Source organism: Leopardus geoffroyi, chromosome E2 (assembly GCF_018350155.1).
Source record: "Leopardus geoffroyi isolate Oge1 chromosome E2, O.geoffroyi_Oge1_pat1.0, whole genome shotgun sequence".
Lineage (NCBI taxonomy): Eukaryota > Metazoa > Chordata > Mammalia > Carnivora > Felidae > Leopardus > Leopardus geoffroyi.
The window spans coordinates 47,350,541-47,861,668 of NC_059335.1; the positions used below are offsets into that span (position 1 = coordinate 47,350,541).

The following is a 511,128-nucleotide window of genomic DNA, read 5'->3' on the forward strand; positions in this document are numbered from 1 at the left end:
ACCTCGGCGAGAGAATGCGCATAGGTAGAGCTTCAGTTCTAAGCAACACTGTCACCAATATCTTGATCATTTAAGTTGAACATGTGATATGCTTGCGCTCTAGGTAAAGCAGGTATTGAGACCATATATCAGGCACTGAAAAAAAGGTTGGAATGAATTACGGCACTGTGGAGTTGACCTCAGAGAAGTCTCCATCAGCCTCAGGTTTCACTTAAAAATGCCTTAAACGTATGTATGTGCGTAAGTATGTATATTAATGAAAGTGTTGGGAAATCAGCACTTTGTTACAAAGTCTTGTAACACGCAGAACGATTCCATTGCAGCGAAGACTTAGTGGACTCCTAGACAGAAGCCTTCCAAATTAATTGGACACTCTTTTTCCTGCCATTTCAAGACTTTTCAGTTTTCTAGTTTCCCTTCCCACTGCTGTCTCCACAAGTGCCCACCCTGCCCCACCCCCAGAATTATTTCTCTTTATAAATACTTTCCTCTTCTATGCATTTACTAAATCACATTGGCTTCTCCCGGTATGACCGTTTCTTCTATCTCAATATGGCCACGTGCTGAAAATAATTTCTTTCTCATCTGAACTTTTATAGATAGATATATGCTGTACCTGTCCAGTGACACTGTCTTTATTTAAACTACAATTGTTATATCTTTTTTCCCCTAACTAGACTGTACACGTTCTGAAAGTAGGGACCATACCATATTTATCTTTTGATTACTGCAGTGTTTTTCAGACTGAGGGAGGTGTATTCTTGGAGTATACACTTAAGAGAATTGTTGATACTAGTATCTTTCCATAGTGATTTTTAAAGGTAGTATAAGCATTTAGGCCATTTGGATAACCAACTGAACCCTGAAACCTACCATGCTATGTCACTGCCCACAGTTATTTGTATTTGTTATCACATTTTGGTGCCAAGAAAGAAAACTGGCTAAACTAAATGATAGATGTGCCACAGGTGCAAAACAAATGACATGCTGTATGAACAAAGGTTTTTCAGCAAGCTAAATAAAGTGGTGAGAGAACTGATTTTTCCCTACAGCATGAAATAGGTTGTGTGCCAAATCAAAAGGACCTGTGTGGTCATAAGCCAGTACAGTTTTTATGTCAGGTAACTGTTTAGTTCAGCACGTTTTCATTTCATTAGTTTTCAGTTCTGTTTGTATTAATTTGTATTCATTCGTTCATGGTTGTGTAAGAGCTTTAGCATATAGTTTATGCCTGGTTTTATGGCTGAATGTATTTAAAAAAAACAAAATACAATAACTTAGACACAGCCTGGGGGTCTGCCAGAATGGTTTCCTTTTAAAAAACCACACAATACTTTTCTCAGTTTTTAGCAACTCTGACTTAGATATTCATCATCTTCTCCTTTACAGCTTAGGTTTAGCAAGTAATTAGCTAAAAGCGTATCTGGTTGTGTAGACACAGGTGGTGGTGCCCTATAAAGACTCGTCGCTTTATTGATCTTTGCTGTTTGTTTTCAGCTTATAGGAACTCCACCTGGGTTCTTAAATTAAAAACACACAAAACATCTTTTATCTCCTTGACTAATTATTCCCTATTCCTAAAAGAATAATACTAACAAATATGACTAACCCACTAAGAACATTTTTAAAGGACCAGGCAGCTGCTGAGCCCCTACACTGTTGTTGCTCATAGTTCACAGAGAAAATGTTCTTAAGAGGAAGAATCTGTCTTTGGTTATATGTCAGAACAGGTATCATTCTAGGAAGTGAGCTAAATAGCCCAGAGCAACATGGTAAAAATAATTGTTATCAGCTTAACAAGTTTCACTGTAGCTTTGAGGAAGCAGAAAACTACTGCTGTGTCCAGGGAGGACCCCTTGCTTACACTTGGAACCGGGAAGGTTCGGGATCTTTTCTGGGACTTTCTAGAAGAGAGGAGTAAGTGGTGGATTGGACAAAATCTCATGCTGCTGGGAAAACATCAAGAAGAAAAACAACCCAGGTAAGGCTCTGAGACTTAGCATGTACGAAGGACACTTCCTTGGGGCACCTGGGTGGCTCAGTCAGTTAAGCATCTGACTTGGTTTCAGCTCAGGTCATGATCTCACGGTTCATGAGTTGGAGCCCCACATCAGGCTTGGTGCTGACAGTGTAGAGCCTGCTTGGGATCCTCTCTCTCTGCCCCTTCCCTGCTCATGCTTGCTCTCACTCTCTCTCTCTCTCTCTCTCTCTCTCACTCACTCACTCACTCACTCAAAATAAATCAATAAGGTTAAAAAAAAATGAAGGGAACTTCCTTACTTTGACTCTGGAATAGGAGTAAGAAAAAAATTTAAATCTTTCCACTTTTGTACACAGAAAGTCTGTTGCTTTACTTCATTACCACAGTTCTTCTGAAATATTTACACTTTTGAGCTTCAGCCTTTGAATTGTCTGTGCAGCAAAGATGATGAGTTTTTTTTTTTTTTTTTTAGTGTTTTATCAAAAGGTAACATACCTGATCTTTCACTACAAGTACTGTGCAAGTTTCTGAAGTGGGAAACCTTTTATGGCCACTTTTTTCCTGGTAAATACTTCTTCATCACTCTTGGCTCCAAGTTTCCTAACTCAGAAACCAGGAGAGAAATTATTTGCCTGTTATCTGTCTTACAGAGATATTTTCAAAACCATGCACCATAATACTGTGATCTTACAGAAAAATCCAAGGTGCAATTATATCATCGTCGTCTTCATTGAAGTCTAGGTAAATTAATACTAAGCCTGGTGATAACACATAATATATGAAAAAATCTATACTATGTGGAGGTGAGGTGGAGAACAAAGGCAAAAGAAATATAGAAAATATTAAACTTCTTTAAAACTTGCAGCCCAGTGACAAGTACAACACTTGAGACAGGCTGAGTGACCTTCCTCCAGGAGGAACTGCTTCAGTGTCCTCCTTAACTGCTTCAATGTTAGTACTTTGCTAGAGGCAAAAGGCAAACTTAGCTCAACCTCCAGGATCCTGTAAGTCTTTAACATATAAAAATCCCTTTGGAAACTTCCTTTATCTCTACCCCCAACCCAAGATACATGTTAACAATCATCTTGCAAGCATATGGCCCACTGATACACATCTGAAAGGTCTCATGACTAAGGTCTTGATTGCTTGGAGACTTATTCTATCCCTAACCCCCTTCCGGTAGATAGGTAGGGAGGTAGATAAAGTCAGTCACTCTTCATTATATCATATATATTATATATTATCGGTATGTAGTAAGTCACTCCTCACAATACCCCAGCAGCTCTTTCTGCCTGTGGGTCCTGTCCCCATGCTTTAATAAAATCACCTTTTTGGCACCAAAGTTGTCTCAAGAATTATTTCTTGACTGTTGGCTCCCGGACCCCAACAATACATAGTACCAGGGAGAAATCCTAAAGTTTCACCTATTGGAAGCTAGTAAAACTTGGTTTTCATATTTAATTGTTAAAAAGGTTGACTTTGGAGTATGAGGATCTGTGTCTGGTCCTCCTTCAACAGATGTCGCGGCCAGCAGGGTCACAAAGCCCACCAGATGCACTTACATGTCCAGAAACTCCAACTGGATCTCAATAACAGTGCGCTTGGGCTCACTAGGGCATCCTTTCAGTTGCCAGGCTGGTAAGTGATGAAGCCACATGCGGCCAAAGGCGTAATTTCTGGAAACCTACAGTATGTTGGTTAAGGAGTCTCTTCCATGAAAGGTATATGCAAAGTGACATCTGAGGACCGAAAGAAAAACTAAAGAAAAAGGCTGACAAGTCCAGCTTGACAAGAAATGGTTTATTAAGGGGGAACCAGCCAAGAGGAGAATGTCTAAGAATAGGTGTGTTTTCAGGGCACCTGAGTGGCTTAGTCGGTTAAGCGTCCAACTCTTGATTTCAGCTCAGGTGGTGATCTCACAGTTCATGAGTTCAAGCACAGTGTCAGGCCACACACTGCTTGGGATTCTCTCTCTGTCCCTCCCTCACTTGTGCTCTCTTTCTTTCGTTCTCTCTCAAAAATAAATACGTATTAAAAAAAATAAAAAGGATGGGTTTGTGTCCTAGTCCTGTCTCAGGGGCAGATAAAGGACATTATGCCCTGAGGTTTACTTAAGGGTGTGGTTAAAGAAAAAGAAAGTTGGAGTGCTCTAGAAGGTTTCATGTCACAGAGTCTGGAGTGATAGTCCATAGGATGGATATAGGGATTTTGATGAAACTGATTAGATATTGATTTTCATGATACTGATTACAGTAAGTAACTGTTCATCTGGAATGACTTTCACATGCAGCCTACTCTGGTAGGTAGAGTTGTGCCTGATGTTGCCTTCATGTCTTGACTTGGGTGGAGTGTGGGAGAAAGTGTATGAGTAAACTCCCTTTTCCTCAGGTACCCTGAATCCATTCAGTGCTTGGGCTTCGGAAGGAAGACGAGAAAAGCTAAAGGAGGAAAATAGAGTATGGTGTAGGAAGATGTGAGGGTGAAGGGTGAGGAGGCTGTTGCCTATAAGTTTTTCTCAGGAGTAGGCCATGAAAATTGTGTGTGTGAATGTGCGTGTGTGGTTTTTCTTTGAATCAGCATTTTTCACGGTGTTACATACAGCATTCAGTCTTAACTCTGTGAATTCTTGGAGACCTTACTATGCCTCCGAATCTGAGTAAAAATTTTATTCCACTTTAAAAAATGCAAATACATTCTTATTAAACTATGAAGCATCTTTGGGTGCTTCATAAAACAATTCATTGCAATGTTTATCTATTATGAGAAAAATAAAAGATCACCGTCCTCAAATACTGGGTATTGAAAGGACTCAGTATTTCAAGTTGATAAATTGTTGGTTTCCAGCCTCTCATTCTCCACCCTTTCAAGCTCCCTGTGATATGTTTGTCCGATTTTGCTGTGATAGCATGCTGTTGTTGGCAAGGGCAAGGTTGTGAGGCTGGTCTCTGCGTAAATCAAGTGGTCCTGTGTTTCACTGTCACAGACGGGAGTGATTGTGAACTGTTCTCCATCTTCACAGCAGGCTGTTTGGCCCAGCCCATCTCCACGATAGGAAAAGCAACCCTTAATATAGCCTAAATGATGACAATTTTTCCGTCCATTTTTCACTCTCCAAGATTTGAGTTTTTAGACATTTTCACTTACTCTTCATTTTGGAGTGAAATCCATTTCCTGATATTTATCACTCATGTACTTGCAAGATATTACTGTTGTGAAATAGAGAATGTTTGTACAGAGGATAATCTGGGGCAAAAAGAATTCTAGGGGTGGGGCGCCTGAATGGCTCAGTTAAGCATCAGTCTTGAGTTCAAGCCCCATGTTGGGTGCCATGCTGGGCATGAAGCCTACTTAAATTTAAAAAAAAAAAAAATTCTAGGGGCAACCTGGCTGAGTTGGTGCAGCATGAGACTCTTGATTTGGGGTTGTGAGTTCAAGCCCCATGTTGGGTGTAGAAATTACTTAAAGATAAAATGTTGAAAGAAAATTAACCAAAAAAAAAAATTTTTTTTTTAAAGAATTATATTCAATTATCTAAGCCAGCACTGCAAACTCGGAGCCTGCTTTCCCATAATCATATTAAATAAGTCTCTGCAGTTAGGAGCTCAGGCTGTCATGTCAGACTTCTGAGTTCATGTCTTGATTCTGGAACTTTCCTGTTGTGGCACCTGGCAAGTCCTTCAAAGGATTGTTATGAGGATCAGTAAAATTATACAAGTAAAGTATTAGAATAGTGCCTGGCAGAATATTACAGTTCTTACTGCTAATATTGTGAAATTTCTGTTTTTTATGCAAAGTGTGTTTTCTGCTTCTAGATGGCATGACATTCATGTTAAAGGTCATTGGAGATCCAATATTGCTAATTACTTATATATATATATATATATATATGCACATATATATATATATATACACATATATATATATTAATGTTTATTTTTGAGAGAGAGAGAGAGAGAGAGAGAGAGAGAGAGACAGACCATGAGCGGGGGAAGAGCAGAGAGAGGGAGACACAGAATCTGAAGCAGGCTCCAGGCTCTCAGCCGTCAGCACAGAGCCTGGTGTGGGGCTCGAACTCACAGACAGCGAAATCATGACCTGAGTTGAAGTCAGATATTTAACCAACTGAGCCACCCAGGCGTCCCAACCTTTATATTTTTTTTTAAGTTTACTTATTTATTTTGAGAGAGAGCACGCGTGGGGGAGGGACAGAGAGAAAGGGAGAGAGAGATACAAAGCAGGCTCCCAGAGAATGCAGAGGCCAACGCAGGGCTCAAACTCAGAAAATGGCAAGATCATGATCTGAAACAAAATCAAGAGCAGGGGGTACTTAACCTACTGAGCCACCCAGGTGCCCCTGCTAATTACCTTTAAAACTAAAGTATTGACACATGTAATTGCTTAGAAGTATTCAGAAGTCACTATTGTTGCATTAGTGTTTATACATTTTATTGTGAACTTAAGGAGTGCCTCTCCCAAAATAATATGTTGGTGGGAAAAGTATTTGTAAATTTGTTCCTTAACATTCAAAAAATAGAGAAATGCAAATTAAAACTGAGATACCATTTCCCACCTATCAGATGGGCATGAATCCACAAACTTAACAACATATTCTGTTGGCAAGACTCTAGGAAAGTAGGTACTTTCGTACATTGCTAATGGAAATGCAATAAGATGGTTTCTAGGGAGAGGTATTTGGCAGTCTCTAGCAAAATAGCATTGACATCTACCCCTTGACTGAGCCTTCCACCTGCTGGGAATCTATCCCAAAGTTACACTGGCAAAAATATAAAAAGGTACACACACGAGGCTATTCATTGTGGCTCTCTTTGTAATAGCAAAAAAATAGAAATAATCCATATACCCATCTAGGGGGGTCCTGGTTGTAAAAAGAAATGAGGCATATCTCTATGTACTGCAGTGGGGTTACTTCTGGTTTTTTTGTTATTTTGTTTTTGTTTTTGTGGAAAAAACCCTGCAGAAAATGTGTAATGTATTGCTAACTTTAAGAAAGAGGGTAACATGAATATATATGTGTATATACCAACACACACATCTGTATAAACATAATGGAAAAGCAAACAAAAACTAATGAAAATGATTACTTATAAGGTAGAGACTACTTAAAAATTTAAAGAAAAAAAATTTTCAAAGGACCTGACATACATAAACATAAGGCAACTCCAGATAAGGCAAATCTCCTTCTTCAATGAGAAGATTTAAAGACAATTATTTTGGGGTAAACTTGACTATATCATATCTAAGGATATAGGTGAAACAGTCAAATGTCTCATTTATTAACTTAGTAACTTGTTCTACAAAGGCGTATTTATTTATTTTATAAAAATATTTCTGCACCTAACCTAGGGCTTGAACTCATGACCCTAAGATCCAGAGTCATGTGCTCTTCCAGCTGAGCCAGCCAGGCGCCCCTCTACAAAGGGATATTTAAAATCAGATGTTATAGGGGCGCCTGGGTGGCGCAGTCGGTTAAGCGTCCGACTTCAGCCAGGTCACGATCTCGCGGCCCGTGAGTTCGAGCCCCGCGTCGGGCTCTAGGCTGATGGCTCAGAGCCTGGAGCCTGTTTCCGATTCTGTGTCTCCCTCTCTCTCTGCCCCTCCCCCGTTCATGCTCTCTCTCTCTCTCTGTCCCAAAAATAAATAAACGTTGAAAAAAAAATTTTTTTTTAAATCAGATGTTATATAAAATAGTATATTAATTTAGGAGCACTGCTCTCTCAAAACTCGCATTTTATGACATAGCTTTATTGAAACTTTTCAAATGCGTCTTCAGCCTCAGTGCTTTAATTACCATCAGGGTGATTTCGGTAAAGATTTAAGTTTCCAAAGTACACCATCTTTACTTTCATCTAATGCCATCACAAAACACTTCTTCCCCAACTCACAAGTACCCATTTACAAAAGCAATTGGGGGTCCCTGGGTGGCTCAGTTGGTTAAGCATCTGACTTTGGCTCAGGTCATGGTCTCACAGTTTGTGAGTTCGAGCCCTGTGTTGTGCTCTGCACTGACAGTGTGGGGTCTGCTTGGTATTCTCTCTCCCTCCCCTGTTCACACTCTCTGTCTCTCTCAAAATAAATCAAAATTTAAAAAACTAAAAAAAAAAAAAAAACAAAAATACCCACACCAAACACCAAAAAACAAAATCATTTGGAAAAGCTGATTTTTACATTTGTTCTTTAGATAAATATTCATGTCTCTACAATGACAATTTCTAAATTGCTCTTTTAAGGGATACTTAGAGGGCTTGTTGACAAAGACATCTAAAACTTGAAGTTGGGGGTCATACCCCTAAGACTAAACACTAGATGCACTTTGAGTTGTCTCTTTTCCAGCCTTTTGGTCAGATGTTCTCTATATAATCATCCCAGGCTGGTATTGACTGAGGTCATTTCAGGCTAATGCATCTTTCCCAAATAGTATTTATTTTCAAAATTAAAAAATACGAGAAAGAACACTTCCTTCATTTGAAAGACTCTGCAAAGACTTTATTTTTTTATTTTCAAATTTTTTTTTTATATTTATTATTTTGAAAGAGAGCAAGATAGAGCACGAGCAGGGGAGGGCCAGAGAGGGAGACCCAGAATTCAAGGCAGGCTCCAGGCTGTGAGCTGTAAGCTCACAGGAACCGCAAGATCATGACCTGAGCTGAAGTCAGAGGCTTAACCAACTGAGCCACCCAGGTGCCCCTGCAAGGACTTTAAGAAGACTCTTTTTAGATGGAAAAATGTGGGAGAATACATTGTCCTTTATTTGGGCACATGTGAAAAAGAAGATGGCCAAAGGCCTATCAAGAAAATAAGTATATATAAAATTAGGGCAAAGATTGCAATAATAAGAGCAGACAATTTTCTCTTTTTCCCTTTGCCCCTCTCCCCTGCTCATGTTCTAATTAAAAAAATAAAAAATAAAAGAAGGGGGTCACCTGGGTGGCATAGTTGGTTGAACATCTGACTCTTGATTTTGGCTCAGGTCATGGTCCCAGGATCGTGGGCGTCAAGCCCCATACTGGGCTCTGTGCTGAGTATGGAGCCTGCTTCGGATTCTCTCTCCCTCTGCCCCCTCCTCCGCTCATGCTCTAATAATAATTTTAAAAAGACATTTTAAAAAAGATGAGACAAAACACAAAGCAACAAATATTAATTGGGTACATGTTATGATGACATATTTTGGTATTAATTAATCTTGTATATCCTTTCAGGCACGAATTGATTTCACTACACATTACCTGAAGTCATTTTGTTTCTTGGTATTGCAACGTTTCCTCTTGTTTTCTTGGGTCTCCAGCATAAATGAGAACTATTTCCATTTCTTTCATCTTGGTCTGAAAAGGCATCTATTTGGAAGCCAATGGAAAAGGTAATTTATAGTATATAGCTCTAGCTTTAAGTCTATAAAATAGTCGTTACTAGCACATATATGATAATCAAGACAATACAAAGATTTTATTTGTTTTTTAAGAACAATAACATAGGAATTCTCAAGGGCATCTTGTGCTCTGGAATAGTCACATCACCTTATACTATCCAATGTCCCAAAATGAGGTCCACCAAGTGGGTCAACACTAAGAAGATAGAATTAAGTTCACTTTATGAAATTACATTCTAGGGGCTCCTGGGTGGCTCAGTCAGTTAAGCGGCTTACTCTTGATTTCAGCTCATGTCATGATCTCCCAATTTGTGAGTTCAAGCCCTGCATTGGGCTACACACTGACAGTGCAGAGCCTGCTTGGGATTCTCTCTCTTTCGCTCTCTCTGACCTCCCTGCCTTCAAAATAAATAAACTGGAAAAAAAAGAATTACATTGTGAGCACAATATTCTCCTTGTGTTCTATAATTCCTATTGATAGAGAGATAGGAACTCAGTAGGTGAGCAATAATATTCTTGAATGTGCCTCATCGTGTACACTTCCTGTTTCTCACACACGCTGCCCAACACGGCTTGGCAAAACCACACAACCTCACTGACTATATGTCAACTGAAATTCGGATCATGAGCCTGGCAATCACACTGTATCCCGGGGGTTATTTGTGCTTCTACTCTGAGAGGACTACTTCTCACTTCCTCCTCTACCTCCAATGACTAGGAAGTCCCTGATCCTCATTCTCAGGTCAGGTCATAACCTTGATTTCTGTTTCAAAAATAAAATAGAAGCAATTAAGAATCCTCTCCACAGACTCCTGCCACCAAATGTGTCCACTGAGCAGCAAGCATCTGCACCCACAGATGCTTGTCTTCTGTCCTGTTCCTACAAGTTCCCCGTACTCCTACCCACAGTGAATCCCTCTAGCTGCACGCTGGCTCAGATCAAGGACACTGTGCTGGCTGCTGTTTTTTCTGTCTTAAGACAAAGCACCAATTCACACTGCCTCACGAACTACTGCCCCACTTCTTTCCTGATCTTGAGCAAAATTCCCCTAAAAATTGTCTAAACTTGCTACATCCAGTTCCTCTCTTGCTCTTTTTCCTTATTTTTAGGAAACAATTTTTTTTTCTAATTATGTGAAACATTGATAGAGTTTCAATGTCAAAATTATGAAACCAGGAAAAAACTAAATTCCATCTCTGTCCTTTCTACTCTATTCCTTCCCTTACCCAACATGGGCTCAAACTCACAACCCTGAGATCAAGAGTCATATGCTCTACCGACTGAGCCAACCAGATGCCTCTCAGGGTCCTTTGAAATTTTTGTGTCACTTTTTTTTTTTTTACATGTGTTCCTATTAAATTTCATGTAAATGAGTCTAATTATTTGCCTCTGAAAATATTTTTATAGTACAGTTTATCACATTTAAGTTTATTTTAATAATCTGTCATTTCTTATGTGCTTTCTGGTTCTAATGCTTCCTTGCTATTTTCTTCTGTCTTTGTTGGACTTTTGTTCTTCAGGACTCTCGTTTTAATTGTTTACCTTCAAGGAGTTTTTCTTTTTGAAAACACATTCCTTCACCTGTGTTTGCCTAATTGCTGGGCTCAGGAATGAAAGTCTCTTTAGAAGCCCCCTCACGTGGTTAAAGGAATATAGCACATGTTAGTTTTTCCTTCCCCACCCTCTATTCCTAGATTTTGTTAGTATAGTCTGTAGGTTTTATTCAGGTTATTGTTACATTGGGTTTTTAAAATCTATATTATATGATTTAAGAATATCTTTTTGGGGCTCCTGGATGGCTCAGTCAGTTAAGCATTCGACTTTAGCTCAGGTCATGATCTCACAGTTGGTGGATTCCAGCCCCATGTCTGCCCCTGCACAGACAGCTCAGAGCCTGGAGCCTGCTTCAGTTTCTGTACCTCCCTGTCTCTGCCCCTCCCTGATTCACACTCTGTGTCTCTCTCTCTCAAAGAAAAAAAAAATAATAATAATATGTATATATATATGTATATATATATTAAAAAAAATTTTTTTTAAGAATATTTTTTAAGTAGTCTCTACACCCAATGTGGGGCTGCAACTTACAACCACAAGATCAAGAGTCACATGCTCTAGCAACTGAGCCAGACAGACACCCCAAGAATACCTTTAAAAAAATTTTTTTTTAATGTTTATTTACTTTTGAGAGAGAGAGAGACAGAGCGTGAGTGAGGGAGGGGCACAGAGAGAGGGGCACAGAATCTGAAGCAGGCTCCAGGCTCAGAGCTGTCCGCACAGAGTCCGACTCGGGCCTTGAACCCACGAACCACGAGATCACGACCTGAGCCAAAGTAAAACACTTAACCAACTAAGCCACCCAGGTGCCCCACCCCAAGAATACTTTTTAAAAACTTTTAGCAAAGCAAGGTTTCTAACAATTTAGAACTTATATCAGTTTTAACTGGAGATGTTTATGTCCAATCATTTTATACCATAACTTTATCCATCTTGAAATCTTAATTTTGTATCATCTCTATTCTAGTTGTTTTCACAAGATCCACTGGTGGAAATATTTTGGGAACTCATGAATAGTCAAAAAGTCTTTTCTTGTCCCTTCCCAATAAGCCATATTTTAGCAGGGTTTACAAGTTAAAACAGGGTCAGGTGCACTAACAGAAGTCAAAATGGTAGCTTGAACAAAGTGGAAGTTGATTTCTCTCTTCACTTACATAACAGTGTAAGTAAGCAGTCCAGGGCTGATAAGATGGCACCACAGTTTATAGGGCCCAAGCTCTTTCTGCCTTGTTCTGCTGTCAACTTGTAATTGAATATCGTGGTCTATAAAAGCTGTGTTAGCTCCTGCCTCATGTTCACATTCTATCAAGTGGGAAGGGGAGAAGGGAAAGTGGGAAGCCTGATCATTTTCTTTAAAGGCACAGTCTAGAAATTGCACCAATTACTTCTTATATCCCATTGGCCGGAACCTGATCACATGGCCATACTGCTGCAAGCAAGGAAGGCTGGGAAATGTAGTCCTTGGTGGAGCTACTATGTTTCCCTGGAAGGAAGGCACGGTGGTGGAATAAGCAATAGTCTCTGCACTATAAGTAACATTTCCTTCCTCAGTCTTCCCCTCAAAACTCTGTACACATCATTCCCTTGTGTTTTGTCATTTAATGCTATAGTGGAAAAGACTACAGTTAGCCTTTTTTTTTTTTTTTTTTTTTTTTAAATAATAGGTAGCCTTTTTTCATCTTAGGTTGTAAAATGTTTTAATCTGTGTAATACAGAAATTCTCTTAGCATGCATCTAGGTCACTTTTCACTGATTTTGTCTAGAATGTGATGTTCTATATACACATTGTTCTTGGCTTGTGAAAATTTTATTCTCTGCCACCTATTTGTCACTTCTGTTTCATTAGTTCTGATTTTGTCCTTAAGAAATACCAGTTATCAGGGCACCTGGGTGGCTCAGTTAGTTGAGCATCAGACCCTTGACTTAGGATCAGGTCATGATCCCAGGTTCATGGCATCAATCCCCTCATCAGGCTCCACACTGAGCATGGAGACTGCTTAAGATTCTCTCTCTCAGGGTGCCTCGGTGGCTCAGTCGGTTAAAGCATCCGACTTCCAACTCACAATTTGTGGGTTTGAGCCCCACAGTGCACTCTGTATTGACAGTGCAGAGCCTGCTTGGGATTTTTTCTCTCCCTCTCTCCCCCCCTCCCCTCAAATAAATAAACTTAAAAAAAAAAAAAGATTCTGTCTCTTTCCCTCTGCCCCTCCCCTGCGTGCATGTGTACACACACACACTCTCTTTCTCTTTACCTCAAAAACAAAAAAACAGTTATCCATGTGCTAAATTGCACGTTTCTGTCCTCCATATGTTTCCTGTCATTCTTTTAAATGAAAAGAATGGTTTTGCATGCTTTGCTCTGTTGAGTTCAGGGCGAACTCCTCACTTTTTTCCTCCGTCTCACTGTTTTGATTTTTCCAAGTCGGTTCTGTATTACCAGTGTGGATTTTAACTTTTCTGAAGCATTTTAGCTCTCTCGAAATCCTCCAGTATCATTTATTTCTCCTTTAATTTATCTCATTCTTGTGCATGTTAGCTTTACTTGGTTTATTTTTAAGACTTTCTGTTTATATTAAGGATGTTAACCAGCTTTGTGAAATATTTTTCTGGATTTTGCTGTTGATAATTTTCAGAGGTATATGTTCCTCTAAGTCCTCTGGATTCAATTCCCAGGGTCCAGAGTGACATTCATGGGCTTCTTTTTGTTGTTTTTTTTCTTCATCTTTTTTTTTTTTAATGTTTATTTATTTTTGAGGTGGAGGGAGAGAGAGGAAGAGGGAACAGGGGAGGGGCAGAGAGAGGGGGACAGAGGATCTGAAGCAGGCTCTTTGGGGACTGCAACAAGTGTCTGATGTGGGGCTCAAACTCACAAATCACAAATCATGACCTGAGCCGAAGTTAGACGCTCAACCGACTGAGCCACCTAGGTGCCCCAGTTTTTTCCTCATCTTTTAAGGCAAGGCCTGTCCAAGCACAGTGTTTGTCCATAGACCAAGAAACTGGATCACCCTTGGTTCAGCAGCTTGTTGACCCACCTAGTGGTCATAACCCCTTTCAGATCGCCAGTTGAAGCACAGGATCAGTTGCTGGTTCCCCGTGAGCTGTTGAAGTAATGACCCTAATCCAAGGTGACATTTTTCTCAACCTTAAATACATTGCTTAGATTTTTACATCGTTCGATATTATTACACTCATTCTCCAGATGAGAGAGCTAGTAGGCTGTCATTTGTCTAAGGCTTCATAGTTACAGTAAAAGGTAGACCAGGTCAAGAGCTCAGGTCTTTTGCCTCAGAATCCAGTTTCTAAATTTTTTTTAAAGTTTATTCATCTTGAGAGACAGCGAAAGGGGCGGTACAGAGAGAGAGGGAGAGTGAATCCCAAGTAGGCTTTGTGCTGTCACTGCAGAGCCTGATATGGGACTCAAACCCATAAACGGTGAGATCATGCCTGACCTGAGCTGAAACCAAGAGTCATGTGCTTACCCGACTGAGCCACCAGGCACCCTCAGAATCCAGTTTCTTTCTTCTACTTTCCATCCTGCATTCCTTGGTAGAAAAACATGGCAGTGAACATCTCAGAACTCTGTCCTCCCCCAGCAGTAGTGGCTACAATGATTCTGCTGCTAAATATACCAGTCCCATCAACAACAAAGGGAATGTTACAAAAAGAGATAGAGAGAGCAGGCTTGCTATAGCCAGATAAATTGTAATGGGTCTAGACACGCATGCCTTGAAAGAGATCAACTTAAGTTAATAGCAAATAGCTATGTCGGTTTTTTAATGTTAATTTATTTTTGATAAATAAATCCCTGTGCAAAAGCAGGGGGGATGGGGGGTGGGGGAAGGGGTGGGTAGAGACAGAGAATCCAGAACAGGCTCCAGGCTGTCAGCACAGAGCCTGACGAGCTCAAACTCACAAGCCTTGAGATCATGACCTGAGCCAAAGTCTGAGCCTTAACCAAATGAACCACCCAAGCATTCCTCAAATAGCCATGTTAACACACTGATAGTGCCTTCAGATTACAGTTTTCTTGCTGGAAAATGTGGAAAGGGAATGAAAGCGATAATGGCGATCTGGTGAAATGTTGTAAATGATCATTTTCTAGAAAAATCAGACTACAGCCATACCACCCTCAACATGGCCAATCTCATCTAAAAGTACCATAAGGAAAGAAAGAATGAAAGGGAGGGAGGGAGGGAGGAAAGATCACAAAAATGCTCTGATTTATTAATAGAGAGCGCTCCTCCTTTTGCTAAAATTATGAATCATATATTTCTGCAGTAATATTTGTGTACTGGCAACTTCACAATTGCTCTGATTTAATGTTTTTATACAGAGAGCCTTTGGAGAAGAAGCAGAGATGAGACATGAGTGATTTGTGATGCTTCAGCTCTAGAATCCCAGCTTGTCTGCAGAATTATCAACAGTGGGAGATGATCAGTTTGGTCTCCATATAAAATGATTTATACTGTTGTTCACCAAGAATGAAACATCCTTAGGTAAAATAGAAAGAGATACTTCTATCCTACACTTTTACTTGGACTCAACCTGCTTTCTTCTTTCTGTGGCAGCTGCTCACCCAGCAATGGCATGTCCCCACACTGCTGGTGCTAATCTTGTAAGTGCCTCCCTTGACAGTAGACACCTGGGGTTATCAATCTCTGTCTTTCCTGGTCCATCCTGCCAGAATACTGCTCGGTCTCCCCGAGTTTTCTGGATGTAGTTTTCTGATAAGGAAAGTACTTACGTGCAGGAAGGAACCAGGTTTAATGGGTGCTTTACCAACAACATTTTTAAAGCCTAGCTCTGGCTTTTATGTTGTTAGAATTATCATTTGTTGGCTGGTTGTTTATTCCCTGCTTCATTCCAAAAAGGACTTGTGACATCTTACAAAAGGATACTGCAGTGTCATAAAATTCAGATTTCTTTTTAAAAAGGAAAAAAATTTGAGTGAAAGGGAAATAAAAGTAGAAACTCTGCATAATCTATAAAAGTTCACATTCCAGAAATTTCTTCGCCTTCTTGCCTCTGTGTCCTATATAGAAACCTTTCAGTGGATGTCTAAATATAGATTTACTTTTGTTTGACCCACTGCCAAAAATAAGCTTTTCTAGCAGTATAAAAGAGAACAGGGATGAAGTAAAAATCCCTTAAGTCAACATTTTCTTTTTTTTTTTTATGTTTATTTATTTTTGAGAGACAGCACATGCACAAGTTGGGGAGTGGCTAAGAGAGAGCAAGACACAAAATCTGAAGCAGGATCCAGGCTGTCAGCACAGAGCCTGACGCGGGGCTTGAACCCACGAAACATGAGATCGTGACCTGAGCCAAAGTCGGACACTTAACCAAACTGAGCCACCCACGTGCCCCTTAAGTCAGTATTTTCCAAGCGGTGTTCCGTAGCACAGCAACCAACATTGCCTAAAACGGTTCCAGAAGGAAAGAAAACAAATGTTGCTGCCTGCAGGACTTCTCAGGGCCTTCCATATGGCCAAACCTAACCACTTCTGACCAGCTTCACCATTATCTCGCTGTAGTCTAAGCCTCCATCATCTCCCGGCTGCACTTTGCATCCATCTCCTGCTCATATCCCTGCTTCTACCCTCGGCCCTTTCCTGTCCGTGCTCAACATAGCAGTCACAGGAGTGAGGCTTTATAACCCAAGTCATGCTACTGTTCCTCAAAGCCCCTGCTGTCTTGGAAACACTGCCTTCATTTTCATTTGGTAAAATTGGCTTCAGCCTTTTCCTTTACGTACCTTTCAGTCCAAGACCCTGTGCCGTTCCATCAGCCCCTTTCCTTCACTACCCAGAGTCATGAGTCATGTCCTGTCTGTCACCTCGGTGCCTAGCAGCCGGCCTGCATCTGAAACACAGGCTGGGAAAGCTCCGGTGGAGATGACCTCAAGCCCCATAGTAGACTCCCTCCCGAGGTCTTTACTTCTCACCGATAAACATAGTTTCAGGGGGTACCTGGGTGGCTCAGTCAGTTAAGCATCCGACTTCGGCTCAGGTCACAATCTCACGGTCCGTGAGTTTGAGCCCCGCATTGGGCTCTGGGCTGATGGCTCGGAGCTTGGAGCCTGCTTCTGATTCTGTGTCTCCCTCTCTCTCTCTGCCCCTCCCCCGTTCATGCTCTGTCTCTCTCTGTCTCAAAAATAAATAAACGTTAAAAAAAATAATAAAAAAAAAAAACATCGTTTCAGGAGGCATCTGGTCAGGTAAATACGGAAAACTGAGGTCACCCTGGGTACCTTTGTGGCACTGTAAAAGCATTCCTATTCTATTTTGTGATGTTGCAGGAGCAGCCATGTGAGGAACGGGCCTAGTTCACCCCTTAAATCTGAGCAGAACTCTACCTAAGAGAGTAGAGAACTCTACCTTATGCTGATGCATAAGAACGTGTCCCGATCAAAAGCAAGCACTAAACAAGTCCACAGTGGGTTTTATACCCACTTCAGTATTTAATGTCTTATTTTTATTCAATACGATTATTTTTGGTGCTTCAGATGGGGGGGACGCTTTGTCCACCTGCCACAATTTTCCAGCCATGGCACACCCTTCCGGACTGTTATTCCTACTCACCACCTCAGTGCTCCTTTTCTTTTAGTTCCCTTTTTCCCCACAAACTTAAAAAAAAAAAAAAGACACAGCCACTTTGATAATGTTGAGTGAAGAAAATCATCCTTCTTCTCTCTCTCTCTTTTTTGTTTTTTTTAAACACAAGCCCTACTTACATGCAACCTAACATTTCCTTGCTAAAAGGTAATCCTGTTTATGCTGGATCTGCTTTCAGTGGCAATTGAAACTACACATTCACTATTGTTGCACTTAGCATTGTGCTCTCCTGGCAGAAAAACTGATCTACAGTGGCTTCAACAGAGAGGGTTTTGTTTTCCTTAAATAAAGAGAAGTCTGAAGTATAGCATACCCAAAAGGGCGTACAGATAAATTATTGGAAATATTCAGAGAATACCAGATCAATAGACAAAAGCTGATTGTACTTCTACACATCAGCAGTAGTTAGAAACTAAGATTTAAAAAAAAAAAAAAAGATAGCAAGTACCTAAGAGGAAATGTAACGAAAGATGGGCAAAACTTATATGGGGACAACTGTAAAGCTTTATTAAGAGCTAATGAAGAAAGGTGAAATGAATGGTGAGATCCACCATGACTCAGCCCAGGTTCACACTGCTCTAAAACATCAGATAAGGCGCCCTTGGTGTCCTTCCTGGCTGCAAGTAGAATGGCATTCGATAAGACCTTGACCTTCATTGGAAAACGTGAAGTTGCGTGGCAGCTGGGTCTCACTCGTACCTTTATTCCTGCTCATTTACACCTTGGTCCCAAAGTATAATACCAAAACCGGGTGGTCCTCAATTCTAAGATCATTCTGTAACTGCTCCAACCCCCTATAAACCCTACGAATTAGGAATACCCCTATTCACTTGAATGGCTCACAAGGGCCAGATCGTAACTGACTTTAACCGCTCTGACTCCTGAGCCTAGCAGCACCCAGTAGGCCCTTAATTATGACTTATTGAGGGGTGCTTGGGTGGCTCAGTCGGTTAAATGGCAGACTTTGGCTTAGTTCATGAATGATCTCATGGTTCATGAGTTCAAGCCCCATGTTGGGCTCTGTGCTGACAGCTCGGAGCCTGGACCCTGCTTTGGATTCTGTGTCTCCCTCTCACTCTCTGCCCCTCCCCCGCTCATGGTCTCACTCTCTAAACTAAACATTTTTTTAAAAAAGACTTAACTGAATACATGACTGAATTAAGCTGCAATGGGCTGTTCTCTAGAAATTGCGTCAAGTAGTTGGTGTAAACAGATCATCTCAGTCAGGACTTCCAGTTCAAAAGCAGTGGCCTCTTAAAAGTTTTAAGACCATGTCCAGAGTTCTGGGTTTGTTTTCTCAGAATTTCTGCCTCCCACCTCCTGCCATGTGGAATTTCAAGTACCTGTGCTTCCCTCTTGAACATGAACTCTTGAATTGAGAGACAGGAACCAGCGGGAAACCTGAGGAAAGCATACTTCTGAATAGAAAAGTTCGTTTTCATTGTTTTGATTTCCATGTATCCCCCACTTTTGATCATGGCCATGAGATTTAAATTTCTCTTACAGATCTTATTCCCAGATCCATCTGTCCCTGTATCTATCATTGTAAGACCTAGGTATCTCTTTCCTCTATTGCGTGGAAGAGGTGAACATTCTATGCATTTGCAGAAAAGCTTCTGAAAGTAGTAACTGTTAGGGGGAGCCTGTGATTCATTGAGCTTGTAATGTTACTGGAGGTCAGTTCTTACTCAAACAAGGTCTGAAACTACTAAAGTGCAGCCATTTTCTACAGATAATGTTGACAAAATCCTTCATTCTCAACAGGTCGCAGATGAGCCAGCAGGGAGTTTGAACGAAGTGATTCCTGGTTTGCAAAGTCACAGCAAACTACGGAGAGCTTGTGAGGTGCTCCAGAAACTGACGGCCTTTATGCCAGAATTTTCTAAGTCAGCTCAAGTAAGCAAGAGGGTGATCGGGAGGAAACGAGATATGAGAAAGGGGGAAGTGAAACAGACAAAATGTGTATAAAGTAGAAAATACGTAATCTAGAGATTGTGCCGTGTGCAGAATTTAGCCTTGTGAACCATTTTGTAGAGACCCAATTTAACATTCAGTCAGGGTATATTTACCTTTAAGTCTGAAGATTGCGGATAAATTGATCAGTAATGACCTTTTCAGATATGCTGTGTTTATTTTCTTTTGATCATTTATCAAGTTACTGTCTTTCTGATACATTTGTTAGACATAATGGGAGACAGAAATAGATCCACTCCTTGCCGGAGATAGAGCAGTTCAGCTTCGAAACAGACATGGGCCATCAGTGCCCCCGCAATGTTTACATTTGTTCCCTCCACATTTGCCAAGTTACTCCCAGTAATTATTCATGCCTGTCTCTACTCCCTACACATAAATAAATTAAGGGAATGAGATTCATGAGAATTTTCATTTTTTTTCTTTTCCATGTCCTATATTTTCAGATATCTGTGATAAGCATATATATACAATCTGTGCTGGTTTATTTGGGCTGGTTTATTTTTAATTACGGCAATAATACATGCTTGTTATTTAAAAATCTGAATTAAAGCATATAAAGTTATAAAGCAATAGCCCTCACTGTCTTTATCCTTCTTGCTAATCCCATTCTCAGGATGTAATCACTATTATCAGATTTTTTTTTTTTTAATTTACATCCACATTAGCCTATAGTGCAACAATGATTTCAGGAGTAGATTCCTTAGTGCCCCTTACCCATTTAGCCCATCCCCCTTCCCACACCCCCTCCAGGAACCCTCAGTTTGTTCTCCATATTTATGAGTCTCTCCTGTTTTTATATTATTTTTGTTTCCCTTCCCTTATGTTCATCTGTTTTGTCTCTTAAAGTCCTCACATGAGTGAAGTCATACGATTTTTGTCTTTCTCTGACTAATTTCACTTAGCATAATACCCTCTAGTTCCATCCACGTAGTTGCAAATGGCAAGATTTCATTCTTTTTGATTGCTGAGTAATACTCCATTGTGTGTATATATACCACATCTTCTTTATCTATTCATCCATGGATGGACATTTGGGCTCTTTCCATACTTTGGCTATTGTGGTTAGTGCTGCTATAAACATGGGGGTACATGTGTCCCTTCGATACACCTGTATCCCGTGGATAAATGCCTAGTAGTGCAGTTGCTGGGTCGTAGGGTAGTTCTACTTTTAGTTTTTTGAGGAACTTCCATACTGTTTTCCAGAGTGGCTGCACCAGCTTGCATTCCCATATTATCAGATTATTATTAATTTGCTCTACATAGCCTGCCAGATTTTTTCTATGTGTAAACAGGTTTGTTGTTGTAACAAAAATGGCATTAAAGTATACACATTTTTCAGCTCCCCCCCTTTTTAAAAATATTTCTAATGTTTATTTAGTTTTGAGAGAGAGCAGGAGAGGGGTAGAAAGAGGGGGATGGGGGATCTGAAGCAGGCTCTGCACTGACAGCAGAGAGCTCAATGCTGGTCTCAAACTCATGAACCACAAGATCATGACTAGAGCCTAAGTTGGAGGCTCACCCAGCTGAGCCACCCATGAGCCCCAGCCCCTTGGTTTTTTTCTGCCTAATGCTGTGTCATGGATATCTTTTCGTGTCAGTACACATAAGTGAACCAATTATTCTTAATGTGCATTTGGACATTTTTTTGTTTGTCTCCTCTCACAAATAGCATATCCACGAGCCTCCATGTACCTACATCACTAAATACTTACGCACATGTTTCTGTGGAATAGAATGCCAGAAATAGAATTGAGGGGCTTTTAAATTTTCAGTGGATGACAAAATTGTCTCTTAAAGGACACTGTTTTATATCCCCACCAACTGTTGCCCCACACTTCTAATTTCAAAGGCAAGAAAGGAAAGAAAAGGAAGGAACATTTTACTGATTACAAAGGAGGCCGAACGTCATCTTATATATTGATTGACCATGTGTATTTCTCCTCTCAGTGGCTTCTTCATGTCCTTTGTCCATTTCCCCCACAATGGGTTGTCATTTCACTTACTTGTCTGTAAGAGAGCTTTATTTATTGTTGATGTTGACCTTTTGTTACAGATGTTGCAAATATTTTGTGCCCATGTTTTTTATAACTTTATTATTTCTTTTTTTAAATGCAGAAATCTTTAATAAATGTAACTTTGAAAACAAAAATAACATTTCAAAACAAAAATAGTAGGACTCGCAGTGGATATTCTGTCAATTTGCTTAACCTTCTCACTTGTTTTGCATAAGAACGGCCTCCAGAAAGGAGAATTGGGGTTTTCAGTTTCATTCAGAACTTCTCTTGATCTCTATTTTAAGTCTATCTTGAGTGCTTATTTGAGTTTCAAAGGATCATCTACTTGGTGTTTAAGCCAGTACTGCTCTTTGCCTGTTTTTAGCTTAGTTTTGTTAATTAGGTGTTTGATCTACTTACCACTCCAGGAGGGTTCTGTGAGTTCCTTAGAATAACCTGAAATACAGGGGTGCCTGGTTAAGCGTCCAACTTCAGCTCAGGTCATGATCTCATGGCTTGTGAGTTCAAGCCCCACATTGGGCTCTCTGCTGTCAGGGCATGGAGCCTGCTTCATATCTTCTGTCCCACTCTCTCTCTGCCCTTCCCTCACTCGTGTGTGTGTGTGTGTGTGTGTGTGTGTGTGTGTGTGTGTGTGTATGTGTATGCGCAATTGTATGTTCTGTCTCTCAAAAACAAATATATTTTTAAAAACTTTTAGGGGCACCTGGGTGGCTCAGTTAGTTGGGCCTCTGACCTCGGCTCAGGTTGTGATCTCATGGTCTATGAGTCTGAGCCCCACATCAGGCTCTGTACTGACAGCTCAGAGCCTGGAGCCTGCTTTGGATTCTGTGTCTCCCTCTCTCTCTGCCCCTCCCCTGCTTGCACTCTGTCTCTCTCTCAAAAAAAATAATAAACATTTAAAAGGTTTTTTTTAATTTTTAAAAAGAATAACATAAAATAAAAATCCTTCCTATAGGTAAGATGTAATATATTTTCTTTGGCTGCCAAGTTGTAATAATGAGGTGGGTTTTTTTTTTGTTTTTTTTTTTTTTAATTTTTTTTTTCAACGTTTATTTATTTTTGGGACAGAGAGAGACAGAGCATGAACGGGGGAGGGGCAGAGAGAGAGGGAGACACAGAATCGGAAACAGGCTCCAGGCTCGGAGCCATCAGCCCAGAGCCTGACGCGGGGCTCGAACTCACGGACCGCGAGATCGTGACCTGGCTGAAGTCGGACGCTTAACCGACTGCGCCACCCAGGCGCCCCTGTAATATTGCTTTTTATAAAAATGTGTGTGAGGGGCACCTGGGTGTCGCAGTGGGTTAAGCATGTGACACTTGATTTCGGCTCAGGTCATGATCTCAGGGTTCATTAGATGGAGCCCCACATTGGGCTCCATGCTGATGGCTCAGAGCCTGCTTGGGATTCTCTCACTCTCTCTCTCTGCCCCTATCCCCACCCCTCTCTCTCTCTGAAAATAAATAAATATTTTTAAAAATGCATTGAAATGCATAAAGAAATTGAACTCCTTAGAAGAAGAACACAAGTAAATTTAAAACAGTCAGAAACAGCTCGGGGCTGTGTGTTTGCTTCCAAAATCTCCCAGGTTAGTGTCATCAGTCCTCATGTTTACCTGAGTGAGAAGTCACCAGAGAGCACATTTCAGAGCAAAGCAGTCTGGGTTTCAAAAACCCCCAACTGCCTGCCTCTCCGAGTCCCTCGACACTGTGATGGAAGCTGCTGGAGCAAGTCCACAGAGGTCCAAGCATGCCATTGAGCAGGTAGGTACAGTACATGCTGATGTCGAACTCGGTTTAGAAACTTTTTAAATCTTGGCAGATCCAGGTATCACACGGCCTCTTCCTCGATCTCTAAAGAGTCTCCGGCCAAGCGGCACCACTGAAGACCTCTCTAGACGTCTGAACTCTAGACCACCGTTAGACCCGCTCTGGGTCTTCCTCACTGTCTCATCTGTGCGCCAAACCTCCCTAGTGCTATAATCCAGTGAAAAGAGCTCAGTGTGGTGTTTGGCATATAGTAGACACTCAGTAAATTAAACTTGCATTTTCGTGTTGATTTGCATTTCTGTATTCATTTGAGGAGATGTTCACCATCATCGGTCTATGTAAATGCAAATCACACCACAATAAAATGCCACTTTGTACCCAGAAATATAGACAGTAACAAGTGTTGGCAAGGAGGCGGATGAATTCGAGCCCTCGTACATTATTCGATTGTGAAATGATACGGCCACTTTGGGAAACAGTTTGACAGTTGCCCAAAAGGTTAAAAAAGGAACTTCCCATGTGGCCTAGCAATCCCACTCCTTGGAATAGGCTCACATACGTCCACACTAAAACTTGCACAGTCGTGTTTGTAGCAGCATGATTCAAATAGTCAAACGGCCAAAAAGCGGAAACAACCCAAATGTCCATGATCCAACGAATGGATGAGTAAAATGTGTTATATTTGTTACATTAGCAACAAAAAAGAATGAAGCACTACAACATGGGTGAACCTTGAAAACATTACACCAAGTGAAAGAAGCCAGGCACAAAAGACCACGTATTGTGATTCTATTTTATGAAATGTCCACAAGAGACAAATCTCTAGATGCAGAATGTAGATTGGTGGTTGTCTAGGGCTGGGGGGCGGGGGGCATAGGGACAGGGGAATGGACAGAGACAGCTGGCTGCTGGGTACTTGGGTACTGGGTTTATTTTAGGGAGATGAAAATGATCTAAAATTAGATCATGGTGATGGTTGCACTGTGAATATACTAAAAAAACATTGACTTGTATACTCTAAGTGGGTGATTTGTATTGTGAATTTCATTGTAATAAAACTGTTTGTGAAAACCTCTCATAAGTAGGTCACAGGCAGGGGTGCCTGGCTGGCATGGTCGGTGGAGCATGCAACTCTTGATCTCCAGGACGTGAGTGCCAGCCCCATGCTGGGTGTAGAGATTACTAAAAATAAATTTTTTTAAAAAAATTTTAAGTAGGTCTAGAGAAGCTTATATCATGGGACAAAGAAATATTTTCTTGGATGGCCCTGTTAGTTGATACAAAGGATGGCAAGTCTTTAGCCAGACTACAAATACTTTCTTTGGGTCCTTTGCAAAGAATGTCATCTTTCAGGGGCGCCTGGGTGGCTCAGTCGGTTAAGCATCCGACTTCGGCTCAGGTCATGATCTCACGGTTTGTGAGTTCGGGCCCCACGTTGGGCTCTGTGCTGACAGCTCAGAGCCTGGAGCCTGCTTCAGATTCTGTATCTCCCCATCTCTCTACCCCTCCCATGCTCATGCTCTGTCTCTCTCTGTCTCTCAATAATAAATAAACGTTTAAAAAAAAAAAAAAGAATGTCATCTTTCAATATGTCACTGTCCAGGTCTTTGTCCTCCTTCCAACCCCTCCAAAACCATTATCCACAAAGGCCACACAGGTCACATGGTATTTCCTTCTCAATGCAGGTAGAAAATATGCTGGAAATGGCCTTGCTGGCCCTTGGGATGATCAAGGAAACATTTCTACAGCAGAACCAGTTTTCTGAGTCTTTAGTGACTTTGACCTCTATCATTGCTTCTCTGATGCTGAGCAGGTAACAGAGGAGGAGGGGGAGAGTGGTTCATTTTAGGTTTCTGATCTTTAGAAAACACACAGAAGTTGATTTCCATTTAATTTCTCCTTCATTAGCCAAAACATGTCAACCTGGCCCCTGAGCTCCTATACTCTAGGGTCCCCAGCAGCTGTGAGGTTAGGCTTTCCAAGGGCTTCAGCTTTGGAAGAGCTCTTGAACAGACAACCAGGATTTAATGTTCAAGTGAGTGTCAGATTGATTCTGACCCAAATGGAGTTGGGATTGATGGCTACAGGCGTTTGGATGCACCATGATACGTAAGCTGGCCAGACCAAACAAGAGAAGGCTGGGTGCCATGGATTTCTGTTTTACGATGGCAGGAATGGAGGCCTCTTAAAAATGGAGGAGTGCCTGGGTGGCTCGGTTAAGTGTCTGACTCTTGGTTTCAGCTCAGGTCATGATCTCACGGTTCGTGAGATCAAGCCTCGCATTGGGCTTTGCACTAACAGCACAGAGCCTGCTTAGGATTCTCTGTTTCCCTCTCCCTCTGTGCCTCCCTTGCTCATGTGCATGTGCGTGCTTGCTCTTGTACTCTCTCTCTCAAAAATAAATAAGTGAACGTTAAAAAAAAATGAGCCACTGTAGAGGTTGGAAGCATTAAACATACCTCTGGATTTAACTGAGTTTCTGTGTTATGGTTTGAATTGATTTCAACTCTTCACTATTTATATATGAAGCTAGGAATATCTGAGTAAGTATTGACTTGTTATACCAACTTATCCATATCAGTATATAGTGTATTTCTTTTGGCATTTACCTAACAAACAAGAGCAAGATTGCTGTCTTATCCTGGAGAGCAGAATACTTCCTTGCTAGTAATAATGAATCCTCCAGGTATAAAAATGTTAAAAAATAATAATTCTGAGGGTCACAAGTAAATGACTCATCTTTAATTCTTCCTTGTATAATGTTATAATGAGAAATATTATTTCAGTTGAGATATTAGCAAGGGGAAAATCCCAACATTTACTTTAATTTCTGATATCTGATACATTATTACCTTTTGGGGTGTTAGGTAATAGATTTCAGCAATTGATGAAACAAATTTTCTTGTCTCTAGGTAATAGGACTAGCTTCAGTTCCTTCAGGGATTTTGATGACAAGAACATTGTTGGAAGTATCGAAGGTGTGTTGCTAAGCTCTAATCATAAATTTTTCCAAGTCCATGGTTTAGTGGAAGATATTGAGGTATGACTTCATTATAAAGGAATGAAATAGAAGGGAATAGGAATTCTTGGAGAATAGGATAGAAGGAAGCCATTTTAGATTCATGGCAGTGCCATTATTTTATTATTCACATCTTCACTTGGGAACTTTTACAAGAACTACCTTACCCTTAGGAGGTGTTTTAGGTCTGAGATTATATACTCTCCCTTAATCCCTACAGATATTCATGGAGGAATACCTAGGAAGTTACATTCCATTATCACTAGAAAGGAGACTGAAAGGCATCAACAGAAGAACCATCTTGAAGATTGGTTAACTGTCTCATTCTAGATCATGCTGTGGAGAAATGTTAGCATGGAAATCTATCCCACCAGCATCAACATGAGCTCAGACCATTTTATTATGACAGTGAGCATCACTTCCCTGGAGAAATCCCTGATCGTGTGCATAGAACTTGAAAGTCCCCTTTTAATGACGCTCTACCTGGGATTCCAGTATCAGCCTAACCACACCCACTTCAACCTGAACATCACCCTTCCAAAGAATCAGGTATGGCAAAAAGGTAAAACCCCAATCAGAAACTTACTTTGAAATGCATTTTTTTCTTCATTTTCTTCAACTTTTTATTTTGAGATAACTGTAGGTTCTCATGCAATTGTGAAAAATAAAAGAGAAAGCTCATACCTTTTACCCAGTTTCCCCTCATGCTGGCATCTTGCATAACTATACCACTATATCCTAACCAGAAAATGACATTGATACAATGTATTGACCTTACTTGGATTTCATCAGTTTTACCTGTACTCCTGTATGTATGTTTATTCCATGTAATTTTATCACACGTGGGAATATATATGACCATGAAACACATTTTTTTTTAAAGATGGATTGTGGAATGGATCCAGATATATATGTGATAAAGCAAATTTAGTAAAATGTTAATTCTAGAATCTGGTTAGTGATTAAATGGGTCAACTTTCCATATGGTTGAAACTTTGCATAATGTTGAGAAGTAAAATTTCTGCACATACACATATATTTCCAATTTTATTTCTAATCTTAGATTTGGGTAAGGCCAGAGATACCTCAGTAAATCTTGGTTTAATATCAAAATGACTACACTGTGGCTTAGAAAAGTGAAGAATTTGAGACATATATAAAAAGTTAAGAATTTCTGAGATACATAAATAGTGCCTTAGATGTACTTGACCAAAAAACATATTCACTGGATATCAACTTTAAATGTCGTACTGGGGCGCCCAGGCATCCGACTTCAGCTCAGGTCATGATCTCGCATTTCGTGAGTTCGAGCCCTGTATCGAGCTCTGTGCTGACAACTTGGAGCCAGTAGCCTGCTTCGGATTCTGTGTCTCCCTCCCCCTCTCTCTCTCTGCCACTCCCCCACTCATGCTCTCTCTCTCTCTCTCTCTCTCTCTCTCTCTCTCTCTCAAGAATGAACATTAAAAATCTATTTATTGTAATACTGAAGAGTCTTAATAAAGAGCTACTGTTTGCATTTAAAAAATGTGTGGAGGGGGGCGCCTGGGTGGCGCAGTCGGTTAAGTGTCCGACTTCAGCCAGGTCACGATCTCGCGGTCCGGGAGTTCGAGCCCCGCGTCAGGCTCTGGGCTGATGGCTCAGAGCCTGGAGCCTGTTTCCGATTCTGTGTCTCCCTCTCTCTCTGCCCCTCCCCCGTTCATGCTCTGTCTCTCTCTGTTCCAAAAATAAATAAACGTTGAAAAAAAAAATTAAAAAATGTGTGGAGGAATGGCAATAACCATGTTATAAAATATAAAGCATGTTATAATCCCCTCTCATTGCAGTCTTCTCATGTTGAACAAGCTTCTGGCTGTTTTGTAGGCCTCGCTAACACGAATGATCACTTTTTAGGTGATTCCTGCTCTTAGACACAGTACCTGAGGCAGCACCTTTCATCCTGGGCTCCCGGGTACAAAGTTCTGTGTTACAGACAAGCTCTTTCCCACTCAGAACATGCGCTCCATTTTCCTTGCCAGTCACGGCAATATCATGTCCCTTGGGGATCTTAGACATCCTCTGGTCCGGAGACTTTGTCAGAAAGATGAGAACGTTAAGGAGATGGTGTGACTTGCCTTAGCCCTTAACAGCCATCTGGTGACAGAGCTGGGCCTCGAATCAGGGCTCTTTCCTGGAACCACACTTCCCATCCTTGCTTCGTACTTGGGCTTCTTCTTTTAGCTCCGTCTTGTAGCTACTCGTTTGGGTGTGTGATTCATTCATTTTTCTAAAACTCATGATATATTCTGACTCATTAGACCTAAGTCTTCATCTGTCAAAAGAACACAGCTTTTTATTGGAATGGGAGAAACTCAGAACCCCAGGTTGTTCAACTGGTCATTTTCTTGAAAGTCATTTGTAATTCTAAGCTTAATCCTTTCCCCACTTGTAAAATAATGATAATAATAACAATAGATCCTTCAGAAGGAGCATTCTGATAGTAATTTTGTCCCATTGTAGATGCAAGTAAGCCCTGTTCTTTGTTCTCAGATGAGGAATGTACAGGGGTGCTGGCTCCAGAGAGTCTGCAGTATGGGAGCAGCGCCTACTACACAACAGCTGTGCTGAATAAAAGCCAGGAGAGTGCCCAGCGCACACCCTCCCTGCTCTAGGCGGCAACTGCTGTCATTTCTGGGACAGCCACAACAGCACGTGGGAGACCATAGCGTGCCAAGTAAGAAGCCACACCACTTCTCTTTCTCTTCTGCCCCAGCTGGCATGAAATGCAGAGCATCTGTTACCTCATTCGAGGGGCCCGGAAAGAAAAAGCATCAGGAGGGAGAGAAATCGGCCTGGCAAAAAAGAAGATTGCATGTAGCGGGTCAGGAAAGTGTGTCTCTTCGGAGCAGGCTTACACTTTATATTTGTTATTTGCTTCTCAAATATTCAGTCCAGGGTGAATCTGACAGTTCTAGATAAAAGAAGCAGTACGTAGGGGTGTCTGGCTCAGTCAGTTAAGCGTCTGACCCTTGATGTCAGTTCAGGTCATGACCTCCCAGTATGTGAGTTCGAGCCCTGCATTGGGCTCTGCGCTGATGGCACAGCGCCTGCTGGGGATTCTGCCTCTCCTTCTCCCTGCTCCTCCCCAGCTGTGCATGCTCACGGGCGCTCTCTCTCTCTCTCTCTCTCTCTCTCTCTCTCTCTCAAAATAAATAAACTTTAAAACAATTTTTTAAAAAAGCAGTAGGTAGACCCTGTTAAATTCTGCAAGTGTTAAATATGTTGCGGGTAAAAGTAAACAAATTTCCTGCTTAATTAAAGAGCTTTTGTAAAAATAAACTGGCAGATTCTTGTACATTCCAGGCGAGGTGGGGACTTTTCTCATTGTCACCTCGTTCCAGGGGTCTGCTCACTTTAAAATGGCACCCTGCATTTTCGCACGGGCGATTCTGTGTGATCCCATCTGATTTAAGTCCTGGTTCAGTTGCACCAAGACTGTGGTGTAAAGTTCTGGAAATAATGAGGCTGCTGGTTAAGAGCTGAGAGAGGGTCTTTCACATGTGAAGAGAGGAAAAGAGGATGCTGTGGAAGGCAGCTGCGCCATTCGTGGCCTCGGCAGGGATTTCGGAAGAGCTGGAGCAGAGCCTCTCGAGCAGATCCTCTACCTGGGAGCCCCTTAGGTTGCAGTTTCTGGTGAAATAAATCGGGGCAAGACCTGAGTGGCCTTTCTAACAAGCCCCCTGCACAACGCTGGGACCCCGGGCGGGGAAGAGAGCTGCCGAGAGCAGGATGACAGTTAGAGGGTGAGAGATAGACCCGGCACCCAGAACTTAACCTTGTGCCTTGGAAAGCAGCCACTCATACTGACAATATTTGAAGCTTTTTATCTGCACAATTGAACGTGGAATTGGTAATTTTCATTTGGTTGCCTACTAACATTTTTAAAAATACATATTTTTTAAAGTTTATTTATTTATTTTTTTTTTTTTTTAATTTTTATTTTTTTTTCAACGTTTATTTATTTTTGGGACAGAGAGAGACAGAGCATGAACGGGGGAGGGGCAGAGAGAGAGGGAGACACAGAATCAGAAACAGGCTCCAGGCTCTGAGCCATCAGCCCAGAACCCGACGCGGGGCTCGAACTCCCGGACCGCGAGATCGTGACCTGGCTGAAGTCGGACGCCTAACCGACTGCGCCACCCAGGCGCCCCTAAAGTTTATTTATTTTGAGAGAGAGAACACGTGCGAGCACAAGTGGGGGAGGGGGAGAGAGAGAAGAGAGAGAATCGCCAACAGGCCCCATGCTGTCAGCACAGAGCCCGACTCTGGGCTCAAACCCACACACCTCGAGATCATGACCTGAGTCGAAACCAAGAGGCGGACGCTTAACTGACTGAACCACCCAGGTGTCCCTGAAGATACTTTTTTGTGAAGAAATGTTACAACATGTGGAAGTTATAAGGAAGTTACAGGGAATAATATAATAAAAACATTAAATACTCTGGCTTTATCGCAAAGTTGGTATTTTGCTCTGTATAGTTCAGATTTTTTTATAACAATAAAACACTCTGGAATAATCAAAGCCCTCTATGTATCCGCGTCCAGTCTTGTTTTCTCCCACTTACCAAAGGGCGACCACTGTCCTGAACTCAGCATTTGTACTGATTGCTTCAGCACGTATTTACCGGGCATCTTCTATGCACCAGGCCCATATCTAGGAACTAGAGATACAGTGATGGACAAGACAGTGTCCTCCTGAGCTTACATTCCAGGGAGGGAGACTGACAAACATAGATACGAGAGTGTTGTTTTGCATGCTTTTGGTCTCTTTGTAAATGGCATCATCTATACCGTATCCTCCTTTAATTTGTTTTTTTCACTCAGCATTTATCCACGTTGCTATATCTAGCTCTGACAGTTTCTTTTTTCTTAAAGGGGAAGTTGTCTCTTTATTTTATTTATTTTTTATTTTTGAGAGAGAGAGAGCATGAGTGGGGGAGGGGGCAGAGAGAGAGAATCTCAAGCAGGCTCCATGCTGTCAGTGCAGAAGCTGACTGGGGCTCAAACCCGTGAATCATGAGATCATGACCTGAGCTGAAATCAAGTGTCAGATGCTCAACTGACTGAGCCCCCCAGAAGCCCCTCTACCTCATTCGTGTTAACTGCTGTAGATTACTCCATCAGCACGCAGTAGGAGTCCTCTACTTGTTTGTTTGTATGTTCTGCTGTTACTGGACATACATATAGGTTGTTTCCAATCTTTTTTTTTTTTTAACGTTTATTTATTTTTAATACAGCATGAACGGGGGAGGGTCAGAGAGAGGGAGACACAGAATCTGAAACAGCCTCCAGGCTCTGAGCTGTCAGCACAGAGCCCGACGCGGGGCTCAAACTCACGGACCGCAAGATCACCACCTGAGCCGAAGTTGGACACTTAACCGACTGAGCCACCCAGGAGCCCCATCCAATCTTTTAGTTATGAACAATGCTGACAGAAACCTTTCTTTTTTTTTTTTTTTTTTTTCCAACGTTTATTTATTTTTGGGACAGAGAGAGACAGAGCATGAACGGGGGAGGGGCAGAGAGAGAGGGAGACACAGAATCGGAAACAGGCTCCAGGCTCTGAGCCATCAGCCCAGAGCCCGACGCGGGGCTCGAACTCACGGACCACGAGATCGTGACCTGGCTGAAGTCGGACGCTTAACCGACTGCGCCACCCAGGCGCCCCCAGAAACCTTTCTCATGTCTCCTTGTGCACATGTGCAGAGTTCCCCCAAAGATGTGGGTTCAGACGTGGAATGGTAGGATTCAGAGAATTTGTGCTTCTCCAGGTTTGCTAGAGGTTTCCCAATTGCTCTCCACATACACTATTTTACATGACCCCCAGTGGTAAATACACGACCCGGACATTGTTTTCCCTCCCTAAATTGCATGTGTTTGTGTTTTATGTTTGTCCCTTCCTTAGCACTCTGTTCAGTTAGAATCAATATCTTGATTCTAATTGCAGGTTGGGCCACAGAGTACAGTTTTGAGGACACAGTAACTGCCTGAGGTCACTGTAACCGCCTGACCTACTTTGGCAGCGACTTCTTCATTGTGCCCCGGATGGCGAACATTGAAGACACTATCAAGCTGCTCCTTCGTGTGACCAGCAACCCTGCTGGGGTGTCATTGCTAGCCAGCCTTTTAGGATTCTATATGCTCACTTTTGTGCGGGCTTGGAGGAAGGATCAAACATACATGCAGAAGGTGACAGTCATGACTTTGATTCCAAAAGCTTTGCATAGTGTCTTGAGTAGGTGGAACAAGATGGAAAAACAACAACAACAACAACAACAACAACAAACCTTCACCAGAAGAGGCAGGTAGAGTGGTAGGAATTCTCGGTAGTATAGGAATTCGAGTGCGACTTTTTTCTTAAATTTCTCTTCACGTTTCCTGTCTCAGGGCTTTGCAATTTAACTCTTTATGTTCTTTTTTTTTTTCTTTAGCAGAGGGTGAACTCTCATATGATTCATTTAAGTTAGGAATAAGCCGGAACATCTAGAGAACTTAAAATCAAATGGAAGTTTATCTCACTTTTTACATTGGATGTGAAAGTCAGGTGTAAGTAAAATTAGAATTCCATGTAACTGCAATATAGAAAAAACCTGTATGGAATCTCGTTTTCGAACAACAGCAACAACAGATCTTCTGATGACAGCCTCTTGTTAATTTCTGTTCTATGCATTCCTTATTCTTATGTGTTCTTACACTTGGGGATTCTAGAATACACGCCGTCCATTTCTTTCTAGCCATGGGTATAGAGTTGCCAGTTTTAACAAACAAAAATATAGGACACCCGGTTAAATTTGAATTTTATGTAACTCGTGCATTTTTAGTACTTCTGTTCTCAAGTGATTCATTGTTTACCTGAAATTCAGGTTTAACTAGGTGTCCTCCACACCGTGTGATCACCCTACCTGGGTGGGCGGGAGGTGGAAGGGTTTCTAAGGCCAAGACCTAATCAGCTGATTCTATGAATATTTCATTTCAGAGGCATCAACCCAGGACTTGAGCCCTCATCCCCTGCTTCATCACTTAGGTCTCTTGTTTGTTTATCTTGTATCTCTTGTTTGTGTATCTTGCACGCCACCCTTGATGTTCACCGAGGTGCCAGAGCTGGGGCCGTGCATCCTCCTGCTTCTTAGCTGGAGGAAGCAGTGTCTACACTAGGTGAAGATCCTTCTTGGTTCTGCTGTTCCTACAGGTGAAGGTCACTGTCCTGGCTGATAATGACCCCAGCTCTGTTTCACTACCTCCTGCAGGTCTCCAGTGGCTATCGAAGAAGGGCCGCCATGCCAGCTAAGCTTAACGAAATGAATGTTCTTCACTCCTTGCCTTGTGTCTCCTATCGCCCGAGATGTGCCCTGACCCAGTGACGCCCCGCTGTCCAGGAGCACTTACGAGAGTAGCTCCTAGTTCTACACTGGACATTGGCAGAGTCTGCCATACTTGCCCAACCCCCCAAAGACTTCATCTCAGTACAACTCTATCTTCCCCCTTCTCCTTAGGGATAAACCCCAAGAATCCTCTGAGAGCTTCCTGCATTTTTTATCTTTGCTTATCATGTTTTAGGTGGTTATCACACTCTATGGACCAGAGGGGCAAAGGGAGACCCATCACCTTTGTGACCCCGAGAAGGCAGTCTTTCTTTGAGCCAGAGCGTCTGGATATCTTTCTCCTCAGTACTCAGTCCTCTTGAGGGGAACTGCACAGCCTGTGGTTCTGGCATGACAATTTGGGGGCCAGCCCTTCTCGGTAAGTCCCTGCATCAGGCTGCCTTGGCCTTTCTCCTCCGTGGATCTGCGGCATTCTGGGCAAGACCAGCATGCCATCACAACAAATGACAATAATGCTTTGGGCCAAATTGTAACCAATGACTGTTAGATTTAAATTTCAAAGCTCAGGGTGCCTGGGTGGCTCAGTCAGTTAAGCATCCAACTTTAGCTCAAGTCATGCTCTTACAGTTCATGGGTTCAAGCCCTGCATCGGGCTCTGTGCTGACAGCTCAGAGCCTGGAGCTTTTCTCAGATTCTGTGTCTCACTCTCTCCCCCTCCCGGCTCGTGCTCTGTCTCTCTCTGTCTTTCAAAAATGAATAAACATTAAAAATAAAATATTAAAAAAAATAATAAAATAAATTTCAAAACATTTACAAAGAAGAAACCCTGCAAAGAAATATGGGAAGTTAACAATATAATTTTGTATGGGTGATTAAGTGACGGGTGGTTTTTTTCTTTTATCTTCATTTAATATTGTCATGATAGTAAAAACAGCAAATAACAACCACTTACTGCCCCAAAGTGTTATAAATTAAAAGTACCTATAAACTTGAAAAAAGATCTTTCAAGATTAAATGTAATGAATGAGTATTCACTAAGTATACTTGGGGTAAAAATTAAGAGCTTGAAGGAAAGAATAGAAGAATCGTGTTATGGGATGTGCCCAGGGGGCTAGAGAGGGAAAAGGTCAGTGATGAGTGCATGAACCTGATGTGTGCGAGGTCCACATGACCTGTTTTTCTCCAGCAGCAGGCGGAGTGAGAAGAGGTGGGTGGAAAGAGTAATGGTGAAATTAACTAAGGACCAAGATGATTGGTTGTTTGGGGTTTGGGAAAAAGAAGGGAATGAAGTCAAAGGTCTAAGGCCCAGGTGTTCAAATTGTTGCTGAATATTGTCCACCTGAAAAGGGTGTACAGCTTGCCTGTTTGTCAGCAAAATGAGTCTTTCCCTGCTATGCTAGACCACTAGGCCAGTAGAGTCTAATAATTTGCTTGCTGTCCCCACTCTGTTCAGGCATCTACAGAGCAGCTTGTATACTATCATTCCAGTTTGATTATAATGGTGAATAATGTGTAATAAGTACTTGAAGAAATGCTTAACTTTGCTAGTCATCAAGGAATGCAAAGTAAAGCCACAGTGAGGGCACTAAACATCCACCAGAATGACTAGAATTAAAAAGTCTGACAAAACCAAGTTTGGGTGAAGTTGGAGGCAACTGGGACTCACAAGCGATGCTGGGAGCCCAAAACAGTGCAGCCACGTGGGAGAACAGTTTGACAAGGCTTGTAAAGTTGAGTAGACCTTTACCATCTGACCCAGAAATTCCACTCCCAGGTATTCACCCAAGAGAAATGAAAACATATGTCCATTGCAAAATGTATACACATTCGTTCATAGCAGTTTTACTAATAGCTGTTCAAAACTAGAAACAACACATAAAAAAATTTTTTTTAAAAACTAGAAACAACACAAGTGTCCATCAGGTGAATGAATAAGCAAGTATTAGCATGTTCATTTAATGGAATACTACTCACCAACAAAAAGAACAATCTACTCATACACACAGTAACATGGATGAATCTCAAAAACGTTATGCCAAGCAAAAGAAGCCAGAACAAAAGAAAACATGTTGTATGATTCTACATATATGAAATTCTAAAACAGGCAAACTAATGCAAGAGACAGAAAGCAGATCAGTGGCCACCTGAGGCCAGGGGTGAGTCTGAGGGGGGTTGACTGCAAAGGGACACAAGGGGACTTTTGGAGGTGATAGCTTGGCAGTGGTGGTACTTACACAAGTGTTCACATTACGAAAAATGTGTTGGACTGGGGGTTCCTAGATGGCTCAGTTAGAAAAGTGTGCCACTCTTGATCTCGGGGTTGTGAGTTTAAGCCTCATCTTGGGTGTGGAGATTGCTAAAATAAATTAAAGACCTAAAAAACTTTACTGAACTGTACCTTTTATTCATTTATTTAAGTAGACTTCACAGGCAGAGCAGAGACCAGCATGGGCTCAAAACCCTGAGATCAAGACCTAAACTGAGATCAAGAGCTGGGCACTTAGTCACCTGAGCCACCCAGGCACCCCTTGACCTGTATGTTCAAATGGGTGCCTTTTATCATATGTAAATTATACCACAATAAAGTTTTTGGGTTTTTTTTTGTTTGTTTGTTTTTTGGTAGAGCACCAGTGGGGGAAGGACAGAGGGAGAGGAAGAGAGAGACTCTCAAGCAGGCTCCCTGCCCAGCACAGAGCCTGACATGGGGCTCAATCTCACAACCTTGAGATTATGATCTGAGCCAAAATCAAGAGTCGGATGCTTAACGAACTGACCCACCCAGGCACCCCCACAATAAATTTTTTAAGTATGCATGTAGAAAAAATTCTAGAGTTATATATACTAAGTATTACCAATAATTATCTCTGAGTAATAGGCTTATAAATTTTAAAATTGTTTCTTCGTTATATTTTTAGATATTTTCAAAAAAATTTTAACAGTGTATTTATTTTGGGAGAGAGCGGGGAGGGGCAGTGAGAGCGGGAGAGAGAAAGTCCCAAGTAGGCTCTGTCCATGCTTTCATCACAGGGCTTGATGGGGGCTCGAACTCACAAACCATGAGATCACGATCTGAGCCAAAGTTGGACACTTAACCAACTGAGCCACCCAAGTGCCCAAAATATTTTCATAGTCTTTAACAGCAAATTTGTATACTCACATTAGATTCTTTTTATACGAAAGAATAAGAAAGTGGGTCATAAAAAGCCCATGACAAGTTTCTCACCAATCAGAAAGTAGATTTTTTCTTGTTTTTTATACTTTACTCATAAATGAAAAACTTTAATAGTACAAGATACACTAGCTAAATTTAAATCAAATGTACCTTAGTCACTTGTGATTTTATAAACTGCCTCAATCAGAGAGTTCCTAGAAATATTTTAGCGTTAAAGAAGTCTATTCATCACACAAAAAATATTTTCAACTAAAATTCAACAAAGATTTTGACTGGAGAGATTTAAGTTGCTTTATAACATTAAACATAGGCTCTCAGGGAAATAGCATCATGACAATAGAGGAGGAGGTTAATGCACTAGTTGCAAGATGAAGTCAAACAACTTGAACAGTAGGTGTCCCAGGGGTCAAGTTTGTCGGCGGTTGAAGTTCCTGGAGAAAGGAGACACATGGTAAAACACTGTGGTCAGAAAGAGGATGAAACCTCAGGGCCTCTGGCTCTGTGAGGTAAAGACAGAGCTACAGACCCTGGCAGGATCAGAAGTCAGTAGTATAAATGTTGAAGATCACTACCTGACCCACCCCCAGGGATGTCCCCTCAGACCCTGGTGACAGAGACAGAGACAGATGGGATACTCGAAGAGATGGCAGGGCCCTGGCACATAAGAACAGGAAAGTTAAGGAATATATACACTCACCAAACTATTCCTAAGTTATACATGTCTGCGTTCTGTTTTGTTTGGTTTTGAGAGAGAGAGAGAGAGAGAGAGAGAGAGAGAGAGAGAATCCCAAGCAGGCTCTGTGCTGTCAGTCCAAAGCCCAATGCAGGGCTCGAACTCATAAACTGTGAGATCATAACGTGAGCCAAAGTCGGACACTCAACCGACTGAGCCACCCAGGCGCCCCTGCATTCTGGTTTTGATACATGAATTCTCTTAGAGGTTGCAAAGGAAGAAATTGGATCAGCTTTTGTTTCTTTCTCTAGTTCTTGCCTCACAATGAAAAGAATCCATTTACTGATAGTGCAAGATTACTTCTTGTTACAACAACTGGTTCATGCCCACCTCCCTACCATGCTTATCTTCATTTTACTATAGGTATGGAAACCGGGTAATTGCCAGTGACATGGCAGGTAAAAGGAAATGGCACTTCCTGTCCAACTGTTGGCTGGCCATGGACCTTGGAGAGAGTGAGCATGACCGGGTCTTCAAACCAGTCTCAAAGAAAGAACTCTTTTCCTTTAGGTATTGGTGGGAAAATGGTGGTGTTCCACAAGCCTCTGAGGCTCTGTTCATTTTTCTTCATCCTCCGTTGCTCAGACTGGATAATTCCAATTGACCCATCTTCGGGTTTCTGCTTCTTTTTTCTGCCTGCTCAGATCTGCTGTAGAGCCTTTCATTTCACTTAATGTATTTTTCAACTGCAAACTTTGTTTGGTTCTTTTAAAAAATAATTTTTAGGGATGCGTGGGTGGCTCAGTTGGTTGAGTGTCCAACTTCAGCTCGGTCATGATCTCATAGCTCATGAGTTTGAGCCCCACGTGGGGCTCTCTGCTGACAGTGCAGAGCCAGCTTGGGATCCTGTCTCCCTTTCTCTGCCCCTCCCCCATTTGCAGTCTGTCTCTCAGAAAAAAACATTTAAAAAATAATAATAATAATTTCTGTGTGTTTATTGATATTTTCTGTTTGGGAAAACACCATTCTCATTTACTTTCCTTTAGTTCTTTAGACATAGTTTCCTTTAATTCTTTGAACACATTTAAAATAGCTGATTTAAAGGCTTTTTCTAGTGTATCCAGTGTCTTGGCTTTCTCAGGGACAGTGTATTGATTACTCTGTGTGTGTGTGCCTGTGTGTGTGTGCGCACACACACACACACACACACAAGCCATACTTTGTTGTTTTTTAGTGTCTTGTGATCTTTTGTTGAAAACTGGACATTTTATTATTTAAAAAAATTTTTTTTAATCTTTATTTATTTTTGAGAAAAAGAGACAGAGTGTGAGTGGGGGAGAAACAGAGAGAGAGGGAGACACAGAATCCAAAGCAGGCTCCAGACTCCGAGCTGTGAGCACAAAGCCCGACATGGGGCTCAAACCCACCAACCACGAGATCATGACCTGAGCTGAAGTCAGACCCTCAACCGACTGAGCCACCCAGGCGCCCCAAAAACTGGACATTTTAAATAATAGAATGTGGCAACTCTGGAAATCAGATTTTCTTCCCTTTCCTTGGGATTTGTTGTTCTCAAACACAAATTTGTTGTTGTTGTCTGTTTCATGACTTTTCTGAATGAATTCTGTATCCTTTGTCATGGCGTGCAGCTGAAGTGTCTGCCCAGTTAGTCTGGAGGTCAGCTAATGTTTGGATAGAGATTCCCTAAACACCTGGAGCCAGTAAGTCTCCCGGTCTTTGCCAAGGGGATTTGTGTGCATGTTGTGTCATACCCTCAGCCCTCAGCAAGGCACCGGCCAGCTCTGCCTTGGTCTTCACTTCCTGCTTGCTGAGAGCCTCAATGTCATGCAGGGGTGAGGGCTCAGGACGTTCTCTGGCATCTCCTGAGCCCACACACAGCCCTGGATTCACAGCAGTTATGTCAGAGCTTTCAAAACTCCTGCAGACTTCTTGTTTCCCAGTTTCTTTTCAGTTTTTTGGTTAGCCTGTTGTTCACCCACCATGGCAGGTAGCTATGAAGTTAAACAGTTGCCTCTGAGTATATTTTTAAAATTTTTGTTAATGTGTATTTATTTTTGAGAGAGAGACACACACAGAACACGAACAGGAGAGTAGCAGAGAGAGGAGACACAGAATCCAATGCAGGCTTCAGGCTCTGAGCTGTCGGCACAGAGCCCAACGCAAGGCTCGAACTCAGGAACCGTGAGATCGTGACCTGAGCTGAAGTTGCCACTTAACCCACTGAGCCACCCACGTGCCCCGCCTCTGAGTATTTTTCACAGTTCCCTCAGGGGAAAAGCTTTTCGAAGCTAGTGAATACCCAGTCAGGTCAAGTAAGGACAGCCTTGCAAGTGGGGTTTTCCTGGGAACTACCAGACAGCTCAGATCATCACAGTTCTCTGGGAAGGAGACCTTAAAGGAGCTCCAGTCCTGTTCTGCCTTCTTTTTAGTGGCCCCTGGCTTTCTCTGTGATTAAAGGCTGTCAGGTCACCGTAGAGCTAGAGAAAGGGAGTTGGGAACAGGGCAAGTGACAATGCCACAGAGTTAACTGCTTTTACTGATACTCATTCATTTTTCGTTTTTCTTTTCTTTAGTTTTGTTTTTTATTTTTTAAAACTTACATCCGAATTAACATATTGTGAAACGATGATTTCAGGAGTAGATTCCTTAGTGCCCCTTACCCATTCAGCCCATCCCCCCTCCCACAACCCCTCCAGCAACCCTCAGTTTGTTTTCCATATTTATGAGTCTCTTCTGTTTTGTCCCCCTCCCTGTTTTTATATTATTTTTGTTTCCTTCCCCTTATGTCCATCTGTTTTGTCTCTTAAAGCCCTCATATGAGTGAAGTCATATGATTTTTGTCTTTCTCTGACTAATTTCACTTAGCATAATACCCTCCAGTTCCATCCACGTAGTTGCAAATGGCAAGATTTCATTTTTTTCAATTGCCGAGTAATACTCCATTGTGTGTATATATACCACATCTTCTTTATCCATTCATCCATCGATGGACATTTGGGCTCTTTCCATACTTTGGCTGTTGTGGATAGTGCTGCTATAAACATGGGGGTGCATGTGTCCCTTCGAAACAGCACACCTGTATCACGTGGATAAATGCCTAGTAGTACAATTGCTGGGTCATAGGGTAGTTCTATTTTTAGTTTTTTGAGGAACGTCCATACTGTTTTCCAGAGTGGCTCACCAGCTTGCATTGCCACCAACAATGCAAAAGAGATCCTCTTTCTCCACATCCACATCCAACATCTGTGGTTGCCTGAGTTGTTAATGTTTGCCATTCTGACAGCCATCTTAATGACTATATGTTTCAGTTATAAGATTTCTAATTAATTTTATTTCTGTTTCTCAGAATTTTTTATTCTTTTTAAGTGAATGCTATGCCTTGATTCGTCTCTTTGAGCAACCTGAAATACTTATTTTGAAGTCTTCCCATAAAATTAATTTCTGTCCCATAAAATTAATTTCTTCAGGACTGAATTATTGATTGTTTTCGTTGCCTTTCTCTGCATTTGATTTCTTCCTGAGTTTAGGAATTTGGGATCATAAGTTTATTTGGGGGGGGGGGGTATTGTTAAATTTCTTTCTCTCTCCCTCATCCCTGACTAGTAGTCTTGTTGCTGTCTCCATGTAACTCTTCACATGGCTAGTCTAGAATTAGGCCTTATTATATTACAGTATTTTGGATCTCCTATTCCTCAGTGGAATTGACAAAACTGGGCTCTTGCAGATTTTGTCTGGAACGAGTGGATTTCTTGGCTCAATTCCTGGTTATGGGGCTGTCCTTTTTCCGCCCACCTCCCTACCCATAAATTGGCAGTTTATTGTTCTGCAGTCTCCCTTCATGAGCTCCAGCCTGAACCTGGGCTCCAAGCAGTGAAGTTGGCTTTACTCTCCCTACCCCACCCTATGAAATACTTTCATTTCCAATTACCTTGGAAGAACCAAACTCCTGCCTGCATACTGCTTTCTTCTGGAGCCCAGAAATCTTCCCTGCTCATCGCCATGTTTTTTTCATTCCATTTCTCCTCCTCATAGATGTTTATCTTGTTTTGAAACCCAGCCAATATTTTTGGCTCTTCCTTTTTTTTTTTTTTTAATGTTTGTTTATTTATGTTGAGAGTGTGTGCATGCATGCAGAGAGAGGGAAAGGGAGAATCTCAGGCAGGCTCCACACTGTCAGTGCAGAGCCTGATGTGGGGCTGGATCCCACCACTGTGGGATCATGACCTGAGCTGAAATCAAGAGTCAGTCACGTAACCAACTGAGCTAACCAGGCGTGCCTTTGGTTCTTTCTTTTTTTTTTTTTTTAACATTTATTTATTTTTGAGACAGATAGAGACAGAGCATGAGCAGGGGAGGGTCAGAGAGAGAGGGAGACACAGAATCCAAAACAGGCTTCAGACTCTGAGCTGTCAGCCCAGAGCCCGATGCGGGGCTCGAACTCACAGACCGTGAGATCATGACCTGAATCAAAGTTGGACGCCCAACCGACTGAGCCACCCAGGCGCCCCTGGTTATTTCTTTTTATGCCTTATTTATAGTTCGTCCACATTTGGAGAAGAGAAGGGGCTCAAACTATAAATTTACCAAACTATGTTGAGTGGAAGCCCAATGCAAACTTGTGAAGAGTAAAAGATTTATCAAAATTCTTAGACAGCTAAAAGAACCGTTGTATTTTTTTTAAGTTTATTTATTTTAAAGAGACAGAAAGCACAAGCTGGGGAGAGGCATAGACAGAGGGCAAGAGAGAGAATCCCAAACAGGCTCCTCACTGTCAGTGCAGAGCCCAATGCAGGGTTCGAACCCATAAACCATGAGATCATGACCTGAGCCAAAGTCAGACACTTAACACACTGAGCCACCCAGGCACCCCCCCGCTCAGCACTTCTTGTTGGACTGTGCTCAGTTCTTTATATGCTCACCACAGTCCTGTGATCTGGAAACTATTATTAGCCCTTTTTTTATGGATCAGGAAACTGAGGTTTGGAGAAGTTAAATTAATTTTACTGAGATCGAGGGGACAATATGTTTCAGGTTTAAAAGAACCGTTTTTAATTTTAAACTCTCATACAATATAAATTAACATTATCCTTGACAACCTTTTGTCCTAAAGCTACAAAAGAATCATGTTGCCATGAATTTGAAAGAGTCTTCATAGAGGTGTTGGATACTGGCCTAGTTGTTGGTGTAAGCGTGTTGCCGGGCAAACCGCCCCTTAGTCTAGGATGCTGTTGGAATGAAGTCTCACTTCTGTCCTTTCCTAATTTCTCTTCTTAGACACCTGTTTTCCTCCATGATTGTAGGAAAGCTCACCCAGGATCATCTGTGGCTCAGAGAACCAGTTTACAAGAGTCCAGAGACTCTCTTGCTGCATGACCTTGCTTCTGTGCGACATGGTCGTCAACGTCATGTTCTGGAGGAAAACTGGCACCACTGCCCAGAGAGATGAGCAAGGTATGGGTGAGCCCGATGTGTAGCCTTTGTGGTGTGTAATCCTCTTAAAGTACTGCACTCTTCTTCCTTGCAGGGTCAGAAACCCAATCCTGATGTGCCTTTGTTTTTTCCTTTGCTACTCTAACACTTGAATACTCTTAACAGGTTTCCTCAGGGTTCCCATTCATTAGTGAATGAAGCAGCCTTAGGAACATATCGGGATCTTTACTGCCATGAAGATGTCCTGTCTTTAGATAGTCATGGTTAAATTGCCAAACAGATGGCTAAAGCTAGGAGAGGAAGGAGTCTGAGATGATTTCAGCTCTTGAGGATACAGGTTGATGTGATGTTCTTCTTCCAGTGGGTCCATTGCTATGACCTGGTCCCAACTGTTCATCAGCATCCAAACTGCTATCTTCCTCTTCCCTGTCAGTCTTGTAATCGGGAGGCTCTTCCTGCTGATCTAGCCTCAGGAACCCCTGCCTCTTTTTCCTTCCGACCAGGCTTCCTGCCTCTCAGATGCTCCTTGTGAGCCTCTGTCTCACAGAGGTGACTGAAGTAAGCTTGGTATCTAACTGTATAGGTAGATGGTGGGCCCTGTTTCCCCATGTAGCAGGAAAGGCAAGCAGAGGGGATCTCCTGGAAGGCTCATGGGGTCCTATTAATCTTGATAGCTTTTCCCTAATTTCTGTCCTCTGGGCCACAGTGCATCATGCCCCTTGTTTCTCCTCTTTTTTTTTTTTTTTAATGTTTATTTATTTTTGAAAGAGAGAGTGAGCGGGAGTTGGGGCATAGAGAGAGGGAGACACAGAATCTGAAGCAGGTTCTAGGCTCTGGGCTGTCAGTACAGAGCCCGATGCTGGGCTTGAACTCACAAACCGCAAGATCATGACCTGAGCTGAAGTCGGACACTTAACCGACTGAGCCACCCAGGCACCCTTTTGTTTCTCCTCTTAATGGTGAAGTATTGTGAGGACAGGATGTGAATGCAGAAGGTGCTATTCTGGAATTTTCATTTTTGATGTTTGAGCAAATGGTCCAATCTTTCATTCTGTATTCTTCTAAAACTAGTTTTATTTTCTTTTTTTAAATTTCTATTTTAGGGGAGACTGCGTGACTCAGTCGGTTAAGTGTCCGACTTCAACTCAGGTCACGATCTCGCCATTCATGGGTTTGAACCCCATGTCAGGCTCTGTGCTGACAGGTCAGAGCCTGGAGCCTGCTTCGGATTCTGTGTGTCCCTCTCTCTCTGCCCCTCCCCTGTTCATGCTTTGTCTCTCTCTCAAAAATAAACAAACATTAAAAAAAAGTTTTTAAATAATAAATTAATAAATGTTTATTTATTTTGAGACAGTGTAAGTGGGGGAGGGGCAGAGAGGGGGAGGGAGAGACAGAGAGAGAGAGAGAGAGAGAGACCGAGAAAAAGAGAGAGAGACTGACTTTCAAGTAGGCTCCACACTCAGCATGGACCCCGACCCAGGACTTGATCTCACCACCATGAGATCATGACCTGAGCTGAAATCAAGAGTTGGACACTTAAACAACTAAGCTACCTAGGTGGTCCTCCTAAAATTAGTTTTGAAGCTACTGTGAGGTGACATATTTCTGAAAAAGGAGAAAGAAAATGAAAAATGGAGGCTCTTCCCACTAAACATTTGCCTCTCCTAGTCAAGGGACAACCTCACCATCTATAACCGCGACCAGTCCTGGGTAAATGTAAAACTGACTTTTCTCCTTTTGGTTCCATATTCAGGAATTAAAGGAGACTGTGGGATTCCTACTCTGGAGAAATATGTACCTACTCTCAGAGTTGGAACAACCTTTATGGAGTCCTTCCAACATTAACAAGCAGGTGAAGCTTTTACCCAGCCTCCTCTGTTCTCACGTAGCAGGTCACGGCTCTCATCAGCGGGCAGGACCCCATTGGGTAAACGGTAAACTTCCGCAGGTTTTAGTAACTGATCTGTTATCTACCTCCTCCCTTGCTTGCCTCTTGCTTATCCTTCCTACCTCTCAGCATGACCAACAGGCACAGTACAGCCTTCTGCTTGGCCCAGCTTCCTTAGGCTTCCAGTAGAGCTTTTAAGAAAATAGATCTGGTGAAACAAAGTAAAGGATTAAGGAAGAGCCCACAAAAATGCCCTCAGACCCCCCCCCCCATATTCCACCTGCTTTGTGGGGGGCTCTTGAAACATGTCATTCTTTTTCTTCTGTTGGAATGGTGACATTATGTGATCTATGGATTCTTGAATATAATTGGGGCCTCCTGGGCACTTATCTAATATAGTTGTACATGTACTGTGGTTCTGGTGAAAAAGCCTAGTTAGGTTTAAATTTTTATTTACTTCTAGAGCAAAAGTTGTTTTTATTCTGGATCGCAGTGTAGAATTTTAGAAATTGTTACCAGCTGGCCAGGATGATCAGAGAAGACAATACTGATTGTGGTCTAATCTCCAGTGACTGGGCAATTTAACCTCATCATCAATGAGTGAGATGCTAATCTCTGCCAGTTAATTAGTATCTGCCGAAGTCTCCCACTTGCTGAAGTGTGAACCTCGGCCTGTATTTTCAATGGTTCCTGAAGGCCAGCATCACTTCTGTCATTACCTGCTCAGAGTTCTGCAGAGGCTTCAATCTCACTTAAGTGCACTGGGTCCCACTCAGGCTGACCAGCCTTGTGACATCCTAGATGCCACCAGTCAACTGCAAGAACTCCAGGAGCTCTTGGAAATACATATTCTTCCAACAGAACAGGGGCCATTCAGGTAATAATGCACCACCCTGGCTTCTTTTATCACTTATAGTCTTCCTGTGCTTCTCTCTGAGCTGTGGGCTAGCAGGTTATTCTTTCAACTTCTGTTCTTAAGAGAGGCAACCAGTTCCCCCCTCCTGAGCCCGGAAGAAGGGAAGAAGCCCATCGTTAATGGCCTGCCCCGATGGTTGACTTGCATCTCCTGGCTCCCTCTGGGTGTCAGTAGCCCAGTTGCAGCCTTTTTTACTGCATTTTATAGTCTGGAACTGAACAAAGACCAGGCCACCAACTGGGTTATTTCAGTGATAGTATCAGTGCTTCAGAACATCTTCATCAGCCAGCTAGTAAAGGTATGTGAAAAATGGGTCATACTGGCATGGTAGGCAGGGGGGTGAAGGGGAGGTACCCACTCTAGTTGCAGGTAGTTTGGAACAGTGAGACCCTTGGGTGTCAATTCAGAGTGCCTAATGTTTCTGCCAATTTGACCACACACACACACACACAGAAATAGGCAGAATGGGATTTGAGATATGAGTGAGGTAGTCACAGTAAAAACTAACCAGAACTGAGAGACCAGTAGAAACAGAGCAGAAAAGCATTGCCAAGTTAAAAAGGACAAGTAAAAAAATCAATTGGCATCAAACTACTTTTTAAAAAAGCAACAGAAAACTTAATTTTTAAAAACTTTGGATTAAGGAAAATGTCAAGCCCCACAGAAATGTGTAGAGAATAGTATAACGAATTCTGCCGTTCTGTTAGCCAGCTTCAACCATTACTTCATTACCAGAACAAGTCAGTCATCTATTTTGAAAAGAAAAATGCCTCACTTCATATCATCTTATCCGTAAACATTTTTTTAGTGTGTATGTTTCTAAAAAAAAAAAAAGTATTTTTTTGTTTTGTTTTTAAGGTTTTTGTTTTTTGTTTTTTGAGAGAGAGACAGAGCATGAGCGAGGGAGGGGCATAGAGAGAGACACAGAATCCAAAGCAGGCTCCAGGTTCTGAGCTGTCAGCACAGAACCCAACATGGGACTCAAACCCATAAACCATGACATCATGACCTGAGCGGAAGTCAGATGCTCAAGCAACTGAGCCACCCAGGCGGCCTTTAGACCTCTTCTTTTAAAAACATAAATATAGGGGCGCCTGGGTGGCTCAGTCGGTTAAGCGTCCGACTTCAGCCAGGTCACGATCTCGCGGTCCGTGAGTTCGAGCCCCGCGTCGGGCTCTGGGCTGATGGCTCAGAGCCTGAAGCCTGTTTCTGATTCTGTGTCTCCCTCTCTCTCTGCCCCTCCCCCGTTCATGCTCTCTCTCTGTCTCAAAAATAAATAAACTTAAAAAAAAAAACGTAAATATAGGGGCGCCTGGGTGGCTCAGTCAGTTAGGCATCCGATTTTAGCTCAGGTCATGATCTCACGGTTTGTGAATTTGAGCCCTGAGTCGGGCTCTGCACTGACAGCTGACAGCTCATAGCCTGGAACCTGCTTTGGATTCTGTGTCTCCCTCTCTCTCTGCCCCTCCCCCACTTGCTCTCTGTGTCTCTCCCTCTCTCTCTGTCTCTCTCTCTCTCTCTCTCTCTCAAAAATAAACATTTAAAAAGAGTAAAAAAACAAATATAAAAACAATTATCACACTAATGTGTTAATATTTATACAATACAAATGTACTTTACACTATAAAAAGATTAAGATGGTTTTTATGAGGTGTATTTTAACGCTTTTTTAAAAAAAGCCAGGGTTCAGATTTTCCTAATTGTCTCATACATGTTTATTTTATAGTTATTTTGTTCAAATCAAGATTCAAATAAAATCCATGTGTTGCAATCAGCTGGTACATCTTTTAAGTACTCTTTATGCTTAGTCTGCAGGAGCTCCTCCCTTTCTCTTCCCATTGCTGTCCATTCTTGCTATTTTTATCACAGTGTATTTGTTGAAAAAACTGTATGTTGTCCAGTAGAGTTCTAACATTCTGGATTTTGGTTACAGGATTGTTTCTGTTTTAAGAACCATAGAGGATGGGCCTGAGCTCCCACAACCAAACCTGGAGAACTCTTAAAACTCTTGACATTCAAGCCTCACTTCAGACCAATTAAAATTTTTTTTAATTTTTTAAAATTTATTTTTGAGAGAAACAGAGTGCAAGCAGGGGAGGGGCAGAGACAGAGGGAGACACAGATTCTGAAGCAGGCACCAGGCTCTAAGCTGTCAGCACACAGCCCAGTGCAGGGCTCAAACCCACAAACCGTGAGATCATGACCTGAGCCGAATTCGGACATTCAACCAACTGAGCCACCCATGCACCCTAGACCAATTAAATATTGGTCAAAAAACCAGACCAAGTAATGCCTAGAGATGGTTTCCAACGCCCAGCATGCTTAAACTTCCCAGGTGGTTCCAGTGTATAGCCCCATTTGAGACCCACGGATCCCAGGGTGAACAAGGAGTAGATAGATCTTAATTAAAAACTGCTGGAGGAGACCAAAAATATAACAAGACCTCTTTAGGAGTCTCCTTTGTATCAAACACACAGACAAAGGCTTTCAGGAAATGAAAAATGTGATTTACAAATTTTTAAAATTCACAAGTTGAATTGAAGGACATGTCACTAATCACCAGGAAGTTTAAATAAACCAAAATAATGCAAAACATGAAATACATATATAAAAATACTGAATAAGGATGAACAGACTTATTTTTTTTCTTTTTTAAAATTAAATTCTAATTAGTTAACATGCAGTGCAATATTGGTTTCAGGAATAGAATTCAATGATTCATCACTTATATACAACACCCAGTGCTCATCGCAAGTGCCCTCTTTAGTACCCATCACCCATCTAGCCCATCGCCCACCCACCTCCCTCCCTCTGTCAACACGTCGTTTGTTCTCTATTGTTGAGTCTCTTGTGCTTTATTTCCCTCTTTTTTTCTTACCCCTCCTTCCCATATGTTTACCTGTTTTGTTTCTTAATTCTAAATATGAGTGAAATCATGTGGTATTTGTCTTTCTCTGACTTAAATTTCACTTAGCATAGTTCATTCTAGCTCCATCCACATCATTGCAAATGGAAAGATCTCATTCTTTTTGATTGCCAAGTAATATTCCGTGGTATGTATATGTGTGTGTATATGTATATGTATACACACACACGTACACACACATACCTTATCCATTCATCAGTCAATGGATACTTGGGCTCTCTCCATAGTTTGGCTATTGTTGCTAATGCTGCTATAAACATTGGGGTGCATGTACCCCTTTGAATCTGTATTTTTGTATCCTTTGGATAAATACATAATAGTGCAATTGCTAGAACGTAAGGTAGTTCTATTTTTAGTTTCTTGAGGAACATACTCTTCTCCAGAGTGGCTGCACCAGTTTGCGTTCCCACCAACAGTGCAAGACGGTTCCCCTTTTTCCTCATCCTTGCCAATACCTGATGTTTCTTGCATTGTTAATGTTAGCCATTCTGACAGGTATGAGGTGGTATCTCATTGTCGCTTTGATTTGTATTTCCCTGATGATAAGTGATGTTGAACATCTTTTCATGTGTCTGTCAGCTATGTGGTGCCTTTGGAGAAGTGTCTGTTCGTGTTTTCTGCCCATTTGTTAACTGTGTTATTTGGGTTTTTTTGGAGGGTGTTGAAGGGAGAAGAGACTTAGACTGTAGATCCAGGATACTTAACATGCAGGTGGTAGGAATGATAATAATTAAACAATCCACTCTTGCAAAGAAATATTTAATTTATATTAAAAGGCCTCAACTAGTTCCAGGCACAATCAATTTGAAAAGACGCACTGAAATGGAGAATAGCTCTGGAACGGAGCCCGCAATTCTGCATTCCTGACAATTTCCCAGGTGCTGCTGGTGCTGCTGGTTCATTGATCACACTTGGAGTAGTATCATTCTGTGTAACAGTTTCTGTGAAAAGTCAATATCATGAAAAAATTAATGATGAAGGAGTATTCTAGATCCTTTGACTAAATAAGACATTTTTTTTTTTTTTTTCAACGTTTATTTTATTTTTGGGACAGAGAGAGACAGAGCATGAACGGGGGAGGGGCAGAGAGAGAGGGAGACACAGAATCAGAAACAGGCTCCAGGCTCTGAGCCATCAGCCCAGAGCCCGACGTGGGGCTCGAACTCACGGGCCGCGAGATCGTGACCTGGCTGAAGTCGGCCGCTTAACCGACTGCGCCACCCAGGCACCCCAATAAGACATTTTTAATATGGATAGGATATTATTCGAGGAAATTATTGATAATTTCCTTAAGTGTAATAATGATAGGAGAATGCCCTGGTTTTTAGGTGATACATACTTGTATACAGGTAGTCCTTGCTTTGTGCTGTTTCATAGTCTGTGAATTTTAGTTACATGGTTTAGTTAAATAGCCCCGGTGTCCCAGAAACACAGTTCAAATATCATTTACCATGGTTCTTGAACTGTGAGTGATTGCATAAAGTACTAACTGCTTGCTGTTAGCTCTTCAGTCCACAAATCACCACCTAAATAACAGCTGTACATCATGATCAGTGACTGTGTCACTTTTAAAGTGTGTGGATGATTGGCCACCTATTATCTGGCTTAGGTACAGACAGCAAAGTGTGTAGTTGTGTTATCTCCTTGTCTTCCAATCACAAACCCCTGTGACATTTTACAAAAAAAAAAAAAAAAAAAAAAAAAAAAAAAAGATAATTGGAAGAGGCAATTGACCCACAAAGATATAAGTAACAAAGAAAAGTGGAATGCTGGAAGTGGCATTTAAATAGGTGTAATTGACAGGGGTGCCTGGGTGGTTCAGTCGGTTAAGCATCTGACTCTAGAATTTGACTTAGGTCATGATCTCACAGTTTGAGGGACTGAGCTCTGTGTCCAGCTCCTCGCTGAGCACAGAGGCTGTTTAGGATTCTCTCCCTGCCCCTCCTCCTCTCTCTCTCTCTCCCTCTTTCTTTCTCTCCCTCTCTCTCCCCCTGTCTCTCCCTCCCCAGCTCTTAGCTCTTGTACACACACTCTCTCTCAAAAAACAAAAACAAAAAAGCAAACAAACAAAAAACAACAACAACAAAGCAGGGGCACCTTGGTGGCTCAGTCAGTTGAGCTTCTGACTTTGGCTCAGGTCATGATCTTGCAACTTGTGGGTTCAACCCTGCTTTGGGATTGCTTTTGTCAGCACAGAGCCAGAGCCTACTTTGGATCCTATGTCCCCCTCTCTCTGCCCCTCCCCAGCTTGTGCTCTTTCAAAAATAAACATTAAAATTTTTTTTCACCAAAAAGTGATTTTTCTCTATACAAAGTATGAAAGGGCGGGCCTACGCCGGCCGACTCCATCTTGTTCTGTGTTCTCCACCTTGAGTGACTATGTCCCCGACATGACCCCTTTTCCGGGAAAATCTTAGAAACCTCAGATCGCGCCTCCTCCCCTTGAGTAACCTCCCGCTCACCCGTTCAAACTTCCTGATCAAAACACGCCCAGCGACCTGCGTAACAGGACTCTGACCCTTCCCCAGCCAATCGGCCGAGGCCACGACCCTTCCCCAGCCAATCGGCTGCCCCTAGACCCCTATAAAACCTTTGTGCTTTTGAAACTCGCTCTCTCTCCCCGGTATCTCACCGGTGGCTCCCTCGGTGCAGGTAGGGGACTGAGCTCGAGCTAGCTCAAATAAAGGCTCTTTTGCTTTTGCATCGGACTCGGCTCCCTGGTGGTCTTTGGGGATCACGAATTCTGGGCATAACATTTGGGGGCTCGGCCCGGGATCCCCAAGACCCCCGAGGGGCCCCCGACCCGGAGAGCCTGACTGGCCACGGTTAGTGTCTGTCTGTTCTGTCTTTTCTGTGTGAGCTCATTTCTGGAATTCTGGTAGTGCCCGACGTGGTCTAAGTGGACGCACTGGAGGACCACGGGCCGGGAGTTTCGGAAGACGTTCCGATTCTCCCTTCTGGAGGGACGTGGAATCCCCTCAAAGGTCTGAGACGAGGCGGGTCGCTCCTGCTGGTCGGCGTGAGGCCATCATCTTTGGAGGGACGTGGAATCCCCTCAAATGTCTAAGCTAGCTTTCAGTTTTGCTTCCATGGAGTTGGAAGAATTTCTAGGGGCCCTCTGTTTGTCTGTTTTTGTGTTTCTCTGTTTTGCTCTGTGGAATTACTGGACGGACGTTATGGGACAGACTCAGACTACTCCTCTAAGTATTATGATTGATCACTTTAAGGATGTGAGGGGAAGAGCTAACAACCTCACTGTGGAAGTCCAAAAGGGTCAGTGGCAGTTTTTTTGTTCTAGCGAGTGGCCAACTTTCAATGTCGGATGGCCACCAGAGGGGACCTTCGACCTCCCTACCATCCACCGAGTCAGGAGTATCATCTCTCGGCCTAAGACGGGTCATCTTGATCAGCTCCCTTACATTATCACTTGGCAGGATCTTGTAGAAGACCCACCCTCTTGGCTTAAGCCCTTCCTAGCCCCGCTCCCTCCGGAGCCAAAACCCATTCTTGCTTTGCAGGGGACAAAGAAGAAGAAAAGTCTTATCCAGCCTTCAGCACCCTTCTACCCTGTCTTACAGGGGGGTACTGAAGAAGAATTAATTTTTCCTCCCCCGTATAACCCCTCTAGGATGCCGGAAGAACACCATCCCCCCCTCTGGGGGAGGCAGACGCGGTTCCGAGAGCAGGAGGTGGAAATGATCCAGTGGGAAGCCCGCCCTTTACCAGACAAAGGGCTCAGAGGGAGCAATCCGCCTCCACCGCCGACTCCACTTTTCTGCCCCTGCGAGCCACTGGACCCCCAGACGCGGAGGGGAATCAGCCCCATCACTATTGGCCTTTCGCCACTAGTGACCTCTACAATTGGAAAGCTCAGAATCCTAAGTTTTCCGAGAAACCGGCAGGGCTTATTGATTTATTAGACTCTGTTCTTTTTACCCATCAGCCCATGTGGGACGATTGCCAGCAGCTTTTGCAGGTCCTGTTCACGACTGAAGAAAGAGAAAGAATCCTTAATGAGGCCCGAAAACTAGTTCCGGGCGCAGACGGGAATCCCACCACCAACCAGGCTCAGATAGATGCCTCCTTCCCCTTAACTCGGCCCCAGTGGGATTTCAATATGGCAGAAGGTAAGGAGAGGCTCCGGGTCTACCGCCAGACTCTAATGGGGGGTCTCCGAATGGCTGCTAGAAAGCCAACCAATTTGGCCAAGGTAGGAAATGTGCAACAGGGAAAAGATGAATCTCCGGCTGCCTTTTTAGAACGGATCATGGAGGCATTCTGTACCTATACCCCCATGGATCCAGAGGCTCCAGAAAGCAAGGCAGCTGTTATCATGGCCTTTGTAAACCAATCGGCCATAGACATTAGGAGAAAATTACAGAAAATAGATAGACTAGGAGAAAAAAGTCTGCAGGACTTACTGGTGGTAGCTGAATAGGTATATAATAACCAGGAGCTTCCTGAGGACAAGCAGGCTTGTGCCATGGCGGCTGCCAGCAGTAAGCAGACTCGAGACCTGGCCAGAATACTACTAGCTACCACTGCTGACTTCCCCGAGGAACAAGACCGCCATCTCCGGCAGCTGGCAGACGACGCAAGAAAAGGTAAAGGAACCACCAAGGGGGGGAAGCAGAGGCTGCAGAAGGATCAGTGTGCATACTGCAAGGAGATAGGGCATTGGGCCCGAGATTGTCCAAAAAGGGCCGGCAGGAAGAGAAGCAAGACTGATCGAGTAAAAGTCCTAGAGCTAGATGAACTAAGTGATTAGGGGAGTCGGGGTTCGGACCCTCTCCCCGAACCCAGGGAAACTCTTAAAGTGGAGGGGACCCCTGTTGACTTCCTCGTCAACACTGGAGCACAACATTCAGTCCTCCGCACCCCACAAGGAAAACTAGCCAGCAAGAAGTCCTGGGTACAAGGGGCAACTGGTATGAGCCAGTATTCATGGACTACCCGAAGAACAGTAGATTCAGGGATACCGGGCCGGGTATCCCACTCCTTTATGGTAATACCAGAATGCCCCTACCTGCTGGTAGGACGGGACTTACTGACCAAGATTGGAGCTCAGATAACTTTCAGACAAGGGGGGCCTCAGGTCACCGATGGCAAGGGCCACCCCATCCAGGTCCTGACCATGAAACTGGAGGATGAATACCGCCTCCACCAGGAGGCGCTCCCGAGAGAGGATAATATAGGCAGATGGCTACAGGAATTCCCCTCAGTTTGGGCAGAGACGGGGGGGATAGGACTAGCCGCTCACAGGACCCCGGTCCCGGAAGAGCTCAAGCCAGGAGAGAGTCCGGTAAGGATCAAACAATACCCCATGTCTCAGGAGGCCCGGAAGGGGATCCAGCCACACATCCGGAGACTACGAAGCCTAGGAGTACTAGTTCCTTGCCAGTCTGCCTGGAACACCCCCCTACTGCCGGTCAAAAAGCCTCACACAAATGACTATCGACTGGTACAAGACCTCCCGGAAGTAAATAAGAGGGTCGCGGACATACACCCAACTGTTCCCAACCCATATACTCTCTTGAGCTCCTTGGCACCCTCCAGGTTCTGGTATACTGTACTAGATTTAAAGGATGCCTTCTTCAGTCTGCCGCTGGCACCCCAGAGCCAACCCTTGTTCGCCTTTGAGTGGCATGATCCGGAGGAGGGCTACAGTGGGCAACTCACCTGGACACGGCTACCTCAGGGATTCAAAAATTCACCCACCATCTTCGACGAGGCACTACACGAGGACCTGGGTGAGTACAGAAGGGAGCACCCTGGCCACACCCTCCTACAGTACGTAGATGACATCCTGATTGCTGCCGACACGGCCAAAGACTGTGAGCGAGGGACCCAGGACCTGCTGGCTACCCTGGGGGCCTTAGGGTACCGGGCATCCAGGAAAAAGGCTCAGATATGCAGGGAGAGGGTAAGTTACCTGGGATATATCCTGGAGGGCGGACAGCAGGGGTTATCAAATGCCAGAAAAGAAACTGTCCTAAAGATCCCTACTCCCACCTCCCGAAGAGAAGTGAGGGAATTCCTAGGATCAGCCGGCTACTGCCGCCTCTGGGTTCCAGGTTTTGCTGAGGTTGCCAAGCCCCTATATGAAGCTACCATAGAGGGGAAAACATTTAAATGGACTGAAAAAGAAGAAATTGCCTTCAATCAGTTAAAAAAGGCCCTCTTAAGTGCCCCAGCCCTGGGCCTACCAGACATTACGAAACCCTTCCACCTCTTTGTAGAAGAACATAAGGGAATAGCAAAAGGGGTTCTAACTCAAGCCTTAGGCCCCTGGAACTGCCCAGTGGCTTACCTGTCTAAGAAACTAGACCCAGTGGCTGCTGGCTGGCCGCCATGCCTAAGAATTATTGTGGCGACAGCACTCCTAGTCAAGGATGCAGACAAACTGACCCTAGGACAGGAGATCTGGATCATGACCCCACACGCCATTGAAGGGGTCCTGAAACAGCCTCCGGATAGATGGATGAGCAATACACGTATGACTCATTACCAGAGCCTCCTACTCAACCCTCCACGAGTGCAGTTCCACCCCAGTGCAGCCCTCAATCCTGCAACCCTGCTGCCCGACCCTGACCTAGGTGCTCCACTACATGACTGTGTGGGAATCCTGGAACAAGTACATGGATTCTGGACGGACCTGACCGACCGGCCCCTCCCCGATGCCGAGGCTACTTGGTTCACTGATGGCAGCAGCTTTGTGCAAGACGGACACAGGTATGCGGGTGCAGCGGTGGTCACCGAAACGGACACCGTATGGGCGGAGGCTCTACCCTCCGGAACGTCAGCCCAGTGAGCAGAGCTCATAGCCCTCACCAAGGCGCTGATGCTGGGAGCTGGAAAACGGCTTAACATCTACACAGACAGCCATTATGCATTTGCCACAGCTCATATTCATGGGGCAATTTATCAGGAGAGGGGGTTACTGACGCAGAAGGACGGACTATAAAAAATAAGCAGGAGATACTTAACCTGCTTACGGCCTTATGGCTTCCTGCCAAGCTAGCCATTATCCACTGCCAAGGGCACCAAAAAGCTGGTAACCCAGTAGCTAGAGGTAATCGAAAGGCTGACCAGGCAGCCAAGGCAGTAGCCCTTACTCCAGTCCCCACCATGACCATACAACTACCAGACCCGGGAGACCCAGTTTTACCAGACCAGCCCAAGTACTCCCAGGAGGAGTTACAGTGGATCAAGAAACTCCCCATGGCCCAGGAGATAAAGGGATGGTGGTATACACCTAACAAGGAGCTCGTGCTGCCAGACCGGCTTGGAGTCTCAATATTAGAGCACATGCATCGGTCTACTCACATGGGGGCCCGAAAATTAAAAGACTTAATTCGACATGCCGGAATCAAGATTCACCAACAGGACACCAAAATAGAGCAAGTTGTATCTGCCTGCAGGACCTGCCAGCTCACCAACGCGAGGGCCACATCAAATAAAAAAGGAACCAGGCTCAGAGGCACCAGACCGGGAGCCCAATGGGAAGTCGACTTCACTGAAGTCAAACCAGGAAAGTATGGTTATAAATATCTTTTAGTATTTACAGACACCTTCTCTGGCTGGGTGGAGGCATACCCAACCAAGCATGAAACGGCTCAGACGGTGGCTAAGAAGCTACTAGAAGACATCTTACCCAGGTATGGTTTTCCTGCCATGGTAGGATCAGACAGTGGACCAGCTTTTATCTCGCAGGTAACACAGGCAGTAGCCAAGGTGGTGGGGGCAAACTGGAAATTACATTGTGCTTATAGGCCCCAGAGCTCAGGACAGGTAGAAAGAATGAATAGAACCCTAAAAGAGACCCTTACCAAATTAACCATGGAGACTGGCGGGGACTGGGTGACTCTCCTACCGTACGCCCTTTACCGGGTTAGAAACACTCCTTACACTCTGGGTTTTACTCCCTACGAGATCATGTTTGGCAGGCCACCCCCTGTTATTCCCAGCCTTCGAGCTGAACTTATTGCTGAGTTTAAAGATCAAGAACTTTTTCTTTCCTTGAGAGGGCTCCAGAGGGCGCACGAGGACATTTGGCCGCGCCTCTGTGCCATCTATGAGGCTGGCCCGACCACGACACCTCATCAGTACAGGCCGGGAGACTGGGTCTATGTCAAGAGGCACCACCGAGAGACCCTCGAGCCGCGCTGGAAGGGACCCTACATCGTGGTGCTGACAACCCCCTGTTGACTTCCTTGTTGACTTCCGAGTCAGGTAGGGGACTGAGCTCGAGCTAGCTCGAATAAAGGCTCTTTTGCTTTTGCATCGGACTTGGCTCCCTGGTGGTCTTTGGGGATCACGAATTCTGGGCATAACAAGTAAATATTTTTAAAAGCAAAAGAAATTTTATGATCACAATGGTCAAAAAAATTTGTAAGAAGTTTATCTTCCCTGGAGTCAAATATATTAGAACAATAATATTCCAATTGGTTTTTAAAAATGGCAAAAACCTGATAATACATGGTGATGCCTCAACCCTTCACTGCTAGCGGAGGAAAATCAGACAACACAGGGTAAAACCTTCAAATTCCGCATCCCTTTACTAAATAAGTTTCATTTCTAAGGACCTATCCTGAGAAAATTCAAAGTAGTTTACTTTTAAAAATTGGCAACAAATTAAATGCCCCAAAATAGGACACTGCTTAATGAATGTCTTAATATGAGGTAGCCATATCCATAGAGTGGAATGCCAAACAACCATTAAAAATGTTAAAATGTAGTGACATGGAAAGCCAGTCCAGATATATTAAGACACAAGTGATTAAGGGATCTATTCCAAATTTAAATTTTTCTTAAAATCTCTAATTCTTCCTTTTTCCCAAATTTTTATAAAAACGTTTATCACTTCAGTTAAAAAAGCTGAAGGGGTATGCCCAGGTGGCTCAGTCAGTTAAGCCTCCAACTTCAGCTCAGGTCATTGTCTCATGATTCATGAGATCTAGCCCCACATCGGGCTCTGTGCTGACAGCACAGGGCCTGTTTTGAATCCTGTTTTCCTGTCTCTCTGCCCCTCTACCGTGCTCGAGCTCGCTCTCTCTTTCTCTCTCTCAAAAATAAATAAAAAAAATTTTTAAAGTTGCAGGGGCGTGTTGGTGGAAAAGTATAAAAAGAGGAAGAGATGGAAGCAAGTGTATTAGATTAGTTATTGCTATCGCTACAGTGTTGAATTTGGTTGGACCTGTGGCCAAGTGAACTTTCTACTTTTTCTCCCATCTAGTCCGGGGACCAGCCACTAGAGGGCCACCTGAGGTCTCCAGAGGAGACACACCCAGAATGGAGTGTCTAAAATCGGGTGTGTGGCAACAGGTTCCAGCACCCTTGTCTTTATTCTCCTGAGGACTAGAGCGCTTTCTTCCCCTCCATGGAGACTAAAGGACAAGGTGGAGGGGGTATACTTATTACACATGTAACAGATACTTTTAAAGTCTTAGTTACAAGAGTCCATGCTTACTGTAGCAAAAGAGAGACTTAATCCTTGGGATTTTTATCCCCAGGGGCATCTGGGTGGCTCAGTCGATTTAGAAGCCAACTTCAGCTCAGAACATGATTTCACAGTTTGTGAGTTTGAGCCTGGTTGGGTTCTCTGCTGTCAGTGCAGAGTCTGTTTTGGATCCTCTGTCCTCTTCTCTCTCTACCCCTCCCCCACTTATACTGTCTCTGTTTGTCTCAAATAAATAAACTTTAAAAAAGTTTTTTAAGAAGTGTAGCTTCTCCAGTCCAGCTCATTAGAGGTCTTCCAAAGACAGGTGGGTTTTGTTTGTTTGTTTAATTTAAGTAGGCTTCATGCCCAGCCTGGAGCCCAACATGGGGCTTGAACTCATGACCCTGAGATCAAGACCTAAGCTGAGATCAGGAGTCAGACACTTAACCAACTGAGCCACCCAGGCACTCCAAGAAAGATGTTCTTAAGTAACTTACACAGATCATCGCAAATCGTCTGACAGTTAAACTTTCCTAGTCAAGCAGCTTACGGACTACAAGCAAAATTAGAAATGTTAACATTGTATTAACCAGGTCCCTGTGATCATGCAAAAATAATTATGAAACCACCTAATTTTCGGTTTTTCATGATAATAAAGGGCCAAATAATTGAAATGCATTAACTATAGTCACCTTGGATCCTGTACTGTCTGCTCCTTCTGTGATCTTCTCTGTTTCCCCTGTGATCTCTCTGTCTAGGCGATCGTCCTCACATTGTCCATCTCACTGATGCGGAACAGGATGCCGTGTCTTACCAAAGAGAAGGAACGACAAACAAGGAGGATCTTGGCACTCTTGGGTAATTTAAGTAGTTCTGAGTACCAACATCTGATTTTGCAGAGAGCAAATTGTATTGAAATACTGGACATCTAGCCACCTCACCGAGTCAGTTATCTCTGTAGGGACCTTGTCTCTCCTTAGCTGGCTGCTCCTTCTCTGCTGCCCATGGAAAACCATTGTGTCACCACACTCATGTGCTCCTCCTGAGACCCTCTCGTGCTCTCTCAGTGCTGTGCCTCTTGTCCGGGTCCTGCATCTCCTTCCAAGTGTCGGTCTCACCCCTGAGCCCCAGAGGCTGTTTCCAGCTGCTCACCATCTTTATCTGGACACCTCTGATCAGACCTGCCCCAATCCAGATTGCCCGGCCTGCAAACCCACTTCTTTACTCTTCTCCTTTCATTTAAGTACATGCCCACTTTCTAAAAATGTCAAAATAATCCTTAATTCTTACTCGTCACATTCAGTCACCACGCCTGAGGGAAACTACCCTCTAAAAACCTGATTGGAGCTGCTCCTGTTATGCAAATGAACCTCACAAACACAATGGTGAGCAAAAAAATTAACATAGTACTTTAATCATGGAAAACAGCACATATATACACTTGTGTGTATACATAGACATATCTACCTATATATATTTGTATACATATATAGGTCTATATATGTGTATACAGAGATCTATATAGACCTATATAGACCTATATAGATCTCTGTATACACATATACATACACGTGTATGTGTGCATATATATAATATATACATATGTATGTATGTATGTATTTGTGTCTGTGAAGAAATGCATGGGAATGATAAACTCTAAAATTCAGCATTGGAGTAGCTCTCTGAAGGAAAGGAATACTATCACAGACAAACACTAACCAACTTTATTAAGTATTGGTAACTTATTTCTTAAGCTGAGTGGTAGATACATTACTAAGAGATAGGCACCCCATTCCTTATGAGATTTGTAGAAATTAATCTGGTTTCATACTGCCTTCCTAGGCCTCATTTCATTTCTCCATGCTCTGGAATTGTTGTTCCCTCTGCCTAAAAAGGACTTTTTCTTTTCTTGTCCTTGTCCATTTGGAGAATTGTATCTGACTCATCCTTCACAACAAATGTCAAGTTTCACCTCTATGACACCTTCTCTGACTTCCTCAGGGAGATTTATTTTCTCTTCCGTGACTCCCAAGCATTTGGCACAGACGTGCTAGAAAGTTTCATGTCCTATTCTGGCTCCTTCTCTCTCCATCTTAGTTTACATGTCTCTAGATACTTCTCACGGTGTGGTCCGCAGACAGCAGCTTTGGCATCTCCTGGAATTTTAGAAAATGCATAATCTTAGGCCTCACCCCAGGATCTGCATTTGAACCACATTCCCAGGCGGTTCCTGTGCACATTGAAATGTGAGGAACCCTGCTCTCCAGCAGTGCTCCCCACGTGCAGTTCACAGACTAGCACTGCTTGTTTCTAGTCCAAGATGAAAACAGAAAGTGAGAGGAAGTATTTAGAAAGTTTTATAGCAATCGGGCAGACCAATTTTAGACATATTGAATCTAATTTTTTTTTAATTTTTTTTTTTAACGTTTATTTATTTTTGAGACAAAGAGCATGAATGGGGGAGGGTTAGAGAGAGGGAGACACAGAATCTGAAACAGGCTCCAGGCTCTGAGCTGTCAGCACAGAGCCCGACGCAGGGCTCGAACTCACGGACCGTGAGATCATGACCTGAGCCGAAGTCGGCCGCTTAACCGACTGAGCCACCCAGGCGCCCCTGAATCTAATTTTTAAAGTAGGACTTGGGGACACCTGGGTGGCTCAGTCAGTCAAGTGACTGACTCTTTATTTCGGCTCGGATCATGATCTCGAGGTTCGTGAGTTCGAGCCCCAAGTTGGGCTCTGCACTGTCAGCATGGAGCCTGCTTGCATTCTCTGTCTTCTCTCTCTCTACACTTCCCCTCATCTCTCAAAATAAATAAACTTTTAAAAAATGGGACTTGTATTTTACATGCTCCTGTTTTACTTCTTTATTCTAGCAATTCCTTGTTACTGTATTTTATCAAAGTATCTGTCCCCAGTGGACTGGAATTTTTCTTACGTCCTTCATGATAGTTTGAGAAGTGCCACTGCTGTGGCTTTATTCTTTGTGTTTTCAGCATATAAGAAGAGGTACTCCTAGTAGAGTTTCAGCAAATGTTGATGAATAACTGCTTAATGAAATATAACTGTTTTTTGGGCTACATTTGAATTTTTGACAGCAAAATGTTCACCATTACATGGTTCGAGAGATAAGAATAACCCCGTCTATACAGCTCCAGCTTTCCACAGCCCCGCTAAGTGACCAGAAAGAACCTTGAAAGAGAAGAAACATTTCAAGCTGACAGGAGATATTTTAGGCATGGAGAGCAAACAGTAATGTGTTGATCCTGTAGCACAATTCCCATCAAAGGGGGAGTGAGAAGTAAATGAAAATACAGGGGAGTGAGAAGCTGTCTTAAAATACTCCCCTTGAAAAAAATATGGACTCCAGAGAGTGTGGTAAATGGGCAGACTCCTGAACTTAGGAGTCATGAGAAGTCATTATGTGCTTGAATAAGCACCTTCCTCTGCCTACAGAGTAGAGTAACAACTTGATCTATAATCTTCACAGGAGGAAAAATGAATATGCTTTCAAAAGTGGTTGTCCTCGGGGTGCCTGGGTGGCTCAGTCGGTTGGGCATCGGACTTCAGCTCAGGTCATGATCTCACAGTTTGAGTTCAAGCCTCATGTCAGGCCCTGTGCTGACAGCTCAGAGCCTGGAGTCTGCTTCGGATTCTGTGTCTCCCTCTCTCTCTGCCCCTCTCCTGCTCATGCTCGATCTCTCTCTGTCTCTCAAAAATAAATTGTTTAAAGAAAATGAAAAAAAAAAGTCGCTGTCCTCTAAGTACAGGGGAACTGGTTCAGCACATATCATGTTTGGGTTATCGCATTTCCTGGACCAAAGAAGACCAATTCTGTTTTTATCTGCCTTCCCTTTCTTGTGAACACAGTCCAGAGATAGCTAGAGAGAGAAAGGTTGGGGGCGGAGATGCATTTAGTTTTAAGAACTAAAATACGGCAATTTTTGTGTAGGATTTTGTGTATCTTATTTAAAGGAAGACTTCTGATGAGTGGCAGAGTAATTCTGGGAAGGAATATATAAATATTTGTAGATATGTATAGGCACCACCATGAGCCAAATACGTTGGCTCATCTGTTTTCAGTTGTTGGGTTGAATGAAATTGCCAAGGCTTGGGAACCATGAAGGAGAAGGTATAGAGAATTTCTAAGCTAACCACTCAACTGTAATTTTTTTTTTTTTTTCCTATTCTTTCCTAGTACAAATCCTCTTCCTCATCTTGTTGATGACTGCGGTCTACTCAGCACAGAACTCCAGTAGGTTTTACCTCCATCAAGCTATTTGGAAGAGGTTTTCCCACCGTTTCTCAGAGATCAGACTTCTTAAGCATTTCTACCCACAGGCCAATCTCACCTTCCTAACCTTTATGGGGATTACAGAGGTATGGACACAGTCCTGGGGCCCCACTTCTGGGATGCTTCTTGTTCAAAATTTTCTACCAGTGACCAACACTTTGTCCTACCTTTCTGTCCTAAGTAAGCTGTATTTTGGAAATTGTTGCACTCATTTATCTCAGGATTGGTAGTTTCCTTTGGGCATTTGGAACACGGCCATGGTTCCTGGGGTGGCGGCGGCCATGGTTCCTGGGGTGGCGGCAGGGAGAGCCCTAAAAGACATGTTCATCTCAGTAAAGGCTTTTTGGGGCCATTTAGGCAAGTGTTAACAGATGGCAACTCCTATGCCTTGCATGTTGATCCTTTCTAGTTCACTTCTGGATGGTGATACTTCTCGGTTCAGGGCATGTTTGCTTACAGTCTGTTACTATGTGCGGAATGAAGTATTGACCAAATTAAAAGTGAATGGAACCCTGGGTGGCTGAGGCTAGTGCCATCATGGTAGGCATGGTCCTCCTTCTGGACTCCGTGGCCCTGCAGTCTAGTGTCTTGGTCCAAAAGCACAGACTCAGAAGCAAGACTGACCAGGTTCACTTGTTAGCAGTGTATTCTTGGGTAAATTACTCAATCTCTTGGGCCCCAGTTTTTTACCTACATGATGGAGATACTCTTAGGACCTGCCCTGTAAGATTGATGCGAAGATTAAAAACTCAGTAGATGTAAATGCTTAGAAGAGTGTCTGACCCAGAGTATTTACTGGATACGTGTTAGCTATTATTATTAACTGGGGCAGCTGGGGCTCTGGCTAATCTACTGGAACCACAAAGTGTACATGAGTTACCTAGACATGCTAAGGAAAAGCCCCAGAAATTGTTAGATGGAGACAGAGAAATAGAATTAAGTAGACCTGAGGTGAAAAGCAGTAAAACTTGGCACTAACGTGGTTTATCTCTTCAACTACTAGCAAATCTTTACTTTCAATTTTATTTATCTATTTATTTTTTTAGCAATCTCTACACCCAGCTTGGGGCTTGAACTCACAACCCCAAGATCAAAAGTCGCATGGTCCTCCAACTGAGCCAGCCAGGCACCCCACAAATCTTTACTTTCAGGATTGATGTAGGCCAGTCCTGCTAGTCCAATTGTTTTCAGGAACATTGAAGCCCAAGCTATTCATGGCAGATAATCTGTTTCTTGTAAATACTTAATCTTCCTAAATAGCATGGTGCAGTGTTGAATCACATATAGAGAACGATCTCTTTTTGGTAGGATTTAATGAAAAATCTTGTAGCAGTATGAGCTTGCCTTTTCTCTCTTGACTTTTCTTCCTGGGCTGAAAACAACTGATCAAAATTCTATCAGAATTTCATGTATTTTTCATTTAAGAAACACAGAGTGAGAGGGGCCCCTGGGTATCTCAGTCAGCTGAGCATCCGACTTTGGCTCAGGTCTTGATCTCACAGTTTGCGAGTTTGAGCCCCACATCGGGCTCTGTGCTGTGGGTACAGAGTCTGTTCTGATCCTCTGTCTCCCTCTTTCTCGGTGTCCTTCCCCCTCTCATGCTCTGTCTCTGTGTCTCTCTGTCACTCTCAAAAATAAATAAACCTTAAAAAAAAAGAAATATAAAGTGAGACCATCTTTGAAGATTGTTAGCCCTCACCTTTCTCTTCTGTCTTCAGCCTCTCCCTGTCAGATTTCTCTCAATAATCTTTCATGTTAAAACAGGTTTTTTAAATAATTAAAACACATACATGGAAAAAACTCAAATGTGCCACAGGGTATATTGTGCAGCTCTCCTCTGTCCCCTAATCCTCAGAGACACCATGACATTCCTAATTTATTATATATTCTTTCGGAGGTAATCTGTGCATTTGCAAATATGTTTGGTAAGTGGCAGCCCACTTATAAACATTGCCACGAATTTTGTGTTTTTCTCATAACAGTTCACCAGAGATTGTTTCATCAGTGTACGTAAAGCCGCCCCTATGTTTTATTCATTTACTGTGTAGCATTCCTTTGGTCACATGTCTCATAATTTATAAAACCAGCTCCCTATTGATAGACATTGAGATTTTTTTCAGTCTTTCATTGTTAATAATACTATTATTAATATCCTTTTGTGTACATAATTTCACACATGTACAAGTATATCTACAACATGAATATCTGGAAAAGATGTGGTAAAATGTGCATGCATTCTTAATTTAGAAAGATATTGCCAAAGGGTACCTGGGTGGCTCAATTGAGTGACTTTTTTTTTAATGTTTGTTTATTTCTGAGACAGACACAGAGCATGGGTGGGGGAGGGGCATAGAGAGAGACACACACACACACACACAGAATCCAAAGCAGGCTCCAGGCTCCGAGCTGTCAGCACAGACCCCGACACAGGGCTTGAACTCACAAACCGTGAGATCATGACCTGAGCCGAAGTCGGTCACTCAATCGACTGAGCCACCCAGGCGCCCCCAGTGACTTTTTTTTTAATGTCTCTATGTCTGTATTTGTATGCTCAATCTTTCCTCTAGCCTCCTGAACCTATGAGATACTTTTTTTTTTTTTTAGTTAGTTTGTTTATTTTGAGAGAGAGTGTGAGCAGAGGAGGGGCAGAGAGAGAGGGAGGGAGAGAGATTGGATCCCAAGCAGGCTCTGCACTATCAGTCGGACACTTAACTGACTGAGCCATCCACATGCCCCAAGTGTCTGACTCTTGATTTCAGCTCAGGTCATGATCCCAGAGTCATAGGATTGAGCCCCACAATGGACTCTGCACAGAGCATGGAGCCTGCTTAAGGCTGTCTCTCTCTCTTTCCTTCTCTCTCTCTCTCTCTCTCTCTCTCTCTTTTCCCCCCTCCTTCTGCCCCTCTCCCCTGCTCTCAAACTGTCTCTCTAAAATAAAAAAAATAAAAAAAAAAGTATTGCCCCAGTCTTCTCCTTATTGTACCAGTTAACACTCCCACGAGCAATGTATGAGTCTGGCCACATCCCCAACAGTCCACTGAAAATTGGTGTTTTCAAACAATACCCATAGCTCTGAAATAGAGGAAAGGCTTTGCAGGTGCACTCATGAGAAAATGGAAGTCAAAACCAGAGTAAGGTACCATCTTCCACCTCTCATCTGGGCAGAATTTGCCTCTGCCCTTGCCTTGCTTCATTCCATCCTCCCATATTGTTTTCAAACATAAATCAGTATTATTCCCCTGTTCAAAACCTCCCAGTAGATTGCTATCATACTTAAAATCCCAAACCCTTTCCAGAGCTTACAGAGACCTGCCCAGCCTGGCCCACAGCTACATCTCCACTCCTATGCCCACCCCTCCTCCACTGTCCTTCAGCCATGCACATTTCTGTGCCCTCCCACACACCAGCCCTGTTCTCAACTCAGGGCCTTGGAACGTGCTGCTACCCTGACAGATATTTGCATCGGGTGCTCCAAACGTTATTATGGTCTCTCTCACAAGCCACATCCTCAGAGAAACTTTCTCTAGTCATCCCTTGTAGACGAATAGTAGTGTTCCCTCCCCAGCCCCCTCTATCCCTCCTCCTACTTAATTTTTCTTCTTAGCACTATCATTACCTGAATACTGTTTGGTTCTTGTCTCTCTGTCTCCCTCCTCAAATGTGTGTTCTCTGTGGACAGGGACTCTCTTTCATCCAGTATGCTCCTGGCACCTAGAGCAGGACCTGCCATACGTGTGCACTCCATACATATCAATTGAAGGAATGTATGAAGGAACGAATGTCCTTTCCTAATACCTGCCCAGTTTTCATTGGGCTGCTTGATTTTGTTAGACTGTTTGGATATATGGGAATTTTTTGTTGGTGTTTATTTTGAGAGAGAATGACAGAAGAGACAGAACCCCAAGCAGGCTCTGTGCTGTCAGTGTGGAGCCTGAGATATGGCTCAAACCCATGAACCGTGAAATCACAACCTGAGCTGAAATCAAGAGTTGCACGCTTAACCGACTGAGTCACCCAGGTGCCCCGGGGGGGGGGGGGGGGGATCTTTTTATGTATTAAGAGCTTATAGGGGCCCCTGGGTGGCTCACTCAGTTAAGCGTCCGACTTCGGCTGAGGTCGTGATCTTAGAGTTCATGGGTTTGAGTGCCGCATCAGGCTCTTTGTTCAGCACAGAGCCCATTTTAGATCCCCTGTCCCCCTCTCTCTGCCCCTCCCCTGCTTGCTCTGTCTCTCTCTCTCTCTCTCTCTCTCTCTCTCTCTCTCCAAATAAATCAATAAATAGCGAGCTTATACGGTTGTAGATCTAAATTTAGATTTTTATATAGAGGGGCGCCTGGGTGGCTCAGTCGGTTAAGTAGCCGACTTCAGCTCAGGTCATGATCTCGCAGTCCATGAGTTCGAGCCCCGCGTCGGGCTCTGTGCAGACAGCTCAGAGCCTGGAGCCTGTTCCGGATTCTATGTCTCCCTTTCTCTGCCCCTCCCCTGTTCATGCTCTGTCTCTCTCTGTCTCAAAAATAAATAAATGTTAAAAAAATTTTTTTTTAAATAGATAATTATATAGATAGAAACTATGAACTTACAAAGATTAATTCAGGGAACTGATATCTGTATGATGTTCTCTTCACACTCCTATCTCCCTGGGAGTATGGTATGCCTTTCCGCCCTCATCTTCCATGGATCCCTCATTAATAGTCCAAATCTCTTGTTAGGTTTATTTTATCTTTGTGTAGCTATTATGAGTGAGATATTTTATCTGTCTTTACCATTTAAGTAAATATTGTTTGGATGTATGAAGGCTGTTGATTTCTGTATATTAGCACCCAACCACCTTGCTGAGTTCTCTTTTTTCTTTATTTTAAAATATTCCAGTTAGTTAACTTATAAGGTTATATTAGTTTCACGTATATGATACAGTGATTCCACAATTCCATACATTATCCGCTGGCTCTCCATTATCTTTTTGTAAGTAGTAGTTTTTCAGTTGATTCTTTTTCCCCAGCTTTACTGAGGTATAATTGACAAGTAAATTTGTATGTGTCCAAGGTACAATGTGATGTTTTCTTTTTGTTTTTGTTTTTTAAGTTTTTTTTTTTTTCAACGTTTATTTATTTTTGGGACAGAGAGAGACAGAGCATGAACGGGGGAGGGGCAGAGAGAGAGGGAGACACAGAATCGGAAACAGGCTCCAGGCTCTGAGCCGTCAGCCCAGAGCCCGACGCGGGGCTCGAACTCACGGGCCGCGAGATCGTGACCTGGCTGAAGTCGGACGCTTAACCGACTGCGCCACCCAGGCGCCCCACAATGTGATGTTTTGATATATGAATACATTGTAAAATATTTACCACAGTCAAGCTAATTAACATATTCATCATATCGCAAAGTTACGTGTTTTGCATTTTTTTTTTAGATTTTATTTTTTTTTTAAGTTTATTTATTTATTTATTTATTTGTTTATTTTGAGAGAGAGAGAGACAGTGAGTGGAGAAGGGACAGAGATAGAGGAGGGGAGAGAATTCCAAGCAGGCTCTGCACTGTCAGTGGGGAGCCTAACAGGGGCTTGAAGTCAGGAACCTGTGAGATCATGACCTGATCCAAAACCAGGAGTTGGATGCTTAACCAACTAAGCCACTCAGGTGCCTCTGAGATTTTTTTTAAAGTAATCTCTGTATTCAACGTGGGGCTCAAACCCACAACCCCAAGATCAAGAGTCACATGCTCCGACTGGGCCCGCCAGGTGCCCCAATTTTGCTTTTGGTATGCTAAGAACACATACAGATGTATTCTCTTAGCAACTTTCAAGTATACAATATAGTACTATTAACTATAATGATTATGCAGTACATGAGATCTCCAAAATTATTCATTAAAAAAAAATTTTTTTTTAACATTTATTTATTTTTGAGACAGAGAGAGACAGAGCATGAACAGAGGAGGGTGAGAGAGAGAGGGAGACACAGAATCTGAAACAGGCTCCAGGCTCTGAGCTGTCAGCACAGAGCCCGATGTGGGGCTTGAACTCACCAAATGCGAGATCATGACCTGAGCCGAAGTCAGATGCTTAACTGACTGAGCCATCCAGGTGCCCCCAAAATTATTCATTTTAAATAAAACTGAAAGTTTGTACACTTTGGCCAATATCTCCCCATTTTCCCTTCCCTCTCCCAGCACCTGCTAACCATCATTTTACTCTCTGGTCCGTGCGTTTGACTTTTTTAGATTCCACATGTAAGTGAAATCCTACAGTATTTATCTTTTTCTGTGTGGCTTATTCTGCCTTGCATAATGTCCTCCATATTCATCATGTGGTAGCAAATAATAAGATTTTCTTTGCATGTGTCACATTTTCTTTATACGGTAACCCACTGACATACACCTAGATTGTTTCCATATCTTGGCTATTATGAATAATGCTGCAATGAACATGGGAGTGCAAATATCTCTCCAAGATATTAACTTCATTTCCTTTCAATATATACCCAGGAGTGAGGTTGCTGGATCACATGGTAGTTCTGTTTTTAATTTTTTAAGGAACCCCATGCTGTTTTCATAATGATGGCACCAGTTTCCATTCCCAGCAGCCGTGCACAGAGTTCCCTTCTTCACACCTTCACCAACGCTCAGTATCTCATCTTCTAGATAAAAGCCCATCATAAGGTCCCTGAGTGGCTCAATTGGTTAAGCATCTGACTCTTGATCTCAGCTCAGGTCTTGAACTCAGGGTTGTAAGTTCAAGCCCTGCATTGGGCTCTGCACTGGGAGTGGAGCCTACTTACAAAAAAAAAAACAAAACAAAAAAAACAAAAAAACACAACATCTGAATAGGTCTGAGGTGATACTTCATTGTGGTTTTGGTTAGTGATTTTTACATATACTGTTAGCCTCTTTCCTTCTTGATAAAAATGTATATTCAAGTCCTTTGCCCATTTAAAAAATTTTTTTTAATGTTTATTTTTATGTGAGTGAGCACAAGCATGGGAGGAGCAGGGGGCAGCAGGACAGAGGATCTGAAGTAGGCTCCACGCTGACAGCAGAGAGACCCATGTGGGGCTTGAACTCACAAACCACAAGATCATGACCTGAGCCAAAGTCAAATGCTTAACTGGATGCTTAACTGACTGAGCCACCCAGGTGCCCCTGACCAGTTTTTAATCAGTCATTTAAGTTTGTTTGTTTGGTATTTAGTTGTATGAGTTCCTTGTGTATTATGGTTATTGACCCCTTACCAGATACATAATTTGCAAGTATTTCTTCCCATTTCATCGTGGTTTGGTGGTTTCCTTCACTGTGCAGGAACTTTTTAGTTTGTTGTAGTCCCTCTTGGTTTTGTTTTGTTTTGTTTTGTTTTTGCTTTTGATGTCCTAGTCAAAGAATTGCCAAGACCTGCATCAAGGAGCTTTGCCCCTGTTTTCTTCTAGGAGTTTACAGTTTCAGGTCTCAGAGTTAAGTTGGTAATACTTTTGGAATGGATTGTTGTATGTGGCATAAGAAAAGGGTCCAGTTTCATTCTTTGGCATATAGATACCCAGTTTTTCCAGAACCATTTGTTGAAGAGACCATCTTTTCCCTATTGTCTATACTTGGCACACTTGTCATAGATTCATTGGCTGTATGTGCATGAGGTGATTCTAGGCTCTCTGTTCAGTTCCATCATTCTGTGTCTGTTTTATGTCAGTACCACACGATTTTGATTGCTATAGCTTTTATTTTTTTATTTTATTTTTTTCTGGGAGAATTATTTTCCAAAGTGCTCATTTATTTTTTTTTCAATATATGAAATTTATTGTCAAAATGGTTTCCATACAACACCCAGTGCTCATCCCAAAAGGTGCCCTCCTCAATACTCATCACCCACCCTCCCCGCCCTCCCCTCCCTCCCACCCCCCATCAACCCTCAGTTTGTTCTCAGGTTTTTTTTTGCTTTTTTTTTTTTTTAATTTTTTTTTTCAACGTTTATTTATTTTTGGGACAGAGAGAGACAGAGCATGAACGGGGGAGGGTCAGAGAGAGAGGGAGACACAGAATCGGAAACAGGCTCCAGGCTCTGAGCCATCAGCCCAGAGCCTGACGCGGGGCTTGAACTCACGGACCACGAGATCGTGACCTGGCTGAGGTCGGACGCTTAACCGACTGCGCCACCCAGGCGCCCCTGTTCTCAGTTTTTAAGAGTCTCTTATGCTTTGGCTCTCTCCCACCATAACCTCTTTTTTTTTTTTTTTCCTTCCCCTCCCCCATGGGTTTCGGTTAAGTTTCTCAGGATCCAGGTAAGAGTGAAAACATATGGTATCTGTCTTTCTCTATATGGCTTATTTCACTTAGCATCACACTCTCCAGTTCCATCCACGTTGCTACAAAGGGCCATATTTCATTCTTTCCCATTGCCCTGTAGTACTCCATTGTGTATATAAACCACAACTTCTTTATCCATTCATCAGTTGATGGACATTTAGGCTCTTTCCATAATTTGGCTATTGTTGAGAGTGCTGCTATAAACATTGGGGTCCAAGTGCCCCTATGCATCAGTACTCCTGTATCCCTTGGGTAAATTCCTAGCAGTGCTATTTCTGGGTCATAGGGTAGGTCTATTTTTAATTTTTTGAGGAACCTCCACACTGTTTTCCAGAGTGGCTGCACCAGTTTGCATTCCCACCAACAGTGCAAGAGGGTTCCCATTTCTCCACATCCTCGCCAGCATCTAGAGTCTCCTGATTTATTCATTTTGGCCACTCTGACTGGCGTGAGGTGATATCTGAGTGTGGTTTTGATTTGTATTTCCCTGATGAGGAGCGACGTTGAACATCTTTTCATGTGCCTGTTGGCCATCTGGATGTCTTCTTTAGAGAACTGTCTATTCATGTTTTCTTCCCATTTCTTCACTGGGTTATTTGTTTTTCAGGTGTGGAGTTTGGTGAGCTCTTTATAGATTTTGGATACTAGCCCTTTGTCCGATATGTCATTTGCAAATATCTTTTCCCATTCCGTTGGTTGCCTTTTAGTTTTGTTGGTTGTTTCCTTTGCTGTGCAGAAGCTTTTTATCTTCATAAGGTCCCAATAGTTCATTTTTGCTTTTAATTCCCTTGCCTTTGGGGATGTGTCGAGTAAGAGATTGCTACGGCTGAGGTCAGAGAGGTCTTTTCCTGCTTTCTCCTCTAGGGTTTTGATGGTTTCCTGCCTCACATTCAGGTCCTTTATCAATTTTGAGTTTATTTTTGTGAATGGTGTGAGAAAGTGGTCTAGTTTCAACCTTCTGCATGTTGCTGTCCAGTTCTCCCAACACCATTTGTTAAAGAGACTGTCTTTTTCCATCGGATGTTCTTTCCTGCTTTATCAAAGATTAGTTGGCCATACGTTTGTGGGTCTAGTTCTGGGGTTTCTATTCTATTCCATTGGTCTATATGTCTCTTTTTGTGCCATGCTATAGCTTTTATACTGTAGTTTGACATTAGGAAATGTGATGCCTCCAGCTTTGCTTTCTTTCTCAAGATTCCTTTGGCTATTTGGCATATTTGGTGATTCCATATAAATTTTAGGATTATTTTTTCTATTTCTGTGAAAAGTGCTTTGAAAGTTTGATAGGGATTACATTGAATTTGTAGATCACTTTGGGTAGTGTGGACATTTTAACAATAATCTTCCAATCCATAAACATGGGATATCTTTCCATTTTATTTGTGTCTTTTTCATTTCTTTCATCAGTGTCTTATACTTTGTATCTTTCAGTTTCTCAGTTGAATCTATTCCAAAGTATCTTATTATTTCTGATGTTCTTATAAGTGAGATTGTTTTCTTGATTTCTTTTTCGGGTAGTTCATTGTGTAACCAAATGCAACTGATTTGTGTGTATTGATTTTATATCCTATAACTTTACTAAACTCATTTATAGGTTTTACAGGTTTGTATTTGTTTTTGTTTTGGTGGGATCTATAGGATTTTCTTTGTATAAGATCATATTATCTTTAAACAGACAATTTAGTTTGTCCTTTCCTATCTGGATTCTTTTCATTTCTTTTTCTTACCTAATTTCTTTGGCTAGGACTTCCTATAGTATGTTGAATAGAAGTGCAAGAGTAGGCACCCATGTCTTATTCTTGATCTTAGAGGAAAAGCTTTTAAGCTTTTTACAGTTATGATGTTAGCTTTGGGTTTGACATACATGGTCTTTATTATGTTGAGGTACATTGCTTCTATGCCTAATTTGTTGACAGTTTTTTATCGCAAAAGGATGTTGAATTTTGTCAAACGCTCTTTCTGCATCTATTGAGATCATCACATGATTTTAATCCTTTATTCTGCTAATGTGGTATACCATGTTTATTGAATTGTTTATGTTGAATCATCCTTGCATCCCAGGGATAAAGCCAATTTGGTTGCAATGTATGATTTTTTTGTAAGTAGGCTTCACATCCAGCATGGCACCTAAAGTGGGGTTTGAACTCAAAACCCTGAGATCAAGACCTGAGTGGAGATTAAGAATCAAACACTTAACTGACCAAGCTCCCCAGGTGCCCCGCAATGTATGTTTTATTTTTTTTTAATGTATTTTTGAACTTCATGTGCTAGCATTTTGTTGAGGATTTTTTTGCATTTGTGTTCATGAACAATATTGGCCTGTGATTTTCTTTTCCTGTAGGCTTTGGTATGAGGGCATTGTTGGCCTCATAAAGTGAATTTTGAACTGCTCCCTCCTCTTTAATTTTTTGGAAGAATTTGAAAAGGATTGATGTTAATTTTTTAAATGTTTGGTAGAGTTCATCCATGATGCTGTCTGATCCTAGGTTTGTCTTTGTTGGGCGGTTTTTTGTTTTATGCTTCAATCTCCTTACTCGTTATTAGTCTGTTCAGATTTTTTGTTTCATCATTATTTAGTCTTGATAAGTTGTATGTTTCTAGGGATTTATCCATTTCTTCCAAGTTGTCCAGTTTGTTGGCATACAGTTGTTCATAGTGTCTCTTGTAATCCTTTGTTTTTCTGTGATACCAATGTTAATGTCTCCTCTTTCATTAATTTATTTATTTGAATCCTCTTTTTTCTTGGTCAGTCTAAAGGCTTGTCAGTTTTGTTTATCTTTCAAAAAAACATCGGTTTTTTTTTCTATTTTTCTAGTATTTATTTCAGCTCTTTATTGTTTCCTTCCTTCTGCTAACCTTGAACTTAGTTTGTTCTTCTTTTACTAGTTCCTTGAAGACTTAAATTAGCTTGTTTGAGATCTTTCCTTTTTCATAAAGTAGGTGTTTATTACTATAAACTTTCCACTTTAGGACTGCTTTTGCTGCATCCCCTAAGTGTGACATGACATTTTGTTGGAGAACAAGAAGCTGGAAGCACTGTAAGAATGTCCTGAAGGAAAGAGACAGAGCGGCAAGGAACTAAAAGCAGTTCCATTCCCAGGTGGAAAGCCATTGGGACTGCACGTTCTCTCCAGAAAGATATCATATGGGCACCAGGCCTGGGATAAGAATGTTTTGTCTGGCACCAGATGTACTCATGACCCGGTGTGGAATACGCTGCAGGTGCAGGACCTGTCAAGATGCCAAATACTACATTGTATGTGCTTGCTGTTATCAGACAATTTGCAAAAATAAAAGAGGCTTGAGCCAGGGGACCGCTGCTTCAGCTCCTGGACAGTCTCAGCCCCTGCTTTCCAATTCTCTCGTCATCGCACCTTTAAGACCTCTCTACAACATTCATACTTCATTTTTACTTGTCTCAAGGTACTTTATAATTTCCCTTTGATTTCTCATTTAACCCATTTGTTGTTCTGAACTGTATTGTTTAATTTTGTGTATATGTGAATTTTCCAGTTTGCCTCATGTTATTGATTTCTAGTTTCATACCATTATGGTCAGCGAAGATACTTGATATACATGCTTTCAATCTTTAAATTTGTTAAGACTTGCTTTGTGGCCCCACTTAGGATGTATACTGGAGAATGTTCCATGTGCACTTGAGAAGAACAAGTATTCTGGTTGAATGGAGCGTTTTGAATAGATCTGTTTGGTCCGTTTGGTCCACAGTGGTAACTAGTCTGCTGTTGCCTTAATGATTTTCTGTCTAGATGATTTACCCATTGTTAAAAGTGGGTTGTTGAAGTCCCCTACTATTATTGTATTGCTGTCTATTTCTTCCTTCAGTTAATATTTGCTTTAAATATTTAGGTGTTCCAATGTTGGGTGCATATATATTTATAATTGTTTTGCTCACTTTATGAAGTGAGCCCTTTATCATTTTATCACAAGTGACCTTCCTTGTCTGTTGTGCCCGAGTTTGTTTGTTTGTTTGTTTATTTATTTATTTATTTATTTATTTATTTATTTATTTTTTATAAATTTTTTTTTTTAATGTTTATTTATTTTTGAGACAGAGAGAGACAGAGCATGAACAGGGGAGGGGCAGAGAGAGAGGGAGACACAGAATCTGATACAGGCTCCAGGCTCTGAGCTGTCAGCACAGAGCCCGATGCGGGGCTCGAACTCACGGACCGTGAGATCATGACCTGAGCCAAAGTCGGACGCTTAACTGACCAAGCCACCCAGGCGCCCCTGTTGTGCCTGAGTTTAAATGAAATTCTATTTTATCTGTTATAAGTTAGAGCTACTTCTGGTCTCTTTTGGTTACCATTTGCATGGAATATCTTTTTTCCACACCTTCATTTTCAACCTGTGGTGTGTACCTAAAATTAAAGTGAGTCTCTTATAGGCAGTATATTATTGGATCTTGTATTTTTACCAGACTCAATCATTCTGTCTTTTGACTGAAGAATTTATCTCAACATTTAAAGTAATTATTGGTAAGAACTTACTGTTGCCATTTTATTGTTTTCTGATTATTTCTCAGCTCCTTTGTTCCTTTTTCCCTCTCTTGCTATCTTCCTTTGTTATTTATTTTTTGTAGTGGTATGCTTTAATTCCCTTCCCTATATCTTTTTTTTTTTTTTTGTATCTATCTATATAGATTTTGCTTTATGGTTACCATTAGGTTTACATGAAACATCCTATAACCTGATAACAACTTATGTTCAATCACATACAAATACTCTATACTTTGGGGCACCTGGCAGGCTCAGTCAGTAGTGCATGCTACTCTTAATCTCAGGGTTGTGAGTTCAAGCCCTTGCTGGGCATAGAGATTACTTAAAAAATAAATAAAAATAAACAAGATTGTGCTGCCTGTATATTGGGGGAAAAAAGAAAGAAAAACCCTCTATACTTTTTCTTCTCCTTCCCCTGCACTTTATGCAACTGATGTCACACTTTACTTCTTTTTATATTGTCATCCAGTAACCAATTATTGCAGTGGTAGTTATTTTTAATACTGTTGTCTTCTAACTTTTATACTAGGGATAAAAGTGATTTATAAACCATTATATTATTACCATATTCTGAATGAGACTATGTATTTACCTTTACCAGTGAGTTGTATACTTTCCTTTTGTTACATAGCATCATTTCCTTTCAACTTGAAGAATTCCCTCTAGCATTTCTTGTAAGACTGATCTGGTGGTGATGAGCTACCCTAATCTTACGTGTGAGTCTCGGAATGGTTTTATCACTCCTTCACTTCCAAAGGACAGTTTTGTTGGGTTTAGTGGCTTTGGTTGGCAGTTTTTTGTTTTCTTTCACCACTTTGAATATGTCATTCCGCTCCCTCTAGCCTGCAAGGTTTCTGCTAAGAAATCTGATAGACTGTGGGGGTTTCTTTGTGCGTGTAAAGTTATTTTTTCTCTTGCTGTTTTCAGAATTCTCAAGCTTTAACAGTTTGATTATTATGTGTCTCAGGATAAGCTTCTTTGGGTTGATCTGACTTGGGGGGTCCTTTGAGCTTCATGTAACCACATGTTTATATCTTTAAGTTTTCATTTATTATTTCTTGAAATAAGTTTTCTGCCTCTTTCTCTCTCTCCTCTTTCTGGGGTTCCCATAATATGTATATTTGTTCTTTTCACAATGTCCAGAATTCTCATAGGCTTTCTTCATTCTTTGTCATCATTTTTCTTTTTGTTCCTTGAACTGGCTAATTTCAAATTACTTCAAATTTACTGATTCTTTCTTCTGTATGATCAAGTCTGATGTTGAAGCTTTGTATTAAATTTTTCATTTCTATTACTGTATTATTCAGCTCCAGAATTTCCGTTTAGTTCTCTTTTGTGGTTTCTACTTCTTTATTAAAATTACCATTTGGGGGGTACCTTGGTGGCTCAATTGGTTGAGCATCCAACTCTTGATTTCAGCTCAGGTCATGATTTCATGGTTCATGACTTCGAGCCCTGCGTCAAGCTCTGCGCTGACAGTGCAGAGCTTGCTTGGGATTCTTTCTCCCCCTCTTGCTGCGCCTCCCCTGCTCACATGCACACGTGCTCTTTCTCTCTCAAAATAAACTTAAAATTGTCATTTTGTTCCTGCATTGTTTTCCTAATTTCATTTATTTGTTTTGTCATGTATTCCACTGAGTTTCTTTAAGATGATTATTTTGAATTCTTGTGAGGCAGTTCATAGATCTTCATTTCTTCGGAGTCATTCTTTGTGACCCATATAGCTTTGCATTGGTATTTGTGCACTTGAAAGAGCAAACACATTTTCCATTCTTTCCAGACTGTTTTTGGCAAGTAAAGACCTTCTTCTGTCGTTTCCCAAGGCTAATGAGATTACCTCCAGAATCTCAGTTGAGTTGGGATGGAGCCATGTCTTGTGGCTATTGTTACATCTGCAATGGGGTCCACAATTTGTGGGCCTGTTACCAGAGGCTGAGGTGGGTGTGGATTCTATCTGGTCTCTGGGTGAACAGGACTTACTCCAGAACCTTGTTCACTAGGACTAGCACTGGGACAAGGGTCTGCTTCAGAGTTGGCATATAGCAAGCCTATTACCAGGTGCAAGAATGAGCGTGGCTCCCACCAGATTCCTGGAAGGGCTCCTGCTGGGTCCCTGGGCAGGTGAGATGGGCCCTGGACTGTGGCTGAGAAGGACTGGAACCACCTCCCAGGGCTCTTCAGGATCCACAGCCAGGACCAGTGTCTACAGACCTGGTACTGGAGGGATGGATGAGTGTGTCCCCCACCCGATCCCACAGTGGGCGGGACGGCTTCCTGACAATGGCTGGGATGGCCTGGAGCCAAGTTAGAAGGAAGTTTCAGGATCTAAACTCAGACATGGTTGCTAGGCTTGTCTCCAGGAGCATTAACGGGTGTGTCCCCCAGCAGGTCTCTGGACTGGCAGGACTGCTCATGTTCTACAGCCAGGAGGGGCTGGAGTCTAGTTGAGGGCCATTCCAGTGAGTTTGTCTCCAGGAACCTTTGAACTGTGGCTGAGAGGGACTGGCACTGGGTCACAAGCTGTTTCATGGTCCACAGTCAGGACTGAGTTCTTCAGGCCTATTATCCAAGACACAGGCAGGAGTCTCCTGGTGCATGGTGCTGGTGGCAGGACCAAGACCGAAAGGTGCTGTAGCCAAGTGCATAGGGGGACAAAGCTATTTCTGAGTCTGTCATCAGGACCACAGTTTGTGAGTCAGCCACCTGGGCACGGACCTGCCTTCTCAAAATGGCCTTTTGTCAGTCTTGGACTCCACTGGGGCTTCACAACTCCCTACCTTTGGATCCCAAGGCTCCCACAAACATACTTTTTTTTCTGAGAATGGTTGCCAAATTATTGTTGCTAAGAGCAGACGCAAGAAGAGGGCCTCCTGTTTCACCATCTTACTGACGGCTTTCAGTCATCTTCTTGTCCGGTTGCATTAGCAGAAATTCCAAATTCTGTTTTTTAAAATAGCAAAAAAGGGCATTTTCTGTTACTAATTTGAAGTATTTTTAAAAACAGTTTCTTGTACTCTTTCATTAGGATTTATTACTGATGGAAACTCCTTTCTTTTGGGCAATGTTCTGCTTCATCACATTCACGTTCCTGGTGCCATACTTCTCCCAACTGGAGTATCTCCCCAAGAAGTGAAGCCATCTCACAAGATCAGGAGGATACAGAGAACTGTGGAGTCAACGGGGGCTCCCCTGATATGAACATCACAAAGTCAGACAGCATTTGGTGTTATCAGGATCAAGAGATACTGGGTGGCTATCCTATCCAAGGGGAATTTGCCATTTACTCAGGAGGAGGGTATGTTGTGAGACTTGGAAGAAGTTCCAGTACTGCAGCCAGGTGAGCAAGGCTGAAGCCTGGAGGGATAACCAGGATGTGCACTTTTGTCCATTCTTAGGGCAGTTAGGAATTAAGGACCCATTTGAGTAATTTCTACAGCCACTATAATGCTACTCTGTTGTCTCCTACACTTGTAAATACTTTTTAGACTTTAAGGAAATGTATCTTTTAGTTTGAAAATTCCTTGTTCAACCTCAAACTGTAGGTATGTTTTGGTTTGGCAATTTTCCCAAACTCATTTTTTTTTCTCATCTGGAAAAACACCTACCAATTTCAATTCAGGTATCTCTAGTTTAGGCAAACTATAATCTTCAAGTTTAAGAGGCATCATTGCCCTTTATGAACCATAATCATCCAAGATTCAAAGTTAAATTGCCAGAGATTTGTAGAATGGTTTTATATGTGTATGTGATAAAAATCTTTGTCATTATGTATGAAAAAGCTTAAATTATCTCTTCATTTAAATTTACAGCAAGAATTTACTCAAAAAGAATGATGCTGGGGCGCCTGGGTGGCTCAGTCAGTTGAGCATCTGATTCTTGATTTCAGTTCAGGTCATGAATCCAAAGTCATGGGATCCAGCCCTGTGTCAGGCTTCACACTCCCTGCTTAAGAGTCTCTCTCTCCCCTGCTCTCTCTCTCTCTAAAATTAAACAAAACAACAACGATGCCAACCAAATAATGACATTTCCACCCCTCTCAAACCTGAATAGCTATTAAGATTAGCACTTAACATTTAGAAGTAGAAGGAGTAGAGTAATAGGTGGCTGACGTAAAATTAATTCTACCCTAGATATTAAATGCCAAATGTTTTCTTGAACATTGAAGTTTGGTGTGTGAATACTATTATGATAACCTTCATCTTTGTAGCTAAGTTTATATTAGTGTTAACTAACACTAGTGAAAGTTTGAACATTAGTAATAGTATTTAATAGGTAAACTAGATTTGGAGATGTAGCTTTGCATACTACTGGTACGAAGGTGATATTGGAGATGCCAGGGCATTTTTCTCCTTTGCAGGGTTGAATGGAGAAGGTAGCTGGTAGCGTGCTTCTCCGTCTTCCCAGAGTTCTGCAGCATCTTGAACAGAGCCACCGGCTTGACCATTGCGCCAAAAGCCTCTTTGTGCAATTTGTGGTCTTCACTGCTAATGTGAACCTGTTGTGTGCAGGGACCCTGATTTTGGAGTCCAACAACATGGGTATGAAGACCTCTTCTCCCCTCTCTCTCTGACCTGCGTATCACAGGAGAAGGCTCAGTTTCTTCATACCATTAAAAGACAAAGTTATCAGGGCACCTGGGTGGCTCACTTGGTTGAGCGTCTGACTTCAGCTCAGATCATGATCTCACAGTTCGTGAGTTCGAGCCGTGCGTCGGGCTCTGTGCTGACAGCTCAGAGCCTGGAGCCGCTCATGCTGTCTCTTCCCCCACTCATGCTCTATCTCTCCTTCAAAAATAAATAAAAACATTAAACAAAAAAAGTTAAAGTTATTAAAAGTCAAATAGTTCAAGGCAAAAACTAGCAGTCCTCTCTTCCTCCCCACCTCATGGCCCTTCCCAGAGACAGCTCTTTCCAGCTTTTTAAACTGGTTCTTTGAAATATAAAAATTAACATGATTAACTATTTCATGAATTTTTAGTTGTAGGTATTATCTATTTCTTTTTTCCTCTACTGATGAACATTTAACTTTTTTATATCCAATGCATATCCTTAACACACACATACACACCTTTTCTCTTTCCTTATCCCAATATAGTAATAATGAAAATAAATATTAAACTAACCATAAATTGTGACTATATAAATGATTTTTCAAAGATGAGCCATGTAACATATTAGTTAAATTTCTTTTCTTCTACAGCTTTTTCCTTAGAGTTTATAATTACCTCCCCCCTTTTTTTTTTCCATTTGGTTTTGCATGGATCTATCACTGAGTCATCTCCAAACTCCTCCAAAAGTAAAAATCTCATTCTGTTCAAAAAGTGTCAAGTAACCTTCATTTTAACCTTTAAAAGATAAAAGGACCTCTCTAGGGCCCTCCATCCTTTTGGTACAGTAAAGATCGGTTATCTTCTAGGTCTGCATTATAGCACTCACCCTGGAATCTCCCTAGGGATTATCTTGACCTCTCTCCTCTGCTGGATCTTTCTCCTGGATCCCATTTTTCCTCTGCTGCTGTACTTTATCATTTAAGCTAGAGAGCATCATCCAGGAAATTACTGCAAGGGTGCAAAATTAGTAAAAAGGGTGCAAAAGTAGTAAATTTTTTGAAGCCTTCCATGTCTCAAAATGTTATTCTGCCATAACATTTGATTGCTAGCAATTCTGGAAACAGTTGTCTTCACAGAATTTGAAAAGTATAGCTCCATTGCTTTCTAGCTTCTCAGGTTGTTGTTAAGATGTATAATGATGTTTGATGCCCCCAGCTCTCAAAAGTTTTTAGAATTTTCTCTCTTCAAGGTGAGTCTTTTAATCTGGAAATGTGTCCTTAAGCTCTGAGAAATTTTCTTACAGACTTCTATTTCTTCTCTATTTTTCTCTGTTCTTTTTCTGGTATTCCTGGCATTTTGACATTGGAGTGACCAGACTGATCCTTTGATTTTCTTGGTTTTGCTTTTCCATCTTTTTTCTTCTAGTTTCTGGGAACTAAATTCAATAAATGGTTTGGAAATGGTTTAGAATTGAAGTATTCATCTTTATATTTCAATTTTTAAGAATTGTTTGCCCTTGTTTGTTTTGTTTTTTTTTCATAGTGTCCTGTTCTTTTATGGATGCAGTATCCTCTGAACTGTGAGGATGTTACAGGGTTTGTTGTTTCCTTTTCCTCCCCTGCTCCCTTTCTCTGATGCCTCTGAGCTTTATTTATTTATATAGTGATTTTACTAAAGTACAGACAGAGACAGGAGGACCCTTGGGCAGAAAGAGCTGCCAAGCTTTTATTTTTTGATTTGTTTTGTTTTGATCTCCAGTTTTCAGTGTAAGAGGTTCAAATATGTGGCCAGCTTTTCATATTGAAGAGGGGGACAGTAAAAAGCAAATAAATGCTATTTAGAAGTTATTTGCACATGGAAAGAGCTTGTCAAGTGTTATCTAGGTCTATGGGACAGTTTTCACATAGAGGGACCCTCCAAACTCCTGCCTTGAGGATATAGGCTTGTTGGACCTCTCAGAGCCTGTGGAGAAAGGGGCCTGGGAAGCATCTCACCAAGCGGTATAAAAACTTTCTCTTAATTCTTTTCTAGTAGATCATACCTGGTGCCCCTGACTTCAGATTCTCTCTAGTTCAACATCAGTAGGAAAAAAACCTTTAATTTTAGGGTGGTGGAAGGCAGGATGGGTAGCTAATACCTTGTCGCAAATGATGAGGAAGGAAATCTGGGATCTTGCAATCAATTCTTGTATTTTCAGTTCCACCTAACATTACTTTCAAAAGTATCTGACGCCTGTAATTTTCCTTTCTAGGCTTGCTTCTTCTGGGTTTTCTACACAGCTGATTTAGGTTTCAGCTTTCTTGACTCTGCTTTCAGTGTCATCCTTCTGTTGTCCAGCTTCCAGCAGTTTGTTGCTGTCTCTACCCCCCTCTTTTTCTTTGGGTTGTTCTTTATGCCTTCACTATTACTGTAGTGGCCTTTTTATGAGATTAGAGGGAAACTAGTATGTTCACTTCCCCTATGTTTAACAGGAAGTCTGTCCTTGTCAAACTTCATTTTCTCTTTATCTTCCCCATAATTTGCCCCCCAGTATCGTTCCATTTACTATCAGGTGTTTAATCAGGAATTTTAGACTTCTATATTTATTTCTAGATGAAGCATGAAGGCTTCCTGTGGGTCTTCATAGGATTTTTCATTAGTAGTAACTACCCAAAAAATAAAAATTAAAAAAAAATAATAAAAAGGGGTAAACATGGGAAAGTCCCAGTCTTTTTTTTTTTTTTAATTTTTTTTTTTCAACGTTTATTTATTTTTGGGACAGAGAGAGACAGAGCATGAACGGGGGAGGGGCAGAGAGAGAGGGAGACACAGAATCGGAAACAGGCTCCAGGCTCTGAGCCATCAGCCCAGAGCCCGACGCGGGGCTCGAACTCACAGACCGCGAGATCGTGACCTGGCTGAAGTTGGACGCTTAACCGACTGCGCCACCCAGGCGCCCCAGGGGAAAGTCCCAGTCTTAAGAGGTAACTCTGTGAAGTGGAATTCCTTTTATTTTTAAATGTACTTTCTACTAAGGGACACATCTTAATTCTATTATTTTGGGGCCTTATGAAAGTTTATAGTCACAAGACCTGTCATGATTTTATACACAACAGTCTCACTGTCCTGGGTGGAATCTGAGGCTTTTTAGTCTATCATAGAAACATCTGAGTATTCACAGGATACTATTAGTATTCATGGGATATTAGTGCTTTACACTTAGTAAATTTGAAATGGCTCAAAGCATACTGATTTCTGAAAGTGTATTTTAAGTAGCTTTCCCTTCTCCCCACACTTTACATCACGGTCGTCAGTTCTCTTCCAAACATCATATTGTAAGAGTACAACTAGTCAGTGTATCTCTGCACCTGTTCTGGCTTGGCAAGGATAACACCTTTAATAGCTGTGAAGTCAGACACTGCCCTCATGGTCGGGTCACCAATATACCCATTCACTCTATTGATAGTGCAGCCAGCACATTTCTCCGACACATACATGATCTCAGCTAATATCCAGTGACAGCTCTAGAGGAAATACCAAGTAAAATGTAGAGATTCAGGAACATTTGTAATAGATAATCCAGGAATAGTTGCACTGATTTCAAAGACACAGTTTGAAAGGAAGAGGGCACAAGCTTTAAAGACTCTTGACTCCAGGTATTCTTTGTTCTCAGGTGCCTTCTTCACCCCTCTGAGGCTGGACATTTAAGTTCCCTTCAGGCATCCAAGAAGGACTTTGGTCTGTTATCTCACAAGTCCTCTGTTATCTCCTAGTCTGTTACTACGCCTTCGTACAGGTGAACTTAAAGTGTTAGATGTAAAAGATTCTTGAAGTTTCCAGATGTTATCAGGGGAGCTCTACAATGAGCTACTATTAGAATTAGGGCTATGACTTTGGTCCTTTCCAGAGCCTGAATTCAGTTAAAAGGTGACTGGCTTTCCACCAAGTAGCTCCTCCAGTTTTCAAGAGCTAAGGGATTAATCTCTAGAAGGAATATTTTTTGTGTACAGTTGCATTATCCCTATATAAGGTCATAGCAAGAATTGAAAATATGAATAAACAGAGCAAGTATTCAAAAGTACAGGTAACTGCACCAAAAGAGAATCTGTCGTAAGCCAATACCTGTCTTATTTTCAGGCCTGAAAACTAATTTGGAAACTTTTTAAAATGTAAACAAAAATGAAATAATGTATCCAATGAAAGTTGTAGTGGAAAAGGCGAACTTTTCTGTAAGCAGGGGCTCTGAGTTACTACAGAGCAGACCAAGACCATAACCCAGTGTGTTCAAGTTAGATTTGACAAGTGCTCAGCTTAGTGTTTTGCCAGTATTAAAATACTTCGTTAGGGAGACACCTGGCTAATCTTTAAGGCAAGCAGTAGTGACTGTGGCGTCTGTGTTTAGGGTCATTGGCTGAAACAGCAGAGGTGGCGGTTCTTCACTAGGAAAAGAAACATCCTGGACACGAGCATAAGCCTCATTAGCTGTCATCCTGGGTCTTGACATGAAGCTTACTTCTCTGCATAAGAAAAACATAGCACAATACCACTATGACCGTAACAGGTAAGAAGGAGACTAAGGAGCGAAGCCTATTCCTAGTCAACATCCAAAGTTTCCTGATTACTCACAAGTATCCTTTCAAACACCCTTTCCTCCTCCACTGCTCTATCAGACCTATATTTGTATACCAGAGTTAAAAACAGAACTCCGACTAATGTCCACAGCTGAGAAGACAGTTAACAAGAAACCATTTATACTGCTAATCATATTGAAAATGTCCTCTGTCTTCCTAATACTTAGGTATGTGTTTGTAAAGGATAATACATTCAAATTTCACACAGCAAGGACCTGGAATTAGTTATATTTTGCACCCTGGCCAAAGAATAAAGCCTAAAGCATGACAAATGATCATGCTTTAAATAAAACTGCAACACAGTGCATTTTTTAAATCCAAAGAGGGTTGCTTTCTGGGTAGGGATGTTCATGCATTAGCTTGTCCATTACTTAAGAGACATCTGGTGCCCCTTTGGGCAACTTCTCTGGTCTTTCCCATGGGGAGGAGCATCTATTTCCCAGGCCAAGTATTGCCATGTGGTACTTGACTTTTTCAGTGGTCACTAGTCTGGATTGTTGATTTGTGTAATGAAGCAATGTTCCAGGTCAGACTTACAGAGGGTTGTTTATGTAGGGAGTGTGTCTGTGCAGTTAAATCGTGTTGACAGTTGAGGTCCATCTTGCTGTATGGCACTGCCTAGGTCTTAGACACTAGAACAGTTTGTGATCAGACACCAACTTGCTCTATGTGGTCTTTCCAAGTTGCAATACAAGATTGTGAATGCATTTCTCATATAACACCCTTCCGTCTAGTTTACCTATCATCTTTCTACTTTTAGCACTGTTAAACCTATTAATTATCCTACAGAAAACAGAGCAGCATAAGGGCACATCTCCTTAGGCTAACTCCTCTCCTTTTGAGGAGAGATTTAACTCAAACTGGAGCAGTGGACGAGGCTGGCCTTGATTTTCAGGATGAATTTGGAGTAATCTCCTAGGGGTTGCACTTCAGGGCTTCTGGAGATCTCCCAACCAAATACATGGCCTTTTGCCAGTGCTCTCACATCCACAAGTACCAGAGGCGACACTGAAAAGAAGAGTTCTGACATCAACAAGTGTTTGACCCAACAGGACTTGCAGAGATGCTACACTTCAGCTGGAGAAGTGGATAGCATACACTTCACCTGAATGACTGTCAGCCTTGCTGGGTACAAGTTCATCAGCTTCCATGAGGTAGTAAAAGTAAACTCAGCAGTCGTTCACCTCATGGGCTTCCTGGTTCTACTGGCAACTGTTCAGCTCTGGAACCTGCTGGATCCTAACCCCAGGCTGCAGGACGTCAGTAGAGCACCCGGCAAAGCCTGGGACAGCTTCCTGCTGTTCATCCTGATCCTGCTGACAGGCTATGCCATTGCTGTAAGCCCTCGTTCCCACTGCCTTTTCCTAAAAGCTGTGCTGGCCTTGGAATCACATTGCCTCCCTGAAAAAGCACTGTATGAGAAACCATCAGTTCAAGTTAGCAATAAGTTCTGGAGAAAAGAGTGAAGAAATCTTTTATAGTTCCATACTTAACTAGTAGTGAGACTTAAATGCAGAAATTTGTCTCATCTCCTAAAATTTAGCTCACAGGTTGATGTGAAGGTCAAATAAATTGATGAAAACACTACGTAATTAAAAAGGAAATATGGGTGTGTGTGTGTGTGTTGGTGGGGGAGGGTTTCTTTTAGGCATAGTGATTTGAATGGCCACTAAAGCATTTCTTTCATTTCCATTCTCTTTGGTTCTGTGTTGGCCTCCTTATCAAGCACCTCAGGAGGGAAAGAACTGAAACCAGCTTCATTACTGTCTACCCTCTCCTGACTGGTCTTTGTCCTTTCCAGTTTAACCTGCTGTTTGGATGGAGCATCTGGGACTACCAAACTTTTTTCAGCTCAGCAGTGACTGCTGTTGGTCTCAAGATGGGAATCTCTCATCACAAGGAGGTAAAAAGCCCCATCACGGTTTTCCTGCAGGATTCTATTTGGTTTTTTATACTTAAGGGGTGAATTGCTTACAAAAAAAGCAGCCCTTTCTGCACCACTACACACTGGAAAAGGGAGTGTAGATCCTTTGCCTTTCCATTTTATGGTGCTATCTATGAATACAATTTGAGTGGCTGTTACGTTCAGAAATGTGCCCTTTTCAAGCACCTAGTCCCACTTTCCTCATTTCTTGTATTCTTAGACTTATTGCCAGGACACTAGGCCTCAATTTATATTCTCATAACCTACCCAGATTAACATTATTTGCTGTTTCTGTCTCAATGGCCCTTTTAAGTATACAATGAAGTATACTTCTAAGAAAATTCGGCAGGTATAATTCCAGAAAGAACTGCAATATTTGTTTATAGTTAATAAATGCTCATTTCAGACAGCTTGTATTCTCCCCCTAAGAACTACCAACACAAGTCTCTTCTATTCAGTATAAAAAGTATAAAAAATAAAGTAGGGGGGCGCCTGGCTGGCTCAGTCAGTAGAGCATGTGACTCGTGATCTCAGGGTCAGGAGTTTAAGTCCCACATTGGGTGCGGAGCCTACTTAAAAAAGATAGAACAAGGAAACCTAGATGAGGATTTGTAGCCCTAGCATATATAGATTTGATTAGGACAGAAAAAACTACAATTCAAATTAGTGAATGAAGCCGTCACTCTTGGAACACTTTATTTACTAAAGCTCTTAAGGAGGTAACAATCACAACAATAAGCTTTTGCTAACACCTCCTTTTTGACTTAACTCTTTTTCTGTTTTAATCATAATCATATACAATGTGAAGGGAAAATGGAGTATACTTACTGGGCAAAGTCTTACAGCACAATCTGAGATTGTCCCAAGTTACTTGTTGACCTAGATAGAGAGTAGCTATAATTAAGCACTTTTAAGTGGATGATGTATTGTTACTAGGATATATTTGGTCATACAGATTTCCATCACAGTGGTATTTATTATAAACATTCACCCTCTAAGTTGTTGGGCTGTTTTGTTTTTTTAACAGTACCCTAGTGGCAACAGTGAATGAGCCAAAATATCAAGGGAAAAAGTGCATCATTTGTTAAAATGAACATGTAAATTAAAATGCTGTTATGGAAACCACTCTAGTAACCCTGTATTTGAGAGATGTCTTTATGCTGAAAAGACTGGCAAAACTCAGCAATTACACTTTTAAAGATAACACTTAAAAAAACAACCAACTATGCTCTGTCTCTCTCTGTCTCAAAAATAAATAAACGTTAAAAAAACAAACAAAAAAAAAACAACCAACTTAGGGGCACCTCAGTGGCTCAGTCAGTTGAGCATCCAACTCTTGATTTTGGCTCAGGTCATGATCTCACAGTTCATGAGTTTGAGCCCGGCTTGGGATTGTCTAAATAAATAAAAAGAAAAAAAGACTAAAAAGCCAGTTTTTATGGTTAACCTGTTAAATTTTATTAGAATGCTCCTGTGTTTAAAGTAGAGGTCATAGAATGGCAGAGACAGTTTTCAGGATTTCTGATGTATTTTTTCAGTAACCTTTTGCTACTCTTTCAAACCTCCATGTTTATATTTTCCAGAACTACCAAAACTCACATGGGTTTTGAATTATAGTGCTATTGTGACTCACCTGTTTACCTGCGAAAACACTGAAGTCAATTATTTTTATACCCACCCAGTCTATCATTCTTTCTCTTCTGTCCACTCAAAAGTATTTTCCTTTTTAATAATTTTGCTTCTCCAAGTTTCCATCAAATATTTTATGTGACTATATCCCAAACATAAGCATTTTTAAAGTAGAAATTAAACTGACAATCTTTAAACTCAAAATTTTATTGTCTCTTTCCAGGTTGTTGTTTTAGAGCCAATCCTGGGTTCTTTTCTGATCCTCACCAGTGTCATCTTGATAGTACTTGTGATCATTAACCTTTTTGTTTGTCATCCTCATGGCCTTTGGTAAAGAAAGTCCCTTAAGGTAGGTAACTCTCTGGCTCAGTAACTGAAATATAAATGTCATGATTCTTCTATCATTGGAAAAGCTCAACTGTTGCTGCTCTTAGGCGGACATAATGCACAGTATTAGCATATTCCCTTTATTGGTCTCTGCCAACCATTTTTATAGGAAACCCAGTTTACCAAGACTATATTATGTTCTATATCCACTGTCCTATAAACACCTGGTCCTCCGCTATTTAGCAGAAACACTCCAATGCCTGACAGTAAATCATAAAAGGAAATTTCCAGTATTACTATTCATACTTTTTTTTTGGTATCTTGTGGTACTTTTTCTCTCCAACATCAGGATCAATTGTTAATTTCCCCCACTCTTCTCCTTTTGTCTTTGAACAGACTCTAAAAGAAGGTGCATTCACAGATGGTGCTGCAGAGTTTGCTAGGAATCCAGCGGCACCAGATAGCAATGGGCATTAACAATGGAGTTTTAAAAAATGAACTATCTTAATCATGTTCATTCCCAGCCTGGCTTATTACTACTTAGCATATTATTACTTATCTTTGCATGGCACAGTTTAGAAAATTACCCATGTTTATATATAATGCACTGTTAATTTTGTAAATCACTGAGGAATCAAAATCCCCTGTGGCTGCAAGTTCTTCTGTTTATAGATCACGGTCAGGAAAGGGTTAATTAACCCTGCAAGAGTGATACAGAATAATCCAGCTCTGCTGCCAAACAACAAGTAAAAAAACACTCATCACCAATGTTTCAGTATGGCTGTGGGAAATATAAATGAATCACAAGTGGGCTCACAGCAGCTTACTTTTTTTTTTAACATTTATTTTTGAGAGAGACAGAGCACAAGTGAGGTAGGGGCAATGAAGAGGGAGACACAGAATCCGAAGCAGGCTCCAGGCTCTGAGCTGTCAGCACAGAGCCCAACAGGGGTTAGAACCCACTAATGGTGAGATCATAACCTGAGCTGAAGTCAGACGCTTGACTGAGCCACCCAGGCGCCCTGACAGCAGCTTAAAGATAAATGCATGAGGTTTGGGTAATGGAGAGCCCTGTCCCAGAGGAGTAACCAAGCAAATTCACAAATGCTATCTAGGCTTAAATACAGAAGTTGAGGGGCGCCTGCGAGGCTCAGTCAGTTAAGTGTCTGACTCTTGATTTCGGCTCAGATTATGATCTCATGATTCATGGGTTCAAGCCCCACATCGGGCTCTGTGCTGATAGTGTGGAACCTGCTTAGGATTCTGTCTCCTTCTCTGCCCTTCCTCTGCTCACTCTCTTGCAAAAATAAACATTAAAACACACACACACACACACAGATTGAAATGGGCTCCTCACTGCTGCAGGCATCCCCATGACCCAGGGAACCAAAGAGTTAAAGTCTGGCTTGTGCCCAGCATGGGTCACTGCTTAAAATAATCTCCACTAAAATCCAAATGTGCACCTCATCGTTTGACCAAACCAAATTCAGCAAGGCACAGAATTTTTAACTTTATTATCAGCTACTGAGCTATGAGATAGATACAAACCAATCAAAAACACTAAAGTTGCTTGAAACAAGTATATACATTACACTACACATAAGCCAGAGTCCTACCTTCTGATCCCAAAACCATCCCTCTGGGGAAGGACAGCCTTATCTATAGGGAAAAGGAGCACATTAAGTTACAACAGTAATAGTCTCATCCATCTAGGAAAGTAGTGAACTACAGCCATGTTTTTTATGGGCACCAAAAAATTTTCTGATATCAGTCTTTAAAGGTTCTCTTAATCATAAAGTTTTCAAATGAAAACAAGTACCCTTCTTCTCCTGTAGGCATTCCAGCTCACTACCCAAGAGATTTGAGTACTTCTATTAAGGCAACTGGAAGCCCACCTTAGCCTTGAATGGTGACTTCTGCCCAACATGTGACCTGTCCGCCATTTGCCAGTAAATGCAATCCAACAGAACATGCTATGGGGAAAAACAGGAATTTATGCAGTGTTGCCCTCTGGTAAAAGGAGAACACAGCACTCAAAGCAAAAGGCCACGGAGGGCTCCCTGAGAATCCAGCAGAACTAAGAGAAGCCTTCAACTTTCCAAATAAACTTTGCAACTGGATCCAGGTAGAACAATGCCCTGCAGCAAGAAGTAGTGTATATGCCAATGAGAGGACCCAGCTTCCAAGAACTGTTAAAGAGGCTTCCAGCATCAGTCTCTCTTCCCATTCAGATCACACCTTTTTGTCTTGATTCTTGCTCACCACAAATCCCTCTGTACAGAGGGGTTTGTTTCTAAATCTAGAACTTCAGCACAGGACTGAGAGAGACTTCATGAAGTAATGTCCTCCGTGTCCAGCCATCTTTGGCAGCTCTCCTTACAATGCTTTCACCTTTTCCCTGCGGAGGGACAGAAGGACAGGTGATGGGCGAACCTGGGATCACACTCAAAGGAGACGAACAAGCAAGGTTGCCAAGGCTGCTCTGGCCTCGTTGACTCTAATTGTTAGTCTCTTAAGAGCAACAGAGAACTGGAAAGCAGCAGAATTTAGAGCAGGAAGAGAGCCCAAAGGAAAAGTGTGCTCAGTGATGGTAAGAGATGAAAAAGAATTGCACGGAGATTCTTTGTTACAAGGAGAAACAGTGCCGTCTCAAATCCCAGAGTGTGGAGGTTGCCTGGCTTAAGAGATCTAGGTTTTCTTTTTTAACTCTTCAAATCTCCGGGAAAGATCATCAAAGTCAATGTCCTCAGATGCTGAGGTGTTGGCACCAGCAGATGCAGTCGGTAGTGTGTCTGGCACAGACGGCAACTCTGGTAGTACAAAGTTGTCGCAGGTGTCCACAGGTCTGGAAGGGGGCTTTGCGGGGGCTTCCGGCTTGGGCCCAGGACCTAATTAAATAAGGGTAAGGAGCCCAGTGTTACAAATGCCAGAGAAGGGGCTCAGATCCTCAAAGCCCACAATCCCCTTTGGCAAAAACAATGTAACTATCAAAACACACAAGAAAAATATGATTAAAGATCAATAAAATTTTCAGTACAATTAAGATCTACATTCCCTTAATACAGTTGAATCCTGTTTTACTTTCCTATGGTAAGAAGAAATTTTAAGAGAAATTCCAGGTGTGGTACATGAAACCAGGTACACAATGCGTTCTCTTAGACTGTGCCCTTTCACAAAGGTCTGCTCCCGTAACAACAAAGTCCAAGGGGTGGCACTAAAATTCTGTTGGAATGAGCCACTCTTTAAGGATTAGGGGAAGAAAAATTTTATAAGGAATATTAATGTCTACATTGTTTGATGTAACAGAATCAGAATTTCCACTCTTCCATTTTGTATTTTACAAGTTAAAATCATCCCCCTTTCCGTTTGTATCTAAGTTCTAGAAAAGGTGAACCTAAACTATAGTTTTAGAAAATAAGAACATTTGGCTCCAGGGTAGAATGGACTGGGAAGGAACATAAGAGAACTTTCTGGGGTGATGGAAACTTAATACACCTTGACTGAAGTCACTGTTAGGTAAAATCAAAACTCATCAAAATATATACTTCTGTGTATTTTTTTCTATGTTAATTATACCTCAACAAAACAACTATCCCCAAATTTTAAAAGCATCCCCCCACCCTGGGTTTCTGAAGTGCTAGTAGTGTTTTATTTTCTGAGTAGATGGCCACACAGCATGCTTGCTCTGTGAAAAGTCACTGAGCTATTCACTATGGTTTTATCTACTGCCCCCTCATTAATGCCCAAGTTTGTTAATATAAACATGTATTTATATAAATACAAATAATTTTGATACTTCTAATACAATGAAAGTTGAAGCAGCAAGAACATCAAGAACTTGAGGTTGAAAGAATAATACCACCAACAGAAACAAGGAACTTGAAAGATTCTCTGGGGCCAGAACGGTATTTTCTTTATGGACAAGGGAAATCCTGAGTTCGATTTTTGTCATACTACTCTCAGGGAAAGGACAGGGCATGTGGGTAAAATGCCATGGATGGACATGAAAACTTTCTCTGAGGTGGAAGCAGTAATGAGAAAACAGCAAAAAGGTTCAGCACTGAGGGTTTCTGACTCACACTCACCAACAATCTGTGCAGAAGAGACATTCTTATCAGCATTAACGTCATCAACCTGAAACACAAATACTGTTACCAAGGGAGAAAGCAAAGGCATTACTAGAGAGAAAGTACTGATACTGGTATAAGCCCCTATGTTTTCCAAAAGCTAAGCAGAAGCAACAGAACCACTCCAAACAAACTGCCCCTCCACCCCCTGTACTCTTTTCTGATCTTCCAGCTAGACAGATACCACATTAAACTCTAAACCACCAAGCAGAGAAAAAGGAAATTCTTACCACACCATAACACCTCTCTTTGATACCTTCACCTTCTGTGCAGAGAGAAAGCACTAACCCACTGAATTCATCTCTCCAAGAACCAAGTCCTCAAATACTGAAGATCTTCTACCTCATTCCTAGAAACAGCTGTGGGCAATGCTTCAATGCATGCAAGACCAAATAAGCCCAAGGGAAAACCAAAGGAAAGAACACTAAACAAGTTCAGGAACAGGAAGATCTCCCAGCAAACGCCCTATCAATTTGTTTTCTCTGTAATTCATCAGATGGAAGGAAATAGGTCTCAAAAGGCACATACTAGCTGAGGAAACAAAGGTGACAGAAAAGGAGCCCTCTAATTTAGAATCAAAGCTGTGCAACCACCAACAATTCAAGGAATGATTATATTTATAAGTTTTACCTACAAAACTAAAATGTAAAATTAGTAATATTGGCTGAAATTTACTAACTGGACACTTCTATTTAAGACAAAAATCTGGCCACTATTCCTTTACACAGTGTTGAATTCCTAAAACTGGTATTTTAATTATGATATTCCAACAGCAGGACTATACCAACTCAAAACAATTCTTTGCCCTACTCCAAAAAAACTAGGCAAGTGCCCTACGTGAACTTTCTAAGAGACCTTCAGCTCCTTCCTGATTCCTGGCTTAAGTGCAGACAAAGCATTGCCACCAATGATGATGCTGCTGCGGCCGCCACCACCCAACTTCCAGGGTAATGTTAAAGCAACACAAGAATCCAAAGCAAGAGCAATGATGGTACCAGGAATTGATCAAAACTTTGCCTTCCCTGTGGCCATTATTTTGCTCTCTCTTCATGGGAGTCACTCTCCTGCTGCTTACAAAAGAGGCTCAACCACTTACAGATTCATACGATGGGGGAGTTGCCGGTATCTGAGGTGGATGAATATTGGGAAAAGCCTGGTAAGTCCCCATTGGCAATCCATTGAAATCCGACTGCAAGAGGAGAAAGGTAACATCAGACACACGGCCCCAATTTGAGTTTTCTGAGGTTTGTTGTATGGTAAGGGAGATATACATATATTCAGTGTATATTCAAGATATATATTGAATATATACATATATTCAAGAGCCAAAAAAGAGAAAAAAATGCCTAGAAGAATTCTAGATCTTCAAAGATCTATAGCCAAAGGCTAGTTTTCAAATTACTAAATTAACCACTTCCATGTTGACAAGGAAAGATTATAATCAAACTCTCCTATTACTAGTAATGACCTTGTCTACAAAATGTCTACAAAAGAGGTTTTTCCACCTGGTAATAAGCAGTATTCATTTTTGGAAAAAACTAGTATGGCTGCAAAAGGTCCCAAAGGTATTTACCAGTAAACCTATAGGAAAAAGTTTCTTTAACACCATCTCTCTGTATTTTCCCACATCATTTACTATAGACAAACCAAAAGACTTTTTCCAAATCCCGGTATTTTTTTCCACGATATGATCACTAATACCAAATGTTCTTACTGCTCAATCTTGACAACCTACAACTTTTGTGTGTATTCATACAGCCGATGTGTCTCTTCTTCTGTTACATTTTCTAGAGTTTATATCCACGCTTATATGTATACTTACTGGTCCCTTTGGAAGTGGGTAGGAAAAAGGAGTACTTGGAGAGGGCATGGGCATAGGCACAGGCATAGGCACTGGCACTGTTCCGTCAGGTCCACCAACTGGTGCTGCAAAACCACCCCCTCCTCCTCTTCCAGGGCCCCCTTTCTTCACATCATCTGTGAATCCAACATCAATAAGATCGGTTTCTACGCCAGGAGGAGCTTCTGCCTGAGAAGAAGAGAGAAACCTGTATCATTAACCCACACTGCAGGCCAGGTCCCCCAGGAGTAGACTCAGAGATGCAGGTCAGCATGGAGGAAGTTTACTGGGGTAGTCTCTTGGGATAAAGACTTGTGGGGAGTGAAGGAAGCAGGGCTGGGCAAAGGGAAAAGCTGGGCTGCCATGTAGTCATAGCAACTGCTCAGTCAATTCCTTAGGGAGCTCTGGAGCTGGGATGGGTCTGCAGCAGGTGCCCTCAAATGGGGCAGAGTCTAAAATCCCAGTTACTAACTACAGGCTGCCCCTAAGGAAAGACTTTGGATGAAGCAGCTTTCTTCTGAGAGCCACTACTGGAGGAGCACTCAGCTGTGTATGAGCACCAGTCACCAATATTCTCAAGAGCTGGGAGGATAAATGCTTTTATCCTGAAGTGTATTTGGGATAGGGGGGAGGTTGTCTAAACAGCATACTAAACCACACACTACACCCCACCAACCTTAACTGAGTGATTATTATCTGTACATCTGCCGTCCTTACACTACAAGCCTCTTTAGGACAGTGACCTTGTTTTTATCTCTGTATTTCTGTGTACTGTCTGGCACAGGGCAGGCACCCAATAAATCTTTCAGGATCCTTTCTTGCTTCAATTCAGTGAAATGCATTGAAAACCAACAATGCCATTTTGTATTTGTATCAAGGTCTGTACCTTTTCAAAGTGCTTTCATCATTCATCTCATCTGATCCTTAAAATACTCTTTGCAGGCATATTTATTGTTACCCAAGCAGAGAAAGGCTTAAACTCCCACACACAAATTTAATGAAAAGAATATGGTTATTTTTAAAGAAAATGATATCCAAAGACTCATTTCCCTTTGTACTCTGAAAGACTCTAAACTCACCATGACCACAGAGTCGGGCTCATAGGGCACATTATAGTTCTTGGCAATTTCAATCAGATATCTCTCCACCAGGATCTTGGGTGGGGCTTCCACACTCAGTTTGTGCATTAGCTATAAGTAAAACACCCAGGATTAACATCTTTGCCAACTAGCCTTAAACCTAACTTGTCTCACTTTTAAACTTTGTTCCTCTTATTTTATATGTAAATTGAGAAAAAGGGGTTCAGACTAGTTACAGGATTTCTTTTTTCAGTCACGAGACATACTGCAAAACCATGCCTCTTTCATGTTCTCTGGTTACACACAACCCAGGTGTTGCTAAGACTGATACCACCGCCGTACATATTTGAATTCATCCACTTCTCTCCTCGCTTCTACATCCACAAATCACAAGAGGCACAAAGGATGGGGGTGGGGGGCCTCACAATCAGAAGTTTAGGGACGGAGTAAGGAGGTGACGACACTGCCAACCAGAAAGCCTCTCACCCTATGAAATATGCAACCCTAGATTAACTCAGCCATACAGCAGGACCAACGAGAATCAACACAGGCAATAGCATAACATGCCCACATCCCTGTCTACTGCATCATGTTTATTAACAAGTATGTTCATTACCCTGTCATTCACAGTTCCAATCTGGTTGGTCCTACATAACTTGCCATATTCCTTGCTATACTTGGCACAGAGCTGATCAGCAACCTACAGAGAAAAAAAAAAAGAAAAAAAAAAAGGCAAAACAGTAAATAAAAGTGGAAACCATTCCTAAAAACTACTTCAAGCTTCCTCCTAACAATAGTAAACATGCTTCTTTCTACTACAAGAATTCAAAACAACCAGGGTCTATAAAGCCTTAAGGGGTACATATTCATACTTGTTTATCCAGCCATCCACTGAGCTGTAACTATGTGCCAAATTCTATTACAGACATTATGATATATGCTATAAACACAATGAACAAAAACAGACACTGTTCTTATAGAGGGTTGTAATCTCTGAGGAAAACAGTCATTACTCAATCACACAAATAAAGATACAAATGAGCTGTAATAAATGCCACCAAGGCAAAGTAACAGCATGTGCAAAGGCCTCTGGTGGAAAAACAGGGCCAATCCTCAAGCTGAAATAAAGTAAGTGTTGAGCCCAAGGGAGGAGTGCCATAGGAAATGAAGTAAGAAAGGCATGTGGGGGCCAGAAAATGCAGAATCATATAGGTCATATTAGGAATTTTGTTTCGATCACAAGAACAACAGCTACTAAAGGGCTTTAAAGCAAGAAGTAGTGACAGGATCAGATCTCTGTTTTGAATAGAACCCTAAGCTGTTCTGACAGAATGGTGAAGAGACTAAAGGAAACCAAAGTAGGTATAGAAAGAAGATTCAAGAAGTTACTGTAATAGTCCAGGCAGGAAATGACTGGCATCGAACCAGAGTGTTCCCAACACCTGAGAGCTCAGTGAGGAGGCACTCATTGTTCAATATATAGACCTGGTATTTATGATGTAATTTAGTCTTTTGTCTTTTGATAACGCTCTTGGTTGCTTTATACTATGCAGAAATTTTTTATTATATTAATGTAATCACTTTGTTCATGGCTTTTGTGGCCTTTTCCACTATGAGATTATCTTTTTAAATCTGCCTAGTTTTCTTCTAGTTTTTAATGAGTTCATTAAAAAACAAACATATAAATCTGTTTCATCTTGAATAAATCTTGATATAAAGGAAAAGTACAGAAGAGGTTAAAACGAGGTTTTAACCCCGGGTTGGGGCTCCTGGGTGGCTCAGTTGGAGGAACATGCAACTCTTGATCATGAGTTCAAGCCCCACGTTGGGTGCAGAGATTGCTTAAAAAGAAAAAAGAAAAAGAAAAAAGAGACTAAAAAAGTTAAAAGTCTATATAAGAAGCAACTGCCTGGCTGCCTCAGCTGGTACAGCATGTGACTCTTGATCTCAGGGTCGTGAGTTCAAGCCCCATGACAGACGTAGAACTTACTTAAAAAGAAAACAACAGAAAAAGAAAAAAGAAAAGAAAAAAAGAAGAACCTGTTGCCTCTACTCTCCCATTCCTCTACCAACAAAACTCTAGGACTACCGTCCCTACAGGAATAGAATACAGGAGGCTTACTCTCTGGGGAGGTTAAACTAATAGGACTCCGAACTCCACGCACAGCAGAGAGCAAAGATACTTACTGACAACCAAAATTTTAAGTCTTCTATAAGACAAGAATGAGACCTTTGGCTTCCTCCTCCCATGGTTCTCAGAAATTGTGGCAGCCAACTTACACCCTTGAGGTAGAAAACAGGATTCTGTGCTGACAGCTCAGAGTCTGGAGCTTTCTTCAGATTCTGTGTCTCCCTCTCTGCCCCTCCCCCACTCCCTCTCTCAAAAATAAAGTTAAAAATTTTTTTTAAATAAATAAATGAAAACCCACAGAAGAGGAAATCTCAAGGGGCATCTGGGTGGCACAGTCGGTTAACTGTCCGACTCTTGATTTCAGCTCAGGTCATGACCTTGTGGTTTGTGGCTCAGGCTATTACTGCAAGCCTGCTTGGGATTCTCTCTCTGCCCCTGCCACCCACACACACACTCTCTCAAAAATAAACTTAAAAAAAAAAAGAAAAAAGAAAAAAGAAAAAAGATGGGTCAGGAGGTAAGACTGAGACAATCTACAGAATAAAACAAAAAGGCAAAGATGTAGAAAACAGGTAACAACTCAAATGAATTTGAATACTAGCAGTCAGTACTATAACTGTGCTGTGAGGTGAAAGTTTTTAGTTAATGTCTAGCTCTTCTGCTAGATTCTAAGCTACAAGAGTAGGGTTACTGTCATATTTTGCCCACTGTTGCACCCTCAGTGCCCACTTGGCTCAAAACATCAACTTGATAAATATTTGTGGAATTAATGAATGAAGCAAAATATGTGACCTTAAATAAATGTTAACTGGTTTACAGTTGTGTAAGAACTTTCCTATTTGAATATACTTAAATAACATTACAATAAAAATAAGACAAAACTGAAGGTACACAACACTTTGCTCTTTAAAAAAATTATTCATGTTTGCAAAACACTGTTCTGTTGCATTATATAAGGGTTGAAAAGGAGGTAGAGACAAATTTACAAATTTACAAAGCCTGTTTCAAAGGCAACATAAGAAGTGTACAAAATATCTTGTCAAATAAGCAGAAATGATTTATGTTAACCAACCTAACAATTTAACAAACTACAGACATCAATGAAACTGGTTGTACTCACTATTTTCAACTCAGCCACTTCTGACTGGAGTCGAGGAGCAGCCCATATCAGTGTAGACACAGATTCAGCCAGACCAGAATCTAGTTCCCTAATTAAGGAAGAAAAATTAATAAAATTTAACATTCTTTAAAACAAACCAACAAACCTTAGCATTTGTATCATATAGTTGATAGCCTTGGAAAGCTCTTTCACAAATCTCACTGGATTCTCATAAAATACTCTAGGCTTCCTATTTTACTTGTGGGGAAAGTCAAACTAACTGACAAGCCCAAGGTCACAAAGTCCGGAAATGGTTGAGCCAAGACTCAAACTTAGGCCTTTTGATTTCAGATTCCTTCCTTTCTTTTCAACAATTGTCTATATCAAGATCAGGCCTTCCAGCAAAGCCATTAGGAAAAAGGTCCTTGGGTATGTGAAGTAGTCCCCTAGTGCTAGTTGCCCACATGTAGTAAGAAACCACTATTAATGCTTTCACAGATTCCCTTTCTCAAAGAGGTGATTTGATTTAGGTCTTCAAAATGCATTATTTCATTACACTTACACAAAATGAATTAAGTTCTAGATACCTCTGGAACAACACTGCCTATAGTTAACAATACTGTACTGTGCACTTAAAAATGTTAATAGGGTATGGGGCACCTGGGTGCCTCAGTCAGTTAAGCGTCCGACTTCAGCTCAGGTCATATCACAGTTTGTGGGTTCAAATCCCCTCTGGGCTCTGTGCTGACAGCTTGGAGCCTGGAGCCTGCTTCAGATTCTACGTCTCCCTCTCATTGCCCCTCTTCCATGTTATGTGCACGCGCTCTCTCTCAAAAATAAACAAACATTAAAAAATTAAAAAACAGGGGTGCCTGGGTGGCTCAGCCAGTTAAGCGTCCGACTCTTGACCTCACAGTTTGTGAGTTTGAGCCCCCATATCAGGCTCTGTGCGGATAATGCAGAGTCTACTTGGATTCCCTCCCTCCTTCTCTCTGCCCCTAACCCTGCTCTCTCTCTCTCAAAATAAATAAATTAAATTAAAAAAATTAAAAACCAAAATACTAACTTAAAAATAAATAAATTAAAAAACGTTAAGAGGGTAGAGATCTGATGTCATGTATTCGTACCAATAAAGGGAGAGGAGAGGAGGGACACGAGGACTTCTAGAGGAAACAAATTTTATTACCTTGATTGTGGTGCTGGTATACGGATGTATGCATATGTCCAAACTCATCAAACTGCATGCATAAAATATGTACAGCTTTTTCTATAAACCATACCTAAATGTAGATTTTTTTAAAAAATACAAAATATCTTACTTCATAGACTGGATGAGGCCAAACCGAGCCAGCAGCAGGTCACAATAGAGCTCCAGGATCTCCATGGCCTCCACGAGGTAGTCTTCTCGGATGATGTGCTCCACACGGATCCGAGCTCGTTCATCTTTCCCAGCAGCCAGATAGTCAGCAATCTCTTTCCTTGCTTTCTGGGCCAATTCCGCTAAGTCACAAATCACATCCAGTCACATAGTAGCAGTACACTGAGCCGCCTGCCCTGCAGGAGACTTCCACTCCGACAGAGAGAAGTGCGTGTTTCTTCTACATCCTAGCTCACTGTTAACAAATCTAGTCCCAACTCATCTAGTCTCTAGAACTTCCTCCACTATCTAGGTGAGACTATTGTTTGTGTAGCCAAAAATTTCCACCTCAGGAGTCATGTTATCCATTCCCTACAACAAAGTGATTCAGTCTAACTTGTCACAAAGGGCAGCAGTAATATATCTAAAGCTTCAAGGATATGGGATCCCTAAGACTTCATAGTAGTAGCTAACAGAGCCAAATTATTAGGATGCTAGAACCTGGTGATGTATTCTGGGAAATAAAATACAAGGAAATCATGCATTACTCACTTTTTTTTTTTTCCAACAGTTTAAGACGGTTTATGACTAATCTCAAATTGACTCGTAAACGCTCAGCTTTAAATCCAGAGCCCAGCATGCTGTGTTGTTCCTCCTGGAAAAAGATAAGAAACACAGTTACTACCTTCAAATTGAAATTAGTATAGAAACTAACATCAATTAGAAGATAGATTAGCTGACACTATAAACCAGAATGGTTTTCCACAGGCAAAATGACATAATGTGATTCACATTTCTTAAAGATCTCTTTGGCTTGTGTGAAGAATTGACTGAGGGAGAAAAAGAATAGAAGCAAGGGACTAAGGAGAAGACTATTACTATAGTCCAGACAAGAGATGGAAATAGTTTAGAATCGGGTAGGTACCAGTGGTAAGGGTAGAGTGACTGGATTTGATATCTTGAAGGCACAGCTCAAAGATGCTGGCGATGGTTAAAACGAGTATTATATATTGGTGTAGGAGCAGGTTGATAAAAAAACTAAGTAGCAGGAAGGCCTCCTACCTCTCCCAAAAATCTCATCAGGGTAGTGATGAGAAAAGATTATCAAATTTAGAACCAAATTCAAAAATATTCTTTCCTTGGGGCACTCGGGTGGCTCAATTAGTTAAGTGTCCAACTTTGGCTCAGGTCATGATCTCATGATTCATGAGTTCGAGCCCCACATCACTTCTGTGCTGACAGCTCAGAGCCTAGAGCCTGCTTGGGATTCTGTGTCTCCCTCACTCTCTGCCCCTCCCCTGCTCGTATTCTCTCTCAAAAATAAATAATAAACATTAAAAAAAATTTTTTTTTTAATTTCTTCCCCTCAATTCCTCATATCCTCCTGACTCAGCCTTTGGGAAAAAAACTAGTGTACAGAAATATTAATATTTTACTCATGTACAAATAAATATACAAAGGGGTGAAAAGTCCAAGAAAAAAAAACTTTAAAATTCAACAGAAAGCTATTTACCAAGACTTTCACTGAACAGAAGAGTTACAGTCAGTAAAACCACTCCCCTCCACCCACAAGGGGGTATATCATTGTGCATTCCATATTAAGCACAAATCCTATGTTTCTCAATTAATTCTGGACTTGAACTTCAAAACAGGTAACATCCAAACAAAAGCTAGCTAACCAATAAACAGACAAACCAAAGAAGATATCCAACGTAAAGAAAAACACTAGGGATATTTGTCTGCTTGTGCAAAAACCACTAATAAAAAACATCAGATATGTCTTCCTTTTGTAAAATTACCTCCAGAAGCCTTTATACATTTAATAATTAACCTAAGTCCCAGTTTATAATGGGGTCTCTATGTCACGAAATACCTTGGATCCATTATACTGAGTATTTATTCAAATACTTATTGAATAGCTCTACATCAGACAATAGCCCTACAATCCTTGCCCTTAAAGGAACTTATATTCTATTGGAAAAAACAGCTAAAAGAATCTGGCAACTATGTGAAACTGGTTAGAACTATGATTTTACAGTGGTTCTCAACTGGAAGTGATTTTGCCCCCTATAAGGATATCTGGCAATGACTGGAGACATTCTAAGTTGTCACCATTGGAGGGGATGCTACTGGCATCTGGTGGGTAGATCCAGGAATGCTGCTAAAAATTCTATAATGAACAGGATAGCTCCCCACAACAAAAAAATTATCCAGCCCAAGGGGCACCTGGGTGCCTGAGTCAGATGAGCATCCAACTTGATTTCAGTTCAGGTCACCATCTCACATTTCTTGGGCTCAAGCTGACAGCGCAGAGCCTGCTTGGGATTCTCTCTCTGCCTCTCCCCAACTCATGCAAACACTCTCACGCTCTCTCTCAAAATAAATAAACATTAAAAAAAGAAACAGATTCATGCAGACTTTTATACAAAAATATTTATCAACACATTTTAGGATCAAAAAAATGACTAATGAACTATATGAACAAAGAATATTGCTTATTAAACAAACTATAGTATATTTATGCTGGATTTTTACATAGCCACTAAAATTTTTTTGAAACATACTTACTGAAGTAAAAATATATCAACAATATTAGTTAAAAAGGCAGGACTATATATATGAAGTATGACCTTAAATTCTGAGTTTTTAAATATTTATTTATTTTTGAGAGAGAGAGAGAGACAGAACGAGTAGGCGATGCGCAGAGACAGGGAGACACAGAATCCGAAGCAGGCTCCAGGATCTGAGCCATCAGCACAGAACCTGACGCAGGGCTCAAACTCACGGACCGTGATATCATGACCTGAGCCGAAGTCAGACACTTAACCGACTTAGCCACTCAGGCGCCCCTAATTCTGAATTTTCTGAATTTTAAAAGAGCACACATATATACATACATATAGACAAAGGCTGAACTAAAAAGAAAAAGATGTAATTATTATTATATGTAAACTGTTTTCAAACCCAATGAGTTTAGACTAACAATAGAGCTAATATTAAAAAACAGGGGCACCTGGGTGGCTCAGGTGGTTAAGGGTCCAATTCTAGATTTCGGCTCAGGTCACGATCTCATAGTTCAGTACTTTGAGCTCCCCCCTTCAGGTTCTGCGCTGGCAGCGTGCAGTCTGCTTGGGATTCTGTCTCTCCTCTTTGACCCTCCCCAGCTTGCTCTAAGTAAATAAATTTAAGTTAAAAAAAAAAAAAAAAAAAAAAAAAAAAAAACACCTCAGGAGCATGTAATTTAGAATTTCTATCAAAGACAAATAATATAAATTCATCTGCCTCCTTAGGAAAAAAAAAATATTGGGGAGCCTGGGTGGCTCAGTCAGTTGACCATCCAACTCTTGATTTCAGCTCAGGTCATGATCTCGCGGTTCCTAAGTTTGAGCCCTACATTGGGCTCTGTGGTGTCAGTGTGGAGATCATGTAAGATTCTCTCTCTGCCCCTCCCCTGCTTGTGCTCTCTCTCAAAATAAATAAATAAATAAACATTTTTTTAAAAAGGGAAAAACAAAACATTAACTCATCAGAAAACATTAACAATCAAGATCACCTTACCATAAGTGGAAAATATGTACAATCTGGAAAACCACAAACTCACAGACACAGAGAACAGACCAGTGGTTGCCACAGGTGGTGTGTGTGTGTGTGTGTGTGTGTGTGTGTGTGTGTGTGAAAAACTACAAAAAAAAAAAAAAAAGTATGGTGCAATATTGAGCAACAAGCTTACAACTATCTAGTAATTTATGACCATCTCCTTAAACAAACATTAAAGAGAGAGAGCATGCATACCATGTGTGAGCCTGTGACAAAGAGCTAATGCAAGAAAAGGAGGACAAATCTCCTCACTGGGTGCCAGCTCCTGGCTTTCACATCCATCAGCCTGTCTAACCGCTACTCCAGAAACGAAGTCAACAGAGGTGTAAGGGCAAGATTTGGGTTCAAAGCCCAAATGCGGCATTACCCACAAAACAATAATATTACAAGTGTGATTAAAAATGTATACATGGTCTTGATATCCCTTTTAACTCAGATGCTGTTCCATCAAGGGCCAGTGCAAGGGGAGAGCTATGCAGGAGGACCTTCATTCTGCCATGGAGCTCTGGGAAGTTTCCAAGAAGAGGAAGGATGAGCACTAAGCTTGAAGTGCAAGCAGGTCTCTACAGAGAGGCAATGCAGCAAAGGTAACAGAGGCTTGATTCTCAATACTCACTTCTGTTTTTAACAGCCTTTGTGCGTGCCATTAAACAACTCTGAGCGGCATTTCCCTTACCTTTAAAATGAAGACAACAGCAGATATCACTAAACAAACAAACACAAGAACAAACCATCAAATCCTATCAGGCACTCTCCTATGCACAAAGCATCAGCCATATGCCTCAGCAGAAAGCAAAACAGGCAAGAAAGTTTGTGGTGGACAAAAGAGGAAAACTAGCAGCAGGTCTAATAGGATATTAAACCACAACCAGAAATATAAAGACCAAGTGTCCAGAGAGACAAGTGCCTAAACTCCAAAGAAGGAACATTTTAAAGTGCATGAGAGATGCACAAATGAGATTCTGGAAAGGGAATGCCTGGGAGAGAACAAGGAAGGGAGGGGAGAAGAATGATAAGAGCAAAAGGGCAAAAGGGAGAGATTTAGAGTTCTGTCAGGAACAAGAAAATTTTTTTAAAGTCAAAGCAAAAACAATGTATCTTCCCATCTCAATGAAAGTAAAAATTAATGAGGATGTGAACAGAAAGAGTACAGCTGATTAATACACTAATACATTAATACATATTAGGAAAGTAAAGTTTACCCCCTAAATTAGAATAGGTATCTAAAGTGAGCTAGACAATGAAAGACACAGGTTAACAGAGAAGGTAGATTAACAAAGAAGTGACTTTAGCAACATGAAGTGTTGACAGTTGTAAAGACATCTTTATTTCACATATTTGCCTAAGATGGGCAGCATCCACAAATGCTAGTTTAGGACCATGCTGAAAGAGCATAATAGCCTGGAACAGAAAAGATCCTAAGGGACTGTGAAGGAAAGTGCTCTGAAAGAGACACTTAACAAATGTTTTATGCTGTAAATTAGAAACCCAACTCTGTGAAGGAAGCTGAAAATACTGAAATGTGGCAAAGCTGTTTTTATTTCAATCCTAATCTTTTAGCTGGGAATGTTTGGGGAAAAGAAACTCCAAAAGCCTACTGTAAACATCTGTGGAAGATGGATAAAAATAAACCCAAATTACTAATCTTATCATTCAGTAGTAACATTTATTCAAATCTTAAAAAGTAAGTAAAATCACAGGGCCTGTTCAGGGACTCTAACAATCAGGGTTCCAGCTGAAAACAGATAGCATCCACATCCTGGGTAATCTGAGAAGAATTTAATAGATTATTTACAAGGTGTGGGGAAGGCTCCAAGAAACCAACAAAGGATAGTGTATTGCCCACTAACACATCCAGGCCTGAAGGGCAAGATGAGGAACTGAAACCTGGCGAGGGTAGCTATATGAAAAGGGTCTCCAAGACAGAAATCAAGGTCATTGGTAGAGGCATGCAGACAATTTGCAGCAATCTGGCAGGAAAGGAGAAGGGAAATAAATACCTAGTCCCCATTCCTCCTGCCCTCTGGTCTCCTGGTACTTCCATCTACCTACCCCCAGTTGGAAGGCAGAAAGGAAAGGGGCCTACAGACAGTGCCCAAGAGTGAGCCTCCAAGGACACAATATCAAAAGGAAAGAATGCTATGTGCCTCTGGAAAAGAAAACAGAAGCTATCTAGCACAAAGACTATATACCACACAGGACTAAACAAGCAGGAACCTAGATCTACCAAAGCAACCCCAGATTTACACTGTAGTAAGATTTCAGCTAACCAGACTAGAAAACTGAAGTTAAATAAATTATCTAAAAAAAGGAAACTGAGTCCTTTATGTCCTTTCCACACTAAATACAGTATGACGACATAATTTAAGTCTCTTATCTCTAAAGTCCCTTCAACTCTAAGATTCCGCAGGATACTAGATATCCAATTACAGTGAATTTATGGAACAGGCAAAAAGCCATAGACAACAGAGATTAGTCCTCAAGACATCTCTTAAAAATCTTATTTTAAGGGGCACCTGGGTGGCTCAGTTGGTTGAGCGTCTGACTTCAGCTCAGGTCATGATCACGCAGTCTATGAGTTAGAGCCCCGCATCAGGTTCTGTGCTGACAGCTCAAAGCCTGGAGCCTGCTTCAGATTCTGTCTCCCTCTCTCTATGCCCCTCCCCTACTCATGCTCTGTCTCTCTGTCAAAAATAAATAAACTTAAAAAAAAAAAAAACTTATTTAAAAAAATAACATAACATTGAAGGGGAACCTGGGTGGCAGAGTTGGTTAAGCATCCCACTTTGGCTCAGGTCACAATCTCACGGGTTGTGAATTCAAGCCCCGCATCAGGCTCCGCACTAACCGTGCAGAGCCTGCTTGGGATTCTCCATCTCCCTCCATCTGCCCCTCCCTGCTCACTCTCTCTCTCAAATAAATAAACTTAAAAAGTTATTAAAAAAATAACATAACATTGTTTTCCTGGAAAAAGAAACTCAGCAACTCATTTTACACAGTCTTTCATGCACCTAGTATTTATTAACCATTTTACTATATACCAGCAATGTGCAAGTTCTATATGTAAAAAGATAAAAATTATCAGTCTTCTTGCTATCACACACACAAAAAATTTCAGATCCATGAAACACTAAAACATCGTGAATATAAAGAACGTATATCTTAAAGTTACTAACATATAAACAAGTCACCAATAAAAAAATAACCTGACTAAAAAATGAGCAATGGACTTTGAAGAGACATTTCTCCAAAAGTAATATGCAAATAGCCAACAGGCATATGAAAAATGCTCAATTTCACTAATCATTAGAGAAATGCAATCAAACCCACTAGGAGATAACACTTCACACCTATCAGAATGGCTACTATTAAAAAAAAAAAAGGTGTTGGCAAGGATGTGGAAAAACTGGAGTCCTTGTGTACCGTTGTTGGTCAGACTGTGAAGAGGGGTACCACTATGGAAAACAGTATGGTAGTTCCTTAAAAAATTGAAAATAGAACTACCATGTGATCCAGCAATCCCACTTCTGGGTACATATCCAACAGAAGCGAAAAAAGAATATCAAAGAGATATACACACACCCATATTCATAGCAGCATTATTCACTACAGCCACGAGGTGAATGTAACCCCTATGTACACTGACAGATGGATAAACAAAAAGTACTATTTATGTTTATTTATGTGTTTTGACACACATACAATAGGATATTATTATTAGTACAATCTGCGTCCATGTTGTAGCAGGATTTCCTTCCTTTATAAAGGGATGAATGATATTCTATTATTCTAATATTCTAAAATACAAGTCTATTAGTATTTAATAAAATGTATGCCTTAATGTGTAAGATAAATGTACACATATACCTTAGGATCTGGCAATCCATTCCTGAACATATACCCTAAAAGGAATGTGTACAGAGGGCCATGAAAACATATGTATAAGGATTCTGTAGTAGTAAGGTGGTAGAGGAAAACACAGTGTCCATTATAAGAGGACAAATAAAATGTGACAGAAGCATAGGACAGACTGCTCATGCAGCAGTCAGATTAATGAACTAGCTATACTCAGAGCAACCTGTGTAGTCCTTTAAAAAACAAGCAAAAAGCAAACAACAGGGTTCCAGGTTCAGTGCCTCTCCCGCCGAATAAAGCTATATGACCCGAACAGAATGTATGGAGCAGCTATTTGAAGACTCTGAAAAAACTATAATAGTAGCTAGATGGAAAAGACCAGAATCTGAAGAGCCATAAAATGGCAGTGAGTTTATCACTTTTCTTCCCTCTGATATATTTCCTGGCCTAGAAGCAAGGCAGCCTGAAAACCAAAACTGAGGATCAGCACGGAAAGGAAAAAACATTAAGAGAAGCTCTCTAATCCTGGTTTGAGGAACTGGAAAGGCGTCCTCTGGTGGGGACAGAAAGTGGGTCAACTACATCAAACCAGAAATACCAACTCACCTGGGAAAAGACAGTTATCACCCATCAATGCTGAGATTACACAGATGTTGGAACTGTGAATTAAATGACAAAGACTTTATGCGGCGTCTGGGTGGCTCAGGTCACGATCTCGGGAATTTGAGCCCTGCATAAGGCTCTGTGCTGACAGCTCAGCGCATGACACCTGCTTTGGATTCTGTCTCCCTCTCTCTCTTCCCCTCCCCTGCTCCAGCTCATCTCTCTCTCTCCCTCACAAAAAAAAAATAAACACTGAAAAAAAAATTACAAATAAAAAAAAATGAGGGGGACTTTATAAAGCAACTGCTATAAAAAATGCTGCAACAGGGGTACGTGGGTGGCTCAGTTGGTTGAGTGTCCAACTTTGGCTCAGGTCATGATCTCAGGTCATGAGTTCAAGCCCCGCATCGGGCTCTGCGCTGACAGCTTGCAGGCTGGAGCCTGCTTCATATTCTGTGTCTCTTTCTCTCTCTCTGCTCCTCCCCTGCTTGTGCTCTGTTAAAAATAAACATTAAAAAAACATTTTTAAAAAATGCTGCAAAAAGGTGAATACTCTTGAAATAAATGGATATAAAGTCTCAGAAAAGAAATAAAAGATACAAAGAGGAAACAGAAACTTTAGAACTGAAAAAGACAATAACCAAGGTAAGAAACTCACTGGTGGGCTCAGTAGCAGAATAGAAATGACAGAGGACAGAGCCAGGGCACTTGGAAGATAGATCAATCAATATAGAGTAGCCAATCTGAAAAAGAGATTTAAATTTTTTTTTAAAAAGTGAACAAAGTATCAGAGACCTGTAGCACAACAGCAAAAGCCCTCAGAGTCCCAGAAAGATGGAAAAAAATAATGTGGTACCCAAAAATTATAAAAAACTATAGGCTGAAAACTGTGCAAATTTAGCAAAAAGCTTAAATCTACAGATTGAAAAAGCTTAGGAGATTCAAATCAGAATAAACCCAAAGAAATGTATGCCCAGACTCATAATCAAACTGCTGAAAGCTAAAGACAAATTTGTAAAATACTGAAAGCAGCCAGAGAAAAATGCATTGCCTATTCTATTCAATGACCATGAATTTCACTTCAGAAACCATGGAAGCCAAAAAGTGGAATAGTATTTCTAAACTGCTGAAAGAACTGTTTGCCAGGAATTGTATATCCACTGAAAATATTCTTCAGAAATAAAGGTGAAATAAGGTCATTTTCAGATGAAGGAAAACTAATAAAAGAATTTGTCACCAAACCTGCTCTAAAGAAGTTTTCCAGGCAGAAGGAAGTGATATCAAAAGGAAACTTGGAAGATTAAAATAAAGGAAGAAATGGCAAATATCTGGGAAGTCAAACAGATGACTCTTGAGTCTCTTAAAATTTATTTTACAGTTAAAAGCAAAACTAGTAACATTGTCTAATGCGGTTTTTGAAGTATACAGATGTAATGCATAAGTACAACATAATGAACTAAAAGCTAAAACATGATGTTTCTGTATTCCACAATAAATAAATGGCAAAATACTGACTACAAGTAGACTGTGAAAGTACATCTATTATAATCCCTAGAGTGACCTGTAAACCATTCCATACAAAAAAATACCAAAAAACTTGTGACTTTAAACTAGAATACTAAAGTGTTCAAATAACCCCAAAGGCAGGAAAGCAGAAACAGAAAGAAAAACAGAGGAATAGAAAACATAATAAAATGGACCTAAATTCAATGGACCTAATTACGGAGAAATGGTCTAAAACAACAATTTAAAGACAGAGATTGTCCGAATCATCCAAAAAATGGTCCATCTATATACTATCAACAAGAAACTCACTTTGATATAATGAATATATTAAAAGTAAAAGGATGAGGAGCACCTGGGTGGCTCAGTCAGTTAAGCGTCTGACTTCAGCTCAGGTCATGATCTCGCAGTTCATGAGTTCAAGCCCCGCATCAGGCTGTCTGCTCTCATCACAGAGTCCACTTCAGATCCTTGACTCCCTCTCTCTCTGCCCCCTCCCATGTTCGCACTTACCTGTCTCTCAAAAATAAACATTTAAAAAATAAAAAGGAAAAGTAAAAGGATGAAAAGGGGTGTATCATGCAAACATAAAAAAAAAAAGTTGGAAGTTTCTATCTTTTGACACCCCTCCACCTATTTTAGTACAAACTTCCAGTTGTAAAATAAAGTCATGAGGAAGTAAATGTAGGGATTAGTTAATAATACTACACTGCATGTTTGAAAGTTGCTGAGAATAGATCTTAAAATTTGTTATCATGAGATGCCTGGGTGGCTTAGTTAGTTAAGCATCTGACTCGATTTTGGCTCAGGTCATATCTCAGGGTTTGTGAGTTTGAGCCCTAACTGGGCTCTGTGCTGATGGTGCAGAACCTACTTGGGATTCATATTCTCATTCTCTCTCTCTCTCTCTCTCTCTCCCCTTCTCTCTCTCAAAATAAATAAATTAAAAAATAAACTAAAGAAAAAAAAAGGGGGGGGGGAACAGGGCACCTGGGTGGCTCAATAGGTTACGTGTCTGACTCTTTATTTCAGCTCAGGTCATGATCACACAGTTCTTGAGTTCAAGTCCCAACAATTGCACAGTCAGTGCAGAGCCTGCTTGGGATTCTCTCTCTCTTTGCCCCTTCCCACTTGTGCTCTTACTCTAAGTAAACAAAAAAAACTTAAAAAAAAAAAAAAATGTTAAAAAAGAAAAAAAAATAAAGGGGCACCTGGGTGGCTCAGTTGGTGAAGTGTCTAACTTCAGCTCAGATCTTGGCTCAGGTTCATGGGATTCTCTCCCTCTCTCTGCTCCTCCCCTGCTTGCCTCCCTCCTCCCCACTCCCCTCCACCAATAATAAATTAAAAAGAAAAAAGTTAAAGTTAGTTGTAGAGGCTATATTAATTTTAGACCAAGTAGTTTTCAGAACAAGGAAAACGAAGAATAGAAAAGGAACATTAAATAATGATAAAAAAAGTGAATTTACCAAGGAAATACAACAATCCTAATAATAAATGCACCTAAAAGTAATGCTTTAAAATACATGAAACGGGGCGCCTGGGTGGCTCACTCGGTTGGGCGGCCGACTTCGGCTCAGGTCATGATCTCGCGGTCCATCAGTTCGAGCCCCACATCGGGCTCTGTGCTGAGAGCTCAGAGCCTGGAGCCTGTTTCGGATTCTGTGTCTCCCTCTCTCTGACCCTCCCCCATTCGTGCTAATATAAAATTATTATATTTTATAATAAAATAAAATTATTTTATTATTTGAATAAATTATTATTTTGTTATGAAACAAAAACTGACAGGAAAGGAGAAATAAATCCCTAATTACAGATGGAGACTTCCACATGCCTTCCTCAGTAACTGATCAAACTGGTGTATTCAGCAAGGAAATACAAAAACTGTATCTCATTGATAATTACTAAACACTCCAGCCAACCCAGTAATCACGTACATGGAAAACACTTGAATGTAGACCATATCCTAGGCTAAAAAAAAACCTTAACAGAACACAACAGAAGTCACACAGAGTATGATCTTAAACCATATGGAACTGAACTAGACAGAACTCAGTAACAACAAAACACAGCAGAAAATCTCCAAACACTTGGAAATTAACAACACACTTCTACATAATCCATGGGTCAAAGAGGAAGTTGCAAGCAGAAACATTTTTATTTATTTAATTAAAAAAAATTTTTTTAATGTTTATTCATTTTTGAGAGACAGAGAGCATGAATGGGGAAAAGGTAGAGAGACAAAGGGAGACACAGAATCCCAAGTAGGCTCCAGGCTCTGCACTGGCATCAGAGCCCGACACAGGGCTCAAACCCACAAACCGTGAGAACCTGAGCTGAAGTTAGACGCTCAACCAACTGAACCACCCAGGCACCCTAAGCAGAAACATTTTTAAAGGTATGAACTGCAAGAAAATGAAAATATTGAAACTTGTACATGTAGCTTAAAAAGTAGTCCTGGTGCACATGGGTGGCTCAGTCGGTTAAGCATCAGACTTCAGCTCAGGTTGTGATCTCTTTGTGAATTCCAGCCCTGCATCGGGCTCTGTGCTGATGGCTGGAATCCGAGCCTGCCTGCTTCAGCTTTTGTGTCTCCCTCTCTCTGCCCCTCCCCCACTCACACTCTGTCTCTCTCAAAAATAAACTTAGAAAAAAATTTAAGGGGTGCCTGGGTGGCTCAGTCGGTTGAGCATCCAACTTCAGCTCAGGTCATGATCTCACCGTGACCTGATCTCAACCTTATAAGGTTGAGCCCCACTTCAGGTTCTCTTTTTGTCAGCACAGAGACTGCTTCAGATCATCTGTCTCCCTCTCTGCCCCTCCCTGACTCATGCTCACTTGCTCGCTCTCTCTCAAAAATAAATTTAACTTAAAATTTAAAAAGTTAAAAATTAAATAAAAATTGGCAAATTTGGGGGCACCTGGCTGGCTCAGCCAGTAGAGCATGTGACTCTTGACCTCAGGGTGGTGAGTTCGAGTCCCATGTTGTCCATAAAGATTACTTCAAAAAATTGATACATCTATAGCAAACTGGCAAAAAAAAAAAGGGGGGGGGTGGGACACAAACTATCAGGAATGAAGAGGGAAATATCATTACAGATCCTACAGACATTAATTAAAAGGGGACATTATTAGGGTGCCTGGGTGGCTCAAGTCAGTTGAGCGTCTGAATTCAGCTCAAGTCATTATCTCAAGGTTTGTGGGTTCGAGCCCCACGTCAGGCTCTGTGCTGACAGCTCGGAGTCTGGAGCCTGCTTCAGATTCTGTGTCTTCCTCTCTCTCTGTCCCTCCCCTGCTCACACACTCTCGCTCACTGTTTCTCTCTCTCTCTCTCTCTCTCTCTCTAAATAAACATTAAAAAAAGGGGGGAGATATTATTATCAAATTATGCCTATAAATTCAAATGAGTCAAGAATGGACAAATCTCTTATACTTAATTTACCAAAATCAACAAAAAAAGAAAACGTTAACAGGGGCGCCTGGGTGGCTCAGTCGGTTCAGAGTCTGACTTCGGCTCAGGTCACGATCTCCCAGTTTGTGAGTTTGAGCCCCGCGTCGGGCTCTGTGCTGACAGCTCAGAACCTGGAGCCTGTTTCAGATTCTATGTCTCCCTCTCTCTCTGACCCTCCCGTTCATGCTGTCTCTCTCTGTCAAAAATAAATAAACATTAAAAAACATTTTTTAAATAAAAAATAAACTGTAAGATATGCAAACATCTATAATACAAACCCTATGAAAGGATTATAACTAGTGAATACAAAACTATTTCTCGGTATTCTACCTTGTTTATATACAGGCATACCTCTTTTTATTGCACTTCTCACATACTGCATTTTTTACAACTTGAGGGTTTGTAACCCTGCATTAAGCAAGTCTATCAGCATCATTATTTCAAAAGCATTTGCTTACTTCAAGTCTGTGTCACATTTTGTTAATTCTCACAATATTTTAAACTTTTTCATTATTATTACATTTGTTATGGTGACGAGTGATCAGTGACGTTTGATGTTAATATTTCAATTGTAACTGGGGTGCCACCAATCACTCCACAACCACTCCAATGTAAGACACTGGACTTTGTAAGTGTGTGTGTTCTGACTGTTCCACCAACCAGCCATTCCCCCATCCTTCTCCCTTTGCTTAAGCATCCCTATTCCCCAAGAAACAATACTAAAATCAGGCCAATCATTAACCCTACAACGGCCTCTAAGTGTTCAAGGAAAGAAGAATCATATGCCTCTCACTGTAAATCAAAAACTACAAATGATTAAACTCAATAAGGAAAACACGTCAAAAGCTAAGACAGGCTGAAAGCTAGGTTTCTTGCACCAGTTAGTCAAGTTGTAAATGCAAGGGAAAAGTTCTTAAAGAAAATGAAAAGTGTTACCCCACTGAAGACACAAATAAGAAAGTAAAACAGCCTTACTGCTGACATGGAGAACGTTTTACTGGTCTGGATGGATAAAAGATCAAACCAGCCACAACATTCCCTAAACCAAAGCCTAATCCAGAGGAAGATCCTAACTCTCCTCAATTTTACAAATTGAGAGAGGAGAGGAAGCTGCAGAAAAAAAGCCTGAACCTCGAAGAGGTTGATTCATGAGGTTTAAAGAAAGAAGCCATTTCCCTAACATACAAGTGCTGATGTAGAAGCTGCAAAAAGTTATCCAGAAGATGTAGTTAAGATAATCAATGAAGGTGACTAAAACAACAGATTTTCAACATAGATGAAATGGCCTTACACTGGAAAGAGATGCCATCTAGGACCTCTATAGCTGAAGAGAAGTCAATGCCTGGATTCAAAGCTTCAAAGGAAAGGCTGACTCTTGTTAGGGGCTAATATAGCCAGTGACTTTAAGTTGAAACCAATGCTCATTTACCATTCTAAAAATCCTAGGGCCCTTAAGAATTACACTAAATCTGGGGGCCTGGGTGGGTCAGTCAGTTGAGTATCTGACTTCAGCTCAGGTCATGATCTCATGGTTTGCGAGTTCGAGCCCCACATAGGGCTGTGTTGACAGCTCAGAGCCTGGAGTCTGCTTTGGGTTCTGTGTCCCTCCCTCGCTCATGCTGGTTGTCTCTATTTCTTTCTCTCTCTCTCTCTCTCTAAGATTAAATAAAACATTAAAAAAAAAAAAATTATGCCATATCTAGGGGAGCCTGGGTGGCCCAGGCGGTTACCTGCTTGACTTTGCCTCAGGTCATGATCTTGTAGTTTGTGAGTTTAAACCCCACATTGGGCTCTGTGCTGACGGTGCAGAGCCTGCATGGGATTCTCTCTCTCTCTCTTTCTCTCTGTCTCTCAAAATTAAATAAAACTTGGAAAAAAAAACAAAAAACAAAGAATTATGCTAAATCTACTCTGCCTGTGCTCTATAAATAGAACAACAAAGCCTGGATGATAGCACATCTGTTTATAACATGGCTTATTAAATATTTTAAGCTCACCATTGAGACCTACTACTCAGAACAAAAAGATTCCTTTCAAACATGACTGTTCATTGACAACACACCTGGTCACCCAAGAACTCTGATAGAGATGTATGAGATTAATGTTTCCAATGCCTGCTAATACAACATCCATTCTGCAGCCCCTGAATCACAGAGTAATTTCAACCTTCAAGTCTTGTTACTATTTTCTTCAGTATTTAAAAAAAAATTTTTTTTTAACGTTTATTTTTGAGAGAGAGAGAGAGACAGAGTGCTAGCCAAAGAGGCGCAGAGAGAGGGAGACACAGAATCTGAAGTGGGCTCCAGGCTCTGAGCTGTCAGCACAGAGCCCAATGAGGGGCGTGAACTCACAGTGAAGTCACAACCTGAGCCAAAGTCGGTCGCTCAAATGACTGAGCCACCCAGGTGCCCCTCAAATCTTATTATTTAAGAAATACATCTTACACGGCTAGAGCTGCCATAGAGAGTGACTCCCCTCATGGACTTGGGCAAAGTTAATCAAAAACCTTCTAGGAAGTATTCACCATCCTAGATGCCACTAAGAACATTTGATTTGTGATTCATGTCAAGAGGGTAAAATATCCATATCAACAGTAATTTGGAAAACATTGATTCCAAACTTTGAGGGGTTTGAGACTTTAGTGGAGGAAGTAACTGCAAGTGTATAAAGAGCAAAACTAGTAAAATTAAAAGGGGAGCCTGAAGATGTGGCTGAATTGCTGCAATTTCATGATAAAAACTTTGATGAGAAGCTGTTTTTTTTTTAAGTTAATTTATCTATTTACTTAAGCAATTTCTACACTCAATGTGGGGCTCAAACTCAAGATCAAAACACCAAGAGTCACACGCTCTTCTGAGTCAGCCACGTACCCCGAGACGTGCGCCTCATAAATAAACCACGTTCTTTAGTGGTTTCTTGAGATGAATTCTACTCCTGGTGAAGACGCTGTGATTGTTGACATGACAACAAAGAATTTAGGATATTACATAAACTTAGTTGATAAAGCAGCAACAGGGTTTGAGAGGACTGACCCAAATTTTGAAAAAAACGGTCTATGGTGGGTAAAATATTATCAAACAGTATCATATGCTGAGAAATTGTTCATGAAAGGAAGTCAACTGATGCAAAAACAAAAAAACAAACAACAAAAAAAACACCCAACTCCATTATTGTCTTAAAATTTTAAGAAATTGCCACAGTTTCAGCTTCACCTGCATCAGTCAGCAGCCATCAACATATAGGGAGGACCCTCCAGAAGTTACTGCTTGCTGAAAGTTAGCATTTTTTTAACCTTTTTTTTTTTTTTTTTTTTTGCTAGAGAAGGCATGCACTTGCACGTGTGGGGGAGGAACAGAGGGAGGAAAGAGAGAATCTATGCAGGCTCCACGACAAGTGCAGAGCTGCATGCAGGGCTCAATCTCACAACCATGAGATCATGACCTGAGCTGAAATCAAGAATTGATGCTTAACCAACTGAGCTACCCAGGTGTCCCAGCAATAAAATATTTTTAATTAAAATATATTTTTTTAGACATAATGCTACTGTACACTTAAAAGACTACAATATAAACATTAACTATTATATGCACTATGAAAACAAAAAAACTGATTTGTCTCACTTCACTGTGGTGGTCTAGAACGGAACCCACAATATCTCCAGGGAAGGCATGTACTGATCTACTAATATTTTTATTAGTGTAACACCACTATGTCACACATTGGTTCTTCCCAAATCCTTACTTTATCCCAATTCTTAAATCTGGAACAACAAATCCATCTAGTCCCTCTTTTATCATTCAGTTCCAGAAGCCTTTTAAAGGATAATCTCTTACAAATCAAAACCACAATGAGATACCACCTCACACCTGTCAGAATGGCTAACATAAACAACTCAGGCAACAACAGATGTTGGCAAGGATGTAGAGGAAGAAGATCTCTTTTGCCCTGTGGGTGGGAATGCAAACTGGTGCAGCCACTCTGGAAACCAGTGTGGAGGTTCCTCAAAAAATTAAAAATAGAACTACCCTACGACCCAGCAATTGCACTACTAGGTATTTATCCAAGCATAGGTGTGCTGTTTTGAAGGGGCACATGCACCCCAACGTTTATAGCAGCGCTATCAACAATAGCCAAAGTATGGAAAGCACCCAAATGTCCATCAATAGATGAATGGATAAAAAAGATGTGGTGTGTGTATGTATATACACACACACACACACACACACACACACACACACACACACACAATGGAGTATTACGCGGCACTCAAAAAAGAACAAAATCTTGCCATTTGCAACTAGATGGAACTGGATGGAACTAGAGGGTATTAAGACAGGCGAAATTAGAGAAAGACAAATATCATATGAGGACTTTAAGACACAGAACAGATGAACATAATGGAAGGGAAACAAAAAATAATATAACAGGGAGGGGGACAAAACATAAGAGACTCTTAAACACGGAGAACAAACAGAGGGTTACTGGAGGGGATGTGGGAGGGGGATGGGCTAAATGGGTAAGGGGCATTAAGGAATCTCCTCCTGAAATCATTGTTGCACTATATGCTAACTAACTTGGATGTAACTTAAAAAATAAATAAAAATAAATAAAAATAAGCAGAAATATGTAACAAGAACTTAAAAAAATGAAAATGAGTCAAAGTAAATAAAGGATAATCTCTTCATTCTGAAAAAGGGAAGGTGTAAAACCATGGATTGAGTCATTCCTCATGTTGTTTGGAGGATAAAGGTGAGACTGCTGCAGTTCACACCTGCTGCCCCAAATCATGAAGCTGCCCAGAGGGAGTAATCCTGAAAGCTCTATTGAAGTAGCTAAAAAGAGCAAAAAAGATCCTGAATTTCTAAAGGACCAGCTTTAGAGTATGTAGCTCCAAAAGTGCAGTGGGTAAGGGAGGAAGTAGAGTGAATAGTGGGCTAGAATGGTATTATGCAATATAAAAAAAGTTTTTATATTTTAACTGTATTATTTTACTTATCTTGTATATTTCTCCCTTATAAAATAAATGATATGAACAGATTTAGGTATGACCGCTGTATTTCAGCTATGAATATGTCACATTAAAGTACAAACAAGCTAGAAGGCATTTCCAAGTTAATATAGTCCAATCCTTAAAACCTTTCATTTACAGAATGCCAACTTTACTGTATTTTCACACAGTAAACTGTTACCTAATCTCACTGACCAAAACAAACAAAAACTTCACTGACCAAATTAATCAAGATTAAAAAATTAATAAAATAAAGGGCCACAAGACCTGTAGCATCATGTGTAACTCACAAGAAACGTATAGGCTACAGAATTCAGAGACCGTCAAGATTTTCTGGAAGAAGCTATAAATACTGAAATATGTAGGCATTATTAAAGTGTTTTTTATCTTGTTTCTCAATGAAATTAGTATTTAAAAAAAAAAATCACAAAAAATTCAGTGGGTATACATTTTACCAAGTTTTTCCTCATACTGTTACAAACCTGTAATCATGCACTCTGACACTACTGAATCTTTTTATCAAGTGACACAGAATCTGTTAGTGTTTGTAACTTTATTTTAATGGCTGCCTAATATTCCAATGAGTAATAATTTCTAAATTATTTCCCTTTCTGACATTTGTCATATAATGCTGAAATTAGTATTCATGTGCATACTACTTTTCCTGTATTTGAAATCATTTCATTAGACTATAATTTCTAGTTTTATTTTTTAAATCGGCATTGACTGCATACAGCTGGGACTTGATTCTAACTTTAAAGGAATGAGAACTTGGGGTGCCTGGGTGGCGCAGTTGGTTAACCCTCCGACTCTTGATCTCCGCCCAGGTCATGATCTCACAGTTGGTGAGTTTGAGCCCCGCATCAGGCTCTGTGCTGATGGTGCAGAGCCTGCTTGGGATTCTGTCTCTCCCTCTCTCTGTCCCTCCCCTGCTTGTGCTCTCTCTCTCAAAATAAATAAATAAACTTAATTAAAAAAAAATTAAAAAAAAAAAAAAAAGGGATGAGAACTTAAGCAGACTAGAGTTGGGGATTCTGGAGGGGCCTGATCACTTAGAAGCCCAGAGGCACAGGAAGAGAATAAAAACAAATAATTTGGACAAAACAATAACACTAGTTTAAAAATGAGAGCATTTAAGAAACCAGGTGACTTTAGGACTGCCTGGGTGGCTCAGTCTGTTAAGTGTCCAACTCTTGATCTCAGCTCAGGTCATGATCTCAAGAGTTCCAGAGACGGAGTCCCAAGTCGGGCTCTGCACTGACAGCAGAGTCTGCTTGGGATTCTCTCTCTGCCCCTCCCTTGCTCTCACTCTCTCTCTCTCTCTCAAAACAAATGAAGTTAAAAAAAAAAAAAAAAACAAAAAACTAGGTGACTTCGAAATGCAATACTAACACTAAATTTTCAAAACACTCCTTTCTCTTCTAACAAAAGGATACTACCAAGTCTTCCTATGCCAGAAGATGTTAATTCTGAGGAAGCTGTAAAAAAATTTCCCAGGGCACCTGGGTGTCTCAGTTAAGCCTCCGCCTCCAGATTTCCGCTCAGGTCATGATCTCAAGGTTCCTGAGATGGAGCTCGTCTTGGGCTGTGCACAGACAGCACGGAGCCTACTTGGGATTCTCTCCCTCTCTCTCTTCCCCTACCCCACTGACGCGCTCTCAAAATAAGTAAACATTTTAAAAAAAGAAAATTTCCCATGGAGTGTAGGTAGTCAATACACTTCTACGTGTTTACGCGCACACACCCATATCTCAACCACTATTTTGTTAACATACACAAGGAGGGACACAAACAAAACAAAATTGGCTCTGAATTGATCGCTGAAGTTGAAAGAGGAGGGAGCTCATTATACTGTCTACATTTGTCTGCCTGAAATTTTAATGAAAACTTAAAAACATATATGCATAATAGAGAAAACTACAAGTCCCCAAAAAGTTACTTATGACCGGCTTTTGTTTTTTATTTTACTGCAACAGAAAATGAAAGTGGTTGTCTTTCCTACTGTCTAATTGTAAACGGACCCTCCATGGATCCCTATCCTTGCAGAAGTTTACGCTGCTGGAGTTTTCAAATCCTCAACTCCGGCACCCCAGAGGAGGAGCGCTGAGAACACAAAGAGGAGAGAGACAAGGACAGGGCCTCAGGCTTCTCACAAGGTCTCTCATAACACACGTAGGGGTCTGCGAAAAGGGGCGAAGACCGCTGCTTGCTCAAAACAGAAAAAGGCCATTTTCTCTGGCCAAAGGGGGCCCAAGTCCAGCCCCCCCCCCCCCCAGGCACCACCTCAGGAGGCCGCCCCGCCAGGTGGAGGCGATCAGACTGTCACGCACACCGGAGACACCGACCTTCCCGAAGTCTCTCTGAACCAGTGGAAACGGCACAAGGGTGTCACCGAAACCGCAGAACGAGCCCTGTCACCATCGGGAGGCAGAGCCGAGGCCGTGGCGTTTCCGCCTCGAGGCAGGAATGACAACGGGAAAGTTTCGCCGCTTCAAGTAACCAACACCAGCGGTCTCCCGAGCTGCTCGAGGCCCTGCCACGCCCCCAACCCCGGCCTCCATTAGGCCTCCCGCACGGCGGACTCTCGGGCCTGACCTCGGGCCTGACCCCCAAACCCAGGATCCTTCCCTTTCTCAACTGCCACCTGGGGGTCGTCTGAACCCCAGATTTGGGACTTCCAAATACGGAGCGCAGTGGGAGGAGGAAAACAAAGACCCTTGACGCTGAGACTGCCACACTCACCTGGCTGAATCCAGGTGCAAAAACGGCTGACACAGACTTAGCACTCAAAGACCAGCATCCAAAATGGCGGGTCCCTCAGCCTCAGCACAAGCAAGCGCGGGCGGAGGAATCTGCGAGGCCAAGCTAGCCACGCCCCCCTTTCCAGGGATTGGCTGCGTTCCCGCCCCGCCCGGAACTCACGTTCGGAGGGACTGGGAAGCTCCCTCATTGAGCTCCCTCCGGAGCCGGTGCAATGGGGACTACTTCCCGCGGCGGAGGCATGGGTGGTGACGCGTAAGACTTCACGCCATCTGCATTAGCGTTCTCCGGTAGAGGCGCGTTCTGGGTATCGCGTAGCTTGACCTGGGCGCAGGGAGGCAGGAGGGAGTGGTTTGTTCACCTGCTTTGTGCTCAATTCCTTTTTCCGCATTGTTCCATTCCCTCGAAAAATCTGCTCCAGCACTACCTTTTAAACACCCAGTGTTACTCCTAGAGATTTGCTCCGGTGCCTCGCTCAACTCCAGTGGCCCTGGGGCTTTCCCTGGTGTCCGTTTCTTTCCTCCGGTGGCAATGACTGAGCAGGTTTCCACCCTTTAAAAGCTTTTTATCCGACCCTTCACCCTATTCGTTTAGTTGCCCACCATCACTCCATCGATCCCCTCCAATAGTCTTGCCCCCTTTTAAAACCAAGTCTCATTACTATTTTAACCAGACTCTCTAGCCTGTATTATATAATTCACTAGTATGTTTCCTCAACACCACGTTCTCCAGAAACTTACCATATCTCTGTGTTCAGAGGAAACTTGGATATAGTTGTCTTTGTTTTCCACTTGAAAACTATTCTCTGCTTACTATTGGAAGGGGCTTCTTAGGCTCTTGGCTTCTAGAAGGAGGTAACCCTGCCCCCTGCCGTAAAGGCTTCATCTACCGGGATCAACACTGTGGTTTGCTAAATTATAATGCGGTCATATGACAAGGATGGACTATGCGTAACTGTATGAGGTTTTTATGAATTTAGATATACTGTTTTTATAACCACTTGCAGTATTTCTAAATAAAACCGGTTCCAGAACCTCAAAATACAGTGTTTGGTTCTTTTAAAATGTGTGGGGTTTTTTCCCCTGTAAATGCATGCAAATATAATTCAGCCCGTTGTGCAATAAGGTAATGGCATCTAAAAAAAAATAGAAGTGAAGGCAGATTGCTTGAATTTAAAAAGCCTTGGAGACACTGCAATCAAATGGAATGTGTGTGGATCTTGTTTAATGATTCAAACAAGCCAACTATAAAAGACATTTTGAGACAATCAGGGAAATTACTTTATGGACAAAGTATTACAAGATACTAACTAACCAAAGAGTTGTTCTTTTATAAGCATGAAAATGGCATTGAGATTTTGTAAGAAAATGTCTTTTTTAAATTTTTTAAGAAACGAATACTTTGCAAAGGGGTAAAATGGCACAAAAATCTTGATAATTGTTTAATTGGATGAGAGTTACTGTACAATTATCTCTACCCTTAAGCATGTCTTCAAATGTTCATAGTCAATAAGTCAAAAGGTGAAAGCAGCCCAACTACATGGTGCGAAGACTCTGGATAAATAAAATGTGGTACATACATGCAATGGAATATTATGCAGCCTAAGAAGGGAGGAAATTTTGACACATCATCTACAACATGGATGAACCTTGAAGACATTCTAGTATGGGAAATAAGCCAGTCACAAATGGACATACACTGTGTAGTTCCATCTATATGAGGTACCTAAAGAGGTCAAATTCAGAGAGGGAGAAAGTAGAAATTCAGAGAGGGAGAAAGCAGAATAATGACTACCAGGGGCTAGAGGGAGGGGAAAGTGGGAATTATTGTTAAATAAGCACAGAGTTTCAGTTTGGCAAAACAAAAGTTCTGGAGGTGGATGGGGGTGATGGCTATGATTATGTGAATGTACTTAATGCCGCTGAACTGTACAATTAAAAATGGTTAAAATGCTAACTTTTAGGGGTGCCTGGGTGGCTCAGTCGGTTAATGAGTTTGAGCTCTGCATTAGGCTCTGGCTGACAGCTCAGAGCCTGGAGCCTACTTCAGATTCTCTGTCTCCCTCTCTCTCTCTACCCTCCCCCTTGCGTGTTCTTCCTCTCTCTTTCTCTCAAAAATAAATAAACATTTTTTTAATTTTAATGCTAACTTTTAGATTATGTATATTTTACCACAATGAAAAAACAGTTCATAACAAATTAAAAAAATTTTTTTTAATGTTTACTTACATTCAAGAGAGAGAGACACACACAGTGCGAGCAGGGGAGGGGCAGAGATACGGAGACAGAATCCAAAGCAGGCTCCAAGCTCTGAGCTGTCAGCTGTCAGCTGTCAGCCCCAACGTGGGGCTCAAACCCATGAACCATGAGATCATGACCTGAGCAGAAGTGGACGCTTAAGGAACCGAGCCACCCAGGCGCCCCCTAACAAAGTTTTTTAAATTAAGTCTATGTCATGAAGGGGATTAAATAAACAGCATATATACTAATCATTTAAATGGAAAATGTGGAATCTTCTACCAGAAAACTGGCTCTAGATTAAAAGGGACTAATGAGACATAATAACCAAATAAAATACATAAAATTCAATTGGATCCTGGTTAAAAAAAGGAAAGATACTGGGGGAACAACTTAAGAGATTCAAATGTGTGTTTAATATTAGACATTATGAAATTATTGTTAATTTTCATAAGCATAATCATTGTTTCGTAAGTGTAATCACAGTGTAGGAGAGTCCCCTTATTCTTAGGAGATGTATGTTGAACTATGTAAAAGTGAAGGATCATGTTGTCTGCAACTTACTTTCAAAGTGTTCAGAAAACAAAAAGTGTGTGTGTTTATACTAGGCTATTATATATCTCCATGGGAAGTAGTAGTTTCCCCCCCAGAAACTACCAGATTAAACCAAGTTCCCAGCAATAAATATATTACGATTCTGTTCTGCATTTAATTTAAAAGCAGGATAAAGGGGACTGAATTTAATACCTTCTTTTTTTTTGAAAGTAAAAATATGTTTGTTTTTACTAATTTGAAAGTATATGTGTGGGGTTTAATGAAAGACTCCTCATTCCATTATTAATTTTTTGGAATACATTATTTAAAATTTTGTCATTATTTTAAATTTCACACAAATAATAATATGCAAACTGTCAGTAAACCTGCTTTTTATACTTAATATATCCTGTATATCATTTTTTTAAGATTTTTTTTTAAATGAGAGACAGAGTGCAAGTGGGGGAGGAACAGAGAGAAAGGGAGACACAGAATCCAAAGCAGGCTCCAGGCTCTGAGGCTGTCAGCATAGAGCCCAACATGGGGCTCGAACCCACCACCCATGAGTTCATGACCTGAGCCAAAGTCAGACACCTAAAGTTTTTATTTTTAAGTAATCTCTACAGGGACGCCTGGGTGGCTCAGTCAGTTAAGTGTCTGACTCTTGACTTTGGCTCAGGTCATGATCTCATGGTCATAGGACTGAGTCCTGCATTGGGTTCCACACTGAGCATGAAGCCTGCTTGGGATTCTCTCTCTTCCTCCCTCTCGCTGCCCCTCCCACCCTCTCAAAATAAGTAAATAAACATTAAAAAAAAAAAGTAATCTCTACACCCAACATGGAACTAGAACTTAAGAGTCCCATACTCTATCAACTGAGCCAGCCACACACTCCATTCTGCATATCTTTTCCTGTCAATACATATAGATCCATCTTTAACAATGGAAGCAGGTACACCATTATTTAGCCAATCATCTCTTATTAATACTTAGGCTGATTCCAGTAATGTTCTGTAATGTACTATAATGAATATTGTTCTAAATATATATATGAATACTTTCAGACTATTTTTCCTCAGACTATTTATTCAAGACAGATTCCCATAAGTGGTAATGCTAGGTCAAAGGGTATGCATATTTAAATTCTTGATGCCCACGTTATGGGCTGAACTGTGTCCCCCCCCCCCTCCAAATTCGTATGTTGAGATACTAACCCCCAGTATCTCAGAATGTGACCTTACTTGGAGACTGGGTCTTTACAGAGGTAGTCAAATTAAAATGAGGTCCTTAGAGACAGCCCTACTCCAATATGACTTGTGTCCCATAAAAAGGTGAAATTTGGAGATAGACACACATGCAGGGAGAACACCAAGTGAAGATGAAGGCAAAAGCAAAGCATCTACAAACTGAGAAACACCAAAGATTGCCAACAAACCACCAGAAGCTTTCAGGAGAGGCCTGGAACCAATTCTTCCTAATAGCCCTCAGAAGGAACTAACCCTATTAATACCTTGATGTAGAACTTCTAGCCTCCAGAATCATGAGACAATAAATTCCTGTTGTTTAAGCCACCCAGTTTGTGGGACTTTGTTAAAGCAGCCCTAGCAAACTAGTACAACTTGTTACCAGACAGTTCTCCCAGAAGGTTCTATAATTTTATCCTCCTAGTAATAGTATATGTGCATGCCCATTTCCTCATACTCCCCAACTGTGGGCATTGTCAATCTTTCTAATCTTTTTGAAACTAATAAATTACTTTAATTTGCATATCTTTGAACATTAGTAAGATTGACTAGCTTGTAAATAGTGTGCTCATTATAGGTTTTGCCCATTTTCCTAATGGTGCAAATAAACTTTTAAAATAAATTTTTTTACGGTAATGCATAAACAGCAATACACACACACACACACACACACGCACACACATGCGCACGCACGCACACACACACGCACGCACACACACACACAGCTGAAAAAGATTTACAGTAAACACTGTCTCCGTCCTTTGCCCCTTAGTCTTTTAGTCCCTCACTCTAGAAATAGAAGAACTGTTGTTACCAGATTCTGGTGCCTTAGAGCAAGGTACTTAATCTCTCTGTGCCTCAGTTTCCTCATCTGTAAAATGGGAATGCCACCACCTACCTTAATAAAATTGTTATGAGGATTAAATGTGCTAATAACAAAAAGCTCTTAGAATGGTGTATTAAACAGATAATGTTTAATGCTTTCAAAATCCTTCCAGTGATATTATGGGCACATAAAACTATATAAATAGATATGCCTTTCTTCTACACATGTACTACTAGCATACTATTTATGGTAACCTATAACTTGTACTGCAACATACATTAAGATATACATCTTAGAGGCACACCTGGGTGGCTCAGTCAGTTAAGCGTTTGACTTCGGCTCAGGTCATGATCTTGAGGTTTGTGAGTTAGAGCCCTGCATCGGGCTCTGTGCTGACAGCTCAGAGCCTGGAGCCTGCTTCCAATTCTGTGTCTCCCTCTCTCTCTGTGCCCCTCTCCACCTACACTCTGTCTCTCTCTCTCTCTCTCTCTCAAAAATAAATAAAAATAAAGAGAAATTTTAAGATATATATCTTGGAGATTGTTCCATATCAGCAGTTTTCAATAATTCTCATTCTTTTAAAGGGCTGAATAATATTCCAATATATACGTATACTATAATTTTTTAACACTGTTCTATTGATGCGAATTTAGATTATTTCCAATATTTTGCCTCCGTAAACAATGCTGCAATGACTAGATATTGGCCTGCATGGATTGTATTTATTAGGTAAATTCCCAGAAGCAGAACTGGATCAAGGGTAGGTATATTTTTAATGTTAATAGATATTGCCAAATCACCCTTGAAAGAGGTAGTTCAATTTACATTGCCACCAATGTATGAGAGTTTCTATTTCCCCATGCCCTCAGTAGCATAGTGTGTTTGGATAACTTTCGGAATAGTTGACATTATTGCAACTTTGTTCAAACCATGAAAGTAAAGATCTGTGGAAAGTGTCATTGAGCCCATGTCTTGCTAAAACCTTCTCCAAATGGTCAATAATAAGCACGTAAGAAGGTGGTCAACATCTTTAGCCATCAGGGAAAGGTAAATCAAAACCACAATGAGATATTACTTCATACCCCTACAATAGCTATAGTGAAAAAGAAAAATAATAACAAGTATAGTCTAGGATGTGGATAAATTGGAACCCACCTACATTGCTGGTAGGAATATAAAATGATGCAGGCACTTTGGGAAACAATTTGGCAGCTCCTCAAAAAAGTTAAACATAGAGTTACCATACGACCCAGCAATTTCACTCCTAGGTATATACCTAAGAGAATTGAAAACGTATGTTCATACAAAAATTATACACAAATGTTCACAGCAACATTTTTTAGAATAGCCTGAAAGTGGAAACAACACAAATATCCATCAACTGGTAAATGGAAATAAAATGTATTCTATCCATACACTGTCATATTATTTGGCCATAAAAAGAAATAAAGTATTGGGGCATCTGGCTGGCTCAGTTTGTAGAGCATGTGACCCTTGATCATGGTTATGAGTTAGACCCCAAATGTCATGAGTTAGAACCCATATTAGGGGTAGAATTTACTCAAAAAATTTTAAAAAAATAAAAAAAGGAATGAAGTACTGACACATACTATAACATGAATGAACCTTGAAAACATTCTGCTAAGGGAAAGGAACAGACACAAAAGGCCCCATATTGTATGATTCCATTTATATGAAACATCCAGAATAGGCAAATCCACAGAGACAGAAAGTAGATGAGTGGTTGCCAAGGGATATGGGGGAGGGGCGGAGGAAGAGTGGGAATGACTACGAATGAGTATGGAGTTTCTTTTTGGGGCAATGAAGATGTTTTGGAATTAGATAATGGTGATGTTACACAAGCTTGTGAATATACTAAAAACCAGTGAAATACACACTCTAAACGTGTGCAGTTCAGGGACTCCTGCCTGGCTCAGCTGGTAGAGCAGACTTTTTGATCTCGGGGTTGTAAGTTTGAGCCCCATGTTGGGTGAGGGATTACTTAAAAATAAAATCTTTACTCCCTCTCAAAAAGTGTGAATTTCATGATATGTGAATTATATCTTAATAAAATTTTCCATCTTAATAAATTTTTAAATGAATTTTTAAAATTATCTTACCAACACAGTTGTAATGTAAAGCCCTAACAAGGTCATTGTAGAAGCCCGTAAATATAAAACAGATTAGGAAGCTATTTCAAGGAAAAGTTTATAGGGTTGAAATGGCAAAAGAATAGCACAGCTCTGTGAGTTGATTGGGAAAGTAGAAATAAAAAATGAAGCTGAAAATGATTAATGAAAAAGACTTCTAGATACACAAATTTAGGTGAGAACAGAGGAAAAAGAAACTAATTCCTTATTTAGTAATTTTTCCCTTATTTGATTATAACCCTGAGTCACACCACATCGGAGACACAGGGGGGTTATAAGAATAGCATTATGATCCTATTTTATTTGCAGCTCAAGGAATCAGAACAAGCTGCCCAGCTTCACATACTAACTTAATGATGAGGCCAAGAAATCTCACTGGAGGCTTTCTCCTAATGTTTTATCTCCTTGCTTTTTTCATGTTGAAAACATCATCTATGTTGTGGCGCCTGGGTGGCTCAGTGGGTTAAGCTTCCGACTCTTGATTTCAGCTCAGGTCATGAGCTCACATTCATGGGATTGAGCCCTGCATTGAGGAGCTATCAGCACAGAGCCTGCTTGGGATTCTCTCTCTCTATGCCCCTCCCTACTCTCTCTCTCTTTCACTCAAAATAAATATTTTTAAAGTTTATTTATTTATTTTGAGAGAGAGCGAGAGAGAGAGCACAAGTCAGGGAGGAGCGGAGAGAAAGAGGGACAGAGAAGGAGAATCACAAGCAGACTTTGCATTGTCAGTGTGGAGCCCCATGTAGGGGGCTCAAATTCACAACTGCAAGGTCATGACCTGAAGCAAAGTCAGGTGCTTAACCAACTGAGCCACCCAGGTACCCCAATAAGCATTTTATTAAAAAACATTTTTTAATAAACATTTTTAAAAGGAAATATCATCTATGTCAACTTTAGAGTGACATAATAAAGCTATATTTGCATCTCTCAGTCTCAGCTCATCAGGAATTACTGTTAAGTATAAAAGCCAGTGTATATTCCAGCTTGCATTCTTTTTTTCCTCAAGTTTTTATTTCAATTCTAATTAGTCCACATGTTAGTTTCAGGTGTAGAATTTAGTGCTTCAACACTTACATACAACATCTGGTGCTCATCACAAGTGCCCTCCTTAATACCCATCACCTATTTAACCTATCCCTTCACCCACCTCTCCTCCAGTAACCATCAGTTTCTTCTCTACATAGTTAAGAGTCTGTTTTATGCTTTGTCTCTCTCCTCCCCATGTTTATTTGTTTTGTTTCTTAAATTCTACATGAGAATGAAATCATATGGTATTTGTCTTTCTCTGACTTATTTCACTTAGCCTAATACTCTCTAGCTTCATCAATGTCATTGCAAATGGCAACATTTCATTATTTTTTGATGGCTGAGTAATATTCTATTGTATATATATATATATATATATATATATATATATATATATATACTATATCTTCTTTATCCATTCATTAGTCAATGGTCATTTGGGCTCTTTCCATAATTTGGCCATTGTTGATAATGCTCCTAAAAACATTGGGATGCATGTATTTCTTTGAATTAATATTTTTGTAACCCTTGGGTAAATACCTAGTAGTGCAATTTATTCCAGTTTGCACTTTTTTTTTTTTTTTTTTTTTTTGGAGAGAGAGAGAAGGAGGGGAGGGGCAGAGAGAGAATCTCAAGCAGGTTCTGTGCTGTCAGCTCAGAGTCCAATGCAGGGCTTGAACTCATGAACGGTGAGATCATGACCTGAGCTGAAATCAGGAGTCAGATGCTTGACCAACTGAGCCACCCAGGCATTCCTTCAGCTTGCATTCTGATATGAAACTGTCTAAAAACCTTCTGGTTAGATGAGAATATTCCATTTTCTGGCTACTTAGGAATTAAAATGTCTCCTTAAATGAAATTAAAGGATAATTTCTACTTAAATATCCCAGCCACAATAAATGAATGAATGAAACTATTTACTACACACTTGTGAAGTACGAAGTTCTTTCAATACAGCCATTCTCTCACATTAAACACAAGATGCAGACAATGATATCATCTCACTGGAGATTTATGGGAAGAACATTTTGCAAGAGTCCTTTATGCAAATACCAGGCCTTGTTTCTTTAAAAACATTAGCTCTGCTGCCTTCCTGGGACCAGGAAGCACAAGAACTACTTACACAATACTTTCATATCTTCATTTTACTTAATCGTATGATTACAACAACCCTATGAGAATAGAGGTTAGGAATTATTACCTTATTATCCATTTTACATTTCAGGAAGCAGAGGTTCAGAATAGGGACTTGTCCAAAGCCACCAGGCTGGTCAGTGGCAGAGCTGGGACTCCAGGCTAGATCTGCTCCTACCAGATCCCGTCTGCTTTTCACCGCATTCCCTACTTCAAGTAAGCTCTGTCAGAGGCAAGCTTAGGCGTTCTACAAGAAGACAGAATAAGAGGAAGGAAACAAAGTAGTGAAGAAGCAGGGATGATGACAAGGGAAGGAGGTGTCTTACTAGGAAGTGAATCTAACCACTTTATTGCCTCAAATGCCCCTTAAGTGGTAACAGTGCCAAAGTTACTCTATTCGATATCCTGTGCTATTCTATATCCTATGCCCCTAGGTCTACAGCTACTGTTATTTTACTAGTTAAGAAGCATGTTGGAGACTTAAATGCCTAAAATAAATCTAAAGATTTTCCTGAAGTCTAAAGATTTTTCTCCTCTGAAGTTCGGACAGCAGAACGTGGCCCCCCCTACAAAGGCCTGTGGCCCCTAGGTCTGGGTACACATTAAATGTCTAGGCGGACGAAGAAACCGTGAAGCGTCGGGGAAAGCAAGAGAAGAGGGTTTGGGTTGGGGGAGAGACTAAGGTTGGGCTAAGCAGAGGGGGAGCCTGCGGTGGAGCTGTGGTTGGGGGATGTGGGTTTTGTGGCTGAATTCAAAGGTGAGGTAAGAAACCAGGATCGGAGCTGACTGTCAGGGTGGAGTTCACAGGTCCAGGAAAGGTTAGGTTGCTGGGGGGTGCTGACGGGGCTGAAGAAAGACCAAAGAGGGGGCGAGGCTGGGTGGTCTCCGGGGCGCGAGGATGGAGGCGAGGCCCCCCTCCAAAGTCTGTGATTGGATGCTCCTTTAGTCCCGCCTCTCCAGACCCCCCTCTCCTCAAGCCCCGCCCACACCGCCGGGCGCGCGCCTGGGGAGCGGGGAGGGGGACCAAGCCGGAGAAGGGGGGAGGGAGAGAGGAGAGGCTCGTGCACGCGCTCCACTCACTGCGGGTGCGCGAGCAGCGCGCTCCCGCCGCCCGCGTCGCCATCTTTTCCCCCTCCGTCTGTCTGTCTGCCGTTGGCTTTGTCCGTCTGCAGCGCCGCCCCTCGGCTCCCCGCCACCGGCTCGGCCCGAAACTGCCCTCCGCCTGCCGGGGCTCAGCCCCGGAGAGCCCCGGCCCGGCCGGCCCGAGCTGCGGCCCGGGGCCCATTGTCCGGCGGTCCGTCTGTCCGGAGGCGGGGCCCAGGGACGCGGCGCGCCGCGGTGCGCCGAGGCTCCGGGTAAAAAGACCCCCGTCTCCTTTCCTCCGGGGCTAGGCTGAGGATGCAGGGGCTCCCCGCTCTCTCCCTTGTTCGCCCGCTGTCGGTCCTTTTGTCTGTGTCTCGGGAGGGGGCTTGGTGCTCGCTCTGGCCGGAGGGCGGGGGTAGCCCAGGCTCCGACGCTCCCCCTGCGCCGGGTTCCCCAGACGAGGCCGGACCCGGCTGGCTCCCCACGGGCCGTTCCTCTTTCAGTCCCTCTGGCGGTCTCGGGCGCGGGAGGGGCGTCCGCGCCGCCGCCCTCCCCCGGTGGGCCCAGGTCGGGCTGGGCCGGGCACTACCGGGGCGGCCCCGGCGTCTGACAGGCTGGGGTGGAGCCGGGGGAGGAGGAGGATGGGCGTGGGAGTGCAGACCCGGGTGTCAGTCCCGCGTCGCGGTCTCGCAGAACGGCTTCTAAATTTAGATTTCTGAGAAGACTGTGTCGTCTGAGGGTTTGTCTGAGCCGCCTCGGAAGACCTTTGGCTTTTGTCGGTAATTCCTGGGTATCTACCTGTGCTCAGAAGATCGAAGCCAGAGGGACCATCTCGGCTGATTGTACACCTTCTCCAGACCAAAGAAAGTGGGAACAGGGTGAACAGTGAGGCAGCTACGTGACCAGCTTTCTCGTCCTCTCCTTTTTGGCAGATACAAATCACTGGGATTCGGGCGAGTTTACTTTGCTCCGTGGGAACTGCACCAGAGCTGGAGGTGGGAGTGCACCCTCTTTTCTTAAAGCTTGGATTTCACCTGCTCTTTTTGTTTTTTTCCCCCATGCTAAAGTCTGTGGTGTGTCCTGAAAGCTGCAACCTAACACCTGTGGGAGAGCAGGGACAATGTTAAGGGGCGATGTTGGCCTCCCTCCAAAGGACTCTTAACCTCGTTCTAAAGGCAAAGCTTCCTTCCTTTTTACGTAGAATCCCTTGTAAACCTGAACCTCACCGTTTACTTTCTTCCCATTACGTTTTTTCTTCCAGATGGTGGTGATGTTCAGGCGGCTCTCCATTTACATTTTTGTGTTAGTTTCAGATTCAGTCTTGGGAATTGAGGCAGTGTTAAAAGAAGAACTGAATGCATGATCTTTAGGGCAACGCGTCTATGAATTTTACTACCTTTTATGGCCTATAAAACGGTCGTCTAACCTCTGAGATCTTGCTATGTAGTCAAGAATGCACTTATATTGCCATTTATGTATGTATGTATGTATGTATGTATGTCTTTTCTTATTTATTTCCTTATTGAGTCCACGACCCACTGACTTTTTTTTTTTTTTTTTTTTTTTTGAGGTAGAGGAGGGTATTTGCTTATCCCCCCCCCCTCCCCCACGTAATCCCTCAGGTGTGGAGTCCCATTGGGTACCATCTGGTCAGTTCCCCATTTGGCCGCTAGGAGGATTGTGAGATGCAGTGGATACTGCCTATTTCGATATGCAGATGCTCATCTCTGTTTCTGACTTGTAGCTTCAGTATTGAACTGTTGCCTCACCAAGATGATCTGAATTGAGCATGTCTCAAGTTATTTGGCCTTCCTTCCGAAGGATCTTCGTTACCTTTATCACATAGTTTCAATTTCTGATCTTGATTAGGAGAAAATTTAAAGATTAGTTAATATTTCATTTTTCCTTATATAATAGAGAGGTGTAGCTCTACAAATGTTGGGAGAAAATGATAATGTGCATTTCATTCAACTTTCCATTTTATGATTCCACAGGAAAAGACCCAAAGTGAATATTCCTTCACTGCTTATGCTAATAACTACTTGATTGGAAAGAAATGATCTATGCAAACAAAACTTAGAACAGAGAATACATACCATTAGCATTAGCTCACAGAAAGTGCCCTCTAACTAGTTAAAATTGATTTTACTGTATACATTTGAAGCTGGTTTTTTGTTGTTGTTGTTTTAATTAAAGGTCTGAAAAAGAACTGTGTTTGATATGCAGATATGATAGAAGACTGCCTGAAAGCTGCTTCCTTTGCCACTTCCTGTGGAGGCCTGTCTTTGCCATTTGCGGTTTCTTTCTTTTGGTAAGGGGAGGCAGGATCTGATTACAGGTCTGAGATCCTTTCTAGCTACATGGAGGAGTTAGTTGGCATAACAGGAGATGAGTCTTCACTAACTGGAGTGCAGAGTATAGCTAGCAGTAGCCTCTCAGAATGCCTCTTAAGGCATTAAACTACTTGCTTATTCAGTATAAGTACAATTTGAAAGGGCAGGAAGTGAAAGAAAACTTAGAGGGTGACTAAATCCATATTCTTGTCCTTGGTAGGGAAGAGAATCTCTTTTTTCAATCTGTTTATTCACTGTGCCTTTTTTTTTTTTTTTCAATATATGAGATTTATTGTCAAATTGGTTTCCATACAACTTCACTGTGCCTTTCATAGAAAATTTCAGTTTTCACTACTAATCCATTTCAGACTCTTTAACAACACTTACTGCTGGGAAAGTCTTTCTTAGAAACTAACCAGGAACCTCCAGGCTTATGTATCTGTTCCCTCCAGTTTCAGGGAAGCAGATGCAGGTCTCTGCAGCACGTCTCCTTTGGGGAGCTTTTCTCTTTGTTCTTCCCACTGATCTCTTTGCTACACAGAGGCTGGATTAAAAAGAGGCACTAAAGTTATTAACTTTGCCACTCCAGAGCATATGAGCAGGGCCAGGTTGATATTCCACACTGGAATGTTGAATTAATACTCAACAGTGTGGATAGCATCTGGCTCTTCTGGTGAGAGCTCATCTTCAACATTGGAAGCCTGATTTGATTCAGTGCCCTGTCATCCACAGTGCCTAGCACTGTGCCTACCTCGCTAGGTAGAGGCTCTATTTCCTGTGCTGATTTCATTTATAGACGCCTAAAAGTTTTGAGATGTTTCCTGTCTCGCAGGGATGTGGTGCTTTGTCACCTCCAGGCAAGATAACTTCTTGAAAAAACATCTGGAGGTTCCCATTTGTGCAGATTGCAGGGTTTGACTTCCAGTGGGCGTGTAATATGTGAGCTGCCACCCTCTTTAGCTTCCATCTGCTTCCTTTTACATTCATGGGGGTTATCCATTTGAGCCTGCAGTGCTTCTAAAACTGTTACCTAAGTGTTTTGCTTCCTTTTCTATCCGGTGACCTTGATCATGATCACATAACAGTGTTCTGGATTCCACAGATAGATTTAGAGTAGAATTCTCTAAATCCTTTGAAGGAGTCCTTTCTTAAACTTCTTGGGACCTGGATGTTGTGCTAGAGATTTCTTTTCTTTCTTTCTTTCTTCCTTTCTTCCTTTCTTTCTTTCTTTCTTTCTTTCTTTCTTTCTTTCTTTCTTTCTTTCTTTCCTTAAGTTTATTTATTTATTTTGAGTGAGAGAAAAAGCACGAGTGGGGAAGGGATAGAGAGAGAGAGAGAGAGAAAGGAAGAATCCCAAGCAGGCTCCGCATTGTCAGCACACAACCAAATGCGGGGCTTGAACTCACGAACTGTGAGATAATGACTTGAGCCCAAGTTGGATGCTTAACCAACTAAGCCACCCAGGTGCCCCCATTTCTTTCTTTCTTTAATTAGTTCAATTATTTATAACTGGTGAGTTTTATATGCTCAATAACTTTTTTAAAAGTCTCTTTATCTTTCATTTTGTCTAATTTCTGGGAAAAATGACACGTGGTAACAATATGTTTTTTATTGTAGGTCAGCACCCTGCAAGGAAGTAGTAACATATCCAGTTGTGAAACTGGGAAAGGCCAGAACTTTTGGATCAGGAAAACATGTCCCGTCGGAAACAGACAAATCCAAATAAAGTTCACTGTGAGTATTGGGTTTTGTCTTCTGGAACCTGGGAACATTGAGGGTTGAAATGAAAGAGTAATCTCAATTTAGGTGAGATGCTTACACTAATTTGTGTAGGAAAAAAGGGTTAAAGAGGTTGAACGTGATGGGTTTAAAGTGTGTCTGGTTGCTGGAGGAAGTATTAGAAACCTGTCTTAGGAGTAAGTGCACTTGATTCATCCTTAGTATTCACATTAACAGACATTTATAGGATATCTGTGCAAAGCCTTGTGCTAGATGCCAGGACTGTAAAAGAGCATAAGGATATATAAGACTATAGTGGAGCCACAGATACATAAAATAATATCTAAAAACACAAGATAGTATATGCTGAGTGCCATATAGGGATGCTAAGACTGTGTGTACTACAGAAGAGGAAGGAGTTCCATAGACTGAAGTAGCAAGGGAATGCTTCATGGAGAAGGCCCTAGACTGTGAGCTTAAACTGGGCCTTAGAAGGTAGGAAGTGGATTTTTAAAAAAGGAAGAAGGAAGAGGTAAAATCAGGTAGGGAAAATTATGTGAGCAAAGATAAAAGAAGGAAAGCACATGTTCAGGGGATAAGGAGACTTTGTATGAAGCAGACGTTTTATTTATCCAGATATTCTAGGACATGAGTTTGGAGATGTTTAACTCAGGCCAAGTTCATACTTCATACTGTGGACTATAAGGAGCTACTAAGGGTTTTCAGGCAGAGAAGGGGAGGGGCATTTAGAATGCAGTGTGTCAGGACTACGAAGCAGTTTGTGTGATGGATCACATGAGAGAAAGACTAGTAACAGGAAAACTAGGTATGCATTATTGCCTTGCATTGTTTCTCAGCGGTTTTGTATGTATTTATGTTTTATTTCAGTAATTAGACTGTAAAATTCTAGAGGGCAGAGACCATGTCCCATTTATATTTCCTGCTATTCCTCTTTACTTCTAGCACTGCTTATAAAGGATGTTCAAAGTGCCTTTTAAATTAACATTTAATATGTCTATCTATGCAGATTTTATATAAATGACCTGTTTCCTATGATCTGGGAAGATAAGCATCCTCACCCAAATGTTTATTTATTTATTTTTTTTATTTAAAAAAAAAATTTTTTTTTTTAACCTTTATTTATTTTTGAGACAGAGAGATGGAGCATGAATGGGGGAGGGTCAGAGAGAGAGGGAGACACAGAATCGGAAACAGGCTCCAGGCTCTGAGCCATCAGCACAGAGCCCGACGCGGGGCTTGAACTCACGAACCGCGAGATCATGACCTGAGCCGAAGTCGGACGCTTAACCGACCGAGCCACCCAGGCGCCCCCCAAATGTTTAAAAAAGAGTCACATAGCACCTTTTATTATTGAGGACTGACCAAATAAAGTACAGCAGCATCCGAAGACAATTCAGTGAAATAATACATAACGGTTATTTTGAAGGAAAACACTCTTCTACATATGAGAGGGTAGATTCGTCAAAGAGTTAAGATAAGAGGACTAAAGTTCATTAAAAATATCCTGCATACCAGGCACTCTGTACCTTATCTTATTGGGTAATTTCAAGAGTGAGAGAAGAAATAGTAGGAACAGAGGAATTAGGTGGACTTGAATATTTTATAAGTTAATGAGATTAGGGTGGCACACCTTCATTTACAATTAATTCTTCAACTTAACCCCTGGAAAAGTTGTAGAAGAGAACAAGTTGGATGCTTCTAGGAGTATGTTCTGGAATAGGTGGATGTGGAAGTCTGCTTAATATAAAGGTGAGTGAGTGGTTTAGGAAGGGTTTAGAAATTGATGCTACAACAATAAAATGTAGTGGGCCTGAATGTGAAGATTGTCAAGAGAGACATCTCTTGATCCAACACAGAGGTTTAGGAGGGTTGTCTTCTCCTCTCTGATTGAAAACAAGTATCAGTAAAAGACACAGATGTGACCCCAAGAAGGCAGGGAAGGAAAGGTATTCTTAGTAGATGGGTTCACAAATAAGGCGGTCATAGGAGTTGGGTGTTTACTTAAAAAAGCCGTCTGTCCAGGGCACCTGGGTGGCTCAGTCAGTTGAGCGTCTGACTTTGTCTCAGGTCATGATCTCACCGTTTGTGGGCTTGAGCCCCATGTCGGGCTCTGTGCTGACAGCTCAGAGCCTGGAGCCTGCTTCAGATTCTGTGTCTCCCTCGCTCTCTGCCCCTCCCCCGCTCATGCTCTGTCTCTCTCTCTCTCTCTCTCTCTCTCTCTCTCTCTTAAAAATAAACATTAAAAAAAAATTTTTTTTTTAAGCCATCTGTCCAAAGAGACTTGGTTAGATTTAAGGAGAGTAGGTGGCAGGGCATGATGGCCTGATTGTGATAAGGCCAAGGGAAGCTAGGCTTGTATGGCCTTTGCCTGTGTCCATGTAGCGTATATCCATCAGCTGAATCTCCTCCCACCATAGTTGAACCCAGGGTGAGTTGGTATTGGGTCAGAAAACAGATGGACAAACAGGCCATGGAGAAGATAAGAGAGTATTACACATCCACAGCTGCAGAAATGCAGTTTCCAGAGCCGAGTCAATATCATATTGTGGTGGAATGGGTGGGGCTGTGCGGGCTCTGAGGAAGTGACCATTATGAGGGCCATGAACAGAAATGTTCAGCTGCAACTAAAAAGCAGACCCCCAGGGAGGGACTGTTTTCGGAGATGTATTTGGATGGGGAACCATGAAGGCTTCTCAGGTAATAGACTGAGCTTGACTAAAGAAGAAAAGACCCTGAGATTTGCTGGTGTCTCAGGACTTTGTGCTTATTTACTGTTTGGGGACTGAAGCGGATCCTGCCTTTTTAAAAACAGCATTTTCTCCTTGCCCATGACAAAAGTGGCAGGTAGAAATAGGTAGTTTCAGTCTTCTGCCTGCTTGAGTCTCCTGTTCCCTTGCAGTGAAATGGAACCAATCAAATGTATTGAATTTAATGCTGCTTATCTATTTAAAGTAAGTGGAATTGGGGCACCTGGGTGGCTCAGTCGGTTGAGCGTCCGACTTCGGCTCAGGTCACGATCTCGCGGTCAGTGAGTTCGAGCCCCGCGTCAGGCTCTGGGCTGATGGCTCAGAGCCTGGAGCCTGCTTCCGATTCTGTGTCTCCCTCTCTCTCTGCCCCTCCCCCGTTCATGCTCTGTCTCTCTCTGTCTCAAAAATAAATAAATGTTAAAAAAAAAAATTTTTTTTTAAATAAGTGGAAAGGACTCAAGGTCTGGGAGGCAAGAATGTCTGCAGAAGCTTTGCTGAAATGTTAAAGCCAGTCGGCACTTGAGTAATGGCTGAGCTCCATTACATCTGCCTTCTGGGAAGAAGATTGTGTCATGAAACTCAGAGCCCACCTAAAAGAGTATATTAAGAATCTCACTGCTATAGGGGTGCCTGGGTGGCTCAGTCCGTTAAGCTTTCGACTCTAGATTTCAGTTCAGTTCATGATCTCATGGTTTGTGGGTTCAAGCCCCATGTCAGACTCTGCAGTGACTTTGTGGACCCTGCTTGGGATTCTCTCTCTCCCTCTCTCTCTGCCCCCCACACCCCAAATAAATAAATAAACGTAAAAAAGGAAGGAAGGAAGGAAGGAAGGAAGGAAGGAAGGAAGGAAGGAAGGAAGGAAGGAAGGAAGGAAGGATGGATCCCACTGCTGTAGCCTGGCAACATTTATCAGATCCACTTGAGAAGCCAGCGGGCAGGATGCACTGGCATTTACTTGGCTTTCCTCAGGACTGTCTCTGTATCTGAATTACCATCATGATCTCTCCTTTCCCCAGAAACATCCACACGTACTCTTGTAGTTTGCTCAGTTCATTAATAGATTTGATACAGAGCTTTTGGAATAAAAGCCCAGAATTATTGGTTTCAGAGAAACTGCTGAGGGGTATTAGGCCTTCCTCTGCCCCTCCTTCCTCATCTCACCTCCTTCTGAGTACAAGTTTCTGTCAGCTGTTTTCTAGAGAGGTTGAAAATAGAGTCCCTTGTACACTCTCATTTGATGTGTTTATGCCAAGCAAACCACTAAGAAAAGGAGAACTCTTTCTTCAGAGACTTTTGTTTTCAGATTGAAAAGTACATACAAGACTAAAAACTTTGAATTTCAATAAAAGCTTCTCAGCTTTTACAGAGAAGTAGGAAAAAAAGCCTTTAAAGTGCCTTCTCTTCCAAAAAACGCAACTTGTTTTGTCTTCGTTCATTCTGTCAACATCCTTGTGAAGTAAATGGCTATGTTCCCGGCATGTGGTAGCACCTTGGGTCACAGAGACTGTCAGCTGGAATGGAATCCTAAGCCCCTCACTCCCAAGACTAGCTCATTTTTTCTGCATTTGACTTCTGCTCTGTTGGAATATTTTTCAGCTGCTTTGCTTTCTTTAATTTCAGTCAGCCAGAAATTGCATGTGTTTAATTGCACCAATGACTCAAGAAAGAGAATTGTAAAATCTTTGCCTTTCTAGTAACTTTTATCCCAGGCTTCTCCTCTGTTCTACAGACTTGCTTGGATGGCCTTGTTCTTGTCTGGTCTGGAACACCTTAGCCAAATCAGACAAACAGTATCTTGATTTCATACCAAAAAAAAGAAGAGGTAGCACCTTGGTTTTTACTGTAGAGCTTAGATTACTTGTTCTTAACTATTAATAGACAAATAAATACCCATGTTAAATAAGATGGTTGCCCTACATTAATATCTAGAGACCTGAGTGTTTTTTTAACCTATTCCAATAGTTTCAAGATAGAAGGAAATAATAATTCTACATTAGAAAAGCAGACAAATTTCCAATTCTGTGTCTCCCTCTCTCTCTGTCCCTCTCCCACTCATGCTGTATCTCTCAAAAATGAATAAACGTTAAAAAAATTTTATTAATAATAAAAAAAAAGAAAAGCAGGCTGTTGTATAACATTTCTCAAGTGCCAGTATTTCTATGGATCACATTATATTTGAGTTACTATGACATAATTTTAGCAGATATCACTACCTTTTTATGAAAGGATAATTCTGGGCAGTCAGATTTACAGCTTAGGTATATAGGGCCTACTGGAAGATCATGATATGCCCAAATCGCTTTTTTAATGGTTTTTATATATTTTGCTTTCTGTCAATGTTTAAGATAAGAATGGCCCTAAGGAATAAAGTTTACCTTAGCCATTTCCAGGAGTCAGGAATAGAACCAAACTGCCAAAAGGGAATGACAATTAATGTATTCTAACTATCCTAAGTGAGATTGCCAGCAAAAGCCCTAGATAAAGTCGTTGTATGGAATTAACTCTTCTCTGTTCCGTGAAGGCCCAAATATTTAGACAATATCAATAGACAAAAATTTTCAGCTCAAGTTGGTGGGTCTAAACTGAATCACTGGTAGATCTTGAGAGGTATTTATCCTTTTAGATGCCCTTCTAATGCAATGCAATTACCTATTAAGGGGGGAAAAAGTGTATTCTTCATATGTTATAAACCTAGTTTTTTTCTGGGTAGGTTTCTTTAGAGATGAGAAGTATCACTGATGAGAGTGGTCTACCCTTTGATAATCATATGTTGGTACATGACGTGTTCCTCAGTGCCATTTCTGCCCACGGTTTCCAGGTCCAAAAGCATGCATCTACCCAGAAGAATTCAGTAACTAATCCAGTTGGCCATGGTCTTGTGGTTACAGTGGAACCACCATGAAGAAAAATATTTTACTTCTGCAAAGAAGGATGAGAAGGTGCTATAACACAGAATTTTTTTTTTGTTCTTCCTTGCAGTAATTTATGTCCAGTTTATGATCTTGATATTTTGGAAATGGACTTAAGGCAGCTTATTTTTCTTTTACTTGAGTGCTCTTTGGCTAGAAGTTCACTTGAACCCTTGCCACCTCTACTCCCATTCCCAGTAGCAATCAGAGTAGCCACAGTATTAGTTACTCTGGCCCCAGCACGGTAATTCATCATAGGGTATCAGAACCATCAAAATGATGGGTCCCTTTGTCATTTACTGGCCCTAAGAACATTATTTTGATCTTTGAGGTGTAGCATCAGTTTCTTGTGGTTCGAAGGTAACATTATCACTAGGATCTGAGCCATTCTTCTCACACAGAGACAAGTGTTTGTTTTCAGCAGCACAACTCTGGTGAACTATCTAAACTGCTTACATCAGGGGTGCCTGGGTGGCTCAGTCGTTTAAGCGGCCAACTTCGGCTCAGGTTATGGTCTCGCGGTCAGTGAGTTCAAGCCCCGTGTCGGGCTCTGTGCTGACAGCTCAGAGCCTGGAGCCTGTTTCAGATTCTGTGTCTCCCTCTCTCTGACCCTCCCCTGTTCATGCTCTGTCTGTCTCTGTCTCAAAAATAAACAAACATTAAAAAAAAAAATTTAAGGGGCGCCTGGGTGGCGCAGTCGGTTGGGCGTCCGACTTCAGCCAGGTCGCGATCTCGCGGTCCGTGAGTTCGAGCCCCGCGTCGGGCTCTGGGCTGATGGCTCAGAGCCTGGAGCCTGCTTCCGATTCTGTGTCTCCCTCTCTCTCTGCCCCTCCCCCGTTCATGCTCTGTCTCTCTCTGTCCCAAAAATGAATAAACGTTGAAAAAAAAAAAAAAAAAAATATTTAAACTGCTTACATCACTGCTAAAAAGCAGTTTCAAAATATGGATATTAAAATTGTACACACCTGGGTTTGAATACTTTGTTCTATAGACTTGAGTTTTCTCTTAAGTAAAATATGTGTAGGAATACCTACCACATAGAGTTTTGCAGAGAATTAAGATAAAAACTATAAAGCACTGGGGCACCTGGGTGGCTCAGTCGGTTAAGTGTCCGACTTTGGCTCAGGTCATGATCTCATGGTTCATGGGTTCGAGCCCCTCATTGGGCTCTCTGCTCTCAGCAAAGAACCTGCTTCAGATCCTCTGTCCCCCTCTCTCTCTGCCCTTCCCCTGCTTATTCTCTTTCTCTCTCTCTCTGAAAATAAATACATAAACTTAAAAACAACAACAACAACTATAAAGCACTTAGCTTAGAGCCTGGAACCAGGATATGCCAAATAGTAGTTATTAGTGTTTAGCACTTAGCATCTAGATGCTCACTGAATTTTTGCTGAACAAATGCCAAAGTGAATCACATGAAGCCTCCTTTACATCAGTTCTTTCATCGTCCAAGGACTGATAGCACAGGTCAACTGACCATTTCTCCTGCCGCATTGTATCCTGTCTTGGAACCTGAACCTGTTTATGTTCCTTTTTTCTTTTCAGTAAGAAAGTGCCTGGCCTGTTGTCAGACATTTCACTAGGGCTTTTTATTCTCTCTTGGTGACTGGGAGTGGGAACTGTAGTTTCCACTCTGACTGAGATAATGGAAACCTCAAGAAACCCAATTCTCTTTTCTCCTTATGCCTGGCCTCTTGGAAATAAAAGAGCACTTAAATATTAACTCTTCAATAACCACAAAAGATCCTAGGCAGAGTTCATTGCAAATGAATGCATAATCAAGGACGGTCCTGGGCTTTTGGATACCCCATATGAAAAAAGAAAAAGGAAAAAATACCTCATTGACCAGGGAGACTAGATAAAATATTATTTCTTGTAAATTAGTTGGTATGTTTCAGGAAGTTTGTTCCTCAGCAAAAATGAGTTCATATATTATCTGTTCTCCATTTAGTCTGTTATTCAACCAGTTGTTGATTTGCTTGTGGCTAATTCTGGTAGACAAAGAAAATCAAGGCAGAACTTCCAAAGTATCTCTTGAAAGGGGAGTGGATGAAAGATGAGATTAGAGAGATTGTTATTTGGAAGGATTATTTGAAGCACTTGTTTATAGTCAGAGATGAACTCTGAGTCAGGGCCATAATGTTAGTATGCTAAGATTCAGAGATTGTGCCCACATTTGTTGCCCTATCTGTATTATCCCATCACTTTGCCTCTTCTGCCTCTGTCTCCCCAATCCTGATGGTAGGTTATCCGTGGAATTGATATTCTGACGTTAAGTTTGTTAAGTAGCAATTGATTACCTTTTGAAAGGAGTCAGGATTGGGAGGATTTAAGCAAGTGATGCTTTCTAGAGCATCTGGCTCACTGCCCAGGAAGAGTAGCCATGCCCAGAAACTCCAGGAGGCAGCAAGCTAAGAGATGGATGACCCCACAATAGGGTACCTGCCTGTCTCCCAACTTTGAATGGTCTGACTTTCCACCCAGCTTGCCTGGGATATGCTGTCTAGCTGGTGGCCTGACTGTTTTTCCTTGTGACCACCAGGGGATCAAGTATTTGCTGGGCTAGAAGAGCAAGCCCGCCAGGCGATGATGAAAACTGATTTTCCCGGAGACCTTGGCAGTCAGCGACAAGCTATCCAACAACTAAGAGATCAGGACTCCAGTAGCAGTGAGTTCTGCACCTTCTGGTAATGACTCAGGGCAATGGGAGAAGAATTATCAGAGTGTGTTTGCTCTGGGGATTGTGCATGGGGGTTGGGAGGAAGACATGAAGAAAGAGATTTGTGGATCCTCAGTGTTCCCAAAGGTGTTCCAAGGTGTATGAGCATATGCTTATCCAGAGAGAGGACAGGTTTGGCATTATATTTTTTTTTAACTCATGGACTGCAGTACTTGATACAGTGCCATACACAGATAGGTTTGTGATGACTGTGATAGACAGGGGTATAGAGATCATTCGTACAGGAGCAGTCCCTGGGTTAGGTGACATGAAAATAATCCCTGTCTCCTAGAATCTATTTACTTAAAGTTAACAAAATATAAGAGTGGCATTAATGAAATTTTTGCTTTAGGACCCAGTTTGAATGTCACACAAGAGGATTTGCTTACTAATGAGATTATTAATGCATCATATAAAATGCTAAAGTCTGGGTACCTGGGTGGCTCACTCTGCAGGGCATGCGAGTCTTGATCTCAGTCCGAGCCCCACAGTGGGCATAGAGACTACCTTTAAAAGAATAAATTAATTTTTTTAGAAAAGCAATAAAGTGCTAAAGTCAATGTCTTTCTACACCAAGTCTTAAGTAGATCCCTGGAAGGAGATGGAAAAGACAGTGATTGGTAACTAACTGAGCCTGATGGATCATCTGTTCCATGACCTGCCTGAACAAATACATTTTGAGATATATTTGTTGAAATACAAATTTCCTAGGATGATTTCCATACTTTACTAATCACATCCATCTGATATTGGATATTATTACTGTCAATTCAGAGTGACATTTTTAATTTTTCTCTACATTTGGGATTAAAGAATAACAAAGAGGGAAAGAATTCACGGGTCTTCTAGGAACTAGTTTTCACTCAAATTAATAATTTAGCAAAAAAAAAAATTAGCATCTAATTGCTCAGGTACAGAAAAAATGAAAGACTTTTAGAAAACCTATGGGAGCCACCCAGTTTGAATAACAGGATAGGAATGGCAACGTCTATAAAAGTTTAATAGGTTTCCATTCTGGAGAAGCTGCATCATCCCTCTAGATGGCATACTTATTTTTTTTTAAATCTTTGGAATTCTATATTTGGATTTTTGATCAGTCACATAGCGTGTTTGATACAGTAGTGTCTTAGACTAAGTTTACAAGTACTCTGGATAAACTGGTGAGAAAATATGGTATGATTTAATCTATTCAAATCCTGCATCGTTGAGATAAATTCCCACAAAAGCTTTGGGCTAGGGAATAAGGCATACATATGATATAGATCTTTCCAGGGCCCAAATCCAGTCCACCAACCAAGCAGAGTATCTAACAGAGACCCACATAACTACTAGCAGATGATTTGGTTAGATTTTCTTATGAAGACAAAGAATGTAACCAGTTTTGCCAGATACTGGTGGATTTAAAAATTACACGAGGGGTGGTAGAGAGAAGACAAGAAGCACTGTAACTAGGAAAGCTGAGTCTCACAGGTGACAGTCTACCCTGTATTTCTCTTGCTCACAGTCAGGCCCAGGAATCCAGAATCTAAGGGTGGTTGGGATAGGGTTGGAGTCTGACAGCTTCCCAAGGCTTCGCTTCCTCTTGTGATCTTCAAGGTACTCGTACTTTTTTTCCCTTTCAGAACAAACTCCCTATTATTATCGTGGCTTTTAAAAAATCTTTTTCTTTTCTATGTATTTTATAATGAGGGAACAAAAATCAACCCACAAAAATTTTGCAGACCCCTCAGCCACAAGTAGACCTCCCCACAGCCACATCCTACCCCCTAAATGAAAATAAACTCAATTCTTACTTTAGTTAAAAGAAATTGTATTTCATCCTAAAGAATGTCCTGTTCCCTCCACTTAATGCAGTCAGTTATCTATCAGATAATCCAAAGAACCAATGTAAACAATGGATTTATTTAGCCTGGAATCCTGAGTTACTAGCAGAGTAAGAACCCACTGAGTCAGGTACCACAACAAATGGCCTGAGGTTGGTTGCTGTGCTGTTTTTTCCACTGGACTGAACAAACGTTTCCCTATAAAGTAGACATTATTTTTAACTAATTGACTACTATCTCCTTTATTGATTAAGAGGAAGGAAAAACTTCCTTGTTTCTCTGTGTGCCTTGGGGTTTTTTGGGAGAGAAAAGATTAGTGGGACACAGAATAGAATAGTGTATGTGATACCATGGAAAAATCATGCAGGGGGTTATGGAGAAAAGTAAGTAATAAAATCAGTGAGAAGTGTGGGTAGGTCAGAGGTGATGTGTTGTGGGAATGAATGAGCATGGTGTGAGGTGCATAGGAGGTATGATTTGAAGTATGAGGTATTTGGGCATCATGTAAGAAGAATTATTTTTATGATAACATACAGGGCCCAATAACCATTGTCTAATGGTTTTGCCTGAGATTTTCTCTTTAGTGTGCAAATGGCATTATAAATAAGAGCTAGCAGCTCTTTCACTTAACATGATTTGTATCCACTATCCAACTATATAGACTATTCATTGATATAAACTCTGTTGTGGAAGATCTGAAAATGTTTTCATTATAGCTACAAACTCTAAGGTGGAAAGCAACTCAAGGCCTATTTATGCAAAAATCAGAACTAGTGACCAATTTGTGTGTTCTAGGTGACAGTGAGGGTGATGAAGAGGAGACCACACAAGATGAAGTCTCTTCCCACACATCAGAGGAAGATGGAGGGGTGGTCAAAGTGGAAAAAGAGTTAGAAAATGTGGAGCAGCCTGTTGGTGGGAGTGAAGTGGTAGAGCATGAGGCAAGTGACAAATGGTTCCTGAGTCCAGGAACCCCCCCGACCCTTCTGCTCAGCCCTGATGCCTGATGGTCTCCTGGACCTTCATGTGAAGCCCGTCTTCCTCCACAGCTCCATTTACCCAAACCTCAGACACAACTCTCATCACACCAGCTTTCCTGTCCACCCACATGTCACTAACTGAGGTACAGCTCCCCCACTTCTTTCCAGACGGAATATCCACTTTTGCAAGACTGTCGGCTGACTTCCTGAAGTGTACTCTCGAATATGCTTGCAAATTTAAGTCAGAGTGTTACCTGAGGTGCCATCTTCTCACTAAGTTGTTTCCTGAGGATTTCTGCAAGAAGGACAGCCGGAAGGAAGCTAATCCGAGAGAGTTAACCTTAGGGGAAAAAACAGAGAAGCTGTCCCTGGGGCAGCCCTATGTCCTCATGGCAGGAAGCCTTGGAGAACATAAAGATAGGAGCAAATTTTATTCCCTTGCCCTATTACTTTTTCTTTCAGTCCATAGTGGAAACCTAAGAATAACATGTGATACCAGGTTGTGTTCTTTTTAACAGGATACCCTATTAAAAAAAGTAGGGGCAGGGAAAAGAGTGGTAAACCGTCTTAATGAATTGCCTACTTGTTGAATTGCAGGTCACGGGGAACTTGAATTCTGACCCCTTACTTGGACTCTGCCAGTGTCCCCTCTGCCAGCTAGACTGTGGGAGCCGCGAGCAGCTGATTGCTCATGTGTACCAGGTATGGGCTGGGGAGCCACTTGCCCCAGAACACGAACGTCAGCAGCTTGTTTATTGGTTAGCCTTTGCCTCCAGCTCCCAGAGGAACCTTGGGCTGGTGCTACCAATAAGAGTCCACTCCAGGCCCCAGAACATTTTAGAGACTAAGTGGGATATGTTGGGTAAAACCGTTGTCGGTTCCCAGGCAGACACCCTATGAAAACTTACGTATAATTTTTTTTCCCAAATTACTTAATGCATATTTAAATAGTTAAATCGAAGCTAAGATCCATTAATAATGAGGGCTTTGTTTTAAAGAAGAAAAAAATGAGTTCACATAAATGTTTCTGTTATACTAGAGAAAGTGTAAATGAAGGGATCGGAAGAACACGAGCTTTTGTGCTCTTTTTTCCATGATCCAATCGCAGAGCACCTTTGCCTTGTGATCTATATTAGAAAGGCATCAGCACACATGGCAGCCTGAGCTTTACCATAAAGGTAGTTGGTTAACAAACAGACACATTTCTTTAGAAAGATTGTTTTGAAAAGATTGAAGAAAAGGCAGGACAAAATCTCTTTTGGATACCAGTCTTTCTAGCTAGCTTCTACACTTGGCCTTCATTGCCTCCTTACCGTGCATTTGTGTCTGCACAGTGTGAGGCAAGCAGATAGAAATTATCCCAAGCATGAGTTCTTTGCAGGTTTTGAAGAGGGCTCTTGCTCTGGAGCCTTGTTGATCAGGCCAGCTGCACGTTCCAGAACATAGTCAAAACTCAAGCTAATGAAATCTGAACAATAATCGGCATGGCCTGGCCCTTCTAAAGGCCTGTTAACACAAGACTCTTACTTTTCCAGGTGCTTAACGGGGAGAATTGTTGCAAATCCCTTGTTCTGAGACTAAGGAAAGGGGACATTTTTTAGAAAGCAGCTTCTAAGTGGGTATGACTTATCTGAAAGGTTGCATGAGTTGACAGATTAAGGCTCTGTTTTGCAGCACACTGCAGCAGTGGTGAGCGCCAAGAGCTATATGTGTCCTGTCTGTGGCCGGGCCCTAAGTTCCCCAGGGTCCTTGGGTCGTCACCTCCTAATCCACTCGGAGGACCAGAGGTCTAACTGTGCTGTGTGTGGAGCCCGTTTTACCAGCCATGCCACATTTAACAGGTTAGCTGGCCACGTAAACATCTTGGTCTGGGAACAAATTACTGGGTGTGGGTTCTGCTTTCCCAAATCAAAACAAAGGCTAGAGATAGGTAATGCAAAGGCAACTGACCCTTGACTCCTTGGAAATAAAAGTAATGAAGCTAGTAAATATGCCCATTCCATTAGATATCCCCAAAGAGAAATGAATTCCCATTTCTTTCCTCTATCAGGATAATATTTTCATAAGAGATAGGGGTGGGGGAGAAGTCCAAGAACATTCATAATAAAGTTCACTGGAATAAGTGCTAAGAGGCCCCTGATATGAGGACTGTCAGTCTCCACTGCGTCAGAGGAAGACTGGAACTATGTGAATTGTGTCCTAGTTCCATTTGCCAAGGGTACAATGCAGAGTCGTCCAAGGCAGGAGGGGCTGAGCCAGTGGACTCCCCTAAAGGCAGCTTCTACTTCAAGGACTGCTGCTTCCACAGGAGAACTGCCCTGCCTGGCTCTTAGGAACACCACCAGCCAGCTGGAATGAAAACTGCATATTTGTGGGGGTCCAGCTGATACCTGGCCGTTGGCTTTGTGTCCAACTCCAGGTGGGCTTTATAACTTGATAGACCCCCTAGCCCAGAGAAGTTGGGGAGTCGGAGAGCTAGAAGAGGTCTCCCAAGTACTCAAACTGACTCCTAGTTGTGAACTTGGAGCAACTGGTCTGGTAGGACAAGAGTAAGTCAGAGCTAGATACCTGAGCTAGACTAGAAGGAGACACTAACGATCCAAAATTTTTGTGTTCCAGCGAGAAACTTCCTGAAGTACTTAATATGGAATCCCTACCCCCAGCCCATAGTGAGGGCCCCTCCAGTGCTGAGGGGAAGGACATTGCCTTCAGTCCTCCAGTGTACCCTGCTGGAATTCTGCTTGTGTGCAACAATTGTGCTGCCTACCGTAAGCTCCTGGAAGCACAGACCCCCAGTGTTCGCAAGTGGGCCCTACGTCGACAGAATGAGCCTCTGGAAGTAAGGCTGCAGCGGCTGGAACGAGAGCGCACGGCCAAGAAAAGCCGGCGGGACAATGAGACCCCGGAGGAGCGGGAAGTAAGGCGCATGAGGGACCGTGAAGCCAAGCGCCTGCAGCGCATGCAGGAGACTGATGAGCAGCGGGCACGCAGGCTGCAGCGGGATCGGGAAGCCATGAGGCTGAAGCGGGCCAATGAAACCCCAGAGAAGAGGCAGGCCAGGCTCATCCGGGAGCGGGAAGCCAAGCGGCTCAAGAGGAGGCTGGAGAAAATGGACATGATGTTGCGAGCTCAGTTTGGCCAGGACCCTTCTGCCATGGCAGCCTTAGCAGCCGAAATGAACTTCTTCCAGCTACCTGTGAGTGGGGTGGAGTTGGACAGCCAGCTCCTGGGCAAGATGGCCTTTGAAGAGCAGAACAGCAGCTCTCTGCACTGAACCCCTCCTGCCCTCTCACTCACCCAGGTCCCCAGGGATCAGTGTGGTAGCCACCCACAGGGCCCTGTCCTTACTGCCAGAGACAGGCCTGGGTTGGCTGCAGGTGGACCTGCGTACCTTTGCATGTGGGAGCGGGATGCCGGGATCAGCCAGAAGCCGACTTAACACGGCTCCGGACAAGGGAGTAGGCAGGCACTCCAGAGAACTGGACTCCCCAGCCCACTGCTGCAGGGCATGCTTCTAGGACTGCAGGGCCTGGTGCGGCCCACGGAATTGTGAGGGCAAATAAATTAATTTTATCTTTACTGGCCTTTTTCTGTTTTTCTCTCCATTTCATTCTAGCAAATGAAGTGATGTAGGAGAGACCCGGGTGGAAGTTTTCGGCAGGGACTTCTGGCAGATTGTCTTCTGAAGGGAGGGCGCTCCTCAATTTAGGTGGCCCAGAGATCCCTTGTTTGGGCCTTTACAAGCTGATAAGGCATACCTATGACAAGAAAGAACCATTGCTGACTTTGTGAGAGTCCATTCCCAACAGCCTAACAAAGATCTTCTATAGTCCCAAAGGCCATTTAAACCTAGCGTACTTTTTCCAAACTCAGAAGTAGACACCTTTCCTCATAACTGGCATTTTCTAAAGAGATGCAGTATTTATTTAGGCTACAGGCTGGCTACTTTTCCCAGCAGAATTCAATCTGTCAAACTTTAAAAATCCTATCCTAGCGGCACCTGGGTGACTCAGTTGGTTAAACGTCCAACTCTTGGTTTTGGCTCAGGTCATGACCTCACATTTCAAGGGATTGAGCCCAATGTCAGGCTCTGCACAGGCTAGTGCAGAGCCTGTTTGGGATTCTAGGTCTCCCTCTCTGCCTCTCCTCCACTCACGCTGTCTCTCTCTCTCTCTCTCTCTCTCTCTCTTAAAAAAGATTAAAAAAAATTTTTTTAATGTTTATTTATTTTTGAGAGAGAGAAAGAGCATGAGCAGGAGAGGGGCAGAGAGAGAGGGAGACAAAGAATCCGAAGCAGGCACCAGGCTCTGAGCTGTCAGCAGAGCCCAACATGGGGCTTGAACTCACAAATCAGATCATGACCTGAGCCAAAGTCGGGCGCTTAACCAACTGAGCAACCCAGGTGCCCCATAAACTTAAAAAAATTTTTTAATCCTATCCTAGACAGCAGTCAGCTTCATTGAGGAATATGTTCACAGAAGTAGCTCTAATATTGGAGCACCTGAATGGTTCATTTGGTTAAGCATCCAACTCTATTTGTAATTAAAAGAAATTTTTTTTTAGTTTATTTATTTTGAGAGAGCACGAGCTGGGGAGAAGGGCAGAGAAAGTGAGAGAGAGAGAGAGAAAGAGAGAGAGAGAGAGAGAGAATTCCAGCAGGCTCCGTGCTGCCAGTATTGTGCCCAATGTGGGTCTCGATCTTACAAACCATGAAATCATGACCTGAGCCCAAGTCAAGAGTCGCTCAACCAACTGAGCCACCCAGGAGCCCCCAGTGTCCAACTCTTGATTTCAGCTCAGGTCATGATCTCACTGTTTGTGAGATCCACCCCCCATGTTGGGCTCTTGTGCTGACAATGTGGAGCCTGCTTGGGATTCTCTCTCTCTCTCGGCCCCTCCCCTGCTCGTGCACGCACTCTCTGTCTCTCTTACTCTCAAATATTTAAGAAAATCTAAAATTTCAAAAAAAATTAAATAGCTCCAATATTAAGATCTATAGTACCAAGGAACTCTTGTTTGAGAGAAGTGATCCATCTTCTTATTTATTCCCCAGAGCCAAGGTAGGAGAATAAAACCCATTGAGAAAAATCCAGAATTAAAGTGAGAAGAGAGTTGAAGTTGACAGTGGTCAAAGCCCAAGCAAAATGACCATTTTGTAGGTCTGCCAAGCCGAGGAGCCCAGAGCTGAGGTCATTTCTTAAAAGTGTCTGTGATGGTACAGAACAAGTACAGAACTTTCCTTAGCCTGCACCAAAGGTTGTGTACAGTTTAGATAATTATAGATCTTGAGGTCCAGAAGGAAGTGCCCTAGTTAAGCTGTAGCCAGAAAAATAACTATGCCAGGAATGTGGACCTCTTCCAATATCATAAGAAGGAAACTTGGACTCCTCTCCGACCTCCATAGGTTTAAGGCTATTAAATAGTGTTAACTGACAGCCCCCGCCCCCCAACCACCACCACCAAACAGGTTAATTCCTACCAGACAGGCTGAGATAGTTCTGTTTGGGGAACACAAAAATTTTAATAAACATTTCAAAGTACTGGACTTTTAAAAGAAAATACTTAATGAGCCAAGTGCCTGTCTCACAAAGATCCATATTGAACTTTTACTTGGGATGCTTCAAAATGGTTGAGTAGTCACTCTGTGTCAAAGATTATTCTGAGCATTTTATATAGATTATCTCTGCTAAGTATCACAACAAACTAGTGGTTAATACAAACTCAGGAATCTCATGCCTGGATTTAAAATTCTGCACTGCCCTTTAAAATCTGTAACTTTTGGGGTGCCTGGGTGGCTCAGTCAGTTAAGTGTCCAACTTTGGCTCAGGTCATGATTTTGCAGTTCATGAGTTCAAGCCCCACATTGGGCTCTGTGCTGATAGCTCAGAGCCTGGAGCCTGCTTCAGATTCTGTCTTCCTCCCTCTCTGCCCCTCTCCCACTGGCCTCTCTCAAAAATAAACATTAAAAAATTAAAAACTATAACTTTTATTAAAGCAAACTATAACTTTGGGGGGAAGTTACTTTAGTCTCCGTTTCCCCAAACACAAAATAAAAATACTAGCAACAAGTGACTATTAATAAATAGCTAATATATATTAATATAATAAATGTAACAGGATAGTTTGTGGCACCTAGTAAGTGCTCAATAAACTGATCTGAGTCACAAACGTGTGTTTCACCTCCTACTACTGGCAAGCTTTCTAATTTAGAAGCAGTAGTTATGATTGCTGCTGATGTATTCCAGCAATTTCTGGCAATATTCCCGAGGAAAGGAAAGAATTGGAGAAAAGGCCAGCAGTGAGGATATCTACAAGTCCTTGTGATTGATCATGCTAACATCTAAGTGTATAGGTAGACTTCTGGATCATTGAAATACATACCAAAAGAACGTGCAGCCATGCTTCAGGACTAGCTTGCACAATCTGCCCAGAGTCCACCACATAAAGATGGGAACAATTTGGTATATTACAAGCTCTCCCACAAGCTATCCCCCACCCAGCAGCCACCATCTAAGGCTGGGATAAGAAGAAGGCGCAAACACCAGAAGGAAAAGCTAGTAGTTTATATAGATAGATATATAGATATATAGATATTGATATATATTGTGTTTACATAGTCCACAAGTTAAATGCAGGTATCCATAAGAAGAGCATTAACAATAAAAATACAATCTGTGTGTAGCCAAGTACAGAGACTTAAAATGGTAAAACAGCAAAAAGGATCTCACAAAAGTACAAATATACAGTACAAATTGATTTATTTAAAACAGTTACAAAAAAGCACAACAAAATAGAGATTATCCTTAGAATTATTAATGCTTTGTTAAAGATCAGGTAGGATTAGAGGGTAAGAAATGGTACTGGGTGGGGGGAGCACCTGACTAGTTCTAAGGCTTTAGATACAATGCAGTTGATTACATATTAATTCAGCCATTACATACTGGGGATAGTAGTTGGGGGATCAGTAATTTATCTACAGGGAACTCCTACACAAATCAGATCCATCCAGACCTCCCCAGTGCCATCCTTCTTTACTCCTCAGGACCCTAAAGCCACCTGGATGACAACATTCCTGCTTTCCTATCTCCACCCCATTCCCTATCCATATATTCTTCCCTCCCCTAAGGTGCTGTGCAAGCTGAGAGCAGTCTGCTCTCTGCAGCTGGAACATATACTGTTTTGGCTACAGGGATCCTGTGTGTGACTAGGAAGGTTGTAGGGGACAGCCTTATTTTAATACTTCAAGTTTGCCACGAGTACAGTCAGTCTCTTCCCAACACAATCTATATTCTCTTGAGTGTATCAAGCAAATGAGGGATGCACCCTGCCTTCAGCAATACTAGCAATGCACTAACCACTCACAGCTCACAACCACGTGCAAACTCCCTGTCTAGGGAGTGGGTGTAAAACCACTGTGTCACCAGCTCCCTCTCTCTGAAGAACCTCAGTCCCCGTGACAGTCATAAAGACAGAAATAAATGCTTGCAAGTTTGACAATAGGTAAAGGCACATGGGCTGCTGCCATACACACTGCAGACAGGAACCCAATTTGAGGCCATCTTCACTGCTGGGCATCTGCAGTAGAATGGCTTTGGGATCACACAGACTGAGTTTGCAATCTACCAGGGGAGGATCTAGGCTTAACAGGAGAACTAATAAAGAAACCTTAGTGTGAAAAGTGCATTTATTACTACTGTTCCTGCTGGGGAGGCTCAGCAGGGCAAACTGCACCAGCTCTCCTCCTTCCACCCCAGGCACTGTGCATAGTCTGCAGGTAAGGAGAGAGTGCAGTCAACTCTAGCATCAAGGGCCGGTGTCTTCCCAGGCCCAGACCAGGTTTCTGGCCCAAAGATGGACCCTAGAGTTGAAAGAGCAACTGATAGCTGCAAAGACCCAGATGCTTATTTTATTATTGCATAATGTGGGAGGCCTTCCCTAGCCCAGGGAAGCTGGATGGTGAAGGCTTCCCAGCAAAGGGCTAATAGGTTCCTGGTCAACATCCACCTTACACAGTCCAGCTCTTCAACTGTAGTGTACACTTTTTCTCATCTGGAAAGTACTGTAGCTTCGGTGTGGTTTATTAAACTTAGCCCTAGGAGGCCAGGAAGTCTCCCTAAAACTTGACCTCTACCCTTTGCTCTTAAGACTGTGACCTAATCTCCATGGCCAGTTCAGTTAATCAGGTATCTTTACTCCAATGGACCCAGGCCCTTTCCCAGTCAACCCACATCCACCCTTCATCTCCAGTGTGATCATTCACCTCTCCAATGTGCCTGCTTGTTGCAGGTCTAAATCATATCACCACCCTGTTTATCTCCTATGATGTCCACTAGTAAAAATAAAACTAAACCCACAGAGGGGCTATTTCAGTCAAACTTTAAATGCTCTCCAGTCCCAGAATCCACTTAACTGGAGCCAGATGAACCTCCCTAGGATGCTGACACAGGCCCTAACCTGGTTCCTCATCATTTATTTTAAAAACAGGATACAAGATACCACAAAGGAAAGCGATTAATACATAGAAAACGCCCACTAATAAGACCTGCTTGCTTCTCCCTCAAGACAGTCAGATTTTGGAGCCAAAGGGCTCCCAGCAAGCACTGAAGCCATTTCCCTTTGGATTCACCAGCCCACCAGCAGCATTTCATACTATCCCTATTCAATGGGACTTTGCTATAAAGTAACACTTGCACAGGTAAGAGTGGACAGGATGCCTGGATTTCCCCTCTATGCTCAGACATGGAAGGACAGGGAGCTATAAAGGGTAGCAGGCAGGACAGTGAGCAGACAGCAGCAGTGGCAAAGCAGCACAGACCAAAGCCCTTGGTGTTACAACTGACTGGGACCAAAAATGTAGAAGGGTCAGTCCAGATCTGCTAGGGGCCCTCCCCTTGGGTACAAGCATTCAGCTCTGAATTCCCTTCCCCCACACCACCACCCTCCATGCCCCCCACCCCTCCCCACGTATACTAATCTTGATAGGAATGATGATCCAAGACTTGGGCATATTACTCATCCTTTACCTAGTCACTCTACTCCCAAATCGGTACAAAGCCACTCCTGTTCAGTGCCAGAGTTAGCAGGCCTCCTTTCTACTCCTTAACTCTGGGAATCTCCTACTACTGACAAGGGAGTGGCTCTGGCCTGCTTCAACTGCCCATTTCCCAAAAAGCTGACAGCTTCCACGAAAATGCTCACTATCCCCAAACTGCTCTTAGGTCTCTTACAGACGTATGAAATTCCTTTAAGGAAGAACAGATACACCACAGGCTCCTTTTATTTCTCATGCCTGGAAGAAAAGACTGAACCAGAAGGAAAAGGCAAGCAGAATGCCACAGCTCTGACCAAGATTTAGAGCACAGAGCCTCTGTTCCTGGGAGCCCATACTTGACAAAACACACCTCTGCAGCTTCACAAAACCGAGTATTAATAAATTACATACACATGGCATGGTACTAGAAGAGCTGCTGATATTCCTTCACCAGCAAGAGACAGAAGAGAACAGCAGCAGAAAGGTCAGGGCCCAATTTGTGCACAAGATTTTCTCTTTCCAGGATTCAGTGGAAATTACCAGGCTGGGAAGTGGAGCATTACTTGATTTAAACTACTGTATCTGGTTGGACATAGGTTTGCTCCCACAAGAGGAAGCTCAATTGGTGTCGTCGGGGAACACTTCTTGAGTGTCTACTGTGTGAATGCCACTGTATTCAGTTGGTGAGCCTTCCTATGAGGAAGGATGTTTCTGAGAAACCCGTGCAAACAATAATCCCTAGGAATGAGTTGACCACGCAACAGTCAGAGATGAGGCCTTCTCCTGGGGCTGTCATCCGAGAGGATTCCTCAAGACTTATTCCCACAGGCCTCCTCTGTAGGAAACAAGCCAGAGAAAGCAGCATTCAGAGAAAATGGGGGACAGAGAAGGGAAAGGCGATGATCCCACATGCATACAAGGTTGAGTGTTTACCACACACAGTTGGTGTTTGGTTCTGAGGTGACCTGGAGACTTAAGTACTCACAGTCAGGTCAGCAGCTTCCTTTGGATGGGCCCCTAAAACCTGACTGACCAGGTAATTGCTCTCTAGGAATGAAACAGTGGCATGTAGGGCTTGGAGCAAACAAGCCGGTCTCAGTCACTTAGTTCCCCCCGGAGAACAACCTTTAGCACCAGAACACTAAGAATGACTCCATTCTCAGAACTCCCCCTCCCCCCAGGAGGTAGGTAAGATTATTAATCCCCATTTGGCAGCTGGGGAGGAAGTGAAAGAGCGAGAGGTCACAAGACTTGCCTGAAGTCCTTGACAGAGCAGAGATCAGACCTCAGAGGTTTGGGACTCCTGATGGCAGGCAAGGCCTCGGCCAGTCCAAGTACATTTCTAAAGAAAATGCCAGGATCATATTATGGGAGAAGCCTCACCAGAGAGCTGGGTGGACAATACCCTGAGTTGCTTCAAGAGTCTGAAGACCCCTGAAAAACAAACAAAAAACCCACCCACCCACCTGAAAGCTGGTGGGGGAGCCTAATTCTCAATACCCAGTGGAAACCCACAGTCCAAGCTGATGCTAAAAGTTGTGAAGAAAACATGGGCTTAAGACACAAGGGGACAAATGCAACTAAGATTAAGAATGCTCTTTGCAGAGGAATTCTCCACCACGAAATGAAATCTAGAAGACTTCAGGTACTGGAAACTTATCAAGACCCTTATCCCAGAACCTCAGAGCTGGCTGTGGGAGGGGATGGCTCGGAGAAGCCTGATTGCTGACAGGAAGTGGAATAAGATGGGAGGGGCTATGTAAAAACGCCAGGATGGGCACTGCCCAGCCAGGTGTATTTGCCCTGACCCAGGGCACAGTTCCCTTCTTGTTTCTCTACCAAGCTGTTCAGCTGCAGAAGAGGAGGGGACATGATTCTTTATGAGTTTTTAAAAATAGGAAATATAACTAAAAAGGAAATCAAAGAGACCCCTACACACCAAAAACAAGAGGTCTTGGTCAGAGGAGACAAAAACAATTGTGCAGAAGGGGAAAGGCTGTGCAGCTACAAATCAGGCCCAGGTCAAGACACCATGCAGAGGTTAGGGCAGCAGAAGGGTGGGGACAGCGCAGGCACTTAGGCACAACATAGACAGAGGAGAGTAGGGGACTGGGTAAAAAGGTCCACTGGTTCTTTCAAAAGTCACCATTACCAACTAGAAATTCAGTACAATTTCGAAGTAGGTCTGGCATGCTGGGTAGGAGGAGCTTTGTTACATCAGCTACCTTTCCAGAAGCCCTGCCTAGAACCCGGTCACCTGGCCATCAGGTCTTTCTCCTAAAGTCCCGACTGGGTCCCTGCCAAAGCAGTACTTCACTCTGAACCCTGGAGGGGTTTCTCTCTCTCCTGGTGCTAGAAGCCTTGTGGGAGGAATGGTGGGGAGATGGGAAAGGGCTGAAGCACAGAATCAAGCAGAGTCCTGTAGATGAGTGCTCCTCCCCCACAAACCCACAGACATCTGTAACAAAATCACCCTTTAAAGTGCACAGCTCTCAAAAGAAGAGTTCTGGGAGGGAACCCTCTTAATCCCAATCATGGGGCTTCCTGCCCTCCCACCACAAAAAAGAAAGGAAAAAAACTTCAGACAGTTGAACTGCTACTATAAGCTGTGGATCATCATTTTTGGCTCTTTCTTTGCTCCCTCCCTCTGCCACCTGCCCCCAAAGCCCAACTTTCCCCTTGCAGGAGCTAGGGATGGGGAGGAAAGAACAGGGAGGCCCTGATATTTGGAATGTTTCTTATCTTGTGTGCACCCCCATCCTTCCTTGGCTCAAGCCTGCTGCTCTCCATCGCAGCACCCTCTGGGGCTGTCCTGAAAGGCTGCCATGGGGTAATGAGCAACAGACCCTGCCTTGGGAGGCTGCCTTCATGCCTCCTCTTTCCCCCCAATCTCACTGCCAAGAGAGCCATTCCCTGCTCGGCATGTGCAAATCCTCTGCCTGCTCACGGTGAGGCCCAGCTCTGGGGTGAAGCCCCAGTCCTGGTCTGGGAGAGAGGTTCATTTTCCTGCATTGGAACGCCCTTCGATGGACAACTTTACCTCCTGTGAAATGAAAGAGGGACGGAGCAGTGCAGCCCGTGCCTCCTCCCCTTGCATGCTGTATCTTTGGAAGCTTGGGGCTGGCCAGCAGGCCTGAGCACCAGGCTCCGGCTGCGAGGGCTCTACCATTTGGGAGCCCTCGCCTGGCGGCTGGCTCTTCCCCTCACTGTCACATTGCTCTCTGGGTCCCAAGACTGTCCTCTCAGGCCTTTCTCGGGGGGGACCCAGCTGGCCTGGGGGAGCACAGCTAGCCTGAGAAACTGAGTTACTGTTCAAGCTCTGTAAACTGATAGAGATGCAGACATCTCCCACCTGCAGCCGATGGCAGGGCAAAGAGAAGAGCTGTGCAGTCCTCCCGGGGCTGCAGGAGGACCAGCCCTGGCCATATACAAAGAAGGGGTGCTCAGGGGGCACCTCGATGCTCACTTTGCTCTGCTGCTCACCAACCACGAAATGCAGCATGACAAATCCAGGCCACTGGCTCTCCTGAATGTCCACGACCGTGCTAGAGTCAATCTTCAGCCCCCCGCTCACTTCGGCACTGCGCACAAAGTCCTGGGTCTGGAGGTCCTCCACCCGCTTCAGCTCCCCTGTAGCCAGCTGGATGATGGCGCCTTTCATGAAATGGGAGGGCACGTGGGAGGAGGTAATGGGGGGTGGCGTTGGCTCCTTATCTGGGAAGGTGGCTCTGGCCTGCATGTCCAAACTTGATGCCACCAGGATCTCCGAGCCCATGGGCAGCAGACCTGGGTCAGTTCCAGTGGGCACCAGGTTGCCATTGGCTACAACCATTGCTTTGGGTAAAGGTCTGTGTTTCACCGGTTCCTGATGGGATTGAGGGTAGAACCCTCGGGCCTGATTTTTCTCGGCCATCTCTGCTGGGTTCCTGGCTGACCCTCGCCCCTCACCCTGATGGTCGGGTGTATGATGGGACAGGTTGAGAGGGCTGGGCTCATCCTTCCTCTGAGCTGTCACCACACGATAGTCCTGAGAAGCTAAAGCGCCAACCACCCGCTGGACCTCAAGGTCGGTGTCTGGGGTCCCTCGGTGTGCTGGCACTGCCACCTCCACCCGTGCAGTCTGAGAACCTGAAAACAACTGTCCATCCACCACACATTCTACCACTGGCACCAGTCCCTGGCCTTCACTCTTGCTGTTGGGGGAGTCGAGGGCTTCGCTTTCCCGTCTTACTAAGTTTCGTTCTCGCTGTCTCTGTCCATTGGCAGCGGCTGCTTCCAGAGCAGACTGGCCCTCCTGAGGGGTAAGAACTGGGCTGGCACCTGCTGGAGGGGTTTCATGCAAAGTGTACCCAGCAGGTAGCCTGGACATCTGATAATAAATGGGCATCCGGCCTGGAGCAAGGTCCAGCGGCTGAGTACTCGAGTGATGTGGCAACTGCCCAGGTGGGGAGGTGGCAGAAGGGACTTTGTTGAATGAGTGGGCTGGGGAGGAAGCCTGGGGGGGAGGAGTGGCTCCTTCTGCCAGGAGTGAGGCATATGGCACAAAGTGAGGAAGGTGAGAGGTGGTGAGGTTGGCAGAAGGAGAAAGGAGGGGACTTGGTAGGAAATTAGGTGGCACAGCATAGGGAAGGCTATAAGGAGACCCGATAAACTGCAGAGAGGTGGACGGGAGTTGAGCATAGTGGATTGGGGGATAGTGGATTCCTGGATGTTGAATCAGTGAAGACGCTACATTAAATGTGGGGGGCAAGGGGCTCATGTTCACCACAGATGGGAGGCCAGTTGGGGAGAAGGTAGCAGGTGGCACAGCCACCTTATACAGCATACCATACTGGTCCACTGTCAGACCAGTGATGGCCTCAGCTCCATCACCCCCTAGGCTGACTCTGGCTCCTGCCTGGCTCTGCCCGGCCACCACAACCCCTCGGGACCATTCAGAGGCATCACTGGAGGGTGTGTGGTTAGTTGAGCAGCTGGTAGTTCTCCCCATATCCTCGCTGGTCACGGGGAGGTCTCGTTTCTTTGGTGGAAGGCATTCCTGACTCCTCTCATGAACAGGTTTCATATTGCTTTGTGGTGTTTCTTGAGCCTGGAAGGGGTCGGCTTGCTCCTTGGGGCATCAGAAGGGGCTTCTCTGTGGCTCCCCTGCACCCCTCTCTGCTGCTGGCTGGGGCGCCCACATCTGCTAGGGAACAAATCAGAAGCAAAGAAAAGTAACCTAGGGGTGAACTAAGTCAAAGGAAGTAGCAGAAACCATGCCTATGGAGGAAGATGTTACAAAGGGTGCTGCCAGGGGAAAAATGTATGAGAAAGGGGCAAACAAGGATGCCACTCCCCTATCCATCCAGCCCAGGACATGAAAGAAATAGGGAAACCACAGACAGCTATAACAATAAACACTCAATGATACGTAAATAACCTGTGGGCTCTACAACCCCAGAGAGACCACCATCTTCATGATTAGTTGTGCCTTGACAGGGACCTTGACTCTTCCCAGCCTTCTTCCCTAAGAGAAGATTTGACCACATGGTCTTTGCTGCTGGTTCTTTTTCCTAAGCTTCTTCTTTTGTCACCAAAGACTACCGTGCTATCTTCTTTCCTGAACATATGACCTCATCCTTGCTTCCTTTCCCCAGCCTAATTTGGGTTATGATCTCACCTCTTCCCATCCCCCCACCCCCACCCCCACCCCAGACCTGGTTACACTCTCATCCTCCTTTGCCTCATATCACCTCCTTTGCCTCATATCTCAAAGACCCAGGTGCCAATGAAAAATAGTATCTTCTTTGCCGCATGAAATACTACATTCAAATTTGGGCCCTATGGGGAGAATGATTGTACTAGTGTGTTCCTAATTTATCTGTTTCTCCTCCTCCCTAAAGAGCAACAAAACTATTCTGACCTCAAATAGACTTTTACCCCCAGTCTGGAAAGACTTCTTTTCTTCTCATTGGCCATCTTCAATGTACTTTCTTCATTCATTCTCTTTCTATTGTCCTGTGTATTTTCTTTTGCCAATGGCTCCTTTTCCATTGTAGGTCTGCTCTAGGAACAACTTCCTAAAATTCTGGCTCCATTCCTTCAAACTGCTTATTACTATCATAGGCCTATATGATTCATAAGAAAGCTCTCTCTCCCCTTTCTGTCACCTTTCATACGTGCTTTTGTCCATTGTCATAAAGTATCCTTTTGTTCTGAACATTTCAATGCATACAAACTTTGTCACCTATTTCTTCCAATCAAGGCTCCAGTTCTTTAGATCTGGGTATCACACTGTGTTCTGTTTTTCCACTCTTGAATCCCAGATGCTTTTTCTGCAAGAAGGTGTCCAAAGCTCCTGTTATTACCTGAGCTTCCAGTGGTGCCTCTGAGCAGCTGTAGTAAGAAGCAGTGTCCTCCCCACTGCCTTGGGAGCCTAGAAAAAGAAATAGGGATAAAGTAAGCAGGAGCCTAGACTCTCACTTTCCCCTGAGTCATCCAGAAAGGTAATTCTAAAGCCACGAAAACATTAAAGTCCATGAGTCCCTGCCTCATCCTCTGCTCCTGAGGTAACAGTACATTTATCCAGAGTGCGTAGGCATTTGAATAGAGAAAAGGCTATGTCTTAAGCTCTAATTTGTAGAAAGACATCCCTGAAGAAAAATTTTCAAGCTTCGTCGTTTTCCTTAATGTCATATTCTTCATTCTCTACCTGTATCCATTCCCAAAGGTTAAATTTACTTCCAATCCCAATTTCAGGTAAATGCACAACCAAAAATGGAAGACTCAACATTTATTCCCATGTGACCAATGGGAAGCTGGAAAAATCAACTGTATTGATTTCACCTTTATTCAGGGATGATGAAAACAGATGTGGAGGTTATTTAAATGACAAAAGTGGCACTAGAGAAAAAGAACAATTATTTATGTTTCTGGGGCAGAAAAAGAGGTCAAGGGGGAGTCACTCAAGGGGAAGCCTTATTAACAAATTTTCAGGGTTAAAAAAAAAAAAAAGGATCCTTTGGGTGTGTGTGTGGGTAAAATGTTCTGAGTGACAGCTTCGTACCAAGTGCTGAATCAGGTGTGACAGAAAATGAAAACACTGCCTTGGTCCTCATGTAGCTAACAATGGGGAAACAAAACTCACATTAAACTATCAATATCTTAATCTACACATGCCATTAACATCAAGCCCTCAAGAAAGGAACCTTAATCTCTCAAAACAGCTAAAGTAATATTGACCAGTACTCCGAGAAACTACCCACTGTCCTGTCCAAGTCCTACAGAACTGCAAGCCTCTAATCAAACTGAAGGCAACATTTATCTCTTTAATCGAGTGGCAAGGTGTGTATGTACAGGAAAAGGTGATGAGATAGGAAAATCTGGGGGAAAGAAAAATTCTCAGTTTCATAAACACAAATTACACGGTGGGCACAAGTCCTGCGTCCCTTCTTTGGCAGCTTCAGTTCCAGCTGAAAAGCAATTAGCTTTCTCCCTCACTGGCAACAGAAATTGGGGTCACATCTCCAATCCCTGAACGATCTTTGCTTCCTGCAACTAAAACCTTAAGGAAAACCTGCCTCTGGGTTAGCCAAACACAGCCTAATAAAAGAATTAAAAGAGGCAAAAGGTGAGGGAATGACAACAAAGAGTCAAGCCTGTGCACCAGGTTCCCACAACGGAAAACACATTTCGGAATCCGAAACCTCGGCTTCAGGAGGGGCTCAAAGAGGACTTCTCAGGGTGTAGACGCGGCTTGTGACCCTGACCGAGCTAACGGGGATGGGGGTCCGTCCTGGAGAGCTGCCAACGTTGCCAGAGTCCAGAATCAAGAGATTGAGCCCAAAATTCGGTGAGGTGCGCCCGCCAGAAAAGAGTGGAGCTTGGAAGAGACTACGTGTTATGGCTTCTCGTGATCCTGCAATCCTTGCTTCCACAAGGGTAGGGCCCGAAATTAGAAATTCAACGTTTAGGGGTGGGGGGTCGACCCTTCAAACAGAGGGGCAGAGGCAAGGCCCTGCAGACGATGCTTCCTTGTTCGGGGGCCCCTTCCCGCACCAAAGACTGGGACACCCCGGCCCTAGGGAACACAGCCGCGGGAGCTCCAGGGCCTGAGGCCGCCTTCTGGGCCAGGCCGGAGAAAAGCGCGCGGGGCTCTAGGCGCGGCCTCTTTCGCTCCCCGGGTTCGCGGTTCTTGGGCCCCGGTCCGGCGGGGCAATGGGTTCCAGGAGGCCACTTCCTCCAGAGCTTAGAGCCCAGGCCTGCGTGGCCTCAGTGAGGCAGGCCCAGCGGCCCGCACTGCCGGCGACACTCACCGGCCCATCTCACGGCGCTCCTCGGGCTCCTCCCGCTCGTCCCGGAGCCACCGCGACCGCGGCCGCCGCCATCCCCGGCCCCGGAGCCGCCCCACACCCAGCGCCCCCCCCAGCCGGGCGCCCGGAGATGGCGTCAAGTGCGTTCCGCCCCCGTCGCAGGCAGATGGCGTCAGGGCCCGAGCCTAGGAGCAACGCCCAGGAGTACCCGGGAAGGGCGGGAGCCGGCCCCTGTCGCCCCTCACCCCTCGCCCCCAGCGCCCCCTCTGGTGGGAAAAACGAACTCCTCCTCTGGGGAAACAGGGTCACGTGAAGAAGGCTGGGCCGGCCCTCTCACCCTGACCCCACCATGACCCCTGCAGTCTCTGTACTCCTGTAAATTCTGGGGGTTCCCAAACAGAGCCTGGGGCGTGGCCAATAGCGACCCTCACGTCCTAGCTTTCCCAGGCCTAACTCGTGAAGCCTCTTCTTGGGAACCTCGGGGAACTCCGAGGAGACCCCTGCCCAGGAGAGTAGTAAGGTGATTTCCCTGGAGACCCAGGGTAGCGATGGGAGCTCTTTGAGTTGAGAAATGGCTTTCAGGGGCATGAGAATGGACCGGACCTAGGATTTAGGGGAAGATGAAACAGTGGTGAGAATTTGCGGGATGAGAGGAAGGGGGTTCATACAGTGGGAAGGAGCTTGATTTAGTAGGAAGAGGTTTTGACTACTCGATTAAATATTAAGTCACCATTCATTGCCAATTAATTAGCCATCTTCATAGTAACATAAACATCTGATTAACAAAAAGTGAAAGCCAGTCGAATTTGTACTCTGATTACAACTGTGTAAAAAAAGTAGTTCTGTATACAAAAAAAAACAGAAGGAAAAAATAAGTTTAACTATTGGAGAGACTGGATTCTGAGTGGATTTTCCCCCTTTCAGTTTCTGCAAACTCTTTTTACCAAATAACGAATTATTTCTGTTTGATTTTAAAAGTACTGGCTGGGCTCTGGTCCCTACTCTGTAGCTATCTCACCTTAGGAGAAAGTCATTTTACTACTTTAGACTTAGGTTTCCACTTCTGGAAAATGAGGAGCTTAAATTAGATGAAAGGGTGGTAGTAAAATCTAGATAAAAGAGCTCTCTATAAACATTGTAGGTGAAAATGTAAGCAAATATGTACAATGTGATATCCTGCATTTAATGTGAAACATATATAAAGTCATCTTTATGTATTTATACAGAAAAGGAATGGAAGGATATGTAACAACTAGTTAACATTGGTTATCTTGGGAGAGAAAAGTGGCACTGGGTGGTAATCAAAAGATACAAAAGGGACTTATTTGGATTTTTTATGAGAATGTTATCTTAGAAATATTAAGATGAGTAAGTTAAAATACAAATAGAGTATATGGTCTCTTCTAAGATTCTTTCTAGGGAATCATTAGACCTCAGTTTTGGTATTTTCTGACCTGGAAGGTCACAAAGGATTATCAAAATCATTGAATCCCGCCCCACCACCGCACACACATACCTTGCACCAGTGGGTGAAACACTGAAGCTACTCATCTGTAGCCATCTAAATCAGCAGAGGGCTGTGCTTCGAGGATATTAGTATTATTCATGACAGTTGTCTTCTCTCTCAATTTGGCCAAGAAGGAAGTCGTGTGGTCACTCAGTGACTCCGTTTTAGCACTAACTGGCATTCTGGTTTCTAGTTCATTGCTTAGCTCACTAAATTGGCATTAAAACTGCCAAGATAAACAAATAAATAAGCCTATACTCTGTTTTACATGAAAATGATACACGTACTGCTGTCTTTGCCAATTTTTTCCATATCAATAAATTCAAATCAGTATTTTAAAAAATAGGCCAAGATAGAGACCCTTGGATCATACAGGTGTATTCAAGGATAGCCATTTTCTCCCAGATCAAGACACATTCTCAGAGAGCCAGTGTGTCAGACAAAATTGAAAGAGCAGACACAGGTAGATGCAAGCAAAAAGAATTTTTTGGCTACCAGCCATTAACATGATTACATAGTACAAAGGTGTGTCTGATTTTTAAAAAAACACAGGATGTTCTGATCGGTGAGACACAGGTGATTTCCTGGTTTGATGCTGCAGTCCCAAAAGAGTGGGTCATATCTCTGCTGTATCCTCTTCTAGAACTCCAAGCAATCTTCATTTCTCTGGTTGTACATATTGTCGGTAGGAACCTCCATAGAGACAGTTTTACAGGAATGTTAGTGATAAGTAAACTAACATAGTTTTTGGATTTAAGACACTAAAATAACCAAAAGTTACCTCATTTCTCCAGAAATCTGTATTATTCTCTGGAATCTGTATCATTCTCTATGTAAGTTATTTATAGTAAGTAAACCCAGGGTCTTATTCACTGTAGCTGGCTCAAAAAATAATTCTTGAATGAAATTTCAAAAAGAAACCTCGAACTGGGAGACTCTCCTTGCTAATATTTTTGCTCTCAATTCCTCATTTCTACTCCAGTTTTGCCTATTTATTACCTGTTTTCAGTCTCTCTCATCTGAAAGTCCTTCATTTTCTTTTACCAAGTTTGTTTGTTTAATTTCCATGGGGTTTTAAGAAGTGATGAAGTGAAAGGATTTTTTTTTTTCATTAAAAAAATTTCTTGGGGCGCCTGGGTGGGGCAGTCGGTTAAGCGTCCGACTTCAGCCAGGTCACGGTCTCGCGGTCCGTGAGTTCGAGCCCCGCGTCGGGCTCTGGGCTGATGGCTCAGAGCCTGGAGCCTGTTTCCGATTCTGTGTCTCCCTCTCTCTCTGCCCCTCCCCGGTTCATGCTCTGTCTCTCTCTGTCCCAAAAAATAATAATAAAATAAACGTTGAAAAAAAAAATTTCTTTCCTGCCCCATGAAAGGAAAAATTTTAAACTAGTTGAGACATTTGGGAACTGAAAAGTTATACTTCAGTCTGTTTTGTCTACCTCTTCTCTTTCCTTGGATTCCCATTGAATTTCTTTGATGTGTGTAGATTGAATTTGTGTGATGGGAGAGTTTGAGCTACTCTTTGGAAGGAAAACAAGTGACCACAAAACCCTGCTAAGCTAGTTATTCTTCTCCCTAAGCAGGCAGGAGTTTCAAACCAGCTCTGTCTGTGTTGCTTAGTTCCTCATTGTTGATTTTTCTAGACCTATAGTATGGCAGGGGAAGTTTAGACAACTATCCCAACTCTTTTTTGACATTAAGGGATCAAACCAGAGAGAAGTGCTGGCAGTTTAGGAAACCGCGTGTGTCATCACAAGAAAAATAGATGGTTTTCATACTGTCCTGTCTTTTTGCTTGTATGGCTCAGCATGCAAGGGTGCCATTTTGGGAAATAACTTTATCTTTGGATGCCAATGGCAGAAACAACAATTCATCTCAAGTGTATGTTGAAATTATAGAAATACTTAGCAGATTTAGCTTTCCCTAGAAATGTGTTGGTGCCTGGTATTAGATTATTTTTCAGAAGTTTTCTAGATGTCCAAATGTAGAAATGTGCAGTTTTCAAGCTTCTGTTTTATCTATTTCTCTGAACAATTCTGTGTCCTTATTTCTACATGCTTTTATTTTTATTTCTTTTTAATTTTTTTAATGTTTATTTATTTTTGAGAGACAGACAGACAGCACGAGCAGGGACAGGGCAGAGACAGAGGGAGACACAGAATCCGAAGCAGGCTCCAGGCTCTGAGGTGTCAGCACAGAGTCTGACGCTGGGTTTGACAAACCCACAAACTGTGAGATCATGACCTGAAGTTGGACACTTAACGGACTGAGCCACCCAGGCGCCCCTCCATATGATTTTCATGTTATGTGCTTTCTCCTGATTCCAATGGGGGATCCCCCTTTCATATTCATTAATGTTTTATTTTCAAGGAGGTCTTGGAATTTCTCCATAAGTAATACATCCTTTGGGGAGGGGAATCTTGATCTGTTGTCTACTTCCTCAGACACTTGCAAAAGGCTTTCATTTTTGTCAGAAACTTCCTGAAGAACTCTGAAAAGTTGCAGTCAGAACACAGATTGGAATAAACTGAAGGAAACCTAACTAACCCTTACTTGAATTGCAAGAATCATATCTGGGGAATTGGGCCACAGAGAAGCAAGTACATTTAGGCCACTGCCAAACAGCCAGAAATTCCTTACAGGGGCCTATTGAATGCATAAAGTAAATGTCGAAAAACTAATGCCCCCATGACATTGATAACTCTTTCTCTGCAAAACTGGCTCAGCAAGGTGATTTGCAAGCTGCCTGCAGTGCCTCCTGGTGAAATCATGTTCATCTCTGCCTTCAAAGCTGATCGCCTTCAGGTCAACTTGCAACTGGTTGTCAATTGCCTAAAACTCCTGGAAAAAAAGAAAAGAGAGTAAATACTCTAGACAGCACAGTAAGCGGCCTGTCATCACTGAGCACTACCTTCCCACACCCCATATATCTCCTAAGACATTACTTAGCAATTTTAGAATTCAAAGGAATGTTTCTGACTTGTGGAAATGATTATTATAGTGCTCAAATCATTTAAAAGTTTGGGGCACCTAGATGGCCCAGTTGGTTAAGTGTCCTGACTCTTGGTTTTGGCTCAGGTCATGATCTCTCTCTCAAGCCCCACATCAGGCTCTGCGCTAATGGCACTGAACCTGCTCGAGATTCTCTCCTTCTCTCTCTGCCCCTCCCCCACTCATGCTCCCATTCTCTCTCTCAAAATAAATTAACTTTAAAAAAATCACTTAAGGGAGGGGCGCCTGGGTGGCGCAGTCGGTTAAGCGACCGACTTCAGCCAGGTCACGATCTCGCGGTCCGGGAGTTCGAGCCCCGCGTCGGGCTCTGGGCTGATGGCTCAGAGCCTGGAGCCTGTTTCCGATTCTGTGTCTCCCTCTCTCTCTGCCCCTCCCCCGTTCATGCTCTGTCTCTCTCTGTCCCAAAAAAATAAATAAAACGTTGAAAAAAAAAATTTAGAAAAAAAATCACTTAAGGGGTGCCTGGGTGGCTCAGTTGGTTAAGCGACCAACTTCAGCTCAGGTCATGATCTCACTCTGAGTTAGAGCTCTATGTCGGGCTCTGTGCTGACAGCTCCGAGTCTGGAGCCTGCTTGGAATTCTGTGTCTCCCTCTCTCTCTGCCCCTCCCCTGCTCATGCTCTGTCTCTCTCTGTCTCAAAAATAAACACTTAAAAAAATTTAAATCATGTAAAAGTTTCCAAAGACTATTCTGTATCTTGATTGTGTCAATATCAGTATTTTGGGGGGTGCCTGCATGGCTCAGTTGGTTAAGGGACCAACTTCAGTTCAGGTCATGATCTCACAGTCTGTGGGTTCAAGCCCCACGTCAGGCTCTATGCCAACCGCTCAGAGCCTGGAGCCTGCTTCAGATTCTGTGTCTCCCTCTCTATCTGCCCCTCCCCAGCTCGTGCTCTATCCCTCTCAATAATAAATGAACATTAAAAAAAAGTTTTTTTTAAATATCAGTATTTTGGTTGTGCAAAATGTTATCACCACCAGAAACGGAGTAAAAATTACTCTGGATCTCTCTGTATTGCTTCTTACAAACTGCATATGAATCTACAATTATCCCAAAATAAGAAGTATAATTTAAAAAGAAGTTTCCAAAGATTTACAATGTAAAACAATGTCCAGATTACTGGACTTTTCTTCACCATAGCAGAGAACTTTATCTAGTCAAGCCTCTTCAAATGTGCAATAGCTATTAAGTCTGAGCTGCTGGACACATTTTTCTGGAAGGGCTTCCTTACCTTTTTTTAAACACACCAAAAAGAAAAGAAAAGAAAAGAAAAGAAAAGAAAAGAAAAGAAAAGAAAAGAAAAGAAAAGAAAAGAAAAGAAAAGAGCTATTTCTTCTGTCAGGTGACGACTGAAGTAGAATTACACCCATGAGTGGAGGTAGTAGCTGACAAGTTTTGTCTTCTTTCTTTAAATCCAACTTATTTTCTGTTGCCTTTTGCTCTTTCCTCATTTCAGTGAGTCACATGAGCCATTAACCCCTCAATAAACTGAAAAACCAATGATCTCTGATTATGAGGGGGATTCAGGTAAAATAAGTATTGTGTGTGCATACAGTTTTCTGAGTGCTCCATAAATAGCATTACTTACTCGAATTACTATAATCTATTGGTGGAGAGGCAGCTGTTACTCAAACTTCCAGATAGATTTTTGGGCATTCATTAGATAACAGGGGCCTAAGAAAAATGCACAAATGAAATTTAGGCAAACTCAATGGTACCCATCATTTTTACCATGAAAATGACGATGATTGATGGTGTACACAGAACTTGTGAATTTTATTTATTTTTTTAAATTTGTTTTTTTTTTTTAATTTTTAAATTTATTTATTTATTTTGAGGGAGAGAGAGAGAAAGAGGGAAAGAGAAACCCAAGCAGGTTCTGTATTGTCAGCCCAGAACCCAATGCGGGGCTCAGTCCCAGGAGCCATCATATCATGACCTGAGCTGAAATCAAGAGTCACATACTTAGCTGGCTGAGCCACTCAGGCACCCCATGTAATTACACTTTCTTTTTAATTTTTATTTAATTTAATTTTAAAATTTACATTCAAGTTAGTTAGCATTTAGTGCAACAGTGATTTCAGGAGTAGATTCCTTAATGCCCTTACCCATTTAGCCCACCCCCCCCACATCCGCTCTAGTAACCCTCTGTTTGTTCTCCATATTTAACAGTCTCTTATGTTTTGTCCCCCTCCCCGTTATATTATTTTTGCTTCCCTTCCCTTATGTTCATCTGTTCTGTGTCTTAAAGTCCTCATATGATATTTGTCTTTCTCTAGTTTTGCTTAGCATAATACCCTCTAGTTCCATCCATGTAGTTGCAAATGGCAAGATTTCATTATTTTTGATTATCGAGTAATAGTCCATTGTATATGTATACCACATCTTCTTTATCCATTCATCATTCAACGGACATTTGGGCTGTTTCCATACTTTGGCTATCGTTGATAGCGCTGCTATAAACATTGAGGTGCATGTGCCCCTTCAAAACAGCATACCTGTATCCCTTGGATAAATACCTAGTAGTGCAATTGCTGGGTCATAGGGTAGTTTTATTTTTAATTTTTTTGAGGAACCTCCATACTCTTTTCCAGAGTGGCTGCACCAGCTTGCATTCCCACCAGCAACGCAAAAGAGATCCTCTCTCTCCGCATCCTCACCAACATCTGTGGTTGCCTGAGTTGTTAACGTTGGCCATTCTGACAGGTGTGAGGTGGTATCTTGTGGTGGTTTTGATTTGTATTTCCCTGATAATGAGTGATGTTGAGCATTGTTTCATGTGTCGGTTGGCCATCTGGATGTCTTCTTTGGAGAAGTGTCTATTCATGTCTTTTGCCCATTTCTTCACTGGATTATTTGTTTTAGGTGTTGAGTTTGGTAAGTTCTTTATAGATGTTGGATACTAACCCTGGCCATCTGGATGTTTTCTTTAGAGAAGTGTCTATTCATGTATTTTGCCCATTTATTCACTGGATTATTTGTTTTTTTAGGTGTTGAGTTTGGTAAGTTCTTTATAGATGTTGGATCTTTATCTGATAAGTCGTTTGCAAATATCTTCTCCCATTCTGTTGGTTGCCTTTTAGTTTTGCTGATTGTTTCCTTTGTTGTGCAGAAGATTTTATTTTGATGAGGTCCCAATAGTTCATTTTTGCTTTTGTCTCCCTTGCCTCGGGAAACATGTTGAGTAAGAAGTTGCTGTGGCCAAGGTCAAAGAGGTTTTTGCCTGCTTTCTCCTCGAGGATTTTGATGGCTTCCTGTCTTACATTTAGGTTTTTCATCCATTTTGAATTTATTTTTGTGTATGGTGTAAGAAAGTGGTCCAGGTTCACTTTTCTGCATGTCACTGTCAAGTTTTCCCAGCACTACTTGTTGAAGAGACTGTCTTTATTCCATTGAATATTGTTTCCTGCTTTGTCAAAGATTAGTTGGGCATATGTTTGTGGGTCCATTTCTGGGTTCTCTATTCTGTTCCATCTATCTGAGTGTCTGTTCTTGTGCCAGCACCATACTGTCTTGATGATTACAGCTTTGTAATACAGCTTGAAGTTTGTATTTTTAAAAATTTGTTCTTATGTTTATTTATTTTTGAGAAAGAGACAGAGCACAAGTGGAGGAGGGCCACAGAGAGACAGACACACAGAATCCGAAGCAGGATCCAGGCTCTGAGCTGTCAGCACAGAGCCCACTGTGGGGTTTGAACTCATGAACTGTAAGATCATGACCTGAGCCAAAGTCAGATGCTCAACCGACTGAGCCATCCAGGAGCCCTGAGCTTGTGAATTTTAAACTGCATGCTCACATGTCCTTTTATTAGATCCTGGCAATCCAGTGACACATATTATTATCCAGATAAATTATATCTTCTTTTAACATATTTAATTTAAACTTGGCGTGCCTGAGTGATTTGAGGTATATAAAGCAAATTAGCCCTCCTTAACTAAACTTATTCCTCTTTAAAGGGAGATAATGATCTTGGTTTTCTATCATTCCAGGGATCTATTTGTAACACAAACTATAACCTGGGCACACAATAAATGTTTGCTAATATTAGTAACGGTGTAACAACATTTCAGTATTTATCTGAAACAAGTCCAATTCCACTATAATTTCTTTTCCCTGTGATGTCTAGAACAGAGAACATTTTCCTCCTTTGTACTTGGCTAAGCAACCTTTCAAGCACTGAGATTTGTGTTTATTTCAGATTTAAATGTAGTCTCATGTCAAGATTTGCTTGCAGAGAGTAACTCTGTCTTTTCGTGATTAGGAGGTGAGTATAACTCAGTGAACAGACAGGTTACATAATTTAGGGGCTCAGGTTTTCCTGACTTGTGAAAAGTCTGTTTCCCCAGGCTCAGTCATCAGTTGATAATACAAGGTGGTAAGACTTATCTCGGTGGATTGGCCTGGGACAGGCTACATTTGTTATGTCCCCAGCATTACTCTACTTGTTCATTTTATTGGCATAATATGGTGAGAAAGCATAGGAGCTTACAGTCTGAAGGTTTGGCCATGTTCTAATTCAACCAGTTACTCTTAATCATGTGACCATGGGCAAGCCATTTAACCTCTTAGAATCTTAATTTTCTCAACTGTAAAATGCAAATAACACCTCACACAGGTGTTATAGGATAAAATGAAACACCCAGACCCACAAGTGGTGGGGGGGAGGGAGAGAGATAGAGAGAGGGAGGAAGAATATTAAGCAGGCTTCATGCCCAGTATGAAGCCTGACGTGGCACTTGATCTCACAACCTTGAGATCATAACCTGAGCCAAAAGAGTCTGACGCTTAACCAACTGAGCCACCCAGGCACCCCTGAGAACAGTTTTTGTCTTAATATTTTATTTATTTTGGAGAGAAAGAGAGTCAGCAGGAGAGGGGCGGAGAGGGGGACAGAGGATCCTAAGCGGGCTGGGATCCCCTGTCAGTGCAGAGTCCAATGCACGGCTCAAACTCCCAAACCGTGAGATCATGACCTAAGCCAAAATCACGAGTCCGTTGCTTAACCGACTGAACCACCCAGGCGCCCCAAGAACAGTTTTCTAAATGTAGAGCACTTCATGCATTCTTCTTTATTTTCTTATTTTTATTTTTTAAGCTTATTTATTTTGAGGGGGAGGAGGGGTAGAAAGAGGGGGAGCAAGAGAATCTCAAGCAGGCTTTGTGTTGTCAGTGTCAGGCTGCAGGGCTCCATCCCATAAACCGTGAGATCATGACCTGGGCCAAATCAACAGTCAGATGCTCAACTGGCTGAGCTACCCAGGATCCCCTATTCTTCTTTTTTAAATAATATTTTTATTACAAATATAAGAAATGTTCACTATGGGACATTTTAGAAAAGCAAGGCTAGCTGAAAGGATAAAACAAAGATCACCTGACAGAACACCCCCTAGAGCAATTCTTAACCTTCAACAGGTGTCAAAATTGGAGGGCTTGTTCAAACACAGATTTTTGGGTTCACTTTCAGAGTTTCTGATTCAGTGGGCTCCAAGAATCTGCATTTCTAACAGAATCTCAGGTGACACTGGCGTTGCTGATCTGGGGATGACACTTTGAGAAACATAGCCTAGTGCAAAACATTGATAACTTCATATGTGCACATATGGTATATATTTTTTATTGTTTTTATAAAAACAGTTTCACACTATCATGTCACCTGCCTTTTTTATTCAATAAACTCCTCTTTGTACATGCACTTTTCTTTTTTTTTCTTTTTTTTAAATTTTTTTCAATGTTTTATTTTTTGAGAGAGACAGAGCACGAGCAGGGGAGGGGTAGAGAGAGAGAGGGAGACACAGAAGCCAAAGCAGGCTCCAGGCTTTGAGCTGTCAGCACACAGCCTGACACAGGGCTCAAACCCAAGAACCGGGACATCGCAATCTGAGCTGAAGCCGGAGGCTCAACTAACTGAGCCACCCAGAAGCCCCCGTACATGCACTTTCCTATACGTGTGCTTTGTGCTGCAGCTGAGCAGGCCCAGAGAGCCAGGAAAGAGATTGCTGACTATCTGGCTAATGGGAAAGATGAACGAGCTCGGATCCAAGTGGAACATGTTATCTGAGAAGACTACCACAGAGGATCCATGGAGATCCTGGAGCTGTATTGTGACCTTTTGCTGGCTTGGTTCAGCTTGATCCAGGCCACGAAGTAAGACCTATTGAACTTGCACATTTTTCAGGCTCAAAGGAGTGAGAAGGCATCCCCGCACCTAGTGAGGGGGAGAGTACACTCTTACTTGCTGGTACTATGCCAAAGAACTTTGTCTCTAATTTTTATAGGAAGAAGTAGTGCTGTTTGAAGAGAATATGGTAGTCCAAGGAGCCATGTTTAGAACCATATGGTTGTTGGGGAACCTAGCTGGCTCAGTGGGAACAGCATGCAACTCTTGAGCTTGGGGTCTTAAGTTTGTTAGGTGTAGAGATGCCTTAAATAATTAAAGTTGTTCTTAAAAAAAAGGACCATATAGGGGTGCCTGGGTGGCGCAGTCGGTTAAGCGTCCGACTTCAGCCAGGTCACGATCTCGCGGTCTGTGAGTTCGAGCCCCGCGTTGGGCTCTGGGCTGATGGCTCAGAGCCTGGAGCCTGTTTCCAATTCTGTGTCTCCCTCTCTCTCTGCCCCTCCCCCGTTCATGCTCTGTCTCTCTCTGTCCCAAAAATAAATAAACGTTGAAAAAAAAAAAAAAAAAAGGACCATATAGTTATCTTTTTTCCCCTTGAGTTTGTAGAGGAGTGGTGAAATACAGACAAAAAAAAGAACCCATAATCACCAAATCTAGAGATAAGAATTTTAGTACATTTCTTTCAGTCCATATATGCATTTCTTTATTTATTTATGTGTGTATAAACACATACACACACAGTGTGGGTATATATATAGTTATATATACCTATGTGTATATACTGTAATTGTATATATTGGTATATATTGTAATTTCACTTAAAAAATTATTTAACATTAGTGGTGCCTGGGTGGCTCAGTCGGTTGAGCATCTGACTCTTGATTTTGGCTCAGATCATAATCTTGGAGTTTGTGGAATTGAGCCCCATGTCAGGCTCCATGCTGACGGTGATGAGCCTGCTTGGGATTCTCTCTCTCTCCCTCTCTCCCTGCCCCTCCCCTATTTGCGCTGTCTTTGTCTCTCTCAAAATAAATCAACTTAAAAAAAAGAATTATTTGATAATACATTTCGAACATTGTCCATGGACTATCTTTGAAGTAGGGAAAAGATGGAAACATAAAGCTCTGTGTTGCATAACTTTGTGTTCTTCTTAGGGAACTGGATTCTGGTCTGACCTAATCTGTATCTACACTAATCTGGGCAGCTCCTCGCCTCCAGTCAGAGGTGCCTGAGTTGAAGATAGTAAGTTTGATAAGTTTTCACTGCCTGTGCCACAACTGTAGGTGAGAGTATCACTCTTGCTACTTGTTTAGAATTGTAGGATTACTTAGAGGAATCCTTTTTTCTCTTAAAGGACAACCATAGAAGTATTTTCTGCTGTTAGTGTGTAAGTGAAAAAATACTTAAAAAAAAATGGCAATGGTAGAGGGGCACCTGGGTAGCTCAGCTGGTTAAGTGTCCGACTTTAGCTAAGGTCATGATCTCACAGTTCGTGGGTTCAAGCCCCACGTCAGGGTCTGTGCTGACAGCTCAGAGCCTGGAGTCTGCTTCAGATTCTGTGTCTTCCTCTCTCTCTGACCCTCCCCTGCTCACATTCTGTCTCTCAAAAATAAATGAACATTAAAAAATTTTTTTTTAAATGGCAATGGTAGAAAAAAATAATAAACCTTACCTAAAAAAATAAAGCAAAATTTGACAGTGGATTTCTTTCGTGCGGAGACAGGAGTCATAATTTATAAGGTATTTAGAATTAGAAGTTTTAAGTTTCACATTTATCAGATACTTAAGAACAAAACACTTATTCTGTTGCTATTGCTGTTGTTTTGATGCTAATAGAATGTAATTCCAATGAGATAAGATGAAAGTGATTTTTGCTCTTTTCGTGGTTCTTCATCTTCAAATTTGCCATAACTTGATGGATTTCACCTTTATTTTTTTCTTGGTGATGGTTTGCTTCAGGTATCTAATCAGCTGTGTGCAAAGTACAGCCAAGAATATGCTCAACTGTGTCGAACCAATGAGATCGGAACTGTCACCTCTCAGGTAGACACATTTCCAGAGACATACATTTTTCTAAGCCAAGAAATACAGGAAAAGCAAATATAAACAAACTCAGAATGCATAATTTTGTGCAGACTGAAAGATGTTTAGAAATAAGTCTTGGGGCACCTGGGAGGCTTAGTCAGTTAAGCGTCCAACTCTTGGTTTCAGCTCAGGTGATGATCTCACAGTTTCCTGGGGTTGAGCCCTGTGTCAGGCTCTGAGCTGGCAGCGCAGAGCCTGTTCGGGATTCTCTCTCTCTCTCTCTCTCTCTCTCTCTCTCTTCTCTGCCCCTCCCCCACTTGCACTGTCTCTGTGTCTCTAAAAAATAAACATTAAAGCTTTTAAAAATATTTATTTATTTTTGAGAGAGAGAGACAGAGAGGGAGAGAGAACAAGCAGGGGAGGGTCAGAGAGAGAGGGAAAAAGAGAATCCCACACTGACAGTGTGGATCATAACCCAAGCTGAAACCAAAAGTCAGACACTTAACCAACTGAGCCACCCAAACACGTTGGAGGCAGAATATCCTGTTTAAAGATTTTGGACTAGGGAACTCAGATCTTTATAAAAAGGCTAGCGTCAAGCAATCTGAGATTATTTCTTTACGAAGAAAGCATACATTTTCCTAAATGTAACTGGCCTAGTAATATGAAAGAAGTTTATAAATTTAGAAGCTTCAACTTTTGAACATCTTACATCATGACCACACAGTATAATTCAGGACTGACATTCAGCTGAGACACAGAGATCTAGCCGCAGTGTTGTTTCAGGCTGGTGGTATTTCAGAGTTGTTTCAGGGTGTCCATTCTGACTGGATGGTGCCTTGCTGTACTGGTTGCTGAGTGTGTTGAATAGCGCCTTTGACATAATTCAAATACTTCCAAAATCAGAACTTTCAATTTAAAGTATTTTTTCTTAGGTTTATTTTCTTCCTCTTATTTTCAAAGATTGAGATTCTTTCTCCCCAGGATCGGGCTGTCTTTATGATATAAGCAGGGCACCTCCTAAATTTAAAAAAAAAGTTTTTAATTGTACTTTTACAGAACAGATACTAGAAAAATAAAGGACAGTGATTTAGAGGTGAAAGACCACCTCAACTCTTTTTGTTTCTGAGTTTGTGGATATGTGTGTGACCAAATTCTGTTATGTTCTTTATCTTGCAGCTAATGTGTAAAATTAAATGTGACTACTCTACCCTAGGTTGTAGTAGAATAGTACCTGACAGAAATTGCTAAGAACTATAATGTGCCATATAAATCCATGGCAACCATTACAGTGAATACTTTCAAGAACAAAGAATGGACTTAAAGCTGAGATTTTTATTGTGCACCAGAAGATCTGTTTTCTACTTAGGAATGTGGCTTCCAGAGCAGCTCTGCCAGGATTGTAAAGCAGGTGACATTTGCACCTTTTCTCCACCCACATACTTTTCCTAACAGAGCTTGACTTCTGCTGTCACATGACCCTTATAAGTTGGTAACAATAGGGTAGAAAACAAGGATGAAGATACCTTAAGTATTATACTTACAAGTGTGTTAAAAACAAACACCCATGGCACAAAAACAGACACACAGACCAATGGAATAGAATAGAAACCCCAGAACTAGACCCACAAACGTATGGCCAACTCATCTTTGACAAAGCAGGAAAGAACATCCAATGGAAAAAAGACAGTCTCTTTAACAAATGGTGCTGGGAGAACTGGACAGCAACATGCAGAAGATTGAAACTAGACCACTTTCTCACACCATTCACAAAAATAAACTCAAAATGGATAAAGGACCTGAATGTGAGACAGGAAACCATCAAAACCCTAGAGGAGAAAGCAGGAAAAGACCTCTCTGACCTCAGCCGTAGCAATTTCTTACTTGACACATCCCCAAAGGCAAGGGAATTAAAAGCAAAAATGAACTACTGAGACCTTATGAAGATAAAAAGCTTCTGCACAGCAAAGGAAACAACCAACAAAACTAAAAGACAACCAACGGAACGGGAAAAGATATTTGCAAGTGACATATCGGGCAAAGGGCTAGTATCCAAACTCTATAAAGAGCTCACCAAAGTCCACACCCGAAAAACAAATAACCCAGTGAAGAAATGAGCAGAAAACATGAATAGACACTTCTCTAAAGAAGACATCCGGATGGCCAACAGGCACATGAAAAGATGCTCAACGTCGCTCCTCATCAGGGAAATACAAATCAAAACCACACTCAGATATCACCTCACGCCAGTCAGAGTGGCCAAAATGAACAAATCAGGAGACTATAGATGCTGGAGAGGATGTGGAGAAATGGGAACCCTCTTGCACTGTTGGTGGGAATGCAAATTGGTGCAGCCGCTCTGGAAAACAGTGTGGAGGTTCCTCAGAAAATTAAAAATAGACCTACCCTATGACCCAGCAATAGCACTGCTAGGAATTTACCCAAGGGATACAGGAGTACTGACGCATAGGGGCACTTGTACCCCAATGTTTATAGCAGCACTCTCAACAATAGCCAAATTATGGAAAGAGCCTAAATGTCCATCAACTGATGAATGGATAAAGAAATTGTGGTTTATATACACAATGGAGTACTATGTGGCAATGAGAAAGAATGAAATATGGCCTTTTGTAGCAACGTGGATGGAACTGGAGAGTGTGATGCTAAGTGAAATAAGCCATACGGAGAAAGACAGATACCATATGTTTTCACTCTTATGTGGATCCTGAGAAACTTAACCGAAACCCATGGGGGAGGGGAAGGAAAAAAAAAAAAAGAGGTTATAGTGGGAGAGAGCCAAAGCATAAGAGACTCTTAAAACCTGAGAACAAACTGAGGGTTGATGGGGGGTGGGAGAGCGGGGAGGGTGGGTGATGAGTATTGAGGAGGGCACCTTTTGGGATGAGCACTGGGTGTTGTATGGAAACCAATTTGACAATAAATTTCATATATTGGAAAAAAAAAACACCCAAACACATGTGCGCACGCACACACACACACGGAAGTGTGTAAAGCTTTTTTACTTCTTAAGATCTCAATTTTATAATGTAGTATAAGGCACTTTATTTTGGTGTTAAGAGTATGAGTTCAGTAGTGAAATGACCCATATTCAGATCCTAGATTCACCATTTATTAACCATGAGACCTCAGGCAAGTGACTCACCCTTTCAAAGACTCAGTTCTCTGGACTTTAAGAAGGGGGATAATAAGAGTTAATAGTTATTACCAAATCTCGTAATTTGTTGAGATGATTAAACATGCTAATATGAATAAATAAGTTAAATGCAATGCCTGGCACTTAGCCAGTGTAATCAAGTTTTGCTTTCTATCACCATCATCATCATCATCATCATCATCATCAACATCACTCAAGGTAGTCTAAGCTTCTAAAAGGTGGTCATGGAGGGTTTTAGGACAAGAGGGATTTCCCCCTAATGCCTTTGAATTGCTGAAGAGGCATGTACCAAGTTGGGTAGTGTTAAGGGGCACACTTTTCTGAGGTTTTGCTGATTGTTTCCTGCTAGGACTCTTATACTCCTTTTTTTTCCCTCTTCCAAAGAGTTACATGGTTTGTTGAAAAAGGACATATTGTAAAAACTTAGACAATACAGAAAGGAACTTTGAAGAAGTAAAAGCCACATGAAATACCACTAGAGATGTGCCCAAGGGCTCAGTCTCTAGACTTTTTCCCTTTCTTCTCTATTCTTTAGGTGACTTCATCCTACATCATGGTTTTCAATCCCATGTTTATGGTGAAGACTTCCATATCTCCATCACTAGCTAAGAGCTCTAGGTTGATACGAACTCCAGACTGATATATCCATCCGCTTTCTTGACATCTTCACGTGGATGTTTCAGAGGCATCTCAAACTTAACATGTCCAAAAGTGCTCTCATCCCTTTCATGGACCTACTCCTTCTTACAGTTCATGGCAATTCTATGCTAGGGCAAAATCTTGATACCTTCCTTGACTCTACCCCTTCTCTCAACCCCTACCTAGCCCCCAACCAATTTTCAGCAAATCTTGGTCACTCTACCTTCTAAATATATCCAGAATTCTGCCACTTCTCACCACCTCCATTGACAGTACTTTGATCTAACCTAATCTCTTGCCTGAATGACTGCAATAGCCTCTTAACTGGTTTTCCTGCTTCTACTCCTCTTCCCCATTAATTGATCCAATATAACAGTCAGAGATCTGGTTAATACCTAAGTCAGATCACATTACTCCTCTTCTTTTAAACCCTTACAATGTCTTTTTAATTCACTTATGAGTAACAGGCAGCAACTTTCCTGTGATGAAGGAGGAAATGCACTCTCACCTCTTCTGTCTGGCCTCATTGTCTCTACTCTTCCCCTTATTTACTCTGCCTCAGACACACTGGTCTCTTTGTGCTTCTTCAAGCACAAATGCTGGTTCCCACCTCAGAACCTTTGTACTTCCAGTACTCTGTGTTCTTTAGCTATCTTCCCCGTCCTTCCCTCACTTCCTTCAGGTCTGTACTTGTGTGTTCTCTGTGAGTCACTTCTCAGCTATTGTCTCCAAAATGTCAACCTCTTCCCTCTTCTCTGCTTTATGTTTTTTCTCTATTGCTCTTAACTCTAACATACTATATAGTTCACTTAGTGATTTTGTTTATTATCTATTTCTTCCACTGGAATATCAGTTGTATGAGGACAGGGACTTTTATCTGTTTCGTCCACTGTAGCATCCCTAGCACTGTCAATAGATTTTTGTCAAATGAATGAATAAATTCAGAGTTTACCACTGCTCAAGTTTGATAAATGGTCTTGTAGACCTACCTATGCATGTTTATGTGCAGTTCCTAATCACTGATGTACTACAATGTCTGACCGCATAGGCACTCAAAATATAGTCTTTGAAAGAGAGAGAAAGAAGTTGGTATGGGCCAGAAGCTTGAAGGTTGCTTTATCTGTCATCGACTTAACTTACATTAAAGTATGAACTTCATGAGGGCAGGAACCATGTCTCCTTGCTCACCATTTCCTCCCCTGTGCTTCTAAGAATGTTTGGCATCTAGTAGGTACGTGATAAACAAATGTGTGATAAGTTGAGAACACAATGTGACTCTTACCCTCTTGCCTTAGGTGGAAGCTCTGGCAGACCTGGTCAGTATTGGATTTACTGAGGATGTTAAGAAAGGTGCTGTTGACAGAGCAGGTGGAACTTTAGCAGGAACTGGTGATCTACTTGAGGCATCACCAATATCTGCACTGGGACCCTTTCCTGTGAGACCCCCAGCCTCTTGTTTTTTATCCCTTCCTCCTGAAAGACAGGTCAGTACAGAGAGGGAAACTGATTCTGGGGTGGGACTACCAGTAGTGTTAAAATATATTTCTACATGGGCCTTTTGAATGGTAGAAAAATCTTAGTGATGTTTTTTAAGGCTAGGGAGCATATTTGCAGTCATTTAGCTGACATTTGATTTTTTTTTTTTAATGTTTATTTACTTTTGAGAGAGAGAGAGACCGAGCATGAGCAGGGGAGGGGCAGAGAGAGAGAGTGAGACACAGAATCTGAAGCAGGCTCCAGGCTCTGAGCTGTGAGGACACAGCCCAATGTATGGCTCAAACTCATGAATTATGAGATCATGACCTCAGCCAAAGTCGGACGCTTAAGAGGTTTAAGAGACTGAGCCACGCAGGCTCCCCATTTGATGTGTTTTTATGCTGAACTCATGAGAAAATAGGCCTGTAGTCTTTTATCAATCTCTTGACAATACCACAATATGGACTGCAAGGAATATTTTTATGAGCTGGACAAATTTGAAAGTCTTTCATGTACAGTGATTTAGACACATATTTCAATATTTAATTTATATGTAGGGGAAACAGTTGTCTTCTCTTGTTAAAAATAGTATAAAGATCTCAAAGCTTTGTAGACATAAATCTAGAGAAGTCAAATAAGTAAAAGCTAAAGAGCCATAGACATTAATTCTCTTTACTCTGTTCCTTCAGTATGAATAAAGAGAAATGGTCTTATTCTTTTAAACTTGCAAGATATTTCTGACCCCATGAAACTCTTTTTTAAATTTTTAATGTTTATTTATTTTTGAGAGAGAGAGAGAGTACAAGTGGGGGAGGGGCAGAGAGAGAGAGAAAGAGAGAGAATCCAAAGCAGGCTCCAGGTTCTGAGCTGTCAGCGCAGAGCCCGAAGCGGGGCTCGAACCCACGAGCTGTGAGATCATGACCTGAGCTGAAGTTGGACACTCAATCAACTGAGCCACCCAGGTGCCCCTATGAAACTCTTTTTTTAAGATTTTATATTTCAGACATAATTTAACTCTGATTTTCTTTGTTGAAATTATTTATCTGAATGACACCTTGTGAATTGCTCAGCTTCCAATCTTGGAATGCAAGTCCTCTGATTTAAAATAAGAAAGAATTGAGGTGCCTGGGTGGCCCACTCAGTTAAGCATCTCACTCTTGATTTTAGCTCAGGTCATGATCCCAAGGTTTGTGGGATTGAGACGCATGTCGGGCTCCACATTGACAGCACAAAGCCTACTTGGGATTCTTTTTCTCCCTATCTTTCTCTGTCCCACCCCTGCTCATGCGCATGTACTCTTAAATAAATAAACTTAAAAAAAAAAAAAGAAAGAAACATACTCTTAAATATAGAGAAAAAAACTGATGGTTGTCAGAGGGGAGGGAGGTGTGGTATGGGTTAAATAGGTGATGGGGGTTAAGGAGTACACTTGTCGTGATGAGTATCTGGTGATATATGGACTTGATGAATCACTACACTGTACACCTGAAACTAATATATCACTGTATATTAACTGGAATTAAAATAAAAACTTAAAAAAAGAAAACAAAGAAAACTTTATTATGGAAACTTTAAACATATAGAAAATTAGAGGTAATAATATAATGAACTTCCATGTACCCATCACTTGGTTTTAACAGTTATCAACTTTCTGCTTCTCTTCTTTTCTCTCTTCCTGACACTTTTATTTAGGGGGGAAAAGAAATTTATCTTTTATTTTTATTTTTTAAAAGTTTATTTATTTATTTTGAGAGAGACAAAGAGAGCACAAGTGGAGAAGGGGCAGAGAGAGAGAGAGAGACAGAGAATCCCAAGCAGGCTCCGCACTGATAGCACGGAGCCCTGGAGCCCCCGACTAAGGGCTAAGGGCTTGAACTCACAAAACCATGAGATCATGACCTGAGCTGAAACCAAGAGTCAGACGCTTAACCAATTGTGCCACCCAGGCACCCCTGTGGGGAAGGAGGAATTTAGAGCAAATCTCAGACATCATATAATTTCACCTGTAAATATTTCTGTAAATATCTCTAACACATACCTTTTGTTTTTATAATATAAAAAAATGCCATGCCATTATGATGCTCAATACAATGAAAAATAATTTCTTACTATAATATAATACTCAATCCACATTAGATTTTGCTAATTGCTAGGGTGCCTGAGCGGCTCAGTCGGTTAAATGTCCAACTTTGGCTCAGGTCATAATCTCACGTTGAGTTCAGGCCCCACATCGGGCTCTCTGCTGTCAGCACAGAGCCTGCTTCCAATCCTCTGTCCTCCCTCTCTCTCTGCCCCTCCCCCACTGGTTGTCTCTCTAAATAAATAAACTTTGAAAAATTTTGCTGATTATCTCAAAAATGCATTTTATAGTTATTTTATTGAAATCAGGACCAAAGATCTACACATTGTATTTGGTTGATATATCTCCTAAACCTTCTCATCTCTAACACTTCCTTCTTCCTGCCTGTTGTTTTCTCCTTGCCATTTATTTCTTGGAGAAAGAGTCCTCAGACTTTATCAAACTGAATCATCTTTCACAAGTAGCATCTCCAGGCTTTAAGATTTCCTGTTTCTTGTATGTGACCACAGGTGACAAAAGCAGCAAAACTCATAGTTGCTCCTAAGGCTAATTTCCAGAAGGCATAAATAGAAACTTCACCTTCACAAGAAGGAAGCTGGACTGTGATAAGTTAATTTTATGAAATATTTATTGAAGGCTTACTGTGAACAAAATATGTGTTTGGCGCTCAGACCAATCACAACCCAGCGGTCTTTTTTCTTTCAGAATGGCTCCTATAAGAAGAGTGATTTGTGTCCTTCACTGTTTCCTAGTAAGTATAGGGAATGCTGGTAGAAGCTGGAACTGCTTACTACTCACTGAAGATTTTTCAATTCTTCAAAAATTTTTTTTACATTTTATTTATTTTTGATAGAGAGAGACAGAGCAGAAGTGGGGAAGGGACAGAGAGAGACGGAGACACAGAATCCGAAGCAGGCTCCAGGCTCTGAGCTGTCAGCACAGAGCCCGACGCTGGGCTCGAACTCACAAACCACAAGATCATGACCTGAGCCAAAGTCGGACGCTTAACCAACTGAGCCACCCAGGCACCCCAAGATTTTTCAATTCTTATAAGACTATTCCTCCACAGGTGACAGAAGGTTATTAGTGACTTACCAGGAGTACAGTGGGTTCCTTTATAGTAGCTAACAGTTTTCAAAGTGGATATAGATCTCAGAGAGATCTTTAACACAGAAAAAGTTTTAAAACAACCATCACACTAGATAATCATGGCACATAGTTTGAAAAACTGTGCCTTTTTTAGAAGTCCAGATTGCCTTTGAAGCAAGGGCCAACAAAACGTCACCACTACCACCATTTGCATGACGGGGGAGTTGTCTAGTTTTCCAGCCAGATTATATGCTGCCCTCTCAAAAGTAATAATAGTCTACTGCCTTTGAGGCTGGGATTTCTTTCTGGAAGGCTGTATTATTGTGACTTTTAATTATATTTATTGAAATGAACAGGTACAGGATTCAACCTCCCAACTTCTCCAAAGCCAGAATCAAGATCCAAGATGGGTTTTGATAACTTTATGCCTTCTGATTTGCCTGATGTAAAACCTCAAGCAAGCCTATCTATTGACCCTTGTGGTTCTGAGGAAGTTGATTTTGAAGATCTTAACCGGAGACTTGAAATCCTCAAGAAAACCACAAAATTCCTTGGTCTTGGATTAATTAATTGCCTGGGAATCAGGGCTCTTCAGCACAAATGTTAATGTGGCTACTTGTGTGTGAGTCTGAAGTGTTCTCATTTACAACCTCTTCCATCCCTTAAAGTCTCTGGTTCTCTGTCTGTAATAATGTATATGTGTGTCCATGCATACACATATAATTATTCCTGTCTCTGAAACTTCTATAATTCTTAGATGAAGATTCCTGACCTAAATAATTTTATTAATTATAGTCAATAAACTCTTGTTTTCTCTTGGATCCTTACTTCTCTCATAATGATCACTTTTTCCAGGGAGACAGAATGGTGTGTATTTAAATCCTACCACTTACTAGCTATAAGACTTTTGGCAAATGGTACCTTCTGTCAGATGTGCATGAAAGTGCAAAGAAACTAGAGGAATATGTGTCTTTTTAAAAATGAGTATTTTAGGAGCACCTGGGTGGGTCAGTTGGTTAAATGTCCTATTCTTTTTTTTTTTAATTTATTTATTTATTTTGAGAGAGAGAGAGACAAAGCACAAGTGGGGGAAGGGCAAAGAGAGAGGGGGAGAGAGAGACTCCCACACAGGCTCCATGCAATCAGCACAGAGCCCAACACAGGGATTGAACCCATGAATCACGAGATCATGACCTAAGCCAAAATCCAGAGTCTCAATCAACTGAGGTGCACAGGAGCCCATGAGTATTTTACTCTTGATCTCAGCTCAGGTCTTGATCTCAGGGTCATGGGCTCAAGCCCTATTTTGGACTCCATGCTGGGCATGAAGCCTACTTTAAAAAAAAAAAAAAGAGTATTTTAAAGAATGGGGTGCCTGGATGGCTCAGTTGGTTAAGTGTTCAACTTCGGCTCAGGTCATGATGTTGTGGTTCATGAGTTTGAGGCCCACATTGGGTTCTGTGCTGACAGCTCAGAGCCTGAAGCCTGTTTTGCATTCTGTGTCTCCCTCTCTCTCTGCCCCTCCCCTGCTTGCTCTTTCTCAAAAATAAATAAACATTAAAAAATAAAATAAAAAAAGTATTTTAAAGAAAGAATGCAACACAGAGTGAAGAAAAGGCATTGTTAGGAAATCAGTGGAATCCTGTATGTCTGAGTTCTGCCACTTACTAGCTGTGAGCCTCCTTTTTCTCCTCTATAAAATGGGGACAATAATGAAAATTAAAAGAATTTATGTAAAGCCCTTTAGCACTTATTAGGTGCTCAATAAATATTAGTTTCCTTTTCAGTTTCTATTTGCTGAGTTCTAGTGGACTAAATATTAGTGATTCTATGGGATAAAGGAGAGGGTGAGAAAACAAGATGGTCAGATTATTGTTTCTTGTACAACTGGCATTTTGTTTGGTTTTCTTTTTAATAACCTTTATATTTTAGAGCAGTTTTTGGTTCACAGCAAAATGTCAAATTAATTTTAATTACTTTTTAACTATATATGTGTGTGTGTTCATATATTTATTTTTGAGAGAGAGAGAGCACAAGCACAGAGGGACACAGAGAGAGGAGACACAGAACCCGAAGCGGGCTCTAGGCTCTGAGCTGTCAGCACACAGCTCGATGTGGGGCTCGAACTCATGAACTATGAGATCATGACCTGAGCTGAAGAAGGACTGACTGAGCCACCCAGGTGCCCCAAGGCTAACTTTAAAGCAAACTGCAGAACTGCCTGATTTTAGAGGAGTAAGGATGGGGCTAGGCACATAAAACAAAACCTTGTTTGTTCAAACAAAACCTTCCTTACCATGGAAACTTCTAGGCAAATGATGGTGCTTGTATAAAGGAAATAGAATTACTTGAGTAGGAAATGAGTCAGAAGCCCTGCTGACTTTCTGGGTGCTGCATCCTTCTCTGGTGGCCACAGTTTTGTCTTCCCTAGACTAGAGAATGGCACCACTTCCTCAAGTTGGGGTTTGAGTTGGTTGCAACCTCATATCTGGTAAGAGTTTTTACTCTAAAAGTGCCAACATAATATAGAATGATTTACAAAACAAGGATGACATAAAACATCTCCATTGGCAAACTCTGGACTGCCTTTTTTTTTTCCTTTCAATTTGTATTTATTTATTTTGGGAGAGAGAGAGAGAAAAAGTGCAAGTGGGGAAGGAGCAGAGAGAGAGGACAGAATGAGAATCCCAAGCAGTGTCTGAGCTGCCAGCACAGAGTCCAATGTGGGGCTTGAACTCACAAACCCTAAGATCATGACCTGAGTCAAAGTCAGACGTTTAACCCACTGAGCCACCCAGGCACCCAGGACTGACTCTTAAAAAAATTTTTTTTTTTTAATATTTACTTTTGAGAGAGAGAGAGAGCAAGTATAAGTGGGGGATGGGCAGAGAGAGAGAGAGAGAGAGAGAGAGAGAGGGAACACAGAATCCGAAGCAGGCTCCAGACTCTGAGCGATCAGCATAGAGCCGGGTGAGGGGCTTGAAACCAAACCATTAGATCATGACCTGAGCTGAATTCGGACACCTAACCAACTGAGCCACCCAGATACCCCAGGACTGCCTCTTTTAAATCTCTAAATCAAAGAAGGAGCTGGGCTGAACCTTGTATCCTATGCGCTTTGATCTTTAGTTTCAAGGGGCATATAGATTTCCTAAAGGTCTTGGTATGAGGCCAAAGGGTGTATGGAGTTGGCTATTAGAATTTCAATTTTACATCACTTCTAGCTCTTTTGCCACAACTGAAAGATCAATTCCTAAACTTTTCTCAAGCCAGGATAAATTGTGATTAGGCACCATGCCTAAAAGAACTGTAAAAATGCTCTTTGTGAAAACATTACATAAACAACAGAGGGACTAATTTCTTTCTGACTCTCAGGCTTATTTATAGACTCAGGTGATTCAAACAAGTGGAGCCACCTCCTTGACACACGTCACTATTTCCGACAGGGTTGGATCTCCTTTACTCTCCTTTCTCAGCTGAGATCTCTGGCATGTGGAGAAGCAGGAAGAATTCCTTGTGAAAGACGCTGACCACATTTCTGTAGGGAGAGCTTTCCCTATCTGCTGTAAAGGTCTTATGGCTTCAGCTGCTGATACTGTCATTTAAGAACCCCACTGCAGGGGCGCCTGGGTGGCGCAGTCGATTAAGCGTCCGACTTCAGCCAGGTCACGATCTCGCGGTCCGGGAGTTCGAGCCCCGTGTCAGGCTCTGGGCTGATGGCTCAGACCCTGGAGCCTGTTTCCGATTCTGTGTCTCCCTCTCTCTCTGTCCCTCCCCCGTTCATGCTCTGTCTCTCTCTGTCCCAAAAATAAATAAAACGTTGAAAAAAAAAATTTAAGAACCCCACTGCAACTAAGCCTCCAAAAGAGGGTTCCCTCTGATACCACGATTCCAGTTGATATGCCATGTCTTCCAAAAGTCTTCTTTCTCAGCTCTGGCGCCCAATGACCTCTCATTTTTCTGCTTCTTTTGGAACTATCATTTATCTCCTGAGTGGTAATATTGATATTTTTGTGTATTGGAGGATTTTTAAAAAATCTAGTTTTCCTTAATGAGATAAAGAGGGTAGGGCAGTCTCTATTGAAATGACAATAACAAGGGTGCCTGGGTGGCTCTGTCAGTTAAGCTTCTGACTTCAGCTCAGGTCATGATCTCGTGGTCTGTGAGTTCAAGCCACAAGTCAGGCTCTGTGGTGACAACTTAGAGCCTGGAGCCTGCTTCGGATTCTTTGTCTCCCTCTCTCTCTGCTGCTCCCCTGATCATGTTCTGTCTCAGTCTCTCTCTCTGGAAAATAAACATGAAAAAAAAAAAAGAAATGTCTATAACAGATTCTGTGCACCCAGGACAGTGTGGTGTAGTAGACTCAGGCAATACATTTATTAAATGATTATTATATAGGCTAAAAGATATATAGTTACCCCTCACTTTTCAAAAGTTCACATTAGGCCACTTCGATTTTATGAATGATCTACATTAGTACCCGTTTTGGCCAACCAAAGGAAATTTGAAAAAAATGTTCACTTCTACCAAAAAAAAAAAAAAAAAAAGTAGGGGTGCGTGGGTGGCTCAGTCAGTTAAGTGTCCGACTTCAGCTCAGGTCATGATCTTACAGTTCAACAGTTTGAGCCCCGCATTGGGCTCTGTGCTGACAGCTCAGAGCCTGGAGTCTGCTTCAGATTCTATATCTCCCTCTCTCTCTGCCCCTCCCCAGCTTGTATGCTGTCTCTTTGTCTCTTTGTCTCTTTCTCTCAAAAAATAAATAAACACTAAAAAAAAAAAAGATAAGGGGCACCTGTGTGGCTCAGTCAGTTAAGCGTCCGACTTCGGCTCGGGTCATGATCTCACAGTTCGTGGGTTTGAGCCCCATATTAGGATCTGTGCTAATAGCACAGAGCCTGGAGCCTGCTTCGGATTCTGTGTCTCCATCTCTCTCTGCCCCTCCCCCATTTGTGCTCTGTCTCTATCAAAAATTAAATGAACATTTAAAAAAATTTTAAAAATTAAACACACACACACAAACACACACAAAAGTAAAAAGTGAAAACAGCATTCAGCACTTGTTCTGCAGTAAGCTTTTACAGAGGCAGTATGCACACAGAGCAGTGATAGTGGCCAAGTTTCTTACCTGGAAACTATGCTAAAAGTAAGATAATATTTATCCTAAAGACATCTCCTATTTATTGAGCCCTTACCACGTGCCTGCCACTGTTCTAAGTACTTTAAGTGTATCGGCTCATTTGATTATTATACCAGCCTTAAGGTGCCAATGCTACTACTATCATTAACTCCATTTTATAGACAGGTACACTGAGGTTCAGAAATCCTCAGAGATGTTTACTAATTTTCTACAGGTCATACAATAAAGGAAGAGCAGCATTTAAAAATTTTTTAAAAAGTTGATTTATTTTGAGAGAGAGAGAGAGAGAGCACACTCGAGCAGGGGAGGGGCAGAGAGAGCTGGAGGGAGAGAGAGAGAATCTCAAGTAGGCTCTGAGCTATCAGCACAGAGCCTGATGTAGGGCTCGATTTCAGGCACCAGAAGACCACGACTTGAGCCAAAATCAAGTTGGACATTCAACTGACTAAGCCACCCAGGCACCCAAGGAAGAGCAGCGTTTTAAACCCAGGCAGTCTAGCACCAGAAACCAACACTTTTAACTACTATGCTATAATGCCTGCATGGTTTACAAGCTCATGACAGGTGAGGAGCAAATGAATAACTGTATATAAAAACACTTTTGTAAATTGTAAGACACAATGCACTACTGTTACTTGGTAGTGGACAATCAAGAAATGGTTGAGATGAATTGTATGGTGGCATAAAAACTGTTTTATACTTATGTTCGCAAAATCCTTCATACTTTTCAAAGTGTTTTCACACATTTGATCCCTCTGGAAATTAAGCCACTGTAAATCCATTTTGGAATAAGTCTAGTCATAAAGAAAGCATTCATAATATTTATATATTAAATAATGTATGTTAATATTTATAAAGTATTTATTCTCAAATACTTCAGGGCCAGCTGAAGTAACAGGCCCAGAGATGTTAAATACCCTGATTACAGCACAAAGTTAGTAACCCAGCCAGGACTGGCATCCGAATGTCTGACTCCTGGCTGATGCATCTTTAGTTTTGTTTTTTGTTGTTGTTATTATTTGTTAAATTGGAGCATATGAGTTTTTCAATAATAAACAAAACTATAAAAATAATGATCTTTTCTCCCAGCCATTCTCTCTTCCTAAAAGTTTAGTTAATTTTTGGGATGTTGCCATTTTAAAAACAAAAATCTCCTGGGGTGCTTGGCTGGTTCAGTCAGAAGACGAGCATGTAACTCTTGATCTCAGGGTCATGAGTTTGAGCCCCACACTGAGTGTAGAGATTACCAAAACTATAAATAAACATTAAAATAAAGAAACAAAAACAAAGATCTCCTTTAATATTTGGATCTATAAAACTGCATTATTTTGTAAAAACTTTTTTTTTTCAAAATGTAAGTCTTTTTTTCCCAAAATGTACATTATGCTCATTGCAAAAACAAAACATCATAACATACAAATCCTATATAATCCCACCATCCAAAAATAACCATTTTCGCATTTTAGTTTTATCCTTCAACTTTTTTCTATGTATATATATGCTTTTTTTGCAATATTATTATAAAACCATTTTGTAATGTTCAAAAACACCTGTCATACCATGATAATAAAGATAGAGCTATAGCTTCATTTTTATTAGCAGCATAGTACTCCATTTTATTGATGTGCTGTAACCTACCTGAAACTAGAGATTATGGTTGATTAGATGGGGAGTAAGTCTTCCCAAACTTTTTTTTTCAAAAATTTTTTAACACTTATTCATTTTTGAAAGGCAGAGAGAGAGAGAGCGTGAATGGGGGAGGGACAGAAAAAGAGGGAGACACAGAAGCAGGCTCCAGGCTCCGAGCTGTCAGCACAGAGCCCGACGCAGAGCTCGAACTCAGGGACTGCAAGATCACGACCTGAGCCGAAGTTGGCCGCTTAACTGACTGAGCCACCCAGGCGCCCCAGTCTTCTTAACCTTTAAATGCTAACCACGGAAACCAAAACTCTTAGGATAATGATGTCCACACTATATATTAAGTCAATTGCTTTTATTGAATTAAATTTTTTTTAAATGTTTATTTATTTTTGAGACAGAGACAGAATGTGAGTGGGTTAGGGGCAGAGAGAGACAGAGACACAGAATCCGAAGCAGGCTCCAGGCTCTGATCTGTCAGCACAGAGCCCGACGCAGGGCTCAAACTCAAACTGTGAAATCATGACCTGAGCCAAAGTCGGACGCTTAACCAACTGAGCCACCCAGGCGCCCCTATTTTTTTAGTTTCATTGGAGGAGGAGTTTGGTAATTATAAAGGTAATAAAAGTAAAAAAGAAACATGGAGGGGGTTTACGTCTCATAATGTCTGCCGTATTCTCTTTAATGCTCTGCCATTTGGCATGGTACTAAAAAAGTTCCTTCCTCTTTCTTAAGAATAGTTTAATTTTTCTTTTGTGGTTTGCAGTGGTATAAACACTTAAATTCAACCTCTAAACAAATATTTGTGATGTTGCAAACAAAATACTTTAATTGCTTTGTGACCTGCAAATTCCTTACTTTTGAGGGAGTCCAAAACTGTTCTTTAGCATGTGTTCATGCCTAGCTATACTTCAGAGGAATATGCCTTGCAACATCATTGTGTTCTAGTTTTATGCTACTACCTACAAGCTGTGTGATCCAAGGTTGCACTGCACAGTAGTGCATTGAGGGGGAGATGAGGCAACTGAATTCCATGAGGTTTCTGCTCCCCAGACCATTTGGGTTGATTCCACCCTGAGTGTGGGAGTCAGTGTGTGTGTGTGTGTATACTCTTTTCTAATTCAGGAAGTGGCACCATATAGCTGAATCAGAGTGGGGGAGGGGGGAGGGAGGGTTTCTACATTAATAGTTTCTCTGAGCCTCAGTCTTCTTATTTGTAAAACTAAGTTACTTATCCTTGACTAATCTGATTTAGGAGGTTGGTAGGAGGGTCACACTGGGTCACACACAGGAAGATGCTTTTATAAACAATGTGAAATCAATGTTTAATAATAGTAAATGATAATTTCTTTATCACGCCCCCTGGCCTTTGTCACTTGTTAAGCCCGAATAGTTCAAGAGCAAAATTGTGCTCCTGAACTCAATTTTTGTAAAATGTTTTGAAATCTCTGCATAAAAGTGGCTGTCTGAGGAAAAAAGAGCAACCTCCTATGACAGGTCCTAAACTTAAGATTTGGTTAGTTCAGTTCTGTTTGGCATCCCGCCAGGTGCTGTGCTTTATTCACTTTCAGGACTTCTTTGCTGCCAATCTACGTGAAGGATTTTAGTTTAGGTGGGTCACCTTTCCTTTAAATGAGCCAAAATATCACGACTCTTTTCACCGTTCACGTGGAAAATATTTGTGTCAGGTGTTCATAATTATTTATCAAGCCAGGTAATGTCTGGGTAGACGGTCTTTGGCTCAGGTTATTGGTTATGGAGACACAGCCCACTCTTTAAAGAGTTTTAGCGTTCACTAGTCCAAATCCTTTGTTTTTACATACGAGGAAACTGAGGCCCTGAGAGTTTAAATGATTATCCAAAGCAGGACGTTGAGCGGTTGTACTGCGTTTGAAATATATTCTTCTGTATCGTCCTCTAACTCTAAAAAACACCTTGCAAAGATACCATAAAACTGTAGACTCCAAGACCGCTTGGAGCATGTTCCTGAAGTTAGCCTAGAGAAAGCTAAAGTTTCAAACACGACTGGAAACAGCTCGAGATTTTTCAGTAATAATTCCCAGCCCCCACCTGCCTCGCCACACCCACTTCTTTCTATACCTTGATAGCTCGGCTCTCTTCAGGTGGCCCCGCGGCTTCCTGGTAGCTCAGCTTCCTCCTCCCCCGCAAGCGGAACCAAAGTTCGTAGGCTTCCAGGGTCAGCCGGCTCTTTCTCTCTCAGACTCTTCGCAGCGGTGACTCGGCAGCAGCGTCTCGCGTCATCAGTGACCGCCCCGTACCTTGCTACGCTTTGCGTCGCTCTGCTAGGAGCAGTCACCTCCTCCTTGGCAAATAGTCCTCGGTGGGGTCCGAGTTTTTGGGTAGTACGAGAGCGGAGGCACAAAAAGTTACGTCTAGGGAAGACGGGATCGACTAGGAGAGGGAGATAGAGGCCAAAGTTTTTGCGATAGTATTTGAAGTTGGTTAAAAACTCCCTCCTTCCTAAAAGGATCCTTCCGCCTGCAGTAGCGGTGGTGAGGCCGAGGGAGCCGCCATTTTGGATGTTCGGTTCCTGCTGCCACTGCTGCCGCCGCCCCCGGAGCTGCTGGTTTCATTCGAGGTTTCGGGCCGGTGAGTGTCACTCGCGGCGCTAAGGACATATTGCTCCTTTTGCCCCGCGCCTGCCGGGAGCGCTCGGCCGGAAGCTTCCTGTCAATCTCATGAGTCCGGTTCTAGGCTTTTGGGGGTGAGAAGAGAGGACAGAGGCTGGCCCAGGAGGGGCCCGGAGCCCCAGGGGCTGCTCCGACTTTCTTGAGGGCCGACCCGAGGCCTCAGACCAGGAGGCTCTGCACGCTTCTGCGTTCTGTGCTGTGGCGTTGTCCGGCCGGTGCGGGCCTCCTTTGGACCCATTGACTTTCTCGGGCTTCGATTCTCTTTTGAGGGTTCATTCAGGGAGCAGGGTTAGCGGGGCGGGCCCCACCCCCGCGTGTCTTCTTTGAGCGGTATATCAGCGTTCTTGTATCTTGTACTCGGGTCAGGTCTTTCGTAGAACTCTCTTTAGCTCTTCCAAATGCTTAATTAATCGCTGTCTGCCCTGCAGTGGCGTCCTTTCCGAACCGGACATCGGCCTCGCCTCTCTCTAACCTTCCGACCAACTTCGTTTCCGATTTTCAGGGTTTCCTCCCTCCCCCCCAACTCACCTGCGAGTACACTGCTTACCTTTCTCTCAAACTCCTGATCCTGCGGACGTCAGTTTCTAATAATTCTCCGAATCATCTTGACTGTCTGAAAGAGTCCGGACGATTGGTTATGTTTCCTAGTTAGGGTTTGGTGAAGGAGACCCATCGAACCACTCGCTCAGAGTATACTTCAGCAGTAAATGTTTGTGAAGCTAATGAAATGGCTTTTTGGGGGGGAGGGTAGGGAGGAAGGTGTCATGTTTTTTCATTGGTGAATTCCTTTCGTGTGCTGAACACTTAGTTATTTGGTGCTTATTGACAACTTATGTATTTGTATTGGTGATATTTAACCCTGGGCATGGAAATTGCCTGAGAAGGATCTTAATTTGACGTAGGTAGAAAGGGAAGTAACTTTTTTGGCGACTGAAAGGATTAGTTAACAGAAGAGAGGAGCGAGTGAAGGAGTTAGTGATCTTAACTTGCAGGTGTTTTGTACGGTAATGATACTTGTTACCTGATTCTAAAAAATACGGAGATTGACTTCATGTGTTAGAATTTTCTGGGGTAGTTGAATTTTAAATATTCATTTCCACCGTTCCCGTAATACTTGTCAGACTATACACGTTAACTTTTGGCTTAAAAATACAGATTTTCCAGGTATCCGTAATCTCATTACCTTCATGCTGTTATTAAAGTATGTTTGCAAAAAATCATGTTTGAATACAAAGCATTTCACAGTAATTTACTGATTACTTCCTACATTTCAGGTTAGGCTAGTGTGATTGAATCGCCTCTATTTCATCTCAGCTTGGATTTTTTAATCTGTGAAAGAGAAATAATTTGTGATTACAGCCTAGTGACTGCTGAAACTTAAATTTGTAACTTGATGGACTCATTGCAGAGGGATGAAGAGAAAAGTGAAATAAAATTGTAACTTGAACTTGGATCAAATCTTTTAATACTTCTAATCCGTGTCTAAGTGCATTATTCTTATCAGGTAGATAAATTCCTGTACTGGTCATATGATGTCTCCATAGAAGATTGACTGTTTTCATTGTAAATAGTGTTCTTGTTATTTATTTTAAGGAGACTTAAAAAATGTTAGTATTTGTGTATTTACTGTCAAGATAGGGAGTTTCTCTTTTGGTTTAAAGGAACTGTCAACCCCCTGAAATCTAGGGAATGCTTTTTCATTTACTAAGTACTCCTTTGTAGTTACTGAAATACTCCATTTCTGACTTACCTTTTTAAAACAAAGTTATTAGAAGAGCTATCGAATAGGTGTTACTTAACTCCGTTCATTTTGTGGTATGATGTATTGGTAGTCAAACGTCATTCATTCTTGGGTGGTTTGCATTCAATTGGAGTGTCTTTTTGCCTTACAAATTCTAAGCAAAGTGCTGTTTAGTGCACTGTTGATTGATTACATACTGGAATGTCTACTTTGTCTAAGGTTGTGGGATCATACTTGAAATTAACATTATTGTTTAGGGAACTTCAGTTCATTTTCTTTTGGGTACAGTTGCTTGTTCTTTGATCTGTTTCACTCTTATCAGTTCTAGATTTGAGAGAATTTTATTTATTTTTTAGTACACTCTACACCCAATTTGGGACTTAAACAAACTCATGACCTTGCCATCAAGAGTTGAATGTTCTATTGACTGAGCCAGCCAGGCACCCCTTGAGAGTAAATTTTAGAGTGAAACTGTAACGTACAAAAATTGTCAGAAATATCTTGGTGATATTTCACTCTCTCTTTATTTTAAAAGTAGTCTTGAAATCAGTGATGTACAAAAACAAAAGTGCAATTTTTTTTGTGTGATTTATAAAAACTCTATACATATTGAAAAAGTTGAATGAGTATTTTCCAAAAGATTATTTTTAATTAAAAAAATTGAATTAGAAAACTACATACCAAAACAGATTTTCAAAATGCTTAATCTCTTTATTTGCATTTGATGAGGATTAAAAAGTTTTATGTATAAAGCAGGACTTAATTGATAGCAAAACTTTAAAACTCTTACTTAGATTTAGTTTCAGAGAATCTAAAACTATTACCTTTTCTGTAAACTGCAACTACTTGTTTAGCTATTTTTGTTGGTTAAAATTCATTCATTTTCAGCTTTATGAATTGTTTTTAGTTCTTAATTTTGGCATTCTTGCATCCCTTTGTTTTATCCAATTTCTTTCATGCAGGATAAGATTTAAAGTAACAATTAATTTTAAAATTAAGAGAACATATGGGTATGTCTAAGCTCTTATATATCTTGGCTTACAGGTTTTGAAAATTGTATCTTTGTCAAAAAGCATTAGGATTTTTTCATTTGCTTTTTTGTGTAGAAAATTTTATATCCGTGAAGGCACTCATTTCTACCTTTAAAATACATGGAAGGTGTTTTTTTTTTTTCTTCTTCTTTGAAGGAGTAACACAAAACAGTTAATTTGGCATGTATTTTGGCTGCTAGAAAACCAATCTCTTGTCAAAGTTTGAAGGGTCCGGAAGTAAAGAACAACAACACAACCTTGCTCTTGGCCAAAGTTGTTGAGTCAGCTTTAACTAACACTTTTGTATAAGGGCAAGATTTAAGGTAATATGATGGAAATGAGAAGTGCTTTTTCATTAGGTACTTGGAGGTTTTGCATTTTTTGTTTACTTAGACAATTGGAGAAAATTGATGTTATAAATGTTGTCAGTGTAAAATAGTCTTCAAAGCAAAAAAAAAGTATTTTAAAAGAGAAAGAAAACATGTGACCTTTGTACTTTATAAATAATGAAAGACATCTTAAAGGCAAGTAGTTTTTACCTCCTTTCTCTGTTACACTGCAATAAGTCACAGTGTAACCTTGATAGGCAGGTGCTTTGCTCACTGTAGCTTTCTTGTAGCTGATTGTAATGTGTTTTACTGAGCATTCTAGGCTTTTCAGCTTATTTGATTTTGAGATTAATGTTAATGATTTTTGTGAAGAGCAAATATGAGAAAGACATGAACTTAGATCCTTGGAACTGTAAAATATTTGCACTCCTCTCCTTACAAAACTTCGGGTTAAAAATGAGACTGATTTAGAATAGATGATGTACACTACTGGGTTAAAGGATCTAACTTTAGTAAATGATCATATAGTGGTACAACTCAAAATTCCATTAGTGTTTTTACAGCTCAATTTAGTGAAGCTCATTACTAATTCTCACGATTGGGAAATTATTCCGTTTTAAGCTGAAGAAAAGGAAGGGAAGTTAATTTTTTTAAATCCCTTTCTAAAGTGTGCACAGAAGATTTGGTTTTCTTCCCACTTTTTGAAATTTTTGAAACCTTTTAAAATACGGTGAAAATACTGGTTTCAGGTGAATGGGGAAACTAACTGAAAATACTTACGTAGCCTGTATCTTGGTAGGTACGAGATTTTAGGTATGATTTATTGACAGTAAGCTGTTGGGAGAAGAGTTTCTTTTTCTTTTTTCTTTTGTTTTTTTTTTTAATTTCTGTTGCCTAGTATTTTTCTTTTTCTTTTTATTTTTTTACATTTATTTATTTTTGAGAAACAGAGTGAGACAAAGTGTGAGTGGGGGAGGGACAGAGAGAGGAGGAGACAGAGAATCTGAAGCAGGCTCCAAGCTCTGAACAAGCAGTCAGCACAGAGACTGATGTGGGGCTCGAACCCACAAACTGTGAGATCATGACCTGAGCCAAAGTCGGACGCTCAACCGACTGAGCCACCCAGGCACCCCAAGAATTTCTTTTTCTGATAGTACTCAATATGTGTGATGTTTTTTAAATGTGTGTTTGTCTCTACTACTGAAAGTTGGGCTTTATATTTTCTTTAGAAACATTCCATGATGAAAGCTTAATAAATAGTGTTGATTATTTAGGAAAGTAGAATGAGGAAGCATTTACTAGCATTTGGTTGTGTCATTTTATTTACACACATTGGACTTTATTTAAAATTTTTTAAAAAGTAAACTTTACATGCAATGTGAGGCTTGATTGAACTCAATGACCCCAAGATCAAGAGTTGTGTGTTCTATGGACTGAGCTAGCCAGGCACCCCTACACACACTGAACTTTTTACTGTTTTTGAATACTCACGTTCTTTCATTTTCATTCTCTTTGTACTTGTTATGCCTATACCTGGAATGTTTTTCTTTTCTCCCTTCCACCTAGTAAACCTGTTCTTTCCTCTCAGCCCCCTGGCAAAGGGGTATAGTATAGTGCTTTCTTTAAAGTACTTGAATTGTCTACCTGTTCTTGAGCTTTCAGAGGACAAGAACTATATAATTTATGACATCCATAGTACATAGCACAGTGCCTGGCACTTAGTAGCTACTTTGTGGAATAGATGCTATGGATGAAAATAATATGGAAAAATTGTTTGGGTACTCAAATATATGGTGATTGGTTAATGCCAGAGCCAAAAACAGAGCCCTGAATTATGAGAAGCTACTACAGGTCATTTACTTGTGACTTACAGAATTGATGTCAGTGAAGTTTACTTTTAGGTTTAGAAAACATAGGGATGCCTGGGTGGCTCAAAAGGTTGAGTGTAGGGCTCTTGTAGGACTACTCTTGTAGGACTCTTTCGGCTCAGGTCGTGATCCCAGGGTTGTGGGATTGAGCCCTGAGCCTGGCTCTGCACTGAGCATGGAACCTGCTTAATTAAGATTCTCTCTCCCTCTGCCCCTTCCCTGCTCACGTGCTCGCTCTCTCTCTAAAAGAAAAACAAACAAAAAAGCAAAAACCTATATAAAACCTTGTATCTGTACCCTGGAAAATAGCGTTTACATGTTTAATTCTGAAGTTGACCTTGCTTTTTTCTCTTTGTGATTTAGTCTGATTCTTTTTTGAGAGAGAGCATAGCGCTAGTTGGGTAGAGGCAGAGTGAAAGAGTCTTAAGCAGGCTCCAAGCCCAGCATGGAGCCAACGTGAGGCTTGATCTCATGACCTGAGATCTTGTGTTTGTTTTTAAAAATTTTTAATGTTTATTTTTGAGAGAGAAAGAGCATGAGCGGGGAAGGGGCAGAGAGTGAGACACAGAATCCGAAGCAGGCATCAGGCTCTGAGTCGTGAGCACAGAGCCGGACACAGGGCTTCAACCCACAAACTGTGAGATCATGACCTGAGCTGAAGTCGAATGCTTAACCAACTGAGCCACCCAGGCACCCCATGACCTGAGATCTTGATCTGACTTAAAATTGAGAGTCAGATGTTTAATGGACAGAGGCATCCAGGAGCTTTCTTCTGCAAAAGTTTCAAGTGGCAGCAAAGAAATCTACACTTCCCGCCATCTTCTTTCTTTTGAGTTCTTAATATGGTAATGCATTATACTAATGAAACTAATAGTAAGTTGAGCATTTCAGGCTTTACTCCCCAAATGGAAATGTGTTGATACAGTTCAGTGATTTCTTGTCTTTCCCCTCTTGTTTGGATAGTATACTTTTATAATGCTAAGGTTTTTTTTTTTTAATCTTTTTAATTTATAAAATAATAGGTGTCCATTATGAAAAAAAATCTAAAAACATATTTAAAGTTATCATTTCATTCGTTCTCTTCAGTGTTTGTCCCCAGCCATTTAACCAGGTTATGGGTATACTTCATTATTTCCCTCCATGCTTGGTCAAGTGCAGTGTATACTAACATAAATGTGCACTTCTATATGGATTCTTTGTATTTATAAAAGGGAGATCATATTTTACATCACTCTGTAACAAGCTTTTCTTAATACATCCTGGTCAGTAAATATAATTTGATCTTGTTTTTTTAAATGTCCCTATTATGTCTCATAGTATGAATGTGTACCATACATAACTTATTTGGCTATTTTATTACGGATATTTAAGTTGTTTCTAGATTTTTTTTAACACAAACAGTGATACAATAAAATCCTTGTACATGTCACCTTATTTATTGCCACTTTTAGTTCTACAGACTAGAGTCTCCGAGGTAGGATTTCTGGGTTAAAGGAAATATACTTTAAATGTTTTTATTGCCAGATTATTTTCTAAGTAAGTTGTCATAAGTTCTACCTCCACTAGCCGTGGGCTTTCTATGTTATCACATCATTAGATGTAAATAATTTTTACTGGTCTGCCAGATGATGACTACTCTCTCAGTTTGTCTTAATTTTAATTTTCCTGGCCATAATTTGAGCTAGCCTCTGCTTTTTTTTTTTTTTTTTTCTATCTGGATTTCCTTTATTTAGAATTTTCATGTCTTTGGTTCCTTTTTCGCTTACTTTTCTGTGCATTTTCTTGGTTTACTTTTGTTTTTTCTCATCTTCTAGGAACACCTTATGGTATATTAATTCTTTGTTGTATAATACATGTATTTATTCATCTGGAATTAACATTTATATGAAGCAGGGAGTCATATGATTTTCCTTTATATAGAGAGACAACTACATGAGGACTAAATAAACCATCCCTTCCCCAATGAATTAAATGCTATCTTACAAGTTTCCATGTATGTTTACTCCACTTTTGGTTCTTTTTTTCTCTTTACTTTTCTTTTTATTTTACTTTTTTGAGTATAATATATTTGTAAAAAGATACACTGTTAAGAAAAGCTCCTCTCTAGGGGTGCCTGGGTGGCTCAGTCGGTTGAGCGTCCAGCTTCAGCTCAGGTCGTGATCTCACGGTCTGTGAGTTTGAGCCCCAGGTCAGGCTCTGTGCTGACAGCTCAGAGCCTGGAGCCTGCTTCAGATTCTGTGTCTCCCTCTCTCTCTGCCTCTTCCCCGCTCATGCTCTGTCTCTCTGACAAAAATAAATACACGTTAAAAAAAATTAAAAAAACAAAAGCCCCTCTCTGGGATTCTTGGGTGACTCAGTCAGTTAAGCATCTGACTCTTGGTGTTGGCTCAAGTCATGATCTCACAGTTGGTGAGTTTGAGCCCTGTGTCGGGCTCTGTGCTGACAGTGTGGATCCTGTTTGGGATTCTCTCTCTCTCTACTCCTCCTCTGCTTGCGTGCCTGTGTTCACTTTTTCTTTTTCAAAATAAATAAATAAACTTTTTTTTTTTTTCAACGTTTATTTTTGGGACAGAGAGAGACAGAGCATGAACGGGGGAGGGGCAGAGAGAGAGGGAGACACAGAATCGGAAACAGGCTCCAGGCTCTGAGCCATCAGCCCAGAGCCTGACGCGGGGCTCGAACTCACAGACCGCGAGATCGTGACCTGACTGAAGTCGGACGCTTAACCGACTGCGCCACCCAGGCGCCCCAAAACTTTTTTTTTTAAAGAAAAGCATTTATCACTGTACTTTTTTATTTTCTTGATTATTCTTGAACATTTATTCTTATCTATTGATTAAAAATAATTCTTCGGGTTCACAAAACCTCAAAAAAGTCTACTGTTCAGAATCGCATTATTCATATATTAATTTTGAGAGGCCTGACATTTTTAATTATGATAATTTTTCCTTGTGACTTTCCATTTGTTTAGATCCTGTTTCAGTTTTAGGTCCTTCAGTAAAGGTTTCATAGATTTAATAGTCTTCTTCATGTAGTTCTTATGCCTTTCTTGCTAAATTTTTTCCTAGATATTTTATAGTTTTTGACACTATCGTCAATGGGACTTTCCCCCTCTATTTCTAACTAATGTCAGCAACATGGGTTAAAAATGGACCTTTAATTTCCTGTGGACCAGATCCCTATCCCCCCCTTTCTTGGTATCCAGAATGAACAGAACTTTGAATTTATGAAGAATATGCTAGGGAAGCTTTGTTATCTTAGTGTGAAATCATTTTCTAGTAATTTTCTAGTAAACTTTCTAATGTCATCCTGCAGAAAAGACCTTTAGATAAATGTGACTTTGTCTTTTCAGGACGAATGTTATCTTGTTATTTTGAAAGTTTACAGTTTTGCTTTACTAATCCATTATGATTTTTAGTACTTTGATTTTTCAAAGCACAATTGATTGCTCAAGTAATATATGTTCATTTAAAATACAGCAGAAAATGTACAGAAGTTAAAAAGGCATCTATATTTCTTTTTTTTTTTCTTTTTTTTTTTTTTTTTAATTTTTTTTTCAACGTTTATTTATTTTTGGGACAGAGAGAGACAGAACACGAACGGGGGAGGGGCAGAGAGAGAGGGGGACACAGAATCAGAAACAGGCTCCACGCTCTGAGCCATCAGCCCAGAGCCTGACGCGGGGCTCGAACTCCCGGACCGCGAGATCGTGACCTGGCTGAAGTCGGACGCTTAACCGACTGCGCCACCCAGGCGCCCCTGAAAGGCATCTATATTTCTACATGGCACAGAAAATCTACCTTCCTTAACATACGTTATATCCTTTGGGGCATATCTTTTATTATTTATTTTTTTAAAGTTTTTTTATTTTGAGAGACAGCGCGTGCATGTGAGCAGGGGAAGGGACAGAGAGAGAGAATCCCAAGTAGGCTCAGCACTGTCACCATGGAGCCCAACATGGGGCTCAATCCCACAAAGATTGTGACCTGAGCCATAGTCAAAGGCTTAACTGTGACTGAGCCATCCAGGTGCCCTGGGGCATATCTTTTAAAAAACCAAGATTTTTGTTCTGAGAATTTTGTGACAATTTTTGATAAGTGTGGGCTCCTTGGGACACTTTTGCTAATAGTAGGTTGAGAGAGTAAAAATTTGCTTTTTATTTTATCGGTGTCAAATTAGATATTGATTGTGTTTATTATCATTTATTTGGCCTTTATTTTCATGCATCTTAATGCAATTGAATTGTTCAGTAGGCATATTTGCATTTATATACATCTGTTTTTAAATTCTCATTTTCAGTGAATTTTGGTTATGAATAATTAAAGGGGATGGCTGTAATTATTGTGGCATTTTAGGGAGAATAGAACTTAAGACTTCTTAGAGGAATGCCAGCTGGCTGCCTAGACAGGGTGTGGTGGTATCTTGATGTGGTCACACATTTCACAGCATTCCCTTAGCCTGGAAGATCGAGAAAGTCCATTTTAGTATTTCATCTAGGGATGATTTAGCCTAATCAAACTCAGTGATGTGTGAATTAGAATAACAATGTTGTAATTCACAAGGGGCTGGGCTTTCTTCTGGATTTTGTGTCTACTTTCCAGGGCACCCTTGAAGGAATTTGGGAGACAAGGTATTTGAAAAGATTAAGAATCACAAAGTTGCATTATGAGCCTGAAGCCAGAGTGTATAAAGTTGAATGGTCTTGAACGTTTCATCATTCTAGGCCATGGTGAAACCTGATGAAAGAACTATCCCTGTCCCACAATGGTGTTTACATCTGTAGTGACCAAAATACTTACTCCCAGATTTAATCTCCCTTATTCAAACAGTGATGTACTAACACTTCTCTTCCCTTTTCTTCACACTGTAGAACATTTCCCTTCTATGAGCACATTTCTTCATACTGTGGAAATAGACTTGCACTGCCTCCCCTTCCCTGTCGCCTAATACTCAAAAGAAAGAAAACCACAAAAACACAAAGATGGTGAAAAGAACCTAGTTAAGTCAGATGAATGACAGCTGGTATCTGTAAGATATATCGGAAAGTAAAAGTGTGATCAAAGATTAATACTGTTGATCAATTTGGTGAAAGCTTTCTTACTACTTTGGTCATAGTGTTTTGCAAGTTGTAAATGCACTAAAGCAATTCAGATATTCATATGCAATAAAAATCTGAAATAGGGCTTCTGTGTGGAGCATATAAAAATATATAAAAATATAAAAATATAGGCCATATGGAGAATGCAGGACAGAAAGCACAGTAACTTGTTTTGGAGGGTTTTGCCTCGTATTAACTTAAGTCCCTGGAGTGTTCTTAGCCATACTTAAGAACTCAGAAAGCGGATGTTACAGGGTAATCACTGGCAAAGTTAATTGAAATCTAATTTCTTGTATCTTTCCTCATTGTTTAGCAAGAAAGACTTCAAGTACAGTTTTTGTGTTGGATAGAAAAGGAGGTAATTTTAATATTGAACAATTGCTTTTAATTTAAGATTTCTTTTTAGGTTAGAGCTCACATAGGTTCAGGTTTAGGGAAAGAAGGACAATGTAGCAGCAGTAACCCCAGCTTTTTGGTTATATATTCTTAACTGTTGGCTGGTGGTGATTCAGAGTTCACAGCTAGGTAGTGGGAGTTCAGAAACAGTGGGAGTTCAGCTTAGTTAACTCAGCTGGGTAGAATAGAGGACTGGGTTGAGTCCTGGTGCCTATCCCATTGCTGTTGGTAAGTAGCTGGTGCACATTCTTTACTTTGTGTGCTTTGGAAAGGACAAATGCATTTTCTTTATCTAAGATGCTTCTAGCATTTAGAATTTAGTTAAATGCAGTATTTGTCAAGTTCCTACTCTTCGGTAACGGGAATACAAGGATAAATAATATCAACAAGATCTGGTCTTTAGGAGCTTATATTTGACTGGGAAAAATAGGCTTTTCAAAGAAAAAGTAATCATGGCCTGGAGTTGGTATTGCAGTAGGATGAAAATCTTTATCAACTAAAGAGGTTTGTGGAGATTTTGGAAAATAACCGTTTTCTCCATTTTGGTATAAATTTTAGGAGAATTGGAACATATGCAGTCATTGTTTTTTCTGTTTCTTTCCTATAGTAAGCATTCATAATTTTGGTTGCTCTTTGGGTATATAAAGTAATTAATTTAAGCTCCAAAACCTCACTTTGTTTACATTATGGGTAGAAACTTAAAAAATGAATTTCACACTTTTTGTTATTTTTCAACAGTATGTATTAAAAAACCATTAATGAAATACATTTATCTACAATCTGTTTATCTTAACAAGTCAGACTTTTAATTTTTCTGTGTCCTAAAAACATCCTTGTCCTAATGAGTATTTGAGAACAAAAGGGACATCTTATTTTTATAAAATGTACAAGCCATGTAAATGTCAAACATATGGACACTTAGGCATTAAATAAAACCATTGAAATACTAAATGTAAATAATATAAAAGGAGAAATGGATATAAACACAATTATAGTGGTAGACTTTGACATATCTTTCTCAGCTTTTTAAGGGTCAAGTAGTTAAATTAATAGGAGCACATAGTATCTGAACTCTATATTTTAGAAATTGTTACTCCTCAGGTACAGTTTTATTATTTTATTCACTCAATTGTCATCTTAGTCTTAAAACACAACTTTATAGGGCGCCTGGGTGGCTCATTCAGTTGAGTGACTCTTGGTTTTGGCTCAGGTCATGATCTCTTGGTTGGTGAGCTTGGGATTCGCTCTCTCTCTCTCTCTCTGCCCCTCCCCTGCTCATGCACTCTCTCAAAAATAAATAAACTTTAAAAAAAAAAAAAAACCTTTATATTTCCTACAACCACTCTAAGAAAAAGAAACTGACTTTATTGAGGTATACACAATATTTAATGTCTATAATGGGATTATAAATGTATTATGGATTGGATTATGAATTATATGTAATGTATATAAAAGTCCTAATGCACATATTTACTGTATAGAATTAGATGTTAGGATACAATTTTATATCCAGGTTTTTCCATCTCTGCATTAAATGTTAAATGTTATGTTATTGAACCATTTATTGATAAATCAGGGTCTTGTAAAATAATTATGGTACTCTTTGTAATTTAATACTTTTAAGACTTTAGGGGAGAGTTTAATGCTTTTTGCTAGTACACTAAATAGGCTCAGATTACTGTGCTCTGTGTGTGTGTGTGTGTGTGTGTGTGTGTGTGTGTGTATATTTAAGATAAGTATTTTAGGGGCGCCTCTGTGGCTCAGTCGGTTAAGCATCTAACGTTGGCTTGGTACATGATCTCATGGTTCGTGAGTTCAAGCCCCACATCTGGCTCTGTGCTGACAGCCTGGAGCTTGGTTTGAATTCTGTGTCTCCTTCTCTCTCTGCCCCTCCCCCACTCGTACTCTGCGTGTCTCTTTCTCTCTCTCTCAAAAATAAATAAACATTAAAAAAAATAAACTATGTTAAGGTAAGTATTTTAATTTTCGATTTGTAAAAAATTATAAATTAAGGTAATTACTATAGAACTCAAAGGCAGAGATTTACCAGCGATTTGATCTGTTTCTATTCATTCATTTATTTTTAATGTTTGTTTATTTTTGAGAGAGAGAGTGAGAGCGTGAGCGGGGGAGGGCCAGAGAGAGGGAGACACAGAATCCGAAACAGCCTCTAGGCTCTGAGCTGTCAGCACGGAGCCCGACGTGGGGCTTGAACCACTAACTGTGAGAACATGACCTGAGCCTAAGTCGGACGCCTAACCGACTGAGCCACCCGGGCACTCCTGATCTGTTTCTTTTTGATTAATCACTTAAAATTTTTTACAGGGCAACAATCTGATGTAGGGGCACCTGGTTGGCTCAGCTGGTTAAGTGTCTGACTTCCCCTCGTGTTCTGATCTCAGGGTTCATGAGTTTGAGCCCTGTGTCTGGCTCTGCACTGACAGTGCTGGAACCTGCTTGGAATGCTCGCTTTCAGCACCCCCACCCCTCGCTGTTACTGTCTCTCAAAATAAATGAATAAGCTTAAAAAAAAAAAAAACTTTAAAAAATCCATTATGTAAAGGGCACAAACTTTTTAGAATTGTGGAAAGAGTACAAGCAGATCTGTCTTGAAATTTTCAGTTGCACAATACAGTATTGTTAACTGTAGGCGCAATGTTATATAGCAAATCTGTAGAATTTATTAATCTTGCTACTATGCTGTTTGGATACTTGTTTCTGCTCTATATAGGTTTTATTTTTTTGCTTTGCTGCTGCTGCTGTTTCTTCCCTTACTGTAAGATGACATTTTGTTGACTGTCCGTCTTCTTCCCTAAAACAGCTTCTCTCCCCTGGTCTCCACCCTCCTCTGTTTCCCTTTCAGTTTTCTAATTTGTAAATCAGAACCTGCAAATAGAGTAAAGTGGATGTTTTCATATGTTGATGTGATGCTCTCTATACTGCTGCATGACGTTATAAAAATAGGTTTCAGATTCTCAGCTATGTTTAGCTAAGTCATCACTATAATCATATTCATACTTTATTTTTTAAAAAAGGATAATTTGTTATTGTTAGCAATAATGTTTAAGTTACTGTATTTTAAGGAATCTTGTGGTTTTCGAGTATTTTGAAAGGCAAGTAAAAACTCTTAAAATAAGGAAATCCTCAACATTGTAATAAGAGCAAGTAGGTTGTGTTTTCCAGGTTACATATTCTACAACATTCGCTACATGGATTAGATATATTTGAATTCAGTTTTTAATATGAAACATTTCAGACATAAAATATATGAAGAATAATAATAAGTACTCAATTATCCACTATCTAGTCTTGGAAATAAAGCATCACCAGTATAGCTGAAGCCTTCTGTGTGTTACTCTGATCGTCATCATATTCCCCTCCCTCCCAGATGTACCACAGTGTTGATCTTTATGCATGTTTCACATGTTCATTTTGTGCATATTCTTACTCTCTTACTGCATTTTTGTATCTCTAAAGAATAGGTTCTTTTACACATTTTAAACCTTTATGAATATTAGTACTGTGTTATTCTGCAACTTATTTTTGCTCAAAATTAATTTATTATGGATAGTTTATGTAGGCAACCATTATGGCCAACATTTATTTATTGGATACAATGTGTGTGGCAATGCGCAAGAAGTTTACATGTATTCTCTTTTAATTCTTGTAGCAATCCTTTGAGGTAGGTACTCTTCCTATTTTACAGATGAGGAAATTGAAGCTCTGGGATGTTGTCATTTGCTCACGGACACATAGCTGATAAGTGGTAGACACTTCAGGGTCATCATTTTTATTTTATTTTTTTAACATTTTATTTATTTTTGAGACAGGGAGAGACAGCATGAACAGGGGAGGGTCAGAGAGAGGGAGACACAGAATCTGAAACAGGCTCCAGGCTCTGAGCTGTCAGCACAGAACCCAATGCGGGGCTCGAACTCACGGACCGTGAGATCATGACCTGAGCCAAAATCGGCCGCTTAACTGACTGAGCCACCCAGGCGCCCCAGGGTCATCATTTTTAACAGTGCTTAGGATCATTGGATAAGGGTAAGGCTGCACAGTCCTCTATCTCGGTTTCTGAAATTAAAAACAAACAAAAATGCCCGGGAGTTCTTCATAATTCTTTTGGTCTTAAAATCTGATTTGACCAGACATGACACTGTAGTAGTTTATTTTTCTCATTTGGTGTGAATATTCATATGTTATTTCAGAAATATTGTTTGGTAATGAAACTGTTGCTCCAGTCATGGTAGGTGAGTTATGACATAAAAGATATGCACTGTATTACTTTTTAAAATTCAGAAAATTCTAAGTTTTGCTCTTAATAGCTTTGGAAAACAAATTGTGGGTTGGTACTGTGCTACAGATCTCTTTCTACATGGGATTTAGGAGTTGTTGAGCTGATGCAGAAAGCACTTAATTTTGGAAAAGAAAAAATTTCTAAGTATATTGAATTAGTTTGGCTGTGAAACAGTTTAGCTTACCCTAAATACAATTTTCTGTTCTGTCATTGGTCAGTAGTTTTTGCTGTTATTTTATATGGCTGGAATTGTAAAAATCTGTTTTCTTCACTAGACTTTTGAGTTCTTAAGGGTAGAGATTACAACGTTGGCAGTCGTCAGCACCTTTTGCAATGCCTGACATAGAGAAGGCTCAGCAAATATTTGTTGAATGAGTGATTGGCACTTTTTGGTATAACATGTTTCCCTGTTACTTAGGTCATCTATGGGATAGTATGACTAATTGAATTGGATAATGCATGCATGACGGTAACTTCTAATTCTGTAGTTTTTGTTCTCCTTTCCCCCTTTGAAATAGATATAAATGATGCTTATGTTGATATCATTTATGGTACTATTTACTCTGTAGTCTAATGGGCCCTGAACTGTTAAACTTTTTTTTTTCTTTTTTTTTTTGATTAAAGACTTTGCAGTTTTCTGAATTCAAGATTCTCAAAATTAATGTCCAATTTTAAAAACTGCGTTTAAGTGCTATGTTTTGAGAATTCCTTTTTATAGTCTAGTTACAAGTCCTTGTCAGATATATGATTTGCAGGTATCTCACTCTGTAACTTGTCTTTTCATTTTCTTAAGTGTTTTTCATAGTGCAAAAGTTTATAATTTTTATGAAATCCAGTTTTAACATTTGTCTCTTATGGGTATGCCTTTGATGTAATGTCCAAGAACTCTTTGCCTAATCCCAGTCAAGAAGGTTTTCTCCATCATCTTCTAATGGTTTTATAGTTGTGTGTTTTACATCTAGGTCTGTGCTTCATTTTGAGTTAATCTTTGTATAAACAGTGAGATTTAGGTAGAGGTTCAGTTTTTTGGCATATGGATGTCCAGTTGTGATATTCATTGAATTGTTCATAGTATCACCTAATTATCCTTTTAGTGTTTGTGATAATAGTCCCTTTCATTACTGATAACTAGTGATTTGTGTTCTTTCTCTTTATCATCTAGCCAGAGGTTTATCAATTTTATTGGTCTTCTCAAAGAACTGGCTTTTGATTTCATTGACTTGACCTTTTTCTGTTTTTTTCCTTCTGTTTTTTAATTTCATTGATTTCTATTTGTCATTATTTGCTTTTTCCTACTTGGATTTATATTTCTCTTTTTCTAGTTTCTTAAATAGAACCTTAGATTGAGATGTTTCTTCTGTTCTTACACAAACATTTAATGCTGTACATTTCCCATTAAGCACTACTTTAGTTGTACTACAGATTTTAATAAATGGGTTTATGTTTTTGTTCAGTTTCATATATTTGCTAAATTCCCTTGATATTTCCTCTTCACCCATGGATTATTTGGGAATGTATTGTTTAATTTCCAGGGCCATCGCAAGTTTTCCCGTTAGCTTTCTGTTACTGATTTCTAGTTTTAATTCTGTTATGGCCAGAGACTGTACTTTATTTTATATGATTTCCATTAATTTAATTTATTAACTTTTAATTTAAAAAAAAAAATTTTTTTAACGTTTATTTTTTTTTGAGACAGAGAGAGACAGAGCATGAACAGGGGAGGGTCAGAGAGAGAGGGAGACACAGAATCTGAAGCAGGCCCCAGGCTCTGAGCCATCAGCCCAGAGCCCGACGCGGGGCTCGAACCCACGGACCGTGAGATCATGACCTGAGCTGACGTCGGACGCTTAACCGACTGAGCCACCCAGGCGCCCCTATTAACTTTTTAAAAAAATGACCAGGACATGGCCCATTTTGTGTATGTTCTGTATGCAATTGAGAAGAATGTAATTCTGTTGTTGGTTGAGGTGTTCCGTAAATGTTGGTTAGATCCAGTCAATTGAAGATGGCATTCAGGTCTTTTATATCTGTGCTGATACTCCATAGTTTTATCATTTACTTAGGTGGCATGTTTAAGTCTCTGTAGTCGGGGGGTTTGTTTATTTTTCCTTTGATAACTGTCAGTTTTTGCCTCATGTATTTTTTAAACTATATTGTTACATACATTTGCAGTTAGGATTGTTGTATTTTCTTGGTGAATTCAGTCTTTTATCATGCAGTGGGAGAATAGAGAGTGACTTACTCCATGCTCTTAGGATCACAGCTCCTCTGGTCAGAGAGAATTCCCCTTCCCTAATTTTTATATGGCTGCCTATTACTGCCATTGCTGTTATGGCACAGCCACTGCCATTGCAGTGTTGCCTAGAGGCAGTGGTGGAGGGAAGGAAAATATAGAAAGCCAAAAGAGAGAATTTCTCCCATTGTCCTTCTTTTCCTGCTTCCTGGATCAGAGACAGAGGGTTTTTCTTAGAGCTCCTTGTCTGTACTCCCTGAGCACTTTTGGGTTTGGGGCTGTCATTGGGTCCAGGCTGGGCAGTACTGGAGGAAGAATGATAACCTCTTCCATTTTGATGGAACCTCAGATTCTCTTCTTTCTGGAATCTGCTTGCTGTCATTTACTTTTTAGCATCCTTGGGTAGCTGTGGCATGCATTTTATCCAGGATTTATAGTTATGGTCAGAGGGAGAGACAGGAGCCTCCATGGAGTATGTTTATTCCGTCTTCCCTGGAACTGGAATTTTTTGTTTCGTTTCTAACTTAGAATGTATTCTGAAATATACTAAACTCTTTATTATGTAAATTTTGTTTTTCATTCATGCCTACTAAGACATTTTTTTTTCTTTTTTTTAAGTCTATTTATTTTTGAGAGAGACAGAGTCAGCGTGAGCAGTGGAGGGGCAGAGAGAGAGAGGGAGGAAGAATCCCAAGAGGGCTCCATGCTGTCAGCACAGAGCCCGACACGGGGCTTGAACCCACAAAATCGTGAGATCATGACCTGAGACGAAGTCAGACACTCAACCAACTGAGTCACCCAGGCACCCCTTACTCTTAAACTTTTTATCCTAAAGTCATTTGTATTTGTAGTCATTGCGAAAGTAGTTCTTCAAGTAGATCTCTAGTTTAGCTACGAAGATTTTAAAAAACTATTTATAAAAAATTTTAAGGATTTAAATGCTTTGTTTGTGGAAGCTTTTTATTTTATTTTATTTTTTTTTCTTTTTTTTTTTTTCAACGTTTATTTATTTTTGGGACAGAGAGAGACAGAGCATGAACGGGGGAGGGGCAGAGAGAGAGGAAGACACAGAATCGGAAACAGGCTCCAGGCTCTGAGCCATCAGCCCAGAGCCCGACGTGGGGCTCGAACTCACGGACCGCGAGATCGTGACCTGGCTGAAGTCGGACGCTTAACCGACTGCGCCACCCAGGCGCCCCGAAGCTTTTTATTTTTAAAAAGCTTCTGATGGGGTGTTTGAGTGGCTCAGTCGGTTAAGCGTCCAACTTCAGCTCAGGTCATGATCTTGCAGTTCGTGGGTTTGGGCCCTGCATCAGGCTTGATGCTGACTGCTCAGGGCCTGGAGCCTGCTTTGGATTCTGTGTCTCCCTCTCTCTCTACCCCTTGCCTGCTCATGCTGTCTTTCTGTCTCGCTCAAAAAGGAACATTAAAAACAAAAAAAATTAAAAAGCTTTTGATTACGAAAATTTTCTAATATATATGAAAATAGAGAATAATACAGTATAATTTAATATGCTCATATCCCTTCAGAGTGATCAACATTTTGCCCATTTTGTTTCCTTTTTTCCTTCCTTAATACTTTTTTCCTCTAGAGTGTTTTGAAACAAATCCTAGCAGTCATAAAATTTTATCTGTAAAGATAATGTTCTTTTTTGAAGTATTAAGAAGAACTCTAGCCCTGGAGTTCTAAGACATGGTTTGTGTGCTGGCTCTGACACTTACCACCTTTGTAATCTTAAGCAAGTTGCATAATTGATTTGAAACGAAGTTTCTTCATAGGCAAAGCAGGTATAATGATTTCTGCCCTTCAAAAGGGTCTGGAACAGGGATACCTAGGTGACTTAGTTAAGTGTCCCACTCTTGATCTCAGGGTGGTGAGTGCAGGTCCCACATTGGGCCCAAAAATGGTCTGGAACAAGTGAAATAATGAAGATAGTGAATATAAGAATGTTCAAACACTAGGCCCTCAGTATTTCTATTAAAAAATAACAGAATAACAGTATACACGTAGTTTTATGTAGTTTAGTACACGTGATCTTAAGAGGGCTAACAGGGAGGAACACAACCAATACCTAGAAAACTTGGTAAATTCCTAATGTACTATCCCTACCTTGAGGAGTGATGCCATAGTGAACTGGTGGGAGTGGTATATCCTCCTGGTTTGTGCGATTAGAACATTGAGAATTAATGGTTTAAGGGTTCTACAGCTTGTATGTACTGAAGATGATGGTAATGGCATCTAATTTTACCATTTTTTTTTAACTTATTGAGGTACAAGATACCAATAAAATGCACTTGTTTTCTTTTTACTGTTTATCTTTTTATTTTTTGAGAGATACGGAATGTGTGTGCGCCCAGGGGAGGAGCTAAGAGAGAGGTAGAGAGAGAATCCCAAGCAGGCTCTGTGCTGTCAGTGCAGAGCCCAATGTGGGTCTTGATCTCATGAAATGTAAGATCATGACCTTAGCCTAAATCAAGAGTCAGATGCTTAATCGACTGAGCAAACCAGGCGCTTGTAAAATGCACTTGTTTTAAGTGTGCATTTCCGTGAATTTTGAGAGAGATCTATACAACCATCATAAACATTTCTATCACATCAGAAGGTTTCCTTGCATCCTAGTTGATCACCATCCCTACCCTCAACCCCAGGCAGTCATTGATCTCTTTAGCATCACTATAGATTAGCCTGGTCTTTCCTAGAGTTTCATATAAGTAAAATCAAAAAGTATGTACTTTCTTGTTTCTTTTTTTTTTTTTTTTTTTTTTTGCTCATCATAATGTTTTTGAGATTCTTCCATGTTGTGTTGGTTCTGTTTCATTCCGGGAAGTATTCGTTTATTATTATTCACCTATTTATGGATGTTGTTTGAGTTGTTTCCAGTTTTTAGTAATTATAAATGAAGATTCTGTAAAGATTTGTGTACAAATCTTGGTGAGAACATATGTTTTCATTGCTTTTGGGTAAATACCGAGTGGATTTCCTGAATCCTATGCTAAGTATATGTTTAATTTTACAAAAAATTGCCAAACTATTTTCCAAAGTAGTCGAACCATTTTGTATTCCCATGAGTGGCTTGTGATAGTTCATTTGTTTTATATCCTTGCCAGCACTTGGTATGGCCAGTCTTTTAAATTTTAGCCATTCTAATACTGTAGGGTGGTATCTCTCTCTCTCTCTCTCTCTCTCTCTCTCTTTTTTTTTTTTTTTTGTTAATTTTTGTGAGGGACAGAGAGCGAGCACAAGCAGGGGAAGGACAGAGAGAGAGGTGGGAAGGTAGGGAGACAAAGGTTCCCAAAGATTTCCTCCTATGTTTTCTTATGGAAGATTTTTAGGTTTGGCTTTAATGTTTAGGTCTGTGACCCATTTTGAGTTAATTTTTGTATATTATGTGAGGTTAGGGTTCAAGGTTAATTGGTTCTTTATATAGATATGTAGTTGTGCCAGCACCATTTGTTGAAGGAATACCCTTTCTCCTATTGAATAACCTTGGCCTCTCTGTTGAAAATCAGTTAAGCTTATTTGTGTGGGTCTATTCCTTAACTTTCTATTTTGCATCATGATCCTGAGTCTGCCCTTAAATTCAGTTCCACATTGTCCTGATTACTGTAGGTTTGTAGTATTTCTTGAAATTAGGTGGTGCAGATTCTCCAACTTTGTTCTCTTTTCCCCTTAATTTTGGCTATTACAGGTTTACCATTATTATTTAAAAATTTTTCGTGAGAATATGATTCTAATAGTCTTATCCTCTGAGATTGGTTTATTATTTTTTTCCTCATAACAATTTTCAAAGAGTACCCAGTGTACCAAGATGATTACTCTTTCTTGGAAGTGTTTAAATCTGATAATTGGTCTTCTCTCCTGATCTCTCATTTTGTTGAGTTGAGCTTTTTTTTTTTTAATTTTTTTTAACGTTTATTTATTTTTGAGAGAGAGACAAAGTGCAAGTGAGTGAGGGGCAGAGAGAGGGGGAGACACAGAATCCAAAGCAGGCTCCAAGCTCCGAGCTGTCAGCACAGAGCCTGATGTGGGGCTCGAACTCACAAACTGCTAGATCATGACCGGAGCCCAAGTCGGATGCTTAACCGACTGAGCCACCCAGGCGCCCCAGTTGAGTTGAGCTTTGATTGTGATCATATTCAGTATCTGATAATTTATTGAGCTCTGTTAACAGTTCAGCAGAAAATAATCTGTCCTCTCTAAGGTTAGGCATAGAAAATATGTCTTTTCTCTTTCTTGAGTAAATATTTGGGTTGAGTTAGTTCTTAACATAGTTTGATACTAATGATGGATTTTACATACTGATATATTCTGTGTCTTATCTTGCTTAATACTTAACATTTTTGTTTATATTTTTTCCAGAAATTTACCGAATTAATGGGTTTGTATGTAATAGCTTTGCTGAAGCTTTATATTGTTGGACTGAGCAAGTCTTGAATTCTTAAAAATTGGAAATTTATGTGAGAAGTTGTGTGAATGCTTTTGGTAGTGAAAAATGTGAACATTTTTATTTAATGTCTTTCTATAAACAGAGGATGCCAGCCCCCATCAGATTGCGGGAGCTGATCCGGACCATCCGGACAGCCCGAACCCAAGCCGAAGAACGAGAAATGATCCAGAAAGAATGTGCTGCAATCCGATCATCTTTTAGAGAAGAAGACAATACTTACCGGTGTCGGAATGTGGCAAAATTACTATATATGCACATGCTGGGCTACCCTGCTCACTTTGGACAGGTAGGCTGGGCTGAGACCACATCTAGCAAGGCTATTCTTGTTGGAATGACAGCTCAAGGAGGGCAAATGTTTCCCCGTCAGTGAGGACAGAATATTCTTGATAGTCTTGTAATCTTATCATTGTGGAACTGAGGGTAGAAGTGAGAAAGTTGCAGACCTGGAAACACATGATACTGCTGTCAGTTGTGCTTTCCATTGAGAATCTCTCATTATATGGATTAGACTATGTTTTGATGGTGGCAGCTAGCTTACTTAAAGACTGACCAGGATAACCACTAAATTGTGATTGGTCTGTTAGAGCGGCTGGACTATAATGAATATTTAAGAAATGTTTGCTAAATGTTTCCTTAATTCTGTGTGCACAGTGATACAAGGAGGAACACTCCAAATAGATGTTTTTAAGTAAAATAAGTTGCCACATCATGGCATTTATGGATTTTGTCCTAATTACTTTGTTACTGGGTTGCTACAGTGACTGTGCCTCCTGATTTTCTAATACACACAAATGCATATTATTAGCTATAGCCAATCTAGGTTTTGAGCATGGTATTTGGTATTCAAGCAAGACGTGCTTTCTTCTATGTTTATACATATGGGGATGGAGTCACAGAGAAGGGTTTAGTGGGTTTTTAATTTCTTATTAATGCCATTAAATTTTATCTTAGATAATTTAAGAATTGTATTACATACTAAATAGTGTTCTTAAGGAAAAGATTGCAAAATTGAAAGAATGTGCAACATTAGGTAGAAGGAGAAAAATACCATCCATGTTTCCATTATTCACAGATAGCTTTTGTTAATGTTTTATTTAATTTATCCAGGAAGATGGCCACATTTATCTTTTATTCAGCTCAGTAACTCCAGTGAAAGGAGATCACCCCACCTCTGAGTTAAAACAGTAATGGGATTGAATCTTATCAGACTGACTTGGGTTAGTTTTATGCTTATCTTTTGCCTGGGAGTGAGATCACCCTCACTAGAAATACATGATTGAGAGTGGAAGACCATTAATTTCCCAAAGGAAGATTCAGGTGTTAGTATTAGAGGAACAGACCAGGTACTAGGTAGACAAAAACAACAGCTATCTCCTCTGAATAAACATGTTATATGTTTTTACCACATCAAAAAGTGATCCAGGTGGTTATACATTTAACGCATGTCATAGTATAAAGCAAACAGATACTCATACGTTTTTGTTGGTTGATTTTAAGTAGAACCATTTGGTTAGATTTATAGAAATCTGGTATGTTGAGCTGTAAAAGATAGTCAAGGATGGCAAGGCGTGGGGAATCTCTTAAGCCCTCCATTCGAGATAACCACTGTTAACATCATGGAGTTAAAGGAGTTCTTTTAAGATCAGTTGTTGAATTTAAAATAATAGGATAGATTTAAGACTGATGATATTTCATTTGTGAAAGAGCAATCTCTATATTCCTAAGAGTCATTTCTATACTGTATGTAAATAAAATATGCTTTCCAGCTTTACTAGATGGCTTTTTGGGGGGCATTCTGGAATTTAATTATTTGATAAGACATTTAATTCTTAGGTGGAAAGTGTTAATACTCAAGGAAACTGTACTAAAATTGTACCCCCCCCCCCAAAAAAAAAAGGTTTTTCTGAGTGAGAATAGGAATCCCACTTTTAAGTCCCTTAATCTATTTCCTCTTGGAGTAAATCCTGGCCCTATCCAATCTTGCCCATCAGAATTTTTTTATAACATACCCATAAAAAGATTCATATCTCGGTTCTCTCACCTGCATGTATGAATCACAGTACTATTTTCACTTAACTATGTGTAAAAACAGCTACCATTTATTGCATTTTATTTGTTTATTTTATTTGCACTTGTACTGTTCATTATGATAGCTAGTAGCTGTATAGCCACTGGTCTTTTGAAATGTGGCTCGTTCAACTGAGGCGAATATTAAAGGAAAATAAATTTGGGGGGGATATTGATGCAGTTACTGGAAAACTTAAATGTTTTAGACAACTTGAGTATGTGAATCTACTTTATCAATTGTACATTTAATGAAGTCTAAATACAGTTAAAATATTTTTGATGGATATATAGTGTACATATTGAGATGTGCTGTAAGTGTAAAATATATACTGTATTTAGAAGCCTTAGTACAAAAGAAAGCTGTAAAATATCTAACTAATAATTTTTATGTGGATTATATGTTGAAATGGTATTTTAGATATATTGGGTTAAATAAAATATATTATTAAAACTAATTTCACCTGTTTCTTTTTACTTTTTACTGCAGTATCTAGCATGATACTGTTCAATAGAAATAAAAATATGAGCCAGATATGTAATTTAAAATTTCCTACTAGCCACATTTGAAAAGTGTTTTAAACTTTACAATAAAACCCACAAGGTGGGTAATATCCTTATATTGCAGATGAGAAAACTGAAATTCAGAGATTGACTTGTTTAAATTCACACAGCTAGTAAATATTAGGGAGAGGATTAGAACTCAACTTTGTATAACGCTAAAACCTGTTCATTCTTTGGATATAGTTTAAATATGTTTCTTAACTATTTATTTAATTACTTTAGTCCTGACTTGCTGTACAGAAGATTTGAGGTAACATACATGACCAGCGTCTGTTTAAAAAACAAAACAAACGGGGCGCCTGGGTGGCGCAGTCGGTTAAGCGTCCGACTTCAGCCAGGTCACGATCTCGCGGTCCGTGAGTTCGAGCCCCGCGTCAGGCTCTGGGCTGATGGCTCGGAGCCTGGAGCCTGTTTCCGATTCTGTGTCTCCCTCTCTCTCTGCCCCTCCCCCGTTCATGCTCTGTCTCTCTCTGTCCCAAAAATAAATAAACGTTGAAAAAAAAAAAAATTAAAAAAAAAAAAAAAAAAAAAAAAAAAAAACAAAAGGATGGTAGAAAATAAGAGTTGGGAAAAGGAAGAATGCAGAACCCAAAGCCACTGTACTTGGTGATGGTGAGGCAGCTAAGGCAAGAAAAAAAATCCAGTTACATGGTTGTTACAACCAGAATTTAAAAGCACAGCTACAGGAACCATACTGCCTGGATGTGAATTATGGCTTTGTTACTTTACTATCTCTGATTTTTTTTTAATGTTTATTTTGAGGGGGGGAAGGGCAGAGAGAGGGTACGAGAGAGTCCCACGAGCCATGACCTGAGCCAAAATCAAGAGTCGGATGCTTAACTGACTGAGCCATCCAGGCTCCCCTCCTGTTGGTGATTTTAAGCAAGATCTTTAACCTTTCTTGTCTCAGTTTCCTCATCTGTAAAATGGGGACAATTTTCATACTCTTTTATAGGATTATTATTATGAAGATTAATAAATTACTAAATGTTAAACATTTACGCTTTCTACATAAATAATTCAAGTATTACTGATTTTACTATTCCCTCAAGGACAGCAAAAAAATTTCTTTGAAAAGTCACTGGATTCTGGGGCACCTGGGTGTCTCAGTCAAGTGTCTGACTTCAGCCCAGGTCATGATCTCACAGTTTGTGGGTTTGAGCCCCTTGTTTGGGCTCTGTGCCAACAGCTCAGAGCCTGGAACCTGCTTTGGATTCTGGGTCTCCCTCTCTCTCTGCCCTCCCCCCTCTCAAAAATAAATAAATATTAAAAATTTTTAAAAGAAAGTCACTGAATTCTAAAATAGATTTTTATTTATTTATGTATATATGTTTGTATATAATCTCTGCACCCGTGTGGGGTTCAAACTCATGACCCCAAGGTTAAGAGTTTCATGCTCTTCCAACTGAGCCAGCTAATTGCCCCTAAAATAGATTTTCTTATGTGAGTCTTTTATCTAGGAGCCTCTTGGTAATGTAAAACAGTGTATCTTCAACATTTTTACAACAAAAGCCATGATAGATTTCCTGTATGGTTTGTAACCTTTCATGTGTTTGGCTTAAACACAACCTAGAAATAAAGTTGAGTTAAGAGGTGGGAGTAAATGTATGGGAGTAAAAAAATGGTGGCTTGGGGGCCAAATTCTTCCACAGATGTGTTTTGTATTGCAGAGTACATTAAATTGTTTTGAATTTGCTGCCAATGTAAAAATCAAGGAACTTATCATAGAAATCTGGATTTCTGGTTCCTCTTAGAAATTAGAGGATTTTACAACATTTTGAACATTTTCCCAGAGCTCTAGTAGGCTGGTGACCTTCTCTAGGTGGGGCTTAAATTCTCTATTTCTTCCCATTTCCAGCCTGGCCTGCTATACCCAATTATCTGTCTACAATAGTCTTCCTTTCCATCAATAGAGTATTTATAGCACTCCACTTCCTTATGTTTTTTAAAGTTTTACAGTGTTCTCCATAAGGTCTTACACACTTTTGGTGAAATTTATAGGTTCCTTGGAGCTCTTCTTCCTATTGCAAATGGCAGTCTTAAAAGTTGAATAATTAGGGGCGCCTGGGTGGTGCAGTCGGTTAAGCGTCCGACTTCAGCCAGGTCACGATCTCGCGGTCCGTGAGTTCGAGCCCCGCGTCAGGCTGTGGGCTGATGGCTCAGAGCCTGGAGCCTGTTTCCGATTCTGTGTCTCCCTCTCTCTCTGCCCCTCCCCCGTTCATGCTCTGTCTCTCTCTGTCCCAAAAATAAATAAACGTTGAAAAAAAAAATTAAAAAAAAAAAGTTGAATAATTAGGTTTTAGTTATACAGAAATATATCATTGATTTTTGCGTATTTCTCTCCCTAGCAACATTATTGCACTTCTAAGAGTCCCTGTGGACTTCATTGTTTCCATATAGTCGGTGCTGTTGTCTGTAAATAATGTCAGTTCCATAAGTTTCCATCCTTATCCACATTTTTAATTTCTTTACCACACTGTACCTGTAGTATAATGGTGATAGTAGGCATCTTTGTGTTGAGCACCCATAAGCCCAGATTGTGGTCTCCAAATACCCATTTTACTCTAAAAGGGCCAGGACCCATTAGAAAGATGGCTGATCCGAAATCTGGAGCAGGAGATACACAAATTAAGCCTGAACTGTCTTACTGTGCCAGAGAACAAGAAAAATTACAGAGGTCGTATTAAAAGGATTTAGTAGCCACCAAAAGTGGCTTTTTGTTGTGCCCCCAAATGAGAAAATTTGAGCATTAATAAGGATAATAATAGTAGTTGGAATATACCAAGTAAGTTTATATCAGTTAGTTTATATCAGTGAGTTAATAATTATTAAACAAATTATAAAACAAACTCCATTGGTCATCTTTGGAGGATACTAGGTACTCATTTTGAAAACTGACATTTATCCTGCCTTTGCTAAACTTTCTGAAGGAACTATTGTTAACCCAGTGGTACATATAGAGAAGTTGCTCCTTAGAGGAAAAGTTTAATAAGTAAATAAAGAATAAAATAATTAGAATATTACTATTTTGCAATCCTTGATGATCTTCAATGCTAATATCACAAATGAGAGACAACCACCAGGAATAATTATATATTTCCTGATGAAAGTTTATACCACCACCTATGAAGTGTATTTGCTAAATGGAAACAAAATAAAAACTGAAAAACCTGAATCTGATCAAGAATCCTTGTCTATTTAAAAAGGGACATTTAGAAGAGTGTTCATGGCAGCATTGTTTCTAATATGAAAATATTGGGAACAATCTATGTGTCCACAAAAAATAGGTAAGTTGTGGTATATTCACATGTGGGATACTGTATTAGCAATTAATATAACTGAATTAGAGTTTCTTGTTTGGATGTGAGTAATACTCAAAGATCTTGAGTGAAAAGAGGAATATGGTATGATACTTAATATAAACCGTAAAACATTCAAAAACAACCAACATGTGTAGTAAGGACATACGGCATGGCAATGCAATGATGAACAGCAGTTTTGAGTTTTGGTTACTTGTGGGATGGAGAGAAGGAAAGAATTGAGGCAGAGTGTATAGAGGGCTTCCATTGAATTTGTTATATGAAAAAATGTAAAAGTAAGGGTAAAATGTTAAGAGTTGATAAAGCTGGTTGGTGTGGGTTAGGAGTGTTAACATGATTTTTGTGTATTTTGGAGTGAAATATTTCATAATTTTCTGAAGAAGAGAAATGGAATGCAATAGCACTGTGTTAAATGTTTTATTTCTCCCCCTCTGCCGGAAGAATGAAATAGACTGGTCTCAAATACGGATTTTTATGTTGCCAGACTACATAGTGGTAAAGCAGTTACAGGGTCAACTTTTAAATGTGTGTGTGTTTGTGTATAAACTAGAAAGTTTTTTCTGAATATTGAAATAAAGGTAGCTTTTTAAAATACCTAACCAATCAGTTGCAGATCCATTAATGTTTATGTGTATCTTTCTATCATGGTGATTGTTTACATCATAAAGCTCAAATGTTAAATTTAAAAGCAAATGTACATGTGCATTTGACCTTGTGGGAAATTGTTCTGAAGGCTAACAAAATAGGTGCAGCTTTTTTCTTAAAGGGCAACCAGATTAAATGTTGATAAAGGGCAATATTTGTACTTGTAGAAAAATGTAACAAGGCCAGAAACCTTTTTAAAGAAAGTGCTTTGAAATTTGGAGAAAATTGAAACACTGAGTTATCTGGAAAATGTTTATAAAAATCAAATTGTCAGGCTTTACCTGAAACCTATTCCATCAGGATGTTTTTGGGGGTGACCTACCTATTTCAAAACTTTCCCAGGTGCTTTTGATCAGTCATGTTTGGAAACCACTTTCTTAAGGCATTGTATTTATTCCAGAGGGAGCTGGTAACTTCACTTTTTTAGGCTTGTTGCTAATGGCTGCCTGGAATGTTTCTGCTGAGAAAAATTCTTAGGCCACTTTAAGGATCAGCTGTAGAGAATTAGTGACTACTGTATTTGCCTTGAAAGCAGGGAGTGGAGGGCAGTGTTAGGGTGGTCTTTCATGACATGGCCTGATTATCTTAGTGATGAGGAAACTGAGGCCCAGGTTGTTGAAATAACTTGCTTAGGTCTCTTAAACTAAACCCAGGATTATGACTCTAAATCAAATTGCTTCTTTCTGTTCCACTATGTGTTACATAAAGAGAGTGGAATCTTTCTCTGATGTTTTTTTTACTGTTTCTAACCTGAATGAGTGCCCTTTCTAATTTGTTTTCATAGTAGCTTGTGCATAATTGTCACAAATATTTATGTAAATAAAATATATAAGTATATAAATATTCATATTTATATATATGTTTCATAGGATAAGTATATATGTATCACACTTATGATATATATCCAAATGTTGGTTTCCTTTTGTGTGCCTTTCTAACTGGGTATCTGTGAGAATGTCTGATACATTGGTACTAGTTTCGTAAGCTAGTAATTTATGAAATTAAGCAAAACCATAGCATCTCAAAAACAATTGGAAAGTAAATCCTGTATAAAGAAAATCAGTGAATAGCTGAGAGTTGCCACAATAAGACCTTTGGGATGGAAGGTGGGGGGGGAGAGTGAGAAGGTTGTTGTTGAAAAGCCAGTGGTATTTAAGAGTGTTGTTGACAAGAAAGACACTGATAGTTAGTGAAAAATACAAAATAACTGCCAGTGGAAAAAAACATAGCCATCATGGGGATTAGAGATAAGGAATGGACATACTTCTTAAGCTCCTGCAGCATTACAGGAATAATAGAATAGCACAGTAATCCTTCATCATAAATTTAAGTTATTTAAAACTGATTCTTCCCATTTATTGAGTTGTATTTTCATAAGATTTTGGTCTTAAATTTTCAAAGTCGTTTTCATAAAACAATTCCAAGACTCAAGTGCTTTGTTGTTAGTTTTTCAAATCACATATTACTCAATTTTGGAGAGGGAGTAATTTCCCTAGGTTGTTTTTTCTTTTTAATTATAGCATTAATTTTTCTAACCATAGTTGAAAGTTCCCTTCATCCTGCAGTTTTAAACTTTTTCCTCTATTCCAATATTACTTATATTATGAATAGATAACGGTAGTTCATTGATGCAAAATTTAAAAGATACAAAAGAATAGATAGTGGGGGCGCCTGGGTGGCTCAGTCAGTTTAGTGCCCAACTCTTGATTTCGGCTCAGGTCATGGGCCATGGGATCGAGCCCCTTGTTGGGCTATGTGCTGAGTGTGGAGCCTGCTTGAGATTCTGTCTCTCTTTCTCTCTCTCTCTGTCACCCCCCGCCTCTAAAAAAAAATAAATAAAAAATAAAAACAAAGAAAGAATAGAAGATGAAAACTCCACTTTCTGTCCTCTTCCAGTCACTTAGTTTCCTTTTTATAGGCAACCATCTCTTGTCTATCCCTCAGATATTTTATACATCTCCAGGCAATGGAAATGTCCCCTCCACTGTAAAATATATATTGCAGCACACTGTTTGCACTATCTGCTTATTAATCTGTTTTGAAGATTAGCTCATATCAATATAAAAAAGCTTCCTCCGTTTTTCCACCTCTTTGGACATACTGATGGTAGTGTATCCAGAATTGTAGTCCACGATGTTTATGAATCATAATTTATTAAGCTGATGCCTTATTAATAGACGTTTATTTCCAGTCTTACTGTTTTTTTAATTTTTTAAGTTAAAATTTTTTTTCTAATGTTTATTTTTGGGAGAGACAGCACGAGTGGGGGAAGAGCAAAAAGAGAGAGAGGGAGAGGGAGACACAGAATCAGAAGCAGGCTCCAGGCTCTGAGCCGTCAGCACAGATCTGGATGCGGGTCTCAAACCCACACTTTGAGATCATGACCTGAGCCTGATGCTCAACTGACTTAGCCACCCAGGCACCCCTTAAATTTTTTATTTTAGGTTGACTCCACACCCATTGTGTGGAGTCTTGAACTCACAACCCTGAGATGAAGAGTCTCATGTTCTACCAACTGAGCCAGCCAGGTGCCCCTCCAGTCTTACTGTTTAAAGTAATACTACAATTGAATAATACCCATTATTTTGCACATGTGTGAATGTAAGTGTGTAAGTTCCTAAATGTGGAATGGTCAAGTCAAATGATATGTGTATTTGTAATTTAGATAGGCTAGAACTTTCTCACTATAGCTTGTGCCAGTTTATGTCCAATCACTAATGCCCTCACACTGTTATAACTGTGAAGCTTTGTTAATAAAATAGGTTAAAAAGTAGCATTTCACTATGGTTTCAGTCTGCATGTCTTTTCTAATAACTTCACTGAGGCATATTTTGTATCTCATATAATTCGTCTTTTTCAAGCGTACAGTTCAGTGATTTTTTTAAAAAGTAAATTTACCTAGTTGGGTTTGCATTTGTTTTATGAGATTGAACTCCATTTCATGTTTGAATTATTTTTGTTTTCTTTGAACTGTCCATATTTTTTGTCCATTTTCGTACTGAGTTGTTGGTCTTTTTAAAAATCAATTTGTCTTTTGGGGCGCCTGGGTGGCGCAGTCGGTTAAGCGTCCGACTTCAGCCAGGTCACGATCTCGCGGTCCGTGAGTTCGAGCCCCGCGTCGGGCTCTGGGCTGATGGCTCAGAGCCTGGAGCCTGTTTCCGATTCTGTGTCTCCCTCTCTCTCTGCCCCTCCCCTGTTCATGTTCTGTCTCTCTCTGTCCCAAAAATAAATAAACGCTGAAAAAAAAATTAAAAAAAAAAATCAATTTGTCTTTTAAAAAATCAATTAGGATTCTGTTATATAGGATTTCATATCTGTGAAATGGGTTGCAAATATTTTTTCCAATTTTGTCATTTGTCTTTTGACTTGGCTTACAGAGTTTTGTGTAAAAAAGCAAAAGTTATTTTTTATCTCTGTGGTTGTGTGAATATAAAAGTTAAACTCTTTACTGTGGTCTTAAAGCATATGCTAGATTTGTGAGTTAGCAGTGTTTAGGTGAGATTTTTCAGGTAGCTTTCAGTGAGTAGTAGTTCTGAATTTGAGGTTGTTACCTAAGAGGCAGAAGCATTTAATTGATTTTACTATTTTTCTTCTGTAACTCACATGAGAATTGTGGTTTTAGTGGTTGCTGCTCAAAAATGGATGCCCTTCCCTCATATTTACCCCAAACCCCATTGTACACTCCTCCTTCCTTTTTCTTTTTCAACATCTGAAAACTTAGATACTATTCTTAAAGATGAAACATGGTACTTTCTCAGCACTATTGCTGGCCTCTGATGCCTAAGTTTAGATATGATCAGAGTTAATCCTTCATTGGAGCATGTTTTTAAAATGCCATTTCCAGTCTGTAATCTTATATTTCCTCTCAAATTTGCCATCTTCAGGGGCGCCTGGGTGGCGCAGTCGGTTAAGCGTCCGACTTCAGCCAGGTCACGATCTCGCGGTCCGTGAGTTCGAGCCCCGCGTCGGGCTCTGGGCTGATGGCTCAGAGCCTGGAGCCTGTTTCCGATTCTGTGTCTCCCTCTCTCTCTGCCCCTCCCCCGTTCATGCTCTGTCTCTCTCTGTCCCAAAAATAAATAAACGTTGAAAAAAAAATTAAAAAAAAAAAAATTTGCCATCTTCATAAAGTAAGTGCTTATTCTTGGTGCAAAGTTACTGTACCAATGGGGAATATTAAAAAGAATTAATTATGTGTCCCTTTAAATTGTAGTTTTTGTTTTCACTGTTTAATTTTTAGATAAGTTTTAAACAAATCCTGGGGCGCCTGGGTGGCTCAGTCAATTAAGCGCCCTACTTTCAGGTCATGATCAGGTTTGTGAGTTCGAGCCCCGCATCGGGTTCTGTGCTGACAGCTCGAAGCCTGGAGCCTTCTTCGGATTCTGTGTCTCCCTCTGTCTCTGGCCCTTACCCTCTCTCTCTCTGTCTCTCTCTCTCTCAAAAGTAAAATAAACATTAAAAAAAATTTTTTTTTAAATAAACAAGTGTTACAAAAAGCAACAACTGTACTCACTAGTCACTGATGACTTTTACTGTGACTGTTTTAAAACTTGGCCCTAAATTGGGGCGCCTGGGTGGCTCAGTCGGTTAAGCAACTGACTTCAGCTCAGGTCATGATCTCACGTTCAGTGAGTTCAAGCCCCATATCGGGCTCTGCTGACAGCTTGGAGCTTAGAGCCTGCTTCGGATTCTATGTCTCCCTCTCTCTCTACCCTTCCTCTGCTCACATTCTGTCTCTCTCAAGAATAAATAAACATTAAAAAAAAAAAAAAACTTGGCCCTAAAAAAATACAAAGTAGTATTAATATATAAGAGTAAAGTCTATCTTCCTCATTAGTTCGTCTTAATACAGAATTTTTAGATAATTTATTTGAAGCATGATTCAATAAGGATGATAAAAATTTTAGTGATACCTGATTATTAGAACTTTTCTTCACTGCTAAAATATTCATTTATAGGATTATTGAATGGGAAGGTTAAAAAAGCCTTCTATTTGAAAAAGTAAGGTGTTCTGATAATACTTTAGCTTCTAATTTTCTCATTCACCTCAGCAGTAATTTTTCTGCTGACATTGTGAAAATGACTTTCGTCTTCTATTTCAGAAATTGTTTTAAAAAATTTTTTTTTTTTAATTTTTTTTTTCAACGTTTATTTATTTTTGGGACAGAGAGAGACAGAGCATGAACGGGGGAGGGGCAGAGAGAGAGGGAGACACAGAATCAGAAACAGGCTCCAGGCTCTGAGCCATCAGCCCAGAGCCCGACGCGGGGCTCGAACTCACGGACCGCGAGATTGTGACCTGGCTGAAGTCGGACGCTTAACTGACTGCGCCACCCAGGTGCCCCTGTTTTTTAAAATTTAAATTGAATGCATAGAAGGAAATGAAGGGTTGTTATATAATCTTTGTCAGTTTCAGAAGGCATTTCAGTTCCCCTTTTGGATCCTGGTTCTTCTTGGAGACTTCTGTCATTTGTTGATGGTGGTATAGCCATTCTGCTAACTTTAGGTGCTTATTCTTTTTTTTTTTTTTTTTTTTAATGTTTATTTTGAGAGAGAGCGGAAAGGGCAGAGAGAGAGAGAGAGAGAGCAAGTGAGAGGGAGAATCCCAAGCAGGCTCCATGCTGTCAGTGCAGAGCCTAACGTGGAACTCAGTCTCATGAGTCGTGAGATCCTAACTTGAGTCAAAATCAAGAGTTGGATGCCTAACCGACTGAGCCACCCAGGTACCTCAACTTTAGGTGTTTCTAATGCAGATACACTGAGAGAGCAATTTTTAAATAGCTTGAAACAGTTCTGTGAATTTTTTTCATTACTCAATTTCGCTTTTGAACTTAGAGGCAAATTCAGATGGGGAGTAGTCTCACATGATTTTAGACTGTTGTACGCAGGTCTGCATTTGGGCCCCTTTCCTTGGGATGAAATGATTCTAAATGGGAACATAGTTCACAAAACTCCTCTTGGAGAGCCTAACTTACGTACACCTTTGGAAACCATTGCTATAGAAGGAATGTTTGGCCTTTTCCATGTTAGTTGATAGTTTGATAAAGTATATCGAAGTAGTTGTGACATTCAAGAAAAGCTAAGTAGAGAGACAAACTGTTTAACTACAAAGACTCTTAAGCTCTGAGGATTTTTAATAGTTATGTAAAGAAGAAATCGCGTAAGACATATTAGGTTAATTCCACTCCAGAGAGTTCCTCTGGGTTTTTTTTCCCCTCTATATTTTTATTACTCATATCCTACTAAACTCTCACTTCTCCCTACTACATGGCTCAAGCCCTAAATGTAGCACTTTCCCCATTATATTAAAGTTCGTTGTTCTTTCTTGTTGTATATTCCTGATTTTTTTTAAAGTTTATTTATTTTGAGAGTGCACACATGTACGTTTGTTGGGGACAGCAGAGAGGGAGGGAGGGAAAGAGGGAGAATCCCAAGCAGGCTCCATGCTGTCAGTGCAAAGCTCCATGCCGGGCTCCATTTCATGAACCATGAGGTAGTGGCCTGAGCCAAGGTCAACAGTCGGATGCTTAACCCACTGAGCCACCCAAGCACCCCTATTCCTGATATTTAAGGTAGTGTTTGGCAATTTGATGTATTTCCATTTACTGCGTTTTTTGATATTCAAAATGTGAAACAGACCTTAAATATACACATAAGTTGAGTGCTCATTTAGTACAACTTGGGGATTAAATTAGGAATTGGGTTTATTAATATTTTATTGTAATATTTTACTAGTTAGTATTTATTTAAATCTGTGGAACTAAGGTAAATCTCACAGATTATTTGGATAGCAAATATCATAGGACCTTGCTGAGATCTATTCTAAAACTTGGTAGCTATTATCAAGATTTCCAAAGATGTTAGTATTTCCCTTTTATTAAGGCAGTTTGGTATCTATTTATTTTAGCTATCCACTGACTCTGGGTTAAAAACATTGCTTTCCTGATTGTGGTAGCAATTTCTTAATTTCTTTTTCTTTTCTTTTTTTTTTTAATTTGCAGTTGGAGTGCCTGAAGCTTATCGCCTCTCAAAAATTCACAGACAAACGCATTGGCTATTTAGGGGCAATGCTGCTGTTAGATGAAAGACAAGATGTCCATCTTCTCATGACCAACTGTATCAAGAAGTAAGTCTTACCTTTCCTTCTTTTAAGGACCTCTTTGTGCTTTTAGGTTTTTCTTATAATACCAAGAGTTTCTGTTTATTGATTTTATTTATCATCTAGAATATGTTTGGGGCACCTGGGTGGCTCAGTGAGTTAAGCATCTGTCTCTTGATCTCAGCTTAGGTCTTGATCTCAGGGTCATGAGTTCAAGCTCTGCGTTAGGCTCCATGCTGGGCATGAAGCCTACTTTAAAAAGAAAAAAGTATGTTTGAATTGCTCTTGTAGTTTATATGTAAAGAGGCTAAGCAAAGGTTTAAACCTTCCATAGGGGACAATTAAATAAAGGTGTTGCTGTACATCTTTAGGCATAGGAACACAGTTTAGCAATGAGACAAGAATTTAGGCCTTCATAGAATAGAAAAAGCATTGGTAAATCACAGCTTTCTTATATTTCCAGGACCTTGAATACCATGAGTAATGAAATGTTACATTTATTAAAGAATTACCAGTGTATGTTCTGAGTAAATACTATTTAAAGATAAAAATAGAGGTCTTGCATGTCAGTGGTCTAATCCAAGATTTCAGTTGCATGAGGTTATACTTAGTCCTGTGAATTTTTGTGAATGTCTTTTTTTCTCTAATGGATGCTTGGCTAGTCCAATTATGTTTGTTCAACTTACAAATTGAGGAATGCTTACTGTTTGGAGAAATTAGAGTAACCAAGCAGGGAATTAGCAGTTTTTCCCTGCATCCTTCTTACAGCAAATATCTGTTAGAACCTTATAAAAGTTCTGAGGGCCTTACTGGCTAACGGTACTTTTTGGTTTGTTTTAGTTTGATTTTGCTGTGTCAATTCATAGTTACTCTCCTTTTGTAGATTGCTTTTTCATTTGCAGTATTTCTTTATTTGATAGAAAGTAGAAGCAGGGGGGTATCAGCGATCAAATTTATAGATACTGAACTCTTATACTTTTCTGTGGTCAGTAATGACCTACTTTAAAATTTCCCAGTGTGGGGCGCCTGGGTGGCGCAGTTGGTTAAGCGTCCGACTTCAGCCAGGTCACGATCTCGCGGTCCGTGAGTTCGAGCCCCGCGTCGGGCTCTGGGCTGATGGCTCAGAGCCTGGAGCCTGTTTCCAATTCTGTGTCTCCCTCTCTCTCTGCCCTTCCCCCATTCATGCTGTGTCTCTCTCTGTCCCAAAAATAAATAAACGTTGAAAAAAAAAATTTTTTTTAAAATTTCCCAGTGAATAATGGAAAATTCCAAAATGAGAATTATGATTTGGTTGTAAATACAGTGTGTATAATGTAAATACATTGAGTCTGTAAACTTAATTTTGGGAGAATCTTGTTTTTTGGCCTTGAAATAAACATTGCTGATGAAAATACCAAGTTGATTCATTTATTCAACAAATATGTATTGTATACCTTTTGCATGCCAAGAGCTGCTATAAACTCTGGGAAGGGAGAATGAAAAAAAAATGGACCGAGATCCTTGGTGTCATAGAGGTTACATTCTACACGAATCTTGCATACATTTTCTCTGGAGAGGTCTCTGAGAGTTTCTTTAATTTTTGTTCTTGCATGCTCTGTTGACCTTATTACTTAAGCCTTCAATCACATGCTGATGATTTGGCAGTTCTATTTAGCAGCAAGTTCATATTAAAGAGTTAATGTCAAACTCAAGTATAGGTTTATAGCTTGATAAAAGTTGAAGATTGAGGCACATAGGTAAAGAAGAAACCTTTCTTTTAATGAAACCTAGACAAGCTCCAAGTGAATGTGAGAGAATTAATTGTTGGGAATTGATCTGGCTGGCACTCAGTCTAAGCTCAAGTTAAAGGACTTTGGATCATTTATTTTTGTTTTTTTAAAACATTTGTGGGGCGCCTGGGTGGCGCAGTCGGTTAAGCGTCTGACCTCAGCCAGGTCACGATCTCGCGGTCTGTGAGTTCGAGCCCCGCGTCAGGCTCTGGGCTGATGGCTCAGAGCCTGGAGCCTGTTTCCGATTCTGTGTCTCCCTCTCTCTCTGCTCCTCCCCCGTTCATGCTCTGTCTCTCTCTGTCCCAAAAATAAATAAACGTTGAAAAAAAAAATTAAAAAAAAAAAAAAAAAGAATTACTCACCATGATCAGGTGGGATTTATACCTGGGATGTAGGGCTGGTTCAATATCTACAAATCAATCAGTATGGTACATCATGTTAATAAAAGTATAAGAACCACATGATCCTCTCAATAGATGCAGAGAAAGCATTTGACAAAATACAGCATCCTTTCTTGATAAAAACCCTCCAGAAAGTAGGGATAGAAGGATCATACCTCAAGATCATAAAAGCCATATATGAAAAAGACCCACTGCTGATACCATCCTCAATGGGGAAAGAATGAGAGCTTTTCCCCTAAGGTCAGGAACACAAACAGGGATGTCCACTCTCACCACTGTTATTCACCATAGTGTTGGAAGTCCTAGCCTCAGCAGTCAGACAACACAAAGAAATAAAAGGCAACCAAATCGGTAAGGAGGAAGTCAAACTCTGTTTGCAGACGATGTGCTACTCTATATGGAAAACCCAAAAGATTCCACCAAAAAACTACTAGAACTGATCCATGAATTCAGCAAAGTCGCAGGATATAAAATCAATGCACAGAAATCGGTTGCATTTCTGTATACTAATAATGAAGCAGAAGAAAGAGCAATCAAGGAATTGATCCCATTTACAATTGCACCAAAACCCATAAAATACCTAGGAATAAACCTAACCTAAGAAATACCTAGGAATAACCTAGGTGAAAAATTTCTGCACTGAAAACTATAGAAAGCTTATGAAAGAAATTGAAGAAGATACATAAAAAAGGAAAAATATTCCATGCTTATGGATTAGAAGAACAGATATTGTTAAGATGTCGATACTACCCAACACAATCTATACATTCAATGCAATCCCTTTCAAAATAATACCAGTATTCTTCACAGAGCTAGAACAAACCATCCTAAAATTTGTACAGAACCAGAAAAGACCCTGAATAGCCAAAGCAATCCTGAAAAAGAAAACCAAAGCTGGAGGCATCACAATTCTGGACTTTAAGCTGTATTACTAAGCTGTAATCATCAAGACAGTTTGATACTGGCACAAAAACAGACACATAGATCAATGGAACAGAAAAGAGAACCCAGAAATAGACTCACAAACGTATTGCCCAACTAATCTTTGACAAAGCGGGAAAGAATATCCAATAAAATAAAGACAGTCTCTTCAAATGGTGCTGGGAAAACTGGACAGCGACATGCAGAAGAATGAACTTGGACCATTTTCTTACACCATACACAAAACTGAACTCAAAATGGATGAAGCACCTAAACGTAAAATAGGAAGCCATCAAAATCCTAGAGGAGGAAGCAGGCAAAAACCTCTTTGACCTTGGCCGCAGCAGCTTCGTACTCAGCATGTCTCCGGAGACAAGGGAAACAAAAGCAAAAATAAACTGTCGAGACCTCCTCAAGATAAAAAGCTTCTGCACAGTGAAGGAAACAATCAGAAAAATTAAAAGGCAACCAAGGGAATGGGAGAAGATATTTGCAAGTGACATATCAGATAAAGGTTTAGTGTCCAAAATCTATAAAGAACTTCCCAAACTCAACACCCAAAAAACAAATAATCCAGTGAAGAAATGGACAAAGTGAATGAATAGACACTTTTCCAAAGATATCCAGATGGCTAACAGACACATGAAAAAATGCTTAACATCAGTCATCATTAGGGAAATACCAATCAAAACCACCATGAGATACCACCTCACACCTGTCAGAATGGATAATGTTAACAACTCAGGGAACAACAGATGTTGGCAAGGATGTGGAGGAAGAGGAACCCTTTTGTACTGCTGGTGGGAATGCAAACTGGTGTAACCATTCTGGAAAACAGTATGGAGGTTCCTCAAAAAATTAAAAATAGAACTACCCTACAACCCAGCAATTGCACTACTAGGTATTTATCCAAAGTAATCAGGTATGCTGTATTGAAGGAGCACCTACACCCCAATGTTTATAATAGCGCTATTGACAATAGCCAAAGTATGGAAAGAGCCCAAATTTCCATCAACAGATGAATGGATAAAGAAGATGCGGTATATATACACACAATGGAATATTACTCGGCGGTGAAAAAGAACAAAATCTTGCTATTTGCAATAACATGGATGGAACTAGAGTGTTTTATGCAAAGCAGAATTGTCAGAGACAGACAAATATCATATGACTTCACTCGTATCTGAAATTTAAGCTACAAAACAGATGAACATAAGGGAAGCAAAAATAATATATAAAAACAGGCAGGGAGACAACATAAGAGATTCTTAAATACAGAGAACAAACAGGATTGCTGGAAGGGTTGTGGGTGGGGGGAAGGGCTAAACAGGCAAGGGGCATTAAAAAGGAGGACACTTGTTGGAATGAACACTGGGTGTTCTATGTAGGGGATGAATCACTGGATTCTATTCCTGAAATCATTATTGTACTATATGCTAACTAACTTGTGTGTAAAAAAAAAAAAAATCAGTAAAATTACCAGTAATGAACTCCTTAAATGTTAACAAAGATAACGTTTTTTTAATGAAAAATAAACTAGTTTGCAAGACAAAAACAAGAAAAATAGCATTGTTTCACATTTCTGTAAATCTTTTTAATTTCTGGCCTAACGGAAGACAGCTAGACGTCGTATTTGCTTCTGCATACAATATCTTGTGTTCTGTTTTGATTGAAGTATATGAAGAAGATCCAGCCTTTCACAGATAATATAGTTAGAAAAAGGAAGCCATCAAATAACCTTTCTAATAGCTGGATATTCTTGTTTGATACTATACCAAAACTCCTTAAGGGTAATTTCTTAAGGATTAGTTACCGTGTGGAATTTGAAACAGTGAGTTTGGTACTTTGTTATATTAAACCCATTGGTCTTTCTTGCACTTTGAATCTTGTATTCATGTATGCGTTTGTAACACCATGCCTCAGTCATTCGAAAAAATTGCTCTCTCAGTTAAAGTATTGGTAGACTGTGAAGTTCATTGTGGCAGTACAGATTTTCCAAAATTCTGAATCTCACTTCAAGCTTAGATTTTATCATTGGCAACCAACACTGTCAGTTGTTGCTCTTGAAGTGATAGGGTTAGTTGGCTCTTTTTGCAGAAAATGTCTGTCAAATACCCAAATCTTAATAACTATAGTTGTCAGTTATTTTTCAAATAAAAAAAATCATGTACATTTGAAAAGTTCATAGTTTAGTTTACAAGTGCCCAGGTGCTTTTCTCTGAGATTACCACTTCAGTATGCAGTTCTTTTTGCATACTTCCTATTTCATCACATGATAGCAGTGTGTACTCACATCATGATTTAATAAAACGAGTCTTTTTTTACTGCTTTGTCACAAGCGGGCTTAAGTGAAACAAACTCCCTTCCTCCCTCTGTGTGGCATTGAATACCATGACTACTAGTCATTGGTGCCACTACTCTGACTTGTAATGTGCCAGTAGTTTTCTCCACCACTGCTTTTGCATCCTTAGTGTATATGTCAATACAGTTGGCAAATAATGAGTTAGTATTGTGAAAATAGTTGGGTGCTCACAGACCCCCTGAGACAGGCTTGGGGGCTTCCAGAGATCTGTTAACCACTGAAATCCTTGAGAACCGCCTTACTAAAGGATAGTAAAATGGTCATAAAGCTGGTTGAAGTAGCATAACTCATATAATCAGTTTCTGAATAGTAAGCATTGATTATAATATACAGATGAGTTACTGATTCAAGTTTTTAATATTTCAGCTTTTCTGAAGGTACACTTCCTGGCTGGTTTGTAAATAGTTTTGTACAGTAATCAATGTCTGCTAGAAACAGGATTTTGTCTATCTTGTATCACTAGATACTGGCCTCACTGTAAATATCTAGCTTAGTTTGTTAAAGGTGGCTTAATTTAGCTAATTCTTTTAGTTACTATTTTTTCTTTTGAATACATAAAATAAAAACAAAAGTTAACCTGACATCAAGGTTAATACTGTACCATAAGGTTAAAGGTTTCAACGTATTTCTGTTTAAGTCATCTTAAATGCTTTAGTAGTGGGGACTCTTTTCTGATTTTTTAAAAAAGTTTTGGTTTATGCAAATATCCTAGTTTCTTTGGTAGTTAGTGGTAGAGGATATTAAAAATCTTTTAGGGGTGCCTGTGACTCATTTGATTAAGCATCTGACTCGACCTCACCTCAGGTCTTGATCTCAGGGTTGTCAGTTTGAGCCCCACATTGAGGCCCAAGCTGGATGTGGACCCTACTTAAAAGAAAAAAAAAAAATGGAGGAAAAAAAATAAAAATCTTTTAAAGATACAGGTGTGCTTCATGTTTCTGTTTTTGTCAGTTTTCATTTTTAGTGGTTTGCTAAGTTTTCTAAAGTAGTTTGTCTTTGACAGATAACCCGTCAAAGTTCTATTACTTTGGTATTTGGAGACATGGAATTATAAGTATGTAGGAGACACTGTCAATCAGTTTACTCTATTGGTAGTCTAATAAAGTTAAAGGAAACATTTTTTGCAATGAATAATTCTATTAATTACTTTCCTTATTGTAGTAATTATGAGTCATTCAGAGGCACCTCATTAGATTGTGAACGTGAACCTTCTTTATGGGGAGCATTGGGCAAAGCATGTTCATTTCTACCTCTTTCTTTTGCAGTGATCTTAATCATAGCACGCAGTATGTACAGGGGCTAGCACTTTGTACCCTCGGCTGCATGGGCTCTTCAGAGATGTGCAGAGATCTTGCAGGAGAGGTAGAGAAACTCCTGAAAACCTCCAATTCTTACTTAAGAAAAAAGGTAACTTTAATGAAACCAAATGTCTGCGTTTGGATTAGGGAATATTATAGAGATGAGAAGGCAAATTATTTTTGAGAGCTCTGATGATAATCTGTTTCTCTGCAGTCAATGTATTTTAAATGATTATATATGAATCAAGTGTTTATAAATCAAAATCTATTTTTATACTAATTTTGGAGGTGGGTTTTTTAATTGCTAATTACCTCTAGTTGATAATTGTGAAGACTTTACTTAATTCTCTTAATTCCTCTTTTTTCAAGGAAATGATTTATAAACAAACATGTTACTGGGTATCCTAGAAACCTAATTACTTCCTAATTTACTGGATTCTAAACAGTATTAAACAAAGTGAATAATGAACAGAACTTTAAGAATTTACTTTTATTCTAATAGTTAGTGCCTGTGTCTTTGCATTAGTGCCTTTGAATCTCTGGAAGTGCAGTTCCATTGGGACCTAGAGAATTATAGAGAATCATGCTCTAGAACACACTTTCTAAATTGGTGTGTCTAAATGGAATAGTATTGGAAGACAATGATCTCATTCTCTTAACTTGCTTTTATATGTTGATATAAACATTTTATGTTTTTTAAAATTGCGCTTGAACTCTATAACCTTCATAAACAAAGGATGTAAAATTTAGAACTCCCAAGAAGTGAACACTTAATATTGCGTCCATTTTAATGGTGTGAGGCAAGATGTTGCAAGGACCACGCTGTTTTCCAGGATCATACACTGTTAATGATGACTGCAAACCAAAGCCAGTGCTTTCTCTTAAAGAATGTGTGGCTGCTCTTGTTCAGAAAATACATTATTTCATTAAATAAAACATTCCTCTGGACTGGTAAAAATCTTTTTCTCCCAAATATAACTTGGGAAGAATTAGCTGAAATCTTTTCTGGTTAATATATCTAAACTTGTATGGTATTTAACTCCAACAAATAGTAGTTATGGTTACTTTTGGTGGGCAGAATCAAAGTCAGTCTTTGTATGTTTCTTTCCAGTGAACAAGCCAAGACCATCTTTTCTTCAGTAGAGACTAGCTAATTATTGTTCAAATGGTTTTCTTGATATTAGCAGAGAGTGAATTGGGGAAGGTATAGATATTATTAATAGTAACAGCAGTAGTATATCTTTCAGTTGCATTGTGTTTTTTTATAAAACCTTTTGGTATCTTACTCAGAAGAATGGTTATCACAGATGGAAGTCTCTGCAAAACTTTGTAAAATCCCACATAAGTTATATTTGTCTGATAAGTTCATGTTAACCATGTTCTAGGAAGTTTTTGTCCACTTATTTAGTAATGTATGAACTAAGGAACAGGTGAGCTAGAAGTTCTCATTAATGAAATAGTATAAATTGGAAAGCCCTAATCAGTTAATATATAATACATCTGATATCTGACTTCTTTCTTCTTTCTTGTTTTAGTAGGTGAACTAGTTGATACGGTTTTTTGTTGGTGGTTTTTTTTTTTTTTTTTGTAAGATTGGTTGCCCTGACTTAATTGAAATAAATCTTTTGTCCTTTTTATTTTTTTTATAGGCAGCACTATGTGCTGTTCATGTCATCAGGAAGGTTCCTGAACTTATGGAGATGTTTTTACCAGCAACAAAAAATTTATTGAATGAAAAGAACCATGGTAATGTGATTTGGATGTACTTGTGAAGTACTGAGGGAAAAGAGGAATGAGAAAAGGCTTCAGGCAGTGTTGGCCTTCTGTTTCAGTGCAGTGGAGTTGTCTTTCTTCTGTGCATAGACACTTTTCCAGGAAGGGCTGATTGATCAGATCTCTTTCTACTCTCATAACCTGCTTTTATAATTAGAGATTGGTGCCTTCATAGTTAACTTGTTTTTCATTTTTGGTCTACTTTTACTATATTAAAAGTACTATGTTTAGTTACTAATATTTAGCATAATGTACAAAATATCCTAGCCTTGATTTTCATATGTAAAACACCTTGATTTCCTGGCTATATTATAATAGGAGAAAAAGTTATTTTTTTATTGTCTTGTGATAGGAATGTAAGATTTATGAAAATACTTCAGGTTACTTGTAATAGGAATTTATAATAAGTACTTAGATACCTTCATATTAAATGTGAGAGAGATTAAATGGAACATGGGTATTCTTTCCCAAACATTTTATTCTTATTTTGAAGTCAGTGAAACAAGTTCTGAGTAAAGAAAATTCATGTGTCCTACTAAATGCTAAGAGAAAAAATGGTAAGGTATATTTAATTTGGATTAATTAATTAATCCAAAGGATTAATTCAGTCCTGTGCCCAGAAGGCTCAGAATATACTTGTTGAACAAATTAATGGTTAGGGTACTTATTTATTATTAGTGGGAACTGTTGTGAGATCCTTTTTATTGTCTGTGGAACAAGCATGTTCACTTTGTCATCCATAATTACCTGGAGTTGTGATATATTTTATTTGGAAATTTACAGTCTTAATAAGATTTCTGCTTCTAGAATTATCAGAACTCAGCTAACAGCTTATAAAGTATGGAGCAGATGATACCTAGCTTATATTGACTGTGAGCATGTCCTTATGGATATTCTCAGATGGAGAGACACATGATGTGTTGGTTGTCATTTTTTAGCAATTATCTTGGTAACATAATTGTTTAAAATATTCTGATTTGACTGACTTGGCCAGTATTAAATCAGGCATCTATTAAACACCTCCTTTGTATTCACCTCAATGCTTAGCTTCTTTGGGAGAGTAAAAAATAAAAGTAGCAACTATCCTTTTGGAATTGACCTTCAGAACTCAAAGCCCTGTTCTATGAAGCTGAATATAGAGCCTCGTTTTTAGTTTTTGTTTGCTCTTTTATTTCAGGTGTCCTTCACACATCTGTAGTCCTCCTCACAGAAATGTGTGAACGAAGCCCAGACATGCTTGCACATTTCAGAAAGGTAGGCACCATTCTATATGCCTAAGCCTTTCTTGATTGAAAAATGATTTTCGTGAGAAACACATGGTTTTCTCGGTTATGAATTTTCTTTTGAAAGGAAGCTATTGAACTGAATAAAGGACTTGACCAGCCCTGCTGCGTGGTAGGGCCGGGAGCCAGATTTAGGCATATAAGAACTGGCAGTAGTACAGTGTTTTCTCTTTCATAATAGAAGTCTTCTCTCATTGTTGGCAGACATACCAGTCTCTCATGTGCTTTATCTGCTGTTTTCACATTGAAGTCAGGAAATGTAACCTGAGGTTAGATTACAAACAGGAATTGTGTGTGTGTGTAAGTGGCGCCCTGTGTGTGTGTGGCGCCCTGTGTGTGTGTGTGTGTGTGTGTGTGTGTGTGTGTGTGTGTGTGTGTGTGTTTTAAAGACAGGTAACTACAGAGTGGAATTTGACATTACTTTTATGTAACACAGGGTCATCTTCTATTCATTTTAGGCTGTTGACTGGTGGTGGAAGTCTAGCTTTCTTAAGTCCCTCCCTTCCTTTCTTACAGCATTCTAAAGTGGAAATTTTTGTTTTCTCCACTTTCTTTTAGAAGACAGTAGTAAGGACTTGAAAGCTATACTTTGGGTAGTTACATGCGTTTAATTCCTTTTATAAGGTGTTGATCACTCAATAAATGGGGCCTACTTTGTATTTTAGTTATCATGAGGCTCTAATAGCAGTTCTTTTTTTTTTTTTGGCCTTTTTTTTTTCCTTAGATGTTCATGTCTTGATTAAATAATTGTAAATAGTATGAGGCCCGTATCTGTCCCTAATGCTTGCTTTGTATGTTTTGTTCCTGTTGTCTGTTTGGAATCCTGCTGTATGTTAGAATGAAAAGGTAAGAATTAACCCTCTTTTAGATGGTGCATGCTGGCATTAGGTCCTTAGTAGCTTTTGTGCATCCATCCACAAATGTGGCTTTTAAAAATACACTAACACTGCAGCTGTGCTTAATACTATGAGTTATTTGTTCTTGCAGTTTTGGCTAACTCCCTAGTCCAGTTTTTGTCTTGTCGTTTAAACTCCCAACTCCAAAATCAGCCTTGGATTTCAGTTGCAGCCTTTCCTGAATTCTAAACCTCCTTCTTTGCCATTTCTTCATCTTCACTTGAGAAACTTTGAACGGTTTCCCAGTGGCTTTGATGATGGCAATTCCAGATCAGTTTGGAGACTTGGCACAAAACACTGCTTCTTTTTGAAGTAGATATTTTAAAGCCATGTGTGGGTAACCTCATACTTTAAAAAGCTCTGTATGTATTTCTGAGCTCTCAGTTCAGACTTAGAGCCTTTATTTCCCCCTTACCTGCACTTAATCTTTTCTGGAAGTTTTGGAATATGAAAAGCATTTTGAGGTAGAGTGGGTGGGCATCGACTGATTTTCATGGCTGCAGCCCTTCCCTTTGTCATCTTATTTTTGTCATCAGTTTTAACAACTTACATTTTCATCTGAAAAATAAAGCTGGGTTCCAAGAATCTGTATGTTGAACACTTAGACATTTGTGCTTTTTGCCCCAAGGCAGTTTTAGGTGGTGTGCTGGTTTTTTGTCAGTGAGCAAAACAATTTCTGAATTTAGTAGCCCAAGGAAAAAAGATTTCTCCAAGAAATCAGATTAAACAAATAATTAGGGATACATGTAGTACAAAAAAGTAGGCCATTGGAAAGTATGCAAGGCGAGCTGCATTTTGTGCAGAGCTTGGTAACTGGATGATTCCAGCTTAATCACATTTTAAAGCAGTTTATAAATTTATATTATTTTTACCTTTAATATAAATCTGCCTATGGATGATACATTTAATGAGGATTCTGTTTAGAATTTACAGGTCACCATAGTTTAGTTTGTTTTAATCTTGGAGTTGTCCAAGTTAGAATTTTGTTTAAATGACTTAAGAGTCACTTAATTCTGAAGTGTTATGGCCACACTTCTTTAAATTCATGTAGATTGTGTTCTCTTACATGTAGAAGTGGGATTTACGTGTTGGGAGTGCATACATTGGGCATAGCTTGGCTTTTGTTTTGATCTTGATCTCCTTTTGGAGTTGGGGAATAAGGAGGGAGCAGAGCCAGACAGTAATTGAGAAAAAATAATTGAGCTGCAACAAAATTGGGGCTGTTCTGATTGCCTCTAAAAGAGATGTGATTCACTTCACTTTGGACACTTGTTTTCTTAATTTTATGTGCTTAGAGTTGTTTATGTAGCTAAATTGAGTTTTTAGTTGGAGCCTGGAAAAATTCCTGTTGTGGCAAATGTTTTGGAATTGGGTTTAATATTAAGTGCTCAATCAACAGAATGAAATGAATGATAATATTTAAAGCATTTTAAAGTTCAGCTTGGCCATAGACTTGCCTCTACTATGTGTTACGACTCTAATGGACAAAGTAAAGGAAAGACAAGAAAGGAATTCTGACCATAAGGAATGTATATTAATATAATAAGACAAGAAAGCAGGCAACAAATCAGTCTGTATAATTAAATGCTAAAGTAAAATTTTACCAAAAATTGTATCTTAGGAGTTGAGAATAGGGAAAGGAAATTATTCATGGCCTTGGTATCTTCTTGAGGTGAAAATAAATTTTTTCATGTGTCTTTTCCCCTTGGTCAGTGCTGAAGGCGTTTGTATTCCTGTTGTTTGTTGGAAAAGACTATAACTAGCCTATCTTAAGAGCAGAGAATTTTTTTTTCTCTGTTTAAGATAGTACATTTTAAAACTATAATTTTAATAAGATCGCCAGTATTTTTGGTGATCACATTTTATATCCAAATGTTTGAATGGATAAAAACTGAACATGCATGTGTTACCTAGGTATGTCAAGTTCTATAGAAGTAAAAACGTAGTATGCCCCGTAGGCATCTGTTTGACTTTTTTCCCATAGGCTTTCTGATGTACTGTTATTTGTAGTATCTTTGTATATATAACTCTGGAGTAAATAAGTCATTTGTTTTTAATTCACATAAAAGTACATATTCCTTCTTGAGTTCTTGGCCTAAATACTCCTAAGTTATATTCATCAAGTGTCAGCAGTATTATACCAGCATATTGTATCAGTAGAATTTTTTTGGATTCAGACCCTTGCACCCTGTTCTTAAGCCAAATCCCCTGCCTGTTCATGAGAAATTCTTTGATGTGCACTGTTTTTTGATGCATCTTTCTTCTCTGCAGCTTGTGCCCCAATTAGTTCGTATTCTAAAGAACCTCATCATGTCGGGATATTCACCAGAACATGATGTTTCTGGTATCAGTGACCCCTTTTTGCAGGTGAGGTTGAAAGAGAATTTTGGAGAAATTAATTTAATACTTTTGAAATAGATTGTTTCTTTCCTCTTAAGTTTTTGTCGGTAGAAATTTGGTAATTGATTGATTAAACTAATTACATTAATAAGTGAATAGTGACACAGTTCTGTGCTAAATTAACAGGATAAAATTATAGTTGTAATAGTCAAAATTATGTATTGCATAGAGACTTGACTTGCCAATGTAGTAGATCCCTGCAGGTGGTGGTATCCTTTAGCTGTAAAGTGATGAAGTGTGCCTTGTCTCATTACTTCATTAGGGCATAGAAGCATACATTACTTCTCTAAAGATCATGTTTAAAATTCTTCTGTTTGAATTTTGGCCATTTCTAATAGGATCTAAGACTTCATTTAAGTAATTTGAGTTTCATATCAAGTAAGTTCCTTTGTGTCAGACGTTATTTATTGACACTTCTCGTATTTTGCACATTAGGTACGAATTTTGCGGTTATTAAGAATTTTAGGACGAAATGATGATGACTCAAGTGAAGCTATGAATGATATATTAGCACAGGTGAGTAGACTCAATCTGCATTATAATGAATCTTCATTTTAGTAGAGCAGGGAGCCGAGTGATTGATGGTGGTTAGATGAGCAGTGTTTATTTGTGTTTCCTCATCAGTGGCTGTAATTAGTCACAAAATGCCTCTTGTTACCTCTGGATATTTTTCAGAAGTGTTGTTTTATCACTTATGTACTGACCTCTTGTAACTTTTCAGGTTGCCACAAATACGGAGACTAGTAAAAATGTAGGAAATGCTATTCTTTATGAAACGGTTTTGACTATCATGGATATAAAGTCAGAGAGTGGACTGCGAGTAAGTCTTTTTAAATCTTCCCTCCCTCCATCCCCCCACATGCATTCCAATTAGAATAATTAGACTTGAGTACTTTGGAAATGAATTGCATTTGGAAATTAACTTTAGGAAAGAGATACAGAATATATAATGCTGTGTTTTGGTATCTAAAGTATCACTCCCTCCATTGAAGGTTTTTGGTATAGATTATAATAAAGTTTGGATGATCTTAGGTATAGGTAGATATATAGATGCTGTTGAGTGAAGGAGACATTTCAAAGAAGTTTTTACTAGGGCTGTGATTTGAGTCGTTTCCATCACTTTGAACAAGACATCATATTTGAGTTAATCTGTTTTTCTTAAATATTTGTGTGTGTGTGTTTTTTTTTTAAAGAAATAAACACTTAAAAAAAACTGAAACAGTACAAAAGGTGTGCAGGGAGGAAAATGTGGGTAGCTTTCACATTTTTCTAGTGGGGAATGTGGTGTCCTTTTGTAACATGTTTTTTCAGAAATTTTTATATTTAAATTGTGTACATGTGTATTTCTTCTCTTACCCACTTTTTGAAACCTTTTTTTGGTACTTTAGACTTACAGAAAAGTTGCAAAAATTAGTTCTGAGTTCCCATATACCCTTCACTCAGTTTCCCCTAATGTTAACATCATGCATAACTATAGATGATTACTGAAACTAAGAAGTTAATACTGGTACCATACTGTTAACTAAATTACAGAATTTATTCAAATTTCACCAGTTTTTCTACTTCTGTCCTTTTTCTTCAGGATCCAATCCTAATCCCACATTGCATTTAATTGTCATGTCTCCTTAGTGTCCTCCAGTCTGTGGCAGTTCCTCCGTCTTTCCTTGTTCTTTCATGACTGACATTTTTGAAGAGTATTGATCAGTTACTTTGTAGAATGCCCCTCAAATTGGCTGTCTCTGATATTTTCTCATAATTAGATTGAGGTTATGCTTTTTTTGGCAAGACCACCACAGAAATGATGTACCCTTCTCAGTATCATATCAGGATGCTATCTACTTGTCTCATTACTGGTGATATTAACCTTGATCATTTGGTTAAAGTGGTGTCTGTTGTGTCTCTCCACTGTAAAGTTATTTTTTTCCCTTGTAATTGAAAATACTTTGAAGGAGACACTTTGAGGCTATGCAAATACCTTGTTCTTAGACTTTTTGCCCACCAATTTTAGTATCCATCAGAGAATCTTGTCTGCTGTAGTTATTTAGGATGGTGTTCCAATCATACTTTTCTCTTTTCCTCATTTTTTCCTCATTAAATTGGAATTCTCCTGTAAGGAGAGTTCTCCCTCATGAATTTATTCATTCTTTCAATCACTTAATAATAAAAGAATTGGTAGCTCATAGCCTTATGAGAAACAGATTACTAGAGACAGTCCAGTATTTGTATATGGTTCTTTTTGTCTTTAACATTCCAGTATCCAGATAACTTAAAGTAACCTAGGTTAGTTCTCTTCTTCTCCCTACCTTTCGAGCAAAATGGTAACATATATATATTGCCCTGTACCTTACTCTTTTCACCTAATGTTACCTTGGAGCTAGTCCATATTCATGTAGATAAACTATATTCATGTAGAGAGACCATTCCCATTAAAAAATAATTGTGGAATATACATAATATAAAAGTTACCATTTTAACTGTAGTTTAGTGGCATTAAATACATTCACATTGTTTTACTACCAGCACTACCATTTATCTTCTGAACTCCTTTGTTTTCCCAAACTGAAACTATGTACCCATTAAACAATAACTTTCCATTATTCTCTACCTCGGATGCCAGACAACCATCATTCTACTTACTGTCTTTGTGAATTTGAGTATTGTAGATAACCTCATATAAGTGGAATCATATAGTATTGTCCTTTTGTAGCTGGCTTATTTCACTTAGTATAATGTCTTCAGGGTTCATCCATGTCGTAGCATGAGTGAATTCATTCATGAATGAATCCACTTTTTTTTTCTTTTAAGTTTATTTTATTTATTTTGAAAAAGAGAGAATTCCAGGCAGGCTCCACACTGTTAGTAGGGAGCCTGACGCAGTGCTTGAACTCACAAACCATGAGATCATGATCTGAGCCGAAATATGTGCGTATGTACACGTGTGTTTGTCAGGTAATTCTTAGAAGAATTGTTGAGGCAGAAGTAATATTAAAAAAAAAAAGAATGTATATATATGTGTGTGTGTATATATATTTTTATATATATATATGTATGTATATTGCCAGATTTTTCACCAGTGAGGCTGTACCAATATTATTCTCCCACTAACAATATAATTTTAAAATATAATCTTTCAGCAATTACTGTTGAAATAGAATATGATTTTAAGAGTTTGCCTTCAGATTTTTGTTTTGTTTTTGTGTTTTGCTAGCCATCTGTAGAAATACCAACTACCACCTTTAAATTGCTTGCACCGAGGCCAGGAGATGATCCTTAAATGATACAAATATTTTGTTTTCTTCCATTTTTAACCAGTGCTGTTTCTCTGTAGGTCCTAGCCATAAACATCCTGGGTCGTTTCTTATTGAACAATGATAAGAATATTAGGTAAGTCAACTGAAAAATATCTTGTACTTTGGTTTTATAAACTCAGTGTTTTCAAGAGTGACTTTGCTCAAAATTGCACATGGATTGAATTACTTATCTAGAACTTCAACTCAGGATTTTTATTTTTAGCCTGATCTTAAGACTACTGTTTTGTAAAGAATATGAGGATTTACCTCATGACTAAATTTACTTTTGTTTACACTGTTAGCATTAGAAGTCAGCAGACTTTCTGTGAAGGAGCAGATGGTCAATATTTTAGGCTCTGTGGGCCTTAGAGTCTCTGTGGTAGCTACTCAACTCTGCCTCTTGGTATGAAAGCACACAGACTATGTAAATGATGAGTGTGGCTATATTCCATTAAAAATTCATTTATAAAACCACACAGCAGAGGGCTAGAGTCTTGTAGGTAGAGGCTGTGATTTGCTGACCTCTGCTCCAAATTAAGAAGAAAAATAACATTTTGTGTAGCAAACCTGGAATGTGTGAACTCTAGCTAATTTTTTTAGGTAGATCAATTTATTGGTATTTTATTTTGTTATATTCCTTTGTGTAGTGTATCCTGCTTGCCCTTTTTCCTGTTTTAATCAGGAAAAAAATTTCTTACGTTGAGCATTTAAAAATATGTAAATAATACCTGAATTATCTCCTCCTTCCGAAAGAATTTTTATTTATTTATTTATTTTTTCAAATGCTCATTTATTTATTTTGAAAGAGAGAGAGAGATCACAAGCAGGGGCAGGGGTAGACAGAGAGGAGAGAGAATCCCAAGCAGGCTCCCTGCTGTCAGCACGGAGCCCAGTGGTAGGGCTCTGTCCCACAAACTATGAAATCATGACCTGAGCCAAAATGAAGAGTTGGATGCTTAACCAACTGAGCCACCCAGGCACCCCCCAAAAGAATTTTCAAATTTTTTTTTTTTTCAACGTTTATTTATTTTTGGGACAGAGAGAGACAGAGCATGAACGGGGGAGGGGCAGAGAGAGAGAGGGAGACACAGAATCGAAGACAGGCTCCAGGCTCTGAGCCATCCGCCCAGAGCCCGACGCGGGGCTCGAACTCACGGACCGCGAGATTGTGACCTGGCTGAAGTCGGACGCTTAACCGACTGCGCCACCCAGGCGCCCCAGAATTTTCAAATACTTGAATAATTTTTTTTAAAGAAGTTTGTTTGTTTGTTTGTTTGTTTGTTTATTTATTTATTTATTTATTTATTTATTTATTTAGTGTGCGCACACAAGTTGGGGAGGGGCAGAGAGAAGGAGAGACAGAATCCCAAGCAGGCAGCACAGCACCTAATGTGGAGCTCAAACCTACAAACTGTGAGGTCATGACTTGAGCCAACACCAAGAGTCGGACGCTTAACCGACTGCGCCACCCAGGCACCCCTCAGATACTTAAACCTTAAAGTGAAGGCTTTATAGGGGCAGTTTTGGTACCAGTATCAAAAGCAAGAAAATATAAATGGTAAATTGAAATAATACCCTCTTGCATTTTGGGTCTAAGGAAAGGCATAATATATGCTTATTTTGTTGTACTATTTGGAAGAATTAAAAGGATGGAATTAGTTACTTTTAGAAGTTTAAATGGACTTGACCATGAATGCAAGTCTGAATTTTCCTGGTTACCACTACTTAAGATTATAGTGTCTTTTACACCATTAAAATAATACCATTATACTCACTAACTCTGTCTTTTAAATATTTAAAAATATTTAGTCATTAGATGTTTTCTTTGTCATTATTTTAGAGAAGAACTATCCCGACTTTTACATTTTAATTTGTCTTCTGCAACTTTGTTTCATCCAGATACGTAGCTTTGACATCTTTGTTGAAGACTGTGCAGACAGATCATAATGCAGTACAGAGGCACAGAAGCACAATTGTGGACTGTTTAAAAGATTTGGATGTCTCAATAAAACGGTAATAGATTGTTGATAGTTCTCTGCCCCAGCCCCCACTCGATAACTTTGTAATGGTTTTGAGAATGAGAATGTTGACATTTGTTTATTTACTCATTATTTGCACAGATGAACTCCCTGCTGAGTAAATCCTTTTTAAGAAAGGATTGGTAGGGAGAAGGTTAGGTCAGTGAAGGAGGCCAATAAGGAATACTAATGTGCACACTGAAGTTGTCCTTGGTTCTTTGATAAATAAACAGGTACAGGTAAGCTGGGCGAAAGTCTGCTTAACAGAGGTACTGCGCTCTGTGTGCTGGAGGATGAAAATACGGAGTGATCCATCGGCTAAGTGATTTATCACAATGCTGAAACTCATATTGCTGACAGCACACATTTTCTCACAGTACTTTTGCCCCAAGATACTAGAGGCAGCTGTGTTTTTTAGAACAGCACATCTAGGAATGACTGTTAGGCAGCAGATAGCACTTTGCAAAGGCATCAATTCTTTTCCTCGACAGACTGACTCTACTGATTGTCCTATTGTAAGAAGTGAAGATGTTTGTTAAATCTAATTTTAGTTGGCCTCAGTGAACTTTTGGTTGTATGTTCAAATTGAGAATAAATGAGATTTGAAATGATCTCTGAAACCATTCATTTAACAGATATCTATTCATACTGAGTTCCTTTATTTGCAGAGAGCATATGCTAAGTACATGGGCAATCTAAAGATACAACCTAAACTCAGCAACAATAACTCACCTAGTGCTTTGCACAGGATTTTTTTTTTAATTAAAAAATTAAAAAAAATTTTTTTAATTAAAAAAATTTTTAATTAAAATTAAAAAAAGTTTTTTTTACATTTATTCATTTTTGAGAGACATAGAGACACAGAGTACAAGCGGGGGAGGGGCAGAGAAAGAGGGAGCTGTCAGCATACAGCCCGATGCAGGGCTGTAACTCACAAACCGTGAAATCATGACCTGAGCCAAAGTCGGATGCTTAACCGACTGAGCCACCCAGGCACCCCTAAAAAAAAAAATTTTTTTTTTAAAGATTTTATTTTATTTTATTTTTTTAAATTTTTTTTTTTCAATGTTTATTTATTTTTGGGACAGAGAGAGACAGAGCATGAACGGGGGAGGGGCAGAGAGAGAGGGAGACACAGAATCGGAAACAGGCTCCAGGCTCTGAGCCATCAGCCCAGAGCCCGACGCGGGGCTCGAACTCACGGACCGTGAGATCGTGACCTGGCTGAAGTCGGACGCTTAACCGACTGCGCCACCCAGGTGCCCCAAAGATTTTATTTTTAAGTAATCTCTTCATCCAATGTAGGGCTCAAACCTACAACCCTGAGATCAAGAGTTGTATGTTCTACCACCTGAGCCAGCCAGGTGCCCCAGGATATTTTATTTTATTTTATTTTTATTTTTTTGAATGTTTATTTGCTTCTTAGTGAGAGAGACAGAGCGTGAGCAGAGGAGGGGCAGAAGGAGAGGGAGACACACAATCCGAAGCAGGCTCTGGGCTCCGAGCTGTCAGCACAGAGCCCGACATGGGGCTCGAACCCACGAACCATGAGATCATGACTTGGGTCAAAGACAGACCCGTAACCAACTGAGCTACTCAGGTGCCCCAACCCAGGATTTTTTGTGTGTGTGTGCTTTCCACAGAATGTATAAGCACCCTCTCAGTTGGTTCTTAGAGTGAGCCAGTGAGACAGACTAGACAATTAACTTAACTTCTATCCCCAGTTAACAGATTAGTTAAAATACAGTCCCAAAAGAATCAAATGATTTCCTCTAAACCTATGTGTTGGACAGGGCAGACCTGGGAATAGAAATCAGACCTTCTGACTCCTATTGTGTTATTTCTCTATTACTCACGACAGGGCTTTGCATATCAAACGTAAAATCCCTGTCTCTTTGACAGGGTATTTAACAGTAGAAGTTCAGACTCTGAAGCCTGAATGCCTCATTTAAAATCCTGACTATGTCCTTATTAAACTTGATGTAGTTATTTAAACTTTCTCTGCCTCAGTTGTCCCATATGTAAAACGCAAATACAAGAGCACCCACTACAAAGGTTATGCAGGACTAATTGGATTATTATATGTAAAGGACTTAGGCACCATCTAAGAATTAACTATTAGTGGATTTCTGTAAAGATTGAACGTTGTTTATAGATTAGCCAAGATAAAAGTATTTTATACTTATTAAATTGGTATTTTAAAAGTCAAATTGTATACTATGTTTGAAATTATTGACCAAATATGAAAAGATTCATGCAGTAATCTTCTTTTATATGTTAAACATTTTGGTTTTCCTTTGATTGCCAAATTTGATAAGGCTGTTCAAGAAACTCTTATTTGCTCTCATGGTACGCGCCCTTTTTTCCTTTTCATGGCCCTCATTGTTTCATTTTCCCTGCCCAGCTTTATTGAGATAAAATTAATATAAACATTGTGTAAGTGTAAGGTGCATTGAGTTAGTATATTTATGTGTTGTAAAATAGTTACCACTGGAGCTTAGTTAACATACTTACCTTTTCTTTTTTGTGATAAGAATATTTAAGATCTACTCTCTTAACAACTTTCAATTATATAATATGCTATTATTTTTTTTTTTTTTTCTAATTTTTTTTTTTCAACGTTTATTTATTTTTGGGACAGAGAGAGACAGAGCATGAACGGGGGAGGGGCAGAGAGAGAGGGAGACACAGAATCGGAAACAGGCTCCAGGCTCTGAGCCATCAGCCCAGAGCCCAACGCGGGGCTCGAACTCACGGACCACGAGATCGTGACCTGGCTGAAGTCGGACGCTTAACCGACTGCGCCACCCAGGCGCCCCTAATATGTTATTATTATTAACTGTAGTCATCATGCTGCACATTAGATCTCCAGAACTTACTCATTTTATAGTTGAGGTTTGTATCCTTTGACCAACATCTCCCCTTTCCCCCCACCCTCGAGACCCTGGTAACCACCATTCTAGTCTGTTTCTATGCTTTTGGCTTTTTCACCTTCCAGTTGGAAGTGATACCATACAATATTTGTCTTTCTCTGACTTATCTCACTTACCATAACGCCCTCATGGTGTGTTTTTATTCTAATTTTCTTATATATCTTTTGATGTAAACTGTTACATCATTTTTGGACAGAAGTGGATGTAATAAAGAGAATATGGTGACTTTATCACATTTTTAAGAAATAATGCACAGAGGTATTCTCATTGAGTAATCATTTTGTTACTTCCCTTGTTTAGCCTTTTGAGTGTTCAAAATTTCAGATGCATAGAATAGACTTTGGAACCCAAACTGCATTTTTGGTGACTAGTAGTGTGTCTCTTGGATCTTTGTAAAGAAAAGTGTTGAATGAAAATTCAGAATGTTAAAAGTAACTTTGATAACTTTGGCTATCATGTATGTATGAAGATTGGGATCACAAGATCGTGCAAGGGCATAGAACCCATCTGCCAGTGTTCAGAAACAACATACCTGGGTTTTTGTTTCATTCCCACTATAAATATCATAACTTTTTTTTCCCCCCCCCTCTGCAAGGCGTGCAATGGAATTGAGTTTTGCCCTGGTAAATGGGAATAATATCCGAGGCATGATGAAGGAATTACTTTATTTTCTGGATTCATGTGAGCCAGAATTTAAAGCAGACTGTGCATCTGGAATCTTTCTTGCTGCAGAAAAGTAAGAACTTAATTTTTACATTTATTGGTAAAAGATGCTTGGAACTTTTTGAAAGCATCTTTAAAACATGGAGAAAATATTGTAAACCTGTTTAAAACATGTCATGTTTATTTCAGACTCCCAATTATAAATTTGCTTCATTTAAAAAATAAAGAAAAGAAAGAAAAGAAAGAAATTTGCTTCGTTAGAAGGCCATTCTAACCAGTATTTAAGTATTTTAAGTATATTAAGTATCTAAGACCAAAAAGAATCCTACTTTTATAAAATCTCTTTGTATATCTATTTTTTAACTTCTCATCTGTGAAGAAGAGAATACAAAAGTGTTTGGATTTTTTTTGGTAGAGAATAGAAAAATTACAGTATTGAATTGTTCTGTGTAAAACTCTTAGGAAGAAGTACCTCAGTTTTGATAGTACGGTTATTTCTCCTCTCTGCACTGTGTTTTTAAGGGAATGAGTTTCTAGTCCTGGTGTTGCCTGGGTCTGGGAACAGTCCTTTTTCTTCTTTTTCTTTGTCCTCCTGCTTTGTCTTTATGATTTGTTTTCTGAAAAACTGAGATGGAGTCCCATTTCTCAGTTCAGCAACTCCTATTGCAATTATTATGTGAAACATCTAAATTTGACTTTGCCCCATTTCATTACCCTTTGAAATGGAGGTAGCTGCTAGGTTTGAAGATGAAATATGTCAAAAATAATCACTTCACCAGTAAGCCTAAAAAAGACTGTAGCACAGGATTTTTGAAAGTCGCTGAGCACAGTATACTTCACAGGTTCCAATGTTTTTATCTGGTGCCATTATTTTCTCAGGTATGCACCTTCCAAACGGTGGCATATAGACACAATTATGCGTGTTCTGACAACGGTAAGTAGCTTTTGTTTTTGTTTTTTTTTTTAGTCAACATATACTAAGTGCTGGATGAGGCAGACAAAGCCTTTGTTCTCACAAAGCTTACATTTTAGTTCTAGTGGGGGAGATAGAAACTCCGTGGAGAAATATGTACTATCCAGTTAGGCAGGAAAAACTACTACGAACAATAGTGAAGCTGACTGAAGCAGCATGAAGGACTCCAGCGACAGCAGCGAAGAATGGAAGGTGGGGCAAAGGGCCAAGTCTTTTAGGTAGAGTAGTCCACACAGGTCGCTCACAGGAGGTAACAGTTGAGGAGAGAGCTTGATGAAATGAGGAGCCGTGCAAAGATTTGGGGGAACAGCAAGTGTTGCAAAGCCCTTAAGTAGCAACAAGTGTGGCCTGCTTGGAGAGCAACAGGAAGGCAAGTGAAGCCAGTAGGTAGCATGAGAGGCAGAGAATGGTAGGATTGATACAGGGGCTCCATTATATAGGGCCTCATAGGAGTTGGGAATTTTTGTTTTTAATATGATAGGAAGCCATTGGAAGCTTTTCCATGACTATAAATTTATTATGGATTTAAAAGTATGGTTTTATAAGATATTCTTTTTTAGGCAGTCTTTCAGAGTTTTGGAGCTTCTTTGTTTATTATTCAGTTAATAGGGATTAGAAATTTAACAGTCAAAATGGAAGTGTAGTGGTATATAAAGAAAACACAAGTATCTATGTCTAATTATTGTCACTGAAGTAGATACCATTAAGGGAAACTTTTTCACATTTGGTCCCATCAAAATTTGAAACTTGCATAGCAAAAGGGAAAAAAATCTACAAAGTTGAAACAAATGACAACTAGGGGAAAAACACTATACCATATGACAGCATGGTAATATCTTTATAAATAATTTACAGTTAATAGGAAAAATCAAATACTGTAATGGAGAAATTGGCATTTGAACAGATATTTCACAAAAGAAGAAAGAAATGGCTAGTTAACATTGAAAAATACCATTGTTAATAAAGAAATAGTGAGTAAAATTACAAGTGGGGTATCATTTTTCACTTGTCATACTTTTTAACCTACTTCCTAGTGTTAGGAAAGAGAAATAGGTGGTGTAGTCTCCACTTCATATTGGATATAAAATGGTGCTTTCTGGAGTAAACTTCGTTAGCCTATAGCAAAAGTCTTAGTTTGTACCTTTTAACTCATTAATTCTTTTCTTAAGAATTTATCTTGGAAAAATAAAAGGGCAAGTATACAGAAATGTATATACAAAGGTGTTCATCCCAATCTTGTTTATAATAGGGGAATGTTGGAAATAAGTACAAGTCTCCAAATAGGCACTGGTTAAGGAAATTATGAAACATCTGTAGGAAGGAATGATATCATTAAAATTGTGATGTGTGTATGTGTATTTGTTGTTGTGGAATTCTGTCTGTGACACAGTAGTTTTCTAGTTTACTTGCAATGAATTAACTTTGTAAAAGGTTAATACATGAACTTAATAACGGGAATTATATATATATATATTTTTTAATTTTTTTTTTAACGTTTATTTATTTTTGAGACAGAGAGAGACAGAGCATGTACGGGGGAGGGTCAGAGAGAGAGGGAGACACAGAATCTGAAACAGGCTCCAGGCTCTGAGCAGTCAGCACAGAGCCCAACGTGGGGCTTGAACCCACGGACCGCGAGATCATGACCTGAGCCGAAGTCGGACGCTTATCCAACTGAGCCACCCAGGCGCCCCAGGGGAATTATATTTTAACAAAAGATACGAATCAGGATGCATTTTGGGTTTTTTTATAAGGATCAAAAGAAGAGAAAAAAGAGCTTCTGAAGAAAAATGTTGTCAAAATCAAAGCCATTCTTTTTAATGCTCCTACTTTTCATTTTTCCAGTTATATAATCTTATTGTGTCCTACAGTTTTTCTTCTTTAACCTGTTGATGTGCTGGATTACATTAATTGATTTTTGAATGTTGAACTAACCTTCCATACCTGGAATAAATCCCATACAGTCGTGGTGTATAGTTCTTTTTATACATTGTTTTATTTGATTTGCTAATACACTTTTTAGGATTTTTGCATCTATATTCATAGAGATAGTGGTCTATAGTTTTCTTTGATCTATGTGTTATTTAATTTAATTTCTGAATATTTGGGGATTTCTTATCTGTTACTGATTTTTAGTTAAATCCTGTATGATTTTAGTTCTTTTAGATTTGAGATGTTTTTTGTGGCCCAGAATGTGGTTTGTCTTGATGAATATTCCATTTGACCTTGAGAAGAATGTGTATTTTGCTGTTGGATAAAGTGGGCTATAAATGTCATTTAGATCATGTTGATGCTTTCTGTTATTTAAAACACTCTGCTTTCTGGTGCCTGGGTGGCTCAGTCAGTTAAGTGTCTGACTCTTGTCCTTAGCTCAGGTCTTGACAACGGGGTCATGAGTTCAAGCCCCTCATTGGTCTCCACACTGGGTGTGAAAACTATTTAAAATAATAATAATAATTAAATAAATAAACAACACTCTGCTTTCTCCCATTTGGGAAGAATGAAACAAATTACCTGTTCTTTAGTTTCTGTCTTTAGCATTTTGACCTTTTTTCCAAACTTCTCTCTGAGTCTTTGTGTTTTTTAACAAGAGTGAGGGGTATCCAATTACCTGGGTTTGTTTCCTTTTCTTTCTTTCTTTCTTTCTTTCTTTCTTTCTTTCTTTCTTTCTTTCTTTCTTTCTTTCTTTCTTGTCTTTTCCTTTTCCTTTTCCTTTTCCTTTTCCTTTTCCTTTTCCTTTTCCTGGTCTCACTCTTGAAAAGCTCCCTCTTTCTTTCTCTGTCTCTTTCTCTCTCTGTTTCCTTTTCCTTTTCCTGGTCTCACTCGTAAATCAGATCTGCTGTTCTGTCTAGTAATGGGAGCTTGATCAAGGTGGGCTGATAGGCACAGGTTCCACTGTTTTTAAATCCTGTACAGCCTTGTTATAATGTTCTGACAAGGATGAGATTTAGCTTTCTTGTTGGTGTTAAATAGCTTTACTTTGTTTCATGGTTGCAAATACTATTTCAGATTCCACTAGTCAAGAGAATATTAAAGAGACCAAATTTATTTTTGTTTTTAAAGCGTGGATGATTAAGTACAAAACTCTTCCCATTTGTGTGACTGATGGTTCTATAATGTTTATAAATTCTAGTTTTTAAAGGACAGTGTGATGTTTTAAATCAAAGTTTTAAAAAGAGTACTATTTATTTAATTCTTATTTCACATGCTGCCCTTTTGGATCTCTGATATACACCCCTGTCTCCTTCCCCCAGAGTGATGTGGCTGCTATAGGTAGCCTGTGTGATTTTAACTGTACTGGGAGTTGTGAGAAGGGAGAGTTTGCAGTGAATATTCTACTTAAATTTTTGAAATCTTAGGCTTAATCTGTTTTGAGTAGAAAAGGTCTTTCTTGAAATTTTAATCCTTTATATTTTACTTTTCCTTTGACAAAGGACATTTTATTTTTTGTAAAATTGAAAAACTTAGAATATTCATTTAAATAAGAAGTAAGCAATTTGAATAAGTAAGACTTTGAAGTTTGAGCTGCTTATGAACCTGAGAATTGGAACCAACTTTATCGTGGAGGGTGTTTTGTAGTAGTCTCCTTTGAATAGAAGCAGTAGCCAACACTTCTTACCATTATGATGTGTTTCTAGGGATAACTGTTTGCATTTCCTTTTAGGCAGGAAGCTATGTTCGTGATGACGCAGTCCCTAACTTGATCCAGCTAATAACCAATAGTGTGGAGATGCATGCCTATACTGTCCAGCGCTTGTACAAAGCAATTCTTGGTGATTATTCTCAAGTAGGTACTTTCTACTTTGGTGGGGAAATTACCCGTTAGTTCCTGGTGTGTTCTTATTACTAACACTCTAGATGTGCCTTGGTTTCATCTTTTATGATTAGATGATCTGCATTAATCCTTGCAAGGATTGAAAGCCTTTGACAAATGGTGACTTTCTTTTGACAGCAACCTTTGGTACAAGTCGCTGCATGGTGTATAGGTGAATATGGAGATCTTCTTGTATCAGGCCAGTGTGAAGAGGAAGAGCCTATTCAGGTACTCCTTGTCACTCTTTAAGGAGGGAGGAAAATAGTGTTTTGGTTTATGAAAGGATAGTGTTTAATGAGGAGTTGAGGTTGATTCCTTGAAAACCTTTTAAAGAAGTAATCCCAGAATTATATTGGGAAACTTGCCAGTTTTTGAGATGGAATTTAGCTACCCTGATGAGATTTAAAACCATCTGCAGATCTACTTCTCACCCTTTGGCTTGATAAGAAATGAGACCTATCCATGTCTGCATTTGCTTATCAAAGAACTGGCTTTAGGAGAAATTGTGGCAACAACACTTGAACTCTGTTTATCTTGTTATTTTCTTTATTTCTACCTCTTGAAGCTATATATGTCTCAGTACCCACTGGGTGTTTTCCTTTCTTTTTTTTTTTTTTTAAACCTCCTTCCTACGTGCTTCTGATTGATGATGGATCAGTTTTTACAGTTACTCTGGCAAAGCACAGTTAGTGTTAAAGTTTTGGTAATGATGGTGGCATCCTGTGACTTGGTATCTGATTTAGATCTTTACTGTTAGGATTCATCCTGCGTTTTTTTGTTTTGTTTTGTTTTTGTTGTTTGTTTGTTTGTTTGTTTTGTTTTTCTCTCCAGGTAACAGAAGATGAAGTGTTGGATATTTTAGAAAGTGTCCTCATCTCTAATATGTCCACCTCTGTGACGCGAGGTTATGCCCTCACTGCCATTATGAAGCTTTCTACTAGATTCACCTGTACTGTAAAGTGAGTATGGAGAAAAAGTAGGATGAACATGTTATTTTGTAATTTTTAAAAACTTTTTGTTATGGAAAATTTCAAGCAGGGGCAAAAATAGGAAAATAGGATAGTAAAATGAGTTGTATACACCTGTCAATCCACAGTAATAATTATTAATTTGTAGTTCATCCTTATTTTATCTATACTCTGCTTTGCTTTAGTCCCACACCCCACCATTTATTATTTTGAAGGTGAAAAGTTATGTTTTCAAAATCTGACTTCTAATGCCTTTTCTCTTTTTTTAAAGTAAGAAGTTACTTTCCCCATATAAGGGTTTATTATAATATTTTGAGATGTCTGAATAGGAAGAAAATCATGAAGGTTTTGGTGGTTAAATTTTTAAATTCTGCTCTTCACTATTTTGAATTAAAGTCAGTTGGACTAGTTTTCCAGCCAAGCATTTTTAAGACAAACTTAGTTCTCTTAGATCTTGTGTAAGGTCCTGTGAAGAAATGATATATATTTTTTTACTAACTCTTTAAATTGTGAGCTAGAAGAATTTGGTGTCAGGTAATAACCCTTTATTGATAAAAGTCTGATGCTGTGACCCTTTTGTTGATAAAACCTTTTTATTTTAAAGTTATTAAAGAAGAGAATGAATATTACACACTTCTTTTGTAGCAAATTAATAATGGGTACTTTTTCCTGCAGATTTCAGGGTATGGGATATTTAACAGACAAAATCTAGCATTACAGTTAGAATAAGTACAGTGGTAAGTGATGGTGTTGAGGTGTGTTTTGGATAAAGAAGATAAAGGAGAGGTGTTTTGTTTTTGAAAAGATGCGTGAATTAAGGAAATATGAGTATTTCATATTTTTAACCAGAAAACTCTGGTTTGTTTATTCACTCTACTTGTTTATGAACTTTCTTTTGGGTATTTGAATTTGTTTGTCATTTTATCCCAAAGCCGAATTAAGAAAGTGGTTTCCATCTATGGAAGCAGCATTGATGTGGAACTCCAGCAGAGGGCAGTAGAATATAATGCACTTTTTAAGAAATATGATCATATGAGGTGAGTGAAAGAAACCAAGCAATGCATGTGGCTGTTAGCATCCTGAGCAAATTGTCATGATAATCCACAAAGGAGACTTATTCCTCAGGCTTTGTTAACTGGGCTTCACAAGTCTGTTTAGTCCTAATTGCTTGACTGCTTCCATTTGTCCATTTTCTGTTCTGCCTACCTGTAAACACTTAAGTTAACCATGTTCTATCATTCCCTTTCTCTTCTTTTGGTATGAGATGTTTGCTTCATTTTCCATTTTATTTGGTTAAGAAGTGGAAGTTGTGTTTTTTCAAGAGAATCTCATATATTTAACTTTGTGATGTGTGATTATTTTCCCCCCTCTGTTACGCAGTATCTTCGTGATTGGAGGTTGTTAATACCTACTTATTTACCTTTCTTTCGTTCCAATTTCTCTACCACTGAGAAATCCCAGTCTCTTGGGATTTAGGTGGACAGTTTGTCTATTCAAGGTTTCTTGCCTGCCCTTAATCCAGCTAGGAATTTAGGTCATGTATTCTTGTAATCCACCTTCTATTTTAGTGTGTGTGTTACAGGGTGGGGAGGGGAGATGGCTGTCCATGTTTGACTCCAATATAGTAACAGTGATTTTCTTGGGTAGGGAATCTAGGTTAACTGCCTAGAATTTAACCACTTCAGATTCTTCTAGGTCTGCCCTGCTTGAGAGAATGCCTGTCATGGAAAAAGTGACCACAAATGGCCCTACTGAGATTGTGCAGACAAATGGAGAGACAGAACCAGCTCCACTAGAGACCAAACCACCACCCTCTGGGCCACAGCCCACCAGCCAGGTAGCTTTTCACTTGCTTATCTGGGAATCCTCATGATATTATAGTTAGTTCTTTATGACCTATCTCTTAGCTGATTCCCTTCAGTGTTCCTAGATTGATTGATGGTTCTCTTCCTTATTTTTAAGTCTTGAAAGAGCTTTGCCTTAGATACAGATTAGACAAATGATTAATGAATTGAGATACTATTTCTTTGTTTAGGCCAATGATTTATTGGATTTGTTGGGAGGAAATGACATAACACCTGTTATTCCAACTGCACCTACAAGCAAACCAGCTTCTGCTGGTGGAGAACTTCTCGATTTGCTGGGAGACATCAACCTTACAGGTGAGAGCAGACTGGAGTTATTTAATGCTTGGCTGGGGATAAAGGCCTTCAGGAAAAACTGCACTGAACATAGACTTTCTGGCACATGAATCACTTAAAGATGGGAGAGCTAAGTAAGAAGTAGGAATAGAATCTTCAGAATATCTGGGATATAAGCTACCATGCTAATGTTCTAGAGGTAATTCATAGGAATTCCTTAAAATCCAGTTTTTAGTTTTGGGAGGATAAATTGCTCCCATTGTATTTAAGATAGAAAGGACTTTCTTTTTAAGTTTTTGTTTTTATTATTTGAGAGACCATGAGTGGGGGAGAGGCAGTGAGAGAGGGGGAAAGAGAATCCCAAGCAGGCTCTGTGCTGTCAGTGCAGAGCCTAAAGTGGGGCTCTAACCCATGAACCTGGGATCATGACCTGAGCTAAAATCAAGAGTCTGATGCTTAACCGACTGAGCCACCCAGGTGCCCCTAAGATAGAAAGGACTTTCTTTTTCAGGCTACAAAAGAAATAGATCCCAAGTCACTTCTGCTTTTAGTTATTGTTGTAATACATCACTTTTCCTACACTTCTTTCTACTCCTGATTAGTTTTCAGTGGCTAAGGAGAGTGGAGAGATGTTAACCTATTTTCCTCTCTCTCTTAATAAAGCAGTGGATGGAGAAAATTGTCCATAATTATAATACTCAAACTTAACTTTTTATTTGGGAATGTTTTTTTCTTACGTTTGTTTATATATAGTAGACATTAGTAATTGCTGATGTATTCGGTGATATTATGAACCTCTGAGTCCAAGAGTATCACTGTAGCATGTAATTCCTGTCTTTTTTGTTGTTGTTGTTAAGTTTTATTTGAAAGAGAGAGAACGAGAGAGAGAGAGGAAGGACACAAGCCAGGGAAGGACAGAGAGAGAGAAGGAGACCCAGAATCAGAAGCAGTCTCTAGGCTCTGAGCTGTCAGCAGAGAACCCAATGTGGGGCTCAAACACGCGAACTGCGACACGAGATCATGACTTGAGCCAAAGTCAGATGCTTAATCTACTGAGCCACCCAGGCGCCCCACATATAATTGCTGTCTCAAGTATAATGACGTGTTACTGCATACATGGCCTGAAATAGAAAATAGCCATAGAATAAAGATTTTGGATGGTCATCTAGACTGGCTAAATGGTTTTTCCTAACAGCATCTTCCCAGAGCTTATGGTTTATATTTATGTCTTAACAAAATTTCAAAGTGTTACTTGTCATATATTTTTGAGTCATTCACAAGTAATTCCAAATCCTCAAATGCCATAGCTCTACTGGTTATATGGAAAAAACAACCCCTTAGTTAAAACACAATGTATAGGGGCGCCTGGGTGGCTCAGTCGGTTGAGTGTCCGACTTCGGCTCAGGTCATGATCTTGCGGTCTGTGAGTTCGAGCCCCGCATCGGGCTCTGTGCTGATGGCTCAGAGCCTGGAGCCTGCTTCAGATTCTGTGTCTCCCTCTCTCTCTGACCCTCCCCCGCTTATGCTCTGTCTCTCTCTCTCTCTCCCTCTGTCAAAAATAAATAAAACTTTGAAAAAAAAAAAAAAACTACAATGTATAGATGATACACTTTACTTATTGACATACTAGCATTTCCATATTAGTACATAATCTTCACAGTTATAGTTTTAAATGGTTGGCTAACATTGTATTAAAAAGTTGGCTTCATGGGGCACCTGGGTGGCTCAGTCGGTTAAGCTGAAGTCTGACTCTTGATTTTTGGCTCAGGTCATGATCTCATGGTTCATGGTTTTGAGCCCCTCCCGTTAGTGCTTGTCTGCACACACTTTCTCAAATAATAAGTTAAAAAACAAAAAGATTCTAGCCTTCTTTTACTTCACTTTCTTAATCCTTTTTGAAAAGGTATATATATATGCAGTTAATTTCATAAGTAGTTTGAAATCTGTTTACACCTAAAAGGCACTCTTTATTTTGCTGTGTTTTCTTATGCGTCTTCTTGTATTCCTGATTTCTCTCAGTTCATGGTCATTACTATCACTTGCATGATCCTCAACTTGTTCTTGTTTGGAAGGATCAAATAAAAATGGTAATTTGGTGACTTTCTTCACCCATTTTATACCACCCCTCCCAGGGTTTGTATGTATGTGTGTGTTAAAATTCTAACATTTATAAAATTTAGGGTCACCTGGGTGACTCAAGTCATGATCTCACAGTTCATGAGTTCGAACCCTGCGTTGGGCTCTCTGCTCTCACTGCAGAGCTCGCTTCCCTTTGGATCCTCTGCCTCCCTCTCTCTCTGCCCCTCCTCCACTGATACACACACACACTCAAAAAAAAAAAAAAAAAGAATTAAAAATAAAGAATAATAAAATTTAATAAATGTATTAATCTACTTACCTTGTAAAATAAAAATATTATTAAATTATTATGATGGTGAAAATACTGTTTTGCCCATCAGGGGTTGGTAGTGTCTAGAGATATTTTTGATGGTCACAACTGGGAGGATGCTACTGTCATTTAATGGGTAGAAGTCAGGGGCGCTGGTAAATATCCTACAAGGCACAAAGCCCCCACAGCAAACAATTAGCCTAAAATTTCAATAGTTTTGAGGTCAAAGAACTTAATTTTTAAAAATTTTTAAAATTTATTTATTCTTGAGAGAGAGAGTACTAGCGTGTGAGTAGGGGAGGGGCAGAGAGAGAGGGGCAGAGAACCTCAAGCAGATGCTGTGCTGTCCATGTAGAGCCTGATGCTGGGCTTGAACCCATGAACTGTGAGATCATGACCTGAGCTGCAACTAAGAGCCGGATGCTTAACCAACTGAACCACCCAGGTACCCTGATGTTGAGGAAATTTAGAGGTATAATCATGTTCAGCTCTCCTGTTGCCAAATTGTTCTCCAGTTTGTACTGGTTTACATCTCTATGGCAGAGATTAGAAGTCCCCATTGCTCCTTATTCTTACCAGTATCTGGTATTATCAGACACTGAAATTTTCACCATTCTGTTGGATGTGAAATAGTATCTCATTGTGGTTTTAAACTTTGTATTCCTCATTACTGGTAATGTTGAGTATCTCTTTACATATGATTCTCTTTTCATTCAGGTTCCCTCTTCTGCAAATTGCTTGTTTATATCTCTTAACCACTCTTTTTTAAAATTTTATTTTAGAGTGCGAGCAGGGGAGAGGGGGTAGAGGGGCATGGCGGGGAGAGAGAGAGGCAGAGAGACAGAATATGCATCTTAAGCAGGCTCCACGCTCAGTGCGGAGCCCAGTGCAGGGCTCATCCCCACAACCCTGGGATCATGACCTGGGCTGTAATCAAGAGTCAGATGTTCACCCGACTGAGCCACCCAGGCATCCTGTATAGGTGCTTACCACTTTTAAATTGAGTTACCTTGTTTTCTTACCAATTTGTAGAAAATCCTTATAGTTCTGTATACACATCCATTTGCTGTTTTGTAGCAAACATTTTTCCCCTGCCTGTGGTCTCTCTATTTTATTTTAGTATTTTTAAATAAGAGTTACTCTTTTTAAAGTATTTGAATGTTTAGTTCTTTCCTCTTATGGTTTATGCTTTTTGCATCTTGTTTAAAAAGAATCCTTCTCTTAATCTGAGAACCAATAATTTTCTCCTGTATTTTTTTGGTGAGCTTTGTCATGCTGGCTAAGATTGACTTACCATTGGAATGCTTCATTTAGGTGCTCCGGCTGCTACTCCTGCTCCTGCCTCAGTCCCACAGATATCCCAGCCTCCTTTCTTATTGGATGGGCTTTCATCACAGCCTCTCTTCAATGACATCACTACAGGTATGGTTACTGGTATCACCATCAGTGAGAGGTGGTTCTTGAAGAAGAAAATAATTCTGCAAGCCTTAAGCTGACTGCAGTTAGACTGATCTTCCCGTGCTTTCCAGGCATCCCCTCCATCACAGCATACAGTAAGAATGGCTTGAAGATAGAATTCACCTTTGAACGGTCAAATACCAACCCTAGTGTCACAGTGATAACGATACAGGCCTCCAACAGCACAGAGCTGGACATGACAGACTTTGTTTTCCAAGCTGCAGTACCAAAGGTACTACAATGTTGTCTTTGTCTTTTTCCTTTGATTAAAGATTGATTTTTTTGTCACACATTTGTTGAGGGATATATTTTAAGCTTTAGAGGTTAAATCAAATTTGCAGGTTTAATCCAAATTAACAGTACTGTAACTATTATGGTTCATTAAAGCATGTTTATTTTTGAGAGAGAGAGAGAGACAGAGTGTGAGTGGGGGAGGGGCAGAGAGAAAGGGAGACACAGAATCCCAAGCAGGCTCCAGGCTCAAAGCTGTCAGCACAGAGCCCGACATGGGGCTTGAACTCACAAACTGATCATGACCTGAGCCGAAGTCGGATGCTCAACCGACTGAGCCACCCAGGTGCCCCAAAGTATGTCATTTTTAATGAATACTTTTTACTTTAAATATTACTTTAAATACTTTAAATATTTTTACAGTTATTCCTGAAGGATAAAGGACATTCTGATTATAGCTAATGAGATTCACAGCAGAATTCTGTGAGGTGGTCTACTAATGCTCAGGGGCATGTAGGGTAGGTTGGAGTTCAGAAATACAATGGTAAATACCTGAAAAACACAAATACTAACATGGAATTAAAGTTCATTAAGATGAAGGACTTTATTTGGTATTCTCTTCCAGTCACTGGATCAGAATTGACAGTTTTCATCTCGGTATTTGAGTGAAAGAAACAGTCATTCCTCCTTCATTAATACCTAGTTTACTATTGATACAATGACTGCTTAGTTTTATTTATACCAGATCTTAGTTTAAGGAATATTCATGTCCCATCTTTGAATAATGAAAAGTTCGGTGTATAGAAACATTGAGAATGAAGAATAGGCAAAATTTTCCTGTAAAGGATAGGATAGTAAGTATTTTAGGCTATATGATCTCTGTTGCATCTACTCATTTCTGCTGTTATAGTGAAAAAAAGGGGGGTGCCTGTGTGGTTGAGTGACCAACTCTTGATTTTGGCTCAGGTCATGATTCCATTGTCATGGGATTGAGCCCTGTGTCAGGCTCCTTGCTGAGTGTTGAGCCCACTTAAGATTTTCTCCCTCCCTCTCTCTTTCTCTCCCTCCCCTGCTAGAGCACTCTCGAGCGAGCTCTCTCTCTCTCAAAACAAAAAAGCCATAATCACCATGTAAATGAAGGAGTGTGGCTTTGTTGCACAGTAAATGTTGCAGTAAAACATTATTTACAGAAAAGATGTCAGGTCATTTTTGGCCCATGGGTCATAGTCTGCCAGCCCTTGGTTTAAAAAAAAATTTTTTTTTAACGCTTATTTATTTTTGAGACAGAGAGAGAGAGAGCATGAACAGGGGAGGGTCAGAGAAAGAGGGAGACATAGAATCTGAAACAGGCTCCAGGCTCTGAGCCGTCAGCACAGAGCCCGACGCGGGGCTCGAACCCACGGACTGCGAGATCATGACCTGAACCAAAGTCGGACGCTTAACCAACTGAGCCACCCAGGCGCCCCTGCCAGCCCTTGGTTTAGACTAAGCTAACCTTATCTTTGCAGTGACATGTGAAGTGTGACATTCAAACCACACATTTTTGAAAACTGAAGACATTTTATTTGTGGTTACTGTTGATTTTGCAAAAGCCTCCTTTAATTGCATTTTTTAGGAACTAGAGTAATGTAGATGTTTTAGGAGAATGGAGTGGTTTCAGTACTAATTGTGTGACATTAAGCAAGTTCCTTAAACTGTGTGCCTCAGTTTCTTCCTTTACAAAGAGGGGATGGTGATAATGATGTCTATTTCCTAGAGTTCCTTTGAGGATTAGATGAGTTTTATGTGCTGTGTACTGTTTTAAGCACTTTTCATGTGTTCATTGCTCAGTAAATGTTAGCTGCTACAACTTAGGGTTTTACACTTGTTACCTGAGGCTGTGTACTAGCAACATATCACCTCTGCCATTAAAGCATAGCCTTATTTTTGGTGTTGTACTCTACAATACCTCCTTGCATGTCATGATGTATCTTGAACTTCAAAATACCATATTTCATAGGTTCTATTACTGTTTTCACTTTTTATTATCTCTGAAATTGAGATGCATTTTAAAATTAATACTTTGTCATAGTTTAATTGGTAACCTGTTATCTTTCTCAGGGGTACATAAAATGGTGTGAATTACAATTAATGGCATTTTACATTTGATGAAATAATGTAAATAAATAAAGAATATTTTAGCTTACATCATCCATCTTGACAATAGAATTATGATAAGACCCAACATGATAAGTCTGTGAGTTGATACTAAATCTCTTTACTCTTACAGTAAAGTTTTGGTCCTTACAGATGGCTAGACTTCCCTCCTCTCATTCTCTGCCAGCCCCACCTCTTCCCATCTCTTTCTGTGTCTCCCCCTTCCCTTCTCTCTCTCTCTCACTCTCCCCCTCTTCTCTCCTTCTCTCTTCTTTCCTCTTCCTCTTTTTCCCCTCTTTCTTTTTTCTCCTCTCTAATATTTTTTCTTTTTTTCCTTAATTTTTATTTATTTTTTAATTTACACCCAAGTTAGTTAACATGTAGTACAATAATGATTTCAGCAGTAGAATCCAGTGATTCATCCCCAACATGTAACACCCAGTGCTCATTCCAACAAGTGTCCTCCTTAATGCCCCTTTCCCATTTAACCCTTCCCCCCACCCACAAACCCTCCAGCAATCCTCAGTTCTCTGTATTTAAGAGTCTCTTGGGGTGCCTGAGTGGTTCAGTCGGTTAAGCATCCAACTTTGGCTCAGCTCATGATCTTGAAGTTCGTGAGTTCGAGCCCCACATCAGGCTCTGTGCTGACAGCTCAGAGCCTGGAGCCTGCTTTGGATTCTGTGCCTCCCTCTCTCTCTGCCCCTCCCCTGCTTGAGCTCGCTTTCTCTCTCTCTCTCTCTCTTTCTCTCTCTTTCTCTTTCTCAAAATAAATATTAAAAAAAATTTTTTAGAAGAGTCTCTTATGTTTTGTTCCACTCCTTGCTTTTATATTCTTTTTTCTTCCCTTCCCTTATGTTCATGTTTTGTATCTTAAATTCCACATATGAGTGAAGCTATATGATACTTGTCTTTCTCTGACTAATTTTCCTTGGCATAATACACTCTGGTTCCATCCACTTTGTTGCAAATGGCAGGATTTCATTCTTTTTGATTGCCGAGTAATACTCCCATCACCTATACATACACACACACACACACACACACACACACACACACACACACACACACACACACTACATCTTCTTTATCCATTCATCTATTGATGGACATTTGGGCTCTTTCTATACTTTGGCTATTGTTGATAGCGCTGCTATAAACATTGGGGTGCATGTGCCCCTTTGAAACAGCACACCTGTATCCTTTGGATAAATACCTAGTAGTGCAGTTGCTGGGTTGTACGGTAGTTCTATTTTTAATTTTTTGAGGAACCTCCATACTGTTTTCCGGAGTGGCTGTACCAGTTTACATTCCCACCAGCACTGCAAAAGGGTTCCTCTTTCTCCACATCCTTGCTGACATCTCTCGTCGTTGCCTGAGTTGTTAATTTTAGCCATTGTGACAGGTGTGAGATGGTATCTCATTGTGGTTTTGATTTGTGTTTCCCTGATGATGATCACTCTCTAATATTTTAGAAGACTACACTATTCAGGAAAGATTTTAACAATCCTAATGTATAGGGGCACCTGGATGACTCAGTCGGTTAATTGTCTGCCTTCAGCTCAGGTCATGACCTCACAATTCATGAGTTCCAGCTCCATGTTGGGAAGTGCGCTGACAGTGCAGGGCCTGCTTGGGATTCTCTCTCTCCCCTCTCTCTTTGCCCCTACCTTGCTTGTGCTGTCTCTCTGAAAATAAATAAACTTGAATTAAAAAAAAAAAATCCTAGTATGTAGAATCGCTACATATATATACTATATTGTGCTAACAATTATCGTTGACCTATCTTACAGCACTTTTATCTCTTCTCTGTGAACAAACACATGAAACTTACTCACACTATAAATTGTGGCATTTGGCTTTTCCAGGTCTTTTGCTGTATAGGCTAGTTCTGCACGTAATTTTTCTCTTAATCCCTGTGTCACTAATGGAGAGATCCTGGTATATTCCACATACATATTAACATCTGGGCTCTTTCCAGCTTTTCCTTTACCTCTGTCATGTAGCCTTTGACACATTCCAGATTATGTAGACTTTAGAAAACAAAAGGTCAACTCTCCTGATCCCACTCACACCAAAGCATAAAGGGCTGTAGTTGGTGAATGGTATGCTGGTTTGTTATTTCTAGAAGGTTTTTTTCTTTTTTTCTAGCTTTCTTTAGCCACAGACACCCATTTTTTACCTGCGTAGTTGATCAGTTACTATTAAGTGAGGTTGCCAAAACAAGAATTGGTCACCTTTTGAAAAGTGGTAGGCTAAAGTTCCTTTTGCTTGTAAGGAGGAGAGTGGCTCATTGCTAGTTTTCATGATCAAAGACCTAACGGTGGCTTTTTTTTTTTTTTTTTTTTTTTTTTTAAATAACATGAAGGTTATAGTCAGCCCACATACTATGAATTGCTGGTATCTGGAAAACAAATAGAGCATAGTAGTAGGTAAATCTGTTACTTGAATAATCATCTTAGTGTCTTGACATTTTTATTTGTTGACATCTCTGACACAGTATTGAGTGTATTATTTTTTCTGAAGAGTGCCCTTTGTTCCCCACAGACATTCCAGCTGCAGCTTCTGTCTCCTAGTAGCAGCATTGTCCCAGCATTTAATACGGGGACCATCACACAAGTCATTAAAGTTCTGAACCCACAGAAGGTGAGTAGCACATTTGAAGGCAATATCTGAGCGAAGTATAAGCATATTTCCTGAAATAAAATTTTGCTTTGGTTCTCTAGGTTTTTTTTGACTCATATTCATAGAAGAAATCTGGGAAAGGTCTACTCTAACCTCTTTATTCTTTTGTAGATTAGATAATAAATGCAGCTCAGACACATGAAATGGTTTAGTGGCAACTTATTAAAATGCAGCTTTAAAGAATTTGGAGGCTTACAGGTTTAATTTCTTTGCAGAAGAGTGGAAGGTTAGACATTTTAATATTTACACAAGTTGCAGTCTAGGGTAAGAGTATCTGTACAACCCCGTATATCCACATTTACTACTGTAGTAAGTATTCACAGCAAAAGTAGAAGCATTTTTAATGAACCAGCCAAATGAAAAGTAGCTTTAGAAACTGAAATGAAGCAATATTTTCATTACATCTTCTCAAAGAAGTAAATTGACTCTTTAATAGTCATCAATTGACTCGTTTTCAAACAGGTTTTGAAAATGGTTAAGAGAATTTCTTCACCTTGAAAGATTTCTAGCAGTGTGTGATAACCCCGATATTTCCTTCTCACAAAACATTTTGCCTTTCCTCTGCTATGCAGTGTATTTTGGAGTATCTGCCTATAGCATAGCATAGATTCCTTTGATGATCTGATACGTAAAAGTACAAATTTTCTTAGTGCATTAATATTTGAAATCTGCCACATAAAGTCAAAAGGATTTATAATTGAGCTGTCTTATAATGACTTCTGTTACCATAAGTTAACTCTTTTTTTTCTGTCCTGGGAACAAAAAAGTTTATGTTCACATTTACTATTGGTTTTACAGAGAACATCAGTATCTCTGAATGTAGAGCATAAGATGACTATGTTACCTCATTTTTCTAGAAGCTTGGATCCAAAGGTTGAATGTTTTTGAAAAGCACTCAGCCAGTGTGACTATGAAATGCTCCCAAGTGGTTCTGTCCCATTAATGCAGTTCTAGGATTGGAGCTGATGATGTGTTTTGGAGATGCATTTTCTCTACTCGACTGCATGATGTTGGCCAGAGTACTAGGCAGTAGGGATGGTGGTGGTTTGCCTATTTCATTTTTAAGAGACAGCTTTGCTGTAAAATAATTTGTTTCCTTTGAGATTAAAAGTCTATTTTGTAGGGGTGCCTGGGTGGCTCATTTGGTTAAGTGTCTGACTCTTGATTTTGGCTCAGGTCATGATCCCAGGGTTGGAGATTGAGCCCTCTGTTGGGCTTGGAGCCTGCTTAAGATTCTCCCTGCCCCCCCCCCCCCCCCCCGTCTCTGTCCCTCCCCAACTTGCACATGTGCTCTCTGTCAAAAAAAAAAAAAAGTCTATTTGTGGCCCACATAGATTCTAGAGATTTCCTTTCAGTGTATAATTTGTAATTCTCTGTTCTTCCACAGCAACAGCTGCGAATGCGGATCAAGCTCACATATAACCACAAGGGCTCAGCAATGCAAGATCTAGCAGAGGTGAACAACTTTCCCCCTCAGTCCTGGCAATGAGGGCCTGGGCACCATTCTCATTCTTGTCCCACTCAATCAAAGGAACTCTGGGAAGGAGGTTGTGATCGCTGGCAAGTCCCCCCCAACTGTACCATGGGCATGAGGAGCTGAAGAGAACTGTTGAGGAGGATTTTCCTGAAGTTATCGCTGACCTTGAAGCATTGTCAAAGACGAATCTCCTCTCCTCCACTGTTGAGGCTGGCTGCTTCTGGAGGCTACTTTGCACTCTTCCTCCTCTTCTCCTTTGTCCGCACTTCTCCACCCGTCCCACATTTACAGCCAGAATCAACATTCCCTGGGCCCCTGAGGAAATAAGCAGCTGGTCTGGAGGAGAGGACTAGAATCCATGGCAAGAAAACACTTACTCTGTCTGTGCAGCAAAGAGTTGCCCCTTCTTTCTACTGTGTTTTTCTGTGGACTGGGCGAGGTGGGGTATTCATTCCTCACTAGCTGGGTTACTATCTTCAGGCGCTTTTTACATCAGGCATTCAGAACGGAAATGTAAAAATGGACTTTAGGGAGCCCTGCCTTTTTCTACTGGTTCCCCCAATGTTTGAAAGAGGCATTAGGCTCCTGGTAGCCTTTTCTGTGCATTGCTGTATACACACAGACACACACATGTATGTATGTTTGTTACCAAGAACTGGGTAGACCTGGAGAGGTTATTTTAAACACTGGACAGATGCAGTTAAAAAGAGCTTTTGTTGAGATTTGGCATGAAGGATATGGTGCTCTATTTGTAATAGAAACTCCCAAGGCTCTTCCAGCTCCCCCTTCTCTCCATTCTTTAGCTGTAGTCATGAATATTCTCCATGATTTTCAGAATTGATTCCCCTGAAAGTGCAAAGTGAACGATTTCTAAAGGATATATTGTTATTAATGCCCCTGTTCCCACCACAAATTTTAAAAGTTTCTCCTAAGCCCATAACTTGCCTGTTGAACTATGGTAAATGGGTGGAAAGAGGAGTTAGCTTTTTAAGATCAGACTCCTTTAAAAAAGCACCTTTGCCCATAGGAAGAGTGAGTATCAGACTCATCCTAGAGCATATTGGAGTCATCTTCTTCATGATTCCAAACCTTCCTTTTTATTTCCTGAGCCTGGCTTGGACCTTGGCATTCCGTTTGAATTCCTTCTTCTAACTGGAACATTTGTGTTGTATCTGTAACACTGGCACTGAAATAAAGACCACGCGGTTAAAGAAATCTTTCCTATATTGTACTTTATGGTGTTGGAATGAAGCCTTGTAGCTTCCTTGCCCCTGTATGAGAGGAGGTCTTATGGACACCATAGGGTAGGCATATCCTTTCCTGAGTCTGAGAAGTTGGTGTCTTGAGAGTAGCCAATCTCATGAATATCTGCATCAAAAACCTGAGGTCTGGAGCTTTTTAAACTAGTGAGAGTGCCGAGTGCTTTTTAGAAAGGACCCTTGTGTTATCAAACCTTAACACTGAGTTGCTGGAGTGAGGTAAGGTGACTCCTGTGGCACATATTGAATGTACCGTGTACGTTCAGGTGCACAGGTGCCATGTCTGATACACTAAAAGAAGAAAGAAAAAGTCAGGCCCACCTTGCTCTTATAATGTTTGCAATCATTACTGTATTGATTACAGTATAATGACTACTTTGGCCCTGGTCTTAAACCTGGGTACAAATATCTTTTTTTCCCCCCTTCACTTCCTCAAGCTTTACTTAAAATTTTCAGTGTCTTGTCAAATCTAGCTCTGTATCAGATGCTAGATTATTCCTAACATTTGACAAATGGGGGTTGAACTAAAAGGCTCCAAAGGGGAAGATTTCTGGTCTTATATAAGAGCAAGATTTGCTAAAATTTACTCTACTGGGTAAATGGTTGATTGAGTCAAGAACAGGATATTACCTTGTGCATAGTTTTCAGTAAAGGCAAGTGCGGACTAGTGTATATTTCCAACAGCTGCTCTGCCTGTGCGATGAAAAATACAGCCTTTTAAGCTTTCTTTGCAGACTGATTTCCTTGGATGGATACTTAATGCTGTGAAACATGATAGGGTTAACATAATATTGGTGGATTTCTTGAATAGAATTTATCTAACATTCCTCTTTGTGTTAGAGGCTTTATTTTCTCTCACGTTTATAGTTGACCAGTTCAAGTTTATTTAGTTGGACTGAGTTGGATCTCAGAAACCTGCTGAAGACCATGCTAGAAGACAATGCTAGCTAATGGAGCTGGAAGGGGTCTACTCTAGTAACAAATCTCCATGGGTGATTATAGTTTTGAGGTAGAGTTATAGGATTATTCATAGCTTTCTCTAGATAAAGGGATAAAAATCATGGCCTTAACACAAGGGGTGCTGCCTAGAATATGAAGTGGTTTTGGAGAGTGAAACTGAGCACCACACTGAAGAACTAGTGGCCAAAAAAACTGCCTAGGATACTGATGGTTGTGAAGACTGTTCCAAGTAATTGGATCTTTGAAAGCTTCAGCGTGCCTTAGTTTCTAGGATCAGAATAAGTTCTCCTCGTACTTGGCCTTGCTGCTAGAAGGAGAAATCTCTTAATTTTTATCAATACTTACACATTTCAGTAATTTCTTTCCCTGGTATGACCATTCGAGGGGGAGCAAATTTGAATAGATTTACAACTTCAGAGCCATTGTGAGGAAAGAGTGATTTCCATGGCTGTTTTAATAACTCCAGGGTGATAAGCAGTGAGCCTACACATACTTGGACAATTTCACATGCACTTTTACCTCATTTTCCCCCTCTTTCCTGTCACTCCTACCCCCAGCCCCAAAGTAATCCTAAGGGAGAATTAATCTAAGTAATCTCAAAAAACCGTAGGAAGGGTGCTCTACCCGAGAAGCTTCTCCCACAATGCTCTGGTGCTGTTACCTTGAGGTGATTTGGACAGTCATGGAATGTTTTATGCTGTGTGTTGTGATCATCTGTTCCTTTTAAGGTCTTTCTCATTTAAAGAAACATTCCTCAGTGTAACAATTGGGAGGGGATTCTTTCCTCTTACTAGGTTAAAGATGTATTTCATTCATATAAGAGAGTAGACATTTAAAACTGTTCAGCACTAATGGTTTGAGTATTTCCATCTACTGTATAAACATGCTTTCCATTTTTACATTCTTCTAGAAGAGATTGGAAGGGGATACTGTTTGAGGTTCAACTTGATTATTTTCTGCATTGGAAAATATTTGGGCCACAAGAACTAGGGGGAAGAAAGAGTTTGAATGTGTATATTTTTTTCTAGTGAATGTATTTTATCCACACGGTCCTAAACCAAGTGAGAGCTAGAGAGCAAAAAGTGGATATTCACAAATTTGTGGTTGGTGGAGAGGTGGTTCATGACTGTGTGTTTATGCGTTTGGGAGTGGGGAGGGTCACTGAAGAGGAAAAGACCTGAAGTTTGAAACACTTTGACCAGCTTTGGCTCAGGAAGGTGGGGCTGCTTGTAGAAGTGGAAGGTGAATCACTCTTTTTCAAGCAATAGTAGTGAGGGGGCTCCATCTGCAGGGTTCCAGGACCCGGACACTTAAACAGAAGGACGTGCTGAAGCAGCTTGCACGGTTGCTTCATGAACTTCCATGAGGCTGATTCTGGCTTCAGGATGGAGCATTGGAGATTTTTCGTTTTTGTTTTTGGAACCTGCTGTTGCGCTTTGTGTGTTTTGTTTTTGTTTTCTATCTGGGGGGGGGGAGGGGCTCATGGGAAAGAGCTTCTGAACTCTTTCCTTTGTGAACTCCCACTGTGTCCCTGTAAAGTCCTTTTCTTTCATAATTGTTGTAAGTTACATTTTCATTAAGCCCCATCACATCTTCTTTACTGTAAAAATATTAAAGGCTGTTTCTAAGTGGGACGGCTAATTCTAATTATTGCAGACATATTTTTGAGATGTAAAAAAAATTTAAAATTAAATGATAAGTCTTAGAGGTGAGTGAGGAATAAAATGGATGTAAACATTTACATGGGATGCATTAGAATTCTGTGTGTATTGTCTTTTGGTTGAAACAAATTATGAACAGTGACTAATAATAAAAAGTCAATACTCAAATGATTTAAAATTTGCTTCCTTGCTTCTTACAAGTAGATTAGAGAAGGCTTGAATGAATTCTTATTCCAGAGCTTTGAGCTAAACTTACTGACCTGTTAATGTTTCTTTTACAGAAATCTCACCTAGAGGAATTTGAATGACTTAAATCTGTAGTTTAGAGACAGTCAATAGTGCAATTGGAAATTTTTAACTAATGATTATTAACTAATGCTTACTTCTCCACATGGGTGAATTCTCAAACAAGGCAAAGCGTGTCAGGGTGAAATGTGTATTAGGGGCCAGGATGGGGTTTTAGTTATAAGCTTCTCTTTGTAAATTGCTTAAGTGTATCTGTGACTGAGAAGAGGAAAGATTGACCAGCCAAAATGAATTCTGTTTCATGATCTATTTTATATGAATTCTTCCATAAAAGAATGGTTGGAAGTTGGAAGCTGTAGGTTTTCTATTACTCAGGTGATCCCTTATAGTCCCTTGATTGAGAAGTGGGAGAGTATGACAGCCCCCTAAGTGAGGAGGAGAATAGAGCCTGTGGCCTTTATCTAGTTTATGCAGAAGTGCCCTTTGGCACTGTTTGATAAGTGACATTTCTGTAATCTTTCCTTATATATGGATTAGTTAAAATTCATCTTTGTTTCTAATACTAAATTTGGTTAACACTTTCATCTCCATATAATTTCATGTAGAGGAAAATCTAAAAGCTACATTAGAGAAGTTTACCCAGTAATAATAGAGTTCAGACATTTACTTAACAATACAATGATTAGTGCTTAGATTTGAACTTAAGTCCAGAAGGACCGAATTAATTTTTATCACTTATAAGGGTTTTCCATGCTGTTTCCTCCCCTAGTTTATTTGTCCCTTTATTTTGGAAATAATGAAAACATTCACAGAAAAAAACATTCCTTCAAATCCTGAAGCCAGGTAAATACTACCTGTTTCTTTGAAACTAAAATAAAGAAAATCTGCTCAGCCTGTGTTAGAAATAAGAGATTTAGGCCTAAAGATGACTTTGTGATGATCATTAAAGGAGTGGGAACCAGCTATAAATAAGTGAATGTAGTAAGATCTTATGGCTCTTCTACCAGTTTGACAGACTTTTCTTCTCCAGACTTTGTATTTTGTAGTGAGGATTAGGGAAAGCTCCTAGGATAAATTTGTGTGCGTGTGTGTGTGTGTGTGTGTGTGTGTGTGTGTGTGTCCTTCCCAGGTGAAGAGAGAGAGGTATGTACTTATAAAACGATACAGAGAGGAAGCAGTAATGACTTGTCTGTCTCTTGGCTTGATCTAAACAGTGATTTCTGTAATGATGAACCTGCAGTGAGGGCAGATGGATTTTTGCACAGAAATTCCCAGAGGAATTTATTTTTAGGGTTAGTCTCAGCTGTTTACCATTTCCAGAAACCATAGTTACATAACCCTTGGCATACATAATGCACATTGCCTTGAACTGGGGAAGAACATGAATATGTGACCTTTGAAACAGTATAAAATGTTAATGGTAGTACATGATTTGAAAAAGGAGAATCAATTGCTTGACTGCTAAATTGGATCTTAAAACATGGAGACCTTTAAAGAGCTGCATCATAAATGATTCCCTGCAACATCTGGCCTGGAAATTCTTTTGTTGTTGTCTGTTTTCCTTATGAAAGGGGTACTACTGTTGTTGATGATAAAATAGTAAATACATAAATTTTAGCATATGCTTGTATTCTGAATTGATGCTTTAGCCTTTATTCCATTGATTTAAAAAAAAAAAAACCAAAAAGCAATCTACCACTGCTGTTCCCCAGCATTAACTCAAAATGCTGATCCTGGGACAGGATCCTTTGCCCTTGTTCAAGGGATCAATCAATAAAGAGTTTCTCATGAGATCTGGAAAAGGCAATGTATAAAACCTCAAGAAACAAGCTTTTAGAAACCCTAATTCTGAACCACATTTTGGTCTTTCCACTGCCCATCTGCCCTTGGTTAAAGTTCACTTCTCTCTCTATATGGGTGCCTATAACCTTCATACCAGTGTTCTTGCTGGAATAAACTACCCAGTAAGCATTGAAATGGGAATTCAACTACTTTTTTTTTTAAATAATTTTTTTAAGTTTGAGAGGAAGAGAGCAGGGGAGAGGTTGAGAGAGAATCCCAAGCAGGCCCTGCACCATCAGCATGGAGCCTGATGTGGGGCTCAAACCCGTGAAACTAGGAGATCATGACATGAGCCAAAACCAAGAATCAGGTGTGTCACCAAGGCACCCCAGGATTCAACTACTTTGAGTAGCTTTCATGAAAGTAGTTTCAAGGTGGAAGGAAGACCCAGGAGGTAGTCAACCTAAGACCTTTTTTCACTTCATATCAGACTTGCCAAAGTCATTTTTAATTTACTAAAATAAGACAAATGAAGATTACTGGAGATCGAATTTTGGCATATGCAAAGTAGCTCATATGAAGGGAGAAAGTAGTTTCCAAACTTTTACAGAATAAATCATTTGTACAGAGAATTTTTACAAGAGTCAAATTTTATCTTAGAATTTAAAAGATCTCCGAATGCATATATATCTCACAGTAGAGAAGGGGGCACAGACTATGCTGTTAGATCACAAAACTCTTGTACTAAGCCTACAATTAAAATGTTTTAATTTTTTTAGTGTTTCTTTTCTGAGGGGGGAGATCTCAAAACTCTTGTACTAAGCCTACAATTAAAATATTTTATTTTTTTTTGTGTGTTTATTATTTTTTTGAGGAGGGGGTTGGACAGAGGGGCAGAGAGAGAGGGAGACACAATCTGAAGCAGGCTTCAGGCTTTGAGCTGTCACTACAGAGCCCAGGGAGGTGGGGGGGGGGTGTTCAAACTCACAAACCCTGAAATCATGACCTGAGCTGAAGTTGGATGCTTAATCAACTGAGCCAACCAGGCACCCCTCAATTAAAATATTTTAGACATACAGTTAATCTGGGCTAGGCAAGTTGGAGCAGTGGATAATGGGGAGATAACTTTTCACCAATTATTCAAACCTCCGGAAATTACTGATTTTGCTGCTTAATTCCCTACATGTTGCTTGAAGATTCACTAACACCTGTATAAGAGGAAAACCCTAAAATCCAGAAGTCTAAAAGGTTTCCTAGGAAAATTTAGAGCAGAATTAACAAGAGGAGAGGTCTGATGAACTGAGTAAATCTTAAATTTGGAAAATCAGAATTATAAATGGTTACTGTGAATTCCTACTAAGCACTTTGTATGCATTCGAAAAATCTCAAGAAATGAATCACTGGGTTTTACTCCTGAAGCCAAGACTACACTGTATATTAACTGGAGAATATAAATAAATGAATGAATGAATAAAATGTAAGCCCTCAAAAATCTTGATAATAACTGTTAGATATGAATTTCTGTTTCACAGCTAAGAAACAAAAGCTCAAATCGAATAAACTGCACAAGGGTATAGATGTAATAAGAGGCACAGCTCAGATTTGGAATTAGGCTGACTCCAAATCTGGCCCACTGGCTAGTCACAAAACTACCGTCCCTTCAGGAATTAAAATAATAAATTAACTTCTAACGATTTTCTAAATTAGCCTTACAAATAATAAAATGGTCTTAGACCATATTATGACTTGAGGCAGGGAAGTGACATTTTGTACACGAGGTTGGGTTGAATTTGCTAAAGAACGTCGTGAGCATCTTTAGGAAGAGAAAGGGCCTTGTTAAGGTGAATAGTCTCGACAATCCGTTCAGTGGCTCCGCATGTGAGGGTGACAGGCCAGTTTTGAAGCAGAAAGAGGAAACGTCTGGGAGAGGTACGTTACAAGAGCCACCCTCTGCAGAGGGCAGCGTCCGGTCCCTACTGACAGGTGCAGACCCCACCAGCCCCTAGTCCAGCCGGTACCTCGGAGGCGGTGATAGCAGTGAATAACCCTCAGTCCTCCAGAGGGCAGCGGGGGACTCAGGCCCAGCCTTTTCGGTAGCGCCCGGCCCCACCCGTGGGCTCCACGCCACCGGCCAGCCAGGATTCGGCTCCTCGCCGTACCCGCGCGGGGCCCGCAGCTACGCAGGTCCCGCTGGGCTGCGGGAGGGGCGGGGCCCGGGGCGGGGCCCGCGATCGTGGGGGGCGGGGCCAGCGGGCTGCTCGCGCGCGCCGCCGAGGCTTAGCGCGCCGTCGCGCCGGCCCGGCGTCCCTGTGCAGCCTCCGCGGCCGATGGGGGAGGTGGAGCCGGGGCCCGCGGGCCCGCTGGAGCCCCCGGAGCCGCCCGAAGCGCCCGCGAGCCGCCGGCCGGGCGGGATCCGGGTCCTGAAGGTGAGGTGGGAGGGCTGGGGAGGGAGCAAGGAAGGAGAGAGGCCGCCCCTGCCCCGCGCGGTGGCCGAGGCAGGCGGCGACCCCCGCGCCGCGTCAGTCCGCTTCGCCGCCCCGCTGCCCCGCAGTCTGGCTAGGGGCGCCGCGGACCCCGCAGAGGCCTCCGCGACTGGCCCCCGCCGAGGCCTCGGTCGCCTCTGTCTCCCCTCGACTGCCCATCCCTGGCCGCGCGCCACCCGCCTCGCAGGCCCACGCCTTCGGTCCGGCGTCCGCCCAGCCGCCGCCGCCCACCCGGCTCCTTCAGGACCCGGGGGCCCGCCTCTGCCTTCCTCGGCCTCGCTGGGGGCCGGGGGCCGGTCGCCCGTGGCCCGAGAGCAGGGCTGTAAGTACGCAGGGCTTTCTCCCCGGACACCTGAAGACATCACCCCAGCGGGAGGATGGCGGCGGTGATTGGCCGGGCGCTGCGGTGTGCTCCGGGCTGTGCTGGGTGGAGCGGGCTGACTCTGCCCCCGGGGCTCACCACCGAAGTTAGGACCCGGCTGGCGCTCCGAGGCGCAGGCCTACACGCTCGACCTGCCTGCCTGGAGAGAGAATCCCCCGAGGATCTTAATCTCCGGGAATCTCTGGTCTCGTTGCAGCGGGGAGGAGGGGTTTGGCAGAACGGGCATTCCTGTTTTGGGAGTGGGGCTAACAATCCAGGGAGACGGCGATGGGGGAGCAGTTATGCAACAGGCATCTAGCAGGATTTTGGGGCAGGAATTGAGGGGAGTAGGAGGAAAATGAAAGCAGATGCAAGCAAGGCGGAGAGTGGAGACTTGAAGGGGATGACAAGAAGTTTAAATGCACAAGAGATGTAAGGTCGGGAGGCAACAGTAAAGATGGTTTAAAGCAGGGGTTGTGGGAAATTAACTGGATGGAGTTTTCTACTGGCCTCTGAAATAGTTGGAGAGAAATTTTTCTGTAGGTCAAATATATAAGCTAGATGTCCTTCTGGAGGTGGAATAGAATTCTTTCTAGAGTTCTAGAAGAGGAAATCGGCAGAATTTAAAACTTGCCAGCGAGATGGGAGAGAAAAGAAAATTTAGAGGATTTGATGTCTTTAAAAATACTGTGCAAAACAGTGAAAATACTTAAAGTTAAAAATGCATTAATAGTTGTTAATTGGGATTAAGGGTGAGCATTGTATTATTGAGATTTTTTTGTAGGACACTACAAAGGTGAGAACAATGAAAAAAATGACAGACGTAAAGTATCTGGTGAATCCATCCATGAAACAACATAAAATAGAACTCTGTAGAATATGAAACACTTTTTTCTGCTACTACCTCCCAGTCTTAGTGCAGTGACTTAAAGAAATAACTTTTCATAGTTTACCTTTACTTCTGCATAAACCTTGTACGTACTATTTTAACTTACTTAACCTTAAGTCTTAAGTATAATTACTTTAGGGATTTATTTACTTTAAGGCCTTTAAGGCATAATTACTTTTAGACATTTATTTAAAACTATAAGGTCACCAAGTGTAAATTGTGAATGAAGAAAAGTTCTGCCCTGGCTTATCAGGAAATGGCAGGTCTGAGAGATAGGTAATGCCCTCTGGCCTAGAAGATAAACAACCTTGGCTTTTTTTATAGCAACTTTTTGTTGGGGAGGGAGTGACTTATGAGAGGGGGAGGAATTGAGAGAAAGGAGGCTCTTCATTCAAGGGTCCTACCTTCCTGCACTTCCAGGAAGTGATCCTATTTACCACTGGTTCCCTGGGGTTCCAGTCTGGGGACCATTAGGAAGATTCCAGAAATTGATTTTGATTATAGTACTGAGTTGGTGGGAGGCTGACAGTGTCTCATGCCCTTGCATCTCTTGCTTTATTGCATACGGTCAACATTTTAAATAATCCTTGCAAATTAATGGGATCATCAATGGTGAATAGGTGCTGTGTGTTCTGCATACAGAAGTTTCTTTAAGTAGCTGAGTAGTTGAATTTTGTGTCAAGTGAAACTGGACAAGAATCTATAGGTAGAAGAAAGTCATAGTCTCCTACCTGTTCTTCTCTAAAGAACCTTTGGAAAAGGCTTATTATTCTTTCTTTGGTAATGCCTTTATTATACTTAATGCCTAATTGTGAGCATCATTATTGTCTAATATAGATCTTCATAAAAAAGGCTAGTATAGCTAAGCTAGTATAATTTAGCCAGGTTAGATCTAGGTCCATGTGTATGGGATATTGGAAAGTTTGATTCAAAACCCTTCTCCCAGATTTATTTAGCAAATTGCTAATTAGAATGTACCTGTTTACTGTTGTTGGAATATAAATATGATACTGGTAATTGGTAATACTCGTAAGATTATTGGGAGTACCTTTGAAGCATCATTTTCCAGATGTTTCCTACAACTTTGGGATTATTGTTTTACTCAGACTGTACAAGAAGTTACAACTGGACAGTGAGTGCCATGAGATCCGTTTTTGTCAGAACTAGCTTCAAGTTTTTATCCAAATAATGTGTGTATGTGGTTCTTAAAAATCCGTGAATACCAAAATGAGTTTAATGAACCGAAATATTCTTCCTATCCTTATCTCATCCCACCCTTTCCAAAATATTCCTTAACATATATATTCCTGGAGACGAGGCTATATTGTTTTAAAGTTTTGAACCGGGGAGTATATCTCCTACCTTAGAGAATTTCACATTCTAATAGAACTCAGTGCATAGGGAGAGTTACCTGACCAGACTCTTGTTTTTACCATGCATATATTAGAGCTAATTGTATGTGGGCATTTAATATTTTATCACCTTTGAACTGATACAGCTCTCATAGATTATTTTCCTTTTTAGAGAGGTAAAAGCTTAAAGTAGGTACTTAATTCATGGCTTATTCTAAAGACTTGTGCTTTCTAGAAATACATTTAAATCTTAAATGTGCTCTTTTATACTTGTTTGATGTGAGAGGTAATTATAGTTCTGTTCCCTTTTAGAAAAGTTTGTCAACAGTTTTTATTTAAGAATAAGGAAAGCCATAGAATGTTCTTAATCTAGCAATTTCAGTGGAAAAGTGATTCTAAAAGCTGAAAATGTATCAGAGGACAGTACTGGCCTTCAGCAGTTATCTGATGCTTTACACAGTGGAGAAGAAAGCACAGGTAATTCAGCAATAGCTGATAACAGCTGAACAGTCCATCTAGATTTGTTGCTAGAAGGCTATGCTTGTTTGGTATCTAGGCCTTTTAAATGCCCATTGAGCAGGTTTAAGAGAATGATATCTACTCAAGTTCTAATTCAGCAGTTTATAGGGTGTAATATGTCATATATGTAGGAGACACATTCTTTGACCAACAACACATGTGTTCAGCAAAGTTCTTAAAGAATGTAGTCTTTTTTTTTTTTTTTTTTTTTTTGGTACAAAAAGGTGTTTTTATTAAAGCACAGGGACATGACCCCTGGGCAAAAGGAGCTGCCAGGAATTTATAGTCTTGATACAAATATATAAATATTTAAAAATGTCTTTAAAAATCCTCACAGAAGAAAAATCATGGATGAACTAAAATAATAACTTCCTGGGGTTTCTCTTGACTTTTTTAAGATTGATGAGATCATGGGGCCTTATTTGACCTTAAAAAGTTTTTTAAAAGAAGCTTTTTGGTGGTTGTGTGGAATAGTATCCAGGTGCTGTCTCCAGTGAGCTAAATTTCTCTCCACTTGGTGCAGAACACAGAGCTTCCTCGTAAAGATGTTACTGTACCATATAGAATACTATTTTTTTTTTTTAATCACCTTGATTTTTTTTAATGTTTTTATTTTCTTTTGTGGGGGGGAGGGGCAGAGAGAGAGAGGGAGACACGGAATCCAAAGCAGGCTCTGGGCTCTGAACTGTCAGCACAGAGCCTGAACTCATGGACTGTGAGATCATCACCTGAGCCAAAGTCGGATGCTTAACCGACTGAGCCACCCAGGCGCCCCTAGAATGCTGTTTTTATTTTATTTTTTTATTTAAAAAAAAAAAAAATTTTTTTAACGTTTCTTTATTTTTGAGACAGAGAGAGACAGAGCTGAACGGGGGAGGGGCAGAGAGAGAGGGAGACACAGAACCAGAAGCAGGCCCCAGGCTCTGAGCCATCAGCCCAGAGCGCGACGCGGGGCTCGAACTCACGGTCCGTGAGATCGTGACCCGAGCTGAAGTCAGACGCCCAACCGACTGAGCCACCCAGGCGCCCCCTAGAATGCTGTTTTTAGATGGACCAGTTGTTAATCTTTCCCAGAGACTAAAAAATAAGGAATATTTGGAATTAATCAGTGGTTAAAATTACTTGGTGATACAAGTATGATGGCCTTTGTCTTTGTAAAATAAGTACTTGAAAGCCCTTTGTTAATTCTGAGATGTTCAGCTTTGAGAAAATGCTCTTGTTGAGAAGAGAGAGACCTAGTTCCCACTTGTAGCAGGGGTTTATCCTACTTATCTAAAGTTAGAATCAGTAATAATCCTCATGGTCTTAAATAGCTATATTCAAATCCTTAATATCTGTAAAACAGTTGATTTACTTGTCATCCTTGAACAGTGAAGCCATTCTCATATTTTTCTTTCTTCCTCCCTGGGAATACCTTTTTGCTTCTCCTTCCATTTATTTATTTGTTTGTTGATTGATTGATTGAGAGAGAGAGAGAACGCTCACACATGTGTTGGTGAGGGAAAGGGAGGTAGAGAATCCCAAGCAGGCTGTGTGCTGTCAGCGCGGAGCCTGACATGGGGCTCATTCTCATGAACCTTGAGATCATGACCTGAGCTGAAATCGAGAGTCCATCGCTTAACCGACTGAGCCATTCAAGTGCCCATCCTTTATCAGCTTTATAAATTGAACCTTAGGTGCCACATTTGTCCTCAAATATTTAATCTTGGTAATTACAAAAATAATATTTGCTTTATTTATAGGTATTTCTGATTTCCAATGAGGAATAGTAACAGAAGTGTTTTATTTACTTTTTGGTTGGTGAAAAGATTTTAGTTCTCTGTAAAAAAGGAGATGTTCCCCCCTCCGCCCCAAGCTTATTCAACTTCTTGCCAGAGCAAATTGGGCTAAAGTATAGACTGGCAATACATTTCTGTGATGTCAGTTAAGTTCTGAATGCATCAGTTTGCCACTCAGGTATTAAGGCACCGGAATAGATTCTCAGTATAGAAGAGAGGAAGAAATATCAAATACATTATTAAAACCCATTGTGATCCCCATAGTAATAGATGCATATTCAAGGTGAAGAGGTTCTGCTGTGGAGAGAGTAGAGTCGCTAATTTTAGGTATGCAGAGAGAATGGGGATGGGAAAATAGAAGGCTCCGTAGAGAACACAGGGTGACAAATGAGTAGAGTTTTCAAGCCTATCTCATCAGAGGGACAAGGTGAAGGACCTTTCAGACAAGTCACACAATTAAGGAATCGTGACATGTTTGGGAGCTATAGGTAGCTGGATATGACTGAAACAGTAACAGGTAATGGATACTGACACTAGAGAGGTATGGCAGTGTAAGCCTTAGTGGAAATGCCTTTATATTAAAAGGAATAGAAATGGCCCATCATAAAAAAGAACAGGTAAATACTGATCTTTAGAGCCTTGTCATATTATTGCTGTAGTAGTTGTTTTTTCTTTGAGGTAACCACAATGTGTGTGAATTTCACATACCTAAATTATCAAATGCAACAGTAATTTTTTTGGGAACATGATTAAAATATAAAAACCATTTGTACAATATTCTATACTTATTTAGGATGTGAGGCAGAGGGTCAGGACCCTAGAGAAGCTCTCAATTTGCCTTATAGAGACATGTCCAAAAACATCTAATGCAGCATCGTTTATAACAGTGAGAAATTAGAAACAAACTAAATGCCATCAACAGGAGAATGGATATATTGCAATGTATTCATATAATGGGATATATTCAAATGAATGAGCTGGGTGTATTAGCATGACCAATATTGACCCCCCCCCCCCGCAAAAATGGCAGGGTAAAACATAAGTATGTTAGCATTTACAGTTCTAAATCATGTAAAATAAAATTTCATTTATAGATATATACATATATGGCAGACAGAAAAATGCATGGAATGGTGAATACCAAATACAATAGAGTGTTTCTGCGGAGAGAGGGAAGGAAATGGAATTGATGGGGTATCAGGTAGCTTCAGCAGTATATGTAAGAATATGTTGTATGTATGTTCTTTAGAATAAGGATCTGAAATAAATATGACAAAATGTTAAATTTTATGAAAGGTGGGTAATAGGTGCACAGATAATTCTTGACATTTTTCTGAAAACATAAGAAAAAGAAAGGGTCAGAGAAGCTAATGGACAGAGTCCTGAACAGCTAGCAGGAGAGAAAACCATTTTCCAGCTTAGGAATGGGCATGGCGGATGTGGAAAGCCCCAAGAGTGGAGGTGTGTGGTGAATGTAGAATGGAAGGGTGGGGTGAAGACTGAATGTGTCTAACTCAGCCAGACATTATAGCTAATGATTTCTTTCTTCTCGATGTTTTTTAGAGAAATATGAAACGCAATGGGAGCAGAACTTGTTTGAATAGGAGAAGTAGGTTTGGTTCTCGAGAAAGAGACTGGCTGAGAGAAGATGTGAAGAGAGGTTGTGTTTACCTTTATGGAGCAGACACGACCACTGCCTCTACAACCGCCTCTGCCTCCTCTGACTTACATCTCGTCCTGTGTACAGTGGAGACCCCCGCGTCGGAAATCTGTGCTGGAGAGGGAAGGGAAAGTCTGTATCTACAGCTTCATGGGGACCTAGTCAGGTATGGTCTGAGTTTTACCACTCTGATGTAAGTCATTACTCTTTGTGATGGGAAGTGGGCTCTAGGATTTTCATTGTGTTTAGAACTGATGTTGATTGTGGGGTCACTAGGCTTGAAATAAGATTTGTCCTTGGAATGCTGACATTATGATTCCTGAATTTAAAAGCCATCAGGGAAGGAAAATGTGATGGTTACTTCATTTGGATTACAGCATGGGTCAGATATCTAAATTTAAAATAAATATTTTAAAGTTATTTAAAAAAATAATACATGTAAATAGAATGAAATTGAAATGTATAGAAAGAAATAGAGAAGTATATATGCTCATGCATAAATATGTGTCTCTCTGTATAAATTTTATTTTATAATTATTTTTTTAAAAAATTTTAAGTAATCTCTACACCCAACATGGGGCTCGAACTCATACCTCCTAGATCAAGAGTTGCATGCTCTACCGACTGAGCCAGCCAGGCACCCCTGTGTATAAATTTTAAAACTAATGGTGCTATATCCAGCACACTACTGACTGGAAATCTCTTATAGATCTTTCTGTATTAATATTTATATAATTTACATTTATTTAATGGGTGTATAATAGTCCATTTTATGAGTCTACCATCATTTTAGCCAACCTTTTTTTTTTTTTTTTTTTTTTTTTTTTTAATTTTAAGTAGGCTTCACACCCAACGTGGGGCTTGAACTCACCACCCTGAGCTCAAGAGTGGCATACTCTACCAACTGAGCCACAAAGGTGCCCCAGCCAATCTCCTATTAATGGACATTCAGATAGTTACTACTTTTTACTTCTACAAGCAGTGTTGCAGTAAATATTCTTTTACCTATGATATTTCTCCCATGTGGAGGTAATCTGTAGGATAAACTCCTGGAAGTAGAATTGCTGGGCCAAAAGATATATGCATTTACCGTTTTTTTGTTTTGCTTTTTTGTATGTAGACTTTGTGCCCAGCACAGAACCCAATGCAGGGCTTGAACTCATGACCCTGAGATTGAGATCAAGAGTCGGATGCTTAACTGACTGAGCCACCCACGTGTCCCTGTGCATTTATAATTTTGATATATATTGTCAGATATCTCTTCATAGAAGTTAAACTTTGGCAAATAATATAAAAATATGCCTATTTTCCCCTTTCTCCAGATCATGTTAGGATTAAATTTTATATGTAATTATAAATACATACTCAAGCATGTGAGCACATGCTTGTGAATAGACCTGATTGTCAACAGTTTTTAAATTAGAGAATCATAAAGTCAGCATTCCAAGGACAAATCTGTTTTCAAGCCTAATGACTTAGATTTTTGCAAATCTGGTAGGAATTTTGTTATTTTGTCATTTTAATTTTCATTTATCTTAATGAGTGAAGTTGAGCATATTTTTATAGATTCAAATGCCATTTGTGTTCTTTAGAATTTTTTATGTAAATGTGAAAAAGTATTCTCATAGTAGTCTTATACTGTGTTTATGAACTCTTTGCTTCAATTAAAAAAAAAAATGACTGGTTCTTTGAATTAGACATCAAATAAGAGCTTAAATGCCTGACCATTCTCCTTCTCTCCTCCCTCCCTGTAACAAATGTCTTGAAACACAAGTTAGAGCTGTAGATTTAGAGTGAGTGGCTCGTGAAAGTGAGAAAGGAAGCTCCCACTTACTCCTCAACATGTGGTAATAATAGTAACACCTTTAGTTGAGCTAAAAATTGATGTCACTTAAAAAGTCTAAACTGAAGTTTACTATGTGCTTCTTTTAGGGTTTGGACTAATTCCTGAAAAAGTAGATTAGCATTTGAATGTTTTCCTTGTTCACCAGTTAACTAAATTTCCTAAATCCATTTGCAAAACGTAAGGATCAGACTGGGTGATCCTTAGGCTTTTCTAAATCTTAACACTGATTCCGATCTAATTATATCAGGTGCAAAGCCTTGACCTACATTATAGCTGGTAGTGATTGATGGAGTTCGTGTATTTAAGCATAAGACTTACTCATTTGTATACTAATGTGTATGTGTGCAGAGATACAGAAAAGTGGAGAAACTCTGAATTGGCTTGCTGCTACTAGCTGTGTAGTTAAGAATCCAAATGTGAAATAATTTGTGAATCTAAACTACTTAAAATGGAAAGTTTGTCTTTTTTTTTTTTTTTTTTTTTTTTTTTTAGCCCTGTGGCCTTGATAATTTTGTAATGAAATAGCTCTTCGTAGATCTAATTGATTAGAAAATAATGAAAACACTATTGAATTGCCATTTGAAAAGAATGAATATATTTCAATTCCTGGAGTAGGAGCTCGAGAAGTTTAATTCAGCCAGAGAATGATGGTGGTGGATTTTTGCTAACATTGACTGCTTGTTTTGCCAGTCACTGTGCTTAGTGCTTAACGCTCCTATTCTCATTAAATCCTCACAGTAACTCCAAGGGAAGTAGCATCCTTTCTTTCAGATGAGGAAGAGTGAGGCTTTGCCGGAGGTCCTGGAACCTGTTCAAAGTCAGGTACTGCCAGGCAGTTGGAATGCCTCAGTCATTCAAAGTAGGTGGTGGACTTCGTTCTTCACCCAGTCCCTCCTGGAGGGGAACTGGTGCTGCGTCCCTTACTCAGTTTTACTATATAAGCATACTTATTTAAAGATTTTTTTTAGATCTCTTATTCAACTGTTAATTGCTTGAATTCAGTCTTGTGTTATCTAATCACACGAATAGGTACTTTCTTTGTAATAGCCTGTAAGATAGTTGACAATCTAAGGCATTATTTTTATTCTTTTTTATTTTTGCTATTTACTGATGTAACACAGTCATTGTGGAAATTTAGGAAAATGAAAAAATATAAAGAGAAATAATAATATTCAATGCTTATGCTTTTTGTAGATTACCTCATTTAATTTTCACAATGATCTTGTGAGGTAAATGTTATTTTCATTTGGGAAAATGAGGCTTAAGATTAAGAATCTCACCTAAGATCACTTGTGGAGTATTTCAGTCAGATGGGGGTTCTCCAAATGTGGGGTGCTCCATTTGAATGGAGGCCACCTGTGCATGCGGTGAAAGAATTCACCCAAGGCAGAGCAAGGGAGAGAAGTTTCTAGACTCACTGTAAGGTAGCAGAGGGCAGAACAGCAAAGGAGAGATGGCCTGACATGAGGTGATGGTGAGGGGCTATAGTTATAGGGTGGAATGAGGGAATACAGGGACAAATGGAATTTTCCCTTTTTTGGTAATCTTAAGAACTGCCTGGTTGTAAGTAGCCCGTTGGTCGGTTAGAGCCTATGGCTTAATGAGCCTGTTGGAGTCCAGTGCGGTGGTTCCTGTGGGCCCTTTTACCTTGCTCAGGTTTCCAGTGCTTAAGACTGTTGGCTAAAAGCCGCCTCTACATAACTGAGCTAATAAGAGGAGCTGGAATTTGAACTCCAGCATTCTGACACCAGGTCCCATATTTTGACTTCCCACACCAACATTTTTCTTCAGGTCTTTTTCAAACTAAATGTGTGCGTAATTTTTAAAAATTACTTATTTGGGCCCATACCATATATTCAGTTTTGTTTACTGCATTCTTCAGTTAATTTCCTGTGTCATTAAAAATTCCTTAGACATCAGTTTTAATTGCTACAGAAGATTCCATTTTCTGGAAATACTATAACTTGTTTAAAAATTGAGTAATAATAGGCAATAATGATTTAGAGCTTTGATTCTAGAACAAGAGTGTGTGGGTTCAAATCCTGGCTCTGACCATCACTATGCAAGTTATATAATGCTCTATGCCTTAGTTTACTAATGTATAAAATGGAGAATGATTATATTTACACTATAGAGCGGTCATGATGAAAATTACACGTTATAAAGATCAAGTGAATTAATACTTGCAAAGTAGTGCTTTTTAAAGTCTAATGTTCACGGCGGGGAGCTTGTTAAAATACAGATTCTAGTGCTCGCTTCAGCAGCACATATCCTAAAATAAAGATTCTGATTCAGAAGGTTGGGTGGGGCCTGAGATTCTGCATGAAGCTCCTAAGAGATGTGCTTCACTTGGAGTGTCAAGAAGTAAAGTGCTTACCTTGATGTCTGGCACCCAGTAAGTCCGCAGTGTTACCTATTTGGGTTGTTTCAAATCACTCAACTCTTCAAAGTGGTGTTGTGATGACTGAATCTTAGCTCATGAATCGCTATATTGTTGCTCTCCCTGGGCTCCGTGCTAGAAATGGGATTACTGGGACGAAAATTACCTCATGTTTTTTCTAAGTCACCCATGACTTTTTCTTTCCGTACTCTTTTTCAGTCATGGACTTGTCACTTCAGTGAGACTGAGGATTATTTATTTACAGAATTGTAGTACTTTAAGGAAACTGAAAGAGATCATCTACTAGGGAAACAAAGTTTTCCAAACTTAATGACCCCATGCCCTTTCCATTGGGGCAGGGTTTGCTGGTTGTCACATCCAATAGAGAGAGTTACCAGCATGTAGGGGGCAAGGGCCAGAGAGGCTTAATGTCCTCAATGTGTGGGATAGACTTGTACAACAAAAAATGGCCTTGCCCGAAAGGCCAGTAACTTGCCAGTGGGAATAACCGAGACCATTTCTCTTTGTTTCATAAATGTGAAACAGAGGCCTGGAGAGGGTCAGTTGATAGCACGTTCCCACCACCACCTGGTGTTCCAGTCCATTGCTCTTACATGATAATGTTTGGTTTGTCTTTTAAAAAAATTATTTATTGGGGCGCCTGGGTGGTGTAGTCGGTTAAGCGTCCGACTTCAGCCAGGTCACGATCTCGCGGTCCGGGAGTTCGAGCCCCGCGTCAGGCTCTGGGCTGATGGCTCAGAGCCTGGAGCCTGCTTCCGATTCTGTGTCTCCCTCTCTCTCTGCCCCTCCCCCGCTCATGCTCTGTCTCTCTCTGTCCTAAAAATAAATAAACGTTGAAAAAAAAAATTAAAAAAAAATAAAAAAATTATTTATTAATTTATTTTTTTAAAGTTTATTTATTTTGAGAGAGAGAATGCACATGTGCGCAAGGCAGGAGAGGGACAAAGAGGAGAGACAGAATCCCAAGCAGCCTCTGTACCATCAACGCTGAGCCCAGTGTGGGGCTTGCACCCACGAACTGTGAGATTATAACCTGAGCTGAGATCAGGAGCTTGACTGACTGCACCACCCAGGTGCCCTTATTTATTTATTTGTTTGTTTGTTTGTTTATTTTGAGAGAGAGTACACATGATTTGGGGAGGGTCAGATAGAGGGGGAGAGAGAGAATCCCATGCTGACAGTGTGGAATCCGACGTGGAGATCCCACAAACAGTGAGATCATGACTTGAGCTGCCAAAATCAAGAGTCGGACACTCAACCAGCTGAGCCACCCAGGCACCCTGGTTTGTCTTTTTTCAATTGAACTGTTTAAGTGATAACTGACTCACTAGTGAAGTTTAGTGTAATCATTGCCTTCTGCCTGAAAAGTTGTAACGACATCATACGTGACAAAGTGAAGTGCCCCTTGGCTCATGGTCATATATTTACTTTTATTCTTAGTCATCAAAATGAGTAAGATTTCTGTGTTTGATAGACTATCTCTTAAGATAAGCTTGGAGACAGTAAGGTGTTTATAACAGAAAATACCCTTGGGTTTTGGGATACTGCATTCTAATTACCTTTCTGTCATTGACTTGCTGAGTGACTTCATGCAGGTCACTAAAATCTTTACCATATTTTGATGTTATAAAAGTAGAGTGAACAATCCTATTTTAGGATGCATACTGAACTGATTACCATTGAGGAAGGAAAAAGAGATTAATTTTGTTTTGTGCTTCATATTTCTGTGCTATTTTAAAACTTAAAAATGATGTATTATACACTAAGTAAATAGTTTTTGTTAATTTTGTTTTTACATGTTTCTTTAATGTTTGTTTTCAAGAGAAAGAGTGCAAGCGGGGGAGGGGCAGAGAGAGAGAGTGGGGCAGAGGATCTGAAGTGGGCTTTGTTGTGACAGCAGCGAGCCCGATGCCAGGCTTGAACTCACTAACCGCGAGATCATGACTGGAGTTGAAGTCAGACGCTCAACGAACTGAGCCACCCAGCCACCCCTGTTTTTTACATCTTAGTACTTCTGAAATCAGCTTGTATTTTATGGTTGTTGATGGGTTGTGGTTTAATTGGCAGTTTGTTTTTTGTTTCTTAATGGTTATTGCAATACCATCTGGTTTTCTGAAATACAATTCTGATACTAACTACCCAGACTTTTCACAGACTACACAAGTTAAAGGGCATGGTCCCCAACAAGACTGCCCTTCAGATTCTAGCTACATTTCTGACCAGGTTGGATACAAATTTGGGGGCTCCCATGATCCTTTTAGGTTCACTAATTCACTAGAATGAGTCAGACTCAAGAACTGTACTTACGATTAGTTTTAGTCTAAAGGATACAAATTAAGACTAACCAAATGAGGCGATACATAGGGTGAGGTCTGAGTGGGTCATGAATGTAGAACTTCCATGCCCTCTCCCCGTGTCACCCTCTCAGCACATGAGTGTGTTCACCCACCAGGAAGGTCCATGGAACTTCGGTACAGATTATATTGGCATTTCTTGGGTAGGCTTGATTGATTCATTGACCACATGCTTGGCATTCAGTCTCTAGCCCTCTCTTCCTTCCCCATAGTCAGGCTGGCTCCAAACCCCAACCTACTCTTCACTTGGTTGGTCTTTATCGTGACCAGCCCCCATCTTGAGTCATCTCATCTGTTAGAGGTGATGCCAGGGGCTCATGAATGACAAGACACTTCTATTATTCAGGAAATTCCAAGGCTTTAGAATCTCCCCTCAGGAATCATAGACAAAGACTAGTGTAAGATTCTGTATTATATAACGATTCACACAAAATGGTGTATCTTTCAAATGATGGTGGATTAGACTGATAGAATACAATTATTTTCAAACATAACTTTTTAAGTTTTTTGTATACATTAACATATGAAGTGTTTTGAGCTCTCTTCTGCGTAAGTTATTTTAACTATATAAAATAGTGTGGTTTACCGAAAAAAAGCTAGGCTTTGTAATGTGTTAGCTTCGTAAAATGTTAAACACTTTCAGCATAGTGTCAGGCATGGAGTAGACATTCAGGCAAGTATTGTTGTTGTTTGTATTATCTGTATTGTTGACCTTAACATTTACAGATTTTACCTTTATAGGTGGCCAGAGATTGAGTTTTTTTTTTTTTTTTTCAACGTTTATTTATTTTTGGGACAGAGAGAGACAGAGCATGAACGGGGGAGGGGCAGAGAGAGAGGGAGACACAGAATCGGAAACAGGCTCCAGGCTCTGAGCCATCAGCCCAGAGCCTGACGCAGGGCTCGAACTCACGGACCGCGAGATCGTGACCTGGCTGAAGTCGGACGCTTAACCGACTGCGCCACCCAGGCGCCCCGGCCAGAGATTGAGTTTTAATCTCAATTTGAGGTAGAGAATGCTGCTGTGCTTTGTTAAGGTTTTTGATAAAATATTTTATTCCCTGTATTATATTTTAATAATGTGTAATTTTGCCTCCTACTATTAACTAGAATCCTTGTGAAATGATTGATACATGGAATGAAGCGTTCTCTTCTCTTACATGTGTCTTACCTATGGGCACCGTGTAGAATAACTGTGGGTTGCTACTCCTGGCTAAGAGCTGTAAATGTCTGTTGATAGCATTGTGGTATTGGTTGGGTGGTTTGGAGAGAAATAATCACATATATTCAGATTTACAAGAACCATAGTAGCTCCTAGAGCCTTAGAAGCAAACTAAAACTTAGTCTTACTGTCTTTCCTTAAAGCAGAAGCTGAAGTATTTCAAATGCTGAACAGAACCTTTCACTGCCAATATTACTCTCTCCTACACCTGATTTAGCAGTATATAATTTTCCTTTGATTTGTGAGAGATTTAACAAATAGCTAAGTACCAACCTGTTAAAGTTTTGGAACTTTGCAACACAAAATTGATCAGTAAGCATATTACACATTTCCCTCCCATCATACTCTCTACTTTCTTAAGCAGATGAGTTTAATGAGTAAATGGAATTAGTCCCTCATTTTAGTTGTTTTTGCAGTTCTTAAAATACTTCTTGTTTACTCATTTATGCTAAGTTAATAAGAGCAGATGTTGAGATTCTCTTGATTTTTTTTCCCTCCTACCAAGGAAAATACTTTCCTTAGGTGGAAATGTATATAGAGGGTTTAAAAATCTACAGAGCCTTTTTAGGAAGGAAATTTGATCGTGTAAAATATGTCAGAATTAGGGTGTTACCATTTCTCTTGGTTTTCTAGACAGAAATTGAAAAATTGAGCTAGTAGATTTAGCCTGAAAGTATTATTTCTTGGTCCTGGCTATGCGATCAATATATGGAATTATGATACTTAAGTACATTGAGCTCTGTATCTGGAAATAATAGCAGGATTCAGGTAGAATTTGCATTATATTAGGAAGGTGTCTTGGTACCTCACAGACTCTTGGGTTCTAAAAGACTCTAAAGATCATCTGGTCCCACTTGATTCTTTTAGGAGACTCTTATCTAAATTATCTGTGACAGATGGCTCTCTAGCTCTCCATGAGCTATTTTGAGAGGCAGTCTGTTTCATTATTGGTATCTCTAATTATTAAAGTTCTTCCTCATTTTTGATCCAGGCTTACCTGTGTAACTTCTCCTTGTTCCTAGTCCTATTCTTTGGAGTGATCCAGAGTAAGTCTAATCCTTCTTGACACTGGAAGATAGAGATAGCTTGTTATACCCTTGTTATGCCCAAGTTAATCCTTTAGTGTTCAGATTACATGGCTAGTTAACCCCTCCAGGATATAGCTAATTAGAAGTCCCTCTTAAAATACATCCTCCTTAGAAGAATTCTACCATTATACTGGGAAAATGGCTAATATTACCAATACCCCTTTGTGAATTTTTATTTTGACTGGAGATTAGTTGTAACTGACGTTTTTATTCTGAAAAGTTTATGTTCTATTTCTCTTAAATTCAGTATTTAGTTATCATTGAGGGTTTTAGTTCTTTGGTCATTCCTCCTGTAGTAGTTCTGAGTTTATGGATAAAAGTCTGCATTGTGCAGTCAGGAGGGGCCAGGTGGTCATTTTATTTTTGTGTTTTTGTGCTCATCAGGATGATTTCCATTCCTAAATTATTGTTTTTGTGGAATGTTCCAATTGGATGGGGTTGGATGAGGGCCAGAGGTACCGGCGGTGAAAGAATTCACCGAAGGCAAAACAAAAGAGGTAAAAGTTCGTTGACTACACTGTAAGGGAGCAGCGGTCAGGACAGCAAAGGAAAAACTGTCTGCCACGAGGGAGTGGTGAGGGGCTATAGTTACAGGGTGGGATGAGGGAATACAGGGACATATGGAATTTTCCCTTTTTTGGTAATCTTAAGAACTGTGCCTGGTTGTAAGTGACCCATTAGTTGGTTAGGGTGTATGGCTTAATGAGCCTTTTTGCATCAGTTCTGTGTCCGTAGTCACCTGGGGCCCTAAAGCCTTGCTCAAGTTTCTGTTGCTCAAGCCTGTTACCTAAAAGCAGCCTCTACAATTCTGCTTGTTGTTTACATTCAGCTTGGTAGTATTAGTATTTTATGTTATTTTTACCTAAACTTACTCCCAACAGTATTTTCTACTTCTTTAACCATAAAACATAGATGTCCTTTGTATCTTTTTGCAGTGATGGGAGTATATCATGTTTCTTCTAATTAATACAATTCTTTTTTTTTTTTTTTTTAATTTTTTTTTTTAACGTTTATTTACTTTTGAGACAGAGAGAGACAGAGGATGAACGGGGGAGGGTCAGAGAGAGAGAGGGAGACACAGAATCTGAAACAGGCTCCAGGCTCTGAGCTGTCAGCACAGAGCCTGACGTGGGCCTCGAACTCACGAGCCATGAGATCATGACCTGAGCCGAAGTCAGACGCTTAACCGACTGAGCCACCCAGACGCCCCTAATTAATACAATTCTTAAGTTTTCTTTTCTTTTTCTTTTTTTTTTAAAGATTTTATTTTTAAGTAATCTCTACACCCAACACGGGGCTTGAATTTACAACCCCGAGATCAAGAGTTGCATGCTCTACTGACTGAGCCACTCAGGTGCCCCTTAACTTTTTTAAATAGAATCCTTTTAAGACATAAAGACGAATGCTCCTCATGACCTTTGAACACACACATGCTTTCCTATACTTGTTTTTTGGTTGTTGTTTCAGACAGGGGAGATAATTCTATTTTTATTCTAATTAAAATTTGAATCCAGTCCTAAGAATTGTTGTCAATATGTTATTGAACACTAATGCAAGCTATTTTGCTAAACACTTTCCTTACTATATAATATCTTGTAAGTAAATAAATTTAGGAACAACTATGTGAGGTAGGTACTACTGTAATTCCCATTATATATGATGAGGCATTTAAGACTGAGGTTAACTAAATTTGTCCAAGAGCAAAACTGAGACTCAAACCCAGTCAGTCTGACTTTGGGATCTTAGGCTATTAGTCACTGTATTTATAACTATTTCCTTCCTTCCTTCCTTCCTTCCTTCCTTCCTTCCTTCCTTCCTTCCTTCCTTCCTTCCTTCCTAAGTTCTAAGTGTATTTATTTATTTTGAGAGAGAGAGAGAGAGCGTGTGCGAGCATGAGTGGGGGAAGGGCAGAGGGAGAGAGAGAGAGAGAGAGAGAGAATCCCAAGCAGGCTCTGCACAGTCAGCACAGAGTCCAGATAGACACAGGGCTCAGTCTGATGAACCATGAGATCATGACCTGAGCTGAAACCAAGAGTCAGACGCTCAACTGACTGAGCCACACAGGTGCCTCTATAACTGCTTTCTAATGAAACAATTGTAAAAGGACTCTCTTGTTGTTAATACTGATGTAGCCCTTTCTATCAAAATTCACATTGAACATTTTTGGTTTTTAAATATTTTGAAGTGCTTTAGGTCTGTATGATCTAAAATATGCAGTGTCACCAGAGGCCACAAATAATTACTAGACATTCTGACTTTACTTTAGCGTTCAGTTGGGACCACATAGTAGAATGATTTCTGGGGAATTATTGGGCTGTTGACTTCTAATTCTTGTGGAAGAAATCATCTCTGAAGCCAGTGGAAATACATAGTACCTGAGACATAGTAGGCAACTCAAAGACTATGTCTCTGACTATGTGTGTAATTTATATGAAATCACTTATGGCCAAGTGTGATCTTTTATATCTCATAATTTCACTACCTTTTGGGCCACAGGTTCTCAAAGCACCCTGTAGGAGTCCCTGAGACTCTTTGAGGAAGTACATGATGTCACAACTATTTCAAATCATAATAAGTTAATAATATTCTTTTTTACTCACAGTCTCTCATGAGTTATAGTGAGGTTTTCTAGAGGCTACACAGCATGTTATTACAACAGATTAAATGTAGAAGCAGATCTGAGAATCTAGCTGTCCATTGAAATTGCCATTCTCATCACTAAATTTGTTTGATTTTAGAAAATATATTTTTTAAGAAGTTTTACTTACATTATCATATAATGGCTTTATTACTTTTAAAAATGAATAAATATTTAGAAACTCTTAACTTCAGCTTCTAATTCAGTAAATATCAATAGATATACCCCATGTAAAAAGAAGCTCTTTGGGGTCCTCAAGACCTTAGGAGGCTTCTGAGTCAAAACCTTTGAGCACCTCTTGTTTCGATTAGTTGTATCATATGATATTAAAGAAAATCTTGATACAGAAGTAAAACAAAATTTAAAACATTAAAAGATTTTTAAAATTAAAAGAAGCGTTTTTATTTCTTACTAAATACTTTTGTTTTGAATTGTGTGAGCAGGAGACTGGAACCTACTGAACGACCTCTTCAGATTGTTTATGATTACTTAGCCAGGCTGGGATTTGACGACCCTGTGCGCATACAGGAGGAGGCAACAGATCCTGACCTTGGCTGTATGCTTCGATTTTATGGTGGTAAGAAGTGTTTTTTTAATGTTTATTTATTTATTTTGAGCGAGAGAGTGGGGAGAGAATCCCAAGCAGGCTCCATGCTGTCAGTGCAGAGGCCGATGTGGGGCTCTAACCCATGAACTGTGAGATCATGACTTGAACTGAAATCAAGAGTTGGATGCTCAATCGACTGAGCCACCCTCAGGCGCCCCTATGGTGGTAAGAATTTATCATTGGCTTTGTGAATGTGTTAACTACTTTTAGGTTGGTCATTTGTGCCTCTCTTGTCTTCAGCTTTTCAAAAGTATTTTTGTAAAAGGTGTGTTTAAGCTAATTAACTAATGTGGTTACAAAAAACAACAAAAACAAGAAAGCGGGGTGTAGTTAAGGGAAGACTTCAAAGTATTAGCCAAAATCTCTTTCCTTTTTTATTTTTGCTCTTTTTGTTCTAGTTTTTTTGCTGACTTACTAGAATTATTTTATGTCTTTGCAGAATCTTCATCACATCATGCTTTTTAGTATCAATTGTATTTTCAAGTTTCTTATAAAAACCATGAACTTCTGGATAGCTCAAGAATGTTGAGAGCTAGATGGTCATTATTATATATGACTTAACATTTGATGACTCCATCTGTCAAAGCTGTATATTGTTAAATTGAGTGGGCTTGAAATATAGGATTTTTTACTTTGTCTTTTGGTGCATTCCCCCCACCCCCCCGCCCCCATCAACTTTTTTACCTGGTCACTTCAGTAATAAAGTTAGACTTATTAAAATTAAATACTTTTTGAATATTACTTTCCAAATATACATAGTCTACTACTAATACTAATGGTACTGAGTACCATTGATTGAGTGCTTACTGTGTGCTTTTATGCTTGTGAATTACCCACTTTACTCATTAGAAACACCTTATGCTATAGGAACTGTCGTCTTATTTAACAAATGAGAAAGCTGAGACAGAGAAGTTAAACTACTCGTTCAAGATCATACAACTAGTGACGGAGTCTTTTAACACCTAACAATTTTTAATTAACATGACCCACTTATCAAACAATTGAAATAATAACTAAATGATTTGTGTCTATAGGCAAAATTGTTTACTAAAATCCCTTGCTCTCATTCCTCAAATTACTGATTAAATTTCTGTATACTTCTTTTTTCTTTTTTTGTTTTTGTATTTACTTATTTTTAAGTAATCTCTGCCTCCAACATGGGGCTCAGATTCACCTTGTAACATAATAAAGTTGTCACAAACCAACTTTATTAAATGCACTTCACCAAAGATTTTATGTATAATTTTTCATCACAACACTATCTTGTGATATGTTGTTCCTTAAAAGTTGGTATTATTTTATTTCCATTAATTTCTCTTCTTTGCTAGTTCATGGAAGGAAAATAGTTGCTAGGTTGAAATTAAGTACTAAAATCCTTTAAGGTTAATTTGAGGAACACAACCCATTTAAACCTATAAAACTTGGTTTAAAAAAAAAAAGAGCAACTTGGAGCAGTAACATTCTCGTTTTGTGATTGTGGTTGAAAGCGAATTCTTCATTATATGTTTTATTCTGGAGTGAAAGTTGAGCCTTAAAGTGCCAGCGGGCTCCTGAGCCATGGAGATTGCATTTGCACAGCTGTTGGCATCCACACATTAATTTTCTACCACCACCTGATAAACTACAGCATGCCCAGGGTCTGCATATACCCTTAAGAGGATATTTTTAGTAGAGTCCAAAAGAGTACCAGTTTTTAGTGCTTACTCTTTTTTTTAAATTTTTTAATGTTTATTTATTTCTTAAAAAAATTTTTTTTAACGTTTATTTATTTTTGAGAGAAAGAGAAAGAGCGTGAGGGGGAGAGGGACAGAGAGAGAGGGAGACAAAGAATCGGAAGCAGGCTCCAGGCTCTGAGCTGTCAGCACAGAGCCTGATGCAGGGCCTGAACCCACAAACCGAGAGATCATGACCTGAGCTGAAGTCGGACACTCAACTAACTGAGCCACCCAGGCAACCCCATACTTACTCTGTTTTTAAGGGGAGGGGGAGTCTTTAACAAAGAACATTTCCAAAAGTGACCTCTGTTAATTTAGAGAAGCTAGTATATTTTGAGTGAGAAAATTATGTTTGGGAAAGAGGTGTTTAAAGCTAACTATATTTGCAATTAGACAATATACATATATGGCACAAAATACAAAAGTAAATATATATATATATATCAGTAAGTGTATTAATTATCTATTGTCTATGTAATGATTTACCTCAAAACTTAGTAACCTCTCAGGCACCTGGCTGGCTCAGTCGGTAAAGCATGTAACTCTTAAATGTTTTGTTTTGTTTTTTAAAGTTTATTCATTTATTATTTCTGAGAGACAGAGAGATGGTCAGGAGAGAACACATGCGGGGGAGGGGCAGAGAGAGCCAGAGACACAGAATCTGAAACAGGCTGCAGACTCTGAGCTGTCAGCACAAAGCCCGATGCAGGGTTCGAACTCACGAACTGTGAGATCATTACCTGAGCTGAAGTTGGACACTTAATGGACTGAGCCACTCAGGTGCCCTAGTAAAGCATGGAACTCGTGATCTTGGAGTTGTGAATTCAAGCCCCACATTGAGTGTAGAGATTACTAAAAAACAAAAATAGATAAATAAACTTACGAAACAAAAACAAAAACAGTGACGGGATGGGGCACCTGGCTGGCTTAGTCAGAAGAGTGTGTGTGACTCTTGATCTTGGAGTCATGAGTTCAAGCTCCACGTTGGGTGTAGAGATTACTTAAAAAATAAAATAAATAATGCCTTTCTCCAATTCTATTAAAAAAAACTTGATGATTTAAAATGAATAAATATTTATTATCTCATATAGTTTCTGTGGGTCAGAAATCCAGGAGTACTTTAGTTCTGGTTGGGGTTGCATGAGATTGTAGTCACTCTGTTGGTTAAAGATGTAGTCATCCAAAAGCTTGACTGAGGCTTGAAGCATCACTTCCAGCCTGGCTCATTCAAATGGCTGTTGGTAGGTCTCAGTTCCTCACCAGCTTTTGGCAGGAGATCTCAGTTCTTTGCTTTGTAGACCTCTATATAGGGCTGCCTGAGTATCTTCATGCCATAGCAGCTAGCTTCCCTCAGTGATGAGACAGATAGTTGGACGGACAGACACAGACACACATACACACGCACGCGTGCACCTACACACACACACAGGGAGGCCTCAGTGTTTTTTATGACCCAGCCTCATAAGTCACAGACATTTTCGTCACCTTCTGTTTAGTAAAAGTGAGTCACCAAATACGGCCCACACTAAAAAGAGGGAAATTAGGCCCCAACTTCTGGAGTAAGGACTATCAAAGAATTTGTGGACATATCTTAAAACCATCACAAAAAAATATGCTTCCCTTTCATCATGTTTCTCTAACCACTCCCATTCCTGAATCCAGAGACAACCACTGTTAAGGAAAGATATCTGTGAAATATTCTCTTAAAGCAAATAGCTTAGTAGTCATCTTTAAATATTTTGTGTGAAGAGTCTTTGATGAGTAAGCTTAGTTAGAATACAGTGTTATATGAGGCCAGGGTCATAAGGGCCAAAGTTCAGACCAGTTAATGTTGCTGTGCTTGCCGGGTCTAAAAGGTACCCAGTTCACCATTATGCAGCCATTATGCAGATGTCCATTACCAGTCTTGCTGCAAAGGGAATTCTGGGGAAAAGTGAGTTAGTGGAATGACTGGCTCAGTGCAAATCATGATAAAAGCTGTGGAAATCATACAATTGACTAAAGATGAGTAGGTAGCATGAACAATCACAGAAATTAAGAGAGCATGTTAATGAACTCTGTGTATGAGGAAAGGGAGTCTACAAGATGTGATTTGCTAGTGAAGTGGTAGTTTGGGGACTCTGTGGCTCAGCATGAGTCCCAGCCTGAGCATTTCTTTCTGTACCATATTCTGTGCACACATTGTTTAAGACCATTTGTTCCAAAGAGCATAAGCACAAACAAATGAAGCCAGATACAAAAGAATCACATGGTATGTTTCCATTCGTTTAAAGTTCAAAAACAGCTAAAACTGAGCCATGTTGTTTAGAGATGTGTGGCAGAACTACTGTCTGTCCATCAAAATCTGTTTTCCTTCCATAATAAGAGAATTAGAGTTGGGCACATTGCTGCCCAGCTATACCTCATTTCCCTGCCTTTCTTGCAGCTAGGTGTGCACATGTGACACACTTTGCTTCAGTGGTATGGAGTGGAATTGTTGTGCCACTTCAACACACCATTCCTAAAACTTCCCACGCACGCTTCTCAGCGTCCTTCTGCTCTCCCATAGGCTGGGATGGCAGTCATCAGAGCAATATTGGAAGTCATGTGTCGAAAGTGATAGATCTTCCCTCAGCCTGAGTTTCTTGATGGAGGTGACCCCTGGAAATCCACAGTGTGTACTCTAACAGAGAGTTAAATTTCTCTTGTGCTTGAGCCATTATGTGCTGTTTGTTAAAGTAGTTTATAACCTGCTATAACTAGTATAGGATACATACATAAATGGCAGAAATATAAGGAAAGCAAGGACATTATTATAAAAGTTAGGAGAGTGGCTGACCTCTAGGGTGGGGCAAGGAGGACATGATTCCTACAAGTAGAATTTTTGAGTCAATACATATATATATTTAAAATTGTGACTATTCCTAAATTTTACAGGCGATACTGATGGATGCTTTCATCAGTAGTGTTTGAGAGTACTCATTTCCTTGTCCCTTTGCCAATATCAGGTATTATTGTTAAAATTATTCTTTGTCCTAAATTGTAAAAAATACTGTCTCATGTTAATCTGCATATTTTAAACTTTATTGTTAAACTATAGGAGTAATATATTAAAAAATATTTCATCATCCTTATACAATTACATTTATTATGGTACATTTCCTAGTCATATTTTATATACATATTTCACATTTATAATCATTGTGTCCATATATTTTTCCTTTGTAAAAAATTTAATTGCACAAGTAAAATGTGGATATAGTTTGATTATCTAAGTGTTACAATCTCTTGTAATCATTATCTATAGTGTTTCAATCTCTTGTATACCTCCCAGGTCAATTGACTGCTTAATAGATAACCACTGGTATCAACTTGGTGTATATGTATTCAGAGTTTTCTAACTTATATTCTTATCTAATAGGTATTTGTAGAAATATATTTTGTTTACATAAACGGTATTATTTGATACTGGTCTTCATGGTTTTTCACCCAACCATATGTTTTGGATATTTCCTTAGCTGTCTTCTTCTTCTTTTTTTTTTTCTTTAAGTTTATTTATTTATTTTGAGAGAGAGAGAGCGAGCAGGGGAGGGGCAGAAGAGAGGGAGAGAGAGAGAATCCCAGGATCCACAGGATCCATGCAAAGCCCGACGTGAGGCTCAGATGCACAAAACTGTGAGATCGTGACCTGAGCTGAAATCAAGAGTCGGATGCTTAACCGACTGAGCCATCCAGGTGCCCCTCTTTAGCTGTCTTCTATATACATTTCTCTAAGTTGCATAGCACTGAATATCATGTGTGTAGTATAGTTTATGTAGTTTATGTCGCCATTTCGCTGATGATAGACGCTTACCGTATTTCCAGTTTTGACTATTGCAAACAGCATTATAATAAAATTGCCTCTTTGTGCGCTTTTCTTCAGAAGAGGTCTGTAAACATGAAATTAATGGGTCATTGGATATTTGCGTTTAAAATAATAATACTATTGCGGAACACCGTATATCCTGTCAGTATACCAGAGTACCACTTTGCCCACAATATCACCTTTTACTATTATTAGCATTTAAAATTTTTACTAATCTGATAGATAAAATGATGGTCTCCTTGTTTGAATTTTTCTTTCCCTGATTACTAATGTGGTTGAATATTGCTTGATATTTTCATTGGTTCTTTAGATTTCTTTGAATAACCCATTGATATTTCTGTGCAAATTTGTGTTTGTCTTTTTATCATATTGATCTAAAGGATGTTTATATTCTAAGTATACATCATTTGGATACTGTATTTGTGGCAAAACTTTTTTCCAGCCTGTAACTTGTCCTTAAGTTTTATTGTTTTTTTTTTAAATTTTTTTTTTTTTTCAACGTTTTATTTTATTTTTGGGACAGAGAGAGACAGAGCATGAACGGGGGAGGGGCAGAGAGAGAGGGAGACACAGAATCGGAAACAGGCTCCAGGCTCTGAGCCATCAGCCCAGAGCCCGACGCGGGGCTCGAACTCACGGACCGCGAGATCGTGACCTGGCTGAAGTCGGAGGCTTAACCGACTGCGCCACCCAGGCGCCCCAAGTTTTATTGTTTTTTATTCTGCAGAAGTTTTAGTCAGATTTTTTGAGTCTTTTTCTTTAATGTATTTATATTCCTCCCTTATTCTAGCTCATAAATGTATTCTATATTTTCAGTACTTTTATATTTTTTAAATCTGCGTAAGATAGGGATGTAACTTTACTTTTTTTCAATGGGTAGGTAGCCATTTGTCCCAACAACATTTATGGAAGAGTTCATCCTTTTCCTACTGACTTGAAATATTATCTTTATTATTTTTAAGTTCCTATACAGGCAGGGGTCTATTTTTAGACTCTGTCCTATTAGACTGATCAATTTGTACTGTGCTAATACCAAAAATTATTTTAATTAATATATCTCTATGATATATTTTGATAGCTGATAGGGAAGCTACCTTACCACTATTCTCTGAAAAAGGGAGATCTCTTGAATCAGGGAAGCCTTTATGAAGAAGTAGTATTTGAGTTGGTTCTTTAAAAATTGACAGAATTTCATTAAGCCGAAAGGAAAAGGAGGACCTGGGATGGGAGATTAGACACTTCAGTGTATGTTCTGTGAATCACAGATAATTTGAGTCCAGATTGTTCTGGGCATTGAGTTCAGTATCAGGAGCTTAGTCTTTGTTTGGCAGATGATAGCAGGAAGTGAGAGCATCCAAGTGAGCCAGAGAAGGTGAAGCTGGCACCAGTGTGGACAGTAATTCAGATGTGAATTAATAGGGGTCTGAAATGGGGAATGGGAAGGAATTGTTCCTGTGAGAGACTTTTTGAAGGGATAATCAGTAAGAGTTGATGGCTGATTAAAAAGGGGAGTTGAGGAATGGAACCTAAGAGTTGGAGCTGAAACTGAGTTTTTGAGCCTGGCTTACTTCAGGAGAATATCAGGACTTGATTTATGAAAAGGAGTTGTTCATGGGGATGGTGATGACTTGGTTTTAGGAATATTTCATTTTAAGTGGTGACGAGTATCCTGTTGGAGGTGTCTGGCAGGTAGCTGGAAATGTGGAACCAGAGCGTAGGAAGTACAGATCTGAGAGTCGGGTACATGGGGATGTTAAAGCTGTGTAAGTTGTTAAGATACCCTTTTTTTTTTAAGTTTATTTATTTATTTTGAGAGAGAGAGCACCTTTGAGCAGGGGAGGGGCAGAGAGAGAGAGAGAGAGAGAGAGAGAGAGAGAGAGAGAGATACCCAAGGAGGCTCCACAGTGACAGTGCAGAGCCTCATGTGGGGCACGAACTCATGAACTGTGAGACCATGTCCTGAGCTGAAATCAAGAGTCAAGTGCTTAACTGACTGAGCCACCCAGGTGTCCCGGAAGATTAAGTTATCTTGAAAAGAATCCTTGTATGTAGGAAGAGAAGGAGGCTTAAGGCAGGCAAAACTTTCATTATAATAACTAGCATTTGTTTAATTCCCCTCCTCTATGCTGAATGCTTTATCAAGTGCTGAGTGCTCTGTTTCCTTGCTTCGTGTAATCCTTATAGTCCCATATGGAGATGTTACTATTCCAGAGAGGCTATAACTTGCCCCAAATAGCAGAGCCAGGAAGCAGATAAATCTGTTTGCTTCTAAATCTCACCCTTTTAACTTCTAAGATACTCCACCATTTAGTTTTTGGAGAGAGAGTTTAGAGGAGTATGAGGAATCCATAAAATGAGACCTGGGAAGGATTAGGAGTCATCTCATTCAACTCCTTCGTCTTAATCTCAGGAAACTAAGGTCTGAAGATGTAAGAGGATTTGTTGGGGATCATGAAACCCAAGGATGGAATTGCTTTAGCCACCACTGCTTTGCCAAGTTTTCTAGCGCAGTACTTCAAGTAGTTTTCTGTGTTGTATGGGAGCCTATTGCAAGTTTGAAATTTGTTCTGAGCTTTCCTATTTTGTTCTTTAAATGTAAGTAAATATTTTATTTTTACCTCCCAACCTCTTAACCAGTGTTTATTTGTTTAACTTTTTATTTGGAGCTAACTTTAGATTTTCAGAACAGTTGGAGGGATAGCACAGGGACCTCCTGCAATCCTTCATGCAGTCATTTGAATTGTTCCCATATAAATAGTGCTTCCATTTTCTCTGGCTTCTCTCAAGACTTTTTCTTTGTCTTTAATTTTCAGCAGTTTGACGATGTAGTATCTGGGCTTGAATGTATTTGGGTTTGGGGTTCACTAGACTTCTTGAATCTATAAGTTTGTATTTCACTTGGGGAGTTTTCCCCTATTTCTTCAAATAATTTTTTAGCATTGCACTCTTCTCTTCCTTTGGCTCTCTATCCCTCCGTTGAATTTTCATTTTTGGCATGCTGCTTGGGAACACATCCCCATTTGTATACCTCAAGGGTGAGTCCAGGGGTTCATAGGGAACTTTATGGGGTCATTTTCCAGAGCTCCAATCTCTTTGTGATTTCCTGGGACTTTATTTAACTTGCCCTCTAGGGCATTTCCTACAACTGCATCCACACGGCCCGGCCCCCAATGAGACCAAAATTCAACAGGTTTTCCATCCGCTGTTTTGGGACTGCAGATCTTCCAATCACAGAAGGAAGTTCACACACCTCAAAGTTATAGGTGCCTGTGTTCCCCACTGTTGCAGCCACTCCTGGAGGCTGGGACTTGAGAAAATGAAGTAAAGGTGGAGGAAGGGAAAATGAGGGATTTCTCCCACTCTCTCTGAGTGTTCGCAGACCCTTTTAACCCTCCTCAAGGCAGAGCTTTCCACACCAATGCCTACTTCTGGATCTTGGGCTTTCTCGAGTCCTGAGCTGGGAGATGTCAGAGATGGAAAAATGATAAACTTACTACACTACTGCTTAACTTACTACTGCTTAGGTTGTGTTTGTAATTATGTTCTTTTTCCCTAATCTGCCTGCTACTGTTTACTTTTTGGGGTCCTCATATAGCGGCTCCGTGCATTCTGTCCAGGTTTTATAGGTGTATTTAGTGGGAAAGAGAGGGCTGGGGTGTGCTTTCTCCATCTTACTTAGACTCTGTATGATTTCTTTTTTAATAATTTTTTTGTCTGAGTATCATTGTGATCTCATGGGCTTGTGTATATTTGTTGTGACTCATTTTGGCCATTACTGGTTGTTTTTTTGTTGTTGCTCAGTTTCTTCCTCGTGGGAGCTTTTCACATTGGCTTTTGTCCTTCCAACATGACCCCAGTTTTTGATACACCCTGGATTTCCCATTAAGTTCTGGCACAGCAAGATGTCCTAAGTTCATCTTTTCATTGTCTGAATCAGACCAGGAATAGACTTTTTCTAAGGACTCCTGGTTCATATTAATGAAAAATGATATTGAGAGATTATACTCTGGGCAGTAGAAGAACTCACTGCTACAGGGCTGCCCTTGATCGTTTTTTTTTTAGCAACTTTTTAAAATTATAAAAACAATCTACTTTCTTTATAGAACATTTGGAAGTATACATACATGAGGAAATGAAAATTATCCCTAATTTTCCACTTAGAATCTTGGCTTTTGAGATTGTAAAACAATTTTTTAATTAGAACTGTTACACATTCTGAATACTTATTAGAATTTTCTCATTCTGTTTTTTGTCACCTTTCAGAAGATCAGAGACTGGAGGCACTTTGGATGTCTAGCAAATACTCCAAAATTAATAATAAAACAGAATGTTGTTTCGTGTATAAATAACTTATCCAAAACAAAATTTAATGTTTCCTTCTCAGAGTGGTGGTGTATAGATTCAGGAGTTTTCTCTGTAATAAATAAAATAGAACTAAGGCAAAGAAAGAAGAGACTCAGAATTATCTATCAATTGTTAAAACATCTGTTTCATGTAAACTTGTAAAAAGATCATTAGGCAATTTGGAAGCCTGTTAAACTATTATAAAGTCCCATTTTTACATAATTTAGCCAACTTTGTAGTAGGTGATGCTGTTAACCGAGATGGGGAATCTAAAATCAATTAGCATTTTGGGGCGAATCATGAGATTTAAAAAACAAAAACAGTTTTATTGAGATATAATTCACATACCATAAAATTCACCCTTTAAAAGTGCTTTTTAATATATTCAGCGCTTTTGAGTATATATAGAGAGTTATGCAGCCATCACCACAGTCTAATTTTAGAATGTTTTCATCACTATAAAATGAGACCCCATATCCATTAGCAGTTATTCTCCATTCCCACTTCCAGTGCACCTAGCATCCACGAGTCTACTTTCTGTCTTTATGGATTTGCCTATTCTAAACAATTCATAGAAGTGGAATCATATATACTTGACTTTTTGTGACTGGCATCTTTTACTAAGCATAATGTTTTCAATTCTCACCCATGTTGTAGTATGTATCAGTACTTTGTTTCTTTTTATGGCCAAACAATATTCCATTGTATAGATGATGCCACATGTTGTTTATGCATTCATCAGTTGATGACATTTTGGTCATTTCTACTTTTGGGCTATTTTTGTGAACAAACATTTGGGTATAAGTATTTGTGTAGACATATGTTTTCACTTCTCTTGGATAAAGCTGTAGGAGCGGAATTGCTGGATCTTATGGTGACTCTATGTTTCAGCTTTTGAGGAACTACCAGACTGTTTTCCAAAGTGGCTGTACCATTTTATCATCACCCCAGCAATGTTAGTTTACATCCTTGCCAACACTTATCCAGTGTTTGTTTTTTTCGATGAACTCGTATCTTCTTGTGGTTTCGATTTGCATTTATCTAGTAACTAATGAGATTGAGCATCTTTTTATGTGCTTGTTGGCCTTTTATATATCTTCTCTGAAGTAATACCTATTCAGATTCTTTGCCCATTTTTTAATTGTGCTACTTGTCTTTATTGCGGAATTGTAACAGTTCTTTGTTCTGGGTACAGGTCTCTTATTTGGTATACGATTGGCAAATATTCTTTCCTGTTTTGTGAGTCATCTTTTTAATTTCTTGATGGTGTTTATAGAAGCACAACGGTTTTTTTTTTTTTTGTTTTTGGATGAAGTCCGTTTATCTCTATTTTCATTTTTGTCATTTATACTTTGTTTTAAATCTTTTTTTAAAGTTTATTTATTTATTCTGAGAGAGAAAGTGTGGAGGGATGGGTTGAGAGAGAGGGAGAGGGAGAGAGAGAGAGAGAGAGAGAAAGCCAATCAAGCTCTGCACTGTCAGAGTCCGATGTGGGGCTTGAACCCACAAATCTCGAGATTGTGACCTGAACCGAAATCAAGAGTCGGACGCTTAATCAGCTGAGCCACCCAGGTGCCCCTGTCACTTATACTCTTGTGTTGATACTTAAGAAACCTTTGCCTGGGGCGCCTGGAGTGGCTCAGTTGGTTAAGCGTCTGACTTCAGCTCAGATCATGATCTCGCGGTCTGTTAGTTTGAGCCCCATATCAGGCTCTGTGCTGACAGTTCAAAGTCTGGAGCCTGCTTCAGATTCTGTGTCTCCCCCTCTCTCTGCCCCTCCCATGCTCATGCTCTGTCTCTCTCTGTCTCTCAGTAATAAACATTAAAAAAAAAAGAAAGAAACCTTTGCCTAATCTAAGGTCACAAAATTTATTCCAGTGTTTTAGTTTTAGTTCTTACGTTTAGGTCTACAATCCATTTTGAATTAATTTTTGTGCATGGTGTGAGGTTAGGGATCTGACTTTATTCTTTTGCCTGTGGTTATCCAGTTCCAGCACCATTTGTTGACAAGATTGTTTTTTTCCTATTGAGTTATCTTGGCACCCTGCTCAAAAATCAGTTGTCCATAAGTGTAGGTGTTTATTTGTGAATCCTATTACAATGCTGTATGTCTATCCTTATGTCAGTACTGTACTTTTTTTTTTTTTTTAAGTAATCTCTGCACTCAACCTGGGGCTCAAACTCATGACCCCGAGATTGAGAGTTGGATGCTCTTACCAACTGAACCAGCCAGGCACCCCAAGTACTATACTTCCAATTTTGTTCTTTTTGAAGATTGTTTTGGCTATTCTGAGTCCACTGTATTTCTATGTGAATTTTAGGATCAGTTTGTCAGTTTCTTCCATGAAAGCAGCTGGAATTTTAATAGGGATTACATTGCTGTAAATCAGTTTGGGGAGTTTTGCCATCTTAACAATATTTAAGTCTTCCAGCTCATGAATATTGGAAGTCTTCCATTTATTTAGGTTTCTTTTCATTTCCTTCAACTATATTATTTAGTTTCACTGTACAAGTTATGCACTATTCTTTTTGATGCAGTTAGTTTCTTTTTATTTATTTACTTTTATTTTATAGAGAGAGCGCACAAGCAGGGAAGAAGGGCAGAGGGAGGTAGGGAGGGAGAGAGAACCTTAAGCAGGCTCCATGTTCAGCACAGAGCTTGACACAGGGCTTGAACTCATGATCCTGAGCTCATGATCTAAGCTGAGATCAAGAGTTGGATGCTTAACCGACTGAGCCACCCCGGTGCCCCAGATGCAATTCGTTTCTTAATTTTACTTTTGAACTGTTTATTCCTTGTGCATAGAAATACAATTTATTTTTTAAAAATTTTTTTATCCTGCAACCTTGCTGAAATCATTTGTTGGTTATAATTGTCTTTTTAGTGGCACACTTAGGAATTTCTGTATACAAGATCATATCATATCAAATAAAGATAGTTTTATTTCTTTCTTTCCAGTCTGATCCTGGAAATTTGAGGTAAATGGGAACATCTGTTGGACATGACCAGCAGACAGTTTGATATGTGAGATTAGAACCAAGGGAAGGGAAGATTGGGACAGGAGATAGAAATTTGAGGGCCATTATCATCATATGAATAGTACAATTTGGAGGCTGGAAGCAAGATTGAAGTAAATTGAGTAAATAGGAGGTGAGGTAACAGAGATAGCTAATAAAGAGGCACAAATGAGAAGAAAAGAGCCTCAACAGGGTAAACTTAGAGTTTGTCAAAATATATTTTGTGGGCCATCTGCATTTAAACTACTTGGAATAGATGTTAAAAAATACATTTTCTGGGGCGTCTGAGTGGCTCATTCAGTTTAGTGTGACTCTTGATTTCAGCTTAAGTCATGATCCCAAGGTCTTGGGATTGAGCCCTGTGTTGGGCTCCACACTGAGCCTGAAGCCTGCTTGTTTCTCTCTCTCCCCGCCTCTGCTCTTCTCCCCAGCTTGTGGTCTGTCTCAAACACAAAACCAAAAAGACATTTTCCTGTGTTAAATCCTAGGCCGTACAAATCAGACACTCTGTGAATGGGTCTCAGCGTCCTTCAGTTTAAACTGTTGTCACATAATAACTCTGGGGCACACAGAAATGGGAGAATCGCTGAACTGAAGGAATTCTACAGTTGAGACTGAGAGGGTATGGGAGAAAACTTGAATGCTTTTGTAGCTTTGAAAAGAACAATAAGGAGGGTGGAGCTGAAGACTGAGAAGAGAGAAGAGAAATTCTCGGAGAAAGGTGGGGTTTAGAATATAGATGAAAGGCCTGGCCTCACATAGAAGGAGAAATGGCTCTCGGGTAGGGCTAGTGTTAGCATACAAAGTTTGAGACCTTTTTTTTTTTTTAAATGTTTTTATTTATTTTTAAGAGAGACAGAGATAGAGACAGAGACAGAGCACAAGCTGGGGAGAGGCAGAGAGAGAGGGAGACACAGAATCCGAAGCAAGCTCCAGGCTGTGAGCTGTCAACACAGAGCCCGACGCAGGGCTCGAACCCATGAACTGTAAGATCATGACCTCAGATTGACCTCAGGCCCCATTTCCTCAGATTATATGTGGGAAACACATAGTTAAAGGGGCATGATGCACAGGTTCCATAATCAATTGTGTAATAATATCAGGTACGGTCTAATTTTCTCTATTCCCACTTTATTGCTCTTTGCAATATCTCATACTAGTGCTGCTCCTGTTCGTTCCTCTGTAGAGTTACTTGTCTGTTTTTAGCTGTGCTTTAATCAACAACCTGTCTGCTCTCATAATGTGCTGTTTTGTGCACTATATCTCAGCCTTACGAAGATTTCTGTTGGGGAGGGAGCATACTAAAAAAGAAAGATCTTGTATGATATGAGCTTCTGCTACCGTGATTGGGATAGTTGACTGAAATATCAGCCCTAAGCTTTTCTGCACAAGAAGCAGGAAAATGGAGCAATGTGTACAGAAGTAGAGTGCTTCCATAGTTATTTATTTCTTCCTTCTAGAATAGACTCGTCTCAACAGTAGTGGCTGTCATTTACTCAGTACTTCTTTTGTTACCTAAAACTATGCTCCGTACTTTAAATTAATTATCTTAATTTTTTCATAATGAAATTCTAAAGATAAGTAGTATTAAGATCCAAACTGTATAAATGAGGAAAGTTAATCTCAGTGAAATTAAGTAGTTCAAAGAAACAAAAGTAAGTGGCAGAACGAGGATTTGAACTCTGGTTTACGTGTCTGGCCCCCAGGTCTATGATCTTAGTCACTTTGCCATTTTGCTTTTCTCTGTGTTCATGGGAAATAGGACTGTGTTAGAAGAATTAATAATGGCATCCAAAATAAAATCTTGTTCTTAGCCCCAAATTCACAGTACTCCCATTGTATAACTTCAGTGATGGGTAACATTTTATGACTGAGATCTTATTTTGTAATACTTATACTGCTTGGTCACTTAAATCTGTAAACAAGGTTGCTGTGTATTGACACACAATACTTTCTTTTTCCCTTATAGTAGTCTTATACTAGTTTAATTGTGACTTCTGAATTTTTTTCTTTCGTTTTGTTTTCTTTTCAGAAAAACCATGCCAGATGGATCATCTGGATCGAATCCTTCTGTCTGGTATCTATAATGTACGCAAGGGAAAGACCCAGCTGCATAAGTGGGCTGAACGCCTAGTTGTTCTCTGTGGTACCTGCCTCATTGTTTCCTCAGTAAAAGATTGTCAAACTGGAAAGATGCACATTTTGCCTTTGGTTGGGGGAAAGGTAAGACTCGTAAAAATGGAATTATTCTTCTTTTGTTTGATCTTCTTCATTAAAATCACATATGCTTTTCAGCACTTTCCTCACATCTTTTTATTTTTTTATTTTTATTTTATTTTTTTTGAAGATTTATTTATTTAGCTAATTTCCACACCCAACATGGGGCTTGAACTCATGACCCCAAGATCAAGAGTTGCATGCTCTACTAACTGAGCTAGCCAAGCGCCCCTCCCCACATCATTTTAAAGAAGCAAGTATGAGCATGTGTAAAGATTACACTGTAGAGGCATCTGGGTGGCTCAGTTGGTTGAGCATCTGTCTGACTCTTGATTTCGGCTCAGGTCATGATCCCAGGGTCATGGGATTGAGTCCCCTCTTGGGCTCTGTGCTCAGCATGGAGCCTGCTTAAGATTCCCTCTCTCCGTCCGTCCCTCTCTCCTGCTTACACTCATGCTCTCTCAAATTAAAATTTAAAAATTAAAATTAAAAAAGTGCAATTGCACTATATCCAAGGGATACAGGTGTGCTATTTTGAAGGGGCACATGCACCCCAATGTTTTATAGCAGCACTATCAACAATAGTCAAAGTATAGAAAGAGCCCAAATGTCCATCAGCAGGTGAATGGATAAAGAAGATGTGGTGTACACACACACACACACACACACACACACACACACACACAATGGAGTATGACTCGGCAATCAAAAAGAATGAAATCCTGCCATTTGCAACCATGTGGATGGAGCTAGAGGTATTATGCTAAGCAAAATTAGCTAGTCAGAGAAAGACAGATATCACGTATGACTTCACTCATATGTGGAATTTAAGATACAAAACAGATGGACATAAGGGAAGAGAAGCAAAAATAATACAGAAACAGGGAGGGGAACAAAACATAAGAGACTTTTTTTTTTTTTTTTTTAATTTTTTTAATGTTTATTTATTACTGAGAGACAGACAGAGCATGAGCAGGGGAGGGGTAGAGAGAGGTAGAATCTGAAGCAGGCTCCAGGGTTTTTGGAGCCTGATGCAGGGCTCTATGTTGCTTTGTTTTTGTTTTTTGTAAATTCTGTAGGATTTTCTTTTCTTTTTTTTTAAATGTTTATTTTTGAGATGGAGAGAGACAGAGCATGAGCGGGGGAGGGGCAGAGAGTGGAGGAGACACAGAATCTGAAGCAGGTTCCAGGCTATGAGCTGTCAGCACAGAGCCCGACACTCTGGGCTCGAACCCACAAACTGTGAGATCGTGACCTGAGCCAAAGTCGGACACCTAACCAACTGAGCCACCCAGGCGCCCCAGGAGACTCTTAAATACAGAGAACAAACTGAGGGTTGCTGGAGGGGTTGTGCCGCGGGGTGGGCTAAATGGGTAAGGGGCATTAGGGAGGACACTTGTTTGGATGAGCACTGGATGTTATACGTAGTGGATGAATCACTGAAATCTACTACTGAAATGATTATAGCACTATATGCTAACTTGGATGTGAATTTAAAAGTTTAAAAAAATTAAATAAATAAACAAATATTAAAAAAATTAAAATTAAAACTAAAAAAATTAAAACTAAGAAAATTAAATTAAAAAAAATTTTTTTAAAGATTGCATTACAGGGGCGCCTGGGTGGCTTGGTCGGTTAAAGCGTCCGACTTCGGCTCATGTCATAATCTCACGGTCCGTGAGTTCGAGCCCCGCGTCGGGCTCTGTGCTGACAGCTCAGAGCCTGGAGCCTGTTTCGGATTCTGTGTCTCCCTCTCTCTCTGCCCCTCCCCTGTTCATGCTCTGTCTCTCTCTGTCTCAAAAATAAGTAAACGTTAAAAAAAAATTAAAAAAAAAAGACTGCATTACAACGTTGTTTTTTAGAGTTGTTAGGTCTGGAAGAAACCTACTCAGCCTAATTTAAGCATAAAACTGGTTTATTTACATCACAGATTCTCTGGGAGGTCAAAAGGTATCCATACCACAAATTTCTTTTCTTCTTTTCTTTTTTCTTTTCTTTTCTTTTCTTTTTTTCTTTTCTTTTTTTTTCTCTTCTCTTCTCTTCTCTTCTCTTCTCTTCTCTTCTCTTCTCTTTTTAAAATATTTGTTTATTTATTTTTGAGAGAGCACAAGCAGGGGAGGGCAGAGAGAGAAGGAGACACAGAATATGAAGCACACCCACGCTCTGACCTGTCAGCACAGAGCCTGACGTGGGGCTTGAACTCCAGAACTGTGAGATCATGAACTGAGCTGAAGTCAGACGCTCAACTGACTGAGCCACACAGGTGCCCCCATACCCCAAATTCTGCTGCAGAACCCATTTGTTGATGATACCTCTGCCTCCACTGCTAGGCACTGGGTGCTGCCATCGGTATCACCTGGGTAGATCGAGGATGCTGCCCTGCCAGCTTCCTGCCAGCATCCATTCCTTAAACAGATTGTCTCCAGCTTCTCCTTTTCCCTCATTTATACTAAAATTCAGAGTCTGGGATGGTCACAATCCCGTCTCCAGCAGCCAGGGAAGCACACTATTTCTTGTCTGTACTAGAGAATTCCCCACCCTGGGCAAGGAGTTCAGCTGCAAGTCCATCAGACTGACGGGTGACTGGAAACAGATATATTAACATTTATATGAAGCTATACCTCATTTTGTTTCTTTTATTTTTGATTTTGAATATCATAAAACAGTCTGAATTTGAGAGAGCTTTCAGACAAAACTTAGTGAATTCATGCGTTGAAACACCCAATCTGCTCCAGATACACAATACATCATCTATATATAGATAAAATATATATATTCAAAAGGTAAATATACAGTTTTAAATATACAATATTCAAAAGGCACATTTGGGCTTAGGAATGTAGAATAGAAGTGCATGTGGTGAAATGGTCTGAATCTGAGGGCCTGCTGGGTTCTGGGCCTGAAAGGTTGTGGCAGCCCAAATGAGTAGCTCCTCTAAGTATTTGGGTTTAAAAGTCCTCTACTTGTGAGGGGAACCTGGCCCAGGCTTAAGTAAGAGACGAGTGGTATTCTGCCCCTGAAGGACTGCTGGAAAAAACAAAAACAAAACAGCCCAAAGCTGCTGTTAACCACTGACTGGAACCAAGTCTTGTTGTCGCTATTGTCCTAGAGAGGTGGAGGGACCCATTTATGTGGCCCATAACCAGGAAATGAATAAGCTGCCACTAAATGAATGTGTATACTTCAGTATCAACCAGGAGGCAGAAACCTACCACTTAGCAATATAAGACCTGGTTCTGGTCTTGGGGGCTGAAGGACAGAATGAAGAAAATAGGTTAAAAAAAATGCCCCCCACCCACCAGAAAGGAAGAGAGAGAGAGAGAAAGAAAGGAAGGAAGAGAAAGAAAGAGAGAGGGAGGGAGGGTGGGAGGAAGGAAGGAAAGAAGGAAGAAGGAGGAAAGATGGAAGGAAGAAAGAAAAAAGAATACAACAAGGGAAAGTAAATTCAAAGGGAAGTTTTAAGAAATAAGAAACAATGATGAGTGCAGATACTGATAAAATACGGTGGTAAAGTTAATATTAATTGTAAGAAGTTTAAACTTTTTTTATATTTTAAATATAAATTTAAACTACTAAAGCTCAAACTACCCTGAGTGATATTTAAGATGTGGTGGTATGTTTAATAAGTAACATGTGATATAGTCTTGGAATAAGAGGATAGAAACACCAAATAATGTTCAACTTCATTAGAAAAAAAAGTGTGAATTAAAAAATTTTAAGGACAGCCACTAAAAAAAGTAAAGTGGGAAAGGGGCCTCTGGGTGGCTCAGTCAGTTAAGCATCGAACATAGGCTCAGGTCATGAATTCACAGTTCGTGGGTTGAAGCCCTGCATCAGGCTCTGTGCTGACAGCTCAGAGCCTGGAGCCTGCTTCAGATCTGTGTCTCCCTCTGTCTCTGTTCCTCCCCCACTTGCACTCTGTCTCTCTTTCTCACTCTCTCTCTCAAAAATAAAGGTTAAAAAAAAAAGTAGAGTGGAAAAAGAGAATATAAAAAGTTCTTTGATGCCGGGCGCCTAGGTGGCTCAGTCAGTTAAGCATCTGACTTCATTTCAGGTCATTATCTCACAGTTTGTGAGTTTGAGCCCCACATTGGGCTCTGCATTGACAGCTCAGAGCCTGGAGCCTACTTCAGATTTTATTTCCCTCTCTCTCTGCCTCTCCCCTGCTCGTGTTTTCTCTTTCTCAAAAACAAATATTAAAAAAAAAAAAAAAAAATTCTGTAATGCTAAAAGAAGACAGAAAAAGAGTGGAGAAAAAGGAACACAATGATTAGGATGGTAAATTATCACAAATTACAGTGATAGAGGGGTACCTGGGTGGCTAAGTCGGTTGAGTCCAACTTTGGCTCAGGTCATGATCTCACGGTTCATGGGTTTGAACCCCGCATCGGGCTTTGTGCTGATAGCTCAGAGCCTGAAGCCTGCTTCAGATTATTTGTCTTCTTTTCTCTCTGCTTCTCCCCCACTCATGCTCTGTCTCTCTCAAAAATAAATATTTATTTATTTTTTATTTTATTTTTTTAATTAAAAAAAAAATTTTTTTTTAATGATTATTTATTTTTGAGACAGAGAGAGACAGAGCATGAATGGGGGAGGGTCAGAGACAGGGAGACACAGAATCTAAAACGGGCTCCAGGCTCTGAGCTGTCAGTACAGAGCCCGACGCGGGGCTCGAACTCACGGACCGCGAGATCATGACCTGAGCCGAAGTCGGCCGCTTAACCAACTGAGCCACCCAGGCGCCCCTCAAAAATAAATATTTAAAAAAAACCCACAAATTTTAGTGATAGAAACATATCTAAATATATCAATATTCATAATAATTGTGATTGTTAGATTCTTATTTAAAATCTTAGTACTTGCTGTTTATTAGAGACGTACCTAACAATTAGAATGTTGAATGTGAAATGGTGGGAAAATTATGCTAGTCTAATAACAACCAAAAGAAAATCGGTGTGGTTATATTAACATCAGACAAAATACTTTTATGAAAGTTTATATGGAACAAGGACTTGTCTACAGGATATATAAAGAATTTTTACAACACAGTGATAGGAAGACAAATAACGTAGTAAAAAACTCAGCAAAAGATTGGAGCATATCCTTTACCAGTGAAGATATACACATGGCAAATAGACACATAAAAAGATTCTCACCATCCTTAGTCATTAGGGAAATGCAAATTAATATCACAGTGAGATACTGCACACCACTAGAATGACTAAAAATCAAAAGACTGATGAGTACCAGATTTAGCAAGATGAGGAACAACTGGAATGCTTATGTCATTGGTAGGAGTACAGTCTCTTTGGAAGATAGTTTTTTATTTCTTGTAAACTTAAACATATGTATATCAGATGACCCAGCTTTTCTCCCAGATATGGGGAAATGAACACATATCTTTACAAAGACTTGAAGTGAATGTTCGTCACAGCGTTATTCATAATTGTCAAAACTAGAAACAAGCCAAATGTTCATTGACTACTGGTGAATTGATAAACACAGGAGTTATGTCCACACAATGGAATACTAGTAAGCACTAAAAAGGAATGAACTGCCGACACTTTCCAAAACAAAGATCAGTCTCAAAAGCATTATTTTAAGTGAAATAAGCCAGGTACAAAAAGGTCTGTTTATTGTATGATTCTATCATATGAAATTCTAAAAAAAGACAACTATAGTGATAGAAAACAGGCACTTGCCTGGGTGCAGAGGGGAGGGGATTGATTACAGAAAAGCACAAAGGGAAGTATTGGGGGTGATGGGCTTATACAGCTGTATTCGTTTATAAAAGCTTATTAAATTATTCACTTAGAATCTGTGAAGTAAAAAAAATCACAAAGTTTATTAAAATTATATGTCAATAAAACTAATATCTAAAAAAAGACTTCAGTGCAAAAGAATTACTAGGTATAAAGAGGCTCATTCCAAAAGGATGAAAGGAACATTTCATGATGAATATAATAATTCTGAAGTTGTACATGTGTTATGATGTAGTCTTAATATATATAATGCAAAAATTAACATAATTAGATAAATTGACAAATTAACTTCCAGTGGGAGATTTACAATTGTTTCTCAATATTTGACATTATATAAAAAAAAAATTTGACATATGAGTATATTATTGTTCTGTGTCAAATATCCTGTGATAAAATATTTAAAAGATTATTCTGAAACAATCATTAATATCTATTCTTCATTTCAATAAGATCCTTTATTTTGACACAGACTCATTCACTTGCCTTGATTTATTACTAATAAAAAGCGGTCCTATTGTGATCATTGCAATTGAATGTTATGAATATTATGTAATTTTATTTGGATCTTTTTAATATGATTCTCTTTCGCTTAAAGTATTATCATGTTTCTGCCATTGGATTCAGTCTTTACTTGGCACCAGAAACCTAATGATTTACGAGTATAATTTGGAAGTTCCCAGCTGACTCACCAAGATTCAGTACCTATGACATATCAAAATAACATGTCAGAGAAAGATATAAGTGGTTTCATAACTACAAAGGCTTTATCTTCTTCAAAGCTATGTGAGGTGGGTTGTTGGAGTTTTGGGGGAGAATTGCTTTGATGAGAACTGCTGTTGTGCAGTGAATCTTTATTACCACCCCAAATGGGAACAGAGAAGGTTTCTGCCTGTTTCCTCAACCCTAGTGAAAGAGGTTTCAACAGGACTCAAGAGAGCTTGATACGGATCCCCTACAGTAAGGGAAACATAGTGGACTGGTGTCCTGCCTTCTGACCAAGGAGTCTTGAGGACAAGAGATGAGTTACCAATGGAGCCAGGTAGCTTAAGAGCCTGACTCATGCATTGGGATCATCATGTGCTCCTTGGGTTTGTTAGTATGTGACCCAGAAGGGTTGAGAGAAAGTGAGAACCAGTGGGTGGATAGGTGGAAAAATGGATGAGTGGGTGGATTCTCTTAGATCTTGTCTAGCAGGGCCACCCAGAGGGGCAAATAGGCTTCCCTGGAGGACAGGCTGTAAATGGACCACCAGATTCCTTCATGTCTGGGAGGGCATAGTCAACTACTGGAATAATATGCATTAGCCAGGTCAAGGGATCTGTAACTAAGAAGTCATCCATTGTTTGGCTTGAGGTGGGGGTAACCAAAAGAATCCTTAAAAGGCCCCATTGAGGAAAAACCTCCCTTTAAAATCTCCTAGGCCTGGAGACTGCAAAGTCAGGTTATGACTCTGCTTGTCTAGTAAGAACCTTTGAGCTTTTATCTTTCCTGTCCTTCTTATCTACTTCAACCCTGGAGGGGGTAAAAAATGGCATCTAGTCCAGTACTTAGTAGGTAAGGAAAGAGAGTCCAAAAAGCAGGCCAGGGCACCCTTTGTAGGCAGGCAGCTACCTCCATTGTGCCCCAGGATAGGGGAAGGGTTGGAACTGTCGTATCTTTGCAGTGGAAACATTGGCTCTTATCCTGTGGGTCTAGAGACTCTCCTGTTGCGAAACATGGGATGCTTTCTTGCATCACAGGCACTTGTACTTGCTCTTGCCCTGCATGGAATGCTCCTCCCCCAGGAGGTTTTCATGCTTTGACCCCCTTAGGGTCTTTGCTCACATGTTACCTCAGCCGAGTCCTTCCTTTACTGACCTGTTCATAACTCAGACCACCCACCCTGTCCTCCAAGCTTTTCCCCTGCTTTATTTTTCTTGATGTTACATCTTACATATTATATCATGCTATGCTATGTCACCTATGTCATGCTCTGCTATTTTGGTGTTAGAGTGTCTTTCCGCAAGTCTAAACCCCACTGAGAGTAGGCGCTTTGTTGTTTTCTCCTCTGCTTGTCCCAGCATGCAGAACAGTAGAATGTATTTATTCAGCTAATATTTCATTACCAAATTGAGACTGGGTTGTGACTTAAAGAATAATTAATACATTTACTTATGATTATGCCCGAGTCCTATTCCTTCAACATAGTTGCTGAATAAGTTATTCCTTTGCTTTATTTTTATTTTTTTATTAAAAAAAAGTTTTTTTTTAAACGTTTATTTATTTTTGAGACAGAGAGAGACAGAGCATGAACGGGGGAGGATCAGAGAGAGAGGGAGACACAGAATCTGAAACAGGCTCCAGGCTCTGAGCTGTCAGCACAGAGCCCGACGCGGGGCTCGAACTCACGGACCGTGAGATCATGACCTGAGCCGAAGTCGGACGCTTAACCGACTGAGCCACCCAGGCGCCCCTCCTTTGCTTTTTTTAAACAGCTTGATTGAGATTTAATTCATGTACCATATAATTCACCCATATAAAGTGTACAGTTCAGTGGCTTTTAGTGTATTCACTGTTTTGTGACCATCACCACATCACCCTGAAAAGAAACCCTGCACTACTTAGCCATCATCTCCCCATTTCTTCCCTAGTCCTGGGCACCTACTAATCTACTTTCTGTCTGTACAGATTTGCTGATTCTGAAGACTTCATGTAAACGGAATCATACAGTATATGGTTGTGACTTTCACTTCACATAGTCTTTTCAAGGTTCATATAGTGTGCAGCAATATCTTCTGTTTATGGCTAAATAATATTCCACTGAAATATACCACATTCAGTGTTTATACGCATACCTGTTGATGGATGGACATTTAGGTTGTTTCTCCTTTTGGGCTATTATGAATAGTGCTGCTCTAATTCATGTGTAAGTTTTTGTATAAATGTATGTTTTGAGTTCTCTTGAGTGTATATGTAGGAGTGGAATTGCTGGGCCACGTGGTAACTCTATGTTCAACCTTTTGAGGAATTGCCAGACTGGTTTCCAGAGTGGCTGAACCATTTTACGTTCCCACTGCAGTGTATGAGGGATCCAGAACCTGCTAATATTTGTTATCCAACATTTGTTATTTTTAACTTTAGCCCTCCTAGTGTATGTGATGTGGTGTCTTTCAATTTTGATTTGCATTTATCTAATAAGTAATGATGTTGAACATTTCATGTTATTACTGGTCATTTCTCAAGTCTTCTTTGGAGAAACATGTGATCAGATCTTTTGCCCCATTAAAAAAAATTTTTTTTAATGTTTATTTTTTGAGAAGAAACAGAATGTGAGCAGGGGAGGGGCAGAGAGAGAGGGAGACACAGAATCTGAAGCAGGTTCCAGGCTCTGAGCTGTCAGCACAGAGCCCAACGTGGGGCTCGAACTCACAAGCTGTGAGATCATGACCCTAGCTGAAGTCAGTCACTTATCCGACTGAGCCACCCAGGCGCCTCTCTTTTGCCCCATTTTAAAAAATTGACTTATTTTTCTTGTTACTGTCCTTTGCTCTCTGACTAGGATTTTTTTTTGTCTTGGTCCTGGTTTCCTTGCCTCCTCCTCCTCAGGTGGAAGAAGTGAAGCGACGGCAGCACTCCCTTGCATTCAGCTCAGCTGGAGCCCAGGCTCAGACCTATCATGTCAGCTTTGAGACATTGGCTGAGTGCCAGAGATGGCAGCGACAAGCGTCCAAGGTGATAAGCTGTCAAATGTCCTGATGTGGTGATAAGAATGTAAAAGCCCAACAGAAATGTATCTTGAAGCTGAACTCACTCCAAAGAGAGTGAATTGTAATTCTTAGGTATCTTCCTTTAGGCTCCTCTAAGTTTATAATGAATGAAATAATAGAATTCCACCCGGTCCTTACCTTATTATTTATGTTTGCATAGTACAAAATGTATTCAAACATGTTTTCAGGTGCATTTTACCTTTATACCATCTCTCTGAGAAGAATTGAGACACAATAAGATTCAAATCACTTTCCCTCCACCACTGTGGTCAGGGATAGATGGAGCCATTCCCTAATTCCTAGACTAGTCCTTCTTGGTCTGAATATATTTAGTACAGCTGTGATGAACCACTTTAAATTTGAACTTATTATGGGACATGACCTGTGATCCTGTTACAAACTATTCTTCTGCTATGCTGAGGATAATTAGCTTTTCAGCATAATTTCTGCTTTTTAATCTTTAAAGATGCAGTGCTCTAAAATTGTATTGCAGTTTCCAAATTTTCTTGTTCTCCCAGCTATCTTTGCAGAATTTTAGCACATTTTTCTTTGTGGAACTAAATAGTTGCATAAAGTATTGTTTTAGTATAATGAGATGCCATAAAACATGAATAACTTTTCTAGTGATTTTGTTTGGTTTTTAGACCAATTTTCACAACCTATCTTTTATTAGCAGACTATTATAGAAATAAAAACTTGTTTTGGTTTTATTGAATTTTATGTACTTCTATTGTAGTGGTAATGAAATCTGAATAAACTAATGTCAGTTTTAAATAGCTATTCCATTCTTTTGACCTTATAAGAGAAGTTAATATTTTTTGAGCACCTTTTGCATACTAAGCAGTGTGCTGTGTGCTGAATTTATTTTATCCTCACAACAGATGAAGAAACTGCACTAGTAAGTAGCAGAGTCTGTGGGTACAAAAGGCCATGGCTTTCAATATCACACAGCCTGCCAAAGTTTTGTATAGTTATTTTGAATCATCTTATCTTCTTGCATGAAATGTTAACTTTTCCCCTTTATGATTTTTTTTCTTTTACTTACAGATACTTTACAGCTTACACCATTGTGTGTTTCAAGCAGCTTAATGGTTTTAGGAAAAAGGAAAAATGAACTGGTTTTTATAAATGAGTAATTGGATCTCATTACCTTTTTTTCTTTCCCATTGTTAAAATTAGCACTTTTTTTTATAAATGGCATTCCTTCCTTTGCTGGGTGAGAGACATTTGTTCTGCTGCTCTAGCTGAGATGGCTCTTCTCCTTGACCCTATTCAGGTGGTGTCCCAGCGAATCAGCACCGTTGACCTCTCGTGTTACAGCCTTGAGGAGGTTCCTGAGCATCTCTTCTACAGTCAAGATATCACCTACCTCAACTTGCGACACAACTTCATGCAGCTGGAAAGACCAGGGGGCCTTGACACTCTCTACAGGTATGTGGAGAATAGGTTTCCAGAATAACTTACTCAAACCAAATCGTGATCACTGTCTTAGTTGTACCTGAAGGTGAGCATGCTTAACATCATACACATATTCGAAATTTTTCTCTATTTTGAAAAGGAGTAGAATTTTTATTTATGCTTTATTTATGCTGTTTTCTTTTTTTTTAAAGTTTATTTATTTTGAGAGAGAGAGCGCGCATGCGCACAAGTGAGGAAGGGGCACGGAGAGAGAATGTCAAGCAGGCTCCACACTGTCAGTGCAGAGCCTGACACAGGGCTTGAACTTACAAGCTGTGAGATCATGACCTGAGCCAAAATCAAGAGTCAGTCGCTTAACCTACTGAGTCACCCAGGCGCCCCTATTTATGCAGTTTTCTTACTCCCCCTTTCCCTCCATAAGACAGGAGATAGATGCAAATATTCTGTTACGGAGGCCACAGTGTGCTGCCATTGAGCTAGACAATCTTGTTATATAATTCACTGATAGTGACGCCTGATCTGAAGCCAGGGTAAATTGAGAGATTGAGTGTATGGCAAGTTTTTGAATCCTAAGTATCAAACTTAAATAACTTAAAGGAAATAGGCCTAATTTCAAGAATTCCACTCCCAGTGTGGGACTTTTATCTTTGCTGTGTGCCTATTTAAGCCTTAGACAACTATGAAACTTCTCCCCTCTGATAAAAGAACCATTCTACTCCTTAGGGACTATGGCCCATATATTTTCCATCTTTGTTAGAATATATTCCCCATTCCCTCCCTCCACCCACGTTACCACCCTCCTCCCTTTGAAAATGGATGGAAGAGGATTGCTTGGGTGGCTCAGTTGGTTGAGTGTCTGACATCAGCTCAGGTCATGATTTCAGTTTGTGAGTTTGAGCCCCACATCAGGCTTGCTACTGTCAGTGCAGAGCCTACTTTAGATCTTCTTTCCCCTCTCTCTCTGTCCCTCCCCCACTTTTGTTCTCACTCTCATAAATAAATAAAACATTAAAAAAAATTTTTTTAAGTAAATATTTGATATAACTAATTGTGTGGGCTTGTGAGCAAGGGAGAAATTGGACATTAAAGAATTCAGATTACATGGTGATTAGAAAGATAATACACATTGAAAGTACGTATTTTAGGGACACCTGAATGGCTCAGTCAGTTACATATCTGACTCTTGATCTTGACTTGGGTCTTGATCTCACAGTCGTGGGTTTGGGCCCTGTGTTGGGCTTCATGCTGGGCATGAGGCCTACTTAAAAAAAAAAAAAAAGTACATATTTTACTTAATAATAATATTTCTAAAATAATTTTGAGAAACACTGTATTTTTATCTCATCTGATGTGTTTTACAAAGTTTTTTAGATTTAAGCCTATATTTAGTAATGAGATAATACTTTTAATTATATTGTTATGTAAAAACAATACAAGCTATCATTTTAAGTGAGTTTCTAGCATTTACTAGTGTTTTCTTCTGAGTTGCTGTGAAAATAGGGTTTTATCTAATTTGAGGGATGTATGAGGAATTCTCAAGTCAAGGCACCAAGCCAAAGGAACAGTCAGTACTCAAGGTCAGGACAATTGGAAATGAAAAGTTGAAAATTTGGAAGAGTGACTCAAATCTAGGAGCAGGTGATACAGATCGGTATCATGGAAAACACCACCTCAGCCTTACCTTCTTGCACTAGTATAATCATAAGTATAATATTCCTAAGTAGAATTAGCAGAGTGATTCCTTTAGATCCAGTTTATGATGATATTATCTCTAGTTAAGATGGCATAGATACTTTTATTTCTAGGAACAAAACAGAAGCATTAAAAATTACTATTTCATGTTCTCTGTTAGATCCTATTACAGTAAAACTCCATTAATACATACATACTTTAAAGCTCTAAGTGTCCCATTCATTTCAAGTGATATTTGAGCCAATATAAATTTCAATATGTAAAAAGAAGTTGCTTATAATGGGATTTGATGTACATATTTTTTAGCTATTCCTGTGTGCGTTGATGAATTGTTATAAAATTTTATATATTGCATGTAGAAATTTCATAAAGGAAGAGGTTTTAAGCATATCAATAGGACTTTGATATGAGATTTTCTTTAAAATTTTCTCCGTTTTTAAGGAGAAGAGAGAAGAACTCCCATTGCACTAGACCTGATTTCCTTCATTGTATGGTCCCAGTGTTAGGCATCTTAGTGTCTGTGCTGTACTCAATGTTTGGCAGGTAGTGAGTGCTCAACACATATTTGTGGAACAAATTCTGCAGTAGACATCTAAAATGATGGCTACGGTGCCTGGGTGGCTCAGTCGGTTAAGTGTCTGAGTTTGGCTCAGGTCATGATCTCACGGTCCATGAGTTCGAGCCCTGCATCAGGTCTGTGCTGACAGCTCAGAGCCTGGATCCTATTTCAGATTCTGTGTCTCCCTCCCTCTATGCCCCTCCCCGACTCACGCTGTCTCTCAAAAATAAATAAATATTAAAAAAAATTTTTTTAATAGATGGCTTTTTCATTCAGCAGTATAATTTGTACCTTTGCTTTTTAGATTTTCTCAGCTGAAGGGCCTGAACTTGTCCCACAATAAACTTGGGTTGTTTCCTGTATTGTTATGTGAGATTTCTACCCTGACTGAGCTCAACCTCTCCTGTAATGGATTTCATGAACTACCAAGTCAGATTGGCAATCTGCTAAAGTAAGTATCTGACTTTTTCTAGACTCATTTTTTACTTGCAGAGTAAGGAGCTTGTCTGGCATTTGGAATGAAGGTAGTCCCATGAGCTCTTGCAGTGAAATTAATCATGTAAGTCTGAGGATTCTAGTCAGCAGCAGTTACTTGCAGCAGTAACTAGTTATTAGTCCCTCAGTTTCAGTAGCAGAGGTTCTGACTATTGTTGATGTTGGAGGGACCATCCATATCAGTTATGTGTATTTCATTGAGTCTCTATAGATAGGGTATTTTATTATTACTGGATTCATAATAAATTAGTGATGTATGTCAGAATCCATATTTCTAGTTCTTTTCATTCCAATTAAAACCTTTCATAAAGTCTTGTTTTGTTTTCTTCCTACAGTCTTCAAACCCTCTGTGTTGATGGCAACTTTCTGACAACTTTACCTGAGGAATTGGGAAATCTGCAACAGCTTTCTTCCCTGGGAATTTCCTTCAACAACTTTAGTCATATTCCTGAGGTTTATGAGAAACTCACTATGTTAGATAAAGTAGTTATGGCAGGAAATCACCTGGAAGTCCTAAACCTTGGGGTGCTGAATAGGATGAGCCATATCAAACATGTGGATTTAAGGTGAGGCCATTTTTCACCATGCCTTCTTCTGGGTGGACCTCTGATGTCCTTTTACGTTTTCTCTTTATAAAGACTTTTCTAAAACATTTTCCAAGCTGTAGTAAAGCTTCAGTTTTCACTCAGTAGCAGAGAGATTATGAGTGAGGTAGGTATACCATGTGATAGACACTTTTACATTACCTTTGACAAAGGTTGTTCTGAGTTACCCTCCCAGCAACATTTTGTAAGAATTCCCATTTCTACACATTCTTGTCAATGTTGGATCTTAGCAGCCTTTTTCTTTATTGTCAGTGTAGTGGGAGAAAATAATACTTCATTGTTTTAATCAGTATTTATTTACTTATGAGTGAGGTTGAGCATCTTTAACAAAAAAATTTTTTTAATGTTTATTGTTGAGAGAGAGACAGAACGTAAGTGGGGGAGGGGCAGAGAGAGAGAGGCACACACACAGGATCAGAAGCATGTTCCAGGCTCTGAGCTGTCAGCACAGAGCCCAACACGAATGGGCCTTGAACTCATGAACCATGAGATCATGGCCTGAGCTGAAGTTGGATGCTTAACCGACTGAGCCACCCAGATGTCCCCGAGCATCATTTTAATATGCTTATTGGTAATTTGTATTTTTCTTAAACTTGACCATTTTTTATTGAATCATTGGGTTTCTTCTTGATACCCATTATATTAGATTTTAAATGTTAAAGGTTTTCCTATGAATTTTTTATGAGTTTTATTTTCTAGTTATAATATTTTCCTAAAGAAAGCTGATAAAAGACACATACACATAAAAGACACACATACACATAGTGTAAATGTCTGTCATTTACACTAAGCCATTGATGTCCCTTGTAAAGAAATAGTAACAGAGGGGCGTCTGGGTGGCTCAGTCGGTTGAGCATCCGACTTTGGTTCAGGTCATGATCTCACAGTTCATGGGTTCGAGCCCTGCGTCCAGCTTTGTGCTGACAGCTTGGAGCCTGGAGCCTGCTTTGGATTCTGTGTCTCTCTCTCTTTCTGCCCCTCCCCCACTCATGTCTGTGTCTCTTTCTCAATAAATAAACATTAAAAAAAATAGTTAACAGTAAAGTGTATTGAAATACAAGAAAATGAGAACATGGCTATGTGCACTAAATCCTATACTTGGGTAGAAGAGAACCAAGAAGCCATTTTCTATAATTTGCCCTTGAACTACTCCATATAGATACAGATTATTTTCCTCTCTAGTAATTAATGAAATGTGAATCTTAGCATAAGAGAGAGTAGGCAGAGCAACGGGAGAAAGTATGGCTGCTTCCTCTTGGTCTCTACATGGTGCACTACGACTGCTTTGCTGCTCATTAACCCAGAAGGTTATGTTCATCTTATTGTTCATTTGGTGTGCTTCTTCGTGCCTACCTAACTTTATTATGTCTTTGGATGTAAGTTTTTAAGTAATTGTTTGTAGGCATGATCCCTCTTCCCTCTCTATTTAATTTGTATATGTATTTGCAAGTCTGGATTGCCTAACTTAGTTCATAAAGAAAGAACTCAAGGTACAGCTCTTCAGGGTTATTAATACCTTGCAAGCCAAAGCAAGTAGTGAAATTTTTTAGTTGTTTAGAAAAGAAAGAAAGAGATCATACCTCTTTTCTTTTGATAAGCACACTTAGTAGAATTTATTTCTAATGATTTCCTTATTTCTCTATTAAGGATGAACCATTTGAAAACCGTAGTTACTGAAAATCTGGAGGGAAATAAATACATCACCCACATGGATTTGCGGGACAATCAACTGGCTGACTTAGATCTCAACTCCTTATGTAGCTTGGAGCAGCTGCATTGTGAGCGGAACCAACTGAGAGAGCTGACGCTCAGTGGCTTCTCCCTTCGAACTCTGTACGCCAGTTCGAATAGTGAGTTCTCCATCCAGCCTCCTATTTTTTTCTCTTGTAGCTCGCAGTCAAGAGCTTTCTAAGAACAGTGGCATCTGTGATGTTCCTCAGCCAGTCTGCAAAGTGTGGTTTGAGGTTCATGGAGACCAACTTTGTCTTTTAAGTTTGTTTTTAAGTTGGCTGAGATAAGCATGAAAAGGCATTGCAGACTACTCTGAGATTCCCTAAGTGAGTATAATCACAGGCATTTTGCAAAATAACAAGGTAGGAGGGTGGGCAAGCATGTTCAAAACAGAATATCAGGAATAGTCTAAAACAAAGGTTGGGAAACTACAGCCCAAGGGCTAAATCTGGCCCAGCACCTGTTTTTATATGGCCCATGGGGAATGAGTTTTCACATTTTTTAAGTAAATTTAAAAAAAAATCAAAAGAAGAATAATTTTGACTTGGGAAAGTTATATGAAATTCAAATATCAGTGATACATCAATAAATGAAATTTGGTTGGAAGATACCCACATTCATTTGTTTACATATCACTGCATGATTGAGTAGTTGTAAGAGACATGGTATGGCCTGCAAAGCCTAAAGCATTTATTAAATATTTAGCCCTTTACAGAAAAAGTTTGCCCATCTCTAGTCCAAAACTTTGTACTGCCTCAGTTCTAGAATGAGAAGCCCCTTATTTCAATAGTGATTTGCTCCAGGAATATTGTTCATTGTAAAAGACCTTGTATTTGTCGTATTATTTTTATGGAAAGTTCTTTTTTTTTTTTTTTTTTTTTTTTTAAGTTTACTTATTTATTTTGAGAGCAAGAGAGCACACACAATGCGGGGAGGGACAGAGAGAGGGAGAAAGGGAATCCTAAACAGGCTCCACGCTGACAGCACAAAGCATGACAGGGGGCTCGAACTCATGAGCTGTCAAATAATGACCTGAGCCTCAATCAAGAGTCAGATGCTTAACAAATTGAGCCACCCAGGTGCCCCAGAGTTCTTTACCAAGGAAATTATAATTACATTTCCTGTGTTTCAGGAAGGATGGGAAAAGATGTTCAGTATCACTAAGTGCCAGAGAAATGCAAATTTTGATAATTCCATTTTATGCTCATCAAATTAAAAATTCCCACTAAGCGCTATTGAAGATATGGAGAAGCAGCAACTCTCCTACACTGCCAGTGAGAGGGTCATTTGGTAAAGCCATTGTGCAAAGCACTATAACAGTGTTCAGAGAAGTCAAAGATACATGTAGTGCATATTCTGCCAGGTGCTATGCTTGGAATATCTTCCAGAGACACCCGCATGTGCCCAGGAGATGTGTACTGGAGTGTTTCTCACAACGTTGTTTGTTACGGTGAAAAAAAATATATATATGACTCTTGATAGGAAAATGTATACACTAAACAGTGACATGTTTATACAATAGAATACTGCACAGCAATGGAAATGAATGTCCTAAAGCTTTGTGTATTAATATGGATAAATCTTAGAAACATTGTTTTAGCAAAAAAAAAATGCATAAGTATATGTATGTACACCAAGATAGTTGTATCAAATTTCACACACACAGAAAAGTTGTTTCCTTAGCTCTGTGTTTACCAGAGAATATAAAAGATCCATGGGAATGATAAAATATTCAGGATGATGTTTACCTCTTGGTATGTGCAGTGTTTTAATTCTTGAAAAAGTCTGAAGCTTAAAGACAGAATTTGAAGATTTGTTAAAAGTTGGATGATGGGTGAAAGAGTGTTCATTATTATATTCTCTTTTCTGTATCTCTAAAATACATTATTAAAATAAAAGATAGTTATAGACTTCTCTTTTCACTGCCTTTTATCATGTTAGAGAAATTTCAACTTGTAGCGTAGATTAATTGCTTGGGTCAAAACAGTGTCAAAGCTGATAAGTATCGACTTGTGCAAGTTCTAGATATTCTTGTGAGATGGTAGTCGGTCTTTTGTTGTGGAAATGTTTACTATTAGCCCTATTCTGTGTTCTAAATGTATCTAGAGAATGAATGAGTGGCCCTGCTAGAAAAGACCTTATAGACATAAATGCTGTCTTCAGTAACTGGGATTCTGTCACAGAGCTGTACCAAACGGGGCTTGTTTGAAGTTAGCCGCTCTGTTTACAGAAAGAATCCTTAAGTTCTTAACCTGGAAAAATTCACACCAACACTTGCAGTTCTGATGTCCCAAAAGTAAAGAACTCAGCTTCACAAAAGAATTATCCAAGTGATCAGTTAGTATAGGAAAAGGCACTTGACCCCACTGATCATCAGCGATGTGCACATTGAAACCCCAGTGTGACACCACTACACACCTATCAGAATGACTAGAATAGTCCTTGAAAATCACTGAAAATACTAGTTGTACATTGGTCAACCACTCTGGAAAACTGTGTGGAATTATCTACTAAAGCTGAACGTGTACTCAGTAACCCCAAAGTGGAAGAGACTTAAATGCCCACCAGCTCTAAAATGGGTCCATAAGTTGTGGTATAATTACATAAAGAATTTTATATGGCCATGAGAATGTATGAACTACAGCCCTGGGCAGTAATAGGAACAAATGTCACAGGCACAATGTAGAGTAAATAAAGCCAGAGAAAGCATTATGCAGACTGTGCATGTGTATTTATGTGGATAGGCAAAAGCCATCTGTGGTATTGGGAGTTGGGGGTGGGGAGGGAGGTTGCCCTGGTGGGCAGTGACCAAAACAGGGAAACAGGAGTGAATTTCAGGGCAGCGGGTAATATGCTGTTTCTTGATCTGGGTACTGGTTACCCTGTTGTGTTCTGTTTGTAAAAATCAATTGATCTATACACTTAAGCTTGTTGTACTTTTCTGTATGTATGTTTTTTACTTTAATTAAAAGATACTGCCCGTAAAAATCTAATTATTAAAATTTTTTTTTTAAGTTAGAAAGCTAAGTAGTCACAGCTAACATTTAGCAACTTCCTGTGCTGTGTGAGTCCAGACCAGTATACAGGATCCTTTAATCAGTTGTTTCATTTGGGTTTCAAATCAGGTAAAGTTAGTCAGTGTCAGTTACCCAGCTTTTTGTCTTTAGTTCATCTCAGGAGATGACATCAGTTTTTTCTCTGGTGATTTCACTAAACCACTTTGCTGTTGTTTACTCTCTCAGTTACTTTCTTCTTTGGAGAGTATCACTAACACCTGTTTGTTTTTTGATTAGGGCTGACAGCAGTGAATGTCTATCCAGTACCCAGTCAACTCACTTCTCTAGAACTTTCCCGGTGAGTGTGTCCATGAGAGTGGTGCTTGTTTGATTCTTAATATTTAAGAGATGGATGTGGATACTTTGGTGGTTTCGAGGTGTAAGACATCTAAATACATGAAAATATTTGGATAGCCTGGGGAAGGGAGAAAGAATGAGTGGAGAAATACTTTTAATGGCTGTACCATCTATTTAAAGGGAAAGTCCTCTTGAAACAGAAAGATGCCTGTGAAATAATCTTAAAAAGTCTGCAGATTTAGAATGAGATGCAAACAAAGGAAACCTTTTATCCCCTTCATGGCAGTGATTTCCTTTTTGCTGTCTGGAATCAGAGAACTCGTCTTGGTTTTTAGTAACTTATGTTAACAATTTTATTTTCTTTTTTGATATTCTTATGACCCATGTTGGTCTTATGTTCAGAGAGATATTAATTATATTCAGGATCTTATTACTTCCATTTGTGGACAAGAACAGATATAACTGAGGTTTTGCTTTCTTTCCTTCATTTTTAACACTTTTCATTGAGGAATCAGTGGCTGAGTTTTAGGGCCTAGTGGAGAGTGTGACAGTCAAGCCAGCAGTGACAGGGCAGCATCGTAAGTGTGTGATTATAGATGACAGAGCAGGTAGAAGGGGCAGTGGATGGGGTCCTATACATATGGCCAGGATTGTTGTAAAGATTAAATGAGGTAATAAATGCAAAATATTACCATGGTGCCTGGCATAAAATAGTCTTTCGGGGGAATATTAGCTGCTATATAACTAGGTTTCTTTTTGTTGTTTTTTTTATTATCATTATTATTAAGCTGTTGTTTTAGATTCCCTCCCATCCATTTCTTTCTTTCATACCTTTACAGCAAAACCCCAGCATGGATCAACACTAAGATTTACCTTCTCCTCTGAGTTTCATCATTACCAAAGAAAATCATATGGACACCACTGTAAATTCACAGTTTCCAACCTCATCAGTGCCCTGGGCATTGGCTCCACATTGTCCAACTCCCCTCACCCTCACCTGCACTAGCCCCAACTCCTTCACTCTAGAGCTTAGCTTCCCACTTGATCGAGAAAGTAGACCGTCTTGGGTGATCTCCCTGAGCGTCCTATCACCTTTCTTAAATTCATGTAATTCATATCCATTTTCAGTTTCTTTCTCTATTCAAGGCCAGTCCATCCTCTGGGCCAGGGATGGCGTCCACTCTGCTGCTCTGGACCTTGCTCTGTAGTCACCACTTCCTCACCTCTTGTGTGTGTTCACTGTCTTTTTTTTTCTCAGTCTGTACACACACTCAATCTCCTCTGTCTTAACAGAGTCTGCTCTATCTTGCAGCCCTTCTAGCTGCTATCTATTTCTTCTCATCTCCTTTTTGTCCAAATTTCTCAGTAAGTATTTTCATTTGTTGGCTGGGTTTCCTTGGTTCTCATTTGTTTATCCCACCACAGCTTGCTTTGGACCTTCTCCTGTGGAACTTTCCTATATTGACACTGTTAATCTTGCTCTTTTCTTCAAACATCCTTCCTCAGTTGGCTCACATGATCTCATTTTTTTCATGCCCCTTCGACCACTCCTGTCCCTTGCGTACTTTTCTTCCTCAGCTAGCCTTTTACAGGTCACTTATTTCAGGTCTGTCCTCACTTCCTGCTTTCTTATTTGACGGTCTCATCTATTCCAGTGATTTCGGCTACACTTCGGTATCAGCGTCACCTGGATTGCCAGCCCACACCTCTTCTTCCAGCCTCAGACCCATGTATCCAGTTTTACATTAGACATTTTTGACCTACCTGTCTCCAGCTACCTCAAATATGTGCAAAACGAAACTCTGTATCCACTCCTCCAGCCCTGCCTTAGCTTGTTGTCTTGTGTCTGTTTCAGCTTTTGGCATTATTGTAAGATAGTCATTTCAGATGGACACCACTCGAGACTCACATATCCAGCCTCATTTGGAGCCTCCCACTCCTTTCTCTGGATATGATTTTCTCCCTGGCAGTCTAGATGAGAAGCCTGAAAGTCATTTTTTATTCTTCCCTCTGCTCTACTCCCATGTCTAATTCATCTCCAAGTTGTTTTGATTTTTGCCTCCTAAGTATTTTTGGAATCATTCCCCTCCCTTCCATATGTATCACCACCCAGTTAGGCCCGTGTCATTTCTTGTCTGGAATTCTGTAACGGCTTCCTGATTGTTCTTCCTTTTACTGATATAAGCACCTCAGTCAGACCTCTGTGTATACACAGAGTAAACTTTTAAAGTACAGCACTGGGGTGCCTGGGTGGCTCAGTCAGTTAAGCTTCTGACTCTTGATTTTGGCTCAGGTCATGATCTCACAGTTTGTGGGTTTGAGCCCCGCATTGGGCTCTGCGCTGACAGCATGGAGCCTGCTTGGGATCCTCTCTCTCCCCCTTTCTCTCTCCCCTTCCCCACTCATGTGTTCATGCTCTCTCTCTCTCTCTCTCTCTCTCTCTCTCTCTCTCTCTCAAAATAAAGAAATAAAGTACAAGACTGTGTTCCCCACTACTTACAAACCCTTCAGTGATTCCTCTGTACCTGCAGGATAAAGTCACAAACTTCTAGACATGATTTAGGTCTTTCCGGCTTTGTTTCTTAACATTTGGCTCTGTATTTGCTGCTCTGGGATCACCAGACTGCTTATTATTCCCCACATACGTCATGCCATTTCCTTTCTTGTTTCTGCTCTAGTTCATGTTGTCACCTCTTGCTTGGTTTGTCCTCCTCATCTCGGGTCATTGTACAACATTCTTCAAATTCCAACCCAGATGTCATATTTCTTGGGGAGTTTGCCCTGATCCATGTCAAGCAAAGTGCTCCCTTCACTTAGCCGTCGTAACACTATCTGAGTTTCTCCTACAGTGCCAACTTCTTTCTGCCTTGAGTTGATCTATCAATCAGTAGGTACTTTGAGCCCTAGCGAAGCTAAGTAGCATCTGAAAATGGAATTCCTTTTACTGAGTATCTGCCTGGTGCTCTACTAAATGCTTGAGTTCAAATTCTAAATGATTTGCAGCCTTCCCCCACCACTTGTCTTTTGTCCCTACTTCCTTACTTCTATTCATTTGGTTCATTTTCTCCAGAATTTCTTTCTCTTCTCCTTCATTCATTCATTACCTGTGGAAATCCTTCTCATCTTGAAAGTTTGTTTAAAATGCCACTCCTTTCATTGTCTTTCCTCATCTCTCTTTCATCTCACTACTTGTGTGCTTTCCTACTGCTCATAGCCTTTGTGTCTTGTTGAGGAGGTAAAATAATTGATCTAATATAATGCACGTTTCCGTCTTTGTCTCTCTGTCTTTCTGTCAGCAGCATTCATTGAGCACTTAGTATTATATTCCAGGTAATGCACTAGGAATGCCTTGGGGCCCGTGCTCCTGCCTGCAAGGAGCTCAAGGGCTGGTTAACAGATACATTACAGACTAGTGAAAAGAGTTCCACACATCATCAGCAGCAATGCCTTTAATTATTTTCTGTAGAAACCTGCTGGAGTGTGTCCCTGATTGGGCCTGTGAAGCAAAGAAGATGGAGATACTAGATGTGAGCTGTAATCTTCTGACAGAGGTTCCCATGAGGTATGTGTGTGTTAACATATGTATGCATTAATATATATATGTCCGTATGTATGTATAATTATTTTCCTAGATTTGTGTTGCCTTTCAAAGGTACTTTCATCTGTTTGTTCGGTAGGTATTGAGTACCTGTCTAGTGCAGGGCAGTGTGAATTGCTGTAAGGCTAATACATATTAGCCTTACATATTACTTACATAATAGTAAAGGCTAATGCACAGTCTTGGCCTGCACGGAACTTGGTAAGTGGATAGTTGGGGTAAACTTGTGCACAGATAACTGTGATAAAATGTAACAAGGGTCACTGGCATAGATCAGCGATCTGATTGTGCTAATAGATCATTTGTATTGGATAAGTTTTATGAACTGAGTAATGTTCTAAGAACTTCACATTTATTATTTAATCCTTTAACCACCTTATTAGATAGACGCCGTTATTCTCATCTTACAAATGAGAAAACGAAGGCTTTTTGTGGTTAGGTAACTTGTCCAAGCCAACACTTAACTAGGAAATGATGGGAGCCGACATTTGAATGTAGTCGTTCTTATTCCAAAGTCTTCACTCTTCGTCATTACACTGTATAAATAAAATTCATTGAGGAGGGCACCTTTTGGGATGAGCACTGGGTGTTGTATGGAAACCAATTTGACAATAAATTTCGTATTTAAAAAAATAAAATAAAATGCTTTAGAAATTAACAACTTTCGGGGCGCCTGGGTGGCTCAGTCGGCTAAGGGTCCAACTTCAGCTCAGGTCACGATCTCACAGTTCGTGGGTTCGAGCCCTGCGTCGGGCTCTGTGTGGACAGCTCAGAGCCTGGAGCCTGTTTCAGATTCTGTGGCTCCCTCTCTCTCTGACCCTCCCCCGTTCATGCTCTATCTCTCTCTGTCTCAAAAATAAATAAACGTTTAAAAAAATAAATAAATAAAAATAAAAAAAAGAAATTAACAACTTTGAACAGTTAGAGAATGCTTCATGAGAGAATTGCATATTTGAGTTGACCTTTACAAGATGGTGAGATTTCTGTATGTGGAGGGGGAGAGAGGGAAATGCTGGGGCTGAGGGGATGATATATTCAATAGCACTGAGATGTAAAATGTGTGCTTATCACCTAGTGGAGTCTTTAAAGTAAACTGGAGGCTTACAGCATGGTAGGTGTGAATGCAGCCTTTGGAATCAGACCTTCATTCAAGTCCTGATGTTCATGTAAATGGACCCATGCAGTTCATATCCATGAATTAATAGTTGAAGTGGCCTAGCACGTTTTAAGTGATAGTAGTAGTTTTTGTTATAATAAATTTTGTTGATTATAATCAGTTACAGTTGATCCTTGAACAATGGGGTGTCCTGACCCCTACACAGTTGAAAATCCATGTGTAACTTTTGACTTCTCCCAGAACTTAACTACTAAGAGCCTACTGTATACTGGAAACTTTACTGATAACATAACATCATATTTTGTGTGTTGTATGTATTAGATACTATATTCTTAAAATGAGAAAAGAAAAATCTCATTAAGAAAATCCTAAGGAGGGGGCACCTGGGTGGTTCAGTCAGTTGTGCGTCTGACTTTGGCTCAGGTCATGATCTCACGGCTTGTGAGTTCGAGTCCCGCATTGGGCTCTATGCTGACACCTCAGAGCCTGGAGCCTGCTTTGGATTCTGTGTCTCCCTCTCTTCTGCCCCTCCCCCGCTCGTGCAGTGTCTCTCTCTCCCCTTCAAAAGTAAACATTGAAAAAAAGAAAAGAAAATCCTAAGGAACAACAGGTATACTGTTCTGCATACACACACACACACACACACACACACACGTGTGTGTGTGTGTGTGTGTGTGTGTGTAAAACCTGCATGTAAATGGACCCATGCAGTTCATATCCATGTTGTTCAAGGATAAACTGTGTATTAATAAACTGAATTTTTGGTGCTGTCTAAACTTAAAATGTAAGTCAATTTATTCTAGAGATTGCTTTTTTTGTTTACGTCTATTCTGTGCTGTTTGCTTTCATTAAGTCACCTTTTCCCAGAATGGCCTTAATGACTTCCTGGTGGGAGGTGGGTAAGCATATGGTCATGGCCGCTTTGTTGGCTCAAGTGCCTACCGGTGATTAGACTGTCTAGAAAAATATGTTTCTATTAGTTTACTGATTTCAGTGAAATAGCCAAGGGCAGACTCAGAAAAAATGATTTAAGTAAGTTTTTTATTTGTTTCTTTGTACTGTTCCCCTTAGAATTCTTAGTAGCTTGAGTCTTAGAAAACTGATGCTGGGGCACAACCAGGTACAGAGCCTGCCAGCCCTGGTGGACCACATCCCTCTTGAGGTGCTGGATATTCAGCATAACTTACTCACCAGGCTGCCAGATACTCTCTTCTCCAAGGCCTTAAAGTAAGTACTATAAGGTATATTTAGAAGAGCAGAATCATTGGCTCAACAAACTGCATTGACTTGTCATTGGAGTGACCTTTGGAACTATATTTACAGTGTTTATCTCACGGTCTAACTGTAGGTAGAGATTTATTTATTTGTAATTTATAAGAAATAAAATATGACACTGTTGTATGACGTAGTAATCTTCAACTCAAAGGTTGAAATAACCATCAAATACTTAAGTTTTAGTGTTGTAAACAATTTCAAACGGGTTGGGAAATTTCAAACAGATTTTCATTTCAGAAAATGAATACATTTATGACCTCTTAAAGAAAAATCACAGTACTCTGATAGAGCTTTCTTGGCAAGTGGTCAGCTTTTGCATTGGGATAAAAGGACATATCACTGAAATTAATTTAGGTTTTGCTTCTTGCTTTATCGATCTATCCTCAAGTTACATTCTTTATGTGCACTGCTTTTTTACTGCCTACTTTGAAAATTGTGCATTTAAAGGTAAAATTGTTCCAAAAGGTATTATTTGCTTTCTCATTATAAGTTAACAGATAGTATGTCTTCCAATTACTTCCTGTAATCAGGTTTATCTGTCTAATACATATGTCACCATTAAGGAAAAACTAGTTTTAATTATAGTCTTCTGCAGTAGGGAGAAAGCAATATTGTCTTCAGTTTGGAAGTGGAGAAAATGGAGATGAGCAGTAGTGCTTTAAATAAGGCTACAGGGTATATACAAAAAGCATTTAGCTCACAGGTGTCTGGCTTGTTCTTTGGCAGATTATACATCTCTCTTTTTTTTTTTTTTTCATTTTTTAAAGGTTTATTATTTATTTATTTTTAATTTATCATCAAGTTAGCTAACATACAGTGTAGTCTTCGCTTCAGGAGTAGGTTCCCATGATATATCACTTACATACAACACCCAGTGCTCATCCCAACAAGTCCCATCCTCAGTGCCCATCACCCATTTTCCCCAACCCCCTGTCCGCATCAACCCTCAGTTTATTCTCTGTATTTAAGAGTCTCCCTCTCTGTAACTTATTTTTCCTTCCCTTCCCCTATGGTCCATCTTCTATTAAGTTTCTTGAGTTTCACAAATGAGTGAAATCATATGGTAACTATCTTTCTCTGACTGACTTACTTCACTTAGCATAATACTCTCCAGTTCCATCCCTGTTGTTGCAAATGACAAGATATCATTCCTTTTCATTGCCGAATAGTATTCCATTGTACATATATACCACATCTTCTTTATCCATTCATCAGTTCATGGACATTTGGTCTCTTTACATAATTTGGCTATTGTTGATAGCACTGCTATAAACATTGGGGCACATGTGCCCCAATGAATCAGCACTCCTGTATCCTTTGGAAAAATTCTTAGCAGTGCTATTACTGGGTCACAGGGTAGATCTATTTTTAATTTTTTGAGGAACATCCACACTGTTTTACAAAGTGACTGCACCAGTTTGCATTCCCACCAACAGTGCAAGGGGGTTCCTCTTTCTCTGCATCCTTGCCAACATCTGTTGTTGCTTCATTTGTTAATTTTAGCCATTCTGACCAGTGTGAGGTAGTATCTCAATGTAGTTTGGATTTATATCTTATACATCTCTTAATGTATAATATACTTGGTTGGATTTTCCTAGAAGTAAAATCTTTGGAAATTCTAGAAAATATTTGAGTGCAGTTTTCTTTATGGAATGTTTATATGGGGTCTTAATGCAGTAAAATTTAACTTGTTAACTAACAGGTATTTGTTAGTAATGCACAACATTGCATTTAGTCTTTTTTTCTTTTTTAATATTTATTTTTTTGGGGGAGAGGCAGAGGGAGGGAGACCGAGGATCTGAAGCAGGCTCCATGCTGCCATGCTCACAGCAGCGAGCCTAATGTGGGTCTTGAACCCACAAACCACAAGTTCATGACCTGAGGTGAAGTCGGGCGCTCAACTGACTGAGTCACCCAGGTACCCCTCCACTGCATTTAGTTCTAATGACAGTTTGAATAAAATTAGTTTACAACCTTAGGATTTGTAGTAAGGAAGTTACTGAGTAGCTGTAGCAAACCTTTGATGACATTTATTTAATACTGACTGCACAGAGCACTTTTGGGACCTACAAAGACACACATACAAACAGTACCCTCAACACCTAAAGAGCTGATTAGGGATATGGATCACATAATATGAAGAAGACTTAAGAACACACAACAAGGTTAATAATATTAGATTTGAGCATGTTCTATAAATATGAAATGCCATGCTAGGCAAATTTTAAACATCATACCTTGTTTTACCTATGAGATTGGCAGAGATTAAAGTGAATTATACTCAGTGTTAACAAAGGATTGAGCAAACAGACATTCTTAAATCCTTCTTGTGGGAGGTATAATTTGGTATAGCCTTTCTCTGGTTCAGTTTGACAGTATGTGTATACAAATCTTAAAGATACATGTATCTTTTGACCCTACAAATTCTGCTTCTGATAATATAGTCTAAAGAAACAATTAGAAAAGGACACAGAGTTGCTCATTATGATGTCTGTAATAGCAAACAGTTATGAACAGCCTACATGCCCATTATAGGGGACTAAAAAGGGGATTGGCTAAATAAATATGACCTGTTAAAATCAAAAACTTTTCTGAAGGATTTCTTCATAGTTGAGATATTCATGAACATGACATTCAACAACACCTTTTTCATAACAACAGAGAGTAAAAGATGAAGCTAGGTTAGAATCAGGCCACCCAGAAGCCCAGGAAGCACAACCAAGCCTGAATTCTTTTCTCTCTGCTTGGCTTGCAGGAGTTGAATAAAAGGAACTTTGGCTGGGTAGGTAAAAATCAATTAGAGAAAACCCTGGAGAAAATTACTTGTGTTACAGGTTGGGGAGCATGAAACGACAGCATCCCATACCGAGATGGTGTGACAGTAACAAATAACCATAAAGTAAATGATGATTTGTGTGTGTTCCATCAGTCTCAGATACTTGAATGCATCTGCAAACAGTTTGGAATCTTTGCCATCCACTGGCGCTGGAGAGGAGAGTCTGAGTGCTCTGCAGCTGCTTTATCTGACAAACAACCTCCTGACAGACCAGTGTGTGCCCGTTCTGGTGGGGCATCCACACCTGCGAATCTTGCATCTTGCAAACAACCAGCTACAGACCTTTCCTGCAAGGTAAACAGATGCAGACTTCAGTCATTTCAGACACACAGCGTGAAATCTGCATTTGCCAGTCTACCTTACAGCTATCTTACTGGGTACTCGTGCTTTATGTTGCGCAACTTACTAGTGCTATGATTCTACTAGTTGAATGGAAAAATCTGTACCCACTTGTTAAGTATCCGTAACCAGAAGTCGTGGCTGAAATCCATTTAATTTTTTGTTGTAATTACTTAATAATAGTCTGAGAATTTTCAGCCTAGACAAGTACAAGCTTATGAAATACATTCTGAAAACAAGTTTTTTCTTTTTTTGTCAAAACTGTTTTATAATATACTGTTGAGTCCATAATTTGTTTGTTTTATATATATCTTGAATGCCTTCTGTATCTCAAGTACAGCATAAGTACTGGGGAAACAGTGGTGATTAGGTTACAGTCTCTGTCTTCAAGTAACTTACAGTCAAATTAGGGAAATAGACAATAGGTAATTGCAACGCAGTTTAATAAATGCAGGATTTGGGGGTGCCTGGCTGGCTCAGTCAGTAGAGCATGTTACTCTTGATCTTGGGGTTGTGGGTTCAAGCCCCACATAAGGGTGTAGTGATTACTTAAAAATAAAATCTGGGGGCGCCTGGGTGGCTCAGTCAGTTGAATCCGACTTCAGCTCATGTTATGATCTCATGGTTTGTTTCTTCCATCCCCCCTTGGGCTCTGTACTGACAGCTCAGAGCCTGGAGCTTGCTTTGGATTCTGTGTCTCTTCCTCTCTCTGCCCCTTCCCCACTCACACTCTGCCTCTGTCTCTCTCTCAAAAATAAATAAACATTTTAAAAAATTTAAAAAATAAAATCTGAATGAGTGAGTGAATGAATGAATGAATGCAGGATGTTAAAAATATGCATAGGTAGCTAACTGCACCATACAGTACCTGGGGGTGGGGTTGGCCTTCCTGGAGGAAGAGGTGATATAGCCAGGCTATATCTATAAGAAAATATAAGCGAGATATTTAATGCTGTCAAAGTTTTAAACAGTGTTCGTGGAGAAATAAATATCTTCCAAAATACATTTGATAAAAAAAAAAATTGGGGAAGATTTGATGCCAGAAAAATCAATCTATACCATGAAAGTACTCATTAAAAATCATGTTTTCAAAAATGAAGACTATATGAAAATGACATTTGATATAATTTGAATGAAATTATATATATCATATAAAATTATATCATTTGTACTATAATTTGAAATTATATGTTTGATATAATTGGAAAACAAAGCTATTTTGATTCTGATGATATTTTACACATTTTCTTAGAAATGGGATAAACTTAGAAAAATTCATGGAGATATTATAATTTTTTTTTTTTTTTTTTTTTTGAGAGAGCAAGGAGAGCATGAGCAGGGGAGAAGCAGAGAGAGAGTCTCAAGTAGGTCCCATACCCAGCAAGGAACCTGCCCCGGGGCTCTATCTCATGACCATAAAGTCATGACCTGAGATGAAATCAAGAGTACTACACTGTATCTGAGCCATCCAGTCACCCTTAGAGATTATAATTTTTGTGAATGTTTATGAAATGAGGTATTTGGAGCTTATAGAAGACAAGCAAGGACAAGATTACTTCCTTCAAAGAATTTGAACAATGGCTTTTAAAGTGAATGCAGAATCTTAATCCTGTCAGATTAATTCCGTTGGCCTCAGATATATTCCTGTAGAGTGAAAACAGACCATTGACAAGTCATATTGGCTTATGAAGCTATTGGCAGATACCAGATATGATACTCTGAAGCTAATGAATTCCTCCTAATCTGATGACATTCTTATTGTTGGAAGTCAAAAGCAGGCTGATACAAAATTTAAAACTCATTAAAGATTATGAAAATAGGTTAGAAGTAAAGATAAGAATTAAGAAGAGATCACACAAAATTAAAGTACTTTCCAGATAATAAAACTAAATGGAATTTAGGAGCGGTATATTAAAATGTATGTTCTATACTGAATAATAAGTCCACTGTCAAATCATCTCCTGAACAGTGTTTAATTACACAGGCATAGTCCAAATCTTCTGTTTCATGGTTTTTTTTCTTTAATTTTATTTTGAGAGAGAGCATGTGCGTGTGAGGGGGGTAGGAGCAGAGAGAGAGAGAGAGAGAGAGCATAGCTCCACTCAGAACTTGATCTCACCAAGTGTGAGATCCTGACCTGAGCCTGAATCAAGGATTGGACGCTTAATCCACTGAGCCACCCAGGTGCCCCCGAATCTTGTTTATTTTGGACTACTTTGAGAATCTAGTGTAGTTCTGGGTGCTCAGTAAGAAACTGGCTGAGATAGGGATCCTGCATTTCTTCTTACAAGTTAGATCCAAGCAGGGAGTAGTATAAGAGAAAAAACAGGAGATTTGGACAGGAGAACACTTTAAAAATGTATGTTAAGTATTGTTTAAAAATGTATTGTTAAGTAAAAATGTATTGTTAAGTAAAATTTAAAAAGAAAATTTAAAAAGAGTGGGGTTATTAATATATATAATATAACATCATTTTTTAATTTGAAAAATGTAGTTTATTGCATTAAAAAGGACAAGAATATGTTCCACCAAACTATTATAAGAGATTATCTCTGGTAGTAGGATTAAAAGAATTTTTCTCTATTCATCTTTATTTTTCAGGTTTTTTTTTTTTTTTCAATGAGTATACATTACTTTTGTAATCAGAAAGGAAACAATTTTAGTTTACTGAGTTTGGTTACTAAAAAGTATTTATGAATTTTCTATCAGTAGACATTATTTATGATATATGGAGGGGCTCCTGGGTGGCTCAGTTGGTTAAGCCTCCAGCTCTTGATTTCAGTTCAGGTCATGATCTCACAGTTCATGAGCTCAAGCCCCGCGTCAGGCTCTGCGCTGACTGTGTGGAACCTGCTTGAGATTCTCTTTCCCTCTCTCTCTCTTCCCCTCCCCTGCTCATGCGCTCTCTTTCTCTCTTTCTCTCTCTCTCTCTCTCTCTCTCAAAATAAATAAACTTTAAAAAAAGAAATTGTTTATGATATGTAGGAAGGGAAGGATATAAATTTTATGTAAAATAAATACACATATAAAAATTTTGGTAGGACATAAATTTTAAAATTTTTTTTTTTCAAAGTTTATTTATTTTTGGAACAGAGAGAGACAGAGCATGAACGGGGGAGGGGCAGAGAGAGAGGGAGACACAGAATCGGAAACAGGCTCCAGGCTCTGAGCCATCAGCCCAGAGCCCGACACGGGGCTCGAACTCACGGAGGGCGAGATCGTGACCTGGCTGAAGTCGGACGCTTAACCGACTGCGCCACCCAGGCGCCCCAGGACATAAATTTTATATAAAACACATATGCATATGAAAATTCTAAATATGAATCTCATTTAGCAAAATGAGAAAAGTAATTTCAGATTGGTGGTATTGTTGATTTATTTTCCAAACTTTCTCCACATTATGGCAGTTTATTATTTTTATAATTTTTAAATCAATAAATTATAAATAAATCAGAGCAGTTTGTAATAATCTAGATAAAGATGTTAGGCTGTCTGAAGACATTTTGCTTGTTGTGTAGAAAGCTTTGCTTAGTCCCGTAGAACAATGTGATTTGCTTATATCACAGTTTGTGGCACATGGCTATACATATAGTAAGCACTCCTTAAATGTCTACTGAAGATGGATTATGTTATTAATAGGTAACTGTAGAAATTTAACACTGAATGGAATCTTAGTCATGATTTAGTACTTTATAGCTGAGGATATTGATATCCACTGACATTAAATATCACAGTATTTTGCAACTAGTCAGTGGCCAAGCAAGTACCATAATAATCTTCCAACAGTGGGCTAGTGCTGATTCAGCCACTTCCCATAAGTCAGATAATGTTCATACCCACAAGATCTAGCAGCTATAAGAGAATCAAGGGAAGCTTCAGTCCTTGAAACACAGTGAGAAGCAGATGAGGCTGAGATTCAGCAGGAACAGTCACCTTGAGGAGCCGTTCCCTTTGTTGGTGTCTGGCTGTTTCACTCTGACCAGTCCTCTGGCAGCAGACCAGGTCGCCGCTGCACTCTGTGTGTGGCTGCTATAAAACTGGCTTGGCATCTTCTCATTTTGAGTGCATTATGCTATGTTGTTATTTGTTTTTCAGCAAACTGAATAAATTGGAGCAGTTGGAAGAACTGAACCTAAGTGGCAACAAGCTTAAAACCATTCCCACGACCATAGCCAACTGCAGAAGGCTTCACACCCTTGTCGCACACTCCAACAACATCAGCATTTTCCCAGAAATTCTGCAGTTGCCTCAGATCCAGGTACTTTTATGTGATGGAATGGTGTCCTGCTGGAGAAATGGCAGGGTGTTCTCTTCTCATAAAGGGGAAGCAAGCGGCAGTTTGGGATCACAATAGATTTTATTGATTCCTGGGAAGAAATGAAGTTTCCTTTGGGGATACACTAGGCGGCTGAGAGTTAGGGAGTTAAGAATTCGGTCTCTGTGATGTATTTTCTTTTGATTTCTCCATTTTCCTCTCAGTTTGTAGACCTAAGTTGCAATGACTTGACAGAGATCTTGATTCCGGAGGCTCTGCCTGCTACTTTACAAGACCTTGACCTGACCGGAAATACAAATCTGGTTCTGGAACACAAGACGCTGGACACATTTAGGTAGGAAAAATTTTGAAGTTGAATCCACATGTCTCTTAGTTCTACCAGCCATGTGTGGATCTCCTAAAGCTCTGTAGAGATCTTGATTAATTAAAGGAATAGAATGAATTAGGCCATAAAGCCCCTCAGTCTCTCGTTTAATTCAGTTATGGATGGATAGTGTATCCAGTAGACAGCCCATTTATATCAGAACTCAGTGTCATGGCTACTGCTCAGCCACACCCACACACTGAATATTTTCACATAGACATCTTAGGTGACACCGATTACATTATATTACGTCATCGAAGAAATGATGCAGGCTCATTCATTGCACCAAGACTTTGTTGTATCAGAATATTTAAGTAGACTAAAACTTTGGCTAAAACTTTGAAATCTGTTGTGCTTCGTTTTTCATTGAAATGAACAGTATCAGCTGTAGCAATATTTGGCCCCTGTTTCTTCCTCCTACCTACCCCTTTCCTTTCTCCTCTTTCTTGGCCAGTAGATCAGTACACTACTTTCATGCAGTCTCTCTGTAAGTGAATCTTGGTCTGTCAACAGATGATTTTATAAAAACACATGTTCTTGCTCGGATAGTTTTTGTAAAACACAGAAGGATATGTGGTTTAACCTTCCCTTCCTGCACTTCCCACAGCCATATCACAACCCTGAAAATTGATCAGAAACCTTTGCCAACCACCGATTCTACAGTTACATCAACCTTCTGGAGCCATGGACTGGCTGAGATGGCAGGGCAGAGAAATAAGTGAGTATCTTGGCCATGGAGAGAAATGAAAAAGGCAGCCCCTGACATCTGATCTGATGCTGAAAGCTAGGCCATGTTGTTCTCCTCTGGGACATAAACAGATCATAGAATGCCAGCCTCAGAGAAGGTCCCCCTGAGACTGTGATGCAGTGTGACAAACACAAGATGAATGTACAGTCCACAAAATACCAAACAGCCCCTCTCAAGGCTAAAATGGTGACTGCTACTTTCTTTACCAATTACAGCTTTATCCTCCTGCTAATCTTCTTTCCCTATAGTTAAGATTTACTGAGATAGCCAACCACAGAATGGCCCATGTTCTGATAGCACCCAGTCTTGGATGATCCCCTATTCATTAGACGGTCCCTAAAATGACCCAACAAAAGCCCAAATCCTGTAGTAGATTCTCTCCAACACACTCTTAACCTATTCACCCCAGAGTTCCATGGTACACATTCTCAATTGCTGCAAAGCATAATAAACCCAACTTGTCCAACCATCATTGTGCTTCTGGGGATCTTTGACTGAAGGATGTTGGCCATACTAGTCATTAATCATTGCTAAGGGAAAACATTTCATCTTTCCAGCCTTTGGCAGCATTGCAAAGCTAGTATGTACTGCTCCTGAGTGGGGCTGAATTCCCCTACTTCTTATGACATCACCTCTTTCAGATGCTACTTAATTATCTAATACTTATTTCATGTGTAGATTAGAATTTAGTACTGTTCTTTCCACCCTCAACTAATACTTTTCAAAGAAGGTTCCCTGGAGAATAACGCTTTTACCATAACTTTCTTTGATCTTTGTTTCTTTCATATTTGTGTTACAGGCTGTGTGTATCTGCCCTAGCTGTGGATAACTTTGCAGAGGGGGTGGGAGCCGTGTATGGCATGTTTGACGGGGACCGTAATGAGGAGCTCCCTCGCCTACTCCAGTGCACCATGGCAGATGTGCTTTTGGAAGAAGTACAGCAGTCAACAAATGACACTGTTTTCATGGCTAACACCTTCTTGGTATCTCACAGGTAAGCAGGTGGGTTGAATATTCTCTAACTCAGTTCTGCTTTTGGAAAACTAAATCTCACTAAGCCAGAAGGTCAGGGTCTAAATTACAGGTATAGGATCAAGGTGAGATCTTGCTCCTCCTGCTGTGACTGTTCTTTATATATCAGCACCGTGGAATGTGGGGACTTTGGTCCTTTAACCAGCCTGGGGAGCCATCTGTTTTCTCTGTTGAACCCAGAGGTCACTGAGGATCTGGGAAGCCCAGAAATTGGGAGCAGAAGGTTGTGTGTGTACAATGTAGTTTGTACATTTAGGGGAAGGAAGATGGCATAAGCTTTTGTAAGATTCTTTGCAAAGAGTCAGCGACCTACAAAGGGTTAAAGTACTGCTCAGATTTGTGTATTTAGAATACTTATTATTGAGGATTGGCCAGTTAATCTTTTTTTTTTTAATTTTATTTATTTTTTTAAGTTTACATCCAAATTAGTTAGCATATAGTGCAACAGTGATTTCAGGAGTAGATTCCTTAGTGCCCCTTACCCATTTAGCCCACCCCCCCTCGCACAATCCCTCCAGCAACCTTCAGTTTGTTCTCCATATTTATGAGTCTCTTCTGTTTTGTCCCCCTCCCTGTTTGTATATTATTTTTGCTTTCCTTCCCTTACGTTCATCTGTTTTGTCTCTTAAAGTCCTCATGAGTGAAGTCATACGATTTTTGTCTTTCTCTAATTTCACTTAGCATAATACCCTCCAGTTCCATCCACTTAGTTGCAAATGGCAAGATTTCATTCTTTTTGATTGCCTAGTAATACTCCATTGTGTGTGTGTGTATATATACATACATACATACATACACACACACACACACCACATCTTCTTTATCCATTCATCCATTGATGGACATTTGGGCTCTTTCCATACTTTGGCTGTTGTTGATAGTGCTGCTATAAACATGGGGGTGCATGTGTCCCTTTGAAACAGCACACCTGTATCCCTTGGATAAATGCCTAGTAGTGCAATTGCTGGGTCATAGGGTAGTTCTATTTTTAGTTTGCTGAGGAACCTCCATACTGTTTTCCACAGTGGCTGCACCAGCTTGCATTGCCACCAACAATGCAAAAGAGATCCTCTTTTTCTGCATCCTCGCCAACATCTGTGGTTGCCTGAGTTGTTAATTTTAGCCATTCTGACAGGTGTAAGGTGGTATCTCATTATGGTTTTGATGTGTATTTCCCTGATGATGAGTCATGTTGAGCATTTTTTCATGTGTTGGTTGGCCATCTGGATGTCTTCTTTGGAGAAGTGTCTATTCATGTCTTTTGCCCATTTCTACACTGGATTATTTGTTTTTTGGGTGTTGAGTTTGATAAGTTCTTTATAGATTTTTGGGTACTTAACCCTTTATCTGATATGTCACTTGCAAATATCTTCTCCCATTCCATCAGTTGCCTTTAGTTTTGCTTATTGTTCCCTTTGCTGTGCGGAAGCTTTTTATCTTGATGAGGCCCCAGTAGTTCATTTTTGCTTTTGTTTCCCTTTACTCTGGGACATGTTGAGTAAGAAGTTGCTGCGGCCAAGATCAGAGAGGTTTTTCCCTGCTTTCCTCTCGAGGATTTTGATGGCTTCCTGTCTTACATTGAGGTCTTTCATCCATTTTGAGTTTATTTTTGTGTATGGTGTAAGAAAGTTGACCATTTAATCTTCTAAGCCACTTAAGGGCAAAAACTCTACATAACCAAACTAGTGAAGATCTGTTAGTAGCTAATATCACATCTTGCGTATCAGGTGGGCTCTGTGAAGGACACACACAGCTGAGCGGTGGTGACCTTGTCTCGCTGAGGTTGAGATGGAATAGCCTGGAGCCCAAACCAGTTTTGTCTCTCATTATAACATAAAGCAAAGATGCCAGGAAAGGAGTCTATTTTTCAGTAATAGAATTGAGCTAGGAGCTTGGCGAAATAAAGAGTTTAGGAAAGAGAACTTGGTTTATGAAGCACCTCCCAGAGCCAGCCAGAAGACCAAGTCTTCCTCATACCATATCTTTAATTTTCCAAACAAACGAAAGAGGTAGGTATTTCATCAGGCAAGTTTCTCAGAGAAATATCTTGCTGACGATCTGCAATGAGCACATGTCAGAGTTGGAATTTGCAACCAGATCTTTCTCTTAGCACCTGCCCTGTGGTTAGCATTGTGTGCCATGTGCTAGGGAATGGATGCCATGTGTATGGGAGATCTAGAAGGAACAGTGTGGCCCTCCTTTCAAGGAACTTAAAGACCGAGTGAGGGGTTGTTCCAGGAGCAGCACCTTCAGCACGACCTGAAACTTGTTAGACTTGCAGATTATTGGGCCAGCCCTTTACCCACCCAATCAGCACCTCTGGGGGTGGGGCCCAGCAGCCTGTTCTAAAGAGCCCTCCAGGTGATTCTGATGTGCTGAAGTTGCAAGTGACTTGAATAAGGTCACTGCAGTCTAGGATCAGACCCAAGCAGAAGCAGTAGAGAAAGATGTATGTTCACTGTCTCCCCTACCCCCAACCTTTTTGTAAAATTTCTTTCCTCAGTCCACTGAGCATGGAAGGCAGAACTCTTCACCATCATCTGTAGCAAGAGACTGCCTTTAGGTGGATACAGGTGAGGCTGGTTCACAGTCATGTGGCAGAAAAACAAGGAAATCACGGACATGAAGGACTGCCGCTTCTAAAACTAGCTACCATGTCTTTTCTTTCTTTTCTTTTTTCTTTTTTTTTTTTAAAGTTTACTTATTTTTGAGAGAGAGAGAGAGAGAGAGAGAAAGAGAGGGAGGGGCAGAGAGAGGAAGAGAGAGAATCCCAAGCAGTCTCTGTGCTGTCAGCTCGATGCAGGGCTCAAATTCATGAACTGTGAGATCATGACCTGAGCGTAACCAACTGAGCCACCCAGGTGCCCCTGTTTTCTTTTCCTTCTTAACAGAAAATTGGGAATGGCTGGACAGAAGCTGGGCTCCTCCGCTCTCCTTTGTTATATCCGCCCTGACACCGCTGACCCAACAAGTAGTTTCAGTCTGACTGTGGCCAACGTCGGCACGTGCCAAGCAGTCCTGTGCCGTGGTGGAAAGCCAGTGCCACTCTCAAAAGTCTTCAGCCTGGAACAAGACCCGGAGGAGGCTCAAAGGGTGAAGGACCAGAAAGCCATCATAACAGAGGTGAATTTCACTCATTGCCAGTTACTTCTCCCCAGATCTAGTGAATGCTGTTCTACATACAGGCAGTGAAGTTCCATTTTCTTCCCATCAAGCCGTGTAAATTGTATCCAATCCAGATAATAGTATTAGAAGAAAACCTAAAGAGCAGTTAATGACTAGCAAAAAGAAAAGGCAAATTAGAAATGAAAAGTCTTAGTTTGCAGTCCTTCAGATTGATAGCTGGCATGTAAAATAAATGTAAATGTCTCCCTTGGTTAATTTTTAATTCCTCTGGTTTGTTACTCCAAACAGAAAAAGAGAAAGTTCTACAGTTTGACATCCCTGTTGTGAAATGCAAAGTTTCAAAATATTTTTCCTGTGTATACTGTGTATGGCTTAGTATGCTCTGGTGGGTTTTTTTAATTTGTTTTTTTGTTTGTTTTTTTGTAATGAAGCATCAATATCTGTGCTATTTTATAGCTTCTCTCCTTTTTTAGTAGAGTAACATTTTTGCTTTCAAAGAGACTTTAGCAGTAAACAGAACACTGTTTACTACAAAGGAGAATTCTCAGATGCTTTGCCCATTTTTGATTGTCTGTTTCTTTATTGTTGGGTTTTAAGAGTTCTTTGTATATTTTGGATACAAGTCCTTATCAAATATCTGTTTTGCAAATATTTTCTTAGAGTCTCTCTTTTTTTTTAACAGTACCTTTTGCAAAACAGAAGCTTTTAGTTTTAAAGAAGGCCCACTTACAGTTTTTTTCTTTCATGGATCATGCTTTTTGGTGTTTACAAACTCATTACCAAACCCAAGGTCACCTAGATTTTCTTCTGTGTTATCTTCCAGAAGTCTCATGTTTTAATTTAGGTCTGTGACCTGTTTTTAATTAATTTCTGTGAAAGATGTAAACTCTGGGTCTAGATTCCTTTTCCCTTTTTTGCATGTGGGTGTCCAGTTGTTTCTGCGGCAGTCATTGAACAGACTGTCCTTTCTCCATTAAGAAACTGCTTTTGCTCCTTTGGCAAAGATCAGGGGACCTTATTTGTGTGGGCCCATTTCTGGGCTGTCTGTCAGAATTCTGTGGATGGGTTACGCAGATTTGACTCCACCCAAGGAACACAAAACTAAAAAAAAGTACCATTATAATGTGGGTTGATACAAAGAAGATTCTGGAAAGCTGAGGCGTTGCTCTTAGAAAGGTCTTTCAGTCAAAACAAACAAAAGATAACTTTATGGTTAATTTGTTTTTTCAGAATTTCGGTAATTTTTCTTGGGGTGTCCTAGGCAAGCAGGAATTATTCTTATAAATGTTAGTTTAACCACAGACATTTATTATTTGTTAAGCACTTTACTCCTATTATTTTATTTAATTTTCAGAATAATCCCTATGAAAGAAGTGTTTTTATTTCCATTTTACAGATGAGGAAATTAAAATATAGAGTTTATGACAAATTCTGGTAAATGAGAGAGCCAGGATTGTTACCCAGAGAGTCACTGCAGCTGTGAAACAGATATATTGATGGCTCCAGAGGCTTTGTTTGATATTTATCTTTTTTTTTTTTTTAATGTTTATTTTAGAGAGAGAGAGACGGAGACCGAGTAAGAGCAGTGCAGGGGCAGAGAGGCAGGGAGACACAGAATCTGAAGCAGGCTCCGACTGAGCCACCCAGGCACCCCTGATTTTTCTCTTGAAAAGAAATCACCTGCATCTAGGATTATTCCTTTTCCTCTACGTTTAGAATTCTATCAGTTGTGACTTGATCCGCTATTCTTTCTTCATACGATCCTTACAGTAGGTAAATTATGCTATGGAATTCAGGTTTTACTTTTCTAAGCTAAATAGCTTTAGAGATTATTTAATGCTTTAGCTACGAAGATTCTCTTAGCCATTTAATATCTTCCTTAATCTTTTCAGTCCCAACTGTGCCTTTTGAGAAATCATTAAAAAAATTTTTTTGTAATGTTTATTTTTTATTTTTGAGAGAGAGAGCATGAGCAGGGGAGGGGCAGAGAGAGAGTGAGACCCAGAATCTGAAGCAGACTCCAGGCTCTGAGCTCTCAGCACAGAGGCGGACATGGGGCTCAAACTCGCGAACCGTGAGCTCATGACCTGAGCGGAAGTTGGACACTTAACTGACTGAAACACCCAGGTGCCCCAATGAGAAATCATTTTTAATGACCCACCTGAGTTTTGGCCTCTGTGAGAATACTAGTGATGGAGAATTAATGACTGTTCTACTTACTGTTTTTCTTTTCTTTTTTTTTTTTTTTTAAATGTTTGTTTATTTTTGAGAGAGAGAGAGAACGAGCAGGGGAGGAGCAGAGAGAGAGGGAGACACAGAATCTAAAGCAGGCCCTAGTCTCTGAGCTCTCAGCACAGAGTCCCACATAGGGCTCAAACTCACAAACTGTGAGATCATGACCTGAGCTGAAGTCAGCAACTTAACCGAGTCACCCGGGTGCCCCTCTACTTCTTATTTTTCTGACAGATAATCCTCTATTTAAGGACATGCCGAGGCCTGTGCTTCATTGAGAGCAAATCTCTCTCTTTTTTTTTTTTTCTAAGTTTATTTATTTTGAGAGAGTGTGGAAGGGGTAGAGAGAGAAGAAGAGAGAGAATCCCAAGGAGGCTCCCACACTGTCAGCACAGAGCCTGACTCAGGGATTGATTTCACAAACAGTGAGATCATGACCTCAAGAGTCAGATGCTTAACTGACTGAACCACCCGGGTGCCCTGAGAGCAAATACCTTTTGAGATGGAGGTGCCTTCTAGCTACTTAATTTTAATTGGTTTTAACTTTAGTCTTGTGAACTGTTTGGTATAACGACCACAGGATACTTTATCCTTTTAGAATTCTGTACATTTATTTTTGTAAGTCCATTTAAATTATAGAAATCCTCGGAAAAACCGTACAATATGTCCGTTCTCTTTTACTGTATAGCCCTAGGCATTATGATCTAGAAAGATAAAAAAATTATACGTCATTATTGCTTGTTTCTCAGAATTTGCATTCTGCTTGTCTCCAGGACAACAAAGTGAATGGGGTAACCTGCTGTACCCGGATGCTGGGCTGTACATACCTCTACCCTTGGATCCTCCCCAAGCCCCACATATCTGCCACTGCACTTACCATTCAAGATGAGTTGCTGATTCTGGGAAACAAAGCATTGTGGGAACACTTGTCATATACAGAAGCTGTCAACGCAGTACGCCATGTGCAGGACCCATTAGCAGCTGCCAAGAAGCTGTGCACATTAGCCCAGAGCTATGGTTGTCAGGACAATGTGGGGGCAATGGTGGTTTATTTGAACATTGGTGAGGAAGGGTGCACGTGTGAAATGAATGGGCTCACCCTCCCAGGTCCTGTGGGGTTTGCTTCAACCACCATTATCAAAGACCCCCCCAAACCAACCACTCCTTCCTCCAGTAGTGGTATTGCCTCTGAGTTTGGCAGCGAGATGTCCACTTCAGAGGTGAGCAGTGAGGTGGGGTCCACTGCTTCTGATGAACACAACACTGTTGGCCTGGATGCTGGCTTGCTTCCAAGGCCAGAAAGGCGCTGCAGCCTTCATCCAACACCCACCTCTGGGGTTTTTCAGCGCCAGCCTTCTTGTGCGACTTTCTCAAGTAACCAGTCTGACAATGGCCTGGACAGTGATGACGACCAGCCTGTGGAAGGAGTCATAACAAATGGCAGCAAGGTAGAAGTAGAAGTAGATATCCACTGCTGTAGGGGAAGGGATCTTGAGAACTCCCCCACTCTTACAGAGAATTCTCCTACCCCATGTCCCGAAGAACATGCTAGAGGTTCATTTTTTGGGATCCGAAGACAGAACAGTGTGAACAGTGGCATACTTCTGCCAGTGAGCAAGGACAAGATGGAGTTGCAGAAGTCCCCCTCTACTTCCTGCCTCTATGGAAAGAAACTCTCCAACGGCTCTATTGTGCCCCTAGAAGATAGCCTGAACCTCATTGAGGTGGCCACAGAAGCACCCAAGAAGAAGACTGGCTATTTTGCTGCCCCGACGCAGCTGGAGCCAGAGGATCAGTTTGTTGTTCCTCGTGACCTGGAAGAAGAAGTGAAGGAGCAGATGAAACAGCACCAGGAAGGCAGGCCGGAGCTTGAGCCCAGCGAAGAGGATCGGACCGAGCTCCCGGAGGAGTTTGACACAGCACTGTAATCCTCCCCCAGGAGCTGTGGTATCAGGCAAGGCTGTGTAGTGTCGGGGCAGAGATCCTTCCAGAGGCATTTTGCCTCTGCGTTTCTAAACCATAGCTTAGGGGGTTAGAACTTGGAGCCAAAAATGGTGGGAGCTATCAGGGTCTTGCTCCGGATAAGCTAGTAAACACCATCAGTGTTAAGTTTCACATTTAACCTGCGTTGGAATTCCCAGAGTCACTGGGAAGAGAGCAGATGTTCTTCTGTATCAATCCTACCACCTGCCATTAACCCTTTCTCTCCTAGGATCATTTGAGAATTTGCCTGCCTGGGCAGGAAAGGGGCTATTTCTGTGGAGGAAATAACTGAAGATTGATTCTCTTCACTAATTGCTGCTGATGGATCTCTGTGACAGAGAAATCACCTTATATCTCAACCTAACTGATGGGATGTGATGTGACTAGTCACATGGCTTTTCATTCTTCTCTACGAGAATACAGCCTTTCGAAATGATGTTTATTGGAAATGTAGAACCAATCAAACAGATAATTTATGTATGTAATGTAATGAGAGCACTTTTCATTGACTGTGAACTTTTTATTTTTGAATCTGCACTCGAGCCAGTCTTCTTAGAGGCAGCCCGGCACCTCTGTCTGTAGACACAGTGATCATCGGGCGTTGGCACATTCTGTGAGGGGGACTAGGAAGGGCCTTGGGAAATCATTGAACTGTTGGATGTCCAACTGGGGAGAGTAGCATCCTTGGGGACGAAGATGGGGAAGGAGAAAGGACTAAAACGACTTCCCCCCCAAATCAGAAAAAAGAGAATAACTCCTTGACAAATGTGGCTCCTGCAAGGAATCGCCCAGCAGATCTCCAGAGAAGTATTTGGGGATTGGCCTCTTCCCACAACACATGATGGAGTTGGCCACCAGCCTTCTCATATGTTGAGCCAAGGCTGATGCTGTTGGCGTCCAAGTAACCTTGCATGTAGCAGGGGACTCTGCACAGACTGAGGCTGAATGCGAACAGATGGATGGATGGAGCTCATGGGTTAGACATGCCCCTTCTCTTAATCTAGAGTAGAGGGACAGTTTTCTAAAGTGTCGGAAATGAGTTGAGTTCACCTCTTTAATGTTTAACAGAGTACTCTTCTGAACACTGCTTATCCACCTCACATGGTTTCAGAGTACTGGGCTCAATTACTAATATAAGAAAGACTTAATTGAGAAAATCCTAAGCTTACAGAAAACCTGGTTTACTGTATTTTTTGCACATTCCACATAACCCTAGCAAAATGTAGTTCCTTTCATATTTCTGTTCTGTTGCCTTTTCCACTAGAAGATTTACTTAGGAAAACTAATTCCTACTTACTCTTACAAAATTTTGACATTGCTTGATTTTACCCAATGGGGAATGTGCTTTGAATTTTTTAGAATACTTTCACAATTAAAAAGAAATAGTGTGGGACCATTAATTTGCTTTATGAGAAACAAAATGTTAAAGATAGATTTGAGATATATATAAATGTGTCTATATCTTTTGGGGTGTTTTGGAAGTTTTTGTTAAAGCAATAGTAGAAAACCAGATCTTTCCACAAATGGTTATGTATCCTCATCTTCTCCAAGGCCCCAGAGCTGTGTGTGCATCAGTGGGGTACATTCTTGGGGGACTCCATACCACTCCAAGTAGCCATCTAGAGTTCAACCCCTCAAAAATCTGAGTTTGAGTCCCCACATTGCCAGGAAAATGTGTATCAAACTACTGGTCAGCTACTAAAAAGTTTTAGATCTCAGGTCTTGATTTGAAGTGGGGCATGTCATGGTTCCTATAAAGTTGAGGAGCCGCTGGAAAAAGGGGAACAAAGAGTGTGTTGCTGCCCTATTTTTATATGGGAAAATGGGGGGAAAAATGAAGGAGAAACAAAAATGAAGAAAAAGCTCAAGATAATAGTGATAGGTGGTGTAAAACATCTTCTTACCCAGACAGCACAACTTTTGAGTTACAGAATAGTGATGCTGTCTAAAAAAGAAAGTTACTTTGGGAATATACCACTTTCTTAGTATAGTTTCTTAAAAATAGTCCTTTATCTCTGTGAACCCTTTTCTTGTCTTTGTTTCCCACCCTACTTATTGGGAACACCCCATTCTGAAGTGATTTCACCAAAAGTAAATGCATTTGTTTTTTCATCAGAAGAACTGTAAAATTCCAAATGTTCTTTTATGTGGTAGGTTTATTTTCAGGAAACATTAGGTTGCATTGAAAACCTTTAATATAGGCTGTACCAAACTAACTACTCTTTCCTATAACTGCCTTTCATTCATTTCCCTCTATAATTGCTCTGTATTAAAATAGAGGGTAAAAAGGCCATCGCCTGTTACCAAAAATATACAGAACTCTTGACCTATGAGGTCATTTACAGTCGTGTGAGTTGATTAGGTTGTCAGGTGGTAAAATCCAGTAATCTGTCTCCAGGTGAATGTAATTTACTTCCCAGGACTTTACCCAGAGGATGTGTTCTCCAGGTGGGCAGAGTACGGTTGATCTCTAGCCCAGAGATTCAGGCCTCTGCATGATTCTCAGGTCTCTGTGTGTATCTCCCATTTAATAGAGAACTTTAAGAGAAGTTGTGAAAGGGTATCACTCCTGCTTCTGGAGCAGTTCAGGAGTCCCATGGAAGAAGGAAAAACACATGAGTCTTGGCAGCCACGGTATTCTTTTTATCCAAATGGATTGGAAATATATTTGAAAATCTGAATGCTAGTATGTCATAAAGAGTCTGCCATAGAGTCATTGAATTGGCACTCCTGATACAAGCGAGGGCTTTATTATAATACTACTGTAGAGTGTATGTGTGCAATAAGTTGATGAATTCATTTCCTTGGTGTATAGAAGAGCCAACACAAGCAGCTTGGTAATCACTGGGTGCTAATATAGTTGTTTGTAGCGAGTGCTATTTTCCGGGAGATGGAGCCAGTTAGGTTTGGTTTGTCTACTGAATATCAAACGATGCTTTTCTTTCCCTGTAGACCTTCAGCAAAAGCAGGTACTTGCAAGCCACAGGCTCACCTTCTCTATCTACTCAATAATTATTAATGAAGAGACCTCCATAAGGGAGCATTTGGCTGTTATCGATAAATGTACCAATTATTAAATAATTAGTCTCCAAGCCATTCAGTGATGTCTGCAGCATCACTATAGAACTGTGTTGCATCACTTTTTACTTCCCTCTGGGTGGGGTCTTTTCAGACTCCCCCAACCACGGAGGCAAGTTAATCTTTCTCTCCAGTTAGTGACTTTTGCCCCATAGTTGGGTAAGCACTTCCTAGATTGAGAAAAGCAGCTACAGTAAATCCTGCTGTTTCCTTCATTTGATGATCATTCAATCACACATAAGCTCCTTGTATTCTAAATTTCATGCACTTCTCCCAGATGCTGTAGGGTTTTCTCTCACTGTTGCCAGTTGATGTCATCCGGACAGTGAGTTCATATCTTATGGTTTTGTGCAATCATTGTTGTATTGTAGTCCTAAGACTCATGATAGTGTATTTTTGATATTTTTGAAATGTGTTAAATTTTTTAATTCAATAATATGAGCCAGAGCATGTTGCAGCAAATCTATTGTTTGTAAAAAATAACAATAACAATAATAAATAAAATAAAATGGAGTATCTTTTTCATGGCTTCGTTTTCAAATGGAATACCTATTTTATAAATATTTTATTTTGGCATGAAACTGTAATTTTCTCTAACTTGTATGTAGAATTAGTTTCTTAAACAGAATTTTTTTTGCCTTTTTTTTTTTTTTTTTTTTTTTTGCTTTAGAGGAAGATAACAGATGAAACCACATTCCATGGCACTCTATGAAGCTGTGAGTTAAGGCAAGAATATTTTTGGTCACCTCTTAAGCTGAAATAGCAATAAAGGTTTTTTACATTAAGAAACCTATTCTGACTTGATTTATATGTTTAAAGAAATCCCAAAGACAGGAAACAGTCTTTGTTCACATGCAGATTGTTAGCTGACTAGAGGTAACTCAATTGTAAGTAATTTACAGTTCTTAAATCGTACAGCTGATGATAACACAGAAGAGCCAGTTGGATAATCCAGCTGTCTGACGTGTTTGTCCTAATGTAATGGTTTCGGTGTCAGAACTTCAGACATAGTGGTGGTTTTGACTCACAAAATACTTACAATCCAGTTAAGCCTCTAAATTGTTCTCCCACCTTCCCCCGCTGCTCGTCTCCCATAATCTGGACTTCCAGGCAAGATGAGGTTCCTTTCCAAATAACAGCCAAATTGAAATCATTTTGCAGGTTTCCTCCTTATCTAGCCGAATGAATACTTTAAAACCTGGGCTCATTACCTGTTCATTGAACACCTTCAATGTGCTGGGCCCAAGGGCACCATCTGTATATGCTTTAATGCCTGAGTTTCTTGAGACACACAGCTCCGTATTCCGGGGTGGCAGAAGTCAAATCTTCCTTCTCTGCTTTGTGTGATATTAATTCGCTGGTACACCAAAGGCCACAAGAGTACCTTAGTGTCTCATAATATGTTCTGAACATATTGGGTTAGTTTTGTGTCTACTACTTAAAAAATTTGACTTGAGGCAAGTTAAATAGCCTTTCCAAGACTCCGTTTTCCTCAGTTGTTAAATGGAAATGATACCATCTCTCCCATCAGTTAGTTGTGAACTTGAATGAGATTGTGTGAACAAATGCTGCCTTAGCCCAGTACTGGGCCTGGTATATTGTGAGCACTCAACAAAAGGTCAGCTGTTAGGTAAGCCACTTAACCTCGAACCTTCATCTCACCTGTAGCAAGTGAACAGTAAGTCCTGATTTGCCTATCAGACAAGTAGTAGAAAATAAGATGAGGTTTGCTAAAGCCTTTGGACATTATGAAACTCCACACGTGGAAGGTTGTGATTTACAGTGACGGATGGACTCCGATCCCTCAGAAGGAGAGGAATCTCGGGAGCAGTATTGCAGCTGCCCTGGGCACAGTGCTGGGGTCTAGATGGGTCAGAGTCCCCATTTCATGGGGAAAGCTGTAAGAGGAACATGTCTCGGGAGATAATGCGGGGCCAGGGGCAGTGCAGGAAGGCTTTTCTGGGGTGTGTGTGAGGAACAGTTTCTTTGATTTTTGCTGCTGTTAAACTTTCTGTGTACCACTCAGTTAAAAGCTGTGGGACTCTGGCCACAGCCTTGAGGCCAAGGGTGACAGTGGAAGAAGCAGCTTTCTGCGGCACAATGTTTTTATGTTAACCTAGTAATGCAGATTTTCAGTTGATTATTTTCCTCCAAGCTTTACTTTTTGTAGAAGTATAATTAGATATTTTCTCATTTCTGTATGAGGTTTTGTTTTGATCCTTCACCTTCAATAGGTTCTATCAGAAATAGCTGTTGAAAGGACAGGAGAGGAAAGGTAATATGTTCCAGGGAGGAGAGCAGTTGGGGGGGTAAGGAGGGGGAAAATGACATTGACTTATTTTTCTTTCATTGCCATTTTCACATCTGTTGAAAGAGGCTTATGTTTGCTGATTTGTTACTAACTGTAAATTAGAGAATCTGAGATTTATGTCAAAATTGCATTGTGGAAATAGATTGTTCTTAGAAATGTACTAAGAATTTGAACTTATTAATAGTTTAACCTCATTTATAATATGAAAGTAAAATTGATACTACAGAAAAAACAATTAGCTATTGAAAAGCAAGAGAGCAATTAGGGAAAAAAACTGTCATAAGAATGCATGTATTTCTAGGTGCATTTAACAACTGAAAATTTGAGACTAGTAAAGTATAAGAAGAGCTATAAAACTTTAGATTAAAATAAGTGAAAAACTTTATTTTTAATATTCAGTGTTAATGATCTATTACATTCTGAAAACAATCCAGGGTCCTGAGTGATTACAATCTACCTCTGAAGGGCTCCTCTAGAGGGGACTGTCAGGGAATGGAGAAATGAAGAAGCCTCCAGTAAGCCTTTCTAGTCTGATAAAATTCACTACATTTTATTTTTGATATCAGTTGAATAACACATTTAAGAAGTTTATGAATTTTGTTTCTATCTGGAAGCCTCATATTTAAGAAAATTATATTTTAGGAAAGTGAAATCCAATTGAATGGCTTGCAACAAAAAAGTAACTTGGACGCTGGCAGAAAAACCCTTTTTTCTCAGCCCTAATGCAGGAATCCTGAGGAGGAACATTCATTCTCAAAGCGTCTCCCTTCATGCATCAGGAATCCTGGCTCTCATCTGTAAGGGAGGAACGCTCCGTTGGACCCAGGCAGTCAGGGCACACTGCTGTACCAACAGAGTGGCTTCCTTCTAAGAGAGTCAGAATGTAATTACTCATTTAGAACTCAATCATCCAACTGCTTTAAAATCATTCCCCTGGGACCAAATACGGGGGGCAATGGCACGTCTCTTTTGGTGACCTTAAGTAGTTATGACAGGAAGATATTTCTACTGTAACACTGGACCTGCTACCCCGGATGTGTAATTCTTATCTCTCAGAATTTTTCTGGCTATGTAGCTATTATCATGATTACCTTACCATCTGGTAAGAGAGCCACACCATAAAGGCATCCCCAGACTTGCAATGTTGCTCTTTGTTGCAAAGGTGGAGACATCTTTTTCAAGCTCTCAGCCAACAAAGACTTACTGATTAAAAAAATGAAATGATCATCTAGCTTTGCACTGGTACCAGAGGGAACATTTGTAAAATCAAGTATGTGAAGACCATAGTTGTGTAATGTGCCACTTTAAGGGACACATCTTTTTGAGAGAAACAAGGGAGGTGGGTTGCCATTTAGGTTCCAGAAGAAGTCTCAGAGCGTTCCTGACCACAGGCATTCAGGCACGTCATTGTAATTTCTGTTCTGTGCTTGGCTGTCTTTGTAGTGCTTCTGTTCCCGGTAGCTCCGCAGGGCCAGCACTACGCTGGCACCGTACGTAACCACCAGAAGACAAGCAAAGGTGGCTGCTGCTCCATCAGTGCCTGCCAGCTGGCAGTTCATCCAGGTGAGACCCTTGCGGGCATAGAGCCGCGCTCTGGCTCCGCAAGTGTCTGTGGCATTGATCCGCAAGGCTACATGGAGGTAAGTGCCAATGCCTACGCTGTAGCTCACTGCCGCCAGGAGGCTGAAGGCGGCCTCCAGCAGGAGCCACTTCGCCCACAGTTTGGTTAGACTTTTGGCTCCTTGGAGTAAAACGCCCATAGTAAGGACACCCAGCCCCAGAGAAACAGCCACACCGCCATATATCAGGGGTGCCCGGAGGACTGTGTACTGCTGGTCCAGCTGCCGAACCTGCTCCAGCTCGGTGCCCTCAAAGGGTGAGTAATAGTTGTTCCCAAAGCCGCCGCCACTGGTGAAGCTGGCACTGAATCCAGCAAGGACAAAGTAGGAGGCCACGATACACATGAGAACCATCCCATTCAGTATCACCTCCACTATCTGTACCACACCTAGGAGGAGAGAGATTCGGGATTTAACACTGACGTCACTCACACCCAAGAAAACTGTAGGTCAGATCAGAGAAGTACCACTGGGGCCCTGATTTGAAGGACACGGTCGGATTTAACATTAACATCCGTGGTTTTTGTTTTTTTAATACTCATATGTTCGAAAAACAAATTGCCACTCTGGGAAAAAAAATTTGTCAGTTACTTAAAAAACTAAACATACTTACCATGTGACCCTACGACTGTACTCTGGGAGCACTCATCCTCAAGAAACAAAAACTTCAAAGTCCACACAAAACTGTGTACACGAAAGCTCACAGTAGCTTTGTTTGTAATAGCCTAGTGTCAGAAACCCAAATGTCCCTTGGTAGCGAGCGGTTAATCAGGTACATCCATACTGTGGAAAACCACTCAGCAATTAAAAGAGAAGGAGCCGTTGACACATGCAACAACTTGGGTGGATCTCAAGGGAATTATGATGAGAAAAAAGCCAGTCTCAAAGGTCACACACTGTATGATTCCATTTATGTAACAGTCTCAAAATGACAAAATTAGGGAGACGGCACACAGTTCCATGGTTGTCAGGGGATGGGGACGAGTGGGGAGGGGTGGCATTGTGACTATAAGGGGGGGAAGCCCTGGGGATGCCTGATGATGGAACAGTTCTGTAGTTGATGGTAGTGGTGGCCACATGAATGTAACACATGACAAAACCACACAGACGGGAGTGCTTGTAAAACTGGTGAAGTCTAAATACGCTCACAAGACTGTCAATGTCCCGGATACAGTATCACACTATGGTTATGCAAGATGCGGCCATTGTGGAAAACTGGGTTAAGGGTATTCAAGTTCTCTGTACTGCTTTTGTAACATTTTGCGAATCTATAATTATTTCAAATCTTCAAGTTTTTTTTTAAACTAAAAATGACATGAAAAGGTATAAACTGAGGGAAAAAAATCACTCATGTCCCTGTCCACCCTGCTCTCTACCCCCAACCACTTTCATTATTTCCTGATGTAATTTTCCAGTGTTCTTTATGCAAATAAAAGCACACTCAAATCAGCATTTCATCACCCCTGCCCTGCTTTTTTCACCAGGAAGCATTCCGCACACATTGCTCTGAGTCTTGTTTTGTTCATTTAACTATTCCTGGAGATGTTTTCAGATCAGCTCCAACAGTGTGCACATACTTTGTTAAGTAGCTTCCAAAGACACTGTGTGGATGGCCCAGTCTATTCAACTGATGGACACATGGGCTGTTCACTTGGGGGTTTCTTTTGAGTTTAAGGAATTCACAAATGCCGCAAGGCAGGAGTAATCAACAGGCGAATGGAGACTGAATATCTTCTTGTCCAAGGTCAGCTTTCATTCATCATGGACAGAGGCCATAGCCTCTGCTTAGGTGTACTTGTGGGAGAACGTCTCCTGTCATTCTCCAGGGTTCAGAGATGAGAACTAAGAGGAAAGCACATGACCCCTCCAGTGGGAACACCAGGTTCACATCCCCACACTTAACTGCTGGTGATCTTACCCCAGTCACTGACTCGAAGCCTCATACACTTCATCTGACGAATGAAGAGAACTGCCTGCCTGTCTTATCCCACAGGGTGGGGTGAGACTTGATGAAAGCAAGTACATGAAAATACTTGGAAAATCATAAAATGTTACACAAGTGGATGGTATTGGAAGGGGCTTAGTGAGAGATTTAAGAAATTGGACAAGTGTGGTTTCCCAGAAATCAGGAAACCTCTCTAATACATTAGACAGTACCACAGTGTATAAAAACTGGGCAGCTAGAGATGCCTGGGTGGCTCAGTCAGTTAAACATCTGACTCTTTAAAGATTATTTATTCTGAGAGTGAGAGAGAGAGAGAGAGAGAGAGAGAGAGAATCCCAAGCAGGCTCCACACTGTCAGCACAGAGCCGGACATGGGGCTCAAACTCACAAACTGTGAGATCATGGTCTGAGCAGAAACCGAGTCAGACTCTTAACGATTGAGCCACTCAGGCACCCCATTATCCGAGTCTTGATTTTGGCTCAGGTCATGATCTCAGGGTTCTTGAGATCAAGCCCTGCATCGGGCTCTGCACTGACAGTGCAGTGCCTGCTCTGTCTCCCTCTCTCTCTCTCTCTCTGCCCCTCCCTGGCTTGCTCTCTGTCTCTCAAAACAAACAAAAACCTGGGCAGCTAAATACCAGTTTCTCTAACATACTGGCTTTGCTGATCCTAACTCCTGCAAGGCCCACACACATTCCTAGGAGGTCCATGGGACACAGCAGCCAAAGGCTTTAACGGTTGAGGAGCTACATTCCTCTTATTTAAATTTGAAGATAACATCAGATCAGAACTGCCCACTCTCCACCCAAGCACCATAAACTACCGGCCACTTGCTCCCTCTAGCAGAGCAAGTGAATTGGCCCAAATATCATTCTAATTCAGGGGGAGTAGTTATCCTCTACATAGAACACCTCTCTCTGCCTTGGTTTTCCTTGTGTATGTGTGTTAACATCTCTCTCCCTGAAGGGAAGCAGGAACACCATCCTCTACCAGATGGGGAAAGCTGTCCCTTCTGGGACAGATTCTGCCCAAACAGTGGAGTCATGATGCACACAGCATGTATCTGCTAGGATGACATGAAATAAATCTAGATCTTGTCAACTACCCCCCTGGGCTACAACAGTTGAGAGGAATAATGGTCTGTTGCTGGGTCCAGTGATGTGGGATCTGTTGAAGGAATATAGCTACTGAATATTATCACAGTACCAGCCAGGCCTGGCCTGGCTTAGCTATTAATATCAAACAGCCTCACCTATTTCCAACCTTGCTGTTAGTGCAGAAAGATTCACAGCCATTAGAAGAGGAAAAAAATACTGACTGCCAGAGCTAGGAGTTTATCTCTATGGTGGGATGGGTCAAGTCTCCAGAAAGAGCAGAAGGCTCTATAGAAGGAAGTGGAGACTGAAACAGACATGAGATTTTTGTTATAAATGGGGTCTTTCTGGGTGAGGCTGGTTTTGTGGCTGAACATGTAATATTCTGCTTAATTATACATCTATTTCTGGCCAACTGACACATGAAAAAATGCTTAACATCACTCATCATCAGGGAAATACAAATCAAAACCACAATGAGATACCAGCTCACACCTGTCAGAATGGCTAACATTAACAACTCAGGCAACCACAGATGTTGGATGTGGATGTGGAGAAAGAGGATCTCTTTTGCACTGTTGGTGGGAATGCAAGCTGGTGCAGCCACTCTGGAAAACAGTATGGAGGTTCCTCAAAAAACTAAAAATAGAACTACCCTATGACCCAGCAATTGCACTACTAGGCATTTATCCACGGGATACAGAAGTGCTGTTTCGAAGGGATACATGCACCCCAACGTTTATAGCAGCACTATCTACAACAGCCAAAGTATGGAAAGAGTCCAAATGTCCATCGATGGATGGATGGATAATGAAGATGTGGTATATGTACACAATGGAGTATTACTCAGCAATCAAAAAGAAGGAAATCTTGCCATTTGCAACTACATGGATGGGACTAGAGGGTATTATGCTAAGTGAAATTAGAGAAATACAAATAAAGGATTTCACTCATATGAGGACTTTAAGATGCAGAACAGGTGAACATAAGGGAAGGGAAGCAAAAATAATACAAAAACAGGGAGAGGAACAAAACATAAGAGACTCTTAAATATGGAGAACAAAGAGAGGGTTACTGGGGGGGGGGGGTTGTGGGGGGGGATGGGCTAAAGGGTAAGGGGCATTAAGGAATCTACTCCTGAAATCATTGTTGCACTATATGCTTAGATGTAAATTAAAAATAATAAACAAAAATTAAATATATATATATATATACATATATATATATATAGTAAATGTGAAAAAACTGGAGAGCAAATCAAATTTTTTTATTTATCTAAAATAAAACAGAAACATGTGCAGTCAAGCCAGGCATAAAATGAAAAATAAAATCTCCTTCTCTCCAGAAGCAAATATTCCTAAAGCTTTCTTATGTACATTCTTGAAGAAATTTTCTTTTTTTAAAAAATGTTTATTTATTTTATTTTTCAGAGAGAGCACACACGAGTGGGGAAGAGGCAGACAGAGAGAAGGAGACAGAGAATCCGAAGCAGGCTTCACTACTGTCGGCACAGAGCCCAGCGCTGGGCTTGAACCCACAAATCATGAGATCATGACCTGAGCCAAAGTTGGATACTTAACTGGATGAGCCACCCAGGTGCCCCTCTTCAAGAAATTTTCTAATCGTATACAAGCATATATTTCACTTTCTAAACCCAAATGGAAGTCACTTTTTAATTTGTTTGTTTGTTTGTTTGTTTGTTTGTTTTTGAGACAGAGAGCATGTGCACATGGGCCAGGGAAGGGCAGAGGGAGAGGGAGAGAGAGAATCTCAAGCAGACATCACCTCCAAGTTAAAATTTTTCTTTGGATTTTTATTTGGCTCATGTAATGCAAAGAACATATTCATTTGTACCAAGAATATATTGTAATGTTCCAGAAGCCATAATTTAACATGTAATAGGACCCATTAAATTGTCTGGCCAAAAGTGGCATTCTACTGTTGGGAAAGGTTTTACATTCTTTTATTCTGGATGGCTCCTGCCTCCCAGATGTTGGGTTGAATTCTTCATACAATGGCACATTTACAAGAGGTACAAAACACTTATTGAGCTTTCAAGGCCACTCTAAGCAGCTTGTTGGAGTAGCTTCTTTGCATCTCATTGAATTAATCATATTCCTCTTTGTTCAGCCCACGACTACCTCCAACTTAAATTTTACAGGCGGTGTCTCCCCAGCATCCATCCCTACACCCTGCACCCAGAGCATTAAGGACGTGTAGGATCGGAGATCTCAGTGTGGAAGAACTTCAGGGCTCATCTGCTTAAATTTTTTTTTTTTTTCAACGTTTATTTATTTTTGGGACAGAGAGAGACAGAGCATGAACGGGGGAGGGGCAGAGAGAGAGGGAGACACAGAATCAGAAACAGGCTCCAGGCTCCAGGCTCTGAGCCTCTGAGCCATCAGCCCAGAGCCCGACGCGGGGCTCGAACTCACGGACTGCGAGATCATGACCTGGCTGAAGTCGGACGCTTAACTGACTGCGCCACCCAGGCGCCCCCTGGGCTCATCTGCTTAAAACAGTTTTGTTTCAAAAAGTTCAGGCTGAAATGCTTGTCTCCTGGTAGATGGCTTTTCAGGGACTTTAAAGATAAGGTTCTTCAGATTCACTTGGTCACCTCTCTCTAGTTAATCAAAAGTAGCTTGTCCTACAGCACATGCCTCTTCCTTGTGGGTCCTGACCTCCAGTTTTGTTCTGTTTCAATAATTGTGGGTCATCGCTCACCAAGAAAGGACTCTAGAACCCGAGTGTGGTACATCAGAGAACACTGCTCTGTGTAACCCAGAGCTTCATGCAGGATACCAAAGTCGGCCCATCAGTCTTCAAGGGCTGGCAAGTCCCACAGTGAAGTATTCCAGTATTCCAGTCGTTCAGAGTAACTACCATCACTTATATTGGGCAGGACGGTTTTTTACAAAGCCTAAAACTCCAACATCTCTGCAGGCTTCTCTTTCAGCTTCCTGACCTTTCGGTAACCCCTGATGGCCAGCACAGCCCCTAGAGCAAAGACCCCAATGGCTAGCGTAGCAAAGATTCCAACTCCTATGTCTCCCCCGTGGAAACTGCAGCCGAAGCCGCTGTAGCCTTTGCTTTGGTACAGCACCTCCCTCTCTTTGCACACTGGAGAGGCGTAGGCAGCGGAGAGGTGGTGGAAATAGAAGTACAGAGCTGGGATGTAGGCCCCAGCAATGAGTACGTCCAGCAAGCCTTCGATCACCAGCCACAGGGGGCAGTGCCATGGGACCCGTAGGACACCCAGAACAACCAGGAGACAGCAGAAGGCCATGAGGGCTCCACCACAGGCCATGGCCACAGTGACGGTGGGCAGCTTCAGCTGATAGAACTGGACATCCAGCTGCTGCGCTTTCTCCCCATCAGCACCATCGAAACCACTGTAAGCCCCTCCAAACTGGTAGTAGTAAATGCCCCCCAGGCTGGTGATGCCTGTGTAGCCCCCTGTGGAACTGTAAGACACAGAACTGCAGGCCAGGATCAACAAGTTCAGGAGAACCTCCAGCATCTGACAGCAGGCTGCAAAAGAAGGGCGTGTTACCATTTTCACAGGTGCTGTTTCAGACTTGGAGACTTCCACCTTGCTGCTCATCTTCCCTGCAGTAGCCAGCACCACAGCAGTCTCTTTATTCCACGCACACACACCCCCTACCACCACCATGGGGAGGCCCCGATCAGCCAAAGCCGCCTGATGAGCATTAGATGCTAGCGTGCAACTGTGGGCTCCGGAAATGATGCTGGAAGTACTCTAGGCTAGAAAGAGTAACTCTCAAAACAGCTTGCCCCTTGTGGGGTGCAGGAAGAGGGTGGGAGAAATCAGACCAGTTACCAACCAGAAAGAAAGGCATCCTTGATAGAAGGCTAGAACATTCTCAGCCCCAGCCCATCCATGCCAAGAAGACTAAAAAATAGTTATCTTCTCTTTAGATACGTTTTGTGGCTTTCTTCAGTTTGAAAGAGGAAACCTCTCCAAGTTTGAAGGAAATAACGCAGAGCTTAAAAAAATACAATGAAGTCAGAAAATAGTATAGAAGTTATACATCAAAATGTCAACTGTGGTTCACATATATTAGAAACAGGAAAGGTTAAGTCAATTAAACCCACAAGGCTTCCTGAATTAAAGAAATGTAATGGGTTTCATTGTTCTTAGATTTCAACTCAGTAAGTATGTTCTAAAGTTTAACTTTGTTTTCTTTAGTTTCCCTAAAAAGCAAATTTGGGCTGTGGTTTTTTTCTCAGGGCTAGATTCTCTCAGGGCCCTTGGTTTCTTTGTCTTGAACAAGGAAAGAGCTCCAGCTTTTCCGCCAAAGTTGGCTGCTTTCGTTAAGACCCACTTCATTGAGATATAACTGACATGGAAGAAAATGACCCACAGTGAATGTACAGCTTGTTGAGTTTTGACAAACACATATGCCATGCAATCTGAGTCAAGATTCAGAATGTTTTCATCTTTTTCCCAGAAAGTTCCCGAGAGACTGTTTGTGGTCAGTCCTTCACCCTCCTCCTCAGACAACCAGTGATCTGCTCTCTGCCATTAGGAATGAGTAGGTTGAGCTTTCTAGAATTTTTTTTAAGTTTATTTATTTGAGATAAAGAGAGGGAATGAGCGGGGAAGGGACAGAGAGAGGGAGAGAGAGAATCCCAAGCAGGCTGTTCGCTGGCAGTGCAGAGCGCAACGTGGGGCTCAGTCCCACAAACCATGAGATCATGACCTGAGCCAAAATCAAGAGTTGGAAGCTCAACCAATTGAGTCACTCAGGCATCCCTTTAGAATTTCATATAAATGGAATCATACTGTTGTGTGTGTGTGGCTTCTTTTTCTCAGGATTCTATAAAGCTGGGCACTTCTGAGCTGAAATTATATATCCTGAATGGTTGCAAGAGGTCAGCTGACTCGGGGTAGACTCCCAGCAGCTCCCAGGGGTTTAGAGAACCAGATTTTGTGCCTAGGTCCAGCTGGTGATGCCTGTGTGCTGTATGAAACTGTGTTACATCTACATGTTCTGTAACTGGAATGATTCACTCTCAAGTATTATCTTAACACTCTTCAATTCCCCCCAAATGCAGATACCATTATTTTCTTTAATTATAAAAGTAATACATACTTACTGTTAAAAAAAATATAGACAGAAACATATAATGTAAAGGTATCTAAATCCCAACCAATTAAAAAAATAACCACTGTGACCATTACTTTTTCTTCTGGACTTTTCTGTCATATACGCATAATTTTTCTATTGTTTATTTGCTTTTAGGTGAAAAATGGGGACCTACTCTACTATTATTTAACCTATTTTTTTCAGTTAAGAATATAGTGTGAACACTTTTTTCCATCTCAGCAAATATAAATCAATATACTTCATATTTTTAAAGGATGTATAGAATACCACAAGTTTAAATAATTCCAATGTAAAGAACATTTAGGGTTTTCCCAATGTCTTTGCTGTATGGGAACAAATATGTATATTTCTTAATATAATACAGTGTGGGGAGAGCAGAGACCCTACAAGCCCCTTATTCCTATTTTATAGGTTTTGTTTTTTATTTTTATTTTTATTTTGAGAAAGAGAAAGAGAACAAGCACAGGCTGGGAAGAGGGGCAGAGGGAGAGAATTTTTTTTTTTTTTAATTTATTTTGGGGCACGTGGGCAGCTCAGTTGGTTAGGTGTCCAACTTTGGGTCAGGTCATGATATTGTGGTCCATGGGCTCAAGCCCTACGTCGGGCTCTGTGCTGACAGCTCAGAGCCTGGAGCCTGCTTCAGATTCTGTGTCTCCCTCTCTCTCTGACCCTCCCCTGCTCACACTCTCTTTCTGACTCTCTCAAAAATGATGAAATATTTTAAAAATTATTTATTTTGAAAGAGAGAGAGAGAGCATGAGCAGGGGAGGGGCAGAGAGAGAGGGAAGAGAGAATCCCAAGCAGGCTCTGAACTATCAGCACAGAGCCTGATGTGGGGCCTGAACACATGACCCCTGAGATCATGATCTGAGCGGAAAGGAAGTCAGATGTTTAACCAACCGAGCCACCCAGGTGCCCCAGAGAGACAGAATCTTAAGCAGGCTCCATGCTTAGTGCAGGGCCTGAGAAGGGGCTTGATCCCACGACCTAAAAATCATGACCTGAACCAAAATCAAGAGTCAGACACTCAACCAACTGAGCCACCCAGGCACCCTTCCTTAGTCTTATTTTAAATTTTATAGAACCAGAAAAGAATAAGCAGGGCTGAGAGACATGCGCAATTAACCTGAATGCAAATGTCATGATTTGAGCACGACCGGTCGAAGGGGAGAGAGAAAGAGCAAAGGCAAAACGAAACTGCTCCAAACAAATCAGGGAGCCAAGAAGGAGAGCAGGAAATGCACCCAGGGAACTTGCAACTCCTCACCCGTCCCTCCAGACAATAATGAGTACAACCTATACATGCACATGCACTGGTGACCTGAGATACAAACAGGGACATTTGTACCTGCTTTTTGTCTCATCTTTAGTCTCAGCCCCTGAAGATTTTAGTATCTGAGGGGACTTGCTCATAAGTAAATGTGGGACCCCGCTCTTTGTGTCAGTGTCCTGACTGTTCCACTGAACTCTTCCAAAGCATGGCTCACAGCCCCAACTCCTCGGTCTCCCTAGGAAGTCAGAGAGGGACACAGCTTCCTCCCCTCTCCACCAGTTTGCTGGAAGAGGACATGATTTCACCAAAGAGGAAGTCACAAAAGATCTATTCTAAGACAGGGCTGAAAATCTTCAGGTGGACTTTATCCAGGCATGCATTTCCTGCTGGAGACAAGTTCCTACATTTAATGGCTGTTTCAACACAACACCAAGTATTGTGTACTGATGTGGGTTTCTGCACATCCAGAATCCTTAATAAGCCTTCAATGGTTAGCTTGGGACTAGTGAACCATCCTTTCACTATCTTGACTCAGAAATGACCTCTAGGCCCAAAGCCAAATAGCCAGGAGCAGACAAAGCTAAATCAAGGTGCATTTGGGTCAGGAGCTTCAAGTCCTGCCCTCTCCTCTTGGTAAAATAATCACAAAGGAAAACATACTTCTACTGAGAAACCTGTTAACCAGCCTCTGGCTTATTCCTCTTATTTTTATCAGCAAGAAAAAAAGAAAGGTCAAGTGAGTAAACCACTTTAGGTCTTGGAGTTACTCTAAGTTTGCATTCCAGCTCTTCCACTTAACACCTGAGCTTAGCTACCTCTCTCAGCCTCCGGAGTTACTAAGTGAATTAGAAGCAATGAGGTTGTGCCCGTATATGTGAACTAGAGTGCAGATTCTTGTATCTGGATTGCCTAGAGCTTTTTCACGAAACTTCCATAGAATCTCCTAATCATGTGCGTCATTGGAATGATCCTACAATACATTTTCAGGGACAAGTTCCTTGATTTCTCACCCTTAGGCTGAGAAGTTTTCCCCCTTAGTCATATGCAGCTTAGAAAAACTTCTCACCAAATCATGTGATTTGGGCTCACCCTGGCAAACCAGATTTTCTTCATTGCTGGCAAGGCCAAACACTCAGGTTTGGATGGGAACTCTGGGAACCACATTTGGAGCTGATGCATGATATCATTTAAGTGTTTTTGCTAACTGTGTGTTCTAGTAACTGTGTTTTTTTTCTTTTTGTTTGTTCTCAATGAAACAGTACAACAGGGGCATCTGGGTGGCTAGAAAAGTCGGTTAAGCGTCCTACTTTAGCTCAGGTCATGATCCCGTGGTTTGTGGGTTTGAGCCCTGCATTGGGCTCGGTGCTGACAGCTCAGAGCCTGGAGCCTACTTCGGACTCTATGTCTCCCTCTCTCTCTCTCTCTGCCCCACCCTCACTCATGCTTTCTCTCTCTCAAAAATAAGTAAACTTAAAAAAAAAAAAAAAGAACCAGTACAACAGAAATTACCCATGTACTTGGTATATAATAAGGTAAGTATGGTTTCACAACATCTGTGTGTGAACTTGGTCTTAATGTACAATAGATTTCTTACTATGGATCTCAGTCAACAAATATTAACTGCAACATGAAATGCTACCAGGCTGCCCCCTCCAGATGGCTCTAACTCAGCCCTCCCACAGCTGACAGCTCATAGCTGGTTCTGCCTGCCATTCTTCCACCTCTGAGGCCTGAAACCTGCCAGCATTGCTGCTTGCCTCGCCAGACCCCAGGGCACATCTGAAGAGAAGCACCGGAAATCTAGCTGTACATTTCAGACGTTCCTACTCTTTTGGGGAGGCGGGGGGAAGGCAGGGTGGGGGGAATGAGAACCTCATTGCAATTATGGAAATGAAAATGCTAGGGACCCAAAAGGGAAATCTACTTGAATTTTTGCTTCGCCAGCTCAGATCCCTTCGAGAACCATCAGCAAACAGTAAATGGTCAAAATGGCTCACCTCTCCCAGTGCACAAGTATTTGCATTTATGGCATTCCAGGAGTCCTTCAGCCTCTGACTGGTAATATTCCACTCCCTCTTGTCCAGACCTGGGGTTCGAGGGCAGGTATCTCCCTGAAGTAAGTTCACTATAACCAAAAACATACATGGTCATTAGGGGCTTCAAATTCAAGAGCTTGTTCAGTATTAGAACACTGAACATCTAGAGCTGGGCCCACACATTAAAGAGATGGGCAGAACAGAAACAAAATTTGCTGTACTACTTCATATTCCAGAGATTTCCCTGGTTTGGATACCCACAGGGTATCCAAATACTTGGCCCAACATTGTTAAGCTACCACATCACATATCTCTACAATTCTGAACACTGATTTGATGCTAGTCTGTCCACCTGCGGCTAACTAGGTAGCCAGGAGCCACCTTTGTGAGCCTAGGTTTTCAGTCATCACAGACCCGGCTTTCTTTAAAACTAGTTTGCATTCAAGGAGCCTGGGTGGCTCAGTTGGTTAAGGATCTGACTTCAGGGGCGCCTGGGTGGCTCAGTCGGTTGGGCGACTGACTTCACCTCGGGTCATGATCTCACGGTTTTTGGGTTCGAGCCCCACATCCGGTTCTGTGCTGACAGCTCAGAGCCTAGAGTCTGCTTCCAGTTCTGTGTCTCCCTCTCTCTGCACCTCCCCTACTAGTGCTCTTTCTGTCTCTGACTCTCAAAATGCAAATAAATGTTAATTAAAAAAAATTTTTTTTTTTTTAAAGTATCTGACTTCACCTCAGGTTATGATCTGATGGCTTGTGAGTTCAAGCCCTGCATCGGGATCTGTGCTGACAGCTCGGAGCCTGGAGCCTGCTTTGGATTCTGTATCTCCCTCTCTCTGTCCCTCATACTCTGTCTCTCTTTCTCTCTCTCTCTCAAAAATAAATAAACATTAAAAAAAAAAACAAAACAAATTAGTTTGCATTCACAAGACTCTGATACCCAGGCTGGCATTCTCTTCATTCTCTTGTTACTTTAGAAAGATCTTAGTCTGCAATAACTCTCTAGGCCTATGGGTAGTACAGACAACTTTGGAAGTCATCTCTCTCTCTCTTCCTCTGCTAGATCTGGCACTTTTTTTCTTTCCCCCTTTAGCCAGCATATCCTGAGCTTTGTCCGAGAAGCAATGGTGGGGTCTGCATTCCACCTACTCGGCTCCAGGGATCCTTCTAATGTTCTCATCATGGATCTCTTGGGGTTGAAATCCTTAAACTTTCATGGCCTTGGATAAAGTCCAAACTTTTAGCACAACACAGGAGAGCCCTTGCTCTTCTCTCTTCACTCACAACCTCATACTCACAGACCCAGCCATAATAAACTTCCTTTCTCTACCCCCAACCCCCACTCCCACCCCCCAAAAAGATGACAGCATTCCCATGCTCTAGGTCACTATGGAAGCTATTTCTCTGCTTGGAACCCCTTTCATCTTCCTCTCCCAGTCTTCCCATTCTTGCCCCTTTTCCAGAACTCAGCTTTGTGGGCATTGTGCTCCAAGAAATCTTCCAGATCTTAGGCAGAGGATCTGTTCTCTTCAAATTGGCTTCCCCTGAAGTGGCACATTTCACACTGCGCTGCAACCAGCCCATTTACTTGTCTGTCTCCTACCAGACAGTGGACACTGACAGGATATCTCACCCATTAAGTAATGGAGCTCTGGCTCCTACATCCTGCTGATTAAATAAAAGCTTATTGTGTAGAGGAAACGTGGAAATAGATTGTCCTTTGGTTTCAAGCCACCAACTGCCTGTGAGCCAAAAACACAAAAGTATTCCCTTCACTCGTTTGGGGCTGGGGTGGAGGACTGGGACACTGACTTAGAAGGAAATCCAAAATGTAGCTCTGAAGAGCTACCAAAGCAATTTGGCTTTGGTCAGGGATGAACAATAACTAGTGCCTGTGACTATATCTGGGCACACCCTTTTTCATAGTTTGGCTAGTTGGTTTTAGATAATGTAACATAAGCTCAAGATAACAGCTTTCCCCGCTGTGTGGACACAACAGGGAGGGAGGCCAAGCTTAAGCCTCCAAATCCTATAGCAGAGAGGAACCTGACTCCTCCTTAGAGAAGAGGGCAGGTGTCAACCAGAAAGCAGCCATCACTCTAGTACTTTTCTCCTTGTTGGCCTGGCACATAATCTAATCTGGGCATTCAGTAATATTTGTGGAGTTGGATGGAATGTTTGAGGGAAAAAAGACCAACGCCCTAGAAGGAGGTGTGGGGTCTAGGACTGCCTCCTCTCCTCCCTTCCATCCTTACCCTCTCTCAGCGTACTAAGTCCTGCAGAACAGCAAGAGGCTTTCACCTCACAAGGCCCATAACGGAATTCTCTGTGTTCTACCAGGCAAGGATGGCATACTGTGTTCATTTAGCGGGGTGGGATCTGAAACAATCATGGGATTTGAAGAGGCTGCCCGGAAAGACTTCAATGACAAAGGTAGGGAAATCTCTGCCCTTCGGTGGGAGTTTTAGGTGGATTTAGTTCTTTGGCTAAACCGGTAGCCTCTCCCAGCTGTCTGTTTTGAAACGCATATACCCCTAGAAGAAGTTGCAGATTCAACTATTAACCCTTCACTGGGCGGCTTTTAATTAGCCCTTGGCACTGGGACTTGGAGGTGGGCTGGTTTGGGAACACAGGACAAAGGTCTCAGGGTCTGAAGCCCCAAGGGGCAGTCGTGTGGGAGGAGCCTCAAGTTAACACCACCTACTTAGTCTCCTTCCCACCCCTTCCCTTTCCTGTCCTGAAGTCCTCTCTTCCTCCTTACCTGGTCCCTGGCCCTGCCACTGCTAACAGGAGTGGTTTCTACTTTGTTAATCAGGTTCGGATCAAGAAGTGGGGGGACCGTAAGGTTTTCTTTCCCTCCCAGGTCACCTCTAAGAGCGCAAAAGAGAGGAATGGCACTGTCTTTCTTTAAGCCGGCCTCTTAGGCCACGAAGCCGGGGGCGTGGGAGCAGCGCAGACAGGCCGCAGACCCAGGCTTCCTGGGTGCCCAGGTCTCAGGGCGCCCCTTAACCCCACCTCACCTTGCCGGGTCACGGTGCCCGAAGCGCTCCTTCCTCGGGAGCGACGGCTCCGTGGTTTCCCAAGGCGCGGGCCAGGGAGGCGAGGCTGAGTCCCAGGTCGGCTTGCGGGGTCCGTCCCGTGTCCGGCTCTGGCGGGACTTTTCCCAAACTCTTTGTTCACCCGCACGAAGGTCTTCGACCCTGTGTCTGTCGTGGCGGGGGTCCCTGTCCCTCCCCCTGTCCCGGTCCCCGTCCCTGCGCTCGCCCCCGTTTCTCTCCCTGCGCCGGTTCCCGTGTCTGTCCCGCTGTCGCTCGGGGTGGAGGTCTCGGTCCGGGCGGGAGTGCCGGTCTGGGTCCCGCTCTCTCGGTCGGGTGCGGGGCTCGCGAGCCCCCGACGTATCTTCCATGGCCCAGTTCCGCGTCCCCACCCCGGAGCGACCCGAGGGCAACAATCCACAAGTTTCCCGGGCAGGTGGCCAAGCCCAGGGGCGGGGCGGGACGCTCACCTGCGCGCACGCGCACTAGCGGCACGGCGGGCTCGGGGAGCGCTCACCTAAGCGCGCTGCCGGCAGGGGGCGCGGCTGGGCGCTCGAGAAGCGGGAAGCGCGTGCTGGGCTAGGGCTTGGGGGTGTGGCTCGCTGCTCTGCGCGCAGCGGAGCTGACGACCTCCCGCCCACCACACCTCGTCTTCTTTGGCGTATCCTCTCAGTGACCCCGAAAGGTGGGTGGCAAAGGGAAGTGAGTTCTCGACTTTCTCAGCCCCGTGGGTGTACGTTCCCGGAGCGTGCCCATCCGTTCGCTCACCCATTTTTCTGGCCCTCCAAACACCCAGCCACCCAGCCGGCTTCCCTTCCACTGGCCCTCTCTGTCTTCCTCCCTCTTCTGCTGTCCTTACAACTGTGTTGTTCGGGGGTGCTTGTGGCCAGTTCGTCTACTGCAATAGCCCTGGGCTTATGAACGTTTTTTAAAATGACTAACCTACACGGAATAGGCAGCGTTTTCTTTTGTCAAGTGAGGATATTTAAAAACATAAAATTGCCGTCTGTTAATGAATCCTTTAGACAAATATATGTGAGCACCTACTCTAGCACGCCCTGGAGATACAGTGGCAAACTCTCATTGCAGGCGCTTCCCTTCTGGCGTGTGTGGGAAAAGAGAGAAAGGGCCCTAGAGGAAGAAAGAAGGCAATGTCTAAAATTTAACAAGGAGGAGGGCAGGTTTCTTTCTGCAGGTCTGAGAAGGGACCTTTGAGTTCAGTCCTGGATGAGAGGAGGCAGCTTTGGGGATAGCTGACAGAACGTTCCAGAAAGAGAAGCTGAGTAATGCAGAGAGCTGGAGAAGAAGGTTTCTGCGAGGGGAGTGAGAGAGGATGGGATGACGCTGAGAGGTGGAGCAGGTGATGTAGGGTCTTTATGGTGAAGACTCTGCATTTTCGTTCTGAAAGTAATGGGAAAACACTGAATAGTTTTGAGCAAGAGAACGACTTGTTCTGATTTATGGTTTTACAATACTACTCTGGCTTTTGTGTGGAGGGTGGATGACAGGAGGCCAAGGGTAGAGACATCAGATGAATTAGGAAGCCAGCAAAGCAGAGGCACCTGGGTGGCTCAGTCACTTAAGCATCCGACTCTTGGTTTTCGCTCAGGTCATGGTCTCTCAGGTTTGTGAGTTGGAGCCCCATGTTGTGTTCCACGCTGACAGCACGGACCCTGCTTGGGATTCTTTCTCTCTCCCTCTCTCTCTCTGCCCCTCCCCTTCTCTCTCTCTCTCTCTCTCTCTCTCGCAATAAAAAAATAAACTTTAAAGAAAGAAGAAGAAAAAGAAGCTACCAAAGCAATCTGATGGGTGATAGTGACTCAGTTGCTGGTGAGAAATGTTCAGATCCAGGTTGTGGTTTGGAGGAAGAACTTACAGGATGGATTGGATGGAGGGGAGTGAAGGCAAGTGAGAAGTGACTGGGCGGTGGAGGCAGCCATTTACTGAATTGGGAAGACTGGAGGGAACAAGATATGGGGGAAAGTGGAAAGTTCCATTTTGGACATGCAAAATTTGAGGTGACTGTGATTCATCTAAGTGTAGGTGTTCAGTTGTGAAGGAATAGGTGAATGAGTCTGGAGCAGGGAGCGGGTGGGGTGGAGACACTCCGTGGGAGTAAAGGCACTCACCTGAGGACAGAGGGGTTAGAATGCAGAGGAAGGCCTTGGGCAGAGTCCCTGGGAAATCTAACATTTAGAGCCAACACTAAGAGGATTAAGAAGTGCTGAGTGAGGTAGTAGGAAACCCAGGAGGGTGAGATCACAGGCCTACCTGCCACACAGCAGCCCACAGGAGCCCTGTGGACCTAATCCTAGGGCCTTCCACAGATATTTATTTGAACGATACCCTGTTCTGAGCCTGGCACAACTGTGGCTATACAAGAGGCCTGGTGAACGGGCAGACACAGGATGGTTCAAGTGGCAAAGTGCTGCCTCTCTCAGACCTTCCCTCTGGGGCTCTGGAACCCTCTTTTTGAATAAACAACCCCCCTCACCAGCTCACCTTTTTGTTTCCCTTGTTTTTGTTTTGTTTTGTATCTTTACTTTTTTTTTGTAATTCCCAATTGTTTTCCATCATTTTATTTTACACCCTACTCACATGTATAATAATTTTCAAACAGTAGTAGTAAAACCATAAATAACAGTTATGTATCCATTGTAATCTTCACTTTGCTAACATGTTTATATTATATTTTGTGGCATATTAAAATCATTTATTCTAGATGGTGGAATTATGGCTGTTTTAATTTTCTTCTTAATTCTTTTTTTTAATTTCCCAAATCTCTACAATGACCATATGATACATTTCTAAAAACAAATTTTTTTAATTTTATTTTTTATTTTTTAAAATTTACATCCAAATTAGTTAGCATATAGTGCAACAGTGATTTCAGGAGTGGATTCCTTAGTGCCTGTTACCCATTCAGCCCATCCCCCCTCCCACAACCCCTCCAGCAACCCTCAGTTTGTTCTCCATATTTATGAGTCTTTTCTGTTTTGTCCCTCTCCTTGTTTTTATATTATTTTTGTTTCCCTTCCCTTATGTTCATCTGTTTTGTCTCTTGAAGTCCTCAAATGGGTGAAGCCATATGATTTTTGTCTTTCTCTGACTGACTAATTTCACTTAGCATAATACCCTCCAGTTCCATCCACATAGTTGCAAATGGCAAGATTTCATTCTTTTTGATTGCCGAGTAATACTCCATTGTACATATATACCGCATCTTCTTTATCCGTTCATCCATTGATGGACGTTTGGGCTCTTTCCATACTTTGGCTATTGTTGATATAAACCTGGGGGTGCATGTGTCCCTTCGAAACAGCACACCTTATCCTTTCGGTAAATACCTAGTAGTGCAATTGCTGGGTCGTAGGGTAGTTCTATTTTTAGTGTTCTGAGGAACCTCCATACTGTTTTCCAGAGTGGCTGCACCAGCTTGCATTCCCATGTATCTTTACTTTGATCGACTACTTACTGGTTTGCTGCTATGTGGGGCGAACCATTTGGGGCTTGTTTTCTCTCTCCCTTTCTAAAAATGTTTTTATTTATTTGGGGGGGGGGTTGGGCAGAGAATGAGCTGGGGAGGGGCAGGAGGAGAGGGAGACAGAAGATCTGAGGCAAGCTCTGTGCTGACATCAGAGAGCCTGATACAGGTCTCAAACTTACAAACCTTGAGATCATGACCTGAACTGAAGTCAGATGCTTAACCTACAGAGCCACCCAGGCGCCCCAAGCTTGTTTTCTTTTTTTTTTTATTTTTTAAAAAATTTTTTAACGTTTATTTATTTTTCAGACAGAGAGAGACAGAGTATGAACAAGGGAGGGGCAGAGAGAGAGGGAGACACAGAATCCGAAACAGGCTCCAGGCTCTGAGCTGTCAGCACAGAGCCCGACGCAGGGCTCGAACTCACGACCGTGAGATCATGACCTGAGCCGAAGTCGGACACTTAACTGACCAAGCCACCCAGGCGCCCCTGTTTTCTCTTTTTAAATAGTGCTTCACCCTTTGCTTTCTCTTCTCCCTTCACAGACACCATCACTCCGAGCACCAAGTCCGCTAAGGGCAGGGTCTCTAAGAGTCATCTGCAAATGCTTCCCATTATGAGCTCAGTCAGGATTTGCTGAGTAGACAGGTGGGTAGATGCATTTGCCTTTTTATTCTCGTTAGGATGCTTTGTGGAACAAGGAGGACACGGGTATGTCTTTGTGGGAGGCCGTGGAGGAAAGTCTTTCCGATCTCCGGGTTATGTGCCTTAACTTTTCCACAAACCGTCTGTGGCAGATTGCCTTTTCTAAAAAAGACCACACCAGTATTTCCAGCCCCACATATTCTTCCAAAACTTTGGCACTGCCCCCTCAAGATGGGGAGTCTCAATCCCCACCCTGTGAGCCTGGGCAGGACATTATGGTTGCTGGACAAAGAGATTCAGGGCTGGCTACATAATTTGTGGGGCCCAGTGCAAAATAAAAATGTGGGGCCCTTTGTTTAAATATTATTGGGAATTTTAAGATGGTGACAACAGAGTGGTAAACCAAGTGTGGGTCTCTTCTAAGTACGGAGCCCTGGGTGACTGCACAGGTCACATTCTGTGAAGCTGGCCCTGAATAGAAATGGCTTCTAAGTCCTGTCATAAAAGGCAGTGCAGCTTCCTTCTGGCTGTCTCTGAGAATGCTCCATCTTGGACCCCAGTCAAGTAATGTGAGGAATCTCAGGCTACATGAAAAAGCCACGTTTGGGTGTTATGGCTGTTAGTCCCAGCTGACAACCACTGTCACCTGCAAGATATTGGTGAATAAAATATAAATATAAAATCTTTTACCTTCTTCCAGGAACTCGTGGACAGACATTATGCATATAGTAGAAGATTACAAGGACAGGAGCCCTCTTGTGAAGGTTGAATGTTCAACCAAAGCAAAGAGCTCCAGTAGCAGATGGCCAAAGACTATAGAAAAGGAAAGTACTCACCAGTGGTGTGTTAAAGAGAAATTTCCTGAAAAGGTACGATCACAACTCTCATTCAGATATAAAACGGACACATGCTAAACCTTTTATTTAACTCAGTAGTCATGGGGGGAAATCAGGCAGATGTTACCACAGGTTCAAAAGAAAATCTGAAGAACACACCCAGTATAGATCAGGAATCATGAAACAGGTGTACAAAGGAGGCAAAACCAATTGTTTGCAAAGAGCAAAAAGAAAATCAGTTGAACCTCTACCAGACAAGATAGAATTTGTATGTCCAAAGGTAAAACTTTACTTTTTTTCATTGCTATTGATTATCTACATTTTAGAGTTGTAAAATAACACCGTTTTCTGCTGAAGCACAAATAGAAAGGCATTGCCTTTACTTAAACTGGAAAAGTGGGATGCTAAATGGTCTTAGAGATTTCGAGTTTGGGAAAATGTAGCAGGAGGCTAACTCTGAGGAAAAATAGTATACACTGCTGTTTTTTTTTTTTTTTCATGTTTATTTATTTATTGGGAGAGGGAGAGAGAGCAAGGGAGGGACAAAGAGAGAGAGAGGGAGAGAGAGAATCCCAAGCAGGCTCCGCGCTGTCAGCACAGAGCCCAACTTGGGGCTCAAATTCACAAACAGTGAGATCTGACCTGAGCCAAAATCAGGAGTCAGACGCTTAGCCGACAGAGCCCCCCAGGTGCCCCTACACTGCTGGTTATGACTTAGCATGCTTGGAATGAAGCCTGGGCATCTGCAGTTTTTAATAGTTCCACAAAGCACCCCATTTGAGAACCAATCTGTTAATATAAATTAGCATTCAATTTTCCACCCGAAGGGAGAGCCTAATGTGAGAATAATCCAAATCCTCACCTAAATTTTTTCTTAAAAAATAAACATTTCTGTTGGGTTGGGGTATGTTCTATGGCACTTGGGGGTGGAGGGTTGACTTTCCCACTTGTGTTCTTAACTCTGAGTGGTTTCATTCAGCCATCCCTATCAGGGAAACAGTCCTTCATGTGTATGGATCAAGAGGAAATTCCTGCATATTCCCTGTATCTCCTGGCTCCCTCTCTCTTTCGGAATATCCTGTGCTGGTCCCCAGACTCCAGGCTCTAGCTCTGGTGACAGAGAGGACTTCGGACCTTGTTTAGCCTGCAGCAAGGGCAGAGCTGGCCAGCAGGGGGCAGCGCAGGCTCAGGCTGGGGTGTCCTCGCCATACTCCCCTTTCCTCAGCCTGAGCATTTCCTTGCCCAACTGGCCTGGGTGACTATTTCTCTCATCGGAGGTGTGATAGAAAACACAGTTCAGTTTAGTTCAATCTTTCCTGAACTTTGCATACTACATAAATGACCTTAGGAAGTTTCTCAACTTCTCTTTGCCCAGATGTTCGTGTTTGCAGAATAGGGATAATTGTACCTATCTCCTAGGATTAAATCAAGTAAATATGTGTAAAACACTTGAAGCAGTGGTTGGCAGAGTTAATACTATAAAAGTATTCACTGTTCTTACCATCACCGTTATTGTTTATCAGGCACTGTTGACTCCTAAGTGAATGAGACTGTCTTTTAAAGTTCACAGCCTTGAGGCAGGGCAAAGAAAAAGATGTACATGGGTGTACACGAGGTATGGAGGGGGCAGAAGTAACCAAAAAACAGCTTCCCAGAGGACAGAGTGCTTTTAGGAATATATAAGACAAAGGGGCTTGGGAGTTGGGGAGCAAAAGCAGGGGACAGCATTCTAAACAAAGGGGGTGGCCAATGGAAACGCAGGTTTGGGGAGCTTCAAGTTCAAATCCTTCTACTTGAGCCAGCCCTGGGAGCAAGGGAGGATGTGAAGGGAAAGGAGACAGAGATGGGTAGGGGCCAGATCATGACTAGACTTGAAAGTCAGGGGTGCCTCTGTATCTCAGTTAGTTGAGCATCTGACATTGGCTCGGGTCATGGTCTCACAGTTTGTGGGGTTGAGCCCCACATTGGGCTTGTTGCTCTCAGTGCAGAGCCTGCTTCAGATCTTCTGTTCCCCTCTCTCTCGGTCTCTCCCCTGCTCACACTCTCACACTCAGAGGTAAATAAAACATTAAAAAAAAAATTTTTTTTTTTTAAAGAAAAAGGAAAAAAGAAAATCAGCCATATGGACATGAACTTCCTGCTGCAGGTCTGTGGACTCCGAGCAAGGGCACACAACCTCTACTGTGGGGAGGGAAAAAATATTAGTGCTTTAATTTGTAAATGCTATCTTGTTGGGAATTTCTGTTTCTTTCTTTCTTTTTTGCGTTTATTTATTTTTTAAGGGGATACATATATTTTTAAGTTTATTTATTTATTTTGAGAGAGAAAAAGAGAGAGAGAGAGAATCCCAAGCAGGCTCCATGCTGTCAGCACAGAGCCCCACACAGGGCTCGATCTCACAACTGTGAGATCATGACCTGAGCTGAAATCAAGAGTCAGATGCTTAACCGATGAAGCCATCCAGGTACCCCATGAATTTCTTTTTCTGTACCTGATTTTCTAATATGTGAATACAATGGTACACATATGTAATTTATAAGTAAATACATTTGGCCCTTGAATGACACAAGGGTTAGGGGCACCAAGACCCTGTGCAGTCGAAAATCTGCGTGTAACTTTTGACTCCCCCAAAACTTAACGGTAACATAACAGTCAACTAATGCATGTTTTGTATGTTATACATGTTACATATTATATTTTTACAATAAAGTAGGCTAGAGGGAAAAAATGCTATTAAAATCACTAGGAAGAGAAAATACATTTACAGTGATGTACTATATTTATTGAAAACCATCCACATGTAAGTGGACCCATGCAGTTCAGACTCATGTTGTTCAAGGGTTAACTGTATTTGTCTATTGGGATGCATGCTAGGTTTATGACTACAGGTCATGCAGAACCACCAGAGATGGCTGGCTTTTAACCAGGAAAATGACAGAAATAACATCTCAGGGGCACCTGAGTGGCTCAGTCTGTTAAGCGTCCAACTCTTGAGCTCAGGGTCGAGCTTGCAGGGAGAGCTGGCCCAAGTTGAGGCGTTGGCATTGGGGATGGCAAAGATGTGGACTTGAGTGATATCAAGGAAGTATTTAGTTCCATCAACAGGAAGTAGTAATCTCTAAGTGGCCAGGTAGCCAAGAGCATGGGGAATAGAATATCAAATGCTCAATGAAAACAAACACTCAAAGAACATCAGGTAACCAATGATTGTCAGGTGTTGGTAGCTATAAATTTTTATTACAGAGAATATAAGTCCAAGATTGGAAACTGTCACTTGTATTTGGACTGTAAAGGTGACCTTAACTGAGTCATGAGAGGATGACGATTCCTTCTTGCCAGGAAGGAGTCAGACTACACTCTTGAGTGAGAATGGTAGGAGGCAGGACCATTGCGGGGAGGAAGGGGAGGCTACGTTTCTGGAAAGAAGGGACTTAAGCATATCTATAGACTCAAAACAGAGGGGATCAATGAAGGGATGAAAAACAGAAACAGCTGCTCCAGTAGAATCCCCAGGGCCTGGTCTCCTGGCAGAGTATCATTCCACTTCTCCTCACCAGAGAAACCCCTTCTCTTATCAAAGAGATAAGAAGAGGGGCGCCTGGGTGGCGCAGTCGGTTAAGCGTCCGACTTCAGCCAGGTCACGATCTCGCGGTCTGTGAGTTCGAGCCCCGCGTCAGGCTCTGGGCTGATGGCTCAGAGCCTGGAGCCTGTTTCCGATTCTGTGTCTCCCTCTCTCTCTGCCCCTCCCCCGTTCATGCTCTGTCTCTCTCTGTCCCAAAAATAAATAAACGTTGAAAAAAAAATTTAAAAAAAAAGAGATAAGAAGAGAAACCCCTTCTCTTATCATTTAAAATGGTTAAACAGAATGACTCTTACACAATTATATAGTGTGTATCAATGATTTATTTAGCTTTACTTATTTATTTAGATTGTTTATTACTAATGACAGAATGGCAATATGAGAAAATTGGTTCAAAGGCCTATGGGAGAGACCAAAGTATTTCTAGACAATGCAAGACAACACACCAAAAGAAGATGGTCAAGTCAGCTCCCAAACTGGCTACTGTCTTACTGGTTGGATGAGTTGAATGAGCAACAGCCCCAGTTTGCCCAGGACACTCCTGCTTTTATCACTAAAAGTTCTTTGTCTTGGGAAGTCCCTCAGTCCCAAAGCAAATGGGAACAGTTGGTCATCTTACCTAAAGGACCATAAACTATAAGCTTTGAAGTTATTCTTTCTATTAGACAGGAAATCACTTCAATCTTTACTTTCCAAAAAGCACTTGCAATTGACCAATCCAAAAGAGGATCCAGCTTTACAGAACCTGACCCTGAATCAAGACAAGTGATACGTCAAACAAAAGCACACTACCCCCTAGAGAATCAGTAATTTTGGTGTGGGCCTGCTCCACAGCACTCCATATAGCATTGAAGACATGCAGTTATCTCTTGCCTCATTTCTAACTGTTGAATAATTTTTGATACTCTACAAAATAAAACAAAAAATAATTTCTGTACCTCGTCCACATATCTGTAGAGGAAAGAAAAATTATCAAGGGCAGGCTCAGTCCTCAGAGCTGGGGGGACTCCTCTCAGTATAAGCCATTCACTTGCATAATTAAGAATTACCGCTCTTACAAAAAACATTAAAAAAAATTTAAAAAGAAAAACAAAGGGGTGCCTGGGTGGCTCAGTTGGTTAAACGTCCGACTTCAGCTCAGGTCATGATGTCACAGTCCGTGAGTTTGAGCCCCATGTCGGCCTCTGTGCCGACAGCTCAGAACCTGGAGCCTGCTTTGGATTCTGTGTCTCCCTCTCTCTCTGCCCCTCCCCTGCTCATGCTCTGTCTCTCTCTGTCTCAAAAATAAATAAAAACATTTAAAAAATTAAAAAAAAAAAAAAAAAGAATTACCCCTCTTACAGTAGTTATCATTTTGAAAGGTTGCAAAAGGTTTAGATCCCTGGCAGGTCAGAGTTCAGTCTCCAGGGACTAGACCCACCCAGATAATCCAGGATAATTTCCCTGCTATAGGATTCTTAATCATATCTGGTAAGTTGCTTTGGCCATGTGAGGTGACATATTCGGTTTCCGGGGAGTAGGCTGTGGAAATCTCGGGGAGTACGCTGTGGACATCTCGGAGGGGGACATTCTTCTCTTTACTGTACTGTGGGTCAGTTTCAGGAGTGCTTTGACTGGGTCATTCGTGGGTCTTCCATGAGGCTGTAGCCAAGAGTTTGGTTAGGACTGTAGTCATCTAGGCTTTAATGCGCCCAGAGGATCTGCTCCAAAGGTCATCCAGTCATGTGGTGGACAAGTTAATGCAGCTACTCTCAGGGGGCCTCGATTCCTCTTCACAGGGGGTGTCCATAGGATTGCTTGGGTATCAAGGCATAAGGCTGGCTTCTCCCAGAGCAAGAGATCAAAGAGACCAAAATGGAAGCTGCAGTGAATGCTTTTTTTTTTTAATTTTTAATTTTTAAATTTTGTAATATTTATTCATTTTTAAGAGACATAGAGTGTCAGCGAGGGAGGGGCAGAGAGAGAGGGAGACACAGAATCTGAAGCAGGCTCCAGGCTCTGTACTGTCAGCACAGAGCCCAACACAGGTCCTGAACTCATTGACTGTGAGATGGTGACCTGAGATGAAGTCAGACACTTAACCGTTGGAGCCACCCAGGCGCTCCTGCTTTTTTTTTTTTTTTTTTTTTTTTTTTTGCCTTGGAAGTCACATACTGTCACCTCTTCCATGGAATCATTAGTCATGCAATTCAACCCTTACTGCACGTGAAAGGACCATATTAGGGTGTGACTATCAGAAGGCAAGGATAACGGGGGCCCTCCGTGGAGGCCAGCGATCACAAATGTTTATTATTACTCATCTTTTGATGTATGGTATCATTAAAAAATTTCTCAGATTGTGGAAACGTTTTCAAAGCATCATTTTTAGAAAAAGTCTATGAGTGCATGTGAATGTATTAATTGTTAAAGTAATGTAACATCGGGGCACCTGGGTGGCTTAGTAGGTTGAACATTCACTCTTGATTTTGGCTCACGTTATGATCTCACGGTTTGTGAGGTCGAGTCCTGCACTGACCGTCAGCTGTCAGCACAGAGCCTTCTTGGGATTCTCTCTCTCTCCCTCTCTGCTTTTCCCCTGCTTGTGTTCCCTCTCCCCATATAAATAAATAACTTAAAAACATTAAAAACCAGGAATGTAACATAAAAAGTAACCTCTCCTAATTATAAACTGCTTTCATTTTTGCATATTCTATTAAGACTTTGTCTGCAAGGGTGTCTGGGTGGCTCAGTCAAGTTAAGCATCCGACTTTGACTCAGGTCATGATCTCACGGTTTGTGAGTTTCAGCCCTGCATGGGACTTACTGCTGTCAGCTTGGAGTCCGCTTCAGATCCTCTGTCCTCCCCCCCCAACCCCACGCAACTCTTCCCCTTCCCTGCTCATGCTATCTCTCTCTCTCTCTCTCTCTCTTTCTCTCTCTCAAAATAAAAAAATAAAAAAACTTGGCAAAAAAAATTTATTTTGCATATTTTCATACTGTTGTAAACATAACACATGAAATTCTGCAGTATGATGAGGAGGTTAAATGTTTGGTCTGTGAAGCCTAGATTTCCTGGGTTCAAAGCCTGATTCCACCACTTACTAGCTATATGACCTTGAGAAAATATCTTAAATTTGATATGCCTCAATTTCCTTAATGGCAACATGAGGATACTAATGCCTCATAGGGGTGCTGTGAGGATTGAATGAGTTAACACATTTAAAAGTGTTTATAACACTATCTGATACGTAGAAAGTGCGAAATGAGAGTTTGCTGCTGTTTTTATTTCTTTTAGTGTTATCTTGTAAAATACTTATGTCATAAAGCACTGTTATGTCTTTCTGTAAAAGACAAAAAAAAAAAAAAAGAATATATGGAAGTCCTCTGGTAACTCAGACTGTGACCTTATTTGGAGATACTGTCTTTATGGAGGTAATCGAGTTAAATGATGTCATTAGGATGGGTTCCTAATCCAATATGACTGGTGTCCTTATAAAAAGGGGAAACTTGAAGACAGAGATAGACATGCATAGAGGGAAGACAATGTGAAGGGACAGGGAGAGGATGGCCATTGACAAGCCCAGGAGAGAGGCCTGGAGCAGACTCTTCCCTCACAGCCCTTAGAAGGAGCCAATCCTACTAACACCTTGATCTTGGACTTCTGGCTTCCAGAACTGTGAGACAATACATTTCTGTTGTGTAAACCACCTGGTTTGTGGCACTTTGTTGTAGCAGCCCTAGCAAGCTAGTACAAACACTTTCCTATGATGGAATATGTATCTTTACAATTGTGATTATGCTAATTACTATGATGTACTCATTATATGAATGATGTTATCACACTTTGTTTAGCTGTTACCCAATAGTGACACTTAGGATGTTTTCAGTGCTTCAGTATCACAGCTAATGCAGAAATAAATTATTTTTTCAGGATAAATTCTCAGGAGTGGGATTTCTGGGGTCAGGGAATATGGATATTTTTGTCTTGATGTGTCTTACCACTTTGTTTTCTCAAAGGGCCACTCTGATAGTCCATGTCTGAAACATGGTGATGGCAAATCAAAGTCCTGTGTAATTATCTGTCTCTATTCTGGGCCCCTATAGGGCTTCATGCATTTTGGAGTGCCCTTTGAGCATCTGTTTCCATTGTAGTGCTCAGTGAAAAAGTCCACGAGTCACTAGCAAAAACTAGCATTTCTCTACATCTTAGGACATCAGTAATATGTGTGCAATAACCAAAAACAAGTTCCTTCAGCCTATTCATCTCACCAAATGTGCAGCGTGTTGCCTTCAAAGGTGACTCAGAGAAAATCCACTGCCCTGCCAAGGAACAGCACCTGCATCAACTAATAAGTATGGGCCCTGTTAGCTTTCTGCATACTGACGTCAGCAGAATGCCCTGTCCTGTTCTTAGCACCACCTTGACCAGCACCACCCAGGTGTGGTTGATTCCCAACTCAGGTTTCACAATGTCCCCCGGGAGGCGGTTGAGTACAAGAGGCAGCCTGGGACCAGGGAGGGTGGAGCTCTGACTTCAAGAGCTAGCTGCCAGTGAAATCTGGACACAAAGAGTGTTGCTCACCGCCTTCACACTTCTCCATTCAGCATCATTTCCTTCTTTGTGGGCACATGTTACCCTCAGAGGGCTGCAATCTCTCCCCTTGTATCACCTACCCCCAAAAATCTGCTCAAAGTAAACTTTACACACAGGAACAAGCAATCTGTGCCCAATAATATCACTCCTTATCCAAACGGAAGCTCCACAGGAGCTGTTTTTTTTACTGCTGTGACAGTGCCTGGCATGTAGTAAGTGCTCAATAAACAAGTGTTGACTAGAGGAATAAACTTCATCTTTTAAGGTCGTTATTATTATTATTTCAGATTTAAAAAAATTTTTTAATGTTTATTTTTTGAGAGAAAGAGAGAGAGAGACAGAGCATGAGCAGGGAAGGGGCAGAGACAGACGGAGACACAAAATCTGAAGCTAGGCTTCAGGCTCTGAGCTATCAGCACAGAGCCCCACATAGGGCATGAACCCACAAGCCAAACCCACAAGCCGTGAGATCATAACCTGAGCCGAAGTCAGATGCTCAACCAACTGAGCCACCCGGGTGCCCCTATTATTTTGCATTAGTAACAGCACTTAATATAGTCGAAATATTTGAAAATAAAGAAAAATGTAGAGAAAAAATTGAAGTCACCCATAAAAAATCATCCATAAATCCATAGCTACCTTATTCCAAATATGTTAATGTTTTATATATTTTTTCCGGTAACTTTGACATCCAAATTTATATGCTGACTATTGTGAAAGTGCTTCAAAATAGTGTAAGTATAAGGTAGTATTAACAAATACTAATTTAAAGGGGTGCCTGGGTGGCTCAGTTGGTTAAGCGTCTGACTTTGGCTTGGATCATGATCTCACAGTTCGTGGGTTCGAGCCCTGTGTCAGGCTCTGTGCTGACAGCTCAGAGCCTGGAGCCTGCTTCAGATTCTGTGTCTCCCATTCTCTCTGCCCCTCCCCCGCTCACACTCTGTCTCTCAAAAATAAATAAAAATGTTAAAAAAATACTAATTTATAATTTCCTAAAAATGGTCTTTTGGGTAGTCCTAAGTATTATCTCCTCCAGCCATTTCTGTGCCCAGTGGCCATCTGTTTTGTTGATATTCTTGACAAAGGGGATAGAGTTATCTTGGGTATGATAAAATGTGCAAGACCTAATTAATTTTTAAAAGTAAGTCCATGTTTGGCAGTTCCTTTGTCTGGGGCCGGGAGAGAGGGAACCTGCGGGGAGGTGGAGAATAACGGGCAGTGTCACAAAATCAAATAAACAACTGTAACATGTTGGGTGTTGCAACTCTGAAAAGTTGGGAATGATCATGGCCCGAAGGCAGTGGTCCTCTGGCACCTTGTGTGTGTGAGGGCAGCTTTTGTTGCAAACCAGTCCCAGGGACCCTGCCCTTGTGTGTCGGGCCTCTTCATACCACATTCCTCTCAAAAGGTCTCTCTTTTGAGTTGATGGCTTGCTTAAAATCCAACATCTTATTTAAACCTCTATGTTTTGGGGTGCCTGTGGGGGGCTCAGTCGGTTAAGCGCCCTACTCTTGATTTCGGTACAGGTCATGATCTCAGTTTGTGAGTTCAAACCCCACATCGGGCTCTGTGCTGACAGTGTGGAGCCTGCTTGCAATTCTTTCTCTCCCTCTGTCTTTGCCCCTCCCCTGTTTGCTCTCTCTCTCTCTCTCTCTCAAAATGAATAAATAAAACATTTAAAAAATAAAACTTTATGTTTTCAGTCTTCTCACACCAGTACTGTTTCAAGAACAAGACCAGAAAATGGTATCATTTATAGGATCTCCCTTGTTTGCCCAGCTTGTTCAAGGTCACCAACAAGTTGTTGACACGTTAAGACTGGAATCCAAATTCTGGGATGCCCTTCCATTTTCTCATACCCACACTCCTGTTTGTTCCTTGTTCTGGGTTGAATTATGTTCCCTCTAAATTCATATGTTAAAGCCCTAACTCACCAGTATCACAGAATGTGATGTTATTTGGAAATAAGGTCATTGCAGATGTAATTAGTTGCTGAAGTAGAGTGGGCCTCTAATCCAGTATGATGCATGTTCTTATTAAAAGGGAGAGTGACGTGTTAAGATGAAGGCAGAGAGCAAGAGGATGCCTCTATGGGTCAAGGAGTGCCAAAGATTGTCAGTTAACCACCCTTAGCTGGGGAGAGGCATGGAAGAGATTCTCCCTCCCAGGCCTCCCTCCAACCCTGTGGACACCTTGATCTCAGACTTCTGGCCTCTGGAAGTCTGAGACAATATATTTCTGTTGTTTAAGCCATGTAGTTTTTGGTACTTTGTATCATGGCCCTAGTAAACTAATATGCTCTCCCTAGTATGACTGAGATGTCATTGAATCTTGGGAAATTAATGTTCTCCATAGGGGTTGGAGTCTCTTTGGTGATTCTAGCTTCCTTTTTCCTCATTTTGGAAAGTGGTAGTGCTCAGGCAGAGGTAAAGTTTTCTGATATGTTCCGTATTCCAGTATGTCAATAGTTTGAATTATTAAAGTCATGAATGTGCAGGGTAAAGTAAAATATGAAAATGTGTGACAAAAAACTTGGTGCGTAGAGTATACCATCAGATTATATCTATGGAAATTATATCTGTATATTCAAGGGACCTTACACAAATTATATCTATTGTTTGTGTACACACACACACAAACACACACACATACACACACACACACACACACACACAGATTGTATTTATGCTCATGTACAAAGAAAGAGATTAGGAATATAATGGACATCTATAAACTACTTCATCCAGTGTGCAGAGTGCACATTCCTCTCATGCTTACATGGAACATTCACTGAGATAGACTGATCTAAAAATCAATGATCTAAGCTTCCACGCTAGAAAAGTAGAAATGGAAGAGCAAATCTAAAGCAAGCAGAAGAAAAGAAATAAAAATTTGAGGGACACCTGGGTGGCTCAGTTGGTTAAGCGTCCAACTTTTGATTTTGGTTCAGGTCATGATCTCACAGTTGGTGAGATCGAGCCCTGTGTCAGGCTCCAAGCTGCCAGTGTGGGATTCTCTCTCTCTCCCACTCCCTCTGCCTCTCCCCCCCCCCCCCCCCCGCATTCTCTCTCTCTCTCTCTCTCTCTCAAAGTAAATAAATAACCTTTAAAAAATTAGAGTAGAAATCAATGAAATATGAAACAGGAAATCAATAGAAAAAATCACAAAACTGAAAGATGATTCTTGAAAAGATAAATCAGATGATTTAACTCTAGGCATGATAAGAAAGTAAGAGAGATGACCCAAATTACTATTATCAGGAATTGAAGAGAGGATATCATTGCAGATTCCATGGATGTTAAAAAGATGTTAAAGGGATATTATGAACAACTCTCTGCTCACAGATTTGATAACCTAAGTGAAATGGACCAATTCCTTGAAAGACACAACCTGCCAAAATTCACACAACAAGAGATAGATAATCTGAATGGACCTTTAGCCACTAAAGAAATCAACTCAACAATATATACCCTTCCAAAACAGAAAGTACCAGGCCCAGATGGGTTCACTGGTGAATTCTACCAAACATTTAAGGAAGAAAAGTATATCAATTCTCTCTAATCTCTTTCAGAAGATAGAACCAGAGGTATAGTTCCTAATTCATTCTGTGAGTCCAGCATTACCCCAATACCCAAACCTGATAAACTACACACCAATGTTTCTCGTTAATACAAATGTAAAAATTCTCAACAAAATATTAGCATATAGAATATAATAATGTATAAAAAGAACTATACACAATGACCAAATGGGATTTATCTAAGATACACAAGGCTGATTCAACATTTGAAAATTAATTAATCTATCACATCAACTGACTAATGAAGAGAAGGCACATGATCATATCCATAGATACAGAAAAAGCATTTGATAAACTCGAGCATCTATTCATGATAGAAACTCTCAGTAGGGACTCCTGGGTGTCCCAGTTAATTAAAATTCTGACTGTTGATTTCAGCTCAGGTCATGATCTCACCGTTCATTAAATCTAGCCTGCTTTGGGCTCTGCCCTGCCAGCACAGAACCTGCTTGGGATTCTCTCTGCCACTCTCCTGCTCATGCACATTCTCTAACTCTCTCTCTCTCAATATAAATAACCATTTAAAACAAACAAACAAACAAACAAACAAAAACCTCTCAGTAAACCTGGAAAAGAGGGGAGCTTTCTCAACTTGATGAAGAGTACCTATAAAAGAATGTACAGCTTATATCATACTTAATGGTGAGAACTCAAAAGCTTTCTCACAAGGGTGGGAACAAGGCAAGGATGTTCCTCTCATCACTGCTTTTAAACATCATACTTGGAATTCTATCTAATGCAATAAGACAAGGAAAGGAAATAAAAGGTATACAGATTTGGAAGAAAGAAGGAAAACTGTCTTTGTTAACAGATGACATGATCATTTATGTAGAAAATCCAGAAAAACTCAACCCAAAAAGCTCCTAGAACAAATAAGCAATTATGGCAAGGTCACAGAATACAAGGTTATGATATAATAATCAACCACTTTCCTATATATATATATATATATATCTATATATATATATATCTATATATATATATATAGATATATATATATATATATATATACCATCAATGAATCAATGAATAAGTGAAATTTGCAATTAAAAAACATAATACCATTCACATTAGTACCGCAAGAAAAACGAAATAGGCACAAAACTACTGAATAGGGCTAATCTAGCTACCCGGTAGGATAACATAGAAATGCTAGAGGGTGGCCTCTGAGGCTAGATCAAAAAAGACACCAGGCTTCTGCCCTGTTCTCTCCACTCACTCACTCTGGGAGAATCCAACTGCCATATTGTCGAGACACTCAAGCATCCCTCTGGAGAGGTCTACTTGGAAAAGGACTCACGTCTTCAGCCAGCACCCAAGAAATTGAAACTTTCTGTCAACGGCCATGTGAGTGAACCACCTTCAAAGTGGATGACTGTAGTCCCAGATACATCTTGACTGAAACTTTGTGAGAGACTCTGAGCATACTCCCAAACTAAGCTCCTCCTGAATTCCTAACCTGTAGAATTCCTAACCTGCAGAAACTGTGAGAGAAAATAACTTTTTGTTGTTGTTTTAAGCCTTTAACTTCTGATGCAATTTGTTTTGCATAATAGATAACTAACCTAAATGGGGATATTATCCACTGAGTAAGTGAATCCTGAAGGAGAACTAAGTTTCAGGGGACAGTATAATAGATATGGGGCCATACAATTCGCTCTTGCCAATAGAATTTAAAAGGAAATGATATGTGTCACTTCCCGTTTGAAACCATTAAGAATGGTTCTGCCTTTTCTACATTCACTCCGTCTTCTCGACCTCCATTTCCCCCAAACCAGGGCATCATTGAGGCTATGTGGTGAAAAATGTCAGAACCACAGGATGGAATGAGCCTGGATCCTGGAATCACTCCTGAAAGAAAGCTTCCTGTGAGAAATCCCAACCATGAACACCTGCTTTGAACTTTATGTGATTGATAAATAAACATTAATTGTATTAAGCCACTGAGACTGGAGATCATTATAGCAATTAGTGCTGATTGGTCTGGATAATAGATACATATTAAGTTTAAGTTATATCTGAGATATCAAATATGGAGGAGGCAGTTGTAAGTACTAGATGCTTGAAAAAAGCTGGAGAAATAGCTTGTGTATCATCTGAGGTCCCCAGGCTTTCGGGAGTCTCCATTCTTAACTATCATGTTACCAAAATGCACATGACATATGCACTAACACATCTGATAACTTAAAGTAAGTTTTTAAAAAAATGTTTTTATTTTTAAGTAATCTCTACCCAGCATGGGGCTTGAACTCACAACTCCGAGATCAAGAGTCACACGCTCCACTGACTGAGCCAACCAGCACCCCAAAGTAAGTTTTCAATATTTTGGAATTTTCATCGAAAATTTTCCTTTTCAGTCTGTAGTCTTGTTGTGGTGTTCAAGAAGTTTTCATAGTTGGGGCACCTGGGTGGCTCAGTTGGTTGAGCGTCCAACTTCGGCTCAGGTCATAATCTTGCCATCTGTGAGCCCCGCGTCGGGCTCTGTGCTGACAGCTCAGAGCCTGGAGACTGCTTCAGATCCTGTGTCTCCCTCTCTCTCTGCCCCTCCCCCATTCATGCTCTGTCTCTCTCTCTCTCTCTCTCTCTCTCTCTCTGTCAAAAATAAAAATAAACATTAAAAAATTTTTTAAAAGAAGTTTTCATAGTTAATTGTACCACTTACTAGGCATCCAGTTCAAAGTCACTCATGATAAAGATAAAGGTGACTGGCATATTCTTGAAGTAGTCCTTTCTGGTCATTGATTAGTGGTTTAGATTAATCTGGGAGCCAGACTACCTGGGTTTGAATCCAGATCCACCACCTGATAGATCTGTGAACTTGAGCAAGATACTTAATCTTTCTGGACCTAAGTTTCCTTCAATTTCATTTCAATGAAATGAAAAAGTTTTCCTCCATTGAAAGTGAGCATAGTAACAGAACTGAACTCATAGGGTTGTTGTAAGAATTAAATGAGTTAATATATATAAAACACCTAGAATTCAGACTGACATATAATAAGTTCTAGGTAAGTGTTAGCTACCATTTTTATTTTCTCTTATATACCTTTACACCTGAACCTTCCCATATTTTGCACAAGAGGGAAACCACAACCATGAAAAAAAACTATTTTTTTAAAGAGAGGGAAAAATCATGATAGACATGACTTAAAGATGCGTGGAGAAGAACAGTTGGAGGTTGAAGCTCTACTACTCTGTTGGAATTTCCTTCTGACCTTGCTTACATTGGACCCAAGTCAATATCCCCAGGTGAGAACTGTCACTCAATATTGACAAGCTAAAATATATGAGTTTGCCCAAATTGTTATTTTTGGTAGGATGCATATTTTGGTTTGATTTATTTGGCACTTGTAAATTATATTTCTTTTATGAATTTTTAAGAATTGAGATGTGTAGATGTGGAGTCTTGGTGGCTCAGTTGGTTAAGCGTCCAACTTTGGCTCGGTCACGATCTCACGCTTCGTGGGTTTGAGCCCTGTGTCAGGCTCTGTGCTGACAGCTCAGAGCCTGGAGCCTGTTTGGGATTCTCTGTGCCCCTCTCTCTCTCTTTCTGCCCCTCCCCTGCTCACACTCTGTCTCTGCCTCAAAAAAAAATAAACGTTAAATTTTTTTTTTAAAAATTGATATGTGTAAATGTGCTCATATATTAATCCCTTCTTAGAAATAAGCATCCACTTCTTAATTAAATTGAATTAAGGGCTCCCTTGTGCATGGAACTAACACTGTATAACACTACATAAAACAAGTTTGAACAAGTTTCTGCCCTCAGAAATGCATAAACATGAAAAGAAATCAAGATATATACACTTTCCCAGAGTCCACACTTTGGCCAAAGCACAAGCCAGGAACAGATCAATCAGGTATTCACAAGACACATAAGCATTGCAGTTAATAATTTTCATGTTAGGGTTCATTGACATCTAAGTGGGAACTTAATGGTAATTTAAAAAAATCAATAGAGCAGTAAAAATCAGTAACTTGTAAACAAATTTATTTGTCACTTTGATAGATTGGCCATATATAAAATCTCTTAAGAAAACACTGAGGTATGTTCATGTGTGTGCTTATAACTATTATTTTATTTATTTTTTAAGAAAGGAGACAGGGGTTCCTGGGAGATCCCAGAACAGTTGACATTCACCTGCCTTCTAGTTATGAATTATTGATTATTGATCTGATGTCAGGTGATATTATATCACCATGTCTGCACTCCCCGTGCCCGGGGGTGCAGGAAACTTTGCAGGATCAATCTCTGGTCACTCTTTTTCTGTTCTTCCCTCACTCTCTGCATTCCTCCACAGCCCCTAGTTATTCCCCACTCTGCTTTACCAGGACTTTTCTCAGCCTTGGCCACCTGATTCTTATTTGCGAGGTCGGGACAATGGAATAGATCCATCCTGTGGCACACGCAATAGAGCGCAACACTGAAGTCACTGAGCCAGACATTTCTCAATATTTGCTCTGGCAGAGATAGGGAACTAGAGCTGCTGTCATGTTCTAGGGAACTGAAAATAATTTTGTAAAGAGAGGGGAAGGAATCCACCCGGCCTCAGGTCCAGAAGGCAGGAGGTTTGCAAGGTAGGGAGAAGAGCCTTCCTTTGCTCATGCACTTGGCAAATGGAATCCTTCACGTTTCAACTCAGGGGTCAGCAAAGTCCCCTCTGTTCCACTGGGTGCATTCTGAATCTTCTACAGGCTTCCATGGTGGCAGTCATCTGTCTACTAGCCTCTCTTAGCTACCTGTCCCCAGTGCCTAACACAGTGCTTGTCATCTCAAGGGCACTCAACAAATGTCAATAGAACAAAAGCCAACCAGAGCTTTTGAGCAGGTTGGCTCTGCCTTCCTTTTGCCATTTGATAATTGTCCAGAAAACCAAATGGCCTAATTAACCAGGAGTTGGGGGAGTCACTTTGGTCACAAAAGTTAGTGATTTTTTTTGCTTTATTGATTTTTTTAACTGTCACTTAAGTACCGTCAACACAGGACAGGATGTTTTAGTGGCTCTGAGGCAGTGTAGGCTGGTGGGTAAAATTCTGATCCTAGAATAGGCTGCCTTGGCCTAAGTTTTGGCTTTGCCATTTAGTCACTGTGTGACCTTTGGCAAGTTCCTTAACTTTTCTGTGTCTGGGCTTCCTCATTTGTAAAACGGGGCTTAGAATAGCACCTGCCTCCTGTTGTAGTTGTGAGAATTAGATGAATTAACATTTGTAAGGTATTTAGAACTTGCAAGTGCCAAGACTAGAGAGGGGCTCAATTAATATTTGTTGATGAATAAAATATTTATTTTTATATTTTCAGTTTATTGTTAAAGAAGATACTTAGACACTCTCTTTTTCTTTCAGTTGCTTAATTTTATATTCTGGTTAGGCAAGGTATTGAAAAGTATTGAAAATTTGCTGTTGGTAATTTGTGATAAATTCCCATTCTGATCAAACATCCAACACAATCAGAAGAGTGAATACAAGTAAAGAGCTTTGAATGGTGCTTGGCACAAGTGCTGAATAAATATTGTCTGGCATTATATTATCATTCATTTGTTCATTTAACAAATACTTTTGGGGCACCGTGTGCTAGACACCAGGGATCCATTGAATATAGAAGAAAAATCCTGCTATCATGGAGTCAACATTCTGATGAAGCAAATAGATGATAAATAGAGCATGGAAAATGCATATCATATTTTATAGATTTTAAGACACAACTTTTCAGGTGTTAATATCTCAGAAATTGGTATACATCTTACAACTGATAGCATTTTACAATTGTAATTGCTGGCATTTTTTCTTTTGTACCTAAAATGATGATACATGTTTCAGTCAATGGCATCTCATATCTGATGTAATGTGAGAGCACGTTAGATGTGATCAGTGATAAGGAAAAAAATAAAGCAGGAAGGAAGAGAGAGAAGGAAGTTTTGCAACTTAAATATAGTATAATTTTGCAATTTAAATATCCTCTGTAACTTTACATTCACATATTTTAGAAGTCAAAGGCCACAGTATTTAATAAAATAATAATTTAGAGCATTATTAGTGCTAAATACAATGTGGTATCCTGGATGGGATCTTTGAACAGAAATAAGACATTAGTGGAGAAAGGGGTGAAATACAAATGAAATCTGTAGTATAGGTAGGTGGTGAACCAATATTAATTTCTTAGTTTTGATAATTTTACTGTGTTTATGGAAGATATTAACATTAGTAGAAGCTGGGTGAACGGTATATAGAAAATCTCTCTACTATCTTACCAACTATTCTGTAAATCTAATATTATCCCCAAGGAAAAAGTTTAACAAACAAACAAATAAAAATGTTATTAGTGTGCTTGAACCCACTCTGTTTACCAAGGAATAACTGACTTGTTTGGACACAGTTTCTCTGTAAGATATTTTACCCAGTAGACATGCTCATGCATGCCAACAATTCTGGATTACAAGAACAAAGGGTACAAAAGATGAGAGCTTCCAGAACCAGAAATATTGACAGCTAACATTTATTGACAGGCTCTGTGCTGTCAGCGTAGACGATGTGGGGCTCAAACCCATGAACCGTGAGATGACCTGAGTCAAAATCAATAGTTGGACGCTTAACCAGCTGAACCACTCCGACATCCCTCCATTCAGGAGACTTTTACTGGTAAAACCACTCTAAACCCATGTCCTCCTGATGTTGGATATGTTTTTGGTTTTGTTTATTTTCTACTAAGACTAAATTTATTAAATACCCTAGTAGCATTTATTGAACATTTACAACATGCCCAGCTTTGTTTAAAGTGCTTTATATGTGTTGGGGCGCCTGGGTGGCGCTGTCGGTTAAGCGTCCGACTTCAGCCAGGTCACGATCTCGCGGTCCGTGAGTTCGAGCCCCATGTCAGGCTCTGGGCTGATGGCTCAGAGCCTGGAGCCTGTTTCCAATTCTGTGTCTCCCTCTCTCTCTGCCCCTCCCCCGTTCATGCTCTGTCTCTCTCTGTCCCCAAAAAATAAATAAACGTTGAAAAAAAAATTAATAAAAATAAAAAAATAAAAAAAATAAATAAATAAAGTGCTTTATATGTGTTAATTTCCCAAATATCACCACAACCCTATGACATTGGTACTGTTATTATTCTCATTTTTACCAATGAGGAAACTGATGAACAAGGATTAAGTATTTTTCCCAATTTATGTAGTTGGGAAGGGGTGAAATTGTGATCCAAATCTATCTGGGTCAGTGGTCTTCAAGTGGGGATGAGTTTGGCTTGTTCAGGGACCCAAAAGGCCAGTATGGCCAAGCTTGGAGAGTGAGGGTCATGTGGTAGGACATGATGTTGAAGTGCTTGGTGGGGGCCAGGTCATGTGGGGTCTTATGAAAAGTTGGGATTTTCTTCCAAGTACAATGAGAAGCCATCTAAATGTTTGGAAGAGGATTGTGAAGTCTGAAATCTCTCTGGCTGTGAGACACAGAGAATAGATTCCAGGGGCTAGCAATTCAGCTAAGGTTTGCTGGTTACTGTGCAATGGCAATGAGGACAAGGCTAAGTCTGTTCCATGCTGCTTGCAAATGTCTCCAATCAGGAGAGTCTCCAATCAGGAGACTCATTTTTTTAAAATGTTTATTTATTTATTTTGAGAGAGAGAGAGAAAGCGTGAGCAAGAGGGGGAGGGGCAGAGAGAGAGGGAGAAAGAATCCCAAGCAGGCTCTGCGCTGTGAGTGAAGAGCCCTATGTGGGATTTGATCTCAAGAACCATGAGATCATGACTGACTGAGCCACCGAGGCGCCCTTCCAATCAGGAGACTCTCAGTGGTAAAACCACTCTAAGCCCATGTCCTTCTGATACTGGATATGTTTTTGTTTTTGTTTATTTTCTAGTAAGACTGAATTTATACAATACCCTAGTGAAAGTTTTGATTATAAGTGTCTAATGGTGTAAAAAGTACACAGATTTATAAATTTCTAATATATTAATACAAAGTACATGACTACATACAGTACATCCTACAGGCAAAGAAGTAGAAAGTGAAAAAGAAGACTGTGATTGAGGTCTAGTAATAAATAAATACAGGAGTAGAGATGATCCGTATTATAGTATATTCTACCACCAATACTGCAGCCAAAGTGTACAAAAAATATGTTTTGTTTGCAAAACATGCTTCCACTTTCTGAAAGGAGCAAAAGCCACTCTCCAGTTGATATCCCACCTGTTTCTGCAAAATTACTTTGAAAGATGAGCTGTGGGACTGAGATTCAGTGTCACCCTTCGCAGCACAGGTATTTTGGGTTTGGTCTGGGTTTTTTTTTGTGGGTTTTTTTGTTTGTTTTTTGAGATAACCTGTTATTTTTCCTTTTTTAAATAATTGAGGTATAACTCATAAACAGTAAATTTCACTCTTTTTGTGTAGAGTTCTGCAGTCTTTGTCAAATGCATGCAGTCACATAACCAGCACCACAATCAAGATGTAGAAGGGTTCCTCCATCCTCCAAAATTCCCGCATGCAGTCATTCTGTCCCCTATTCCCAGCCTCTGGGAAACCATCGATCTATTTTCTATCCTTTTAATTCTACCTTTGCCAGAGTATCCTGTAAATGAAATCATACTGTATATAGCCTTTTATGTCTGGCTTCCTTCACTTAGCCTAATGCATTTGAGATTGATTCATGTTGATGTGTGTATTGGTATTTCCCTCCTTTTTATTGCTGAATAGCCCTTCCATTAAATAAATGTCCCATAATTTGTTTATTCATTCCCTAATTGAAGGACATTAGGCTATTTCCAGTTTTTGGTAATTATGAATAAAGCCACTGTAAGCATTCACATACAGGTTTTTATGTGGACATAAGTTTTTCTTTCTCTTCCTAGGCATGGAATGTCTTCTCTTAGGGTTGTAGGGTAAGTGCATGTAGTTTTATAAAAAAAAAACTGTTTTCCAATCCAGAAGACTCATTTCAAAAGAACATCAGGCACAGGTGTTATTTTTTCGGTAGTCTCAAGAAGTGGTCACTCGTATCATAAAAATAAGCATATTATTATTAATATTGAATATTGAAGGCCACATATTATATGATCCCATTTATAGGAAATACCCAGAATAGGCAAATTCATAGAGATAAAAGTAGATTACTGGTTGTCAGGCAGGGGCAGCAATAGGAGGGATGAAGTGGGCAGAGACTGCTAATTGGCATGGGGTTTCTTTTTGGAGTGATGGCAATGTTCTGTAATTAAATAGTGTTGATGATTGTACAACCTAGTGAATATACTAAAAACCAGTGAATTGTACACTTGGAAAGGATGAATTTTGTGGTATATGAATTACGTTTCAACTTTTAAAAACACATCAAATAATGTAGTATTACCCCCCCAAAATTTAGTAATTGTAGAAAGGCAGAGGAATTGGAGTATGGCTTAAACTCTAGATTATTCTGAACATCAGAATGATAAGAACACACAATATTTCCCAAGAATCTGGGCTTATTTGCTTAGTGGCTCTCTCTGTAAGTACAAATGACATTCTTCCTAAGAATGCCAAGAATTGGAGTGTGATTGAGGTTCTAGCCACCCACAAATGAAAGAACACCAAGTTCTCATAAAAGAAAAGTGACTGGGTTAATAGGGCATAGCTTAATGGTTATGCAAAGAACAAAACAAAATGGGATATTATTTGCTATGCTCTATTAAAAAAAAATGGCCACGGGCATTTCAATCAGCAAACAGAGTAAAGTTTTATTTCCTTTTAACCTTTAAAGCCCTTAACATTGAAAGCTCAACTGGTCTTCCCTTCTAATCATAAGAAAAATATCAGACAGACCCAAACTGAGGAATGTTCTATGTGCCAAGTTCATGAAAAATAAGGAAAGTCTGAGAAACTGTCACAGAGTAGATTAGATTCAGGAGACATGACCACTAATGTAATGTGGTATCCTGGATGGGATCCTGGAACAGAAAAAGGATATTAGTGGGAAAACTTGTGAAATCCAAATAAAATATGGAGTTTTGTTAATTTAATGGACAAATGTTTATTTCTTACTTGTGACTAAGAATGTATCATGGTAACATAGGATGTTAAAAATAGGGAAAACTGGGGCCCTGGGCTGGCTCAGTCAGTTAAGTGTCTGACTTTGGCTCAGGTCATGATCACGTGGTTTGTAGGTTCAAGCCCTGCGCTGGGATCCACGCTTTCAGTGGGGAACCTGCTTGGGATTCTCTCTCTGCCTCTCTGTCTGCCCCTCCCCTACTTGCACATGCTCATTCTCTCTGTCTCAAAATAAATAGACTTTTTTAAAACATAGGGAAAACTGGGTGAAGGGTATAGGGAACTCTGTACTATCTTCAGAACTTTCTGTACATCTAAAATTATACTAAAATAAAAGGTTTAATTAAAATTTTAAAAGCTCATCCAGGTTTGCCTCTCTTTTGGTGCCTTCTTTCTGTCTAGCTTACAGGTTTGTGGGGGTTTGGGGATAAATATTGCATGAGATGATGAATGTGGGAACAAAACCCAAAGTTCTATCTGTAAACGTAAGGTGGCATTATAAATTATCAAAGTCCAACATAGCTACCTAATCCCTCCTAAATTCATCACTCCACCTTCCATAACTATGCAGAGACTTTGGTTTTCCCCTCCTTGACTATTCCTTTTACCATTTCTTTCCTTCTGGTTAATGAACTATTCATTGCCAACTGGTGAGCAAGTATCAAGCATGACTCATATAAAGCTTCATGCCAGATTGGCAGAGGACATGGCAAAGTAGAAGGAATGTTCTTCATCTTGTACTTCTTCAGAGGAATTAAAATATATGCCTCTTCTCTACCCAGTAGATGAGTGATCATTGATAATGGTTCAAGATGGAAAGATACATAGTAACTAGTAAGGAAATAAGCAATAAAAGGTAAGTGAGGGGTGCCTGGGTGGCTCAGTTGATTAAAGGTCTGACTCTTGATTTCGGTTCAGATAATGATCTCATGGTTGTGAGATCGAGCCCCACATTGGGCTCTGTTCTGGGCATGGAGTCTACTTAAGATTCTCTCTCTCTCCTGCCCCTACCCCACTCTCTCTTTCTCTTTCAAAAAAAAAAAAATTAAGAAAAATTGTTAATGGTTTTAAATATTTATTTATTTATTTTGAGAGAGAGAGAGAGAGAGAGAGAGAGGAGGGGAAGAGAGAGAGGAGAGAGAGAATCCCAAGTAGGCTCTGTGCTGTCAGTGAAGAGCCAGATGTGGGGCTTGATCCCATGAGCTGTGAGATCATGACCTGAGCCAAAATCAAGAGTTGGATGCTTAACCGACTGAGCCACTCAGGTGCTCCATTAAAAAAATATTTTTAAGGTAGTTGAGAGCTGCCTGGGTGGCGCAGTCGGTTGAACATGCAAATTCGGCTCAGGTCATGATTTCATGTTCATGGGTTTGAGCCTGCATTGGGCTCTGTGCTGACAGCTCAGAGCCTGGAGCCTGCTTTGGATTCTGTGTCTCCCTCTCTCTCTGTCCCTCCCCTGCTTGTGCTTTGTCTCTCTCTGTTTCTCAGAAAATAAAATGTTAAAAAAAAAGTTTGGGGTGCCTGGGTGGCTCAGTCTTTTGAGTGTCCAACTTGGGCTCAAGTCATGATCTCACAGTTTGTGGGTTCGAGCCCCACATCAGGCTCTGTGCTGACAGCTTGGAGCCCAGAGCCCGCTTCGGATTCTGTGTCTCCCTCTCTCTCTCTGCCCTTCCCCTGCTCACACTCTGTCTCTGTCTCTCAAAAATAAATAAACGTTAAAAAAAATTTATTTTTTAAGTTTAAAAGGTAAGTGAATAGTCAATGCTTAATCCACATAGTTAATCCATTATTTTCTTAAAATTAACTCCCCCTGGGTTTTTGTTCATTTTCATTTTTTTTCTATTTTAATTTTTTTCTATTTAGGGAAGAAAGAACTATAGTTTTCAACTCACTTTGTCATCTAAAGAGAGGCAGACTTGTGTAGTGAGGTCTGGAGCCACATGGCAACAGTGGAAGTCCAAATCACCACTTGCTACTGTGTGACCTTGTTTTTATCTGTTAGGTGGGGATAAAACAGGCCCTATTCCTAGGACTGATGTGAGGATGATGAGTTAATTGAGGGAGAGTGTTGGTAGGGGCCAGATGCCAAGTCGGCATGAGGTTTATGCCACTCTGCATGGGTAGAGAAAAGAAGGGTATGGGAAAAGGTGTATAAAAATAAAGGACCTGAGATTTTAGGCAATCATTATAAAGCAAGTTTACAAAACTTTTTATAGTCTTAGGAAAATGTTCACAATATCATGTAAAAGGAGACTCACAGAATGCAAAACTCTGTTACATGAAGCCTATTGGATGTATACCAAGAAAATATGTATATATTTCAAAATGTTAAATGTGGATAAAATGGATAATAGTTATCTCTAGGTAGTGAAACTATTTAAAAATATTTTTCTGTCAGAAAGTGGAAAGGTCAGAAGTAGAAAGGTGGTTGCCAAAGGCTGAGGAGAGGGGAGAGAATTAGTGTTTGACAGTTAAACACTGTTACAGAGTTATAGAGTTTCAGTTTTGCAAGATGAAAAAGTTCTAGACATCTGTTGCAAAACAGTGTGAATATAGTTAATACTAAGCTGTACACTTGAAAATGATTAAGATGGTAAACTTAATGTTATTATTATTATTATTTTTTTTTTTACCACAGTTTAAAAAAAAAAGCCTTTTCTATGGCAAACACAAAGTTTTATACTTAAGAAAAAAATGAAGGGTGCCTGGGTGGCTCAGTTGGTTAGGTGTCCGACTCTTGGTTTCAGCCCAGGTTATGAACTCCCAGTTCGTGAGTTTGAGCCCTGCATCGGGCTCTGCTCTGACAGCATGGAGCCTGCTTGGGATTTTCTCTCCCTCTCTTTCTGCCCCACCCTGGCTCGCTCTCTCTCTCTCTCTCTCTGTCTCTCTCTCTCTCTCCCTCCCCCCCCCCTCAACATAATAAAGACAAAGAAAAAAATGAGTAAAAGTTGTTGTTTGATTTTTAAATGAAAATCACTATGGCTGGTTGGTGTAGCTTTTTGTGAGTATTTCTACAGTTTATTGGACCTTAACTGCCCAGTAAGGTTTCCTAAGTAGACTTGGGTGCTCTGATTTGTTTTCCCCCTCAGGTTTCTATTGAGAGAAAACATGAGCTACAGAAGAGGGGTGTTACCAAAACTTGTTTGCTTTGGCTGTTTTTCTTTCTGATCTGGGTTCAGTTGTCAGCTACTAAAGAGGGTGTGCCCACGTGGATGACCTGATACAGCAGCCCCTCCCCCCTTTACACCCCCGTAACCCTGCACATTCTGCGTCAGCTGCATTATTTGCAGGACCACCCACCAAAATCCTGTGCTTCTGGCTGTTCTTTGATCTGTAAACCTGAGCCTGAGCCAGCCGGGTTGAGACAGAGGAGACTGGGCAGGTGATCTCAGAGCAGCTGTTTCATTGCCCCAAAGTCACTTCCTAGGTCCAGGTCTCACCTAAGAAAAAGATGAGTCCCCCTATAAGATATGTGATGGACGTGAGCAGGTAGTTCACAAAACACCAAGAGCTAAAAAAAATATATGAGAAGTGACCACCCTTATCAAAGTTAGAAGGGACAGAAATAACAGCAATACCTTAATACCATTCCCCTCCCCCTGACAATCAATTTGGCAAAGATTTCTTTAGAAAATAATTCCCAGGGTTTGCAAACAATTGCTGATAGGAAGGAAACCGGCCCTTCTGAAAGCAAGCTGGCAATGCTCATCAAGAACTCTAAAAATGTTTGTTCTAGAATAGAATATTCCATAAAAGGTTCAGAAAGATATAGGAATTTAGTATAAGATGAAGGTGACATTTCAAATTAACAAGGAGAGAGACTTTGATATCTGGCAATATTGAGGTCAGAATGACCTAGAGAATTTTCAGGTAGAAAAATATCTAGGACTTGTGGAATCACTATGTTGTACACCTAAAATTAACATAACATTGTGTACCAACTGTACTTCAATTTAAAAACAAATCTAGAACCCTACTTAAATCAATGGATAGGTCATCCAGCAAAAAACCAATAAACAATGTTTTTGAATAACATATTGGACCAGATAGACTTAACAGACATATATAAAACATTCCGTCTAAAAACAATAGAATATACATTCTTTTCCAGTACACATGAAACATTCTTCAGAATAGATCACATGAAAAGACCACAAAACAAGTCTCAATAAATTTAAGGTGATTGAAACCAGAGCAAGCATCTTTTCTGACACATGGTATGATACTAGAAATCAATTATAAGAAAAGAACTGGAAAAAACACAAATATTTGGAAAATAAATGACATGCTCCTAAACAGCCAGTGAGTCAAGAAAAAAAAAACAACAAAAAACAAAGGGTAAATTAAAAAATACATGGAGACAAATGAAAATGAAAACAAGGGGTGCCTGGGTGGCTCAGTCAGTTGAACGTCCGACTTCGGCTCAGGTCATGATCTCACAGTCTGTGAGTTCGAGCCTTGTGTCGGGCTCTGTGCTGACAGCTCAGAGCCTGGAGCCTGTTTCGGATTCTGTGTCTCCCTCTCTCTCTGCCCCTCCCCCGCTCATGCTCTGTCTCTCTCTCTCTCTCTCTCTCTCTCTCTGTCAAAAATAAATAAAACATTAAAAAAAATTGAAAATGAAAACAAAATGGTCCAACATCTTTGCAGGTAGTGAAAACAGTTCTAAGAGGGAAATTTATAGAGCTACAGGCTTACCCCAAGGAACAACAACAACAACAAAAGTTTAAATAAACAATCTAACCTTACACCTAAAAAAAGCTACAAAAAGAAGGAAAAACCTTTAGCCAGACTCACCAAGGAAAAAAGAGAGGACACGAATAAAGAGAATCTGAAATGAAAGAGGAGAACTAATAACAAATACCACAGAAATGCCAAGTATTATGAGACTACTATGAAAAATTATATGCCAATAAATTGGATTAGTTAGAAGAAATGAGTAAATGCCTAGAAATACACAATTTTCCAAAACTGAATCAGGAAGAAATAGAAAATCTGAACAGACCATTCCTCATAATGAAATTAAATTGATAATCAAAAAACTCCCACAAACAGAATCTATCTATCCATCCATCCAGCCATCCATCCATCCCTTCATCTATTCATTCTAACAAAAATTTAAAGAAGAGTTAATACCTATTCTTCTCAAATTATTCCAAAAAATATGAGTGGAAGGAAAGCTTCCAAATATATTCTGTGAAGCCAGAATTACTCTAATACCAAAACCAGACAAAGACACTGCAAAAAAACAGCCCTAAACAAACAAACAAACAAACAAACAAAAAACCTATAGGCCAATATCCCTGGTGAGCATAGATGCAAAAATCCTCAACAAAGTATTGTAAACCACATTCAACAATACATTAAAAAGATCATTCACCATGATCAAGTGGGATTTATTCTGGGGATGCAAGGATGGCTCAATATCCATAAATCAATGTGATAAGCCACATTAACAAAATGAAGAATAAAAATCAAATGATCATCTCAATAGAAGCAGAAAAAGCAGTTGACAAAATTTAACATTCATTCATGATAAAAACTTTCAACAAAGTGGGTTTAGAAGGAACATTGCTCAGCATAATAAAGGCAATATGTGGAAAGCCCACAGCTAACATCGTCAATGGTGAAAAACTGAGAGCTTTTGCTATAAGCTCAGGAACAAGACAATGATGTTCATTCTCACTACTTTTATTCAACACAGTACTTGAAGTCCTAGCCACAGCAATCAGACAAGAAAAAGATATGAAAGGCATCCAAATGGGTAAGGAAGAAGTTAAACTGTCACTATTTGCAGATGACATGATACTATACATAGAAAATCCGGAAGATTCCACATACACAAAAAGCTATTCGAAGCAATAAATAAATTCAGTAAAGTTGTAAGATAAAAAATATTAAGAAATCTGTTGCATTTCTATACATGAATAATGAAATAGCAGAAAGAGAAGAAAACAATTCCATTTACAATTTTACAAAGAATAAAACACTTAGGATTAACCTAACGAAGGAGATGAAAAACCTAAACTCTGGAAACTAAAACATTGATGAAAGAAATTGAAATGATACAAACAAATGAAAAGATATACCATACTCAAGGATTAGAATAATTCGGATTATGAAAATGTCCATACTACGCAAAGCAATTTATAAATTCATTTCAAACTCTATCAAAATATCAACGGTATTTTTCACAGAAGTAGAACAAATAATTCTAAAATTTGTGTGGAACCCCAGAAGACCCCGAATAACCAAAGCAATCATAAGAAAGAAGAACAAAACTGAAGGTATCACAATCTCAGATTTCAAGATATACTACAAGCTATAATAATCAAAATAATATGATACTGGCACAGAAATAGACACATAGATCACTAGAACAGAGTAGAGAGCCCAGAAATAAATCCACTTATATGGTTAATCTATGACAAAGGAGGCAAGAATATGCAATAGGGCTAAGACATACTCTTTAATAAATGGTGCTGGGGAAACTGAACAGCTACGTGTAAAAGAATGAAACTGGACCACTTTCTTACATTACACACAGAAATAAACTAAAAATGGATTAGAGACCTAAATGTGAGACCCAAAACCATAAAACTCCTAGAAGAATACATAGGCAGTAATCTCTTTGACATCAGCTGTAGAAACATATTTCTAGTTTTCAGGCAAGGGAAACAAAAGCAAAAATAAACTATTGGGACTACACTGAAAAGAAAAGGTTTTGCACATTGAAGGAAACCATCAAGAAAATGAAAACATACCTACTAAATGCGAGAAGATATTTGCAAATGATACATCTGATAAGGGGTTAATATACAATATATAAAGAACTTATACAGCTCAATATCGAAAGAACCCCCAAATCATCCAACTAAAAAAGGGCGGGGGCACCTGGGTGGCTCAGTCGGTTAAGCATATGGCTTTGGCTTAAGTCATGATCTCGTGATTCATGAGGTCAAGCCCTGCATCAGGTTCTGTGCTGACAATGGGAAGCCTGCTTGGGATTCTTTCTCTCTCTGTCTCTCTGCCCCTCCCACACTCACACTTTGTCTCTCTCTCTCTCTCAAGACAAAAAAGGAAAATAGTGGGGAGATGACCTCAATAGACGTTTTTCCAAAGAGACATGTGGATGGCCAACAGGCACATGAAAAGATGTTCAACCATTAATCAGGGAAATGCAAATCAAAAACTACAATGAGATATTGCCTTAACACTTGTCAGAATGGCTAGTATAAAAAAACCAAAACACAAGAAATAACAAGTGTTGGCAAGGATGTGGAGAAAATTTATATGCATGTACCATGCACTGTTGGTGGGACTATAAGTTAGTGTGGCCCCTGTGGAAAACAGTATGGAAATTTCTCAAAAAATCAGAAATATTATACAGTAATTCCACTACTGGGTATTTACGCGCCCCCCCAAAGTGAAAACACTAATTCAAAAAGATATGTACCCATGTTTATTGCATCGTTATTTACAACAGTCAGGATATGGAAGCCACCCATGTCCAACTGACAGAAAAATGGATAAAGATGGTATGATACACGCACACAACACATACACAGTGGAATATTACTTAGCCATAAAAAACGAGATCTTGCCATTTGGGGCAACATGGGTAGACCTAGAGGGTATTATGCTAAGTGAATAAGTCACACTGAGAAAGACAAATACCATTGATTTCACTTATATGTGAATCTAAGAAACAAACAAATGAACAAACAAAAAAATCAGAATCAGATGTATAAACACAGAGGAAAAACTGATGGTTGCCAGAAGAGAAGAAAGTAGGAAAATGGGCAAAATGAGTGAAGGCGGGTGGGAGGTAAAGACTTCCAGTTATGGAATGAATAAGTCATGGGGATTAAAGGTACAACATAGAATACGTATAGTCAGTGATATTGTAATAGTATTGTATGGTGACAGATGGTAGCTACACTTGTGTGACATAGCGTAACATAGTACAGTGTAACATACACTTGTCCGATCACTGTGTTGTATACCTGAAACTAAAGTAACACTGTGTGTCAACTACAGTTCAATTTAAAAATACTCAGCTCCGGTTGTGATCTCATAGTTCGTGAGATTGAGCTGCATGTTGGGCTCTGGGCTTAGCATGGAGCCTACTTGGGATTCTCTCTCTGCTCTGTTGCTGCCCCTACCCCCTCTCAAAGAAGCATTAAAAAAAATTTTTTTTTTTTTTACTAGTTTTCTTTAGTTTTGAGAGGCAGAGAGAGACAGGGCACGTGTGGGGGAAGGGCAGAGAGAGAGGAAGATACAGAATCGGAAGCAGGCTCCAGGCTCAGCTGTCAGCACAGAGCCTGATGCGGGGCCCAAACTCATGAACCATGAGATCATGACCTGAGCTGAAGTCGGACGCTTAACCGACTGAACCACCCAGGCGCCCCTCACGTAAGCATTTTTTAAAATAAAAAATAATAAAAGTACGTATCTAGGAATGTTGGATAAAATAAGGCAAAACGCCTGACTGAACTCCAAAGATACAAAAGGAAATGCCCAATGGGCCAAACGATGAAAAGGAACTGAAAACCAGAGACATAGGTGGGCTGACACTACTCCTACCCTCGAAGGGATTATCTGAATAATACAAGGCTCCTGTGTTAACTTCCAGATGAGGACAGGACACCAAGTCCACAGGCTGTTGTGGGAGGGGGAGTTGAATCTGAGTCTTATGTGTAGCTGTGATCCTTAAAAGTCTAAATCTAGGGACGCCTGTGTGGCTTGGTTGGTTAAGCATCAGACCTCAGCTCAAGTCATGATCTCACAGTTCATGGGTTCGAGCCCCACGTTGGGCTCTGTGTTGACAGTGCAGAACCTGGAGCCTGCTTTGGATTCTGGGTCTATGCCTCTCCCCTGCTCACGCTCTCCTTCTCTCTCTCTCTTTCTCTCAAAAAAAAAAAAAAAAAAAAAAAAAAAAAAAAGTGTAAACATTGAGTGACAGAAATCAGCTTCTAACTTTTAAAAAAGTCCCATCTTTGCTTGACTTTTGCAAAGGCCAATATCAAGAAAAAGAATCTTAGGGGTGCCTGGGTGGCTCAGTCGGTTGGGCGTCTGACTTCGGCTCCGGTCATTATCTCACAGTCTGTGAGTTCGAGCCCCGTGTCGGGCTCTGTGCTGACAGCTCAGAGATTGGAGCCTGATTCGGATTCTGTGTCTCCCTCTCTCTCTGACCTTCCCCCATTCATGCTCTGTCTCTCTCTGTCTCAAAAAATGAATAAACGTTAAAAAAAAATTTAAAAAAAAAAGGAAAGAAAAAGAATCTTAACCTCTGAGATTCTGATCACCCAGAGAACCCTTGCTGTAAAACTCAGTTGATTCCCTTTGTCAGCCCTTAAGCAGGATATGTAGTTGTGATAGGTAGTCTGAACTCCAAGAGGTTGTCAAAATAAGACATATTGTATTGTCTCTTCTTCCTATAGTCTATCAGTTGATCAATTTGGCAGGTCTTTCGGTATGTGAAATGTGATTCTACCTCTAGGAAACTATCCTACAAATTATAGGATACTTATAAAATAATTTTCAATTATCAATAATGAGTGTGTTCAATGTTTTATTTGTGAGAGAAAAAAATAGAAGCTGCCCTATGTCCAACAAGAATAGAATGGTTAAATGGACAGTATATAGCCATTAAAAAGAATGAAATTGATCTCCATGTATGAAAATGGAAAGGATATCAAGACATTGTGTTAAGATTTTTTTTTTTTCAACGTTTATTTATTTTTGGGACAGAGAGAGACAGAGCATGAACGGGGGAGGGTCAGAGAGAGAGGGAGACACAGAATCGGAAACAGGCTCAAGGCTCTGAGCCATCAGCCCAGAGCCTGACGCGGGGCTCGAACTCACGGACCGCGAGATCGTGACCTGGCTGAAATCGGACGCTTAACCGACTGCGCCACCGAGGCGCCCCTTAAGATTTTTTAAAAGGCAAGCTGTAAAACAGCATTATTCAATAGAAACAGAATGCAAACCACACAGGAATTGCAAACTTTCTAGTAGAAGTATTTTAAAATGTAAAAGAAGTAGGTGAAATTAGTGATTTGGCCCAAAATATCCAAAATATTATTTAAGCATGTAATCAATATAAAATTATTGATGAGATATTTTACATTATTTTCATAGAAGTCTTCAAAACCTGATGTGTGTTTTACACCAACACCACATCTCACTTTAGACAAACCACATTTCATGTACTCAGTAGCTGCTTTTGACTAGTGGCTGTAATAACGGACAGTGCAGCTATATAGAACAAATTTGTAGTATCTATGTTTTCAAACAACTTTAAAACCAGCTATGTAAGTATTAAGTATTGTATAGAAACAGAAAACACTTGAAAAGATATACAAGAAATGGCTAAAGCAACCATCTGTATGGAGTGGAGTTGTGGGAAAAGGTGTTCAGAGATGTTTGTAAACATCAGTATTTCAATTTACTATATGAGGATTTTAATTACTAAAACAGTAAGAGTAAAAGAAAATGTGTTGGCATTAAATGGTGGTGACTGTTGCACAATATTGTGAGTGTATTAAAAATCAGTGAATCTTATACTCTGAAAAGATGAAGGTGTGAATATTTTGTTATGTGAATTTTATCTCAATTTGAAAAATATATGTAAAGAACAAGAGATCTGTGTTGTGGGGGAGAAATAAGGGTAATGTGTTAGAGTGGTGGTAGAATTATAAATGCTTTTAGTTTGTTCTGATTTTGTCCAGTACACATGTATTATATTTCACATGGGGGTGGTGATGGAATAAAGATGGAATAAAAGCATTTAGGAAAGAAAGGTCTTCTTTCTTGACAAAATATGTGTGCTTTGGAAACAATACCGTGTTCTCATTGTGTTGGCAGCTATGCAAAAGTATACATCCGTCTATACAATGTTTAACTACCATTAAGTAAAACAAAGGAGCCATGTGCCTTTTGCCATGGGGTGCCAAATAGCAGAACTGATGGAACTCTTTCTTCCTTCTCTGTGCCTTTGGATGTTGTAGACAAGGCTGTGTACTTGCATTTTGCAACAGAGCAGCCCTGAATATCTAGCTCAGGGTGCAGGGCTTCCAGCTTTCGAATTTGAAATTCGCTATGACCTGGCTGGCTTCCTGCCCTTGCCTTGTGCTTCTGCTGCTCCGCCCTAAGATGAGGTGGTGAACACTTACTTGCTTCACTGGAGTGGGAAAGGGAATGTGTTAGATAAGTTCTTCAAAGCACTAAGAGATGAAAGGTCCAGAAGAATAAAAGGTAATTCACCCCCCACTGGAGACTCCAATCACCTAAAAGTAAATGGAGAAGAAAGAACTTATGTAACAACTCTTTGTCTTCCAATAAATAAACAGTTAGGATCTGAGCAGATGGAGTCCCAGAGGCTTCTTTTAACCCTTGAGTGGATGGTCTTTTTTATAGGCTCACCCGAATGCTGAGGTTTCTGCTGTGCTTGCTTAGCAAGGTTGTTTGTTTAGACTTCACCTGACATCTTATTCTCCCCACAACTTCCTAGCAGGTAAATGAAGGAGAATTCACAGTACAGGATAACGTTCCACAGGTTTTAGTTGCCTTGAAGACGCTACGACTATCTTTTAAGGTATTTGTTGAGTGAAACTTGATTTGTTTCAACTGCCCATTTGTTGTAACTGAAGAAGAAACTTGTGAACAAGGAAAGGAGTGCAGGATGCAGGAAGTAAATAAACATGTTGCAGAACAAATTGTGCAACTATTCCTTCAGTGAATAGTGAATTCCTTCACTAATTCCTTCAGTGTTTTGAAAATCTATAAAATGATGTACCTATGTATCTATCTTGTATCCACCTATGTATCTATCCTCTATCTACCCACCTATTAATCTGTCTTGGTGAATGGAGAGAAATGGCCAAATCATTATGTAACACTGCCTACCCCTGGGGAGAGTGTATGGACTCTGGGGGTAGTGAAAATGAAGTGTGTAGATAGCAAGGTGCAAGGAAGGACTCTTCACTTTTTACTTTACACATGTCTGTACTGTTAACATTTTAATAGGTTATTTGTATCAAAAGAGATTTAATAAAAATTGCCAACTGTAATCCTAACAAGCCCTCTGACAGTCCTCTCAAATATCTCACAAAGTGCCCAGAAAGAGTTAACACAGAGAATTCCAGAGGTTTGAAGTGAGGACAAACTCCCGGTATGGTGGGGGGGTGGAGGGGGGTGAGGGGGGGGTGGAGGAAGAGTTAGAGGTGAGAAGCAGCAAGTGAGGAAGGGGAGGGAAAGGAGGGCTGGCCACCCAGTTCTCACCCTAGCCAATAGCAGGAAAGTTCCAGGCCCAACGCCCATTTGTGCAAACTATTTCAGGAGTCAAGAATTGCATCTGAGGCCATTGTCACTGTGACCTGTCAAAGAAGGACTAAGGCTTCCAGGTTTGGCTACTGGGAGGGCAGTTTCTCCTGTAGTTGGAAGGTAAAATCTCAAGCCTCAGCTAATGTGGTGGTAACTGGGATGTGTGCTTTCTTCTTTATGGTGTATTGACTTCTTTTTTCTACAGGACACTAAGGTGCTTGTGGGATAGGGCTTTATTTTTACTAATGACAAAATATTAACACTAAATTTCTAACAGTGTGGAATGGTCCTTCCTGGTTCTTGCAGAGGGCAAGACAGTCTATTGAAGCATTAGGGAGACACTTGGATAGGCTTTGCATGGAAAAGAGGCAACACATATATATGCTTTGTTTCATGATTTTCATGTCAGTTTCCCCTCAGTCTCGTTGAGAGCAGTTAAACTTTCAATGACATTATGGTTGCATGTAGTCTCACAGTAGATAAGTATTCAGTGCATGGTCTTTGCTAACATTATAAAATGGGTTCTTGCTTTATTTTCCATCTCAGCAAAAAGTCTTAAAACTCCCCTTATTCGCAAAGCATGAAAAATGTGGCCAACAAAGCAGTTTGGAAAGACATCTAACGAAATCACGCTTACGTTTAGGTTCAAATATAGGCCGCCAAGATGCTGCTCTGTTCTTAGTGTCACAAGGACTTCCTTTTCCCCATAGGCTTTACTAGTGATGGACCCATATGTGATTCAGATGAACAGCAACAGCAACCTTCCCTCAGTTCTGGATGTGCACGTCAACCTTGGTGGGAGAAGCTCCGTGCCAGGAAAAATGAAAGGCAGGAAGGCCAGATGGTCCGTGAGGCCCTCAGACATGTCCAACAAAACTTTCAATCCCATCCGGGCCATTGTGGACAGCATGGTGAAGCCTAATCCAAACAAAACCATGATTGCTCTGTCAATTGGTGAGTTGGGGACTCTCAGGTGAGGGGCAGATCTCGTCGCTGTTAGCCCCATCCTCACAACTGCTTGGAGAAGATGGGAGTAGAAAGGGAGTCCGAGCACTGGGCATGGAAGAGTAACCTCTTGGGGGCTCTTTTTTTCTCTTCCATGAAAAGGGGACCCTACTGTGTTTGGAAACCTGCCTACAGACCCTGAAGTCACCCAAGCGATGAAAGATGCTCTAGACTCGGGAAAGTATAATGGCTACGCCCCCTCCATTGGTAAGCTTCTCCTGAGACTCTGTCTGGTGGCGTCCAAATTGTTAGTGCTCTCCTATTAGGAGTAAGTTTCCAGCAGTTCTCTTTGCTTCCCTGATTCATAGATCCTAAGGAGAGGCTAAGATAAAATAGCCATTTGGATTTGGGGACGAGGATCTCGGAATGCTTGAACACAGCCAGCAGGGTTCAGCTCCTTTCCTGGCTTCCTCTGGCCCACTGGCTCTGCCTCTTTTGTTCTGTTCACGTACTTATTTATCAACCAACATTGCTAATTTTCATATGAAGGCCTTGGATTTTGCAGGTGCCTGTTTACTTAGCCTCTAGGTCCTGCATTAATTTACTTATTTGCACTATGTAGATAGCTTCTTGGCTTCATTTCCTTTTCTCTATACATTCAACCCTTATTTTAACTATGGTCAAATATCACCGTGTGGTTGAATGTTCTGATCACATTCAAATGCATTTATAACCGTTTCAGCTTAAATAAAGAGATAAAAATGAAGTAGAATGCAAATAATGGGCTGTCCCATTGAAGAAGAGAAGGTTATTTCTGACAGAAAGAAGTTATTCTTATTGAGATATTTTTACAGTAGGAGTTTCAGGTGTATAGCTGTATAGTACAACTGTATACGCTGCAAAGTGATCACCACAAGTCTGATTACTGCTCATCACCATACGGTTGGCCCCTTTACCCCTTTTTGCCCATCCCTATTCTTATTTAGGTTTAACTGTCTCCATCTACTAACCATTTCCACATTAAATGTCTGATAAAATAAGTGACCCTTTGACTTTATTTCAATGTTGCACACACACACCCCCAGTCTCCATATGTACCTAGCAACATATTATTTTCCTATTTAAAGCTTATTTATATTGTTTTATTTGAATATAGTTGACACACAATGTTACATTAGTTTCAAGTGTAGACAGTGATTCAACATCTCTGTACGTTATGTTTGCTCACCCCAAGGGTGGCTGCCGTCTGTCACCATACAACACTAGTACAGTACCATTGACTGTATTCCCTATGCTGCGCCTTTTATTCTCATGACCTACTCATTCTATAACTGGAAGCTGTATCTCCCTCTCACCTTCACCCATTTTGCCCATCTTCCTAGCCCCTTCCCTCTGGAAGGCATCAGTTTTTCTCTGTATTTATAGTTCTGATTCTGCTTTTTTTCTTTGTTCATTTGTTTGCTGGTTTTTTAGATTCCACAATGAGTGAAATCATAAGGAATGTGTCTTTCTCAGTCTAACTTATCTCACCTGGCATGATACCCCCCGATCCATCCATGTTGCTGCAAATGACAAGATATAGTGACATATTTCTAATGTAGAATGCAAATCCAGTTTTGTGCTAAAATATAATTTTAAAAACACTTCAAAGAGCCTGAGGGACGTAATTTTTAGGTTGATTGTTTATGTTTTATAAAGTTTCATAAAACAAAAATCAACAAAAGAAGACCAAAAATTAGATTATAAAACAAGTTTATAACTTTTATACCCAAAGTATTAGGGAACAGATTCAACCTGAAAAACCAAAACCAGTTCTCCACTTCACAAATATTCAAACGATATGAACATTTCATGCCAAAGGAAATATAGGCCATAACATTTATCTAGGAAAATTCTCTTCCTTATTAGTAATTAAGGAAGTGCTGATTTATATAACTTCAAGACACTTATCTCTAACTGTTAAGTGGAACATTATGAAATATTGTATCTGGACTTTATAATTGAATGGAGTCTTCTTAAAAGCAGTTTCGCAAACCAATTTGCATAATGCTGTCCCTACGTCAAACTTGTAAACCAACATTTGGAAATATTGTGTAAGAATTGAATTTAAAAGAAAAACTTGTGCAAAACCACTAATAGGTATATGATATAATGTAAAAAACTTAAAAGGCACCCAATGTATTACATGCATTGATTACAACTCTTCAAAATATATAGTCCTGGAAGGGATTTAGGAAAAATCTAAATATTGTTTTTTATGAAAAATAAAACATAATCATAGTAATCAAGATGGTGCAGAGTATTTTATACTTTGGAAAGTTCTCCTTGTTATTATTTACACATGTGAGATTATTATAAAATTGTAACACATAACTCCTTTATCTGTAGTGGCTGAGAGCTAAACTGAACAGTTTGTGCTCTAAGCAGGGGCAGGAGTTAGCCTGAGGTCCTTTTGACTCTAGGGCATAGTGGTCAGTTGCCAGATGCAAACTTTCAGCTTCTTCCTTCCGGCTCTTTCAGGCTACTTATCCAGTCGTGAGGATATTGCTTCTTATTACCACCGGCCCGAGGCACCCCTGGAAGCTAAGGTAGGGCTTAACCAAGGTAACAGCTCTGAAGTAATACTGGGCAAACTATACCATTTTCCTTGTCTCTGTTCCACAAGGAATAACAGTTTTGGGGAAACAAAAGGCGTGAAGAATTTCCCTTTAGCAATTCGAGAACTTCTCATAGAGTGAGGCCACTTAATCCCTGAGTATATTTAATGTCATTACAGTATGATGATAATGTTGAATATAATTTATGTGGTGTTCTGTCTTGAGGCTCAAAGGATTCAGAGGTTCCCCTACATTTGATTCTCTGCAAAAGAACTTTAAAAAAAACAATAATTCATAACACCAAATAAGTAACATTTTTTATTTTACCAATAAGATCTTTCTTAAATTTCTTTCTTAAATTTGTAGCTTCCATCATTCACTTCCCCACTCAGATGGGGGGGCTCCTGGGTGGCTCATTTGGTTAAGCGTCCAACTTTGGCTCAGGTCGTGATCTCATGGTTCATGAGTTCAAGCCCCTTGTCAGGTTCTGTGCAGACAACTCAGAGCCTGAAGCCTACTTCAGATTTTCTCTCTCTCTCTCTCTCTCTGTCCTCTCCCATTCACCCTCTGTCTCTATCTCTCAAAAATGAATAAACATTAAAAAAAAAAAGCTCACTCAGATGGGAAGATTGAGGTACTATGGAATATTCAATCGATGGCAGGGCCACAAGTTTAAATGCCACTCTCCCTCTGTCGTCTACTGTGTGTGTTGATATTTCTTAACATAAGAGGTGCCCTCAGTCTGTATTTCAGAGAAGAATCAGGCTTCAAATTTCTGGTCGAAGGTAAACAAATAACCAAGTGAAAAAGTCCAAGGTCATAATGATCTCTCATGGAAGTCTGCTGAGTCATAGCTGACATGTACTTGTTAAAGTGATTTACTTAAGTGGTCAATATTTTCAACATTTAGATATGGACATATATAAGCATTTTTCCCCAATTTTGGCTTAGTACAGTCCTTACTACTTTACTTAGAGCTTGTAAAAGTAAGTTTATTATTGCTCCCCACTCACCTATCTGACAATGTCTTTTCTCCCACTGCTGTTGGAACCCCTAACAAAATGTACCTTTTATTTCTTCACAGGATGTCATTCTGACTAGTGGCTGCAGTCAGGCTATTGAACTTTGTTTAGCTGTGTTGGCCAACCCAGGACAAAACATCCTAGTTCCAAGACCCGGTTTCTCTCTTTATAGGACTTTGGCTGAATCAATGGGAATTGAGGTCAAACTCTACAATTTATTGGTAAACAACTTTTTAATTTTAGACCCCAGTGTTCAATTATGGCTTTGTAAAAATATATGACAATTGTCTTAGCACAGAAAGATTTGGAAGTGGGTGGTGGAGGCCACAAACACATTTTATTATTTAGAATATACTGTTAAGTGAATATTCCCCCTCAAGTTTTCAGAACCATCTTAGTCTCACCCTTTCTTCCTCCCCAGCCAGAAAAGTCTTGGGAAATTGACTTGAAACAACTGGAATCTCTAATTGATGAAAAGACAGCTTGTCTCATTGTTAATAATCCATCAAACCCCTGTGGGTCAGTGTTCAGTAAAAGTCATCTCCAGAAAATTCTGGCTGGTAAGTCCATCAGACTTCATTTGACAGGAGAAGATATGGGGATAGGATCCTTGAGCTGTTTTCCTGGAATGAGAAGAGGGTTATTTCCGAGCTGAGGATGGGGGTGGGGGAGCTCTACTGGGGTCTCCAGTGAATAGTGTGCCCCTGGAGCAGTAGACCTCACCTACAAGAAGGAGAAAAAGGCAGCACTTCCCATATGTGGAAGAGCAGGTTTGAAATATCTGGTTAATTAAATGGTATATTTAGCCTCTGTATCCTGGAAGAGTATAAGAATTTATAGTTCTTAAATTGGAAAACAAAACACATAAATATGAAATGCAAAATATAATAAGTCCAGGTGAATATTAATTGCTAAGGCAATTCACATTAAAAAGGATTTCAGCCTGGGGGCCCCTGGATGGCTCAGTTGGTTAAGCATTCGACTCTTGATCTCAGCTCAGGTCTTGATCTCAGAGTCGTGGGTTCAAGCCCCATATTGAGCTCCATACTGGGCATGAAGCCTACTTAACAACAACAACAACAACAACAACAACAACAACAACAACAATAATGATTTCACCCTGTTTTTCTTATTTTTAGTGGCTGCAAGGCAGTGTGTCCCCATCTTAGCTGATGAGATCTATGGAGACATGGTAAGTCTTGGGCAGAATCTATCACTACAATAATCTCAATTCCAAATTACTTCATGGGACCTTTTAGAAGTGGCATCAAAAACACCAGAAGTAATTCCTAATAATTTCAGTACAGCATATCAGTATCCCTGCACTCTTAAAAGTACATATAGATTCTACAATCTCTTAGCCAGTTTTCCGAAGTCCAAAAAGCTATAAAAATCTGAAGATTTTTGAAATTCCTTTGGTGGAAAAACCTGGATTGACTTGATGTAAAGATATTTGTAGATTTTCTATGTATCTCACTTATATACGTATATATATATTTGTCAAGAATGTAAGGAAAGGGAAAGAAATGTTAATATGCTTGATTAGGAGTGCCATCCCGCACTGCCTTGGGGGTGTTACATAATATATGATCCAGGTAAACTTTTCAAAAATCCAAACAATCCTACATTCTGCAACAAATATGGGCCCAAAAATCTCAGGTAAAGGGTTGTGGACCCCTATTATATTTTTAAATGCCTAATTCCAACAAGCATTCATTCCTCAGAGCAAGCTTTGTTGAGTTGTATATATTCCTGGGCCAGGATCAGTATCCTCATCGTAGGCTTCCTTTAATCCAGACCAGATGTCAGGTTATATGTCTCTGTATAGTCTCCTTTGAAGCCTCCTAGGCTCCTAGTTATGCTTTAGGGTAGGATGAGCCCATAAATCCAAGGCCCTGTTCCTAGTTATACAAGGTAAAGACTGGAAGGCATGGGATTTGGAGGAAAGTAAGCCAGAAGACAACTGCAAGGATCTCTTCTCCTCAGGTGTATTCGGGTTCCAAATTTGAGCCTCTGGCCACCCTCAGCAGCAACGTCCCCATCCTGTCCTGTGGAGGGCTGGCCAAGCGCTGGCTGGTTCCTGGCTGGAGGTTGGGCTGGATCCTCATCCATGACCGAAGAGACATTTTTGGCAATGAGGTAAGAGCAATGAGGTGATACAGTATGTCTAATTTAGGATATATATGTGTATTTAATTTGCATGCACAGTGGTTGGGTGGTGATTTTTTTGTTGTGTTAGTGTTGTTTTTTCTTCTTTCTTCTTGGCCCTGTAGTTCTGGGTGCCAAAAGATGCTGGGTAAAGATGGTACTTAGTTATTCCTCTCCAAAACTCAGTTTTCTTGTACCTGGTTCTATGAAGAAGTTCCATCTGCTTCTAATTTTAGGACCACAAATAAGGAAACAATAGCTATAATGATACCTGATTTTGTTTGCAGGCTTACAATATGCCAGCACTTGATATACATTATTTTACTGTAATCCTCCTAACAACTCTAGGAGGCCATAGTATTATCTCCTTTTTATGGTTGAGAAAACTGAAGCACTGAGACATTGTACAATTTGCTGAGTCACGCAGCATGTGCGTGACAGAGCTGGGCTACAAACCCCAGTGGTCTGATCTAAGAGTGCCAGTAGGCATGCACCATCACTTCTCCAGAGACTACAAACCTGATGGAAAGAATGGCCAGAACCAGAATCCCCAAAACTGGAATGCTTAAGGAAGGCTAAATAATATGTTTGCGGGTTGGGGGGGTTTAGATCCGAGATGGGTTGGTGAAACTGAGTCAGCGGATCCTGGGACCCTGCACCATTGTCCAGGGAGCTCTGAAAAGCATCCTACATCGCACCCCTCAGGACTTCTACCACAACACTCTGAGCTTCTTGAAGGTAAGGGCAGCCCGTAGCCTTTTACTGTGGGAGTGAGGAAATGCCGCCAGTGGAGTTAGGAATACCATGTCCTCGTTTCTGGAGCAGTGTGCCATTATGGGGCCTCCAAATCAGGAGATGGCATCAGTGTAACTATCCACCCTTCCATGTCTCTCATTTCTGGCACTTCACTCTGCTCCTGGCCAAAAGTGATAGGATTTTTTTCTCGCCTACTTCCTGTGCCCTTGATGCCAGCAGCGCAAACTTAGGTTCCCTGCCTCCAGTGTGGGCTCTACTTTTAATGACGTGCTTTTCTTTCACTTATATTTTGATTCTTGACATCTTTCTGCCTCCTCTTGTAGTCCAACGTTGATCTTTGCTGTGAGGCACTAGCTGCCATCCCTGGACTCCGGCCAGTCCGCCCTTCTGGGGCCATGTACCTCCTGGTAAGTATGTAGGTGGCAGGCATTTTCTGTAAGGCAAGCAGAAGCTGGTGTGCAGGACTCAAAAAGACAACCAGCTAAGCCTCCGGGCCTGTTAGTTTAGGAATCGCCTTGTTCTGAATGTCTGTTCAGATCACTCTGAGATCTTGACCTGAGCCAAAGTCAACACTTGCCCGACTGAGCCACCCACGTGCCCCTGTTTCCAGAATAACTTGGGGCATTGGCATTTTGTGGACTGGAGACACTAGTATCTTGTAATTGGTGGGATAGTTCCATGCAATCAACAATTGCCCGGCTCACAATGTTAATGTTGCCTTTTTAGAGAAACACTGACATTCTATTTCCAGCTTTCACTTATCAACATCCAGGAAGGAATGCTTCAATAAACTAAAGTATTAATATAAAGACATCCTGTCTTTCCTATGAAAAATTCCATGGGCTCCTAAGTGTTAGAACTCTTAGTTATCAGTAGTAGAGTTCCAAGATATTTTTTAGAGCAGTCCCTATGTTAGTTTCTGGCATAGGGAGTTGGCCTGTTTTCCCTCCTGATAAGTTTGCCTCTCCCTGTAATTGGTATAGGTTGGCATTGAGATGGAACATTTCCCAGAATTTGAGAATGATGTGGAGTTCACAGAGCGGTTAGTTGCTGAGCAGTCAGTCCACTGCCTCCCAGCAACGGTGAGTGTTCATGTCTCTCAGGACATTCCCAACAGTTTCTAGAGCCTCGGGTTGAGGTGGTCTTTAGCCTGCCTTTTTTTCCCCCTCAACAAAGTGTATTCTCATTTGATAAGATTCAAACTGATGTGTTTCATGACGTCTATTTAAAATTTGTTTCTCCCTCATCATTATCCCATCCATACCGGGAAGAAACGTTGTGGCTGAACATTTTAAGTGAGGGGAAACAGGCTTGTCCCCCAAGTCCCTTTTAAGATGAATTGTTTCTAGACTTAGCACCCCAATGATGGTGTCAATCAAGAAAAGAAGCGGAGCTAAAATAAAACAAAAACATTTATTCGGTGTCTCAGAATTGCAATCTGGGCAGTGATCCAAATAGTGTCCTTCCACCCCCCAGAACAAAAGTCAAGTGTTTTTTTTTTTGTTTGTTTTTTTTTGTTTTTTTTTTTCAACGTTTATTTATTTTTGGGACAGAGAGAGACAGAGCATGAACGGGGGAGGGGCAGAGAGAGAGGGAGACACAGAATCGGAAACAGGCTCCAGGCTCTGAGCCATCAGCCCAGAGCCTGACGCGGGGCTCGAACTCACGGACCGCGAGATCGTGACCTGGCTGAAGTCGGACGCCCAACCGACTGCGCCACCCAGGCGCCCCAAGTCAAGTGTTTTTATTTTTTCAAAATTTTTTTTTTCAATGTTTTTATTTATTTTTGGGACAGAGAGAGACAGAGCATGAACGGGGGAGGGGCAGAGAGAGAGGGAGACACAGAATCGGAAACAGGCTCCAGGCTCTGAGCCAGCAGCCCAGAGCCCGATGCGGGGCTCGAACTCACGGACCGCGAGATCGTGACCTGGCTGAAGTCGGACGCTTAACCGACTGCGCCACCCAGGAGCCCCAAGTCAAGTGTTTTTAAAGACAAAAAGGAATGCTTGTATATGCTATTTATAAAGAATTTTGATTGATTGGTGGCAGAAAACTAATCTTGGCTGAATGTAATTGGTTACTAAGGCTATCACTAAACGAAGTCTCACTGTAGCAAGTCTCAAGACCCTGGCTGAGTCCTTGTGAGATTGGTGGCTTGGCCCAGTTCAAAAGTTCATGGTTTCATGGGTGAAGAGGTGCATAAGATCCATCTCCTTAATGGCCTTCTGGGTCCATTTTAAAACCCCTTGACATAGGTGACCCCATTTTATTTCACCTTTCACAGTGGAACTGAGTCAACTGATAGCTCTGAGTAAATGACATCACTGCTTCTTGCTGATTAGGACCCTGGCCATCGTAGGGTGGTTTAGTACCAGATTCAATTGCTATGAGAATAACAGGCTCTTATTTTTGCAGTGCTTTGAGTACCCGAATTTCTTCCGAGTGGTGATCACAGTCCCCACAGTGATGATGCTGGAGGCCTGTAGCCGGATCCAGGAGTTCTGCGAGCTGCACTATCACTGTACTGAAGGGAGCCAGGAGGAGTGTGACAAATAGGCCCAAGTCCGTTCTCTTGAGTATGTGTCCCATCCGGGGAAGGCTGGACTGGGCCTTGCTGTTCCTCAAGGGGAATCAGGTGCCCCTACTGGGTGAGGGGCCTCAAAAGCATGTCAAGCGTTCAGAATCGCTCCTGCTTTCCCCCAGCTATGTCCACGTACACACTCTGAATCCCAGATTGTCCTCTCACTCTGCTCTGCTGGAGTGACTCACTCATTCATTAATCTGCCCCCTCCTATATGACTTCCTCCTTTTTTATTGAGAGTACTTGGTGAACAAAATTTACCAGAAAGCACCAGAGACAAGAAAATTAAAAGCTCATGATAAAAGAAACAAAAGATTGAGAGAATTTGCGCCCCAACCATTTCCTCATACTATAAATAAGAATACACTCTCTCCAGTCAGGTCTGAGGCCTAATTCTGTTACTGCTTCACTTCAGGTATACCTCGCTTTATGCAATAGAACTATAATGAAAGAAGTTGGGGACACATATATTGGTTAATTATTTTCTAAACACATTAGGAAAGTTTGCTAATTTGAAAGATCCCTTACAGAAACGTTTTCGTTGATTTTTTTTTTTAAGAATTGTTGATCGTATGGGGTGCCTGTCTGGCTCAGTTGGTAGAGCATGTGACTCTTGATCTTGGAGTCATGAGTTCAAGCCCCACATTGGGTTCAGAGATTATATCAATCAATAAATCAATCAATCAGAATTGTTGATTGTAAAGGTAATCAATGGACTTTCTAAATTTAGATATGTGTGCATCAGGTTTCTTAAAATGAGGGCACATCTGTATTTAAAAAAAAAAAAAAAGGAGGAATCATTGGACCTTCCAGAAATATTGTGGTGTAAGGGCCAGAAATATTCTCATTTATCATTGTTATGGAATCATTACTTTTGCTGTAAGGTTGATAATGATTTATTGATATGTATATTATATTATCTTTTCATATGTTTTCTAAGAAACATTTATATTGACAAGATCCTTTATTTTGCCAAGGGCATAAATTATTGTTTTTCTTCTTTTTTAAAAAAATAAATTTTACTAAGTATGCTCTTCTGTGGTTTTTCTCCTCTGTGGGGAATTCCTATCCTATTCATTGCTATTCATTGCTATTCATTGCTCAGTCTGATTGATGCATTACCCACTAGACTTCATTTATTTCCCTGTCCATGTACTGACATTTGGAGTTACTTAAGAAACACTATTCCTAAAATATTTTATTTGGGAGCTCATTTCTGGGTTCCTACTTATAAATAAGACAAACTAAGAAGCAACATTATAAACCTTTGGCCTTTGACTTTACACTTTCAACTTTTTGGAACTCCAACCTCTGGTCCCAAATTCCTATGCTGTACATCCGCTAACCACTCACTGGTGAATGAAACTGAATGGGTTCAGGTGACCCAGGGAATGAGAGGTGTCAGACATCTTTCATTATCCGCCTTTTGTCTGCAAATCCTTTTAGGCACAGTAGACTAATTTTTTTTTCTCAAAACTTCCCTTACAGAAGGGAGCATGAAGTTATCTTGCAAAGTTGGGGGCAGGAGTATACCATAACCAGTCTACAGATTACTACGAGAAATTTTCCTTATCCGGAAGAGGAACTTCAGGTCTCAACCCTGCCAATCACACTGACTTAATTTCCTTTACAAAAATAAACATCAAATGCCCACATTTAGTGAGTTCACGCTAAAATTTACCTTTTAATTTTCTTTGGCAAATCCAAAAGGAACATACAACAATAGCGATAATAAAGATTTGTTTCCTGTAGGCCACCACTGCCAATAATTTTCTGAAAGCGTCCGGTTCCTCTTTTCCTATACCACCTTTGCCCCATCCCCTGAAGATCTGTCCAGAAATATTCAGGAACACTTGGTGGTTTACACAAGATGTTTTATCTTAACACATACATATAATTCTATCCAGCTTTACTGAATTCTACTCAGATTTCTTAAACTTGCGAGTTTCTTTCGTGTCTACATTTTGATAGAGGAGTCAAGGACATACTCAAGCATTAAAAAAAACCCCGCAGACTGGACACATTTCAAAAGATGCAAAGACAAAAACATTCCTGTAAACGTGTGTGTGTGAGGTTTTCCTTTTTTCTTTCCTCTCTTCAAAGTAACTATTTTTTTAATTTTTAAAGTTTATTTATTTTGAGAGAGCGAGCGAGCAAGGGAGGGGAAGAGAGAGGGAGAGAGCGAATCTCAAGCAGGCTCCGCACTGCCTGCACCGCACACAGCCTAACGTGAGGTTGCAACTCAAGAACAGTGAGATCATGACCTGAGCTGGGCTCATCAGCCGCTTAACTGACTGCGCCACCCAGGCGCCCCATAAAGTAACCATTACGCAGCTTTATAATTCAGCTTCCTATGGAAGACAAAGAAAGGATGATATTTCTGAGGTGTCCATTACCTCCAGGGTGTTTCTAAATAAAAAGAACCCCTGTGCCTGGTTGCTTCCAAACAAGATTAAAATTCTCACCTCCCCAGCCCCAGACAGCTTCCAGATGCTTCGCGATGGCAGTGGCAGGAGAATGCGTTAGAAAGTCTGTGATTTCACCTTTCTTTCTAGGCCAGAGCACCGCCTATAGGGGAACTGGCCAGTACCACAGACCACGAGTCACTCCACGTCCCACCCCAGTCCCTAGTTGCCAACAACTCCCAGACAGCTGGGTAGGAACGGAGTGGGGAGGAGAAACACCTGACTGCGTAGGCGTTGTTGGGAGCGCGAGCGCAAGCGCCGCGCTGCTCCAGGCGTAAGCGCCGTCGGGGGGCGGAGCGAGGCACGAAGGGCCGCTCAGGGCGCAGGCCCAGATCCCTGAGAGGTCCGCAAGGGTGAATCCCTTCCTCAGATGCCGGTTTTATTCCCAACGTCGGGCCTCCCTTTTGTTTCCTCCTTTCGCGTCTTTCCCGGACCCGCGCCCTGTGGAGAGATTCTCTTCCCCCTTTCCCCCCTGTCCGGGTCGCATCTGGCAGGAGGCTTCTCGGAAGCTGACACATCATCCCTAGGTATTGTAAATACCTGTTAAATAAGTGAACTGTACATTTATTTCTTTTCCCAGCTCTGGGCCAATCCCAGCCAGTCCGAGGAGTTGTGAAACAGAAGCAGAAATTCCCGGTAGCTGTTGTCAACTGACAACAAAAGTGTGGTCCCTGGAACTTTTCTCCAAAGAATTGTGTCCTTCAGAGTCCCTGGTACTTGGCATATATGTTTGGATCCCTACTCAGCCGGATAAATGAAACCACCGCTATGTTCCGCACACTCCGCACATTACTACAGTAGGGGCTGTATTTTATGTTACGTAATGTTATATTATTATTATTTTGAGGAGGGGCTGTATTTTAAGTACCCTAAGAGACGAATTATTGAATCCATTGGAGAACTGAGTTCCCAGTACATCTAATTCATACTCTCCTTTGTTTTAAACAGTTTGGGTATGTTGACCAACAAGTTTCATGGGGTGTCCTAGAATCTACAAATCTGGATGCTCTTTGTGGGTCAAATTGTTAAACAGCATCTTCCAAAGAGGCAGTCACTTTCTGACGTTACAATTGAGGTATATTATGTAGGATGCGATGCCACTTCTGCAAAGGAGACAAGGAGAAGAACTAGCAAGTGTTAATTTTTGTCAGCGTTTCAGGCATGGAAAAGAATTCTTGCTCTTTGAGACATTGACCCATTTGGTAATTGAAATGCAAAGTACATTATGTAATTCAAAGTACATTATGCCTTATTTATTTATTTATTTGTTTATTTATCTAAGAGAGAGTGGGAGCAAAGGAGGAGGGCAGAAGGAGACAGAGAGAATCTCAGGCAGACTCCTCTCTCAGTGAGGAGCCCAATGCAGGGCTCAGTCTCACAATTGTGAGATCATAACCTGAGGCTAAATCAAGAGTCAGACGCTCAAGTGACTGAGCCACTCAGGCGCCCCACTTTATGCCCCACTTGAAAAATAAAGCCACAGGAGTTTTTGCTTTGGCAGCATGTATACTAAAATTGGAACAATACAGAGAAGATGAGCCTGAACTTAGTCCAAATTCAACAGCACGTTAAAAGGATTATACACCATGACCAAGTAGGATTTATTCCTGGAACTCAAGAATGGTTCAACATATGAAAACCAATCAGTGTAATACACAACCAAAACAAAATAAATCATGAGGGGTGCCTGAGTGGCTCAGTAACTTGAGTGTCAGACTCTTGTTTTTGGCCCACGTCATGATCCCAGGGTCGTGGGATCGAGCCCTGTGTCAGGATCCATGTTGAGCATGGAGCCTGCTTAAGATTCCCTCTGCCTCTCTTCCTGGCTCATGCACACTGTCTCTCAAAAAAAAAAAAAAAAAAAAAAAAAAATAGGTCACCTGGGTGGCTCAGTAAAATGTCAGACTTCAGCTCAGGTCATGATCTCGCAGTTTGTGAGTTCAAGCCCCATGTCGGGCTCTGTGTTGACAGATCAGAGCCTGGACCCTGCTTCAGATTCTGTGTCTCCCTCTTTCTCTGTCCCTCCCCCATTCATGCTCTCTCTCTCTCTCAAAATAAATAAATAAATAAATAATGAAAAATTTAATAAAGGGCAAAACAACACGATTGTCTCTATTGATACAGACAAAGCATGTGACAAGATTCTACACTCTTTCATGATAAAAACACTCAAGCTAGAAATAGAAGGAAATGATATCAAAGTAATGAAGGCCATCTATGAAAAGCCCATAGCTAACATCATACTCAATGGTAAAAGGCTGAAAGCTTTTCCAAGGATGCCTACTCTCACCAATTCTATTTACATCATATTGGAAGTCCTAGCCAAAGCAAATAGGCAAGAAAAAGAAATAAAAGACGTGTAAATTAGGAAGGAAGCAGTAAAATTATCTCTATTATTAGATGAAATGATCTTATACGTAGAAAACCCTAAATATTCCATAAGAAAACTACTAAAACATATCAACTATACTTCATAAAAAAAATATGAAAAAAGCAAAATCACCAAAAAAATACCTATACCTACTAGAACCAACAACTGAATTCAGCAAAGTTGCATACAAAATCAACACACAAAAATCAGTTGTGTTTCTATACACTAACAACAATCTAAAAAGGACATTAAGGAACTAATTTCATTTACAATAGTATCAAAAAGAATAAAATACTTGGGAATAAACCTAACCAAGGAGATGAAAGGTGAAAAGATGCTCACCAATCATCAGAGAAATTCAAAACAAAGCAACAATGAGATATCACCTCATGCCCATTAGGGTGATTACTGTGGAAGGAAGGAAGGAAGGAAGAAAGGAAGGAAGGAAGGAAGGGAGGGAGGGAGGGAGGGAGGGAGAAGGGAAGGGAGAAAGGAGGGAAGGAGGAAAAAAGGAAGGAAGAAAGAGAAGGGAAGGGAGGAAAGAAAGAAAGAAAAAGAGAAGTGTTGAAAGGTTTGAAGAAATTGGAACTGTTGTTCACTGTTGGTGAGAATTTAAGATGGTACAGCCACCATGGAAAATATTATGGCAGTTCCTCAAAAAACTAAAAATTGAACTACCATATGATTCAGCAGTACTACTTCTGGGTATATGTCCCAAAGAATTGAAAGCAGGGTCTGCAAATGTATGTTCATAGCAGCATTATTCACAAGAGTCGAGCGGTGGAAGCAATCCAAATGTTCACTGATGGGTGAATGGCTAAACAAAATGTGGTGTATACATATAGTGGAATACTATTCAGCCTCAAAAAAGGAAATGCTATAACATGGATCAACCTTGAAAATATTATGTTAAGTGGAATAAGCTAGTAACAAAATGACAAAAATGTATCATGATGCCAAGTATAGGAGGTATCTAACGTAGTCACTTTCATAGAAACAGAAAGTAGAATGGTGGTTACCAGGCATGGGTGTGGGGGGGAAGAAGGTTTATTGTTTAGTGGGTATAGAGTTTCATATTTGCAAAATGAAAAAGTTCTGGTCATTTGTTTTACAACAATGTGAATAAAGTGAACATTAGTGAACTGTACACTTACACTTAGAAATGGTTAAGATGGGGGACGCCTGGGTGGCTCAGTAGGTTAAGCATCTGACTCTTGGTTTCAGCTCAGGTCATGATCTCATGGTTCATGAGTTGGACCCCTGCAGCAGTCTCTGTGCTGACAGTGTGGAGCCTGCTTGGCATTCTCTCTCTCTCCCTCTCTGCCCTTCCCTGCTCGAATGCTCTCTCTCCCTCTCTCTCTCTCTCAAAATTAAAAAAAAAAAAAAAAATGTCCATAGCAGCATTATTCATAATAGCCAAAAGATGGCAACAACCCAAATATCCATCAGATGATGAATGGACAAATAAAGTGTGATGTATCTATCCATACTATGGAATATTACCCGGCAGTAAAAAGGAATGAAGTACTGATGCATGCTACACTGTGGATGAACCTTGAAAATGCTGTGCTAAGTGAAAGAATCCAGTGAAAAAGACCATATTTTGTGTGATTCCATATATATCAAATGTACTGGATAGCCAAACCCATATAGAGACAAAATAAATTAGTGTTGCCTGGAGTTGAGGGTGAGGGTGTAATATGGGGGGTGGAAGGTAGAGAGTGCATACTTACAGGTACAGGGTTTTTTGGGTGAGGGGATAAAAATGTTCTCAAATTGATTGTGTTAATGGTTGCATAACTTTGAATACAGTAAAAACCATTAAATTTTACACTTAAATGGGTGAAGTTTACAGTATGTGAATTGTATTTCCATACACTGTTTTCCTTTTTTAAAGGTACAAAGAAATCAGATTTCAGGAAGATCAATTCAAATATTTGTTTGGCATTTAAAGGAATTTTAAGAAAGGTAAGAAGCCCATGAAATTATCACCTTCATTTATCTGTTAATGATGAGAAATAGTAACTTTTGCTCATGTTAACCATATCCACAAAGATTGTGACATTATTTTAGACATTAGCATTCTAAAAGGTATAGCACCATTTTTTATTAGGGAGTCCACACTAGGTATTACTTAGTTTTAAAATTTTTCTTGTTGTTGTGGAGGGACACCTGGGTGACTCAGTTGGTTAAGTGTCTCACTCTTGATCTCAGTTCAGGGCATGATCTCTCCGTTTGTGACATCGAGCCCTGCGTCCGGCTCTGCTCTGGCAGTGCAGAGCCTGCTTGGGATTCTCTCTCTCTCTCTCTCTCTCAATAAAGAAATAAACATTAAAAAAAATGAAAGTAAACATTTTCTTAGGAACTGGAACTAGATTGGGGTGACTTCATCATTGTTGTTTCATCTCAGGATACAAAGTGTTTTTTCTTGATTCTGGTATTTTATTGTAGAAACAGGGCAAAACATCAGTTGTGCTTCCACACTGGGAAGAATAAGAAATTTCTAGTGTGGGAATGCAAGCTGGTGCAGCCACTCTCGAAAACAGTGTGGAGGTTCCTCAAAAAACTAAAAATAGAACTACCCTCCGACCCAGCAATTGCACTACTAGGAATTTGTCCAAGGGTACAGGTATGCTGTTTTGAAGGGACACAGGTACCCCAATGTTTATAGCAGCACTATCAACAATAGCCAGAGTATGGAAAGAGCCCAAATGTCCATCGATGGATGAATGGATAGAGAAGATGTGGTGTATATATACAATGGAGTATTACTTGGCAATCAAAAAGAATGAAATGTTGCCATTTGCAATGATGTGGATGGAACTGGAGGGTATTATGGTAAGTGAAATTAGTCAGAGAAAGACAAAAATCATATGAATTCACTCATATGAGGACTTTAAGAGACAAAACAGATGAACATAAGGGAAGGGAAGCAAAATAATATAAAAACAGGGAGAGACAAAACATAAGAGACTCTTAAATATGGAGAACAAACAGAGGGTTACTGGGGGGGTTTGTGGGAGGGGGGATGGGCTAAATGAGTAAGGGGCATTAAGGAATCTACTCCTGAAATCTTTGTATATGCTAGCTAACATGATGTAAATTAAAAAAAAAAATTAAATAAAAATAAAAATAAATACATACCTACATACATAAAAAGGTAAATCGGTGCCGTTGGTACATGGTCTCCAGCCTCACAGGCCCTCAGCATTGTTTCAGCAATCCTTTTATGAATACTGGACCAGTGTCTTCCTAGAAGCCTTGAACTGAAGATGGCAGAGATGTCTATTAAAAGGAGCTTGATGGGGTGCCCGGGTAGCTCAGTCGGCTAAGCGTCCGACTTCAGCTCAGGTCATGATATCATAGTCTGTGTGTTCTAACCCCACATTGTGCTCTGTGCTGACAGCTCAGAGCCTGGGGCCTGCTTTGGGTTCTGAATCTCTCTCTCTCTCTCTCTGCCCCTCCCCTGCTCACACTCTGTCTCTCTCTCTGTGTCTTAAAAATAAACAAACATCAGGGGTGCCTGGGTGGCTCAGTCGGTTAAGCAGCCGACTTCGGCTCAGGTCATGAACTCGCAGTCTGTGAGTTCGAGCCCCGCGTCGGGCTCTGTGCTGACAGCTCAGGGCCTGGAGCCTGTTTCAGATTCTGTGTCTCCCTCTCTCTGACCCTCCCCCGTTCATGCTCTGTCTCTCTCTCAAAAATAAATAAACGTTAAAATAAATAAATAAATAAACATTAAAAAAAAAAAAAAGATCAAAAAAAAAAAAAAAAAGAACCATCCAATCCCAGGGGTTCTCATCTGCTAACTCCTCCGTTTCTGAGGCCATCTTATTCATATTTCAGTAACCATAAGTTGATGATTGATTCCCTGATGTACATCCCTAGTCTAGACTTCTGAACTTCTGACTTGCACATCCAACTCCCTCCTACCATCCACTTGGAGGTGTAAAAAGTACCACCAATTCTTCATATCACTCATATCTTCCAAATCTGGCCTTTGTTCACTGTTCCGTCTCTCAGGAAATGGCATCTCCAGCTGCCCAAGCTAGAAACCGAAGAGTCATCTTCAACACCTCCTTCACTTGGCATTTGCCCATTTACTCCCAGTACCCCTTAGATCTGACCACTTCCGTCCCTATAGACTGCTCACTCTAATCCAAATTATCACTGACTACTACAGTCTCTTAACGACGTCTATTCTGCCCAGCTGTCCTCTCAACATTGCAATTAAAGTGTTTCTTTTGTTTGTTTGTTTTTAAATTTGAAGTCAGATTTTGTTACCTGCCTAAATAGTAACTTTCCATTGCTTTCAAAATTCAACAAAATTAGAAACTTTTAATAAAAAAGAATCTTTCAAAATGGACAATGGACAATAATTTGAAAAAATACTAAATGTAGTGAATGTGACCAAAAAAGGTGGGGGGGCTTGCATAGCCTTCAGGGCCCTGCATTGTCTGACTCTGTCTGCTTTCCTCCATTTTCACCTTACACTAGGCACCTGCTAGCTTTGGGGGCTTTCCTGCTGCAAAGTCCTTCTCCCTCTTGCCATAGGCCTTTTGTTCACACTCTTCCCTCTGTCTGTATCATTAACCTCTATTCATTTTTCAAAGTACAACTCATAGAAGTCTTCTGTTGACCCTCAGCTTTGGTCAGCTTTCTTTTCCTCATTGTTCTTACCTCCTTTTGTTATTATATATTCCCTTGAGTGGTTTCAACATTTGATTAACCTTCGTCTCCTTCATTAGGCTGTAAGCAACCTGAGTCTAGGGACTACCTGTTTTTGCTTATCACTGTCAGACAGCAATTAAATTCTGAATGAATGAGTTACTGCTGGTGCTGTGACAAGAGTGAATGGTGCCTCTTTACTACCTTTAGGTATGACCATCCCCTTGGAGTTACTGTAGATCACAGTCCTGTCTCTTAATCTTTGGGGGATGCTGCAGAGGAAGAAGCACCCACCAGCCAAGAGCTTAAGCTCTGGAGGCAGGGTGATCTGGGCCTGTCTGGTCTCTGCCATTTGCCAGCTGTGAATTCTTGGGCAAGTCCCTTTGTTTCCCTGAGCCTTAGTTCCCAGTCTCTAAAAGAGGGTTACCCCTGGGGCGCCTGGGTGGCGTAGTCGGTTAGGCGTCCGACTTCAGCCAGGTCACGATCTCGCGGTCCGTGAGTTCGAGCCCCGCGTCGGGCTCTGGGCTGATGGCTCAGAGCCTGGAGCCTGTTTCCGATTCTGTGTCTCCCTCTCTCTCTGCCCCTCCCCCGTTCATGCTCTGTCTCTCTCTGTCCCAAAAATGAATAAACGTTGAAAAAAAAAATTAAAAAAAAAAAAAAAAGAGGGTTACCCCTTACTTCATAAGGTTGGTTGGTTTTTTGTTGTTTTTGTTTTTGTTTGTTTGTTTGTTTTGGTTTTGGTCTGTTTTTTTGGTCACACTCACTACATTAATATTTTTTTCAAAAATATTATCTAATACATTGTCCATTTTGAAAATGTCTTTTTTTTCCATTTTGAAACTATCTAATATTCCCCATCGTGGCTTTTTTCAGCATTTCTTTTTTGAATGTAGGATCCAATCAAAGTTCACCCATTTCATTTTGATGTCCTATCTCTTTAGTCTTCTTTAATTGAAAGCAGTGCACTTGTCTTTAAAAAAATGTTGATCTTTAGGACACTTGGCTGGCTCAGTCAGAGGAGCATGTGACTCTTGATCTCGGGGTCCAAGTTTTGAGCCTCACGTTGAATGTAGAGATTACTAAAAAAAATAAATAAACTTCAAAATTTTTTAAAAGTTTGCCTTTTATGATGTTGACAGTTTTGAAGAGTCCAGGCCCATTGTCTGGCAGAATATCCATGTTCAGTGCTTGATTGCTGCCTCATGATTAGATTCTGGCTAAACTTTTTTTTTTTTTTTTTTTTTTTGGCAAGAGGACCATGTCAGTGATGATGGGTACTTCCTAATACACTCCACCAGGAGGCATGCAATACCAGTTTGTCCCATGATTAGTGATGCTGAATTCAATCACACAGTTAAGGTGGCATTAACCTAACAGAGTTGTGAAGGGGGGATTCCATGAAGAAATGTCCCCAAAGGGTCTGGCCCATAAACCTTACTTCTTACCCATTCCTCTTCAGCTTTCACTTTGGGGCAAATAGACAACATTTGCAACTATACTTTCCTACCACAAGCGCCTCTTGGTGGGACTGGTAGTTATCACTAATTTGAGACTATTGTTTAAAGAATATTTTATTATGAAACTTTCAAACATACAGAAAAGTGGAGAGAGTGGTATAATGAATCTTAATGTATTCATCACCCTGTTCCCCATATTACCACCAATTTGCCAATTCGTTTCCTCCTTTTCTTTGCTGGTGCATTTTAAAGCAAATCCAAGATATATAAATTCATCCATAGGTACTTTAGCATGCTACATCATTAATAGAGATTATGTATATATGTATGTATACTTATACATACATATATTTATACACACATACATCACAACCATGGTACCATTATAACATTTAACAAAATTAAAAATAATCTGTTAATGTCATTTAAGAACCAAACCATATTCAAAGCTTTGGAATTACATCTTTTATTTTTTAAGTTTATTTATTTGACAGATACAGAGACTGTGAGTGGAGGAGGGGCAGAGAGAGAGGGAGAGAGAGAGAGAATCCCAAGCAGACTTCACACTGCCAGCGCAGAGCCCAGTGCAGGGCTCAAACCCACGAACCCACGAGATCATGATGTGAGCCAAAACCAAGAGTCAGGCGCTCAACTGACTGAACCGCCCAGTTTTATTTTTTTCAGCCTCTCTTCTTTTTCTTAACACACAGGTCCCCAAGTGGAAGCACTGGACAGACTGTTAGACAAATTTTGATCTCACCTTTTGTACATATATTTGTCTCTCTAGGCAAGAGATATGCAGTGAAAAGCACAGATGAACCAGTCTGTGGAAGTGCAGCCCAAGAATTTGTAACTTTGAAAAGCACCCAGGTGATGGAGACTCGGCCCATAGCTGCCTTAGAAGTTAGAAATGAGAGGAGAAATGAGAGGAGTGGTTAGAGAGTGTCAGAACAGTTTGTTCATGCTTTCGTCCTGGATTTAGCACGTTGTTGTGGAATTTGGCCAGTCAGCCATAAGGTATTTATTGAGCATCTGTTATGCAGACAAACAAGGCAGAAACATCCTACCTGAAGAAGGAAGACAGAAAATAAACGTGCAAATAACTAAGACACCTGTAGGTACTGAGAAGTGTTATAAAGAATTGTGAAAGAATGAAAAAAGACCCCAGTTTTCTTTGTTTAATCTTTACCTCCTTTCCTTCTTTTCTTCTCTCTCTCCTCTGCTTTCCTCTTTTTCCCCCTTTCTACCTCCCCTTCCCCTGAAGCTTAACTAGCAGGAGGTGACTCACAGGGCTTACAAAGATAGCTCTCAAAAGAACTGTTTCAAAAGCTACCGAAGTAAGATTGCACCAACAATCATGAGAAAGAGGCATGAAAACCCCAACATAACCCACTCATTCTAGCTGCAAATGGCAGCCGTTACCGATAAAGAAAAATGGCACCTGGGGCAGTATCATAACCATATGCCCCTCCTCTGTGCCTTATATATAAGAATTCCAATCCTGCTTCAGCTCAGGGAGTTAACATCATTTTGAGGGGCTACCTGACACACACTGGCTAAATATCTGAGTCACTTTAACTATTTTTTAACTCTTTTTATAGTTAAATATTTTTAACTATTTTTTTAACTCTTGACAGACTAGAGAAGAAATAATTGAAGGAGGAGAGACTTGTGGGAAAATGTGTCTAAGGAGGATTCTAAATAATGTTGAGACTAAATAATGAGAAGATCAGCTTCAGATAATTTGGGGTAAAATGTTCCAAGTAGAAACCACAAGTGCAAAGGCCAGAAAATTGATAGAAAGAGCATGTATAGGAATGAATGAATGGAGAGGAACTGTGTGGACTGGGAAACCCCTGGAGGTTTCTCTTTTGTTTGTTTGAATGGCTTTATTGAGGTGTAATTCATATACAATTCATCCATTTAAAGTATACAATTCCGTGGTTTTTAGTATATTCACAGAATTGTGTGACCATTACCACCATCAATTTTCAAACATTTTTTATCACGCCCAAAAGAAATCCCATACCCATTAATATTCACTTTCTACCTTCATACCCCATTCTCACTCCCAGTCCTAGGCTATCCTAGTCCTAATCTATTTTCTGTCTGCATTAATTTGCCTGTTCTGGACATTTCATGTAAATGGAATCATACAATGTATGATCTTTAGTGTTTTGTTTTTTTCATGATGTCTTTAGCATGATGTTTTCAAGGCTCATCCATGCTGTAGTATTGTATCCGTACTTCATTCTTTTTTATGGCAGAACATTACACTATATATGTATGTATACACACTCTCTCTCTCTCTCTCTCTCTATATATATATATATATATATGTATATATACTACCATTCATTGGTTGATGTATCCAGATATATCCATTCATTGCTTAGTGAACCCAGATGAACATCTGGGTTGTTTCCACTTTTTGGATATTATCAATAATGTTGCTATAAACATTCATGTACAAGTTTTTATGTGGGTATGTGTTTTCATTTTCCTTGAGCATATACCTATGAATGGAATTGCTAGGTCACATGGTGACTCTGTTTAACCTTTCGAGGAACTGCAAAACATTTATTATGTCTTTTTGACTTTAGCCATCATAGTGGGTATCTCATTGTGGTTTTGATTTGCAATTCCCTAGTGACTAATGATTTTAAACATCTTTTCTTGTGCGTATTGGCTATTTGTATATCTTCTTTGGAGAAATGTCTATTCTCCTCCTTTGCCCATTTTAAAATTGGATTCTTCTTTTTATTGTTGAAGTGTTTATTCTGGATACAATTTCCTTTTCAGATATATAATTTGCAGATGTTTTGTCCCATTCTATGGGTTATCTTTTCATTTTCTTGATGGTGTCCTTTGAGCATAGAAGTTCTTTAAAAAATTGTTTTAAATGTTTATTTATTTTTGAGACAGAGAGAGACAGAGCATGAGCAAGGGAGGGACAGAGATAGAGGGAGACACAGAATCTGAAACAGGCTTCAGGCTCTGAGCTGTCAGCATAGAACCTGATGTGGGGCTCAGACCCATGAACCGTGAGATCATGATCTGAGCTGTAGTTGGACGCTCAACCAACTGAGCCACCCAGGTACCCTGAATATAGAAGTTTTTAATTTTGGTTAAGTCCAACTCATCTCTTTTTCTTTAGTTTCTGGTGCTTTTGATGTCATATCTAAGAAACTATTGCCCAACCAAAGATCATGAAGATTGACTTTTATGTTTTCTTCTAAGTTTTATAGTCTTAATGCTTACATACAGGCCTATGATTCATTTGAGTTAATTTTTGTATATGGTGTGAGGTAGGAGTCCAACTTCTTTCTTTTACATATGGATATCTAATTGTCTTAGCACCATTTGTTGAAAAGACTATTCTTTCCCCATTGAGTGGTCTTGGCATGCTTGTCAAAGATTATTTGACAATATATGCAAAAGTTCATTTTTTGGCTCTCTATTTCATTGATCTATTTGTCTTTATACTAGGATCATATTGTCTTAATTACTATTGCTTTGTAGTATGTTTTGAAATTGGGACTTTTTTTCCACAATATTTTAGGATCAGCTTGTCAATTTCTGCAAAGAATCCAGATGAGATTTTGGATTGTTTGCTAGTATATAGAAATAGAATTGGTGTAAAGATAGAATAAACAGACTAAATAGAATTGATGTATATATAATACATTTTGTGTATAGTATATAGAAATAGAATTGGTGTTTGTTTATTGATCTTGTATCTTGCAACCTTGCTGAACTCCTTTATTATTCCTAATATTTTTAATGGATTCCTTAAGATTTTCTTTTTCTTAGTTATTTTATTTTATTTTATTTTATCTTATTGTATTTTATTTAGAGAGAGAGCAAGTAGGGGAGAGGGGCAGACAGAGAGAGAGAATCTTAAGCAGGCTCCACACTTAGAGGTGTGCTCAATCCCAAGACTCTGAGATCATGACCTGAGATGAAATCAAGAGTTGGATGCCCAATCAACTGAGCCACCCAGACACCCCAGAATTTTCTATATGTAAGATCATGCCATCTGAAAATAGAGATAATTTTACTTCTTTCTTTTCAATCTGGATGCCTTTTATGTCTTGCCCAGTTGCCCTTCATAGCACCTCCAATACATGATGGATAAAAAAGGTGAGAATAGACATTTTTGTCTAGTTCCTGGTTTGTTCTTTTACCATTAAGTATGATGTTATCTGTGAGGTTTTTTTTCTTAATGTTTATTTATTTTTGAGGGACAGAGACAGAGAGGGAACAGGAGAGGGGCAGAGAGAGAGAGGGAAACAAAGAATCAGAAGCAAGTTCCAGACTCTGAGCTGTCAGCACAAAGCCTGATGCGAGGCTCAAACTCACTAGCCGTGAGATCGTGACATGAGCTGAAGTCAGATGCATAACTGACTGAGCCACCCAGGTGCCCCTATCTGTGAGTTTTTAATAGATGCCCTTTTTTTCAGTTTGAGGAAGCTCCCTTCTACTCTTAGTTTATTGAGTATTTTTAATCATTAAATGCTTTTGGATTTTGTCAAGTGCTTTTTTTTCTTGCATCTATTGAGATAATCAAATGATTTTTGTTTTCTATTCTATTTATATGGTGTATTACATTACTTGATTTTCTTTTTTAAACTTTTTTTAATGTTTATTTTTATTTTTGAGAGAGAGAGGGAGACAGAGAGTGAGTGGGGGAGGAGCAGAGAGAGAGGGAGACACAGAATCCAAAGCAGGCTCCAGGCTCTGAGCTGTCATGTCAGCATAGAGCCTGATGCAGGGCTCTAACCCATGAATCATGAGATCATGACCTGAGCTGAAGTTGGACACTCATCTGACTGAGCCACTTGGGTGCCCCCATTACTTGATTTTCTGATGTAAAGTCAAGCTTAAACTGCCCAGCTAGGTCAGTTGGTAGAGCATGAGACTCTTAAAGTCAAGCTTATATTAGTGGGATAATTCCCACTTAATCATGGTGTATAATCCTTCTTACATGTTGTGGAGGTTCAGTTGATACTAGTATTTGTTGAGGATTTGCATCTATATTTATAAGAGATATTGGTAAGTAGGGGTTTTTATAACATGTTTTTCTGGGTTTCATCTCAGAATAATAGTGGCCTTATACAACAAGTTGGCAGGTATTTCCTCCTTTATTTTGGAAGAGTTCAAGAGGATTCAAATTAATTCTTTAAATGGTTGTTGGAATCTATCAGTAAAGCCATTTGGGTTTGGGATTTTCTTTGTGGGAAGTTTCAAATTACTGATTCAATCTCTTTACTTGTTATAGGTCTTTCAGAGTTTTTATTTCTTTTTGAGTTAGTTTTGGTAGTTTGTGTCTTTCTAGGACTTTGTTCATTTTGTCTGTTATCTAATTTGTTGGCATATGGTTGTTCATAGCACTCCTTTATAATCTTTTTTATTTTTATAAAGTCAGTAGTAATATCTCCACTTTCATTTTTGATTTTAGTAATGTTATTTCTCTTTTATAATTATTCCACCTAGGTAAAGGTTTATAAAATTTTCTGCTTGGGGGTGCCTGGGTGGCTCAGTCGGTTGAGCATCCGACTTCGGCTCAGGTCGTGATCTCGCAGTTCATGAGTTCAAGCCCTGCGTCGGGCTCTGTGCAGACAGCTCAGAGCCTGGAGCCTGCTTTGGATTCTGTGTCTCCCTCTCTCTCTGCCCCTTCCCTGCTCATGCTCTGTCTCTCTCTGTCTCTCAAAAATGAATAAATGTTAAAAAAAATTAAAAAAATAAAAATATTTCTGCTTGGATATTTGGCTAAAAGCCAGTTGGAAAGCAATCAGTAAGCAAGATTTTGCCAAGTGCTTCCAGGTGCCACTTGATTAGATAATATGCTACACCCTGTGAACACATGCGACTCTTCAGAAACCAGCATAATTTGAAGCTTCTCTTGCTACAGTAATATTAGAAGTCAATTTAATTTCTTTTTCCTTTTTTAAAATTTTTTTGACATTTATTCATTTTTTGAGAGACAGAGAGACACAGAGTACAAGCAGGGTTGGGGCATAGAGAGAGGGAGATGTAGAATCTGAAGCAGGCTCTGGGCTCTGAGCTGTCAGCACAGAGCCTGACATGGGGCTTGAACTCATGAACCTTGAGATCATGACCTGAGCCAAAGTTGGAGGCATAACTGACTGAGCCACCCAGTAGCCCCAGAGAAGTCAATTTAATTTCTGAATATCTGCTTTATCCCCCACGTCCTATCTGCCACTCCACTTGACCCAGCACTTCTGAGCTGTTGGCCTTGAGATTCAACTTCCCTTATTTCTTTCAAACAGGAAACTTTTAAATGTTGGTGCTTTCTTATCTGAATCTCTAAACATGTCACTATATTTCTCAGAATAGAAGGTTCTGTGACCAGCTTTTTTTTCTAAGTATTACATAGAAAATGAGTCCTTTACGTATAATACAGATAAGCTCACTTATTAAACATTTAATGAGAGCCTACCATGTGCCAGGAACTGTGTGACACATTGATTATAACACAATAAACAAGATAGTTTCCACCTTCAGAGAGTTCCAAAAACACATAAATTGGATGGTTTTACTATATTGTAATAAATTCTGTGAGTAGAAAGCTTGTACAAGTGGCACTCAACAGAGGCCTAAGGGTCAAGCTGGGAAAAACTCCCAGAGGAAATGTTTTAGTTGAGAATGAATAAAAAAAAAAAAAATGAGCCAGAGAAGCTGGACGTGGGAGAGAATAGCACACTCTAGGTGGGAGAAATAGCATAATCTAAGATCTAGACATATATGTGGCACACTGGTAGAACTACAAATTGGAGATGGTAGGAAAGCACAGTCAAGAGGGAATGGCAAGAGAGGGATGCAAGAACCAGATCACAAAAGGCTATCTAAACTATATTAAAAATTTGGACTTTCTGAATTTTCAATACAGTGTAGATTGTATTTTTTTTTTTTTAAACATTTTTATTTAACTTTTAGAGACAGAGACAAAGCATGAGCAGATGAGGGGCAGAGAGAGAGGAGACACACAATCCAAAGCAGGTTCCAGGCTCTGAGCTGTCAGCACAGACCCTGACACAGGGCTCGAACCCATCAACTGTGAGATCATGACCTGAGCCAAAGTCGGATGCCCAACGACCGAGCCACCCAGGCACCCCTGGATTGTATTGGAAGTGGGAAGCTTGGAGGCAGGAAGACCAGTCACTGGTTCAGGAAGGAGACAGTGGTGGCATGAACAAAACGGGGGATGATTGGAGGAACAAGGAAAGAGAAATGAAAGAACTTAAGAAATGTTGATGGGGTTGGGGCGCCTGGGTGGCGCAGTCGGTTAAGCGTCCGACTTCAGCCAGGTCACGATTTCGCGGTCCGTGAGTTCGAGCCCCGCGTCGGGCTCTGGGCTGATGGCTGAGAGCCTGGAGCCTGTTTCCGATTCTGTTTCTCCCTCTCTCTCTGCCCCTCCCCCGTTCATGCTCTGTCTCTCTCTGTCCCAAAAATAAATAAACGTTGAAAAAAAAAAAAGTAAAAAAAAAAAGAAGAAATGTTGATGGGGTAGAATCAACAGTTGTTGGGGATTGATTAGTGGAAGAAGTCAAGAGCAAAGTCCAGTTTTATGATTTGGCAACAGGCTGAAAAGTGGGAATTGATTGGTGGAAGAAGTCAAGGCAAAGTACAGTTTTTGATTTGGCAACAGGCTGAAAAAGTGGGGAAAAGACCCTGGAGGGATGAGGATCTTTGGTGTGGTCTAGGGTTGAGGAGGGGAAAATCATGAATGCGATGTTTAGACATGTTTCAGTCTGAGGTATCTTTTGAGATGTTTAAGGGACCTGGATAGGTGACTGGATTTACAAATCTGGAGCTCAGAGAAAATATACATCAAATATACATATTTGTGGATCATCTATATGTAGGTGGTTTTTAAGAACCAATGGGCATGGATGAGTTAGTCTAGAGAGAAAGCATAGAGTGGGAAAAGAAGAGGATCTATGCTGTGCCTTAAGTAACTCCAACATTGAATAGTTAGGTAGAAGAGAATAATTCTACAAAAAATTGAGAAGCGGCCAGGGAAAGAGGAGGGAAACTAGGGTACAGTGTCTCAAGAACAAGGAAGTTCTCCATCAAATTTGTTGCTGAAATGAGAATTGGAAATGTCCATTGAGTAAAAGAGTAACACGGAACTTAAATTTTATTGTTAACTAGAGCGGTTTAGAGAAGGGGGCAAATCCCAGATTGAAGTGGGTGGAGGAGGAAGTAGAAGGTGAGAAAAACAAAGCTAATGAATATAGACTATTCTTTAGAGCAGTTTGGCTGTGCAGTGAGGAGGGAGAGGCTAATACAGATGGTCCCTGACTTCCAATGGTGTGACTAAGGAGTTTTTGACTTTATAATGGTGCTAAAATAGTATGCATTTAGTGGAAACCAAACATCAGTTTGAATTTTTATCTTATCCCAGGCTAATAATATGTGGTCCAGTTCTGTCATGATGCTGGATAGGGGCAGTGAGCCACAGCTCCTGGTCAGCCACACCATCACAAGGGTAAAAAACTGATACACTTATAACCATCTCTACCCATACAATCACTGTGTTTCTTGCTTTCAATACAGTATTCAATGAATTACATGAGATATTTAGCACTTTATTACAATATAGGTTTTGTGGGAGATAATTTTGCCCAGCTGTAGGCTAATGTAAGTGTTCTGAGATTATTTAAGGTAGGCTGGGCCAAGGTATGGTGTTCAGTTCATTAAGGGTATTAAATGCATTTTTGACTTCCAGTATTTTTGACCTGGGGTGGATTTAACCCCATTTTAAGTGGAAGATCTGTAGTTGGATAATGATATGGGAACAAGGGAGAGTTTTTTCAAGATGGGAGTATACTGAGTAAGTTAAAAAGCCAAAGAGAAGGATTCAATCGAAGAGAAGTTTAGAGAGAGCGAATACTAAAAGTATACATTTCTTGAAAAGGTAAGGGGATTGGGGCGCCTGGGTGGCGCAGTCGGTTAAGCGTCCGACTTCAGCCAGGTCACGATCTCGCGGTCCGTGAGTTCGAGCCCCGCGTCGGGCTCTGGGCTGATGGCTCAGAGCCTGGAGCCTGTTTCCGATTCTGTGTCTCCCTCTCTCTCTGCCCCTCCCCCGTTCATGCTCTGTCTCTCTCTGTCCCAAAAATAAATAAACGTTAAAAAAAAAAAAATTAAAAAAAAAAAAAAAAAGAAAAGGTAAGGGGATAGAATCCAAAGCTCTGATAGTGGGGAGGCTGGCCACTAGGAGGCTGACTCAACAGGAGACAGAACAACCTCTATCTGGTAACACAATAGAAGAAGGAAGACAGAAGGGGCGTCTGGGTGGCTCAGTCAGTTAAGCATCTGACTCTTGGTTTCGACTCAGGTCATGTTCCTGTGGCTTCATGGGTCCAAGCCCTATGTCAGGCTCTGCAGTGGCTGCGCGAAACCTGCTTGGGATTGTCTCTCTCCCTCTCTCTTCTCTGCCCCTCTCCCATTCATGCTGTCTCTCTCTCTCTCTCTCTCAAAAAAAAAAAAAAAACTTTAAAGAAGGAAGACAGAATGTTATGGGAACCTTAGATGTTTGTAGTGAAGATTTGAGAAGTCCATTATCAGATGGCTTTTCTCTTCTCTGGGAAGAAGGGGAAGGTATGAAGCCAGAAGACGATGGGGGAAAGTTCTTGTACTGAGGGGGAAAGGGTTGCAGATGAGTGTTGAAGTGATCATAAATTGATGTGGGCAAACATAAAACCCCAGTGAATTAACTGCCCTCATGTGATGTCCTCCATTTAGCACTTGCCCACTGGGGGTTGGGAGGAAGCAAAGAGAACCCAGCATGTTGGGGCTCTCCAGGATTGGGATTGCTGAAGACAACTCAGTATTTTTCAGACTGGCCTTTCTTGAAACAGTCTCCTGACAGATGTTAATAGGTATATCGAGGAAAAAAACTTCCTTGTTCAAAGAAGTTTGGGAGAATCACTATCTACTCTTTTTTATTCTTAATACGCCCATGAACATATTTGAAGTTCTGAGGGTCTTGCATTTAAAAATCTGGTTAAGTTTCATATTGTCAACTTTTTCAAACTTATTTGCTTCTAGAATGCTCTGTGTATGTGTGTATCTCTTAAGGTCTCGTAGTTTGGTTTATGATGGATCAGGTAATCAGGAGTCCCCTCTGTTCACCTTACCCTACCTGAAAGTACAGGAGCCTTTATTCCTTTCATCCAATGTGTTTGTTTACACTATCTGTCGTTAGCCATTTAAGCCTGTTTGATTTGGGTGGAATAATAGCTTACTTCCTTACATACCTCATTCTTTACAAATAGCAACTATATGCCTGTGTTCCACATGTTCTCAATTCTTGTCATGAACTTAAAAAACAAACAATAAACTAGCTTCCTTATTATTCTACCAGGACCATAAGAAACCACCTTGAAATGTGACAAGGCAAACAGGGCCAAGGCCAACCCACACGGTTAGAATGAGTCCTGGTGGGAGGGGGGCAATGAGTTACTTGTATTATTAGTATACTACTACTACTAGACAACATTTTTATATGTCCTGACAGTTTATAAGTTGCTCTCATATGTGTTATTTTGTATAATCACATTTAATTATGGTTGAGCAAGGTACAAGTCTTACTGGTGAGAGCAAGGAACATGGTTTGGGGGGATGACAAATGAGAAGACATGGTGAGGAAAATAGTAGCTGGGAATGGAGCTAAGTGTCAGGAACAGTGGTCTAGATCATGCATTCTCAGTGGAGCTGCCATTGCCACCAATGGGTTAAAACGTGGTTTGTGGGGGGCAAAATATGTAGGTATTACAGTACTTTGTGACCATTTGGAGGGCCATAAAAACTACATAAAAATATGCAGTAAATTTGTGGTATTGACATTCATGGTAGAGGACGATTGGAACAAAAATGTCTGCCATAGGCTTGCCAACAGTGGGAGGTGATAATGGGGAAAAGGTTGGGGGACCATGGTTTAACTACCATAGTGCCCGTGGAACTTTTTGACATTCATGAGTGATTCTTCTGTTCCCAGACATTTTAGACAGCTCGTTTGTCAAAGTGCAGTGTCTGCTCCTTGCTTCCTTTGTCCTGCCCATCCTCCTCGAGGACCTAAATGACTATGTTTTGCCTCTTTGAAGTCTTCTCTTCTAGCCACAGCTGACTGAATTAGAGTGGATAGAAGTCAAGACCAGATAAGGCATAGACTGGTCAGTGCATGACTGGTCTCAGGAAGCCTGCCTGTGCTCACTTCCTCTCGTCAGACCCCTGTGATGCTGTTCTGTATTTTTATAATGTCTCTTGCACTACTTACTCCCTTTAAGATGATTTGAGTGAGTGCCAGGAGAGCCCTGGTTGCGACATCTGCCCAGTCAGGACGCTTGGCCTGGGGGTGTACTATTTGATCAAGACTGAATGTGACCGAGTGAGGATAGAAGAGAAATCTGTTTGAGTCATTGGCTCTTCATACTGTATATATTCACCATCTGATGAATGGAGAATAAGGTTTCTCAACACCTGTACTACTGACATTTTGGACCAGAGAATTTTTTGTTGGGGATGGGAGTGGGGGCTCTCCTGTACACGATAGGATGTTTAGTAGCATCCTGGCCACTCCCCACTAGATGCCAGTAACACCCCACCCCACCGGTTCTGACAACCAAAAATGTCTCTAGAAATCACCCAGTGTCCCCTGGGAAACAAAATTGCCTTGGGTTGAAAACAACCGATACACATAAACTAGACTATCAGAGAATTATAAATCTAATTGTATCATTATGATCAGAAACGCCATAAAGGGCTCTGGATCTGCCGTTGAGCATCACCTTAATAAGGATGTTACCAGAAATGATGGAAGATAGTCCTTGAGAAGGCTAAAACCAGTGTCGTTATCAAGATATTCACAACTACCCCTTAGTGAGTGCTTGCTTACATGACAGATGCTTGCTAAGCGTGTTTCATATATTAACTCATCAGCCCTCCCAAGGGTTGCCAGAAGTCACTGCCACCATTATTCCACCTACCCTACAGTTGAGGGAACTGAGGCATGGAGATGTTAACGGTCACCCAGCTGGTAGGGTTACCCAGGCAGCATGGTTCTGGAGCCCATGCACTCATGAGAACATAACGATTCCTTGGGAGAAGGAAAAGCAATCAGCTCTGTACTCCAGCATCCCACAGAAGTGGTTCCTAAGGAAGTTGTTAACTTTAAGACAATTCAGGTGGAGGCTGGAATTTCAAAGGGGAAACCAGAGGTGGTTGAGTCTATTGCTGTCTTCCCCTGCTCCCCGCCAATGATCTTCTCCCTGTTTGCACCATAACCTACTGCTCTGGACTTATTTCCAATGCTAGAGAAATTTCACTCTTTCACAGTTTTGGAAGGTTTGTAGAGGCAAGTAGCATTTGCTTGGGAGATCCTAGGCTCTTAAGGAGTGTCTAGAGTGGGTTAGGTTTGGATGTTAGAATAAATTCACTCCATTAGAGCCACATGTCATTGAACTTTGCCAGATCCAGCTGGCAAGGGTAGCTACTCCCATGTCACCAGTGCTACCACAGCCTGAGAGCTTCTCGGCAGAATCAAGTGTGAGAATTTCCATCTGACATCGGGCACACTTTATGGAGTGAGGACCATGTCCAAAGGGGGAGTGGGGAAAAAAGGAAAGATGAAATGATGGTATCTTTCAGATTTGGCCAAGGTGAAATTTAAACAAGTCAGGACTCCGAGATCCCTGGAGTTCCAGACAGATACAGACCTTTTTCCTATTCCTTCCAACTTGAGGACAAAAGTACGCAACATGGATACTTGGCATATGCTGAAAAGACATCTGTCTTGGAGCAGGAAGGCAAACAGTGCTGCTGCTCCGTGCAGGGTGTGGTCTTGCCAGGCTGGCCATGAAAGAATCATCAGGGTTGCTTGATCAACATGCAGAAGCCCAGCCTCCACTGTGACAGATTCCAATTCCAGCAGATCTCAGGTGGGGCATAGCAAAATGAATGTCTAACAGTAGATTCTGATGCATAACTAGACCAGGGGGTGCTGCAAAGACTGGGAGAAACAACCTCTGTTATGTGGACAGGTGACCAGGAAGAGGTGAAAAGCGCCAGCTATCCTAGACCTGAGGTCATCTGGCTGAGGATCACATTAAAGAACCCTTTGTTTGGGTGAGCTCAAGTCCTGCTTTGGATGAGCCCCGCTTCCCTCTCTCATTCTCTCTCTCAAAAAATGGAAGGAAGGAAGGAAGGAAGGAAGGAAGGAAGGGAGGGAGGGAGGGAGGGAGGGAGGGAGGGAGGGAGGGAGGGAGGAAGGAAGGAAGGAAGGAAACACTTTGCCCAGACCTTTGAGTGATATATACAATATTATTGCAACTCACACCCTGCACAAGAATGAGAGTCTGGCTTAGTTGCTGATTGTCTACTTTCTACAGATTCTTTTTTTTTTTTTTAAGTCTATCTTATTTATTTTGAGAGAGAGTGTGTGTGTGAGAAGAAGGGCAGAGAGAGAGGGAGAGAGAGAAACCCAAATAGGGGAATCTTGACACGGGCTCGATCGCACAAACCATGAGATCGTGACCTGAACTGAAATCAAGAGATGGACGATCAACTGACTGAGCCACCCAGGTGCCCCAGCAACAGATTCACAAGAACATAATGTGATGGTCAGTATTGATCAGTTTAGACTCAATTTATCATCTGACACCGAACACTGTCTTAGCATTTTTTTTAATGTGTGGGTAATAGATAATAGAAAAAGTATTTTTAAATATCTATAAAGATGTTTGTGCTATCAGGTTAGGATTCTATAAGAATTAGTGTTTATTACTAAGTAAGTACAAAGCATAAAAGGGGAAACTCCAACCAGAATCCTATTTGGAATTTTAGTGTTTACAGATGGTGGCCTCACAAGTTAAAATCTTCTAGGTGATAGGAAAACACTGAGGGGAAATGATGTCCACAGGGGGCCCAGCCACACCATGAGTTTAAGAGCTTGCTCTGTTTGTTGTGCAGAGATCTTTGTATTTGTGACAACTGATAGCTGTGATGGCCAGGCTCACCAGTAAGCATCCAACCCTGTTCTCTGTTCCCTTTTTGAATCCACCAGAAGCTCCATGGGCTCAGAGTTCATATCCCTGTGGAATATTCTGGTGGGCTCTTTGGCAGAAGACCCATTTCACTGGTTTTCCTGTCCCGCTGGGGACAGAGAAGTTTATGGATTTACTCCACTGATACTGTGTGGTGTCAAATAGGGCCCCAGGCCCCAAAGTCTTTGAGGTATACACAGATAGGAGGGCCAAGAAGAGAAGAAAGGTGATACTTCTTTTTCAGCAGTGTAATGTGCTGCTCATATAGGTTCCGGAATCTCTTCTTGGCATGAGTAGAGACAGAGATCTCCTAGCTTGAACATGTGTGGACACAACCCATGCTCACATGTACACTGATAGAAATGTAATTAAGGCTCAGAAGACTTCAGTTAATGTGGCTGAGGCTGGTGCCAAGTGGGGACAGAGTCTCCTCAACCCTCTTGGCAGACTTACTTGGAGGGGGTCTAGGTAGACAGAAGATCCAGTGACAGGTTTCTCTGCTCTTGCTCAGATCTGACAAGGTGGTAGCCCAGCAAAGTCATGGTATCATTGCAGACTTTTTGAAGTCGAGAAACCTTTGCATAAGGCAAGGTCCAGCGCCAGGCCTGAGAGACGTTGAGGGCATTCCTGGCATTAGTGTGGAAGGCATGACTACCCATGCCCTTGCCTCGAGTGCTGTTGTACACCCAGGTCTGGAGCTGGGGCAAGAATTTCAACCCCACAAATTTATACATTTGGTCAGTACGGCCAAGGGGGTCCCGGACCAGGTCCTCATAGCGTATGAGCATGTAGCGTTGCCTCAGAGCTGTGGGCAAGGACTGCACAGCCTTGTAGATCTCCATCTGGCTTTGGCAGATGACCTGCATCACATAGTAGGGCTGGTCCTCCTTCTTGAGTTTCTCCCCCTGCTGCCCCATCACAATGTGGCTGTCAGTCATGAGTTCCTCTGTGGTGTGTTCTCGAGAACGGAACACTGCCCGGGGGTCCCGCACCAGGTGCACGATGTGCAGATTGAGGGAAGGGTCTCTCAGCAGTGGGTAGAGCACTTGCAGATTGAAGAAGCGGACCTCCTTGAGCACCACGTGGCTATAGGAGCGACAGGCCTTCTCTACCACCTCAAAAGGCTGTTTACTGCACAGAAGTTTGCAGTGAGCCTGAGGTATGATCATATCCCGCGAGAACACATTGCAGGCAGGCGGGGAACACAGGGCCCGGCTGCCCTCCCACTGGAAGAGACTGGACTGTCTCCGAGGACCAGGTTTCATGTAGGCATCAAAGACACTCATGTCACACAGAAAAATGGCACGTATCAGATCCCTGGCCGCCATATGCAGCCTCCAGGCAGTGCTGTCTGTGAAGGTCATCCAGATGTGCCAGGCAGGTTCCATCAGGTAGAAGACATCCGGGTGCTGCCCAAAAAGCTGTCCCACAAAAGAGGAGCCAGAGCGCCAGGAAGACAGGACCAGCACATGCATGGGCTTGGGCTCCTCCTTCGTGGACAGGGAGTTGAAGTTATGGCCATATAGATGGAATAATAGAGCAAAGATGGCCATCTGGGAAACCAGGAACAGCAGGGGCCTCATTTTTTTGGGCAGCATCATGCTGAAGTGGAGGACCTTAAGGAACAAGCAGAAGGGCTGTGTTAGGCTTCTGTTTTGGTGTCTGCCTTCCATCCGCTTTTATTCCCTAACCCGGAGCAAGGAGCAGCTAGAGTGCTGGAAATTTCTAACAACCAACTGCACAGATCCTTCTCTGAATCAATCCCTGTCCCTTGCAGTTAGTGTGTCAGTAAGTTCTATTTATCTTAGGCTCTTTACTTCCTCCCTGCTGGTCTTTCTTTTCCAGTGACCTACCAAAAATGACTGAGCTCAGTCATATTTCATCAACGTAGAGGAACAGCTCCACCCTGGCACCTTGGTGATACGCATGTCTCTACACAGGCCACTTAGGTAAAGCTTAACCGTAGTCTGACCCAAGTTTTGGTTAAATGTCCTTCTGAAACTAAGGGAGATCAGCTGACTTATGAAGAATTACCTCACCCACCTCCCCCATCTTGAGGGAGGTTGCCATAGGCCATTTCTCATTACCTTCCTTCATCTCAAGCAAGCACAGGACTTTCAATCCCCTGAACAATATGGTTGCAGGCTATAAAAGTGCTTGGCTTGAGTTTGGAGTTGTCTCCTCAGTGGCAGAGCCAAGTGTCCATGGCACCTGTCATCTGATCCCCTCTGGCTTGGTCTCATCCTGTGGGACTACGGACATAAGGAAGTGACCCAATGCTGACCTTACATCTGAATCTATATGTCTCAAAGTGTTGTCTCTTTAATAGCCAACCCTATGGAAGTTGTGGCAAGCCAACCTAAGAGCCGTGACCTGTTAGCCACTGTGCTGCTGCTTGGTGGAATATTTAACTGCTTGACACAACCTAATCAGGGCTACTCAGTATAGATTGCCAGGTTGTATACTGTACAACCCTAGGGAATGCCATCTCATTAGAACTTTAAGATATTTATTATTTAAAATTATTATTTAAAAATAAAAAAAATCTTTAAAACTCTGAGGGACACCTGGGTGGCTCAGTCGGTTAAGTGTCCTACTCTTGATTTTGGCTCAGGTCATGATCTCATAGTTTGTGGGATTGAGCCCCTTGTCGGGCTTTGCACTTACAACACAGAGCCTGCTTGAGATTCTCTCTCTCTGCCCCTCCCCTGTTCTCTCTCAGCCTCTCAAAATGAATAAGTAAACTTTAAAAAACAATGTTTTGGTAGGTGACAGTAAAGTATCTTAGTCCAACAGAATAAGAATGTCAGGATGATTTTCCAGCTGTTAGATGTTAAATATCTAGAGAAATTAGTTCCACTTAGTAATTCACACTAAGGCTCATATATACTGGTGGCAACCCTCAACTTAATCCCTTTATAATCAAGGCTCACTTTGTATGAAAAGACCATGGGAGTGCCCACGTGGGTGGCTTAGCTGGTTGAGCGCCCAACTCTTGATTTTGGCTCAAGTCATGATCCCAGGGTCATGGGAATGAGCCCCACGTCAGGCTCTGTGCTGAGTGTGGAGCCTACTTAAGATACCTCTGCCCCTCTTGTGTGCACACACTCACTCTCTAAAAAAAAAACAAAAATTATATATATAATTTTATATTATATATATATATAATTTTTAATTGTATATATATTATATATACATATATATTTTATACATATAAAATATATATAATATATAATATAAATTATATATATATATAATTTTTATTTTTATATAACATATACATTTTATAATTTTATATAACATATATAACATATATGTTTATATATTTATATGTAACATATATAAAATATGTTTATATATTTTATATAACATATATTTTATAATTTTATATATAATAATATATATAACATTATTTTTATATAACATATATATATGTTAGTGTTATGGATTAAGATGAATCTGGATCATCATTTTGGGTGACTTCCTAGCATAAATAACTATTGAGAGATAGAATAGCTATTTCACATAGTATAAAATATTAATAGTAGCAAGGTACTAATTTTTTGTTTTTTAAAATTTTTATTTTTATTTTTATTTTTTAAAGGTTATTTATTAAATTTTGTTTGTTTGTTTAATGTTTATTTTTGAGAGAGAGAGAGCAAGTGTGAGCAGAGAAGGGGCAGAGAGAGATAGAATCCCAAGCAGGCTCCTCACTGTCAGCACAGAGCCCAACCCAGGGCTTGAGCCCATAAACTGTGAGGTAACGACCTGAGCCAAAATCAAGAGTTAGACACCCAACTGACTGAGCTACCCAGGCACCCCAAAGATTATATTTTTAAGTAATCTCTATACCCAATGTGGGACTCAAACTCACAACCCTGAGGTCAAGAGTTGCTTACTCCACAGACTGAGCCAGCCAGGCACCCACAAGGTGCTAATTTACATATCACTACATACCTAAGATATTCTGCCTTCCAGTTTTAACAAAGAAAATGTATTTCTAAACAGTAATTGGAGCTGGATTTAGGGTTTGCTGGTTTCCTGGTGACAGGTCTTTTCCCTAATTTTAAAAAAGTTTTTAATAAGCAATAGTCACATGGTTCAAACTGTTTTAAGAAGTATCATTATCATGGACATTAAATCCACAGACTGAGAATTTAAAAGAAGGCTTCCTACAATTCCGCATGCAGGAAAGCAATAAGGTGGGTGCTTGCCAGCCGGAGCCTGTCCTAGTCCAAGTCTTTAACAGCAAGGGGAAATACTATGACAAGCATCTGTGTCTGTGGATGAAGCCTATAGTCATAAATTAGAAAACAGCTAGAGCTCTTTGTGAACAGGGGTAATGACATACCTTGACAATGGGTCACAGTATTTTCCTGGGGGAAAGAACACCTAAGAATTTTACCAGTTGCTGCATCAGTAACCTCTTCTCTGCTCATGGATAGGATTTAAAAAAAATTTTTTTTTTAATGTTTACTTATTTGAGAGAGAGACAGAGAGACAGAGCGTGAGCAGCAGAGGGGCAGAGAGAGAGGGAGACACAGAATCCGAAGCAGGCATCAGGCTCCAAGTTGTCGACACAGAGCCCGACACGGGGCTTGAACCCACAAACCGTGAGATCATGACCTGAACCGAAGTCGGACACTCAACCGAATGAGCCACCCAGGCACCCCACGACCTGAGATCTTGACCTGACTTAAAATTGACAGTCAGATGCTTAACGGACAGAGCCATCCAGGAGCTTTCTTTTGCAAAAGTTTCAAGTGGCAGCAAAGAAATCTACAATTCTTTCTTTTGAATTCTTAAGATGGTAACTCATTATACTGAGCTGTCAGCACAGAGCCTGACATGGGGCTCAAACTCACAAACTGTGAGATCGTGACCTGAGCTGAAGTCAGACACTCAACTAATGGAGCCACCCAAGCGCCCCTGCTCACAGCTAGGATTAATCTACCAGCTGGTGTTTTGTCATTACTGTACAGTGAAAGTCTACTTCCAGTACACGTCCCCTATCTACCGATTTCCCAACTTGCCCTCAGGTAGCAACTGGGTTCATTTTTTGTCTTTGCACATGTATATGTAGTCTTAATTCCCCTCCTCCCCTTTATAACAGAAAAAGTAGCAAGTTATACACACCTTGCTTTAAAAAAATTTTTTTTAATGTTTATTCATTTTTGAGACAGAGAAAAATAGAGCATGAGCAGGGGAGGGGCACAGAGCAAGGGAAGACGACACAGAATCCAAAGCAGGCTCCAGGCCCTGAGCTGTCAGCACAGAGCTGGAAGCTGGGCTCAAATCCACAAACTGTGAAATCATGACCTGAGCCGAAGTTGGATGCTTAACTGACTGAGCCACCCAGGCGTCCCTCCACACCTTGCTTTATAAACTTTATGTTTTGCTGAACTTTCCATGGTAGCACATAAAGCATTTCCTCATTCCTTTTTACCACTACATAGATTTCTGTTATATGCATGTACCACGATTTATTTAACTAGTTTCCTTGTGGTTAGGCTTTTGGATTGTTCCCAGCTTTTTTTGTCATTTCAAAAACTTCAGTAGTGACCTTTCTGTTCCTACATCATTACATGTGTATGCAAGCTAAATCCCCAGAAATGGGATTGTGGAGTCAAAAAATATGGAAGTGTATAGCTTTGATATCTGTCACCCAGATGGCCTTCATACTGATCATAAACCATCCTGTATATCCAGAGCTGCAGAGATTCTAGAGGGTAGATTTTAGAGGAGGAATTGGACAGCCACAAATGTGACTCTTGAAGTTTATAACTTGCTTCCTGAAGAGATGGAGCGTGCTTTGCCAGCACGTGGGCTTCCCTTGGAAGTCCCCTGAACCTTCTGGGAAGTGCGTATTTACCCAAGCCAAACCTTGTGTGGCAGGGGCACAGAAACTCTTCTCTTCCATTCATTACAACAGTATATTTCCTCCTTGTGTGCCAGAAGGATCCGGTGAAGATCATGTCTCCTTCATGGCCCAAATCACCGTGCTATATGCCAGGGAAATGTCAATCAGCAGTAATTCCTTTATTGACCCTGAAGGTTATAACAGGACCAGCTAAGATATATGCTTAGGTGTTTTAAACTTGAGCCCAAGAAGAAATGATTAAAAACTAGGCTATTATTGGGGCGCCTGGGTGGCGCAGTTGGTTAAGCGTCTGACTTCAGCCAGGTCACGATCTCGCGGTCCGTGAGTTCGAGCCCGCGTCAGGCTCTGGGCTGATGGCTCAGAGCCTGCAGCCTGTTTCCGATTCTGTGTCTCCCTCTCTCTCTGCCCCTCCCCCGTTCATGCTCTGTCTCTCTCTGTCCCCCAAAAAATAAATAAACGTTGAAAAAAAAAATAGGCTATTATTAATAATGGCCAAGAATGCCCCCGTCTGCCCCCACCCCCAAAGACTGAGGAAATGACGTTAGCAAGATATCTTCTCCCAGAGGTAATGTGAGTATGAAGGAAAATTGGAAAAAAGATAGGAAACAGCACAGCAAAAGAGACAAAAAGTAAAGAAGGGAAGAATTTGACCGATGCACACTTATAAGGAAACTGATAGAAAGTTATATGCAGAGCCTCTAGGGCCTATAATCAACTCAAGAAAAAGCTAGCATCTCCTAAGCATTAGGGATGTAGACTTTTCAAAGTTAATACTCTCTCTCCCCCATGCTGGCTTTGGGCCAACTCAGTATCCTGAGTGGGATCAATGGCCCTGAGTCCTCCTTGCCTGCCAGTAGCTCCTGGCCTCATGCCCATTCTCTCTCAGAGCTGGAGCCAGGGCTTCTAACTCTGTCCCCAGTTGTCCCCAGGCTTTAGTTATCCATGGTTCTCAGGAATTCCCATGGAAACCCTTTGATTCTGTTCTCTCCTTTTTTTTTTTTTTTTTGTGCTACCATGAGCACTCACCCTGGCCAGAAAGAAAATATGCTTTCATAAAGTGAGTCCCATCTCTTGTCACTGTGTTGGGTCTAGCCAGGACAGCCAGGGAATACTGTAGGCAAAGCTCATTTCTGCAGAGACTGTAATCAGCCGTAGAGATGGCTTGAGGGCCTGGGAGAAGTGAGCAGATATGGCTCCGTGAAGAAAGGGCAAGTCAAGTTTTTTATGGTAATCTCTAATCTAACCACCGCCTCTCCCCCACTGTCCTGCACCAACCTCTTCTGTAGTTCTTGGAGCTGGTAGGCATTTGTGAGAAGTGTATGGCATGAGATCTCTCCATTCCAGAGACTCTAGTCCACCTTTCCAAGTGTTCTTTCCTGGCTGTTCAGTTTCTCAAATTCCACCCTTGCTGTTGTCAGAATCTGAGGTCTGCTCATCGCTAGCCTGGTCTTTGATAGTAAGTAGCCTCTGTCTTCTGTTTCTATTCTCCATCATCCACTGCTGCCAAAAACTATCATTTTAAAGCACAAATCTATCACTCCTCTCCTTGAAATCCTTCAATAACTTTCCAGTACATATAGGAATAAATCAATATCCCCAAGTCTTGTACCCCAGAGTCCTTCATGATCTGATCTTTGACCCCCCGTCAGTCCCCTCCTTTTTGGCACATGAGGCTCCATACTTTACTTTCAGGTCTTTCAAAGTTGCCTTGTTATTTAGGAGCCCTTCTTCCTGAGATTTAGCTGTTCCCCAAACTTTCCAGTACCATCCATCTCTCACTTTAAATAACTGTAGGTGAATGTCTCTCCCACTGGGCCGCTGTAACTTAAGGGTAAATGGTATGTCTTATCTTATTTACAGGTACATAAAACTTATGTACTTTGGCTCTTTAAACACTTGTTGAATAAATAATAGTTGCATATGGGGTGAGGCATAGTCATTGCTGGAGAGCAGATAACTGAGTGGGATTCACTGAGAGAAAGAAACTTGTCCTTTAAAATGCACACAGATGTCTCTTTAGTATCAGTTACTGAAATTTAGGTGAAATACAAAAAATAACAAAATAAAGTGTAGGTGATTCCATTGAGTATTGAGCACAGAACCAATACTACCTCAATTACATGGAGCAAGATATTAAGAAAGTCAGAGGCGTAGGTTTGATAATATGGTACAGTTAACCTTACTCCAAAAAAAAGTAGTTTCTACACTGAATGTGTATTAATGAAAACTAGAAAAAAATTATAAACATTAGTTTTTTTTTAATTTTTAAAAATTTATTCAGAGAAAGACAGATACCATATGTTTTCACTCTTATGTGGATCCTAAGAAACTTAACAGAAACCCATGGGGGAGGGGAAGGAAAAAAAAAAAAAAGAGGTTAGAGTGGCAGAGAGCCAAAGCATAAGAAGAGACTCTTAAAAACTGAGAACTGAGGGTTGATGGGAGGTGGGAGGGAGGGAAGGGTGGGTGATGGGTATTGAGGAGGGCACCTTTTGGGATGAGCACTGGGCATTGTATGGAAACCAATTTGACAATAAATTTCATATATTGAAAAAAAAATAAAAAATAAAAGTTTATTTATTTTTGAGAGAGAGTCAGAGCATGAGTGGGGGAGGGGCAGAGAGAGAGAGGGAGACACTTGGTGCTGACAGTTCAGAGCCCAACGTGGGGCTCGAACTCATGAACCGAATCACAAGATCATCACAAGATCATGACGTGAGGGAGTCAGACACCCAACTGATGGAGCCACCCAGGTGCCCCTCATGAACATTATTTTTTAAAAATATTTATTAATAAGGAATAAAACCTGGGGTGCCTGGGTGGCTAAGCCTCCAACTTTGGCTCAGATCATGACCTCACAGTTCATGTGTTTGAGCCCCACATCGGGCTCCCTGCTGTCAGCACAGGGCCTGCTCAAATTTACCAAAAATAAATGAACATTAATGGGGCACCTGGGTGGCTCAGTCAGTTAAGCATCCGACTTCGGCTCAGGTCGTGATCTCACAATCCGTGGGTTCAAGCCCTGCATCGGGCTCTGTGCTGACAGCTCAGAGCCTGGAACCTGCTTTGGATTCTGTGTCTCCCTCTTTCTCTGCCCCTCCCCTGCTCACACTCTGTCTTTCTCTGTCTCAAAAATAAATAAACATTAAAAAAAAAAAAAAAAGAAATGAACATTAAAAAAATAAAAAAAAAATTTTTAATGTTTTATTTTATTTTTGATTGATTGAGAGAGAGAGAGAGAGAGAGAGAGAGAGAGAGTGCACGGATGGGAGGGGCAGAGAGAGAGGGAGACACAGAATCCGAAGCAGACTCCAGGCTCTGAGCTGTCAGCACAGAGCCTGATGCAGGGCTTGAACCTACAAACAGTGAAATCATGAACTGAGCAGACGTTGGATGCTCAATCAACTGAGCCACCCAGCTGCGCCCACAAAAAAAATTTTTTACAGAAGAAATAAAAACTATATTGGAGGGCATGAGACCACTCAGACTACTTCTCTTGTCTAACTAGCTCAGGCAAAGAAGAAATAAAGGAGAAAACCCTCATCACATCCTACCATCACTGTCCCCCAAGAGGGAGCACCCATGTCAGGCTCAGGGACCATGAGGCGCCAGGGTGGATGACCTCAGCCTGATTCCAGAGGGCCGAATAGTGGATAACCCCCAAATGGGTACTGTGTAGCCTTTTAGAAACAAAATGAAGAATTCTGAGGAAAAAATTAACAGATGGCAATTTAAGAGCCCTGGATTCCACCCATTGGCACATTCCTAACTTAGATTCCCCTGTGAGATTATGCTCCCATAACCCGAAATTAGAGATGGCATAAAATATTTTCACAAACCGAGAGAAGAGAGCTGGCTTGGGGAAAGTGGCATCCACACATATAGCCATAAACCCAGGAAAACCATGGAGGTAAGCACCTAGGCAAGGTGACTTTATAATAACAAACACTAACCAGACTAAAGTACAAAGAGGTCTGGACCCGGGTCCTCACCATTGCTGTGACTCCAGTGCCAACAGTAGTGTCCGGACATAGTAGGCACTCAAGAAACATCTACTGAATGATGACTGAATGACGAACATTTGTAGTTTTTCCTGTTTGAGATGCCCTAATTGATCCGGGTAAGGAAGATGGGGCAAGATATTTTTATTTGGCACATATACATGTGTCTCAATTCCAACTAGAAGTTGTAGACTTGTCTGAGTCCAAACAAGACACAAGTCTCTTCTACTCTGGCTGATGTGCTGGCTTCATAACTTAATCTTATTAACTTAATCCTATTTTACATCTGAATAGTAGCACTCCACAACTTTGAAACCCCATTTGTCAACAATCCAGCTAGATATACAAGACAGTGATAAGCCACACACCTATTTTTCAGAATAAGTAAGCTGAACTTTAATTGATTGACTCCATGATGGAAATAGCTCTACCTGAATCAGACCCCAGGTCTTTTGAGTCTCAGGTCTGAGTGCTTTCAATTATCACATCACACCTCACTTGAGCTAGAGAAAATCTACAGCTCTCTGAACCTCCTGCCTGCCACGCTCCAGCACCTGATCAGAGAAGCCACAGGAAGTATAGAAACTTGAGCTCAGAAGCCAGGATCTGAACAAGTTAGATGCATTAGGGGACCATCTACAAAACATGTATCAGGACAGCCCTACTAGCATTCTAGGCTTTTCCAGATCCATTCAGGAATGGAGCTGCGTGGGGTTGAGGAAGGTGCTGGCAAGCAGCTTGTGCTTTTTCGAGGAGATTTTCCAGGTGATTCTGATTTAGCCTCCCTCCACAACCCCCTCTTCTCCCATTGCCATTAAAATCCCCAGCAAAGCTGTCGGAGGTTTTCTGATACTCCGCTCCAGGAGCCCCAGGACAGTGGCTCTGCTGTGGAGGTGATCCAGAGAAAACTCTCTTCTTACCTTGATAATGGCTTAGGCTTCTCCACCGCTTTAGAGAGGCTCACTGCTAGCCAAGTCGTCCTTTTCTCTTCTGACTCACCAATTCCCCTATCGGCTTCCTCTTCCTCCTTGCATTTTGCGTAACCGTCCCTACTCAGAACAAATTCCACTGCCCTCTCCCTTCTGTCAAAATAGTGACCCACCTTCCAAGACGGTGTTGAGAAAGCACTCACTCCTGGGTAGCCTTGATATTTAGCAGCTTTAACCCTGAGAAGACTCAAGGGCTGGGAGATTCTGCTCGAGGTTTGCCGGGAGAAGCCAAGGAGGAAGCGTTCTCCTCAGGACTGGGAGCCGGAAAGTAGGGTCCTTGAAGGCAGCTGCGAAGGTTAACTCCCTTAGGGCAAAGTAGAAAAAGAAGAGCGAACCCTGGAGACCTGAGAGATGAGGTCGATAGGGGAATCAGACAATTACTAACCCACAAGATCTTAAACCTTACTCTTATACCTTAATCTCATCTCTGTTGCAAAAAAAAAAAAAAAAAAAAAAAAGAGGAGAAAACTTGAATGCTATTTCTGGATTGTACCTGCCTGCTCACTCCACTGGATTTAGGGACATAACATTTTTGCAGCCTCTGTGTCATGTTCAACATCTTCATTGCTTCTTACAGGAGATTATAATTAGATAATTACCTAGATGTCATGACTATAAGTATGGGAGAACATAGATGTATTGGCATTTAGTTGGGGTACAGGAAAACTATTACCCCCTCAAGACAAAAAGAAACAAGTTATTAAAAATTATAGCTTCTTGATAGCTGTGTGTCCTTGGGCAAATCACACAACTACTCTGAACTACTTTACATGATTTTTGTGAGTGTAAACAATAGATGAGAAAACTCAAGTAAATGTAAACCATGGCCAAAATGCCACTGAAATGCATTCAGACATCTGGCTAAGTCCTTCCACCCCTCTGAGCCCTAGAATATCAGTGTCAAATCAGTGTCAAATATGTATCTACTTTATTGAATTCTTGTGAATGTTAGGGTAGGATTAATGCCTGCAACATTAATTAATGTTATGACAATGATGAGTTAAAAAGTGGTAGTTAATCCCAATACCTCTTTCTTCTTGCTCAGTTTCTGGCTCATTTTCTAGACTTTGAAAGAACAGGCAGGGAGTTATAGGAGTTCTAGGATAATCTAGGAAGTGTCTTTGCTGATTTCCATTGAGTGAGCTACCCAAGGCCTCGTCATTGACACAGATGACCAACCTGTAGTAGTAGGATTTTAATTGTGTGACTCTCCCTCTCCCAATTTCTCCCTGGAAAGGAGAAGAGAAATTTTTCTTTCTCAAAGTGATTCCATGCTGAGATGTAAATTGAAGAGCCAGAACTGAGCGGTTGGTGGTTTTGCTTTTTATTCTTTTTTTTTTTTTTAATGTTTATTTATTTTTGAGAGAGAGGGAGAGACACAGTGTGAGCAGGGGAGGGGCAGAGAGAAAGGGAGACAGAATCTGAAGCAGGCTCCAGGCTCTGTCAGCACAGAGCCAGAGGCGGGGCTCACACCCATGAACCATGAGATCAAGACCTGAGGGGGAAGTCAGATGCTTAACATATTGAGTGACCCGGTCGCCCCTATTCTTATTATAAAAGTAGTACTGTTCATTATTAAAAATTTGAAAAATACAAAATCTCTAAGGAAAACAATATAGATCCCTTTACATTTTGCTGCCCAGAGAAAACCACTGTTGATCTTTTCTCCCCCATGCATGCAGAAATCTCTATAATTGAGATCACATTGGAAAGTATAGATTTGTGCTTGTTTTCCCTTTTCTTTATTGAAAAACATTTTATATTATGAAATTATAATAAGGGCATGAAGGTACAATTTAAGAAGTAATATAAATAGGAACTACCACTTCAAAACAAAACAAAACCAGGACCTTGTCAGAGCTGTTTCAGTGTTCCCCGCCTCCCATAGTCTCGCCCCACCCTTGCTACTCAGAGGTGATCACTGCCATGGTAAGTGGTTCCTTGCTTTTCCTTGTACTTTATCATCTTAAACAAGATAATTATAATTTCTCTGTTTTGACCTTTATGTAAATAGAATCAGTTTTGAACTTTGCTGTTTTCATTTCATATTATCCTTGTAAAATTCGTCACGTTGTTTCATAGAGTTACAGTTTAAAAATTTGTTTTTAGGGGCGCCTGGGTGGCGCAGTCAGTTAAGCGTCCGACTTCAGCCAGGTCACGATCTCGCAGTCCGTGAGTTCGAGCCCCGCGTCGGGCTCTGGGCTGATGGCTCAGAGCCTGGAGCCTGTTTCTGATTCTGTGTCTCCCTCTCTCTCTGCCCCTCCCCTGTTCATGCTCTGTCTCTCTCTGTCCCAAAAATAAATAAACGTTGAAAAAAAAAATTAAAAAAAAAAAAAATAAATAAAAATTTGTTTTTATTATCCTTGTAACATTCTGTGTGTGAATATACCATTATTTGTCCATGATCTTGTTAATGGACATCTGAAATGTTTGTAGTTTGGAGCTACGACTGTATATTCTTTTTTTTTTTCTTCATAAAGATCAATATATTTGATAAACTTCTTGCAAGGTTGACAAAGAAGAGATAAAACACAAATTACTAATAGCAAAATTTTAACAGGGAACTTGATTATAGACCCTGAAGACATTAAAAGGGTAAAGAGAATACTGTGAAAAACTCTTCACACATATATTTGACAACTTACATAAAATGGACTATTCCCTAAAAAGCATAAGGTACTACAATTCATCCAGCATAAGTTAGATAATTTGAATCATCCTGTAACTGTTACGGAAATAGAATTTCTTCTTCTTCTTCTTCTTTTTTTTTTTTTGTTGGTATTACAAAATGTTAATTAATTAATTAATTTTTAAAATTTTATTAAAAAAATTTTTTTTAATTTACATCCAAATTAATTAGCATGTAGTGCAACAGTGATTTCAGGAGTAGATTCCTTAGTGCCCCTTACCCATTTAGCCCATCCCCCCTTCCTGCAACCCCTCCAGTAACCCTCAGTTTGTTCTCCATATTTATGAGTCTTCTGTTTTGTTCCCCTCCCTGTTTTTATATTATTTTTGTTTCCCTTCCCTTAATGTTCATCTGTTTTGTCTCTTAAAGTCCTCATATGAGTGAAGTCGTATGATTTTTGTCTTTCTCTGACTAATTTCACTTAGCATAATACCCTCCAGTTCCACCCACGTAGTTGCAAATGGCAGGATTCCATTCTTTTTGATTGTCGAGTAATACTCCATTGTATATATACACCACATCTTCTTTATCCATTCATCCATCGATGGACATTTGGGCTGTTTCCATACTTTGGCTATTGTGGATAGTGCTGCTATAAACATGAGGGTGCATGTGTCCCTTCGAAACAGTACACCTGTATCCCTTGGATAAGTGCCTAGTAGTGCAATTGCTGGGTCATAGGGTGGTTCTATTTTTAGTTTTTGAGGAACCTCCACACTGTTTTCCAGAGTGGCTGCACCAGCTTGCATTCCCATATAACTGAATATTCTCAACATGCCTCCTGGCATGCATTTACACAAGTGTCTCTAGGGGATGCTGGGACAGAGGGGTGTTTGGCTCAGATTTTTCCACATCATACAATGTAATAATCATTTATGCATGTAAACAAATATTAATGGGAGACATTACTTTGAAATGATTTGTCAAAGCCAATGTTCCAGTGCTCTGTCAGGCATTTAGATTGTTCCCAGTTTCCCTATTACATATAACACTGTGATGGATACGGTGATCTTAACAATTAATGAAACACCTGGCATAATTCTCAGTACAAGTAGCTGCCCCACCTCTTTCCTTACATGTAATACCACAGATCTTAGCCTCTTTAGTTTGTGACTCATAAATCAGGAAGAATTTTTGGAAAGGCTCGGCTGGGAGCCGCCATTAAGAAATAGGTATTCACCGTCTGCTTGGCTCAGTTAGTTAAGCGTCTTACTCCATCCGGATCAAGTCATGATCTCACAGTTTGTGAGTTCGAGCCCCGTGTCGGGCTCTCTGCTGTCAGTACAGAGCCCACTTTGGATCCTCTGTGCCCTTCTGCCTCTGCCCCTCCCTCACTTGTTTTCTCCCTCTCCCTCTCTCTCTCTCAAAAAAAAAAAAAAAAAAAAAGAAGAAGAAGAAGAAAAGAAAAGAAAAGAAAAGAAAAGAAAAGAAAAGAAAAGAAAAATAGGTGTTCACAGTAATAAAAAACCCAGGGTATCCAAAATCCAAAACAGAGGGCATTCCCAGTAAGGAATTAGGAAACGTGAAGACTATGAAAGAGACTAAAAGCTCCTGCTTGTTCAGGGCTGGCTACAAGCTAAACCCTGCACTTCATGCTTATTTGGATCATAGTATTGTTGTCTTTGCTGTGGCCTTGGGAGATAAGTTTTTCCAGATGACAGAATAGAGGCATGGAGAAGCTAAACAGTGTATCACAATTGCATGGTTTGTAGGGGAAAAGTCTACATCTCAACTCTGGTCTGATATCAAAGTCCAGTCTTACTCATCAGGCAATGCTGCCTCTCTGAATGATCATGGACAGGACTATTGAGTCTATTCTCTTTTGCTGTGCTCCTAAGAGTAGTTGACAGTTCATTCAGGGCAGAACTCTTTCTACAGTTATAGGAATAGAAATTTAATCTTCATAAAGAGGAAAGAACTGCCCAAATTCCCTATATCACCATGTAATCCTCAGTCCTTGAAGACCTTGTGGGGGATTCTACTAGCCTCATGTAAAAGGAAAAAAGAGAGAAACTAGGTCTTTGTCAATGATGAACCCTGATAATTTTAATCCAGCCTTTTCTGCTGTTCTTTTCATGCTTTTCTGAAGCCTTCCCAAATATAATGAGGGCATTCAATAATTCATATCACCCACCATCTTTTTCTTGATAGGAATATGTGCTGGTAGAATGCCAACCAGCTAAAGAAAAGCCTCCTTTGGTTACTAGCATCTGGTGGTAGTCAGCATGTTCAGATATGCGTCTTCTAAGAGTCTACAGTGTTCCACAGCACCAAAAGAAATTTGAATGTGGGTATCTGATATCCAAGCCTTCTTACAGAACTTTTATAGAGAAAAACACCATTTCTGTAAGTCAGCACCATCCATAGAACTTTCTGTGACAAAGAAATGTTATGTGTGTGCACTAACACAGCAGCCACTACCACATGAGACCACGGAACACTTGAAATGTGGCAAATGGACCATATTAGAAAATTCAGTTAAGGTTGTATGGATTCACTCTCTTTCTTTTTGAGTGTCAGAAAATCTGATGAAAGATAAATACCATCTGTCTAGAAAAATGTACATTTGATCATCATATAAACACAAAATTATATCAACTTGCAATATCCAATTACCTTAAGAATCCTGACAAAAGGTTGTGTGTACTTTAGGTGTTTCTCAAAGCATGATTTCAAGAGAGTTGTCTCCCAGGGCCCTCTGTTCAGCAGAGCTTTGTGTCCATCCATCCCTCCATCCCTTGGACTTTTGCCATCTTTATAGTCTGGGGACCCACTCAAATGGTAAAGAGTCAGCCACTGAGCCAGAGTCTGATTTTCTCAGAAGTCAGGAAGAATCTTTCCACTGGTTATACTATTCATCCCTATCTTTACCCAGACCATCACTCCCTGTATACTAGGATTGGAGTTTCTTCACTGCTGTACTTGGCTACATGTCTTTCCTATTCACTGTCATGTTAAAAGAATAGCAGGCTTTCCTTGAGTGCATTTTCACATGAGGGCTCCAGAATTCTGTGCTTTTTCTCAATATGCCTCAGTCTGCAATATGAATGTCAAGACCTGAAACTTGAGTGACATTATACTCCCTGCATTGGTCATCAGCCCTATGTTACTTACTAAAGCCTAGCATCAGGACTGGTGAGGGTATTGGCTGGATTTAGAGAATAGATTCTGGAGGACTAGAACTTTCTGCTGGCTAAACATCTGCAGGCTACAGAGGTTGGACCTCAGCATCCTAGGGAACCAACACCTTCTGAAAAAGTGTGCCAGGAAGGGAATTTTGATTGCTATAAATCCTATTATCAAATGGACAATGCCTTCAGTAGAACCTGCTTCCGTGAGCTGGGCCCTGGGGGTGGACACCTGGCTGGGGATTCCCTTGGCCCTTATCTCTGTGTTTGAAAGTATTCGTTTCAATAGTAGGAGAACAAGTTGGGTTAGGGTAGGTCAGGATGAGGGAAAAGGTAAATATGGCGTTAAGTTTCTTGTTGATGCTTACTTTCTTGAGGCCCCTTAATAGGACAGAGAGGGCGAGAAAATGGGGAATAAAGAGGAGTTCCTCATAAAGCTCAATTTTATATGCTGTTGGTGGTTCAAGAGTTTGTCATTATTGGACAGTGCATGCCTTATCTGGAATTGGGCCAGAATATGATCTGAGAATTCTACCTCCAGGCTTTCAAAAGATCTTCACAGATTGACATAGGTGATCCATGATGACCTAGTCAAGGAGTTTCTGGGGATGAAATCTGGGGAGAATAAAGAGGTGTTTTCTGGTGGGTTCCAACCCCATGTATCACACTGATCACCAGGTCTGTCTGTTCTACCCCTATATAACTCACATTTGCTTCCCTTTTCTTTTTGTCCACAGACACTGGATTTGCTCAGGCTCTCAATTTTTCTGGCCTGAATTTCCACCAAAAGCCCTTCAACTCTTCCCTCAACCTCCAATCCTACCTGCTCCAGTCTACCTCCTCCACCCTACAGCTAGAGTGAGCTTTCATTTTATGGATCTAATCCCAGTCACTTCTCCGATGAAAAACTGCAATGGAGCTCATTAGAGACAAGGTGAAAATTTTTTGGCATGCCATTAAGCACCTTTTAAGAGTGGGTGTCTCTCCACTCTCCATCATAATCTTCTTTGTGCAATAAATTCCAAAAATATTTGTTGGTTGCTTATTACACACCAGGATTTTCTGTAGGCCCTAAAAGCAGCAGTGAACAAAAGAGAAAAATCCCTGCCTTTGTGGAGCTTGCATTCTACTGGATGGGGACAAGCATGTAAATAAAATGTGTAGTTTATCAGATTGCAGTAAGTGATATGAAGAAAAATAAAAAAAGAAGAGAGAGATTGTGACACGGGTGGGGGTTATTCCAATTTTAAATTGTGGGATCAGAGAAAGTAACATTTTGGCGAGGACTTGAAGGAGGTGAGGGGGAAAATCAAACAAAATATTTCAGGAAAGACCATTCCAAGCAAAGAAAACAGGCAAGTGCAATGGTACTAAGCTAGGAATCATAAGGAAAACAGTGTGACTAATCAGAGTGAGTAATAGGGGAGTAAACAAGGAAGTTGAGTGTTTGTCTTTATTAGTGGGAGTTTGACTCCCACTTGGGATGAAATGGGAAGCTACTGGAGGGTATGAATTTGGGAATGACTTATATTCTAAAAGGATCATTTGGGATACAGTGAGGGGAATAAACAGTTAAGGGCAGAAGATGGGAGATCAGCTAGGAAGCTAGGCAAGAGACCAGTGGCTTGGATCAGGGTAGTAGCAGTGAAGGTAGTGGATTCCACAGTATCTATTAAAGCATATATTTTAAAGGTAGTCAAATAATTCACTGATGGATCAGATTTGGGGATAAGAGTAAGAGAGGGAGTCTGGGCCAACTCAAGGATATGGTTGCCATTTTCAAAAATGGGAAGAATTAGGTTTAGGGGTGGAAATCAGGAGTTTTTATTTGAGATGTGTCAATTTCAAGATGTCTGTTGGGCACCTAAGTGGGAATGTTGGAGTAGGCAGGTGAATATACAGCCTGGAGTTCAAAGGAGAGGTCCAGTCTGGAGACACACATTTGAGAGTCATCAAGATAGAGATGGTATGTAGAGCCAAGAGACTGGAGGAGAACATCTGGAAGAGTGGGAGATAGAGAAGGGAACAAAGGAAACCAGGAGAAGCAGTCACTAGCAAGTTAGGAGGAAAACAAGGGGATGTGGTGTCCTGGAAGCCAGAAGGAAAAAGTATTTCAAGGAGAAAGGAGTAATCAGTTGTGATAAAACCTTCAGAAAGATTAAGAAAGATAGAGACTGGTTATTTACAACTGGATATAGCAAGATGTTATTAATGACGTTGACAGGAAGACATTCTATAGAGTCATAAGCTTGAAAATCTGTTGGGAGGAAAGGAATTGGAAGCAGGGAAGATAACCAGCTATCACTGTCTGATGGAGATGAGAAATGGGACAGTAGTTGGAAGTGAGGTCAAAAGACAGTTTGTTGGTTTTTTTTAATTTTAAGATGGGAGTAATTACAGCTTGTTTATTTACTGGTGGAAATGGTCCAGGACAGAGAGGAGAATGGTTAGAGTGATGGAATAAGGTGGACACAAGTGGAGAGTTGTCCCAAGTTAGAAGCACATAGAGTTCATCCTTATTAATAGGAGGGATGTAGACTATATGAGCCCAGATGCAGGTAGGTAGGGAAATGATGTTCTGGGAGTTTGTGACGATTTTCTTCTTACCGTTTTTATTTTCTCAGTGAACTAGTTAACAAGGTTGACATCTGAGTCTGAAGATAGGGAAAAAGTTGTGGAAATTTTGAAGAGAGAGAAGGTATGGAATGGCCCTTTATGAGGATGGGTATGCTGGGTTAATGTAAGTAGGATTGATGGCCTTTGTGAGGTGCGTGGTCATAAACTTAAAGTGGGAGCAGTAGCATAGGTGTGTGAATGTCCCAGCCATGTTCAGCTGTTGCACTTGTGTAGACATAAGTGGAGAGTTAGATTTAATTAAGGCTTGTGTGCTGTCAGAAGAGTGTAAGGAAATGAGAGAGGGGAAAGGGAACCAAGGGTGAATTCAAAAGAGTGATTGTAATAAAGGGCCATGGAATCTAAGCAGGATAAGAGGTGAAACAAGGGCTTGAGGGGAATAACAGAGCTAAGGAGGACGACAGGCTTTTTTGACCAGAGGAGGTCAAGGATTTGGGAAGTTAGTATTTTATTTATTTATTTTTAAATTGTATTTATTTATTTTGAGAAAGAGAGCATGAGTGGAGGTGGGGAAGAGAGAGAGCATCCCAAGTAGGCTCTACACTGTCAGCACAGAGACTGATGTGGGGCTTGAACTCACGACCCATGAGATCATGACCTGAGCTGAAGTCAAGAGCCAGATGCTTAACTGACTGAGCCACCCAGGTATCCCAGAAGTTAGTATTTTAGAAGGATCGTCTTTAAGGATGTTGAGATTGTGTAGGAGCTGAGTCAAAAAGTGAGAGTGGCCATATGGCTGCAATGAGGGTAGCATAGCCTGGTTAATGTCAGAATCAAAGCTGGGCAGTTGCTAGGAAGGGGGGAAGCAGAACAGTCTGGAAGCAGCAATGAGGAATATTAAAGAATAATGAAGGACACCAATTATTCCACTGTGGGAGGTGGGAGAAAAAGAGCCACAGCTTGAGAAGCAGAGGAAGCAGTGTCCCTTTAGAGCAAAAAAGTGGAGAAAAAATTCAGAGACCTTGAAAAAAGAGGGATTTTGCCACTTCTGACAATGAATTGCTGAGGGTTTCAGGAGGTGGGGGATCTGGAAATGGGGTCAGATGTACAAGGCCATTGGGGATGAAATGCAAGGGATAAGGAACAACCTAGGATCCTGGGCTCCTTGCGTGACTGGCCTAAACCCTGATAAAGGGAATCATGATAACAGGTAACAGTGGTCTCAAGGAGGACAGTGGTGGTCAAACTGAATACTGAGGAAGGACCTGCCATGAGAGTCCAAGGTGCACCTGTTGATGTTTGGCAGTGATGATGTGGAGGCCAGGATAAGGGTTCTGTCTTTTCCAGAGCACTTGAAACTCCAGAAATTTAGAAACTTCATCCTGGAGAGAAATAGTGTCACCACTTTTGCAATTGATGCAAAGCATCTGGAGTCAGCTTGACTGAAGGAACTGGAGTTTTCATTGAAGGAAGAAAGGGACATAATGGTGCTTGCAGCACTAAGCAGCAGGGTAGTTCTCCAGGGTATTTTGCAGGAGTTCTTGGGTGCTGACCCATTGACAAGGCCATTTCAGTGGCTCAGTGATGCTGTTAGGTGTGATCTTTCTGTAGACCTTCAATCTGATGATTATTGTGTCATGCTTAAAAGAAGGCTGCTATACATCTAGGACTCACATCTAAATTCCAAATAGGAAATGAGGAAAAGAGATAAAGGGTATATATATCCTATGGAGCAAAGATGAAGTACTTAATAATCTCTGAAGTTCTTAGCTCGTGTGGGTTGCTCTGCTAAACATACCGTCCCTTCTGTATAATCTAGCTAACTTCCATTCTCTTTCAAGATTCAACTCAAGGGGCACCTGGGTGGCTCAGTTGGTTAAGCGTCCAACTTCGACTTGGGTCATGATCTTACAGTTTGTGAGTTCAGGCTGAGCCCTGCGTTGGGTTCTGTGCTGACAGCATGGAGCCTGGAGCCCACTTTGAGTTCTGTGTCTCCCTTTCTCTCTGCCCCTACCCCACTCACACTCTGTCTCTCTCTCTCTTTCTCAAAACTAAACATTAAAAAAATTAAAAAAAAAAAAAAAAAGATTCAACTCAAGTCACTATCCCTTCTGAGGGAAACCATTCCTATCTCTTTAGGCTGTTAGATGCCCCTAGTCCATGTGTTCAGAGCCTGTAATAGATTGCAGTACTGACCCCAGTTCTCCTGTCTGTATCCATGCCCTGTGTCATATAACTCTGATTCTAGTCTCACCCATGCAACTTGCTTTGACTAATGGGAGGTTTTTAAGCAGAAATTAAAAAATCACTTGTGTAGTTGGGCTTGCACTTCTTCTTGTGTCCAAGCCATTAGAACATGCCTGTTGGATAATGAGAGACACATGAAGCAGAGATGAATCATTCTGATGAGAGCATCCTAGATCAGCCAACAGCAGCCATGCACTTCAGGGTGCCCAACCAAGATCAGCAGAACTGCTTAGGCAACCACCCCAGATGTATGAGAAATAAACAGTTATTGTCCTATATTGCTCAAGTTTTATGGTTGGTTGTTACTCAGCATTATGGTGCCATTGGATCATTGATACAGAATCCCTTGAGCATAGCTCTGTCACAAGCCTTAGCTCTATCTCCCCAGCTAATGTTAGGGATCTCCTTTAGAACATGATCACCTCTTATCTGTGTATACCTAGCACCTAGCATAGTGCCTGGCACACTGAGAGTGCTGTGAAACTTGCAAAAGGAATGAATGAATGAACCTTTGTTCAAGCTTTATAAAGGGACTTTCTGCTTTGTGCACAACAAGTGCAAAATTCCCCATAACTAAACAATGTGATGAAATGAATTCAACCACAAGGTTGAACTTGTTGAATTCAACAAGGTGAGTGAAACTACAATAAAAAATAAGCTCGGGGCTCCTGGGTGGCTCAGTTAGTTGAGTGTCTAATTTTGATTTTGGCTCAGGTCATGATCTCAGGGTTGTAGGATCAAGCCCCACACTGGGTTCCAAGTGGAGCCTTCTTAAGATTATCTCTCTCTCAGGACACCTGGGTAGCTCAGTCGGTTAAGTGTCTGACTTCAGCTCGGGTCATGATCTCACGGCTCGTGAGTTTGACCCCGCGTTGGGCTCTGTGCTGACAGTTCAGAGCCTGGAGCCTGCTTCAGATTCTGTGTCTCCATCTCTCTCTTTGCCCCTCCCCCCACTTGCACTCTGTCTCTCTCTCTCTCTCAAAAATAAGCATTAAAAAAAAGAGTATCTCTCTCTCTCTCCCTCTGCCACACTCCCCCATTTGCAGTCTCTCTCTAAAAAATAAGCATTAAAAAAAAGAGTATCTCTCTCTCTCCCTCTGCCACTCTCTCCCACTTGCACTCTCTCTCTCTAAAAAAATATTTTTTAGTAATTAAAAAAAACTCTCATCACGGATTCAAGTGCTTTTCTACCTCAAGTACAGAGGTCATTTCTTAAACATTGGCACTCAATTTAATAGTTTATTATATTGTGTAGTCAGTTTAAAGATAATCTAAATCCCAAAAAATACACTTTATTTTTTTTCAATATATGAAATTTATCGTCAAATTGGTTTCCATACAACACCCAGTGCTCATCCCAAAAGGTGCCCTCCTCAATACCCATCACCCACCCTCCCCTCCCTCCCACCCCCCATCAACCCTCAGTTTGTTCTCAGTTCACAAAATACACTTTAAAGGGTAGAGTGTAAGTGGATATGACTCAGTGTACATATTCTTACTATGATCTTCAGTACACGATACCAAACCATTGTAATTACTGACATTTCCTAAATAATGTTGAGAAACTTGCACTGCCTTAAAAAAACAAACAAACATTATTTTGGAGCATCTACGTGGCTCAGTTGGTTAAGTGTCTGACTTCAGGTCATGATCTCACAGTTCGTGGGTTTGAGCCCCATGTCAGGCTCTGCGTTGACAGCACAGATTCTCTTTCTCTTCCTCTCTCCCGCTCTCCCTCTCTGCTCCTCCCCTCCCCTCCCCTTCTCTCTCTCTCTCTCTCTCTCTCTCTCTCTCTCTCTCTCAATAAATGAATAAACTTAAAAAAACATTATTTGTATTAACATAAAAAAAGATAACTTCTAGGGGTCTGTAAAGGATAATACATCTAGTGGCCTAGTCAGGTATGAGAGTGGGAAGGTGAGAATATCATTCTTTTATTTTTTCTAGTATAATTAACATACAGTATTATATTAGTTTCAGGTATACAATATAGTGATTCAACAACTCTATACATTACTTAGTTCTCATCACGGTAAGTGTGCTCTTAATTCTCCACCTATTTCACCCATGCCCTCACTTACCTCTCCTCTGGTAACTGTTAGTTTGTTCTCTGTAGTTAACAGTCTGTTTTCCTGTTTGTCTCTTCTTTTATTTGTTCACTTGTTTGTTTCTTAAATTCCACATATTAGTGAAATCATATAGTATTTGTCTTTCTCTGACTTATTTCACTTAACATTATGCCCTCTAGATCCACCCATTTTATTGCAAATGACAAGATTTCCTTCCTTTTTATGGCTGAGTAATATTCCTGTGTGTGTGTGTGTGTGTGTGTGTGTGTGTGTGTGTGACCTCTTCTTAATCCATTCATCTATCTATGGACACTTGGGTTGCTTCCATAATTTGGCTATTATAAGCAATGCTGCAATAAACATAGGGGTGCATGTGTCTTTTCAAATTAGTGTTTTCATATTCTTTGGGTAGATACCCTGTAGTAGAATTAAGTGGGTCATATGGTAATCCTGTTTTTAATTTTTTGAGGAACCTCCATACTCTTTTCTGCAGTGGATGCACCGGTTTGCATTCCCACCAACAGTGTTTGAGGGCTCCTTTTCTCCACATCCTTGCCAACACTTATTTCTTCTTTTTTTAAAATGTTTATTTATTTATTGGGGGGGGGGGGGGAGAGACCACAAGCAGGGGAGGGGCAGAGAGAGAGAAGGAGACATGGAATCCAAAGCAGGCTCTAGGCTCTGAGCTGTCAGCACAGAGCCCAACGCAGGGCCTGAACCCATGAACTGTGGGATCATGACCTGAGCCAAAGTCAGATGCTCAAATGACTGAGCCACCCAGGTGCCCCGCCAACACTTATTTCTTATGTTTTTTATTTTAGCTAGAGAATATCATTATTATAAAACATATTACTATATGTTTTATATATGTATGTTTTATATATAAACATATATATGTGTGTTTTATTTATATATATGTTTATATATATATGTTTTATATATAAACATACATATATATGTTTTATTTATATATCATATAAAACATATTATTATATGTGTCAGCAGTCACATGGTATGGCATGTATTGGGGACACAGAAAATAATTTTACCAAAGAAGTGCATTTCTGCAGAGAAATTGTAAGTAAGATTGGCAGTAACTAACGTTAAATGTCAATTACATATAAATTTTTTATAAAAGGCTGGAAGCGGCAGGGCAGGATGGACCCCAATTGTGAAAGTCCTTGAATATAAGGTTAGGGACATTTCAACATCACCTTTTACTGAGCAGATGATAGTTAAATAGCTTTTGAGCAAAGAAGTGACATCATGAAGGGTTGGGTCAATGTTAGCTGCTGGATTCTAGCAATACTATGTGGGATGGTTTTTGCAGGAATGTATTTCATAGTTATATTAAATAATTTAATACCAAAATACTGTTATGCAGATGATTTTCCCATTTGTTGTAAAATCACATGTCTCATTGAAGTCTAGGTTCATACTAGATGTAAATGACCAAGGAATTATTTTGAAATTTTGGAAGGTTTGCTTTTCTCTTCCTGATAGTCATTTGGCCTGTTGTCTATTAGGAGTCCATGAATGACTTTTTTCCCCCTCAGGTTATTGGGTTGTCTCATTTTCTTCTATTGTGCTTTTGATACAGTCCCCTGGCTCTGCTTGTCCAGTTCTATAAAAAAAACTATTTATGGGGGGCACCTGGGCACCTGGGTGGCTCAGTTGGTTAAGTGTCTGACTCTTGATCTGGGCTCATGTCATAACGTCACAGTTTGTGGGATTAAGCCACATACTGGGCTCTGCACTGACAGCATGCCTGGGATTCTTTCCCTCTCTCTCTGCCCCTCCCCCACTCAAGCTCTCTCTCTTGCTCTCTCTCTCAAATTTAAAACAAAGTTTTAATAAAACTTAAAAAAAATCTAGTTACAGACGGGTGTGAAAGTCAGAAGTCAGAATGAATGGGACTCCATGTAACCAAAACCAGAATCAATATTGGTATAAACTTTTCTAAGTGCCTTTTCCAAGAATGCATTTCACCTGAGTTTTGGTAGCATTTACCTTTTGGGTGTGAGGGTATCATTGTGTTCTTGAAAAATGATTCATAATCCACTAATTGAATTTGCTACATAGGTGTCACTATTTCTTTTAATTCAAGTGGAACTGAGAGTCAGGAAGGTAAATATCTTACCTCAAATCCTCTGTCATGTTAGTGATAGAAGCCTTTTCGTGTTCCATTCCTCTATACCTGTTTTCTTTGGCAAGTTCTCCTCTCCACCTTCCTCCCAATTCCACTTTACAAACTCCGATTCAGCTTTCAAAACTCTGCTTAGACATGCCTTGTCTGTGCAACCTCGTCTTGTTCCCAAGGACAGTTCTGTCTCCTCCCATCCACACTCCTTCCCTCATAGAAATGAGCGTTCTCTGGGATGTACAAACTTCTGTAATTATGCATATTCCTTTACATGTCTGTCTCCCCTGTTGGATTTTAAGAGCCTTGAGGTTCCTCTCCTCTATGTCCCCAGCACCAAGCTGGGGTACACACTAGGTGCTTGGTTAATGTCAAATCCAAAGTGAAAGAATTGAAAAGCAAAAAGGAAAATTCTAAACTCTTCCAACAATCTAAGCAAAAGAATAAGGGACCAAAAGAAAAAAAAGATTAAGGGACAGCACCTAAAGCCATCTTCACTTGGATTCATGTTTTTCTTCTTTAGAATGTTTGGGAAAGGACATTTCCCAGCCCTCCTGTAGCCATCAAGGAAGTGTTAATGCTGCCCCTTTGTGGTGTTCCCTTCAGGGCTTCCCCCGTGGACTCCCTGCAGTTGTGTGCTGGTCAGTTCCCATGACACTTTGACCCCTCTCAGGAGCCCTGCAGAGTGTGGTTACTTTTTCTGCCTGGCTGCATCTCTATTGTGGATGCTAACTCCACTTTGTCTTGGTTTTCTCATGTTTCCTCTGTACAGTAACTTTTTTCACTCTCTTGAGGAGATCTGCCTTCCCCACCACATCTTCTTCCACCCACTGCCTCCCTGAAGAGCAGACAAGAGAGGGCATCCTCTGGGCCCTTTTCTTAAAGGGCCTTTTGCTTAATGTATATTCCTTCCAGTTTTTCAAAACTGTAATCAGATAGGCATGAATTGTAATCATTAGGCAATGAGGACTAAGTGAACATGAGCACAATTTATTTAGGGGGAGAGGAGGAAGTCTACACTAGCAGGTTGGCTCCTCCAGCTTCTTCTAGCTTCCTACTGATAAAATCACTGGTACCCCTGGCTTGAATCTGGCATGTGGGTCTTAGGGACACCAAGTCACGAAGCTCCAAACACATCCCAGTTCTCAGGATGCCAAAAGAACCAGGAAAGGAGCAGGCTAGGTTCAAGGGACCAGTTAGGGGAGGTTGAGGGTGGACTGTGAGGGACAGGTGTGTTGTTATCCCCTTGAATTCCTCAAATGTGTAACAAACCAGGGCCCAGGTGGCTCCACGACTCTAGCTTTAGGGTCATTTTTTTCCAACGTTTATTTATTTTTGGGACAGAGAGAGACAGAGCATGAACAGGGGAGGGGCAGAGAGAGAGGGAGACACAGAATCGGAAACAGGCTCCAGGCTCTGAGCCATCAGCCCAGAGCCCAACGCGGGGCTCGAACTCACGGACCGCGAGATCGTGACCTGGCTGAAGTCGGACGCTTAACCAACTGCGGCACCCAGGCGCCGCTAGGGTCATTTTTTTCCAAATATTTTCCCAGATGATATAGACAGAAAGTCTGCAGAGGAAAATCTATCTAGTAGCCTAGTCAGAATCGAGCCCCACTTTGCACTCTGCACTGACAGTGCAGAGCCTGTTTGAGATTCTCTCTCTCTCCCTCTCTCTCTGCCCCTCCCCTGCTGACATTCTCTCTAAACAAACAAACAAACAAACATTAAAAAAAAAAACACAGCAGAGCACAGAGTCTGAAGTTGTGAAAGTTTGCACCATCGCCAGCGTTGTGCCCGGTGGGCTTGGCAGTGCCCTGGTGGAGGAGGGCAGAAACCCTGAGTGGGCAGCATGATCTGAGGATCCCCTGGGTTGCACAGGAAGAGGCATTCCCCCGCTTGGAGTGCATTCGGGAGAGACAGCATGACCTCTCTGGGGGCGAGGGATCGAGCTGGTACCTTTGAGCTGCCCTGTATGGTAGCATAGGAATGGGGGCGCTGGCTGAGGGCAGTAAGCCTTGGTGCTGGCTTCCTGCTGTGCTTTGCCTTAAACTCGCATGTGTGCAGCCGATTTCTGGGACGAACTGGTGGATGGCCCCAGCGCAGCAAGACCGTCCCTCAGGGGATTGATGTGGGACTGCACTGTGGGGATCTCTAAAATCTGGAGTTTTAGAACCCAGCCATCACCTGAGATAAAGCCTAGGAGTGCTGTGCTGCCTGGCAGGCAGACAGCTCAGAGGTAGACAGGATGAAGGAAGGATCTGATGAAGTCCAGGGACACAGAAGTGATTGTTTGCTCTTCTGTGAGGGCTTCCTGAAAGGGGCCAGTGTGAGCTCTCAGCTCTGGGGATGAGCAAGTGGAGCCACACCATTTTCACCTCACCCATCAGCACTGACTGACTTCAGAGAGCAAAACAGTGCCACCTAGTGGAGGCTGGAGCTGCTTACACCAAGCCCCGCCTCCCCGCACACTGCAGGCTCATCTCCACTAGGGCAAGTCCACCTGAGAATGTGCACAACAGGCCTCACCCCAGAAAACCAGCACAAACCGCTCCAGGGCCCCAAGTCTACTGATCATAGAGTGTTGCAAAGCTTCATTTCTAGGAGAAATAGGATCTAGCTTCCTTTTTTTAAAAATTTTCTTTTTAATATTTATTTTTTTGAGAGAGAGAGACAGAGCGTGAGCAGGGGAGGGGCAGAGAGAGAGAGAGACAAAGAATCTGATGCAGTCTCCAGGCTCTGAACTGTCAGCACAGAGCCTGATGTGGGGCTCAAACTCATGAACTATGAGATCATGACCTGAGCTGAAATTGGATGGATCTAGCTTCCTTTTTATTTTTATTTTATCATTAACATTTTTTTAATGTTTATTTTTGAGAGGGAAAGAGCAAGTGGGGGAGGGGCAGAGAAAGAGAGAGAGAGAGAGAGGGAGACAGAGGATCTGAAGTAGGCTCCGTGCTGTCAGCAGGGAGCCTGATATGGGGCTTGAACTCATGAACCATGAGATCATGACCTGAGCTGAAGTCAGATACTTAACCAACAGAGCCACCCAAGTGCCCCTATATATATATATATATATATATATATATATATATACACACACACACACACACACACACACATGTACATATATACATATGTATATACATATACATATGTACATGCATGTACATATATGTATGTATATACATATATGTGTACATATATGCACACATATACATATGTATATACATATATGTACATATATACATATACATATATACTTTTAATTTTAATTTTTCTATTTCTTATTTTGTAATTTATTTTTATTTTTTGGATCTATCCTCTTTTAACAAGCAGACCAAAACACATCTAGGATCTAGCTTTCCTTCTTTTTTTTAAAATAGAGTTTTATTGTTTCTCTTATTTTTAAACTTTTAAACTAAACTATTAAACTAAAAGTTTGCTTTTAAACTTAAAGTTTATTTATTTTGAGAGACAGAGAGCAAGCAGGGGAGGGGCAGAGAGAGAGGAAGAGAGAGCATCCTAAACAGGCTCCACACTGTCAGCACAGAGCCAGATGCAGGACTTGAACTCATGAACCATGAGATTGTAACCTGAGCTGAAGTCAAGAGTCAGACACTCAACCAACTGAGCCACCTATTTTTTAATATATATATATATATATTTTTTTTTTTAATTTTTAATTTTACTTTTTTATTTTCTGGATTTAGCTTCTTTAAAAAAATTTTTTTTAGCATTTATTTATTTTTGAGAGACAGAGAGAGACAGAGTGCAAGCAGGGGAGGGGCAGAGAGAGAAGGAGACACAGAAGCCGAAGGGAGCTCCAGGCTGTGAGCAAGCTGTCAGTACAGAGCCCAACATGGGGCTTGAACCCACGAACCGTGAGATAATGACCTGAGCCGAAGTCAGACACTTAACCAACTGAGCCACCCAGGCGCCCCTGGATCTAGCTTCTTTTAACAGACAGACCAAAACACACCTGGGATCCAGTTTCCTTTTTTTTTTTTTCTGGACAAAATGACAAGATGGAGGAATTCACCCCAAAAGAAAGAATATGAAGAAGGGATTTAATCAATATACATATAAGTAAGATGTCTGAATTAGAATTTAAAACAATAATTATAAATAAAGCAGCTGGGCTTGACAAAAGAATGGGAGACACTAGAGAATCCCTTATTGCAGAGATAAAAGAACTAAAAACTAGTCAGGCTGAAATTTAAAATGCTATAACTGGGATACAAACCCAAATGGTGCCATGACAGTGAGGATAGATGAAACTGAGGAATGAATCAGGGATATAGAAGATAAAGTTATGGCCAATAATGAAGCTGAAAAGACGAGGGAAGGAAATGTATTGGGTCACAAATGTAGACTTAGAGAACTCAATGACTCCTTAAAGCATAATAACATTCATATCATAGGAGTCCCAGAAGATGAAGAGAGAAAAAGGGACAGAAGGTTTATTTAAGCAAATTATAGCTGAAAACTAATCTGGGGAAGGAAACAGACATCAAAATCCAAGAAGCACAGAGAACTCCTATTAAATTCAACAAAAGCTGGCCATCACCAAGACATATCATAGTCAATTTCACAAAATATACAGACAAGGAAAGAATCATGAAAGCAGCAAGGCAAAAAATGTCCTTAAGCTACAAGGGAAGACAAATCAGATTTGCAGCAGATCTGTCAATAGAAACTTGTCAGGCCAGAAGGGAATGGCAGGATATATTCAACGTGCTGAATGGGAAAAATATGCAGCCAAGAATACTTTATCCAGAAAAGCTGTCATTCAGAATAGAAGGAAATATAAAGAATCTCCCAGACAAACAAAAACTAAAGGAGTTTGTGACCATTAAACCAGCCCTTCAAGAAATATTAAGGGGGACTCTTTGAGTGGGGACAAAAGACCAAAAGCAACAAAAACTAGAAAGGAACAGAGAACACCACCAGAAACACCAACTTTACAGGTAACATAATGGCATTAAACTCATATATTTCAGTAATCACTCTGAATGTAAATGTACTAAATGCTCTAGTCAAAAGACATAGGGTATCAGAATGGATTAAAAAAAAAAGAAAGTCCTATCTATATGCTACCTATAAGAGATTCATTTTAGACCTCAAGACCCTCTGTAGATTGAAAGTGAGGGGATGGAGAACCATCTATCATGCATGGACATCAAAAGAAAGCCAGAGTAGCTATACTTATATCAGACAAACTAGATTTTAAACCAAAGACCATAACAAGAGATGAAGAAGGACTTTATATCGTAATTAAGGGATCTATCCATCAAGAAGATCTAACAGTTGTAAATATTTATGCCCCCAACATGAAGTACCCAAATATATAAATCAGTAACAAATATAAAGTATCTCATTGATAATAATACAATAATAATAGGGGACTTTAACACCCCACTCACAGCACTGGACAGATCATCTAAGCAGAAAATCAACAAAGAAACGATGGCTTTGAATGACACATTGGACCAGATGAACTCAACAGGTATATTCAGAACATTTCATCCTAAAGCAACAGAATACACATTTTTTCCTACTGCACATGGAACATTCTCCAGAATAGATCATATTCAGCCCTCAACAAGTATAAAAAGATTGAGGTCATACGATGCATATTTTCAGAACACAGTGTGATGAAACTTGAAGTCAACCACAAGAAAATATTTGGAAAGACCACAAATACATGGAGGTTAAAGAATATCCTACTAAAGAATGAATGGTTAACCAGGAAATTAAAGAAGAAATTAAAAACTACATGGAAGCACATGAAAATGAAAACATAACAGTCCAAAACCTTGGGGATACAACAAAGGCAGTCCTAAGAGGGAAGTATATTACAATAGAGGCTTACATCAAGAAGCAAGAGAAGTCTCAAATACACAACCTAACCTTACACCTAAAGGAGCTAGAAAAGAAACAGCAAATAAAGCCTAGAGTCAGCAGAAGAAGGGAAATAATAAAGATTAAAGCTGAAATAAATGATATAGAAACAAACAACAACAACAACAACAAAAAACAGAACAGATCAACGAAACTGAGCTGGTTCTTTGAAAGAATTAATAAAATTGATAAGTTCCTGGCCAGACTTATCAAAAAGAAAAGATAAAGAACCCAAAATAAATAAAATCACAAATTAAAAAGGAGAGAGCATAACAAACACCACAGAAATACAAACAATTTTAAGAGAATATTATGAAAATTTATATGCCAACAAACTGGGCAATCTGGAAGAAATAGATAAATTTCTAGAAACATACAGACTACCAAATCTGAAACAGGAAGAAAGAGAAAATTTGAACCAAACCATAACCAGCAAAACAATTGAATCAGTAATCAAAAGTCTTCCAAAAACAAAAGTCCAGGGCCAGATGGCTTTCCAGGGAAATTCTACCAGACATTTAAAGAAGAGCTAATATTTCTTCTTCTCAAACTGTTCCAAAAAATAGAAATGGAAGGAAAACTTCCAAACTCCCACAAGACCAGCATTACCCTGATTCCAAAACCAGACAAAGATGCATGAAAAAGGAGAATTACAAGCCAATATCCTTGATGAACATGGATGCAAAATTCTCAACAAGATACTAGAAAATTGAATCGAACACTACATTAAAAGAATTATTCATCATCATCAAGTGGAATTTATTCCTGGCTGCAGCACTGGTTCAATATTTGCAAATCAATCAACATGATATACCACATCAATAGAAGAAAGGATAAGAACCATGATCTTATCCATAGATGCAGAAAAAGCATTTGACAAAATACAGCATGGATTTTTGATAAAAACCCTCAATAAAGTAGGGATAGATGCAATATACCTCAACATCATAAAGGCCATATATTAAAGACCCACAACTAATATCATCTTCAATGGAGAAAAAATGAGAACTTTTCCTCCATGGTCAGGAACAAGACAGGGATGTCCACTCTCACCTTTACTATTTAACATAATACTGGAAGTCTTAGCCTCAGCAATCAGGCAACAAAAAAAAAAAAAAAATTAAAGGCACCCAAACTGGCAAGGAAGAAGTCAAACTTTCACTATTTGCATACAACATGATACTCTATGTAGAAAACCTGAAAGACTCGACCCAAAAATTGCTAGAACTAATATATTAATTCAGCAAAGTCACGGAATATAAAATCAATGTACAGAAATCTGTTGCATTTCTATACACCAATAATGAAACAGCAATAAATAAATAAATTTTATATATATATAAAGGAATAAATCTCGTTTAAATTTGCACAAAAACCATAAGATACCTAGAAATAAACCTAACCAAAGAGGTAAAAGATCTGTACTCTGAAAACTATAGAATTCTTTTGAAAGAAATGGAACAGGATACAAAGTAATGGAAAAACATTCCATGCTCACGGATTGGAAGAACAAATATTGTTAAAATGTCTGTACTACCCAAAGCAATCTACACATTTAATCCTTACCAAAATACTACCAGAATTTTTTCACAGAGGTAGAACAAACAGTTCTAAAATTTGTGTGGAACCACAGAAGAACCCAAATAGTCAAAGAAACCCTGAAAAGGAAAAGCAAATCTGGAGGCATCACGATTCCAGACTTCAAGCTATATTACAAAGCTGTAGTCATCAAGACAGTATGGTACTGGTACAGATACAGACACATAGATTAATGGAACAGAATAGAAAACCCAGAAATGGACCCACAACTATATGGCCAACTAATCTTCAACAAAGCAGGAAAGAATAGCCAATGGATAAAAGACAGTCACTTCAACAAATGGTGTTGGGAAAACAGGACAGCAACATGCAGAAGAATGGACCACTTTCTTATACCATACACAAAAAAAAATTCAAAATGGATGAAAGAACTAATTGTGAGACAGGAAACCATCAAAATCTTAGAGAAGAGGCAGCAACCTCTTTGACCTTAGCCGCAGCAAGTTCTTACCAGACCTGTCTCCAGAGACAAGGGAAACAAAAGCAAACATGAACTATTAGGACTTCATCAAGATAAAAGGCTTTTGCACGGTAAAGGAAACAATCAACAAAACTAAAAGGCAGCCTACAGAATGGGGGAACATATTTGCAAATGACATATCTGATAAAGGATTAGTATCCCAAATCTATAAAGAACTTTTCCAACTCAACACCCCAAAAAACAAATAATCCAGTTAAGAAATGGTCAAGGGGTGCCTGGGTGGCGCAGTTGGTTGAGCTTCCACTTCGGCTCAGGCCATGATCTCACAGCTGGTGAGTTTGAGGCCCTCATCGAGGTCTGTGTGGACAGCTCAGAGCCTGGAGTCTGCTTTGGATTCTGTGTCTCCCTCTCTCTCTGTCCCTCTGCCACTCATGTTCTCTCTCTCTCTCTCTCTCTCTCTCAAAAATAAACAAACATTAAAAAAAAAAATGGAATGGGCAGAAGAGATGAATAGACATTTTTCCAAAGAAGTCATCCAGATGGCTAACAGACAGACACATGAAAAGATGCTCACTCATCATCAGGGAAATACAAATCAAAACTATGATGGGATACCACCTCACATCTGTCAGAATGACTAAAATTAACACAAGAAACAACAGGTGCTGGCAAGGATGTGGAGAAGGGGGAACCCTCTTACGCTGTTGGTGGGAAGGCAAACTGGGACAGCCACTCTGGAAAACAATATGGAGGTTCCTTAAAAAGTTACAAATAAAACTACCCTACATTCCAGCAATTGCACTAGTAGGTATTTACCCAAAGGATACAAATATACAGATTTGAAGGGGTACGTGTACCCCTATGTTTATAGCAGCATATATACAACATATATATATACATACAACATATATATATATATATATATATATAGAGAGAGAGAGAGAGAGAGAGAGAGAGAGAGAGAGAGACACACACACACAACAGTCAAATTATGGGAAGAGCCCAAATGTCCATCGACTGATGAATGGATAAAGAAGGTGTGGTATATATGTACAATGGAATGTTACTCAGCCATCAAAAAGAATGAAATCTTGCCATTTGTAAGCACATGGGTGGAGCTAGAATGTATTATGCTAAGTGAAAAAAGTCAGTCAGAGAAAGACAAATGCCATATGATTTCACTCATGTGTGGAATTTAAGAAACAAGACAGATGAACATATGGGAAGGGGGAAAAAGAAAGGGAAACAAACCTTCATAAGAGACTCTTTTTTTTATGTTTATTTATTTATTTATTTATTTATTTATTTATTTATTTATTTTGAGAGAGTATGAGTGGTGAAAGGGCAAAGAGAGTGGGAGAGAGAGAATCCCAAGCAGCTCTGTGCTGTCAGTGCAGAGCCCAACATGGGGCTTGATCTCACAAACTGAGAGATCATGACCTGAGCTGAAATCAAGAGTTGGATGCTTGGGGTGCCTGGGTGGCTCAGTCAGTTAAGTGTCCAACTTCAGCTCAGGTCATGAACTCAGGGTTTGTGAGTTTGAGCCCTGTGTCGGGCTCTGTGCTGACAGCTCATGGCCTGGAGCCTGCTTTAGGATTCTGTGTCTCCCTCTCTCTCTCCCCCTCCCCCACTCACACTGTCTCTCAAAAATGAATAAATGTTAAAAAAGATTTTTTAAGGCAAATATCTTAGAACTAAAATGTTGACAATGGTTTTAACAGTCAAGGTTCCTTTAAAAAGCAGAAGGTAGGGGCGCCTGGGTGGCGCAGTCGGTTAAGCGTCCGACTTCAGCCAGGTCATGATCTCGCGGTCCGTGAGTTCGAGCCCCGCGTCGGGCTCTGGGCTGATGGCTCAGAGCCTGGAGCCTGTTTCCGATTCTGTGTCTCCCTCTCTCTGACCCTCCCCCGTTCATGCTCTGTCTCTCTCTGTCCCAGAAGATAAATAAACGTTGAAAAAAAAAATTAAAAATAAATAAATAAATAAATAAATAAAAAGCAGAAGGCACCCTAAGTTGGAATATAGTAAGTAGTTTCTTCTAAAAGGTCAACTTACAGAAATGTAAGCAGCATTAAGGGAATCAACAAGAGAATGTGAGGTACCCACACTCTGACAATAGCAGTAAGCCATTAGCACCTATATGCCTGAAGGAGGAAAGGAAGCTCTGTAAAAGCGGGAAGTGTGGGAGAAGGGCCTCTGGGCAGGAGCTGTTTTTGCAGAAAAAGCCACCACTGCCAGAACTTAGGTGATGAAAAGGGAGAGAGTGGAGAAGAAACACCCCACTTTCTGGTTTCCTGCAATTGCTTCCCGTTGGCTGAACCCAGCTGGAAGCCAGAAGGCAAAGAAGCCCATTGGTACCTCCCCCCACCCGCCACCAGGGCTCAGCCTCCCACAGCCTAAAGGAGGGCAGAGACTGGATCTGGAGGAGAGGGGACACACAGGAAATGACCAAGCCCAGTCAGTGCCAGTCTGAGGGTAAAGAGAGGGAAGGTGAGCAAGACAAGTGCAGGGTTGGATCCTGCCTTTATTAAAATTTAGGTATTGTGTCACTGTGGATTTTTTTGCTTTTTAAAAACTATTACATTAAAATATGATTTATCTTGATTACTGAATTTGTTAGCACTGTCCTCCCCCACACTCCCTTAAATTTTGTACCTGAGGCAAATGTGTCACTCACCTTACTCTAATCCTGGCCTTAATTAAAGGGATTCTAGGGGCGCCTGGGTGGCGCAGTCGGTTAAGCGTCCGACTTCAGCCAGGTCACTATCTCGCGGTCCTTGAGTTCGAGCCCCGTGTCGGGCTCTGTGCTGACAGCTCAGAGCCTGGAGCCTGGAGCCTGTTAACGATTCTGTGTCTCCCTCTCTCTCTGACCCTCCCCCGTTCATGCTCTGTCTCTCTCTGTCCCAAAAATAAATAAACGTTGAAAAAAAAAAAAAAAGAATTAAAGGGATTCTCTCTCTTTGGATAGGAAGATTGTGGGTGGTTTTTATTTTCTCATTTTTGCTCATCTGCATGTTCTAAATGTTTTGAAGTGAGCATGTATTCCTTATATAATAAAAACAAATGCAAAATTTTCTTCTTTGAAAGTAGGGATTCTTGGGGCACCTGGGTGGCTCATTCGGTTAAGCGTCTGACTTTGGTTCAGGTCATGATCTCACGGTTTGTGAGTTCATGCCCCACATAGGTCTGTGAGTTCATGCCCCGCATCGGGGTTCTGTGCTGATGGCTCGGAGCCTGGGGCTTGCTTCAGATTCTGTGTCTCCCTCTCTCTCTGCCCCTCCCCCACTCATATTCTGTGTGTGTGTCTCTCTCTCTAAAAAATAAATAGAACATTTAAAAAAATTAAAAAGAAAGTAGGGATCCTTTGTACAACATGGAGCAGACTTAGCAAGAAAATCAAATGTTTGTTGAATGTGAATTAAAAAAATGTGTGTATCGGGGCGCCTGGGTGGCTCAGTCGGTTAAGCGTCCGACTTCAGCTCAGGTCACGATCTCACGGTCCGTGAGTTCGAGCCCCGCGTCGGTCTCTGGGCTGATGGCCCAGAGCCTGGAGCCTGCTTCCGATTCTGTGTCTCCCTCTCTGTCTGCTCCTCCCCCGTTCATGCTCTGTCTCTCTCTGTCTCAAAAATAAATAAACTTAAAAAAAAAAAAAAATGTGTGTATCAACTCTATTTCCAAATCCTACCTCTTCTCAATTTCTAACTCGAATGCCAATTTCTCATGAAACATTTCCTTATATCCCCAATCATACTGACCTACAAAGGCCCACACAGTGTGCGCATGGGCCACCCCTATCTCTTCACCTTACCTCCTGCTGCCCTCCGTCTCATTCACTTGACTCCACTACATTGGCTCCCTCCTGGCTGTTGCTCCTGGTACATGGGGAACAATCAGTTAATATTTGTTGAGTGAATAAATGAATGAATGAATATGACATCTCCCTTGTTTTTTATCATTCTTGACATAATCTGTTTTGTTCTATATAGGTGTGTATTTATCTTACCTCCCCTACTCTTAAACAGCTCAGGCCATCCTACTCACTTTCATATGACCCTTGGTCCCTGGCACATTGCTTGGAATGTACTTAATAACAACTATTAACAACAATAGTAGGAAGAGCTCCTCCCCTTTTTTTTTTTGAGTGATTACTATGAGCCAAGCCCTGTAGTAAACATTTATAGGTATCCATCACCTCATTTATATATCTAAATGACTGTCAGGATGTACATGTAGGAAAGCACATAGTCATAAAAGGTACAGGGTGCCTGGTGGCTCAGTCAGTTAAGCATCCGACTCTGCCTCAGGTCATGATCTCGCAGTTCATGAGTTTGAGCCCTGTGTGGAGCTCTGTGCAACAGTTCAGAGCCTGAAGCCTGCTTTGGATTCTGAGTCTCTGTCTCTCTCTGTCACTTCCTTGCTTGTACTCTGTCTCTCTCTTTCTCTCAAAAATAAATACACATTAAAAATTTTTAATTAACAAGTACTTAAAAATTTTAGCAGAGCTAATTTCTGATATGGTAAATATCAGTAGATATAGCCCACACATAAACTAAAACTCTTTGGGGTCCTCAATACCTTTAAGAGTATTATGTGGCCCAGGGAGCAAATTGCTTGAGAACTTGGTGTTATTAGGTAATATTTAAGGTTCTTTTCGGCTCTAAAATTGAAGGATTCTCTGCTCATAAAGCAATTTAGATCATACATAACTTTTGGAGGGCAGGAGCAGGGGCTCCAGATCACTAGGCAGTCTTTGGGGCAGCTCAGAGAAGAAGGGCCATCTTGGAACTGGATTCTGGGCCTAGGTTACACATTGTTTGACTGATCTTGGGCACCTGGATTTTCTCTGCTCTTAACTGCTCGATGGACTTGTGGAAGCTCCTTTCCTGTCTTGGACTCACACACAACTCCCAGTTATGATTCATTTCTCCCACACTCATTATTTCACTCCTTGTCCTCTTTTATGCTTAAGTGATATGTAAATTTTTACCTTGACCCTTGACTAGAACCTGCTTCTGACTTTCTTTCTTTCTCTTTCTTTCTTCTTTCTTTCTTTCTTTCTTTCTTTCTTTCTTTCTTTCTTTCTTCCTTCCTTCCTTCCTTCCTTCCTTCCTTCCTTCCTTCCTTTCTTTCTTTCTTTCTTTCTTTCTTTCTTGTCCTCCAACCAGATTTATCGAACATAACAAAATTCTATATACAAGGTGACCTGGATCTGCTGCCTCAAAACATGATCCTTTCTTTCTTACTTATATTTTGATAAGTCAGTCCACTGAGTGTGAAAAAGCAGCTTACTCTAAAATTCATAGAAAAGTGCCCAATGCACACTAAACAAATGGGGCCTAACCACTAGAAGTTTAATAGTTCTACAAGATAATTAACATAGGATCAAGCCCCTAAGACAGGCTGCTGGAGAACTGAAATGAGATGTCAAGAGACCATTTTGTGCTCTGCTACTGTGATGCCATCATGTTTCTGGATCATAATGTTCCCATTATCTGATTCTAGACACACCACAGGAATTTAGTGGGGACTGCGGTTAGCTTAGCTGCTTGCTGGGCTAGAACAGATGTTACCCCAGCATGCTCATCTGACAGGGATCCGCGGCAGCCCAGATTAAGACCTTGTGAATCTGTGCACAGGACTCCAACAATGGATGAATTCTTCACTGTGTCCTCCAAGTGTTGCTCCAAGGTCGTCTCCATCCCGCCTGCTGCCTGCCCCACCCCTACCCTGCTTCCAACATTATATACTTAGTTGTCCATAAACCAAGGTCTTACAATATCCAAACACTTCCTGGATTAAGTAATATTACCTAAGATGTTAGCCCCAAATATCTTATTTCATATTGCCCAGGGCATGTGCAGGATTACAACAGATTTCATGGTTTAAATTCTTTCTCATTGATTACCTCTGGGGAAAGGAACAGGTGGCAAAAAATAAAACTTTGTTTCAAATGAAGCAATCTGAAAATAATCTGAAATGTAATTATTTCTAAAAAAATTCCTTGTTTGGCTGGCGTCATTCCATACCAGGGAGGATCATCTTACAGGGTGGTTACAGAAGTGCAAAGTACATCACACATCACTGGGCAGTAAAGAATGGTTTTGTTTTTTACCCCCTTCAGTTAACTGAGTCATAATTTGATGGAGTGAACTAAGAATATTCACTGGCCTCTATTACTTTATGAAAATGATATTTTTTAAAAATCCAGATGCACTAGAAACTTAGATACACTATATATTGTATGAAGTATACATACTGGAAATGCTTCATACTTTCTATTCATCTGCTAGTATTTGATGTAATTGGTGATTTCTTTGTGCTCTGCTTTTGTTGTTTTCTCAGTATGTTCCCATGTTGATGCATGTGGAAGAAAGACGCAAGCGAAGGTGTTACTCCCAACCAGGGCACTTATTTGCTGTGAGATCTTTGGCTTGTTTTGCCCTGGGTCTCCATGACTCACATCTGTCACTCAAGGGGTAGACTTGCCTTTGAGGGACAACTGGGAGGAAAACACAAGATCCAGACAGCAAAGTCTTTTGGAAAGTTAAAAGTACTATTCAAAACCTAAGTAGTAGTAGTAACTATTTCTCATGCTTAATTCTCAAAATACTATGGAGGGAAACTGGAACCTAGACATTGGTTCCACTTGCAAGATTAGAACAAGATGGATGAAGAATGTTCCCTGAGTTCCAAAGCAACTCAGTGGTGAGCCTGCTATATCTGCCTTTGTCCAGCCCAAGGAAATATCCTCAAAGCTGGAGGTCAGTGGTCAGATGTCTTCAAAGTGGGAACAGCAGCATCTATTTCCAGATCCCCAGCTTTGCATGAAAGGAGGGCTGCTTGCTCACACAGGTTCTCCTTCTCAAAGCTGCTTTCATAATCTGCCCTCCTCTTGCTTTACAAAAGGAATGCATACTCTTAACCTGCCCTGAACTGCCCCGGGAGTAAAAACCTCTGGGGCACCAAACAAAGGGACACTTTGAAATAGAGATTTCTGAAAAGGCTCCTTTAATAATTAATCAAAGGGGGAAGAAAAACTGCCTACTTTTTGTCTTCCATTGTTTTGTACATTTTTTTATTGGGAGGAATTGGCCTCCATTGGGATATTTTGAATTCAGATATTGTGTAGTGGGATAATGGAGTGGAAATGACTTCACCTCTTCCATCCCTAGTTTATTATTGAAAAAACTTTGCTCCTAGCAACAACCTCCTGAAATCAAAGCAAACATCAAATCCTCCAAGTACCTTCCCAGCCCCCCTCCCTGCATATTTAAGAGAAACCATTCCATTCTGTACATTTTATTCAGTACTCACTCCAGGATGTCTTTTGTGGAAAGAAAAGCTACCTTCAAAGGGGTACAAGTAAATAACGCTGATTCCTTTCAAGGAAACTTCATCTGGGACTATCAAATTATTCAAGATACACCGGATAACTTTGCCAACAAAACTTTCATGTGATTTCAGATTTTCTGTGCATTAATCAATATGATAGTTAATAAGGTAGTTTTATCAAAACATATCATGAAATATTTACTCCAATACTCATCTGATTTAACTTATAAAATGTTTAATGAGGGGCGCCTGGGTGGCTCAGTGGGCTAAGCGTCCGACTTCAGCTCAGGTCATGATCTCACAGTTTGTGGTTTCGAGCCTCTCTTCGGGCTCTGTGCTGACAGCTCAGAGCCTGGAGTCTGCTTCAGATTCTGTGTCTCCCTTTCTCTCTCTCCTCCCCTGCTCATGCTCTGTTTCTCTCAGAAAATAAAAATAAACATTAAAAAATTTTTTTTAATGTTTAATGATGCAAATCCTGGACTAATTAGTGCAGTATGCCTTTCTCTTTCATTTGAAAAGTTCAATCATGATGTCAAACAGGAGCACCGGGGTGGCTCAGGTCATGATCAGCTCAGGTCATGATCTCACGGTTTGTGAGTTCAAGCCCTGCATCAGGCTCTGTGCTGACAGCTCAGAGCCTGGAGCCTGCTTCAGATTCTGTGTCTCCTTCTCTCTCTGACCCTGCCCTGCTCACATTCTGTCTCTCAAAAAGTGAAGAAATGTTAAAAATTTTTTTTTTTAAGTGTCCTTATTTTTAAAGAGATATTTATGGAGATATTTGCAGATGATACTTTAGATTTTCTTCAATAATCCAGCAGTGTGAAGGGGTGGGAGTGGAAGATAGATAGCAGGAGAAGATAGAAATGAAGGAAGACTGGCCATGGGTTAATAAGATTGTCAAAGCTGGGTGGTGGTCACATGGAGATTCATTTTATTATTTTTCTACATTTGTATAGACCTGAACTTTTCAATAACAAAAATTAAAAGGTAAATAAAAACAAATCTAAAAAAATAAACTCATTAAAGGAGTACCTAATCTAACTGTCAGCTGATAAATCACTAAAACTAATTTTTTGATGATTTATCACTGTGATTTTTGGCATATACCTTGAAAGGATTGAATGACTGACATTGGTATAACAAAACTCTCCATTCCCATCTACCTATTTATGTGAACAGTGCTTAAATATATAGAAACAAAGACAAACAATAAAGACTTATGCTGAACTTTTTCATATTAGCAAGTTGTAATATTCATGAATTCATGAGCAAACAGGAAAAAAAAAGAAAAGCCCCATCCATTCTCTTAAGAGGTCTGTGTTTTCAACAATTTTTTTCTTTCTTTTAACAATTTATTTTCTTTTTTTGTGTTTAATAATTGTTCATATTACTTATCAAGGTTTGTAATGTTTATGTTGTTTTGATCAATTGTATACTAATACCAGCTATAACAACCCAATCCAGAAGAAATTTTTAATATTTGGAGACTTTGGTATGGGGGGAAAAACCTTTATTTATTTATTATTTTTAAAGATTTTATTTTTAAGTTGTTACAGCAAATACTTGGCACACAGGAAGAGACAAGCGATACGCACTCAAAGACTCAGAAAAAACTTTCTTTCACACCAGTGCCGGCCCAGCAGAGTCCTCTCCAAAGGCTGAGCCCCCAGCCCTGGCGCTAGCCTACTTTTATGCCTGACCAGCTTTCAGGTACTTGGAAATTTTCCATTGGCTGCGCAGGTGGGCGAGATTGCAGGGGCTCAAGGAAAAAAAGACAGGGGTGGTGGTGCTGGTACTTATCAGTTGTGCTATGTGGGCAGTCGGCTGATCAAGAGGCGAGCAAAATTATAGAAGCCAAAAGCATGCAAGGGAAGTATCCGGCTTGGGCATCTGGCTGGCTCTTTTTTGTCTGCTTTTGTCTGTTTTCCTTTTCATTCTCCCCTCTTGATTCTCAAGCTGCTGTAGCAACCTTAGAGAAAATCCGTTTGTGGGAGCCAGGGAACTCATTGCTGCCATGGGAGGAGGGGCGAAGACTGTTCTGGCTTTTTCCTGCTGGGCAGGGACGTCGAAGGGAGGAATGTGACAGCTAGGGTTCTTCGCCATCCAAAAGAGTTAGCCACAGCTAGAATGGCCCAACTGAAGCATCATCTGGAGTTTTATAGCTTCTAGGCAACAGGAAACAAATCTGGTTAGCATATTAATACAAGGACCAAACAGGAGGGCTATGAAAAACATTAGGAGAGGACCAGCAAAAGGGAGGAGCCAAGATGCCCAAGTTTATATGTTGTTCCAAGAGTTCCCTGAGTCTGCTAATTTCTGCCTCCGTTTGTTAATTTGTTCCCTAACCCAGTGGTGTAAGGTGGTTACGGTAGAGGCAAGGGCCCACATCTCTTGCCTTAGGGGTAGATTTCCTATGTTATTTAGATCCCCCCCTTATGCCCTTGATAATGGGGAGAGGGCACCCATAAAGGATTTTATAAGAGGAGAACTCCATCTGCTTCTTTAACTTCCCATTTGTAGCTGCAGTCTGTAGGTCTGAAGGTCTGGAAGGTCCCTAATCTCTCCCTGCCTAATGTTAATCCTTTTCCTATTTATTCTTTGCCCTGGAATAGGGCCTGTAACAGCTGTTAGGGAGCAGAGATGATGACCATTCTGGCTTCTTCAAGTTGATAAGGGATGGTGTGGGGGTACAGCAATTAGAGTCTACCCAAGAGTCAGTCGAGTTGCCCACAGAATGGTTCTACAGGAAGGCTGGCAGGCATGAGGTGGCAAAAACATTAGCAGACCCAAAGAGAAAAACACAAAGTAAAGATGATACTGACCAACAAGAGGGCATCTTAAGATAATGTCAAACAATCCAGGAGAGACCCTGATTTTGTCTGAATGTCACCTATCAGTTCTAAGACTCTGTGAGAATTATCGGTTACATTGAAACGATATATGTCAGGGGAACTCTCATAACCCAGGTGATGGAGAAGCAGAGCATTAAGTAATCCATGGTGGCTCTATTCTCCAAGAGTTTGTCCCTAACTTTTTTTTTTTTTTAAAGCATCTAACGCTTGTGGGGTGTTATTTATAGTTTTACTGAGTATAAGCAGACAGTTTGTCTTATTTCGAGGTGTAAACTTTTCCAAGAGCTGGGAGTCCTACTATAGAAAGAGCCAAGGCAGCCGCTTCCCATTATTACTTTGTAAATTTTTAGGTAAGCTGAACCCAGGTATTATTTCATACAGCTGAACTTTTATTACTTTTTGTGCCTTTTTCATTTTGTAGATGAAGGCCTCTACCCAATTAGTAAAAGTATCAACCCATACCAACAAATGTTGCAACCCCTTTGACCTTGGCATATGAATGAAATCTAATTGTCCGTCTTCCTCTGGGTAGACTCCAGTATCTTAATTGCCTGAGAGAGTAAGTTTGTGGTTGAGAGGATTGTTTCTAAGACAGACTTTACAGGCTGATACTATTTGTTGAAATGTCCTTGACAAATTTTTTTTTTTCCAGTAAACATCCTTTGGGCCATTTGATAAGTTTTATCCCTCCCTAAATGAAAGGCCTGATGCGGTGCTTTACTGATATTCTCTCTCTGTGAGATAGATAATAGTAATTGCCCCTGCTCTGTTTGTAACGATTTTAAGGGCTGGAGACAGTGTCCATGAATCAGATCTCAGTTCATTTCCTCAGGAGAGTAGGTGGAATTGAGTCTCTCTTAATAATTGATATAGCAGGTGAGCTATTTTCTGAACCCTGATATCCACAGTCTACAATATCCAGTAATTTTTTTAAAAACATGCAATTGTTTATCTGTCCTGGACCTACTAATGCTACAGTCTCTAATTTAGTTATAATGTCCCTTCCTAACAAGGGATTAAGGCTCTCTGGCATTATCAGGAAAGAATGAAAAAAAAAAATTAGGTTTCCCTATATACATCCCAGGGGTTGAGAGAAAAATTTGGTCAAAAGTTTTCTGGAGATGCCTCTAATTGTTAATGCTGGGTTTGGAAAGTTGGCCAGGAGTGGATAGGAGGACAGAAAAGGTGGCTCCAGGATCAAGAAAGAAATCAACTGGTTTTTTGGTCTTTGGAGTGTTTTTGTTTTTGTTTTTGTTTTTGTTTTTGTTTTCTATATCCAGAGTTCCCGAGGCTCTGGGTTTCCGATAGACAGTTGGTTCCGGGGAGCCACCCTGAAGAGACCCAGACCCCCTCAGTTCCTTTCAGGGACACTGGTTATCTGAGCCCTGCAGATAGAGGTACCCTAGGGCATTCAGGCTTCCAGTGATTGTCTCCACACAAAGGACATGGCTTATGGGGCTTTGACTTCTGTTGTCCCTTCTGAGGGCAGTCTTGTTTCCAGTGCCCTGAAGGGCCACATGAGTGGCATTTGGTGCCAGGACCTGAGAGGCTAAGAGAAAAATTACCAGGTATACTCACAACTGCAAAGAAAAGATCTTTCCCCTCCCGCCGCCGTTCCCGAATCCAGCCAGGGCGCGCCCGGTCGTAGTCTGACATAAAGGCGGGAACCAATCAAGTTCTGCTGAGTGTTCACATTTAAATGTCAGCCTATAACAACTCTGTAACCTCAAAAAAATCCCTAACTTGTTTGTGCCTGTCTATAAAAGAAGCTGTAAGATCCTTGCTCGGGGCCTCTTAGCGTCACCGGCAACGAGTGCGCGGAGGTCCAGGTTCGAACCTGCAGTAAACGACCCTTGCCGCTTGGCTTTGACTTACGACTCTGGTGGTCTCTTGTGGGGGGTTTCGCGACCTCGGGCATTACAGACCTCTGGAAGTCTAGTCTGACATAGTACTTAAGGCTGCGACTAAGGCCTTAGATTTTTTTTTAAGTCTCCTTTCCTGTGTTTTTCTCTTCACCTTGGTTGTAATATACCAAATTGGCAGCTAGTAAGAGCTCCTCTAGGGTGCCTTCTAGGCCAACAGCCAATTTTTGCATTTCCTCTGAATATCTAGGGCTGAATGAGTGACCAATTTGCCCTTTAAAACCATCTCAGCCTTAGGGGTGTCAGGGGAGATAGCCATGTATTTAATGAGAGCCTCCCTCAACCTCCCCAGGAAGACCATCGGGCTCTCGTTCTGTGTTCGTAAAATAGTGGCTAATTAAGCATAATTTAAGGGCTTAATCTTAGATTTCTTTAATTTTTTAAAAACACAAGCTGCCAGCGATACCATTCCCCAAAAGTATAGTCATAGTCCCAGTTAGGATCTTGGGATGGAATGGCCTGAGCTCCAGGAGGGAGCTGGAAGTTTCCTACAGGACCTCCAGTCCCATGGTAATTAATGAGTTGCTCATCCTCATAACTCTCAGCTGCTGCCTGAACCCCACAGTTTTCTCTCTCATTAAGAGTCTGATTTAACAAAAGCATTATATCTTTCCAGGTCAACTCAAAAACATAATAATATTCAGAAAATCCTCTCTATATACTTACCTGATCAGAAAATTTACCTAGATCTCCTTTTATCTGTCTTAAACCTTGTAATGGAAAAGGTTTCTCCTTCTCGCATCCTAGCTTCTTTCAATGGAAACATGCCTGTTACATTATGGGGAGGACCCAGATAAGGTGGGCAGCAGTGAGCAGAATTGCACTTTTTATATGGATTGAGTACCCGAGAAGGAAGAGGTGGAACACTTTCTTTCCTCCTTCTCTAGGTCTGCTTTGGATACACGTAAGGGGCGCTTCATTATTTTCCCTCCTGATTGCTGGACTTCAGGAAGGGTTGCCATTAAATCAGGATCCACCTTACATTGCATACATGTATCTCGATTTTTTAAATCTTAAACCAGGGTACTTTTAAAATCCATTCATTTTAAGCTTAGTCCATCCTAACTATATATAAAATCTCTTTTTTTAAAGATTTTCCTTCATGAACCTCTTACAACTCTCCTTTGCATTCAGATTCTGTTCCAAGCCATTTGTTTCTAAATAAGCAGTCTCATTTAGGACAAAATTATTTTCTTTTACCTTTAACAAAAATGTATTTCCATTTCGTACATCTTTTTTACATATGTACTTTTTATTTACATAGTTGTTTTCTTATTTCCATCAGTCTTAATTACATTTAGCAGAATTTAACTCTTGGAAGTCTTAGTCTCCAGTGAAAACTAAGTAGTGACCAATTGTGAACTGTTACACCAGAATTCCTTAGATGGCAAACTTATGAATCAATTAAGCACAAAGCGTGTTTTCCAACAGATCTAAACATCCCTAGTTTCTCTGCAACAAGTCAAAAGCACAAACCTACATCTAGTAATTGGTGCTTTTTTCTCTTATCTCCTTAGATATCCAATGAATTCAATCCCAATTTATCATGCAAGCAAAACTTTAACGTTTTAGGTTACCAAAGACTTTGAAAGCTATCTCAACAATTACCCATGAAAACTATGAGACAAAGTTAACCATTATTTAAGTCATCCTTTTGCTAACAGATTGGAACAGAGATAACATGAGCTTATTTGACCTTCAGCAAATCTAGGTAGAATAAAAGTGTGTGTGTGTGTGTGTGTGTGTGTGTGTGTGTGTGTGTGTGTGTGTGTTTTACTTAATGTTGATAAACAGGTCTGTCTGAAACCAACAAACTTAAATTAACTTAAACATTGAATATGTTTTACTTGGGTCCACTTAAAACAATTTGTTCCCCACAGTTAATTTTTACTTGGACATTGGTGGAGAAATCTGAAGTGGGTGGTCTTCGTTCCTGGGCATCTAGGGTGGGAGGAGGAGCTGATGCCTGAGGCATTGAGGAGCCAGTTATGCAGGCCGCACCCCAGGTGGTGCAGAAACAGGAGGGGGAAGGGAAGGGAAGGCAGAAGAAGCGAGGTGCTAGCAGAAGGCAGAGTAAGAGAATTTTCAGTTTTAAATCTTGTCAGCTCAGAGGAGTGTACTGCAGGTTTGTTTTCTTTTGTTTTGTTTTCCACAAATGGAATTAGGCAGCCCATGTCAGTCCAGAGAAGACAGGGGATTTCCCAGAAACAAAGGGAGTTTCGGCAGCTGCTTAGGAATATTTCTTAGTCCCTGTTCTGAGGTAGACTAACTAGAGACAGTTGGTTCTAACAGTTGGTTTTGAGGAGTACCCCCCCGCCCCCGCTACTCCATCCTGATACCTAGATGGGTCCCTCCCAGTGTACTGTGTTGCAGGACAAACACGAGGCAAGAGGTCGTTTTGTCCTCCTGGCCATTCCTCTTGTAGAGATTTAGCCGCCTCTTAGCATTGGCAGGTCAGTATAAACCCCTGACTCTGATCAGGCCTCTGCGGACCTGATTCTGCCTTGAGCCGTATGAGGTCATCAGGGAATCACAGAACAGGACCCACTCAGGCTGCGTAGCCAAAACCATGGAGCATGGGCACTCACACACAAATTCAGACAGATTGCAGACTCCCACCCAGGACTTCCCTGTCCTATATGGCGACTAGGTCACCTGCAAGGTGATCAAGCTCCCCTTCTGCCTCTAGGGCAGGCTTGATTTCTGCCCTGGGTCCCTGGGAACATTTACCTGATTCAGTGGCCCATCCTGGCAGAAATTTCTGATTCCCCCTGGAGTCCATTCAACTGCAACGGTGGCCAACTATTATCTGCTGGTGAGGGTCACGACCCAGTGAAATCACTGGCGGGGCGCCTTCCTTTCCATTGCAGCGGCCTGCGATGAGTGGCCTCTCTGCTGGCCTCCGACAACAGTCGCTCAAGGGGCCAGCGGGGCTGCCGGCTTCCTAGCCAATGCACCAAATGTGTTACAGCAAATACTCGGCACACAGGAAGAGAGAAGCAACACGCGCTCGGAGAATCAGAAATGACGTTTATTTCACACCAGTGCCAGCTCAGTGGAGTCCTCTCCAAAGGCTGAGACCCCAGCCCTGGCACTAGCCTACTTTTATGCCTGGCCAGCTTCCGGGTACTTGGAAACTTTCTATCGCCTGCCCAGGGTGGGATTGCAGGGGCTCAAGGAAAAAAAGGGGGGGCATTTATCGGTTGTGCTACGTGGGCAGTCGGCTGATCAAGAGACAAGCAAGATTACAGAAGCCAAAAGCATGCAAGGGGAGTATCCAGGTTCGGACATCTGGCTGGCTCTATACCCAATGTGGGACTTGAACTTACAACTTGGAAGAGTTGCATGATCTTCCAACTGAACCAGCTAGGCACTCCTGGAAACAAAACAAAACAAAACAAAAAAAAAAAACCCAAAAACTTTAAAAATTACACAAAGATAAATATCTGAGAGGAAATGTAATGAAAATATAATTGCAAGGATAAAAAGGAATGATATAAAATAACTGATAAAGAAGAGGTTGTTCGTGTACTTTTAAAAATAGGTGATGGGGGAGGGGGCGCCTAGGTGTCTCAGTCGGTTAAGCGTCCAACTTCGGCTCAGGACATGATCTCCTGGTTGAGGTCATGATCTCAAGGTTTGTGAGCTCCAGCCCTGCATCAGGCTCTCTGCTGTCAGTACAGAGCCTGCTTCCATCCTCTGTTCCCCTCTCTCTTTGCCTCTCCCCAACTTGCTCTCTCTCTCAAGAAAGAAATAAAACATTAAAAAAGAAAATGGGCAACAGGGTATCAGATTAGAGCATTAAGATTACACGGACATATCTAATGTTTATTTATTTTTGAGAGAGAGACAGAGTATGAGCAGGGGAGGGGCAGAGACAGAGGGAGACACAGAATCGGAAGCGGGGGATCCAGGCTCTGAGGTGTCAGCAGAGAGCCTGATGGGGGTGGGGTGGGGGTGGCTCCAATTCACTGACCTTGAGATCATGACCCGAGACAAGGTTTAACAGACTGAGCCACCCAGGTGCCCCTATTTGGATGCAATTAAAAGAACGACGTAACAGTTTTATTTTCAAATGTTGTTATGATATACCCGAGAGCTGCCGTCTGCACAGCCAGAAGTGCACCAGTACCATATGATATACCTGAAATTATATCCTTTGCAATTCTTTATTCTTACATGCAAAATGTTAAATATTAACTAAAACCATGTAGGGAGATTATTTAGGGTTTTTTTCTTTCATGGATTTTTTTACTGAGTAAAATTCACATAACAAAATTAACCATTAACCATATTAAAGCCTACAATTCAGTGGCATTTAGTGTATGTATAATATTGTGCAACCCTCACCTCTATTTCTAAGGATATTTTCATCATCTCAAAAGGAAACTCTGTACCCATTAAGCAAGAACTCCCATTCCCCCACTCCCTGCCCGTTTCCTGGCAACCATAAATTTGTTTCCTGTCTCTGTGGATTTACCTGTTCAGAATGCTGCAAATAAATTGGATTCATACAATATGTGATCTTTGGTGTCCGGCTTCTTTTACTAAACATAATGTTTTTGAGGTGTATCAGTACTTCATTCCCTTTCATGGTTGAATGATATTTCATTGTGTATACCACATTGTGCTTATGCATTCATCACCTGCTGGACATTTGCCTTGTTTCTGCCTCTTGGCTATTATGAATAATGTTGCTGTGACATGAGTGTACAGCATTTGTTTGAATACTTGTTTCCAGTTATTTCGAGTCTGTACCTAGGAGCAAAATTGCTGATAATTGTCTTTAACTTTCTGAGGAACTGCCAAACTTTCCCACACTGCACCATTTTGTGTTTCCAGCAGCCATGTACAAGGTTCCAATTTCTCTGCTTCTTCAATAACTCTTGTTATTTTTTTCATTATAAAAAAGTTATGACTAACCTAGTGGCTATAAAGTGGTGTCTTTTTGTGGTTTTGATTTGCATTTCCCTAATAACTCATGATGTTGAACATCTTTTCATGTGCTTGTTGGCCGTGACTACCTAGTTTTTCCTATTTTTTCATTTTAAGGGGTGTGCAAGCAAAAATGCTGTGTTCCACAGCTGTAGAACGAAGCCACCGTATTTCTGAAGATCTTGTCTAATGCCCCTCTGTTCTCCAAGCATTGTGCTATGGCCTCAAGGCTTTGCAACAGTTTGTCTGAGGGACACTTCTCCCATCCGGAGGTACAGGACTAAAAATTAAAAAAAAACTTCCTCTTCAGTGGGGTGGCTTTGAGAGTCTGTGCAGACTGAAACTACAACTTATAATACCGAATCTTCTTTCTCTGCTACCTGCTAAATTAGCCCTCCTATATTCTGAAGACTTTAAATTTGAATGCCAAAGTTAGCTAGCCCCTTGCACATAGTGAGCTTTTTTCCATGCTTATTTGTTGGTTTGACATGAAGTCAGAAGGGACCTTTAGCTGTGCAAACTGAGGGAGAGTGCTCTCAGAAAGACAGTTCTGTGTCAGGCTGGAGGAGAGTGAGGAAATGAGGGTGCGTCTGCATTAAGTTGTGCCTAGGCAGGGGGCTGTGAAGGTAACAGGAAAGTCTTGGGGCCCACGTGTCTGCTCTAGGATGGCAGGGAGCTTTATGATTGGCAGTCTCCCCTGGATAGGTTGCTAGTTCACTGAGGGCAAGAATAGCATCTTAGTTCTATATCCACATATGTTCCCTAACTCAGAACCTGGAACATAGTAGTTACACACAGGATGTTTACGGGGTTTGATTGTGCACTGGTGATACTCTGTTCCCCGACACGTTGAGCCCCCTTGCCTCCTTGATGGGAATTAGGAAGGAGACATCCTGGTTGCTGCTCTTGATTCTCACTTCATTCTGGTCCAACTCAGACTGACATCTTCCAACAGCTCCCCATTACCTCCATTACTGTGTTCCTTAGGGGTCCCAGTGTGAACATAAAATATCACCTGTATCCTTAATCATTATTTCTAGAGTATTCCTTCCGCTTCCTTTTTATTTCAGTTACATTCAAGCTACCCATAGGCATGGACATGTTTGAGACCTTAGAATCACATCCAATCTTCTATAGGAGGAAAAGCTCAAGAGACTTCCAAATTTTTTGTTGATAGACCCTTACCCAAGATGTCTGTTAATTTGGGATTATTCACTGCCCATTGCCTGTAAAGAAGGCTCTTCCAGGCTCCCATGCAAAGGCTATAACCCTGGTTGAGTGTTTGAGAGCCAGGTGGGAGAATGGGCAGGGGGCAGTGGTGGAGCATTGTGATTTTTCTCTGTTCAGTGTATACACTTTCGTTCATTTCCTTGTTTTAAATCCACTGCTTAAATCTGACCCTTTGCTATTTTTCCCCCCAGAGAGTAAGTGTATTGTTGCAGGGTTTGGGAGAAGTCTCTGGGCTGTGTACATGTGGGTAAGACCTGCAGGTCCAATTTCTCCTTGTACATCTGTTCTATGGCTCATCTCTGCCTTGCAAAATACCTGACACCTGATGGCTGATTCCTGAGCCTTTCCACTGGGTGAATCAGCTTGTCCCGTACTATTAACCATGTGTCCTAGCCACCCCTCCCCACCTGGCTCCCATGCAAGGCTTCCCTTTGTCTCTGGTTATCACTTCTCTATCCCTTTCCATCTCCCTCAACAGTGTCAACAGCTCTCCTCTGTTTTCATCCCATTTCATTCTCATGTCCTTGTAGATTCTCATCCTTTTTGTACTTTTAATGTCATGTTATAGGGTCCAGGAAATGTCTGTGTTCTTTCTGCCTGTATTTCAGAAGCAACGGTTCTTTATGGTTATCAGTTCCATGCAATGTAATACTCTACAGTGTTAAATGGAATAATGTATCTACATGTCTGGACCTGTGACATGGACAGTATAGAAAGTGAAATGAAAAAAGCAAGTTGCAGGTTCTTATGTATAATGTGAAACTGGTTTCATTAAAAACATTTTCGGGGCGCCTGGGTGGCGCAGTCGGTTAGGCGTCCGACTTCAGCCAGGTCACGATCTCACGGTCCGTGAGTTCGAGCCCCGCGTCAGGCTCTGGGCTGATGGCTCAGAGCCTGGAGCCTGTTTCCGATTCTGTGTCTCCCTCTCTCTCTGCCCCTCCCCCGTTCATGCTCTGTCTCTCTCTGTCCCAAAAATAAATAAACGTTGAAAAAAAAATTAAAAAAAAAACACATTTTCATATTATAATGTATACATATACATATACACATACTACACACACACACACACACACACACACATATTCTCCTTAGCATTACCTGAGATAACATAAGTAAATATCAGAATAAATACCTAGAGAGCTACCTGGATGTTTTTATTTGGCAAAAAGACTTAAAAGGGTCTGATTCAGGGACACTCGGGTAGCTCAATCGGTTAAGCATCCAACTTCCACTTGGGTCATGACCTCATGGTTCGTGAGTTCAAGCCCAGCATCAGGCTCTCTGCTCTCAGTGCAGAGCCCTCTCAGATCCTCTGTCTCCCTCTCTCTCTGCCCCTCCCCAATGCATGCACGTGCTCTCTCTCTCTCTCTCTCTCTGTCAAAAATGAACAAACATCAAAAAAACAAAGGGATCTGATTTAAAGGTCTAGGCAATCTGGTGAGTCTAAAAATCTCCTTTGGGGACCTTGGAGCCAGGGAGCACCAGTCACATTGTGTTCTTTGTGAACAGAGCCCTGTGGATTTGCACAGCTGTGGTGGCACTTCCTGGTGGTTCCCCCAAAGAAGCCCCTGTCATCCTCCAGGGCAGCAGCTGGAGCAAAGGAGTTGTTACTCCCATGTGTAACTCTTTCTGGGCTGTTCCTGGGATGTGATTGTTTGTCTTAGTTAATGATCCTCCTGAACTACACTAGGGAAGCCAACTCCTAAGTGAGGCCAATAATAAGCAGCAAAATTACATTTGTGGAGATGTACATTCTGGCATGTTGTGGGAAACCTGCAGTTCCTCACAAAAGCAACTAACTCTTTCTCCTTCCAACCACCTTCAACCCCCAACTCATGATCAAATGGGAAGGTATGGAAAGTTTCCAGTTAATACTCAGTGATAAAGGGTTGAAAGGAATTTAGCCACTTATTCAAATATTCTCTAGCAACTGGTCTCCCTGTTGAGATTTTCCCCCTCAAACTTTGCTGCTTATTAAAATTACCTGGGAAGGTTTTAAAATTCCCATGCCCGGGCCGAACCTGTTACGTAAACAGTCGAATCTTTAACAAGCCTTCTCAACGTTGGCCCTACTGACATTCGGAACTATGTAATATTTTGCTTTGAGAGGCTTTCCTGTGCATTGTGGGATGTTGAGCACTGTCCCTGGGCTCTATGCACTAGAAGCCTACAACAAAAAGACATTTTCAAATCACCCAGTTGAGAATCACTGTCGTAGGAGGTGGGACCCAGACATCTATGTTTTAAAAATCTTCCCAGGTGATTCCAATGTGCAGCCAAGTATGAGAACCAGTGCCCTGATAGAGTTTCCTTTGGGAAGTGTTCCCTGGTGGAAATTCCTGGGACTTCTGGAGTGGGTTTTTATAAACTGTTATTTAATACTGATTCAGTAAGAATGGATATATCCCAAGCCAGATGAGTAGTTCCACTCATCCTATCTAGTAAGCACCTGTTTCTTTCTATCAAGAGAACTTTGGAAAACAAAGAGGCTGTGAACATCTGGAGAGGCTGGCAAAGCCAGCTGAGCCTGTTACTTATGGAGAACATATACAGAGTGCTGGTTCCGGGGTGGCTCAGTTGGTAGGGCTCCAACTTTGGCTCAGGTCATGATCTTGCGGTTTGTGAGTTCAAACCCTGAATTGGGCTCTGTGCTGACACTAGCAGCCTGGAGCCTGCTTCAGATTCTGTGTCTGCCCCTCTCCTGCTTGCTCTCTCTCTCTCTCTCTCTCTTTCTCAAAATAAATGAATAAACATTTAAAAAGTTTTAAATGGGGAGAGCAGCCTCCTGGGTTCTCTCACCAAAGGCTGCAGCTTTTAACTAAGGCTGTTGTAAGTGTCCATTTGTTTTGGAGCGTCCAAATCCACCAGTTTGGTACAAGAAACTGGTACACAGAAGTTATTGTTCCCAGTCTTTAATGATTACTGGACTTTGGCAAGAAATATCAGGACAGAATGTATTGTATATGAACTGTAAGAGGATAGTGAGAAGATAGCTCACTTATGTTTAAGTTGTTGTGTTAGTAATTAGTAATTACTAATTAGTAATCAGTAATTTCTATTTAGGATAGTATACTTCATGAGTACATAGGGTCTCGTCCTCAGTGAAAAGAGGAAGGGCTTTCCAGATATTAGAAAAACAAGATCTCCCATTTGTGAAGGCTGTCTAGGTAAAGGCAATCACCCTATTCACAGGCTTATTTACCCTTGTACTTATGGAAAGTAACCCAGTCATCTAGGCAGAGTATTTCTCATCCATTTAATGTATTGATGCTTTTAAGAGTATTTTAACCTATTTACATTTATTGTGATAAAATTTGGTCTGATATCTCATCTTAAGTGCTTTTAATTTTTGATGATTATTTCTGTCCTATTTTGTCCCTTCTGCTATTGGACTCTTTCTTTGCTCTTTTATCATCTTTTGCTATTCTGGAAGATATTTCTCCTATTTTTATTCTACTAGTGGTACTATTAAGATTTAAAACATTCTTAGAAATATTTTAAGTGTAGAAAAGTATAGAGTATCAGAAACATCTATGTACCTCCCCTTAGCTTTATCATATGTAAACATTTTGTCATGACTTGTTCACGTTTCCAAGAATTAAAGTGGTACAGATGTAATTGAAGTCCCCTGTATTAAATTGCATTTCTCTCTCTGTGGCTCCAGAAGCAGTTTACCATCTGAATATGGTGTTAATTGTGCCCATAGATGCTTTTAAAGTTGTTATATATGCTTATTTCCATAAACATCATACCATTATTTTGCATATTTTGAATTTGCATAAATTCAAACTTTTAAAATTCAACATTGTATAATTGAGATTTAAACACATTGTTTAATTCATTCATTTCCACTAATGTTTAGTATTTCATTTTTGTGGGATAAAGCTATTGACTTAGCCATTGTCTTAATAGTGGACATTTTAAGTTGTTTGGAATTTTTGGTTTTGAAAAACTGATACAGTGAACATTGTTGGACATGTTTCCTCATGCACATGTGAGATTATTTTTCTATGACATACTTAGAATTGCTGGGTCAAAATGTAGGGTGAGGGAAAGTACATTGTAGATGATGGAAAGAACATGTAACTGGCAACAAGGCCTGGTTTATTCTGCTTTGGCCATTTTCTTTTTTTAAGATACTATATATTTCCTTTATAACAGCCTCAGCTTGTCGTTGGTTGGTTGAGGTGATTGGACAATGATATTTAATAGTCTTATGATTTTTTGATCCTGTTGATTTTTCGGAAGCAATTCTTTTTTTTTTTAATTTCATTTTTTATTTTTTAATTTTTTTAATATCAAATTTATTGTCAAATTGGTTTCCATACAACACCCAGTGCTCATCCCAAAAGGTGCCCTCCTCAATACCCATCACCCACCCTCCCCTCCCTCCCACTTATTTCTTAAGTGCAATATTGTTTTCTTTTTCTTAATATAGAACCAAGACTGCAAATGAATTCATAACAACAAAAAATATAGCATTGGAAGAGATTATGTTCTCTAGTAAACTCCAGAGAGACATTTTCCAGGGAACTACCTTTTTAGAAGACTATGAATTGAAGAGACAATAGGAAATATCCATGGTGGGGAATAAAAGTTTTTTCCCAGTAGGCGTGGAGAGGATGAGAGTCTCCACTGGAGAGGTTATTTTAATCAATATACAAACATTTTATCATTTTCAGAGCATTCCCACTAGGGAGAGTTTCTGTGAATGTAAGATACGTGGGAAAGGCATCAGCTTTAATTCAAAACGGATTCAGCACCAAAGAACTTACAAGCAAGTGAGACCCTTCAAATGTATAGAGTGTGAGAAAACCTTTGGATGTAACTCCCACCTTGGCACCATATAAATCCACACTAGAGTTTTGAAGCTATATCAATGTAAAGAAGGTGGCAAAAACCTTTGATATGAGTGCAAAACTAACTTGGCTCTAAGCCACACTGTGGAAAAACCCTTCAAATATGTAGAATGTGGAAAGAATTCCAAATATAGTTCTTGCTATATTAGACATAAAGAATCTAAATGGAGAGAAGCCCTATAAATGTAATGAATGTTGGGAAAGCTTTCAATGTCAATGCAAATCCAATCAGGCATCAAAGAAACCATAATGGGGACAAACTTTATTTGTGTGTGGAATATGGGGATGGTTTCAGTTGTAATTCTATCTTCGACATCAAACAAATCTGCATGGGGAAGAGACTATAACGAGTGTGGGAAAGACTTCAAATGTAGCTCCCAATGCAGAAATCATCAGCTTATTCATACTGGAGAGAAGCCATTTCAATGTAAGGAACATGGAAAAGGCTTCAGCCTCAATGCAAAATTAATTCAGCATGAAAAAATCCACAGTGGGGAGAAACCATTAAGTGTGAGAAAGCTCTTAAACGTGTAACTTCACACTTTGCCAGCATCAGGAAATCCACACTGGGAAGACACCTTATGAGTGAAGTGGTTGCAGGAAGGCCTTCAGGTGTATCTTCCAAGTGAGTTAATATCAGAATACCTGTACTTGAGAAGAGCCCTCCACATTGTTCATGCAAAATTAATTGGGCATTCAGGAATCTGCCATGGGAAGAACTTAGAAACTGCTTGTTGTATGAGAAGGGCTTTAAATGTAGTTCTGAAAGTACCTCCCAGTTTGATATGCATCAGAGTATCTACACTGGAGAAAAACTCTACCAATATAAGTGCTACAGGAAAACATTCCATATTGTTAAAGAAAAATTAAACGGGCATGATGATAGGAAGAACCTCTATACGTATGAAGCACGTGAAAGGTTTCAGCTATAGTTGTAATGGTATTATGCATTACAGAGGTGAGAAATCCACTGACTGTAAAACAAGAGTTACATCCAATTTAGACAGCCCAGGGTGTACCCTTGGAAACAAGTTCCAACAATACATCTGAAAGCTTTAGCATTAAAGCAGAATGAATATAGCATCTGACAGTCCATTCCAGGATGAAAGTCTAAAAACGTAATGAATGTGATAAAGACATTATTTCTACTTTTAAATCTTTTGTTTTCAATGTGAAATAATTGATATTTCAATTTTCATGTACCCTCCATCTAGGTTAAGCAAATATTGGCATTTACCAACATTTCAAAAATATTTCTTTCACAACTAAAGCCTTGTTTCCCCTGCCCTTCTTCTTTCCCCTGTCCTTCTTTCTCCTTCCCTTACCCCTCCTCCCAGTGTAAACACCTATGTTGGGGTTAGTGTGTATCAAATTATCCATAAATAGTATACATATTTATAATTTATATATTTTTTAAACATGAAAACATTTTGCACTGTGTCCTTTTGTCATTTTTTTTAAACTCAGCATGATTTTTATGAGATTATCATGTTGAAGCTTCTAGCTCTAGATCATTTTAACTAATGAATATAATTCTCTACAGCCTACTTACCTACTCTTACAATTTCCAGAAGTGCCATAGTGAATATCCTCGTATGTGTTAAACCAACTCAAAGAGGTCTATAGGGAGAAAGCCAAAGCAAAGGGGTCTTCATGTTTAATAGTTGGTAAGTTCAGGGGTGCCTGGGTAGCTCAGTCAGTTAAGTGTCAGACTTCAGCTCAGGCCATCATCTCACAGTTCATGGGTTTGAGTCCCGTGTCGGGATTTGTGCTGATAGCTCAAAGCCTGGAGCCTTGCTTCAGATTCTGTGTCTCCCTCTCTCTCTGCCCCTTTCCCACTCCTGCTTTCTCTCTCTCTCAAAAATAAATAAACGTTAAAAAAAATTAAAAGAAAATAAATGGTAAGTTCATTCTACTTCTATAATTGGGGAGTTAGACAATGAAGGTAATAACTCAGTAAGAAATCAGTAGATGTATGGCACAAAAACAGACACTTAGATCAATAGAACAGAATAGAGAACCCAGAAATGGACTCACAAACATATGCCCAACTAAGCTTTGACAAAGCAGGAAAGAATATCCAATGGAATAAAGACAGTCTTTTCAGCAAGTGGTGTTGGGAAAACTGGACAGTGGCATGCAGAAAAGTGAACCTAGACGACTTTCTTACACCATACACAAAAAATAAACTCAAAATGGATGAAAGACCTTAATGTAAGATAGGAAGCCATCAAAATCCTCAAGGACAAAGCAGGCAAAAACCTCTTTGATCTTGACCGCAGCAACTTCTTACTCAACACGTCTCTTGAGACAAGGGAAACAAAAGCAAAAATGAACTATTGGGACCTCATCAGAATAAAAACTTCTGCACAGCGAAGAAACAATCAGCAAAATTAAAAGGTAACTGACAGAATGGGAGAAGATATTTGCAAATGACATATCAGATAAAGGGTTATTATCCAAAATCTATAAAGAACTTATCAAACTCAACACCCAAAGAACAAATAATCCAGTGAAGAAATGGGCAAAAGACATGAATAGACCCTTCTCTAAAGAAGACATCCAGGGGCGCCTGGGTGGCGCAGTCGGTTAAGCGTCCGACTTCAGCCAGGTCACGATCTCACGGTCCGTGAGTTCGAGCCCCGTGTCAGGCTCTGGGCTGATGGCTCAGAGCCTGGAGCCTGTTTCCGATTCTGTGTCTCCCTCTCTCTCTGCCCCTCCCCCGTTCATGCTCTGTCTCTCTCTGTCCCAAAAATAAATAAACGTTGAAAAAAAAAATTAAAAAAAAAAAAAAAAAAAAAGACATCCAGATAGCCAATCAACACATGAAAATATGCTCAACATCACTCATCTTCAGGGAAATACACATCAAAATCACGAGATACCACCTCACACCTGTCAGAATGGCTAACATTAACAACTCAGGCAACAACAGATGTTGGCGAGGATGTGGAGAGAGGATCTCTTTTGCCCTGCTGGTGGGAATGCAAACTGGTGCTTCCACTCTGGAAAACAGTATGGAGGTTCCTCAAAAAATTAAAAATAGAACTACCCTATGACCCAGCAATTGCACTACTAGGTATTTATCCAAGGAATACAGGTATGCTATTTTGAAGGGACACATGCAACCCAATGTTTATAGCAGCACAATCCGCAATAGCCAAAGTATGGAAAGAGCACAAATGTCCATCAATGGATGAATGGATAAAGAAGATGTGGTACACACACACACACACACACGCACACACACACACACTGGAGTATTACTTGACAATCAAAAAGAATGAAATCTTGCCATTTGCAACTACGTGGATGGAACTGGAGGGTATTATGCTAAGCAAAATTAGTCGGAGAAAGACAAATATCCTATGACTTCACTCATATGAGGACTTTAAGAGACAAAAGAGATGAACATAAGGGAAGTGAAGCAAAAATAATATAAAAACAGGGAGGAGGACAAAACATAAGAGACTCTTAAATATGGAGAACAAACAGAGGGTTACTGGAGGGATTCTGGGAGGGGGGAATAGGCTAAATAGGTAAGGGGCATTAAGGAATCTACACCTGAAATCACTGTTGCACCATATGCTAACAAACTTGGATGTGAATTAAAATAATAATAATAAATCAATTAAAAAAAGAAATTAGTAGATGTAGTGTGCTCATTACATATTAAATGAATAAATTCAATTTCCTACAACAAGCATATACTAACAAGTACTTTTTTTTTTTAATTTTTAACATTTATTCATTTTTGAGAGCGAGAAAGACAGAGTATGAGCAGGAGACAAAGAATCTGAAGCAGGCTCCAGGCTCCGAGCTCTGAGCTGTCAGCGCAAAGCCCAACACAGGGCTTGAATTCACAGACCACAAGATCATGACCTGAGCTGAAGTCAGACCCTTAACCAACTGAGCCACCCAGGGGCCCCAACAAGTGCTTTTTTGTTTAGCAAGTAGAGCATGCTAAAACAATTTCCCTCAATAAGTATGTTGAAAAAAAAAGTTTGCAGTAATCATATCATAATCTTGTCATCTAAAGTAGGTTCTCTTGGAGGCAAATATAAAACTTATGTAGTCAGTAGTAGAGCTTTCTCTTTATTAATGGAGGCATTAGACAGAAATCCAAATTCATTATAATAAGACACAGTGTGTGTTTGTCAGAGTTTAAGTAAACCAGATTTATTACATGGTTTTAGAAGCTTGTAAAATAATTGGGGAGGTTGAAGAAATAAATTTTAGGTAAATTTCTGGGAATGACTCCCACAGCAACACTGCAGGTCTATTCCATCAAAGGTCAAAGGTGCTATGATTCCTGCAATAGATTTGAAACTGCCTTCTAGATAACAGTTGGGGGCTTCTGAACCATGCTGCCTCTGTGGTGAACTGCATCACTTGAATCACGAAAGTTAATCCTGCATGAATACATCTATCAGTGGAACCTACCCAGAAGCCCAGCCACAAGAATATGGGAGATTTGGTGTTTAGCTTTCCATCTTGTAGTACAGAAAGGCACATCAGAAGAAGGCTGGAAAAGATGTTAAGTGAGCCACTCCACAGTATATACCACATATAGTATGCATTGATTGAACTCAGACTACACTGGCATCCCATCTGGCTAACGCTTCTCTTTTTAACGCTTCTCTTTTTAATGCCTTTAGGTAAATGGTATGTAATATTTTTAAGTGCTTCTTCAGAAAAACATAGGCATTGATTTCTCAAAAGCATGTATAAGAATGTTCATTCCTTTAAGATTTCTCATT

The 511,128-nt window shown here is 40.6% G+C and overlaps 8 protein-coding genes, 3 long non-coding RNA genes, 1 other non-coding gene and 1 pseudogene across 34 annotated transcripts; 7 read left to right on the forward strand and 6 right to left on the reverse strand.

The window, feature by feature from the left end:
• Positions 1-89,759: 89,759 nt before the first annotated feature.
• IST1 (IST1 factor associated with ESCRT-III) lies at positions 89,760-121,536 on the reverse strand. Of its 6 annotated transcripts, XM_045443388.1 has the most exons (11): positions 121,422-121,536; positions 120,844-121,005; positions 100,460-100,562; positions 99,870-100,050; positions 98,572-98,659; positions 95,937-96,020; positions 95,321-95,431; positions 94,224-94,430; positions 93,498-93,590; positions 92,360-92,408; positions 89,760-91,162 (listed from the first exon to the last, which is right to left on the reverse strand). In XM_045443388.1, the coding sequence occupies exons 3-11, from the start codon at positions 100,545-100,547 to the stop codon at positions 90,963-90,965; spliced, it is 1,101 nt and encodes a 366-aa protein (XP_045299344.1). In that variant the 5' UTR covers positions 100,548-100,562; positions 120,844-121,005; positions 121,422-121,536; the 3' UTR covers positions 89,760-90,962. The 6 variants fall into 6 exon arrangements, with proteins under 6 accessions (XP_045299344.1, XP_045299343.1, XP_045299348.1 ...); XM_045443387.1 differs by lacking the exons at positions 120,844-121,005; positions 121,422-121,536 and adding an exon at positions 120,664-120,789; XM_045443392.1 differs by lacking the exons at positions 95,321-95,431; positions 120,844-121,005; positions 121,422-121,536 and adding an exon at positions 120,664-120,723.
• Positions 121,537-130,857: 9,321 nt separating this feature from the next.
• Positions 130,858-149,748, forward strand: ZNF821 (zinc finger protein 821). 7 transcript variants are annotated; one of them, XM_045443383.1, is made up of 10 exons: positions 130,858-131,190; positions 131,851-131,913; positions 133,145-133,229; positions 134,869-134,985; positions 140,557-140,677; positions 143,190-143,315; positions 145,985-146,130; positions 146,767-146,871; positions 147,844-148,010; positions 148,789-149,748. In XM_045443383.1, the coding sequence occupies exons 6-10, from the start codon at positions 143,234-143,236 to the stop codon at positions 149,441-149,443; spliced, it is 1,155 nt and encodes a 384-aa protein (XP_045299339.1). In that variant the 5' UTR covers positions 130,858-131,190; positions 131,851-131,913; positions 133,145-133,229; positions 134,869-134,985; positions 140,557-140,677; positions 143,190-143,233; the 3' UTR covers positions 149,444-149,748. The 7 variants fall into 7 exon arrangements, with proteins under 7 accessions (XP_045299339.1, XP_045299336.1, XP_045299335.1 ...); XM_045443380.1 differs by lacking the exon at positions 140,557-140,677 and having other exon boundaries at positions 130,859-131,190; positions 133,115-133,229; XM_045443379.1 differs by lacking the exon at positions 140,557-140,677 and having other exon boundaries at positions 130,859-131,190.
• A 2,969-nt stretch (positions 149,749-152,717) lies between these two features.
• Positions 152,718-163,607, reverse strand: ATXN1L (ataxin 1 like). 3 transcript variants are annotated; one of them, XR_006702748.1, is made up of 4 exons: positions 163,495-163,607; positions 161,548-161,615; positions 156,456-160,382; positions 152,718-156,035 (listed from the first exon to the last, which is right to left on the reverse strand). XR_006702748.1 is itself a non-coding variant. In XM_045443377.1 (3 exons), the coding sequence occupies exon 3, from the start codon at positions 160,263-160,265 to the stop codon at positions 158,199-158,201; it is 2,067 nt and encodes a 688-aa protein (XP_045299333.1). In that variant the 5' UTR covers positions 160,266-160,382; positions 161,548-161,615; positions 163,495-163,607; the 3' UTR covers positions 152,718-158,198. The 3 variants fall into 3 exon arrangements, 2 of the variants coding, with proteins under 2 accessions (XP_045299333.1, XP_045299334.1); XM_045443377.1 differs by having other exon boundaries at positions 152,718-160,382; XM_045443378.1 differs by having other exon boundaries at positions 152,718-160,385.
• Positions 163,608-167,334: 3,727 nt separating this feature from the next.
• Positions 167,335-193,673, reverse strand: LOC123579407. Its single transcript, XR_006702749.1, has 3 exons — positions 193,484-193,673; positions 176,862-177,169; positions 167,335-167,835 (listed from the first exon to the last, which is right to left on the reverse strand). It is a non-coding gene; the product is annotated as an uncharacterized LOC123579407 (long non-coding RNA).
• A 212-nt stretch (positions 193,674-193,885) lies between these two features.
• AP1G1 (adaptor related protein complex 1 subunit gamma 1) lies at positions 193,886-273,494 on the forward strand. 2 transcript variants are annotated; one of them, XM_045443375.1, is made up of 24 exons: positions 193,886-193,993; positions 215,561-215,764; positions 229,070-229,194; positions 235,886-236,027; positions 237,568-237,664; positions 238,869-238,945; positions 239,812-239,820; positions 242,142-242,237; positions 242,706-242,786; positions 242,992-243,090; positions 245,599-245,654; positions 247,460-247,573; positions 251,107-251,247; positions 252,054-252,108; positions 255,812-255,934; positions 256,100-256,189; positions 256,793-256,920; positions 257,862-257,966; positions 258,625-258,766; positions 258,965-259,091; positions 262,774-262,881; positions 262,989-263,149; positions 267,829-267,927; positions 269,354-273,494. In XM_045443375.1, exons 2-24 carry the CDS (start codon positions 215,564-215,566, stop codon positions 269,453-269,455), a joined length of 2,478 nt encoding a protein of 825 aa, XP_045299331.1. In that variant the 5' UTR covers positions 193,886-193,993; positions 215,561-215,563; the 3' UTR covers positions 269,456-273,494. The 2 variants fall into 2 exon arrangements, with proteins under 2 accessions (XP_045299331.1, XP_045299332.1); XM_045443376.1 differs by lacking the exon at positions 239,812-239,820.
• Positions 247,859-247,944, forward strand: LOC123579488. The gene has a single exon (XR_006702793.1). It is a non-coding gene; the product is annotated as a small nucleolar RNA SNORD71 (small nucleolar RNA).
• A 4,114-nt stretch (positions 273,495-277,608) lies between the features above and the next one.
• On the forward strand, positions 277,609-357,574 carry PHLPP2 (PH domain and leucine rich repeat protein phosphatase 2). Of its 4 annotated transcripts, none has more exons than XM_045443394.1 (19): positions 277,609-277,777; positions 284,297-284,559; positions 296,386-296,519; positions 311,503-311,693; positions 321,035-321,160; positions 322,472-322,626; positions 325,170-325,316; positions 325,696-325,926; positions 327,613-327,815; positions 330,990-331,050; positions 334,516-334,611; positions 336,836-336,991; positions 339,969-340,169; positions 344,310-344,472; positions 344,694-344,824; positions 345,462-345,572; positions 346,402-346,596; positions 349,526-349,757; positions 352,766-357,574. In XM_045443394.1, the coding sequence occupies exons 1-19, from the start codon at positions 277,679-277,681 to the stop codon at positions 353,918-353,920; spliced, it is 4,050 nt and encodes a 1,349-aa protein (XP_045299350.1). In that variant the 5' UTR covers positions 277,609-277,678; the 3' UTR covers positions 353,921-357,574. The 4 variants fall into 4 exon arrangements, with proteins under 4 accessions (XP_045299350.1, XP_045299351.1, XP_045299352.1 ...); XM_045443395.1 differs by lacking the exon at positions 277,609-277,777 and adding an exon at positions 278,477-278,632; XM_045443396.1 differs by lacking the exon at positions 277,609-277,777 and adding an exon at positions 286,978-287,061 and having other exon boundaries at positions 284,461-284,559.
• Positions 357,575-359,727: 2,153 nt separating this feature from the next.
• Positions 359,728-375,953, reverse strand: MARVELD3 (MARVEL domain containing 3). Of its 2 annotated transcripts, none has more exons than XM_045443398.1 (3): positions 375,481-375,953; positions 372,425-372,552; positions 359,728-361,372 (listed from the first exon to the last, which is right to left on the reverse strand). In XM_045443398.1, exons 1-3 carry the CDS (start codon positions 375,864-375,866, stop codon positions 360,735-360,737), a joined length of 1,152 nt encoding a protein of 383 aa, XP_045299354.1. In that variant the 5' UTR covers positions 375,867-375,953; the 3' UTR covers positions 359,728-360,734. The 2 variants fall into 2 exon arrangements, with proteins under 2 accessions (XP_045299354.1, XP_045299355.1); XM_045443399.1 differs by lacking the exon at positions 359,728-361,372 and adding an exon at positions 366,532-367,553.
• Positions 375,062-394,137, forward strand: LOC123579411. 2 transcript variants are annotated; one of them, XR_006702750.1, is made up of 4 exons: positions 375,062-375,275; positions 379,526-379,628; positions 380,326-380,494; positions 393,973-394,137. It is a non-coding gene; the product is annotated as an uncharacterized LOC123579411 (long non-coding RNA). The 2 variants fall into 2 exon arrangements; XR_006702751.1 differs by lacking the exon at positions 375,062-375,275 and adding an exon at positions 376,054-376,180.
• A 20,375-nt stretch (positions 394,138-414,512) lies between these two features.
• TAT (tyrosine aminotransferase) lies at positions 414,513-425,384 on the forward strand. The gene is made up of 12 exons (XM_045443400.1): positions 414,513-414,643; positions 415,234-415,477; positions 415,631-415,735; positions 417,989-418,056; positions 419,150-419,308; positions 419,509-419,647; positions 420,227-420,279; positions 421,074-421,226; positions 421,845-421,973; positions 422,315-422,398; positions 422,975-423,073; positions 424,407-425,384. Exons 2-12 carry the CDS (start codon positions 415,246-415,248, stop codon positions 424,545-424,547), a joined length of 1,362 nt encoding a protein of 453 aa, XP_045299356.1. The 5' UTR covers positions 414,513-414,643; positions 415,234-415,245; the 3' UTR covers positions 424,548-425,384.
• A 1,961-nt stretch (positions 425,385-427,345) lies between these two features.
• LOC123579414 lies at positions 427,346-467,476 on the forward strand. The gene is made up of 3 exons (XR_006702753.1): positions 427,346-427,564; positions 431,306-431,376; positions 467,025-467,476. It is a non-coding gene; the product is annotated as an uncharacterized LOC123579414 (long non-coding RNA).
• On the reverse strand, positions 449,300-460,908 carry CHST4 (carbohydrate sulfotransferase 4). Of its 4 annotated transcripts, none has more exons than XM_045443404.1 (3): positions 460,584-460,908; positions 456,507-456,650; positions 449,300-451,215 (listed from the first exon to the last, which is right to left on the reverse strand). In XM_045443404.1, the coding sequence occupies exon 3, from the start codon at positions 451,198-451,200 to the stop codon at positions 450,064-450,066; it is 1,137 nt and encodes a 378-aa protein (XP_045299360.1). In that variant the 5' UTR covers positions 451,201-451,215; positions 456,507-456,650; positions 460,584-460,908; the 3' UTR covers positions 449,300-450,063. The 4 variants fall into 4 exon arrangements, with proteins under 4 accessions (XP_045299360.1, XP_045299358.1, XP_045299359.1 ...); XM_045443402.1 differs by lacking the exon at positions 460,584-460,908 and adding an exon at positions 460,402-460,577; XM_045443403.1 differs by lacking the exon at positions 456,507-456,650.
• Positions 467,477-488,446: 20,970 nt separating the features above from the next.
• Positions 488,447-489,159, reverse strand: LOC123578421 (annotated as a pseudogene).
• Between the last annotated feature and the right edge of the window lie 21,969 nt (positions 489,160-511,128).

What these genes read in the sequence shown, in the direction of transcription:
- IST1 (XM_045443388.1), bottom strand. Translation starts at nt 100,547, where the DNA reads ATGCTGGGCTCTGGATTTAAAGCTGAGCGTTTACGAGTCAATTTGAGA. An exon ending in CTCCCCCATCGTATGAATCT is followed by an intron (nt 92,409 to 93,497) that starts GTAAGTGGTTGA and finishes TTTGTGTTTCAG; the next exon opens with GTTGATGACGTTAATGCTGA. An exon ending in CTCTTCTGCACAGATTGTTG is followed by an intron (nt 91,163 to 92,359) that starts GTGAGTGTGAGT and finishes TTATTTAATTAG; the next exon opens with GTCCTGGGCCCAAGCCGGAA.
- ZNF821 (XM_045443380.1), top strand. Translation starts at nt 134,946, where the DNA reads ATGTCCCGTCGGAAACAGACAAATCCAAATAAAGTTCACT. An exon ending in GTGAAGTGGTAGAGCATGAG is followed by an intron (nt 146,131 to 146,766) that starts GCAAGTGACAAA and finishes GTTGAATTGCAG; the next exon opens with GTCACGGGGAACTTGAATTC. An exon ending in AGCCATGCCACATTTAACAG is followed by an intron (nt 148,011 to 148,788) that starts GTTAGCTGGCCA and finishes TTTGTGTTCCAG; the next exon opens with CGAGAAACTTCCTGAAGTAC.
- ATXN1L (XM_045443377.1), bottom strand. Translation starts at nt 160,265, where the DNA reads ATGAAACCTGTTCATGAGAGGAGTCAGGAATGCCTTCCACCAAAGAAA.
- AP1G1 (XM_045443375.1), top strand. Translation starts at nt 215,564, where the DNA reads ATGCCAGCCCCCATCAGATTGCGGGAGCTGATCCGGACCATCCGGACA. An exon ending in TGAATGATATATTAGCACAG is followed by an intron (nt 242,787 to 242,991) that starts GTGAGTAGACTC and finishes GTAACTTTTCAG; the next exon opens with GTTGCCACAAATACGGAGAC. An exon ending in ATCTTTCTTGCTGCAGAAAA is followed by an intron (nt 251,248 to 252,053) that starts GTAAGAACTTAA and finishes TTATTTTCTCAG; the next exon opens with GTATGCACCTTCCAAACGGT.
- PHLPP2 (XM_045443394.1), top strand. Translation starts at nt 277,679, where the DNA reads ATGGGGGAGGTGGAGCCGGGGCCCGCGGGCCCGCTGGAGCCCCCGGAG. An exon ending in CTTCATGGGGACCTAGTCAG is followed by an intron (nt 284,560 to 296,385) that starts GTATGGTCTGAG and finishes TTGTGTGAGCAG; the next exon opens with GAGACTGGAACCTACTGAAC. An exon ending in CTGACAGAGGTTCCCATGAG is followed by an intron (nt 334,612 to 336,835) that starts GTATGTGTGTGT and finishes TGTTCCCCTTAG; the next exon opens with AATTCTTAGTAGCTTGAGTC.
- MARVELD3 (XM_045443398.1), bottom strand. Translation starts at nt 375,866, where the DNA reads ATGGAAGATACGTCGGGGGCTCGCGAGCCCCGCACCCGACCGAGAGAG. An exon ending in GGGCACCGTGACCCGGCAAG is followed by an intron (nt 372,553 to 375,480) that starts GTGAGGTGGGGT and finishes TTTTGGTTATAG; the next exon opens with TGAACTTACTTCAGGGAGAT. An exon ending in ATACTTGTGCACTGGGAGAG is followed by an intron (nt 361,373 to 372,424) that starts GTGAGCCATTTT and finishes CTCTCCTCCTAG; the next exon opens with GTGTGGTACAGATAGTGGAG.
- TAT (XM_045443400.1), top strand. Translation starts at nt 415,246, where the DNA reads ATGGACCCATATGTGATTCAGATGAACAGCAACAGCAACCTTCCCTCA. An exon ending in CATGATTGCTCTGTCAATTG is followed by an intron (nt 415,478 to 415,630) that starts GTGAGTTGGGGA and finishes TTCCATGAAAAG; the next exon opens with GGGACCCTACTGTGTTTGGA. An exon ending in TGGCTACGCCCCCTCCATTG is followed by an intron (nt 415,736 to 417,988) that starts GTAAGCTTCTCC and finishes CGGCTCTTTCAG; the next exon opens with GCTACTTATCCAGTCGTGAG.
- CHST4 (XM_045443403.1), bottom strand. Translation starts at nt 451,200, where the DNA reads ATGATGCTGCCCAAAAAAATGAGGCCCCTGCTGTTCCTGGTTTCCCAG.